This window comes from Plectropomus leopardus, chromosome 15 (assembly GCF_008729295.1).
Source record: "Plectropomus leopardus isolate mb chromosome 15, YSFRI_Pleo_2.0, whole genome shotgun sequence".
NCBI classification, from domain to species: Eukaryota; Metazoa; Chordata; class Actinopteri; order Perciformes; family Serranidae; genus Plectropomus; species Plectropomus leopardus.
In genome coordinates, this window is record NC_056477.1 from 11743938 (window position 1) to 12256904 (window position 512967).

At 38.6% G+C, this 512967-nt stretch overlaps 12 protein-coding genes across 18 annotated transcripts; 5 read left to right on the plus strand and 7 right to left on the minus strand.

Annotated features, from left to right (window-relative positions):
* Positions 1 to 425: 425 nt before the first annotated feature.
* Positions 426 to 28608, minus strand: LOC121954470 (gamma-adducin-like). 3 transcript variants are annotated; one of them, XM_042501977.1, is made up of 16 exons: positions 28444 to 28608; positions 26750 to 26906; positions 18579 to 18816; positions 16041 to 16185; positions 15140 to 15291; positions 14418 to 14498; positions 12425 to 12574; positions 11988 to 12131; positions 10334 to 10432; positions 9478 to 9648; positions 7867 to 8127; positions 7548 to 7664; positions 6389 to 6478; positions 5237 to 5360; positions 2321 to 2416; positions 426 to 2145 (listed from the first exon to the last, which is right to left on the minus strand). In XM_042501977.1, the coding sequence occupies exons 3-16, from the start codon at positions 18777 to 18779 to the stop codon at positions 1895 to 1897; spliced, it is 2082 nt and encodes a 693-aa protein (XP_042357911.1). In that variant the 5' UTR covers positions 18780 to 18816; positions 26750 to 26906; positions 28444 to 28608; the 3' UTR covers positions 426 to 1894. The 3 variants fall into 3 exon arrangements, with proteins under 3 accessions (XP_042357911.1, XP_042357910.1, XP_042357909.1); XM_042501976.1 differs by lacking the exon at positions 26750 to 26906; XM_042501975.1 differs by lacking the exons at positions 26750 to 26906; positions 28444 to 28608 and adding an exon at positions 19639 to 19862.
* Positions 28609 to 54655: 26047 nt separating this feature from the next.
* On the plus strand, positions 54656 to 111125 carry LOC121954446 (VPS10 domain-containing receptor SorCS1-like). The gene is made up of 27 exons (XM_042501942.1): positions 54656 to 55366; positions 73885 to 73952; positions 75446 to 75545; positions 75775 to 75933; positions 77392 to 77465; positions 83202 to 83266; positions 83814 to 83932; positions 84277 to 84366; positions 85247 to 85426; positions 87960 to 88106; positions 89524 to 89626; positions 89915 to 89991; positions 90568 to 90659; positions 90816 to 90923; positions 91221 to 91338; positions 91487 to 91620; positions 92853 to 92966; positions 95587 to 95758; positions 96057 to 96243; positions 97799 to 97932; positions 98043 to 98166; positions 100139 to 100251; positions 101099 to 101233; positions 105817 to 105916; positions 107497 to 107605; positions 108710 to 108864; positions 111046 to 111125. The coding sequence occupies exons 1-27, from the start codon at positions 54656 to 54658 to the stop codon at positions 111102 to 111104; spliced, it is 3747 nt and encodes a 1248-aa protein (XP_042357876.1). The 3' UTR covers positions 111105 to 111125.
* Positions 111126 to 119134: 8009 nt separating this feature from the next.
* Positions 119135 to 186245, minus strand: sorcs3b (sortilin related VPS10 domain containing receptor 3b). The gene is made up of 27 exons (XM_042501844.1): positions 185586 to 186245; positions 169619 to 169686; positions 164309 to 164408; positions 163967 to 164125; positions 163049 to 163122; positions 162154 to 162218; positions 161396 to 161514; positions 159626 to 159715; positions 158344 to 158523; positions 156158 to 156304; positions 155166 to 155268; positions 154727 to 154803; positions 154529 to 154620; positions 153600 to 153707; positions 152188 to 152305; positions 151875 to 152008; positions 151189 to 151302; positions 150153 to 150324; positions 127199 to 127385; positions 126789 to 126922; positions 126324 to 126447; positions 125893 to 126005; positions 125491 to 125625; positions 124467 to 124566; positions 123465 to 123570; positions 123196 to 123356; positions 119135 to 119199 (listed from the first exon to the last, which is right to left on the minus strand). The coding sequence occupies exons 1-27, from the start codon at positions 186243 to 186245 to the stop codon at positions 119135 to 119137; spliced, it is 3705 nt and encodes a 1234-aa protein (XP_042357778.1).
* A 61913-nt stretch (positions 186246 to 248158) lies between these two features.
* On the plus strand, positions 248159 to 291686 carry LOC121954727 (E3 ubiquitin-protein ligase NEURL1-like). Its single transcript, XM_042502409.1, has 6 exons — positions 248159 to 248387; positions 255697 to 255938; positions 258036 to 258357; positions 277766 to 278482; positions 284993 to 285160; positions 286897 to 291686. The coding sequence occupies exons 1-6, from the start codon at positions 248354 to 248356 to the stop codon at positions 287139 to 287141; spliced, it is 1728 nt and encodes a 575-aa protein (XP_042358343.1). The 5' UTR covers positions 248159 to 248353; the 3' UTR covers positions 287142 to 291686.
* Positions 291687 to 299787: 8101 nt separating this feature from the next.
* On the minus strand, positions 299788 to 365010 carry LOC121954827 (SH3 and PX domain-containing protein 2A-like). Of its 3 annotated transcripts, none has more exons than XM_042502539.1 (14): positions 364939 to 365010; positions 356214 to 356294; positions 348935 to 349010; positions 346563 to 346639; positions 345606 to 345697; positions 338831 to 338862; positions 325243 to 325371; positions 311199 to 311312; positions 307752 to 307835; positions 304578 to 304695; positions 304160 to 304488; positions 303953 to 304002; positions 302388 to 302507; positions 299788 to 302212 (listed from the first exon to the last, which is right to left on the minus strand). In XM_042502539.1, exons 3-14 carry the CDS (start codon positions 349008 to 349010, stop codon positions 300290 to 300292), a joined length of 3144 nt encoding a protein of 1047 aa, XP_042358473.1. In that variant the 5' UTR covers positions 356214 to 356294; positions 364939 to 365010; the 3' UTR covers positions 299788 to 300289. The 3 variants fall into 3 exon arrangements, with proteins under 3 accessions (XP_042358473.1, XP_042358471.1, XP_042358472.1); XM_042502537.1 differs by lacking the exon at positions 364939 to 365010 and adding an exon at positions 361642 to 361902; XM_042502538.1 differs by lacking the exons at positions 307752 to 307835; positions 364939 to 365010 and adding an exon at positions 361642 to 361902 and having other exon boundaries at positions 299789 to 302212.
* A 31-nt stretch (positions 365011 to 365041) lies between these two features.
* Positions 365042 to 393629, plus strand: slka (STE20-like kinase a). Of its 2 annotated transcripts, XM_042502535.1 has the most exons (19): positions 365042 to 365629; positions 369418 to 369582; positions 372819 to 372867; positions 373414 to 373563; positions 374816 to 374888; positions 375275 to 375469; positions 375674 to 375755; positions 375938 to 376069; positions 376952 to 378193; positions 378297 to 378427; positions 379706 to 379829; positions 380225 to 380404; positions 384096 to 384188; positions 387359 to 387488; positions 388208 to 388332; positions 388431 to 388625; positions 389206 to 389331; positions 390683 to 390796; positions 390905 to 393629. In XM_042502535.1, the coding sequence occupies exons 1-19, from the start codon at positions 365480 to 365482 to the stop codon at positions 391049 to 391051; spliced, it is 3603 nt and encodes a 1200-aa protein (XP_042358469.1). In that variant the 5' UTR covers positions 365042 to 365479; the 3' UTR covers positions 391052 to 393629. The 2 variants fall into 2 exon arrangements, with proteins under 2 accessions (XP_042358469.1, XP_042358470.1); XM_042502536.1 differs by lacking the exon at positions 384096 to 384188.
* On the minus strand, positions 393508 to 424747 carry LOC121954824 (collagen alpha-1(XVII) chain-like). Of its 2 annotated transcripts, XM_042502533.1 has the most exons (56): positions 424504 to 424747; positions 423193 to 423257; positions 419557 to 419607; positions 419306 to 419413; positions 417526 to 417837; positions 417357 to 417413; positions 416198 to 416233; positions 415973 to 416023; positions 414187 to 414327; positions 413314 to 413850; positions 412923 to 413006; positions 412711 to 412797; positions 412260 to 412415; positions 411482 to 411574; positions 411350 to 411394; positions 411112 to 411258; positions 409046 to 409588; positions 408880 to 408930; positions 408746 to 408763; positions 408619 to 408645; positions 408467 to 408529; positions 408276 to 408371; positions 408120 to 408173; positions 407298 to 407333; positions 407099 to 407152; positions 406956 to 406991; positions 406844 to 406879; positions 406690 to 406752; positions 404868 to 404903; positions 404611 to 404682; positions 404493 to 404519; positions 404338 to 404373; positions 404198 to 404233; positions 404037 to 404117; positions 403911 to 403946; positions 403744 to 403827; positions 402337 to 402423; positions 402145 to 402186; positions 401964 to 402023; positions 401821 to 401889; positions 401280 to 401306; positions 401082 to 401141; positions 400883 to 400969; positions 400624 to 400662; positions 400368 to 400484; positions 400159 to 400278; positions 399942 to 400052; positions 399107 to 399259; positions 398923 to 399033; positions 398033 to 398212; positions 396317 to 396466; positions 396006 to 396230; positions 395477 to 395641; positions 395267 to 395347; positions 395100 to 395183; positions 393508 to 395006 (listed from the first exon to the last, which is right to left on the minus strand). In XM_042502533.1, exons 2-56 carry the CDS (start codon positions 423245 to 423247, stop codon positions 394957 to 394959), a joined length of 5463 nt encoding a protein of 1820 aa, XP_042358467.1. In that variant the 5' UTR covers positions 423248 to 423257; positions 424504 to 424747; the 3' UTR covers positions 393508 to 394956. The 2 variants fall into 2 exon arrangements, with proteins under 2 accessions (XP_042358467.1, XP_042358468.1); XM_042502534.1 differs by lacking the exon at positions 423193 to 423257.
* A 5844-nt stretch (positions 424748 to 430591) lies between these two features.
* On the plus strand, positions 430592 to 433403 carry sfr1 (SWI5-dependent homologous recombination repair protein 1). The gene is given in 3 exon segments (XM_042502279.1): positions 430592 to 430944; positions 431987 to 432337; positions 433116 to 433403. Coding segments are annotated over 3 exon segments (642 nt in total). The 5' UTR covers positions 430592 to 430842; the 3' UTR covers positions 433305 to 433403.
* Positions 433404 to 433464: 61 nt separating this feature from the next.
* Positions 433465 to 458062, minus strand: cfap43 (cilia and flagella associated protein 43). Its single transcript, XM_042502278.1, has 38 exons — positions 458034 to 458062; positions 456947 to 457200; positions 455695 to 455791; positions 455418 to 455585; positions 454633 to 454783; positions 454312 to 454456; positions 454091 to 454173; positions 453689 to 453820; positions 453430 to 453546; positions 453231 to 453308; positions 452952 to 453100; positions 451653 to 451756; positions 451276 to 451425; positions 449822 to 449982; positions 449513 to 449677; positions 449297 to 449427; positions 448241 to 448406; positions 446850 to 446960; positions 446160 to 446237; positions 445427 to 445552; positions 444098 to 444202; positions 443914 to 444030; positions 443208 to 443402; positions 442327 to 442533; positions 442066 to 442152; positions 441737 to 441817; positions 438851 to 438979; positions 438626 to 438745; positions 438332 to 438439; positions 437982 to 438068; positions 437813 to 437901; positions 437524 to 437734; positions 436599 to 436711; positions 436258 to 436417; positions 435841 to 436005; positions 434686 to 434766; positions 433739 to 433892; positions 433465 to 433658 (listed from the first exon to the last, which is right to left on the minus strand). Exons 1-38 carry the CDS (start codon positions 458060 to 458062, stop codon positions 433483 to 433485), a joined length of 4980 nt encoding a protein of 1659 aa, XP_042358212.1. The 3' UTR covers positions 433465 to 433482.
* Positions 458063 to 458243: 181 nt separating this feature from the next.
* LOC121954409 (glutathione S-transferase omega-1-like) lies at positions 458244 to 462433 on the plus strand. The gene is made up of 6 exons (XM_042501895.1): positions 458244 to 458387; positions 460481 to 460589; positions 460701 to 460923; positions 461027 to 461128; positions 461669 to 461775; positions 462026 to 462433. Exons 1-6 carry the CDS (start codon positions 458360 to 458362, stop codon positions 462174 to 462176), a joined length of 720 nt encoding a protein of 239 aa, XP_042357829.1. The 5' UTR covers positions 458244 to 458359; the 3' UTR covers positions 462177 to 462433.
* Positions 462403 to 468235, minus strand: LOC121954408 (inositol 1,4,5-trisphosphate receptor interacting protein). Its single transcript, XM_042501894.1, has 2 exons — positions 468142 to 468235; positions 462403 to 465740 (listed from the first exon to the last, which is right to left on the minus strand). Exon 2 carries the CDS (start codon positions 465671 to 465673, stop codon positions 464060 to 464062), a length of 1614 nt encoding a protein of 537 aa, XP_042357828.1. The 5' UTR covers positions 465674 to 465740; positions 468142 to 468235; the 3' UTR covers positions 462403 to 464059.
* Positions 468236 to 470544: 2309 nt separating this feature from the next.
* On the minus strand, positions 470545 to 476556 carry fas (Fas cell surface death receptor). Its single transcript, XM_042501537.1, has 9 exons — positions 476401 to 476556; positions 475883 to 475977; positions 474606 to 474740; positions 474365 to 474482; positions 473528 to 473598; positions 473345 to 473446; positions 473067 to 473119; positions 472753 to 472771; positions 470545 to 471290 (listed from the first exon to the last, which is right to left on the minus strand). The coding sequence occupies exons 1-9, from the start codon at positions 476469 to 476471 to the stop codon at positions 471001 to 471003; spliced, it is 954 nt and encodes a 317-aa protein (XP_042357471.1). The 5' UTR covers positions 476472 to 476556; the 3' UTR covers positions 470545 to 471000.
* Positions 476557 to 512967: the final 36411 nt, after the last annotated feature.

Consider the following 512967-nt stretch of genomic DNA (forward strand, 5'->3'; position numbering starts at 1 on the left):
TTTGGAGAGGAGGAGAGCTCTGCGGGTAATTCGGCTTCCAATAAAAACCTCATGAATGTCTGGATCAGTAAAAAGATGAGAGGGGCCTCTGCAACAAGTCAAACAGGAACATGAGAAACTGATTTGAATTGTGAAACTGCTTTACTCTGCATTTTTACGGGTGTTGATCACATAGTCAGTTTGTTTTGGAGAGGACAAAACCTCTGAGGACAATTCAGCTCCTAGTAAAGACCTACTGAACAATGAAAACTGAAGGAGTTTCAGCTGGTTGCAATCTGCAATCGCTAGATCCCACAGAATCCCCCTGAATCGAACACACTGAAACTTTAAAATGAAAAAAAAACACCCTGTGTTTGAAACTGATTTAGACTAAAGATAAGAAATGATGACAGCACATGCCCTTCAGTCAATAAACAAGAGAGCAATAAAACATTTATGGAAACATATCCAAGCTTTTATTACATCAGGCGGAGGGCAATTTTAAAAGGACTGACTTTCAGGGAAGGCGACTGTTACGTAAAACACCGTGGAGAAAATCCAGGCGGCACAGGCAGCAGTGTAAACAATGCAGGAAATACAAGCACTAGGCACACAAATGACCTAAGTAGTACAATTTGTAAACACAATGCACTGTGCATTGTCTCTAAATAGGGAGCTTACTTAAGGTGAATAAAAAAATGCGATAAAAGAAGTGTTAAAATATTATTAGATTGTACTGTCACATTTCTATATTTCGTTGTTCAACATTTGGTTTAGCATAACAAAGCACAAAAACAAACTATTTACATTGGCAAAGAGTCACTCCCTTTGGGTCAAAACAAACATTCACATTTTGGACTGGGATGTAAATATATGGTCCTCTAATATACTTCATATTGAACTCTAATATTGGCTATGAAGACAAGCTTTCCACAGCATATTGCCATCAACTGATAAAAATTTGTCAAAACATTAATCACTTTCAACTTTCTGCAATTCAGGCTTGGCACTTTCATCTTCAACATCCAAGCAATCAGTCAAATATTGTCACTCATAAACATCAATATGCAAGAATCATCACTTTGCTGGTTTCTTTCTGTTAGTCACAGTCCATTCCTCGTCACCATTACAATAAAGCAGCAACCATGGGAACAACACCACTGACATGAATGTTAAAACAATATGAATTATTACTGAATTTTCAATCACAGCATGTTTTGTGTAAGAGTTAGTATGTAAAGTAAATACATAAAGACTATCAAATTAGTTATTTAACTATCAAACACTATATTGTCATACCTATGATATAAACCAACATATATTATTACAAGATAGTATAATGAATACGTTCAGATACAAATCGTACTTCTTACAAGGTTGAACGTTGAATAATCTTCAGCAACTGTTACATTATTAGTGTGATTGTTACATTTTAAAATTGTTTACACAGTTTTCTTAGCTTTCAGTATACATTCAACAATGAACTTGTGCAAAAAGAAAAAAAAATCACAAATACTCATCTGTTATCTGATGTTTTCATCACCTTTTGTTCTAAACCCCATTAAAAATATGGGTAATAACAACCACAAATATGCAGTTTTGTGTTCACGTTTCATTAGATTTTGTTTTAGTGAGCCCCTCGGGAGTGGTCAATCACAAATTCTAAAAAAAAAAAAACCTCCCATATTACCATCTGCTGGCACATCTCGGAAAAACTTTCACATGAAATAATAGCTGTGAATGAAGGAAACTGTGTGAAAACAACACCGTCCTTGGAGACTTTCTGACTAGATGATAGTCTTTTCTCTTATTTCACTTTCCTTCAACAAGCTGAAAATTAAGAAGGCATTTCAGATGTTTTCCTTGCAAAAAATTAATTGTTTTTTAAAAAAATTTTTTTTTACAGTAAATGCCTTCAGGCTTCTGTTTTTTCTTTCTTTTCCTTCTTTTTCTTGCTCTTTTTCAAAAATGAAGGTGTGCGAAATGTCTTTTTCTTCTTCTTGGGAGACTTGGTTTGGCTCTCTGGGGTCTGAGCCTCCCCCACCTTCTCCTGAGATGAAATGGAGATATCCACTGTATCCGAAGTGCTCACACTCATCTTGGATACCTCGATGCTCAGATCCTCGTCCGTCTCATCCAAGTGGTCTTTCCCATTGGGTATTGTGTCTGTCAAATGATGGAAACAAGTCAGTGAAGAAGGATGTGGCTAGGAGGGTGTGCATTGTAGGGTTTTTTTTTTACTGCTTGGACCAGATGGACATAAACCAAAGAAACAAACAAGCAACAGCTTTTGCTAGCAAATTCAAATAATAATTTCAGAGCCTATTGACTAGCTAATTACCTTGTTTAGCTGGCGTCATTATGGGAGAGAGGGACAGGGAGATAGTGGAGCCATCAAAGGTTGTCATCTCATCTGCATCAGTGGCATCATCATCCTCTGTAAAAGGATTCCAGTAATCACAGGTCAGTCATTCATTAACGCTGGTATGTTCCTGTGAGTGAGGCACACTAGATGAACAAATTTATGTTGTTCAGAGTTGTATTTTTTCACTTTCTGAGGAAGCAACAAAACTAAGAGCCTACAGTCATACTAGAAGCTCTGTGAAGTTGCACTTTGGCTCAGCAGCTAAATATAAACGTCCTGACACACCATGGCCGATGGTCGGCCGTTGGTCTATGTTGGGCTGTCGGTAAGTGCCCGCCATCCCAGTTTTCGCCGCGTCCTTCACCATCAGTCTAAGGTGTTGCCTGTTTTTTAGGGCCGATTTAGCATGTTGAATTGTTTTTTCTGAGCCAGAGGAGCCTGTGGATGAGTAAAATCACTCTGATTGGCAGTTGAGCACAGTGCATAAGAAGAGGCACATAAGTAAGGAAAGTAAACAAAAACTCAAGAGGGCATGAGATCAAAACAAACTTGTTATATTTGGTAAGATTGTTTATAGCCATTGGGCTCTTTAGCGGAAGTGGTCTTTAACTGTTTGTGTTATTGCTCACTGGTGCACGGTAAATATCTTCAGGTTTTAATGTGCTAACTGGCTAACTAGAGTGTCTTGAATCAGTCCTGTTACTCCTCCAGTTTCCCTTTTGGCATGATGAATACAAACTATCATTGCCTGCTTGTTGGAGAGTTACTTTCACAGTTACTCTCACACAGGGGCAGAACTTATGTGTATGTTGGCTGTTGGCTTCGGTCTTTGCAGTGCGTTTAAGTGCAACTTTTTGACCAAGACATAGGCAACACGAGGCAACAGTCGGCCTTCATTCAGCCTTACAAGTCTGCATGTTAGAAGGGTCACAATGACGGTAATCCCACAGGAACTCTTGTCACTCAGTCCAATAAAGAAGGCCTCAGTGTGCCCGTGTCAAACATTGAATGTAGGGAGCGATGAAATTGTTTGCACTTTTCGTAATGTCTGTAGTGTTTGTGGTATGGTTTTGGGGTTATTTTGTTTTTCTATTTGTTTATATTTTGTATTTATGCACATATGTGTGTGTGCAAAACAATGTGCCTCTTCAGACACAAGGCAAATAAAGGAAAATAATTCTGATAATGAGATCAAACCAGTACAGACTACCGCCGTCTGCTGGTATAGTTATTTCCTCTCATGCAGGTGCAGAACATGCATGCTAGTTGGCCATACTTTGCATGCTAGTTGAGTTAGCACAGCTAATGTGAGGCGCAGGGCCACTTAGGGATCATAAAAGTGATTATAATTCATCCTGAGCGGGGATTTCTATGTCTGGACCAAATTTCATGGCAGTGCATCCAGTAGCAAACAAGACATTTAACTCAAAATATCATGATGGTGCTAGGTAAAAGGTAAAGCATTGCCATCCCTAGACCCATGCGATTAGTATTGCAAATACAAACAAAAAACATTGAACACTAAGCTGGTTTAACAATGTTGCTACATCTTATTAATCAACCAACAGCTGATGTGTTTTAAGGCTGACACATTACTGTTATAATGAAAAATAAAGTGGCTACTCTTATACACAGCTGTAGGAATACTTCCCTCCTGCACAAACAGCCTTGTCGGCAGTCGTAACCGGGACATGAGTAGTTTGACAAGACTGATGTCTTTGCAGCTCATCTCTCACCATCCCTGTGAGCTGACTTCACAACTCAGAGGATGAGTGAAACCATGGACTGACATTTTTCTCCCGCGGGCATTTTTGCAGGAATATCCTCATTTCAGTGAATGTAGTTTCAATGTTTTCCTCCAGGCAGGAATCAAGCACTGACTGGACTAATTAACTGCCTGGACTACGGCCTAATGAGGCTGCTTTTATGTGGATGCAATGACTACAGCAAACTTTTGTAACATTAAAAACTACAATTAAGCATCAGACCCAAATAATTATCAGGACATAAAGCAACTGCAATCCACACAATTATGTCTAATGTGTCTTTTTCTAATTAAAAGTCAGTTTGATTCATAGTTCTTCAGATATCTGCATATAATGTGTCCTTAACTTTAACGGCTTCTTTTTGGCCTTGCTTCGTGAAGTCAGAGATTGCTGTTAAAATGAGATTAGCTTTGTCTCTCCATCTCAATTTCTTTCCTGACCTCTGGGACCACAAAGGATTAACTTCAAAACATCATACACTCATAATCTACATGACATGATGGCAGATATGAGCTTGTGTAAACCCAAGTAGGATTAAGTTAAGTAGAGGTTTGCTGTGGCTCTAAATAGCAATAGTGCACATTAAAGGGGAAACTAAACCCATTTCAAAAATCCATAGGCTACATGTTATTTCTAAGATCCTTGACAGTCCAAAAATGTTAGTTAACATGAACGAGTCTCTCCCAAATCCAAAAACTAGAGTGCTAAAACTCAATTTGTGATGTAATCAAATATAAAGTCTGGAGCTGCTCCATAGAAAATGAATTGGGGAAGATATAATGGATGACACTGCACAGCCAGGGGAATGTTCTGCTTTGTTGGGTACATTTTCTGTTTCAGAACTGAGAACATTGCAACAAAGTAAAGCTCATTTGGCTATAAAAAAAGAAAACAAAATTCTGTGGTTTCATAAAATTCCATTCATTGTCTATAGAGCAGCTCCAGACTTTACACTCATCACTATTTTGAGATTTACTTTTGTGTTTTCTGGCTTTGAGAGAGAGTAGCTTGTGTTCACAAATATTGCTCAAACTGTCCTTGGCTATGGAAATAACATATTGTAATTCTTAATTCAATTGGAGTTCCCCTTTAAGCCTTTGAAAAGGTAAAGAAACAGTTTGACTACCTTCGTGGCCTTGCTGCCTTCTTTCTACCAGGCTCTTGTATTCCTCCAGCACCGTGTCTGTGAGCTCATTGAAAGGGTTGGGCGGAAGAGAGCGAATCTGCTCCTCGTCCTCGATGATGAAAGCCTGATTGACAGCAGACAATAAAAAGACATTATGAAAACCTGATGTGGTGCATTTTGCAGTGTATAAAAGCAGTTGCTCTTATGTAACAATGATAACTTGTTATAAATTTATCTTTGCAGTTTTTCCCAGTTGCCTTGAGCGAATGAAAATCATAATTTCCTTGAATCCCATGTGCAGTTCTCAAAACTATGGTTCATTTCTCTACAACAGTGTATGCATTTCTAGTTGCTCTCATACATGAATCAAATGTAGTGTAAAAAATCTTCATTTTATCCAGTGATGCAATGCCTAGCCTCTGTCATCAAAATCGGTAAAACTCGGTCCAGTGGTAGCAGGCAGCTGTTTTTGCAACAGGATCTTTGATTTTATAATTGTGCAAGTCTCAATGAAAGAATTATATGAAGAGATACAATTAGTGTCTTCTGTCTCACTGACACTTGCTGTTGACATTTGATAGTCTTAATGTGTCCATATGGTTGGGCGGACCGCATAAGGATCACATTAATGTCAGTTCATATCTCTTTTCTTGAATTATCTGTATATGATCATTTTGTGAATGGATGTTCAGTTGTGTCTTTGGTTGATACTTGTCACGTGACAAACACTATTTTTGACAGGTTAAAAGGACCAAACCATGAAACTAAAGGGCTACTGCACAGTAAAGAGGGCTGAGCTGAAATGTTTGTGCATTTTTCCTTGCACTGAAAGCTTAATATTAGAGACGTCCTCCTTGATTGGGTGTATAAACTCTTTTTGCACCTTTCGAATCTGGCTTTGGCTCTCGTTACCTCTGTCTGAGCACAGTGTCTTATATTTTTTACTTTAGAAGCAGTGATGAACTTGAAGTTATGTACTTTTGAGCTAAATGTCTTGTCTAGTAAGTGTTTCGTGTTGCATAGCATAAAATATGTTGATTGTTCTTAGTGTTTTGAAAACTGCAGCAGTGTTGTAGAAAATACAGACACATTCTGTATCAAGAAATGTGGTTCCACCTTCATAACTTTTTACAAATGGTTAAAAGTACTTACTGGTCCTTTCACGGTGTCCACAACAATGCCTGCTAGTAACTGAGATTTTGGTCCAGCTGTCATCAGGTCACCTCTGTGCTGCTCTTTTATCTGAACAAATGTATGCCACAACATCATATTAAACTTGGTCCAGGATTCTTTGACATTACATACAATATCTTAATATCATACTACTACACCTGCCAACATGGGGGGGGGGGTGCTTCTGTATACACTCAACAAAACAAATCATAGTAGAGCTGCAATGCTAAATTAAATAACCAATTAGCTGCCAACTATTTAATTGACCATTTCATAGTCTATTAACAGGTACGAGTACATTCTGAAAGGAAAAAAAACTCAAATATTATCATTTTCTTTTCTTTTTCTTCTTCTTCTTCTTCTTCTTCTCCTATATGCCAGTAAACTGAATATATTTGTGTTGTGGACAAAACTAGACATTTGAGACATCGTTTCAGGCTTTAGGAAACACTGATTGACATTTTTCACCATGTTATGACATATTAAAGGCCAAACAGCTTGATCGGTTAATCTAGAAAACTGACACATTAATCAACAATGTAAATAATCATTAGTTTCATCCCTTAGTGGCAGCAGAGTTCATCAGTCAATCAATCCATCAGCTATGTGATTGATGAATGTATGAAATGCTGCTACTGTATAAGGATTCTTGTCAGTAGAGCTGCAACAATAAGTTGGATAAATGTTAAGCTGGTCAACGAGAACATTTTTAACAACAATTTTGATGATCAGTTTTTAAGTAACATGTTCAACATTCGCTGACACCAACTTCTTAGATGGGAGCATGTAATGCTTTTCTTTTTCATATATGGCAGAAAACAGAGTATTTAGGGGTTCTGGATAACCAGTTTGGCAACATCAACTTGGCTTTGGGAAATTAGAATGGAGACTAAACATAATTGAGAAAATAAATGGCAGATTGATTGATTGATTGATTAAGAAAATTACTATTTGCAGCCCTACTTGTCAGAACATGTTAACCAGCATCAATTTATTGAAAAACAAGTCTTTTAGCACTGTCTATGCCACCTGAGCTTAAAGTGGTGTGTGAGTCTTTTAGTCTTTGTGCATTTTTAGTGTTAGAATGATAACATGCAGAGGCAATGTTGTGTGACCAATGTGATGATGTTTAACTGACCCTGTTCCTCTTATCCAAAACCTCTGTGGGATCAGTGTTGAGTGGGACAAACTGGTTTGGGTCCTCAATCTTTATTGGTGTGCCCATGCTATTGCCTGGCTCTGAAGACTTCATCCACTGAGACAAAAAAAGATATGTGAGTACAACCTGGAAAAGGAACTCAAATAATCTTTAAAACTTGTATTTATCAAATTGGCCACAAGAGGGCAGGCTTATACAAAGCAATGGTATCACCCGAGCTCACTATTCCCTTCAGAGGCCAGAACAGTCAGAACTAGATTATTAAATTTGTTTCAGGTTGACATGAAAATCAACACACCATGGTCTTGGTCCTGGGGCTGACATCCCCGCTGTGTGAATGTTCAGGAACATTGACCCGCAAGTAGCTGTTGGGCGAGTTGAGCCACCGGGTCCTTTCTCTCTGCTGTTTCTGCACCATAAACTTGAACGGGCTCCGCAGACCCAACTCATCGTCCTCTGGTGGCACAGCTGAAACTGTGGCGGGGATCTCCACGTCATTCTTAGAGCGGGGTTTTTCACGGACAATGGGGTTCCTGTAAGAGTAGCCTGTTCTGTATCCCTAGAAGGTCACACAAAGAGGAAACATAATTCCAACATACTTACTTGACAGTTTTCCTTTGCCAGAGGTGAAATTGTTTGCTGAATTTTGCACTGTCTTTCCCCACAATACATTTAATAAGAAAAATCAACTACAAAAGACACACAATTCAAAGGACGCGCAGGCCACCCAAGATCCACTTATACAATGCCTCTAAATATTTAAACAACGCTGTATATACAAACAGCGTTTTTGCAGATGTGCCCAGTTTCAGAGAGAAAAGATAAAACTTTGGTTTAAAGCTGTGTGTTGTTAACAATACATCAAAGACGATAGAGACAACTAGACAACCGATGGGAACGCGCAGCGGGTGCAGAGTGCAGTCTAAAGCCAGCAATACAGCAGTACAATCAAAATCAAAATTGGCGTTTTTTCGCAGGCAGATGACAGGTTTGCCACTAAAAATGGTCCCAGCTTTGGGCTTTGATCGCCACAGTGTGAGCAAGCCATCATTTATTCACAGTAGCGTTCACTGCCATCCAAAGTACAGTTTCCCAAAATTGTGATTAGCAGCACTTTTGGGATGTACAGGCTTGATTAACACATACATTACTCTGATTAAAGTGGAAAGCACCTGGTCAGAATCTGTTACCACCTTTCAAGTAGCCCAGATTACAGAAGAAATTCTGGTAATTAAGTTAAACATGCACAGAGATTGTCCAACTGGAGCCTCTGGCATGGACAGACAGACCTCCTGTTGCAGTGAGTGTACTGGCATTTGCACCCAGCACCATGTTCAACAGTCTTGGAGAAAACGCCAAATCTGATTTCCAAACTGAGTACACTAGAGTCCTTACACTAAGTGATTGTGTGGTCTGTGCGGCTGCGACTGCCCACAGCACGCCTCACCATCTGGAAGCTATGATTGAGTGGGGTGGGCGGGCTATGATCACACAGAGCTAACACAGCTGCAGCCCACTCCATCCACAGTTGTTAGCGAGAAGCCCACTCAAACAGACACAGTCTGACATTTTCTGTGTCCACAGAACATGTCAGGGACCGGTTATTAGCAGTGTGGCTGGAATAGCAAGGTTTAAATTGCCAGCAGAGCAGAACAGCACAGAAATCTTTAAGGTGAAACAAAACCAGTGGACCTCATTTTGGCCACAGACAAAAAACATAACAATAAATAACTGCAGCGACAGCTACCATCAGACACTAGAATCCAATTACACAACTGTTTTTAGATAAGATGGACAAAAAAAGCATCTATTTTCATTGCGTTCTCTAATCAGACTCTTCCTGAGGAAGCGCCTAAGACAGGAAACTCAAAGCATCATGGGTAGAAGGCACAGGTCAGAGATCACTCACCAGGTTGTCCAGCATCCTCATGAGGGACTCTAGCTCGGCCTCGCCCACTTTCCACTTGACCTCATTGTCCATCACATGCCCAGCAGCGGCCACTCCCTGGGTCTTGGGTTTAAACTTCTCTCTATCCAGAAGCACAAGGTCGTCCACGCCTGAACATCTCAAAACATTCACCTAAACAGAGGCAACAAGATTATTGTAGTATACAAAACTGTAGAGTTAAAAGACAAATTATTATTCTGTGATAGTTTTCCCTCATGCATTAATTATAATTCTGCAATGTCAAAACTTGCTTAGAGAGAGACCATTAATTTCACAACATTAAATATTTTCTCCTCTAAGATTGAGTAGGATTTTCATTCTAAAAGAATGTAATTATATGTCAACTGGGCTGTCAATATCTGTCAGAAACAATAGAAAAACAAATACAGTCCAGACACAGCAGGCTGATGAAAAAAAAACAACCCAACTGCCTCCCCGACACAAAGCAACAGGAGTTTCACAAAAACACTGCAGGGTTTCACCTGGCTTTGACTGTGAACGGTGCTCTCTAGCACATATTTGACTGAGCTTTGTTCAAACATTCTGTATGTTAGACATCAGTTTTTCGCCCTTTTCCGGCACTGCAGTAATACTTAACTATCTGCAACCAAGTCTGACTCATTCGTCGAAGAAATGAGAAAGACTGCAAGAGGTGAAATGGGAAAAATTATATAAGTTATCCATGTGCATGTGGTTCGCTTCTAAATGTGTAAAATATTATAAAAAATTGTAAAATATTACAATTACATGTCATTACCAGGCAGAGGTGACATGGAGAACAGAAATCAAGCTTTTTTTCTTTTTTTTTTTTTTTTACCTGGATTTCACAAGCCTGCTGTGAGTGGTACACATAGTGAAAAGCCTCCTCTACTGTTTCTCCCAAAGCAAGCAGCCCATGGTTCCTCAGGATCATCACCTGAAAAACAGGAAACACCATGATCACCATGATACACTGAACAAATCAAGCTAAGCTAATACAATGCATATGCTAATTGCAATTACATTAATTATTATGTGCATAAATTAGCAAATATTTCCTTATCAACATACACGACACATGTAGCATTGACACAATCTCTGCTGATACAATCTGCCATGTATGCAAATGAGTAAGGCTGAATTTGTGCAGGGTTCTTACAGACAAGTGCGAAAAGTACTTTTTTGCAAGCCCTCATTTTGTTTTCTCCTCAACCATCGGATGTAAGAAAATGTTGCAAATTCTTAAATGGAGCAAACATGCTACATTTAAGATAATTTTTGGGACTTTTTGCCTTTTATTTGATAGGACAGTGTATAAGTGTCAAAGAGGGAAGAGAGTCATGACATGTCAAAACATGTCTAGTATAAGACAATTGTTCTCCCTGTGGTCCTTGTGAGTTATGGAACTGAATTTTGTACTTTTGCTGAATAGGATAACTATTCAGTCATGTTTTATGTGAGTTTCTTTAATCAAACAAACTGTCCAACACTCTACAGAAACTCAACCAAGTGGCACACAGACACCCCATCACCACCTAATGTGTTGGAGGTGTAACTGCAGTGTTACGCAGACAAACCATTGCACGAGCATAATCGCTTTCACATGTCTAGTGCCTACTTACAAATGTAAATCAGCGATGATATGCTTATTTGCTTTCTGTTAAAAAGTTGGATGAGCGGATCGATGCCACTCTTATATCTGTCTGTTTTATATAAGGGTGCAGCCAACAGCCGATCAGCTTAGCATAGCATAAAGACTGGTAGCTATAACCAGCTCTAAAGTTCACAACTTAACACATTCTTTCTTGTTTGTTTAAGACGTACAAAAAGTGTAAAAAATTTCTTATTTTATGGAGGCTATGTGTTGGACTATTTAAAAAGTGTGGAGCAGTGATTTCCTGGAGTCATAGCTGGTTACCTGGCAACCTAACGGTGATGACAAGACCCCAGAGGTTACTGCATTCAACCAACTAACAGTTAGGCACAAAAAAACCTAAAATGGACACTTAAAAATTTTTTTTTTTCCAAAAATGGACAGAGCAGGGCTAGCTCTACTTCCCGCTTCTCCAAGTCTTTATGCTAAACTTATGATCTCCTGACTTTAGCTTCATATTTAGCAGACAGGTAAGAGAAGAGTATTAATTTTACTTTCAGCAATCAAAGTGAATAGGGTATTTCCTAAAATGTTGAGATATTTTATTAAAAGGTGTTTATAATATTATGTCCTATTTGTGCATATACATGTTAGGCAAATTGAGTGGTAAAACAATAAAGAAAAAAATGCTTCAAATTCAAAGTGATTTGTAAAAAGAGTTATACTCTATGCACATGTATCACTTCATTAACATTTACCAACCAACAGGTACAGATAATCTGACATTAAACTAGTCGTGCATCCAGTATATTATAATAAGTCATGACTGGTTAAAAGCCCGCTCTGTCCCATGAGAAAGTGAGCCTGTCACTAATAGAGTCCCTTGGTTTGACAGTACCTTGGCAGTCGGGCCCAGAGCTTTCTGAAACTCCACCTTCTCTTCTTTATTATCCAGGCTGCCATGGTAACCAAAGCAGCTCACGTCTCCCAGAAGCAAAGCCTCCTGGGAAATGGGCAGGATTCCACATTTCATCGAGGACACCTGTTAACAAGGGATAAAAGCAAGTAAGACTGTGATGCACCAACATATAAATAGAGGCACATTTTTTGCTATAAGGCACAAATAAAACTTTACACAGCAATGTTAATCATGTGCTGTGCATTTTACAGCCCAGCTTCAAAGGAAATGGTAAAAGCGTGTTACAGGGGCTGCATCTAAAATAAGTAGTAGGGGGCTGCTTTTAACTCAGCCTTTTCCTCTGGTGCAAAACAAGCATTTAACAGCAGCTTAGATTAAGATGAAGCTCATTTAATATCGGCCTAGAGCGCACTCACAGCAGCTGTGGCGGGGGTATGTATGTGGATGATGCATCTCACATCAGGGCGCATTGAGTAAATGGCAGAATGAGGAGCAAACCCAAAGAGGTCGATGCCCATATCAGTCGAACCCTGGTCCACCACTTCACCAATTATGTTTACTTTCACCTACAGATGGCAGAAGAAAAGAAGAACAAGCTTATTATTATTTCGGAACATGACGAATAATCACTTTATATACTAAACCTGTAGGTAATTACATACAGTATGGCTGAACCATTAAAGGCACCCTGTGGAGTTTTCTTGTAAACAAACAAAGCTGTGTTTACATTAATTAATTTTTAACGAAGACGCATTGTGTTTATCCTTGAGGCCTGACAAAGCGTTGCATGTTATTCTCTCCTCCTAAAACATTTGCAATGCTGTTGTTTTGTAATATAAATGTACTTTTTAACCCTCATTGTTTACATCAATGTTTGCTAGCTAGCTAGCTTGCAGTCTCATTCTTCCCTGAATTTTGCTAGCACATTATTATGTGTATTGCATCACCCACATAATTGTGTTTGTGCTTGTGGATCCTTGTGCCAGTGCATGTCATACAAACAAAATAGGGACCATAGACCAAATTGCCTACGGTGAAACTTGTAGTCAAAAACTCCAGAGTGCCTTTAACGCTCAATTACTTTTCATCACATATCTTCTATTCATGTGACACTGCACAAACTTAAATGTTGATACAATTTTATTCATAGTAAATGCTGATACTCCAAACAGCCCGTCAAATATTTACACATCCCATGGACTGTTTTACAGTTGTAATGTGCATCATTATTGTTTACGAAAGGGCGTGCACCCTAAATGGCACTGAAGTGTAGCAGAGTGCAATACCTTGTCAATCTATCCATGACCATTGACCACCAAAGATCATGAATGCAACCTAAACAAACTGACTGTGACGATTGCCATTCACTCTTAATATCCTAAAAAAAAATTAAATCACTGTCTACTTCATTGTAAACTACCTTGATTAACTGCAAAATTTTCAGTGTAATCAGAATACATATTACAAGAGATATATGTTAAGCAGTTGATGGACGCACTGTTTTTGTATTATTAGGATAATCTGTAAAAGCTAAGTTGGTTTACATTTCAGGGGTGCTGTTAGGGCCTACCTAAATGCTTCAATGCTTTGATTGTTGCCTTGGTAATCAACGTAAGAATCAGTCTTTGAATGCTTTGTTTTTTGTTATGTTTTTTCACCAGTTAACTTGTGGAGTAAACTGAAAGGAGGTGGCCAGTGTCCTCAGTGTAGTCATCGAACCCCACTTCAAGCAAGTATATTGGCTGTCTGACATGGAAAAGGAAAAGGTGAGACGAATTGCAGACAGTTATCTGCAGTTGGCAGCTGCAGTACAGTATTTGCTTTTTTTGTGACACTGGCAGAAATCAGCATGTTGGCCAATTCCAATATTTCAATTTAAAACCTGTATTTGGCGAAACTGATGACCTGCTGACATTGTTGTGCATCCCTACCAAAAATGGTGGTTGGGAAGGTACAGCCCTAGTGTTTGTATTTAATAAAGCAAAATTAAGTAAAGTTAGGAGTCCAATTGGAATCATGCTGGTGAACATGTCCTTCAGTACAACACTTCTTATTTTTGGAAAGACAAAAATGACAACTTACAACAGAAAAAAAGAAACTTCATTAGCAATTATTAAGTATGTTATCTAGAAAGCTGTAGGAACTCTGTAGGAAAAGGTCTGTCAGATATAATGTATGTTGAAAACACACATTTGGTATTACCACCTGGCCATTCCCATTAGAATAAAACCACTAATATTTCGTACTGCATTTTCACAACCTATTCCCCACTTAAAATATAAAGGTATTAATTTAGTGGATTAGCAATGACATTATTTGCGATTTCACCAAATAAACTTAAATTGTGCTCTATATTTTGTCCAATGCATGTTGTTAAGTTCCATGATAAAGCACAGACATCGTGCTTACCAAATTTGCTGCCGTCACTTCAGCAAAAGACAGACCTCGTGGACTGATAAGGACATGGTCCTGTTCTTTACTGACACGCACCTGAAAAACAAAATAACATATAATTAAAACTCAAAACTTAGATAGATTACAATGAAATTAATAACACGAGAAAGACATTCTGAAATGCCTGTTTGGACCTTACGATGACTAAGCAGGACTTTTTTCCCAAATAAATATATTCCTGTTAGGGTCAAAAAGCCTGTTAAAAAGTACCAACACCACAAGAGACCAAATCTCTACTCTTAAAAAGTTTTAAAAGCCGGGTTAACAGCTACTCAGAACAAGGAGAACCATTTCCCGGATTCAAGGGTACAGGAAACTCTGAACCACAAAGGAAAAATCTCTTCACTCTGGAAAAACTCAAAAATCGGTGTGTGGGTTGATAAAACTGACTTTCTAGGCTTTGTCTTTAGGGAGAATCTGAGCTTCATATCTTGACATCGCAGGTGTTCATCACATATTTCAGTTTGAGTTCTTGCTGTTGGGGAGCTGTACATATTCACAAATCTGACTTTTCCAAGCCATAAATAATATATGGGCTCTGAAAATAAAGAGGTATTCCCCTTTAAGCCTCCCAGTGCCCAGAAAACACAAGGCTTGCATAAAAATACACAAAGCTTGTGCAGCATACATAAGCAGAGGTGCACTGGAGCGGCAAGAAGTTGTGATGTTGTACTCACAGTAATGTAGGAGCTTGTAAAACGAGCCCAGCTGAAGAGGTCAACAAGCCTGTAGAGGCTGGCCAGCCTGCAGCGACTCTGTTTCTCCCCTTTGGCAAAGGAGGGGGACTCAATGCCATACAAGTCATTGACTGGAGTCACCATCCCAACGCCTGCCACAAGACACAACATAAGTAGTAACTTGTAATGAATTAGAAACATTAAATTTGCATTTTCCCCAAACATCTACAAAGATCTTTACATGGTTTTCTTGCACAGTATAAAGTTAAAACATCCCAGTGAACTTGAGTCTCTACAGCTGAAGCTTAAAAAAAGGCCTTTCTCAGAATTCCCATCAAAAAACTGAAGGGTATTTTTGGGTTGTAACACCATATAAGGCCATTTAATGATACAGGACGCTATCTTTTACAGCCACTTTAGCTTTTAAAAGGGCAGGTCTGCCTGTGTGACCTCACAGTCATTTCCTACAGTGACATTTTCCTAAACATTTGCAGCCCCGATAGTCAGACTTTTAGTTCCACAGTGCTCTATGACCTCCCAAGAAACATAAGGCAAAAAGGTTAGGCTAACATCATTAGCCTTGCAAACTGCTGTAAGTTATTACCAAGACTGGTCATGCGGGCTGCTTAATAGACACACTGACAATGAAGAGTGCTGTCAACAGCTTTCTGCCTTCTCTGCTGTTTCAGGGTTGCTCAGTGTCACAAGAGTCTGGCGATTCAGCCTCTGACAATGAAGATATTCAGCTTGCATAATGCACACAGAGTATACACACACTGAATGACAATCAAGCCCGGATGCAGATAGAGGTAGACATTCACACACACACACACACACACACACACACACACACACACACACACACACACAAACACACAAACACACATAGAAACACACTCACTGATGGGTGAAGTCAAGGGGCCAGCCCCTCCCACAGTGCTGGCCATGACCAGGTCAGCAATCTGTCTCAGAGCCAGGAGACCTGTAGGGTTGTTGCCCTTCGTCATCTGGTCCTGAATCAGCCCTTCTAACTCATCTTTAAACACCTGTAGACAAAAAAAGAAAGTTTTTTTCAAAGCTCAACTAACCTACACTCCTTTTCCAAAATTATCACATGTACACATTTTTTTAAATGGGAAAACCTTAAAAATATAGGTGATAGACTGCTTTCCCATGGCCAGTAGACCAGGGCTGTGTACATAGCTCTGTGGCAGAAGATCCTACCTTTCTGTGTGTGTTTTTTTCTGGTGCATCATGTTCAACATCATGAACAGGCCAGAAAATGGGTTAGTAAACAGTAGAAAGCAGCATGGAAGCCAGTGAAAATGTTACAGAGGTGACATCTTTTTTTTATTTCTCTTACTTATTCAGTCTCTTTCTCAAACTCGGTACACACTAATTTGGACCCATGTTTGAGTTTTGCTTGAGAGGAGATGGATGGTAATTTGTGACAGCCTGTCATAGAATCTCATTGGCAAAGGGACTAAAATCTGCGTGTTCACCAAGGTGTTGTGTTTCCATCAAAACCAATCAAAGCCAGATCTTATAAATACCCATAACTACGAGTGTGAATACCTATTGTAACCTTTCCCATTACTTTTAAAAGACAGATGTTAGCCGGTGTTAGTGGGGTTTTTTGTGCAATGGAAAAGGTGCTGTAGCAGCACTACATTATACACAACCTAACTTGAACTTCATTCCAACACAACAATGTGTCAGGGCACACAGCATGCTTGTAACATCAGTACACAAATCACTAAAGGCCACTAGAAACCTCTTTGTATGTCCATGAAAAGGGCTTGACAAGGAGCAGGGGGGTATTGCATTAAAACATCACAATCAATTTTTGCCTTCAGGAGTAGCCTGTGAGTCTTAAAACAGCACTTTCTTTTCTTCCTGTGTGCTGCAACTAAGCTCCAGCATTCTGCGTCATCCAACCACGGTTCCCATGGTGATGAGATGAGCTCCACTTGTTGGGCCTGTTATGCAATCGCAGATGAGTGTGGGCTCGTCTTATTTCCATGCACTTCATTGGCATGTGTTTATTGCGCCTCCTTGTACTTCATCTAACCAGACTGCACTGCTGTTTCTGAGACATTATCATACCATATTGCATATTCTATAAAAGCATTGTATAGGCTATGAAGCATACAAAGTTATGGATGCTTAGAAATATGAAACACATTGAATATAAATTAATATTGCGTCGCTTTGCCAGTTTCATGTTCCAGTGTCGCCGCAATGCTCTTCTTCCAGACCCCTAGATGGCCGCCTTGTCATAAAATAGTTATATATTGCGTCCTTTGTTTGCTGATGCTAGTCACTGAAACATGCTTTAAATATAATAGGAGACTACACATTGTTTATATTTCAGAATCAGGTCTTTATTTGATCAATTAAATTTCATGTTTGATCAAAGATTAACTTGTTGATGTCCGACCATCAATTCAAAACCTAAATATCTTCAATTTAATGTTGTGCAAAACAAAGACAGGCAGCAAATATTCACATCTAAGAAGCTTAAACCAGAGAATGTTTAGCATTTTTGCTTAAAAGATTAATATAAAGATAAATCAAATATCAAAATTTTTGCCTTTTATGTTAATATCCCATCGATTGGCTAATCATTTAATCAACTTGTTGATTCAGCACAAGCTTAAAACACAGATATTGTGTATATTAAGTATTTATGAAGTTTCTTAGTACATCCCGACCAGGGGTGTGCCATATCATATCATTCACAATAATACTGGTATAATTTTTCACATAATAACAAAAATTCTTGGCATAATAGCGTCAGAAAATAGTATACTGCATCAACAAACTTAGTTGAAAGTGAAAATTCTACCTGCCAGGGGCATTTTCAGTTATGTGGAATCAGTTCTTACTGGATATTTTAAGGCAAACTACATTTATGCTGACATATAAAACTGTAACACTTATTTTGTTGCAATTGTATATTCTTTAAATACGTAATAAAATATCCTGAGTATTATTGTCATATCGTCAAGAATATCATTATCGCAAAAATACCCTGAAATATCTCTATATTATTTTATGGCCACATCACCCACTCGTAATGTTGACTCTCCTCTGCATTTAAAAATAATGGGCTAGGACACATAATCTGTAATAACACTGATAAAACACCAAAGAGATGTAACCTGATGTCACTGTTCAAACAGGCATACAGAGGGAAGTTTGTCTGCAACAGTACATTTCATTATAACTGCAGAGTAAACTCGCAGCTTAAATCCACATCTGAGTGCAGCAGAGTGCATGACATGACATTCACATAAACAAGAAGAAAACAATGCATTTCAGTCAGTCTCGAGTGAAGGTATGGTTTGACTCTCTGGCTCTCTTTTATTACTCATACACACACAGAAGGCTGTGTGTGTAGGAGGGCACTTATACAGAGCTGCTGGGGGCTACATACCGGACTCTGCAGGATCTGGGTGACCCTCTTCTTCTGCTCCATCATGTTAAAGTCCTGCCTCAGGTCAGGCGACATGTTCCTGCTGCGGAGGTACTCTGGGTCATTCTCGTCTATGCGGTTGAGGTAGCGCTCCTTGGGGTCGTTGGTGTTCAGGGACAGGGTGAGAGACCCTGCCGTCTGCCTCACATCCACCAAACTCATGTCTTCACTGCACGGCCTCCTACACTTCCTCAGGGATCTGCAAGAGAGGATGGAGCATCGCAGCTCACTTCACATTCAGGCTGTCAAGGCAACAAAGTGTTGTTTTAACAGAAAAGATACTGTATGGGTGCTTTGGTGACTCATGTAATTACAGGGATGGAGACAAAAAGCGAGGAGGACATTGTTATATGATTGATGCTGCTGTGAAAGTACAGAGCTGTTGATGTGCAAAAAGGATGAGTTAGTCACTGCTGCTGGGAACATAATGCAAGTATAGTACAGCTCAATGATGCAGCAATGAATGTGAACATCTTACACTCACAGAACCAACAGCTCCCATTCTCACCAGCACTTATTTTCTCTCACTTTGCAGGATTTGGTGGAAAATGTCAATGTCTCTTTCTTTTCTACACAGATTGAGACCAACTCATAAAGTGTGAAAGCAGAAAGAAGTCACTTCTACCGACCAGCCAGCAGCCATAAAGCATGTCAACAGTCAACAAAGGTAGGCCCCATGTAAATTAAGCAACTTTGAATAGCAGTTAGCACCTCCAATGCTGCCGTGGTACCTGGATGTGGGGGTGGAGGGGTACAGGAGGTTCAGCCAGAGCTACATTAACTTACATAGGCCTGCATATGAAATAGTTTCAATACACCAAATCAAACTTTTAGCGCTGGTTGAGCAGCAGAGCACTCGGTGCACGGCGTCATATTACAACTTTAAACCATTAATTACACGAAAAGTAACGCGGAGTGGTGATAATATAGCAGCTCGAGCTACACTTTGAGACCTGAGCAGGCTCCATAAACACAAAGCAAACCCACGAGGACAAACGTGTTAGTGTAAGTTGAAAATTACCTGAAACAAAGTGCTCAGCTCGTAAATTATCTGGCTCCGGACGATGTGATGTCGAATTCCTCCGACAGAAGCCCCAAAAATGAGGATAAACCAGGCGGATGTTATTCCCGAATTGGATACATTGTGGGAAAAGAGCGCAACTTGGTGCTGCTACAGTATCCAGACAGAGCAGACTGCCCGCTGCGGGTGAGTACTAGTGAGATGAAGAAGAGTGAAGAGTGGCTGCATGGAGGAGGATGTGGGTGTGTTTGTGTGGGAAAAAGGAAAAGTGACCATGTGACTTTACTTATCCACCCACCAGGCCTTATGTATGCAGCGGGACAAAAGAATGGCCACTCAGGATCAGTTCAGCTCTGTAGGGCTCTTCTTTACAGCCTTACTGTAGCTTTCCAACACAGGCTTGTCATTTTTTTTGCGACCTTATTTCTGTGGTATTGCCTCATCTCTAGTGGTATCCCTAATATCCCACAAGGAACTTGTTATAAGTTACTGCAGTTTGAAGCAGAGTTTGTGATTTTTTTTTTATTCTCCTCTCTCTGTCTCTGTCTGTGCAATTCATTAACTCCTACCACCTCATTTCATAAATAACTGAGGCTCCTGTGTTACCACAGCCCCTCAGTAGAGTTTTTCATCAAAGCTATATGGCCCAACCATAACAAAACAGAACAACTTCAAAGCCAGAACAAGTGCTTTCCTCAAAAAGTGAGTGCCTCCACCAGAAAAAGTTTTCCAAAATATAGGATGTTTGCTCTCAGAAAGCAATGAAACGCAGATGTTCTCTCGAGGAAGAAAGACTATTTCTGATTCTTTTATTTGCATTACATTTAATCCCAGGTCTACAAACACAATGTATTTGCATTACATTTATGTGCCAAATACAATAATACATACGATCGTGGATGGACTACTTAATGGGCTTATTTGGCAGGTTGCAAAATGTCACTCCAGTACCCCTTTTTCACCAACATGGAAATGGTTCTGTTCCAGTTCTTGCTCCAAATTTTAAAATGATAATCTTGGCCAAAATGAATTGGTTCAGAACCCAAAAAGTTGCTTCTCATTTAGCAGGTTTTGGGTCAAACCATGACATCAGTGGGCTTGTGATATTTTTAAGACGGGAAAGAGATGATGGAGAAGGCAACAATGGAGAAGTCAAGTGAGAAATCACCAGTGCAACAGAACTGTGCAGTGGTCTCATGAACAGCCAGTCTATGCTTTTTGGAAAAAAAGAAATATCTGTAATAACAGAACAAAAGTTTGCAGATTATCAACAGGCCTACAAGAAATCTGCGCCTGCAGAATTCTGATGACACGTCCACTACTTTAAAAAACAAAACAAAACATCATTAGTGAATATTTTCCATCAAGCAAAAAACATTCTGCCAAATTACTCAGATTTTCATTCTGGATCACTGGAAACTGAGACACAAATCCAAAGAGAGATGCGTAACAACTACAAAGAGACACAAAAAGAGGCTAAACAACCATAGAGTCTGTGTCTTGCTCCTATGTTGGCAAAGAAGTGGGGCCTTCTGCATGTCTGTGCCCAGGGGCCCATTGTCTCATAATCCGCCCATGCATATGATTTGAATTAATTTGCTATGTGCATCACATTGAACTATATCAGACATACATTTATCCACCACTTGGTTACCTTAAAGTAAGATATCATCACTGAATGTACTGGCTTTGCTTTCCTGGAAGTCATATAGCACATAAGTTCATATAGTAATGATAATATAGCGATAATAACACCAGCTACAGAAAACACTTGCACACTGCTTTCCTTCAAGTGAATTGAATTGCCTCTCTTACTGTAAACGTGAAATAAGATCAAGATTAAAGCGCATGTGAAGCAGTGCAGATTTATTCTGCTAAGACAGCAGAGGTCCCTCTGCTCTTCCCGCCACCTCTTTACTTTTCTCTGCCTTGCTTTTCAGTCTCTCCATAGAATATATTGTAGTAATATTCAAATGCAGCTCTGGAATCTCTAATTTTCTCGGCACCCTGTGCCTGCCAGCCCACAGAGTTATTACCCCTTTAATCACGCACAATCAGACACACTCACACAAATATCTAGGTTTTGGGAGTAAGAGAGAGAAGGATTGGGTCACTGACTGATACAACAATGCCAGGAAACAGAGTGGAGTCTAGGAGGCGGAGCAGATATGTGGACATATGGGTTGATGTAATGAAAAGCAGACCTTTCTCACTCCAGAGCTGTGTGAACCCTCAAACCCTGAAACCCTGCCTCCCTGTTTTCTGGCAGAGCTCCCACTGAAACCACATACAAGCTTAAATGTCTGCACACGCACACGCACTAAACACACATACAACATCCTCCCACCCGCCTGCCCCCGCATTCTTGCTGACTATTTGAACTTTTCAGCGGGGGCAGTCTATCTCGGAAGCATTGACCAGATGTCAGGTGTTATTAGTCGACGTCTCATTCATACAGATTGCTGCTGAGGATAATGATGTCCGCAGATAAAAGCACACCTTTGTCTTGTCACAAACCAGCTCTTCTACTGGAAGTGCAGACACACATATGCAGTCTGGATCTGCAGTGAAACCTGTGAGAGAGACATCAGTACAGAGAAAAATGAGCAGGATCGTGTTGTGGTTGAACTTTGCTCGAGCTTAAGAAAGAAGTCTGGCACTGTGGCAGGCAGAGCATGTTGCACTGAGAAAGTGGGGATGTATGAAGCAACCTTTTGACCTACATATTTTCTCTTTCATAGTTTGGTCTCATCTCAGCCGCTCATGAGTTTTGTGGAGGTTAATGTCAGCTCTGGATGTGCTTTATCTGGTTTGCCTGAAAAGCTGAGGGATCTTCATCCTTTGGCAGATACACGATTTAGCCTACAGGATGTTCAGTAAGGGTATATAGGGGGAATGTAAAGGAGTCCACAGAAGGCTCATTATACAGGGTGCACTGTTAATGTTACTAATTGGTAAAGTAACATTAATAATGTATCCGCGTGCATGAAATGCATATGGCAAATAAATTGAAAGCTCTGAAATTATTCATTAGTGGAAAACAGGACCATTAAAAACAATTTAAGTTTTTTTTATTTTTCATAACACTGCATCAGTTGTTTTATTTAACAACAACAACATTGTATTATGATTGTACTTAGTGATTTAGTATGCTCTTCTGTAAAGTTGAGGGAATTTTAAGAGATGTGGTCTCGCTCAAAATAATCTCTATAAACAGATATATTCATATTAATGCAGAATTTCAAGGCAAAGGGGCATTTTTTGCATTCAGAAGCATCTGATTTCCATTTGTAGTCGAAGTAGTTTTGACCAATCATGTCTGAGTCAATAAGACTAGAAAAGCACTACACAAATGCAGTAAACTTACCATTTACCATTTAGCGTGGAAACAGTCGGTGTGAAAACACACTAGCTAGCTTGGCAGTGTATCAATAATTTATTGATAAAGTAATATGTGACTTAATATTGTTTTAGATTTTGAAAATCCTAATATTGTAAGTGCTTTCATTTCCTTTTGTAAAGGCTGCATCACAGTAAAGTGATGTAATTTTCTGAACTTACCAGACTATTTTAACTGTTATTATTTGCCTTTATCTTCTTAGTCATTATATCCACAATACTAATTATTAATATCCAAAATCTTATTGTGTAAGTATTTTGTGAAAGCACCAAGGGTCAGCCGTACAGAATTGTTACAATATCAATAATAATGTATTTGTTCAAAAATATTGCGTTACTCCATTTTCTCCACATCTCAACCCCCGCAAAATGACTTGTTTCACCAGTGGGATTTAATCTGTTCAGTTGAATAACATTTGGAAAGTCTAGAAGAGCTACACAATTTGATCACTTTATCCCCATCCGAGTTGGTGGAACGCTAAACTGGAAGCAGCTGGCTCAGCAGAAGTCCCCAGTGCACCTGCTCTATGGGCCACGCAGTGCATAATTAATGGATAATTGCTGATCATCCAGGTAATTTTATACACAGCATTTGAACTTTATTGGCTTTATGCCGCACTGAGCAACTTTTATAGGAATGAATGGGGCCTGCCTCCAATGCTGTATCCAGTTGCCTCTCCCTTTATGCAGCCGTGGCTTCACTAAATCTCCCAAAATTGTGTCTGTTGCCCCCAGAGGCTTATCATTGTCAGGCCAATTGCCAAGTGGTTTGGTGATTAAGCGTCAGATACAGTATCTTGACTTCTAGTTTCCAGTATGGGTCAAACTCCAAAAATGCTGGATCCCACACTTCCTATGATGCAATAGTTTTAATCGCCATCCCTGCCTGGTAAACATACATCTTTAAACCCTATGCCCCCGCTGCGAAACATAGACTTTGTAAACTTATAACATTAGCTGTTCAATGCCCAAGATTAGATAACCCTAATGACATCACCATGACACCATCTGGGTTATTTTCTCAAATTTGACATAATCTCTATTGGAGCCAGTAAGACATTATACATCTGTTTTCACAGGCTGAGTAGTAATCCTTGCGACATACAAACTTTTTGTGTGAAACTGGTGAAATTCCAGTCAAAATATTTTATTTTTTTTTACTTTTCCTATAATTTTCTTAAGTCTACCTTTAAGTCTGTGATAATTGGGTTAGGTTGGCACAGAAATCATTGCAGGCTCTATACAGAACTCAACACTCCTTTTTCATGCCTCATTTTTCTCCATGTTTCCTTTATAGCTCTTGACAGTTTTATACTCAGGTCATTAATAATAGTTTCAACACATTATAACTGATGATTTGTATTAATACCGGATTACATAAAACCAGGCTTTTGGTGACAGTGTTTTGGTTCATTGGATATTATTATAATGACTCAGGTAAATCAAATAAACTTTGTTCCTGCTGTAAAAATCTAGGAATGAAAAGAAACTCTTTCTATTGAATCTGCAGTCTTGTCTCAGGCTGACAGACGATGGTCTAAATTCAGCCTGTACTCTCAGGTTGTCACCAAAGTGCTGCAGGACAAGAATAAGACATACCAGAGCCTCCTTTCGGTGGAGTTTTGTTATTTGACACATGCAAAATAGGCAAAGAAGACCTTTTTGCAGTTAAAATCCTCATCAAGGTCTGTTGACACCACTGAGAAAGTACTGCAAACATTCAGAGCAACAGATGCACATTTTATCATGATTGATGTGAAGCAGAAAAAAAGGACAACTTTGACTCAGCCCTGTTCCCAGCATGGTTGCCATGGTAACCAATGCTTATGTTGTCTCCTGTCTGAGGCTGAATTAGAAGAAGAGTGAATGGCTGCCAGATAACGTCCACTTTTACAGACAAGAGGCTGTTATCTGCAAAATGCATGAAAAAAACAACTTGAGCAGAACTCCAGCAGTTCATGGAAATACAATAAGGAGAAGCAAATATAACATGAGTTATTCTGCCTCCTTGACTGATTGTTCTTCCTTGTAATTAGAGCACAAGGGAAAGGGTCATTGTATTCTCCCATTAACCAAAGGCGTTCTGTATTGATTTCCTAGAAGATTGAAATCACAACCATTTCCCTTCCAACTACAGACATCTTTGAAATATTGGCCATAACCCTTTCAGAGTTTTTCCAGCACACTCTCTGACAACCATTTCTGGTAATTATACTTGGGCCATAGCTGCGCACCTTTTTTGATCAACTCAGCCTGACCCCTGACATTGAGTGCAAGCTATATAATACCGATTGGTTGGAGCCATATGGCAGCATGGTAATCTAGGAAGCCTGATTTTTGTTTCCAGATCCAGATATTTAAGTATAATTTCACCAGTAATCTTCCTAACACACCTGCACATTGTCCGACCTCAATGACCTGAATGTGATCAAGAGTGAATGCACTCATGCAATGAAGTCAAATGATGCAGGTTAAACAGCAGCAAGCAAGCAATAAAACTAACGTAAAGCGAACCTTCGGCTATGCCTAGATAATGCAAATTCCAGGACTCATGGCTCACCAAAGACTGGCTTGTTTAAGACCTGCAGGGCATTCATAAGGCAGAAGTTATTATATACATTTGGGGGGAACTCCCCCAGTCTATATATGCTTAAAATGTCTCCCAGCTATACGTTGATAAAAAAAAAAATAACCTTGCAGTGCTGTCCAAAATATGATTGTAATGTAATTACAAGCTTAAATAAACTTACCAAGTGCCATAATTATTAGGCTCTAGTATTACAATGTATTGCATTTCTGTATGTTCATTTATTGCATATTTGCATAGAATACTATATAGATGTACATGATTTTTATAAATATTATTATATAAAAGGAATTTGCTTTTAAATTTGCTTTTGAACACCCATGGCTATAGCTTTGTCCGATGCAGAGTGCAGCAAATCAATAAAAGTTTAAAGCGACTTTGAAAAGCCATGCCACTGGAACATCACATGGGACAGCATGCTGCAAGTTAACAATAATTAACCTTGTCCATGTCTAAAACAATGCCACCTTGGGTCCTTCAATTTAAAGGAATAGAGCGTGGAACGCCCTTTAAAAGTCTTTGAATTTGATGATGAACCCTGTGTTCAGACTGCTTTCTTTTCGAAAGATACTGTGTTACTTGATGGGTATTTGGATGATTTAATGACACAGAGCATCATGTAAACATCCATAATGTCACAAAGTCTATTTCTAAAACACAATCAAAGATACCTGAACATAGAGAGATGTTGCTGCATCTCCTTGACTGGAAAATAAGAGCTTCTCTACTGTAGTTTTCCAGGAATACTGTACATTAAAATACATTTGCATTAAACCAAACTTGCACAGCTTGCAAGCTTTTGCATCACCTAACAGGGAAGGTTGGAGAGAGAAGAGAACTCGTACCACAGAGTTTTTTATTTCTGCTACAAAACAATGGCATTGTTTTGATATCTTCACACAGAATATATCACTGCACAACTTGCTAAAAATGGTCCTGCTACACTCCCACAGCAGGGTGGGTGGCAACAACAGAGCACACTTTGAACCTGAAACAATTTACATTGTTACAGTTGGATCGGTGCCTTCACAGCTTTTGGGTGTAGAACCGCATCGGGACACACATACACGCACGTAATCTTGCACACACTTTGCAGTGGTGTGGAAAGAGACAGACTTTGTTTACCTAAGTGGAGGAGCTGGCTGTAGTCCCTACTGTGGTTGTCTTTGGATGGCCTCCATGTTGGAGATGTAGTGGTTAGTGTGTGGTTCACTTTACTCAGTGCTGAGGTAGCGGTCTGGCTAGCAGAGTCCTCATATGTTGTCACGTTGTAACCAGCACTCTGGGAAAATGAAGTGTTTATTTTCAATTAAGTAATGCTGTAAAATTCTTGCAGACCACTAACATCTATGCAAAAAAAAAAGATATTTACTTCAAACTGGAAAATATCCAAATTTAGTGTAGTAAAAGAACACAATTTATTGTAAAATTCACTGAGCGAGGAGCTGATGATGACATCATAAAAATTAATCTAACAAAAAATTCATAAAATGAAAACTGTAAAAAAAACACAAACAGGAACAATCCATTGCACGGGTAAAAGGGTTTGGTTCATGACCCGCCTTTTCAGTTTTATGGCTGTCTATAACTCACATCACCAGGCGTGCATATTATGAAATCCTGTTTCTGCCCCAGCCCTACATCTAAAGTCAACAAATGCTTGTTCAGAGTAATGTTTCTGGAGGGTGACATTAATTGAAAGCAGCTGTATGAAGCCTCGGCAGCTGGAGTTGACAGAGTAGCTGCAGACAGGCCAGTTTATAAATGATCTACTATAATGTTAAAGTCAGAAAATGCTGTAAAATGAGATACAATCAAGTCCAAAAAAAGTAAATACCCACGAACCATACAGTGTACATCATCTCTTAATATTTTGAAAGTATCATTAGGATCCATGATACTTTTTTTCTTATAGACCATGAAGCAGTTATACTCAATTTATAGCCAATGTTCCAAATCTGGCCCCCTTTAGGATGCTGGTTGTACCCCCAACCATTTTCTAATTCATGATAAAAAATGAAGTGATCACACTGAGAACTGTCTATGTACTTTTAGAATACATAAGGTGTCAGTGGAGGATTCCCCTGCACCCAACATAAGAGGTCCTACCTAAGCCCTTACTGTCCTAAAATCTTAGAAGCCTCCTAAATTCCTAGAAATGTCCTAAAATCCTAGAAACATTTTGAAATACAGCAAACATCCTAAAATCCTAGAAATGTCCAAAACTCCTAGAAATGTCCTCAAACCCGAGAAATGCCCTGAAATCCTAGAAATGTCCTGACATACTAGAATCGTCCTAAGATCCGAGAAATTTCTTAAAATTCTAGAAGTCCTAAAATCCGAGAAATGTCCTAAATCCGCGAAACGTTCTAAAATCCTAGGAATGTCCTAAAATCCAAGATGTGTCCTAAAATCCTATAAATGCGCTGAAATCTTAGAATTGTCCTAAAATCCTAGAAATGTGCTAAAATCTGAGAATTGTCCTTAAATCCTAGAAAGTCCCTAAAATCCTAGAAATGTCCTGAAATATTAGAAACGTCCTGAAACATCTCTGAGAAACATGAATGTGGCTGCTGTAACTGGCCCCTGACCTCCTGTCATTTCGCAAAAATGGCCCTCAAGCAAAGCTATTGGAGCATCCCTGCAATAAAGTGTCCTTTATCTGCTATCAGTGCATTGAAAATAACCTCTTATTCTCCCAAAGCTTCAAAGCTCACAGATCACAGAACTGAACCGTGCCACATAACCCATCTGCTTTGTTCTTCGCTTCATCGAACGCCTGCATCAATGGGTAAAAAGGCAAAAAGAATTCAACTTACAGCGCTGGGCGTTTTTACAGTTATCCTGCAGGAGAATTCTTCAGGTTTTACTTCAGACTCCCACGATTCCAGCAGTTGCTAGCTGTTTACATTATCACTTTGAAGAGGGTCATCTGGTTTCCCAGAAGAGAGGCAACTGCTGCTTTGCCTCTGATCTCCTGAACTCCCTCGGCTCCTCTGTGACGGCGGCTGCCTATTCTCACAGGAAAGCAAGGAAACTTGACAGAGGAGGTTCTGGAGAACGAGCTTTCAGATGGGACTGGACTGAAAAAAAGGGAAAAAGGGAGGGACAAGCTTCCACCCCCAACATATATATCTATATATACTTAATCTTTCCTTGCTATGATGCTGGCTTATTTCCTTAAATCACTTCAAAACTAGATTTTTTTTAAAGAAATAAATCTTTCATTGAGCAGGAATTACTCGCAAATCTGTTTCTAACCACAAATGGAGGAAAACTGCAGCATTCTCCTGCCAGGCATATATTTCCTCTGCATATTGAGCGTGCTTCATGTTTCTAAATATCGCTGTCGAGGAGGACATTGCACACAGTGAAAGCTTGCCCACTATCACCTCCTCCCACATACTCTCCAACAGTGAGTGAGTAGGATGTGCTGCTCTCCCTCTTTACTGCACCTCCTGAATACATCATGCATCTGAAGAGGCAGGCTAGTGCTGTGGAGATGGTATAAAATGCTGTAGGCACCGAGTTACCTTGTGACGTGTATATCAACAATTCAACAATGATGACAAATGATCAAAGAGTGTATGTGGGTGGGATGTGCGCCCATGATAGGTCAATCTGTGTGCAGCTTGTCTTATCAAAATCACAAGAGCACTTAAAATTGCATCAAGAAAATCAAGACAGTAAAATATGTTACATTTGTAGGCAGATTTCAGCTCAGAAAGAGTCTGCTGTGATTTCTATAATATGATATCTATAATATTTATGTTCCAGATTTTTCCCATCTAATGAAAATCCAGATGTTTGGAAGAGAAACCAACAGGAAACTGTCAGCTGATGATTTTATTTGAGTTGGCAGCAGCTGATGAGTTAAATTTAGATGCTTCTCTTTTCCTCCCCACTACGCAGTTGTTGTTGTTTTTGCACAGGCTGATAAAACATTCATTTCCTGAGCTTTCTGCAGCCACAGAACCACACCCACTCAACCAAAAAGTGCACCCAGCAGGGTCAAAGGTCACAAACAGACAAAGACAAGTAATTAAAATAAACATCTAAATGCTCAGACACTTCCTCCCTGCAGCTATAACTTTGAACTATAATTGCACTTTTTTGCCATACCAACACACACATACACTCAGAGAAAGTTTCTTAAGTGATGCCATGTCTGGTAAAACTTGTCAAACAATATTCCTACACTACACTGCCATCTAGTGAGGACTCTGCAAACATAATGACAGTAAAAGATGCCACCTCTCCTCCTGTGTCTCCCCCTGTCACAAATGCTCTTGTGCTCTATCTCTCATTCCGTTGTTGGACAGCCTGAACCAGTTATCTGGAAAATCAAGAAAATAAGAAGCTCGGGGCAGTGGAGGCAGGGGACATCACTCTGTGGCTGGTAGCTTTGGGCTGTGAGGTTTCGTGCTTCAGATTTGGGTAAAACATACTTCATTTTGATTCTGTGAGAGGCGTCAGTCAGATATTTGTGGTGTTGACATGCTGGGGAAAGTGGTTTCAATTTAAGACTCTTGTATTACTAGATTAATGAGAAAACAAGACCAGAAATGAAAAATATAGCAAAACATCACTAAAAATAGTTTATATTCAAATGTGACATGGATCTATTAGATTCTTATAAAAAGCTATTGAAAAGTATAATAAATTATACATATCAGAGGTCAAAGAAGTCCATCCTACAGCTGCATTTTGCAGAGAAATTCAAAAGATGTCTTGTAGTCTAAATTTTTCATAGCAAATGGCTTTTTTGCCCCCACAGCAACCCTTACCCGAATATCAGATTCATGGGTATTTAAGCATAAACATGACTTCAATATATGGAGGATCATCTCCAGGTCAAAGAGAAAAGGGGTGACATGATCACAAAAATTGGCTACAACAGGATGTCTAACAGCAAATGAGGGAACATGTCAGGTATTTTGATGTAACAGATGTGACAAAAGACAAAAATAACTCATGTGACATAGACTGTTATATAAGCTCAGCGAATGACTTTGAAATGCATGAATGAAACTAATGAGCAGCAATGAGCTGAACTTTTCAAGGAGTTATTAAGATTGGATCAAATACATTTTTTGGTTAAGACTTGCATCCAGTTCCTAGATGTGAATCCTACAAAGCAATAAGTAAAAAACAGATTTAGCGCTCTTGACAAGAATATTGTATGTGGTTCAATGAGGTATTCATCACTGACAACAAGCCGGGGCAGGCGATGAAACTAAAGAGGAGTCAAAAGAGCAGCACAAGTTATGAGATTTTTCAGCAGATATTTCACAGAGGAAAGCATTTGTACTGGTGACTGCGACGTGTCAGAAGCGCTGGCATCAAATGTGAGCATCACCTCAAAACATGTTACCAATCACACACACCTTTGAAAGGCTGATATGAGTAACGCATCACCTTAATCTAGCAGTGGAAGGATGATCATCTGATGGCTTTGGCAGAGATAGTCTGGGACAAATGAGCTGCCTCTTGTCAGGAAGACACGCTGGAGATGAGAGTTTCTTGAGCTGCTTTCATGTAGGCAACAACATGAGCATGCACCAGTGTTTGACTCTGCTGCTGTTACTTATCACAGAGCCCAACAGTTTTGTAAATAAATCAAAGCTTCTCCCTTGGGGCTACAGGGCTGTGGTCTTTGTATTCAAGAGTCTTTGCAGCGTGCCATTCTTGTGTTGTGCTCTTGTCATTCAAGATGTTCTCTTTGGTCATTTACAACACCGGCTCCTTCGACGGAAACATACAGATAGGATGAAAATGTTAATCAGACTCCCCTCATTGACTGGCTGGACCGCTCTTGGCTCCCTGCACCCACTAACCAGAGCTCAGTGCGTGCCCCGCTCACCACAGAGCAAGAGAAGAATGGCTCTGATCTAAAAGGCAAAGCTCCAACTGGGGTTTCACTTTATGTTGGAAGGGTAGGGTGCTGTCAGACCATATTCCCAAGTACTTGAAGAGGCTGTCTTGGGCACAAAGCAATTAACTGTTGTTGTGGTTGTGATGGAGCCAACTGGGATGCACTGTTGCCTTAATTATAGATGGATTTTGTCCTTTATTGATGTTATCATAACCGATAGCTTAATTCGCAGCTTTCATTTTCTATAATTTCTGCTGTGCATATTATGTTAACACAATATCTGGGAAAAAATGGAAAAAAGCTATTCACTCCTATAATGGGATTCATTAGCTGTGTGCGCCAGGTAATTTGCCTGACAACAGACAGTACTATAGCATTAATATCTGAATGGTAGAGGACTCACTCCTAAAATGACCCTAGGTAGCTTAATGGCTGTTGCAGATATAGTGTAATTTCCTTCTGCAGCACCATAATACGGACAAAAATAGCCCCTTTCTTTAAACAATTATGCCTCTGTCATCCCAAACAATGCCAATGGACTCAGACAGGTTCACTCAGGAGGACATGAGGCACTTCTTCTAACTCTAGCACTCCGGCTTAGTCCGTCGTTGAATTACCCCCAACGCTGCGACACAGATTGCTAAAGCCAGCTAGTTTGAGGAGCCACAATATCTCCTTAGGTGACTCCGAACCTTAATTACCCCAGGAACAGAGGCATAGATGGATATCTAAGACAGCGTCTCACAGAGTACTGCGCTGCCTCAGAATCCCTGTAAGGCAATTACTACTTCTGCAAAGAATCAGGAGGCAAGGGTAAAGAAAGGAAAGCAAACTTCATTAAAATGAAAAGCATTAAAAGCATATCCCCTCCTGTGATCATCATTTTCTTGTCCTGCAGTTCCCTAAACCTGGCAGAAGCCCAGACTCATAGAAGCTTCAGACTGGAGTAGTATCAAACTGAGAGGGACTTAAAGACAGCAAAGCTCCGCCAGAACCTGCACGTTCACACAGCTCCACTCAAAGACATCATTCCTGTCGCGTCATTCGTAACCTAAATTGACTCCTCAGCTCTGCAAACATACCCTAGGCATTTGGAATCAAGCCTCAATCTGCCTTAAATTCATAGTTATGGATTAAAAACAATAAATGTCTAATGGTGGAAATCCCAAATCTGGAGCACGACCAAAATGTAATCAATTGTTCTTTGGCTCAAGGCCTACCTGCCCAACTAATATCATGTAAATCCATTCATACATTTTGAGATGTTTGGTAAAACATAATAACTAAGAGGCAAAGACATAACCTTGTTAGTGTAGGTAATAAGAGAAGCAGTTTGCGATAAATATTTAACACACGCAGAGAAACTTTCTATATTTTCTAGGTCAGTGAATGGTTTCTAACATTGGGTTTTAAAACATAATTATTTTCTAGTTATTTCTAGTTGAATAACAAGGGAACATGTCATTAAAAGTTACTTTCACTGACTTTTAATGACTGAGATGATGATGTGGATGATCACTCCTCTGAGAGCTGTAATACTTTGATATGCCATATAAGTTAGGCGTAAGAGCGATACAAGAACTTTCTAATATGAAACAATGTCAAGATGGAATTTAATGCTTGGATGTGTGAAGCAGGTTTTCTCAGACAGCTCAATTTGTTACCTTTTTATTGTCCCCAGGGTGCTCAATTATTTGTTTGATCTTCCTGGGCTTTTTCAAAGGAACGAAAGTATTTCTGATGTGAAATACCACGCTGAGTTTTTCACATAACACACCTGGTCATTTGGATTCATATCTTGGAGATCAAAAACTGTTTTCGACATTGTTTTAGCTGAAACAAAGAGAATATTTTAGACTTGTTTGCAGCACAGTGTCCTCTCAACACCCACGTTTTGAATAAAGACATGTCTCCCTCTTACATTAGGTGTTCCTGCAGAGGCAATTACTAAAAAAACTTAAGCGCATTTGTCTTCTGGTTATTTTCTCTCCGAGATCCTTGAGGAGAGTGTTCAGACTGTTCAACTACAATGTGTGGCGGCAGCACATGTTCAACTCGCTCCTGAACTTGATCCCCTGGTGGCTCTTGATGTTGTTATCATCAGATACTCGAGAGTTTTCATCGTGCAAGAAGACATTATATGACTGTAGCAGAACCATTTGGCTCTGGGTTGTGTTTAGTGAGGAGGGGACACGGACACAAATGGCTTGTCTAACCTTTTATTCAATGCTGTCTTTGTGGCCCCTCATCAGACTGGTACTTTTCAAGGAGCCATAATCATGGCAACATTTTTCACTGTTGGGTGTCAAGTGGGGACAACCGTTAAGAAAGTATTTAGTCTGTTGTAGCTGACTTGACTTTTGTTACATTTGCCCTCTTTCATGTCTCTGATTTTATAAAACTATTTGTGTTTTTCATTACCCATACGATTTAGTATGCCAGACAAAAATTTAGTATATCCCAATGCATATTTTGTCAAATGCAGTATGCCAAAAATACTGGGATGTTCTACTGCATGCAGTGACATTTTGCAGTTTGCCAACATGCTTTTCTGGCTATTCTGACCCACAAGCAGCAGAAGATGCATCACATTGACTGAGCCACAGAAATATGACAGCTCATTGACAACTGACAGAGACCGTAATGACGGATGACATTCAAATGACTGACAACCAGTCTACAAGATAGTAATAAAATGAATAGGAATTTTCTAAGCTTATAATCATCATAAAAATAACCTAAACCATGAGGACATAACTATGAAACTAACAATTGTAAAGAAATATATATGCAGTTTTACTGTAATTAATATAATATTGCATGTTAGAATCTATCTTTAATTTTTTTTTGTTATTTAGCCCCACCCAGGATTGCTGCTCAGCAAACATTATAAACAGACGTCTGTAAAACCTCATTCAAGTCATTCTCAATGGACGGATTACTAATAGTGTTACAGGTTATCCTAAGAAGGACATGAATGTCTGGATTAAATTTCACAAGCATTCATCCAATAATTTGTGAGACATCTGAGTAAAAAACAAAATAGTCAACCTCCTGGTGGTGCTGAAGGAATTATCAGGGAGGGATTACCAAAGTCATTAAGATTCATTCTCTTAGAACCGTGAACATCTGTACAAATTTTGAGCCAGATCTTGTAGATACTGAGATACCAGAAAAGTGAACATTTGCTGGTGACCTGCTGGTGGTGCTACATGAAAAGTTATGGGATGAAGAAAGTCATTAAGATATATCCTGTGAGTAGTGCCAATATTTAAATTTTTTTTCCAATCACTCTTGTAGATATTGAAATAACATACTGGAAAAGTGAACATTTTGACCCACTAGTGCCACATGAAAAGACAGGGAATCTCTACAGTCATCCTCTGAGGACCATGAATGTCTGTACAAATTTGTGCCAGTCCCCATTGTAGATATTGAGTTGTTTTACTGAAAAGTGAACAATTTGACCTGCTGTTGGTGCTACATGAAAAGTTGAAAAATGATATTAGGATTCATCCTCCGAGGACCATAAATGTCGCAACAAAATTTCATGGCAATAGGTCCGATAGCTCTTAAGATACTTCAGTCTGGATCAAAGTGGTGAGATAAGTAAGCTTTTCTAAAAAAACATAATTACTTTCTTTTTTGGACTCCCCATCAAGCTGGAGTCTGAGCTGATATCTGGTAGCAGCACTGAAATGTGAGTCATTTGGAGACAAGTTGCTGTCTCCAGGTTTTTAATGCTTCGACCAACAAGAACTCTTCTGGTAGAGAGGAGGTGCTAACAGGCCTCTGTAGTCGAATTGAGTCTGACTTGTGTACTGCTGTTGCCTGTGCAGCGTTAAAGATGAAAGCAGAGAGGGAGTCACATACTTTTTTTTCTCTTCAAGATTGAGAATAGGACCGTCAATGCAGAATGCAGAAAACAGTCTCCTGAGTTGAAACTTCACTTAACTTTGGCCACAGCTGACAGTTTAGATTCCTAGATACAATTCATCTGTGGCAACAGTGTTTCACAAGATGAAATGAAAGAATAGGCATAATGACTTTTTTCTTATGTTTAAAGGATTGCTAAACCAAGTGTGAAACCATTCAATATCAATATTCTGAAGGTTTTCATTATTCACGACGCATTTGTTGATGCAGCCGAATTGTCCACGATGTTGAACAACTGCTTTTTCATAGGATACAGAGGATACAGAAGTGGCCATGAGGCTATTATTACTGTGAGAAAAATGTATTCTGCAGTACTTTTCACCAAACACAACGTCTGAGTTAAACCACTTTGTGAATAGATTTGTCAGGTGCGTTATCAGCGAAAGCTCAATCACAATCTCTCAGAAAAGTCTCCCTGCCCTCTGGGACATTAGCGCTGTATTTCTGTGCATCAGTGTTTTAGCTATTGTGTTTCAGGGTGAGAAAAGCAACAGCAAAATAAGATTTTTTTTTTAATATATGCTATCATTTTTCAGCATTTCAACATATAATGGAATCCTGTCACAGCTGTATGCACTGCTGGCAAAGTTGGGTGTGTGACTGTCATGGATATTTGTTATCAGTGTTGTGACAGTCCCAGCAATCTCTACAGATATGTATGGCTTTAATTTATCAATGTACAGTATTTCCGCTGTCGAAAAACTATACATGGGATTGTTTTTTTTCAAATGCAAAAGCACACACTGTAACCTTGTACCTGGGACATAGCTCTCTCTAAAATGCTGCAGCTTATTCAGAATTCTGCTGCTGCCAGGGTCCTCACAAGACAGCACTTCTCTCCTGTTCAGATCTTTGTACTGTCTTCCTGTTTGTCAAAAAATTGATTTTGATATACTGCTATTGATTTTTTTAAAGCACTGGATGGTTTAGGGCCAAAATACATGTCTGATCCACCGCATTGTTATGAACCATCCAGGCCTCTCAGGTTGTCTGGGGCATGTCTGCTTTCTGTCCCTAGAGTTAAAACTAAACATGGAGAGGCAGCATTCAGTTTGTAGTAGCATTCATCCACATTTCTGAAAACTTGAGGAAAACTCCAACTCACAGTTCTTTTAAATCAAAGATTAAATGTTTCAGTTTGCTGCTGCCTTTCCAGGGAGAGCCATCTCCGTCAGTCCACCAACTTTGGTCCAGACTTAAATATCTCAACACAACACACAACTATAAGATGGTTTGCCATAACATTTTGCTGATCCCACAACTCCTCTTCCTAGGGACCACCATGACATTGACATTTGTGATTTAGTGTGAAATATCTCAACAATAATTTCAAAACCCAACTGTATGATCCTGTCTTAGTAGTAGTAGTAGTAGTAGTAGTAGTAGTAGTACTTTGCTTCTTTTGCATTCTTAAACCATGCATGGTTTGACCTCTGACCTTTTCAATTGGTCTCTAAGGTTATGATGAGGGTTTACTGGCTATTTCTCAGTCAAAACTGTATATTTACACTGATTTTTGTTTTTGACAGCGGCTGGTTGATAATTCTACCACTGGTATATTTCTGTCATCTATGGCTTTAAAGCCTGGCAGCAGACCAGACTCTCTGCAGGAAAATAATGATGAAGTTGAAGTTGATAAAACAGAAATTTCAAGACCTCGGGTGACCTTTCCTATTGATTTTGAGTTGGTCAGCAGTGTGGATTGTTTTTAATCGACATCTGAAAGCCTGTTTTTACACGCTGGGCTTTTATTGGCGTTGTGAGCTGTAGCTCTGTGTCTGCTTTTCTTTTCATTGATGCTAGAAAAATACTGTTGAAATGAGTTAAATATTAACTTTATCTCACCTTTTAGTTTCCAACACTGCACTAAAACTAAAACCAAGGAAAAAGAGAGATGTAAAAAAAGATTCTACAGAAACCCAAGGGGATCTTTACCCATAATTCACAGTAATGAATGCAATAGATGGAAATGAAAGCCCTTTTGGTTCATGAAATATAGCTGAGGGTTGGGTGTTATACCTGGTGCACTTGGTTGTCATTGTCATTATTAAAGAGCAACACGATTAGATGAAAGAATTAAGGTCATGGCTTCAGTATCTTGGCTGTGATTCATGTTAGCCAGCTGTCCTGGGATTTGAACTGCAGCTTTTTGAAGACCAACTTCAATCATTTTAATGAGTTCATCATATCGCTGCTGACTGAGATGTCCCTGATGTCACTGCAGGGTCCACACTAAATGTATTCCATTGTTGTAACCATTGATTTTTTTTTTACCTCTGATACATTCATTTTTAATGAGCCAAGTCTCCCCATTGCTCCTCAGAGGCATTAAAAAATGTGAACACATAGAGTAGGTTCCCCAGTGGTGCCCAAACGCCACACAGCTCCATAGGTTAAAGGTGGAGAAAAAAAAATTTAAAATACATAGAGTATCACCAAAAACAATGCTCTGTTCCTCATGGAGATAGTATCCCATGTAGAGTCTGAAACAGGCTACATGAACTCAGCAGTGTAAAAGTGGCCTCCATTTAAAAATCAACCCTGTCACCTAGAAATGTGTTGTATCTATTTTTTAGCTGAATACAATTTAGAGAAAAGCATAATTGCCTCATGGATCATTTTCGAAAGCAATACGTTTTGAGTGCAGAAAGGACGTGAAACAAGGTGGTCTTCAGTACAGTTCATATGTACTTTATTCTTGGGCACAGTTTGCATCAGATAGGGAAAACCAAATGTAACAAAATATGAAAGTAAAACCACTATTTAATCCGCATAGCAGTCGGCGAGTACAGTTGCAAAAATCTTTCTTAATCCTGTTGGCCCTCTCTGTGAGCTGCATATGTGTGCAGGACATACTGGTCTCACCCTCTGAACTGCATAGCCATGAATGTCAAAGTATGAAGGCAGGCAAGAATGTCATTCTTGTCCCCAAAATATAAACAATAGTGGTCATAATATGGAGATTTACTCCTTTTTATGGGCTTTTGATCTTGCACTTGGAGCTCTTTTCTATACTGTGGCCACAACATAAACAAATGTCGCATAGATGATGATGCAGGTGTACTCGGGTATGGACAGAACATTACTAATGTAAAAGCTGAGTGGCGATTAAGGGGGGTGGCAATTGTACAGGCACATTACGAACCAATCCAAATATGAATGCGCACTAAGAGTCTTCAGCTATGCCAGAAGCTATGTGAGGCTGTATGTCAGCACAGTGGTGCGTTTAGCTAATTGCTAATGTTGTCATACACTAAAGCATTGGAAATAAATACATTTTGATTTTGACCTGATGATGGCAATAGAGGAAGAGTCATAGATCACTAAAGTTGTCATATTCTAAAGTGGGACATGAGTCTTTAAACAAATTTAATGGCAATTCATCCAAAAAGACATCTCACAAAGAAAAAAAATTACACCTAATAGTGGCATTAAAGGATCCAACAGTCATTAAGACAATTAAGGCGCGAATCAATGTGTATGATCAATGTGTATGACCTACCATTGCTACAACCATGCCATGTCATTAGTGTGGCTAAAGAACCAGTGAGGCATCTGTGGCTCAGCTTCTCCTGTCCATGTGTTGAGTGTACCTGGGAACAATGCTGACATGGTATCTTGCTGCCATTGCTGTGTGTCTATTTTTGTATTTTTATATTTTTTCATAAATGTCTATTTTTTATTAATTTCAGTTCAGTTTAGTATCAGTTTCCAGAGTGGGTTTGCTCATTTCACTTTAGCTTTTATTTTGTAATTTTGTTGTTGTTGTTGTTGTTGTTGTTTGTTTAAATTTTAGTTTTAATTTATTTATTATTGTCTTTTTTAATCATAATAAAGGGAGTATTTGCCAGTGGCAAGATTTATGCACTGCTTGCAAAGTTTCTTCTAAAGTCTATTTGTATTTAACTAAAAAAGCAGTCATATGTAGTTTTAGTTAATTATAATAACCTTGGTGTGTGTGTGTGTGTGTGTGTGTGTGCGTGTGCGCGCGCGTGCGTGCGTGTGTGTGTGAGACTGAGTGAATGATTAAACTACTATATGGTTGCATTTACCATTGAAAAAAAACCCAACATATTCGCAGCTGTAAATTCATTGTCCCCAGCTTTGGCCAGATATTGTTAGAATTTTTTTGGGATTATGCATATGTTCCATTTTTAACCCCATTTTGTTTTAAAAGGGACCAAAATATTCCCCTAACAATGCAAGATGGAGGGGCTGTTGTTTTCATATTTTAATTAGACAGACCAATCACTATGTAATGTAGGAATAATGAAGATGAAGCAGTCTTATCGATGTCACCCATGCAGATGTCACACACAAAGGCAAACTCACCTTGACTTTGTAATTTGGTCTTTAAATGGCATCGAATCAACATTGTGTTAGCCTCGTTATTGTCTGTTGTCTTTATGACTTACAGTGTGTGACAGCTGCTGTGAGTGATACCTTTATGAGCCAAAATAATGGGTAACCCATCTTTAAATGACTATTAAAGCCACCATGGGCCTGAAATCTAACAAACAAATGAATCAAACCTGACTGCATCACAACACAATTAAACCATCGTTAGGGCTCTAAATAACAAAAATAATGAGATCAGAACCTTAAGAAATCTCCCTTTTGATTGATTCTTTTAATACCCAACAATATACTCACAGATGCTTTGATTGTGAAAAGACATACTTTAAAAGTGACTTTGTTTGTGTGTCCTTTTTTTTCTCCACAAAAGATCTATTTGAAATCATAGTTGAACAACCCAGACAGCGTTTCTTTTTGTTGCTTAAGCACACCCATGTGAACGTCATATTTTATTTATACCGTCTGAAAAGTGTGCCACAGAGAAGGCTTGGCTTCCTACGTCAGGCTTCAAGAAAACTGGATGGTGCTCATAAAAGTTTCAGCTCCTTTCAGAATGGAGAGTTTAGACATGTTGTCTTTAATTATTTCATTTCACATTAAAACTTTGAAAACAGTTTCCCCATAGCCAAAAATGGGAATATTTTGGGTGCGTTCAGAGGGTAACCCCTTCTGGACCTTCCATCTCCATTCATAAAACATATCGGCATGTAAAATCTTGTCCTTGTTCTTCTCTGACATTTGATTCTTGTTTGGCTGTATCCAATAAAAGGTAACATATATGCTAACTTTTAAAACTTCTTTTTGAGAGTGCATTTCCTGCAACTGGAAAAAATACTAAGGTTTTCACTGCAGGGGCAAATGACTACTTCAAAGTCACATTGCAACCTTCTCCAAAAACGTGCAGCTAACAGGTGTCTGGATTTTATGAAGATATCTTTGAAATACCAAATAGAAATGGATGAATCTTTATGTATTTGTTACTTAGAGACACACTGAAAGGCTCACTTTTCATGTCACATGTGCTTCTGTATAATTTTAGTGTCCACAAATATGGACCATGGAATTTGCAGAAATTATTGAAATCCATCATTAGGAAGAGTTCGCCCCAAAATTTGCAGCTTTGATGCCAGCAATATTTCCAATGCTGTCACATCAAAAATGTTCTGAGAAGCCACTGAACTCTGATAGACTCCCATGTGAGATGCTTGCACCTCATTTGTGACATGTTTCTTATTTCAGTCTTTCACAACAATCGTAGGGAATGAAGCTGGATAATGATGAGGTCATGCAGTTAAATAAAGTATCAGTGTCATCACCCCAACACCTAATGCTGATGCTTCCATAAATAGGGTATTGACGTCACAGCCCGTCTCCTCACAAGGATTAATTTGAACCTACATCGGGTTTGTGAATACATTTCTGATGGCCTTGACAACTCTCTCTTCTCTCACACCTCCGATAAAACTCAACTGAGGAGTCTGCAAGCCTTTGTGTTTGCTTTTCACAGAGGCAAATCTCTGAGGAGCAGCGGTACGTTGTGCTATGACAGTCGAGCCTGGGACGTCGAAGTCTCGCACTTTTCTTCTTTTCTTTATCTTTCTTTCCCCCCCTCCTTGGCTACTGAGAATAGGCTGAGTCTTCCCAATTAGCAGTTTTCTGAAGAGGTGTTGTGACAGCCAGGGAATACAATTTACAGTTGTTAAAGCCTATCTGAAGTCGTTGTCAGTGTCTCACAAAGATAATATTAAGCTTGATAATAATCCAGAAAACTATATGAAGTAAAGCACTGTGATGATTGATTGTACATGTTTGGATCAAAGGTGATCTAATCCTTACTGCACATCTGTCCAAGCCGCTTAAACAACTCTGCTGAAATTGCAGTCTTCTGCCAGATAATGTAGACCAGTCGCAAATCACACCTGCCTATTGTAAGCTGGTGGGAGACCTGCACAGCTTAGCTGAGAGCAGGAAGAAAGTTTACAACAGCGAGACTAAGAAAAGAAACGTTTGATTGGTACTGTTGTTTCCTAGAAGTGCAGTGGCTCCATTTATCATTATCTGACAGACTGAGACAATGAGTAATGTGGTGAATTTCACAGATCTTCACTAGGAATATGTTGACCGTACTTGTTTTATTTCACTAACAAAATAAACCTCCTGCTGTATGGATTAAACAAGCAAGATACAACATGCATTTTGTTACCTTTGGACTAAGCAGGTCTAGTTGTTTTTTTTTCTGGTCTCTAGTCTTTCTTCTGAGCCAAATTAGGTGGCTGCCGGCTGTAGCTTTGTATTCAGCTAACACATGAATGGATTACTGAAAGGGCCTACTAGGCACAGACTTGGGGCCCTAAATATCAAGGGGCCTTCTTGGCCTTCACTTGCAAAATGCGACAAAAAGACAGGAACTGCAAAAAGACTCAAAATAAGTACATTTACAGGCAAAACAAACAGAAATAGATGCAAAATGACTACCAAGTGACGTAAAATGACTAAAGAGACACAAAATTATCTCTAAGAGACACATATTTACCTCAGTAAGACACACATTTACATCAAAGTGACCCAAACAACTGTAGAAAGACAGAAAACAACCACAAGGAGACACAAAACAACTACAAACCAACACAAAAGAACCAAAAAAGATGATATTACCTTAAAGAGACCTGAAAATACAAAATCATGCCAAATGACTACAAAAGAAATGCAATTCACCAAAAATTACCTCCTATGTAGCAGAGGTGATGGGGTCCTTTGCATGTCTGTGCCTGGGGGTCCATTGTCTCATAGTCCGCCCATGAACTGACGCATAAACATAAGTGGTGTCATTCTGTTCATCTAACTCTCGGCAAGAATAAGTATTTCCCAAAATGTTGAACTTTTTCTTTAAATACACATCACACCCCTGTCTTGCCTTCCACTTACAACACGTCTGAATCATAAAGGTGATCTCATCATACCTCCTGGGTCACTTCGTGACTGTGAGGAAACCACTCTTGCATCTTGCCACTGGCATCGGAAGCGAACAGCATTGATTCATAATGGCAGTTTTAGTCTTAAATGACAGCTCTCTGTGAGCGCCATTGTGTGAAAGCAGCTCCAATGAATCTCATTGATTCATTTTGTCTTTTGAAATGGCAGCCATGGGTCCAGTATTTCTTTTATACTGATACCGGGAGTCAATATGTGGCTTTATTGTTCTCAGTTTTCTCAGTCAACTTTTCCCCCCACAGCCCAGCGTGTCTTGGAAATGACGTAGCTGAGATGAAACGGGTCTGTCAATAGAATGAACACTGACATGCTCTCAATAGAGGCATGCCCTCTCCCTTGCTGTGGAATAGATTTATTTCATTTTCTCTTTATTCATATGCCATTCATGACAGTCACCTGCATGCTGATGACTTCCTCTCAGAGATCCCCAATGCCAAAGAATTGTAAATATGAACACACTCAGTTGCGGCTATGGTTTGGTAAAGCTTGCTGCAGTGCAGACCAACTCGCTGTATAACGGAGAAGTGGGAATAGCAGTGAAGGGACTGACCTATATGAAAGGAGCTGTACATTTTAGGCCTTCGAGCCAGTAAATTAAAACCTTCATAAGTGGAGATTGACAGCACAGTTGCTTTCTGTGCTTGGGGATTCTTGGAGAAGTGCTGCCAAATGCTGTACCTGCGTCCCTGAGCTGCAGTGCAGGGTCAGCGCTGGAGGTGGCCACCTCAGCTGGGTGTAAAATGGCCAGTAAATCACAGGCGATACAGGAGAGTGCTTGTGTGGAGGTGTGTGCGTGTGGGGCAGAATATGTGTTCAGTCTTTTACATTTCAATGCTGTTCATCCTCAGAGCTCTGTCAACACAATGCATGCATGATCAGCCAGGAGATTATGCATTCACTATTCGGGTACTCTTTGTGCGCTGGTGAATGTTTATGATTGCTTCCATGCCAACATTTGCATGTGCATGTGTGCATCTGTGTGTGCGTGCGGGTCACCCTGAAGCTGCCAGACCAGATGTGCAGGAGTCTGGATTGCACGGAGTGATGAGTGGCTCCCTCGCTGACTCTGCAGACTTGGAACAATGCACACAGGTCTCTCCAACTAATGAGCTCTCTATATAGAGAGCACACAGTGTGAGCTTCCACTCTGCCTACAGTTTCAATCAGGACCTCCATATCTGGGGAGCAGAGCTTTTTATGCTTGTGCTGGCGTCGGACCAGGGAACTTGATACAAAATGCAAATCAGCATTGAGTACCTGAGGTGGTTCCAGTTTGTTTGTGTCACTAGGTGGAGAGTGACAGGTTCTTTGGATCAGGATGGAGTAGGCTCAGGAATGCAGAGGCAGCGAGGCTATTTTTGCTTTAGACTTTCAGGCGGATACAAATGCATAGCCTTTGCTTCTGCCGGATTCTGTTACAAAGCACTTTCTATATCTGTGACAGCACCCAAAATCCTCTAAAAACACATTTAAAATAACTTCAAAGGTATGTTGTGTTGGTAAACATACAGTATCACATTTACGCATCACAGCACAAGGACAACGATGAATCATCTGTTTTAACGTTGCAAGCTCGCTGTATTGGAAAGCTTTGCTCCCCGATGGGCTGTTAAAACCAACTCAAACAAATATAGGTTACAGGGGTTTAGAGAGTGACGCAGCCCCCCTTGAGGCATGTGTCCAGACTCCTTACTGAGAAATGACTCTACATTATTCATTTCACCTCTAATGTCTTTGTTTTGCAACGGCACTTAAAAGAGAGCCACTACCTTAACTCTGAGATGCCTAACTACTGATGGGAAGCTGCCAAAAACACAAGATAAAAGTTCACTCAGTGCATTAAAAAAAATCTAAAAATAGATTTTTTTTTTTGTCAGCTGAAATATACAATAAAAGGCAGCTGTATCTCATCATTATTAAAAGCACCCACAAGGAGGGGAAAAATCTTTTTATCATCACTGATAGCAGCAGAGTGAAACAGGGCATCTAGCCTTCCCAATGCTAAATATGGCTCTAATGAGTCAGTGAATTGTGGGCTTTTAACCTTGGGTAAATATTTTTACCTGCCTTGTGGTTTTTAACCTCAGGGGAGACAATAGAAAATGCCACACCACATGTTTTTGGACTGCTGGGTACATTAAGACTTATCTGAGGTTCGTAATGATGATTTTTGCACAACAGGCAGTTTGGAATGCAAATCTACTCTTATGCTACCAATCATAGCCTGGTAGCAATATCATAAAATATTCATTTTCACAGGAACCCTATTCTGTGGTGGTGCAAAATCCTCTGCCTCTGATGGAGAAGTACAAAGATAGACTCACATACCCTACAGTGTTCCTGTGCCATATCGTGTACCTGTCAGGGAAATTACAAAGACTCGTGAGTTCGCGTCAGATTTCAAACGCCTAACCTTTCTGTCTTAGGTTTGTGTTTCTCTGGCAGCACTAAATATATGAGATGCCCTCTAGTATCTTACAAGCTTGCTGTTTTGATCTATGAGGTTGTGATATAAGCTTTGGTTAATAATTGATGTCTGGAAGGATGTCTCTCTCCAGCTCCTTCATACGACTCAAAAATGACATTCCTGAAAATAAGAGGGGTCCTCTGCAGGATGAAAAACTTCACTTTGTGAATTACTGATGCACCGTGTGGGAGTTCCCACCCCCTCCTTGCTCCCTTGTTATTGTGCAAAGTTCAGTGTTTTTAAGTTTGCAATGGCCTTTAGACTAGTGGAAAGGCTGTAGTCCTGACCTCATTAGTGGTTACTGGCTAGCATGTGAAGCTAGTGATCTGTGTCCTGAAGTTGCTGTTCATATGCTAAACAAAACTGACCTTCTCTTTTTTTCATGTGTCCCTCCATGACTAATTAAGATGGGGAAAAGGGGACTAGAAGACTGCTTTTAAGGGAGAAACATGAGAACAGCGTGTTGCTGCCATAAAGCTAAGCTGCTATCAAAGGGAGTACACCAAGTTTAGACATGCATATTTCGGGGAATATGCTTATTCTCTTTCTTGCTGAGAGCAGAAAAGAAGATTGACACCATTCTCATGTCTTGCAGGTAATTTTGAAGCGACAGCCAGCAGCTGGTTAGCTTAGCTTAGCATAAAGACTGGAACCAGGGGAAAAAGTTAGCCTGGCTCTGTCCACTGTTTATAGTTACATCTTTTTTTATCCATCAAAAAACAGAACTGTAAAAACAACAGCTTTGGACAGAGGCCGGTTAGCTGTTTCCAGATAGTGTGGTAAAGTGAAATAGGCGAATCAGCTGCACATTGCAACTTCATATTTAGCTACTGTTCAGATATGAAAGTGTTATTAATGGGCCCATTTCCACTGCAGGAACTCAGTGGTAGTTTTATGGGGTCTTGCCTGTTGGAGCACGTCTCCATGCAGGAACCGCCCCTGTATGACAACTTTCGAAAACTTTTACGGTGCCAAACAAGTCCCTGCCTCAGGGTAGGTACTGGGACATCAACAAAACAAACGCCATTTTTTAAAGCTGCATTCACTTGATGTCTGAATAATCAGAGTGACGACTTTCCCACTGGGAAAATTCACATGAGCTGCCTCTCATGTCGGAAAGAAAACACAGCAACTCTAAGATAATTTTATAACACGAGTTGCCAACTGGACGTCATAAATGCATACACATGACCATATCTAAACTGCAATGGAGACACGAAGGCTGAGAGGACCGACTACGAGGCCGTTCCTGTAAATGATCCCACCTAGTTTTTACCTTGAGTTCCTGCAGTGGGAACACCCCTATACTCATTAAACTCTCTGAAGAAAGGAAATACCATGTTGCTGTCAAACCAACCTAAAACTCAAAGATGGTTTAAAAAGATACACAACCCTTCTCCACAAATGAAGCTAAATTGCCTATCCCAGATTTGGTCGCTGACATCTTGCACTGGTGATGTCATTTGGAGCCAGAGTAATGATTTCTGTGATATCGAGTTCAGGATCTAACCAATCAGGAGCGGTGCCACTGATTGTGAAAACACAGATTGGCACACACAACTGTCAGTTATGACATCAACTCCTCCTGTGGATGGCATCAAATAACTCATTAAAATCAAATTTAACAGAAAAATTAACACCTGAAAATGCTTTAGGATGATAAGAACAGAAATGACAGAAACCATCTTTCTGAAAAATATATTCGACATGTTCTTTTTTTTTTTTTGGCCCATTCCATCTGCTAACATAGTGGGGCTGGGGATTGTAATCTAAAATACAGCCTGCGACCAGCAGCAGTTTTGCCTTCACAACTGTTCCATCTTTATTATATAGTCTATGCTGTAACCTTTATCACATGGTTATTACTCTAACAGTGACAAGGTAGTTATTTTACCCAAACCATGATCTTTTCCTCGTCCTAACCATGTTGTTTTTGAGTCTATACTTATACTAACAAATCTTAACCATAGCAATGTCAGAAGGGATTTTCAGCAATGATTTGTTACAATTTTGGACAGTACAGAAAAATGATTTTGTCCTGCTAATAGCTGGCAAGAGATCAAAAAACACTTCTATGTCCCATTCTAGAGGACATGGAGAGTATTTGGCATGGTTGTTTCTTGTCGTTTCATTTGGAGGACATTTGTTGAAATGTCAGAATATTTCTGAAAATCAGATTGAAGGCACCGCGTTGGCTGGCTGGCTGGATAGATGGATGGATGAATGGCTGGATGGATGGGTGGAGGTATTGTGGTACAAGAATCAATGTAATTGATGGATTTGCATCTAATGAATATGTATGTTAGTGCCATAGTAATTGTTCTAATTATTATTTAGTAATCAACTGTAACACAGAGCACTGGGTTTTATGACTCTTGTCATTTGCAAATTGAGGAGACAGTTTGAATGAGGACATCTATAATTGATAATTACAAGTCTGCGAGTCATGGTTGTGCTGCTGCTGTGGGCTAATGGAGAGTTGACATAAACTGTAACTCTGACTGTGCTGAAAATTGTTTGACCTGTCCAGCTGAAGGACTCGGGTTCGGTTTGTCCTGCACATCTCTTTACCATGCCTCAGGAACACTTTCCAAATGTTTATCCCATTCATTTTGGCAATTACTTTTGGTTTCAAAGATTTCTCTCTCCAGTTGTAAACGGCTGCAATAATCTCTGAAGTGAGTCAGTCAAAAAGAAAAAAGCAACACTTTAATGAGGAAATCTTCAGCGGGGTGCCCAGACTCCTGTCACTACCACACAGCCTTTAAGTGGACAGGATGGACTTCTAAAAGTTTTAATTACAAACTACTGCAGGAGAACTTTGGCCCGCTGTGCCAATATTTCAATATTTCTCTCAGATATTAATGTTTACAGCCAGGGTGTCTTCCACTACAGGTTCAGCTTTATTTTTCCTTTTGCACTCTCGGGTCTTCCTCTGACCACCTGAAGCCCTCCGTCAGGAATCAGATTTGCTAATCTAATAAAGGGATGAATCACTTCGCTGTCATTTCCCATGGTGCACATTTTTAGAAGGAACAATGAGAAAAGGGCCATTATCTCAAATCTCGTTTGAATTTGTTACCCTAAAATGAACTTCACCTCGAGTTTAGAAGCGTCTTTTCACAAATTGATTCTTTCTAGCTTTTATATGGGGCGCCAAATAATTACATTTGTAAAACAGCATTGCAGACTCACACAGAGAAAGCTATCAGCAATAACCTCTCATTGAACTTTAATGTACAAGGCCACAGAAAAGTTCATTTCAAGAACATCTTATTTCTGAAAATTGACTCATTTTCTACTGAAACCCAAAATCAGGCTGAGACATAATACAAGGAGAGATCAATCCAAGAGTGCTGACCAGTGGGATATTAATTAAAGAGATGGGCTGCTTCATTGTAATGGAAAGTACAGATGGGCTCAAACATCTATGATGATTGTATTTGTTCAATTTAACTTTGGTAGCTTGAATGTAACTGTTCTAAGAACATTGTTTCCCGCAGAGCAAAAGTAATAGCATTTAGTTGTGAAATAAGTTCATAATATGACATGGAGAATTTAATTAAAGGAGTAATTTTTCATTTAGTGGAGCCTAGGAAATATTAAATTCACTTCAGAACACTTTGTTCTATTTTATTTTACTTAACAAGCTTTTCATTCTCTGCATACTTACACAAAACACAAAAAACAATTTATCCAAATATGGATAGGACAGCAGGACAGGACAGCATAATTCACGTTTGACGATAGACCATATTAAGTTGAGATCGTGGCTTTATTCCCTAGCGAAACTTGTTTATCTGACACCATCCTGACAGTAAAACACAACAGTTACAATTTAACGTAATGAGTGTATAGTTTAGGTCTAAATTGATGTTAGGTGGTTGTTAACGCTAGCTAACAACGTGAATGCAAACACAGTTTCAATACTCAAGCGCTGATGCTTTGAAATACCTTATGGAACAATCTGCTACAATTGTTCCTGAGCACTGAGTGCTTATTAGAGCCTATATTACCTCTAATATTTGCTGGATATAAAACCATCATAAAGTAGTTCTTGACTCTTTGTTGGATGTTAATTTCAAAACTTTAATATAAATATTAATATATATTTAATATATCGGCTGTAAAGCCGAGTTTGGCGCGATTTAGCATGATGATGGTCTACAGTCTCATTCAGTTAGCAACCACCCTTTTTAAAATCTTCAAACTTCATGTGTGGGGTATTCACTTGTGTATTTTATGTTGTAGAATAAAACGTGAAAGTCTCTAAAGCTCACGTTAACCACAGACCTTATTTCAGGCATCTGACCAAAGACCCACTGATTTCAAGAGGAGGGAGTGCTGAAATGCTAATACATTTTCTGGTTTTAGGACTCATCCCTGGGCTACTCTAGTCAACTAATTTTAATAGATTTATGGCAGTAGTTCCAGAAAAAAATTGCAAACAAAACTTATTCTATTATTCCAGGCTTTTGGAGTGCCCTGCAGCTATTGGGGCCCGGGATAATCAGTCCCACTCTGCCCCCACAACAACACCCCTTCAGAAGACACTGCTTATTGTGTGCCCTGCTAGTTCCCTATTTTTTTTTTATACAGGTACCATTTGAGACTAATTGCAAATCAAACAGCCAAAACCATTTGTGAAAATTTGGTCCAAAATACATAATTGACTCCATTTTACTATTGTTATGCTCATGACAAAAAAATGTTAATTCCTGGTGCCTTAGGCTATAGTTAAATTTCTTTTAATCTCGCAAACAGTTCAGGCCAATAATTCACTCAGACCTATCACACTAATTTGTAGTCGAGCAAAGGTCATGCAACATCAGTGCATTTTGGCTTATTTGCAGTAGTGAAATGAGAAGAACCATGTGCCCTGTAGCTGAACATTAATTTCTCATTGTCTCCCTGAATTGTGCTACTTTTCTCTTTTAAATGTGGATTTTGGTAACTTTGTGATCATATAAGACGGCTGCTATTGTTGGCCTGAGCTGCACTGAGGCAAAATTCTGAACTGCTGAAGGTCAAGCAAAAAATAAAAATAAGATTAACGTAATGGTGAAGAGGTACTTTAATGGGCAAATCCACCTCACTGATTACAAAATCCGTGCTGAATAAATTATGGCTTTGAATCAGACTTCATATGCAAGAGCTGAAGGTTAATGAATAAAGCTGCATTCACTGTATAATAAAATAAGCAGAAAATTAGAGAATGGTAGCACATTGTATACCTTTCTGTAAGTAGCAGAAGTATCATTTCACCATTTCACTGACAACATTACAGACTGTGAACCTTATATCACATATTTGAAAGAGAAACTAAAGGATTTGTGGTATCTAATAGATACAACCCTCAGCATTTCACAGGGGTCAGAGCACTTAACCTGCTGCCTGTATCGCATTTCACCGTATCTCTCAATAATGTAATTGAAATCATTATTTGAAAAGGCGATTTTCTCTCCCTGTGCCCCTGAGGTGTGTTCAGCACTAATTGAAGTGGATGTCTTGGGTGTCTATATAGCTACCTCAACACCTTCTATCTCAGCGCGAGTGCTTCTGTAACACATCTGCATGAAGGCAAACTACAAACCCTGCACAGAAGTTTCACACATTTTTTTTACCCATTTCTTTTTTTAGAGAAGATAATTAGCTGTACATAGAAACTGAATGGTGAAAAAAGAGATCAGTTTTCTATGGGAACTGTGTGTGGCTTTTGTCCTATACACGTATTGCTGCTTGTACTCTGCAGCACTGAAGGCAGATGTTAGCTTTTTATTTGGAGCAGAAGGGCGAGACAATGTACTGTGCATGACTAATGTCCTGAGTGTCTTTGCTCCTTTTTTCACTTTTATGAGCAGCAGAGTCATTTGAACAGTTGTGAAAGTGAACCAGACATCAGAGTGGTAAAGGTCTCATTTCAGAGATGGGCTCTACAGTGCTCTTTATTCTTCCACTGAATTCTATTTAATTAAAAAAAAAAACATGGAATAATCCAACAACATGGATCGCTGTCGTCTCGTTCCTTTGTGTGCTTTTCACACTGTCTGCTCACAACTTTCCATCATAGAAGTATGAGCTCAGGGAGCATAACGCTGTTTGTATTCAGTCTGTGTGACAGGCAGCAAAGCAGCAATCTTGTCTGTCGAAAGACAATGATTCCACTCAGCTGCCATGTTGTGCACACAAATGTGCTATACGACATCAATCCTAAAATCTGTCACCTTGCACTGTGAAAATTTAAAGCCTGCGAACAAGTGTTTGATTTGTAATGCACGCCTCCCAAAGTCTGTTTTTACTTTCATTTGCCTGCGCGGGTTTTATTTTAGCATGTGCTTTCTGAATCCTCAGCTTTTTGAAAATCAATTATTGATTTTACATATGACATTTACACAGCTGCACCCTCCCACTGTGGCTTCAAAGAGAAATCTACATCATAAATAAAAACAGAAGTAGTACTTTCATCCACAGCTTAAACGTCAAGTCTATTACTTGACTAGTCTGCAGCTGTTTTTGATTCATTGTTTCATTTTTGAAGCACAAATGCCAAGCATTCTTTATAACTAAAATGTGACATTTTTCTGCTGTTCACTGATTTAGATCATTGTGAATTGAATATTTTTGGGTTTTGGGCTGTTTTACAGATAAAGCAAGTGATTTGAAAAATGTCACTGTAATCGCTGGGAAAATGTATGTCAGGCCCTTTTCGCTATTTTATGACATTTAAACAATTAATTGATTGACTGAGAAAATAATCAGTTGATTAATTGGTATACGCTGTGAGTTGCATTTATATATAAGTCGTGACTTGCATCTATCTCTGGGAAACTATTTTTAGCACAGAAATATTACAGGCATAACAAGACAAAGTACCAAAAAGCAAACCATACACAAACCCAGCATGTGCACAACCATCCGTGTCTAAACTCAGCAGGCAGGTCAGGCAAAAATCCATTATGATCACTCCACACTGTCATTGCAGATGTATCCCAGACTAACTCACAGCAAGTAAAAAATACATGTAAAAAGTCATACAGGTGCCACACATACACACACAACACACACACACACACACACACACACACACACACACACACATACACACATGCACACACAGGCACTACTTCCTCTAAAACGTCATCTGCATTGTAATAGTTGGCCTGTGCATTAGGTTTGCATTATAGTCAAGACTTGAGCTTTTTAGCCAATGTGCTCCATGATTGAAATTCTCAGTCAGCCATCAATCTGCATTATAGACTGGTTTCCCCTTGTCTGGTGGGGGCTAACTGAAACAGATTGAGACAGCTCTTGCTCACTGCATCACTAATGGCTGCCAATGAAAGACGTCTCTGTGCAGTTGACCCGTGTGTGGAACAGGATCACGTCGCAGCTCAGAGCGATGGGGAGAACACAGCTCAATATAGGGAGTCTCTTCGGCATCAGTCACCAGTCAACAGCATCCTCATCCTATTGACTAAATGTTGCCTAGAAATAGAATCTAATCACGGGGTTTGGACAGGCTCTAGTTCTCCTAATGGTTTACCATTAGCTGACTGGAACAATGCCCAAAGTATAGAGAAATATAACATTATATTGCTGGGTGTCCGCATTGCGTGGCAATAATGGGCTCCTGGTTATAAGCATGGCACCTGCATACTCCTCTGTGCTTAAAAACAACGGCAGAGACTAGAGGGGCTTTGATAGAGAAAATGATTACTTGCACACCTCTGGTTTGAATCCTTCTCATTACTCTATGTCAGACAACTCTCCATTAATCTGAAAAAAAGGGACACAAAAACAGAGGCTGAAAGTTGGGGAATATGCTTTTTCTCTACTCAGCTGTGTTGAATGGATAATAGAGAACCCCAGTAATGAGGCCTAAAACCCGGAAATGAATTAGCATTTTAGCACTTCCGCAAAGTCAATGGGTTTTTGAATGGGGTTTTAGTTGGAAGCCTTTAATAAGGCCTGTGGTCAACACTAGCTCAAGAGACTTTCACATTTGTTCTATGACATATGTCATCGAGCAAATGTGAAAGTCATATATGACATATGTCCGTAAATAACCCGCTTGCCAACTTTGAAGCTTTTATGTGTTTTAAAAAAGATAGTTTCTAATAAGTGGCTAAATAAGACTATAGAATGTCATCACACTTAACCGCACCAAACCCAGCAGAAAACGCCTTTACAGCCTTGTTGTGGTGGCAGTGCAATGGTAGTGTAGTTCGTTTTAGCCTAACATTAGCTTTTTACTTCTGGGGATTGCGTTTAGGATACAAAAATCCTGAAATTGGTGTTAATTTCTTGAGATTATCATGCTGTACAAAATGTGTAAGTATCATAAACATCTGTTTAAAACAGAGCTTATTTTCTGCAGTGATCTAAAATCTGATGGCAAAATCGCGTTTTTGACGAGGGAACCAAGGCGATGCTAGCTTGGCCTACTGAAAAACGTCATCCATGGGGCACTCAATTACATGGCAAGAATGGGCTCTTGGTTATTAGCATGGCACCTTGCATACTCCTCTAAACACAATAGCAAAGTCCAGAGGTGGTTTGATAGAAAAAAAATGATTACTTGCCCACCTCTGGTTTGAATCTTTCTCATTACTCTATGTCAAACAACTCTCCATTAACCTGAAAAAAGGACACAAAAACATAAGCTAAAAGTTGGAGAATATGCTTTTTCTCCACTCAGCTATGTTGAATGTATAATACAGGAGTGCAGCCTAAGTGAAACAATTTCCCACCCATTTTGCAGATGGGCCACAGCAGAGTCATTACCTGCGTGGCATAATTGACAGTGAACACAGGCAATCCTGTTAATTGATTACCTCGGCTTTTGCTAATGGAAAATGCAAAGCCTCATTGTATCTTCCATAGAGCCCCTGTCAGGAACATTTTCGTACAAAGACTACCAGAAACACATCCAATAATGTCTCTACACTTTCCCCCACAGACCCCAACATCTGAATACATTTCAGATTGTTTTAATCCAATGCATAATTACCTAGCCTATAGGATGAGGATTCAGGCAAATATTTCACAGTGGCACATATCTGGCACACTCCTGATCAAAAACAATAAAACCCCTCAGGGGACCACGTGTCTCTACAGAAATATAACTTAATTAAGAGCACGCCCAGTTTCTTTCTTTATTTTCCTTTATCCAGGTTGAGATGAGGATGCGGGGGTTTGGGCCCCTCTCCCCTCTCGTCCAGGATTCAGCCTCCAGCTCCTCCTCTGATGCATCGTTTGCATCAGTACTTGGGAACACTTGTCCGCGCGCTGCTGCACCTCCCCACAGTGCATTCACGGACTCCACTTTACCAGGTGATGACAGACACGCGCTCAAGAGTCAAAATGATATGTTTTTAACACGGCCCGAATTCGGAATTAACATAGAATGGAGACGCGCCTCGGTCACTGCCTTTTTATCATTTTCTCTGAGTGGATTTGGCTCTTCACCCTAACTTCCATCCAGGGCGGAACAAAAGCGGAGCTAAGGTGCATTCCCTCGTGCCAGCTTCCGCTAATTACAGCATTTCCCCGGGAACTGTCGGAGCTGGATTTGACTCATTTTGGCGAGGCACCAGCTGAAGAATTTGTTGGATTTACGGAGGGGTCACCGGGCGCCAGACCCACCGCCGGCGGGGACGAAGAGCACAACGTTGCGGAATTAACGAGCGGAGAAAGTTCGTCCAAAGTGCAGCCACGCTTAGAGGGGAATAACACAAGTTGTGTCCAGAAGGACGCGTTGGACGGTCAGCAAAAACTTTCCCCCCCGAAAGTGTTTTCTGGAAGTGCTTCACCCGCGGCTTCTCCCAGCGAGGGTAACGCAACCGAAAACAGCACCGGTGATGGCAAAAACAACAGCTTTTATGCAGAAAATGGGGCGCAGGTTGATGTGACAGTAAACGAGGATGTGCCCCGTTGGAGACGAACACGGAGTCCGAGGAGCGCAGAGACTTGGTCCGGATTCAGAGCCGAGGAGGACGGAGAGGACGCGTCGTTCTCGGACCCGGAGGAGTTTGAGCTCACAAGTTCGACGTTTGCACTCACCGGGGACACGGCTCATAACCAGGCGATGGTGCACTGGTCCGGACAGAACAGCAGCGTGAGTAGTTAATGTGCTCCAGTTTTACGCACGGACCTGTTTTGACGCAGTGTGGTCACTCAGTGTTCACTCACATGTCTTGTGCGGTAATTTGGGTAATTTAAAGCAGTTAGTTTTGACTGGGCGCACGAGGCGAAATGGAGATTTAATGTGTAGCTGCTGAGAGGCTGCAGGGCTTCAGGGAATCAGCCTTGCCTTGCCTCATCATCTCTATCTCTCGCTAACACGCGCGCGCGCTCACACACAGACACACACACACACACACACACACACACACACACCATCTATGCTATTGTTTATTGATTAACTGACTTGGTGGGTAGGCTGAAGTTTAAATGAAAAAAAGTCGAAATAAATCAAGTTTAATGTTATGCATAGAGTTGTGTAATTTTTTGTTAGTTGCTTAAATGAATTTTAATTTTTTGCGCATGTATGACACAAATGAACCTTTCAATGCACCTTATTTTGCAGTCCACCTTACTAAAAAAATATAGAATCTAATGCTACTAAAGTTCAGCAGCTCACGGAAACAGATAGTGAGGGCTCAAACTAAAAGTCATTATATATCAAATAGTTTGAAATGATAATAACAATATTAATAATGTAACCTCACTTATATAACATACTTTACACAAAGCTTCATGTGCTCTACAATAAAAAGGGAAAACAATAAATAGGGAAAATGTTCAAATAGCATCATAGTAGGCTAATGTTGTAAAATATTAAACATAGGCACAGAGAGAGAGAGAGATACATTGAAAGCTAACAGGAATAGATGTGTTTTAACCTCTAGCTAACCCAGTTTGGGAACATCCAATTTTCTTATATGTGTACTGAACATCTAACAACCCACAAAGGAGGATGTGAGTGAATCTGAAGGCACTCAAAACAACAGGGAGTCTTCGATGTAAGCCATTTAGAGCGTTACTGTATATACAAGCAAAGAGACTTTAAAATCAACCCTAAAAGATACTTAAAGCCCTGTACAGTTCAGCCAAAAAACCCCACTCCCATGCTCTCTCTTTCTTGTTTTGATCAGGAGTCAAGAAGCAGAGTTGGAATTATTTGTAGTCCCTAAATAGTATTTTCAACAAGCCCAGTGAAATGTGTTGTAGTCTAGGCCCGCTTGAGATGTAAGCATGAATTAGCTTTTTGACATCTTGCTGGCTAAAATTGCACCCTGGCAATATTTCAGAGATGAAAGAAGCTGATTTGGAGGTGTGATTTAATGCTAAGAGCAGAGTCAAACACTATCAAAGAGGGCCTAGGCTTGATCTTGGGTACCAGAGATCCAACATTCTTGGATGGTGCATCTCTTTTGGCCTCGGGGCTTCGCAAAAATATTTATGTCTTGGTTGTCTTTCATATAATTTGTGTAATCGTGTGTCATTGGCGTAGCTGTGGAAATTGACACAATGACATCATCTAAGAGCAGACTGAAAACAACATGAGATCAAGTCCCAGTCACGTAATGATGATTTACAACACCTTCAGCAACACCAACCCGTTTCACAGGCGGGGTTATAACAATGCTGCAGTCAAATGCATCTAATGCAGCCAACCAGAACAGAACCTGAAATGTTTAAAAACATTAAACTTCTGTAACACTTAATAAACATATATTCAATTGTACTGTTAGTTTGTAAAAAAAAAATGCAAACAGAGGTAAAAAGACACCAAAGTGAACCCAAGCAGTTAGTTGAGTTATGCTGTTTTATACTATTATTGACATTAAAGGAACGGTTTGATATTTGGGGAAATATGAATATGAAGCTACAGCGAGCTGGTGATTACCTTAGCTTAGCATTAGAACTGAGGCAGGTGGAAACAGCTGGCCACGAGCACCTTTAAATTGACTAATTAACATGTTAAATCTTGTTTATTTAATCTGTACTCAAACTGAAATGGTTGTGGTTTTTGCATGGCAGTGAAATGCATGCTGGAACAATCTCCTGAATTTTTAAGCTATTTCCTCCCTGTTTCCATTTGTCATGCTAAGCTAGAAGCTAATCACCTGCGAGCTTTAGCTTCATATGTAGCATGCAGACATTACAGACATCTAATTACAGACATCTCTGCAACAAAGCGAATAGGGATAAAATGGTTTTCAGTTTTACAGTAAGCCGCTATAAAAATAAAGTTAATATTACTGTTGAAGTTTTCAATTTATAAAAATTATCACTAATCCCTGTTTGATTACCACACTTTAAAAAAATGCATGGTTAATACTGTCCTGCATCAACCAAAGTTAGCAACAGTCTCCTGGACGCAGGCACAGCATGTAGCGTGGGATTGGTTATCTATTCCCTTGTTTACAGAATCGACATGCAGGAAGAGAACCCAGTGTTGCTATTGGTTCTTTTTTCATCAACAGTGACGCAGACACTTGATCAAGCATTTCAAGGACAGGCTTTTGCCATCCCGACACTTCATTTTTGGACTTACTTGTCTCTAGCAATGCATCTGTCTGGGAAGGGGATGGGGCTTACCAAATTTGTATCTCCATGATGATCTGTGTTCCACTTTCTACCTAGAAACCACTAGAAACAGGCAGTCTAGTCTTGGGAAGTCTAGTGGAATGGCAGTAGTTCACATTTTCACACCCCCGAGTAACTAACACACATAAAACCCAATATAAAAGCATTGTCACAATATGGGAACCTAAGTTTTAATCAGTGCACAACTGCTATGGTTTTCTTTTGTTTACATAAGGTATTGGCTGTGTTAATATTTTAATATCAACCGGTATGCAATCTAAAAGTGCATGGTGCTGCTGATTATATTTGTAGTTTTTAATATAAAACTTAGTGAAATTATTTCAGTGTCAATATTTGTTTATTTCTGGGTTTTTTAAAAACATTTCAGCAAACTATTGGACATTTAAACAGTAGCACGATATTACAGATAACCATGATTATTTTGGGCACTATAATCGGGGCATGTAATTTTGACACACATATCGTCCCTAAAGTTGAATAAGTGTGTTCCCAGAATGTTGAATTCCCTTTGATTAGAATAATTCACTTTTAACAAAAAACAAATGCACAATATACATTTGAGCATATGTATGGGAGTACCCTGTGGGTAATGTATGATAAACAGAAAGTCATACGACATTAATAGAAAGTCCAAAGTATTATCACACATTCTGGAAAATTTTGTCTCTAATTAGCATCATTATCACCAGGATTTGGCATCATCTTTTTCACACTTACATGATGAACTTTCAAATCCTGCTTTGAGAGATTATCCCCCCCGATGACACAGAGTCTCATCCCGCCTACTAACAATGTAATGTGTGTGTGTTCCCACTTCTGCAACGTGCCACACCCTCCCTCTCTGTGTAGGTGCAGGCCAGGCGGTCACCAAGGAAGCCCGCAGATTTTCCAGCTGGTGTATAAATCTATTTAAAGTAGTAATCTGTTTCAGAAGTGGCCAATTTCCCTTTCCCTAGATAAACGTTTTTGTTTAACTTGTGAACAGTTACAGTTCAGTCATAATGGCTGCAATTAGCCTCCCTTGCTGTATGAGAAGATTTGAAAGGCTTAGCAGCCAGTCACACATCAATAGGCAACCTTATCTTACAGGCCGAATAAGAAGAGGGAGACAATTTGTAAAATGTTTAAGTAGATGCATTGGCCAACAAATTCAAATAAAGAAGAAAGAGTTTATGGGCTGGTGAATGCTTGTAGTGTTCATGTATGTTCATGTATCTCCTCCAGCTTGTTAATGTGACTCAGTTTGTGTGGGGAAGTGCTGCTGTGGTTAGACACTTGAGGCAGCTGTAACATGTTGACTACATGAAATCAAGTCTTCACACTTAAAAAAAAAATCAGTCATTTGTTAGTTATCTATATTGTGCAGCCTACTATGATGTGTTGGTTGCAAATTTTGAAATCTGATAACTGGTTTAGTTGTGGGTCTACAGAACATCAGCCAATTTGTGCACACTGTGAGACACATTGTCTGAGCTCGCTATTGACTTTGATATTTAGTTTTCCTGTCCAATTCCAGATTTTATTTTGCCAGTCATTTGCTGCTGAAGCCTCGTTGTTGGATGTTACTGTTCTTTTATCATTTGTCCAATTATCACGGTTTGAAAACTAAGCTGCAGTGTCATTTTGGCTTTTCAATCAACATGAAAACCACAGAAAATGTAAAAGAGTGCTCAGTCCATTTTTGCTACCACACTGACTCGTTGTTTTTGTCCATCTCTCGCCCGAGTTTGTGCTTCTCATGTATTAGTACACACTGAGGTCACAGAGGCAGCCATTAGTTTCTCTAAAAGTGAAGAAACCTGCAATATATGATCACTGACCTCTGCTTTGACAGTATATGCAGAATCCTCAAAGACTTTTCTCACCATCTACATCAAAATATAGTCCATCCCCTGATTGATAAAGAAGATTTTTTTAAAACTTGTTTTCCAAGGTGTACTTCTTGCTTCTCAATCAAAACAAAAATGACAGCCTGCTGGCTACCTGTATAGACAAACAGACCCATATGTATGCCAATACATGAGCGGCACAACCTGGGCTGGGTTTATCACAGATCCCAAATAAGAAGCTGGGCTATGAAGCCAATTTTTATAGTGGCCCAACCATGTAACAACAGCTTATGAAAGTGTCACGTAATGCCATTGGGCTCAAAAAGACTTTTTCTTAGCGACTCACTATAGTGGCCATTTTAACATACTAAAGTTTATAGGCCACTTAGTCTGCAAGGTATTTCAGTTTTGATTCTAGTGTTCCAGTTCCTTTATAAAATCCAAGTAACGTTACTCTTAAAAAAAAAATAAAGCAGGCGAAGTCCTTCTGAAATCACATCTTGTCTGGTCCAGTTGCCCGAACAGAAAAAATAAGCTTTTAGGACATCAAAAGTGGATACAGAGGTGAGGGATCAGCAGAGAGAGTGGGGGGTAACTGTGGGATCCTGACACTTAGTATACCGTGAGGAGCAAGTATTTTGCCTAGATAAACTGTAGAGGTTGAAGCTAACTATTACTTTTCCTTTCTGGGAGACATGAGGTGCTAAAAAAATCCTCGCTGATACATGCTGATATCTAATGTTTTAGCAAGCTTCAGGCATTTTGTTCACATTTCATCCATTAGTTGTGTATTGTGGCGCGGATAGTTTCCCTTCCCTGGTGGGTGTGGCTTTTGGGGTACGCATTGCACTCTGTCCCTATAAAGACAACTAGTACCAGCCAGTCACAGGGAGAGCAGGGTGAGTCATGTCCTTACTGAAGTAGTCAGCTTGGCAAGTGAAAGTCTCTAATGAGCTTCCTCTATGGCCCAATGATACAAAAGATCTGGGTAATGTAAACTTTGTTGCCAATCATGCGCCGTCAAACATTTTTTTTAGGAATGAACGGGGCCCTGCCCACATGGTTTGTCATATGCAACATTTTTATACCAAAAGTCTTCTCACCGAATTTGAATCATTTAACTGCAGCATGCTTTAAGGATTTAAATACAATGAAAGGAACTGTAATAGAAATATGTAGCAATAATGTGGGCAAGTAAACCAGCAGTACTACTGAGAAGGTGTATTTACTTTATTCACAACTCTAATGTAACATCTTCGCTGCCGTAGCCTTGAATGGTTTGACTACAGGAGGCAGTATGGTAGATAAATAATTTCAATCAACTTGTGTTCCAGAGGATGTTAATCAAATATCCACTGGGCTTTCATTAGCAGTCAACCAAGAGCACAGCATGTTTTACCACAGGAAATTTAAGAGCCTAAATGTCTGAAGGTTATTTAGTGCACAGCAAAGCATGTTTGATTTAGTTAGGTTTTACAAGTGCAACAGGCTGTGACTTGTGCTTCATTGGTGGGCGTTCGTAAAAAAACTGTCTGCTGGCCCATTGTGTCCTCTGTTGCCTTATCTCTACACTAAGCTTTAGTTACACTCTCTAACATAAAATGGAGAAAACTGGTGCAGTGCTGCACGAATGATCACGACACCAAGCTATCCGAGAATTAATGTGATGGAGAGTTTTGGATTTTTGGATTGCGTAGACAGACTAATTGTAGCTAAGGTGAGGCTTTTTCTGACTAGAATACAACTGCCTTAAAACAGGTAGAGTCTATATGGCTTTATTCATTTTGCATTTGCGTGTAACTGATGCCGACACTATATTTTTAGGCCTCTTTGCCGGCGAAAGCTGTGACCGGAGTCATTGTTTTTCCAGAATTTTGGTCTTTCCTATTGTCATGAACTAAATATTTCAAGAAGACCTTAAGGAATTTTGCACCAACGCCCCCTTGGAATCAACAATGAACTGATAAGATTTTGGCCATCAAAGGTCAAGGTCACTGTGACCTTGCAAAACAATTTGCCCCTTACTCAAGAATTGATACGCTAATTAGTTTTTCAAAAAGATGACAAGACAAAATTAATCAGATTGTCCAACAGCCATCATCGATAGTTCAGAAAGTCAGTCGAGTGTTGTGACTTAGAATTTGGGGTTAAATACGATACTGGAGTTTCTAACTTCAATACAGTACCTTGAAAAATGTTGATATTCAATACTTTTTTCGATACCATGGGGAAAAATTGACGTTGAGGGTATACAAGTTAATTTTTTTTGCTAAATTGAAAAATATGACAAGGCTATAAAATGACAACGATGGCGACTTATCTCTTCTTTGGTGGCAGAGAACAGAAGATTTAATATGCATCAGTAAATCAATGTTTTTGACAACACTACAGTAATGTTAGCATGTCACTTAGGTGAGAATGAGGAGAAGCTGATGGATATTAATTCTACCACATATTCAAGGATTAAGCTATGTGGGCTGAGTTAAAATTTAAATGAATGAACTTAGTTTTAATTTGCTCAGCCTTTATCTTTTGAAACTTGATAACCCTCATTAGCATGTTTGACTTTTATTCAGGTGTTGTAGTTTTCTCTCACAGTCCAAACACATGCAGGTAAAGTGAATCGGAAAGCCTAAACTGCCTGCAGGTGTGAATATGTTTGTCATTCTGTGTTAGCCCTGTGAGATTGTCGAACTGTCCTGGGTGTTGCCCATTGCGTGCTGGGAGAAACCCCAGCCCCTCACGACCTTGAACACATCTGTCCTATTTTGTTTCTACTCTATCCAGCTGTTTTAAATGCCACGCGTATAATGTTAATCACTTAAAATTCTCCACAGAAGAGATACAGGCAGCATACTGTATTATTTATTAGATACCACAGGTGATAGATACTTTAGAAAATAAAAATGTACTTGTGTCCTTATTGTGTTTAGAAGCATGAAGTCATCAGAGTTTGAAGTGGACGTCATCCTCCTCTCTTTTTTCTTCTTGCTCCTCCTTGTTGGGTTCAATGTGATGAAGATTCATACAGCATCCAGGTTATTTCTTGCAGTTTTTGTCATAAAATAACCAAGTATTTGACAGAAAGCTTGTTTCTGCATCTTACAGGCCTTGAGCTTAAGCTTGCTCTTCAGTGTCCACTGCATTCAGTTCGAGTGACAGTTCTTTAGGACTCTTCATTTCTTGTCAAAAAGGGACCCTGTAATCTTTCTCTACCTTGAGCTGAATGGGCACTCTTGTGTACTCTAAGCAGTCAGTGTCTGGAGCATTTGTTGAGTCTTTCCATCTTTAGCAAAGGGCTTTCTTCTCACGGGAAAAAATACCCTTTTCTTGAGCAACCTTGAGGAGCAGCTTGAAGTAGCTCCTCCATCTTACAGCTATTGAATGTTTATGCCCTACTCATAAATACTCAAGTCCATGTTTTGTCGTAATTTCAGCTCCTCCATATTCTACTGGAGGGCCTCCTCCTCATCAGAGCCCTTGTTTGCTTGGTAGCTTGGTGCGGAGCTTCTCCTCATCTGCCTCTTCAAATTGGCAATGGGCCAGGTACGCAGTAGTTTAATCCGAATTCCTTGTTGCTTCTATGACTCACTGACTGAACGGGGGATAAAATACTGTATCCGATGGCATTCTCCAGTTCCACTTTAAGATTTTACTCAAACTCCTTAAGTCAAAAACCAACATAACTGAGCATTACTGTAGTATGTTATCTTCCATGTTGTTTTGCTATCGGTCTTACTGAATATTAGGTTTGTACTATGAGATGAGCAAGCTGTCAGTCCTGTCCATTCAATGAAAACAATTGATTTTTTCCACTGAAATAATTCAGTTTTATTCAATCATTAATCTCCACTGTCCTGTGGAGTGAGGCGCTTCTGTACCTCAACTACACATTAGAAAAAGTCCATGAAAAATAGCACTCTGATGCATCTAAGGCTACATCCACTTTAATAACTACTCTGGCGTTTCTAAATCTCTTTAACAATTACCGTTGAAAACGGAGCCAACCCAATTTAAGTTTGAAAACTTTGACTTTTGAAAATTATGACGCAGGCACTGCCATTTGATTTCCACTTGAGTCTTATCATTCATGACCTGTCAAACCACCGTGTACATACCTGGTACAGAAATAATGGTGCTGAAATTTTGCATGTATGGAGACCATTTTTATCTCAAAACATTCTACAATTAAAATATATTAGTGTGGCTTTAAACTTGCACAAATTTCATGTTACCGCTGTAATCATTTAAGACATTTAAGTTTGTGAGGCACAATCAGTTAAAGATCAAACGGAGCGAGGGTTAATTCATGATAGAGACTTTTTTTTTATCCTAGCTCATTATGAGATGTTAACTACAAGGATATACCTTGTCAATGCAACTGCATAAAAGCAACAAAAGTGCCACTGAAACGATTTCTGCAGTCAATGTGCAGCATGGCTTAATGGATGTAAAAAACTCTTCATTCAAAACAGTCAGTGGAAAGTTAACTTAAACTTTTTAACATGAGCTTAAAACTTATTTAGATCAATATTACAGTGATTTGGGGCCTGCTGTAGCAGATGTCATTATATAGATTAAAATCTTGCCAATGTGCATTATATTCAAACAGTATTAATGCCAATTAAAATTTGTAGGATGTTGTAATGTTGAATAATGTTTTGGTACATGGGTACAGTGTTATAAAAGGTAAAGGAAAAGTAGAAATGTATTTTAATTTGCCATTTGTAAGTCACATCCCCTACTATCAAAATATTTAACAGCAGTGTAAAAACACACTGATTTGTTTTTATTTTGAGAACAAAGCTGACAACACTCAAGGAAAAAATGTCTCACATAAAGTTATTTGAAAGATATTAAACACAGACTATAATTAAATATATAGTATGCAGGTGAAAGAAGGCTGAAACAAAAAGTACAGAATAGTGTGCAAAACTTGAGGAGATAAGAAATAAAAAAACAAGCCAAGAGAGCGTTATCACTTTTCTCAACTAACTATTCTAAAAAAGAAGAACCATATTCCCCAAAATGTTGAACCAGTCCTTGAAAAAAGTTTGAAAAGCTCCTTCTTTAAGTGTTGTTACAAGGACTGCATACATACAAACAAATGTGTCCTATTTCATAGAATGAGGAAAAATTCAGAAATAATTACACATCCGAGGGCAGTAGGTGTTCCTAAGAGTTAACCAAGGCAATGCAAAAATTATTTCTCATTAGATTATCAGTAATCGCCAAAAACTATGTAAAAGAAGCAAAATATTTTCCTTTCTTCATTCGATTCCACCAGAGCCAAATTTACAAAACATACTTATAATCATTTAATTTGATTGTCAGCCCTTTGGTTTCTCTTTGAGTAAGTAATAAGATTATAACCATGTTTGCTTAATTACCACTCCAATCTGTCAAAATTGAAACCTGCAGGACATCTAATTCGGTTGACGCTGGGGCCATTTTGTCAGTAATCGCACCTGTTCAGCCCTGGCTCTCCATGTTGTACCTTAGGGGGAACAACGGGAGGCTTAATATGATCAATGGTGAAATTGAATTTGGTCTTTAACACCTTTTCACCGTTTTATCTTGCCTGCCTCATCCACATCGATTCTACCTCCTCAGCATACCGTCACAAACAGCCCGGCTCTGGGCACTGTGATGCTTGTAGCTTCCTGCATATGGCATGTTGACATGCTCAGACAACCCTGTGGCCGCTGCTGTCAGTCCAGACCCCCACCAGCTCCTCTCTCCCCTGGGTGGCTGTGATGGACAGGCTGTGGAGAGAGGGGAGGGTTGCTATAGCATTGTTTCAGGGAGTGAACATCACACATCCTGCTAAAGAAACATAAATAAATTCATGAAATACATATTGATAAGAATTGTAACACCACAATACAACTGAAGACAAATAATTTTTTCCCTTACAAATTCCTGGATGTGGCATTGCCTGCATTGCATGGATAAACAGAGGGGCTTTTAAAAAAAAAAAAAATCTCTGCACTGCATAGAAACTACTGGCAGGCTGAGTTCAACTCTGCCAAGCCACCAAGCCTTCCCGTGGTGAGGATCTCTAACGCCTTGAAATCCTGCAGAGTGTGTCTTTTATCGGCAAGCTGTGTTCACCCCCTCTGGGTTTCTTTTCTTCTCCACTGCGTGCTGTCTAATAGAGCAGAGATTCCATAAAAATCAGCCAAAGATTTGATCCACCAGGATAAAGTTAATTTGGCTGGAACAATGCATAATGAGGTCTTACCTTCTATTTATTTATTTTTATTTTAGACAACCCTTTGTGTTTGCACTTCTTTGTGTTTGCTTAATGAATCAAACTTCTATTGTGCAAGTCCACGTTTTTGTTTCATGTGCTCTGCCTGTTTTCATTATGTTTCATTGCTTTCCAATTTAAAACTACAGCTGTATCTTTTAAATTTTGAATTTTTAAGTAAGGCTGGGCGATATTGAGAAAATCAAATATCATTATATTTTTGATGAAATATCTCCTTTTAGTATTGTGATAGATAGGCCTTTATTGTCATTGCAAAGGGACAATATCCTTGCCAGTTTAAAGAGCAAAAAAAAAAAAAAAAAAAAAAGAGCACTATTACAAAATAAGATGTAACTATGAAAAGCATTGAAAAACAGAGTTTTGAGTCTTTGCGTCTGTGCCATCACTTATTACTGTTGTAGTGCAGAGGTCTGATTTTAAAGACTGCTCCCGAACCCAAACCACAGTGTGCAAAACTGCACTTGCACCATGACCCAAACATATGCACCATTAGTTTCGTAAGCTGACCCAACCCCCAACACAATAGATCCGTGATCCGACTCAGATCTGCAAATCATATAATAACCATGCGTTGTCCAAATAATTCAGTCAGGCGCAGCATTTAAGAGGATCATTTTGGGACATTTCATACATATGAAACTAGGATTTAATATTTTTAAAGGAAGGTAATTCATGAAAAACAATTTCAATTCATATTTTTTCCATAGTTTTGTACTATTGAGCTGCAAATCTCCACAGTTAACATGCCCAATAATGATGCACGTGATTGCAGCTCTCATATTCTGCAGAAAAGAGAGCCGGCACAAAGTCAGCAATTGGAGGTTTAAAACGTTAAAACATTAAACTATATTAAGGGTTCCCACAGTCATGGAAAACCTGGAAAAGTCATGGAATTTCACAATCACATATTCCGAGCCTGGAAAAGTCATGTAATTAGTAAAAGGTAATTGAAAGTTTTGGAAAAGACATGAAATTTTGTTGTGTTCAATGAAATTTTGTCTATGTAAACCCTGTATTTTTATTCTCATTTATATAATAATCCATCACCCAAAATCCGACCTTCAACCTCCAGCTTGTTCTTTTTTCCATAATCTGTTGATCACCACTCAAAAAGCTGAGACTTATCAAGTCTCGTGTCACGTTACTAATATAATTTCAATATACTGCCCTATTTTAGATCCCTCAGCAAGTTGGTGTGTTTAAATTAAAGCCAATACAGTCAGCGCCTCTCTGCTCCATCTATGAATCAGAAACACTCATTGGTTGTCATTGTAAATATTCTGTTTTTGGCCCTTGCTCAGTTGCCACCTCATTTTGTGTTTCATCACTCTGTCATTTTACAGTGGCCACCTGCATTACTCATTCATACAGTATGAGTAACACCATCTGGCTGCTGTAAGAAAAACCTCACATTCAAAACACTAACTTTGATTTACTCATTGAAGTTTCCTATTTGGATTTATAGTGATGCAAAAACAGACGGTTTCAAACACTGTTTGTGAGCCTATAAGGAGACATATGGGTTAGAGAAATCCTTCCCCAGCATATTCATCTAATCAGCTGTTTTACTTTATTCATGTCAGAGAAAATGTAATTTATTAAAGAGTCCGGGGAGCTTTTAGTTTGTCAACATGCAACTAATCTTCCACCATCACACTCAGCACTTTAAAACGGAGTGCTGAAGAGTTAAAAGTAGTTTAGAAAAACACATCCTTGCACAGTGGGTGCAACTTTTTGGTTGGGTTGAAAAACCATACCCTCTTGCTCTCTAATCTTGCCTGCATTGATCAGACCCCCTCCTCGTGCACGCTAAAGCTTCCAAGCTCAGCAGGCCGCCGTACTCTAGCTGCTGAACTAGCCTTGACTTTCATTTATGGTGAAGAAGCAAATGATGCGAGAGTAGAAGCCCGAAGGAAAGCCGTTTCAGATGACTTGTCAACCAAGCTGCTAGTTCCACATCGGGCTGTTGTCTCGACATGACGAGTCCAATAAAGTCAGTCTGTTGTGCTTGAAAGCTGTAGCTGTAGCACGGACTATCTGTTCCCTGCCCATTTAAAAAGCCAGTTATTTGATGTTCACAGATCAATGGTATTACCGTCTGCCAAGGTAACAGTGTGTTGCCATCAGTCACAGTGTAGCTGGACTTCATTACTTCAAGAATGACATGTTTTTAAATCTCAGTCATGCTAACACCCTACAGGAACTTTGAACAATAACTGACTTAGATTTCACTTTTCCTTCTATTTTGTATTTCAGGTTTCATTAGGACACCAATAGTTTTTTGTGCAAAGTGATATCGTGAAGTTGCTTTATAATTCATGATTGCGGTGACCTGCTATCCATGCGAAAGCCAACAGCTCTGACTTCAAACAACCGAGCTTCAGCACAACATCTGGTCTACGAGGAAATGTTGCCTTTGTTAATGAAGTGATAGAAATTGATGTGGCAGACAAAAGCCCATGTACATTACGTGTCTCACTCAGGTGGTATTGAAGTATACCAGGATGCGCTCCCCTGCAGCCTTTTGTTGCTGCAGAGTGAGTTGCAGAGCATAAACAATTTAATAGAAAAAGACAATTCTTTCTTTATTAAAGGTGTTAAATGATGCTGTTTAATGTGGTGATTTTATCAAGTGAAGTTTCATATTTTATGCTATACCGGCCCCTGGGGTCTTTGAACTGAGCTGTGTTTTTTCCTGTATTCCTTGAAAGGCGTCAGTTGCCACATTGTTAACACTTCTCTGGTGTTAATTTCTTGTAGGCAGGTGTTCTCGTCCTTCTCCTCCCAATTACTCTGGCTTGGTTGTGACATTTATTGTCACCAGTATCACTAATATATATATTATTGTTACACAAAAACCTTCTTTGTCCTAATGAAAATGTGAAATTCAGATCTTTATCATTAAAGATGCTATAATAAATTTTATTTATATGAATGTATGAATCATTATATGGATCGCATCATGATTACTTGTATGTAAAAATCGTCATGCATAGTGATGAACCCAGTTAGATTTACCACCCAGTTTTGCAGTTCCCCTCAATTATGCGGAGAGTTTTGGCATTTTTAACTCAGGGTTCCCACACTTAACTTGACTTAAAAGTCAAGGTACTAAATTCATAATTCTAAAAAATAAGGCCTTAATTGATATTTAAAAGTCTTAAAACATTATTTAAACTGTAGAAAATACTAAGACACGAGAAGGAAATTTTAAGTATCATTTCTTTCTGACATTGCATTATTAAATCTCAAAATAGTTGGTAACATCTTTCTTTTTTTTTTTTTTTTAATTAAATAACCAAATGCCTCTTGTAATGATGTCACACTGATCAGGATAGCAAAACATGCTGCACACACTTTTTGTTTCTGGCAGGGATGCTCGGACTATAAAATCCACTGTTGAGGTTGAGGGCTGCAAACTGATTATTTGACAGATATACTATATATATGTGATGCAATTGTGATGTGAGTCACAACATTAGTGGGAATTGTCAATTTTGCATTTCATTTTCATTTAAAATATGACAGGACAATGTACACAATGCTTGGTGTAGTGACATAACAAAATGTTTTTTAAACTGAGCATGATGGGAATCCTACATGCAGAGTGAGAAACACAAAATTTCTAGAAAACCTGACAACAAATGTAAGACAAAAAAGTCATGTCTTAGGTTACAATAAACATAATAATAGACTAACCCTTTGTAGCTGATGTTAGTTTCTTCTTCAGTTTTGATTATTCTTATAAGTCCTAAATCTAACTAATGAAGGGATTCTAGTATCCCTTAATAAATGGTATATAATATTGACAATGTCTGTTTTCATAAGTTTATAATCACTTAAAGAGAAGAATAGATTTGTTTTTTTATAACTTTAGAATGAGCCATTTTGATTTAGATAAAGCCATTTGTGTTGTCGTGTCAGACAGTTTAGTTCTCCTTCATGCTTTGCCTACAGAATAGTGTCGAGCATTGAAAACTACACTGAACAGACGGCAGGGAAACTCCTTAGACTTGCAACCAGTTTTTGATATGTCATATTTGTCTTTATTATTAATATTCCAGTCAGTAACTCCTGTAACAATTGCTTTTATGGAATCATCCATCTGTTTAATTGCTGTGGCTAAATGTGATGACAGTTTTATTGATGAGGCAACTTAATTCCAACAGCTGATAAGGCTGGATCAACGGGTCGGTGAGAGTGGGAATGAATCGTAATGTGTATTCTGTCGCTCCTTTCATTTGTCTCAGGTGTTCATCCTTCAATAACAGAACCCCCCCCCCCTTCTCTTCATACAACACCTTCATTTCTCAACAGTAATCTCTTCACCCTAAGCCCTTTAAGTCGCCATTAAGCCCTTATTCATTCTTACATAATGATCAAATTCATCCCAGTCCATTTACCTCCAAGGTTTAAGATTTACAAAGGATTAGAGGTTGAAAAATCAATTTGCTTGCTCTTGGATGTCAAGTAATCCAGTTTGGAGATATGTTGGTGCCACTGCAGTCTAATGGGCTATGCACTACATGGTAGCTGGCATTAAATGTGACACCTTTGTTAAAATTCAAAGGGAAAGATATGCTAATAGGCCCATATAGGCCATTAAATTCAGAGGGTAACTTCTGCCATTATGCGGCGTATGGTGTAATCATTGAAAGAAGTAGCCTTCGTCCAGTGATTTCAAATAGCTATTTAATGGCTTATGTGACATGCTGAACTTCAAACACCTGTTTCACACAGAAATATCTACAAAGTGAATATTGTATCACTGTATTGATGCGTTAACTGCAGCCAGAGGGCTTCACCTTTCACTTTCAACATCCCTCAGAGCACAGAAAACTTTTCCAGCCGGCAAAGTTGGAAGCAAATTATATCAGACTGTAATCCTGGATCCCTCCCAAGCAAATGCATAAAGTTAATTGCCATACAGAATGGGGGATATATTTTGTCCTAATTTTCAGACTGCTGCAGGTTGTTTTATTGCGTATGACAGTGTCCATGAGGGTATGACTTTTGGAAGGTATAAAGGCTGTTTTATTGGAAGACCATAAATCTCTGCAATCCAGTCTGAATACCTGGTACCATAGTTATAACAAGCTACATGGATTATCTCTGAACTAGTGCTCACATAAGGGATTTCATACATTCAGCATAAAGTATAGCAGAGTCAGAGTTCTCTTAGTCAGCTTATTCACAAAGAGGACAAGTAATTAGGAAATAAAGCAAAACTGTGAAGTTTAAATGCATTGCATTAACAGCAAAAGCTTCCCAGATAATTTGTTGCACATGATTTAAGAGCCACAATATAAGTACAGATATCCTGCAGGTAAAGACACATGATTATGACAGAAAACACTAATGAACATAAAGATAAAGATGAATGATATTTATGTATGTGACCCTGGTTCCCTCCCCAAAAAGCCTATGAGATTTTTTCCATTGGATTTTGGGTCATTGCAGAAAATAAGCTCTGTGGTGAACAAATGTTTATGATACTTACACATTTTGTTCAGCGAGATAATCTTCACAAATGACCACCACTGTTAGGATTTTTGAAGCCTTAATGCAATCGCCAAAAGGAAAAAGCTTATGTAAGGCTATAAACAAACTACACTATAGTCGCATTGCCACCACTACAAGGCCATGTCGGTGCGAATTGGTTTGATGGTGTTCTGAAGTCCCATTTAGCCTCTTGTTAGAAACCGTCTTTTTTAAGACACTTAAAAGTTTCAGAGTTCACAAATGGGGTATTTGCTGGCGTATTTTATGTTGTAGAACAAAATGTTAAAATCTCTCAATCAATCTAGTGTTAACCACAGACCTTATTTCAGGCTTCTAACCAAAAGTCCATTAAAAAAACATTAGCTTTGAGATGAGGGAAGCAGAGCTGCTGTAATGTTAACTGATTTCTGGGTGTTTGGACTCATTCATGGGGATCTCTATACTATAGCTGATAGGCCAATCTTTTATAATAGTACTCAGCCATTAGGAATAGAGTGTTAGCCAGATAACATGACCGCACAAGGATTCATAAGTTAGCCTATCATAAATGTTGTGTACTGTAAATTAAATGTTTTATTTGAAATTTGGCAAATTAATCTTTTGTAATAATATGTTGGATTCATTTTTATGTGCATTTTAAGACATATAAATACAAAAGAATTAATTAAAACTTTTATCAACTATTAAATTACTAATCAACAATTTGGCAGACCCTCTTCAGTTACTCTGAGGACCCCCTGTGAAGAAACTGAATATATTACTGTGGTTCATGTTAGAGCTGAAACAATTTGTAGATTCATCAATTAATACATCATCAGCAATCAACTATTAATGTGTTTGATTGTTTTAAATAATTTCAAAAGAAAAATAAAAAACATGTTCTGTTTATAGCTTCTTATTTTGGGGGGATTTCTTGCTTCTCCGTCCTTTATATCTTTGTAAATAAATCATTGTAAGGTTTTAGGCTTTTGATCAGACAAAACAAGACATTAAAAGATGCTTTCTTTTATGCTCTGGAAATATTAAAAATTGGGCATCATAACGCTAGTTTCTGTATGTACCAAACAAAAAAGAGGATCCTTTTATTAGATTTCATTAGGGATTCTATTCATTGATACAAGAATGAACACTATCAGTTAAAAAAAATCAGATACTGAATAGTCTATATTTAAGATGGAGTACTGGCACAGAAGTGTTTTGTAATGATTAATCAGAGTGATTGTTATTGTGTTTTGTAGTTTTGCAAGACTGAAGTATATCGGCAGACAGTTAGTATTGACTAATCAAAAAGTGTCGTTTTTTTAATTGATTTTACAGGTAATGTTGAGTTGAAAATGAGTTGACAATACATAAGGGACGTTAAAGTGCCTCATGTGTGTCACTATTGGTGTCTAGAGGCTTTTATTTAGCAGATATGAGGACGACCTGTTTGATATGAAACCTTGAAACTGACAGCTATTTGGCATTTCTACAAACGGAACAAGCAAGGTTTTAAAAAGTTCAAAATTTATTGCTTGCATGATGGAGTTCTTACTTGTTGCAAAGAATGTTACCCCGAACACTCATAACGCGCGATAATTATAGGATAGCTATGAAAAGATGCCCAGAGAGGCTTCCCCAGAGAACGATATGATTTGCTGATTTTACGATTGCACAGTGCAGGCAGGGCACTGCTTGAACAATTAATTTGTGTAAAGGGTGAAGGGCACAATGTGAACAACTGTTTTAAGGACTGTTGAGATTTTCTTAAACGTCACTTATAAAAAAAAAAAAAAGCATTGTTTTGGACGGAAGTTATTATAATAATGATGAGAAAAAGTAAATTGCAAATTGAATGTACATAAACAGCATTATATGCATATGCAAACACACAGGCTTTGATTTAGTTAGTTAGTTTCTCTTCAGATGAAACAGGGGCAAATAGTCCACAGTGATTTGTTAATATCTTGGTATAATTTACAAGACTTATGTAAATCTACAGCTTTTTATGTATATTAACTGAGGGCTTGTTTATTGTAAACCACATACCACACATAAACTTTTTATGATCCTCCTCAGAAAAGATGCACATGATATTTATGTGGTCTGTCTCTTTGTGCCTGGAATGAATTATATTATTTATTCATTTAGTTATAGTTTACCAGTAGCTGGTAGTCTGTTGGGTCTTAAAACTGCTATTGCATGCGTATGTGGTCAGCTTTTCTACAGAGAATATATGCACAACATTTATAAGTTGACATGCCGTCACAGTTTAGTTCGTTTTTTAATAAAGCTATGTCTATCAGGGAGCTTAAAAGACATGTGCGTGGACAGCTCAGCTCTTTTGTTTCACTATGTGACACTTTATTACTGCTGTTCACAAAACTGATGACACGGCTGCTATGAAGCTCCTAATCTGTTTGATCTGTTTCGCAGGTGATCCTCATGTTGACAAAGTACTACGACTTCAACTCTGGCAGAGTAACAGAGAGTTCTTTATGGAGGTAAGATCTTCTGTCTGCTGTTACATGTGATTTCAAAATGAAATCTGCTGCAGAAAATGACACATTAAGTCAGTTTGGGGTCTAAGAGACACCAGCTGTAAAACATGGTTAGATACAAAGCTTTTTTAAATGCTTTATACCTGTGATTCGTGTTTATAGCACTTTTTATGCATCACTAAACTCCAAATAATTTAATTTGGATTGCTGTTGTTGGAGTATTTTAACAGGTCGGCAATAACTTAAACTACCAAAAGAGCCCCCCATCGTCACGTACAATGACAATAAGTCAGCCAATTAAGTCTGAATCAGCTACCAACATTACTAAAAGGTCTAAACGAGCATTCATTAATAAGCTAAAATGTAAATTAACATTGTAGCATTGGTGGTGAAAGCTAATGAATCTGTTCATGCCCTATTACATTCTCTATTTGCCTCTGACTTTTCCCTTTTTGAATTTTGAATCCATAGCTTTTCTAGCTAAGGACACTGTTTATTATAAATATGATTTTTCCCTAGCTTGTTTCTTTTATTGATAGTAGGCTTCAAGGCTATAACATGATGACAACTTTTCTGACTGTGTTAAATCTTCATGATAAAAGAGAAAGAATGTGCATCGTATACTGATGTATTGATACTAAGGAAAATTAGTATTAAAACAGTTTCAAATATTCGGAATTAGTACATATTGATGAATCAGTGTTTCTGACAACACTACTAACAAATTCACCATATAAACTCCAAAGGTGACATTACGTTAATGTTGTATATAAAACTCGTTTCCACTACCACCATGTGGCAGGTTTAATGTGCAAACCCAGTGTGTGGCAAAGAGAAAGGCTGCCACTTAAATACGCTTCCATTTATTGGAATTTAACAAACTCTTATTTATATGCCAGTGTCATCAGTGTTAATAATTTAATAAATAATTCGTATTTTCGAAATTCTCTTTAATAGACTGAAAACAAAAGATCCCTATAAAAAAACAATATTCCAGGAATCCAAAAAATGTTTTTATTTTATGCAGTATAAAACATTTCAAATCTGCGTGTGTCTGAAATGTTACCAAACAACTGAGGCCAACATCTATTATGTTGGCAATTCATTTAAAGACGTAATAATTTTCAGTGTATCTCTGCTTGAAAAACATTTTCAGGCGTATTCACCAATCCTCTGTTTGAGTTATTAAAACATGAAAACCACAAACTTTAGATTATGTTTTTACCCCAAAGCATCAATAATAATAATAATCATAATAATAATAATACCTCCTCATCCCCTCTCCATGTATGCCACACAGGATATTCTTGTTTATTTTGATAATTAAAAAAATCTCCATTCATCTAGCAAATTGCTTCATGACTTCTGCTGTTGCAATTTTCTGCTTGCCTGAGATGCTTAATGATACCATCAGCATCTTAACTAGTAGGTGTTTCTCCCTTCCCCTTTGCTCTCCACCACAACCTATTTACTTTATCCTTATAATTGAATTTTAGGTCAACTGATTATGGGACCACATATGAGAAACTTAATGAGAAAGTCGGGCTGAAAACCATACTGAGCTACTTGTACGTGAGTCCCAACAACAAAAGGAAGGTCAGTATGCACATGCATCTTATGAAAATATGCTACCTGAATTGTATAAATCGGTCAATTATTACCGCTGTGTAGCAAAGTTTTTCTCATTTTCAGTACATAGCAGCCCTGCAGGAGTCTGCACCATGTGTCTGTTCCAAGCATTGCACAAGTACACATAAGCCCTGTGGAATGGATGCTGTCAAGGTGGGCCACTGATTCCCCCGTCTCCTTTCTTGTCTCGTCTCAGATCATGTTACTTACCGACCCGGAGGTGGAGAGCAGCCTGCTCATTAGCCTTGACGAGGGGGCGACCTATCAGAAACACAGCTTAGCCTTTGATATCCTCAGCTTGCTTTTTCACCCCGAGCAGGAGGACTGGATCTTGGCTTACAGCCACGACCAAAAGGTAACGTGTAGCTGTCAGGCGGCATGAAATAGCAGGAATAAAAACTGAAAATGTGACAGAACAAAAAAAAAAAAAAAAAAAACCTCTGGCTGCTGAATCATGCTGTTGTATAGGGTTCACTTGTTGTTTAGCATGCACGTTAGCCCGGCGTAAGTGCTCTGCCCAATCGTTCAGTCTGATTATATATCACAAGGCTGTTGGGTCACAGCAAAATTAATATCTCTATAAAATGATGCAAAACATAGGTTGTTGTCACGGTCGAAAGCATTCATTTTGATAACGGCGGTTACTCTCTTCATGGGCAGAGACATCTGCCACTTAAGCCAAGGCTGCAGTTGCCAAAATAGAGGCAGCTGATCACCTGCTCCCCTAAACAAGTCATAAGGCCTGGCTGCAGACTCTAACTCTGAATGGATGTGCCCCCGACAACACAGGGGAAAGTTAACAAGGGAGACGCGCCCAAACAATTCACAAGCTTGCACGCAAACACACAATTGCGAGCATAAACACACACCTTTCATTACTCTGTGTGAGAACCCTGCTGTCTGCTTTACTCAACACCACAGACATCAAACTCGGCCTCCCCAGCCTGCTATTGGAAGACTTGATTTTCCAAGAGAAAAACATTCAAGGTCTGAGAAGTGAGATAAATGGTGCAGGGAGGATGATGAAAGCTGCATTGAGAACCAACGTCGGGTCAAAATATAAATGCTCCAGAGAAGTTTGCCTTCAGGTCATCCTGGACGTCTTTGTAAAGCTAAATTTAATCCGATTTTTTTCTTCGTAACTGCTGGAATTAATCAACGCTCGGATTTATTTTACATTTATTGATTGTCTGTCTTTTAAGAGTTTACAGCTCTTAGATAAGTCAAAATGATGTTGCTCATCCTTGTAAAGTGCCGAGTTTAAGATGCGTACAGCTCGATCATTATTGGTCAAGATGACAGGCCCCTTGAATGGTTGGACACAAGTCCAGCTTTGCAGTAAAAAGAAATCTAATGGCTTTATGGAATGAAAAGAGTACAATGACAGTTAAATCAGTGATTTTATAACACCAATTAGGCCGAAATCCTGCTGAGTTACTGTAAGAAGGAGACACTTTGATTTTAATACAGAAGCCAATTTGTCTGTCCTCCCTTTCCTCTTTTCCAAGGCATCAGAACGAATAATCTTCATTATTTTCTGTTTTATTTTCTTCTTGCTTCAGAGTATCACTGTGTTATTATAGGGACTGATGGATTTTCTCATCACTGATACATTTTCACAAAGTATGCACTCAGTATAGCAATATTCAAAACAACATCAACACACTGATGCCACAAAATCTACAGACGTTGACAGCTGCTTGATAATACATTTAGACATAAATCAGGGAATAATTCTCTTGGATATTCTGACTTGGAACATTATTCTTTATATTGTAATTCATTTGGTTAATGCATTCCTGTCATTTTTCAGCTCTATGTCTCTGTTGAATTTGGGAGGAGATGGCAGCTTGTGCACGACAACGTCGTCCCCAACAGATTCTACTGGTGAGTTCAACAATCAGTCATTTGCAGAGGGTTTGTCTTTCTGGGGAAGAAATGCTGCAATATTTGATATGCTCTGAAAACACTGTTAATAATAGACAAGCACAGAAAAATTTAACACAAATCAGTGAAAATGTATGCATTTTTAGCATTCTGCTCACAGCACTAGTACAGAGAGGGGATGCCTTCACTGTGAATGCTCTATGAAATATGTTTATTTATATGTATATTTTTGCTGAACATGCTTACATTTTTTCTCAGATTGTGGATACTGAAGTTTAGTAAACATGAGTAAACACTGCATTAATATTACATGTTTCTGATCAGGGGGCTGCACATTTACAGTAATATCGACAAAACATTCATGTTATTGAGTCAGATTGACATGAGCAAGTTTCGAGTGTCAAGTATACTTTAAAGAAATGTCATAAAATTTATTGCAGTCAGTGGTGGAAAAAGTACTCTGATCCTTTATTTAAGTGAAAGCAACAATACACCAATGTTAAACAACAGGTCAAATATCTGTATTTAAACATTTACTTAAAGGTCCAGTGTAGGATATGTGTGGCATCTAGTGGCGAGGTTACAGATTGTGTGTAGGTGAACTACACTGGCCAAAAACGCGAATGGTCCTGTCAAGAGCCAGTGTTTTATTTGTCTCTTCTGGGCTACTGTAGAAACAACATATGAGGACCAGCTCCATATGTAGATATAAAGGCTCATACTAAGGTAACAAAAGCATAATGATTCTTATTATTATTATCCAATGAAAACATAGCTATCTATATTTCTGCAAATAGATGCTCCTGAATCCTACACACTGGACCTTTAAGCTAAAGTATTTAAGGAAAATGTACTTAACGTATCAGAATTAAAAGTACTGCCCCCCTTTGACTGATAGATTATCATATATGACATTATTATATTGTTAATATAAAAAATATAGATATAAAATATTTAAAAAATGTCATCACTCACTGAAACCTTATCTGAAAATGTTATTAGCATATTGCACGTTTTTTAAATGTAAAATCATAATTCTAGTATATATATCTATCTATGACTAATATCTAATAGCAGTTGTCAGAGTCATAGAAGCAGTTGTAACATGAAAATACCACAATAAGGTGTATTGGAGTTATTTTCCACCACTAATTACAGTAAAATAACTTCACAATGTTTTTTTTATTAATTGTCAAACCAAGGTGGAGGAGTAGAAGTATAAAGAAGCATAACATGAAAATACCACAATAAGGTACAAATATCTTAAGCACACCCCTTAGATTTACTTAGTTATTTTCCACCACTAATTACAGTAAAATAACTGTTTAAATGAAATCCCATTACTTATTTATATCACAATGTTTTTTTTATTAAATGCCAAACCAAGCTGGATTTTATGTGAAAAAAGTATTTCTTTCTTTTGTTTTAATTTCTACATAATACAGTAAGCATCTAATTAACACATACTAATTAATATTTTATCCACTGAATGCAATCTCCTCATGAAATATTGTTAGAATAATGTGTTACAAATGAAATCAAATCCAAATATTATCAGTTTGTAATTTATTTAGTGTGATATTTGATGTATATTGCATAGAATCAGCATTGACAATGTGGCAAAGAGCTTCTGAGTGTTTCTCAAAGTGTTTTAGCAGTATTAGCTGTTGGGTGCTGGTACAGGGATTATGGCTCAGGATAGATGTTTAATTTATAGTAGTTTTTATAGTTGTTGGCTACAGAATCACTTTCACACGTATAGGTAAAGAAGCAGAACCAGAGATTAATCAGAGAGGTTGGAGTGACCTAAAGTACATGTTTTTGCAGCTTTTGCATTTGTCTGGGAAACACAATGACCCAACACAATAACAACACATTTCCGTGAATAAAAATCACTTCAGGGAAGAGATGATGATGAAATAGATATTTGACAAGACTATCTCTTGTTTAATGAGGCTGATATTTTTATTCTTAAAAGACAGGTGGATGCAAGATATTTGTTTCTTATGGGGGTTAAGTAGTAATCTATTACATCCACAAGTTGGTGACTTTGTACTTGGTTATTTGTGTTATTTAGTTTTACAAAATCCCAGCCCAAATGGACTTATAAGACACCAAAGACATAGTTTTTTTTTTGTAATGATCTATTCAGAAAAACTAATCAGAAATGAGGGACTCATTAATAAAGAGTATAGCCCCTAAATCATCACATAATGAGCAAAAAAACATGATCAGTCATCTTCAGTCTCATCTAAATCACATAACAAATGAAGCCTTTTCTCTTTAGGGAAACAATTAAATTTGTTTCTGTAGCTAATGGTAACGCACCCAAGCTCAACTGTGCACAAAGAGATCTTTGACTCTTAGTTAAATTCTGCATCACAAAAGGCTGACGCTGTTTTCCATGAGAGAATATGCTTGCAAATTAGTTTAGTACCAAACATCAATGCACTATCTTTCCTCATACTTCAGGAAGAATTAGAACTGAGCTTCATAAATATTACACTGCAGCCTGTTTTTGAAAAATAGAAAATAAATTAATCATGTCAAAAAAAGATTTCACCTCACTAACCCAAAGATGTCCATGCAAAAATATGTTTAAGTGAGCTGCTGTATTAACAAGTCAGGTATACGTTCTGTCAAATTAAAAGTATACATATAATATACACTTTATAGTCTCTTTTCCACTGCACCAAAAAACCCTCATCTGTCTTTATTTGTAATGGAAAAGGTCACCTCTGGTTCAAATAACTCTGCAATAGTCACAGGTATTTATCTGCTTCAGCTCCAATCAGCAGTTATGGAAATCCATCACTCGGGTGGACACCCTAATTTTAGCCTCTTTGCCAACGAGATGCTATAATACCGCACCACAAAATACTGTCCATCTGCATTCAGGCAATGCTCAAACATGGACCTAAATTACTCAGCATCAAGTTTCAAAGGGAGACTGAAGTTACCACTGTAACATTTTCACTGACCTCCATGCTGCTTTATACTGTTCATTAACTTGTTTTCAGGTCTTGCGTCAAAATTTGTTTTCCCATCGAACAGTGTTTCCATCCTGTTAATGGCGAAGATCCTTCCTCAGTGGTTAGGGTCGGGGCCAAGTGTTTGAGGAGGGTTCAGGTAGTAGGAAAAACATGACACACCAAAAACTAAACACACCCTCAACTGGCAATAGGAAAGGAGAAAATGACCCTTTTTTTTTTGGAGGGTCTTCTAGTGTTTGAAAAACCTGCGTACATATATTAATTTGGGTGGAAAGGGGTATATATTTCCAATTACAATTTATAGCTTGAGTTTATATGCTAATTCAGGACAATGGTGTCTAAGATTTCCTTGCATCATCCTGAGGTTGAGGCGTTACAAGATGGATCAATCGAAAACATAATTTTTGATGTCCACGTGCACTTCCTTTTATCATCGAGGAAATAAGTCAATCAAAGCACGCCAGGAAAAAAAATCCTCCTCACACCATCAGAGATCAAGTATGAAAGCATTTCTTTCATCATATCCTGCAGTGCTCATCTTATCTAGGAAAGAAAAAAAAATCTGACAAACATGATTTACAAAACATGTTAACAGCCACCCTTCGCTAGGCAGACATACTGGTATGTTAGTTATTGGAGAACACTGTGTAACATTGCAGGGGTTTATTTAAGAGCAAGCGCTGCTGTTCACTGATAGAATTGGATGAAGTATTTGACAGAAAGTCCATTAAAAGAGATGGAGCTGTGAGGCAATTACAGAGTGCTGAGGGAAGCAGGACGGGGGCTTTTTATATTATAGTTCAGACACGGTATGGAGAATGAGAAGAAACCCATCTTCTGTCACAACAGCTGCTATTAATACAACAAGTGGTCACTCCTGTCGCTCGGCACGTCATGAAGAATCTACCGAAAGTGAATGAAATGGCAAAGTGCACCTTAACCATAAACCGCAGTGCAGGTCAAACGTCCGTCAGGCCAGTGTTTAGAGATAAGGTTGATGTATTATTGCTCCGGAGAGAAGAGAAAAGATCACAGCAGCACCTCTTATTTCCCATGCTTCCTTACAAATTCATCTAATGTAAACCAGAAATATTGCAGAAACTATTACTGTGAGCAAAATACATTTATTTTTTGAACAGTTTCCTCAATTTTCTTTGTTTTTGTTATAATTATTTGCGCAGCATCGCTTTGTCAAATATGCCTTGGGACAGCAACAAAGTAGTTGATAAAGCTTTTTGCCTCGACGCCTTATTAAACCGCCTGATGTTCAAAATAAATAACAAGAAAGTAAAAAATTGGAAGACAAATGCTTTGTAATCAAGTCAACTAAGTGAAAAGGTACTGCATACTGCATAACCTAAATCAGCAGCTTCCAAACTAGGTGTCAAAACCTCGAGTCCCTAGATAAATCTGTGGAATCACAAGATGATAAAAGTGGTAACAAAGAGAGAGACATGATTCTGTTACATAAAAATAATTATTCTACATTTTTCTCTAATGTTTGCTTTTTTATGCCTCTGCTCACATGGATTGCCCATTTGTTTGTTCCACTCTTTTGAAGCAATATTTCAAGAACGGCTTGAGGGTATTTCCTCAAATTTGGAACAAATGTCCACTTTGAATCAACGGTGAACTTATTAGAATTTGGTGGTCAAAAGGTCAAGGTGACCTCACAAACATGTTTTTGGCCATAAATCAAAAATTCATATGCTAATTATGACACAATTTCAGATAAATGTCTAATAGAATGAAATGATGAAGCGATGACATTTTAAATATTAAATGATCAGCTTCACTGTGGCATTATATCGTTTTGCAATAATACTTTTATGTACATTACGTAACTCAACAACATAAGTTGAGTAAGTATGCTTGTAAGTTAACTTGCATTACTTATGTGTATAAATTAAGTACATTACATTAGAATGAGTCAACATTGACTTTTGGTCTTGCACAGGATACAAACCATAGTCTCCTGGGTGAAAGTCCTGTGTTTGTGTGACCGGTCGACCCACCCTGACCTCCATACCCAACAGTAAACGTTACATATAGAAGGCTGAGTTGGGCCATACTGCCTCAAATCTGTGCTTCCCATGACAACTGATAACAGCAATTTAATGGGCTGATAACATTTGAACAAGCTGTAGCTTATCAATATGTAAAAACTAGCTCCTGTAGTGCGCCCCCTTTTTTTTAGATGTGTAAATATGCAGCTGCATTATGAATGTAATAATAATAATAATTATACATTTTATTTGTACTTATTTGGTACAAATCTCAAAGTGCTACAAGGTAAAAGCATTGGTATAAAAGCATATAAAAACAAACAACATTAAAATCAGATTTAAAAGTAAAATAAATAAATAAATCAGCATAAAAGCAAGTAGAGCAACCAGCAAAAAGTTTGACCGTATAGCAAGAATAGGCTTGTCCATACAAAGAGCTGGTGCAACAATCTCCTTGGAGTGGAAAGGTTTTTAGAGGCCTCCTAAATAATAAAATATAACAACTCAAATTTGAATTAAATTATATGTGAAGGAAAAATGACTTTGGCTAAAGAATTATATTTATGTAAGCTCTCGTTTTGAACAAACAAGAAGGCTGGGAACCACTTATCAAATTGCGGACATGCAATTTAATTATAAACCATGTTAGTATTAGTGCATGCAATGTCATGGATAAATGGTCACTTTCCTTTAAGCAGGAGTCTAAAGTTTGTTGCATGTTTGCCATAATGTTACAGGTCCAGACTGGGTTTAGACAAAGAGCAAGGAATGATTCACCTGGAGATCAGCGTCTCTGATGGACGTGAGTAATTAAATTATGTTACCATGGCAACACAGAAAACTAGATTAGTAGAGATTTTAATTAGATTTCACACCAAATTGGCAACATTTGTTACGATTCCTGGGGTGTAAATTCATAACCCTTCATTTCAGAAAAGGAGTGAGTGAGAGTTTTTATTTTATTTTTGCTGTACTAAAACTTGCCTCCCCATCTGAGTTGGCTGCATGGAGACTCTTCATACGATTAAGCTAATTCATTTTTCAAGGGCCGGGCTGTGACTTGGCTCTTTTTATTGGCTACAGTGCAGAGAGGAGGGAACTTCCATAAGGCCTCGTGTGTTAATGCCCTGTCTCTGGGGAGACCGCCTCATTTGGCTGACGCTAACACACTGGGACAGCTCTCTCTCTACTTTATCTATTAGTGAGAATAAGGATTGGCCTCCAAAAGTTTTGCCTCTATGGCTCGCTTAATACCATCAGCATAAGCTAAACCTTGATCGTGAACTACAGAAGGTTGTTTGTTTTTCTCTTTGTTATATTTTTAGCACTCATTTCTTGCTTACCCACAGGGTCACAGTACATAACTTGTAAACTTCAGAATTGCTCTGATGGAAACAAGGGCAAGCCTTTCCCTGGATTTATCATCCCTAATTCCCTGGTGGTTCAGGATGAATACGTTTTCATCCAGGTGGGTTTTTATTGCAAGGTCTGGCTTCATTAAAGGACAATTAAAAGCTGTAAAACCACTGCATTCATTCGCATCTTAATGTACAGCCATGTTTTTCATTAACTAAAAGGGGCCATTATCCTGGGAAAGGATGGCATGGAATTGAAATCACCGTGTTGTGTATTATACTACGACTCCACTCTGCCATAATGCACAACATCCTAATTAGTAGCGAACCCAGAGTTTTGATGGTGGTTTAAATTGTTTGATACATGCTGCTAGCAATCAGTGTACACAGTGAAGTTTATGAATATTTACCTGAAATGTGATTGAACTGCAAATTGCACTGTATTGCTTTTTTCCAGGTGCCAGTAGGTGGCCAGTCTGTCCATTATGTGTCCTATAAAAGAAACGCATTCTATCCAATGAAGCTTCCCAAGTACACTCTGCCAAAGGTAAGACTGCTGAAGAGGGTGCGGTATTTCGTGATGTTGAGCACATGCAGAGAAACTCGCAGCAGAACAAGTGCAGCATTAATTTTTACTGTGAAACACTCTATTTATTCCTTCAGGCTGTTTGCGGTATCACGATGACTTAGTGAGGGCTGATTTTAAGTATGGTTATTCCCAGTTACTCATAATGTTTGCTGACAAATCCTTTAAATTGTGTTCCCTACATTATTATCCTCCTGAAAATTGATTCAGTTATGCATAATTACATCTTCAGATCTTGTGTTTATTTAAGGCCCAATCACGGTTTTTAATCAGTTGCCCTCTCGTCTGCATCAACAGATATTTACTTAAAAAATGAATGTGTTGCACAGTTTCTCCCACATAACTCCAAAGGAACTTTCTGAAGCAGAAAAGTCCATTTGCATTTGCACAAAAACAGTGTTCTGCACTGAATACCATTTGCTGAAAGCACAGCAGGGAGGCTTAGTGATTTTAGAGGCCGTGTCACAACAACAGGAGAGATTTAGTGCCCACAGTGTGTTTCGATCAGTCCAACCATCCATCCATCCATGTATACTGTCAAAATTTCCTTGAGAGGGACGCACATCCCCTACCTCGCCTCACTCTGGAGAAGGGATTCAGTAAAATTAAATGGAGCCTGTCTTCATTTTTAGTGCATGGCATGAAACGCCTTAGGTCTAATCGCTGCTGATCCTGACTGAATGATGTCAAGAAGTGACGAATCGCTAGCTTGCTGCTCGAGCTCTGTGGCCACTAGGCCCACACTAATATGCAGAGACACTTTTTTGTTGAGAGAACTCCTTTGAGTCTATTCTTAAACCCTTTTTGGCATCCTCAGTACTCATGAATTTCACATTTTTAGGATTTGCAGATAATCAGCTCAGACGACAACCAGGTAGTGGCAGCGATTCAGGACTGGCACCAGAATGACTCCTACAACCTGTACATGTCCGAGTCCAGAGGGCTGTTCTTCACCCTGATGCTGGAAAACGTTGTGAGCAGTGGAGGACCAGAGGGCAACATCATGATAGACCTCTATGAGGTAGGCAGGGACGCTGCTGTTATTTACATGTTATCATGTTATTCAGGCATGCTGGACCAACTCAACTCACAGGCCTGGGTTTATATCCACTGCAGTTTGCAGGGCACTATGTCATATTCATGAATGTTTACTATAACATTTTTCATGCTGGTAATAGGTGCAATTATACATGTAAAAATAACTTTTTATTCTTCTACATTGTAAACTTAAGTGTAATCCTACACCGGAAATTCACACAGCTCAAGAGTCAGAAGAAAGACAAAGAGCAAAAAAAGTGATTGAGTTTCCAAGAAGGATACACATTTTTACAAAAACGCAATTTGTATAAAATATAAATAAATGATATTATATCTTCATAAACCATATACACCTTTTTTCCTTAGAGATTCCAATCCCAATACCTGAACTTGCGTATCAAGTGATGCCAAGTACAGATGCAATACCATTGCATGGAAAAAAATGTAGTAGCTGTATACTACTTACCCTGAATGAGGGCGAAATGGTCTCTGCTCTGTGGCAATGCTCAGATCTAATGCGCTGTAAAACATGAACAAGTATATACAGAGAAGTTATTTTCTAACACCAGTGCCACCCCTTGATACTAAAGATTTTTAACGGCGAACATGACACTATTTACCAGAAACAATTCTTTGCTTCTCTGAAACAGTAGTTTCCAGTGACTCCACAGCACAACTTGCTGTGTAGGCTGCTGTTTTAGAGCAGCGAAAAATAATTGATTGCCAGTAAAACTGCTGTTATACAGGTGTGAAACTATTTTAAAGGTTAGCAATAGATTACGTGGTACTGGATCAGTGCAAAGACTCACATACTCGTCGATACCCGACACAGAACAAATCTAGTTCCAATGTTACTCCTAATTTATTTTACCTGTAATTAGTACTGGAATAAAGTTAATTGAGTGACAGAAAATCAATTTTCAACAATTCTGATAATCGATTTAGCATTTAAATCACAAACAAAAATTACAAACATTTTCCTGCTTCTGGTTCTAAAATTTGCTGCTCAAAGTTTGATCAGAATTGATCTGACTATATTATCTCAGGTTTTGAACTGTTAGCCTGACAAGAGTGTGGCCATTCAGTGATTATTTTTATTTACTATTTAAACATTTTTTGATTTATCAAATTATTTGTTATATCTATACATTGTGAGAAAGTAGTGGAAGTTGTCCACTGTAATCTCCTAGTGCCATTGTTAGCCAACCGACTTTCAATAATGATTGGACAAGTTAAGCAGGAAACTGGATTTTTGCTTAATAAATAACTTAGACCACTAATTGATTATCAGTATAGTTACTGATAATTTTTTTGCCAATCCACTTATTGTATTTGGTCTAAACAAGAAAATAATGCTCTGACCTTGTAAAGCTGAAAAATCAGAATACTATTTGACGGATTTATCAATAATGAAAATAAAACTGAGTTGTAAGCTTCAGGAAAACCCCATTTAGCTTTCTTTATCAATCCACTCACATTCACATGCAATTTAGAGTCTCCACTCCACCAAACTTTCATGTCTTTTATCATGAAAAGAAACTGGAATTCTTATTTTAAGTGCACCATACAAATTTAAATTCCTGCTTTGGGAGCTTGAACAATAACAAAAGACTCTGACAAGTAAAGTACCCTCACAAAAAACTTTACTCAGAGTTAATCTTGATTTTCTGCCATTCTTTTCTTAAGTGTACCCTGCGCTCGATGTCTTACACGTTCCTACCATAATGGAACAGCTGTTGGTACATTGCATTTCATTCTGCTGCATCCCTTATTTGCACGTCCTGCCTGCTCTTATTATCTTTTTCATGAGACATTGTCACACAGATAAACAAACATCTAGTAGGTTCAGTCTTCAGGTAATGCTCCATCTATGCACAAGTTTAGGAAACATTCGTGTCGTTTAAAGTCGAGTCACAATGCACGCAAAATAGCAGTTTTAATTGGTGCCCTGAACATGTTGTATCTGTGTTGACAGATGTGCTATGAAGCTGGGCAGTGACTGCACACGTATGCATCACTTTAGATTATCCTCATCTGCAGCCAGCAGAAAAAGCATCACATTGTTACAAAAACACACCTAAGATAGCCATCAGCATTAGTTACTCCCACTGCTCACTGACCTCCAAACACATTTTATACCCATAAATATTCAGCTGCAACCACCAGTAGAAGATATTAAATGGTGATTCTTCCCTTGACAAAGATCTGTGCTCTTTAAATGGAAGAGAAATGTGAACTCAAGTGATGGCTGCACGTGAGATTCAGCATCTCCGTGCACATAAACACAAAGAAGAAGAAATATCTCAGGGCTGTGCCATATGTTGTTTTGATTCAGCAGAGTCCTACAGATGGTCCAAAATAGTGCTCCCTGTCAGAAAAACTATCACTTTCAGACATCTCTTCCTCTCCGAACTAGGCCTTCAGCTTTACTTAAGTCTGAATAATTTACGGTTATTTTTTTTTCTCCCTTTTTTGTTATTTTCCCCCCTACCGCTCTCTGTCTCTCATGTTCGCAGGTTGCCGGGATTAAAGGGGTGTTCCTGTCAAATAAAGTTGTTGAGAACCAAGTGAAAACTTATATCACATACAACAAGGGGAGAGACTGGCGTCTTCTTCAGGCTCCAACAACCGATCTCCAGGGAAACAAGGTCTATTGTGAACAAGTAAGTGGGCCACTGACAAGAGATAGATTTGGTTATTTGGATTTCCATTATCTGCTCAAAAAATACTACGCCCAATCATGCTATGCTCTGGTCAAAGAGTGCAAATAAATGTGAATCACATCAGCACGGCTCAGAATATGTCAGTAACTGAAGAGACCTTTCAGAGGACTTAACATACTGTCACTCAATTGTAGTCCACTATATATTACACACTTTAAAGGGCACTGAAGAAGAAGGGCACTCATTCAAAAAAATGAAGCTATTAAGTCAACATTGTTCTATTATTTTTATTATTAGTAGTAATAGTATAAAGGTAGTTATCATATATCTCTGAGCTTAATTCTGATTAGTTGATGACAGTAGCCTACAGTCTGTTTCTATGTACGCAGTTCTGATCATAGACTAGTGAAAGCAATAAATTATGTTTTAAATGCGGAAAATCAATTTAAATCAATATTTTGAGTCAAAATACACTTTTTTGAACATATTATTTAACAGATAATTTTACAAATTAAGTCAGGATGACAGTCGTTTTACTATGACTGATAAGACAAGATAATCTGGCTAGTTAAAATTCTTTTTTTGTTTTTATTCATTTTTAAGGGAAGATTTAGTCAAAAGGCAAAATCTTAACATAATTGTATTGTAACAAGAGAAGACACTACTTAAAGGCATAGTGTCGAAAACTAGACAGAAACAAATAATAATACACAGAAATAAAATAAAAAAATAAAAATAAGGAGTACAAACAAAAGTGGCATTTAGCTAAAATGAAAATTAAAATAGTCTTATATGGATGACACATAAGTCATAAATAAAATTTAGAAAGGCACTTAGTCCATTTTATTTGTCCAAAAAAAGAGGTTGGACAAACATATCACATCATCCAAATTGCTTTTAATCTACTGTTGATACACGCAGGGGTCCGGGAGTTCTAGGTGGTCTCCAGAAAAATGGGGAATAGTTTATTTTCACTATTCTATAATTCACTATAGATGTGAGCCCAGTGTGAGTATAATTCATAAGAATAACTATTCTGATCATAGGTTTCACTTCCTCTAAAGTTATCTCTATAACTGATCTTAATCATATCAAATGGGACCTGCTGGTAATCAGTTTAAGGGTGGAGAACCACTGCATATCATAACACCTTTTTATTTTCTTCTTTAACGTACTTTGCACATTCTGACAAAATGTTTTTCATGTTCCAATTCCTTTCTCAGATATCTCTGTCGTAACAGTTTAACTATTCATTTTTTTCTAAATTAACAATAAAACTATTTATTTCAATAGATAATAGCTTCACAATCATTTCAGTGTGCATCTAATACTGTTTGCGAACCAGGTCTGTATTAAACCTTTCATCTCATGTTTTGACTTCAGCACAAACTAATCTCCTTGTGTTTGTGTTTTGCAGCCTTACTGTTCGTTACATCTACACCTCCATGTGTCAGAAAATCCTTACACCTCGGGAAACATTGTCAGCAAAGATTCAGCTCCGGGAATTATAATAGCGTCAGGTGAGGAGATGATTTGATTTGCACACCAATATTGTTGTTTACTCTTAATGATGGTCCTCCATTGTTTCCCTCAGCACTTCCAGACAAATCTGTTCTTCAGTTCCTGTTCCCAGCACTGTCTTTCTCAGCCGACAACAGTTTTCAAACTGAAATGAGATCAATGTTTGTTGCACATCTGTTCCATGTTACTTTAGTGGAAAGAATAAGAAAACGTCTTTACTGAGTAAATACTGAAAATTCAAAAAAGCACCTATACTGAAATCGTGTTATTCTACTTTTGGTATTCAGGTGTGGTTGGACCTGAGCTGACCAGTAATAATGTTAGTATTTTCATCACATCTGATGCTGGAAACACCTGGAGAGAGGTACAGTATGATAACTGTAAGACCTGCATTTCTGCACCAATACTTTTTGGATACATTACTTTGCTGAACCTCTGAACCACTTCTGTTTCCTCTAAATTTTCCCTCAATATAATACAGAAGCTAAATGAAAAATATATGACTTTAGTCAGGCATTATCTGAATAAAGAATAAGAATCTGACTGAGCTTTCAATGCCAACTTTCAGTTCTCGCTTTTCAGTTCTTGGTGATACAGCAACAATTGCAAAGAAATAAAGAACTGAGGTTTGACACCCAGCCTTGTGAAGCATTGCGCATCTCTGATCTGTAAAACAAACCAAAAGCAGCGTACAGATTTTTTGCCATCGGCTTAAGACAACAAAAAAAATCAACAAAAGAGAGCAATGCTTGCTTGACGCTTTTGTTTATTCACACAACTGAGACTCTTGTGTAAAGAACACTTGTGGTAGCTCCTTGTTTTAGTGTGTAGGTGTAAGTATGCATGTTCCTTATGTTGTCATCAGCGCATACTTTGTGTGGATTTTTCTGTGGTGAGATAAAGTGAAGCTGGCGGTGTGTGTGTATGTGTGTGTGTGCAGGTTTTTCAGGAAGAGTACAGCGTGTTTTTCCTGAATCAAGGAGGATCTCTGGTGGCCATCCGACACACACCTCTGCCAATTAGACACATTTGGTAAGGCTCTCCAAGGATGTACCGCATCTTTTTCGAGACTATAGTCAATCTTCAAAACAAGGAGTGAGACTGCTTTTCTGCTGAGGATTTTCTTACTGAATTCAACTCTATTTGCGGCTGGTCTGTCTGTGATCCAACCATTGTTCTCTCCCTCAGGCTGAGTTTTGATGAGGGCAGAAACTGGGACAAATATAGCTTCACCTCCTCTCCGCTCTATGTTGATGGGGTGCTGGGGGAGCCTGGAGAGGACACCCTCATAATGACGTAAGATATAAAGGAAACCATGAAGATCTTTATGTGTGTCTAGATTGGTAATTATTGCACTGGGTAATTATATATTACCCTGACGAAGACTTGGCAGTGTACATAAATATTCTTGAGTCTATTTAATGTGGTTTTGAAACGGTTTCATAAGCCTAAAATGTAGAGGAGTTTCTCAGCCCACAGAGGAAAATGGATTAAAGTCAGTGAAATAAAATTACACAAAGTGAAGTTTTTTTTTCTCTATATATCTGCCCCATATTCCAATTGTTTCTGACCTTTTATTCATTGTTTGCGCAGAATATTCGGTCATTTCAGTCATCGATCTGAGTGGCAACTTGTCAAAATCGACTTCCGGTCCATTTTCCAACAGCGATGCACATCTGAGGACTACATGGCATGGCAGTTACACAATGAGGTAAGAGGATCTTGCTGCTGCTATTCGCTGATTAAACCCAAGTGAATCTCTTTGATTCAGTCACACAATGAAAGAAAGATGGTACAAGACAAAAAAAGAAAAAGAGTAAGAAATCTCTGAAATGTTTATGATGCATTATTCATCACAGGGTGAAGTGTGCATCATGGGAATGAAGAGAATCTTCCAAAAACTGAAAGCAAACGTTCGATGTGTCAAGGCCAGAAATCAGTATATTTCCCAGATGTCAGACTCCTGCCCGTGCACGGAGGCAGATTTTGAGTGGTGAGTTCCCTGCTCTGCAGCTACACTTTTCACTTCATTAAATCCAATGCACAACACTTTATCACTCTCCAAAGGCAGAGTCTGTGAAGCAAACCTAAGGCACAACAGAGTGTTTGAAGATGATATTTTATGATTTACAACTCGTTATTCTTATTTCTGTTATCCTTTTATCGACTTAGGATGTTGGTTTGTACTATGATTTAAGATGATGCCATTGGTAGTTTTAAATCTTGCGTGATCTTGTGGTCGTTATTGTGGGGCGGGAATCACTAGAGCCCCCCAATATATTATCACAATACTTAGGCCAGGATACAATATTATTGCAATTTTAAATGTTTTGCGATATGCTTAGTATTTTGATAACATATATTGCGATTTATTACCTGTTTTAAACTGCACATTTATGTCCTTAAAGGAAAAACTTGGTCGTCTGTTTTTATCTAATACGTTAAAGTTTTTCTCACCACTCATACTGTAGAACTTCCAATTTTAACTACAGTTTGCATGCAGTAATTAATTTAAATAACATGATTTTATAATGATTTATATTAATGATCACAATCACACAACACCATTCAACTGACTGAAAATATTGAACGAAAGTGTTGAATCTCAGCCCTCAACACTCAAAAATGCGATAGCCGGACATTTCTGCATATATCTACTTATATCAAGTGCACTTGAATAGATTTGCATAACGGATGAAACTTAAGCCTAATTTTAGAGTCTATTATATTATTATATACCCCTGTATTTCTAACAAGTGCCATGTCAGGTCAGAACTTGTGCTACTTCTATATCTCTTCACTCTGCCTCATTTTTCTTTCTGATAAATAACCAGCACCTACTGGTATATTAAACAAGCTTAACACCACTTTATTACCAAAAGGCTTATTAAGGTTTCCAACTGTTTCTCCTGAGACTGTGTTTCCCTGATCATGATGAAAGAAATCTGACAGATCCCTCCGACTTTCTCAAGGTATAATTATAGTTTGTGCAAACACACACAATCCTTTTTCTGCTTCAGAAGCTTGATACATAAAACATCAAATCTCAAATACTCTGCCGTGCTGTGAAAAGTTTACTTGAGCCTAAACCACCTCTATACACAGTAAACATGCACTTATGGTGTGTGATTCTCTTTGAGCTGCGTTATTATATTTTATATATTAAATAAATAATGGCTAATCTCGATAACTCTAATGCATCTTTTTTTGTTCCAAATGAAACAGCGACTACGGGTTTGAAAGGCAGATTGACGGAAGCTGCGCTCCTGCTTTCTGGTTCATCCCTTCAGCAACATCTAGAGACTGCCTCACCGGGGACAGCTTTCTCAACACCACAGGGTACATCTGATTCCTTTGTATTGACAAGAGTGAAGGGAGTAATGTTGTAAAAAATGTCCTTGGTAACATCCATGCATGACTTTCTTGAAAATCACCTGCTACTCTTTGTGGAAACAGTTGTTTTTGTGCTCTTCACTATCCAAGATAGGTTCTTAACCTTCGAGATAGAAGGAAGGAGCAGACTGGAGGAAAATCTGAACACAAATAGGATTTCAAATTGCTGTGAGGGTGACTAGAAATAAAAATAACCAATGAACTACCTGCTACGATAAGCCAGATGCGCCTGAACATCACATGTGGCAGATTAGAGTGTAAAAGTTAGCAAGCAAGTAGATTTAAAATAACTTAAAGTAATGGATAAATAGTTGAAACATCGACATTTTTTCACAACAGCTAAGTGTTTGCTTTTTTGGTTTGTTTTTGGAATATTTTATTTTCAAATTTTTGATGAAACAAGATACAAATTACACACATTAACTCACACAAACATGGCTTCACATCTCCTCCCTGTTTTTCGCCTAAATATAAAAAAATAACGTATTCAAAGAAGTTGGCACTTAAATTTAAAGGAGAAAAATAAGGACAAAAAAAAACTTAAATTCAAAAATTAACACAGCGTAAAATAACAAGAGGCAATGTAAGCAACCCTTTCACATGGGTCGAATAGGAAAGGTGTTGTACTCATTTCTGAGAGTATATGTGATCTTTTCAAATGGCCTTAAATTCCAAAAGAGGATCTAGCTATGAAGAGATGAAAATGAGGCTTCAATACAATTGCTATACACCTCCTATCAATGCATTAAGCTGTTTGTAAAAAACACTTTTTTGACAGTTTCTTAAATGTGCAGTAATAGTTTTAAGATTCCCCAGTAAGCAAATTTGCAGATCCAATGGGAAGGTAAAACATGAAGTTTTGTCACAAAATCACAGTTATGGCAGAACCATCCCTCCTCTATACTACATCTTAAACACGTATTTGATTTGAAGTTAGGTTTGAATTTATGCAATCTGTGTGGTGTGAAATAGAGTTGGTGAAGAAAGTTATAACAGCGCGATTTGTATCTAACATTTATAGTAGCTGACTCACTTTTTTGGCACAACTCTGACCAAAGCTCTGCATCAATTGTTACATCTAATTCAAACTCCCATCTCTCCCTAGATTTATGCAACCGCAGCTTTGAAGATCCATCCATCAACGGAAAATACATTTTTGAAATGAAACCAAGTACATTTCCCTCATGAAGCAGCTTTTCTTTATCACTTAGCACATTTAAAGTGATTGTAGGTCCCAGAGTGGTTTTAAGAAAGATATAATTCGTAAATAATAGTAAAAATCATAGAATCATGCTTCCTCTTTAGTTGGTCAAAAGACATCAGGGATCCAGTTCTCTAGGTCAAAGTCCTGCGAAGACCTGATTTTCAAGACCTGCTCCAGAATACCACACTCTCCTCACCACTCGCACATAAATAGTTAATTGTGTAACCAGACCTAAACGGCTGACATAAGATCCCAGTCTGACCTGAGACCCCAAATCCTGCCTGTTCACTTTCAAAAATACATATTTGCATTCCCTGATGTAACACTGTAAAAGGTGATTGTAGTTATCTTTGATGCAAAAGTTGTTAAATGCTGCATAACCCATTAAAAAGTTTTGGGAAAAAAAGATAAAAAAGAAGGAACCCCAAACCCTATTATAGCCATTGGCTGTTCAATTAGGCAGTATGTTTAATTGGTCATTTTGGAATACTTCTTGCATGTGAAACTTAAGATAATATATATTCAAACAAAGTTAATTCAGGAACTACAATTTTAATGATTATTTTTTGCTTATTCTCATAATATTGAGCAGTACATCTCCACAGTTAACTCGCCTGTTATCAAGGCACCTCATTGATGCGGCTCTAATAATCCAGCTGACGCAGAAGACAGAGGCAACACACAGAGTCAGCAGTCAGAGGATTACAATGTTAGAAGATTGAATTGAATAATATTATTGTCATTTTATTTTAATATATATACCACCCCATACCCGTGATACAGCCCACATGTTCTCTGATTAACCATAACCGAATCCAGAAGAGACAAAATGCCACCCATAATTCACCTTTTTTCACCCACTGGGTACCTATGGGTGCCCGACCAGATGCAGCACTGCTGCAGATCATGAATCCCTTTGTGATGCCATCCTTTCAGAATTTAGCTATCCAGAGTCATGAAAATGAGTTTATTCTTTCTCAAAGGTATTTTGGGGAACAGGCTAGCTTCTAGTCCAAGTCTTTAGCCTCTGTGGACTTCATACCGTATTTTTACCAGTCCTAGAAGTTATGATCAACAGTTTTGTGTGTAAAAAAAAAAACAAACTTGCAGCAAGCAGTGTTCATTTTAATATAATTAGTAGTGTTAAAAAAACATCTGTTACAATTTGACACATTTTAAACAGATGGCTGGTTTAAAAAAAAGTTAATTGAGCTTTTCTGATGGAGCTGCGGGGTATGGGAGATAAAAAGTTTGTTGTAAATTTCTAATGAATGTCTCTCTGTGTGTCCATGTGCTGTGTGTCTGCTTTTAAACTCGTGTGGTGCTCATCTGTGTCTTTCGGCGGTCTTTAATGAATTCCAGATATCGCCGGGCTTTGTCTAACAACTGCACTGAGGGAACACTGTTGAAGTACAGCCCCAGGCGACAAAAGTGTCCCAGTCAGGCCCCCAAGGGCCTCCAGCTCTTCACCAGTGAGGGAACACTGGTAGCAACACTGGAGAGGAATGTCACTTTCTTGGTGTTTCTGGAAGAGGTGCTGACTTCACTTTATCAAAGCAACTACAGTGTGTATTACAGGGTGATACTTGGAGGCTGCATGCTTTTTTTTGTGTTTTATCTGTATATCAAGATGCTGTCAGAGACGCAGCGCAGAGGCTGGAGCACCAGCATCTCAACTAAATATGCAGTGACATGATTTACCACTTGACCTCATTCTTGTAGATACTCTTGTAGATATTATGGAAAATGCACTCTGTTATGTGCCAGCAAGGACACTGTCAAAACAACTGAGGCTACAGTGTGAGTGACAGTGTTTTGTTTTCTTTTTGAAGGGACTCGGCTCCATGACAAGTATAACTGTGGACTTTGGCGACGGGACCGCCATATCATATGTTAACATAAGCTCCATTGATGACGGGGTCAAACATATCTACAGTAAAGTTGGCATCTACCAAGTTTCTGCAACAGCAACCAACACTCTGGGCTTTGACAGGGTTATACTCTACCTTCACGTCTCCTGTGAGTCAAAACAATAACAACAGTAGTTTCAAAGTTTCTGCTCTAACATCAGGAATTGTGTAGTTAATCTTCCAATTATTTTTTTAATGTGTTAAAGTGAGAAAACTGGCCCCCTTTCCTCCAGAATACTTAAAGGGATGGTTCACCCCCAAATCAATAAAGCATGTTTATCCTTTTACCTGTAGAGATATTTATCAGTCTAGATAGTTTTGATGTGAGTTGCAGAGTGTTTGGAGATATTGGCCATAGAGATGTCTGCCTTCTCTCTAATATACTGAAACTAGATGGCACTCAGCTTGTTGTGCTTAAAGGGAACTATTTTCTTTCTACCAAATTACACTCACCAGCCGTATCACTGCCCTACTGTGTACCTACTGCTAGCTCACCTTGCATCACTAATACCACTTTTACCACCCAAATTAGTACATGTATGCAGGTTTTTGAAACACTGAAACCAATTAACGCTTCCTTCTGTGCAGTGATATGGTTGGTGGGTACTTCGGTAAAAAGACAATAGTTCCCTCATGAATCTGCTCACAACAAGTTCTGTGGATTATCTTCTGTAACTGGGTCATGATTTCTGGAAGGAGACATTGCTGTTATATTATATTTGAGGGAAGGGGTGCCCAGTAGCACACCTAGAAGAGTGTATAAGGGCTATGTCTTTGCTGCCGTGGCTGCTGGTTTGATTCCAGCCCTAGGCCCTTTGCTGCATGTCATTCCCTCTCTCCTTCCCTTTCACTCAGAATCTCTCTTATCTTATAAATACAAAAAAACCCAAAAAATAAACTGAAAAAAAATGAGAGAAGGCAGACATCTCTACGGTCAATATCTCCAACACTCAACAACTCACATCAAACCAATCTAGAGAAATAAATAGCTCTGCAGGTCAGAGGAAAAATATTTATTTTTGATTTGGGGCTGAACTGTCACTTTAAAATAACTTCTGCATTATTTAATAATTGAATACTCCTTTACTTCCTTTCATCGCCTGCATACATGATAAGGTGAACTTCATTTTACTTAATACTAGACAGTGACTATAAGCAAAGGTCTTGATACTTTTTCACAGCTAATCATAAGCTGTAAGATCCAACAGCCTTCAGATAGGTCAAAACACTTCAACTTATGAGCCTTTACAAAGCAAAAATAATTCAAACACTCAGGCAAACATGCTCACGACTCCTCTGTAACTTCAAATTGGCTCATTAAAGCGCAACTCCATCCAGAATCTCCATCCAAAGTTTTGAGTGTCACTCACCCCGTGTAGGCGTAAAAGACGGCTTCTCTTTGAGAGAGGAGCAGCTGTGGTCAGTTTGAATTCAGCTCATTATAATGGATTCCAATGGTGGCATTTTCATGGTGGCAAATAAAGCATCAACATACACAAACACTTGTCAAAGCACTCCTGCAGCGCAATCAAGTTCTTCACTGTATGCCTATATTCTCACTGTTCCAGGCAGTTGTTGCTGTGCCAAAATTTGGCATTATTGGCAGTATTTAGTCATATTTCAACAAATGGTGTTAATTAAGTGTTTATTTTTTCTTTCTAAAGGTCAACTTGAACAGGTTCAGCTCTCGGCTCCTTCAGTGGTCGTCAAGAACAAAGCAGTAAACCTCACGACAGCATTACGCCCCAGCAATGTGGGGACAGTCACCTATTACTGGTGGTTTGATAACAAAACGGAGGTAAGCCTCACTTACTCATTCCCCACCATGCAGCCTCTTTACTGGATGACATGATAGATTCACGAGTCACACTACATCTCTGTCTCCCTCTGTCTCTTTGTCTCTTTCAGCCTGTTATCACTCTGGAAGGAGCGATGTCCTTCATTTTCTCCAAGGAGGGAAGTCACACTGTCACTGTTCAGGCTTCAGTTGGCAACAGCGTCCATCAGGACCAAATGACGATGGCTGTTTATGGTAAATTCAAGACACTCAGACAGCCTATAAGTATCGTTATGAGGTGAAAAGACCAAGACCAACTCATCATTGAGCTTTTACAGCCTGTTTTTTGGTAACTTTTATTAAAACGAAAAAAAAAAAGTTTATTTTCATAATTTCTGAAAGTGTCACACAGTATGACCACACAGTATGGCTCAGTCACATACTCCAGAAAAACATTTACTAGAAATTGTATTTTACTAATCACTGATAAAAAAAAGAAAGGAGAACATGGACTCTAGCTCTGAGGTTACAAATGAATACTATTTAAGAGATTCTTAGTTTAATAATACATACTGTTTAATTGCAAAGGTGCATCATAATATATATATTTTTAGAAACATATTTTAGTGTATTGTTTAGCTGTAAAATCAGTTTGTGACCTGGTCACTTTGTTAAAAACAGTCAAGTCAAAACAGCACCACCCACCGTCTGGAACAAACGTTCTCATTTTACAGCTAAGTAGTACTCTGAAATATGTCTCTGAAAATATTTAAGGGGAGAAATAAGTAACGCAGCATCGGAGTCTTTTCATATTTGATCAGCGTTGACTAGTTTGACAGTTTGAGTAAAACAGTTAAAAACAGTCACTTCATGAGCAGTGATACGACTGACAGCTGCTTTAGAGACTCCTCAGCTCTGATTGGTTGCTTTCGTTAAGCTGTGGTGGATTCTTGCAAATACAATCAGAGGCAGTTCAGATTATCTGGCTCATGTACTACAGGATACAGTAACCATTTCAGTAAATGTTTGTGAAAGGTATTTTCATAAAAGTTACATCATGTAGTTTCAAGGTATAACATCTGTATCAAACCATCCGAATAAAATCACATAACATGGACCATAGAATGTACCGAGTCTGACAAAGGGAATTCTTAAGAGGGTAACACCAAAATGTACTGACTACACTCACACACACACACACACACACACACACACACACACACGCACACACACACACACACACACACACAAAACGATTCATCAGTATTCAGATTGTTTATTGTGTTTCAGTTCTAAATGTTTTTAAAATTAAAAATTTGCTTTTCTTTGATATTTCTGAAGTATTGGGATAAATAGTAGCTCTCCAGTCAGTATCTGCCCAAAGTTGGAGATTAATATGTTTTATCATGTGAACTGCAGCTGTCAGGTGTCTTGTCATACCTAATAAATAAAGTCTAAGATTTAGCTAATGATAAAGATGCATGCACAGGGATGAATATCAACAGCATATATATGCAAGAAACTATCTGTGTCCTTCTTGATAACGCCAAGATTTCACCATTAATCTTTTGCAACTATCTGCGGTCTAATATGCACCATCTTAAAAAGAATGAACTAAAGTCGTGAATTATACCAACATTTATGAACCCTGAGACAGAAATATATCCAGTCTTCTTCGTCAATTTCAATTTGGCAACCACCTTGCCATTTAATCCTAGCCCCTATATTTTCTGATGAAAATACCCTCCACAGTGCCCTGTTTTTTTAAAAAAAAGTTGATTATGTAGAGGGAACCCAATCCAGTCCAATCTAAATGTATTTTAAAAAGCACATTTAAAAACAGTTGATTAAAGAGCTTTACAATAAGAAAAAAAAGCAGACTCCAAAAACAACACAGGAGAACACAGATAATAGAAAATAAAATAATTATAATAACAAAAACAACAACAATAATAAAAAACACAGGGAAAGCACAGAGACCATGTAAACAATGCAGGGGAAACACAAATACCAGTTTATAGGACAACTCGTTGTCATTAAAGTTAGTAAGAAGATGCACATTAGCTCCACATTAGCCTTTTGATCTGTGTTTTAGCCTGAAAGGTCCCAATGAGATACAAAATCTCCTCTCCCAGGGAGCCCTGGTCAAGATGGCAGCATATTCGCACAATCAGTTTCACATTAAAAAAAACAATTTCAGAATTAGATTTTTCTGTCTGCATTTCAGATTATTTCCGGTCACATATTTTGGCATTTTCTTCTAATTTGGACGAGCTGAACCCTGAGGTGTCTGAGTGGAGAGAGGACATCGGCCGAGTGGTGAAGAGCTGCGTGGTTCAGGTCAGTTATTCAGTTGCTAGCTCATATTTTTAAAGCAATAAACTCCTCATTCAAATTCTGGTAATTAGCAGCTTTGCTTCAGCCTGGAGAGAAAAACTCAAGTCTCTGTGTAGTGAGCCGAAGACATTTCCATTCTTGGTTATGCTGCATCTGTAATGTATGCGTGTGGTCTCATGTCAAGCGTTTCACTCCACTACTTGCAGTGTCTCTAACCTCACTCGCTGTGTAATTAGTTGTTAACCTCTACATGCTGACATGGCACATCACCTGAAATCATTATTGCCATTACAAGCTTTAAGCAGAACTTCTGATAACACTTTAAGGGCAGTAAAAGCACAGCGGTGACAGTTACCATTTGCTCTCTACAAGAGCTGAATGCCATTGCCTTGAGAGAACGCCAGAACCTCAAGTAAAGAGAGCCTTACTGTGGTTAAGTGCGTCTGGTTTCCCCTCACAGACACTGTGGGGAAGCAGGTTATGTAAAAGACCTGGATACTGAGCTCTATATATATCCTACAGTAGCCCTCAGTATGAAACATTCACTTTGACCTTCTGTCTTGTCAGATATTACCATGGTTTACACCAGGAAACTGACAGCAGACCTCTGGTTACGGCACAAATGCACTAAAAGCTCTGGCCTTTACCAAAGACTGTCAAATTGAACTTGCATGTTTTAGTTGATTTGTGCATTATATCTTGACAGTGACTGGTACTTAGGCAAATGATATATGAAGCGGAGAGCCAGCAGTATTTACTCGTTAATACAGCACCAAAGCATAGAATACCACTCCACACACTGTCAATTAAAAAAACCTTTTTAATGAGGTGTTGTTTGCTCTTATTAAAGGTCACGGGAATCAGCGAGGATCAGCTGCTGGTCACAGTGCTTCCAGGTTTGCCGACAACAGCAGAGATTTTCATCGTGCCTGAGAAGAGGCCGAGAGAGGGAGCCATGGATGAAAAGTGGGTGCACCTGGATCAGGTACTGTCTCATTAAATCATTTTAATGGCCCCTGGCAGATGCTCACTACAATGTGTTTTTTTTTTGTGATAATTAAAATGGCACAAAAGTAAGCTGAGGAGGTCAAAAGGCTGTCTCTAGAGAGGACATGCCTGGAGGATAATGTCTGTATAGTGCCATACGACACTACTGGGTCATCAGTTTGAGTTCTAATGTTGTAATAAAGAGCTATTTTATTATGATTTAACATCACCAGAAGATTACATCTTGTTGGAGTGGGATGACACAATATTTTCCAGTGCCATACTGTTTATAATTGGTTACATCTTATTGGCACATAAACATATGTGTTTTTTTTTTTCCTTTGCCAAGGAGGATTTCTGGTTCGGTTTGTATTAGTTTGCAGGCTTATGGAAAAACTCATTTAACTTGGTTAAATACACAAAGTTACACAAATTATTTTTCACTTCATTAACATTTAGAGACAAGATGTTTGGCCTTCTGGTTTCTAGTGTTCCACATAATGTTTATTGAAAGATCATCTATCTCTTTTGTTTATATATGTTTTGAGAAAGGGGTGGGTAAAATTAGAATTTCTTCTGCTCCTTTTCAGTTATGGAATGTGTATTTTGTTGTGCACTAACATGACCGGAACAAATAAAACTTACATTAAATTAAATATCATAGTCTTAAAAGGATACTTTACCCTCAAAATAACCATTTGTCTACCTATTAATCATGCTGTACCCTTGACTTCATGAAGAAAACTTGGTCTTTCTTGCATGCCACCACGGGAAAAGGCAAACACGTTAAACAACAACAAATCTCAAAACATCTGTTTACTCACACTCAACTTACGCAGTGTAATCCAAGTCTCATTTATTCAGTCATATGATCAATACTTCCCAAACACATGCATTTTATACTATTTAAAACTGTCCAGAAAGTTGAATTTATCTATGGTCTTTTGAAATACTTTTGAAATAATAAGTACTAAGCAAACAACTCGATCACTGAGACTTGCATTACACCGGAAGAGTTGTATGAAAGTTTATTAAGAGATGTTTTCATTTAGTTTTAATGTTGTTAAGTGGGTCCCCAATCAATTCATAAATCTGTGTTTTTATGTTTGCCATTTTCTGTGAGGACGTGAGAAAAAAAAAAAAAACAACATAATATATATATATATGTGTGTGTGTGTGTGTGTGTGTGTGTGTGTATATAAATGTATATATACTGTATATATTTTTTTCAAGGTAACATGGCATCACTAACTAATTTTTACATTATCATTTTGTGGGGGAAGTATCCCTTTAAGATCAAAGTAAATTTTGCAGCACAATTTATTTTATTGACAGTTGAAGTCCATCCTGTGCCAAAAGTTAATCCAGGATTTCGCCCTGGTATAATGTAACAAAAGAGCCATCACACTCTATTCACCATCTCGTTTGCAATCTCTTGCCAATATGAAAAAGTTGATTTCAATTACAGACGTCATCGTCTGGCTCGCTCATATAATTCTGCAATCACCCCCAATTATCTCTGAATCTTTCTCCAATTTCTGTTGGACATGGACAGTAAAGTAGTTCTCAGAGTCTTGTGTTTCACTTGAAAGTCTAGATATTAGATGTTTGATGTCTTTAATCTTAAATGCATCAATCAATATGTGGACCAAATTAGATCCACTATCTTGAGCTTGGTTAATTTCTTTACTAAAATATTCTCTGAGCTGAGAATATATCTGAAGAACAGGGGCATTTCAAAGAAAATGTATGTGCACATCGGTGTAAAAAACACTAAAATTGAGACCAAGTTAGGACCAGACGATAGCGAGTCCCTCACTACATGACACACTTACAATAAACTTTGGGACATGTGAACCATAGCCACTCTTTGAAATTACCTGAAAGATCCACATTCCCATAAAAACACCCAAAGAAAACAAATGAAGATTCCTTTTCATTCACCTCTTTTATTATACACTGTTTATATGTGTGTTTGTGTAAGTGTGCCATAAGAAATGTCTTAATAATAACCAAAAGGTATTGCGGAAGTGAATTTTATGTGTGCAAAATGTTCCTTTATTTTCTATTGGCAAAAAAATTCAAACACTGAGGCGCTGAAATTAACTTAAACATCTTTATCCAGCATTTCTTCTTTTGCACGCTTCTTTTGACATTGAGTCAAGGCTGAGTGAAAATGCAGTCGAGAGACTTTAAAAAAACTGGTTTTGAGACCAAAATGGATCTCAAGTACTACAACACTGGTGTGCACTGTGACCAAAATACAGTGAACAGATACTTTTAGCTTAACATACCTCCCCTCTTATCTCTACTCTTTTCCTTTACTTGTTTTTGATACAAAATCTCATACAAGATGCTAAAAGGAAAGAATAATTTGCATTATTGCTGGTTATGCTGCAGTTCTTTTATGAAGTGTTGCACATTTTACATACATTTGAATGTTTCTCTGCCTTCCAGGCAGCCATTGCTTTCCATAAATTTTAGTGCAGTATGAAAATCAACTTGTTGAGACTTAAAAACTTTTTCTTCCGTGAGGCAATACATCACAATGAGCATCATGTCCGCATTTATTCTTGTCAAAGTTACATTATTGTTGCATGGTAACACGGTTTTAAGTGCAACTCGATTTGGAATGTCTGCACTCCATCGCCATGCAACTATAAGGTTAAGTCTGACACAAATAAATGCAGACATGATGCTCATTGTGATGGATTACCGAAGTCAACCAAGTTTAAAGTCTCTGCAAATGTATTTTCATACCACAGTGAAATGATTGGACACCTCCGACTGCATGGTAGGTAGGGGAAAACGCTTTGTTATTCCTCTGAAAAGGTCAGCAGTAATGAAGAGTGTACATTTTTTGTGGTAATTGGGGTAAAAGATGCAAGAAACTCCGGTGTGGTTCATTAAGTGAAAACACACACAGAGAACAAGAGGAATATGTTTTCTATAGCTGCACTGTTATTAGCATGCAGGCACATTAGACCCATCTCCTTTCATGCAAGACATTTAGTGTTTAAGTAAAAGTCCATGCAGACTCAATCAAAGTGCTTCTCAATTAATTGTATTTTTTCAGTTAATGATGGTTTAATCATGCAGAACAAACTGTTTTCTTTGTCACTGCACAAAAAAAGGTGATTGCACTCACTAAAAACATCCAAGCTTTGTGTCTTTATTGCTAAATGATATAATGTCCTTAAACATGCACTTTGTATTGCAATCCCTCCTTAAGAGTACTGCATAACGTGAACACTAGAGGGCAATGTCTTCCCATGTAAAAGTACTGAAACAGCATCCATCAACAGCACTGGAATAACAGTGCTTCTCAGTACAAGCTGTAAACTCAGTGCCATCTTAAAGAAGTTTAGAGACTTTTTTAAACCTTTAGATAATAACAACATAATCATTTCAAGCCCCCATGCTCCATGGTTGTTGTTATTTTCTTATGGCAAAATAAGATTATTCGAAACTAATCTCTTTTCTTGTTATAGAAAGCTATTAAATATGTAAACAAAACAAAAACAGTGCTGTTTTCAAAGCACCAGCTGAACTAAAGCTCATTTATTCATCATGACGGATAGGACCTCAACATATCACAAGTAAACACAATTTTGCTGGCTCACAGTCAGTCTTGAACTAAGTTAATAGGTATTTAATTACATTGATGCATCATATAATTGGCAGCACGGAGAAGGGAGACAAACTGGGGCAGGCGGCCTGGATTGGGAATTAAAGAGATGTATTTATCTAAAGCCTGTCTGATTACCTGGCAGAACCTCACAGACAATAGGGTAATAAATCTTCAGTTCACCGCTCTCATCTCCAGTGAATGACTCGCAATGTGGATGTTTTAAGTGTGCCCACACGTACACACATGCATGTGGCGAAGTGTATGTGTGGAGCAGCTTATTAAAATGTGTAATAGATTTACTGACCCTGATATGCCACTAGAACAAAAAGTAATTATTCATACTGTGTAGAGCAGTCTAATTTTAACCAGTGGAAAGATTTTAGAAAGAGCGAGATGGAATTAGTGAGGCATGGCTAAGGACTCAAATGGGCTCTGGGAAGGCATTTGGTCTCCTGTTAAATGACTGCTTCATCTAGGTGTGAAAAGCAGGGGAACTTGAGGCACTTAAGGGAGAAAAATTAAAATGGCAATTTTATGATATTAAAACATACTTTGATTTCCAATAGCTTTGCATCGCTGAACTTTTAAATCGTGTTTTCTTGAAAACAGACGTACCAAAATAAGCCAGGTGAGAAATTCCCTGTTTTTGATAGATATAGCAAAAGATTTTTATTTTTGTCTTAAATGTCACTGCTGCACCACAAGCAGGCCGCCCTTTTACCTGATACGGTGTCCATCGCCACTAAAAGCTTGTCGGGCTTCAGTGCAGAAGGTTTGGTTTTCCGTGTGTCATATCAACGTTTGCTCCTCTTTAGAAGGAAGCAAAAATTCTGATTCATAATTCAGGCTGTTAGATGAAATGACTGTGGCTGAAATATTGATGACTGTGGAATATTGCTGTGCAGTCGCTGCTAACTGAGTCTTCTCTGCTCCGTCACTCCTCCTCATAGCTTTCTCAGGTTCTGCTAAGTGCTTTGAACCAAGACCTCATCCAGTTCACACTCAAGCCGGGGGTGCAGGTGAACGTGTACGCCACACGGCTGTCTCCAGGTGAGTCTGCTGCAAACCTACCTGAACAAACAGTCGTCCGATCCTTTTTTGGGAGAGATGTGCATTTCAGGTCTTCTGTGTTATTTGAGACCTTTATTTTATTTATTTATTTTTTTTTACAATTCTTTCATTTTGAAGGTGAAGATGGATAGAAATTCTGCATGGAAACAAACTGCCTACAGGCTTTTAGATGTAAACTGAAATCTCAACTGTTTTATGTATTTAAATTGTTTTATTGGTGTACTAATTGTTTTTAAAGGTCCAGTGTGGAGAAATTAGGGGCATCTATTGACAGAAATGGTATATCATATTCATAACTGAGTTTCATTAGTGTATAATCACCTGAAAATTAAAGTTGTTTTCATTTCCTCAGAAGGAGCCATTTTTATCTACATACAGAGTGGGTCCTCTTCCACAGAGTTCGCCGTGTTGTTTTGACAATATCTCAGAACAGACAAACCAAACACTGGCTCTAGATAGGGCTATTTGCATTTTTACATTCGCCACTGTAGTTCTCCTAGGCACTAAATCATACCCACTGGACCTTTTATACATATTCAGAATTCATAGTGAGTGGAACATCCTGGATAAAGTAAACAAAGTGGAAACAGACAACTTTTTCCCACCCAGTGATCCCAAGTGGTATTACTGTTGGCTCTGTTGTTGCAAAGACAACCGGATCTCTTTCTGTTTTCCTCAGAGTCGAGTAACAGGCTCTTTTTCTTTTTGGTAGACTTTCTACAGTTGTTATAGTTGTTCCATTGCCACTGCCATTTCAGTTACTGGGAATAGTAACTGCAAAGAATGACATTAAGTGGAGATAGCTACTGGCAAAAACAAAGGCGGCGTCCTCTTCCTGTTTTGGTTGTGCAATGGTTGACTCACTTCCATCGTGCATTAAATTGAACTTTATTTTTCCGGGAGATGGAACTCACTCAAGGGTGTAGGTTTCATTTCAACATTTGGGTGGACTCCGATGAAACAGGGAGTCTAGGGGTTGTCTGCTAGAACATTATAAGCGTCAAACACTAAATTTCCTGCACTGTGTTTATTTAATATTTAATATTTATGCACCAATGTGTGCATCCGTTTATGGTGGAAATGTCTTTAATTTCTTCCAAACAAAAGTCTTCTCCCACTTTCAGATGTTTATTGAGGGGGACAAATCCACATGTTCTAAATATTGAAGGGGATTTGTTTCCTGCGGCCTTGCCAGAAATCTATGCCTATCTACCCAGTGGCAGACAGAATTTCATAGTGAAAGTGAGGCTTGTAGGGAACCAATCTAAATGCAGATGGTGTCATTATTTTATAGCCATTACACTGTGAATCAACATTTACTTCATAATGATAGGTGAAAACAAAAACTTGTTTATTTCATTTTAACTATGGAGGTAGATAAAGTGTTGATTGGACATTAGCTCTCTGTTAGGACTCGTATATTTGCAGCGCAACAACACAGCGGTGGTGATTTTCCATTGTTATATAATTTATATTCATATGAGATTTAAAACAATGCATTTATCCTCATTTGGCCTGCATGTGCACTCAGTTTCTCTTTAATTCTCTCTCTTTCAAAGCTCCTCTCGTGGACAGCACTGATAGTGGCCACAGTGGCACCGCAGTCATCATGCTCGTGTCGGTCGTACTGATGGGCTTGGCTGTCTTTATAATATATAAATTTAAAAGGTACAGTATGCTTGATATAATTAATTTTAACCACAGCAACGTGCAGAAAAACTGTAAGGAATAATGTGCAAGCATTGATGCTCAGATATACAGACACACAACTGCAGATATCTACAATAAGATGTTATTGTTTTGTTTGTGTGTGTGTGTGTGTGTGTGTGTGTGTGTGTGTGTGCATGTGTGTGTTTGCATAAAGACCCTGTTCAGAGGTGGCCCCATTATCTACAAGCGAACACCTCACCGCTGAACTCCTAAAACTTTCCAGAAGTATTCAGACTCCATATATCTCTGAGTTATGGACACCCGCGACACAATAATAGCTTGAGGAATAAGACAATTCCCCTCTGTCTCAATCTGCAGAATATTACAGGGAATGACAGTCTAATCAATTCTCCCAGAGTGCTGAATGGGTGTCAGAGTCCTGCAGTTATCAATATTCATCTATCTGCCAATGTGAGGGTTGACCTTTAGGAAATGCTAAACACAGCCATCCAAGGTGAGGCACACTCTGCAGAATGGCAGGAAAGGTTGAGGAGATAAGTCCTGAGACAACATATATTATACAGTGAGGGACATACAGTAAATAGCATCCTCTGCTGCAGGTAATCCCATGCCAATCACAGGGGACCAGTTTAGTTCCACTGTAGTTTCAGGGTTTCACTCATTATAAAGTAAAACATTACTTAACTTTTACTTTTCAAGATCTTAATTACTACATCAAGAAATCAACTTTAGTTTCTGAAGCTTCCTAAAATGTCACAGCACCAGCTGCGGCGCAAAATCACAAGGGGAACCTCTGAAATTAGAAATGCAAGATGTTAGTTTTAAGCAGAATTGGGGGTGCATCTGAGGGGATAAAAAATTGATTGAAAATGGAGGTGAACAATATGAAAGTGAGAGAGCAATGCCCAGTGGAATGCAAAATGCCCTAGTTTCCAGCTTTCAAGCAATCCTCTCCCATCCTTAACAGTTAAAAATAGTGTGTGACACATTATGCTTAGTGGAAGCATTAGTGAAACAGACCTGATGGCAGGTTTCCATTAGCATGCCTTTTTTAAAATCTTTTCTTTTTTTTCTTTTGTTCCCCCTCTGCATGACCTACAGGAAGATCCCGGGCATCAACACATACACAGCGGAGCAGCCTGACAAAGAACAAGAGGTCATCCCGACAGTGACCTCCATAGCCGTCCCAAACCCTGAGGGGGACAAGCTGACCTCACTGGATCATGTGGATGTACAGCTGGACTCGAAAGGCAAAGGTATTAATGCATCTTCTTCTCAGCCAAGTCCTTTCTCAGGAATACTCAGTTTATTCACATTGTTGCTGTTTCTTTTTTGTACACAATGAAGGTCTATTCTGTCTTGACAAAGTAATTCTGTGAGTAAGGCTGTAGTATTACTCCTTAAAAAAATGGTGAGGTAATCAGCAAGTGAATTGTTTTCAATGCAGCAAAAAGGGCAGCTTTCAAAATGTTCAATTATTTAAAGAGACAGTTTTCTAAAACATCAAATACACATATTTTTCCTGTTACCTGTAATGCTCTTTATCAATCTAGATTGTTTTGGTGTGAGTTGCCGAATGTTGGAGATATCAGCCGCAGAGATATCTGCGTTCTCTTGAATACAATGGAACTAGAGGGCACTCTTGTGGTGCTCAGAGTGCAAAAAGAAAAATGCATTTAAAAATTCAACATCAATGTCTCTTTCCGGAAAATCATGACCTGAACACTGAAAATGACAGACCTTGTTGTGAGCTGTTTCATGTCTGAACTATTTTCTTGCTACGGAACTACACCGCCGGAAATTATCACTGCACAGAGGGAAGCGTGCATCTAATCAGAGGGGGCTTGTGACAGCGCGAGTTGTAAACATGGCTGGTGTCCACCTTGGCTGAGCTGTTACGTTAGTAACACGTTAGTTACTGCAGTGGTGCAAGGTACGCTAGCAGTAGATGCATGTCTCCCTCTGCCAGGTGATACGGTTCACAAGCGTGGTTACATAAAAAGAAAATTGTGCTAACATGGTTTTGAGATATCAGTATAAAGTCATTCTTATAAAAACTGTTTACAGTAACACTGTAAATGAATAGTAATGCCGTAAATGTATGATAATAATACACTTCCATCACTTCAGTTTAAGCCCATAGGCCTGATTGTATGCAGGACGAATATAAGGATGCTTGTACAGTCTTGAATTCATCTTGGAGAATTTGCAGTGATGCATTGTGTTTGGAAATGTAATTATTCTTGTTAATTAGTACAGTAGACTGAGTTGAATATTCACGTACAATCATTTAAGCCTTTAATCAGGATGAACTTTCAGCTTATAGCATGACTTTTTTTCCTCTGCTGTTTGGTTTACAACTTGTTTGCCGTGTTACTCATGAACATGTTCATTTAGAGTACATAAAGTGCATATGATGTTATAACTAATGTTTTTCTTTTTGTTTGATGTCTGAAAATCCCAAGTGATATGGGCCAAATGCTTGGCAAGACGGAGAAACAAAATGAACTACCTAGCAATGTGCCATCAGCTTGTTTTGTTCAGTATTATTCTACCAGACTGCAAACTGCAGCATCGCTCTCATAAACCACTTACAGTTCAGTGATGCTCTGCTCTTAATTGTTCATTACCACACTGCACGTCCTTGTTTTTGGTCTGAGTGTGGAGTAGTTAGATCGAACAGAATGCTAATGTCACCGTACCTTTACCAGTGTGTGAAAAGACTTGTTGCTTTGTTGAATTTTTAAAATGTAATTCTGTAATGCTATGAGCACCAAAAACATTTACTTCATTCCTTTATATTAAAGTTGTTGCAGAAATCAGAGTATCTCAAAACCAAAGTGTATAAAACTAAAATGTTGTTATAAATATAGTAACATATCGCAAGAGTTAAGTGAAAACGTGTTTTTATGTAAACTTTGTGAAATGCAAAGAAAGTTCTCATCAAAGCTGTGACAGTATATAAATAAAGAGGAACATTGTTCACAGGCTTAACCTCACTGACAGGAGATATTTGATATTCACTATGTGTTAAGTGCTGTCACTACTCTCACTCCCCTTATATTATTTTACAGGAGTTGCCAAGATACAGTTGTTATTAGTATGTGCAGTATATTTATGTATTTGCCAACCTGAGTGTCACTGAAATGTATTATATTCACAGGTAAGTGAAGCACAATCAAGTGCAAGCTAAAGTGATGAGAATGTCTAGGTGAATTATTTGACCCAATAAAATAATTAGTGCATCAGGAAAGAAGCGGGGTGGTGAAAGCATTTTCATCAAGAAATATCCATGAGGTTCCAGTTGATTTACCTCTACCCATAGCTAAACAATCGACCCATCCAAGATAAATGTGTTTGCCTGCAAAAATACACCCGTATGCAAATGGCTACATAAAAATCCTCCTCTGTCTCTTCCCTTTCTTCTCCCTTGTCAGGCTACCTGCCATCTCACACAGACATCAAGCTCTCTGATGAAGCGCCCCATGTGTTTTAATGTTGAGAGTCTATGACCAACTCGAAAGCAATACATCTTCTTTGGCAGTTACTTCCAGCGAGCGACGAAACCACGGTCACAATGAATGGTCTCGAGTGTTTTGCTACCCATGCATGGATGGACCAGTTCACACTGTGCTGCCTAATCCCTCTGAGGAGACTGTACAGATTTATACTCGCTTCTTGAAAAAGGGGACACTTTTTGACTGAAAATACTTGTATTTTTGCAAGGACATTGATCTTTTTATGTAAATAATGTACATCCATAATGGAAGAGGTAAAAGTTATTTGTCTCAGCTGGTTACAGCTGCGCCTGCTCAAATAAGAAAATATCAAAACCGCGGGACCGAAGTGATGTATAATAATATCTCAAAATATGCTCCTATTTCTGTTCTTTGGGCTTGTGTTTGTGAAGTTTACTTTGTTTAACTATGTGGAAATAGCTTATCTGAGTAAGACAGTGAGGGAAGCAGATTCATTAAGCTCTGTACAATCAGTAAATCTTATCGCCAGATTCTCATCAAATGAAAGCTTGCAATATCCAGGAGATGAAGGAGGGCTCCTAGTCCCAGATCAGTGTATTCCATCAAGCCTGTCTCTTTGCCGTTCAAAATGTTATATATGTCATAAGAAAAATAAGAACAGAAGATTAAAGTGGATATACAAGATAGGTGCATATAGTAGATGAGAAACTGAGCAATCCTTCTTACTTAGGAGACGCATATAAGTCATTTTAGTGACACTGAACTGAACGCTAACATGATAAATGTTATTTAAAAACAGATTATACACAAATCCTCTAATCTAAATCATGCATATGGATTATTATTGCAGCTGCAATCTAATATTTGATTGTTTAGCAGTCAATTTGACTGTTAAACAATGCAATGACTTTTAAACTTGTGCTTCGTACTTATTTGTTGCCCAGAGCATTTCGTGTACATTCTAGTTTCCATAAGGAGAACTAAATGTAAATTTTCTGAATAATTTCTGTGTTAACAAAGAAGCTACGGTTATAGCAGCAAACACTTGCTGTAGTGCAGTAAAGAAAAAAAAAGTGCTACGCCTGTATTTTATTTAATTTTTAGTTCAAGATTTATGAGCCATTTGTGTTTGAGATTTACCACCTTACAGTTGTGACTTTAGACTTGTGCTCCTTTCTCATTTCTCATGTTTTTTTTTTTTTTTGTTTGTTTTTTTCTATGAACTGATCTCACTGTGAAGGTTCTTACAGGAAGTGCGACAACACTGGAACGACACCAGGTTTGAGTGGAAACATGCTCTCATTTTAAGACTTTTTTGTTTATTCTGGACTGTTTATCTGCCACAGTAAAACCAGCATCTCCACATGGCTTCTCCTCAGTTTACAGTAACGCAGAGGCGCCTGCAGTCTGTTCTAAGTTTGCCCCCAAGGACACAGCGGACAAAAGGCTGCGGATTTGTTCATCTCCTTCGCTGCGAGGGACACAGAGATAGAGAAGACGTATCTCCTGTCAACAAGGCTCAGCCTACGCACAGAGCTTTGGTCAGCTGCTGTCTCTTTGGGATAAGTACCGAAGTTCTTCTTCATCAAACTTTTCTTTTTAAGTGTTGTCAGCATCATATGTCAGTAAGACAAATTGACTAGAGGCTTCTCCATACTTCTTCCCTCCAATCCTGCGATTGAGCCTGAAGCATAAATAAACTCGTCGTCAGGTGAACGCTGTCTCTCCACACCGAACATCTGAGGAGTTTTATTTTGTGCTTGTTATTTCTTTATGAAAAGTTTTTGTCAATTCCCAATAATCAAACTGTAAATACGATTGTGAACATAATTGCATGATGTTTTTTGTTTTTTTTCTCCAAGATATTTATAATACGTCTTATTAAGGGGAAAAAAATGAAATGTTAGAAATGTGAATTTTTCCGTTTCTCAAAGGCAAAAATACTTCTTTTATTACAAGTGACTTGGTTATTCAGTGGGTTGTTACTGTGTACTTCATTTGATCTTGCAGAAGTAACCATGGTTGCAGAATAAAGCAGAAACACAGCATTCATGCAGCGTGGCTGGTGGTTAAACTCATTTCCCAGAGGCATAAACAGCATATTTCTGCTGTCTTCGATCTGTTAAAATCCATGTACTTGACTGCAGCATTTAGTAGTGTTTGACCTTTGATTTAGTCAATCAACAGACTTCTTGAAGGGGAAAATTATGACCCAAATTGGTAGTTTTGATCGGCTGGCACTCTCACTTTTGTTGAATTTGTTGCTTTTTTCTGCTTTGTCTCTAACAAGTGTTGCTTAGCACGCTCAAAGTTTCTGTGCATCCATTTGCATGATACAATGGGGCCGAGCGGGAGGACAATGAAAAGCACCAAGTAGCCTGGAGTGATTCTAATGGGCTAGTTCCTTGGCTCTCCCACTGTGCAGCAAATTAATTATCCCCTCTCCAGGAAATCGACACACACGCACACAATCAAGGAAGATTTTCCCAGACTGGGTAGCACCTTGAATGAAAAATGTCCCACAACAATAACCCACAGCAATATTGTGTTAGCCACAGTGTGAAATTGATGAGCATGTTGCCTTTCATTGAGTGCTACATTACAGTGTCTGGCTGCAGCGAATCATCCATTAGTGATTGTCACCGTTCAATTTGATTGTGCACCGCTGAACATCCCAGGGCAGTTAGAGAAAGGCCTTGGTGTTAATTCAGACTGAGAGCAGGAGCGAGAATAAGACTCTCGGGGCGTTGATGGCTGTTGGAGTGATGAAGATTGGTGTGCGATATGGAGCTGTTCAGGTGGCAAACAAAATGCAAAACAGAGAAACAAGGGCCTTGTTGCTGTGGCTTTGTGTGTGGAGAACAATTTTAGCCAATCAGCCTCACAGTCCTGTGCTCAAACCTTTCCGCCTCTTTGCCATTTTAATGTGAAAGGTTTTTTTTCTTTTTTTTCCAGAGATGTGAGGATGGCGAATGAGAAATATAACGCCAGTGGTTCTTCTTTACAAAAATGCCTGTTTCTCATCATTCGACTGCAGCCTCAGTAATTGTTCCCATTAAATAGAAACCATCTGTAACTGGCAACTTGAGTGATGGCGTGATAGAGGTAAAATGAAGCTCAGTCAAAGTGTCAGATGGGAATCTTCACATGGGTGTTATCACACTTCTGCCCATTAAAGCCGACTTCAGAGCCTCTGAGGGATCATTAAAAGAGTAATGCTGAGGCTGATACACTGGCTGCTACAAGAAATCCAACTTTAAGATAACACAGGGGCAATGCTGTTAAAGCAACACTTCATGATCCTCTTTGTTTTCAGGTTTATGTCATGACAAGACAGATTTCTAATTTACTGACAGGCAAAAAGTCTGTCTTGCATCCTTTCACAAGTAAACATAAAAGCAGGGCTGGGTATCGTCCAAAAAATTACACCAGTACCTGTTAAGTGATACAGACACCAATTAAGGTCTTCATTTAATACCCAAAATGTGAACGGAGCTGCATATATTATAGCAATACTTTCGTTTGGTGGTATCTCAGCACACCAAACTGCCAACCACGTTCCACCTCACCGCACCGAAGACTGTATGGCTTCTAGCTGCTACTGCTGGAGTGTTATCTAATGGCTATTAACAGGTTTAAATATAGAGTCAAGTCATTTCAATATTGCTGTAAGTTTGTTTGGTCTGGAGAAGGCAGCAACAGAAAGCTGTTGATCTGGCAGGAAGTCAGGACATCTCAGGATTAGACATGCGGATCGACTGCAGGTTTTCTTTACCAGCGACGTTTTGATTGGGAAAGTCAGTTTCGGGTCAATTTTGCATTCAATAGGCCAAAACCTATTAACTGGCAACTAACCGCTTAATGTTCAAGAGGCAAAAAAGGTAAAACACAAGAGGCCTTTGCTTTAAGTGCAGTGCTTTTTTGCCTCAGTGAGCTTTAGCACTGCACTTCAAATTGCTATCCATTACGAGGTGTTGACATGTTAGTGTTTTGTGTTACAAATGTCCTGACCTTCCTCTGTTGGTCTTGTTGTCAGACAGGCTAGCTGCGTTAACCTGTGGAAACGTGCCCATCGCTCAGTCTTCGGTCTCCCCTGGTTCCTTGGGCACAGTGTACAGCGCACCACCTGATGGCATTATGCCCACCCTGCTGGTCTCCCTCAAGGTCGCCCCGGTGAGTAAGGTTCGATCCCGATTCTCCCCCTTGGCCTCGTGGGGTAGGGTGTCCTGTTTCTTTTGGTGGATTGAGGGCTTGTGGTCACCTAGCACTCCAAGTGGCTCTCCGAGTGTTTTTTGGTACAGACTTCAAATGAATGCCAGAGGAAAACTCTCAGAATACTTTGTGAACCGCAGCAGACTAAATACACACATATTTAACAGTGTTAGCTATGTAATGTTATTTAAACTGTCTATCAGTTACTTTAAGCTAGCTGTTACCGTTATCCATTACTTTTAGATAACTGCTAATTTACGTATATGCGCCATTGTTGGCTACTGATGTTGTAACAAGTGGCATCCCATTTTCAAAGTTAAGATTTCCAACCCTATCCCTGGTGGATCCATTTTGAAGGGCCACTGCTCAGTGGATGGTTCTCCAAAACTAGGCGCAGGGCCAATGGGGAGAATGGGGATTGGGTGTAAATCAACAATGCTGAAGGGGCTTTACGGCTCAAAATTGAGGTGCTTACTTACCGGGCAACCTGGGGGGAGACTGGCAGATGAGCATTATGTTTCCATAGCAATGATGTTGGGTCGGTATGGTCTTACTAGTCTTACTTTCTCTCGTAGTCGCCAAATAAGTGGCGTTAGTAGCTATCTAGTTCTTACCAGACCTAGGTGATGCTAAATGTAGTTAACTGAAGTGTTGCAAACTTAACATATGACCCACAAGTGTAACCAGTCAAAAACATCCTCAGCAGTTCATTGTTCACCACTGACATCCCTAGTTTAGATTTGACTTGTTACTGGGTTATTTTAGACAATTCCTAAAAGGTTTTTTCCTACTGATACCCAGTTTTACAAAAGGGTGTAAACTATAATGTAATCCATTGCAGCACATACCGCAGGTGTATGCATGATAGAAAAACATAATTCCATATAAAAATACATTTATTTTGAACAATTTTAAAATGGCAATTTGTTCACAGTAAGAAACGTGATCCAAAACAAGACGATTTATATATCATAGACAAAAATGAACAATATCATAGATCATGCACAACTTTTTGCAATTGCACAACTAGACTATCAGACAAGGTGTTTAATAATTTGTTTAATGTGTAAATATTAAAAACAACCATGATATATATACAGTCCTCGCTCACCCTAATGTAGTATTTTTTTTTTTTTAAATCACACATGATTAGGGCATGCTACTGTAAAAAAAAACAAAAAACAAAGTGGACATACAGCTCCTTATGAGACTGAGGTCATGGATACTACTGCCTGTTCAGTGAGTTCACTTAACAATAGTAGGATGAGTCTACTGTATAGATTTACATTCTATCTTCCTCTATGTACAAGTTTACAGTGTTTCCACTCCTAAGGCCAGACTTTCATGTCCATACATCACATTTTTGTTGCGTACCATCAGCTGAGAAACAGTCGTTAAAGCACCATTTTATCTTACAGAGCAAATCCAACACATTTCTTTCTTTAAGCATTCACAGCAGTCAGATTTTGACATTTCTATAGTAATATTCACTGGTGTATATTTACAACTCAAAGACCTCTAGTTATAGGGCGGTAAATGTTACTGTTTATTCAGAGCATAAAGTTAAAGCGGTTTATTTAATGTAATGATCTGTTAATTATACATCTATGGTATGGAGGCTGAGCAAGATGTGTTCTGTCTCAAACAGACAACTCACTGATTTGTTGGAGTTGTATTATCAGTTCTGGATAAAATGAGACAAACTTATAAAAACAAAATAAAAAGGTTACACTTGATGAATTTTATAGCCTGCTGATTTAGTTTTAGTGTTAGAGAGAAGCGTTTTTATTACATTAAATTAGTTTGTCATATGAAGACCTGTATGACACAGTTTTGTTGAATGCTTGATTCTGATTGGTCAGTTTTTGTTATTTTGGAACAGACTGCTGTTCTCAATGACATACCTCTGTTATGGACGCAGTTCGGATCATTTAGCCTGTTTAAGCCTGGTATTAACATGAGTTTGGGAAATCCAATCACAAATTGACAGCACTACGTACAGGTGAAAATGGCCAGTAAGATGCATTGTGATTGGCTGACTACAACCACATGCTTTAATGCACCCTGATGTGTCCCCGCATGGACTACACCATCAGTGCAGACTTGGGTTGTTTTGGTGACAGCGTGCTATGCTTTAAAACTTGACCATTTAATGACAAGTTAGACAAAGTGTTGCGTTACCGTCCATCGTTTTGTGTGGAGACATGAAGAATTCTGTTGACAGCAACATCTCGATCTCTGCAACACAACTGCTAATGTGACAAACGAGCATGTGCGAGAGTGTGGACCATATAACTGTGTCCGAGGCCCTTTGACCTTCTCGTATTAGTGACTTAGGCAGTAATGTAGTCCAAGCTCAAATAGTCAACTGGAGATGAATGATGTCCACTAGTGTTCAGATCACCAAAAAGACATGCTAATACCAGGTCTAAAAGTCTCAGACAGACAGAAGCAATAGCTGATTTGCAATCATGTGACTATTACAAGGCAGGAAGTTCAGATGGAGGGCAGGAAGTGATAAATCAATATACTACACAAATTGGGAATAAAGGAAAAGTACTATATAAAAAGGCCAGATGAATTTGTAGGTAACAGGTGTGGCCAGAAAATTGAAACTCACATTGGATGCAGTCCATACAAAGCAGACGTGATTGTTATTACAAATTACCTCATCCTTCAGACCGCCTGCACACAACCAGTTCAGCCTGATGAAGTTGTTTGGTCCGGTTCACGACCTCAGAAGCAAGGTAGTATTCAGTGTCTGCAGTCTGTCTTTTGTTCAGGTGAGTAATGTGCTAGGGAATTATTGTCTTTTTTTTATTATTTCAGCTGTGTACATGGATGTTAACTAACTTTATCTACTATTTTCTACCAACTAGGTCAACCATACCTGCCTGTCAGTTATGAAATCACTCTGATTATTGGCAGTTCTGCGCACAAGAAGAGAAACAGACATGAGGAAAGTTACCAGCTAAAGTCAAGAGGATCTGGGATCAAAGCAAACATTGTTATATTAGGTAAGATTTTTTTTTTTTTTTTTTTAGGCATTAAGCTCTCACGCAGAAACAGCTTGAAACTGTGTTATTGTTTGCTAGTGCACGGTAAATATGCATTATTCTCTTATCATCAAGTTGTGGCGTTAGTGTGCTTACTAGCTAAATAGCATTATTAATATTGTCCTGTTAGCCTTTCAGTTTCTTGTTTTTTAAGAAAGATGAAGACTGTCGCCTGCTGGTTTGAAGACTTATTTTCTCTCACACAGGCGTAGATCGTATGTGTTAGTTGTTTGTTGTAGTCTTCGCGATGTGCTCTTTTGGATAAGTCACATGCCAAGTGAGGTGGCGCAACAATGGGCCTTCATTGCCACTAGTTCTCTCATGTCAGTTTGGTGTGTCTTGAGGTATATCATATCAACAGTCTGTTTTTCCTGTCCTGACATGATACTAATTAAGAAAAACAGTGATAAGTCCACAGGCAGCAAAGCATTCATCAAAAGTACGCAACAGCAGCTGAATATTCATCAAATACTCAAATTAGCATTTCATCTATGCCGTTGTTTTAAAGCAAGGGAATGCTAATAAGACATTTTGTGTAACGTTATCAGCAAATTTCAGCAATTCACCGCCCTCAAACTAGAGGCCCTGGAGTCTGGCTCAGTGGATTTGTCTTCATCACGTGTTATAAAGTAGATACTATCCATGTGGGTTAAAAAACATGACTTTGAATGATAGCAGCTATCAGCGTGAAATGAATAAATAAAAAAACAATGGCAACAAAGCAAACTATTTCAGCACAATTGTAACACAACAATCTGTACTTACTCAGTAACAGAGTCTCAGACATTAGTACAGTTTGGAAACTCCCTTGTAACAATTCGCTCCATATTTCTTCCGATTCCTCCTGAAAACAAACAAATAATGAAAAAAGCCTTAATACAGCTTTGATACACTTTCACATCATATGTTGCTTGTTTTGAGGTTATGATAATGAAAGAGACTCTTTGCAGATGTAACTTCTGTGATATTTCTGCTTTATCTACATGACATTGATTTACGGGTTGAAGGAATAATTGTCTTTAACATCAACCAAACAAATCAAAGTTCAGCCTTGCTTTCTCTCTAATCCTTTTACTTGAAGATCAGATGGCTTGTGCAAGCTTTTACACTTAATTATAAATTCATCACCCATGCATATTGGTTGAAAAGCCCCCTGTTGTCTCAGAGGAACATGGCCTCTCCGAGCAGGGCTGAGCTGGTGATGGAGGGCTGATAAGATAGGATCGCTGTGACAAGTGGGGTCGTTCAGATTGTGCAGACACTGGCTTATTCAGAGGTGGCACTTTTATCTCTCAACTGTGTCAGAAGTTTAAATTCAGTGATTTGGATAAAGCTGCGTGAAGCCAATTTCATGTTCACCCTTATAACTAATAACCTGGTGGTGAATTCATCAAGGTAAAGATCCTGCAGTCAGTTCAGATCTGCTAAAGAAAATAAGACTTATCAGATTTAAATTGCTTTTACATGGAGCACATTTTAAGACTAAAATCTAGTAGTAGTCTGTGGCCAAATCAATTTGTGAAGTAAATGCTAAGAAAAAAATTAAAATTAAGAACTTAATGGTTAATGTTAAGATTTAAATGCCTAACAAGCCTTAATGGAAATCACAGTATTACACAGAGCTGAAGGAAGAGACCCTGCGCTGTTTCTATGAAATTGCCCATAATTTAATTTTGGACGAGAAAGATAAAAGTAAAAATTCCTTACTTTTGCTCCTACTCACAAACTTAAAAATGCTCTTAAATTTAAAGGAGCTCAGACGCTGAATTTTAATTCAAGACAACTGAATTTTTGGCAGTGTAGAAAAGTTGAGAACACAACAATAACATATAATCACGTTGTAAGCAGATATCACAAACTAGGAATATACCACATGTATGGGAGTCCAATATAAACTCTTTTAGCTCTGTTTTTTGGTCACTACCAACGCTGGTTGTTTAGCCACTAAATACTCCATTACATTAACCAGCCTTCTCAAAAGTCGAAGATAACATCCACAACTGAGTTTTTGCTTATTAGACATACTTTTACATAAGTTTACCTAATTAGCTGAAACTTTGGACGCATTTAATATCAACATCTGACGTTGTACCATTATATATGACAGAAAATAAAGAAAAGCATAATAAGTCCCCTTAAAGCATAATTTTTAGAGGTTTGATAAAAAATTGCGTAACATAATCCTTCATTCAAGTAATAATAAGTTTACTTCACCCTCAGAGCACTGGCGCATCGCGGGTGATCCAGCAAGAGACCGATACTTATTTGTCAGAGAACTCTGGTTATGTAAAACAACACTTTTTCTCACAGTATTCATTTTGTGTCTTTAATATTTGGCAACACTGACCTAAATGCTCGGCCGGCCCGTTCTGACAACCTCCCACGTCATCCTAATAACTTCTTACTTTAACTGAACTGCAAATTATGAAACACGTGATGACATTTTAATTATTGAGAACCAATCTGTATTAACATAAATCATTACATCATTAAGTTTTCATTGTAATCAAATCCTGTTTTAAATATTCAAACCTTTGTTTCGGTCTTTAAGTATTTTGACTTAACTGCACTGAGAAAACTATCAGTGACTAACAGATTCTTTTTCTTTTTAGAGCTTGTAAAGCCATTCAGACTAAGATGAGAACACATAAAACCACTGAACCCAGACATTAATTAAATTAAAACTGGTTAATGTTTTTTCTCTTGTTAGGAGCATGTTTTTCACTGGCTGGAGCAAGACCTACCTTTCAAGCAATGGAAAATGTTGTACTTCATAAAACATTCTGTTTCTACTACGTATATTTTCGATAGAATTCAATCTAATTTTTGAAGTTTCACAATGTATGTAATAGTGAGACATATCGTAGATTAATCAATAAAGGTAGTATTAAAAATAGATAAATAATTACTGGGAAATTGATTGCAGCTGACTACAACAGAATTGTATCCTCAGCCAAAACGAGGCTGCATGAGAATCAAGCCAAGTTTCAGAGTATTAATGAAATCTTTAAACAGCAGGTTGTAAATTAATTTAATCTAGCGAGCCCTTTATCAAAAGGTCCCACGCTGCTCTGCCCTTTTGTAAATAAACACTTTCGAAAGCAACCAAAGAAGGAGTTGATTTGTTTCGGATCAGCAAGGACTTGGAAAGGTAGAAACAGCTGAGAAATGAAGAATAGCCAAAGTGCTGAGCGACCAGAAAAACGGCCTGCAGCCCACATGTCTTTGTCAGGAGCACTGCAATGCTACTTTTGTCAAATAATCCACAATGTCTTCAGGGACCAAATAGTTCTCATCTAAAAGACATCACGGCAGATGTCAAGCCATAGCAATCACAAAGTTAACTTGTCATCGTGATATCTTGTTACTGGGCTGCAGTTGTGCTTGTGGCGTGCAATTTGCAAAAATATGACACGTTGCATCGATGAAGACGTTCCAACGCCTCAGATGTGTGCTGCATTTCAATGCACAGAGAAAAGTACTTTTTAAATAAGACTGAAAAAACATGTATTTTGTGTCAAAACCAAAACGCAGTTATAATATATTCAAAACAGGCGCTCAGTGATGTGTTTTAGGGCAATAATATGTAACGTCATCCTAAATCCTGTATTAGTGAGCAGCACACAGACATTATTAATATTCTGTATTATACAGCTGTCATATGCTGTGTTTATCTACATCCTAAAATACATCTACCTGTGTATTTTTGTTAAGTAACTAAGTACATTTTCTGAGTAACTAAATTACTTGTACTGTACTTGAGTACAACTCAGAGAATTTTTGTATTTGTTTCTCAACTACATTTATCTAGTAGCTGTGGTTCATCGTTACTTAAAATGGATACAACATGAAAATGCTGTTTACATGCTACAGCGTCAATAATAAAGATATAACAGTAAGCTATATCTAATAATATAACAATAACAAAACTCATTATAACTGCATAGCAAGTACGTTTATACTAAGTACATTTTCTTGATAATACCTATTACCTTGTAATAGGCTACTCCTTCCCCCACTGCTTAAAGAGGACCTATTATGCTAATTTTCAGGTTTATACCCGTATTTTGGGTTTCTACCAGAACATATTTACATGCTTTAATGTTCAAGAAACTCTTTTTCATCATACCGTCTATGTTAGAACATGTGTATTTACGCTCTGTCTGAAACACATTTTAACATTTAAGTGTCCGATCCCTCCTGAAAAAAACCCAGTCTGCTCTGAATGTGAAAATGTTCACAGCCAGACATGTTCCAACAGGAAAATGATCCAAACCAGAAAGAAATTAACAACATCGGCAAGAGAGATTTTATGTGTTCCTGGTGTTAGCATGTAGCTACGTGTGACGCTGTCACTGCAGCTGGGGAATGACATGGTAGCACTTTTTCCCCTTAAAAAAATCACCAATAAAAGCCTCTAAACCTAACCAGACATGTTCGAGCAGGAATACAATCCAAAATTGTGAAGAAATTTACAACATCGCCAACCAAGATTTATCGTGTCCCTGACATTAGCATGTAGCTACATGCAGCATTGTAGTTATATAACGTAAACACTACTGTGCCTGGAGTGGATGACCATACAAAGAAATCCATCAAGACATCATGTAATCTTGTATCCAAAGTCAAAAATGTCAGAAACATAGAATATGTAGCCTGAGGTATTTGCTCACAAACATAATTACATATTTCTACATCATTATTTGAAACTTTGGTCATATGAACATTGTAATATGACACATCAAATAAGGAAAAGCCTAATAGGTCCCCTTTAAAATACGGTATATTTTGTACAACACACAAACATTGTAAATGGTGGTTAAGTGTATAGCTAAGATACCTCTGCTCCTGGCCTCCAGCTCCTTTTCCATGAGTTCTTTCGGAGTGGGAAACTCACTGAGCTTGACCTTGGACATGTTCTCGTTCTGTCCGACTGTACTGATCACCTCGGGCTCCTTCTCATGACTGTCCTCAGTCTGAACATGAATCCAAGGGATTTTCCTAAAGAGAATAGCAGAGCAGCTCTGTGAGGATTTCACCAACGTAAAAAGATAAATCATGTCTGATTTACAGGAGAATTCAGTCAAAAAAAAAATTCTCAGTGAACACCTCTTGAACTTGTAGATGAAGAATGCCACTAAACCAACAAACACCACGGTTAGCAGCATCAGCATGGCCGACCCACTGTGAATGGAGTTTGAATCCACAAGTGGTGCTGAAAGACAAACGTATCAAACGAGCGTTACATTTTGACCAAGACAAATGCTTTCTTTTTTTACCCCCTAAGCCATGTCTCATCTCAACCAGATTACTTTCATCAGCCCGTGTCATGTAACAACTGCAGGTACAGTTTGAAGAGCTGCTCTCTGCATGTTATCCCCTCAGGGCATTAAAAGGAACCTTTAGGAGGTCTACTGCCTCTCCCCAGGGTCCGCCATGCAGGTAGCTTATGCATAGTCATGGCTTTTTAAATGCTGAGATGCAATATTCAAAGTATTTCCCCCCTCGCCGCCCATCTTTCTCTCCTTCACAGAGACGCCTATGAAGTCTATGACCTTTCTGGATCATTTTAAAGGCAACTCAGACCTTTGTATGCAGACACAAATGAAGACAGATCCGTTGGTGGATGAAAAGGGTAAAGCCACGCAGGCTTGATCGACACGTTTTTGCGATATGCTAATGACCTGGTGACCCTAACGATTTCCTCAGCGCATACCAAATGCCTTCTTTGTCAATCATGTCATTGATTGGCTGACTTCAAAAGAGAAGTACTGTCTCACTGCCTCAGGTAAAATCTGGTGCACTGTGAAAGATATTTAAATCCTGTGATATACAGTATCACATGAATCTCACTCAGGGAAAACTATTGCCTTTGTCTTATTTTTCCAGTGTTTTGGGAGAACTCAATGTCAAATCATCTCAAGGAAGGCACGTGGCTTATCTTTTGCAAGCGGAACAAATGCATCATGGATGTGTAGACATACTGTACTAAACTGGCATAAATTAGATCTAACTCAACGCTTTGTTTTTTAATGTAACTGCAGAAGATTTTTACAAGTAACAATTTCATCGGTCCAAGTGTGCAGAAATGAAGGTTACAAACAAACTTACCCAAAGTTTGCTGAGTCATGTACACAATAATGCGAATATCCGCTTTCAGCTCAAACTGGATTAGGCCTTGGTTCAGGGCAGTGACAAAAATATCTGATATCTGTTTAAGATTTTTAACAAAAACAGAGAAAAAAAGTATAAATATTTGATGGTAGAATAAATGAAAAATAAAATCTCTGCCTTAATCAAATCATTAATTAGCAATTTAAAACCAACAACTCTTCCTAACAAGCAAACTCTAGCAAATGAAGCGTGAAAAAATGTCCAAATTTACTCTGAGCACAAACAACATTCAGGGAGGCCATTGAACCCTGAGGGTTCCGATTTTTAGAATTACATTATTCTCAGCAAAAATGTGAATAAAGACTACAGTCTGCCCCTTGAAAGTCAGAGATTTGAATCATCAGTAGGAGACCAGCAAGTCCAGCAGTTATTTGTTTGTTTAATTTTTTGTTTGTTTTCTGCAGGTCAGTGTGCTGTGCAGTGTACTTCCTGAACATTTTGGTCCCCAGATTTTGCTGAAGAGTGGGTGCACTTTCACGATACCTTTTGGAGCTGCGGACATTCAGACAGTGGCACAGAGGAGTAGAGAAGATAGACCTTCTGCTTGAAAGCGGTAAATGTAAAGCTCGGCAAAAATTATTGTTACACATTTATGACCCGGCGTTAGTGCCGTTCTCTTGTTTATTATCTTCCATGAATGCCACTGTCACTCTGAATGTCCTATGAAGCCCCATACAAACTTTAAAACTTTGTATGGAAAACAAAACAAATTGTTGAATATTCAAATCCGATATTGAATAGCCAAATCCGATAAGACTGACATCATTTTGAGTCGGATACAGCAGTTGGGACTATTCCTTTGAGCGTCTTTTGTTTTTTTTTGCTAATTTACATAACAACATAATCATAAACCTTTTCATACCTAATCATGTCACATAGCATGTGTCAAATCAGTAGACAATAAAAACAGCTCTTCTGGATGAAAGTTCACATATTAATGTTATAATTCTAGTTATCTTACCGTCTCTAAAGCCTCCTCACTTCCTCTCTTGTGCTCTCTTGATGTGTGCTCATCAGGCAGGATGAAGAGCTCTGCTGTAGATGGAAGTCCAGGATACAAAGCGACCAGCAGCTGATCTTCAGGAACCCCAGACACCTGCAGTGAAAAGACGACACAACAAGCAGGCTTTAAGTTTGTAAGTACTACTTCTTAACTTATCACGATCGTGTTAAAATTGTCAAAACAGCAACATCTTGTAAGCAGCTTCAGTTTGGTGTCTAGAGTAGTGTAGGCAAACTAAAAAAAAGACAGCAGGACCACAATATCAGTGCTGCTCACTGGTATGAAATAGTAATGACTCTGAAAGCCACTGGTGCCTGCTTGCTCCAGGAAAGACCTCAGAGCAATATGGACTCGATGTACCTGTGACAAAGCTGTCCGCACCACACGCCCTATGTCCTCCCTCCACTCAGGGATGTCAGGGTTATGCTCATCAAGAGCTGGTGAGAACGACAACAGCAGCGACCTGAAGAACTCTGTGTAAAAAGAAAAAGGCAAAGTGATGTCTGTTAGAATATGAATGTTACTTCTGGTTTCGTTTTTGATTAATCTGATGTGCAGTTTTGTCTTTTCTCATTTGGCAACATACGCCTTGAAGTTAATTGCTCCTTAAGATTTCGTGTTCGCCTACCGTGACATTTTATTCATTAGATGAGTCCACGCTGACATCAACGTGGCGCTGCTTGCAGCATGGACCGAGAGGCATCAAACTTTCCCCGAGAAAGCATATTGCATATTCATGTAACATGCATCGCACCAATTAAAGTGCTTTGAAGACTGTCTCCCCCACTCACCTTTAACAGTTATAACTTTGGAATCCTGCATTATGGTGCTCCCAGAAGCAACCTGGACCGTGACCTTGTTTTTTCCTTCTCTGTGAAATGTGTATGAGATGCTTCCCTCCAAGGTTATAATGGGCTGGATTTCAAAAGGAAAAACACAGAGAATTTCACAGAAAAACCCTGCATCCTCCCAGCCGAATATAGAGTACTACGTACATGCAGACCTTGACATACTGTATAATGAGCTGCTGCTGTACTGAGCACAATCAACGTGATAAATAAATATGACCAGCCATTAGAGCTGGATGCTCCACAAGGGCACAGGACAGTCACATTTTACATGATTTGTGTTGAAAGCTTTGTAGATTTACATTTTCTAAAAGACACAATGACGTCAAGAGAAAATTGAGAAAAACTGCAGTAAAAAGTATAAAATGTGTGTGTGAAACAACAGTGAGAGTGAGAGAAGCTTCTCACCTCAGAGCTGTTGGCAAACCACCAGAAGAAGGTCAGTGTTCTGGTGTGACTTGGCCAAACCAACGCGGTCAGATTAACCTCCTTCCCCCCAATGGCTACAATAGGAGCAGTGAGGTATACACGCTCCACTGGACCTGAGGCAGCACACACATGTATAATGTGTGAATGCAGGAATGCATAAGACACACATAAACATATCATATATGTGGTATTACTGCGATCACACCTGATGTACAGTTAGCTCCAGGTGTGTATTTTAGCATTTTCCAAGGCTAAAATGCATAAAACTAATACAGCCATGGCTGAAATGAAATTCAGCAGAGTAGGAATGTGACTTTCCATGAAAGAGGAGAGATTCATGCTATATGTGCTGCTGCGGGAATGAGTAATGCTGTTTCTTATTCACATACTGGTGATGTGTAAAAACAGTGTGCTGCTGTCAGATCCCTGGTTGTTCTCAGCAGAAGCTGTCACTCGGTAAATCCCAGTTGCTCTGTAGATGTGGTTGATGCCATCATCAGTCCTGCTCAGGTTAGAGTATGTGATCTTGATGCCGTCCCCGAAGTCTAGCTGGATGCTGGTCCTCAGTGAGTCTCCCTGTGGACAAGCGGTAAGACATGGCATCTGTCACCGCGGCTTAGGTCAGGATGCTTCAATTAGACCGCATACAAGTGAGGTAAGCACAAGCCACTACTAAAGTGCTTGGGCTCAGATGTCCTGTAAGCCATGTCACAAACATATTGCAGGTGAATATGAATGGAGGGAGACAGAAATTCAACCGAGAAAAGGAGACGAAAAGTAAAAATAGAGCTCCAGAGGTCATGAAAATTAGAGGGATTAGTTTACAATCTGGTGCCATCTGGCCAACTAATAAAATCATCCAAAACAAACATGTATTCGCATTATGAAAGTGTTTTTCACCTAAATAACAAAATGCAACAGCTATCACTGTCTATCGTTTTGAGGCATTTTGACATGCGGACAGATTTTATTTTATTTACCCACACTTTGAGATATTGGTTTTTGTGCCACATTAATATAAAAGGTTGATCTACTTTTATTCGTGGTGCTCAAAATACTAAAACGTACATTCAAAGAATCAACAACAGCTTGTCTTTCCGGAGACAGCATCCCTATTGCTCTGGATAATCCACTGAACACTCTGTCAACAGTTTCTACAGAGAATTTTTATTTAGAAGAAAGTACTTCCAAACAAATCTATTTACAGTGAGATTTGAGGATAATCCATGAGTGATACTTATCTCATTTTCAAAATTCATCTCAAACAAAATTGAATTCACCCCCATAGTTTTGAGCTGGAGGCAGGAAACCAGAGATATCTCAAAAATTGGGCAAATAAAAGCAAGTTTCTGCATGACTACACTAGAGGCAAGCGTGCAAAATAGTCATGTTAGAGGCGTGACTCTGGATTGAAATCTCTTAACAACAATACAGGCTTAAAATTTGGTGCAGATGTTCATATTTCCCAGAGGGTGTTTCTCAATTAATTTGGTCATATCATGACTGTTGACTGTACCTCTTGTACCTGTAAGAGATAGGGCATATTTTGTTTTGATTGTATCTTGAAAATACACTGGTTGTACTGCCAGGAAATTTGGTACATACAGTAAAGCGAGGACATAAATATGTCATAGTATAGCAACAATTTTCAAAAAAATGCAGTAGGATGTCATGAAACATTATTTTAAAAGAAGTCACAGTATAGCATGTTATTTTCTGTGTGATGAAAATGTGTTGGTACAGTTATAAGGTGCATCCCGACTGTAAATGTTTTTTTCTGAATTAACTCTTTCCCACTGCATTCTCTTTGTATGTTTATGCCTTCCATTCGTATGCCTCACGATACTCAAAAATGGCATTAAAATCATGGTATCAAATGTAATACAAAAGAGCTAAAACAGAAATCAAAGTGTAGTGTGTTTTTCAAAATGGCAAATAAAAACGTAAAAGGAGAGGCGCCCTGTGTACAAAGGCTATGTCCTTGCGACAGCAGCTGTGGGTTTGATTACACTCATGGCCCTTTACAACATGTCATTCCCTCTCTCTCCCCCATTTATGCTATCTGTCCTATTAAATTAATGGAAAATCCCCCAAAAATTAAAAGTTAAAAAAAAAAGCCATGGTAAAGTATGTGGTCAAAAATAGTGTAAAAACATCAGAGTATAGTTTGTCATCCAAAAGCATGAAAGTCTCAGTTTAGTTTGGCATGTGAAAAAAATGACCAAAGAGGCAAGGCTATGGCAAAAATGTCAAAATATGACATGTCCGAAAAACAGCTGAAAACCACATTAAACCACACCAAATAACCTGTAGAGACACACCATAGCAAAGAAAGTTGAAATGAAAGTTGCAAAAAAGCCAAAAAATAACATAATTTGCCATGCTGAAAAAAATGACTGAAAAGGCAAGGCTATAGTATGGCAAAAATGTCGAAAAAAGACATGTCCCAAAAACTGCTGAAAACCACATTAAACCACTCCAAATAACCTGTAGAGACATGCCATAGCACAGAAAGTTGCGAAATAAACCAAAAAATAACATAATTTGGTATGTGAAAAAAATGACCGAAAAGGCAAGGCTATAGTATGGCAAAATTTCAAATTAAGACATGTCCCAAAAACCTGCGAAAACCACATTAAACCACAACAAATAAACTGTAGAGACACAGCATAGCAAAGAAAGTTGCAAAAAAAGCCAAAAAAGACATTATTTGGCATGTTGAAAAAAATGACCGAAAACGGCAAGGCTATAGTATGGCAAAAATGTCAAAATATGACATGTCCCAAAAAAAATGCTGAAAACCACATTAAACCACACCAAAAAACCTGTAGAGAATACACGCCATAGCAAAGAAAGTTGCAAAAAAAGCCAAAAATAAACGATAATTTGGCATGTGAAAAAAATGACCAAAAAGGCAAGGCTATAGTATGGCAAAAATGTCAAAATAGGACATGTCCCAAAAACTGCTGAAAACCACATTAAACCACACCAAATAACCTGTAGAGACATGCCATAGCAAAGAAAGTTGCAAAAAAAGCCAAAAAAGACATTATTTGGCATGTTGAAAAAATGACCAAAACGGCAAGGCTATAGTATGGCAAAAATGTCAAAATAAGACATCCCAAAAAATGCTGAAAACCACATTAAACCACATCAAATAGCCTGTAGAGACACGCCATAGCAAAGAAAGTTGCAAAAAAAGGCAAAAAAGACATTATTTGGCATGTTGAAAAAATGACCAAAACGGCAAGGCTATAGTATGGCAAAAATGTCAAAATAGGACATGTCCCAAAAACTGCTGAAAACCACATTAAACCACACAAACTGACCTGTAGAGACACGCCATAGCAAAGAAACAATTGCAAAAAAAAGCCAAAAAAAAGACTTAATTTGGCATGTGAAAAAAATGACCAAAAAGGCAAGGCTATAGTATGGCAAAAATGTCAAAATAGGACATGTCCCAAAAAACTGCTGAAAACCACATTAAACCACACCAAATAACCTGTAGAGACACGCCATAGCAAAGAAAGTTGCAAAAAAAGCCAAAAAAAGGACATAATTTGGCATGTTGAAAAAAATGACCGAAAAGGCAAGGCTATAGTATGGCAAAAATGTCAAAATAAGACATGTCCCAAAAAATGCTGAAAAAACCACATTAAACCACACACAAAATACCTGTAGAGACACGCATAGCAAAGAAAGTTGCAAAAAAAGCCAAAAAAGACATAATTTGGCATGTTGAAAAAAATGACCGAAAAGGCAAGGCTATAGTATGGCAAAAATGTCAAAATATGACATGTCCCAAAAAATGCTGAAAACCACATTAAACCACACCAAATAACCTGTAGAGACACGCCATAGCAAAGAAAGTTGCAAAAAAAGCCAAAAAAGACATAATTTGGCATGTTGAAAAAAATGACCAAAAAGGCAAGGCTATAGTATGGCAAAAATGTCAAAATAAGACATGTCCCAAAAACTGCTGAAAACCACATTAAACCACACCAAATAGCCTGTAGAGACACGCCATAGCAAAGAAAGTTGCAAAAACAGCCAAAAAATAACATAATTTGGCATGTTGAAAAAAATGACCAAAAAGGCAAGGCTATAGTATGGCAAAAAATCAAAATATGACATGTCCCAAAAACTGCTGAAAACCACATAAAACACAACAAATAAAACTGTAGAGACACCCATAGCAAAGAAAGTTGCAAAAAAAAGCAAAAAAATAACATAATTTGGCATGTTGAAAAAATGACCAAAAAGGCAAGGCTATAGTATGGCAAAAATGTCAAAATAAGACATGTCCCAAAAACTGCTGAAAACCACATTAAACCACATAAAATAGCCTGTAGAGACACGCCATAGCAAAGAAAGTTGCAAAAACAGCCAAAAAATAACATAATTTGGCATGTTGAAAAAATGACCAAAAAGGCAAGGCTATAGTATGGCAAAAATGTCAAAATATGACATGTCCCAAAAATGCTGAAAACCACATTAAACCACACAAAATAACCTGTGGAGACACGCCATAGCAAAGAAAGTTGCAAAAAAAGCAAAAAAAGACATAATTTGGCATGTGAAAAAAATGACAAAAACGGCAAGGCTATAGTATGGCAAAAATGTCAAAATAATGACATGTCCCAAAAACTGCTGAAAACCACATTAAACCACACCAAAATAGCCTGTAGAGACACGCCATAGCAAAGAAAGTTGCAAAAAAAAGCCAAAAAAAGACATAATTTGGCATGTTGAAAAAAATGACCGAAAAGGCAAGGCTATAGTATGGCAAAAATGTCAAAATAGGACATGTCCCAAAAATGCTGAAAACCACATTAAACCACACCAAATAAGCCTGTAGAGACACAGCCATAGCAAAGAAAGTTGCAAAAAAAAGCCAAAAAAGACATTATTTGGCATGTTGAAAAAATGACCAAAAACGGCAAGGCTATAGTATGGCAAAAATGTCAAAATAAGACATGTCCCAAAAACTGCTGAAAACCACATTAAACCACATAAAATACCTGTAGAGACACGCCATAGCAAAGAAAGTTGCAAAAAAAGCCAAAAATAACATAATTTGGCATGTGAAAAAAATGACCAAAAAAGGCAAGGCTATAGTATGGCAAAAATGTCAAAATATGACATGTCCCAAAAACTGCTGAAAACCACATTAAACCACACAAAATAACCTGTAGAGACACGCCATAGCAAAGAAAGTTGCAAAAAAAGCCAAAAAAGACATTATTTGGCATGTTGAAAAAAAATGACCAAAAAGGCAAGGCTATAGTATGGCAAAAATGTCAAAATATGACATGTCCCAAAAAATGCTGAAAACCACATTAAACACACATAAAATAGCCTGCTGTAGTAGAGACACGCCATAGCAAAGAAAGTTGCAAAAAAAAAGCCAAAAAATAACATAATTTGGCATGTTGAAAAAAAATGACCGAAAAGGCAAGGCTATAGTATGGCAAAAATGTCAAAATAAGGACATGTCCCAAAAAAACTGCTGAAAACCACATTAAACCACACCAAAATAACCTGTAGAGACACGCCATAGCAAAGAAAGTTGCAAAAAAAGCCAAAAAAGACATAATTTGGCATGTTGAAAAAAAAATGACCAAAAAAGGCAAGGCTATAGTATGGCAAAAATGTCAAAATATGACATGTCCCAAAAACAGCTGAAAACCACATCAAAACCACACCAAATACCTGTAGAGACACGCCATAGCAAAGAAAGTTGCAAAAACAGCCAAAAAAACATAATTTGGCATGTTGAAAAAAATGACCAAAAAGGCAAGGCTATAGTATGGCAAAAATGTCAAAATAGGACATGTCCCAAAAAACTGCTGAAAACCACATTAAAACCACATAAAATAGCCTGTAGAGACACGCCATAGCAAAGAAAGTTGCAAAAAAAAGCCAAAAAAATAACATAATTTGGCATGTTGAAAAAAATGACCAAAAAGGCAAGGCTATAGTATGGCAAAAATGTCAAAATATGACATGTCCCAAAAAACTGCTGAAAACCACATTAAACACACCAAATAACCTGTAGAGACACGCCATAGCAAAGAAAGTTGCAAAAAAAGCCAAAAAAAACATAATTTGGCATGTTGAAAAAAATGACCAAAAAGGCAAGGCTATAGTATGGCAAAAATGTCAAAATATGACATGTCCCAAAAACTGCTGAAAACCACATTAAACAAACACCATAAATAAAGCCTGTAGAGACACGCCATAGCAAAGAAAGTTGCAAAAAAAGCCAAAAAATAACATAATTTGCATGTTGAAAAAATGACCAAAAAGGCAAGGCTATAGTATGGCAAAAATGTCAAAATATAGGACATGTCCCAAAAACTGCTGAAAACCACATTAAACCACACCAAATAACCTGTAGAGACACGCCATAGCAAAGAAAGTTGCAAAAAAGCCAAAAAATAACATAATTTGGCATGTTGAAAAAAATGACCAAAAAGGCAAGGCTATAGTATGGCAAAAATGTCAAAAATAGGACATGTCCCAAAAACTGCTGAAAACCACATTAAACCACACCAAATAGCCCTGTAGAGACAACACCATAGCAAAGAAAGTTGCAAAAAAAGCCAGCCAAAAATAACATAATTTGGCATGTTGAAAAAATGACCAAAACGGCAAGGCTATAGTATGGCAAAAATGTCAAAATAGGACATGTCCCAAAAACTGCTGAAAACCACATCAAAAACCACACCAAATAACCTGTAGAGACACGCCATAGCAAAGAAAGTTGCAAAAAAAGCAAAAAAAACATAATTTGGCATGTGAAAAAAAAATGACCAAAACGGCAAGGCTATAGTATGGCAAAAATGTCAAAATAGGACATGTCCCAAAAAATGCTGAAAACCACATTAAACCACACCAAATAGCCTGTAGAGACACGCCATAGCAAAGAAAGTTGCAAAAAAAAGCCAAAAAAGACATTATTTGGCATGTTGAAAAAATGACCAAAAAGGCAAGGCTATAGTATGGCAAAAATGTCAAAATATGACATGTCCCAAAAAATGCTGAAAACCACATTAAACCACACAAAAAAACCTGTAGAGAGACACGCCATAGCAAAGAAAGTTGCAAAAAAAGCCAAAAAAAACATAATTTGGCATGTGAAAAAAAATGACCAAAAAGGGCAAGGCTATAGTATGGCAAAAATGTCAAAATAGGACATGTCCCAAAAAACTGCTGAAAACCACATTAAACCACATAAAATAGCCTGTAGAGACACGCCATAGCAAAGAAAGTTGCAAAAAAAGCCAAAAATAACATAATTTGGCATGTTGAAAAAAAAATGACCAAAAAGGCAAGGCTATAGTATGGCAAAAATGTCAAAATAGGACATGTCCCAAAAATGCTGAAAACCACATTAAACCACATCAAATAGCCTGTAGAGAAACATGCCATAGCAAAGAAAGTTGCAAAAAAAGCCAAAAAAGACATAATTTGGCATGTTGAAAAAAAATGACCAAAACGGCAAGGCTATAGTATGGCAAAAATGTCAAAATATGACATGTCCCAAAAACTGCTGAAAACCACATTAAACCACATAAAATAACCTGTAGAGACACGCCATAGCAAAGAAAGTTGCAAAAAAGCCAAAAAATAACATTATTTGGCATGTGAAAAAATGACCAAAAAGGCAAGGCTATAGTATGGCAAAAATGTCAAAATATGACATGTCCCAAAAACTGCTGAAAACCACATTAAACCACCAAAAAACCTGTAGAGACACGCCATAGCAAAGAAAGTTGCAAAAAAGCCAAAAAAAACATATTTGGCATGTGAAAAAAATGACCAAAAAGGCAAGGCTATAGTATGGCAAAAATGTCAAAATATGACATGTCCCAAAAACTGCTGAAAACCACATTAAACCACATACCAAATAACCTGTAGAGACACGCCATAGCAAAGAAAGTTGCAAAAAAAGCCAAAAAATAACATAATTTGGCATGTGAAAAAAAAATGACCAAAAAGGCAAGGCTATAGTATGGCAAAAATGTCAAAATATGACATGTCCCAAAAAAATGCTGAAAACCACATTAAAACACCAAATAACCTGTAGAGAGACACGCCATAGCAAAGAAAGTTGTTGCAAAAAAAGCCAAAAAAGACATTATTTGGCATGTTGAAAAAATGACCAAAACGGCAAGGCTATAGTATGGCAAAAATGTCAAAATATGACATGTCCCAAAAAACTGCTGAAAACCACATTAAACCACACCAAATAACCTGTAGAGACACGCCATAGCAAAGAAAGTTGCAAAAAAGCCAAAAAAGACATAATTTGGCATGTTGAAAAAAATGACCGAAAAGGCAAGGCTATAGTATGGCAAAAATGTCAAAATAGGACATGTCCCAAAAACTGCTGAAAACCACATTAAACCACATAAAATAGCCTGTAGAGACACGCCATAGCAAAGAAAGTTGCAAAAAACAGCAAAAAATAAACATAATTTGGCATGTGAAAAAAATGACCAAAAAGGCAAGGCTATAGTATGGCAAAAATGTCAAAATGACATGTCCCAAAAACTGCTGAAAACCACATTAAAACACTGTGTTAACCAAATAGCCTATAGAGACATGCCATAGCAAAGAAAGTTGCAAAAAAAGCCAAAAAAAACATTATTTGGCATGTTGAAAAAAATGACCAAAACGGCAAGGCTATAGTATGGCAAAAATGTCAAAATATGACATGTCCCAAAAACTGCTGAAAACCACATTAAAACCACACCAAATAGCCTGTAGAGACACGCCATAGCAAAGAAAGTTGCAAAAAAAAAAAGCCAAAAAAAGACATAATATTTGGCATGTTGAAAAAATGACCAAAAAAGGCAAGGCTATAGTATGGCAAAAATGTCAAATTATAGGACATGTCCCAAAAACTGCTGAAAACCACCATTAAACACACACCAAAAAAGCCTGTAGAGACACGCCATAGCAAAGAAAGTTGCAAAAAAAGCCAAAAAAGACATTATTTGGCATGTTGAAAAAATGACGAAAACGGCAAGGCTATAGTATGGCAAAAATGTCAAAATATAGGACATGTCCCAAAAACATGCTGAAAAACCACATTAAACACACCAAATAGCCTGTAGAGACACGCCATAGCAAAGAAAGTTGCAAAAAAAAAGCCAAAAAATAACATAATTTGGCATGTTGAAAAAATGACCAAAAAGGCAAGGCTATAGTATGGCAAAAATGTCAAAATAGGACATGTCCCAAAAAAATGCTGAAAACCACATTAAACCACACAAAATGACCTGTAGAGACACGCTGCCATAGCAAAGAAAGTTGCAAAAAAAAGCCAAAAAAGACATAATTTGGCATGTTGAAAAAATGACCAAAACGGCAAGGCTATAGTATGGCAAAAATGTCAAAATATGACATGTCCCAAAAACAGCTGAAAACCACATTAAAAACCACACCAAATAGCCTGTAGAGACACGCCCATAGCAAAGAAAGTTGCAAAAACAGCCAAAAAAGACATTATTTGGCATGTTGAAAAAATGACCAAAAAGGCAAGGCTATAGTATGGCAAAAATGTCAAAATATGACATGTCCCAAAAACTGCTGAAAAACACATCAAAACCACACCAAATAGCCTGTAGAGACATGCCATAGCAAAGAAAGTTGCAAAAAAAAAGCCAAAAAATAACATAATTTGGCATGTTGAAAAAATGACCAAAAAAGGCAAGGCTATAGTATGGCAAAAATGTCAAAATATGACATGTCCCAAAAACTGCTGAAAACCACATTAAACCACACCAAATAGCCTGTAGAGACACGCCATAGCAAAGAAAGTTGCAAAAAAAGGCAAAAAAACATTATTTGGCATGTTGAAAAAATGACCGAAAAAGGCAAGGCTATAGTATGGCAAAAATGTCAAAATATGACATGTCCCAAAAAAATGCTGAAAACCACATTAAACCACAAATAGCCTGTAGAGACACGCCATAGCAAAGAAAGTTGCAAAAAAGCCAAAAAAACATAATTTGGCATGTTGAAAAAAAATGACCAAAAAGGCAAGGCTATAGTATGGCAAAAATGTCAAAATATGGACATGTCCCAAAAACTGCTGAAAACCACATTAAACCACACCAAATAGCCTGTAGAGACACGCCATAGCAAAGAAAGTTGCAAAAAAAGCCAAAAAATAACATAATTTGGCATGTTGAAAAAATGACCAAAAAGGCAAGGCTATAGTATGGCAAAAATGTCAAAATAGGACATGTCCCAAAAAACTGCTGAAAACCACATTAAACCACATAAAATAACCTGTAGAGACATGCCATAGCAAAGAAAGTTGCAAAAACAGCCAAAAAATAACATAATTTGGCATGTGAAAAAAATGACCAAAAAGGCAAGGCTATAGTATGGCAAAAATGTCAAAATAGGACATGTCCCAAAACATGCTGAAAACCACATTAAACCACATCAAATAGCCTGTAGAGACACGCCATAGCAAAGAAAAGTTGCAAAAAAAGCCAAAAAAAGACATTATTTGGCATGTTGAAAAAATGACCGAAAACGGCAAGGCTATAGTATGGCAAAAATGTCAAAATATGACATGTCCCAAAAAACTGCTGAAAACCACATTAAACCACACCAAATAACCTGTAGAGACACGCCATAGCAAAGAAAGTTGCAAAAAAAGCCAAAAAATAACATAATTTGGCATGTGAAAAAAAATGACCAAAAAGGCAAGGCTATAGTATGGCAAAAATGTCAAAATATGACATGTCCCAAAAACTGCTGAAAACCACATTAAACCACATAAAATAACCTGTAGAGACACGCCATAGCAAAGAAAGTTGCAAAAAAAGCCAAAAAAACATAATTTGGCATGTTGAAAAAATGACCAAAAAAGGCAAGGCTATAGTATGGCAAAAATGTCAAAATATGACATGTCCCAAAAAATGCTGAAAACCACATTAAAACACCAAATAACCTGTAGAGACACGCCATAGCAAAGAAGTTGCAAAAAAAGCCAAAAAATAACATTATTTGGCATGTTGAAAAAATGACCAAAACGGCAAGGCTATAGTATGGCAAAAATGTCAAAATATGACATGTCCCAAAAACTGCTGAAAAACCACAAAACCACACCAAATATCCTGTAGAGACAAGAAAGCAAAAAAAAACAAAAACGCCATAGCAAAGAAAGTTGCAAAAAAAGCCAAAAAATAAACATAATTTGGCATGTTAAAAAAATGACCAAAAAGGCAAGGCTATAGTATGGCAAAAATGTCAAAATAAGGACATGTCCCAAAAAATGCTGAAAACCACATCAAAACCACACCAAATAGCCTGTAGAGACACGCCATAGCAAAGAAGTTGCAAAAAAAGGCAAAAAAATAACATTATTTGGCATGTTGAAAAAATGACCAAAAAGGCAAGGCTATAGTATGGCAAAAATGTCAAAATAGGACATGTCCCAAAAATGCTGAAAAACCACATTAAAACACATCAAATAGCCTGTAGAGACACGCCGCCATAGCAAAGAAAGTTGCAAAAAAAGCCAAAAATAACATAATTTGGCATGTCAAAAAAATGACCAAAAAGGCAAGGCTATAGTATGGCAAAAATGTCAAAATATGACATGTCCCAAAAAATGCTGAAAAACACATTAAACCACACAAAAATAACCTGTAGAGACACGCCATAGCAAAGAAATTGCAAAAAAAGCCAAAAAAAATAAATAATTTGGCATGTGAAAAAAATGACCAAAAAGGCAAGGCTATAGTATGGCAAAAATGTCAAAATATGACATGTCCCAAAAACTGCTGAAAACCACATTAAACCACACCAAATAACCTGTAGAGACACACCATAGCAAAGAAAGTTGCAAAAAACAGCCAAAAAAAAGACATTATTTGGCATGTTGAAAAAATGACCAAAAAGGCAAGGCTATAGTATGGCAAAAATGTCAAAATAGGACATGTCCCAAAAACTGCTGAAAACCACATTAAACCACATAAAATAGCCTGTAGAGACACGCCATAGCAAAGAAAGTTGCAAAAAACAGCCAAAAAATAACATAATTTGGCATGTTGAAAAAATGACCAAAAAGGCAAGGCTATAGTATGGCAAAAATGTCAAAATATGACATGTCCCAAAAAATGCTGAAAACCACATTAAACCACACCAAATAGCCTGTAGAGACACGCCATAGCAAGAAAGTTGCAAAAAAAGCCAAAAAAGACATTATTTGGCATGTTGAAAAAATGACCAAAACGGCAAGGCTATAGTATGGCAAAAATGTCAAAATAGGACATGTCCCAAAAAACTGCTGAAAACCACATTAAACACACCAAATAACCTGTAGAGACACGCCATAGCAAAGAAAGTTGCAAAAAAAGCCAAAAATAACATAATTTGGCATGTGAAAAAAATGACCAAAAAGGCAAGGCTATAGTATGGCAAAAATGTCAAAATATGACATGTCCCAAAAAACTGCTGAAAACCACATTAAACCACACCAAATAACCTGTAGAGAGACACGCCATAGCAAAGAAAAGTTGCAAAAAACAGCCAAAAAAGACATTATTTGGCATGTTGAAAAAATGACCAAAAAGGCAAGGCTATAGTATGGCAAAAATGTCAAAAATAGGACATGTCCCAAAAACTGCTGAAAACCACATTAAACCACATAAAATAACCTGTAGAGACACGCCATAGCAAAGAAAGTTGCAAAAAAGCCAAAAAATAACATAATTTGGCATGTGAAAAAAAATGACCAAAAAGGCAAGGCTATAGTATGGCAAAAATGTCAAAATAGGACATGTCCCAAAAACTGCTGAAAACCACATTAAACCACACCAAATAACCTGTAGAGACATGCCATAGCAAAGAAAGTTGCAAAAAAAGCCAAAAAAAACATAATTTGGCATGTTGAAAAAATGACCAAAAAGGCAAGGCTATAGTATGGCAAAAATGTCAAAATATGACATGTCCCAAAAAATGCTGAAAACCACATTAAAACCACACCAAATAACCTGTAGAGACACACCATAGCAAAGAAAGTTGCAAAAAAAGCCAAAAAAGACATTATTTGGCATGTTGAAAAAATGACCAAAAAGGCAAGGCTATAGTATGGCAAAAATGTCAAAATAGGACATGTCCCAAAAACTGCTGAAAACCACATTAAACCACACCAAATAACCTGTAGAGACATGCCATAGCAAAGAAAGTTGCAAAAACAGCCAAAAAAGACATTATTTGGCATGTTGAAAAAATGACCAAAACGGCAAGGCTATAGTATGGCAAAAATGTCAAAATAGGACATGTCCAAAAACTGCTGAAAACCACATTAAACCAAACCAATAAAATACCTGTAGAGACACGCCATAGCAAAGAAAGTTGCAAAAAAAGCAAAAAAGACATTATTTGGCATGTGAAAAAATGACAAAAAGGCAAGGCTATAGTATGGCAAAAATGTCAAAATAGGACATGTCCCAAAAACTGCTGAAAACCACATTAAACCACACCAAATAACCTGTAGAGACACGCCATAGCAAAGAAAGTTGCAAAAACAGCCAAAAAAGACATTAATTTGGCATGTCAAAAAAATGACCAAAAAGGCAAGGCTATAGTATGGCAAAAATGTCAAAATAGGACATGTCCCAAAAACATGCTGAAAACCACATTAAACCACACAAAATAACCTGTAGAGACACGCCATAGCAAAGAAAGTTGCAAAAACAGCCAAAAAAGACATTATTTGGCATGTTGAAAAAATGACCAAAAAGGCAAGGCTATAGTATGGCAAAAATGTCAAAATAGGACATGTCCCAAAAACTGCTGAAAACCACATTAAACCACACAAAATAACCTGTAGAGAGACATGCCATAGCAAAGAAAGTTGCAAAAAAAGCCAAAAAATAACATAAATTTTGGCATGTGAAAAAAATGACCAAAAAGGCAAGGCTATAGTATGGCAAAAATGTCAAAATATGACATGTCCCAAAAACTGCTGAAAACCACATTAAACCACACCAAATAACCTGTAGAGACACACCATAGCAAAGAAAGTTGCAAAAACAGCCAAAAAAGACATTATTTGGCATGTTGAAAAAATGACCAAAAAGGCAAGGCTATAGTATGGCAAAAATGTCAAAATATGACATGTCCCAAAAACTGCTGAAAACCACATTAAACCACAACAAATAAACTGTAGAGACACGCCATAGCAAAGAAAGTTGCAAAAAAAAAGCCAAAAAAAGACATAATTTGGCATGTTGAAAAAAATGACCAAAAAGGCAAGGCTATAGTATGGCAAAAATGTCAAAATAGGACATGTCCCAAAAAATGCTGAAAACCACATTAAACCACACCAAATAACCTGTAGAGACATACCATAGCAAAAAAAGTTGCAAAATTTTGCATGTCCAAAAAAATGACATTAATTTGGCATAGTTCAAAAAGTAAAGTAAGACTTTTCCAGCAAAAACATACAGGAAAACCAGTTAGGGTATCAAATAAACTGCTTCCCCCAAGAAAAAGTCAAAATAGGAAATGTCAAAAAAAACATGACACCCCATGCAGGACAAAGTTTGTGCATGTTGAAAAAAATGACCAAAAAGGCAAGGCTATAGTATGGCAAAAATGTCGGAAAATAGTGACATGACCAAATAGCTGAAAAAAGTAAAAACACATAACTGTGTTTGCAGAAACAACATTGCAAAGAAAGTTGCAAAAAACAGCCAAAAAAGACATTATTTGGCATGTTGAAAAAATGACCAAAAAGGCAAGGCTATAGTATGGCAAAAATGTCAAAATTGACATGTCCCAAAAACTGCTGAAAACCACATTAAACCACACCAAATTGCCTGTAGAGACACGCCATAGCAAAGAAAGTTGCAAAAAAAGACAAAAAAAATTATTGGCATGTGAAAAAAAAAAAACGGGCATGCTGGAAAAAAAGCCAAAATTCAGTTTGCTACATGGCATTGACCAAAAAACACAAGTCAGTGAATATGTCCAAAAAAACGCCAAAAAAAAACTAGGTAAGAAAAAATACCAAAAAGGCAAGGCATAGTATGGCAAAAAATGTCAAAAATGACATGTCCCCAGCTGAAAACATCATTAAACCACACCAAAAATACCTGTAGAGACATGCCATAGCAAAGAAAGTTGCAAAAAACCAGCCAAAAAAGACATTATTTGGCATGTTGAAAAAATGACCAAAAAGGCAAGGCTATAGTATGGCAAAAATGTCAAAATATGACATGTCCCAAAAACTGCTGAAAACCACATTAAACCACACCAAATAACCTGTAGAGACACGCCATAGCAAAGAAAGTTGCAAAAAAAGCAAAAAATAACATAATTTGGCATGTTGAAAAAAAATGACCAAAAAGGCAAGGCTATAGTATGGCAAAAATGTCAAAATAGGACATGTCCCAAAAACTGCTGAAAACCACATTAAACCACACCAAATAACCTGTAGAGAAAACACCATAGCAAAGAAAGTTGCAAAAAAAGCCAAAAAAGACATTATTTGGCATGTTGAAAAAATGACCAAAAAGGCAAGGCTATAGTATGGCAAAAATGTCAAAATATGACATGTCCCAAAAACTGCTGAAAACCACATTAAACCACACCAAATAACCATGTAGAGACACGCCATAGCAAAGAAAGTTGCAAAAAAAAAAAGCCAAAAAATAACATAATTTGGCATGTTGAAAAAAAAATGACCCAAAAGGCAAGGCTATAGTATGGCAAAAATGTCAAAATAGGACATGTCCCAAAAACTGCTGAAAACCACATTAAACCACACCAAATAACCTGTAGAGACACGCCATAGCAAAGAAAGTTGCAAAAAAAGCCAAAAAAGACATTATTTGGCATGTTGAAAAAATGACCAAAAGGCAAGGCTATAGTATGGCAAAAATGTCAAAATATGACATGTCCCAAAAACTGCTGAAAACCACATAAACCACACCAAATAACCTGTAGAGACACGCCATAGCAAAGAAAGTTGCAAAAACAGCCAAAAAAATAACATAATTTGGCATGTTGAAAAAATGACCAAAAAGGCAAGGCTATAGTATGGCAAAAATGTCAAAAATAGGACATGTCCCAAAAACTGCTGAAAACCACATTAAACCACACCAAATAACCTGTAGAGACACGCCATAGCAAAGAAAGTTGCAAAAACAGCCAAAAAAAAGACATTATTTGGCATGTTGAAAAAATGACCAAAAAGGCAAGGCTATAGTATGGCAAAAATGTCAAAATATGACATGTCCCAAAAACTGCTGAAAACCACATTAAACCACACCAAATAACCTGTAGAGACATGCCATAGCAAAGAAAGTTGCAAAAACAGCCAAAAAAAAGACATTATTTGGCATGTTGAAAAAATGACCAAAACGGCAAGGCTATAGTATGGCAAAAATGTCAAAATAGGACATGTCCCAAAAACTGCTGAAAACCACATTAAACCACACCAAATAACCTATAGAGACATGCCATAGCAAAGAAAGTTGCAAAAAAAGCCAAAAAATAACATAATTTGGCATGTGAAAAAAAATGACCAAAAAGGCAAGGCTATAGTATGGCAAAAATGTCAAAATAGGACATGTCCCAAAAACTGCTGAAAACCACATTAAACCACACCAAATAACCTGTAGAGACACGCCATAGCAAAGAAAGTTGCAAAAACAGCCAAAAAAAGACATTATTTGGCATGTTGAAAAAATGACCAAAAGGCAAGGCTATAGTATGGCAAAAATGTCAAAATAGGACATGTCCCAAAAACTGCTGAAAACCACATTAAACCACACCAAATAACCTGTAGAGACACGCCATAGCAAAGAAAGTTGCAAAAAAAGCCAAAAAAATAACATAATTTGGCATGTTGAAAAAAAATGACCAAAAAGGCAAGGCTATAGTATGGCAAAAATGTCAAAATAGGACATGTCCCAAAAACTGCTGAAAACCACATTAAACCACACCAAATAACCTGTAGAGACACGCCATAGCAAAGAAAGTTGCAAAAACAGCCAAAAAAGACATTATTTGGCATGTTGAAAAAATGACCAAAAAGGCAAGGCTATAGTATGGCAAAAATGTCAAAATATGACATGTCCCAAAAAATGCTGAAAACCACATTAAACCACACCAAATAACATGTAGAGAACACACCATAGCAAAGAAAGTTGCAAAAAACAGCCAAAAAAACATTATTTGGCATGTTGAAAAAATGACCAAAACGGCAAGGCTATAGTATGGCAAAAAATGTCAAAATAGGACATGTCCCAAAAACTGCTGAAAACCACATTAAACCACACCAAATAACCCTGTAGAGACACGCCATAGCAAAGAAAGTTGCAAAAAAGCCAAAAAATTACATAATTTGGCATGTGGAAAAAAATGACCAAAAAGGCAAGGCTATAGTATGGCAAAATTGTAAAATTAAGACTTGTCCCAAAAACTGTTGAAAACCACATTAAACCACACCAAATAACCTGTAGAGACATGCCATAGCAAAGAAAGATGCAAAAAAAATCCAAAAAATAAGATAATTTGGCATGTGAAAAAAATGACCAAAAAGGCAAGGCTATAGTATGGCAAAAATGTCAAAATAGGACATGTCCCAAAAACTGCTGAAAACCACATCAAACCACATAAAATAGCCTGTAGAGACACGCCATAGCAAAGAAAGTTGCCAAAAAAGGCAAAAAATAACATAATTTGGCATGTGAAAAAAATGACAGAAAACGTAAGGCTATAGTATGGCAAAAATGTCAAAATATGTCAAAAACCACACCAGATGGCCTGTAGAGACACACCATAGCAAAGAAAACTGCAAAAAAGTCAAAAAATAACATAATTTAGCATGTGAAAAAAATGACCAGAAAGGCAAGGCTATAGTATGGCAAAATTGTAAAATTAAGACTTGTCCCAAAAACTGTTGAAAACCACATTAAACCACACCAAATAACCTGTAGAGACATGCCATAGCAAAGAAAGATGCAAAAAAAATCCAAAAAATAAGATAATTTGGCATGTGAAAAAAATGACCAAAAAGGCAAGGCTATAGTATGGCAAAAATGTCAAAATAGGACATGTCCCAAAAACTGCTGAAAACCACATCAAACCACATAAAATAGCCTGTAGAGACACGCCATAGCAAAGAAAGTTGCAAAAAAAGGCAAAAAATAACATAATTTGGCATGTGAAAAAAATGACAGAAAAGGTAAGGCTATAGTATGGCAAAAATGTCAAATATGACATCCCAAAAACAGGTTGCAAAAATAAAAAATAAATAACATAATTTGGTATGTCGAAAAAAATGACTGAAAGTGCAAAGCTATAGTAGGGCAAAAAGGTCAAAATATGACATGCCCCAAAAACAGCAGAAAACCGCATCAAACCACATAATATACCCTGCCAAGACATCCCAAAGTTGCAAAAAAGCTAGAAAATAACATCATTTGGCATGTGGAAAAATGACCAGTGGCCAATCAGGTGCCACCAACTGGCTCTCCTTCTCTCTCATTCACCACCCTTTCCAATCGTGATGTTTCAGGACATAATAAAAGTGTTCTGTGATTTGGCCAGAGCATGGCTGTGATTTGACACGAACAGTCCGCTTATGTGCTCTGTCATTTGCCACCTGTGTGACTTTGCTTGCTGTTTATTTCATTTTAACTCACACCACTCCATAGTGACTGTTTAAAACATCAGCCTCAGCCATATGGGCGGTTGCTTTCATTCCCTTTTCTTACTTTTTGCCAATGTTAAGGCATAGCAAGCTGTGGGTAGGGGACGAGTAGGCATACATTTCTGTTTTAAATGTTTCTATGATTTGCCGGCACCTGCCACCCTCTCCTTTTGTTGCCGTTACACTGTGCTGCCTGTTGCCACTTCATCAATTAAACAATAAATATCTGCTTTCCTGCCCATTTTACCACTATGATGCTGTGTTGCTTCCCTTGGTTCCTAGACTTTCTACATAGGTTATAATACTAAAGTGTATTGTGCAAAATATCATCACAAAGTCATACTATAGTATGTTGTGCAAAATATCACCAAAAAGTAATTCTTTGGTATGTTGACGGAATATGGCATGCCGTTCAAAATCACATAAAATCGTCACACCATAGTATGTCGTCCAAAATGGCTTAGAAAAGTCATAGTATAACATGTTGCCCAAAATGGCAAAAAAATGTCACAGTGTAGTATGTCGTTCAAAATCACATAAAAAAAGTCATATTACAGTATGTCGTCCAAAAAAGTCACAGTAAAAAATGTAGTAAAAAATAGCATTAAAAAGTGATCATACTGCAATTCATCCAAAATTGCATAAAATTGTCATAGAATAGTATGTCATCCAAAATATCATAAAAAAAGTCAGTACGTATGTTGTCCAAAATGGCATAAAAGTCATAGAAAATAATTGTAGCCCAAATAGCATAAAATCTCATATTACAGTACATTGTCCCAAATAGCAGAAAAAAGGTCATAATATCGAATTAAATAGCAGAAAAAGTCATTGTACAGTATAAGCACTAAAGAAGCTTAAAAAAGTCATAGTACAGGATTTCAACCAAAAAAGCATGAACAAGTTATCAATAGTTTGTCTAAAATGGCAAAAAAAATATCATAAAATGGAATGTCGACCAAAACAGCAGAAAAGGTCTTAGTATAGTTCATCGTCCCAAATGGCATAAAAATGTAAACAGCATAATAAACTGAGAGTATGTTGTGCAAAAAAAGTGTAAAAAAAAAGTTCGACTACAGTATGTCTGCCAAAATAGTATAAAAAGTCATAGGATAGAATTTCAACAGAAAAGGCATACGAAAGTCATAGTATCATATGCTATCTAAAATACTGCAAAAAGACATAAGTATAGTTTGTGGACCAAAGTAGCATTAAAAAGTCACAACATAATACAGTATGTCACACAAAATTGTGCATAAAAGTCATAGCATAGTATGTTGTCAAAAATAGCATACAAAGGTCATAGTACAGAATGTCATCAACAATATCACAAAGAAGTAAAGGTACAAAATGTTGAAAAAATGTCATAAAAATTTTTCATTTAAACAGTATCGTATGTTATTAAAAATGCCATGCGGAGGTCATTGTATCAAATGTCATCAAAAATAAAAAGCCATAACAATACTACAAAAAAAGTCAAAATATGATATTAGTGCTGGGTATTGTCAAGAACCTCATAATTCAATTCAATTTTGATTCTTTGGATCAAGATTTGATTCTATTCAGTTTGATTCTATATTGATCCCATTTCTTCAATATCGATTCAATAATGTGCGTAGATATCAGAAATACCCAGATAATTTATTAAAAAACCTTTTGTTATTTGTTAAATAAGGTGTGTATTATTTGTATTGGTTTAGAACAAACTGACACCAACACATATTTTCTATTACATTATTCTTTATTTAACAAAGAATAACATTTAAAGTAGCAAGTGCACATTTTTGCTGGGGCTGAACCTGCAGCAATAAAAGTAACAAACATAAAGGTGCTGTAATTTAATGGAAAAAAAATTAAGTGCATGAGCACTTAAATACAAATCTTTTCTTTGAGTCAAAATGTAAACAGAAGCACACACTGTGCTTATTTTTGAAAAAAGTGCAACTATAGTTAGGCATAGAGAGTACCTTAGTTTTGGTCAACACAGTAACTCAAATAGGACTGCTGGACATAATAACAGATCAGTGAGACCTTTAACGTATCATGAACACAAATACAAACCTTGTCTTTATATCACTCATTGAACATTGAATGAATATCTGAACCAAGCCCTCCATTTATAGTTGGATACAAGACATGCACATGTAGATTTTTGTGTATGAAAAACAGCTAGTCTACGTGGCTTTAGTGCAATTCTCTGAGCAGTGACAATATCACCAGCTGTTGAGGAGATACAGAGGTACTGTTTAGCTTGGTGAGACAAAAGGGTGTATTCCCCCTCATGCTCTTTCCACCAGCTGAGTGGATTGATGGAGAGTGGCACTGGTTTTACCTCTTCGTACCTTGTCACCTCGATTAATGCCTTGTCATTTGTGTTGAGTATATGTTTTGCCAAGAAGATCAGCTAGAGCACAAGAGTCTCTTGGTTTCTTTGATGGAGGGACAGGATAATCTTCTTGTTCTTCCTGCTGCTCCAGTTCTTCAGCAGCCTCATGGTCTGCTGCATTTAATTGTCCACTCTGCTGAAAAAAAGTAAATGCATCACATTACTAAAACATAGTTTTATAATATAAAAGTAATATTCACTAAGACAACACAACAAAATATTCTATGTGTGTGCACACAGTCAATAACTTTATTCTCTATGTAATTGGACTTAAATAATTTTCATCAGTTCTGGGCTTCATCAGCTGAGGCTACATAGAGTTTGCCCTTCAGGTCCACATATTTAAAAATGAATTCATTTACATCAAAATAACATTTTTTTCCAGATCATGAAATTCTTATATAAAATTACATACATTATTTGTAAATTTATTTTACTACATATAGCTGACTTAATAGTATACAGTAAAAAATGTTTTTAAAAAATACATGAGAAAACATGCCTTTAACATTACTATTTGATGTAGAACAATGTGTGTACATACCTTGACTGGAGGTCATTGCACACAGCAGACATCACCTCCCTCACCATCATAGTCATTGAGGGCAGGCAGCATCTCCTGCATGAGTCTTGCTTGGAGGAGCGCTATGACCGACAGAGTTGGCGTGCCTTCCTGAGACATCCCTAGAATGGCTGTCTTCACTGGCCTCAGAGCCTACACAATATCCTCTGCTGCTGTGATCTCTGCCTCTGTCAGAGTGCACAGTTCTTTCTCAGTTTTTTGTACTTCGAGGGTAAGTAGTGCAGCTGCAACAGCTGGCTGCTGCTCCAGGAATCGTCCCTCCATTTCCTGTAGGCTGATCCAATGCGTCACTACATCAGTCAATAATTTGTGCTGTGGGAGGTCCAGCAGCTTTTGTTTCTTCTTCAGCACATGACTGGCGGACGTGCTTTGGTGAAAGAAACCGGAGATGCGCCTAACTCTGCCTAGAAGGCTTGCGATGGCGGGAATTTTAAGTGCAGCTGGCGTGGCCAAATTGAGAGTATGTGCAAAGCAGCCAACATGCAAAAAATCCAACAGACTTACAGCACGAAGCATGTTGGCAGCATTGTCAGTGACGATGGCCGGTTCTTTCTCCTTGAACTCCCATTCATTTATTGCTTCAACAATAAATGACAACAAGTCCCCTATATTGTTTCCTGTGTGACTTGCATGCATTACTCGAGTCTGCAGAACATCTGACACTAATTCCCACTTTTTAGAAATTAAATGGCAAGTGATGGTTACATAGGGGTCCGTCGCTCTGGAGGTCCAACCATTGCAGGTCAGTGCCACATTCTCTGCTGATTTCATTGACTTGACGACAGCTTCTCTCACCTCCGTGTACAGCTTCTGAGTGGCAACTTTTGTTAAGTGTTTTCTTGTTGGTATGGCGTATCGTGGTTCCAGTGTGTGTACCAACTTCTTAAAACCCACGTTTTCCAAGACACTGTAGGGGCGCAGGTCCTTACAGATGAAGATCGCCACAGACTCAGTTATTTTTTGTGCATGCAGAGCTTGACCGCAGTTTGCAAGGATTTGTCTTCTTGCATTTGTTTGTTATCCATGGCTTTAGTGTTTGTAACGGGTAGCAAAACATCTGCATGATGTCGGCTCAAATGGTTGCATAGATTCATCGTATTGTTGCAGTATTTCAACACTGACTCAAACAGCTTGCATATGACATGACTTCTGTTGACTTCCTTTGTTCCAGTTTTACACCTGAATCCAAAATGTATTCTGATGTCGGCTTTTAATGTTGTTGGCGCTGACTTTAACATACCGCTGCTACCCGCCACGGTCGCAATTTTGATAAATAAACAGCAGATGCTGTTTAGGGGTCAGGTCAATCGGGGCCTCTGTACTAGTGCACTAGAATAATACAATGTTAATCACACTACTGCAGTGTTCACACTGCCCCCACAGGAGCAGGGCGTCATTACAACGGAAATAAATGATTTCAGGATTTTTTGAATCAATATTGAATTGGGAGAAAAAATACTGCAATGCATTGATGAAACGATTTTTTTACCCAGCCCTATGTAGTATGCCATTAAAAACTGTCATAAAAATATTTTTCTATGGTATGGCTTTGGTGAGCCATTAGCTCACACCCAAACTAGTCTTGCTCATACTTTTTTTATTTACCCTTCTAAAAAGATACTAAAACTACAGCTACTACTAACCCTGCAGTGACTTTGAGGCAATACAACTCACATCATCAAGGTAGATCATGAAAGTGACGTTGCTTCCGACAGCGGCACTGAGCTCTCCTTGACTGGTGGACAGCCGGAGCCCTCGTGGTGGTCTAGGACGACAAGCCTGTCTCCTAGGCGAGTACACGTTCCTCCCTCCCTCCTTACAGTTATTGGACAAAACTTTACGATACCTTTGAAGCACAAAGTAAAAAAAAAAAAAAAAAAAAAAGTTTTGTCATAAAAACTTCATACATACATACATACATACATACATACATACATGTATTCCAGTGCTTTGCATTAACAAAAAATGAAGATCTCATACTGCAATGTTGATATACTACTATGGATTAAACTTCACATAGGGAAACAAGATGTTTTTCCAAAAATGTAACTTTTCCCCCCTTTTTGCATGTTTCTGGAGCTGTTTCACCACCACCCAGCATTTCAGTCAGTCAATCAATCATTTATTGGTCACAGGAAATTATACAACTCTAGTAAAATGTCTTCTCATCAGCTCCTCTAATTTGTGCACTGTATTTCAGTCCTTTTTTGTGTCTTTTTACATTGTTTGCTGCTGCTTGCTTTATAATAGTCAATGTTTCCAGATAGTTCTGGTAATCCATGGTTTCTGGTTGTGGAATGATTTAACTGTCCACACATCCCCATCCCACAATTCGCATTAATAAATTTATTTTAATGCCTACTATGAGCAACTCCTCATTTTCAATTCTGCATTTCATATCGGACAAAAGTGTCCATCAGCAGCACACAGATTCACAGTTGCGTGCATACTGGCCTCTTTGAGTACTCTTAATTTTGTCACTTTTGAGTGTGAACACGCGTCACACTCAAAAACAGCTTAGCATCATTATGTATTATGGAATTGGGACAGAGTCAGGTTTCTTTTTTTGGGTCTACTCAGAGGCATTTTTTTCCTGAACCATTGAGGAAGTGAGCCATTATTTCCTGTTTTGTTTTCAAGATGACATGAAAAACAAGCTGGAATGAAATAATATTGTTTTGTGATGGACTGAACATTGGGAGCCACTTACCCTGTGCTGTTAAGAAAGCTTTGGCTGGTGCTGCAGCTTTTAGCCGCACCGTTTGGATTAAACCAAAAAGCAGGGGAGCACTTCCCGTCCGTCTGGCGTTCCCACCCATAATCACTGCCAAAAAAGCACAACATTTCATGAAATGATAAACAGTGCTACTCAAATAATCTACAAGCTTTTTTAGCGGGCCAAATGCTTTGCAGTTGGCGCTTCGTGGCATATTTTAAGACCATAACTAGAGACATGATTGTCAGACAAGCAGGATCAAACAGAATTTTAGACAGATGGATAAAAGATATTTAAAATTAATTTAGTGATTCATTATTAATTGAATTCTAATAAGTCACTTGACATTATGCAAATTGCAGTAGCACGATGAAAAGTTCCTAACTCCCATCTACAATTTCAAAACTATAATTAGATTCGATGAATGCAGTCATATTGGTTCACCAGTAAATGTGCAATATAAGATGGATATTAAGGCATATGAAGTTCTGCAAACTGATACTTCTGTTTTTGATTACAAGTGTCTACAAGCAGCCATAATTAAGTACAAGTGAATTAGATGCTCAAAGGAGAGGGGCTGTTTGGTAAACATGTAATGAGAGAAATTAAGGATCACTGAGGATAAAAGTCTCAGTTACTGTATGGTCCCAGTTGGGAGAGCTGAGAGAAGAAGTCATTACCATTCAAAATCATAGGCTGTGCAGAGGCATGGCTCTGAGGAATAGATCCTCGAATAGTCCTGGGCCAGCATGCAACGGTTGCCTGGCCTGCGCTTCATATAGATCTGCTTCTCACCCATCACACACAGCTCTCCCTATCAAACACAGAAAGAGATTATCTAGGTTTTTGCAAGACTGAAAGAAACTGGTAAGAAATGAGAGAGAAAAGTAAAGATTTTTGCTTGTGCTAAGCGAGTGTTCTGTGTTTACAGACGATGGACAAACATGCATCTTTTAAAGCTGACAATAAGTCAATAAAGTTTATTCCTGTTACCTTGTTGTGCAGGTGCCACGTCTGGTAATCTCCATCCATGCATCTCCTGCTAAAGAGGCCCTTGTAGTCGATCTTGATCAGCTGCCACTCTGACCGATGACTAAAGTGTCCAAAGAAACTGTAGAATGATTAAACAAAATGCATATTTCAGATGAGATACAAATATATAAGCTTCAGTTGTGGTGGTACAACAACAGCACCTCAAAATCTGAAGTCAGACATTTATACTGAAACGACAAACATCAGGTGGACATTCTTTTGTTTACATCCACATATGAACTAATTCTTCCATAATGGCGCGGCCAGGAAAGGGGCATGTCTACCCTGATGCAATTGCTGGCCTCCCACTGGTAAAAATAATTGGAGGGCAACATTACTGCCTTTAAAGGCCCAGACACACTAAACCAGCATCAAAGAACTAGTGAAGGCCAACTGTTGCATTGCCTTGGTCTCAGCCAAAAGTTGCACTTGAACACACCGCAAAGACTGCAACCAAGGGCCAACTAGTATGTACGTCGTGCGTCTGTGGGAAGGGAAAAAAACTCTCCATGCCAGCAGGCAGTGATAGTCTGTATTCCTCTTTGAATAAAAGAGAAATCAAGGGTCAACAGGACAATTTATGCAATGCGCTACTTAGACCGGTTAGCACATTAGGAACACAACCTGATGTTGAAAGAACAATTGATACCATGCATTAGTGAACAAAAACACAAACAATTACAAACAGTTGCTGCGAAAGAGCTCAATGGCTAAAAAAAAGTTTAATATAACAAGCTTGTTTTTCGATCTCACACCTTCCTGACTTAAACCATTTGTTTGCTTTCCTCACTTCAGAGTGATTTCATTCCCCGATGGGCTTCGTCATCTCTGATGCCGATTCAACAATGCTAAATTGGCCGAAAAAAGGTCAACTCACTGACTAATGCCAATGGCGTTGGATACACTGCAAAAACTAGGGTGCCAGATGCTCACCGATGGCTTGACCTTGACCAACGGGCTGACCATCTGCTTGGTGTGTCAGGGCCCTAAGAGGCAATGGTGCACCACACGCTAGTGTGAAGATATATAGGTAGTACCATCTTATGAAATAAGATAAGCTATGGTATCCAAAGGTAACAACCATGTCAGCAAAGCTTGCTGGAAAGAGGGCTAAATACAGTCCAAATTTTGAGTGAGAGGACAACTGGCATGACTGTTTTCAAAGGAGTCCCTTGACCTCTCATCTTGAGATATGTATATGAAAAGGGGTTCTATGTACCCGCAAGTCTCTTCTAAAGTTGAGATGAGTTTCAGTTCATGATTTTCAGTAGCCTCATCTGGCCACCCCTATGAAAAATTTCAAAGGGCGCCAATATTTTCAAGTCTGATAATATTTTTTCCCTGCTGCAATGCTTCTGTGTGTCTCTGCTTACGTGATAATGTGATTGTCAGATTCGGGCTCCATTAAAACTCCATCCACATACAGCGGTGCCAAGGAGAAACTGTGACGGTCCCATTTTTTTCCTTCGTCTAGACTGATCCTTCAGGAAAAAAAAAACAAACAAACAGCTGTCAACGCATGAACATCTGTCTCTCTGTCCATCCATCCATGTTAATCTCTCTGCAGCTGCAAAATATATTACTTTCTCTATGCATATAACATAAAACATCACAAGCACAGAGGTTAGCAAAAAGCGAAAAACAAGGCACAAAGAAATATGACAAAAGATTTCAGGTGATTTAGCTTTTGCCACAGTTGAAAAATGAGGCCCCTCAGATTCTCCTCAACGTGAAAAACTATCTCGACACCGCGCTGAGCAAAAGAACAAATGTTCCTCGGCCCAGGGAAATTTTTTGAAGGTGACAAAACAACAGAGAAGAGAGATATGACTCTGGTTGTAACATTAGAAATAGATTTGGGGGGTTTCAAATCACCTTTCCTAGAGCTTAATCACTCTTGACAGGGCTGTAATGTGCAGGGACATCAAAGTAGATAGTGTTACAAAGCGCCCACAATACGAGGGACTTATGAGGGCATTCTCAGTCTCATATTTCCACCCTGCTCCACTTTTCATTTACATAAAAGCACTCAAACCATCAGATCCAACCAAGAGTACAAAGCTGCAACCGACTCTCTGCTGTTGGAAATGATTCTGACAGTTCTGAAGCCGCAGTGCCGATACAATAATCATGTCCCCATCAGCATTTCAAAACATTAAATGTAATCATACACTGCATCAAACTTCGGAAAAAAACCCCCCGAAATTATGTCTGGGTAATTTCCCACCATGAATGCAACACCTACAGTTTCTACCTACACTAATTATGATGTCAGGCTTTGTTGAACAGAAGCTACACCTACCATAAGTGGCGAATAGGCGTAGCTGCGTGCAACACTGCCAGCAAAGCCCCTCCATTGTCAAGAAACCAAACGTTGTGCTCTTCATCAAAAATCTGTAGCGGTGCACATTGAAAAACATTTGCTCAACTCATGATGACAGCACTCTTTCAATATGAACACATAATCTGTTTAAGGTGAACGCATGCAGCGTGGACCCACCTGTCTCCAGCTATTTCCTGCATCAGATGTTATAAACATCCCAAGGTTGGTGGAGGACAACTCTGTTCCGATATTCCCTGAGTACAAAAACATGAATAATTTCCCTCAGTGTCTATTTACATAGCAAAGACTCGCACAGCACTCCTATATGCACAATCACCTGATATAATCGTTAAGTTTGTGAATCTGTGCATGTCCTCATTTTCTATTGGAGGACACATTTATGACTTACTGCAACCTAATCATCTCCAAAAATATGAGATTTAGGAGTTGAAGTTCCACTATCTGATTTCAATGACAGAAAGAGGGCATCGTGTGATTCGTTTTGTGTGTTTTTGTTGCTGCTCAAATGCATTTATCTGAGAAAGTGGGGATCTTTCTGGTCTAATCTGATCAGTTTAATCTATAAATCAAATGCACTCCCTTTAGGTAACTCTACCTGTAGCCACAATGATTCCTGGCACCGACTTCTTGCTGGTGATGGGCCCGGACGTGTAGGGATTCTCCGACATCTCCAGATGAAGATGCAGCGAACAAAATGGCTGTCAACAATAAAACGGATTCTAATGGAGCACAGGTTGAGACAATATGTATCAGACAGATCTTTGGCGGAAGCAATTATAATTAGCTTTGCCTTCAAACCATGCTTCCTGTTGAGAGGAAAGTGCTAACATTCTCAGATACCATTTATAAAACAAAGATTCCTCTCATCTCCTCTGCCTGGAAAATAAAAGACAGAAAATGGCTGAGAGGACACGGAGGGCATTTGAATTGTTTCACTCTAAAGCAAACAAGGCATGTAATTAAAATTCCCCAAGATGCACTGATAAAACTGGCAAAATTGATTCAAATCATCTTCACTCATCTCTCAGACTAAAGCGTGCTGAAAAACATCAATACAGCTTTTCAAACAGCAGAGGTTGGAGGGGGGTCAGGAAACAGAGAAGAGCATAATGGTCATCTGTATGACAAAGAAATACAGTAACCTGCTATTAACTTAACAATGAACATTTCTTCAAACAGACTCTAAAACACATACTGACTAGATTAGAGGACTATTGCACATGCTGAATAACAACACGGCCGAATAATGTAATTCAGTGTAATCTAACATTCATTAGTCTGGTGTGACTACAGGTAGTAAATTGAAATCACAGAGGTTAATGGAAAGTCTGGACCCCTGAAACTAAACGCGATGACACTCTGTGCTTTACACTGATAATAAGAATATTCCAGCCGAGCATCTCCTCAGCCATTTAGGAGGCTGATGCCGACACTGGCGCCTCGCCCCACGTAAACAATCCTCTGAATCAAAGAACATCCAAAGCACAGCTGATGAGGGTGAAACATTTGATGAATGATATGTGTCATAAGCTTCATTTCGCATGAATAAGAGCATTCATTCACTTCTGCCCAAAGGCTCAAACTCACCAGAATGCAGCGAAGGTCATTTCCAGCAACATCAGTGGCAGGAGCTGGCAGCAGCGCCCATGTTTGTCCCTTGTTGTATGTGATGAAAGTCTTGACATGGCCATCCAGCAGTTTGTTGGCGAGATACATGCCGTTTATCCCCTCGACCTACAAAGAGAAACAGCTCTCACTATCTGACATACTTTCAGGATGTAACAATCATATTCAAAGGGTTTACTTCAATTAGCTGATCAAATGAAAAATTAATCAATTCATCATTTGAGCTGCGGTGGGAGAGTATTCAGACACTGACGTTGACAATTATTACATATGAAAGCCTGTAAATGTAATCATGAATAATCGTTTGGAGATGTATGATTCACACATGTTCTTGGTTTAGATATTGTTGAGGACCCTAAAGTCCGGTGTGTCTGAAGGTTAAGATACTGCAAGATCAAGACCTTGTAGATGTTTAGACTCCAATGTTAGAAATGACTGTATGACGTGAAAATTATTCTTTATCACTGTAAATCATTGTTCTGTTACTTAAAGTTTTTGGTATATCTTTGTCCATGCACATGCTGTACCAAGAGTTTCTCAGATCCAATTTGTGTTGTTATTAAACCTATATATTCATGTAAGATCAAATGTGGCTCGAGTTCATTTTATCAGTCATCAAAATGAAGATTGACAAGAGCACAAGTTTTTTCTACATCAGACCCTTTACTTAAAGTGACAATCTTGAGGATTTTTGTACATATACAAGTCTGTTTAGTCATTTTCTACTGCTGAATGAGTTAACACAATGATGATTGAGCCTTTGGCCAACTGATTTAAGTATTGCAATATTTGCAACATGTCTTCAAGCAACTTGTACATTTAAATCCGAAACGTATTACTATACTTATTATTTACGGGTTATACCTAACCCATTATCACACATTTTCATGAATAATTTGGTTATAAAATGAGACAATGGTCATTTTCTGAACTTTTCTGACAGCAGATCAGTTTGAAATATAGCAGCGAGTAATTGAACAGTCAGCAGCAGCCACAGTGAGCTGTTAGATGAATAGCAGTCGACAGGCTGCACACCTCCGACTTACAGGTAACCAACTTTCACTTCCAATGTGCCCTGCAGTCTGCAGACTCATGCAGCATAAAATCACATCAAGGTTCCCTAACAAAAAGGCCAATTATTGCTTGAATTCTTGTTGAAAAGGACAAAAGTTTTTTTTTTTCCTGCTCTCAGAACTCTGTGACCTAAAGTATTAAACCGCATATGCTGTTACCACCATTAACTACAGGTGCTTCCAAATCAACCAGGACTGAAATCTTTGAGACTGCCACTAGAATAACTACTACCACAGTGCAAAAATACCCTGTTACAAATAGAAGTCCTGCTTTCAAAATGTTCATTAAGTGAAACTATGAGTATTATCAGCAAAATGTACTGAAAGTATTAAGAGTAAAAATATGTCTGTCAGTGTCATTGTTTTGTTGATGTGGTGTCAGAAAAATTGAAAAAATAAGCTCCAAACTGAGAAAATTCACATGAGCGCCTGTCAAGTTGGGTCAACAACTCAGAAAAGTCAGGTATATGAGTTGCTATAGGAGCTGGTTGTGTTGGAGACCATTTTCACTGTTTTATATATTGCAGTGTAGTTTAATCTGTAATTATACACTATGTTTTAGAAACATGTACTGTCAGTAAAAGAACTACAACTGTGAAATAAATGCAGTGGAGTAAAAAAATAGAATACTTACCTTGTATTTTGTCAAATTATAGTTGCATAAAATGGAAAGGCTCAAGTAAGGTACCTCAAAATTGTACTTAGGTAAACTATGAGTATATTTACTTAGTTTGAGCGTTTGAGCTTCTTAAATGAGGAGGATTTGCTGCTATTTCATCACTTTAAAATAATTATATTTTTGTTTAAACTGTTTATCAGACACAAATTAGTAATTTGAATATTTCTCCTCGGGCCCTGGAAAGTGTGATTCAGCATTTAAAGGACAAAATGACTAATCAATTAATGAAGAAACTAATAGCCAGATCAACTGATAATGAAAATAACTGGTAGTTGCTGCCCTACAGTCTAAGGTTAGTACACAGACAAATGTTTTCCAGTGCTATGTGAAATAACTGAAAGGCGCATTAGTGTTGCAGTGACAGCCGCAGCCCTTGAACAAGACTAACTACGTACCTTATAAAAGTCAACCAGAAGGTTACCGGCAGGTCCTCTGCTGGTTCTCAGGTTCTCTAATGAAAGGGTAAAGTAGACCCCCGGGGAATCTGAGATGTACAGACTGTAAGTGTTGTTCTGATTCCACTCCTGGACTGCAGCAAATACCTGTTTCTCATCTGTGCTGATGATATGCATATCCTGCAGGGAGGTAACGGAGAGAGCAAGACAGACAGATGGAAAGAGACAATGACAGCCAGCAAACAAAAAAGAAATTTCTTCAATTTTCAATTCAATTCAATCTCTACGAATCAGAAAACAATCATTCTGACTTTTATGATAATAAATCACTTACTATTTGACAGTAATTTTTTGGGCTGACCCAAATGCTCTGATCATGGTAATTGTAATGCTCCGTTTTTTGGGGGGGTTTTTTGTTCATTTTAATATGCATACATTTCACAGATTTGCAATAGTTTCAAAATTTGTGAAGGCAATCCCCAAAAAAGTTGAGTTCCAGATGTGCCCAAAGAAACTGGCATATCACAAGTCTACAGCGAGCTTGCAAATTACCTGAAAACTGTAAGTAACAGCTTAGCTGTCTTGTAAAGTATTCTTTTTTTAAGGGGTAATGTTCTGGTAAGCTGGTTGGTCATTATGCTTTTGTCTTTGGTCAACCTTTTTTTTAAATGTACTATATAAATAAATCTGACCTTGACCTTGTCCAACCAAATTCTAATTGGTGGGGAAACTGTTGGTGTTACTATGATGAGGCTGTGTGTCCACAACACCATTTTTTTTCCCCCATTTAAAAATGATAGCTGCCGTTGTTGTTCAGTTCGATTTGTCCTCTGTGATGGTTGGTCTTTGTGGTATTTGTTGCGCCCCCTCTTAAAGGCAAGTGTTAATGTCCTACATCAGGAAAAAGATACACTTTGGTGGAAACCTCTAACAGGTAGAGTGCACCGAGCGCACTGTGGCTGATTTAGATTAGATTTAGTTTAGCTATTTTAGTATTATAGAGATAACATGCAGATTTTTTCACCCACTGACAGATCAGTTAGCTGAAAAGTAAGTAGAACTTCAGTTGACCAAGGTTTTCTTTAGTTGATGACAGCCCTGCTTTTTAAGCTAAGTGATCTGCATTCAACAAAGTGGCTAATTGTCACACTATTTTGGGTGAATCAACTGAAAACTAATATTAAAAAAAAATAAAAAAGCAATCATTTTTGTCAGTGCAGCTTTGATGTCCAAAAACTGATATTCAGGACAGCCTTAGTTATTTGGTGTCTTTGTTGCTTACCTTTGGAAGACAATATTTAGGTAACTTCATCCTCTTGAAGGACTCTCTCATGTAGGAGACGAAGTAGCTGGCTCGTCCTGATTTGGTTACCTTTGTAATGAAGTCAAAGAAGCTTTGTCATTCCATAAATAGACCACATATACATATTTTAGTGTTGCTTCACCCAACACCTTGTTTTTCTCTGTTTGAGGTCAGCTTTTATTTGCATTTTGATTGATGCCATGAGTTTTTCCTACACAGAGAGGACCATGACTGTCCGGAAAATGCAAAAACAAAATTGAATTCAAGTTTTTTTGGGTTTTTTTTTTTGCGAGACAGAGCCACATCCCTAATGTGAAATGAGGACATGAAGTTAAAACATCTCCTGAAGGAGGTGTATTAATTTGCATTGCATGACTGACTTGAGTAAAATTGCAAGCATTTTTTATCAACAGTGTCGAAAGCAGACTGAAATTACAAGCACAACAGAAATTATTATCATTATCTCAATTAGTCTGAAGCTAAGAGGCACTGAAAATCGTCTTGGCTTTATCTACAGTGCGTCTTGAAGATCTTAATGCACTACCACTTTCCTGTCCACTTACAGGCAGGGCAACACTACTTGATTGCTTATTTTCTAATCAACTAGAAGGATGGTGTTTGTCCCCCAACACACTACATTAGGGCTCTAATGGAATAATCTATCGAAAATCAATGAGCTGCATTTTCCCAAGCCACATTTTTGAGGATGTTGCACTTGGCTGTTCCTCCTCTCCCAAGAGACTTTGGAGGTGTTGAAGACTGCTTATTTCGTTGTAGCCCAATCGATAACCTCATTACTCTTTGTCAAGTTAAATCCAACTGCCCCGAGCAATGAAAGTCACAAGAAAGTCATCTGTGCCACCACAGCGCCGCGCAGACACTCTCTGTGTCCAGTTATTTTCACCAGACATCTTCCTCGTGTCTGCCTCCGCCTTGACGGTCAATCTCATCTCAGCTAAATGCAATTTGGTGCATTTTATTGAATCACCATTTCTGAACCATGCTGTGATATATTTTTTTCATACATTTTCATTCTTACATCGCAGCCATTCCAATCAAGTCTGTGGATTAAGTGTGTTGAAAGTGAAACTGGGTCACCGCTAAAGTATTGCTGCTGCAACATCATATCATATCAAAAGATTAAATCTGTGGATAAATGAAATAAAAAAAACAACAGCAAACGTTTATTCAAAATGGAAGAGAGCAGAGAGGTTTACTACAAACACTCCGTCATTTGATTTTTATTTTCTTGAAACTTAGCTGGAGTCTAACAAGGATGACCAAAATGCATCAAGGCTGACCAGCAGAGAGAAAATTACTTAGCTGGGGATGGAAATCAATGACAGCGGAGGGCATGTGAAAATTAAATTTCTAATAATGACCCTGACTGCCTCTCTCTAATTGGGAGTCAAAGTCAGAGTGAATGGTAATCAGGACACCTGTCTATTCACAGGTCCTTAGCCATGAGATCTCAGCTAGCAAACACATTTTGCAGGGCATGGAGTATGTCTGTGCGGAAAGTCAAAACACTGAGCGTGCCTTCACATGAACGAGACAAAACATAATCAAAACACACATCAGGCAAGTGGGGAACAGGTGTGTTGGGGGAAAGCCATTATGAGGGTTTTGATGGAAAAGCATGAACATGACACCAAAATAAAAAAAAATAATAAAAAACAAAGAAAATCTGATAGAGACTGAAGCCTTTGTGAGAAAAGATGAAGAAAAGAAATGTATTACTACGCAAACCTGTGTGAAAACGTATTCATCCTGCACGACCAGTGAGTTGGTGTCAACATGTCCAAGAAAGGGGTACAGTCTGCTGCCTTCTGTGCAGCGCTGTGCTCTGCATTTCACGTACTGAGCGCCTGGAGAGAAGCGAAAGGAAATCAATCAGAAGTAAATTACAACCATTTACACCTTTAAACTGCACTTTGTATGCACTGGAGCTGCTCTTCTATATGCATATGCACTCTAGGTTCACAGTTCTGAAACAACTGAAGCTTTAAGCTAACTGCATAAATAATGAAAATATTTAACAACTACTGAGGACCCTTTTGCAATCCAAATTAGCAGAGATTCAAGACTGATGCAGTACTTGCAGTGTGTCACGCTACAAAAAAAAGTTCAGGATGTTTCTGTGTAAGACTAGAGGAGTTTGTATGCTAATTCAGAAGCAGATTTTCTCACCACAGGAGGAATATGAGTATCTGTTCCAATGCAGGAAACCCCTGTAATTGGTTTGACAGAATATACCATGCGGTTTAGAAGGGGGGGAGTTGAGGTTTGTCTATGGGACACAGGGGATAGATTAAAGAGAAAAAACATCCATCAACCCACTAAAACTCTCCGTTTTTGTCAGGAGACACCTATTCTGCTATACTAGACTTCAGAGACCAATCTGAACAGCAGAACAGGTCTCATCTTCCCCTTGACCTCACTCTAAATGAGAGGCAAGGGGGTCCTGTGGGTCCTGCTACTGCGGCGGACTGAAGTGCAGCACTCACGGCCTTTCGCGATGCGCGTCTCGATGTGGACCACATCTGATTCTCTGTCCAGCCCCATTACCGCCCTTGAAAGAGCGTGAGAGGGAGAAGATAGAGGAGGAGGAGGAAGAGCAGAAGGAGGTGGAGATGGGGAAGAAAATGAGAATGAGATAAAAAAGGAGGGGGAGACCGGGTATAACAGCTGTAGATGGACTCACATCCCCATAGAAAGATGTTTTTATCTCCTGTAAATCAGTCAGTGGACAATCTGCACCACAAGCGGCAATTAATCTCAATTCGCCAAAGCATCAACACAGGAAACAAACATCAGCTATTCTCAGAAATATCCACCATGGCAAATGTGTGTTGTTATAAAATCTTAGGTGGCTGCAACATCATTTTGAAAAATAACTATCTGACATAATGTGCACAAAGGAATGGTCTTCAAGAGCACAAATAATGCATTGTTTCGGGTGCCACTCCACCTGCTGTGCCGTTCTTATTTATCTAACGTCTCGCTGTTCATGCATGTGGAGAGGATGTCCTCCAACCAATGTCCTTTCTTTCACGGCTAAAAACCACTCTCGGGTTTGACACATACCATGACAAACAGGGATAAACGGGCTCACATCAATATTCAGCGCCTTGTGCCCGAGCAGTCGAGATTACTAAATGACAGCGACAACAAAAACAGCATGTCATGTTTGTGCTATGGAGAAAGAAGCACAATATTCCTTCAGGTCTACGTGACGTGGATGTAATCAGTTTTGTGCTTGACTGCCATGCGAGGCGGTTGGGGGGATTGTTTTTTGACAAGAGGTCAGTGGATACTCCTGGCAACACAGGGTCATGAACACTATCATTATGCAAATTACAATCAATCAAGTGTACAAAAATAGGATCCACGTAATCGTACCAGTAGAACCGGCCTGGCATCACGTTGTCATGGACAAGCTGCCACTTCCTTCCAAAGTCCATTGAGCTGTACAGCTGAAAGATAAAATTAGGCCGGTGTTCATCACACTTAAAGTTTTAAGAGCCATCACCAAATCTACAGCAGAATCTCATTTTTAAAAAGATTAACCTGTTCAGATCCCCTGTCCATTCCAAACAGTCATAACTCTTCTGGGATGTCTACATCTATGATTACTGTCTTCTGATTCCAACAAAATGCACAGACTTATCTTGCTCTCACTTATACACTTGCGGACTTTGCTGCTTTTATGTGTCTCAAAAAAGTGTTTACGAACAAGTGGCTAAATGCAACTACAGAATGTCATTACAACAACAAACGCCTAACATTGTTTCAGTGTATAAATCATAATGTTAAACAAAAGACATTGTTTGTTTTTAGACTGTATTTAAAGTAAACATGAGATGTTATATAACATCTATATGTGAAAATATTCTATTAAAGATTTTCATCCTCAGGATTTTTTCAAAAATATCCAATGGATCTGATTGTCACCAGAAAATAAACAGAGGAAATAAAGTTTGAAAAGGGAAATACTGATCTGATTAAGTTGATGCAATGTGTTTTAAAGCATCACTTTAGTGAATGATATGTTAAAATTCTATGAAAAATAGATTTCACATATTTTACAAACATTTTCTATTGGAAAAAGATTTCTCATCCCTCAAAAGGGACATAAGAAAAATCATAATTAAGTATCCTAATCAAAATATTTTTGCTAATGATTTGTGGTTGCATTTAGAGGAGAATTCCACAATTTCAGTATTTTTTTTGTGTGTAGAGAAAACATTGGGCCCTGAACAGTTTAAAAACAGGTTTTAGCATCATATTATCTTCATTGTGGATTCACTCAGAAGCTACCTTGCTGTCATGACTGTAGGCCAGTATCCAGTTCTCCTGTGCAGGGTGGAAGAGCAGGCTCAGGATATTGAAGTTAATGGGATACTTCTCAAAGCTTGCCCCTTCATCTGAACTGATGAGAACAGCGCTCTCTACCTCTGGGTCGCTAAGCATCATTATCTAAAGTACAGAGGGCCAGACGAGGGATACGGCATTAGAAGAGGGAGAGAGTGAGCGGTAGAGAGAGTGAGACAGAGATACAGTCATTTGGCAGCAATTTATATAAAAAAAGTGTAATTTGATGTCAGGACTGAGCTTGTGAGAGATCAGACAGAGAGATAAAAGCAACAGGGAAGTGCTGACCTTCTGTTTGTTGGTCGGGCAGACGTACAGGTAACTTAAAACTGTCCTTGAGCCCACTTTGTCGTTGAGTTTGGTGTAGGTGCTTCCATAATCAGAGGATCTGGGCAAAATCAAAACAAAACAGAAAAAATATGTTGTATGTTGGATGAAAAAATCCATTAGAAACCTGCCTGAGACAGATTTTAAAGCACCATACCAGTGAGTTTGGCAAGTTTTAGCCCATTAACTGCAAATCAGTTATCCTTTCGCGTGACTGCATCTCCAAAGCATACCATACATTTTTAGATTGATTTTCTACCTCTCAGGCAGCCTTTTGCTTTATGGAAAGAAAATCAACTTGCAGAGACTAGCTTCATGCTAATGTGTTATTTTGTTTTTGTTGCTCTTGTAAAGCACTTTGATGCAATCCTGCAAGAAATGTGCCATACTAAAGAAGTGTGCTGTCATTACTCCAATAGCTGTCGACTGTAGGTGCTAAAATTATAAAAAAAAAAAAAAAAAAAGGACCAAATGGTGAGAAAAATAACATGGAAAAATGTACTCACTAATGGAAGAGTCTGCTCTTTATTCAACCAACATTTTTCAGCAGAGGGTGGCGGCTGAATAAAAAGCGGGGCTTTCAAGTAGGCAGTTAGTGTTGCAGAGATATATTTTACAGAATGTTCTGTGAAAACAGACTGATTAAACTGATAACTGTTGAAGGGACCCTGCAGAGTTTTTGACCATGGTGAGAAATGTTTTGATCAATTTGTACCCATTTTGTTTGTATTCTGTGTTCTCTTTGCAGCATTTCCAACGACTTTCAATAGAAAGTACCTAAAGATTGCATCACAAGCTTATTTGCATATCCTGAACATCATTGTAAGCCCAGTCGCCAGAAGATGATGTTGGCATTGTATGCATGTTTAAGACATATCATTTGAACACTTCTAAAGTGACGTAGTTCTGATTATATGTATATGAGCTGACTTTATCATCGTAGATTGAATAATCTAGTTTGAGATCAACAAACAACAAAAACTGCTGTTTTTGCCGGGCATCTGCGCCTTTTCCAGCTGTGATGGTGGCACCAAAACCAGGTTTAACCCAAAACATGTATTTTTACCTAACCGTAACAAAGTTGATTTTCTGCCTAAACACAACCACACGTAAACTACCACATTGTTTAAACATAAAGTTTCAAATTATCTGCTAAATAATCTTTACAAACAGATTGTGCATGTGTTCGTAGAATCTGTAGGTGATGAGCAAGATGGCATCAAAAGTGTTCTGGTTTCTGTTTGTGGCCAGAGTGGTATTGACCAATTACTTTTGAACAGCTGGTAAACAATTAGAGTGGAGAGTGAGAATTTACTGGCCAAAATGCAATTTTGCAACTCATCAGCTATAGTCTGACAAAGATTTAGCAATATTTAGCTATATTAGTTTTTGTTTTTTATTAATCTATATTCATGTGTAGATATCTGCTTATAGAAATTTGGTGGAAATGAGTTGTGCATCAAAATATATATATAAAAAGATTTGCAATGACTATCAATTTAAATGTACAACAATTGGTGGCAAAAAAACCCCTGCAAAACATTTAACAGGTTTATTAGGCCTCAAATATTCACACAATGAACAACACTGAATGTCAACATATCTGTTTTCAAGAAAACTTAATAGGGTAACTTTAGCATATTGTATTTTGAAAATAAATTATTAAAGTATAATGCACAAGAGATAATCTGAAAACTCCTCTTTGCCACTGCATTAAAAGGAAACTAATAAAAGAAAAAGCATTCACAGAGTACTCACATTTTTGTCATGACCAGAAAGAAAAAATATAAATAAGTCTTGTAGCTTTCAGCGATAAAAAAGCTGACATATTCATTAGACATTTTCTACTCGCATCTAAATACCATTCAGCAAAAATGTAGCCTTGACAAACACATTATACAGACTAAATATTCCCTTCACACATGTCAAGCAGCTCTTTGCAAGCTGAATTTCATGCAATATTGACATGTAATGAAACTAGCCGCTGCCTGCAAGAAAGGAAATCAATTTATGAACCTCAAGTATGCTTTGGTCAACAGTGATGTAAGGTTACGTAGTATATGAAATTTTTAGTAAAAGGACTGAAACCCCAGCACGAGCGTAGTCCTTGAACATAAGACAATTCTGAGTGATGAACACATTGTTATCTTACAGTAGATGAGCCATTACTCTCCTTTCATGCTGGAAGATGTTTTCACATTGAAGACAGTGAGGAAGGAATTTGAAGACATCCTTCGCGGAGCAGTGGGGAAATCCTTTCATGCTGTTTTTTTAAATCTCAAATTAGTGGCCTTTTGTTCCCTCTTTTCTCAACTGACTGAGATATTTAGTGTCATCCTCTTGTGTTCAGATTGCCTCGCAGCAGCAGAGGCTTAAACATGGTATTTTGTGCCACAAATTAGCGCCACATAGCTGACAAATACAGGTTAAAGTTGTTATAAAAAGCAGTTAAAAGGAGAAAAATAAATGAGAATAAATGACCAAGTTCTAGGTCCTTATTAATTAAATGTGTTTAAATTAAAAAGCCATTTACGGTCTGTCACAACATGTAAAGACACTTGCTCGTCACAGAGATGTCTGTTCCTAACAGGTCCATGCATCCCATGACAAGGGTAGATGTGTTTGTCATCCCAATCTTCATATTTCTACTCACCACAAATCCACGCTCTCAGTTCTACCTGAGTGCCTCCAAATGTAATTTCCCTGCATAATTGGATAGATACCCAGTGTCTGCTATCATTGTCTGTGCATTAATCTGAATTGTCCCATTTGGTGCTGACATTGTTTACAAAGACTTACCCCTCAACACATTTGTATTTGTGCTTAAGTACTCCTTTCAGTTGTCTTTGATTGAGCTTGTGGAAGAAAGCCTCTTAAATGATGTTATTACCTCGTGAAGTTTCTTTTGAAGAAAGGGTAACCGTCTAAAAACACAAAGGGGCTCGATGCGTGTTTAGATAGCTTCGGCGAGTCACCCATTGATGTGCACATTGCATTCTGCCACTAACAGTGGCCCGCAGCTGTAGTCATAAATCATTTAGTGTGATATCACAGAAATCATTTACTCCCGTTTCTTTTCATAACATTCAAATCCCTGCTTTTCTAATACTCATACTAAGAGCCTTCGCGCACCCCCTGAGGTACACTCTAATTTACTCGTGGTGCTATTGTTAAGCAGACACCTTGATGATGGAAGACCTCCTGTACACAATATGGGATTTCAAAACGTGTCAAGTCGGGTGTAAATCTTAGCTGCGCCTCTGGTGAAACAGATATTAATTTGAAACTCTATGCTTGGCGGACTGATGGTCTCTTTTCCACGTGTATTTCAGAATGAAATGAGTTCTCTGCAGGCTATGGGGGAGGTGAGAAAAAAGCCATATCAGAGGCTGGATTGGCCTCTGTGGTATAATCCTTAATGAATTCCATTCTTATTTATGATCTGACAGGGCACTGTAACTCACCTCTCAATACGTACTGAATGGAATTACTGCGGCTATACAGTAGAAATTGCATGTCAATTGCTTCTGAAACAAAAGGTTACGGATGACAATCAATCAAGAAACTCCGTCAGGAAGTTTCTAGGTCAGAGGAAAAGAGACAAACAAAAAAAATCTTTCAGATAAGTCCTCAGGTTTATCTTTCAAAACAGCCTGGTCTGACTCACAGTGCCGATGTCACCGGGGACATCGTTTAACATCTGTGTGAGACACACCAGGCTTTCCACCAACTCAAACGTAAAGCCATCTTCATGACTAGACACTTGGAGCAACAGACGTAGTTCAAAAAGCATGAAAGTCCACTCAGGGTTGTAAGACATGGAGGTGAATGTGTTCAACAAACACTGGATTTTGAACCAGGACAATGGTGCTCGAGACCAACAGATTCTCTTCCAAGGGTTTTTAGCGACACACCCCTGCTTTCCCAAACATGCTTGTTTCACTCAAAGCCAGATGTTTTGTAGCGACACACAGCTGCTTTTCCAGCTGTGTTTATGTCACTCGTAGCCAGGTGTTATGTTAAGACACCAGTGCCATCCTGGCAGCATTTGTGTCAAAGTCAGGTGTTTAGCAGTGACTCACCGCTGCTTTTCCAGCCTGTTTGTATCACTGGAAGTCTGGTGTCTTGTAGCGTCACACTGCAGCCTTTCCAGCAGCATTTTTGTCACTCAAAGCTGGGTGTTTTTAGAGGCATCTACAATCTTTTCCTTATCATAACCAAGTAGTTTTGTTGCCTAAACCTAATATCCGACCCATTCTTACTATCCTATTTGTTACACTTAAAGCTTTGTGTTTTCAGAGCAACATTTGAAGCCTTTTCTTAACCAAAACCAAAAGTTTTATTCCCTAAATTTAACCGCTGATCCCTTCTTACTCCTGCATTTGTGCCACTAAAAGTCTGGTGTTATTTAGCAACATCTGAAATCTTTTCCTAACCATAACCAAGTTGTTGAGTCGCTAAACCTAACCAAAGAGTCCTTCTCATTGCTGACCTCTTAGGCTGCCTCTGGCGTCATTTTGGTAACACTCGCAGCTCCTGCCCAGGTGACTGTCAGGGATGAGATCAAGTTTTCAAAAACAGCCTTTCAAAACATTCCCCTGCTGCTGATAGACAGAAAATAGGTTGGGCCTTCTCTAAGAGGCTGTTTCTCGGTTGTATTATGTAAGTAAGTAAGTAAATCTTTATTTATATAGCACTCTTTAAAACATGCAGTTACAAAGCACTTCACAAACACATGTACACACAGTTAAGTGAATGAATGAATTAATTGAGTGTCAGTAAATTACAATATGGAACACAGTACAATGAGGGACAGACAAGACCTACACAAACAAAACAAATGATGGTGGGTTTTTAGTACACACTTAAAACAGTCCATGGACTCAGCAAATCTGATGGACAGGGGAAGATTGTTCCAGAGGGTAGAGGCTAAAACAGCAAATGCATAATCATTTTTTGTTTGCAGTTGGAACAGGGGATGCATAAGATGTATAGAACTACAGGAAGCAAAGAGGAGGATGCTTCATTCTGAACCACTTTAGATTGCTTTATTAAAACATACTTCATATTGGCTTCCAGTGTAACTTCATTGTTCATATCCTGGCAACTGAGAACACTATAAATCACACTTACACTATACTGCACTCTCTGTGAATATATTATTCTTATTGTTTTTGGGGTTTTGCTTTTGCATTTTTATAAAACCCTGATGGCATAACCTTCCTATTTAGACAGAAAAGGAAAAATAGCAATCATTAAAAACGAACTTACCTCCAGAGTGAGCTCTCAGTAACAGCCCCCAGGTTGAAGTCATAAAGCTTTGTCAAGATCAGGATCACCTGCAACATAAGCGCAACAGACATGCTTAATTAAACGCCAACATTTGCGCTAAAAAGCTTTTGCATAAGTGGCCCCCCAGCATACATTACCTGTCTACGCCTAATGACGTGGAATGGATACAACATGTCGGCTACATCCCTTTACTAATAAATATCAGCGTCATACAGTATGTTATCCCAATGACAAGTGATCCTCATGTTGTCAGGAGATGTCAGTCTGCTGGTGGCAGGATCTGAAGAAAATCCATGTGAGCTGTCAAGAATTGTGCCTGTATCTCATGTGGAATGATACCTACATAACAGCAAAATCTGAACATAATTGTTCACTGAACAATAAAACGAAATGCAGTCAGCGACTGCACCACACAAGCCCTCCCTCTTTCTTTATTTTATCCTCTGTCTTGCTTTTACCGTCAAAACAGTGGAGTGACTGCAAAAAGCACCAACAAAAAGTTGATTTCAAATGTTGTTGGAAGATGTTATGTCACTTATTTTACTCACTGGAAGACGTCCAGCTCCAGTTTTGGCTAAATGCTTTTGCGTGTTCTCTGAGGATGGTTGGACAATGTGTTTCTGGGGAAACAAAAATGTGGCCCATAAAAGCCTGCCAAGGCACAGAGGGCAGAGTGAAATGGTGTGCAAACGAATTATTGTCACTCCAATGGCATTATAAATGACTTCCCATGGGGATGCTCATAACTCAGGATAGAAAGGGGGGTTGGGGTATTGAGAATTTAGGGCAGGGCAGGGAAGGAGGGAGAGGGAATGGTAGATAATAACAATCAAGGAGCAGGAACATGGCATAATATGACGAATTTTTTTAAAAGCTTGAAAGATAGGTCAAAAGCTCAATTACAGAGAGTTTAAACACATTAACCTTATGGGACCCACGGAACAAGTCATTAAATCGAGAAAAGCCACACAAGACTCGGAGGAACAAAGACATGCCTCTAAGTCTGCTTTGAAAATGTTAAAAACCCAATTGACCCACAATTTAGCCATCAGACGGCCACTGTGCATGGCTGGGACTATCTGCATTACAGGTTAATTAACCAATCACACAGAGAGATAAGCATTTGCATAACTAAATGCACCATGTCTGCAAGGTCCAACGCTGGAGTCTGAATCAATTTGGAGTACAGACTTAGTTAAGTGGCTGTGATGTTAGGCCTAATTGCCTGCTTTGAAAAATAGATACGAGAGAAAAACTCTGCCAAAGTGTTGATCGTTTGTCTCTTCAGTTCTCTTTTGCTAACAACAATGGCTCTGTGTCATGGGACATTACAAATACTACGAGGTAAATTGAATCTGGAATTGATTTTATCAGTGTCAAACTAGAGGCGGTTCATTCACCAACCAGAGGGATTCAAATACCCCAGCGCTGCAAATTAACTGAGTGAACAACGAATAAATGTTCACAGCTTTCTGAGTTTCAATCACTTGCACCATCTTGCACATGGATCCAATTAAATCAAATGCTCACGAATTTCGTCAAGGACGTAAAACGATGTCTAAAAATAGCCCCAAATGGCGAAACTTGATAACAAAAAGCCTCTCAGCACCCAAACTATAATTGTCATTAGGAGCTCTGTCTTAAATGTTTCCAATGTGTTTGTGCGGTCGGCTCATTAACAAAAGCTGACCCTTTGGATTGGGTCAGCGGAGATCTTCCTCAGGGACCAACAGACTAGTGAGGCAGATGACTGTTTGGATGATTTGTCCCTAAGTGGATACATCAAGAGTACATCACTGGAGACTGTGTGTTCCCACGTCTTCAACATTATTGATAGCAGTGCATCTGTGGCTCGAGTCAACAGGGAGCAACTACTATACATGCAAATGCCGAGGGAGAGCACATGACCTGTGCATCAAATGCGTCACTTAAACTGCGAGAACCCGTCAAATGAAGTAGCATTAGAGGCAAATATGAAGAGTTTATGGTGCAGCCCTGCATTTATGTAAATACTGGGAACAAACAAACACAAAATGGCTTCCAGAATTATTTTGAGCCTTCTAGGTAAATACAATTTTCCATGCGTATCATCGCTCACTTGCATACATGAAATTAAGTATGGACCCTGGAAGGCCAAAAGCAGTGCATTTATTCATGTTTATGTTTTATTGATGTGAGCAAAGAGAGCTTTGCCCCGGGAAAGTCAACCAATCATTTTTCAGATTGGCTCTCACCCTCCGAGGAGTTGGGTTTAGTCATCCTTTTATCCAAACGTTCTATTCTTGTCGCTTTCTTTTCCTTCTTTTGCTTTCTTTTTTCTTTCCTCCTCGTTTTCCTTCTGTCATTCTTTCACTCAATTCTTTTAAAAAACACGCTCTTCAGGTACTTTCTTTTGCTGTTTTTTCTTTTTTTTTGTTTCTGCGTCCAGTGTTTTTCACAGGAGAAGAAAAAAAACATTAAAGGCACAGTCAGGTGCTGTTTGGCCATGCAAAGGTATTAACTCTTTCAGATGGCTGAACAGGCAGCCTCTATGGCAACAAAGGTGTTATAGCCATGATGTCTGTGTTGATGCAAATCCACACACAGACCTACACACAAAGACGCAGCGTATACACGTCCTGCACACTGTTGGACCAAATCAAATTTTTAGAAATTCCACATCCGTCTGTTTTGTTTTTCAAGAGAATTTTTGAAAGTGCTTCAGTGGGACGTGAGAGGCATCTCAACATCATGTTGGTGGGCAGACGCTTCTCCACGCAGCTCGCAATTTAGGTATGAATCATCGCTGTGTACTGTACTGCAATATGACTATTATTAAAATGAAATTCTGTTGCAGCACATCAAACCTGTTGCCCCCAGTAAGGCATCATTAAGACGACCCCCCTCAAAAATGATTTCTTTTTAATTGGGTAGTCGAGGGAAAAAAAGGGACCCTTACTCTACAAATCACACCTCTAGAATTGTGTTTCTTTTCTTATGCATCACAGGAAGTAGGAACAATCTTTAGAAATGTAAGAAATACATCCACTTTCATGTAGATCTGGTGCTGTTTTTGAACCTAGCCGGAGGGACCAACTAAAGGATCTAAATTAATTTCCAAGGGACCCCCAAAGTTGATAGCAGTGAGTGGTGTAAGGCTTTTAGTAATAACACGGCTAACGGCTCATGCACAGAGAAGCATTGACACATATCTCTAGTTTATTTACCTTTAGCATCCAGCGGAAAAGTTCACCATTAAAATGATACACATTTCCATTCTCATGAATACACATAAGCTTTTGTATATCGTACTGTAGGGTAAACACATCCAAACACAGGGCTATCTCCCAGGAGTAACCCTTGTCTATTTACCTCCTCTGAGTGTAACCACAACATCAAAATGCCTGACAACTCGCTGAAATGTGTCAACACTAATTAAATCATGTCTTAAATATAAGCTCTCATAAGCTGGTTTTTACCCAAATATGTCATCCCTCTTTGTCAGCTGTCTGGAGGTCAGTTTTTATGACCTCATCAGATTTGACAAACAGAGTAAAGGTGTGTTTGAATCCATCAAAAGATTGAATTAAAACTTAATCCGAGAAGACTGGAGTGCAAACGCTCTCTTATTTACCTGGGCTGTGTGTAGATGTGCATTTACAGTAGGTGTAATTTTTGTGTGCTTTTTGTTTTTCCATTTTCCAAATAAAATGTCAGGCCATGAAGATGTCCTGTACCACATAAGATTTTTATCATTTGTTGGAATTATGACAATCTTTTTATTTAACCAGAAAGGTGCTTTAGTAAAACTAAAAAAAACTCTTTGCTACTGACTTAGCAGCAGCAGCACAAAGAGCATTCAACATAGAAATTACAAAACATGCACCAATTTCATTCAAATGTAGCGCAACTTTTAAACAATTTTCAAACTGGCAATGAAAATGCAAATTTATGCCCATTTCTATCCACTACTGTTATGCAAATATTAGGAGTCATAGAGATAAACAGCTGGTGGCACATATTCTCCAGTGAGGTGCCATTATACTTCTGCAGAAGAAGAGGACATAATGAGATGAGGTCATTACAAGAGCTCCTGTCAAGGCTTAAATGGCTGATGAAAAAAATGTGGAAAATGTGATGAAAATACAACATTTCTGTCTGTTGCATGTTTCATGTGAGTGAAATTACAGTCTCCTCATAACTCCAGATAAATCTGATGTTTCAGTCTCTTCAGTGAACATTTAAGTCACATGTTTCATGTACATCATAATTAAATAATCAAGTCTGTTTCCTACATTTTAGGCTACTTTTGTTGATTAGAGCTGCAGTGATTATTTAATTGACTTGCTGACAACTGTTAAACTAATCATCAACTAATCTGATAATTGACTAATCACTTTGAATATTTTTTATGAAAAAAAAATCTGATTCCAGCTTCTTAAATGTGAATACAGTTTTGTTTGTCTTTACTCCTTTATGACATTTCCGTGGATATTTTTAGGTTGTGAACTAAACAAGACGTATGAGGATGTCATGAGTTTAAGAAACAGTGATTGACATTTTTCTCCATTTTCTGAGATTTTATAGACCAATCCAATGATCTTTTAATCAAGAAAATAATGTTTCCACTGATGTTTAATTGAAAATGTGCACCAATACAACTAGATGGAAAACACATCTTCAGAATAAAGCTAAATACATCAGCCAATATAGAGTCGCCTCAGGGATGGCATTTTTCTGTAGGCCAAACCAGATGCTAACGTCCACCAGAAAATAAGTTCTAAAAGGTTTATAATACTTACATGCTTTGTTCAGCAAAGTAATCTTCACAAATTACATTCTTGTTTACAGATCAGGTAGAGACCAAAAAACAGAGCTAAAAGGTTGGATTTTTTGCCAGGTGGCCATAAACACAACTCCAAATGAAAAATGAGTAATAATGTTGCAGTTAAAATTAAAGCTTTAGCAATTTAAAAGAAGGTAGAAGGTAGAATTAAATTAAATTAAATTACATTACATTTGTCCTTGATCCTGCTCCATCTTTGGTGTTGAAGGATGAGTTGATTAAAATCAGCAGCTAATATAAAGTTTCCATGCGGTTACTTGGGCTGTTGAATGTTGCTGCTGATGGCAACATTCAATTCCTGCAATACATTTTTTGAAATTTTTTTTAAATTTTTTTTTAAAATGGATCAAAGGGATCCATATTATGATTGTTTACACTAAAAAAATACACCATCTGACAATACTTTGTTATCAGGTTTATGTCTATATCAATATCAACCTCAAAAGTCTATATCAGGTCACCCCAGTAGCACATTGGGTATATCACATTGCATTCCAGCACCATGCACGCGTATATTGCAAGAGCACACTGGAAAACCACTGGTTAGTAACATTATTGCAGTATATAGCAACTGCCTACTCTGATGACACTACTACCTAGTACCACTACTTAGTGGTTTCCTGGCGTGATTTTGCAATAGGAGCTGGCTGCAGTATCTTTTTTTCGTCATGTCATACAGCATCCAGAATAATATCAATGTTTTAAAAATGGCCATTTTCCCTCTTTAAGAGCAAGTCCTTACAGCAGCTGCAGAGGTTCGGCCCCATTGCTGCATGTCACACTCCCCTCTCTCCCCTGCCTTTCCTGCCACTGTCTCACTATCAAATAAAGCAGAGATGCCAAAAAATAATCTTCACATGAAATAAAAAATGTAGTATCAGGTTAACACATCAGGTATCAGGTTTAACACAGAGTTTCAGTGTAATATTGCAAAATAGATCAAATGTGAAGAAAGTAAGAACGTTAGAACAACTAGGAAAAGAAAAGCGAAATGCAAAGCAGATTAAATAACAGCAGTCTATATACAGTACTATTACAAGACACAAAAAATGTATCACAATAATTAAAATATAACCTACCAATCCCATAAAATCAAAAATTCCTACAAATTAAAAAACTCTACAAAATAAAGAGTGTCTTTTGAGAGCAAATGGCAGTCTGTAATAGGCCAGGTTGAGGTGATGCCCAGCTTTTACATAATTTTTTCATACCAGCGTCATAGTGCAGATTACCCCAAAATTGACTCCTCGCCATTACTGCTTTGAATAAGAAGCAGAAGAAGTGGTTTGAAAGAGGAAGCCGGGTGAAAAACGTGGTGGGAAGCGCCAAGTCTACCAAATAATGCAGATCCATGGGGGCCCCCTAATGCATCCTGGCCATTATCAGACACCAAAAGCTGGCATATCAATGTGAGAAGAGCAAGCTGGGACTCCATTGTTCACCTCACTACACTGCATTCACTGGCCTGTTCACGCAGATGCAATCCCGAGGACACAAAAATAAAAACCTGTTTCATTTGTTGTTAAGCTCATTACATTCTCAACTTCATTAAGAGAAGGAAGACAGAAGCCGAGGGCAGGAAAGAGTCATTCGAGTAATTTGACAAACACTGTGTTTTCCTTAAGTCAACTAGCTAATTAATGTCCTAGATCTCCTACGCACACTGAGAACCTGTTAGGTCTGCTGTGGACTATCACTTTTAATTTTATTTCTTGTGATATGAGGGGGAAAGATCATCCACCAAACAAGGAAAAAATACTGTTTCATGTCCTTTGCTTAGCCAAAAACACACTTAAAATCTTACACCACCAGAGCAAAACGTATTCTGTGTATCAAATTGAGCTCAAAACTTTACTGTCACAACACCAAAGACACAAATTGTAACTTCCTTTTCTCTCTGATACGATTAAAGATTAATATATTCATGCATCCATTAGAAATTATCTGATGCAAACACCTGCAGAGAAAAGAAATACAGTATTGGTTGCAAATTTGCATAAATTTCTTTAAGGCTTGACAGTAGCGAGGGCAAAATCAAGATGCACTGCAAGTGGGTGGAGGGATACAAAAAAAAAACATATCTTGATTGCGGCTCTGTGAGGACGTCTCCAAAGTAGAGCACTTAGCAGAAAAGACATGCGTCTTTAAAGAGAAATGGTGCGGTCGAAGAAAGGCCTCAGTCTGTCCTCATCTTATCTGTGGGCCAAATTGATTGTTTGTACTTTTGTGGGTGAAAACATACTCTGGGGATGCTGGTTTCATCAAGTAAACCCCAGCGAAATGTCCCTTGTGCATTAGTCTAGCTGTCTGTATGTTTGCTTATCCTCCTGAATCCTGAGCTTCGGTCATACAGCCCTGATGCAGGTTGCAGCAATCAATGCAGTCCATTATGAGGGGGGGGGGTTAATGAAATGGGCTGAATAGAAAAGGATTTCATGTCAAACACAGCACTACTGTGGAGATTTTGTGCTATGCTGCTAACAACAATGCTCAAAATAACTGTTTGCCATTAAAAGATTATGATTGTTCTGCCTTGTTTCTTTAAGGGAAGCTTGAGGTAAAAAGTCAATGAAATATGTTTAATGGATAAAAGTATAGAAGTATACTTGGCACTCTGTCTTTATTTTTCCTTTGTGTTTTGTCATGGCACTGTGGTTTGCACAAAAAAGGTAAAAAACAAGGGAACGCAGCATTCAAGGACAAACCGGATGGCAATTTTAGAAGTAATTTAAATGTTTTGACACATTTGACAAAGTCTAAGTCACATCCCGTGCAATTTAAAATTAATTTGATGCATTGTAAGTGGTGTGGAGAGCCAAAAATACATCATTAGCATTTCACTCTTACAGCTTTTTTTGTTCAATGCCACTCTTGTTTGTTCATGTTTATTGTTCCGAGGTTGAAGGTACAGTAGCTTGACTACATTTACTTCTTTTTTGTGTCACCCTGTTTTTCACAAAGCCATAGAGTACAACCGAAACTGGAAATTTACCAGGGTGCAATATGATAATATGAAAAATGTTTTTTTTAAATATAATTTTGAACACTACTTAGCATTTTGGAGAACTTCGAGCAATGTAACACCATTCAGACATTTCTTCCAGTCTCTTCAGCTTTTGGCTCCTAATGGCTCGGCTTCTGCCCGCAGGGGTCTGAGCTGGAGCCAAAGGCGGTAGTGGGTCCAAATTGAGATTTTGGAAGAGAGAAGCCCTCCACCTAAAGTGACCCCCTTTACTGCCAAAAGTGCTTTGAGACTCAGATCATGAGCTAAATGTGTCCCACATATCCCTATTTTGTCTTTTCCTCCTTGTCACTGATTTGCATTTTTCATACTGTCTAAAGGTAGAAACTGCCTACTCTTTAAGATTAATACAACATGCAGATGGGACTTTTTATTCTCCCAGAATTTAAGTTTATGTGCTTTTTTTTTGTTTGGCCAATTACATTTAGAGGGAAATGTAAATGCTGCCAGGATTATGTTTGAGATTGTCTTTTACAGGCAACAAAGTGCTACGCTTCAGGACTGAACTGAACTCATAGGAAGGTGGTCAAGTTGGAGATGATGCCACACTGGGTGGTCTTCTACCAGCTGGGCAGGTAAAGTTTGTTTTGGGCATCTTGTTATAATTTGAACTACTTTTTTATACCTTTTGGGTGGTTGCAGATAAAGCCTAGTGGATTGGTCCCTTCTCCTCTCCAGGTATTATGATTCATCCTGACAGGGCACTGAGTTTAATGGTTTCAACACACAGCGACTGATGAATAATGACCAGCAAAGCCAAATGTCATTTCAGTTCATTATAACGAGGTAGAAACTCCCGTTACAAAGTCATAGCACTGTGACTGTAAAAGCTTGCACCTGTTTATATAAGTGATGACCTTTCGTGATGAATGTGGCGTTATCTGAAAGACTTGAAGTGGATTCTTTTTTATTACTTTAACCATGATTTTCATCTAATCATACGGTAGACTGTGAAAATAATGGATGTAGCTGCCATTATGTCATCCACTGCTTTATGGACTGAAGTTTGGCATTTTAGCCATCACCATCTCGTTTTTTTGGAGCCAGAAATGACCATATTTGGGTAAGAGGTTGGCGCTGTGGACGGATGGATCTGACTGAGAAGCTGAGGACACTATCTGCAGACAGCCTGTAACTCAAGGCGACCTGTCCTTAATTATGTGTAACTTTAAGCCTTAAAAAATGGTTGAGCTATACAAAAATTCACCCCCGTACAGTTCTCATAAATGTTTAAATTAGCTATAGAGACCATAGCCATTTTTTTTGGTACCAGGCTGTAAACATGTTCATTTGTGCTGTAAAGTTTGGCAATTTAACATGGGAGTCTATGATAGTTGACTTGCTTCTGGAGCAAGCCTCAAGTGGCCTTTCAAGGAACTGCAGTTCTTTACACTTTTGACTATGTTTTTCAGCACCAGAGGTTGCAGCTTGAATTACACTTATAAAACAGAAGACTAGGGGTTGACCGATATTGGTTGATCAGGGCCAGTACCAATTAATAGTACTTAATGAGACTAATAACTGATCTTTGGAACTGATTTTTTCTCACCTCTTCAGTAAATACTTTGTGCTCCAAGCCAACGAAGCCACTCACAACTGACACAACAAAAACAAATGAAAAACATAATGAACATTTTGCAGATGCTTCAGTGTCAACATTTTGCAACTTGTCAAATATGTTAAGGTTTCCATGTTATATTGATAGAAAACATAATTTGGGCTTTAACATATTTGCCTCAAAATGTATTTAGTCTGAAATTAGTTGAACAAGATATCTATGAGACAGGACTGATAATGTGGATCAGGTCAGTATCGGATAACCTTTAACATGAGTTGTGTATAATGAGACATATTGAGCTATTGATTTGTTTGACTTTTTCTTTGTTTGTTTGGTCACAAAAATGTTATTAAAACTCTTTATTGTCATATTGACATGAAGATTCCAGTTTCTTGACATACTAATTTCAGAGATGGGCTGATCCATGTTTGTCACCCTCAGTTTTCATTTTTGTTGTGCACCATCCTGACAGCTGCAGGCCATCTGCACTTCTTTCAAAAATATTTCTAGAACATCTTCACATCAGAAAGAAACATGTTTGGGCAAAGAAAGGCAACAGAAGCAAAACCAAGTGCAACATTATAAGTTATAAGCTCGCTGTGGAAAATTAAGCCAGAAATAAAAAGGGCATTGAGCAAAGAAAGATGGAAATGAATGATAATTAGGGCTGTGTATTGACTAGAATCTGGTGATAAAATATGTATCACAATACAGTGGTTACGATTCAATATATATCGATGTATTGCGATACTGTCAGCAAAATTGGATTGGAATTTTATAAAATCTAATTTAAGGAAACTGTCATAATATAAAGCACACACCACAGAACACACAGAAACCCCTGGTATTATGTCATTGTGATACTTAGGTCACAATACAATATTATTGCTATTTTGAATGCTTTGCGATAGCATATATTGCTAAAAACTTTGTCAGCTGTTTTAATCTAATAATATAAAATTTTCAGTCTGTTCATCTCACTTCAATCATTTTTTATTACAGTAACATGTATCTCCTGGACTAAAAAACTGTTCATTTTTTGACCTTAACACACTATCAAAAGTTAAAAATCTTTTTTGCAATATTATTTTGAATTTTAAAAGCCAATACTTGGCATCAATACAATATTGTCATGCAAAATATTGCGATACTTTGTTGTATCGATTTTTTCCACCACCCCAAATATGCACACAAAAAAGACGTTTTTGCTGGATTTTTAAGGTAAAAATATTGAAAAAAATAATTAGAAATAATATAAAGAAATAATTAAAAATCAATAGTGTTTTTGAGAATCGATACAGTATCTCAAAACATAAAATCATTATTATTAAGTGTATTCTTATACTGCTAATGGAATGTAATTAGAGACTGTTATTTAATCTTTGTGTAGGGTATTGTTTAAATAAAAGTGTGTCAAGTAGAAAATAACAATACAATTACAGCTATTATTTCAAATTCAGTGCTTAGTTGTTTATATAGTTCATAGTCTCATGACAATATTATCGATGATAATTCACATCCACTTCAATATTATCATTAACTTGTGTAAATTATGTGTAGTTTCTGTCAAGTCTTTCCTCTCCTGATGAATATTTTATCATATTTTCTGCCATAATTTTGTCCATATTCTTTTGTCCATATATATAGCTTCTGTTTTTGCCTTTAACTCTTTTTTTTGTTGTTGGTTAGTTTTGGGGGCTTTTTCGTGTGTGTGCTCAGAGCAAAAGCATTTCAGAGGATTTGTTCCAGGATACCCATAGAGTGAGTATTTTGCTTTCTAAATGTGTCATTCTGTGTTTGGAAGTTTTCCATCATCTCCATTGATTGTGCAGTGTGTGTGTGTGGTGCTTTAGGTTAGGTCTTTTCTATCCCGCTGGATCGGAAAAAACCATTTCCCCCTGAAACTAATACATTCCTGTCACTGTAAACTGCCAAGTCAAACCATTATTTAAGCCGACTGCCACCTGAGCAATCCCCGTCATCTTTAAACATGATAGTAACTGCTGTGTTGCTTTAGGCAAGATGCTGTTTCAAGGCCCTGTAAGACTCAGGGTGTAATGTTAACAAACCAGGGTCACTTGGTTCGCCTGAAATTGGGAGTAATGAAACTAAAGGACAAAACAAAATCAGCCGTGACCTTTAGGCATTAAAAAAATCCCTTCATAAAGTGCTACAGTTTGTGTGAACTCCATCTCCATGATGATTAATAAAGAAGTCGTCTCCCGATTTGAATTTCAATTTCATGATTTTCCCAATCAGAAAATGCATAAATTTGTTTTCATAACCTAATCACAGCTATAGTATGTGTCTACCACACTGCGACAGTTATTAAACTAATTAATCACATGCAAACCTGTCAAATATGAGCCGTAACCGCTTTGTCACTTTGATTAAAAGTGAAAGATAAGTGTGTGTGTGTGTGTGTGTGTGTGTGTGTGTGTGTGTGTGTGTGTTTAACAGAAAGACTGATAGGGAGATAGGAATTTGAGCAACAACAGTGTGCTTAAACGTACAACTGGTGGCTGGCCTTTATTTGCTGCTTAAAATGCACTTTGTGAGCCAAAAAGTCTAAGTGCCGAGGAAGTGCTGAGAGCCTATGTTGATGCGATGCATTATGGTCCCCGAGCACAAATGATTCATGAAAAAAAGGGCACACATGCATGTCATTTGAAGAGTAAAAACTGGGATTTCACTGAATTATTACTATAGAGAGGGTGAAACTTGTATCCTGTGCGCCATAAAATGAAACTGAGGCAAAAAACACAATGGGAAATGCTGTATTTCTCCCAGCAAATGTTTAAAAATTGCCCATCAACACTGCTTAGAAATTGTTTTTGCTGTTGTAACCTGCAGTCTACCTCTTACATAGCACACAGGATTGCTGCAGATTCTATCAGCATCTTACAATCACATCAGTGGACAGTGCACCCCTAAAGGCTTGAGACGGGCTGGATTAATGAACAGACTTATGGTGCTGACACCCCGAGGGACGAGCAGGTAGAGGACGAAAATGGCTGGTAGAATAAAAATTTCCTTTGTTTTATTTTTTTCCCCCCATTTGCTACCATTATAAATCTATATTAAGTAGAAAAAATCTGAAACTTAATAAAATACATAAAAACTAAAAAGAAGGCTCATCTGGAATTTAAAAAATCCAGATGCTGAGGTGCAGAATATTCTAACACAATGTGCATCACAGGAGGGAAACAATTTGTACAGAAAAACATGAACCACTTTTGATTTTCATCAAACGTAGTATGGATCAACATCCCTTTAGCTAGCAACCAGGGGGCCAGCGGATGATGAAAAGTGCATGAATAAAAGGTTTTGCAAGGTCACATATCAGCCTGCTCCGACTGAGCATCATGTGACTTCTTTATTAAAGGAATCCTACCCCAAACTATAGCTGCAAAAGCAGGAAAATGCAGCCGTGTGTGACTAATATGAAAGAGAAATGATCATAAAATCAAAACCACATGGAAACTTTTCCTTTTGTTTTATCTCAACACCTCAACAGAGGCAGCGTTTTAATGCACTTTTCATCATCCTGTAACACCCGCAAACTCTGGTCAAATGCCTCTGTGAATTGGGAACCCATTCCATTTGATTTTATGGATCAAGGAGTTTCTATGCAACCAGCTCTGGCATGTTAAATGGAATGGCTGTCTATCTAATGAACCGGTTTTAAACACAAGTGTCCCCCAGGGCTGTGCCATTTCCTCTTTTTTATTGTCTATTTATACCGATGAGATTATGTGTAACAATAACCGCTTCGTTCTGATTAAGCATGCGGACAACGCGGCCCAGGAGGCCTGTCTGATTCCCAGTCAGTCGCTGCAGAAAAAGACGACGTTACAGAGCTGACAGATTGGTTTGACTCTCGCCACTTCAGACAAAATGTTACAAAAAAAAAAAATCAACGAGATTCACTCCTTAAGCCAAGAAGAACAGCTGGACTCATCAATGTCCAGCTCCTCCCAGAGCATCGTCCACTGACGATGACCACATTCTCGTGGTAGGTGGACCTTATTTACACAAAGATACAGTATAATTTCTGCAGCAGAAGCTCAGGGGACGTGATGTCAATAAAAGATGCTCATTAACTGCTTCAACACAGTGTCCTAGTTTGGTCAGCTGTCTGTGAGAAGCTTGCAAAAATGGTCAATCAGGAGCCTAAAATCATTTGGCTACCAATAACTCCCTGATCACCAGCTGGCTTGCACACTAAGACTTTTGCCTCCGGGGGGGGGGGGGGGGGGGGGGGGTCTGCATCCCTTGAGTGTAGGATGTGCTGCAATGGCTGCTTAAAAAGATTACCAACATAGTCATATCGCAGCTTGAACACTCATGTAAGGCAAAAAAAAGACTGAAATATCGATTTGTCATAAACAACATTGCCAGCCAAATGTATTTTTCAGGATTTTTAATTTGTTTAATTGCCATTTTTTTTGCTCATATTTATGGCCCACATCATTATAAATCACGAATCTTCCATATCTCCATCCCCATTCACATTCAGGGCAGAGTTAAGAAGCGAGAAACATGCGCCGACAATCAATACTACATGTAGTTAAGAAGCATGAATTTAAAAGGGAATTCGTGCAGTATATGTTTTATTCCCATGGTCGAGTCCAATCAATGTTATCTCTCTTAGAGTCAGAGACCAGAGAGCTATGACTCCAGGCTTTGATGTCTCAGACAATCACAGAAATCAAATAATAGTTGGGAGGACTGATTTGTGGACAGATTTGAGGTTTTATACAATGAAATTCTTTATCACATCTGAACTCTGTAGATCCGTCACCCCCACCCCTCTGATGCTTTCACCATCACCTTCTACATCTTTCTCATTTTACTCCCTATGGGATTTTTACATCTTGGCCAGATCACAGGCAAAGTCTTGAAGTGAATATTTGATATAGCCACCCTAGACCACAGGAATGAAGCAATTTTCCTTCAAATGTCCCTTTTAGATTGGATTTATTATCAGTCATTTACATCTAATATAGCCTGAGCTCTAACATCCAGTCATAAAATGCCATCAATTTAAACTCTGCAGTTCCACCCGTACTTTTGGGACTGCAGACAGGGGGTTCAGACTGTATAAATCTCAAATGTTGACTGGCTGCAGTGACAAGCCCATCAGTGATGATCCAGTGAACAGTGTCCCGCAGTACAAAAGGCCATCGTTGGTGAAGACGTCTCAAACCAACAACATATTTCACAACACGGCCCACAAATCAGATTTTATTGGGTGCATTTCTGGTTTATTTCCGTGGAGACTGCCAACAGCGATGCATCAACATGGCCAAAGCCTGTGGTGCCTTTCACGCGATGACATATGTTACCAAACAGAAAATGTACCACATATGAAAAAAAAACACAAGTGGAGGTTGAATTATATAATCCAGCCAGATAAAGATATCTGGATAATGTATGAATATTCACAGTGTTTCTGGGACACAAAAACCTTGTGATGTGATCCCAGATTAATGTTGCTGCCACACACCCGTTTGCCCAGCAAACTGAGGTGATCTGAATTACCTGCAGTAAAAAAGCCACAGTAGCTCCTTTCTTTTATACAAGCCTGTTTGTAGTTTAAAGATCTTTGAACCTGATAAATGCTGGGGCTTGCAAACACTTTTTGCATGCTGTATATGTAAAACAAGAGATAAAAATCTCCATGGCTTTGTCTTTGTGATGGTAAAATGGTGTGTGTATGTGTGTGAGGGTGGTGGTGGGGAGGGTGATCTGGGTGGTTGCTGCAATGTCTTGTCATCCATTTAAGTTGTTCCCCATCAACCTGTTTTTGAAGTGCAAAGCTCTGCTCCACAACAAACATATTGCAATGCTGTGTTCATCCAGGCAATTAGATAACTAGGAACAAAGTGTGAGTCAAATGTCAACGACAAAAAGCTGGTTCATTTGCCAAAAGGTCAGACTGTGTCTCATCAGCGTCACATTAAGGGCCAGGTTGGACACACACTCTATTAATTGTAGCTACTGCACCTTCCTGTGAGACATTACTTGATTATTTCATAAATAATTAATGTGTTGTGATTGCTGCCAAAACGTCTCACCTTGCCATAGCTCAGTGTCACAGAGATGTAGCTGCGGGGTTAACTATTAATTTGAAGTTCAGGTGGCAAACACTTCTGAAATAAATGATTCTACTCTGGTTTCACAAAGCGAGAGGGAATCCTGCAAGTGCACAGTCATATCCATCCACGCAAACAGGCGCGCAGCGGTCACAGTGCGCTATGTAACACAAAAACATGACCATGATTATAAAAAAGAAATGATGCACTGCTCAATTCAAGGCTGTGTTTGACTGAAATGATTAGTTTGTTGGTGGGAATTCCCCTCGTGCGCGCTGCAACAGCTGCGCGTAAAATGTGACAGATGAATGTAAATCTGTCAAAAATTATTGAAAATATGCATTTCAGACAGAAAAAAATTATTAGCAATTAAATCAGTGTGTGGGGGCGTGCTGTTTGAAACACTGATGATATTATGAGGTGTTTTTGTAAAACAAACTCACGCTGCTGTTGTGCCCGGACCAGTGCACCATCGCCTGGTTGTGCGCGGAGTCTCCCGATAGAGCAAAAGTAGAAGTGTCCAGGTGCGGCTCACTCTGCCTCGGGTTAGACCCTCTGGCGTCCTCCCCGGTGCGCCGGTACTCGGGTCTAGAGTTGGAAACACCTTGGACAGCCTCCATAAACCTTTCTCCATTTATACTCCTATCCACATTTTCGGCGTACGAGGAGCCCACACTCCTTTTTACCTTCTTTCTTGTGTCAAGAAACGTGTTTTCTAACATTTTAATCGCTGTATGTTGGCTTTGGTTGTCTTCGGAAGTGTTACCACACTTTTTACCAGCTATTTTAGGACAGTTTGGTGCCGTTTTGTCGCCGATCAGTGCTTCAATTCCGCCCTGGGTTTCATTCCCCACTTGCTTGCCATTGTTCGGCTCCAAAGCATCACCTGCTTGTGATTCAAACGCGCTTAAAACTTTTGCACTGTTGTCCACTTTGACCGCGGTTGATTTTCGGGTTGCACGTGCTTCCAGCGGCGTTACCTCCAGGCGATAAAATCTGTCGTTTGCTCTGGGAGAACTTATTTCCGCCTGAGCCCCAAACTTGAGGTGAAAGGGGTACAGCAAAGCCAAAAACGAAAAACTCCAAAATGACCACAGTCCCATTGTGTTCTTCCAAACTGAGCAAACGGGGAGGGGAAAAAACAGATGTGACAACTTCTAAAACATTCAGGGTATCATCTTTACGAGCAAGAAGCCTTTCAGCAGACCCGCTCACGTCCAGGAATTTGTCAAAGTGAGAGACCAGTTGGGGAGGCGCTGCGCATCAGGCAAACGCGCTGACGGAGAGTGAGTGCAGGAACGATCTGAGCTCATTGTTCATGAGGATGTTTGGGGCTGAAAAAAAGCTTTAAAATGCTGAAATCATTTTGAAATTATTCCACGATTTTATTTCAGTCTGGAGCGGCAGAGTTTTTATTTTTTTTATTCAGCAACATCTTAGAGGCTATTTATGTAAACCTATAAAAGTTATCCAAAACAACACTTGATTGACTCGGAGCGGCTGACAGCAAAAGTAATTTGTGCTTTGCAGAACTGTGTTGTGTTCACGCTGTGGCAACATTTTTTGGCTCGGAAATGACAGAAAGAAAGAAAACATCATTTACTTGCATCAATCAACTCTGGATTCACCTGTCAACTGTGTGCACGCGCGTGCGAGAGCGCATTTTGGGGGAAATTCAGTTGGACTTCCAGATAAAGATCCAGACGTGACACTGATATGGTTTTGATGTGCAGAGCTGCATAGGCGCGAGGGGTTTTCTACTGAGACTGTATTTCTGGTGACACTCCGGTGACTTTTTTTAATTAGGCCACTAATACAATGCACCTCGGGCCTTCTACTGCACAACAGCCCAGGAAACAAGAGGAGCTTTGAAGTCACACTATGATATGGTTGCTGTCATCTTCATGACTTGTGGTGCCACACAGGCAAAAAGCCCCACACAGCTCTGTTTTAATCTTGGCACGTTCAAATTTTGTATTATTCATTCATTTTTACCATGCACATTTGAAAAATTGAGCTTTCTCCAAATCAATATGCCATTTGAAAGGTATTAGTTTCAATTAGTGGAGCCAAATGAATCCTGAAAGGCAATTCCTATTTCCTGCTGACAGAGCTCTCTGTCAGTTGTTGCAGAAATTGTACGTCAGTCTTGTGAAAGAAAGAAACATTTTTTTTTTTTATGATTATGCCTGGTGATAAAAAGCTGAAACACACATTAGATACTGTATGTTTGTTTCCGCTGCTCAACAGCTGCCCAAGGGAGAACCATCAAGAGAAGCATTTCCATCCTCTTCAAGGACGACAAACACATATTTGGATCACAAGAACAGGACAAAGAATGTAACCAGGTATGTCCTTGTAACGTGAGAGTGGATGGTATATATTTTTGAGATAAAGTGAGAGAAATTACTCCTTGCCGTCAAGGTTAAAGGATCTCAAGATACTCACTGCAAATTTCCACACTCACATGAACATGTCAAGTAGTCCTGACTGTTAGTCATGACTGTAAAAGTGAAGAGGGGAGTATTACTGTGGTGCCAACTGTCCTGTCTCACTCTTTATTTGATAGTGAACAGTCTGAAAACAGGTGAGACGTACATTTCCAGAATTTATATTTAGGGCTGCAGCTTGTTACTGTACTATGGATGAACTCCCGGCTGCAAAATCATGCATCTACTGAGCTGTGAAACATGCTGTAGTGAGGGGGATAAGAAAATTCACCGTCCTTGAAAGCTGCACAGCAAGAACTAAGCGCAAAACAATCCACTGGAAGGGCTGACATTGACATGAGTTCATTGCTGAGAACAGCACCTTCTGATCTTGCACACGTCCTCAGACAGTGCAGTGAAAACAGCAATCAGAAGGCTAGCCAGTGCTGCCATATCATCCTCAGAGGGCTCACTTCTTGGTCACCGTTTTCTTTTTCTTTTTTTTGCACGGCTGTACAAACAAATTGAGATTCATACAAGTGAGAGCTCCAGGCAGCAGGTGCTACTGTTGCAACTCCGCCGCACGCCAGACAGCTCACTCTCTCTACAGGCCATTCCCGCCAGAACGCCTCTGCAATGAGGGGGTAATTGGACTGATCACACTCTGTTTACCCATTATGCTGCTAAAATGAAGTGGGTTGTTCCCAAACACACTGTGACAGGCCAGGGAGGGAGGAGGAGCCTCTTCCATCAATGACACGTCTTTTAATCTGTGCTAACCTTGGGCCGGGACAGCATTGTGCTGATTCTGTTTGTGTCTGCGTGTGTGATTGTGAGAAAGAAAGAAAGAGATGTATGTATGTGAAGAAATATCTTGGGGGAACAGTTTTAATGTGTGTGCGTCTTCGCCCCACATCCTGCCTGTGCTTAAACTATGACAGGGAATATTGCATATCTTCCTGGGTGGAGAACATCTCAGATTCTGCATAAATCTGAAGCACAGTGAAAGAGAATAAGAGAAAAAAGAAAGATGAGAGGAACAGAGTGAAAGCTGTGTACATCGGTGTAGCTCATTCAATTTTATGTGCTCTCCTCCCCAGTGTAGATCATTAGCAAGATTATCAGATGTAATCATCTCATTCTGGTGGCGCATAACTCAAGACAGTCCCCGCAAACGGCACCATCCTCTCTCCTGTTCCTCCTGAAGACAGGGAGCAAACTCTAAAGCTTTCAGGACAAAATCCCATTTGTGCATCCGCTGTCTGCATCCCAAGCTTGTTAGTTCCAACACTTCAGTGATCCCGGCGGAGCGGACGCATAGGCAGTAGCAGGAACCATAATGGCCATCACCCAGACAGCTCGCACTCGCATGCAGGAGATGAACAGCAAGGTGCACTCCCCACTCAGCTATACCCATGCCATTAAAGAGAGAAACTTTCTTTTATTGCAGATGGCAAAACACTTATTTTGTACCTCCTTCATCGTCTCGATGAAAGAAAGGCATTTTAAAATCACAGTGGGAGGAGTAGTTTAGGACACTTTGCCACGGCAATAAACTGGCCCTGTCACTGGAAACACAACTCTCCTCATTGGTGAATCACCGGATTACTATTATCTCTTTGATGTCTTTGTTCTTGAGCCTTTTCCCTGTACATGATGAACACAGGGGCGAGCCTGTCAAGATATCAATACAATTTACTTGATCTCCCACAGCTGCAGCTCATCTTTCACATACGACTGTAGTGTAACAGTTTGCAGGGTTTTCTCACATGTGCCAGGCCAATTATCCCTTTTGTACCCTCCTCTGTGTTATTTAACACGATCCATATTATTTAAGGATATTTACACTGGTGGAATGTAACTAAGTACATTTACTCAAGTACTGTGCTTAAGTATGAATTCCGAGGTACTAGTACTTCACTGTAGTATATTTTATTTTCATGCTATGTGATACTTTTACTCCACCAAATTTCAGAGGGAAATATTGTACTTTTTACTTCACTACATTCATCTGAAGTCTTTGGTCACTTTAAATAAAGTTTTAATTTAAATTAGATTAAAATATTTGTATAAAAACATAAGAGTTCATAAAATATTATGTTTAGTTATTAATTAAATCACCAAATAGCAAAGTACAGCTGCAATAACTTGATTAATCAATCACTTGATTCAAAGAAAATTAATTGCCAACTATTTTGATTTTTTTAAAAAATTAAATTAAATTTTAAACTTTTTTTAAAAATCATTTTGAAGTTTTAGGTGTTTTTTATAATTGAATTTTTTAATCTTTTCTTTAAAAAAAAAAAGAAATCTGAGATTTGTGTGTGTGTTTGAGTTTTTTTTAATTTTCTGCATGGCGTACATTACTTTTTATACTTTATGTGCATTTCCTCTACACTACTCACTTACTTTTACTTAAGCGCTATTTTCAATGCCTGACTTGTATTTACTTGAGTATTTTTCCAGGGGTGGTATATGTACTTTTACCTAAGTAAAGGATCTGAAAACTTCTTCCACCACCAATTTTTTACAACTTGACTTGTCGTAATTGTGGCCATTCTGTCTGTCTGTTATGATAACATTGTAATTACCAAAAAAACTACTGTAACCTGGGAACATAGAGATGCTTCCATAAGATGGCTGAAAAACACAAGCAGTAATAATATCAGATAGGTTGTAAGCCAACAGTTCAGGTACATTATTAGATGCAACGTTATTTGGAGGTAAAATACAAAGTGAGCACAACCATCAATCATGCCTTCTGGTATTTACATTTATATACACCAAATTAAGAAGCAGCCAAAATGATTTTGTAAGTGACGCGATATTACTGGGATTACATTTTCTATCAACATAATGAGGAAATGATGTAAATAAACAGTTGCAAAATGTTGATACGAAGAGTATCAATAAAATGTTCACTGACAAGATAATGCATTTGTTTTCCCTGCAGTGCAGTCTCTACTCCTGCAATACAAGATAGATAGATACTTTACTCATGCCCCAGGGAAATTCAGGTGTCCAGTAGCTCACACAGTCTGTATAAGCATGAATGTTCTCGGCAATTAAGCTTAATAAACACTTTTTATGGGTATGTTTAGCACATAGGAGAGTTTTTCTTTGGATGAAGGCTTTCTTTCAGAAAGCCCTTTCTGAGAGAATCCATTCATTTTAAGCCAAACCATGATTTTTTTCCAAACCCAAACCTAGAAATCCCTTTATGGTGGAAAGCCCTCCAGGAAAACGTCTCCCAACTGCTTATGTGTAAGCACTCACAGCATTCAAAGTATCCTCCTACAAATGTTCAAACGATATCCCAAGACAAGTTATGCACAACACACACATTTACAATTATGTAAATATACCTGTGAATGTAAGACAAAAATAATAATAAAAGTCTGCACCAGTGTTGCCTTGTAACACCCCACCCCTGGCCTGCCTCTCCCTGTGGCCACATAGCCCCCAGAGAGGAGCCTTCTGTCTCTTTTCAGGTCTTTTTGTGTATTGTTTCTATTTGTATGTCATGTGGATTGTTCAGAGAACAGAACAGAACAGAACAGAACAGAACAGAACAGAACAGAACATGAGGTGAGGCACGTAAGGTACGTAAGATAACATAAGGTAAAGGAACGTAACATACTCTTTATACTACGTCACCCATCATAGGACAACCTGCTGCATGTCACTTGATCACAGCCCCCTGCAGTTCACAATTTATATACATTGTTTATATACGTATTATTGTGCATTGTGCACTTGTCATAGGTAAAAAACATCATTATTCGACAGCACAAAAACCGCTGGCTACTGGTTGCTAAAAAACCTTTTGTTTGTTTTTTTTTTCGTTTTGTGTCTTAAACCTTTTCACTTTCTCCTCTAACTCCTGATGACAAAGTCAGCTCTACATCACTTAATAAACTTTGATGAGCATGTCAATATTTATAAAAAGATCAGCTATCATTATTGCAACATTATCAAGCACTGAAGATATAACATTAACATAACACCCAATCAGCTATCTTTTGTGCTGCTATTAGGGGGAATGAGTTAATTCCACGATGAATGTCTACAGTCGATCATCTAAATCCTCCTGGAGACATTAGCTTAAGAAACATCACTGTGCTAATATTATCCGATGATTTGAAACCAATATATTTTTATTTTGTCTTATTAGTATATACACATAAATTAAGTCCTAAGAGACAGGGAGGCTCATTGCACAGGAACACTGTGGTCTCTGGTCTTACATCGAACAGTTTTAGCAATCATTTTTGCAGTTCCCACATTTTTTCTACCAAATAACTTTGGTCAACCTTGAGGTTTATTTAAATCCTGATCATCTGACGGCTCGTGTTTCTCGCCTCAACACTGAGAAGTTACGACACTGAGTTTGCATGCTCTCTCAGTGCTGCTTCCACATGCAAGCTGGGTGAAATTCATTCTTAAAATTGACATACCTTAGCAGAAATGTGTGTGACTGTCAGTCTGTCAATCATGTGATGGACTGACAATCTCCGCACACTGGTTTCCTGTCCTATGCCAGATGTATGCTGGGAACAAACCCTGAGCAGTGGTTATTGTTTATAAGGGATAATGACTAACTGAATAAATTCTATAATTAAACTACTTCTGAGAGAATATGTAAGTGACTGTGGCTCCAAACAGGGACGTTGTATCAGGGGGGGAAAGTTGGACTGATTACCCGGGGGCCCAATGGCAGGGGGGCCCTCGAAAAGCCTGGAATTAAAAGTTGGGTTTTTTTTTTTTTTTTTGCATTTTTTTTTTTTTTTTTTTTTTTTTGCATTTTTATTTTTTATTTCTAATCAAATAGGGGCATAAAAATATAGCTGAGGCTCCCCGAGGCCCAAAAATAGTCTAGTCCGCCACTACACCAAGGCTCTTAAAAGGAGGCTGGGACACGCTTTTCGACCCCATGGGAGCTATGGGGCTCAAAAAATACATAATGTACCCGGAGTTGAGATGAAGCAGACTGTGCTAGAAATAAAGAGATGGCGTCCGCTAAGGTGCTATATGCTCTTTCTAGCCTCCTTGGGTGCACTGAACATGACAAAACTCTTTGGGTAGGTATGAATTGATGACAGTGTAAACAACACGTTGACTTAGAGCACAAAGCAATAAAACATATTTTAAGAATAGACAGAAACAGCAATTCAGAATAAAAGCTGTATGCCAGAAATTCCCTGTACTTCAATATAAATTGTGTCTTTTTACAACTTCACAAATTCACAGTTCACTTGCAGTTCTGTGATGCAATGTCTTCAAGTAGAAAGCATTTGTTTTTGGTCTTTTTTTAAGGATCTTTTCAGTAATTGCAGAATTGTTACTCTTACCAATAACTGTCTAAATATACTGTGGGCAGCAAAACGAATCAGTCATATCCATGCACTGTGACACTGCATCAGGTACTGAAAGTGTAGACCAGATTTTACTGCACATGTGTTGCACCCAGTGATATGATGCAATATGATACCAGGCCTCATTTTAACATTCTCTCCCTGCACTGGGATTTGTCTCTAAATCTCCATGAAAGGGAAATCAGGATTCCAAAAAAAGTAAAGAAAGAAAGAAAGACAGAAAGGAAATGGGAACAAAGGAAACTGACTGACTGTCCAAAAAAAGGTGTGTGAGAGCAACATGGATCAAAAGAGGAAGGACCGGGGGGGCCCATAGAGACGGCTCATGCATGGGGCTCAGAATTTGGTGATACGCCCTTGGTTCCAATGTTTATGAATCCTTTTTCACTCAAATATGTCACCACACTCTGACCAGTAAATATGAACAACACATATATTAACACAATTTTAAAGCTGCTCTGTTCATGTCTAATGAACATGTTTATTTATTGCCACTGGAGAGCGAACGCCATCTGTTATCAAGCAGAAATTCTTTGACCCACTTTGAAAATACCAGATCTGTTTCTTAAAGGAAAATACCAGAAATTTTATGCAGCGGGGCAGTTTGACTTGCATAAATGAACACTTAAACACATTTAAACCCTGGCCCAGTTGTTTCCACTACAATAACTGTTGCAGGGTTATTTTTCCCCAGTGGGAGACTTTGAGGCTGAAGACACTCATGCTTACATTTCATTTTCTGAATTGAGCCTATTTTTAATGTCAGACAGCCAAATGAAGAAAGAAGCAGTTTAAATCTATAAAGCCTGTATATAATTGGTTCTAAAAGAAAGTGAAGCCATATGCATAATTGCATTACAGGATGCTGAAGAGTGAAATTAAGTAGGAACTGGAGAGGGGATGCTCATTCAATGCTAGTTCTTACAATTTAAGGATGCTATTTCTGTCACAATTTTCTGTCTGAACAATTTGTTCCATATAGTACTGTTGCCACTCATTTACAGTTTATATACATGTCATTTTTATTTCATTGTATTTATTTATTTTTATTAAAGTTAAGGCAAAACATTCCCTGAATTTACAAAGTGACCTCTGCTTTTCACTGGAACAGTATCAAGACTTCATGTTATGGACACAATCTTGATTCTCTGGTTTCTAGCTTCAGGACATCTTTATGTTCACAAATACTGCTTACAATGTCAGACATTATTGTGGGAGGAATACATGCATGTTTTAAAAATCGAGTGGTATTTAAGTTAGTTCCAGTAGGAGTGAATGGCAAACAACAACAGGAATAGATTAGATTGGAAAAAGTGATAAAAAACGGCATGACACCAAGTTCATCCAAATCCCTTCTCTCCTTGTTAGCATTAGTATGATGTTTGGGTAGATTTATAGCAGTATAACATGGCAAATTAAAAGGAACCAGTACGTGTTTGGAATGACAACTGATGAAAAAAATGCTCAGCTACAGCATCATAAACAAGTAATGGTTGTATCAGTTTACTGTCGCGTTATATTTTATGCTGACAAGAGAGAAGCCAGGGGAAAGAAACGTCTTCCCCATTATGGATTTTGTCCCACATTTACACATCAGCCGTGTGGGCAAGCTTGGACTTTCACTGGGTTTCCTTTAGGCTTTCCTCACAGACTGAAAGGAAAGTCGATACTGCCTAAAACCCTTTGCAACTTTTCTGGGATTTTTTTATTTTTTTTTAAATAAGCACTTTAGAACTCGACCAAAGGTGGTGTGTTCTCTGCTCCCTTACTTTTTTGGGTCTATTGGCAGGCAATTGCTTACCACCAACAGCCCTTTTCCTCCCACCACACGTAACCCCCCCCACACACACAGAGAAATTTCTCCTTTTTGTCTCCCTCTCTTTCGTGGTCTCACTGTCTTCCTTTCAAGTACATTCCCACCACCCTACCCCACCCTCTCTCTGTCTATGTGCCTCCGCTTGCACTTCCTTGCTTCTTTCCCATCTCACCCCGTTTGAAGTCTCAGACAGCTCAAAATCCAACGTGGTTCTTTTTTTTTTTTTTTTGGACAGCCAAGGGGAAATGGCTCAGAAAGAGGGGCTCAAGTTCGATTACAGCTGTTAATCAAAAATCTACACTGCCCAGCATGGCGTGATGTGAGAAATGATTTTGGTTTCGATCCGTCAAAGCCACTATATGTAACATGCATGGGCCTATATGAAGATATATCGTGCTGGAAATCTGCACACACTTGCACCCTGGGCAGAATTAGAAAAATGAAACCTTGCTGTACAAAGTACACAACCGTGAAGATATGCAAGAGAGGACAAATGAAACTGAAAACAGAATAAATACGCCACCAAATATCCATGCTCAAGCTACTGTATCTGCTCTGGCTCAGTGCAACTCATTCGCCACCCAGATATAATACCATTCTGCAAAGCCTGGATTTTGTTCCGTGGCAAGGTTATTGAACATTTACTCTCGACGGTTTTTAAAATGTTTGTGTGATTGTAGCATCTTTCAAATCATTCTGATGGCATGTTTTTGTTTGTAGATAAATGAGACAATCCTGGTCGCAGCCACACATTGTTGACTGCCAAATAGGTTTTTTGTTTGTTTTTTGGACATTGCCACTTGGGAAAAGTGAATGGTAGTAAATTTTCAAATGGTTTTTAAGGATAAGTTTGGCTTCGGCTTTTGTTTTTTCTTTTTTTTTTGCAGTTGTGTGCATCATTCCTAATCAGCAATAATTATGTGTTGGGCAAGTTATTTGACAAATGTGATCTATTACTAATTACTAACTACTCAAAAGCAGCAATAATTGGTTTTATCACTCGTGACTTTAATTTTGGTCCACATTTTTGGTATCCTCTGCGAAAACATTAAGAGATTTCGACCATCTTTCAAGATGGCTGCAACTTAGATAAATGTCTTATTTTACGTATGATCCATGATGATGGAGATACAGAAAAATTGAAATACATGACAAAAGTAACACATTGTCAATATTTTAGAGACACTCCCAGTAATTCACAAATGATGCTTTCAGGGGAGGACATGTCTTATTAGGAGGAGTCACGCTTCCCCTGGCTCTCCTGCAGTTCGCACCCTGGACCAAAGGGATAACAAACATCCGTCACACCCCTTATGAGACCTCAAACAAGTCAACCTCCAAACTGTCTAATCAAAGATTTACTGGGATCAGCAAGTTGAATGTAACAACTGTTTAAAAAAACTTTAAATTTATCTTTAATTGTAATCCCCGATGCTGTGGTCACACTATAAATGACACAGAAACAGTGTGACTAGCTACATTATCCCTGAGTCACCACTGAAGTGATGCTCAAGTGCTCATTAACTTAGTAACATGGCCACAGGCTTACATGTGTCTTCTACTTGCCACAAAGCACATTGAATGAATGTCACCAAAATAATTCTTTGGTCAAAAAAATATTAATGATTTTGATCAATGTCTGAGCCCCATGTTATCATCAAATTTCACTGCCCCATTGCATCCCTGTGTGCACAACATTGCACAAAAAGCTGGCATATGGTCACCTAAATAAGCTAACTACCACAGTGCCACACCTAGACACAAAAACGTATGAGTGGATGGCACTTAGCCGTGTCATCTGAGCCTTCATGTCACTGGCTTCCATTGAAAATGACTTGTAGCCTGTTGCTGTGTTGTTCTAAGTGTAAACACAGCACTGAACTACAACAATAAAAGACACATATAGTGTCAAAAACACAAGAATTCAAACCCCCTGCTTAGCTAACTTTGACCTATCATATACTAGAATAGTTTTGTATAATGTTCATATCAGAAATAGGATTGATATAAAAAACTAAGGTCATAAACATCTTTAACAATAGAATTGAATAATGTATACTAAAACTGTTCCATCATGAAATCAGATTACAGGTTGTGATGATACATTAAAATAAAGGCAGAAAAAAATCACTGCTAATAAAATAAAGTGAAAATCGAAAAGCAATAAAATATTTTGTGTGATTGTTTTATCTTGTTGGACTGTCATGGGAATGAACACTAATAATCCAAGCTGTCAGTATTCATCCACTAGCCACCACCTTTGCTTGTTACATCTGCATCATTATCCCATGGTCCCACTACCTTTCATATTCATGCAGTAGAGTAGACTGATGGCGATGAATTGCATGCCATGAAACTCACTTAATAGTTTTTTTTAACTTCTCAATTGGAATAGCAAGCTGTCACATTTACAGGCTCCACTTTAAATCTCATACTAAAACTGTGCAAATAAAGAGAGTGAGACAGATGTATTAAACTTTCTCATTTCTCACACTGCAAATGCATACTGTACCTCGAAGACCAGAGCACAGAGCTAATTATAAAGCCAGGGTCAATTCAGGCCAAAATATGGAGAGACAAATGAAAAGGAAGAAGGATGAGCGAGCCTGGAGGCCCACACTGGATACGGAGATGGAGTCTAGATGTGCTGCAGATGGATATGCGACTGAGCAAATAATAACACTGTGAATCATCACTAAATACACTGATTTTATTACAAAGTATTATACTGCATGAAAACAGGTTCACATATTGCTTTTACCTGAGTGAATGCACAACATCATAGAATATCAAAATGTCATTTAAAGGCCCAATCAGTAATTTTTTAACATTACTGGGCGTTATATATCGCCAAAAGTATGTGGACACTCCTATCTACATATAGTACTTTGAGGATAGTACTCTTTAGTTACAATTAAATACCCAACAATTTGGAAATGTGTTTCCCTTTTCAATGTGACAATGCCACCATGACATCTATAAAGGAACTTCTTGTCAGAGTTTGGTGGTGAAGACTATGACTGGCCTGCACAGAGTCCTGACCACAACCCCATCTGTCATCTTTAAGATGAATTGGATTGCCAGCACTTATCACGCAACAACGGTGCCAAACCTCACTTGTGAAAAAGTCTTTTCATCTGAATGCATTAGTTACAGTAGTATATTACTAGTTTTAGAATAAATGTTCAATGATTAAATCTAAGTATGATGTTCAGGTTTCTACTTAATTTTGATCTCATCAAGTACCTATGCTTGCTCAGTGGTCCTAAGCATCAAACTATGATGCCTAAGGTCCCCTATAGCGGCAGTTTTGGAAGTTTAAGGGCGTTGTGTCAGTTTCTGTTAGTTACATGCGTGTTTTTCTAAAGGGTGCCAGGTTGTGTCGCTTTCAGGTGCCAAGGGCCACTGACCGAACACTGGTATTTGACACCCTGGAATTTTGAAGTATGGCAACCTGTCTGCTAGAAAGCACAGTTATATACTACTAATATGTTTTACCATTTATTGTATGTTTTAGTGGTAAATATAATTGTGCATGGATCATTCTCACTGGCAATGACTTATTAGTTAAAGAAGTTGCTTGCAATTTGACGCATGCGAGCTAGGGTGATTCAGGGTGGATGTTAAACTCACAAAGCTCCTGATTTTGAGGTTTGCATCCTGAGTCATGTGTGTAGTTTGGTTTAAGCAACAAAAGCATTCTGGGTAGTTAGAAAATTATAATAATTTAGGTTCCACATATAAAACCTTTTTTTGAGTTTCTAAACTTCATTAAAAATTTTAAAAAAAGGCCCAGCACTGTTGCTTGTGCGTCATTTAGCACTGTAATCCAGGCTAAAGTAATAGCTCAAATGATCACGTTAATTCATATGCAGATTCAAATGCAAGTGAAGAATTGATGGGTTACTTTTGATAATGTTGTATAAAAGTATCTGTTAATGTTGCATTCAGGTTGTCCTCATCCATTTGTAAAGCAAGTGATCTATAACTGCTTAATATATCACTTGAACTGGACCAATGAAAAAGCCACTGTAAGGCAGTAAATAAAACAAGCCAGGCTAAAATTTAACTATGTTGTTAATCTCAGGTCGTAACAGAAAAATGCAAGTAATACTGATTGATTTAAAACATTATTGGCCTGTGTTTTTCATGTGTTCATTATTCATACTGGAAACTCAGGTATAATGAAATTTCCCGGTTAATTTCTGGTATTTACCATTCAAGGGCAACTCCCTTGTGATAAACTTTTAACTTTACAACTTTATGAGGACCGCCTGAATGCACCATTAGTTTTGTCTGCGTGAGGTTAGACTATCTCATTTGGGGAGGTTTGGTCTAGCCTTGAGGTCTTTCGAAGGACACGGCTTTGTGGGCCGCGTCCTTCAACAGATGCAAGCCCCTGAACTGGGATACAGCATGAGGCACAGAGCCTTTATCCTGCAGCTGTGCAGCAGAGGTTAATATACAACTGAAGAAAACATTGCTGTTTATTCTTTAAACTCATGAAATGAGACCCATCCTCTAATAAAACAACAGATTAAAGAGACTCAAAATCAAGAGATGCAATTAAATACGTAAAGCCAATTTCTATTATCCATGAAACATGTAAAGCCAATTTCTGTTTTCCATCCATTCTATTATACATCTTGTGATCCCTTTTTATTGTCAAAATTGTGATTTTTAATGCATTATTAGCTTATCATTAAAAAACAAGAAAGAAGTCTTTGTAGAAGTATCAGAAATGCTCCGTTTGGCCTCATCCTGTTTGACTGACAGCAGCTGGCAGGCTGCCAGAGTGTTATACTGAAGGGAAACGAAATATAATGTAAACAAACTTGCTCTGTAGCCTTCATGTCATGTGCAGACAGCGTGTCATTAGTGATACTGGACCAAACAAACATCTAACTGAAGTGACATTTGCAGGTATATTTACATATGTGCTATCTGAGCAGCTTATAGTCTGCAAAATGACATTAGCAGTGCATTTTTCCCACTGAATGTTTGTGTAGTCCCTCTGAAAAGATTAAGTGACAGAACAATAGACAACAATGCTACAGCAATTATTTTCAAGACCGCATAAACCAAGACCAGATCATGAGCTAGATCAGAGACCAAGACAAGACTAAGTCCAGACCAGTGCGAGTCCCACACTGCATAACACACCATACAATGTGGAACATGCAAACCATGAACACTCCTTCAATTGGTCTGATTGATCCACATTACCATAAAAACAACCTGCAGAAAACAAATTAAGATTCCTCTGCGTTCACAACTTTTATTGCCACACTGTATATATATATGTGTGTATTTGTATAAGTGCACCATGGGAAATGTGACAAAATAATCAAAGGGCATTGCAGAGGTGAATTGTATGAATGGGAATTTCCCTTTGCTTTCCATGAGCAAACAAAAGCAAACACTAAGGAGCTGAAATCAATTTTACCATATTTATTCAACGATCCTTTTTTGCACATATAATTTAGAGATATCCCTGCAGATGTGGGCTTGACCAGACTTAAATAAAAATCCTGAGTTCTCTCTGTCTGAGACTAAGACAAGGCTGAGTAAAAATCTGTGAAACCAGCAACGAAACCAAGACCTTCAAAAAGTGGTCTTGAGACCAGTCACGAGACCAGGACCCATCTTGAGTACTACAAAACAGCTAGACAGCACGAGAGCACAGAACAAATGATTTAAGCTACAGAGCACATTAGATATGTATGCTCTAGCAGACAAAAACGATACAACCTAATTTGAGTTGACTTAAAACTGATTTACCTCTAATTTATAAAACTGACAAGTGGCTCTAATGGACTGAATAAATCAAAGTGTATATAAACAATTTATATTCATGACGCAAGTATATTTCATACATTTAATTAATGTTTACATGACAAATTCAACTTGATCTCTACTGCTCTTGAACCCATAGCTCCACATAAATATGTTTGGATTGCCTTTGGTTGACTCTAATTCATCGTTTTTGGCCGCAGTAAGCAGCTGTTTTTAATGATTAAGCTCTAAAAACCTACTGTACACTACCAGCACAGTATCAAATGGCAGATGGACAAAGTAAGAAACTAACTTGTTAACATAGTGGAGCATGTAGCAGTGAAAGTCTTATTTCCCTCAGGAGCTGGTGGAGAGCCAACAGAACAGATCAGAGAGGAGAGTGAATATTGAACTTATATTTGCAGGTCAACAAATGGGACTCTAAATGAATCCTAATGTTGCTCCATCTGCGTATGGAGTTAAGAACCTGTTGTGTCGCCCCCAAGTGGCCAAATAATCAACTAATGCAGTTTTAACAGCCACAGAACTGAAATAACAACTCTGAATCATCAACATCCTGATCAAATGTCTCCATGAGTTACTGATGTAGAGATCACAAGAAAACTATGACAGCTGTATTTTTGTCACAACTCAGGAATTACAGGATAGGACCTGAGGCCAGACAACGCAAGTAGAGTGGAAGAGTTTACTGATTTCTTGCCACAACGAAGGTGTATGCTTACAGTAAGGTGCAGGTAGGCAGAAGCAGATTAAAGTTCACATTCAGGTAACAGAAGCTCAAAAGAACAGACGCAAAGCAAGAAAGATAAAACTTTAACACACCGACAAGGAACAAGCTGGATAAAGGCTCAACATCAGATTTTCAGTATATGAACTGAGAAGCTGATGAGAGAATAATGTTGTTATTAAATGGGAGCATGTTCACCATGTGGACACTCCCCTCTTGTGGTTTTCACAACCTCAAACGTGGATATTTAGTGAAAGCATCGATTTCACAAGTTGTGATGTGTTTGCTGCATGTTTTTTTCAGGAACACAGTGGAGGCAGTGGAAGTTTGTTTATTGGTGGATGGTAAGCTATTTGTAAGCTATTTGTAAGTTATTTGTACGTTTTTCTTCATAATTTTATAATATGTTAACCCTTAGTCAACATCTCTTGAAAAATGTGAAGACAAATGAGCAAGGATTTATTTCTTGTGCCAATATTGTTGTTGCCTAGCAGCTGTTTTCTCATGACTTAACCACTAGATCACCAAGCATACTGTGTACACGATTTCCCATGTTGTAACTGTAAGCTCTCAAATTCCATATGAAGGCAACAATAGATGCAGGTTGGTGGTGAAGGCCAGATGACTGCAGAGCTGATGAGGGTGTGTGAGATGGGTATCCGGTGGATGGCTTAATATTGGCAATGAAGCCACCTGAACAATAGGAATTATTGGTGGAGAGGAGAGACAGAGAGACAGGCAGTGACAATTCTAGTGGTAATAGTTGTATTAAAAGAATAAAACTGGTTCCTATATTGTACTGGATATTGATTATTGCATCTTTTAAGGTGTTGCATGTAACTGGAATAAGATAATTGATTGTTTAGTCTCATTCCTAGGTCGACGAATACCAACACTTTGGTACGTTAGTCAGATTGAGCCACCAACCAAAACTGTATTTGACAACCCTGGAATAAGAGTCAGCAATCACCAAAACTATTTTTCTCCAGAGATACACACAGCACTTTTAAATAATTAACATTTTAAATCCTTGTTATACACTGTATGTATCTGAAAGCAGTCTTTGCCGTCCCTAGACTGCCAGCGCTAATCTTGTCTTTGGCACCTCCAGACTGGATCCAGATTTCTTTTCTAGTCTGAACAGCAAAAAAACACACAAAACGCAATTTTTGAAAATCAGATCCAAACACAATTGGGGGTGGTCTGAGATGCAATTCCAATGGGATTTCTAACGATGTGTCTCTACTGTGCTGCCCACTAAACACCATCTTCAAAGTGTCCTTTGCATTATTTGCAATGCAACACACAACAAAGTCAAATCCAGATTGACTGAAGTGCTGAGCTAAAATCCATGCTGCTAACAACAGAGTGCTATGGAGAACAACAGTCCGTAACTGAGTTTGTCTGGTACAAGGGAGGAGTTCTGCAACACAACTTGAAAGCGAGATTGCTTGGAGGGTGAAATGATGGACTTCCATTTCTCATGCTTCTGCACTGGAAAGCCTTGTCACCGGCGTAGCTACGCAGTTGCTGACACCTTCGTCATTATCACAGCAACCCACGCAGATGGATTGATGATGCCTTGACATACAGATCAGATGATCACTTGTAAATAAACGTGAGCCTAAGAAAACTTAATACATATTTGTATGCACATCTTTAACATACGTCTGAGGAATTTTCTCAAACACTGAGACAGAAACAAAAATCATGAATAAATAAGGGATCACATTTAATTTGGTGTTTTACCAAAGTGCCAACATTGTCATTGTAAGCCACTGAGGCAAAAAATGAATTGGTAGTGCAGAGCTTTTAAGGCTGAGGGTACAAACATGGTATAAGAGTCTGGTGGGCATTCATAATTTCCAAAGTTTAAACTGCCTCCTGTAGGGCCAGGGGCTGAGTCTTATCTGGGATGACATGACTTTTACTCTCTGGATCCCCCGACTACTCACTGTTGTTAACTCTAATGCTCTACATGTTTTTTACTCCGTGTTGAGAGGGAGATGCACCAGTTTCGCTGCACAGTGGTTACACAGACAAGGAAACCGGCAAAGAGGGTATATGTTCATACCTATTACACAATCAGCCGTCATCGTAGCAGATCTAATGGAGGCGCTCTGATGGAAGCAAATGATGTGACAGCGCAATGTACAGCTGCAGTGCTCCGCGCTGTGCTCTCCCTCGCTGGGGGGATGGAGGCTTAAAGCTTTCCTCTGAGACTAAATTAAAGGATCTTCCCCCTGTGCCCCCGCTCCTCTGTACTCCTCTCCCTCTCTGTTGGGTGGCTTTCACCACAATGAGATGGAAATGTGACACAGTTTGGTGGGACTTCTGCCTGGGCCTGTACAGGGAGGAGAGGAGGTGTGTGTGACATATTTCCAGCGATTCCTAGCTGCTCCCAGAACAGCTGCTGAGGACTGTTATGACAGCTTTCCACTGAGAGCACAGGAATCCATCTTCTCTCCACGACACTTCTATTCCAGTTCAGTCACTCTCATTTTTCCTTTTTCCACAGTTTTTGCAATGCTGTCATTCAAGCAGCCTATATTGGGTTGTGGGGGGGCTGAAAAACTGGTGGAAAGCATTACTTTTTTGAATAACACTTGGCAGGTGTAATTACCCAGTCCTGTGAAATGTTCATACAGTATCAAAAAACAGAGCTCCTGAATACTCAAACTACTTACAGGCAGATATTAGAAAGGCACTCTTTGATCTTGCATCGTCTTCCTTTCATTTGACTTTTGGCAGATTTGTCTAATCAAAGGTAATTCTTGTGGACAAATCTGGGATCAAGACAAGTAAAGCAAAACAAAACTTGTGTTTCCTTGTTTCTTTCTAGTTCACACCATTGTACAGTGTTTAATTTGATGTGCCGGGTAAAGACACATATTTTGTACTTTCCATGAACTCTGCAGAAAGGTAGTTCAGTTCCACATGGTTCACTTACACTGAATAATCTCAAAACGGGCACCTGTTTATTCTGGCTTTGCTGTGCAATAGCAGCAGGAGAACGGGAGGAGACATGTTTTCTGAGCAGCAGCTTAAGCATAAAGCTCTGCTGCAAGACACAGAATGTAAAAAAAAAGTAAAAATTAAAATCCTCCACCCAGAAAACAATAGAATGGGATTTTGTCTGTGTTTGCTGTGAGTCATTCGGAGGGCGCAAAGCAAATTTTTATTTCTTTTTAATAATCTCTCTGAAACAGATGACATTCATGTTCCACTGATGTTGTCTAGCTGTGGGTTAAAGGCTGAAATATTCATTAGATGCTGCATATATATGAGAGTAGTAAAGAGCTCAACAGTCAACCATGGGGCAGTTAGTCAGGCGGGTTTGCAGCAACGAAAGAAACTAGGCTCCAGACAGTTTATGTGGCAACTAAAAGAACACACACACACACACACACAATGATTCAGGGGTGTAGAAATGAGGAGAGTAGTGGAACTAAGTCCCCAAATCGGTCAAGGTCCAATTATATGTCTTGAAAAAAAAGTTTGCTTTTATCTGCAATATAGAAATGCTATATTAGCAGCATATTAGTGAAGTATTAATGTTGGCTCATATTTTAACAATGTTTTGAACCCAGATGCAGCACTACCGGCAAAAAGGCCAGTTAATAGCCTTTAATGCACCTCTTTGCAGAACACAAAATGAGCAGGTAAGTGAAACAGCAGGAAAGTTCAATTCCCCAGCTTGGGGTCTCCCGAGGCACAGGACTGATCCAAAAGCTTCAGGGTGACCAAAAGGCAGGTGAGTCTGCAAACACACACACACCAGGCAGTTCAATAGGTTGCTGCAGTGCAAGCTGGAGATGTTGTCGCGAAATTCCATGACCTTTCAAGGACCCATGATAAATTTCACACATAATTCTGCTAGCTGGCATGCATGAAGGGACATAACGCGGGGACCAAATGAAGACACGTAACATGATGGTAACAAAGCGCTGTCACACATCAACGCATTCAGAGCAACATTATGTCAACAGCTACAGAAAATAAATTTGCAGTTACGTTACATTGAGGAAAATTATCAGCGGGAGATTACCGTAACAAATTTATCATCCACTACAAAATTCCATGACTTTTCCAGGTCTGGAAAATGTAATATAGCAATGTCAGTAAGTAATCTTTGTGGCGCATGCCTGCACAAATATTTGCCACACGGCAAATCAGTCCGCAGCACAAGCTAGCACAGGTAGATGAACAGGCAGATGAACAAGCAAGCTCATGTTGTCAAGCTGACAGGGAAAACTCCACACAGCCAAGGGCGACAGGCAAACAGTAACAAGGAATGTGGAAGAGGAGACTGTGGTCGGGGACAGATGTCTGAAACTACTATCTGTGATTGTAAAACACTTGAATACATTTTCATTAATTACACTATGGTTTTCATTGAATTATACCATGCACTATAAAAGGAATAGAGTTTGAGGACTCCAGTAAGTTTGGCATTTCAGTCATCACCATCTTGGCTTTTTGGAGCCAGAAGCGACCATATTTGGACAAAGGGATGGAGCTGTGGAGGAGCGACGGGTGGATCTGACTAAGAAGCTGAGGACACTGTCAGGAGACATTCTGTCATTTTAAGCGGTCTGCACTTAATAATGTGTAATTTTAAGCCTAAATAAAATGTAAATAAATGAGTTATATACATTTTTTCCCAGTACAGGTGAATGGGCAAAATAGCTATAGAGACCTAAACCATTTTTCAGCTTGTAAGCATGTTTATTTCTGTTGTAAATTTGGGCATTTTAACAGCCAGCCTCAAGTGGTCATTTGATGAACTACAGTTTTTGGCGCTTCATTTGGCTTCATTTTTCAGCATCAGATGAGCTGCCCTGGCTTAATCGGAGAGGATTTGAAGACATCTTTAGGCTAAAGTGTGTTAAAATGTATTTCCTTTCCAAGCAGAAGCTTGCATGCGTTTAGCTCGAACTCAACCTGCAGATTTTAAAATGACAGCGGTGGGTGGGAGGAAGGCGACTAACGCCATCTTGACTGTATTAATGAGAAGACCTGAATAACTTGCTGGGAGAAATAATATAATTTGGTTCCCTATATTTTCCTGCTTTTTTTGTCCTTCACCTACAGACACGTGTTTATTTCAGTTATTTGTACAGGAGTGACTATCAGGAGCCCAGATTTATGTGCAGCGCCACTAATCATATCTATTGATTGCAATCTATAAATCACTGTTAAATATAGCTTTAGCACAACATATTCTTCGTGTTGTTTATTTCCTTGTGATACACACAGTATATGTGTAAATGGTTTGAGCTGGAGGACCTGCAGTGAAAATGAACCTGTAATTCTGGAAATGGTGCTTTCCACAGAATTCTGCAGGAGAGAGAGCTCTCCAGTGCTGCCGGATAAAGAAAGATAAAAGTTACACTGGAGAGCAATTTGTGCTTTCCAGAGGACTGAATTAAAATTTTCGGTGACCTTGCAGTCAGGTGAGCGTGAGGCAATACTTAGGCATCTGATTCTAAATACTGTTTGAGCAGGAGCAGATCAAACTCTGCCTAAAGCCTTTCTAAGCTCCAAACTCTCAAATCACCACTTCTCAACCAGCAGACCACAGTGCGTGGCCTCTCCGGCTCTTCTTGGCTTATGTGTATGTATTTCTGCCACTTTGTTCTGAGCCTTTATGCCTCACACCATTAGCAAGCCACCACTTTCTCCCCCTTTCTCTCTCTCTCTGCCCCTCTGTTTCCTGCACACGCCAGCAGGATTTAGATACCCTATGTATTATGGATGGGAAAAATAAACAGAATGCGCCAGCCATTTATATGACACAGTTGTGAGATCACAGGACAGGAGCGATTAGAGTGGTCAAATACAGCTTCAGCGGGAGACAGGAAAAAAAGAAAAAGACCGTGACAGAGCAGGTCTTATAAATCTGCTTCATTTTTCGTGAAGCTTTCCTCTGCATGTCGTCTTGTAACCAATTACATTAAGCCACCACTCCCACTCTTGCTGGGAGTCTATTAAAGTGGGCCTTAATCTAATAGAGGACTTATGTATGTGTTGTTGTGATAATTATTCCTCTCATTGAGGGTGATAGCACCTTCATCAAGCACAGCCTGGCTCCGGAAGACCTCCCTTTGCACGAGTAAATTAAAATAGCTGCATATGCAACGTTGTCATGCACGGCAGCATTACACTTATGAGAATAATTATTCCCAAGGTTAGAAAGGGGTACTTTTCTATTAAATGGTCCCTAACTTTACGGCTCAAGTAGTCTTCAGCATGTTCAAAAAATCCACAGAGCATTTAGTGTAATGGTCATGTAGGCTAAACTTCCCACCTTGAACGTTAATCACTGTAGGTCAGGTGTAAAGATGGTATGTTGTAACACCTCAGTATGTTATGAAGGTCAGTGGTAGAGTTTCATACTAGATGAGCAAAAGCCCTAAAAACTTGGTTTCTCAGTGAGCTTCTGACAATGAATGATAGTAAAAGTAGCAAGTTTTCTACAAGTGTTAAAACTGTCTTGGTTGTTTCCAAGCTTCCAGGATAAAACTGTGAAACTTCCAGGTCATGTGATGCCAAGGGGCCCAAAAAGGATTTATTTCTATGGACTTACATTGAGAAAGAGACAAGTGTAAATCAGTGGATACATTACAATATTTTAAACATAACAACCACTGCCTAATGATTCTTGTCAGTGTCAGGATTTTGGAGGCTCAACAAAAACAGCTGCAGCTACAAATAGATTCAATAGTGCTACTGAACACCAGGTACAGTGAAAGGGAAACCCAATCGTCCATTTTGATGGGTCTAAAAGTTCAGATCAAGATCAGTTCCAGATCAACTGATTAAATATCCACGCTGTGACTAAAACTACTGCTGGGGGATAAAAATAATGGGCCCGCAAAAATGTCCACATTTAGAAAGGCAGCACTAAATGATAAAAAAGAGAAAGACAGAAAAAATAAAAATAAAATCAGTGAAGCTTACTGATGATGCCACACGTAGCTTCTATGGGAAACACTGGGTTTTCTGTTTGTTTTTCTGTGCTCTCCTCACTGGTTAGAAGTGGGTGTGATCAGCTGGTTAAAGGAGATGTCATGCACTTCTGTGCACCACTCAGGATTTAGCAATAATCAAATGTGATGACAGGGATGACTTACGCTCCAAAACGAGGAACTAGGTGTGTGCACATTCAGGCAAAAATACTCAGGTGCAAGACAAGAAATACTTCACTGCAGGTAACAAAGGAGGTCTACACACTGTCATATCATTTTTCTGCCAAACTTAGCAGGTATATGCACAACATAAGAAAACTCAGTAAAAAAACAGGTGATAAACTCCCTTCCCAATGTGACACGTTTGATACCACAGATGGGCTGGAAACAAAGAAACAGGAGACAGCAGGTCTTCAGGAATGGATGCGTTTCTCATCTGCCTAACTGACATTTTTACCCTAATGCTAACCAGTCCCACTCCTCTTGCCTTAACCTAACCAAAACAACAAACAAAGGCAACGAGTACCAGCCACTTATAGGGAGCGTAGGGCAGGTCATGCCTTCGCTATCTTAGGATTCACAAATTTTCCCCCAGGAACGCAGTATAGCCTGGCTGAATTTAAGCAGTGGCTGCTCACAGTATTGTAGCAAAAACAATCCCTTTTACCAAATAGAATTTTCTAAACCGACTTCTCTTTTTTTTAACGTACGATTGTTCCTTATTTTTTCATTAAAATCTAGGTTTACAGAGAAACACCAGGTTTTTAGGGCTTTAATGTACTTTATCGGCAGGGATTAGGCCTATAATATAATACAAGATATAGGATGATGGTCTAAATGTCAGAAAGTATGAAAAAAGTGATCCAAACAAAAGATAATCTATTGTTCCAAAACATAATGTACGCAAGCAGAATTGTACTTTTTCACCCACATATTAATGCTTAAATGGAGAGGTCAGCCTACTGCTGCCTACACTGTGGCAAGCAGCAGATGTAATGAGAATTCAACATCTCCACAGTTCATTTGTAGCCCGCATATGGCACAAGTTTCACCCCGAGACAGAAAGAAAAAAAAAAGTTATGTTAATATTTTCCAGAGACAATTTGTAGTGACACATCTCCAGCGAAAACTGCTGTAAACTCCATGAATTACACAGCTCACCTCTATGGGGGGTACACAAAACTGGCTTTCATATCAAGCTCAAAAGTTCATAATACCAAAGGGCACTGGCTGATGATAAGATATCCAGGAAATTTGAAGGCCTGTAGAGAAAATTACACATATCCCAACAGCAATATCTTGGCCAAAATGAAAGTGATAAGTGTGTAACCTAGGTGGAAATAAAGCTATGAATATATCAGTGTGTTAGGGTGCAATCTTTCTGATTGTCCAAGTGGATCCAAAGCTTGTGCTTTGCAACATTATTGATATGGATAGAAAAAGACATGTATGACCTCTATTTACCAAAGATGGTTACAGTGGGATGGATCAGACAAGCTTAAGACAAAACAGCAATCAGTAAAAACCACTGCTGCTGGCAATCCTGCCCTCTCTGTGCTGCACTTCTGTATCTCAGTTGACACTTCACCTGGTATCACAGGACGTGTTACTGTTTTGCAGAAAAGGAAATTCAACAGCTACTTTATCCTAGAGTATCAGACAGCAGACCTACGGCATTAAAATAACCTAAAAAATAGAAAAATATTCCAGTGTTATGGGTTTGTCTTTCATACGGTAAGTGAACACAGCCAGGATTTAACCAAAACAAGTACCTCACTAGCAGCACACCTGCTCAGATCTTTACTTTAAGGAATACTTCACCCACAAAATGACCATTTATTTATCAATTAGACATGGGGTGTTACCTGGAACTCATGGAGAAAACTTTTTTGCATGACTCTGGCAAAATCAGCAAACATTGCTAATTAAAAAAAAGTAAAGACGTCTGTGTGAAACTTATCTATAGTTTCACTTTCAGCCCTTTTCAGAAAGGGCTGACGGCAAGGTAATGCAACCTGTTGCAACCTGTTGGAAAGTAGGCCACTGAGCAAACAAGAGTTGGATAATACTGTAAGAGTTGTGTGAGAGTTTGCAAACAGATATTTTGATATTGTTTTGGTTTTATTAAATGCTTAATTTGATAAATCAACAATATTAGCTGTTTTTAGATTCTTCATTCAGTTCTTTTGTGAATTCTAGGTAACACAGGATGAATAATTGATACATAAATGGTTATTTTGTGCGTGATGTATTCCTTTAAGTAAATATCTCAGTACTTGCTGTACCACTGGTAAACTATCTGGTTTGGTTAAATCCCAGATGTGTTGTCTTACTGTATGAAACACAAACCCACAACACTGGAATATTTTTGTGTTTTGTAGGTTGTTTTATTGCCATGGGTCTCCTATCTGATACTTTAGAATGCAGAAGCTGTTGAACTTTTATGTTCAAAATTCTTATGAAATAAAAAAGGATGAATATTTGCTGTTGTTAATACAATATATTATAGTATAGTATATATGTGTGGACACACTTCTCTTCATGTAGGTAGCCTAGCAACTAACTGTGGTAACTAAACAGCACTAAAATATACAACAGCAGTGCTGACAGAGCGAATGGGGTTAACCAGGGTGGAACCGCAGGGTGGGCACTACACCTCCGGGACGATGTTGTTGATCGTGATAGTAAACTGTATTCAAACTGTCAAATTAAACAGTGTCCCAAACAAAGTTTCTAATGTTACAGCTAAACAGTGCACTGAAATATGTTCCTGGAAATATTTGAGGCTAGAAATAGGCAACGCAAAAACAGAATCTGGTTCTTGCAAATGCCATTAGGAGAACTTGCGGAGGCTGAGGAGTAGGATTTTTTTCACAGATTATCTGCAACATGTACTACTGTCAAGATATAGTGACAGTTATTTTGTAATATTTGCTAAAGGAATTTACCTACTGCAGATTTAAAAGGAATAGATGAATAGCAAACAGTTTATTTTCTTCCATTGCTCAGCCTCTTCTTCCCACCAAAGACAGGAAGGATCAGGATCACGGTCCACAATGCTGAGCAAAACTGTTCTGTTTGGCACAGACACTGAGCCCATTTTTACAAGTACCAACCGCAGTGTTTCCTGTCAGCTGCATGACAAATAACACTCAGGGGTCCTCAAACGCACCAACTTTCCAAAGTTGGATAAAGATGAATTCAAGTTCTCATTTATGCATAATTCATTATCATTATTCTTTCTATCCTGTCAGTCGGCAATGTGTTTGAGTTCAAGGGCAAAGATGAAATGATAGTACAAAGGGGTTGGATAACTCACAATGGTAAAATGGCATTATATCTCTTCCTTAATGTTTAATCAACGCTGTCACTGAGCCCACACAAGGCTCAGTCAGACTACTCAATTTCAATGACTCCACCGCGTGTGTGTGTGTGTGTGTGTGTGTGTGTGTGTGTGTGTTTGTACCAGTGTGCATGACTGTGTATGTGACCAGCTTAGAAGCTAACGTTCTTTCTGAAATGTCCTAGAAACTTTCTCCGCCGTCAGTGTATTTTTGGTGCAGAATGAGAGCTGAAAATCACCAATTAAAATGTCAATGCTAAAACCAGCCGTCAGGACAATGACAGACTTTCATCAAGCTGATGCAATGTGTTCCACATACATCTTTCATAATTGCTTTACCAGTTAAATTAATGAATTTGCTCCTTTCATCAAAAGTAGCTGCGACCAAACCTGGTCATCTTATTCATATGCCTGGCCAATTGGAGGGAAAACTGGACCAGTGGAAATTTTAATTATTACAACCAGCTGAAAATACCGTATGCTTTTTTCATGAACTGCTGGCTACTGTCAGTGACTTTTAATTATGTGCAACAGAGGCTAACAAATCTTAAAGAATGGGGTCATGGTCTTTCAACACAAACCCTTTAAAACGTTGTTTACAATAATTTATCATCGTCTATAGTACAAACAAAGAGACAGCTTTAGCTTTGAGAATTTTAACAACGTTCACTGGTCTCACATCAAATGGGAGAACAGCTGAGGTCTTAAAAACCACAGAAAAATCTTCTATTCAAAAATGGGAAGCTCACAATGTCAAATTCAGACAGGGTTTGTGTACGCTCCCTGTCTTCTTCTTTGACTTTATTTTGCAGAATGTCCTGCATTCTGTCACAGATATAGTCACACGACATGATAAAAAAGAAAGCATAATAGAAAACTCCCTGACTCATGCTAGAAGAACATCTTTGGAAAAGAAAATGGAAAGCTGTGCAATAAACACTTATGCACACTTTGGTGCATTTTTTTCACTATATATCCTGGTCATACCAAATGTGTTACAAACAAATTGCACATCTTTCCAAATATTTAAAAGCTTAATTATGTAGTGATCATATGTTGTAAATGGAGAGCTAACTGGAAATTTGGTAGTCAGCCGGGATAGCACCAATCAGTCCAACTCGATCCCATCCCAAGTCGTTACATATAGCTACTTTGTCAGTGGACTTCTGCGTCTACATATTACGCTCTAGGTATCCTACTGCGTCTGCTATTGACATTCTGTAATGCCACTACCAGCGCTGGCACATGGTTATGTTTGGGCAATAAAAGCGCATGGCAACCAGTGCCGGGATTCCAACAAAAGCATGTGGTTAGGTTTAAGAAAAGACATCATGGTTTGTCTCTACATTCATATGGCAAGCAAACACAGGGCTCCAAGTTGAAGTCCATGGTTAGCTGGACCCATCCAATGCTCGGCCACCTAATAGGGACTTTCCAGCTCCTGGTATTTTGTTGTTACTGGCAGCGTTTCAACCACCGTCCAGCAGCGTATCATACAGTCAACAACTAATAACACCCATCTGGGTCACAAACTGCTGCACCAGGTGCTGCCCGGCTGACTGGCAGCATATCATAAAACCCCAATAGGTTCCATTCAGCCACATTACAAACTGGCAGCATATCGTACTGCTGTGAAAGGTGCCTTTTGCTGTCGTTATCTTAAGCCAAAATTACAGACAAAGAGGTGGTATTTGTTGACTTCAGAATGAGAGTGGGCTGCTCAGTCCTCATAGAACCCCATGTTAAAATTACCAACTTTACTGCAGAAATAAACATGTTTACATCCTGGTACAGAAAGAGGTTTTGGTCTGATTTCCCATGTCATGGTAACTGAAGTGGGGTAAGTTTATAACTTAACCATTTACATTTTTTAAGGCTTATAGTTATGCAAATTTAAGTGCAGGGCCAACTGAGTAACAGGCTGTCTGTGATGCGTCACTACAGTCTATAAGTCAGATCCAACCCTCCCCACTCCACAGCTCCAACCTGCTGTCCAAAGGTCACATCTTGCAACCAAAATCCAAGATGGTGATGGCCAAAATGCTGAGCTTGAGGCTTCAAAGCAGCAGCCCAGAAACCACTGAGCAGCAAATCCACTGAATTGCTGTGAAATTCTGCTCTTTTAAATGCTGGTATAATCAGTCTTTAAGAAAATCAGTCACCTGACTGGCATTTATACAAACTAGGTGGCCTTGATTTGCCTTGATTTGTAACAGGTGTTAAATCACGGCAATCAAACTGAAGCTAATTGAAGGCTTTACACCATAAAGACTTTTTAAATGTTGATAATGTGTATCTTACAGCTTTGGGCTTGTGTATTTCTTGATACTGCGGACATGATTTTGGTGTTAGACTGTCTTTTGGCCTCAGTTTGATTGCTTTGCTTTGTAACACCTGGCGTAGTTAGTATAAAGGCCAGCGAGGTGAGTGTTAATGGAATCCTGAAGAATGTTGTTTGCCGATTCGGCAATCGTTACAACTTGAAATAAATACATCATAGTTAAGAGTGTAGGGCTTTCTGTTTTATTTTTCTGCCTACAGGTCTGCACCTGCAATAGATGTGCATTGTCCCTCAGCTTTTTAGAACTGAATCTTTGAGGGAGAATTATGTTAGACCAACCATCAACTCATCTGTAAACCCCGCGCAACAGAGTTTCTCTTGATTCAGATGCAAAATCCTGACAAAAATGGGTGAACTCTATTTGAAATGAAATACAATAAATGAACACTGAACAGCCTTGAAAAACGAGACGAGATCTCCTTTGTGACTGGTATTGCTTTGTAGCAGCTAGATGAAGATTTTAGACTGTCGTGTAGCCCCGTTATCCTGAAAATGATGACATAATAGACTGTCTAACTCTGGCCAATATAAAGTCTGTTATAGTAGAATGATGAAATGTCAGTAATGTCAGCTACTCATGAAAGACAGAACATCACAGCCACAACAAAGTCTCTACAGCATAAAAAATAGTGGAGTCCATTCACTGACAGTGTGCTATATTCTGACTGCAGGGAGTCTGGACTCACATGACACCACATAGGAACACTGAGCCTTTGTACCCCACTGTATTGCAGTCTATACTCTACACTTTACATTGAATTTCAGCAGTTCTGTGATTCATCTACCTGCAGAACAATGCACAAAACATAATTTTAGAAAATAATCCTGTGCAGTTAAAATGCAACTACACAGTAAAATGTGTTTGTTATTCCCAGTGGTCTCTATTTCTGTTTACTTCAACTCATTTTTAAAAAAAAACTGTATTAAAAAAGTATAACTTGTAGTCTAGTTATTACCCGCGGCTCCCTTCATCTGTGCAGAGTGTTTTCTGGTCTTTCAGGTCTGGTTTTGGTTTAACGGTCCGTTACTTCACTGTTTTGGTTCACTCTCACTGCTCTCATCAACCCTGTTTCGAGCAACTGTTTTCAGCAAATGCTCTGATAAAACCTCTGTATGCTACCTGCCCAGCACTGAACAGCTGACAGACAAAGTTTGTCAGTATCTGGTGAACAAAGTGGAGCATTTAGAAGCTAAAGAGCCAGATATTTCCCTCAGGAGTCAGTGGAGAACACAATACAGTTAAAATCAGAGTGAAAATTGGACTTAGAGCCGTCAGATTGCCTGAAACATGACTGGAAAAATTAGTATTGATGTTGCACTGTGTCTGCTGGGTGAGTAAACAGGCAACTGTTTGTCAACATGTGCAGCATATCAACTTTCTAAGGTGTAAAATATCAATGTTGAGTCTACAGCTTGACGCACTGCCCCCAAGTGGCCAAAAAATCAAAAATAATGCAGGTTTAAGAATAATCCATAGAGACCCTCAGAGGGCAATACTTCAACCAGTTACTAATTCGAACAGTTACTCACCCTGTATCACTTTGAATTAGAGAGGAAAACTTTGTTTTTCTTGCATGCCTCCAACAAAGAATCCAGAAATTGAGTAAATTCTTCACTTGTTGGCAGCAATGTCACAAAGACAGCTGGTAGTTTTTTCCTTGCTTTTACTTATTTCTCTTTTCTGTTTTGCCTTATCTTTTGTTTCTCTGTTTTATCTATAATTTATGGATAATTGTAATTGTTTGACCACTTGCATGTTGGTCTTTATTGTACTGTGCTGAATTTCTCTAAATTCAATGAATAGTTATTTTATATAAGTTACTCTTTAGAGTCTCATGATTACCTCAGTTTCTACATTTACTTTGGTTGTTCCACCATCTGCCTTTTCCCCTTCTGTGGGACAGTAAGTTAAAAGAACTTATACTGATACTCTTTGGTAAATATAGCTAGCTTGTAGGAAACAAAAGCACTATTCTCTTCCTGTTTTGGTTGAGAAATAGTTGGCAGACTTCTTTTTTTTGCAATAAATCAAACCTTCATTTTTCCAGGAGATTGTTCCCAGTGACAAACAGAAGTACATAGTAACAGCAAGGCTTATATGAGAACCGATATGAATGCAGATGACATCATTATTAAATTGCCATTACACTGTGCAATAAACATTTACTTTATAATGATAACGATATAATGGTAATTTAAGCATAAAATGTGTATTTTCTTCACCTTAATTACAATAAAAGTTGTTTCCAATGGTTTAGTACTTTGATATGATTATCTGTGAGAAAAAGGCAAAATGAAACAGTAATGAAAGATTTTTGTAGCATAACTTAAGGTAATGTCATGCCAAAGTGACTAAAAAAACTGTAGTGGGCCTGATCTACGTGAACAAACTGTGCCACTCAGCAGGAGGGTTCTGAGTAATAAATGACAGCCCAATTAGTGAGAAGCTACAGCTGAATAGTACATTCCTCAAACTCGAAGCTATCGTTGAATTTGTGGTGCTCACACATCATCAATAACCAGAAAACATTTTAATAGGGTCTGAGTTGAAAAAGTGAATCTTTTCTTTTGATTGTGACACAAAGCAAATGACGGATGCATTCATTCTTTGCGATTATTGCAGCGGAATAATTACAAAATTAAATTTACAGAAAATCCAGCAATGTTTTTTAATCTTGAACAAAGACAGCTGACTAATTCCTCTTTAATTATCAAGCTGACACCCTAAAGTGTATTGAAAATTTAATATACTGATTCAGCTCAATATTATAAAAATGTTGGTGTCGCTTCAATAAATCATTTTCTTTATCTCTGATGTTGAAGTTGATCTATCCTTCACATTATTTTGTAATCATGAACACTTTAGTATATGTCTCTAGTGAATAGAGCCTGTCCGGGACGGCAGCTTATCTGGATGCACAATGTCCCTCTGTTGCAGGCTTCTAAGATTTCCAAATGGAAGTCATTAAGTTGGACGAGAAAATATCACTATCATTTCCCTTTCAAAGCAGTCCCTTGAACACAAAACAAACAAGCCAAGGCATCACAATATACAAGGCATCATGGGAAGAGGAGATTGTGTTCTCTTGACAAGTCTTATTTAGATGTGCGCGTTAGAACACATTAGGCTCTTTATTTACTTCCTCTCAAGACATTAGAAACACTTAGCCAAGAGTGCCTGCCACATCTATGCAGATGCATGTTTTAAAATTCGATGCTGGCAGTGGGTCCAGTTTTCATTTCAAATTACATGATTGCCAATTTGAGGATACACATGTAAACAACATTATCTTTGTTTTTTTAAAGTGCATGTGACCATTAACTTCACATCATATCCCCTAAGTACAAAAATGATAAGATGTTAGATTTACGAGATGGATAGGGCGTGAAACTCTCCCACGCTCTTCAAAGAGGGAGGGGTGAGGGAGGGAGGGAGTCGGATGGGTTTGTACCAGGCAGATCCCGTACTGCTTCTGTTTAATATCATGTAAAGTACATCCATCGGAGTGGAAGCAAATAATCTACTACTACATGCAGCACCTCTGGCAGCAGACCACTCTCCTGGTAACGGATAGCGCTGGGGTGTTCAATCAGCAGTCAGGAGCGTAACTAGAGTGAAATCCTTTCCTGTGGTGTCTAATAGCATAAGACCCTCCGTCACAAACATGGCAGGGAGTTGGGGGCAAAGGTGATTGCGCCTCTCGTGATATCAGAACCGGGACGACAGATCTTGAGCGGATGCGTGCGCAGAATACAAAAATAGCTCAGATTTAATGACTGTGGCATGCTTCCAAAAATGTGTCCCTCCCTGTGTCTATGAACTGTGAAAGTTATCTGACTGGGGGGAGAGGTGCTCTCGCTCCCACACCCCCAGTCAATTTGTGTCTTGAGTCGAGGCCTTTACAGATCAAGCTGTTTGATCCGGCTCTGTTGGCACTGTCGTCTGCTCCTGTGCTTTGCTTCCAAGTCCATGAGCAGCTCTGGCCTATTGACCGAGGCAGCTGTGTCGCCCGCACCAGCCGATGCCACAGAATTTCCATTCAGTTCATCTCAGAGTTTGGGAGAAAAAAAAACAGCTTCAGCTCTGGAAATAAGAACATGTCAACATTGATTCATGTCAAAAAACGATTGTATCCTTGTCCCTGATGAGTGTGTGTGTTTGTGAGACAGCGACGTGTGTTTCTATCTGTGTGTGTTGGCTCTTGTTTAAATTGTCCCTTGCATTGATATTTTGACACTGGGTTTATCCTACAAAAGCCAAGCATTGGACTGTATCTCTTGAGCTAAAACTCACTTTAAATTTGTCAGCCATGAACATAATTACTTTTCTACACAGAGACTACTTTTATACAATGAAAAGCATTTAAGAGATTTTTTTTGGTTTAAACATTAAATTCTGAATTTAATGTTTATTTCACAATGAAATGGCTATGGAACAATGAAAAAAATTGCGTTAAAGTAGGTTTGCTATTAGCCTCGCTTTCACTATGCAGCACTTCCTGCCTCGGGATATGATCTATCAGGAAAAATTAAGGATTTATTCATGACACAAAAGGAAGTGCATCAACCATTGTGCGACAAAAGAGAACTGTACTGTTTGTTTTCCAAGGTCCAGCACTAGCTATCAGCATCAAAGGAGCAATTTTGCACTAAACAAATGATTTTGCAGTCATCATCGCTGTCCATAGAAGCAGTGAAAATGAAAATGAAAGGCCGGAGCAAATAATCCACGACAAATGTCCATAGCAATGGTCAAATGCCTCTGGGAACCCAAATTACCCAAAACTTTCTTGATATGGTAAAATTGCAACAGCTGTATTACACATAAATATACGTATGGACTAGACCTCTAAGTCGATATATGAAATTATTCCAATTTAAACTAATATATTCAATATATGTACATATATTACATTTTTGTATGTTTTTTTTTTTTTTGGTGTGGGAACAAAAGCATTCATTCCAAAAGTTACATCACTGACACTTGAAATGTTGAAATGAATTTAGCATCCCCGATCTCTTTCTTTGTCTGTTCTTGCATGTATCATAGCGAGTGACGGAGAGGGAGCTGTAATCAGCATGCAGTTCAGCGGTGTTACAGTTAATAGGGGTCCCCTCTCAATATAGTACATAGTGTGTACATCAAGCACTACTATTAAATATGTCCTGCAGATCTCAAGAGCTCACACTCAACACTTTACTTCTTTGGGTCCTCGGTAACACACCCGCCAAGTGTGAAGTTAATCGAATGAATAGTTGTTAAGAAAGTCAAATGCATGACATACAGACAGACAGAGTCCCTCCATTTTAGTTAGATATGCACTCAGTTGCAAGTTTATTTAGTCCACCAAGCCACAGCTAAGGCAACAGTCCAACACAACAGTCATAAAGGCTAGTTCGTGGTGCTACTGAACAGTTCTGCATTATAAGGCACAGAAAGGTGTTTTATTATAATTTAGCTGACCCTCATTGATATAAATGGGTTGGAAAAATGATAGAAACACATATCAATAATGTATAAGTCATATTGTATTAATATTGTCATTTCATACATTATTTAATATAATATTAATTAATTAATTAATTATTAATATTTGTTTGTAGTAGCTTTAAAGGGATACCTCATCTATAAAATGATCATTTGCTTTGAGTTACTTACCGTGTGTCACACTGAATTGGTAAAAAAAAAACATTTTTACATGCCTTCACTGTGAAAGAATCCAAAACAGAAAAAGCTCTTGATGAAAAGACGCCATAGGCGGCCGCACACTAAAACATCAATTTACAAACTCTCACACAACTCATGCAGTATAATCCAAGTCTCATTTATGCAACTGTATATTCTGCACTCCCCAAACAAATCTATTTTGGCCAGATTCTTACTATCTAGAGCATTTCCACAGAAACAGTCTCACACTCAATGCTGATCAATGGAAAGCGCAAAAAGAGATTCAACACGTGCAACTCATATGAGGAAGAGTTTTGAACAGTAAGGTTTGGGAAGTACTGAGCAAACGACTGAATAAATGAGTTGATGTTTTGATGCCGTTAAACCCGATACCCTATGACCCTAATTCAGGAATACTCAACTTGGGGGCCGGTAAAAGCAGCCGCATACATGTGTCCATGTTTTTCAGATATTTCCAGGATATAAGGACATTTCGAAGATTGTAGGACGTTTCTAGAATTTTGGGACATTTCAAGGAATTAAGGACCTTTATTCACCTTATTGTTATTGTGAATTAGAAAATGGTTGGGGGGCCACCTGGCACCCTATCAGGAGCCAGATTTGGCCCCTGGGCAGTAAGTTGAGTATCAATGCCTTAATTCATCAAGAATTTTCTTCGTTTTTAGATTCTTTGTTCACTATGGAGCGTGCGAGACAAAACTAAGTTTTCTTCACAAATCCAACTTAACACAGGGTAAATAGTTCATTATTTTGTGGATGAGGTATTCCTTTAAAACTTGCTATAATCATGGAATGGTACATTTAACAGCCAACAAATTGCACAAGAACTGGAATTATCAATTGTCAAAATGACAAGTCCTGTTTACAGATTACCCTGCCTTCAGCAAAATGGATAAACACCTAACTCTCTCATACCCTATAACTTTTCATTCACTCCCTTAGATAAGCAGACTAGATTTAGAAAAAAAGTTAATTGAATTTCTGGGTATGATGCTTTTCCAAATGAGGGACATCTTGACGTACTGTAACAGAAAGCCAACAAAGTCTTGACAGCAGATTGAAAACTTGACAAAGGCATGTTTGAGAAGAGATAATTGGAGATTTCTGAGTAATGTATTATAGGATCAATATGAATTACACTATTCAAATATTCAAACAAACAAAGTTAAATATTTAAACTATGACTCTGAAGCGATCTGAGATTACTTTATCTGTTCAAATGTAAAAAATAAAATGCCTTAAGCAGCTTGAACAACTTTTTCATGATGTATTGTGCTCTTAGTTTTACACTTTTTAACTATGTGGCGTGGGTAGTGCCTTCATCCTCTGTTATTACTTTCCTGCATGTTGTAAAATGCCCTATAAAAGCAATATATAAATGTATTTATTTACTTACTTACTTGCATAAACCTTTGGTGTCGCTCAGATTAGAATTAGATGGAATATAACAGGTTATGCCAATCATGATACATGATGGTGAAACATAGTTATCATTACAGTGTAATTCTAGCAATTACATGTCATCTACCATGCATTATTTCAATTTAGCACTACAGTGAGCCAGCATTTCTTTAGGTTGCTAATTGTTGCTGTAACAATACAGCATTGCGATGTGTACTCAAACGTGCACACTGTCAAGACGACGAGAGGAGAGGTGGTGAATGCATGTAATTGTCTTTCAAAGACTCAAGTGGCATTCCCACCATAAGTACCAAATACAATGAGCTACAGAGGGTTGAGACTATTTTGATGTTGCACAAAGAAATGAGGAGAGTGAGAGGAAGAGAGAGAGTTTGTTTGTATTTTTGTGTTTGTGGGATGCATCACAGGAGGCCTTGGCATACATTGAACTTAACACGAATGCCAGATGATCAAAAGGATGAATGCCAAAGTGAATGCTACTGTGCTTTAATACGCTGTTTGAACATCCACAACATTTCCAATAAATTAACATTCTTCTTTGGTCGGCTTGTGCTTTGAATCAGACAGACAATGACCTGACAAGTATATTGTGTGCATAATATTCATGATTTTTCACAAAAGATGTCGAGACTCAGGTGTGAGGAAAATCTTCTCTGCTGTAGCAGGTCAAGACAGAAAAAGGCATCATTTGCCTGCTTGTTAAAGTCACTTTTTTCACACTAACTGTCACAAAAGACGTACTGTTGTAACAATAATGAGAAAAGTCCCATTAACAACTCTAACCATCTTTCCCTTTTAAATTTGCAACATATGTTTGCCCAGAACAAGAAATGATTTTGCCCCCATCAATTATATTGGAAGTGAGCTCCACACCAAGTTTGTAAGTTTTGTTCCAACATTGGAGAACACACATAATAAGCTCAGGGTCATCTCACAAGAAATTTTGAATATCAAACTCCTAATTCCCTGCATTCTGGTGAATTTGCCCACCTATTTATATCTCCTCTGCATCAATTTATGATGGAAATGTCATTGGCTTTATTTGTGCACATCATGCATTGTTGAAACTTTACATTTCAACAATGCTGTGCTTAACTTCTGGGTAAGTTTAGGAACAAAAACTACGTGGTGGTCAGGAAAATGTCATGTTCTGGCTTAAAATACCCAGTTTTTGTGTTAGTATACTGATATGAAATTCAGTTATGTTTCTGTAAAAAAAACCAACTGCTTTCTTGCCACTATCCTTGCCAACACGTGATTACAAAACACACAAGTCTGGAGCCAAAAAAGTCACCGGAAACACAGCAATGACTCGCTAAGCACGCACAGCAGGTTTTGTTATTTGTTGGTCTTGATAAGTGGTCTGCAACTCCGCAGGCATCTCTCCAACAGGTTACATGCCATTCACCTCCCGCTGACAAATTCAGCTCATATAGTATGTCACTTTAGAAACACTGACATGATAAATATGCAAATGTAATGTTTTTGTGGTTTACAGAAATGTACATTGCCAACATTTTCTTGTTTTGACTGGACTGACATTAATTTTGTAGTGGAGGGGCCAACTTTGGGGTCATTGCAGGATTAGAGTTGAGAATAGTTTGGTTACTCAGAGAGTGTTATTTCTTTTAATGCTGTGAGCACCACAGTGTCAAGTAAAGTCAGTTTTACCCTCACAAAAGAAAATCCATTCACTTCATTGGGGTTGCAGAAAATATCTTAGAAATAGGTAAATAAATAAATAAATAATCCTGCATAGACACCACTGCGAGGTAAGAAAAAAAGTATGTTTTTGTACTTTCAACTATTTAAAATGAATTAACCATGTACCCAAGGTAATTAAGTCTTAAGGGAATTGAGAGCCATTATTCATAGTAGCTTTTTTGAAGGAGTGCAAGTTTAATAATTCTTTGGAAAAAGTTCTCCAGCAAACACAACTCTCCATATTCAATACAGTCAAATCATGCTAAGGGAAATAGGCCTACAGTAGGCCACACCAGGAGTAGATATGAGGAGAATGAAATTGTATAAGAAATAGAGGCAATACTCATCTGCCCAGAGATTGCAGGGCAGACTGACATTTTGATTTCTTTCCTGCAAGTTTGATGTTAATGATTTGGCTTTGGATGGGGGACCTTCATAGAGTCTGAGCCATATGAGTGCAATTTCCGTCCTGGGGATGAAAGCACATCGATTGCCCTCTGATGGTTTTTATGGGGGGCTGCTTTCATCCAGACTGAGACATTATTGAACTGCGTTCACCATTAATGCAGGGCTGATTCTGTGTAACTATATCAACAGGAGTCCTGCAAACATTCAATATGCTATACTTGTATGATGTAGCTACTATGCAACCACATAAGAGCTTGATGATTTTTGAGTGAATATGCAAATATCAAAGTGAAGTGGCATCATTTTCTTACAATAGAGCACAACCCTCATACGATCCAGTGAATAAAGACTACAGGAAGTCAGCACGCCATCCACCCATGGTAGGCATAAAAATTAGCTTTTTACTCTCTATAATTGATTAATATTAGACTTTGCAATCGGCAAACTCTTCTGCATTCACATTAGGGAATTTTATCCCTGCTGGTGTTTCACTAGAGAGGATGCTGTTGGAAGCCTTTCTGTCTTTATGAATCCCTCTCCCAGTGTCTGCTTGGATTAAGGAATCATCCACAGCTGCCTCTACTCCGCTGATGGGGTTTATGCTCGGGTTAAACGCTGAAATGTGCTCAAGTGATCCCCTTAAAGTCCTAACCTTGCTGAATTGACCCACAAAGACAAGGAGGAATGCAACTGTCTAAATGAATACGTCTAGACAAAAGCTACTTGTGAAGACATCACACACACGCAATGAGGCTGCCTGGATTTTGTTTGTAGCACCGACCAAACAGAGTTATTTACATCTAAAATGGACATTTCAAACAGTGTTCAGATGTTGCACAAGCATACATTTTTCATTTACATTTTTGATGTAGTATGCATATCAGTAATACTCTGGGGAGCATGCTGCTTCTCTAATATAATATGGCATGAAGGTAGCTCATTAAAACGATCACATATCTGTTCAAAAATCGGTAAAATAAAACTCTCCAGGGAATTGTGGCTTTTACACAGTTGTTATTGAGCCATGTGTGCTTGCATGAGTTGTCCTCATCAAAGATTGCGTTCATGTGGACGGGACAAAGATGCTAAAATGTTAACTCCTGCAAAAAGCCATTTGTAGAGCATGACTAAATGTGCCTTTCTGCCTCTGAAAGCATGAACAAACATTCAATAAATCTAATCAATCTCGCCGCTTGGCTGAAGTGAACGGTTGAGTGATGACTGATGTCTTTACTCTTTAAGCCGAAAATTCCCAGTTTGACTACGACCTAAACCAGCAATAAGACAACCTGGTGATATTTAGTACCCAACACCAGACTGCAGAGTCTGCATATTTGCCTAGAGGGGAGGCATTGACCTTTGCTCTTTTTACTTAATTTACTGTCAAAAAATAAATATGGAACATAGAGGACTCACCTTTGCACTCTAAATTAGCGCAGCACAAGGTGCGCTAAAGGGCAGGGGTGATTTTGGAAGTCAAGTGTGTTTGCATTACTGTGGTACAAACATAAACCGATATGAATGTCAAGAGGTCCAATTAAGTCCTTCATTACAATACGTGGCAAAACGGGCACAGCTGATTCAGAAAGTGTGACTTCCTACTAAATAATGACCGGGAAGCTCAAGTCGACACTGCCCACAAACAATGCTGCACATTATCCCCAATGCTGCTCCCCCTTGTTGAACTGAGATCTGCTTATCCCTCCTCTCCTGCACCTAATAGTGTGGAGTTAAGGAAGCACGACTGATTGTTGGTCCAACCTGAACAACATGTTACGCAAAAGCCAACACACCCACAGGACACTTGCATCTCATCCCAATCCAATTTGCAGTTTTGTTTCTTACCCTGCTCACTCCTCTCCTTTTGTTTCTCTCTTCTCTCTCACAACTAAGACCCGCAATCCCTTCAGATCTCAAGAGGCTTAATCAGTGTCTGTGTCAGACTACTTCACGGCAGCCTTTGGCCACAGCGGATATTATCCATCTTTTCCTTCTAACAAATCTGTCAATCCACTCAACGGGAAATGAAACTTCTCCTTTTTGCAGACAAGCAAACTGTTTGTCTGCAGCAGCACACCGGCAAAAAAAATGAGAAAGCAGAGCAACATGAATTCAACATTAAATACACAACGAGGAAAGCTCAGAGGTGATGTGAAAGTGGCACAGGCAGCGCGGAAAAGGAATATCAGGAATAAAATATTGGTCTCAAATTCACAATGTATGCAAAGGGGTAACCAACCAAGGGAAAGCTTGCTTTGATTTGACTCAATTTGCATAAACCCTCCCAACTATGCTTTTAATAAGTGATCTTCACCCAGGGAGTTGCCGGTGCATAACAGATTAGCATATTCCAGACAACATAACCACCGGTTGGTTTAGAAAGAAAAAAAAAAACAGAGAGAGAAAGAAAAAAGAAAGGAAGAAAAAAGTGGTATGAGGGCGAATCGGAGGAATAGCAGGGGAGAATGAGGGGGAAATGTACCAAACAGACCTGTTTATTCTGAAATTCATTTTCAGTAACACAGCAACAAACAGCTACTGCTGGAGAAATAACCATCCCTTATAGCTCCCCTGCTAATTTGCTAATGGCTGGGTTGTTTCATAGTGCCCCCTAGTGGTTTGAAAGAGCCTGTTTCTGTGATGCTGCAGGAATTGGTCATCAGAAAAGCAAATGTTTGCAACAGCAGAGTAAGACCAGCCAAGACTGTTAGCAGCTGAGGGCAGAAATTGACTGGAGAGGACAACACACAGCCAAGATGCAACCTGACATTAAAATGAGATTTTATTCCTTTTAAAGAGTAAATTCTCTGTAGTCTTTAAAATATGTTACATATGCTGCAATATCTTAAAAAAACACTGAAACAGTCTGTTGCATTTATGATGTATGAGTGTCTAAAGAGGACCTTTGAGGCAGGAGTCTCGTACGTGATCATTTCTTTACACACTAGAGGGGGCTAGATCATTGGGAGGGAATTATATTAAATACAAGCTGATTATGATTACAGAAAGTGTGCTGGTCATGCATTTCAATTTTTTTCTTACATCTATGGCAAGACTTCAGTGCTCCATCCCTCCCTCTAACCCACAGAGAGACAAATTTGTAATTTCTCTTGGTCACACATAACAGATAAACAGCTACATCAGTGTCAGCTGAATCAGATATTGCGAGTTGGGTCAGGTTAATCCCCTTCCCATCATATTACCCTTGAGAGCAAACTGACTTTGACTGGAGGATGAAATAATGACAAAATAAAAGATATAGAGGCAGCGGGTCCACACTTCAGTGCCCAGGATATAAGCTGGAAAGCCAGTTAATTTGCTGCAACTTTAATTTGCATGTATTTGAAAAGACAGGCAGTAATTGGTATTAGATAGTTGTGTGTTGATAAAGGAGAACTGTCAGAATATTGGCAGGGATGGGGAACACAGGGTCCATTGTTTAATTGCCTTCCAGAGGGAGCCAAATCTCATTAATTGACGGAGCAGAGTGTGAGTTATTAATAAAACCCACCTTAAGAAAGAAGACATCTTTTTCAGATTTTGAACACATTTTTTTGCAAAAGATTCAGAGCGTAGATTCAGTTCCAGTATGAGAAGCCATAATGTTTATTGTGATGTTTACTCAGCACACATCATTACGTGTTGCAGTTTCTTTCACAGAGCCCTCTGTCCCTGTGAACACGCATACACTGATACACACACACACACACACACACACACACACACACACACACACACACACACACGCGTCATGAATTATTCTATACTCACACTGCAATATCTCATCCCCAAAGTGACTGTTTAATGCAAGCAATATCACAGCTGCAACACTTTCCAGTGGCAAGAAGAACATTTTTCACAAATAATAAGCACGGTCCTTCTTAAATGTAACAGAGTATTCATATTTTCCGGTATGTATATTTAGGTTGATTATGCAACATGGAATATACCTCAGACTGATGACATAAATGGTATAAGGTTAAGAAATAATTATTCTACTGAACAAAAGCTGGTGGGAACTACATCTATTGACTCCTGCAACAGGTAATGCATCTGATGATGTATTCATTTGAGTTATTGCTTATGTTCATTAACATATTTTCATTGTTACTGTCAATTTGCCAATGTTTCATTGTGCTGCATTTTTATTTTTATTGTAAAGCACTTTGAACTACATCTCTTATATGAAAATATGATTAATATTATTATTATTAATAATAATATTATTTTTAAGCCCTGTGATAGTCTGGTGACCTGATGACGTGACACACTGGCCGCCGTTTGCCAGCCAGTGGCTGACTCCAAAGCAACAAGAGCTAACTCTGACGTTAGTAGAGTAAATACCAACAATTAAACAAGTACAGAAGGATGCACTCACAGAGTTTCTCATAGGAAAATATGTTTTCCCCAGCTGGATTTGACAAAACCCTGATTTATCAACTGGCTGGCAGATACAAGAGACAGTGTATCATGAAAACATCATGGGGATTGTTGTCGGCGAGGGACACGTCACACACAAATGGTAAATATGAATAAAGTGTATTTTTTAGTTCTACTGCTACTGTCTTATGTAACAATGAATGTGTGTGGTAGAGGCAAGTATTAACATTGGGATTGGCTGCGGAAGCTTGCCTGTCAAGGTGAGTACTCTCACCTACTGAAAGTGTTTGGGTCAGAGAGTCCAGACTGATACAGAGAGAAAAACAAAATGTTGATTCTAAGTCATCAGGATGGTTTTACCAGAAGAGCTATTGTTAAGAAGTCCGTAAAAATCTCTCCCGAGGCTGCATTTTTATGTCTAGTGTACTGTGAATACATTCATTGTAGTGTTTCCATGTAATTAATTATTTTATTCCCAATAGAACAAAATAATCATATTGATCTTCCTGATCTTATCTGTACTAGCCCTGAAGACGACTGTACAGTGTTTGCACATATAAAAATGGAGGATTTAAAGCATCATGCCACTAAAAAATGATAAAGTAGAGGGTGAAGATTTGGTCTGTCAAGGTTTCCATATGCTGCGTAGATCGGATGGTTTTGGTCAGCAGATTACTGTGAGCTTCCAAGGCCACCCGCCAATTCCAACCAGTTTCCTTGACAACAGAGTGCAACATCTCAGCCATTTTCTTATCTGTATCCTTGGTTATTAAGCCTGAGTCTTATTAGTGTGATTTATGTGGAACAAGAGTTTAAAAAAGGCTAAAAATTGGTCCCATTTGCCTGAAAGACAGAGACGATATTGTGAGGTTTTTTTTCTGCTGACCTTCGATGTGCCTGCTTTGGGGCTGTATCCTGGATCCTGTCAGTTGTTTCAAACAGATGCCTGCTGTTGATTTTGATTTATTTACCCCCTCCTCCATCCGCATGCTCTAGAAGTGTCTACAGGGCCTGTGCTGGGGGGAGAGTGGGTGTGTGTGCATGGGTTTGCATGTGTGGAGATGATGTCAGCTTTACAGTGTGAGTAAAGACAGATGTGCTGAAGACAGACTGTGTCATGAGTACGGACACAGTCAAGACAAACACTGAGCTGTGCTGCACAAAAGGCTTCTCATTTTGCATTTACGCACTAACTCTTTAAATTGTCTCTTTAATTCATAATGTGGAAGGTTTTGGGCCATTTTATGTGACTGATAGCAGTATCAATTTACTATAAAATCACGCACATTGTCATTGGCTTCTAAATTCACTTCCAGAAAAAGATGATCTGCAGCTTTGGGATTTAAAGTGAGGCAATGTTACATTTTAAAGAAATTGCATTCTCCCTGCTACAAATAAAAAGTTACATTAAAAAGAAATAAAAAAATGCAAAAGAAATAATACACAACCTTGGTCAGTTCATTATTACACTCATGGGTTTTACCTCGACAGCTTAATGTTAGCAAACATTCAGTTCACTGACTTTAAGACTCTAATCAATCAAATCAATATTTATAATAAAATATTAATGATCATCTACAACGCTGAGGCACAAGGTGAAGCAAAGATATTGTGTGAGGTGAAAGACACACGTGAATGCCTTTTGGAAAAGAATGCAAAGTGTAGTTCGGACTGCTGATTTTTTATGTTCCCTCAACATTATGTTCCCTTAGCCAAATGTTCCTTTAGCTATATGTTCCCTAAAATCTATTTTCCCTTATCCCAATAGTCCCTCAACCCTATGTTGCCTCAGCCTTTTATTCCTTGAGCTATACGTTTCTGCAGAACTATGTTCCCTTAACCCTGAAATCCCGCCAACTCTATGTTCCCTCAACCCTATGTTCCTTTATCCCTATGCTCTTTAAGCCCCATGTTCCCTCATCCTTATGTTCCTCCAGAACTATGTTCCCTCATCTCTTTGTTATGGTGTCAATTTGCCAAAATGTAAACAAACATCATGCTAAAAGAAACAGGCTCACATAGCCTACATCAACTCACTCACCATTGCAACATCATTCTTTTTTTTTAACTCACAAACGGAAAGACAAAAAACATAAAAACAGGAATTATAGCAAACCATTGACATATAAGTGAGTCCTACTATTTCTAAGCCCTGCCCCAACAAAAACTGAAATGAAAATTAAAACCAATTCATCATCAATGTGCCCCTCAAACAATATTAGTCTCAAACATAGTTCAAATCTCACAACTTTCTCTATACTGTAATCTCACACAGGCAATATGTAATGTTACAGTAACTGTAGTAGGCCTAACTATAGGTCAGCACAGACAAAAAAAGAATAAAATACTGCAACCATCAGCCAATTTCAGAAATTATTAAATGGGTTAATATATTATTATTATTATTATTATTATCATTATTATTATTATTATTATAACAAACAAATGCAACATGATACTTAATGATACTCAATTGTCTGAAGGGATCCACAGTGTCAGACTGGTCTATCTTAGAACAAAGTCTATCTCAGGTGGGATGAGAGGGCTTGAGCTGGAGCTTTGACCTATGTCAGAGAGGAGTTAAATCTTTTTGTATTAGTTTGATTCCTTTGCACACAGAGCATGTAATTAACTGTTAGATGACACTCAGATGTTCTGCAGAATAGTAGAGCCTTATTAGTGAATGCCAAACAACCCACACTGGCATTCATATTTCATCCAGCTTTTGGCGCCTGTCTTGTACAGACATAAGCATTGATCTACAAAGCCCTTCCTGATGGCAAAATCCTAATGACTGGATGAAGTACAGCAGTAAAAAGATAACTCGATAAGAGGAAATTTTGAAAAATGTAACTGAATCCGCAGGAGACTTCATAAGAGGTTAATGTTTTACAGCGCTGTCATTTTTGGATAAAGACCAGATGTGAATAAACACACACATATTACTGGTTTACTGGCAGGCCGAATTTACAACAAATTTCCAAATAAAGAGACATGTAAAAAAAAAAAAAGATCCCACTGGCATATGTTCAGGAGCAAGCAGGCACACACACACACACACACACACACACACACACACACACACCACCCGCCCACACCCACACACACACACACACACACAAACACACACACAAACACACACACAAACACACACACACACACACACTCATGAAAGCTATCATGGTGAATGACAGCTTATACATTGGGAGTCTTTGAATGGGGGCCACGGAGTGACAGTGCGCAACTCCCATTGCTCAGCCAAGTATAGAGAGATTTGATGGAGCATCTGTTTGGAGAGCACAGAAACAACAGGCGGAACAAGAGTGTAAATCTGGCCCATACAGTCTGCACATTGTCATGGAGCTTCAAATCACAAGCCGTAATAGACGCAACAATGGAAAATCCCGTTCACACAAACAGAAGACTTATAGAATTAAAATCAACCCATCATGCGATATGCATATGCTTCCTTAATATGTCTTATATTATTAACTAACACAGAAATGATTTGCAACAGCTGTTACGAATGTGTAGCTCTCTCTGTGTGTGTGAATATGTCTGTGTACTGAGAAGGGAGGAAGAAGTGCAAATCCATTTGTATCTGGGGTAGACGAGCTGTCATTCAGTTATAACATGGCCTTCACCTTGTTGTCAACTTAATACGATTGTGAGTCACAGCCAATGACAGAGCATCTGTTTGTGACACGGAGGAATCAATACTCTGGAGTGAAGCGTCGTTTATCTTGTTACGGGCTGACTTTGAAAATAAAAGCAGTGGTTCATTCTGAATGTGGGGAAAAGGGTAAAGATAAAAGGAGGATGTAAGGTCTGGCTTAAATTATGCACTGGTATTCAAATTATGAGCTGGTATTTACATCTTTGCATATTTGCTGCTATTTAAAATCAAAACATCATATTTAACAGACACAGGATTTGGATTCTGATATGTTCACTTAGTTGACGGCTAACAATATGATTACTTTCCGGATCAAGATTATAGATGCCAAACAAATGCAGTGTAAACAGGAATTACTAACTGTATATAAAACTGCTAAAATAAGCCTTATCTTAACAATATTCTGATGCTGCTTATTGATATTTTGAGTACATTTTGATGGTTGTGCTTTTCTACCATTACTTAAGTAAAATTCTGATGATTCTGAATACAGAATTTTTACTTGTTGATGATGTCATAACGTCATATTTTTTCATTGGGGTATTGCTACTTTTACTTAAAGGACCAGTGTATAGGAGTTTGAGGCATCCATCTGTGATATTGCAGATTGTAACCAACTGAATACCCCTGCATTTCCAAGTGTGTCAGCAAATGATTAATTGTGATTAACTAAATTAATCACTTGACAGGCATAATTAAAAGAAATTAGTACTTTTTCTACCACTGATTTCTAGCAAAAGCAAATGCACAGATGTGGCAGCAAAAAATATGCCTGAGTTGAGATAGCTTCACCGGATTTTTTTCTACAAACAATTGCATTCTTCAGAGAAGAGTTTGAATTATTTTTACAATTTTGGCAACACATTCTTGCTCCCCATGCTTCAAGATATGATGCTCTGGGTACCCCTTCAGCATCTGTTTTTTTGTGTCAGTTTCCATTTATTAAAATGCATACAGTCTTTTTAAAATAAAATTTCAGTGTTTACAGAAACTGCAGGCTTTGACACAAAAAAACCCTGATTTGATTAGGTTTCAGAAAAGATCGTAGTTTTGGTTAAATTATGTTGCCTTTTGTTTCACACAGGACAATGTGGTCTTGTGGGTCAAAGTCCTGTGTTGTTTATTCCATCCGTCTATCTCAACCTCCTACATACATGAAAGTTCTCACTATTTATACTACATCAGCCACTCTAAGTGTTCATTAATGCTGCAGGTGAGTTTACATTGGAGCTGGATGAAAGGGATCTCAAACAAATGCTAAAGAGTACCTTATGCATTGGAATCAGATGCGAAGGAGCATGACCAAGCTGTGGTATTTGATAAGCACAGGTTGGACTTTGGAAAAACAGTCTAGATGTCGTAAGTTAATGTGAAAGACTTCTTTGTCAGAAGAGATAAAAAATTATTCAAAATCATTTAAACCCATGATGTCATAAATACCTAAACAGGCAATGTGTATATCCTTCATCAGCTGTGTATGGGAGACCAATTTTGAGGACATGCTGAGAATAACTTTCCAGGGATGTTGACATATCTGGACCAGAACTACAGATGCACGTCCATTTTCAGTGTATATCCTCGCTGACAATAATAAATGTTCTGGGCTCATAAAGTTAGTTTCCAGTTCATTGTCCAGGTGTGTTTGCCAATAAGTTCCAGAAAGTGTGTGGAAAGAAGTTTAAAGTTTGTATACTAGACGCCTTGTAAACCTGTCTGAGAGATGACACGGTTGTGCTCCTTGCTCCATTAGCTTCTCCCTCCCAGCTCTGTCTCGCAGTGATTTATGTACTGTAGGAGCGGAAAGATTGCAGTGTCGCAATTTGTCTCCTCTGCATATGTCACCCGAGTGGTCCAAGTATTTAAGCCGTCAGTAAAATAATACGCTAATGCCTGCTTTTTGAAAAAGCTGAGATCTGTAAAATATGCATACAGGTGGCAAACTTACTATATTATAATGTAAGCATGCCATCATTGGATTTATTCATATAATGTCAAAAGTAAAGCGTGATTCTTCATTTAAAGAACAGTATGGTATAAACGTATACAGTCTAGGTAAGGATGCATTTTACGCCTTCTTATTCCCACAAATGCCTGCTAACAAACATATAGACAACAATTATTTAATCCTAAGAGTTCCGAAATGAAATGTTTGAAGATTGTCAAAAATGTTGCACAGTGCACAATTAATCTTTCTGCATCCTTGGTCAAAATGACGCCTGGCTGACATGTGATAGAAATTTCATCACATCAAAAATGGCATGCGGGAATTCAATCCAAAGTCTTGGATTTCACCATATATTCAGCATATTGATCAAATTATTGCATGTGAAGCCAAAATAGTGGATGCCAACATAACTGGAGATTAAATGCTACAAAAAATGAGTATAAAAACTGAAAAAAAGAAAGTGCCATCAAACTGTTGCACCATCCTGAATCACCATCCTGTAGCTGGTACCAAGAGAGTGTCTGGCAAAAGGCAGCCTAGCTCCCTAAAAATAATACTGCTTTTGTCATTTTTACAAACCAATATATAACGCTGAAAAAGAAAAGGTCAATAATTCAAAAGGCTTTCCAAGCTACATCTCTTTGCCAAACCCCTGTGATTCTCACCAGATGGCATTAAATCACTGTATTACCTCAAGAGAAATGACTGAAGCCATCAGTGAATCTCTCTGCAATACTGCACAGTCTGGGCAACCTTCAAGCTCTGTTAGGTTTCTCTTGGAAATTTCAAATAAATTAAGAATTGTTTAGTAAATTTTGGTTAAATGAGTTATCTTTCTCTACTGCTCAAACTGGATGTCACCTCTAAAGCCCAGCTGTTGGATGTGGACTATGATTGCAGATTTTTAACGACATGATTATCGTAAAAATGTTGTTCTATTAGAGCACTAATTAGTTCTTCGGCCTTAGACCAGTTTTTTCAGAGAAGTCAGTGCAGCTTTCCGTCTACTACAAAAACAAGCAAATATGAGCCTTGCTTTATTCCTTGGCTTAACTGCTCATGGACTGATCTACTTATCATAAAGTTTAGTTGCAACAAAAACTGCCTCATCAAAACACTGACACAGTGCAGGTACAGCACATATCTTAAGTGCTGCTTTTTTTTTTTTGGTTCAAAATTACATTTGTCGTCAGTATTTTGTTCATGCTGAGGTTGAAGAGAAGCTGTCAAAATCACATTTTAGCTGTCCTCCCACAACAGATCCATACTGACACTTCTTGCTCTACGGCTGTCATACTGAACAATTTAGGACATGATTCAGTTTAATAGGAATCATCAAAGAAAAGCTTTGATGTTTTCTTATTGCTGAGCTACTGTAATGAGCTGGTAAAATAAGTAGGTTAAGTGTGCGTTTAGAAGCTTTATTATGTAGGGTGGAAACGAAAATGTAATGATGGATGGATGGGAACAGACTGTAACATCAAACCTGAAATCAGGTTGAAACAGTCTGCTCCTTTCACAACATCTTGGTATGTCACATTTAAGGAAGAGTAGGTTTGGACCCAAACGCAGAATAAAGGCAGCAGGATAATCAGGGCGATTCATCAAGAAAACTGCTTCAATTTAAAACAGTCCAGAGGGAGGCATGTAAAAGAAAGAGGGAAAATCCAAAACTAAACAAGCACACTGGAAACATGGGGAAACACAAAGTTACAAAACAGGCCAAAGCAATACAGTCAACAAAATGAAAAAGAGCAAAAGAACTGGGCAGGTTCATTATATATAGGGAGTGACTGACTGAAGAGTGAGAACAGGTAAGCAGGAGGTGAGGTAACTGCAGCACTCCTGAGGGACAGGCAGAAGGTGAAACCAGACATGACACATAAGGTGAGAATGACAAAATAAAACAGGAAACATGGTGAACTGGATAAATGACACAAAGAAAAAACAACACCCAACACCAAGACAACAAAACACTAAATGACATATAGCCACTTGATGTGGCGCGCAACCGTGACGGATATTTGTCATTAAAATCTGGTAAAAACTGAACTTGAGTAACCTCATTCAAAGTTCATCTTTGTCTGACTGAATAAATAAAGATTCAGCCTTGTCATTTCTTGCGTTTGCCTTTGGGGCGTGTGACATATGAAAAAATTCAATAAACACAATCAGATCCTGGGATAGATTAAACAGGGCTTTCAGGTCTCAACTAGAAGCTCTCCTGGCACCTTCATAGTCACCAACCTTGACTGCAATCTGTCAGGTCTTCAGGGTTTGTTTTCAAGCGTGAAGCAAATCGGATATTCGAACCATCAACTGTCTTCTTCATGGGGGCGTTATCATGTAATTTTAGCAACTTGGTTGGGTTTGAAAGATAAAGTTTTTCTATTACCGTAGTAAATTGAATTTTTATGAGAGATGCAAAATCAAATGTCACAAAGGTGCATTTTATAATAATACATTTGACAATTATACTGACATTTAATTCTACGTATTAATGCATTTGCTTAACTTTGTGGCGAACCAATCTGCAGCACAAAAAAGCATTTTCTGGCAAATTGTTGGCATACATGCTTTTCAATTGAATTAATGAAACTATGTCATTAAAATGTTATCAATAAAATCACATAATTTGTGGATCATTTTTAAGGCTCTACTGATTTTACACATAAAGGCAGAGGTATACGCTCTGACAATTTTTTTCATTAAGTGTGGAAAAAGATATGTGCAGTTTGCATCATCCCAAGTTGAAATTCATGTATGTTTTTTAAGTGATTAAAGATCCACTCATCACTAAGGTAATTGATTCATGATGTCAACTCATTCCACCTTAAAAGCTGCCAGTAGCTGGCGGCATTAGCCTTTGAGCTTCATGATGAATTTAATAGTTTTTTCTCAGTCTATACTGATGAAAAGACAGTAAAACATTATTTCATTTTATAGCTATAGTTGACTTATGTATGTGAACTTTCACTGTAGGAGCAGTGGTTATATAACCTTTCAAACAAGCCACAAGTTAACCATGCACATGCACATGCACACACACGTGTCATAGGTGCACTGCAGTACTTAAAACAAATAGCACTACACCTCTGCATAAAGGTCATTTTACTCATCATGGAGACTAAAACTCAGCATGTCACACAGTTGTATAATGTCATCGATTGTTCAAAAAGAGCTTTCCAAAATCTCACATTTGGTGAGCTTTAATGCCAGACTTTGGGTCAAATATCTTTTTTGCCAACCGAGTCTCTTGCCAAAATCAATCTAATCCCCCAATTGATAGTATTAGTATTCATTGTCCCCAGAGGATCCATCCCAATATTATGATGACACTTTGACCTAGTTCCCTCTAGCACCACCTTCAGCCTACAATGTCCACTAATACAAAAAACATATCATATTCTAAGAGGGTATAACAGGAAGATTTCCTGGAAATATAAGCACATTTTTGCTCCCCAGATGATGAAGATGTTAAATTTGATGATTCTATGTATCCAAAATGCCATTATTTCATGCTCGTAGGGATGTAAGTCACAAGATTAGACCAAAGTTCACCTCTACCATCATAATTCAACAGAAACTTCCACTTAGACAAACAGTTGAAAGCTATCCAGCGCTCCATATGTTCCTGTTATAATAAAACACGCCCTGAGCAGCAGTATAAGATCAATATGTTAAGCTTATAAGCAAATAGAGACAGTCAATGTTTGTGTTGTGTCCGCTATTGTCATTACATCATTATGAATTTATGTAAAGTGCTTTAATTATGCATTAGGGCGAAGCTGAAGGGACCACCTTAAATATTTATTGATTATAAATGTCATATTTCATTATAAACTTGCTTTATTCACGGTCGGTTTACTCTTTTCCTCAGTTAACATTCCAGCATGTTTGCAGTCACACTCCGCTCCAGCAATGCTTTACAGGCTCTATATTGGTGAAGTTTTAAACAGTTTATAATACAGTGCTAACAATGGTAGAAAGACTGTAAACAGCTGTACAGCATTTTCCTCACAGTACAGCAGGGCTCAGATGTTCTGGGGTTTCAATGCTAAGTAGAAAACGTGTACTTTAAAATGACAACTCTCCATCATTACATAATAAAATAACAATAGTAAGTAACTGAAATAATGGGCTGTAAGACTACTCCTGGCCTTGCTTTATTAGCATCTATTCAGTTGCTCCTCAGCTGACTAGATGCAGATGCTTTTCAAAGATACAGAGAAAAAACAATTCTGCAGTGAATTCATTTGATTTGCTGTGTTGCATCAAATGAACCACAAACTGAGCAGATGGGAACATCTGTAGAATGGATGGTGCTTGATTTCAACTACAGCTACTGCAGTGATCCTAAGATGTGAACTCACAATATAAGAAAAAAAACATCCTTAGAAAAATGAAGGACTAATTAGATAGCGCTCTGTTCTTCAGCACTGTATGCTATTAGTGCCATTTTAATACGCACACATTTCTAGGTCAGCATACATTATGTTCCACAAGAAAATTAAACCCCTATTGTTCTTAGTTTCTTTCACATTTGTATGGGAAACTGCACTGAGTTGCACAATGGGTATGTGATGAAAATCACTCTGGCGTTTGAACCGTGGCTACAGTGATCCTGGTTTTACAATAATGAGGATTTTTTTTCCTCTGGAGGAAGATCAATTGTAATCATCTGAACTCTCCATTGTAATGAAAATGATGGAAGGCCCGCTTTCAGATGCTGTTTTCACAAGCTCCAATAAATGCTCCATAACGATCATATCTGGTTATTGATAAGGGCATCACATGATGACAAACAGCCACTGTCCCAAAAATGTACACTAACTCTGCAGAAACACTGTCAGCAACTATTACAGTACTTTTCTAAGGGAACAAATGTGCCTCATGCAGTAACAGAGTTCTCTTTGTATTTGTTTCTTCTCTAAACAGCAGACTTGAAACAAATAGATGTGCACACCAGATAGATCCTATAAAAGGATTTAAAGGCTGTACACGTTTGTCTATTGTATTTTTGTACATAGATTATTGTCTGTTTTTATGTAGTATACTATAGACCTTTCTCTGTGTACTTCATAAAGTCATTATTATTAAAGACAAATAAAAAAAAAAAAAAAAAAAAAAAAAAAAAAAGCAGGGTACCTGCCTATGGGATACATGATTTGTGGCCTAAATACAGTTGCATTGCATCTTGTTAATGTAACTTTTTGCACTTTTTATACATGATTTATTTTTTTTACCATCAGTCAAAGCAAGAGCCATTCAAAATGTTACACAGCATTAAAATCTGTCTCATTGGAGCTATTTGGTATACAGATGTATTTGTCTCAACTCTGCCAAATATTTGGGCACTTGAATATGCGTGTCTTTTTTATTGTTTCTTCTATAAACCCAAAGATATAAACAGTCTATTTTAAAATGTGGTACTTTTGACTTTGGAATAAGATATAAATAGAAAAAGAAAACATGGGCAGTTATAGCCTAAATTAAAAAGGACATGTAACAAGCTTGTATTTACAGCGTCTGCACTATGTAAACAAACAAACAGTTAAGCAAGACTAAAGCTACAAATTGAAATTCCAATACTTGCACAAAAAAGCACTATAATTGTAAACTTATCATGATGTTTACTTATAAACAAAATCTGTCTCCTAGAGGTATAATGCTTCAAAGCCAAAATGTAGTGAGTAAATATTTAGTTGGAGTTTAGGCCAGAATCTGACATTGTATATTGTATAATTTTAGACATTGTATAATATCTTACCATTATCAAAATTACACGATTTACACGGTTTCACATAAATACATAAAAAAAATCAAAATTATAAATATTAACCCCAAAAAGGCAAAACACCAAGGTTTTACAATGTTTAGATCTGATAAACAGAGCCTTCACACTTCAAACCCTTTATTCTCAACTTCTCTAACTGGTGGGTCGTGGTCCAAAACTGGATTGCGGGTATATTCTGAATGGACCGCAAGTGACTCGAAAATGTATCAAGATTGTAAAAAACACACTTTATTATGAAGTACTGTGAATTTCAAGCACAGAGCTTTTATTTTGAAGTGCCATTTCTGTTTATTCTGGCAATATGTTTCATTTATTAAGCCAATTTGTTGTTTACATTTTGTGAAATAACACTGGATTTGTGTTCATTTATTATGTGTAGACCTAATGACTAAGGAGAAATCAGCACCCCGTGACTTGAGCAGTTGGGAACAACTGATTCAAGCACATACTGTACTTTACAATGTGCACAGTATTGAAACTGTAATATGTACAGAGTATGTGTACACATATTTAAACACTGTCATGTTCAAAGTCAACTATAGGAACATTTTGTCTTTTTTCAGGATGAATCTATCATTTTGTACTCACCCCATAATAACTCCACTGAGGTTTTGAATGATACCATACGAGTCGGTCGCTGTCATCTCCCAAACTGCTGCTGTTAATGGAAGCATCTATTCACATAGAAAAAGAAAAGAAAACAAACATAAAATGTCAGTCAAATTTCCCCGAATACCTCATTATTTTCCTCACTCACGATGCTCTGGTGACGTGGTGTGGTGTGACTGTTGGTGCCTTTAACAACAAAGCGTATTCACTGAGGAAAATAGACGGGATAATGACTGGACCCGCAGCGCAATTGTTTGGCTACAAACACCTGATTATTATGGTGCATGAGCTAGTGTGAGAAATGTGATGGATATTTTATGCTGTGTTGTGGCTGTGAAAGGACGTCTCCTTCAACTTCAGCAGGCTGGGACGAGGCTGATGTGGAGCTGTGGGGGCTGAATCAGTGTGCGTCTAACAGTCATTCAAATGTCACCAGAATTTTGATTAACATGTCGGTGAGTAGACAATGACACATTTCCTTTTTTCACATGCATCCTTATTGGGTTATCAATACACAACATACATTCATCTGAAATGATGTAAAACCCAGTTTTACATCATTATGAGATTTTGATTTTCTTTTATAGTAAAGCAAATGGTGATGAACACAAGAGGTAGTTTTTTTCTGGTTAAAAATGAGAGACTGAAATGGTTTTAGATGTCGAGTCAAGTCTTACGAGTCGAGTAAGACTCGGCGAGTCGAGTCGAGTCTTAAAGGAAATTTGGGCTCCTAACAGTCAAGCCCAAGTCATGTCTGCAGCAGACTTGAGTTGTTTTACTTACTGAGACAAACGCAAATGAATATGGCAGCACTAAAGCTTTACCTTTGATAGTGTACATCAAAGGAAACCTTCAGTATATTTCATCCTGGATTGTATTTTGCCATGTTTTATGCCTAACTGACTGATGGGAATAACATTTTTTTTAATTGGCCCATACTGAGCAAAAGTGTCAAATACTGCCGCTTTATCATGCTGATGCAAACACCTTTTAATGTGTTCAGGAGACACACCAGGTTTTCATCTAACTCCAATATAAACCCGTCCACAGCAATACTTGATGCTGAGAGCAAATGACAAAATATAAAGAGCAATAAACTCTACGCTTAAAGAGGTCTTTTCAACTGTGCGCCCTCTTTCTTTGTTCTTTTGCTTTGTTGTAATTTAGGAAGCCTTGTTTAACACTTTGGTAAAGGGACCACAGGTGGAAACAGCCTGCTCTCACTATGAAGTCTTTAAATACTACCGCTTTTACAGTGCTTTTACCGTAAGATCCTGACAACGAAAGCCACCTTTTGCGCCTGCATGATACGTTGCTGGACATCAGTTGAAAATGTGGACAGACAGAAAAGTTGATGGAGTTATTATACAGTACACCGCTGAATGGCTGGATGGCTGAACGGCACCTGCTGTGTCAGCTTGACAAGCGGACAGGTGGTGCTAGTTGAGAACGCAGCCGTGTGGAATCTATTGCATCTACATGATATGCTGCTGGATGGCGTAATGTTGAAACGCTGCCAGTAACAACGTAACATAAAGAGCACAAAGGCAGGTGGGAGGGGCGGTGGATGGATCCAACAAAACGCGGGCTTCCATGGGCAGGTCCGATGTTCCCCTCCCGTCTAAATGTGATTTTTTTTTTCTCTACACCTTACCATGTGCCCTTTTGCCTAAACCTAACCTTCCATGTCTTTGTTGCTAAAACCTACGCTTGTGTGTTTGATGATATCCCAGCATTAACTGCAATGTGCTGTTGTTGCATGAACATAACCACATGCAGCATAATCCCACCATGTGCTTGCACTGACATCACGGAAGCAGCATCCCTGAGCGTCAACAGCAGTCACAGAACGATACCTCGAGTATAATATGTACACAAGCCCACTGCAAAGCGGCAATGGTGGATGGGTCAAACAAAACTGGACTCTCATCCATGAAATCACAGTTCGTGTCTGGTGAGAAACTAAAAGTCAATGTTTTTTTAATGCAACCTCATACAATTGACATACAGTTGTCCATTATGTTGCTTAATGAACCCTTTCTTTAACCCAAAACAGGATCTTTTTTTCTAAATCTTACCAAGTAGTTTTGTTGCCCTAAGCTAACTGCAACTGTTTCACAATATTAACAAAATGAGTTTCAGCTGTGCATCACATAGACGTTAACAGGTGCCCTGTGTATTGTTATGACATGCCAAAGAGGTATGACAAAACATTAGTATTTGGTTCAGAACAGGTTATGCAGCAGGCAGCCATAAAACAGGCTGCAGTTTAATCCTTCATGGCCATGGCCCACCATCAGTGAACGCCCTCTACGGTTGGGGAAGAAATAAAACATTTTTTCTCACTTTTTGCTTATTCTGCTCAGTTTGTTAATGTGTTTAACCAAGTCTTGTTCTGAAACCTTGCGAGTTGAGTTGTTGTAGAAAAAAAAAAAAACAAACCAGATCAAGAAAAAGGTAAAGAAATATATTTTATTTCTCTGTAGGGATCTTTTCCATAATTTTCTCAAGCACTTTTGGTGGACATAAAATGATGGTGCACGAATGCCCTAAAGGATGACACTGCAATTCACTTTTGGGCTGCAGCCCTCTCGTTTAATACTGGACCAATTTCAAATATTATAAGACACAAAAACATGAGAAAATAGGGTCCATGTTGAAAAATACCAACGTTTCTCTTTCAAGTCCAAAGATTGATGAACAATAACTTCAAAATGTTTTCCTTTCCTAAAATTATATTCTAAATAATTTCTTCTCTCCAGTCATATAACATGGGCCATGAATTCTGCAACAACTTACCCTGTAAACCATAGTATCACTGAAAACAGTGTTAACAATCAAATATATTCTCTCTAAATATTTTGACGCCACCACCTACATCTACCCTGTGGTGCTGCCTCTCAGTTACCCTACATGGAAAACATTTGTCCTGACCCAAGAGTCGGTGTCAAGTTGTGCTGCTGGGCGTGTTTATCCATCTTGGTCACATGTCAAGAGCAATTACCCCAAGAAGATGCCACAGCCACACTGCTGTGGACCACAGGATATATGCTACAGAGAGTTATTGAATGATTAATTCAGGGATGACTAAAATTCAGGGATGACTGAATGTTACACTATTTTATGTTATAGGATGCAGCACTTCTCAGCAAGTCAATTCTTATTCCCTTCGGTCTTTAAATGCATCATAATATCAGTGATGATCCTTCAGCTCCGCAGTGTCTGGATCACTGCACACTGCTGAATGCCAGGCTAAATAAAATCCAAACCAAGCTCATCATGCTGCTGTGCTCTTAGATATACAACCCTTTGCCCAAAAACAGCTGAATTCTCTGGACAACTGTCTATCAAACTAGGAAGGTAAAGAAATAATGAAATGCAGAAAACTGGGATGATGAACTATAGTGAACTTTTGTTTACTTATTTACTTTGTATAAGAGCTGAATATCTTTGTCTGCACGATTCGGCTCTGCACGTGGACACACTGAGAGCCTCAAACAACTGAAGTCAAAATTCTTTCTGCAAGCAAACTTTGCCAATAAATAAACTGGATTCTGGTAATTCTAGATGAATGTTTTGAGTCCCTTCGAGCTACACTTTGCCTGATGACAATCTCATGATCAATAAACTTTCCCCCGGTGTCTTCCTTATGTCACTGTCACTTTTAAATTCTATGTGACAGCTTGATTTCACCTCTGATATGTGCCTGTCGGGTGGGGTTCCTTTTCTTCTGACGGCCCCCCGTCGAGGATCATATGATGCTCTTGTGTTGCTCTGTAATGTTTTGCATATGGCTGCAGGGCGAGGGTCCAAACTCTGAGCTGAATAGTGTTTTTGTTCAACATGGATCATACCCGAAGAGAAAAAGGGTGCACGCGGCTGCTTCAAACAAGGCTGCCAAAATGTCCACGGAGGCCCCACGCCAGCACACCCCACCAGGCAGCTGCTGCCTGCCAGGCGCCCATCTACAAATAATCTACTGTGGGAGGAGGTGTCAGTCTGTTGTGTCAGGGCCTTCAGTGCATATCCAACCCTGAGTGAAAGGTTCAAGGCTATTACACAAAGAGCTAGGTAATAATAATATTTTGAAACTGCTATGAATTTGAATTTGAAGTATTTGAATTGAAGCAAAATGAGTCTATTTTTTTTCATGTGTGGATGGATTACTGAACGGGCCTATCGGCACAAGCCTAGGGGCCTGAGGAGTCAAGGGGCCTGTTGGCTTCTGCCAGTAGACTTGACTGTTTGCATTTCTTGTTGTAAAATCAATCACAAAAATGACAGAGAAATGTAAAATGATTATGAAGAAGATGCAAAAAGACCACAAAGAGGAGGAAAGCAATGAAAAACTACCACAGAGACACTCAAAACAACAACAAAGAAATGCAAAAGACCATAAAGAGATGCAAAATGACTAGAAAGCAATGCAAAATGGCCACAAAGAAACACAAATGACCACATATCGAAAAAACAAACTGCAAAAAAGATGCAAAATGGCCATAAAGGTACTTTGAGAGACTACAGGGAGACAGAAAAGATCACAAAGGCATGTAAAATGATTAGAGAGGGATGCAAAGCGGCCCCAGAGACATAAATGGTTGTGATGAGACAAAAAACAATTTAAAATGTCACAAAGAGTTGCAAAACTGCCACAAAGACACTCAAAATGACTAAAAAGAGACACAAAAGATCACAAAGAGAGGCAAAATGACTAGAAAATGATGCAGAATTGTCATAAAGAGATATAAAATGACCACAAATGAAAACCTACGAAAACGAGATGCAAAACAACCAGAGGATGGCATGGAGATGCAAAACTGGCACAAAGAACCTCAAAACGACAAATAAGAGATGCAAAACACCAAATTTAAGGCAAAACAACTAGAATGGGATGCAAAATGACCATAAAGAGACACAAAACAACCACCATAAAAAAAGCAAAACAACCACAAGAAGATGAAGAGATGCAAAACTGCCAAAAAAATGCTCAATATGACTGAAAAGAAATGCAAAAGATAAAAAAAAAATGCAAATGACTAAGGAGACAACGAAAAGTAGCAAAATGACTAGAAAGGGATGCAAAGTGGCCATAAAGAGACACCTAATGACCACATTTATACAAAAGTCAACATAAAAATGATGCAAAATGATCAAAAAGAGATGGAAAGAGATGCAAAATGGCCAGAAATGCGCTGAAGGTTTTTCTGTGTGCAGCATTATGAGTATGCATTAAAGCTAAATTTGGGCAAAAATATTTCACTTTTTGTGTTTTGTTATTGATATTTCACAACTGCTAGATTTTTGGCAACATTCCTCAGCGCCTGATCAGTGGCATGCTGTTTTGATATTACTGTGGGACACAAGACATCATAATTTATCATTTCACAGAACAACACATCTCCTTTTATTACAGAACAGCAGACAACAGATTTGACAGCCCAGTGATCAGGTGGCATGTCAAACTCCATTAAGTGTGACTGAGATAGCTACAGGGTCCTTGCCATAAATTCCTTAGTGTTCTGTTCACACTGTTTGCTTTGATATATTTAGTTCATCTCAATTTCCTGAGACAAATAAAATCTGCTTGATCACTTTTTATAGAAAATCACTTTTTAAAATCATGCATGAACCCCCTCCCCAGTCGTACGGCTTTACCCTTGTTGCAAATTGCTTGCAGACAGTCGAGTAAACCGCAATCAGTTTGTGTAAACAACATGAGAATATAGCTCATGCTACCGAACCAATACAGAGTCTCACAGGCCTGGCTGCCAACACAAGTTATGTAAACGCTAAGGCGACAAGGCAGATCCGGAGAGGTGCCTGCTGGGTACCAGGGCCATCACGCCAACTTTGAAGCTCCAGAGACTCAACATGTCACTCCATAAAACACTGTCTTAGAGGCACATATATTTGATGGAAGATTACAACTCATGTTACAACTCCATGACAGTTTATTGCACCAACCTCGATTGATTTAGGGGTATAAACTCTATCAGATGTTGTATAGAATGTAAAGCATAGTTTCTTAAAGTGCGGCCAGTGAGCTAATGGTGGCCCATTTGCACGACCTCTGAATGTGACATGAAATGCATTAAATCATTTGTGGTCCATTTCAACTCTCTATCAAATGCCTACTTTTAATACACTACTTGGCTACTGCGTTACAACAAAAATTCATGGGACATAAACACGATACGTCATGCAGGTGAGGTAGAGAGGGTTTTTTACCAGCTACAGAGACTCTTAGTGCTTCTCAAAGTCAAGGAAGCATCCTTAAATGGCTGAATTTTAAGAAGGCAATGTCATCGAATCCCGCAAAAAGACTGTTACAATGTCAAGGATCCTTCTAACTCTACTTCTTATTCTTTAGAAAACGTTCAAGGATGCATGTGTCTATACTCACGAGCATGAAGTACCCACAATACTTTGCACACAATTCGCTGGAATTGAAGACGGGGTCCAATGACACACACCTTAGCATTCAGTAGCCTGTTCCAATTTGTGTTCATCAAATGCTAGGAAATCAGTCTTTCCTAACCTCTTTAGGACTCGTCCTCCAAAGAAAACATCCTTGACTTTGAAAATCAGCTTCTGTTTTTGTATCGTTTGTTCACTGTCAGCTTCACTCTATGTGAAAAGCTAACTTAACTGCGCTGACTTAATTACATGGATTGTTTTAACTACAGGATCCTTTGATTTGATTGATTTCTTTCAATGTGAAATGAAAAAAACAAAGGTTGCTCTGCTGCTTTACATTGCCTCTGCCACAATGATTTATTGTAATCATTTTTTGACAGATTGTGCTTGTTTTTTTATACAGTTCTACGTAGTTTTTATCTGTGACAGGGCCACAAAGCCACGCTCAGAGAAACAAAAAAATCAACCGGCCACGTAAAAAACAGAGAACCGCTGTGCCATGCAAATTTGCGGAAGTAATGATCCACCTACTTGCCTCTGTTTGATTGGCTAGTAATCGTTGCCTTTGCTGGATGGATCTGTTAGGTAGCTAAATTTGAAACTTTCTGTGGACAACTCAGCAGTTAAATGTGGAAGTGCAATGGAAACTCCACCACGGACATTTGCTAAATGGTTAAAGACAAAAATAGCTTTCAAGAAAAAAATTGATCAACTCTAAATTATTCTTTGATACACTATACTAATTTGTTTCCATGTTTTGTTTTGTTTTTCTTTTACATGGGGGAGTTGGGGGGGTTGATATGTGCATACACGTATTGATGTATCTGTTTCTGCTTTATATGGATATGTGAATGTGTGCATACATATTCTATATAATGTATGTGTACACACAGCACATTTATAAGTGACAGTCATATTACTATTATTAACTGGGTGAGATTTTTTTCTCTATTATTTGTAATATTTCCTATTTTCATCATATTTATTTCTGTTTTTTTTCATAACTTAATTTAAAATCATCCGCCATATGGTGTATGCATTTGTTATTATTCTTCGCACAAAACTAAACAAAAATTTAAACAAAAAAATACTCATACTTTGTACAAACCTCAGGGGAACAAAAAGTGATCAGCCTTATGTGCAAGGTAGATTTAGTTGGATCTCTGAAATCTTCGATAAATAAATGACAGGTCTTGGAATTTGTTTTTTGTTTTATGCCTGCACTTTTCCTGTGCAGCCCTCAATCGCATGCTGGCTCCATAAATTGGCAATTTGTCATCAAAAATTTGAGAACCCCTGATTTTCAAACATATCAATTTTTGGCAGATGTGCTATTAACAACATTTATCAACCTTTATGAAATTAAAACAGACGTTAATTTACCACACAGCATTGCTGTTCAGGCCCAATGTCTCTGCTTCAGTTGAAGCCAGTCGTTTTTCCGTCTGGTCATCGTGGAAACTCCACCACCCCACAAGACAAGAAGTCAGAATTTCTCAGCATTTATCTTCCAACAAGCTGCCAAGCAAATCTTAAAACGCCACTGTGCTGTGTTGTGTAAAGATACTGGCTTTAGATTAACATAAACCAACTAAGCCTTAAACCTTCAGTGGTTGGAATAAAAACAGTGTGACATCTCTGCGTTACTGGTCAGTTTCCAGATGGGTCCTTGAAGACTTTCAGTGAGTTTCTGCCTAAAACAAATCTACACATTTATGATATTTTCCTCCCCTCACTTTTATTTTCCCATCTGTTGCGTGACTGAGAATTTCTAGGAATATTTGAGTTTCTTCATTCCAGTGTAAAATTAGACAACCAGCCTGTATTTTGAAAAAGACACTGAAGTAGGTGGGAACAGGTTTGTCCTCTCAACAAGTGTTGAAACAACAAACAACCTCATTATGAAGCATTGGGGGAAGTGAGGACGTTATATAACAAAATGAGAGCATTAATCAGAGACTTCAATATTAGATTAAAATACGGGTTCTGTAAGAGACACAAGTGTCCTCTAAGAGTCAACAGTCATATAATGGTGATGTATTGCTTGTAGAGACTCTTGCTGTCCCCTCTTTGGTATCTACAGCGTTAATAGTCCGGGAAGCCCCACCTACATTACCACCTTTTATGTTAATTTCAGCGTGATCTGTGCACGGACCAGAGGCAGCCGCTGAGCGCTGATCTGCCGCCTGCTGCTTCATGTCGATGAGGCTTTACACAGACACAACCTGCCGCTGAATCGGGACTTTTTTTGCGTCTGAACGACTTCGTGTCCGTGTAATGTCGCCGATGAGGACGCGCAGCTGAATGTGAATCTTGTGGATCGAGCCGGTAGTTGGAGAGGAGGTGAACGCACCTTGCATCCAGCCATGGGAGGTCAGATCACCAGGAATACCTTCTACGGTGAGCACATCTGGCAGCAACGATATTGATTATTTCTAATTAATGAATGTAGTGGTTATTGTTATGATAGGAGACGACGTAATGGAGTTGGAAGCGTGCTTGTTGTGCAGCCTGGAGCCTGAGTGCATGAAAATTGTAGGCGTCCTGGTTGCTTAAAATAAATGAGAAGTGAAAGTAGCCAAGTTTGACCACCTTCTGTAAGTCACGACTGGCTCTGAATAAGAGGAAATATGAACAGGAAATCAACATTTCAATTTTTAAAACATCTAAAATAAAATTCTGTCTGCTTCTTCTCAAAGTCTGCTTACAATGCTAGTAAATCAAACAGGATAAACTGAAGTTGGTGCGTAACTTTTCCCACCTGGCTTGTTATTTGTTTGAAGCTAAAACACCCACAGGCTGAATGCCAGCATGTTTGGCAAACAGAGTTACAACTTCTGTATCTTTCCACTCATGTGGTGATCAACTGGTTATGTCTCAAACAGGTGCATTGAGCCTTTTTATTTACCCATTTTCACATTTCAATTAACATAAATATTTCCTGCAGAAGCTTTCTAACCAACAAGATATAGAAAAATTTAGTTTTTTTTTTCCTGAATTGTTTGTTAGTTGTTTACAATCATAATGTATAGTTTTTTTCACTTGCTTTAAGGCAGTAATACACCCACACATGTGTAATTAAAGTTAATTACTATAATGCAATTTAAATGTAAATAACTTTTAAACAAAAACATTGACGTTAAGTGTGTTTGGGTCATTATTGCTGTTTTCAAAAACTTAGTTTTCATACTTTAAACTAATGTACGTATGAAAGGAGGAGTTATTGATTTGTTAGTTGTAGAGCTGCAGCAATAATTCAATCAACGGAGTAGTTGATAGCCAGAAAATTACTCTGCAATTGTTTTGATTAAAACGTACATCTTTTTTTTTTTTAAGCAGAAATGCAAATTGTTTTTTGGTTCCAGCTCCTTAAATGTCAAGATTTTCTGCTTTTCTGTGGTTTATGAGGTTTATGATATTGTAAATTAAATAATCTTACATTATAGTACTTTTTTTTTAAAGAACTGTGGTCATACTTTTATTATAATGATATATTCTATATTCGTGATTTGGAGTGTTGCAGTGCTTTGCCTTATTTTATTCCTTCATCACTTAGTCAAAATGTGATACAACTGTTAAAAATGCTCATCACAATTTCCTAGAGTTCAAAGCGACATTTTAAATTAGCCTCTTTTGTCCAACCAATAGTCCCAAACCAAAAGACCCTTTATTCACTTTCATAAATTACAATACAATCAGCACATTTTCATATTGAAGAAAACTGAGCCAGCAAATGTTTGATATTTGTGTGTGCAAAAATGACTAAAACCATCAATCGACTATAAATTGGTGATTCATTTTGTCATTGATTAATCAACTAATCCTCGCAGCTCTAGGTTGAACAAAACAAGCATTACATAAATGTCACCTTGGGCTTTGGGAGACTGGGATGGGCAGCTCTAAATCTATATCAGCTATCCCATCTATAATGAAAATAATAGTTTCATCCCCCAGATGGACAGATGGACACTTGCCAATCTATACAGTCATTTTTTCAATTTCATCGTCAGGGGCTATCGGTGTGAAATAAAAACGAAGGTGCAGGCAGGGACACCAGAAATCCTTGGCCCTCTGACAGGAACTCAGTCTGGGCCCTGCATATGTAATCCCTGTCATGTTGCAGGGTCCCTGTGCAGCTTCATGAATCTTTCAGTGCTCCCTATGATCGTTTTACTGAAGTTTAGGTATCACACTGTGACGTCAGCACAGAGGTTAAACCATTTTTAACCATTTTAAATGATTATCTCAGCACTGAGATTTCAACTAACATAAGAAATGCCATAAAGCTTTGTTTCTTAAACAAGCAGCAACTCATGATTCAATACACAACAACTGCACTCTATGATAAAATAAAATGGAAAATTTTGGGTCCTGGACATTTGGTCAACTAAAACAATGCATTTTAATATGTCACTTTAGGCTTTGGAAAATTGTGTTTTTTTGACCAAACAAGCTGTCCATTAAAACGAGAAAATAATAAACAGCTTAATCTAAAATGAAAATAATTTCATTTATCTGGAAAGTCTTTAATACTGTGTCTAGCAGCACCCAGAGACTGCTGGGCAAAGAGATTACAAAAACAGGCTCTAGATTAAAAAAACACAAAAGATCTTAATCATTTATTGGCATATTTCATATAGATAAATATATGGTGCCATTTCAATCAGTAAAAAAAATGGCTTTTTAAGATTGCTTGATTGTTTTTTTGTTTTGGTTTTTCATGAAAGAGGGTGTTGACTAATTTGTGTCCTGTCTCTGATTCAGTAAGCATGTTATCTTAACATACTGTAAGTTTAAGAGATTCCAGTATGTTTAAAAAAAAAAAAAAGAATATTTTGATGGGCATAATATCCTGAATCACAATTATTTTGGCCAGGATGAATGTGACATGAAATTATATCATGCCATGCCTCCTTTGTAGTACATTACATAACTGTACAACCTGTTAGGTCAAAGCATGGGGGATAAAGTAGTCTCTGGTACTGAAAAAAATAACCCAACGTGCAAAATAAAACATTTTTTTATAGATTTGTGCACTTTCATGCCCTAAACAGGAACGCCAAAACTGTGTTCACCCTTATAACACCATTCTATAATTTACAAAGCACAATATTGCCTCAGCTAAATATCAAGCCAGCATCTCTATTTTGGGAAATTCTCATAATTCATAACATGAAAAATAAGTTGCAATGTAAAAGTAACAGAACACAGAAAGATATTTAAAAAGTGTTTAAGAATCACCTTTGTTTACTTTTTACTGAAGCCACACAAGCTATGACATATATGCAGAAGCTAAAAGCACATACGTGCCCCGCGGCGCTTTAGGACGCTGCCTCTGAGAGGTTGTCTTGCGAGGGAGGGCCACTGAGCCTCCATACTAACGTCAAACAACATTAGGGCCTCTGTTGGGGTTTCTTATTGAGACCGAGCCTCGGGACAAAACGCAGAGTAAGAGCGTAAAGAGGCCAGGTGACACTGGCCAGGGCCACTCTTTGTCTCTGCACTGTTTGTCCTTTCCAATTAATGACAGCGAAGGCAGTCACATTGTGTGCGGTGGTGCATTAAGAAACATTATCCTTCCTTAAGTTGCTCATCTGACATTTGTCATGGCACCTCTCTTTTATCATGACAGGGCTCTGGTCACTGTTTACCCTGATGTCTCCGTCAGGTTGCATGACTTTTTTAAACACACTTCAACAGCCGCTGTATCATCAGCACTTTTGGCTCTAACCAGCTGTCCTTCACACTAAATCAAATCTGGGAGTTTTATTTATCCATTTATTTACTCTTTTGACTTAATTCATAGTTTATAGTCCCCTGTGCGCTCTGAATGTTTTAAACCTGTGATGCCTGCGAAGTGAAAATAGAAAACAGACCAGAGAATTCAATTTCACAGCAGCAGAAATGATAATAATTCAGCGACAATGAAAGGAGATGTTTCCTGGTTAGAGGATTCTTGGTTAGATGGTGAAGCACAAGGCCTGTGAGGTGTTGCTTCTGTTCGCAGACCTCACAGGAAATACTCCATTCAGTGTAGGGCCTGTTCGTCGACAGAGTACAATACAGTCCTGCTTTGTTTTCCAGAAGACATCACGTCTGACATGACATCATGGATGCAATATGGTTGAAGGATTTGTTATGACTTCATTTAAGACCACTGTTGTGCACAGAGCACAATTCGACATTGTTCTGCAGCGACAAGACCATGCGAAGAGCTTAACAAATACACTGTACTGAGCCCAGACACTTGGCAGAGCCTCTCTGATTGCGATTTGAAGGGAAGGCCTCTTTCTAGTCAAACCTCAACACATTAGAAGTTTAAACATCCCTTAAACTAGGGCTGTCCCGCTGGAGGAATTCCCCCTGCTGTAATTAGCAACAGCAACATCTGTATTACTGCCATTTTTTGTTGTTTTTGAAAACTGTTTAATTTCTGCTGATCTGCTTTTTAAATGACAAAGATGATAGCTTCAAAACCAATAAAATACTTGTTTATTCGTAAATGCAGAACACCGAAGGCCAAACAGGAGCAAAAAGATGCGCAGCGTTTTTTTCAGCTGAGATGGTTTAGTTTCATGTGGTTGCTATGATACAGAATATCAGCAGAAGTAAAAATGTCCGCTCACTGTAGAGAACCTTTTGTGATGACGGAGGGGTTTCATAGGGACAGAGGATGGGCCGCCGCTCTGTATGGGTTCAGTATGAATTTCTCCTTCATTATTGTTGTTGCTCAACGATGTGACCACTGGTGTTTGAGGTGGGCTATATGTACTGCCCATTCTCTATTGTGATTGGACAGCTGGGTAAATGTGATAGTGACAAGCAGCTGCAGCATTTTAGAGTCATGTACAGCTGCAGACACATTCCCCTCCAAACCACTACCACCAACAGTACGCAATGAATATCTGAGCCTTGCTACAAGGTGAACAAATATGAAACAAACAAACACAGCAATAACCTTATAATTTGAAGAAGTGTTTCACTTTCTAAGAAACAAGATGTGACCCTTACCGTTACCCTTACCCAGCCTAAACCGCCTCTCTTTTAGCCTAATTCTTCATAGCTAGCCAAAAGCTGACATAGCATTTTCTTCAGAGCTTCTGCTTTCGGGCAAAGCAGCAAAGCGGGCCGATCGTAGACTGACAGCAGTAGGAACAGACGTCTTTGGAAACTTTTCAGTGGTTTCTTTTCTTTATATATCTCTTACTTATTCAGTCTCTCTTTCAAACTCGGTGCAGATGACCTAAGAGGTCCCATGATTAGTCATTGACAATCCTGGCAATGTTGACTGATTTGTCTCCAGAGAACAATATACACCTCCTGACCCTCCAAGGTCGATCAAAGGTGAGCAAGAATAGCCGTCCTTCACAGTGGCTCTTTAGTCGTCTTCTCTCACGGACAAACACAAGGACCTCCTACACAAATTTAGTCTTCCAAATTTAGGTGTGAAAATACAAGCAGTCCTCAAGGACAAATAAGTGTTAATTAGGCCTGATTATTTATTTGGCTTCCAGTTTTGCCACACTGACTAGATTTTATGGTGCTTTCAGACCTTTAAATACCATTGTAGAGAGGACATAGGTATTTCAAGGGGAAACTGTATCATCAACATTTTATCAATCAACTCAAATCCTGCCGAGCATTTAATGAGGACCCAGTGCCCGTGAGAAACGTCACAGTGACCTTGGCGTTGTGCTTTGAAGAGTGGGAAGAGCTGGTCCTAATGACAGGGAGTGAGTGTGAGATCACATTGAGCAACTTTTTATCAGTCCCAAAAAGACAGATGTGATTTGAAAAAAAAGCAGATGTTTTGCTTTATTATTAGGTTACGGTAAGTGGGAGCAGTCATGATTCACGCATGTTCACATGGGAAAAATGTTTAAAACTCTCTTGCACATTATGAGTCAGATGTTCTCCTTTGGGTCCACTCTTATTTTGCTACTTCCTCTGACCGGTACAAAACAATAAATGTCACTAAATCTCATTTAGCAGCAGTTATTTTCTGCTTTAAAACATTTTTGATAAGGCGGGTAGTGTGACTCTCAGGCATGAATATTGTGATTGATACATATACATTAAAATATGAGCCACAACTGCAAACAACATGCAACAGCCATGTCTCCCTATTTCAAAAGCTTTGAATATACTTAACCAGCCAGCTGAAGATAAATGTGTGGATGGATGACTGAACAAACCTACTGGGCACAGGCCCAGGGGCCCAAGGTGTTGGAGGCCCCCACCTAGCCTTCGCCTGCAAAAATGACACTCAAATTAATAAGTACCGACCAGAAATAGACTTAAAATAACCACAAAGAGATGCAAAGGAACTATAAAGAGGCACAGAACAACTACTAAAATTAGCAAAACAACCACGAGGTGCCCTAAATCAGCCACAAGGAGACATAAAACAATCTTAAGGAGTCACAAAATGACTTCAGAGCAACACAAAAAGACAGACAAAATTACCTCAAACTGACACAAAAAGAACTCAAAGAGATGCGAACCACTGCAAAAAGACACAAAACAAAATGACTACTAAGACACATAAAATCAAAACAACCAAAGACAAAAAACAATCAAAAGACCACATTACCTCAGAGACACAAAGCTACCTCAACGAGATGCAAAAGAACTATAATGAGAGGCAAAATAACTATAAAAATGGACAAAACGGCTAAAAAGTGATACCAAACTACCACAAGAAGATATTTAATCACCAAAAAAAACTCAAAACAACATAAAATCACCTCAATAAGTCACAAAAGTACCTCAAAGAGATGTCGGGGAATTAGAGAACGACAAAATGTAACTACAACAATGGGCAAATGAGCCACAAAAAGACACATAACATCTTCAAAGAGACACGACACAACCAAAAGGAGACACAAAACTGACACAAAGTCTGTGCGCCTTGCTCCTATGTAGATATAGTGGGGCCCTTTGCATCTCTGTGTCAAGGGGCCCATTGTCTCATAAACTGCCCATACATATGCGCATTGAGAACTCCTGCAAGATCCCAAATCCTGATTTCTGCCGTGCTACGATGGATGTTAGAGCACTTTAAGTGTAAACTAATCAGTTTTGTTTTCTTTATACTCCTGCTCCGTTTCCTGCTCTCGCCTGATTATTACACAAATGTGTTCCAGCAGAAACTGTTAAAACGCAAACCAGTTTAAAATCTGGCAAGATGTGGAATAACAAAAAGTTATTGGTGTTACCGCAAATGACCGTTTACTGAAATTAGAGGATTTTGTAAGGTTTCACAGCTCCTTTGTTCTCCTTAATTACATAAGGGAGCAATTCTGTCCTTATACCTTTTTCATCCAAGGACATTTTTGCATGTAATTTACCCTGCACATTGTTCTCTCAAAGCAGGTGTGGTTGCACTGTGTTACCTTGAGAAGCTGAAATCAGAGTACACGTATTACATTATTTTAATGCCTTTTCACTTAATTGGATGTTACAGGAACAGGAGAGATATGTGAGAGGAAATTACACATGACAGTGGGTCACAACCTGGAGTCCACCTCATGATGTCAATATCAAAGTGAAGCCTGTGGTGGTGCACACTAATCTAATATCCTAATCTCATCTAAAATTTGGGTATTTTACTGTAAATTGCACCCCAGGATGAATTTACTCAGTAATGCATTTTCTGCTCCCGACATGCAGAGCAAACCGAGCAACCGCTTTTCTTTCCTCCACATAGATTCTCTGAACGGGCCATTTCCCGCCACATCTCACCGATGCCACCACAAGCCCAAACGCTGCCTGCCCATTCAACCATGTGGAAGTTTGTCCTCCTTCCCTCTGCTCTTCCACCCCAGCACCAAAGGCTCGCAGATCGTCATGGACATGTCCCAGAGGACCGTCAAGAGACAGGCCAGCTTCTGTAATGCCATCACCTTCAGCAACAGACCGACCGCTGTGTATGAGCAAGTTCGGCTGAAGGTAAAAAAATACACCCGCTGTGTCCCAGTTCCATATTATAAGAAATGCTCGTTCTGACTTTGTTTTGTGAATCAAAGCTGTAAACAGTAGGAACATGACAATAGGGGATAAAAGAGATCCCAGCATGCTTAACTAGAATTTAAAGCAATAGATTTCTGAGTTGGGCATTGATGGAAATTTGACATGATGCAAAACAGAAGTGAAGGAACCCAACTGCTACTGCATGTTAATTTGACGTCAGAAAGATGTTGGACTCTTCCAGCATGTCAGAGAGATGTTACGTTTTGGTTGGAATGAAAGTTGAGTTGGTGATTTTTAAATGTCTAACAGTGTTAGAATTTCATGTTGTGTGGATGTTAACATTATAACGTTCTGCAGACGTTGGGTTTTGTTTCCTTACTTTATGACTAAATGTCGGTATTCTACGTCAGGAAGACATTAGCATGAGAAGTTTGGAAGATGTTGGATTCTGGCCCTTACCAACACAACTTAAAACCAACAAAATATCAATGTCGCCTGTTGTCAATAATGTACGTGAAATTGGAATTATTCTGGCATTGAATTTTGGTCTCCCTACGTCACAACCATAATTCGACCAAATTATATTAAATATATTATTATATTATATCTAATGACGTTGGTGGCCATCTGGGAAGTACTCATTATGGAAACAAGCACGACAGCTGCAATGACACCTCTGAAAATGAAAAACAACCTAAAAAGCATTTTTTTTAATATCAGGAACTCACTTTCCCTAATATTCAACATGAAAGCTAAAATTCGCAACACGAGACCTTTTCCTCCTTCTAGTTGTGACGTTTCACTATTCAAAACAAGCATCATACTTGATACATTAGCATGCAAGAGCACTTTAGGAGTTGCAAATGTATTTTCAGGAACCAACAATATGTGAAACATGACGCTGCCACAACTTGCGATCTGCATGTAAAACAAGCTTGAGGATTGCAACATGACAGTTATCCCAATGGCTTCCATTATTTCCTGTAAAAAAAATTACTTGCAGTGCAATATTTTTGTACAATACTACCAAGATACTGCACTATTAAAATTACTACATACTGTGTTTTGTAATATTAGTAGGAATAGTCTAGTAGTGAGCTATTAAGACATCAACAGTGACTGTGATAAGTAAATTCCCTTTCTTTTTCATTCTCTCATTTCCTCTCTGTGTTTTCATTTTTCTTCTCCCTCCCCATGTCTGTCTCTCTCTCCCTCTCTCTCTTCATCCCCCGTCTTTGCTCTCCTGTTTTGATTTTCTCTCTTTTCTCTCTCTGCTCTTGTGTGGGCCAAAGCAGCAGCAGCTTAGAACAAGTTTCCACTTCACCTATCAGGCCATCTATGTCTCGAAAGTGAGAGAGCAGGGCAAGCATTGCCATGTGAGGAATACCGTTATCTGGCACAGCAAATGCAAAGTAAATAGAGGTTCGAAATAAGACAAAAATCGTTTGCAGGTGATAAACATACCAAAGAAACCATTCTTAGATTGCTTTAAACAGGTTTTTAGCCACGCGAGCCGCTTGGTACTATTTTTATTTTACCAGAAAGTCCCATTGAGATCAAAAATCTCTTTTACAAGAGAGACCTGGCCAAGGTAGCAGCCACACAAAATCACAACATACAACATAAAAAACACAAAAATTATTAATTTTGCTCTTATATCATGCTCTTAATTTCATCAGTGAATATAAAATTTTCTAGTATTTGATAATTTGGAGATTATTTCATGCCCTACTTTCATGAATTTTTGGACAGCAGTGTTGGTCTGTGTATAATATCTCAGCAGCTATTGGATGATTTGCCATGAAATTTGGTACAGACATTAAAATCCTGATCAAGATAAAATGTAAAAACTTTAGTTGTTCCTTAAAACTTCATTTACCATCAGGTCGGCATTTAAAAATTATCAAATACTTTGGTTTATGACCAAATATCTGAAAAATAATGACATTACCATCAGCGTCAGCTGGGTTTTGTGTTTAGTGCCATTCTTAAATAAAAGATAATTAATTGTAACACCTGCTAAACATCAGCATGTTAGCAAGCATCTTCATTATAATACAAATATTTTCTCTACAGATCACTAAAAAGCAGTGCTGCTGGAGCGGTGCTCTGCGTCTTGGCTTTACATCCAAAGACCCATCAAGGATCAACCCAGACACTCTCCCGAAGTACGCCTGCCCCGACCTCGTCTCCCAGAGCGGCTTCTGGGCAAAAGCCTTGCCAGAGGAGCTCTCCAACGAGGGAAACGTCATCGCCTTCTGGGTGGACAAGAAGGGCCGGGTGTTTTACCGCATCAATGACTCCAGCCCAATGCTGTTCTTCAGCGGGGTGCAAGTCTCGGAGCCTCTGTGGGCTCTCATAGACGTCTACGGCCTCACCAGGGGGGTCCAGCTGCTCGGTGAGTCATGCATGAAGACCCAAGTGTTTGAATTGTGAACTTAACCCTAATTTGTTTGGGGGTTTTAGGTCTAAGAGATTTTTATCCATGCCAGCGATGTGACTCCAGGGAGGGCAATGTTGATGTGTCAGTCCGTTAGCTCAGACTTAAATATCTCAACAACTATTGGATGGATTTCCGTGAGATACGGTACAGACATTAGTGGTCTACAGAGGAAAAATCCTAATGACTGCAGTGGTCCTCTGAATTTTAATATGTCCGCTCAATACCTGCTAAACTAATAGAGTGGCCCAAGAAAGAGTCCTACAATCCAGAAGTGAAATTTTAGCTTTCCCAGTTCCCTTGTCTCAAAGTCTTTCCTTTTTTTTTTTTTTTTAAATTAGTTTTTGGTTAGATTCCTAAAAAGAGGTCTACAGTTAATACATGCGTAAGAGACTTTCAACCTAAAATATGTCAGTCTATCCCCCGTTGGTGAATTTTGAAACTTTTATGTGTCTTAAAAAAGTGATTGCTAACAAGTGGGTAAATGAGACTATGGAATGCTGTCACTCAGCGTGGTGGCAATGCCAAGTTATGCAACAGTAGTGCAGTTCATTTATAGTCTGATGTTGAGCATTTTACTTCTGAAAGTTTTGGCTTCGAAAATGTATAAAAGTAGTGTTCATTTGTGAAGATTATCTTTCTGAACAAAATAGAAGTGGAAGTATCATAAACTTTTGTTTGCCACTGAGCTGATGTACTGCAATAATCCAAAATCCAATGGAAAAATCCCAGAGACTTTTCGACAAGGGACCCAGGGCAGAACTTCTGCCAACAGAAAAACATCATCTCTGGAGCATCCTATGACATTCCCATCGGCCTCAGCAGTAGTTTGTGCTTAGAGATAAGCATGTGTAGCATGCTAAGCTACAATGGTAAACATGACAAACATCATACAGCTACCCATCATCCAGTATGTTTATATTAGGTCTAGCTATGGTTATAGCTCAATAAGGGCCATTTAGTTGGACCACTGGCCTTGCCCCAGTATACAGGCACTTGGTTGTTCTTCCCGGCTTTCTTCTTCGAATTTATGCTGTTTGATTTTTGGCTCAAAGCCCAGCACGGGGACTATGGAGCAAGCGCAGAAAGCCTAGGCGAGTTCAGGTCCTATTGAGGTGTATACATGAAAGAGTACATCGACCCCCAACTACATTATCAAGGTGTTAGTCCGACTTCCAGAAATTCAACTTAGTATGATTTCAGTGGGGCTAACATGTTCACATATATTTTTTAATGCCAGTATTGGTCGGACTTACACAATAATTTGACTTTTTCTAACATCATGTAAACATACAGACTGTGTCAACATGCACATTAGCATTTAGCTCAAATCACCACTCTGCCAAAGTACACAGACCTCACAGAGTCTTGTTACAATAATGCTTCACCACTGGAAACCATTCTGCAGCTGATGTTTTGTTTGCTCAGTGTGAGTGGTTAAAAGGTGATGTTACATACAGCTGCTCCACTTTTCCCACACTCAGCAAATAGCCCAGTGGAAAAAGATGGTGGGAGATTAGGTAGATTGTATAGTTACCACGGTTGTTAGTATCAAAGAAATTTCCCTGAAGGGAGGATTTCTGAAATCCATTCTAACAAGTTCTCTGTGCTGTTTAAAGGGTCATTACATCAAAGAAATTAAAAGCAAACAGGTCCTCCCCAATCATTAACAGCAGTTTTTCACCGCACTGAAGTATGTCTGGATTGTAGATTGAGATGCATTTATGAAACACATCATGCATCAAAAACAGCTGTCTCCTATTTTATAAAACAAGACAAAACTATGCAAAATAGATAAATAGGAATCCTTGTGGACGCCTCAGTACTTATTTATAACCATTTCCACGAATCGCGCTGCCTCTCTCCAAAGAATCGAGGCTGTCATCGCTGTTAATAAAAATAGAAGAGGCTCCCGTATTGTGTAGATAGTGCCATTTAACCTCATTTCTCGCGGTGTGGTTGACAGCGAGAAGCGTGCTATCTTGTGATGGGTTGTTTGGTATCCAGCGCCAGAGTGCCACTATCTGGGGTTCACTGGCCCCTTGGTGCTGACCAGCACACAGCTCTTGTCGGAGAACAAGAGGAGTGTGTTGGTCATCCCAAGAGGACAGACGAAGAAGAGAGATGATGTCAGGTAATGACATGTCTGGGGTGTTTTTTCCAAGACAATCAAACCAGAGGAATGTCTCACTCTATGGATCGGAGTCTGAATTGGACTACAGTCACTCCTAAGATGTTGAAATGAAAGGTCTGTTCACGAAAAAGTATAGTATAATAACAGGATTTTATATTTTATAATCAAAATCAAGACTTCCTGCATTGTATAGTCTTAGTTGATGTAATTTTTCCCTGTGAATGAGGTCAGCAGCCGTAAATCCCTCTGTTTCTACTCCGGTTTTCCCACATTGATCACTTTTATCTCCACATTGATGGCTTAAACCCGAAAGCCTCGGCCCTCAGTCAGCTGAAGGATCACTTGGCTATCAGCTTTCCTCTATAGCCCGAGAGCGTCACTACTGGAGAGCATGGTATATCTCAAAGGCCCAGTATTGTCTCGGCAGTTGGCTGCAGTTCAGCAAACACTTTAGTCTTTGAAATATGGGCGTACACATCAAAGTCTGGTGCTGTGAACTGGCACATGTGCGAATTTTCCTTCAACAGAAGGGTGCATTTTGATTCTTAATGATGCTTACACTCGGGTCTGAAATTAATGCTGCACCAGCTGATAAACTGAGCCAAATTTCACCTGTTGTGGGCTTGTTATCACACAATCTTTCCAGGTGGGAGTTACCGATCTGCTGCAAGTTGTTTTTCTTTTACAGGAGACAAATGGAGCGTGGAGCTGTGAATGAGCTCTGCGGAGTGGAGAGAATGGCTTGGTTGGGTGACCTTGATTTGGCTTTCGAGATAAATGTGAAAGATGGTAAAAGTATGAGAGAAAATGAGTTGTGATAAACCTGTTGGCTTAAGTGATACAGATTGTTGTGTCAGTGAGATAATGTGCTAAAAAAGCTTTCGGTTTATTAAAAGGGCACTCCACCAATCACACACATGAAGATCAGTTTCCTTGTCACTAAGAGGACTGCTAAGTCTGTGAGACAGTTGTATAACGTGTTCTGTGGCTTTGAATGGAGCTCTCTGAAGAAGTACTTGAACGATTTATCAATAGCATTGCATTATTGTTACTGATGGACTCATGATGGACAGTTTGAAAAAACAAGGATCAAAATCAATGCAGTAGATTCAGAGGCATCGTCTTACTTATTCCATGCATTCTTCTTCCTTTTCAAATCCTGGCGCCTACATTACCCACAATGCAAATCATCTGCCAACAGGTATGGTTTTGTTCAAGCGGCAACCTCCAGGGCTGAAAAATGAGTTCCTCAAATGGCCACTTGTTGCTGGCTCCAAAACAGAGTAAATCCCTTTAGAAACCCATCTTAGACTGCCAAACCTTTTATAAAACTGTTTGCAGCCTGGTCCAAAAAAATTGGTTTTGGTCTCTAAAGCTAATTTCTCAGTCTATGATGACTGTACTAGGGGTGAAATTTTTAAAACTTACCCATTATGGGTTGGTTTTTTTGTTGCTAATGCTTAAAGTTACGCATAATAAAAGGCCTGGCCACTTGGAGTGACAGGCTGTCTGCGGGGGTGTCACTACAGCCTATGAGTCAGATCTGCCCCTCGCTCCAACACAGCTTGCCCCTTTCAATGCTCAAAAACACCAAAACAATGGGTGACTTCCTGATAACATAGCTGCTATCTTCAAGCAGAGATAAGTAGCAGACTAATGAGGTCTGCTGGTAAGCTCACTTGTTTCTTACTTCACAATAGTGATCATAAAAGGTACTATTGAGTTGCATCATGGGGGCTGTAGGATTAATTTCTAGAGTTACACCCAAACTTGTGACTAAAAGTCAGGATATTGTGACATCTGCTTCCTTTGATTTTGACTTTTTTTAAAAAAAAATCTTTCTCATGAGTCTTAACGTCAAGAAAGCTTAATTGCTGGAGTTCCCCTTTGAGTTTAGAAAAGTAGGAAAAACAGGCCTTCCCCAAAACATTTAACCAATGTTTCTCTAAACTGAACCATTCTTGTGATGTGACCTCATTCCCCAGCTGACATCAGCTGCAGCTCAGACCAATCAGTCGCCACTCTCCTTTATTTTAGGACCTGTATAGTGAGCATAACTGCATATCATTTTTGAGAATAGCTTCCTCGCCTTTAATATTTCATGGATTAATTATGAAAGTGTCCCTGCTCACATGTCAGCACACATTACCCCAAGTGTCACACTTTTTCTGCGGGCCGCCACCTGAGTATAAACGTCTACTGGAGACAATGTTACAGGCACAGTGCATCTTTGCTATTAAGCCTTTTGGTGGTTTGATTATTTTGTTTTTCTTATAGTTTCTGTGATCCTTCCTGGGGCAAATATTTCTCTAATGCCAGCATCTCTAAAATTATTGCTGAACCCATGATAAAAAAAAAATACATAAAAGTTGACATTTTGAAGATGTTTTTCAGTCAGCAGCAGTGACTGACTATGAAAATGATCCACTTTAGCAGGGCTACAGTCAAAATTCTGTTTTTGCTTTTAGCAGGGGGATAATCTGCATCAAACACTGTTGTGTCTGCTTGATCTTTTACAGCCTCACACACTGTATTAAGGAATTCATCAAGGCTGCTATCCATTGCTGCCTTTTCCCTTCTCTCATTGCAGCCTGCTGCCAAACAGCTTTCCTGCCATCAGGTCTTATTCTGATGTTTAAGGATCTTTTCAAGAGCGGTGTTGTTTCCTCTTTGAGCTTTTATCAAGGGAGTGCAGTTCAGTAGCTAGCCACCCATGCAACGAGTCAAAGGTGATCCTGAGATCAGTGAGACAGCTTGAAAGCTGAGATGGTGTTGCGTAAGAGAGGAAGCTAAATTAATCTGCTGAAATCAAACTGAGCCTCGGGGGTTGTCCTGACCAACAATGCTGCCCATGCAATTTAAGAAAGATCTGTTACATCACCACACTTGTCCTACTCACGCAGCTATCAATAAAGACTAAAGTGCCTTGCTTGGGTTTGGTACAGAACGGCCTGTGCTACGCTGAGACACATTAGCTCCTGAAGGCACCAACAAAAGGTTACCTCAAGTGTAAAACACTGTATGTCTCAAGCAACATGACAGTTTTCACAAATGCCTCTATTTACTGCATTTCTCTCAGCACTATATGAGAAACCTGGCTTTAGGTACAACTTTATGAAACAAAAACACTATTTCTAAACATATATTTTACAAAGTTTGATAGATAACTTTTCAGCTTTGAGTTTTATCTAGTTTGTTGCAGAAGCTCCAGAAAAATCAGGTCACAAATAACTTGCAAGTGTTTTCAGTTTCATTTCCCCAAAGCGAGACACATATGGGAATGCCATATCTTTCTGCAGTCAAAAAAGTTCCCTTTACACATGTACGGCTGCGGTCTTAACAGAATGTGTTTGTTTATGGGACGACTCCCGAGAGACCACACAGCATCCACCGTTTTGTACAGGTATGATGGATTCCTTCCAAGTTAGATAAGCGCAGCGAGTCAAAGGCATCTTTTGATGGATGCAAGATGCTCTACTGGGGGTTTGTTTACTCGAGGTAGATGAGTCACTTAATCACTGACAGACTGGTAGTGATCCGTGAGACCGGCGTCGGCTAACATCATCTGCAACCTGTCTCTCTAGTCATTAGAGAAGAATCCAAAATGGCTGCCAGACTGTCAAGAGGCTGCATGCATCTCAGGTGATTAAGAGGAGGGTGCTGACATCAATCATGTCTGTACATGGCATTGCAATGCATTAGGCCTGTAGTGCATCTTGGAGGGGGAAACCTCGTGCTGTATGCTTTTCATGCTCACTAACATCCTGAGAGACATCACTAATGTTAACACCTCAGGGGACAGAAGGAGCTGTTTTGAAATAAGAACCCGCTGTTTGAATACAGTTTGCATAATGTAGATTTTTTGTCGTGTTAATGGAATGGCTTTATAGATGGAAATGCCTATCTGCTGGTTTCTATCAACAAAATTAGGATTGATTTCAATGAAAATTTGCACAGATATTCATGGTCTCCAGAGGTTGTATCTGTATGATTCTGGTGCTTCCCTGATTTTTTATGTAGCTCCACAGTCATGGTTCCCAGATTAAAATTTATTCCATCTCCTGTTATTTTCTGTAGCGCCACCATGTGGTTTTGTCTGAAATGTCAACTGTTGGACAGATTTCCATGAAATATGGTGAAATGTGTTCCCTCTCATCTAGCAACATTAGCCCAAAATTTCAATTTTTCCAATACTTTGGTGTGTGACAAAATGCCTGCAAACTGATTACATTCCTGTTTGGCTTGTCACAGTAATTTGCTACATTTACGACTTATTGAGGACTGTAAAAAGCAAGTCATGTCAAGGTCATGTCCATATACTGATATTGTCCTTGTGTCTATATAAATGACTGTTGTCATAAAAACGTCACAAACAGTTTAGCCAACATGTTGCCAAAAATAGACAGCTGGGTTTCCCCAACCATTATGACATTTGGGCACAGCGCCAAGGCGGTTTTTCACAGCATTAAAGCCTAATGAACAGAAAAAGAAACTTAACCACACATTTGATATTCCCTTCAGGTTGTGCTGCTTTTTTACACTCATTTGCTCTCTGTCGGACTTTCCCTGTGGGCGGGGTTTAGCTCACACACACAAACACACACTTATTTTTGTCTTATTTATTTAAGCTTTCTTCACATTCACGTCAAATGGCTACATTTTTTTAAGTTAGTTTGTTACTCTTTGAAAATGCGTTTGTGCAACATAATGCTATTAATATATCAGTGGCATAAAATGATCTTAAAATGACATTAATATAATGTTTTGCAAATATTTTTAAGAAAATAAAGCGTCCACCAAAAGCAGTTATCTTGACCTAATTCCCACCAGCCTCAGCTGTACGCTGTGTTTAGTGCTACTCAGCAAATCTTAGCATGCTAACAGGATAAACTAAAATGGTCAGCATTAGGGCTGCAACTATAGATTATGTTCATTATTAATGAGTCTGTAATCTCCTAAACCTTAAGGAAGGAAAATTGCTCACCAGAAAGTCTAAATATCCAGTGAAATGAGATAAAGAAAAGTAGGGAAAAAATCCAATAATCTAGAAGCTGAAACTGGAGAATAGTTGGCATTTATCCTTGAAATAAATTAAAGTTGACTGTTTTTCTGTCCAACAGCTAATCAATTAATGGACTTATTATTTCAGCTATAACCGGCATGTTAGCATGCTGACACTGGCATTTATCTCAAGTACGGCCTCACAGAGCTGCTAACATAGCTGTAGACACATGGTCATGTTTTAAATTCATTGGAACACATTTGCAATATTTAACCATGTCCCATAAAGGCATAGGTTTTGTTTCAATATTAGGGGGTTCACTCAGAAAACCATGGGTTGGAGGTCCTCTTCCAGACAGTTTTAAGTTTCAAAGATTTAATTTCCTGCATTTTGATGATTTTATTTGCACCAATTTGTGTTTTTTGCATTAATTTCTGGTACAAATGTGCAAATTTTTGTCAAAACAAAAGTTCTCTGCTACTTTCATGTTTTTATTGGGGAGTGCAAATGCACCTTCTAAATACTGATATCTAAATACGTGCCCCCTGTGTCCCCCCGAAATCTACACCTATGTCTGAAACCATTGTAAAATCTTATCATCATGTTATCATGATGTTATATTCATTTACATCAAAACTGTTCCTTAGCAGTCAAAGATCACTGCACCTGTGACTCATACCTGTTTTGTCAACAGATGAAGAGATAGCGTGTAAATGCTGAAAAGCTCTGTGCTGCACAAACATGTTGAAGTCTGAACCTGATTGTGCTGTACTTTCCTTTCTTTGTGTCTATTTTTGTCTCTCAGTGCGCCTAACCCTCACACTCACTTGCCACAGATCTAACTTATTGTTTCACTTGTCAACATAGATTATGTGGCGTTTCACAGGTTTTGATTTGTGTTTGAAATGGTTTTAAATTTAGAGAGAGGTCAGATAGGTGCAGCCTGACACAAGTGTCCAGAAATACAGCGCCGGGTGAGCCTGCTGACAATGCAGGATGAAAAACAAAATGTGGGCTGGAAAGTATTAGATGCAAGTGAAACTCTAAATTTAGTGTTATCTCTAATGAGATATCCACTGTGAAGGCGAGGCTCTTACCTGTTTCTACGAGCCTTCATAAAAGAGCTGAGCTACACTTTTTTGTTAATTCTGATTGATGAAGACACACGATAGGCCCAAAGGGTCCGATTACCCCAAAGTACTGCGAAAGGATGTTGTATTAATACGTTTGATTTCTGGTCTGCTGCTTAAAGCCAAATCCTCCAAAAACAATAAGCTGGAAATTCGGCATGATAATAACAATATGCAAAGTCATCTGTCAAAAGTCAGCTTCCAGCCAAAGGCAAACAGCAGACAGTGAGGGAGAAAGGCAAAGAGGGATGTTAAATGTCTCCACATTATAAACATTTAGTAATTTCCTTGAGCTGAATTCTTTTGGCAGAATTAGACTAAAATCATGAATCATACTTATAGCCTGTCGCTCTTTTTTTCTCTCTTGCTCTGTCTGTATGCTGATCACACCAATAAATCATGTGAAAAGTGATCCTTTTTTTCCCCCAAGGGGCTAGACATGTAAACCTGATTACAGTCGCATTAAGATTTTGCAAGACCCTGTCCTGAGTTCTCCTCTTTTGGAAATTACTGAAGCCTAACACTTGTGTTCAGGTCAGCAGAACCAGTTAGATCCATGTTGATACCTTTTTTGGGTAAAAATCATAAGGCTGGAAATGATTGTGGTCCTAGGCTGTGGTAACCTTGTCCATTTCTAAGTAAGTACATCGTCCTTCTTAGCTTTCCCACCATGTTTGATACTGAAGCTCTAACTGAGCTCCTCGGCACGCAGCCAATCACAAGTCACAGATACCTTCCCAAGGGCAGCATTAACATAGCTTGTACGTGCTAAAGCTAACAATTTTTGTATCTACACTATATTGCACTCACATTCATTCTGATAAAAATAAGTGTGCTCAAAATGCCAACATTTTATGCTATAATGAAATGCTTTTTGAGTGTCTTCCTCCACAATGTAGCACTTTATTAGCATTTTTTTAATTGTAAGAGTGACTTTCAAATTTGTAATTGCTGGAAGTAGCTTCAACTTGATTGGCATCTGCAGCTGTACACTTAGCACTATATCCTGATAAGAGATACATAATTATAGTGCATGAGTCAGCTTTTTCATATACTAACTGCCAAAACAATATACTACAAGGATTAGAGTGTAGTATTTATACTTGGTGTTGCATTGCGATGCTAGATAACCTAGATAACCTAAATTCCAGTGCAAAGGCACATTAGTGTAGGCCCTTGTTTATTAAATTTATTCCTAGATGAGCTCGCTATGATACAAAGCTGCAACATCAACAATTGTTTAAGATAAAACACATTGTGGAGGCAGGATTTCAGGTTGGGAGCTCATGGATATGTAGCTTGGCCATGAAAACATAAGAGAAGAGAAGATCTTCGTCCCAAAATTTGAAACATTCACAGCAACTGATGATAGCAGTTCACCTTGCCCAAGATAATAAGCCTTCTTAATCTGCAGTACATTGGCTGTAATCAGCAAGAGAAACACGTTGGATGAAGGCAACCATGGTAACGGTGCCTCTGAGGCTGGTGTGAGTCAAGAGCGGAGCAAAGCGCCAAGAAATGACTTGAAAAAATAAATAAGAGATTCACAGACTCAGTGAAATATTGTAGGAGAACTGTCTTTGCTAAAAGAAACAAACTAAAGCCACATACAGTTCATGGTGACTTTTGAATGGGTGAATACTCAGGGGCCTGATCCATGCCGTCTCACCGCAGTTGACCCTAGAAAATCAAAACAATGAGCTGAAAGAAGCTAAAATCCTCCACAAAGCTCAGTGGAGCTGCAGAAATGGGCGATGATTATCTGTGGCCTCGTATACACTTCACGGTGGCCATGTGTACATGTGTAAAACTTTGCCCTCATTCTGACAAAATACAGTAATCCTTCTAAGCAGTTCCTACATAATCTGACTCCAAACTTATCGCATAGTGCCGCTCTGTCCGGACCTTCTGCATCAACCACGTTTTAGGTATCCTTGTGCGTCAGCTGTTTATGCTCTGGGATGCCGTTACGGTGATGTCAACAAATGCATGTGGTGGGATGACGTCATGGTGGGATGATGTCATGGTGGGATGACGCAGACCGTTACTGTGATGTCAACAACTGCACATGTGCTGGGATATAGCGGCACTGTCCCTATGTTTACACAACAGCACGGACTGTCACAGCACCAAAGTCACAAATGGTTTTGGCAAAAGAAGCACATGGTTAAGTGTAGAAAACAAACACACACACACACACACACACACACACACACACACAGACACACACACACACACACACACAGACACACACACACACACACACGGACAGCAAGCTCCTGCATGAAAGATGGTTGTTTCGTCCGGCTGCGTTGTCATGTGCTTTGCATGGGGAAGCGCCCGCTGTAATTCGGCAGTTCTGCCAGTGTACAATAGCAACGCCACCGCTTCTGTCTGAGCACGTTATCATCTGACGCGTCCATGCGTGGTGCATGTGTACGCAGAAGGTGGCTTTTTGCATTACACTCGCATGCCGAGAGCACTGACAGAGTGGCACTATTTGACGAGTTTGGAATGAGAACAGGTTGGCAGTTCACATGGCTGATGAAAAGGAATATTCCATCAATATTCCTGTTTACATGCAGCAGTGCATACTCCAAAACGTGCCCTAACATGTAGTTTATCATGTCAAAATATGAAAAGCAGAACTGCCGTTGCTTGTGCTATCTTACTTCTCTGCATCGGAACAGGATTAATTTTTTCACCAGTGGCAGACTTGTTAGTCAGTGCAAACACGACCATCTTTTATTATGTCAACCACCTTCTTGTAAAGGTTGGCATTGCAATATTTGCGCATAGCCAAAAACCTGATGATATCCAAGTCTCAATGTTTAAAAATAGGTGTGCTTCTCCTTGTGACCAGAAATGTGGGCTTTTCTCTTGGCCATTAATCTGTCCCACACAGCCTTGCAAAATGTTGGCGAGTTGGTTTGTGTATAACGTATCCATGACAACAAACAGAGCAGACAGTAAACAGGCAAGAGGCCGTGTGTCGCAAACTGTGGTAAAAAACCCCAATTGAGACGCATATTGCAAATGTACTATATACATGTCAACAAAGGCAGATGATGACACAGTGGGCCCAGACGCACTTAATCTTTCACAGACATGAAAAAATATAAATATTTCTTTTCAACTCAGCCTCAGTTTCAAAATAAAAGCCCTCTGACAGAATTCCTGTAATTGTTGACATAAAGATTTGTGTTGCGATGTCAGCATATCCCACTCTCAGTAAGAAAATGCTATTTTGGGAATAAGGCCTAATTCAGAATATCCAAATGGGATATGCTGTTTAAACAGCCTGTGTCAAATTCAGATTATTGTCTTATTTAAAACAGTTGTGGAATAATGCTGTGCATGTAAATGTATTCACGGTTATTTGACCCATTGCTCATGTTAAAAAGTAGATTATAGCCACTTTAAGTGTAACTCAATTTGCTCAGTTCTCATGGTTTTAATGTTATGACCAAAAAAGTTGAAAGCTGAATACAGGCTTCTTGTCCCCATTTCAAATGCCATGGTCCTTTTTTATTTTCCTATATTTCTCCTCGTCATCATATCTGAAGTAAAGTCATTCTGTCAGACAGTTGGTTACAATGAAATTAGAGGCCTGGTATAAACTAAAATGTCCTTTGACCTAACATCTGCCAGCACGTACACATCAGGATTAAGGTCTATGTATTTGTGTGAGCTCTGTTTCAAGTGATCTCAGTGCTTGGAATTTATTTGATTTGTTCAACCAAAATAAATGCCGCTGGACAGGCTATTGTGCCTCAGCTGGGATTTAATCGGCCCAGATGGAATCGAACAGATTTGTGGAGAAATCAAAATAGAAATCGTAATGGAGCCTGTCAGGTCTGGATCCATGGGAGCCGGGTTGTACAGGGGGAAGCCTTCGGAGAGGAAGCTAATCACTTTCAGATGACCAGAGTCGAGTCCCAGTGAAGACGAGAATGTGTTTGGTGGATTCTGTGTGTATTTAGTCTCCATCTGTGCAGGTTTCATAGAGGTTGTTTTTACCAAAACAATGAGATCTATAACTGGAAAAATGTGTTTGTGATCATATGAAAACACTAAAGACTCCTCGTCAACCAACAGACACTCCAAAGGCTCATTTATACTCCCTTTACATAAGAAAATAGATACGTCCATTACAGATATGTGAAGGTCACTACCCTCATACTTCTACGTGTCCTTTATGACAGCAAAGATACAGCCAGTAGATGTCCCTAGAGGACAGAGTCAAAGGTTTCACACCACAAAAAAATGAGTCAACGATGGAAGACACACCGTTATAGACGTGGTGGTCTGTGAGGCTGATAAATACATCCCAACATGTAGAATGAGAACTATTTTCAATACATTACTTATTTGTTCCATTCCACTATTTTTAAAATGTCTTCGTCATCTCCTATGGTTGTATGTCGCTTGAACGACACTACACTGTCCCCAGTGATAATGCTTTGTTTTGTCCACATCTGTAAGCTATCAGAAACGGTGCAATAATATGGATGAAATCAATGCAAAGTATGGACTGAGGGCCCTGTCCAATCTGTAGTAGTATTGCTATTTTGTCTGTTTCCGTAAGCTTTCAGAAAACATGCAGACAAAAATCAATGCAAAATACAGACAACAGGCTCAGTCACAACAGTCTGACAGTTTTGCCTGTAACTGTAAGACAGTAAGGACAGGAGGCAATGTCCAATCTCTGATGGTACAGCTCCATTTTGTCCATATCTGTGAGCGTTAAGAAAACAAGCACAAATGCAGACAAAAAAAACAAAAGGAACAGAAAGAATGTTCTGTCTCCGCTGGTACGTTTTGTCTGTTTCTGCAAGATTTCAGAAAATGCACAAATACAGACAAAATCAACGCAAAGTACAGACATTGGGCTGTGTGCGATCTCTGACAGTAGTGCTGTGTTTTGTCTGTATTTGTATAAGCTTTCAGAAAAAGTGCACAAATATGGACGCAATCAACACAAAGTAATGACAAAAGGCTCTGTCCGATTTCCATACGTGTTGCTCTGTTTTGACCGTATCCCTAATCTTTCGGAACACATGCAAAAATACAGACAAAATCAACCCAAAGCACGGAAAGAACACTCTCCATGTCCATATACGTATCTAATGTTGAGCATAAATGAACTTTAAGGCTCTGAGGATAGTCAAGAAAAGTATTTGGTTGAAAAAGGACTCAGATCTGTGTGACAGTACATGGTGTTTTATGCACAAAGAGACACTTTAGTAAGCTTTTATCTGCCCTCGGAAACACTGTGCCCTTGTGACATCCCTGAAGTGCTGAGCATCGCTTTCACTGCAGCAGTTTGTCACCACTCTTTCCACGATCGCTGTCCAAAACTCAGAAACATCTGGCACTAAACCAGAGCCTTGACTTGATCCCTTAAAAACGCCACACATGTGGCTCCTATTGCACGCGGCATCTCAGATACTCAAACTGTTGGGCTTCTCCCGGTGTATCTATATCATAGCACCCTTTTAGCTCCTCCTGCTTTACACAAACTTGTGCCGTTATCTAGACCGGGATACCACTCCTTAAAAGCTCATCAATGCAGATTTTCCCCAGGAGCCTGCTCTCTTTTTTTTCTTTGATAAGTGAAAGCCCTTCCCTCTCCTTTTTGGGACACAACACCCTCCCCCGCGCAGCCTCCTTTCTCATGACAGATGACTTCACTCACTCATTCTAGACAGAGCCCAGGATAGCCCCCCTAGGCATGCATACTTAGGGCAAATCCCCAAACACACACATGCATGCATGCACACAATTGGTGTAGCTGACCTTGTGTAGGGGTTGCAGCCTCACTAAAGCCCCCAAAAGCCTCCTAATCCTTTTCCACCAGGCCAAGGAATCAACTGAACCCTCCCTTCTCTATTCAGTACCGTGCCATTGTCTGACCGAGCACTGTTCAAGACTAAAAAAGGCATAAATAAAAACTGACTTGAATGATTCAGATCAAAAACGACTGTACTGTGATACAGGCAGGCCTCTATGAAATGCATTTTTAAGATGAGGTGGAGCCAGGCTGTATGTGTTGGCAGTGTCAACGGGTTTTTAACGGCAATACGTTTGTCGTCATTTTGGCATGTGTTCCCTGTGAAACAGGATGCCAGTTTTTCAGTTATATCCTGAACATCCCTGTTTGCCAACATCACCTTTACTTTCCAGGAACTGGTTTTTCCGGATTGTGTTTCGTCTTTCTTTCCCTGAAGATTATGGCTTGTTTGAAAAGGTAAACCTAAAACAGGTAGAGGGATTTTTTCACAGGTGTGTGTTTGGGATGGGTGTGTTCACCACATCCACAAAGCACAGAAATTCCTCCATAATGCTCTACCAAGTTTCTGACTTTTTTCTCACGGCTACAATGCTTGATAAAAAGCCGAAGCTAACAGGTCAGCCATTGACCCTGCCGAACAGTGTCAGTCTGGTATGTGTTCTTCTATTTAATCAGAGCTTTCCTCCTGAGATTGAGTAGCCTGAGCCGTTAAACGACCACTTAATTTAACATGGACAATTTCAGCACTTGATCACGTCTGTATTGTTTTGCTGCCCGTATAAAAAGTGCTATTCAAGTTTTCAGTTTCAAGGACCTGAACTTAAAATTGAATACAATCACCATTATGTTCACTGCATTCCATTTTAAAACCACTGGAGCCTCGCCAAATGTTAAAAGTACGTTCGCTAAGCTGAAGTGAATTTTCTGTGAGGGCCCGTGCTTAATTTCCTAACGTAATTCTGAGGACAAAAGACAAGACTGCACCTGTCTTTGTATGAGTGACATTTTAATGAGTGAGCAGTCTGAGAGGAGGAGTTGGCTCCTTATCAAGAGTAAAAAGACTGAGTATTTACACCCCAGCGACAAAAAGATGAAAAGATTGCTGTCTGAATATCTCAATTCAGTGCAGCCCCCCCAACCCCCTTTTTTGTTTGTTTATTTTTGGTCAGATGTACCTCTGCAGACCCACACGAACCCCAGCTCCCCTTCACCACTCCTGGTACAAATGTGTTTGAGTATAATAAACTGGATCCTTTTTTGTTTTTTGATCTATCTATTTTAACCATTTATTCATTACTTTTAGCCATTAACTTAAAGGAATACATTACCCCACAAATAACCATTTGTATATTAGTTATTCACCATTGAATAACGTTACATCAAATTTGTGAAGAAAACTGTTTTTCTCGCATGACTCCAGAGAGCGAAGTATCCAAAAACGCCAAAACTTGTTGATTAATTGAAGTTAAAGGGGCCACATTGAACAGCAGCAAAACTAGATCGATATATCTGTTTACAAACTTACACAACTCGTGCAGTATAATCCAAGTCTCATTTATCCAGCTGTATGCTCAGTAATTCCCAAACACATGTATTTTGGCTAAAACCTAGTATTTAAAACTGAAATGAAAGTGAAACTTATCTATGTTCTCGTGAAAGCCATTTTACCTCACTGAACATTGGAGCTGCTGGCCTACCACTGCCAAGATTGCTTCTTTGTTTGTGTTATTGTGTGACTTGTTGATGGGGCTAGTTTGGATTCAACATAGTGACACAATAACACAAACAAACTTCTGATTGAGTCTGTGTTATACCAGCACCTCTCATGTTCAGTGAGGTAAAATTACCGTCTTTGTCCATTGAGTGTGGCTTTAAAGAAAGCATAGAAAAGTTTTACTTGTAGTTCAGTTTTTGCAAAAATGCATGTGTTTGGGAAATACGTAGCAGACGACTGGATAAATGACACTTGCATTATACTGCATGAGTTGTGTGAGAGTTTGTAAATGTTTTGATATAGTTATGCTTTTGTAAAATGTGACCCCTTTTACTCAAATTCATCAAGAATTGTCTTCCTTTTTTTTTTTTTTTTTATAACTTTTTGTTCACAATGGAGGCAGTTCTCTTCACATATTCACATGGAGTTAGTAACTGATACAAATGGTAGTTTTAGAGGTGAAATATTCCTGTCACCAATTAGCCATTTCGTGGAGCTATTTCAACCATGTTTAGTTACAGTTTGAACATCTGTGCTTACTTATTAATGGTTTCACACTTTTAAAGCTGACTGTATGTGTACATTTTAATCAAATCGTTATTTCCATATTATCAAATAGGTTGAGCACACAATCGTTGCATATAACTCCTGCAGTAGAAGTATCCTGTTGGGGTATCAGTCTTATTATATAAAAAGTATGGACAGGTTGAAAAGGACTGTTGCAGCCACGTCTCTGCTACGTTTGTATGTTTGTTATGCAAGCAGCTCTTTACCCCTTTTTATGCAACTACCCTATGAATGTTGGTGTACACACATAAACACATGTTCATCACAGGGCACGGAAGATAAACATAGCGTATTGTGCATTTCAAGCCATGTAATCTCACCGTGTGACTTGATGCTTTTCATACTTGTCAGGTGTTTCATGTGTGAAATTCTTCCCCAGACTCTTTTGAGACCAAACCGAGGAAGAGATCATACATATTTATTTGGCTCACGTCTTTATCTTTTATTGTTTTTGTCATCTTTTATCTTTTGTACATCTTGTTTTTCTGCAATAGGTAGCTCCCTAATAAAGTTGCTATTCTCCTCACAGCTTGTTTTGACTGCTACGGCACTCTCAAAAACAGAAACTGTGAACCGCGGGAAACCGTAACAGCAAGAATAGAATTTATCTCTTATAGCCTAAAGTCGGCTAACTTTGCCTTGAAGATGATAAGGCAGCTAATAATAAGAGCCTCATGCTTGGTTGTGGACACTCTTGACTGAGGAAGTAATTAAGTTCAAGCAGTTTATCAGTGGCTGGCCGGAGATGTGCTGTCTTTTTGTGATAAAGAGGAGCTGGTGAGGTATGCCCTCTCTCTCTCTCTCAAGTGTCCACCCCACCCGATTTTTCATCCTCTCCTCCTCTGTCGCACTCATCCACTTCCCAAAGGGGAAGCCCGAAGCAGGCCGGGGCTGTGAGCCACACAACTCAGCCATCATGTCATTCATCCCTCGGTCTGTCCCTCCTCGCTCTCCTCAAATGTCCAATCAGGCTAATTTTAGCCCCTGTCGGAGGGCCGTGTTAAATTTGGCAGCATGTCCCTAAGCGTGCCACGATGCAGATCCGTTTGTACCGACCATGTACACGGAAAGACACACGCTCTCTCTGTTTTCTTTTTTGCAACGATGTTCCCATGTGGCTTCTAGTTTACAGTGAGCAGAATTAGGATAGGAAGGGCTATTTGTGAGAGCCACAGAGGGACATGTGATATGGTTTTTGGGATGCCTTTCCCTTTCAATGATCGGAAAAAAGCTGCTTTTAGCATCCAGACACATAACTTAAAATGTTAACAGAGCACAGAGGTAGAATACAGGACATCAAGTCTCTGCTGCTGACACAGTTTGTTATGGAAACAGCTCAGACTCATTACAGCTGACACTCACTGTATACTGTACATAAACGTTTAGTCCTCCACAAACTCCGAAAACAAACTGCTAAAGCTTTTTTACAAATACAATGTTCATAATATTATCTGAACACATTATGCTCTCGATTGTGACAACATTCCAGAAGAAGAGTGAAAACAGTTTTTTCATACACTGGTCAAGAAAATGTATGAAATGCACATTTAGGTGTCTATTTTAGTTTAGATTTCAGCCTACGTATGTTCTCGAAATTTATATACAAATTTAATTAGATGTCACATTTGTATATATAAACAAAATTTCTGAAAACTTGTAATACAAAACAAATCTGTCTGAATGTAAATAATCAACTGGGAAAGTCACATGGTGACATAGTGAATTTTTAGTTTTTTATTTTTGGTCTAAAAATGTAAAAAGCATGCCAAAAAAGATATTTTTTATGGCTGTTGACAGTACATTCTGATTTAGGGAGTGATAAAAAGAGATATCCCAAATTTCCTCTGTTAAAACATTTGATTCAAACATGATCACAAAATGAAACAAGAATTTCGAGCATGTTTTTATCCAGTTTTCAGAAGTTTGTTTTAGAAATGTCTGATAATTAGATGATGCCTTTTTTGCATACTTAAACATACAAACTGCAGAAAACTTGTAACATAAAAAATAATTTTCTTACTTTGAGTAATCAACTGGGGAAGTTTTATGGTGATATCTATCAGTTGAAATTTTTACCCTAGTGTTTCATTTTGGCCCCAAAATAGTATGGAATTAAACAATATACATATATAAAGGTTGTTTCCTCTTTTTCTAATAACATAGTGGAAATTTGATTTTTTTAAAAAGGCTGTTGACAGTGATAAAAATAGATATCCCAAATCCCAAGGATAGAAACCTTTACCTCTAATGTGTCAACAAAATGAAACAAGAATATTTAATCTGGTTTCATCCAGAGATGTGTGCAAATCAGTGCGTAATTTGCACAATTTAACATAAAATTTCAGAAAACTTGTCATAAAAAAATGTCTCACTGTGAGTAATCATCTGGGGAAGTCTCATGCTGATATACATAAGTTTTTTTTTTTACCCTCTTCACTTTAAGAATAAGAAATGTGATAAGAAAATGTGGCTCATGATCAGAGGACTCTTAGCTCAAACACAGCAGAGCTTTATTGTCTTTCAGTGGCTTCATGCGCCTCTCTTATCCCTCCACATTACATAATGCTGTTACATCTCTTTTACTGTGATGGAGCCACTTGCCTGCAGCTACAGCATGCCCCAACTTAAAGCCCTGATATGTTTCTAAGTATGTAAACATTGATGTATTTGTTCATATTGTTGAGCCTCAGCACAGAGAGTGCATCAGAATGAATATGTTATAAAGCAGAGAAGCTGCAGGGCACCATTTGTTTATAGTGACAGGTATGATGAATGAACAGTGCACAGACGGTGAATGTAAAACAAACCAGTGTTGTAAAATGGGGACATGCAGAATACTAAGTGGGTACGTAAATTTAATTTGGTTCTGTGGATACTTGGAGAGACAGTAAATGGAGATTTTAGTGACTGTATTAGCTGCAGACGTTGTATGTTGGTTCAGATTGAATTTTCTCTTCGAAACGCCACAAACAAGCAATTATATAACATCCCTGTGTGTGTGTGTGTGTGTGTGTTTTTTCCACAGACAGCGAGATGGTCCCCCTGGACTGCCTGCGTCCTCGTTCTTTTGCTGCCGCCCACCGGGCTTCCATTCAGAGAAACGGTGATGACCCTCGCCTTTCCATCAGCCTGTGTGACCTGAGCCTGCAGCAGCAGGAGACGCAGCTGGAGGAAGATGATGAGGAAGAAGAACGGCTACAGCGCTTGAGCTCCGCCTCCTGCCATGTTCCCCAAAACTCTCAAAACTCACAGCAGTGCTCACTGCTGCCGAGCCATCTGGACAACGACCTGCACTTCCACTCGGTGCACGGCGTCCATGTTACTGTGCTGGATAAGCACACGGTGGCGCGGCTGGATCACCGCAGTGACGAGAGGACCCTGGTGTTCACCAGCCGGCCGACGCGCTGCTCAGAGACTGTGTTTGTGAAGGTTAAGGCTGGTGTCACGCGGCCTGGGTCTCTCTCTTATGGTGTGACGTCATGTGACCCGGCCAGCCTGAGGCCCAGTGACCTCCCATCCAACCCTGAGTCCTTGGTTGACCGCAAGGAATTCTGGGCCGTGTGCCGGGTGGCGGTGCCGCTCCACAGTGGAGATATTTTGGGGTTTGTGGTGAACGCAGAAGGGGAGTTCATGATGAGCCATAACGGCATCAGTGCAGGGATGCAGCTGTGTGTCGATAACTCCAGGCCACTCTGGATGTTCTACGGTCTGCACGGCACCATCACACAACTCAGGATCTTAGGTACGCTCACTTCACCTCAGACTGTGTGTATTAAAAGTTCTTTATGATACTCAAAGTGCCGAAAAAACTACATTTGAAAAACTCAACAGCATCATCTCTTTCCAGAAATCATGACCCATTTTTATAATCCACAGACCTTGTTATGAGCAATTTCATGTAGGAACTATTTTCTTTCAACTTAGCTACAACCGCAAACTGTATCACTGAGCAGAAAGAAGCATGTACTGTCAGCCTGTCCAGCACCAGTAAGCTGGCTAATGTTACAGCTCAACAGCTCGTACATGTTTCCGTCTGCAAGGTGATACAGTTGGTGGTAGGGCTGCACAATTGTCAAAAATATTATAGAAAATTAAGTGCAATATTCAAATCCCAGGAGATGCACTATTTTATATTAAAAATTAAGCATCATGGTGCTACAGAGCTCCCACAGCTTTCAAATCATATTCCTGATGTAAGAAAACATGATTGATGAGTACAGACGGGAGCAAAAATATCATCATCATCATTTTTATATTCTTTTCTAGTGAAAATAAAATGCAAAAATGACCACTAACTAATACTGTGAAATGTTACAGTGGCAATATCTGTAAAAAAAATGGCAAAATGATCTTTTTTGCACAATATGTAGTCTTAGTTGGCATTGTAATTTGGTAGAAAGAAAATAGTTCCCACATGAAACTGCTCACAACAAGATCTGTGGATTATTCTGAGTAACTGAGTCATGATTTCTGGGAACAGGCATTGCTGTTGAGTTTTTTAAATGTAATTTTTGGCACTTTGAGCACAACAAGCCAAGTGCCATCTAGTTCTATTATGATGCTGAGGAGTCAGACATCTCTACGGCCGATATCTCCAACTCTTGGCAACTCACACCAAAACAATCTAGATAGCTAAATAGCACTACAGGTTAGAAGGAACAATATGTATTTTTGATTTGGGGGGGAACTGTCCCTTTAGTTCAGTTTGGGAAAGCAAATGTAACTGTGTTTATAAAAGGTCAACAATCAGGAGAAAAGGGAACTTTGCAAAATAAGGGACTTAATCATTGTTATTATTCCTTCAGAAAACATCTCGTTCTCAAACTAATTTGCTAAATTTTAGACATTTCCACCGCTTTCTTATTTCTTTCTGGAGTCAGGTGTGATGTTCACCATGTACTTGGACTGTGGGAGAAAACCCACGACTCAAAGCCAAAGAGCCAAACAAAGATTTCAGCCTAAAGAAAAGTACCCGCACAGTTTCCTATTAGCGTTAGTTTTGGCAATAGTTTGAATATTTAAACAAATGAGGGTTGAAGGGATTCAGGCATGTTCCTTTTTTTTTTTTTTTTTTTTTTTTAAACAGGATTTCATTTGTAACTTTCCATTCAGAAGATAATGCAGTCTGTGATCCTTGAATAACCTTTGGTAGCTGAATTCTCACTCAGCCGACTCATGAAATAGTTTCCCCCTCCGTTGCTGTCTGGGCTGCTCTCTTGACTTTTTATCAACTCATATATCTCTTGGGAATTTACATTCTATCCCCCGCAGTTTGCATATGAATGTTAACGTTGTATCTGCAGCTGAACAGAATTTCTGTCGGTGGCATTTGAGTCTGTCAGATTTCACACAATGATAACACGACGTTACCTGAAGTTAATCACGACTCTGGCTCTGTGGATGTGGGACTGCATGCACACTTCAGGACTGTTTGACTCAAAAGGAGCAGAATAAGAACATATAATGGCTAACAAGTTCAGGAGCTGTTGAAAATGCTGGTTTAAAGGCTTAGTTAAGCTTTTTTTTTTTTTAAGTGCACAGGGTACTTATCCATAGTCAATATATCTCAAACAGTAGATGTCAGTCAGCATGCCCCTAGTTTGGAGAAGCACGCAGGAGTCCGACTGCTGTGATGGATCAGCAAAAAAAGCCATCTTTTAGCCATCTTAAAAAAAAATACATTTTAGTTTAACTGTACACTGTACTGAGAGTATTTTTGCTGCCTCAACTTAGAGTCAGCAGGTGATTTTCAATGGAAAATAAAACTGTCATATTGTTCTCTTCAATTTATTCATTATTTTAGGGGGGACTTCTGGTGGCCAAAATACATTTTGCTGCTGACCCTCATTCACAGCAGTGCATTAGCTTTCGTGTCAGACTCTGGCCTGCGTGCGTCTCCAAACAAGGCATGTCTACTGACGTCTACCATAATACACTGACTAAGGACAAGTACCTCATACAACTCTCCTTCAAAAGGATCCAAACAATCCCTTTAATGACAACACATACCGCGCAAAAGCTGTGGTGCTGATCACAGGTGGAGGGTATGCTTTTGGTGATGTCTAGTTTTCTGGTTTTACGTTTGTTTGCTTTCAGTCCTCAGATTCTATTAATGTTTATATGCTTCAGGACATATTCTTTGTATGTTGCAGCAGTTTTCAGAGTTTGGAGAATTTAAAAAGTCTCTGATATGGCTTATTTTCTAGGACATTTAACACAGCACACATCTTCAGCAAAGAGGTAAATAAGCTTCACCACATTTTCTGCAAATCCAATTTAAGTTTGAAATATTTAGTATGACTCACTCGGTTTTTAAGAGTCCTGCACTTAAAGGATTTTAAATTCTCTATTTTTCATAAGATGGGGCTCTGGCGTTGCTTGGACTTAGTGTATTATAATGTGACTGTGAAATACTGCAGAGTGCAGCAACTGGGAGTGCTTTTGATTTGTTTACAGGCATCTTAATTCTTTGAAAACAATCTCGCTCCCCCCCGTGTCGTCTTCTGGCTAAGCTGATGATGACTCTGTCCCAGCAGGTTAGCCTTCTTTTCATAGGAAATGGATAATTAGGAGGTTCTTAGAAACGTAATAAATATTTTCAAAAAAAGCATTTTTGTTTTAGAATTTGTTTCAATTTTCTGATAATTCATTTCTGGATTACAGTCTGTGCTTTCCTCTCTTTCATGTAGTCAGTCAGACCAGGGCTGAGGAGGTTATTTCTGTCTTGCGTGGGCTCCCAGCAGCCAGCATTATGTATCAGGAGGGGGCCCATGATAGCTCCTTATGATGCCCTCCATATGCATTATTAAAATGTAATTGCATGGAGGTTTGAGATGCTGCATTTTCCACCCACAGCTCGTTCCCTGAACACTGGTCCGCCAATCGTCTCTTCCTTTTTTCCCCGTGCATTTTATACCCCCCCTCTCCGCTTTCTACTGATTCTTTGGGGTACGAGCGTTCTTTGAGTCATTACCCACTCCAGCTGTGGGGAGTGCATTTGTGACGTCTCTGCTCACCCACTCGCGGCAGCCGCATGCCACGAGTTGCCATGGAAACATCTAGCCACTGAGGCAAGTGACAGTTTGTCATGGCTGGGTGTTGTCGAGCCTGTGAAGTGGAACAGATGGGAGTCTGTTGCTCACACATGGTCACTTTGTCTGTGTTATCTTTATAATGTCATGAGATATGAAGAATCAATAATGACCTTCAGTAGTCGAGTATTTCCTCATAAAAGGCGTCCTGCTGTGGGGTTGCACAAGTTCTCGGCTGTTATCTTAAAGCTGCTATAAACAATGTTGTTATATTAACAATGGATCTGTGGCGGCGCCCAGTAGCTCAACTGGCAGAGCGGGTGGCGCCGCATGTACAGGGGCTATATCTTGCCGCAGCAGTCATGCAGGTTTGATTCAAACCTCGGCCCTTTGCTGCATGTCATCCCTCCTCTCTCCCCCTTTCATGCCATAGCTGTACTGTCGAATAGAGGTTACAAGCTCTAAAAAAATATCTTTAAAAAAAACAAAATAAACAACGACAATGGATCAGTGTAGCCTCTAAAAAAAAGGCAGAGAATTATCACTCTGCAGCTCTACGCAGTGATTGGGTGTCTTTTAACTCATTTGGTTTTCTGGCTTTAATACTCTGGTTCACTCTCATTGCTTTTATGGCATCATTGATTTTCAGGGGAAAGACTCTACAAAGCCCCACTGTGCAACACAGAGTTAGTGACCAGCTGGTGCGCATAGTGAAGCATTTAAGATAGCAGCCAAAGTGACAAACATTTCCCTCAGGAGTTGGTAGCGAAAGAAACAGAGCTAAAATACTGCACAAAATACCACCCCCCACCCTCTCCATGTTACTGTATGGGACATGACAAACTAAAAGTACAGGTCCCATTAAAAACTGTTTTGTCATATAATGCAGTTGTTATCACTCTGATGTAAGTTTAAGTGCTCATTTTCCTGATGAGTTTGGTTAAAATGAGTTATTTATTGCTGTAAAAAGGGGATTTGACATCACCAGCTGTGTGTGCCTATCGGTGTGTAAGCGGTCAGTGACACTGCTCGCAATTGGTCAGACAGCGGGAACTTAATACTGTGGGGATCACTGCTGAGCAAAGTCTCAAAGTGACGTCACCTGCAAAAGATGGTAGCATCTAAAGATATTTTGGCTTCAGAGGATTGAGAAGAAGTGGAGACACATTTAGGGCCATACCAGACTCAAAATGATGTTGGCCAAATTAGATTTGGCTGTTCAATACAAATATTCAAAAAATGAATTCCTTTTTATCTCAAGGTATAGAGTTTAAGAGTTTGAACAGGGTTGAGTGGGATGTCCAGGGTGACAATGATGTTCAAGTTATATAGTAAACACACAACACAAACACACTACCTATGCTAGCGACGGATCAGATATGATATCGGCCAGGCTGATAATCTGTCACCCCCTAATGTTAATGACAACTCTTTGCTAACAAGTTTGCCATAATCAGCTTTAAAGGTCAATGTTACTGTTGTGGTAACAGGTTGCTGCCCTCTAGTGGCCAAAAAAATCTGTTAGCACAGGTTTAAACCCTGACCTTACTCAGGCACCAGCAAAAAAAAAAGGCAGGTGTGGTGGAGATATGTTTATTAATAAGGAAGTGTTGAAAGCCACCACATGCTCAACTACAAATAAGTCTCCTCCTGCACTGCCCCCATAAGTAAAGACACTCATATACTCATTCCTTGTCGCACAGCCGGCAGTAAATTCATAATACAAGAGAAGATGAAAGGAACGCTTGATGAAAGGGTGTACAAATAGACATGAAGGTTATCCTTTCTGTCTTATTAGAGTTGACCAGGACATTTGCTAACAGCTGGGCTGCCACATACAGTAAGTCACACTAAAGTAGGTAATGGAAGGGTGTGTGAATGCTACAGTATGCATACGTGGCTCTCTGTTATATAAAATAAGAATAAATAAATGGATGACTTTGAAAAAAGCACATCTCAGCAACACATTGATCCCAGGGCTAAACTTAAAAGCACACAAATAATGGAAAGCTTTTTGTATGGATTACCAGAGTTTGTATTCATGCATACTTTGCTTCGTCTGTTGATTTTTCAGCAGCAACTGATGGTTGCATGACTAAAAGGCTACTATGGTTTGTTTACGTAGGCTGAAACTGAGACTGCAGTGATTGAAGTGGTCCAAAGAGTTCAGAGCAATGGATCAGAGCATGTACCCAGAGTTATGCAACAAACTGTATACATTTTTCTGACCACATAAATGTGTCCTTTTCTTATTTTAAACCAACAGTATTTCATTATTTCAGCAATTTCTCAGCATCTGTGGTTCTTTTTTTAGCCATTGCTCCACATCACACTGTCACTGTAGGAAAATTCGGACAAGCAAATTGTGGGACGGGATGTAAACAAGCAATATTAGATAATTTGACACATGGAAGGATGGCGGTGCCAAACAAGAGGCCGGCCCAACAGTGTAGCAATATTTCTGCCATGGTCAGTTGAAGGACAATGTGTAAACAACAATGGCGTGTGCCTGCCAGGCAGACTGGATCAGAATCTGTCTGTGGAAACGGGGTCGGTATTCTGGTCTGTGAGGAGAGATGAGCTGCCAATATGAGAACTGATGCCAGAGCCGGTGGTTATGAGGCGCGGGTGGGGACGGATCACAAGAGACAGACAACAGATAGACAGGCTGTGAAAGCATTTTGTCCCCTACCCAGAGGGATCATGGGCTCATGAAGGAGGAAGGAAGGAAGGAGGGGGACCACACCAACTCATAGGCTCTTGACTCACTCTCACACACACCCACACACAGATGCTATAGACTCAAGTCATCTGCTTGGTGATAGAAGAGGTTTAACCCTTTGAAATCTTAGCAAACTTGTTAGATTTCTTCCCAAAAAAAAAAAACATGGGGCAATGAGCAATTTAACAAGACATGGCTCATAACCAAATCAAACAAACCAATTTGCTGAAGTTTAAAAGGGTTAAATAGCATGTGAGAGGTGCATGAATACATAACAAGAAAACTGATGTCGAACCAGGTTTCAACGGGTCAATGTGTGCGCGGAGAGAGTGGCAGACTGACACGGTAACAGAGATGCCACAAGACGTCCACTTTCATCCATTAGCTAATTATCAGCTCGAACTAAACTTTGATGGAAATATTTGAGTTACAAAAGCATTGCATTTGGCTCTTCTGAGCACGCACTGTTATGACCTTGATGTCTCCTTTGTACCTTCAGGCTCATCTCCGCACCCTGACGTCCGAGGACCATCGGTCCCCAGCTCTCCGTCCTGTACACCCAACACCCCCACAATGCTTTGCAGTGGCAACTCAGAACCCAACCTCAACACACCCATGAACATCAACCTCAACTCCAGCTACTACACCGTCTTCTCCTCCTCCGCAGGTTTGTCCCAGTGCTCCAGTTAACTCCTTTCTCGATCTTTAATCTCTTTATATCCTCCCGATCGGTATTTCCTGTCCAGATGTTTGTAATTTTTTCTTTTGTTTATGAAATTGATTAAAACGCATACGCATGTTAGCACATGGAGCAAATATTTACCTTGCTGATGCGAAGCAGTGATCACTGACGTCGTGCTGTCCCAGGCTGCAGAGAGCATGACAAGAAAATTCCTGGCAGATAATGGCGACATAAAGAGCTTCATTAGCAGAGAAAAGAAAAGTGGAAAGGATACTGACAGCTTATGCCTTTAAAACTTTGGCAAATTTGCTTGATTTTTTTCAAAAACACGTGAAGGCACTGAGCAACTTAAGAAGGAATTACCGACTCCAGACATTTTTTCCCAAGCTTTTTTTTTTTTTTAAATAATTTTCTAAATCTACTTATTTCTTACAATTTGCAGGACATTTCTTACCAGGTTTCTCATTACCTTTTTTTATCCATGTTTTCAAAAGAATTTAAAACTATTTGTCCAGGGTTCAAAGGTTTAAATACTTGTAAAAGGCATCTGAATGCAGCATAAGAAAAGTGATTTTGATCCAGGTTTCAAGGAGTTAAAAAAAAGTGTTTTGGTTATGCTACAATACAGAAATGTAGTAGTCAATACCAATACCAACTTAAAAATACTCAACTTGATCCATTGGTATTAAAAAAAAAGGCATAACAAATCCTATGTACAAGTCAAGTTTACACTCTTGTATTGAAAACATAAATGAAAATAAATCCACATTTTATTATCAATCCCTGACAATCTGCCTAAAATGCTTTTTGGGAAAGGAATCATATTTATATATAGCTTTCAGTATATTAACACATTTCTCATTCATTGCTGTTATTCAGCACTTGTACATGTAAGATATAATGGTTGGTCTTTGTGGTAGCCTATTTGCCCCGCCCCTCCTCCACTGTGATTGGATGGCTGGGTATAAAAACTGTTAGTGACCAGTGCAGTGTTTTACCCAAAGTCACTGTGCATTTGTCCCGCCAATAAAAGAATGAAAGTTGCAGAGGACTTTTAACAAAATTTAATTCATTTACATCATAACAATGCAGAAAATGTGCAGTGGTGCATAAAACTTCACCACAACTTAGAACATTAAGTGTTTGATGCTCAAAATTTTCTGGCAGAGGACTCCTGAACGGTCAGTTTCATATGTATTTCCCCTAATGGTGAAACAAAATCTACACCATTGCCCAAAGTTTAACATTTTTCAGGTCTAACAAAAAAAAAAAAAGACAAACATGCAGAATGGACGCTCAGCGCTTCTTCAGGCTGTTTGTGTTTTTCAGCATAGTGTGAGTATGTGACCCTCCTATTACCAGGAATGAAAAAAAATATGCTGGATTTCAGAAAACACACCTTTTTTGCAAGTCACGGAGGAGCTGTTACAGCAGCTGTTGCTGCAGCTGCACTTGTCGCCATGTTCCACATGTTGGTAGTCAATGGTAGAAGCGTCCTTTCTTTCTTTGGCATTTACCAGCAGACCACAACACTTGTAGGCGTGTAGGCAAACCCGTCAGGTCGGAAGTGCTGTCCGGTACCTTTGGCGCTGGGGGAAAAAAAAAAAGTGAGAGTATGGTAATGTTATCCCTTACTGGATATACAACTACAATTACAAGTGTCTGCCTGAAATAATTGGAGAACTTTGTTTTTCTCTGTTTTCCTTCTCACATCGCCTCAGGTACAACCCCGAGTTCTCCATTCTCCAGCCACCCAGAATCCCCCACCTTCCCGTCCTGCTCGGGCACGTGGGGCGACGAATGCACCATTTGCTACGAGAATGTGGTGGACACGGTCCTCTACGCCTGCGGACACATGTGTCTCTGCTACGCCTGTGGCCTAAAACTCAAAAAGATGGCCAACGCATGCTGCCCCATCTGCAGGAGGACGATCAAAGACATCATCAAGACCTACCGCAGCACGTAGGCTTTTGTTAGACGGTGTGTCACATCGTCAGGTTCAGCTCAAGAGGTTCTCAAAGCCATGTAAGACTTAGTAAAGATGGACGCAGCACAAATGCTTGTTTGTGTGTGCAATCTGGCTCAGGTACTCTACAGCAGGACTTTTAAACCCATCATTAAAACATTTTATCTGTGTTATGTTTAATGCACATCCTTGGAAAGCTCACAGTACTGCCCATGAGCTTCATCATACAGTGTGATCAACAGAAACAGTTCGTGCTGCTGCAGGAACGTGACCTACTATTGTCCAGTGACTCTGTGATTTGTGCATCTGTTGAAGAGAAAGAGTAATCTGAAGAGGCATGTGTCCTACTTCCTGCAGAGTAACCCTTCGTTCTGCTGGTGATAGCGTTGCTGCTAGCTAGTTTTACAAGAAATTGTCCAGAGCTGCGGAAGAAACATGGAGAATAAATATGTGGTTTCACCAGCTGCTCCTCTACTGTTTGTCAGAGTGCATCGGGTCTAAACGTGTTGTTTTAGAGTAAGAATTGAATCTCTACTAAATCTTAAAAATCATAGCAAGGTTGTTTTATTTGACATTTCCTGAATGCATCCAGAAGCCACTGAGAATGACTAAGCTTTTCTAAAATAAGCCATTTTTTGAATGCACAGAAAAAAAAAATACTCCTCCTGCAATAAAACACAAAGAAATGCCTAAATCTAAAGGGTACAGAATAAACAAATGAAGTGTTTTGTCGGATATCTCACTTCCAGCTGTGCTTCTGTGAATTTCAGGGCAGAATGTGCGAAGGGTAAAAAAAAAAAAGTGTGAGTGTTGTCACCATAGAAGGTCACGCTCGCAGTGAATGAGGATGTAAATCAGTGAGGAGGGAAGAGGCAGGAGAGAGGATGTTGTATGTTTGGGACAAAGACAGCGGAGGAAGGGGCACCTTTTTGGTGTCTGCACATCGTTTTGGCGCAAAGAAAGTCTTAGCTGACTCAGGCACACCCCATACATCAGATGTTTGTATGAAAAGCCTGTAAAATGTGGGACTTGCATGAGTTGCATGTCCTCGGCGGCCGCCCCCGCCATCTCAGTAAGCCGGGTGGATGCTGTGATTGGACAAAAATCATCCAAATAAACACTGGTGGGTAGTGAGGTTTTCTTTAAAATGCTGAATGAGCACATAAGGATGACGAATCAACCTCTTCATCACTGCGAGAAACATGTTAACCCACTATAAGTCAGAGACGCTTACTTCAGGTTACACATTTCTCTTTCATGTGTACATTAAAATAAAAAATATTTGCTTTCCGTGACGTATTTCAGCGATCCGCCTTCAAGTGAAAAAAAAAAAATCACACGAGTGCAGTCAGTAACAAGGATGTAGCTTGTTGTTGTGGGACATTGTGAGAATTTAATTTGCATATCAGTTTCTAAGTGCTGCTCTCTCGTCCGTAAAAGCAAACTCCAAGGACATTTTCACTCAACTAATCTCATGCATTATGTACTGCTTTGAATTGTTAAGAAATACAAGCTATTTTCAGGTGTTATTTTGGCCTCGCTGAGACATTACTCGGTAATTTGTAAAGTGCTGATTTGTTGTCTTTTCAAGGAGCTTGTCATCTCGCCACTGTGGGGGGAAAATGTTATATAACATTTGAGTCACGGTTAAGTTTTTTTGAGTGCCTTTAAAGAGAGAAGCCTGGGCTAACTTTCGGTCTATCGGGCTCCTCACCGTGAAAACCAGGAGGTTGATACACTGTAAAATCTGACAAGTTCATCTTACTTACAATGATCTTAAAAAACGGTCGCCTTGAAAAAGGAAAGTAAATATAACTATTAATCCTACTATATATTTACCCTTTATTTTATTGTTAAGTTTACATAAAACGTGGCTGTATTTACTTAATTTTGTGAACTCGTTGCACTTTAAAAATGACAAGAATCACCTTGCCCTAAGTGTCAGCAACTTCACCAAAACACAAATACGACTCACTAGTTTGCAACCAGCAGAATAAAGATATATAGCTCAGAAAACTTGGATTACAGAAGTTGCTAAAACGTAGAAAGACCCATTTAATTAAACTTGTCATTTTTTAGTTGCAGAAACTTCACAAAATTAAGCAAATATACCTAAATCATAAGTAAACTTAACCATTAAATATAAAGTAAACATAAATTAAGAATAATAATTAAATTATATATTTACTTTTTTCATGGAAATCAGATTCCTAGATTTGTTTAAAAGTAAAATCAACTTGTCAGATTGTGCAGTGTATTCATCTTAAAGTCACTCTGACATGGTTGTGATGTGAGCAGGTGTAACCACACAACCTACCAATACAAACATTTCAGTTTGCTTAATATCAGTGCGAGTTTATACACTGCTAAAAATGTTTAAATATCGCCTTGTCCCCTCTGTCACTGCATTATACTGGAATTTCGTTGTGTTTTAGACGCTCAGCTTTTTACATTTCTACCTGTTTGTTTTTTTCTTCCTGACCAAATACGACCTAGCAGAAATAAAACGTTTGTGAAACATTTTTGATAGAAAAAACGTATTGATGAGTGTAATATTAACTGTACATTATGAGGTTTATTTATTTTGTCAATGCTACTCTAAAGAATTATCACTGTTTGTTTTATATGTATGGCTATAGTGTCCAAAAGTAAAAATATTGTTTATTTTATTGTTGCATAGTTAAAGATTATAGAAAACTTTTGTATCCCCTGAAAGTCTCTGTGGATCTGTCTGCTGATTTTCACTTAAAGGAATAGTTTGACATTTTGGGAAAATATGAATATTATAGATAATAAGATCAATGTCACCATCCAGTGGTGAAATACATGACTAATTACATCTACTTAAGTGTTTACTTTATACTTCCAATCTGCAAGGTATTTTTTTACTCTACAACATTCATCTGACAACTGTAGTTATTTTTGCAGATTAAAATTGTACACATAATGTATATAATCTTATGTGTACTTGTAGTTATAGAATAAAAAGTACCCAAAAGAATAAAGTGGTTTGAATGCTACCACACTGAAATGCTGTCAGCTCTAGTAAAAATTATGACTGTACATAATAATATACATGTTAATATTACACTGATAGTAGTACTTTTACTTTTGATACTCCAGATCAAACAAATGCATTTTGTCTATAGTACTTCTGTACTTTCACTAGCGCAACATTTTGGACTTTTTACATGGTACATATTGGAGTATTTCAACATTGTGGCATCAACACACTACTATTATTGTACTGTGTGGCTATAATCCCATATTTTTATTAATTTAATATAAAAACTGAAACAATGTGAAACATGTCATTAGTGATGAGCCTGCGGAGAATTAACACCCGAATCTGCAGCTCCCCTAAACTACAACCAGCAGACAGACACAGTTAGTGACCAGCTGGTGAACATAATGCAGCACGCGCTTGGTCTCCTGTGCAGCCCCTTACCTTCTGTGATTGGATGGCTGGTTAAAAAGTGAGTGAAAATCCAGTATTTCACCTGAAGGTTTAACATTTTGCAACTCTCAGCCATAAAAAAAAAACAAAAAAAAAAAAAAACGGCAGCGCTCACTCAGACTCAGCCCCTCTTCAGACTGTTGTCGATTGTAGCGTACACGACGCTGCCACTGACAATCATTTTAAAAATATGCTGGCCTCTGGAAAAAAATGCCTCTGTTGACAAGGCCTCTGAGGCAGCTGTAGACCCAGATATTTCCTCCAGGAGTTGGTGGAGACCAAAAACAGAGCTTACATATGAAGCTAAAGCCAGCAGCTAAACATGCGGGACACAGCTAGCCTGACTGTCCAATGGTGACAAAGTCCACCTACCAGCACTAAAAGCTCAAAACCAGTAGCCTAACTTCCTGGAGTCTCTGTTGACTCCTGCCTGAAAAATAGTCTGACCAAATCTGGCTCATTACCGCCTGTTAAATGGCAATGTCATTTTTATACAGTTTTGAATGAGCAAAATATAAGGTATAAATTACTGAGCGTTGGAGGTGCTTGTAGGCAGCTTTCTTTACATTTGAACGGAGCCAGACAAACTGTTTTTAGCCTTTATGCTAAGCTAACTGTATGCTAACTGTGGCCAATGTTTTTGTGCCAATATCTCCAGAAAGCAAACTAACAAACTGGAACATCATATATAAAAACAGAGGAGGCTACTATAGCCTAGAATAAAAATAAAATCAAATATTTCACAAAACATACAGTAAAACTTAATATCAGTAATTTAGAGAAATGTGCAGTAAAACTATCAAACAATGGACCATGATAATCATAATTTTAATTACTCCACCTGCCAAGCATTGGATATGATATATGCAATGTATGGCAGGTGGATGAACTAAAGTGATGATTTATGAGTTATAGATGGTTAAAGTCACTATTTCAAGACTTCAGGATGGCCTGGGGGAATCTTTTTTATCTATTTCTTTGCCTAAAAGCAAATAAGCCTATTTCCCAAGATGTCAAACATTTCCTTAAATGTCATATACTTAATTATGCTGTTAAAAGGGAATAAAATGTGTAAAGTTGGCAAACTCTATTTTGAATTTGTGTTGTAATGAAGCTGGGGTAATCATAACTCTGACAGCCTGTTTTCAAATGTGACCAAATATTTGCAGTCCAACCAAAACAAAACCAGCAGTGAGTGAAGGCGGACATTGTGCATTTTGGACAAGAAAATCAGCTCATAACTCTGGTTTCCTGGGTTTGGGATTTCTATTAGTCGTCAAAAAGCATTCTTAAAGTGGTTTGATTATGTTCAGTTTGTTAAATAAAGTTTAAGTCTGAATTGCTGGCTTCATTCATTTCATTTCTCATTTTTTAACATGAAAGAAAACCATACAACAGACAGCTTGCCCCCTACTTTGGTTTATTTGACTCAAATTGCAATAAAAAGTTAAAGCTGACCATTTCCATTTCACAGTTACAGCACTTATTATATTTTATGCACAGCAGGAAACAAGTTGATCTGGCACAAAAGACGGGGAATGAGAGAGCATTAATGCTATTACCTTTTCCCAAAGCGTACATTATACAAATGGTTGATATAATGTCTTGTGCGAGAAAATTCAAATTAGGCAACAGTTAGAGAACAAAAAAGGCAGCCATCGTTCAGACGCCTAACTCAATCCCTCGCCACACTCAGTAGTATACTTGACTAACACCCCGCCATATACTATATGAATAACAAAGGCAAGGGCTTTTAGTAAACAGCTATAACTCACAGAGAAACTGTTTAGAGTCGTGGTATGTAGACCTGGCCAGAGTGAACATCATCTGTTATTTACTACCCTGCGGGCCTGGCTCTAATGCAGCTCTGTTTCATGCTGCACTCCAATAGGCACAAATAAAGCCGTGACGTGCTGACATGAAACAGGCAGCAGTGGCTGCCGTTCATGGCCAAGTGTTCTCAGAGGTGAGAGGGAAACACACAGCCAGGATCTGTGACAGTGACATGAATACAGTATATCTCAGCGGTGTCTGTGTACACACAGACTTTCCACTCAGACCTCTCAGTGAACCTGGCTGCCGGCCTTCTGAAGGCTTAAGGGCTTGGCAGACTTGTTTGAGTCGTGTTGTGGTATCTCTTCTAGACAGCTGTTTGGTCAAACACACGTCGTCTATTAAGGTATCAAATTTGTATTCCAAAAAAGCGCGACGGTATCGATTTTGAATTTCAACTAGACATCAGACAGTCGGAGTTTGAGTTTGTGCCTCTGTTGTAGTTAAGGCTTTAAGCTTTCAGCGTTCAGCGTGATGTAAAATCCTTTTCCTCTGCGAGATTTGCAGCGTCGAGGGACACGCTGTGAGGAGAAGTGCAATTATATTTAAAAAGTACAACTTTGTTCATAGTGCGAAATATCAATCGAGAAGTCTCACCCCTGCATCATCTAATTACTGTGTTGATGAAGGCGGAGGTGAAGGTTACGGTGATGCTGAGCTCAGTCTGCAGCGAGAGGCTGACTGCTGCTGCCCTCCAGAGGACAGAGACAGAGACAACAGGCTCTGCAGAGAACAGAGACAAACCTCAAAGACAAAACCAGCAGCTATGCGGGGTCAAAGCAGAGATGCTTTCAGTGAATGTGACAGCACACATGTAGATTTCAGGGGGGGAAGGGGCACATCACCCTCAATATTTGCATGATTTGTCCCTCGCAATTAGGGCTGCACAACTGAAATATTATCAAAATAACAATACAGCCATTTGCAACATCCAAATTGCAAGAGCTGCAATTTTTCTGATGAAGGTAAAATGTGTAACAGCACACCGTAATTACTGAAGCTTTGTGGTGCAACAGACATCCTAGTCTACAAATCATATTCCAGATATAAGGGAACATGCCTGTTTGGTACAGACCACAGCAAAAATCACATCTTTTTTTTTTTTTCTCAGAGAAATTGTAATGCAAAAATCACTGTCCCTACTCACACTGCGACACATACTGCAATCGCCATACCTGTCAAAATAATTGCAATATGATTTGTTTTGCATGTCTTGCAGCTCTACCGGCAATACAAACATAAACACAGCAGGACTTCTGCTGTGACAAAATTAAAGCCATTTACGCTACTAACTGATGCAGAAAAGACACAGGTATGTGCATAAATATTCACTTGAATGCAGGTTGAGTGTCTAACTCTAAATTTCTTGTCAAAGGACCCCCAAACCTCTCATTTCACGTGTCCTTGCCGATGTTGAAATGAAACCTAAGCCTAACCCCTGTTAAACTGCCCAGTCAATATCCAATCCACGTCTACATTTTAGAAATGACAATGACAATAAGGTTACTAACTACAAAAGTAGCAAATATATAAAAACCTTTAGACTTAGGAAGAGGCTACTCTTTTTGAACATCATATTTTCCAAATTCTGTCCTGATTTCTGCAAATTTATTATTGTTAGAACGTTTGGCGGTGAGTGCAGCAGGACTTGTTTGAGACTCAAAACTCAAGGTTTGGGGCTTGAGCCTTGATTTACTTGTGATTTTCAAAACATAACTTTGTCCCATCTCAGGTTTTAAAACACAAGTATATCTGTGAGTGATTATTGCTGATTTTATACCCTTATCAGGGCGTTGTATCCTCCAGGATATACTGAATCAAGTTGTGATAATGCAAATCTTTTTTTTTCAACAAGAAAATATAAAACCATCCTTACAAAACTGTTTTATAAAACAAAAGTCCCCCAAAACTATAATTAACATGAAAAAACAACAACACATACATCATAGCCATAGACTTTGTACACGTAGGTCTACATTTTGAATTTGGATACCAATGATATGTTTGTTTTTGATCGTTGGCATGAAGTCACATGACCCATCTCTCCTTTCAGTGTTTCACATTATTATTAAGTTCAGCCAGTTTATGCTCCTCCCTCCACAGCCTGTCAGACAGCACAGAAACCACTCTATGCATGTATCACTGTGCTCACAGGTGTCACAGCTACAACAGCGCTCCCCCCCTGCGATACTGCTGAGTTGTGATCTGGCTGACAAGTATCTGCTACTTTTAAGGTCAAGAGTGAACCTCGACATTGAGTATGCGTTACCCTACATCCTGAGTTTTGTTATTGTCACAATACAAGAACTTGTGACGCAAAGACTGACACACTGCCTTCAAATCTGAGGTTACTGGCCTCTTGGGGTGTCTTTATCTCAGCTGCAACATCTTGTATTTCCATTTTCCTCCATATCTAACCCCTCTGATTTATCATTCCAATATACACATACTCTAACATGAGCAAATAAGCAAATACAGACACACAGCCAGCAGACAAACGTGGTATAAAGATGATCAACGGGTATCCATAACTTAGTTCCAGACCAGTGAGTGTAGTATGAGATCCCAGCAGAGGAAACAGCCAGCGGGATGGACATATTTCACATTAAATTCCCGTAGGCTTTAAATCTTATTATATTTCAAGCACCAGATCCAATATATCAGCAATATGCAGCGTCTGACACTGAAACTGCATCAGAGTTTTGATTTGGTGTTTTTCTGATTATAGCTGAAGGTGGCAATATAACAGGCTACAACTCCGCACTTAAAACTTTTGCTTTGTCAGTTGATGCTAGATTAAGCAGCTCAGCAACCACTGAGTGAAAGCCATCCAAACCAAAGTCAAACATGCACATGTATGGAAGTGTGTTTTCCCCATCGAACAGGATTTCCCCCCTGCTTGTGTGTAGCCCCCACCCCCCTCGGTGGTTAGGTTTGGAAGGCGGCACAGGTGCACGAACTGAGTAAAAAATATTTGCAAGTTTTCCTTATTAAAAAAAAATGATCAAATATGTGTTTTTCTTTTCATAAAATAAAAATAGTTTGGTTGCACTGATTAAAGTTGTAGCCAAATAATAATGCCAAACTAATATAAGGCCAGACAAAATTTAAAGTAAACAAGAGAGAAACAATTACAAAACAACCCACGCCACTAACAGTGAATACAATTCAAAGAATATTAGCCGTAAACACAAAAACAATAGTACTAGCTGTAGAATTAAACATGATCGAGACAGAAGAAAAGTAAATTAAGAGATATATTAAAAGGCTAACTAAAAAAGATTAAATAAAATAGACAAAATCAAAACAGACATCACATAAAAGCAAGTCTATAAAAAAGGGTTTTAAGAAGCAAATTAAAAGAAGTCACTGATTCTGCAAGCCTCATCTCCTCAGGCAGAGCGTTTCAAAGCCGAAGGGCCCTGACGGCACAGGCACGGTCACCTTTAGTTTTAAGCCTCGACTTTGGAGAGACCAGAAGGGCCCGACCTGAAGATCTATGGCTCACAAGGGGTCAGCCTTTCTGTTATGTAGCTTGGTGCCAGTCTGCATAACAAGAGGGGGACTTGAGGAGAATAGAAGAGGGAATATTAAAAGATCAGATAAGATAATATCTAAAATCATTAGATAAAAGACAAATTCAATATAAAAATGAAATGCTCAAGAAAAAAAGTGATAGAATGATTAAAACACACTTAGTTTCATATTAAAACTATAAAGTTATAAGTGGTGTAAGTATCAAACCATAAAAAGTAAGGGTTTAGGTCAGGTCTATATAGGAGGAAACATATCGATTGGGAAACAGTGAGACACAACACAGATTCTCCTGAGGCCCGAGCTGCCAGAGGAGGCCAGCCTAAGTGAACTGCACCACTATCTGGCTCATTGTTATGGGTAAGAAATGAAAGGGATGTCAGGCAACCAAGTGTGATCTAAATTATTTGCATAACAGCATGCAGCTGGTCAAACACTTGAGCTGTGTTGCATATGCACAGATGTCAGTTAACGTTGGATATAAACACAATGAAGACTGAGATCTCCGCCTTATTCCGCTGCAGAAAGCTTTTAATGCAACGCGACTGAGAGGCTTAACATTAGCAGTGATTATGGCCTGCGATACGTTTTCATTAAAGTGTTTATTATCCGCCACATTAATTTGCAATTAATTCAGCAGATGATTAGCACTCCCTCCTCACATGACTTTCATAAACGGTAGTGCCACACAAAATGCCACATGTGGACCATTAAAGTCAAATTAAAAAGGCTTTTATTTGTCTGCTACAGCATAAACACGCGCTCTAAATCACTTGTGTTTAACTCTGAGAAAATAATCAGACATCAAGTGGCGGAAAAAGGTGATGATTTACATACATGAAGACACATGTTGTCCAGCAAACAAACATCCACCAGGGAAAACAGCACTGCTAACGTCAGCGTGCAGGCCACATTAGCAGATTAGCTGCTCAGCTGCAGCACGGTGCACACATACAATCGTTTAACAGCATGAAAACTTACCTGCAGAAGTCACTTGGGTCCAGGTGGACGCTGGTGTGAGTCTTTAGTCTCCAGCATCACTAACATGCTGTCTGTCCATGATATGTGCCTGAAGGCCACAGAGTAACTTTGTTTCCTGTTCCTCTTCGGTGAAACGCCGGTGTCACTCTGACAGGTGCTGTCAATCACGCTCCCTCACGCCCCTCCCGGAAAAAAAAGAGCAACCCCCCCCCCCTTACCCCCCCCCCCCCTGCTCTTTTAACCCTTTGAAACCCGGAGTGTCATAACTTTGCTTGTGATGATTTCAGACGCCTTTCAGCCCATTTAAACCTTTAAACCCTGATTTTATTTTATTATTATTATTATTATTAGTAGTAGTAGTAGTAGTAGTAGTAGTATTGTTTGTTTTGTTTTGTTGTTATTATTATTATTATTATTATTTTTTTACTGTGGAAAAAATGCATTAAGCAGTTTGGTAAGAAAAAATCCACAAATTGAAAAGAAAAAAAAAAATGATAGATTTAGAAAGCTCTTTTTTTAAGTGCTTGAGAAAAAATGTTTAGGGAAAATCTGTATTTATAATTATCATAATTACATTTTAAAAATGATGTTACAAAATTAATTTTAGTACATTTTTCAAGTTTTGTTTGCCTTGCTTGCTTTTTTGTTGTTTGTTTTTAACTTACTTCTAACGTACTTTAGACTAGTATCTTTTTTCATTTTTTGGTATTTCCTCTTCCATAGCTTATTGCCTTCTTCCGATATATTTCTTGGATTTCATTGGGTTAATAATAATAACAAACTTCTAATAATACTTAATAATAATTATCATAATACTTATTATGATAGCAAACATATTTGATAAACACAATTACATTGACAATACAAATGATGGCTAAATGCGATTTTCATATATTTATATATATTTTTTTATAAATTTTTAAATATAATTTAAAATATCCTGGAGAAGAGCAATGTCTGTACTTGTTATGGAAATGCACTAATTATATTCATGCTACATTTGTATATTCATCAATCATTTGTAAATTTGTGTATATTTGCAAACTTTTTGTGCAAATTGACCTCTCTAAATAGGATGCTTTGAATTGAAACTGAGCACATTGTTAAATATTATATTCAATTTCTGCCAATATATCCCCCTAATGCCTACACACTGAACCTTTTTCCTTTGACTCCAAAAGATGTAGCAGAATTGAAGGACAAATTTAAATTAAATTTTTTTTTTTCCAAGGTACAAGGTAGATTTATTAGTCATTCTGTAAAACTACCTTTAAAAATGACTAATAAATCTACCTTGTACCTTGAAAAAAAAAAGTCTGCAGGACACTGGGCATATTATCGGGCTGTATGAGATGAGTATAACAGACTTAAAGTAACAGATAAACTGTTAAAATGTCCAGTTTCTGCCCCTTGTGGTACAAATGCTAACAACTTAAACATTAATACCAGTCACTCTACTGTATAAAAACACACTGGGCCCCCTTTCATATTGTATAGTCACTATTGTCAAATAACAGCCAGTTTAAAGTCCATTCGTAAGAAACTAACTGGAGCATGACAGTGGTGTAGATGAAGTGGTGCTCGAGTTGATTTAACTGCGCTGTGGGAGCACACGACAGAGAAGTCTTTTAATGTCTGGGCTCCTGTTTACAAGCTTTGAATAGCATTTCAGTGTGTCCCATTTCACACGTCTAATTTTACTTGAAATCATGTTTGTATTTCTATTTATTTATTGAATCTGTGAATAAACTATATGTGAAGGTCTGGAAACACTGGAATCATGGACCAAAGCTTATGTGAGGGGAAAAGTAACTACGAGAGATGAAAACTTTAAGAAAATAAAGTACTAATCATTGTTCAAAAGTGCATTTATTTAATTAATTCTTTTGGCACTTCAGTTATCATCACTGGTCACACAGTTAACATAAAACAAAAGTGAGCATCCCAGAACTACTGAAGAGTTGAGTCAAATTTACTGCCCAGCAGAAATTCAAAATGTTACAATTATTAAAAGAGCAGTTATTAGAAATGTTTAAGCGGTTGTGAAATTGGTTTTATCAGCAAATTCCTTACAATAATAATAAAATAAGCAATAATATGATTTTTAAGTATTGAATAAATATAATTATCTGACATTAGAGAAGTTTTAATTTGGACATTTGCCTCTGAAATGAAAGCAAAAAAAAATTTGAGGGGTGATCATCAGGGATTGTTTTTACATTTAAGTGTAAGAAAACACTGTGATGATCAGAGATGCTCACAAATTGTTTCATTAGGACAATATTACACAATTAAATGGATAAAATACTTCACATAAAGGTGACATACAGTATAAAGAGATTAAAAAAACATGCAAACAGACAGCACCATGGTGAGACTAACACAAGCAGCTTTGGCAACAACTGAGATTTTCTTTGATTGAAAGGAGGAAAAAAAGGTTTAACTTCAATAGCTCAAGGCATCATCAGGATAATGAATCGTTTCAAACATGCAGTAAGCTTTAAATGCTTAAAAAGTTTTTTTTTTTAAATGACATTATAAAACTTACAGAGAAAGGTTCAAGGACTGGACACAAAATGACATCTTAGTTCAAGTTAAAGGTAACCACTGAAGAATATCATAAAATCATTCTTCCGTGTTCTGGTCTTCTCTTTGGCTGCATCTTTATCCTTTTGAAACCTGAGCAAATTGGCTTGATTTCTTTGAAAAACACAGGAAGAAAACAACAAGAAATGAAAGTAGAAATGGCCCAAAAATGAGCAAAAAATTAGTAAAAAGAAGAAGAAAATTACCTGACAATTAAAAAAAAAACAAAAAAAACAAGGAAATGACCTGGAAAATGTGCTTACTGATTTTGCAACATTTTAAATATAATTATAAATATAGATTTTTCCAAGCTTTTTTCACTAGAAATTTTCTCTTTTAATTCTACAAGTTTTTTGCAATTTATGGAACATTTCTTACCAAGTTTCTCAGTGCCTTTTTTTCCCATATTCTTGAAAAAATCGTACCAATTTGCTCGGGGTCCAAAGGGTTAAATACTGTCTATGACAGCGTCTGAAGCAGCACAAGAAAAGTGATGCTGCTCCAGGTTTCAAAGGGTTCAGTCCCAATATCTTGCCCCTAATGCAACTTCTCAGGCAAAGAATCATGTGGACTCATTTTACCAGATGTCTCGTTTCATTTCAAAGTCACAATTTGATCTGGCTGCTCGTTTTGGCAAAGGTACCGGGTAAGATTTCAGTCCTTGCTTAAAGTCTTAGGGTTAGCCTTTTTATCACAAAATAAATCTGAGTAGTCTTTACACGCGTGTTCTGAGTCCTGCCGGCTCCGCACATGAGTGCTAGTGCTTTTTCTCGAGGTAATTTGAGGGCACCCATCCTTTTCTCGGTCTCCCATTGTCCAGAACCTTGCAGTACCACCATCCATTGGGGTTTCTGTCCAGGACCTCCAGACTCGTCCCCTCTGGGAATCCCATGGTTTCCTCATCGCCATGGTAATCTGCAATGGAGACATACACCTCTCTGAGGTTGTTATGGATGATGTGGGGTTTGGGTTTCACTGTAGACACAGGGAGGGCATTCTTCTGAGAGCCGAGGCCAAGAGATTCGGAGCTGCCAGTACCAGATCTGTTCCTGTTGGGCAGTGCTATGTTGTTTGGCGCCAGGCTGCGTGGCACGGTGCCAAAGGAGGCGTTGCGTCGCACTGTGGGGCTGGCCCGAGGGTGGTCAGTGGAGTTGAGGGACTCGTTTCTCCTGAGAGAGCCGACAGGGCTGGGGCCGTCCCTGATCGGGGCTGATATGAAGACAGACTGAGGTCTGACCACCTGCTGCTGTTTGGTGCTGTTCTGTTTTCGTGAGCCGAACAGGCCGATGGGTTTTGAGAGGCCGCCCGGAGGCTTGGAGGGGATGGGTGGAGTGACCTTCTTCAGGTTTTGGTTGATGTTATTCAACGCCTGCACCCTTTGTTCGTTCTTCTCCAGGCTGTTGGACTTGCTCAGGCTTCCAGGTTTCGTCGGGGTGCCCTCGGATTCGGACCCTGCCATGTCATCTTGTTGCTTGACAGGCTCTAAAAAGTAAGTCGGAGCCCAGCCCTCTGTGTCCCCCCAGCGGATATACCACCAGCCACTCTCCTGCTTCTCCAGTACTTCCACCTCCACTCCAGCAGGGAAGCTGAGCTCAGACTCTTGGACTCTCTCGTAGGGATCTGTGGTGCGATACAGGCTGCAGCCCTCCAGGTCAGAGTCTCCTCGGCTGCCTTTAGAATAGATGGAGGAGAGATCGGATGTGCTCTGAGAGGAGAAGGAGTCCTCCGAGGAGATGACAGAAGCTGTCTCAGAGTCCTCGCCTTTGGTTTTGGTGCCGTTCTTCAGCTGCCCTGTTGGTCGCAACTGTCTTCTCAAGGTGCTGATGTCCATCTTCTCTGCACTCGACGCCTTGGCTAGTTGTGGTTTAGGCCGCACCACCGGCTTTAGTTTAGAGGACGACTTCATGGAAGAGGATGCTTTGCTGTCTTCCTGGTCTTTCTTGGATAGATCTGGGCTGGGCACATTGGAGGCAGATTTAGGACTGGACGCCTCCTCGGCTTTGGTTGAAAATAGGCTCCCGTTCAAGTCGATCTTCAGCTTGTTGCCTGCAGGTCTCCGCCCACCTGATGTCGGGTTTGCAGTCTTGCTGGTTTCTGACAGAACACTTGTCTTGGAGGAATTTGAGTCCTTGCTGCACTGCCGCTCTGGTGTCTCCCTGAATGGCCGGAAGCCGTCATTCTCATAGATGCACTCTTCCTCTCCCTCCGCCTCCCCCTCGGCCTCATGGCCATCTTCAAATGACTCACACATCTTGAAGGAGGCGCTGTGGAGCGATGAAGCAGGAGAAGGCTTGGAGGACAGGTGGGATCCTTTCTCGGAAGAGGTGTCCTCGTTTTTCACATCCACCAAGGAACCTTCTCCCCTCAGAAACTCAAACTCAGACTCCATGTCCAGATCTCCGATGGCAGGGACGTCATATTCTGGCTCCTCATACACCGGCCTTCCAGGAGACACGGGGGACTCTGGAGCTTCAGAGCCAGGGCTGCTGGGAGGTGCTGTCTCTACTGAGTCTTGTTTTTTGACAGGGGGAGCTGGGGGTGGAACTTTTGGGCGGCACAGTGTGCTTGTTCTGCGATTCAGGTTGGGCTTTTTACGTTTGTCAATGTAGGAGCAGGGAGCCCAGCCCTCTTTCTCTCCTATCTGGACATACCACCATCCACCAGAGTTCTTCTCAATCACCTAAGATACAGATTCAAAAAAGAGGTTAGTCTTTATGTCATAGCATTTTCAAACATTTAAATATGATTAAGATTTTTTTCACTGAGAGGGCAGAGTTTTTACTGAGCTATAGTGAATAAATCGATACAGAGATACATGTCGTGGTACTGAAATTTACCTTGAAAAGAGTGCTTACCTCTGCTTTCTGTCCTCCATTGAATGTGATACCATCAGATATACAGGATTGGAAATCTGCGATGGTGTAATACTCTGCTTCCACTGTAGGGGCCTCTGGTGGGGATGGCAACTGAAATCCCTGAACACATAAGAATTTGACACTGTTAGCCATACTGTCAGTGGTGAAGGGTAATTCAGGGGTACTCAGGTATAGTTTTGAGGTACTTATGCTTTACTCAAGTTTTTCCTTTTCATGCTGTTTTAAGTATGAGAGGGAAAATATTGTACCCTTTTACTCCACTGATATTAAAAAGCATATGATAAAATGCAAAACAAAACAAAAAACTGATTGAGGCCCCTTGTAACGTTTTCAGAAGCCATTAGGGTTTCCAGCAACAACAGCTTTCACCTGCTGACTACAACAGATGGTTTCATTTAAATAAATGTTTGAGCAACATGTTTTTTCTTCTTTTCTACCCTATTAATCATTTGAAGACCCCTCAGATTCAACTTGTGAGACTTAAAAAAGGGCCTACCCTCGATGTTGGGACCTAACACACTAAAATAACTAACTTTATATAAGTAGTAAAAACTCCATCACCATATTGACCAGTTACTGCATTGCTGCATTGAGACATTTTCAGCAAAACTGAAGTACTTTTACCTTTGATACTTAATGTATGTTTGTCTGATATTTTTTCTAATTAAGTGGGATTCTGAAAGCAAAACATTTACTTGTAATTACATTTTTTTACACTAATGTATTGGTGTTTGTATTTTAAAATCTAGTGTGTTGCATTTAGTGGCATTTAGTGTTGAAGTCACAGAACTCAAAGTTCTCCCATGAGCCAACCATGGAGAAAAACTATGGTGGCCAACACGAAAACAGTAAAGTCAGTGTTTGGTTTGTCCATTCTGGGCTACTGTAAAAACGACATGCCGCACTCCAAAGAAAAATACCCACTCTGTATGTAGTTGTAAATTGCTCATTCCAAGTTCATAAAAACACATTGATTCTTGGGTGCAGGTGATTGTATAGTTATGAGACAAACTGGACCTTTAAAGAGTAACTAAACACACTACTTTTGGCTTAAATGTCTCCTCCCTGGAATGTGAAAAATGTCTCAAAAATGGGCAGGGCTGGTATGTATATATATACATAACTGAAAAAAGTGGGTAGGATTGATAAGTATTCACTTCCTCCTACTCCTTTTCAGACATGGATACTTATGCTTGTTAGCTAAATGTTGCTTTTTTTCTTGTTTATAATCTATTTTTGTTGTCTTATTTTATTTTCCATGTTCGTAATAAAGATCTAACAAACTAACTTTCCACTCAAATGTCAAGAGTTGGACCTGAATCAAACAACAACACTACTAAATAAAATCAATAATGCTTTTCAACTGGGGTTTTGTTACTCTTTAAATAAAGAATCTAGATTCTTCTTCCACCTGAGCTTATTGTCTGCTGCAAATGGTTTGTATAAAGGAAAGGCCACGGATATTAAAGTCCTGTGCATGACCATTAACTAGAGCGATGGATGACGAGAGGAGAGAATCGATGACTAAAATATCAAACAATTACCAGGGTTGCATCTCTTCGAGGAGGAGGTTTTTGCCTGAGAACTGGGGAACCTGTGAAACAATCACAGAGAGAAAGCACATACATAAATGTTTGGTTGCATTTAAGAACAGACATTTATAAAGAAATTGATTTTTTTAAAGTTTGAAACTGAGTAATTAGTATTCTACATTTGTAGACTGACAAAACATTCCCTGTGACCTGACTAACCAATTTCCACCCGATGAGGAGCAATGCGGGCTACAGCTGGTGAAGCAGGCTCTGCTTTACTTTTTCCATCCTGCGGGGCATTGACAGGGCTGGAGTCAGCACACGGAATTGGCAGGCTGATCTCCTTCTTGGCCACCTGGGGGCTCTCTGGGACTCCTTCAATCTGCACATCTTTCTCACTCAAGGCCTTCTTATTAAGCAGGTTACTGATCTCCATGATGTTTCCAATGATCTCCACTGGGCCTGTCACTGTCTTCTTGCGGGGAGAGAGATCATCCTTAATCTTTTTCAGGTAAGAGGCTGGAGCCCAGCCCTCTTTATCCTGGTACCTGCAGAGTGAGGTGATATAAATAAAAAGCATAAGCCTTTTGTAATGAAAGAAGTAAAATGTGTCTAAGGCAGGTGAGCATAATTTTACCTGACAAACCACCAGCCTTCCAAGTTCTTCTGAATCACCTCCACAATGACGCCTTTCTCAAAAGCAATTTCATCCTTGCCCTCGCTGGTGTAGGGCTGCACAGTTATATACTTCTCTTCTGCAAAAGCAAGAGCAGAGAATAACAACAAAGCTAGGATTATGAAGGCAGTGAAAACAAAATAATTCTATAAATCCTTTCTGTAGACTTTATATATATATGATTACACTGCAATAATAAGAAGTAATGGTTAACATATAAACAATGATAGATAATTTTGTGATTTACTAGCACCAGTTTTGAGATATGATACTGGAGCTTTAAAACAGACTGGAACTGTTCTGGTTTCTGGCAGTTCGTTCGGCAGCCAGATGTGTGAGTAGATGCACTGTGTGTTGTAAATGTTCTTTGGCACAATAGATTTATCGATATTTTTCTTTATGGAACTAAGAAAATGTTATAATGCAGTGAATAACTACAGAACATAATTCATTCTTGCATTTCCAAAAAATATTTTGTCATTGTGCATATTTCTCTCATGTTACACAGATGTGTATATTGGTTATTGCTTTTCAAAATATCACAGCAAAAAATTCAATCTTTGTATTTGTTTATGCTTGATGCACCCACACGGGTCTTGAGTGTATGCATGGCCAGAGTGAAGTAACATCATTAACACACCCTTTAAAGGAGGTCCTGTGTTTTCAGTTTTTTAAATCTAAGATGGCAAAGGCATGACCCATCCCACTCTCACTCTGATAAGTACTCATTGTCTTTGTTGGTAGGGCTGACTAATTTTAGGCAGAAGGAGTGGGACTGGTTAGGATTAGGAAAAGAATGTCAGGGTAAATCTATCAGAGGCGGAATAAGGCAGAGCAGGGGTGAATAAAAAAACACCTCACATCCTGTGCAGCAGGTTTTCGCCTGTCCATGCATATCCATCATTTCCTAACTACTATTTCTAACGATGCAAATGTGGATGGGTGGAGAAAAAGGAGAATCATGCTGTAGACATGAATTTGTCATTTGTCGTTTGTGGGTTTTGGACTGAGTCGAACAGAGCTCAAGATGCCGAGCGGTCAGTCAGACCAGAGGGGAGAAGCAAAACTGAAAGCACCGGATGCAGAGAGGGAGGAGAGCCGGCATCAGGGCGAGGCTGACCCGACTGGGACCAAGAGTTGTTCCTCTACCAAACCTTCTTCTGGCTGATGTCCGGTCACAGGAAAAAATAAGTGGATAAGATGTGATTGAGGCTCACTCAGCAACAGGAAATCAGAGACTGCTCTGAGAACATCTTCGCAGAGACATGGTTAACCCCTAATATCCTGGATCAAGCTATTGCACTGGATTGGCGGACCTTGTTTTGGGCCAACAGGACACAAGACTCTGATGCAAATTCAAAAAATGCATTGCAGAGATGACATCAGCAGCAACATGCCCTTGCAACCAAATGAATTAAATTCATCATAGTAGCAGGTGATTTTAAACAACTCATCCTTCAGACTCCAAAGATGTACCAGGATCAAAGACAAATCTTAATTTCTTTTTATAAACTATGTGTAAAAAAATCACTAATAAATCTACCTTCTACCTGCCCAATAAAGTCCAATAAATAACTAGCACTTGTGCATTTTCCTCAAAATATGATCAAATGTTGATCAAATGATCAAATATCAACCACTTTAACATGACTAATTCACTGCTATTTATTATGGGTAATGACTAAGGGGAACTACAGCACATGGGTCCAGCTCGCATCCTAACAGCATCCTCAGCATTGTGGCAGCAAGCATCTCCAACCTCAGCACATAATAGAGAGCAGAGGCTGCATGCTGATTTATGCATTCCCATGAGGCCAGGGGGCAGAGCAAAGACATCATTTCCTGTCATTATTGTAATTCTTGTCTAAACACAGACAGCACTGCTAGAAGAGGTGTGTTCAAAAAGACGACAAGGACATAAAAAGCTCTATATGCTGTCCTCCCAGTTGGTAAACATGAAGCAACATTCTTGTGACAAATTTTCCTTTTCTCCACCCATTTCCGAGGTTTTGAAGGAGCTGAGTGGTTGTGGGATAGTGAATCCCTTAGTTGCAAAAACTAGAGTAGTCTGCGCGGATAAGGATATTTCTGTAGGCTTTATTTTCCTTTTTTTCCTCGTTCTTCCGGCCTTTTTGTGTTGGGGCTGCTAAAACGTTTTCCTCTCACCAGCCTCTTTCAAAACAATATCCAGCAGTGCAACCGAGGGAAACTCTGAATCAGATGTTATGTTAACCACAACATGCATCGCCTGCATCAGTGTTATAAATTATTCTTGTGGAGTCAGCAAAATATCTGTCCTTTTTTTCTTTTTTTTTTTAAACACAAAGCAGGATTTCAGTCCTAGGGTGGAAACAACTCTCCTTCCACTCTAGAGAGCTGCATCCACTGCCAAGCATTAAGTTTGGGGCTGAACTCAATAGCTTATCCTCACTCCGCTGTCAGCAATCCAAACGCATCTCCAGTGAAGTTTAAAAAAAAAAAAAAAAAATGCTGGCCTTGGCAAAAAGAACATGTGCAAGTTTGTGATTGACTCTTGCTAAATAAGTGACAGATTAATAAGTTTCTTTGTTTGTCTGTCAATATTGGTTGCTATCTGCACCACAGCAGGATAAATGTCTGTTTCTGCTACATTTTAGTGAAACACACATTCGTTAAAAAACTACATACACGCTTCATTTGCTCGTAAAAAAGCAAAATATGGCTCCAAAATGCAACATAAGGCATTCCAGAGTCTATTACGCAACTACTTTCAGATGAGTGGGTCATTCTTTTTCTGTGATTTTGGGAAGATTGGTCTTGGCACACAGTGTTTAATTATAACAAAAACGCTTATATGGAGCAATTTTGTAGCATAATTTGAGCTTAGCATCAATAATTGGTGTATATAAAGTTGATGATTTCACCTTTGCTTTCCAAGCTCATTTCATATTAAAGTCAGTTAGTGGTTAGTTGTGGTGGATCGTGGCACGTGATAAATGCATCTGCTGGAGGACAACATGGGATGAAAAGCTGCGCAAATATGTGCATGTGGAGAGGGAGGAGATGAGCCATGTGATAAGAGACAATAATGAGACAGGGTGGGGGAACAATAACAAAGGGAGGGAAGGAGGTGATGCAGCATCTGTCTCATTTCACCTCGGCTCTGCTGCCGGCTGATGACACCCCCCAACGTCCATCTCCGGTCCAGCCTCTTCAGATGAGCCTTATGCCGCTTAGTAACTGACAGACACACATGGTGACCAGACGATGACAAACAAACATGGGAGACATGAAGAGCAAGCACAAATGTTACACAAACACACAGCGCAGAAAATGACATGGATCCAACCACATGATCCCCGTTATTAGCTACATGGAGGACATTAAAAACAAGACCACAAAGCAAAACACGCTGGACAGTTAGAGTGGATGGATGAAGGTTACAGAGGAAGTGTTAAACCCAAGACATCTTCTCTGTAGCTTGTAATTAGGATGTTGTTAGCATGGTTTTCTCATCCTGTTAAGCATCTGGGACACACATTGGTGCTGCAGGAATGCCATCCAATTAATAGAGCAGCTGAGGTGCCGCTCTGTGTCTCAGAAGGTCTATAATTCCCTATGCCTTTTGTAGGTAAAACAGTGGAGATGGAAATGATTTCTGCCAACTTGTGACACAAGATCTGAACTCTCTTAGAAGAAGTAGCTCCTTTATCTTTCCAATGATGGGAATATCAGACACAAACAGAGAGACAGTGTGAATTAATTATTCTAGGCAGCTGAAAAAAAGAAATCATACAATATTCCAAAACCTTAGGAATAGTTTGACATTTTAGGAAACACTATTTGCTCTCTGGCAGAAATTTAGAGGAGAAGACTGATACCACTCTCATGTCTGTATCATAAATATGAAGCCACTTCGAGCCGTTGGTTAACTTAGCTTAGCATAAAGACTGGAAGCAGATGAAAACAGTTCACTTGGTTTAGTTCAAGGGCAGCCAAAGTTGACAAATTAATATGTTATCGTTATATCTCATTTGTTTTATTCATACACAAAAACAGTGTGTGAAAAAGACAATTCATCATTACTTGAGTTATGTACCAGACCAGTTTTTGCCTCTGAGCTGTTGCCAGCCAAACTATTTAGACATAATGTTTTAATTTGTGAGTTTTCAAGCTGATGGTAGGTGGATTTAAAAAAAACAAAACAAAGACTGAGCAAAGCTGGTGATGGGAAAAAATTAACAAACAAAACTTTATGAACTGCTATTTTTAGTGTCCAGTATGTACGGGATAGGCCTATTGACCTTCTAAGTGCTCATGAATCTCTAAGGTTTTCAAAGTAGTGCAGCTATGGCAAGAAATGAACAAGTGAGGACCAATTAAATCGGGCACAAGTCACGACCCTTGCCAGCCAACTGTATTTACCTGCTCCTCAGATGATCATTCTGTGTGTTCATGAGCTCTAAGTTGTAATGTGGAAACAACACACACGCTACAAAAAGATGCGTTGTAATTTATGACTCTGGGTTTTTAAACAACACAATAACGTAGAACAAAAGGAAACGGATCAGACTGAGATAAGATTGGGAACTCACATTTCAGATTAAACAGACATCACATGAATGCAGCACAACTATTATTTGCCCTTCAAAGAACGACAGAGAGCTGGTTTTATCGATATTAATGTAAACTTGTGAAAGATTACTGGTAATACACTGAAGAGAAGTTTTGTGAGGCATGCAGCTGTCGCATGTGTTTGTACTTTAACTGAGTATCACAGAGAAAATGACACCATATTTTGCAAAAGCTGTCAAAACTCGAAAATGCATCAACTCCAAGGAACCCATACTCTGAGAAGAATCAGTCCACCCATCGATAAGTGAGGATAGCTGTTTGCCCCAGTTTCCACTGTTTATGCTACGCTAAGTTAACTGGCTGCTTGTATTAGTTTTATGTTTACCACACAGACATTTGATTGGTTACAATCTCCTCTTTTAACTCGAATAGAAAGCAAATAAGCATATTTCCCAGAAAGTCTAACTATTCCTTTAGGCAATGTGTATATTTCTGTGGAAAAGTGGCAAAATAGAAAGAGGAGGATGTGTTTTCACTTCCATAAGTGGGTGAATTCACATCTCATACTGTCTAAGCTTTCAAGTTTCAAAAGAAATATCATAAATTCCAAATCCATTTTTTTTTAGAAAAGTGGTTTTTTTTCTGTGACAATGTGGTGGCACAGACTGTTGACAGACCACAGGACTGACAAAGAGACGCTTTATGAGTTTCATGCCATTCCCATGACTGACTAGACACATAAACACTAATTGGACTGACAGATCGTCCTTCCTGAAACCCCCTGGCAGCAAACTTCAGCTATCTCTGAGAGAGCAGATAGGAGTGTAGGGTGTGTGTAGATGTTTGCGTCTGTGTGGTCATACATGCGGTATGCATACACGCTGAAATCTGTTGATAAATATGTAATCTGTGAGTCTAAATGGGGAGAGAGGGACATTTAACATACTGTGAAACCGTTGAGCCTTTTGTATTCTCTCTCTTGCACCATCCTTGAGTCATAAGATATACAACACCGAGGGGATCCTGGGTCCCATTGTTATAGAGTACAGCAATTGTACAGCAAAAGATGTTTTGGCCAGAGTGCTGGAAAATCTCGATGTTTGTTTGGAAGTGTAATTCATGACTTAATTATTTCCGTGCCTCCACTTTGTTGGGTTTTCTCTAACACAATGCTGCATAAATCTCAACAAATGAGCTGCAGTTGCTTCACTACTTGTCAGGGCTAATAGAGCTCTACTGCTCTGAGATCAAAATGTCTTCTCCACTATTATTAAAAATACTTGAAGAATGAGACGATGGCTTGATAGCTGTATCTGACAGGGATATCAAAATGACTGCAATATTGGACGCCGTCTTCAGCTTCACATGTGTCAGAATTATATTCTGGCAACCCAAACTCTATAAAGGTGTGTTTCTTATCAGGGATTTGGAGCCCTCGCTGACTCCAGTAAGCTTAAACATAACATCAACACTTGTCTACTGTACTGTAACTTATCTGCAATCCACAAGGATAAGCAGACATTACATGAAATAGCATTATTCATGTCAGATCTTGCTAAGATCTGCTTGATAAGCATCATTTAAAGTACATGACTCGTGAAATATTTTCATGTTTTATTCCTTACTGCTAATAGAAACACATGCCTCTTTCATGAGCTCACTCCTTGGAGGTCATATCACTTAATATCGCGCTGCATCTCTACTGTACAGAGAATTACTGTACACAACATCACTTCAGTGGTTGTGGTCTGCTCTCTCTTGGCACTCCTCCTTGCTGTTTACTCAGATCTGAATCTACACTCTGTTCAAGCGTGCTTATGATGGCAGGCACACAGAGAGAGGTGTTCAAACCAGCCAGGCGGCAGCCGGTAGCGTGGGCCGGCAGTGGTGAAGTTGGGGCGAGTTTGCTCCATTTTGTCACAGATCAAAAGACTGAGGATTGAGGGCAGAGGTGGTGTCTGTGTGTGGGTTTATAACAGAGTGTGTGAGGTTGTGTTTGTGTGTGGGTGGGCATAGGCAGTGACTTACCTTCTCCAGCTTTAGAGGCACCCAGCTCCAAGTCATCCCGTGTGCCACTGTGGGAGTTGAGATAGGTGGCAGGGACCCAACCCTGCTCCTCCGCGGTGCTGACGAACCACCAACCTGTGGAAACACACAGAGGCTGAAAATCACCACGACTTTGTAGAGTGTACCAGTGTAATTGGTATGGCCGTAACTGTTCCTGTATTGGTACTGAACTGTTACCAGGGTTCCTACAACTTAAGGAGGGTAAAATTAAAAACTTTTCACGGCAGAGACAAGGGTAGACCAGAACTTGGAAATATATGCCATTTGTTTGCAAGCGTTTCTTGGCTGTTTTGTCTTTCTCACTGCATGTGGGATTTCACTGCATTCACTCCTGTCATGCTGTGTTTAAAAAATATTTTGCATAAAATACAAAAAGCCTAATTTGCATTGGCTTGTAAAATATGATAAGCAATTTTCACTGAATTTGCACTTCCTGTGCAAATACAAATTCAGTGCAGGTTCCTCCTAGAAACTTTCAGCTGTACTCTATTAGCAGTGGATGAGCATGTGAGTCACATCATGGCAAGCGCAAATGAAATGCCAGAGCTGGAGGACCTGCCTATGAGTTCTGGTCAGATGCGTCAGCACCGGAGACTAAGTTGTGTATAAGACGAGGAGTGTCTGTGTTGTTCAGCTATTGTAAGGGATATGAATGAAAACTTATCCAAGATGCAAATGCACATTTCGTGGCATCAACCAAAGATGCTGATCAAAGGAAGATACATGTTCGGGTGCCTTGAACAAGATTTTACCAATCTAAACATTTATCCTAATGCACAAGACTTTTTTTAGTGTCCTATGTATTTTTGCATTTTCAATTTCATATCTTAAGGGACACCTCTCAGTTTTAAAGTCTGTTGTGAACTCTGTTGTGAACTAGCAAAGTTGCCTGTGTGCAAAATGCTACCTCAGACCCCAGCAGGTTGATTTTGCCTGTCTTTGACACTTGAACCACTGTCTGTTTAAAATAAATTAAATAAAAATGCATCCTCTTTGCATGGTGCATCATTTAACTATTCTTCATTTTTTTTAATTCTTATTGATGTCTGTACTTTTAACCATCACTTTTTATTTTATCTCCAACTGTCTTTTGATTGTCTAATCTTGATGTCTTTTTGCTTTTGTGTTGCATTTTTATTGCAAAGCACTTTGCACTGCAGCCCTTGTATAAAAAAGTGCTCTACGAGTAAAGTTTATTATTATTATCATCCTCCTTTGTGCAATTGTATTTTTCTCACAGCTTTACTTGGACTGAACTGTAACTCCTAAACCGCTGTATGAACCAAAAAATGACTTTCGTGTATTGTTTCACTGCTTGTAATCCAGTACATACTGTGCAGAATGTTCAACAAATATCTCATATATAGATTTACACAGAAAAATAAGAGGATTTGTTAAATTTTTTGCAGATGAAATCTGGACCTATGATAAGATTCCCACCCCAAAGAGTCCACACACATAATAAATCTCTAAGATGACAGATGAAAATGAACACAGATAACATCTGCTGATGTGACCATGGCCTGGTTTATATCTTCCATCAAATCACTCGTATTTTGTTTTAATCACTGAGCCCTGATCTGATCAAATATCTCAAATCACAGGGATGAACTACAAATGAACATGAACACGAAGAACTTAATTGTGTTGCCAACAGAATCTATAACTACGATCAGGGCCAATAACATCAGAGCGAACGCTGCCTGGCTTCAGCTCAACTCGCTCAAGTCTTGTTCAAGCTGCGTTTCATCAGGATCACTCATGATTTCAGTGGGCAGGGCATTTCTCATGTGCTGTCTCTAGCCAAAATATCCATTTGCAGTGATGCTGCTGATTTGAGTTGGTTCCTCTGGGTATGACAGCATCGTTCTGCCAACTGTTTAAGACAAACAAGTCAGCTGGAAAGGTATGCATACAAAGTAAAAATCTGATCCCAACAAAGTGAGTGCATTACAGGAGGTCATTGTGTTTGATAAGGTGTCCTGTGCGTGGCCTTGTGGTAAATGAAAAGAACATATGTACACCAATCAGAACATTTTAACTTGTGCTTAATCACTTCCACAAGAAGTCATTCCACATTTGTGGGTGACAAAGCTGGCACAAAAATTGTCCTGTGTGGAATGCCACACATACGCTATTTGTTGTGGTAACGGGAGTACAATATGGTGGACAGCTGTCTGGACAACCCATAAAGAGGATAGGGGTGTTCCATCACACTTTCGCAGCTGGCCCGAACATCCAGTGGACATTTTCCTACAGAAATGGTGAGTTATGAGGTAATTTAGCAGCACACAATTAGCAAAAAGAAGCAGAGTGGAGTATGAAGGACAGAAACAGAAAGAAGATGTATCACTTAATTAAAGGATGAGATGATAATATGGAAATAACAGCAACAAGAGTGCAGACCCTGAAATTAGGCAATCATGATTCAGTGAAATATGTTGTAATTATCTCCTTAATTTTGCTGTCATGCATCATAATTAGCTGCAATTAAAGGTTGCTATAGATTACCAGAGGTGTTTGAGGCAGAGGCAAAGTAAGTACACAGTGTTTTATTCCATTAGGTTGCATCTGCTTTGTGTGGAGAAATTATTCAGTAAAGTCAGAGAGAATTTCATACTTAATGGATCATGGCATCTTATCTCTCAACAAAACAAACCAGAGTGGAGATACAAACCTCTGCTAACACTGAACAATTCCTCAGCCTGCTGTTATGTTCAAAGACATAACGGCTTTTACTACAATTCATTGATTTCTGCCAGAATGCCCATAGGATTTGATGTCAGGTTTCTTTCTCAGGCAGGTTCATACTACAGCTGAAGGGATACTTTGCTGATTTTAAACCAGCTTTGTATCCGCAAGATGCATCATTCTGTGATTTACCCGTGAATTTTGCTGAATCTCCAGCTGTTGCTCAAACTGCAGATTCTTCTTTCTTATTTTTGTATGCCCGCTGCCACCACACACACAAAGGGTAGAAGCAGACTGAGTGAGAGAGCCACCACTCTCCTTCACTCTCTCTCAAACTTGGACCAAACTTCGATGAAACGGTAAAACTAGACATGCCAATCAAATATAAACCAAGATTCTGTTACTTTATCATCTATTTCTCACCTTAAATGTTTGCAGAGACATATTTTAGAGCACTGTTTGGCTGTAATATGAGGTCGCCATATTGTTTTTGTACAAGCAATTTGCATTACATGACCCTCAAGTGGGAGTGTTTGGTTTGGTGGGCGTAGTGCCATCTGGTAGGCATAGTTTTCTACCTCTTGAGCAAAAGTCAATGCTTCTGCCCTTTTTCTCTGGCCATGTAGCACCAGTTTCAAAAGTATTTGCATCTTTCTACTGCATTGTCAGCTTAGTTTTATGAAAAAACAAAACAAAACCATCTAACCCAAAAACATCTTCACAGCACTGAAATATCTCTTCAAGTGTAAGTGTAAACCCATATTCTGATGACTTAAGTGAATGTATCAGTCTACCAAATGCACATATCTGGAATCTCAAGGCGCTGGAGATATCCTGCTGATGGACTTAATGACTTTCTCAGTGGAGGAAATTACAAAGAAAATGCTGCCAGGGTTTTTTTGTAACTTACACATGCAATCTCTGTGATTCATTTGACTGATGATTCATTCAACTGATGAACTTGCTCAGTTACACAACTACAAACATCATCAGCTATAAAATGGGCCTGTTTTGCATAGAGTGGGGGTGAGTCCAGAGAGGAGGATGCTGTTATGTATGTAATGTTTAATGTGAAGCTTTGCACCAAACCTGTGGCTTAAACAAAATCAATAAATCAGACACAAAAAAAATGTTCTTGATAATATTCAGGACTCAAAATAGAGACTTTTCTTTCCACAGTGGAGCTGAAAGCTTTAAGCTGAAGATTCATAATTTTAAATGAGTTAATTATACCATAACTTACCTACTTTATATCTCATTAAGTCACTGAAAACATTTGAATGAATTTGATGTGTCGTCTTTAATGCCCAGCAAAGGGCAACATCAGCTACATTAAATTAAACTGGCCATTATTAAGAAAGGTCAGCTTGGCAGAAGTAAAAAAAAAAAAAAAAAAAAAAAAAACGCGTCAGCTCAATAAAGAAAAAAACATTTGCAAATTGTTATTTTCACACCGACATGCCGGCTTGGTGGAAATGTCATTCTCACCTCAGCGGAGCGACACTTATAGCAATGTAAGCAAATATAAGATTAAGGTGTAGGAACGTATTTTAATTGAGAGCACTTGGCTGTAAGTCTGAATATACAGACGCAGCTAAGACGCAGTGCCACTTTAAAAGGCCTGAGTAAATATATGCTGTTATTAATGGCTGGGGCCGCCTCGCCTGTATTTTTCAACAATCCTCCCATATGGCAGGTGCTTAGGCTGAGTTCACTGAGCCTCAAAAGAAGCAATAAAAGTACTATTAAAAACACACACACATTACGCAAGCGCTGATTTCCCGGCCGTTGCAGGTTTATATCAGGCAGGTTGCAATTATGTGAAATTTAGAAAAAAAGACAAGAGAAACCTGCTTCAAGTCTTTCATCGCATACTCATTCAGAGTGCGACTGCAATTCAATCCTACACAAAAAAAGATCTGTAAGTGGACAGAGGCAACACAAAATAACAACTTCCATGAACTCATTCACTCTAGGTTATGTTTAGGGCTTCATATTTCAACACATCTATATTGTGTTGTACCTTTTGTTGTGATAATTCTTCTGGAGTAGTTTTCCATGGGGCCTGGGAGGAGAATGTGATTGTCAATGTTTGGATAATTTCAACTTCATTTTTTACAGGTTATCATTTTTACATTTTTCATGATGACACAGACCCTCAACTGAGATCATTACAGAAGAAACAGCTGTTTTCTGGGTCTCCTGTTGCCAAAAAGACAGCAATTTTGCAGAAAGTTAAAATTACAAGTCCAGTGAGTTAAGTGAATGAAGTTGTGTATTGTGGCCTCTGACAGGTGAAATATCAGATAATGGAAATGAAATTGAGAGATGAATGTGTTCACTCTTCCTTGTTTCCGGGTGGCAGGGATTATCTGTGCAGATGTGGGAGGAACAAAGGTGAAGGAAGCATGTCTTATGTCTGGAAATATGCATGTGGGAGTGTGTTTGTGCAAGTAGTAAGAAAGCATACAGGCATTGTAAAGCTACACCTGCATCTTTATGTCTTTTTTTTACCATCTCTTGCCTTTTTTAACAGTCTACTGTATGTCATAACCTGCTTTCCTCCATGTCTCCCTGCCTCACCATGCACATTAGGAAAAGTTATAAATCTTGGAAAGCTGCTGCAGAGCTTCAACCACAAAGGGAAAAAAAGAACACAGCCAACTGCTGACTGGCAATACACTTTGCTAAACATTATTCAATATTACGATTATAGCTACTTAGTCAACATCCTGACTAAATCAAAAAGCTTTTAAAACATTTGAGCAGAGTTTAGTTTTGTAACCCCCATGGTTTTGGGGTCGGTGGTTGCATAAGACAATAGCTAAACCCACAAACCTCTGGTGGAGATGTCATATAACACCATCACACCATAGGATCATGACCACAAACATCAACCTCAAATGTCACTGCCTCTGGAAGGAACAAACCAAATGGTTTGTCTTGACAACACTGTTGTATGCAGCTAGGAGGACATCATGAAAAAAACTGATGTTTTATGCAGTGCCGAGGGCGAGCTGTAACTATGTTTATGCCTCGGCGGCCTGCTGTGAGCTGCAAAACTCTGGTCGTATGAAGTTAAGTGCCTTCTTGATTCCAATTATTTCTGTAATAAAAGAAAAGAAAATGATGATGTCAGCCTAATTTAGACAGCATGAAACAAAAGATTAAAAAAAAAGACATTTTTGTGAAAATGTAATTATTCGCTTTCTGGCAGAGGTAGATGAATTTGAGGTTTAATTACATATAAGCTGATCGCCAAAGTGTAAGGGAGCCCCGGGCTCTCACCTGCAAAATGTCGCTCAAATTGACATGTACTAGCTTTGAAATGACCACAAAGTGATGCAAAGAAACTGCAAAGAGACACAACATAACCCAAAAAAGGCAAAACAACTAAGAACACAAAATGATTAAAAAACACACTTGATTACCTCAAAGAGACAAAAAACAATTACAAAGAGATACTAGAAGATGCATTATGACTATAAAGAGATGCAAAACAATGACACTAAAAGAGGCTACACAACTTTAAAGGGCCCTGCTGTCTAAAAATCCTAAGGCTACAGCCATCAGCTGGTCAGTTTAGCCTGGAACAAAAAGAGCTGGCCTGGCTCTGTTGCTGACAAAATCTGCCTACCAGCTCCTCTGAGGCTCATGTTATATCTCGTAACTTCTTGGAATCCCTTATGGTTGCCTGGCAACCGAGTGAAAACCTTCAGGGCTGTAAAATGAAGCCAACACGGTACCAAAAACTGCAGTTCCCCAAACGACCACTCGAGGCTGTCTACAGCCTGGTACAAAAACAATTTTGGTCTCTTTAGCCAATTTTAACAGTCTGTGCAGGGGGTGGATTTTTGTACAACTCATTCGTGTAAATCTTATTAAGCCTTAAAGTTATGCATAATTAAGGATGAGCCCTTTGAGTAACAGACTGTTTGTTGATAGTGTACTGTCACATTGAGCCCTCACCCCTCCACAGTATCAGCTTCTCATGCAAGAATAGTCATTTCTGGCTCCAAAAACACAGGATGCCTATGGCCGATATACCGAACTAGAGGCTTTGAAATGGTACTTCACAAACCAACTGGGGACGTCACGGTAGCTACATCCATTACTTTTACGGTCTATGCTGGCATCTGGTCCCAGACGAGAAATACATCAGCACATTGTCATTTTAAAACTTTGGTTATGATACTGACTAAACTGACAACATGTTAATATGTGAGCATTGAAGGTGCTGATAGACTACTGATTTTGTTACTGCAGGACAGAGCCAGGCTAGCTGTTACCTATTGTTTCCATTCTAAGCTACCAGACTGCTAAACAGACAGATATAAGAGTGGTATCCACCTTTGCATCTAACTCTCTAACACTAGGTGAATCAGCATTATTCCAAAAATGTCAAATCTTCTTTTAATATTTCAAAAAGTTACTGACTGTATAAGAAATAATTGTTGGTTATGTAAGTTGAAAGTTTTGCAGCAATTTGACAATGCCAGATGGAAAAAATGCTGCTAAGATAGATATTTCTGCAGTGAGAAAGTAAGACTTTTATGGACATGTCCTCTCACTTTACTTATATTCTACTCCTGAAAGTGCAGATACAGTGTACAGACATAATGAAAGAGAGCAGCATTTCTGAGTGCTATTTGTCTCTCGTACAGTATCTGCCATCTGGAAACTCTATCAGCTTTAAGACCCAGGCTTCATTTTTACTGTAATCAACAACAGATTCTCAGCTGCAACAAGAAACTAGATTTATGCCATTTTGGGTTTTTCCTAAGGTGACTGGATGACCTATAAAACAAAACCGCAATCTACGTATACAATCAATCACCTAAGAAATGACATGCATAACACAGCGTGACATTGCAATGCTCCTTAATGTCCTACTCATCCCTGAACATTTATCACTGAGACAAATAGACCTCAAACTGTGCTGAGAGTTTTTTTGGGAGTAACTCTGTAATACTCACAAAAGATTTCTACACATCCAGCATGAATATGAGAACCACAGATTCAGCAGGCTTTTTTTTCACGACCTGAAATGATGAGGAATGCAGTGGCTCAGCAGTCCTGCAGATATCTGACACCACTGTTGAGTAGAGTAGGAGAAAACCCCATTCATTTCCAGCTTCTGTATTCATTAACAGTGGATTCAGTATCAAAGCACAAGGGGGAAGGAATCCAGCCCAGTACACACACATTTCCAGTTTTCATAAAACACTGGGTTTCAATTACCTGAGTGTCTCTGGTATGAGGAGGGGGAGGTGAAAATGCACAACAAGACTTTCAAGAGCTGATGTTGACCTAAGGAACAACCTTCTCTCCCTCCATGCCTCTGAAAGGATCCCCTCATGCTCTGAACTGAGCTATAGCCCCCAGGTTGTGCGTTCTCCAGTCTCTGCTGATTTGGAGACACAGTAGTCCTTGAGTGTGTGTAAGACCACCCCTTAAAATGCTGGTTTAACTCAATGGTCAATTCTTGAGTGAGACAGAGAGGCACTTTTTTGGCTCCACAGACTGATTTCTGTACGCTATTATTACCACAATTTGTGCTCTTAAATTATCGCTTCTGTTCTTTATCTCCTCTGCTTCTGTGACAAGATGCAAGAAAAAGAAAAAGCAGCAGAAGCCTACAGTACTGTGCAAAAGTTGTACGCCACCATAGATTTGTTGTTTTAGCAGTCATAATGGCAACTTCAGACTTAAGTCAATATTTAGTGTGAAACATGGAATCGCATAACAAAAGGAAGCTCAAACAATCAATATTAAGCTTTGGTTGTTTGAAGGAGAGGTCACACTAAATACTTGCAACTTTAGCCTGTTGAAGTTGTTTTATTCTGAACTATTGTATACATATTTCTTATATGTTCTGGTTGTATTTATTAAAGAGACTGTTGAGAAATAAATATGTATGATCTTCATAACTTTGCTAAAACAACAAACTTTAAAGTGGCCCAAGACTTTTGCACAGTACTGTTTGTTGAGAAGTTACAAACCTGTCATTTGAGTTTCCATATCTAAAAATACAGGATAAGGTTAATTTCTTGAGACAGTCATTAGTACTTCCTTTGGTAAACTGAAAGAATGTGGTAGATGGGGATTACTATGAGTGGATAATGTGTCTTCCATCTGCTGCTGCAAATTCTGCTTAAGAAAAAAAGACGTTTAACACTTGGCAGGTTTTCTGTATCATGTCGTTGGTGGTTCACTGACAAGAATTATAGGGTTTTTCCTCCTTTATACAAGGAAACATGTTCTTGCTGAAACTGCACATACCAAACTGGGAAACTGAGGGTTTTGAGCACTAGCAGCACTAGAGGCTCAATGCTGACCTTGCCTTTAATCCTCCTGCAGATCAGAGATGGAAAATTTGGAAAGGCTAGTAAACGTGCAGCTGTCACACTTGAAAGATCCGATTATGCTAATGCTCGCTCTCTCATTAACTGAGTATGAAGATGGCACACGTTTTGGTGCTATTATTTAGGTACAGAAGAGAGTCCGCTGTAATTCTAATGAATATGAATCTGTGCAGGTTGAATTTGAGGACCTATAGAAGCGTGCCCTGAGTGAAACAAGAAATACTTAGGGCTTTAAGGAGATACGTAGTTTACCTTTACCAAAGTCATGTCCACCCGTGTTAGTGTTTGTCTGTGCATGATAACTCAAACAAGATTCTGCACACATTCCAGCAGCTCTGTACGGCTGTACAGCAACCTCCGGAGCTGAAATATGACTCAAGTTCTTAAGAAAATCTGCATATCCTCAAATGGCCACTTGAGACAGGATCCAAAAGCGAGTCAGTCCTCAAAGACCCTAACTTTTGTTTTAGCCCTCAGCAAACTTGTATGGGGATTAAATAATGGATGACAAGTCGTTTCATGGTGACAGACCTGGGAGTGTTACTTCTCTTGGCCACTACATCATATGGTTTCAAAGCCCAGCACTGCTTCTGGGGACTTTTTCAAAACAGGAGTCCACAAACCAATGGGTGACGCCACAGTGGCTGCTTCAGTTATTTTAATACAGTTTGTGACTTTAAGATAGCAGTATTTGAGCTAGCGGCTAAAATCGCTAAAAACAATTAAAACAAATAGAAAAAAACTTACTATAAAAAAATAGATTTAACAAATTATCTGCGGTTATCTGGATCTGGATTTTTTCGCCATGACACAAATACTATAAAGAATAATAAATAATCCTTAAAGGAGTAACAGTAAATTTGCACTTTTGGATTAAACTCAAAAAGAATATGACTCTCTCAACATCGAGCTCCTGCTGAATTTGATCCTTCAGTTCATCTTGTTTCCAGCCTGAGGAAGAAGAGAGGAGACGTCATTGTATTGGTCTATTTTTCCATGTTAAGGTAAAGAAGACATCCTGCACATCTATCATGGCACGCTGAGGGCCAAACCTGCTTAATCTGTCAGGATTTGACTCCAGCAGTGTCTTTGGGCTTTCAGCCAGGTGGGCAAACATCACCTGCAGGACACCGCTGTTACCTTCCCTCTTCTCTATGACTCCCATTCATCAAACATAAAATCATTAGTGTTTATGAGGACAAAAAGGGCATTTTTGTACAGATAAGATTACTGTGACCCTTCAGGCTCTTCCTGAAATTTCACTTACTCCACCCTGCTTAAAGAAGGGTGGATACAATACATACTGTATATGGATGGTGCCAGGGGGTCTTGGGGGAGCAGGAGGGACTGACGGATGTGAGCTGGCCTCTCCAAAACAGACAGGCATTCCTGGAGTTCATTTGGCAGACTGTAATTCATAGAGGCTGATGTAGACTTGGACTGGAGACAAGTAAAACTCTCACTGGTCCACAGAGAGAGATTTTCTACACAAGACTGGGCACAACATGCCTAACGCTGCCCTTGAGGTGTAGGCGAACCAGCTGCAATAAGTGCAATATTTCCAGAAGCGACTGCAAATTATTTTGCTCCTTTCCAACATGCATTTGCATTAAAGGGCAAAGTTTAAACTGCTGAATACAGAGCATCTGAACTGACCAACAGGGCTGCTAGCTTAGCTTTGGTTAACATCTCTCCAATATAGTGTAAACTGAGGAGGCATCCTGGAGGATCCATTAAGCCATTATAATGAACCAACCTCTCTGAACCACTAACTTTGGCAGGAAATGGCTTTTTCCATTTTCTCCCTGAGTTTCTCCCTGCACTACTCTCTCCTCCTGAGCCAGCATCTCCGCCTGGCAAACTCTCATAAAAGAGACAAATAAAATTGCTGCAGAGGGAAGGACAGAATTGATAATGAAAAATTTAGTTTTTGACAATAGTAACTTCGATAATATTTTGCTCATTTACATAAAGCCATGTATATATTTTTTTATCAGTCTTAACTAGTTGCTCCTGCGCTTTAAGAGTATTATTCCTGAAAAACTGAATTTCACAACAAGCAGTGATTGAACCTTTGGACTTACTGCACCTTCTTCAAACCAAACAGAAATCGATACAAAATACTGTACCAACTGACACAAATGCCAAGACACAAACTGTATCGTCAAGCCACTGCAATGGAAAATACTGCCTTGACTGGGACAGCAGGCTGGAAAAGTGGAGAAAGCCGAGCTCTCTTATAGTTCTGACCTAGATTCGCTGCCCTGTCAAAGGCATATATTATCTAATCCAAGGTAAGGAATTGTCGATAACTGCACTGGGCAGCAGTCATAGTGAAAGTCTATGTACAGTAGCTTTTACAGCAGGACTTCTGTTGAAGGATTGGGGTGAACGGCAAAAATAACAGAGCTGTAGCTTTCCATTTGTACTGTAGATTTGTCACCTTTGTTTAAAACAAAATCTCATTCAAAACCAGCCAGACACACTGCTGATTCAAAAGAAGATGGCAGCATAGAGAGATTTTCCACTCACTGCATGCAGGGGAAACCATACAGGTTTAAATGTGATTTAAAGGAAAATATGTGTCTATAGCTGTAGGCTCAATAAAAATATATACAAGCTTTTATCATTACGAATGCAACAGACACCTTTTAGTACCTCTAATGCGGCATATTCACTACTAAGCTCTGTAATACACAGATCAATATGTCAGAAACCATTAAGGGGTTTTATACTTATCCTGGTAGGGGCTGGGTGCTAAATCAAATGAAATCTTCTCAGCACACACCTGGTCTTGTTAGTATTGGCAAATGGATATGGAGTGATGTCACCCAGCCAAATGGAACAAATTTAGACGACATCTATTGCACGAGGTGTTGGGATTTCATTTAAATGCTAGCTGTGCTGCTGGAAACAGTCTCCATAGCAAGATGCAGGGGGGGTAGTATTTGCTTCAGATCTCTGTGAAAGTGACCGTCAGTATGTAATAAAGCTGTCAAATAGCTTTAGGATGTGTTTTAAGGAGCCTGGAGTCTACTGTTTTGCTTTCTAGAAACTCATGACAAATCCAAACCAGAGATGAATGAATGAGTTGAAGTGAAAACGGTAACAAAATACAGCCTCTGCAGAAGAGGAGAGGATGAAACAAAGTAATAATAACATGGAAACTAAGCTACGGTAATAACACCTGGAAGCCTGGAAATCATAAATCTGCATTGAGACCATTGAAGTGCATGAGTTTCACATTCTGCATGGATCATCAACACACACATCAACCAGTATAACTTTGCACAGTGGTCAGCTGAAATACAAAAGTAAAGGGGGCCTCTCCTTAAAAGCACAGGACCATGCAGTTCAACTTCATGGAGGAAAGCTCTCATATAAGGCCCCCCGATAAAAGGACTTCAAGGTGTTGGAATATCCGCCTCGCTGTGGCTCCCCATCGGGTTGAAATCCTACTGGAGCGGGGAGTGAAAACAAATACATGAACCCGAAGGCAGGACACGTGACACTTCAAAGTGGTCCCACTTTGCAGACCCTTTTCCTGAGGCCAGTGTGGCATGGCGTTTCACTCACACCCATCATGAAACCCAAGTCCAATTGCCTTCCTGGTCACTGTTTCCTGTCCCAATCCTCCCACAGAAGAACACATGAGTCCCATTACGGTTTTACTGTCTCAGCACACCATTAAAGCTGAACGTCAGACCCTGTTACTGGGCCTATACCTCTACAGTCATTCTTGGGCTTCATATGGCAATGTCTAGGGCTGTACCAAACTTAGAATCATGCCAGTTGAATCAGATTTGGCTGTTCAATACCAATATTCAACAATTCAGGGGCTTTTTCATATAAAGCAGCATTCATGTAATATAGTAAACAAGCTAATGGTGCTAACAGCACTAGCAATGCATCGCAAATGAGCAACATGGTTTGTCAACACTAGATATTAAACAATAGCCAGACACTGTCATATCAACTTATGTGAGCTATATATTTAGCACTTCTTCACCTTGCAGCGCAGTCTCTCTCTGTGTGCCCCTGCCTGCATGTCTGCAGCTCCTCTGTATCAGAACATGAAAGTCAAGTGCACTCACTCCGCAGCAAAATCTGGGGACCAAAACCTCCCCAGAAGTACACTATTCAGCACATTGACATGAGAAAAAAACAAAAACAAAAACAAAACACTGCTGGGCTTCAAGCAATTTCAGTCAACCAAGGGTTCTCTGACTGATGATTCGAACCGCTGACTTTCAAGTGGAAGCCCTAGCAAATTCCCTTAAAAATTAAAGTGATTTGGGCAGGTAGCCTAGCAAATAGCATTTGACAGCAGTAGTTTTTCTGGTGTTCTTTTGTCAAAAAATCTACAAAACTGTATCACCAGTTTTCATTTTACTCTATTTCTAACATAAATATTAAAAATTGCATTTCAGCTCATTCATATACATTTACTAAAAAAACAAACAAACAAAAACTTCAACCAACAATCCTTTACGTCAGCATGCTTCTGACTCATTAAACATTAAACATTGTCAAACTGGGTCAAATATATCCTAAAACATGATCTTGGCCCTGTTTGCTAACTATTTCCAGAGGTTAAACAGCTGACTCAGGACTCTCTGCAGCTGGCATTTGTAAATCCGGCATGTCTTGCTGGCTTTCCATTTAAGTGAGGTGGAATAATTAATACGAGTCTGGAAGACATTCCTCTTGCTAGAGGCAACATTCTGGCCCCCGGCCTAAACCAACAGTGGGAAAAAACAGGGCTGACTGCGGGCCAAAGTGAGCCTCCAGATGGGGCTAACTAACAGTTAGCTGTGGACAAAGGAGGTGAGAGGGCTGAGTGAGGGAAAAGAGGACTGTATCACAAAAGAGTCTGACATACACACAACATGCACGCTGCCCTTTTCTGCTCAACACGTCTTTGTTGTGCTTCTGTTTGGATTACTCACCACTCTCGCTCTTCTCAATGACGTCGACCACCTCGCCCGCTTGAAGGCTGATTTCTGCAGGCTCTTGTTTCTCGTAACTGGCCACCACCACATACTGTTCCAGGAGCATGGGATCCGAAGCATCCACACCTGGGGTTGATGGGAAAAAACATGCTGTCAGCCAGCTGCCAGCCATAGGTCCACGAGAACGACTGCTGGGCACCCGTTGTGCCATAGGCCACTTTGTCTGTAGAGCTCAGCCAATCACAATATTCACAGGGCTCAGTGCATCTTCCTGAGAGTCTGGCCATAGAGCTGCATCCCCCTCCAGCCCAACAACAAGGGCAACGGAGATGCTGAAAGTCTAGGAAAAGAATCCCCCTCCAAAAAGTGAAGGATCATGCAGTCAAGTGCAGAAAATCCATTCTACTGAAGGGGCCTCATCCTGATATCCTTATTGTCTGACAAAGCCGGGTCAGTACATGCAGGTAGGCACATTAACACAGAGGAAAGAGGAGCCACAGTGAGAGAGCTGAAGGAGCTGTAGTATTGATAGAAAAGTGAGCTAAAGCCAGCTGAGGACAGGACAGTAGAGTGGGAGAAAGAAATGGTTTCCCTTGGAAAATAAACCATCTGCTAAAAAGCCTCCTTCTCCTCAGTTGGGGCTGGAACTGGAGGAAGAGTAGGGGGTTGTGTACGCCAATCATAAGAGTCGGCACTAGAGGCCTTAAATAGAACCAGATGAAGGGGCTGGAGCTGTGCTCAGAGGGATGGCCCTCTGTCTCCATGAAACACTAGAGCTCTGACTACAGCGTGCAGCGCAGCCAATGGAAATCTTCCTTTCTGTACTTCACTGAGTTAACCATGTAAACACCAGCAGTGACTTGGTTTTTTCATGGTTTGTGCCTGCTTTCAAAACTTGGTCACCATTCACAAGTCTGGTCACTCTTACTTACTACAGGAATGCCCTCTTTAAGACAGAAACATATGGTATCCTTTGTGAACATTTTCTTTTATACTGTACTATGACGGCTTGAGAGACTTGAAGCTCTATAAAATGGCTTGTTTAAACCCTGACATTTTCTGGTGCTCAGATGATCAAAAACTAGAGTGGTTGTTTAATTGTGATGCAATAAATTATGCCAATTTTGTTGCAAAATTCTGTAAAAGAAAGAAACTGGATTGATATGTTTTCTTGCTAAGTGTTCAAACAAAACCTGACCATATTGGTTGGATTTCTTTTAAAAAAAAAAAAAAGGGTTAAAAAAGTCACCAGCTACTTGGCAAGAGAAGTCCCGAAAATTGCAAGAAATTAGGAAAATCTGACAGAGCGTGAACTGAAAAAAGAGAAAGAAAGGGACAGAGCAAGAGAGAGAAAATTGTTCGAAAATACATTTTTAAAAAGGGAAACATGACCAGGAAACTAACTAACAATATATATTTAAAATTATTTCCACTTTACAGTCAATTTTTAAAAAAACTTTTTTCTTCTCTAGTTTTGCTTTTCAGGTAATTTTCTTGCAACCTTTCACCTCATTTCAGGTAATTTCTTGTTAACTGGCTCATTGCCTTCCTTTCACATTTTTCAAAGAAATTAAGCAGATTTGCTCAGGTGTCATGGGGTTAATTATTTCCTGTTTCATTTTTTCAAAGCGAAACAGTAAATTTCTCTGAGTGATATATGAAGATTGTTTGATTATTTCTTATTTTTTTTTTTTTATTAAAATATTGTCGCTTTGCGCCATTAACATTTTTTTTCTTCTTAACGTTGTCTAAAAAAATATGTACGCTAAACTCTGGTCCTGGCTTATTTTGACTTTATGGTGTCTTATAAGCCCATGTGGGCTTGGCATAACTGTTTGCATAACACAATAATAATAATGATAATAATAATAATAATAGAAATATTCATTCATTCATTCATTCAAAAGTATATAATGCCTGATATACTGCAAACATCTACAACATTTTTTCACCTACATGAGTACAGTTGCATCAACTGAGCATGGCTGAAGCCTTAATCACGAGGAATCCTTAAAACAAGCATAGCTGAATGAACTTAAGCAGATCTAACAAGCGTCAGCTGGAATCCAGACACAACCACAGCTGACATTCAGTTCACACATTAACAAGAGCTCCAAGTGACCACTGAGTTCAAAGCTCCAGACAGATGGGAGCTCCTGTCTGCACACTTCAGATCTGTTTACACTAATAACGCTGCTATAACAAATACACAATGTACTTTTAAAGTGTGTTTGAATATCAATAAAGGATCTAAAAACACATTACACAATCTTTTTTATGGTCTCATGCTGTTTTTACTAACTGCTGTCAGTCACTGTTGTGTAAAATCAAATATGTGGGCTCCTGACTCACATGATCAATAAATGTTTCCAGCAAAATACTGTCAAAAGAGGAACAGAAAAGCCACCTCTTTTAAGTTTTTCTGGAAATAGAACCACTGTTTTATCCCCAAGGATGGAAAATAAGATCATTTCAGTTAAACAGATGGACGGGTTGAGGCTTAGATAAGGAATGATTGAGACAACATGGATTAAGCTGTCATTTCTCCTAAGAGCAGACCTGGCGACAGTCCTTCAGACTAAAGATGAACATTTCTGTCTCTGGATAATATTTTGCAGTCAATTCGGGAACAAAATTCAAATGTCAAGGAGCTCATAACTTACCAAGATGAACTCAGCACCATTAACATCTCAAATGCTAAAACTGCCAAAGAGTCTGACACTGGATTACTGTGGTTGGCCTGTGGTTTATGGAGCTTCACGTTATTTGTGCAAGATGTTTTGTCAAACCACAACATTGGGTGCAGAAAACACTGTAGAGATCATATTATTTAATTCTGGGTAGTGCCTTCTTGTTCGTCATAGTATAATATGACAGTAATTACTTTAGTCACAGCAAACAGAGATATTTGTTTTGACACTATTCGTGGAAACGTGCAGTTGAGTGGTTTGTTTTAACTCACAGATCATTTAATGCTGATCAATAATAATCACGGCTCAGCAGGGACATAAGAGGACTGACTCAAACATGTTTTGCTCTATTACATAATTTTTACCAGTAATGAAAGTTATAATTTAAAGTCACTGTCAGTACTCTCAACCAGTTTGATATTAAGCCAAACACCTGTCTGGACCAGTGTACCGACTTTTACCACATGGCGTCACACTTGACTTAGCAGTCGCTCCTGAGTGGAAAACAATAACACCGTGTCTTAACAGCAAGCAAGCATCCGACTATGACATTGCATCACGAAAGATCAGAGCTCTCGGTCCACATTTAATTCTTTAAATATGTACTTCTGTTACATCATGTAAACAAACCATATACCTATCAGCTGTGCGCTCAAGATCAGACTGAAGGCTTGAACACTAACGCCCTAAAAAATGGGTGAAAAGTTCACTCGTTGTCTCCCTATGGTGATTTTTTTCTAAACAGAAAACACATATTTTATATTTTGATGTTTATTGGAAATGAGATGCAATATAGTCAACAGCGAGTAGGTTGTTAATAGCAATGGTCATTTACCTGAAATTTGTCAGTCTCAGTCCAGCCATCTGCCACCTTATTTATTTATTTATTTATTTGTAATGAAATAAGGAGGTATTGTGTAGATAATTTCTCACTCCAAGTTCATTAATCTTTGGACACTTTCAAAGCAAGCAACAGGTATAAACAGAAACACGTGGCCAGTTAGGACACCTCTTTCGTCGACTTCAAATCCAATATGTTGCCACACTGGCACAGTTTCGGTTTTCTTGAGACACTAACTCCGCCATGTCTTGTCACCCCAAAAAACACATGAACTTTCTAATACACAAACATAAAACTGTTTTAGCTCACACACTGGACCAGACTAAGTCACTCATGTCACTTTCATTCTGAAGAAAACTCTTTTAATGTTCATGCTTTCTAATATACTGAATTTTAAAAGGCATTTTCAGACATCACACATTTTGTATGCAGTATGGGAATATGAACATGTGTAAATCAATTTCCCAGCCATCGCCTTTGGTCTTGGCTTGTCTCAATTTACAGATGTATCATTAAGAAGCACCTTTACTGCAGGCAATCCTAATTAGCTACTCTTTACTTTTTCATGATCAGCAATTTTCCCTTAACTCAAACCGCATACCTGTGGATTTATTCTGCTTCTTTGCTTACTTCAGACTAAATCTTACCTTAACATAAAATAAAGACCTGCTGGGAACCCAGTGTCAAACACATTTGTTATTCTGGACATTGTCTACACTTCTTCACAATATAATTTCAAGACAGATGTACATAAAACTCAGTGGGTCATGATCTCATAAAACCATACTCTATGTACAATAATATGAATTGAGGTTTCTACAACACAAAATTAACTACTGCTGTGAGTGAACCGTAAATCTCAGACCTGAGGTGACTAAAGACTTTGTCAGCAAAGTCAATAGGCCTTAAAAACAAAAGCTAATATTTCAGCTTCATTCAGGAAATGAAATGTTTTCCAACAGCAGGAAGACAGAGCCAGAACAAGGAAAACATGAGTGAAGAAATTGAGGGGAAACAGTCTTGGACAGAATAGGTCTAATTTCACATGAACTGTGTGAAGAGAGATGTAAAATAAATAGTATAAATTGAGCTACATAAATTACTGTGTACATATCAAGGTCACAATGAAATGCATCAACCTAGTGAAGTTATGGAACTTCAATCAGTCACTACCTGAAAAAAAGGTGATTTCATTATGTTTTATAGAGAGACGAAGTCGCTACCTTTCCAGTGTCTCCTGTGGAATCTTATTTTGGAAAAAAATATGTAAGGTGGCAAATGTCCTGTATGAGATTGTTCCATGAATCACACATACTGTTTTTTAAATTTAAAAGCTGTACGTTTGTCATTGTATCATTTAGGTTTGTATGAAACCACTCAGTGAACTACATTTCTTGTCTCCAACAATATACGTCAACAGCACCTACATAGCCTTTTCCTTGACACATATTCACTTTGTTCTTCTAGAACAAAGGAACAATATTACCTGATGTGTTTTATCCAGCAACTTCTGGTCTTTTAATCAGCTGGAGTATGAAAAAACGAGCAAGATCAGTTTCTTGATTTAGTAAATCAGTACAAAACACATGCATTGCAGCTTTAGCCGAGAGAGAAGAGTATGTTGTCATTTACATGTCCTTAGGGTGTGAAGTATTTTACAACAAACTGTGACTTTCTTGACTTGAAAAATTATGTTTTAAATGGACAAGCATCACGTGTGTAATTCGACACACTTCAAACTGGATCAAAAAATTATTTTTCTCTCCTTACTGGACTATTTAATTCATAATTTTTTTCCAAAACTTAAGTCTCATGGTGGTCCACCAGAAGGATATGAACTTCCCCTCTCTATGGAGAAATGATTTCCAACCAAGAGTTCTTTTACAATTGCCAGGGTTCAGTGTGAAAAGACTGTGAGTAGCCCAACTGATTTGAAAAAGCATGAATAGCTTTTTCATTAAAAAGAAATACAGTAAATATCCACATACAAAGTCTGCAAAAAAGGAGAGTGAACACAGAAGAAAAAACTATTAGCTAAAAGCAATAGCTCAATCGCTGAAACTAGGGATGCACGATATTGGATTTTCTTCCGATATCTGATATGCCTTTATACTACTTACTTTTAGTAATCATCCACTCTCTTCTGTAGTGGAATTAAAATTATATCATACATACTCTTATCATGCTGGCCCACCAGCAGATAAAGATAATAAAATACAATACTTTCAATGTATGCAATTATCAATCATTGTACAAAATAAGACAATTGATTTTACTTGGGGTTGTTTTGTTCGCTTTGTCAATTAAAATAAATAAATAAAAATATCAGTTTGTCATATAGGCAGAAATCAGCATGTTGGCTGATTCCCATATTCCATTTTAAAGCCAATATTGGCCGATACCCATAATGTGCCAATATTATTGGGCATCCCAGGTTAAAACTTTGAAAATGTGCCATTCCAGTTGTAAAATTACAAACTTAGCCAAACTGACTTTTATACTGATGTCCAATTGTATCACACAAATACTATCAAATATTCACCTTTATAAAAAATGTTAGTGAGTTTATTATATTTTAATAAACACATTTGGAACATAATGAATGATGTTCATGACAGGGTTACTTGAGTGCATCTGATAGTGCTGTGGGGGTATGTCTGACAAAAAGCAAAATGTAGTGTGTATGTGAGCTTGCATGTGTATTTAGATTGTGTATTTATATGTGTATCGTACAGTATGTTTGTACACAAAGTAAATCTAAAGTATTTATGAGCTTTGAAAAGAAAAGTACTTTCTTCTTGGCTTCCATCAGATAGCCTATTAGCCACTCTCTGTGTTTATATCTCTCCTCACTCAGATTTATACATGTGCTTCCTGCTCCCACCCTTGCACTCCCAGACGACCTAACTCCATCCAACCCCCGCCCCCACCCCCACTCACCCATCATCAGTTCCATCCAAAGATGATGACAGTTGGGAACTTTACAATAATTCATCACCAGGAGGAGGAAACCAGGGAGTCTAGTCTGCCCATTTCTCCCAAGGAATTTCTCTCCGTGAGAGATTTTTCAGGATCAGGCAGTTTGGTTGATAGCATAGTTGGCACTGGCCTTTCTGTCTTAGTGCCATATTCTGAACCCTGGGGTGACTTTATGAGAGCAGATCTGGGTTGAGAGGAGCACAATTTGGCAAAGTGCAATGCCTTTGTTTGGCTCATCAGCAGCAGATGTGCAGTTGGATTGGAAAAGGACACAGGACTGCTGTTCAATGTAGTACAGATGTACTCATGTCATTGAATCAGTATGTGGCCCTGGGGGAGAAGGGGCAGACCACAAACAAATAGTACAGAAACCTTCTCTAAAGTCATCTGACAGTAAGACGGCCTTCTCAAGGCTGTTAAAACTATTAAATATCTCAATTATCTTCTCTTAGTCTTGCTGCTTCTCTGAGTATTTTAAGACTAGAAAAAAGTGTAAATGTAACAAAAGTCAAGAGAAAAGGTGATACCAAAGATGCATTATATGGAAAGAATATTTTAAAATATAGAGGTCTGCCAAAATTTGAAACCAATATTGTTTACATACATGTTTACACTTGAGTAGTCTTCTTCTTTCTTGTCTTTGTTGGTGCATTGCTGCATTAGTTACCAATTTACTGCAAACAACCAGCATAAATGTGCGTCTTTGCAACAGTTGGGGGTGATAATAAAACAGGAAACGCATATAAATAAATGCACCATGTGTTGTAAAAGTGAATCTACAGTTTGTAACATTTAAAGAGTAAAATTAACTAAAAAATATCTGATTGTAATTACCATTTAAATTTGTTACTTTGCAGATGAGCGACTGAATCGAGAAGTTACACCAGTAAAAGAAACACAATCTTTGGTCATGTTTGGCTATGTTATCCATGTCTGTAATGTCAGATGTCTGTGAGCTTTCAGTTGAGTTATGACCACTGGTTCATTAACTCACCAGGACACAGTGAATTTGGTAACTATGAATGAGATAATAGGCCCAGGCTTAGAGTTCACATACTCCCTTCAAGTAGGAAAATAGATGTGCCTGCTTCATTGCGTCACCATTTAATAGCATAGATACATCTACTAGATCAAAAGCATCAACAGCTTCACACATCAACAAGCAAGGCGACAGTAGAGGAGGTCAATGATGCAATAATGTAATAATGTACCTTTTAACGGAGGCAGCGATGTGGACTGTGGTGTTAAGTGGGGCCATGAAATAATATTGTACCGTTTCACTGAGGCAGCAGTGTAGATTGCAGTGATCTGTGAGACTATTAAATACATTGCAACATGTGGACAGAGAATTTTTCTCATTGTATTTCCAATTTGTTCTGTTATGCCATTTTTTAAATGTCTACATCATCTCCTGCAGACATATCTTGCGTGAACCACATTACCCCACAATCTCCAGTGGTACTGCTCCCTTTCTGTATCTGTATCTGTATACTATCCAGGAAAAAAGCAAAAATACAGACAAAACAAATGCAGAGTATGGACAGAAAGCTCCATGGGTGTCTGTACATGTATCTAACATTGAGCATACATGAGCCATTAGTGTGTCAAAAAAGGCCAAAACAGAGTTTTCAAACTAATGTGTTGTCACCATAATGACTAACATGATTGGTACATTACTTGTAAAAGCTCCACAGCACTTCTAGATTTAAAAAAAAAAACTCTAGATGGTACCTATAACTTCAGTAATTAACATAACACTGGATGTTGCAGATATAGTTTCCAAAAAGTCTGGAACCAGAGGCAAACTGCTGATGGGACTTTAAACCAATCCTCTACTTTATCAGGTTTTCCAGGGGAAAATCTGAAGCTTTTAATGCTTGACAAATGGCAATGTGAAGCAAGCCTATCAAAGAACAACATATCTTAGTCCTATGGCTGGCCCTATAGAAATCACATATAAATAAATATACAAACATTTCTGATCTCATTCAGACAGAACATTTCTGGCATGAATTTGGTGTGTTGAGCAAAAAGCTTAAGTGCTGCCTCCAGGGTGGGAGTCCACTGTGACAAATGGTCACTTATCAGAAACAGAGAGGCCTGTATTGGCTCTGCTCTCTGCCGGAGAGGGTGGAGCTTCGATCTTGCCAGAGTTAAGTTGTAACTTGTAAAAAAAAAATCCATCTCTGCACTCATTTTAAAGCTGTATCCATTAAATGGACAGCATTATCTATTACTTTTAAAAATTCAGCATTCGATTAAAGCCTGGTTTAACCCAAAAAATGAATCTTTCGGCTTCTGTAAGCATCTCATTGTGCATGGCTGTAGAAGAGAGGAGGGGCTGTTCATTGAGAGAGATGCTGCTGAAACAGTAAATGGTTGTTAAAGTGATTTGGAAGCGCTCATTTGCCTTAATGATTTCCCCTGCCAGTTTAAAATCTTATCCATCTGCAAATACAAACAAACACACAGACCTCTTGACCCACCCTGCCATCGAACTCATGAACAGATTAACCCTTTTCCTCCGAACAAGCATGCGCATACCCACATGCAGTATGTAAACACCCACATAGGCACAACCTCGTGCACACGTACACACACCCTACAGGCCCCCGGAGACCCGCAGCTCAAATAAAGACAGCGAGTCTGCACACATAAACACACTCCCTCAGTCCATGCGCAACACTGAAATGGTTTCCACTTGCCACGTAAACCTCCTCTCCTCTCCAGCTGCTTTTCACATGCACTACACCCCTGAGCGCTCAGTTTCTTTTTCTCTCCTACTCAGTTTTTAACTGCTCATCTTTCTTTGTTTTTTGAATACAGATTATCACTGATGATTTAAAGATGATATGAATCTTCTGAACCTCAACATCCTGCAAAGTAAGCAGCACTTGATCCTAAAAGTTAATTTGATTCAGAATGTTTTCTTATAGAGACAGTTCCTTGTCTTTCTTTCTGTGTACAGCTAAAATTCTGCATGTTTTATAACCATGGTATCTAGCTTGGTTTGGTTATGGCAGCACGTCTTTGATCACTCCCAGTTATCTGACAGTGATTTATGCTGACTAGCCTGGTATCGGCAGTCAATCCTGACAAGTCCATTATGTGCTAAACATCAGATAGTATGTGTTTCTTTGAACCTTTTGTAGGTAGTGGCCTGACTATGATGCTGAGTCAATAATGCAGACTGCTCAGAGTCACAGTTGGAGGACAATAAATGAGATAGAGGCCTGAATCTTACTGAAAACATTTCTGAAATGAATATATGTATATGCAATACAATTCTCATTTTTCTCCACTGGTCTTCATTATATATAGTATAAGTCTTAAAAGAATAACTAATGAAGTGCACAAAAAAATTAAAAGTTACAGCTGGACAAAAATGGAAAACAATCGCAATGGTGAGTAAAATGATGTACTGTAGTGATGAAAAAGACAGGGTTTCCCACACATTCATTTAAAAACATCTGTCGCCACATGTTAATTTTATATTTTTAGAGCTGGACCAGGGTTGGAAATTCAAGATTCAAAATTCAAGGTTAATTTATTGTCATTCAGAACATGTGTACACATGAAATGAACAAAAACAAGTCACTCAGGTCCAGCAGCGTACAAAAGAGTAACAAATTACTAAATAACTTAGCACCAGCCAAATGCTGATAAAATGTCCAAGTGGTTGCTAGATTTGCTTCACTTACAGACTGTATATAAAGATGGACAACATGCACACACAAACAGACACACTTCCCCCAAAGTGTATCTTTTCAATCTTGATCGCCCCCTGGTGTTGGTCTGCAGTATAGGTCATAAAGCCTGCTTCTACAAGTTAGTGACTGGGCCAAACTAAAAACTCAAAGTACACGCCAAATAAATTTTCCCCCAAATTTTTTTCTGTCACTGAGGCTAGTTCTCCTCACCCTGATGTTTGTTCAAGTGATCGTTTTTATAAGTTTGGTTTTAGTGAGATATTCAATTCTACAAAAAGGGGATTTCCGCTACAATTGACAGCTGTGACAGCCAGTCCATAAGCCTGCATTCAATGAGGCTGGTCATGTTTAGTCAGACAAGTGTTTTGGCGCAAACTCTCAGACTGTTATATTGCGCAGACTCCATTTCTCAATGACATCACCATCGCAAGATGGTGACACGTGTATCTCGGATATTTTTTTTTTAAGATATTTTTTGAGGCATTTTTGCCTTTAATTGACAGGACAGCACACGAGTGAAAGGGAGAGAGAGGGAGCGACATGCTGCAAAGGGCCGAGGCCGGAATCGAACCCCCTCATGAAGAGTTCTGCCTTCAGTGCTTACATGGACCCCCAAAAATGTCAAATTTAGAGAAGGGACACAATGATTAAAAAGGGACACACACAAAATATTTTTTTTTTTTTTTTTTTACTAAAAAAGGATATTTGCTGACCCCCCACTCTGTTGTCAGCCACTGCCACACATAATTTCTCTTTCTGTAGGAAACACTAAAAGATGATAGTAAGAACAGTGAGTGCATAAACCAAAGATGCTCCTCTGATTCCCTCTGCTTGCCAGGTAAACAGAGTTCCTGGTTGAACCTCTAACCGCTCACAATTTTGTGGTGAAGAGCTACGTTCTCCTGTTCAGGGGCAGGGGCTTGGTACACTCTTATGGGAGACCTGCACCATGTAATTATGGAAACCATAAGCTGCAGCTACAGCACAAATTCACCACAGACTCACTGCACTTTATCTGCTGTCCTGCTTTAGAGGAGAAAGATCAATCTTTCAGCTGCATTAACCACTAATGTCTGACATGGGGATGTTGAAGTTAAAGATCAAGTATTGTACAGTTTGTGCTCTATGTTGATGGTAAAAAGTAAATCATCCAGAGCACCAGACATAAAATGTGCTATTATTGTTTTCTCTGGTAGACTTGATCCCATTAAATGATTTCATAAAAATAAATACATGTACATTTAAGAAACTACATAGCTGATAACATATATACTTTCAAACCAAACTATTTAGATTAAAACAGCTGAAAATGTCCTTGCAAACGTCAGGCACTATAGATGACGAATTTTCCAGGCAGCCGATATGAGTATAACTGGAAACCAATCTAATATCTTGCACAGACTGAATGTAGGTTACTCGAAACACACACACACACACACACACACACACACACACACACACACACACACACACACACACACACACACAGAGCTGAAAAAAGACAATTTTTCCATTTCGCTATGTAGCTGGAATTCCCTGTTACGTAAAGCCTCAATACCATGGAACATATAATGAAATTAGGTTGGGGTCTTATTTCGTTTGGTGGCAACTCAGGCACAGCTTTTCCTCAGAGTGCATCGCCCACAGAAAATTAACTTACAGGTCGTTTACAGAGAATTTCATTGCCCAGCTATGTCATATGTTACTATGACTGACTGCAGGAAGGATGGCCACAGCAACTTTTGCATCTGATTGCAGGGCTAGCGTGTAATTTAGTAATGCGTGTAGGTATTCTGAGACTGCATGCATGCAAGTGCATGCGCACACAAATACACACCACTTGCACAGCTGTTCACTAAACCCCTCTCATGCTTTTCCTGCTGCCTCCTACGCCCGTATCCCCATGCTCAGCTGAGTCACTACGTCTTTCTGTCTTCCTCTCACTCTCTCACATACAATCACAAAGCCAAACCTGGCAGAGCAAACTTAACAGAGGCACAAACAGGTGGTCTCTCCCACCTCACACTGTTTTCTCAACTATTTCATCACAATACAGAAACGTCAGGTCAGGATGAGTGTTTGAAGAACACAAACTCCTGAAAAAGAACTCCACCGTTTTGGCACTGCACTCCTGTAACACTGTCAATTAAAAAAAGGATCACAATAAATCCAGCACAACAAGATATGTTGTCTTTTTTATTCCAAACCAAGGCTGCAACTAGCAATTATTTTCATTATCAATTAATCTGCCAACTATTTTCTCAATTATTTTGTCTATATTTTTCAAGCACAGCACTGTCCATCTGTGTTTGTGTGTTTGTCTTTCTACAAAGTTTGTCCATGTTGCCTGAATCTGTTTAGAAGTTATGCACCTTTTTGTTATACGACACTCCCACTTCACCCCCCAAGGCAATTGGCATGAACGCAAACATACACCTCCACACACACACTCCACCTCCATGCCAAATTTCATCCTTTTTGAGCAAAAACTGTGGCTGGCAAAGGCTGGGCAGTTATTTGTGGACCAACCAACCTATAGAGCTGCTGCTCGCAGCTAAAAACTCACAAACAAAAATATATTCAATTTAATGTCATATATGACAATGAAAAGCAGAAAATCTTCTCATATGAGAAGCTGAAAGTGGAGAGTATTTGGCATTTTTGCTTGAAAAATAATTAAAACCATGCATCCAGTCGAAAAAAAGTTCCAGATTCAGGGTTCCCACGCATTTTCATGGACAAACTTTCAAAACTTCCAAGACTTTTCAAGGACTCATAATAATGAAAAAATGTCTTGGCCTACTTTTCAAACACATCAGTTTCAAACTCTATCAACCATAATTTTAGCTAGCTGGCATACATGGAGGGAGAGACGGAATGCGGGGAGGAATAAAAGAAACATACGTAATGGTTACTAAAATATTTTTACACATCGACATTAGTAGAGCTACGTCATCGACTGCAAACAAATTTATCCTTATGTTATATTAGGTAGGAGGTTATCTACAGAAGATAACTATTACAATTTTATTACACACAACAAAATTCCATAGCTTTTCCAAAACTTTGAACTTTTAATTCCATTTCTGTTCCCCGCCCGGGGAATATTATTGTGAAATTCCATGACTTTTCCAAGTTCTCTATTCCAGACATTCCTCTTCTTAGTAAAAAACTTGCTGCCTACATTACCCACAAGACAACTTGCCTGCCAACAGTAAGGTCAGATATTTGGGTGTATAATGCTAGCACTGACAAGACAATAAAGACATGGTATGTAAATACAATAAAGACATGGTAGAAATGAAACATATAATAACTGTAAGACAGATTCTACTGATCACCCTTAAAAATTTCCAGATCCATACCTGATTTACGTTTTCCAGAGCCTCCACAGTCTCTGCAAAAGAAGCAACACCAGAGAAGCATGGTCAGTATGAGTGTGTGTAAGACAGGTCAGAGCTTTAATAATACTATTTGATCAATCCAGCTGAATCTCTGCCTGGGATAATCCGAGTACAGTTGGCACACAAGTACCAGCCAAACCCTCGTTGAGAATGCATGCAGAACTTGACCCACGACCAGAGGGAGGGAGGGTGAGACAGGGTGGGATACAACATGAGGGTGTGTGTGGAGGACTACAGTAAGTGTGTCAAGGACAGTAACAAAACAAATCATCAGATCTTTGAGATAATATACTGCATGTGTTCAAATAGTAGACGTGGTGTATACAAGCAGGATGCAGCTGCCTCTGTTTAACAGAACAGCATTTATTTACTTGACAACAGTATCATATCCCCTTGATAAGTCCCATTCATGTTAAGATGTGAAAGCGTCTCAGTGTTCCAAAGCCTGAACTGTAACAAAACACTGAAAGGATGAGCATTAGTGTCAATGAACCCGCTCTGTGCTTTCACGCTCATCAGAGTCACAGAGCACCAATTTCCTACTGACTGCGTGCACATTTTACTGTACATGTCTATGTGGGTTGGTTTGGTTTGTTATTATTTAGACTGGAATGGATCATTTGCATAATTATAAGTCTGTCATTGTTGTTGGATCTATTCAGCTTGAGAAAATGTGAGGCTATTATTCTAGTTTGACAGAAATTAGTCATTTAGAAGTAAAAAAACAAAACAAATGATGGTACGGTGAACGCCGGATGAATACATTTAAATTCATTCATTAAAGTGTTGTCAGTTCAGTTTGAATGCTCATGCTTCATTTGCTGTAATGCAGGTACATAAGTGATGACACTCCGTGTAATTGCTTAATCCAGTTTGATGAGAATTTGTTATGAAGGCATGGACATGTTACAACATTTGTGGGTCTGTATGAATATGTTGCAGCTTGTATGTATGTTTTAGGAGGTGCTGGCTGCCTGCTTGTCCTGCTAGTTAACTGAGCTACAGAAAGAGCGCACTGAGGAGAAGCTGAGGTTTGACACAGATGGGAAGAGACACCTGGCACTCTGGAGAGGCCAGCAGCAGGACTGGAGCCATGGCCAGTTATGGATATGAGTGCATGTTTGGATAAACCTTGCTTAACACTTGCCAGGTTACAGCTTGTTCATCAACTATTTGTGTTTCATTGATTGCAGTTAACCAGAAAAGTTGAAAACTATTTTGCATTTTTTGAAAACTACAAAGAAGCTGTTACACACTTCATGGACATTAACAAAAAGGTAAAATGACAATGAAACTACAAGTCAGTGTCTGGCAAGCTTTATAAAAGGATTACCAGAGTTCAAGCAACACTTCTTGCTTAATCAAAACATTTTTTTCACCAATAACTGTATTCCTCTGTTACTTAAGATAAAGTCATTTTTGGCACAAGGCATCTGTTTCCAGATGCATGAACAAGTTATGAGATATTTCCAATCACACATGTAATAGCTTACAGCTCAGTTCAGCTTCATTACTTACCTAATTTTGAAATACAACAACAAATTAAATTGGATTGTGACACCCAGTAAAAACAATGTTTATGTTGGATCTTAAAGCAATGTTTATATTGTGGAAATGACTTTCATAACTTTCTCTATGATATAATGGGCAGAAAACACAATAATGTTAAACATTTATGCCGCGCCAACATAAATAGTTTTGTACTTATTAAAGGATGAGTATAGTCTGAAGGAGATGATGCACAAAGTGTTACTGAGGCAGCTTTACAGGTACAGTGCCCAAAATCAATAATACATATTTTTCCTTTTATCTCTAGTGTGCTTAATCAATCTAAACTGTTTGGCGAGAGTTGTCGAGTGTTGGAGATAGATGCAGAGACGTCTGCCTTCTCTCCGAAATAATGGACCTAGATGGCTATCAGTTTGTGGCACTCAAAGCGCCAAAACATACATTTCAAAAACTCAACAGCAATGTTTCTTTCCAGAAATCATGACCCGGTTACTCAAGATAATCCACAGACCTTGTTGTGAGCAGTTTGATCTGGGAATTTTTTTTTCTACCAAACTAAACCCACCAATCACATCAACACGCATGAAGGAAGCGTGATTCTCTTTATCTGCTACGCTTGTCAAAAGCCACTGAGCTGGCAAACGTTACAACACAGTTGAGAAGGAAACCAACATGGAAACCAACATGGGCATAGTCACACTACAGGTATTGGCTTATTATTTTTGGACTCAGTTGACTTATTTTCAGCTTTTAGGTTGTATAAAGCTGATGAATGCTGATGACACTGTGTTCATCAACTTTAGCAGAATAGGTTAATATAACCCTTTGTGTTAATGTCATATTTCAACATTGCTAGGACCCCCCAGGAATGACATTGTTGGCGACAGAAACCTGCTGCAAATAGCATCTGCCTTAATTTTTATATCTTGCACTGTCACAAGCATTAGCCTCTCATTCATAAGTAGATGCACACTTTCTTCCGCAAGGTAATATAGTTGGTGGGTGTAGTTCAGTAGAAAGAAAATACTCCCTATATGAAACTGCTCACAACAAGGTATTAGGATTATCTCAAGTAACTGGGTCATGATTTCTGGAAAGAGACATTACTGCTGAGTTTATAAAATATAGGTTTTGGTGCTCTGAGCATAGCAAGCCGACTGCCATATAGCTCCATTACATTGGAGAGAAGGCAGACATCTCTATGGCCGATATTTCCAACACTTGGCAACTCACACCAAAACAGTCTGGACAAATACATTTTAAAATAAAAAAAATCGCACACATCATATATACTGTGAATAGTTCACTGATTCCTTTCAGGATGGAAAAGCGAGCCGGGTGAGTAATGTTTTTTTCTTCAGGTAATGTAGCATAAACTTGGAAGTAAATCACTGTATGTTTATCGTAATGGTTTCAGATACTTTTCACAAAACGACAGCGTGTGGGACAGATTAATTGTAATACATGTGAAACATTTCTGAACTATTTCATAAAGTGTTTATTTTGTCAAAATCTGGTAGGGTGGAGATGAAACTGAGGGAAGCACTATACTGTAGAGGGTTGGGGAGAAATGATGGGGATAAAGTGGATGCTTGACCTGCCCTGCTAGCTTGTGACCCTTAGCTCAGAGCTGGAATAATATTCTTCCCAGGAGGAGACTGAGAACACAACTCTGGCTCTGTGCGCTTTCCTCCTATCACCAGTAAAATCTAATAAATGAGGGGAAGGTAAGGGAAGCAAAAACATGTCCAAACACTATTAAATGCTTAGTGTTTTTAGGGGTAGGTTTTAACTTTTAGTTAACCAATAGAGAGTCACAGAAGTTGGGAGATAGTCTTTACAGTTGTGGTTTCATCATGCATACGCCCATGCCAGGAGATACACATACAGTGCATGCATGGGTTGAACACGTCATTAAAAATCCAAGCCCGAGAGAGTCCATCCTAAGCTTGAGTTGAGAATAACCATCTGTTTGCACATAACTGCAGCTCACTCTTTGTAGGTGGGCCTATTAGAAAAGGAATGTGTAAGACATTAGTCCTTTGCTCATATTTCTCAGCCAAGTCAGAGGACTGAAGTGTCTGTGGACTGAAGTGTCTGTCCTGCTTCGTGTATACATTATTCAGACACTCTGGCCTGACCTGAGATTAACCTCTGCAGGAGTGAGCTCCGGCTCAGGGGTCAGAAGGTCGACATCACTGAACAAGAAGTCATTATGATTATGAGCAGAAATCTGAAAGGGTGCAGTAGGTAGTTTTTGTATGTATATACACTTATGATAGGCAATGATGCTGCTTATTCAAACACACAAAAGCACAGTAAACTTGTACAAACTGGCCCAAATCTCTAGCTTGGTCATGATTGTTTCACAGTGATGTCAGTTTCAAAGTATGATAGTCTGACCACATATCAACCACTAATAACTTCCCTTGTGGTGAAAAAGTGATGTAAAATTAAGCTTTAGGCTGTAAAGACTAAAGACTTTAAAACAACATTATTCGCTCTTAAATAAATTAAAATGTATGTGTTAATCGTTACATTTAGGGTTAGGACTTGTGTTTTTGGTTAAAGTCAGGTTAAAATAAGGCAGGCAAGGTAATCTGCTTCAGGGATCTGTTTAGTTCCCAAAGTTAGGTTGGACATGTAACGGTTATAACCAAGGCTGCAGTAAATCTCCATGAAATCAAAGTAAATCAGTGCTTTGTCTTTCAAAGTCACAAAGTCATGTGTGTTAACTGTTTACCAATTTCAGAACCCATCGGCTATCGGTTTGATGATAATAAGCCTCTCAGGGCAAGGATTAATATTTCGGGCTGATCAGGTGTGGAAAGCCAAAACTTTCACTTCTATTCAGCCATTCAGTCATTTTGGCTAATCTCTATAAGCAAATATCTGCATAGGATGCAAATAAATGAATTTAAAAAAAAATCAAAAAGCTTGTATAAAGCTTAATCATTTTGACAAAAAAATTTCACAAAAAAATTCTTGACATAGACAGCACATATTCTCAGCAAGACACCTTAAGGCAAGAGGTGAAAACTATAAGCAAAGTTACCTTTTTGCACACAAAAACACAGTTTCAAATCTGCATAACTGTCTAACTGCACATTTTGTAGTGTTTCAATAATGATTGATGACTAAAACTTTTATTTAAGATCTGGCCTGTAGCATTCGTCATCAGAAATTAAATCTAAGGTCTATAATATTATCTGCATGTACTCTAATTAACAGTAATTTGAGGTGCCAGTCAGGAGCCCAGGATTTAAAATGATTTGTTAGACTATGAAAAACAAGTTTTTATTATCCAAATGTATTATAAAGTCTAATTTGTCACCAAGTTTCTCTTAAAGTTCCCTTTTCTTTTGAAATATGCAATAGCTTTCAGTCTTTAGGCCTCTGATACTGCCTTGAGAGAGGACAGCATTATTTGAATGAATTGTTTTAGCAAATACATACATGTGAATGGAAATAAGCATCACATTGCATTAAAAAGATTTAAAACCACCCACTAAAACAATAGTCCAAATTATTCAGGCATTTTAGTTTTCATACTGATGTTTCTACACTTAAGGAATCACAAGAAACACGTTTCGGATTATTTCACTTCATCTATCTTATAACTTTTTGCATGTGTAAAAGCAGTCCAGTTTTATTGACAGTATCTTTCTTGTGACGTTCACAAAGCCACATCTGTATTCATTTATTTACATGAATCTAAAAAGGCCAATTAAACATAAAAAGCAGTTGTTTTTCGCAATTTACTATATCTGTGCTCTGTCCTCATCTGTCTACAAATACAACTCAGCAGATTACCCTTGTTATGCATCAGCGCACGCGCACACACACACACACACACACACACACACACACACACACACAGCTTTAGCAAGGTTATGTGATATTAACTGTCATCATCAGAAGCAAAAAGAAACATCAGTTTTTCAAACTTATTACATGGCTCCCTCTTGTGATGAAGCAACAACACAACCACTTATTTTGGGGATTTTTTAAATATATATGTGCAGTGACATCTGTTGACCATTGGATGGCAGTAGCAGATGAGGGCTGGACAACAACATAGTTACTTTACTACTGGTGGCAGAAATACCAGTAAAATGTACCTTAATCATGTTTCATGGTGGAGAAAATACTGCCAGTATGACTGGCCTCATTAATAATCACTGCACTTGTAATAGAATCATATTGGATTGATTTGGTAAAAGAATAAAATCTCTCTATATTATTTTTAGTGAATGGAACACTTAACATAAAAAAGTATTACTATCACCTAAAAAGAAAATCTCTCATTGTCCATTCTGCTTTCACATTATTTGCCCAAAATTTCGTTTAATAGGTCTCCACTTAATTTTTTAACTTTAAAGTCATCGTCCCAACTCATAACAGTTTAACAAGGACAATAAATGTTTCTTCACCACACCTCACTTCACTACACATGAGTACTTTTCTGTGCCATTGCAAACTTGAAAAATAAAAGAACACCTTGGGAGTGATTTTGAAATGTTACAGATCCCCCAGTAGTGAACTTGGGTGGCATGGCTTTTAGACCTCAAGATCTCAATTTAAGTAGAGATCCTCTGACTGAGACTGGAGGAGGATCTTACTTTGAAGTGGGATTAACATGAATGGGCAGTGAAGGTTAGAGGTGGAGGGTCTGGTGTTGGTGGAGAAACCACTCAAGAGGTTACCACATTTGTCTCCTCGCATTAGTTAGGAAGTGTACAAACAAAATCTGATGAGTTTAACTTCATATCTCGGTGAAAAAAATTACTATCACAGACATACAGACAACATAAATCTCAAGGAAAGGAGAGAATTTTAACAACAACTAATTTAGCAGCAAGTCTGTAATTACTGCCACTCTGACTTTGAACTGAGTATGACAAATGACTATCTTGAGAGCCTTATCTGCTCCATGACTTGAACTCAGCTGCACTCACATGACTCCACTGATCCTAACACATTTGTTTTGGAGATCAGGTGTCACCTCCCAGAAATCATTATGATTAAAACACAGTGCCTCTCAACTAGCATTAATCAATCATCTCTGCAAAGCCTCTGGGTCACACACACACTTTCTGCTGCTGCAGCCTGTGTTTACAACCCACCAGAGGGCAATGTTAGGTATCTAACAGTTAATTTAACAGAGATGATGCTAATGCTCAGTGATAGCTTATGATTTCTAAACTATATAGGGATAGTTACTCACTCTGTAGGAGGGTTGAGGTCCTCTGACTTGGTCTCAAAGAACTTGAGGACCTCCTCACTTTGGGAAATGTGGGAGGGAAGCTTCAGTAGAGCCTGAGGGTGAGACAGGAAAGAGAAGGGACAGAAACACACATTTAAAAGTCTGCCAATCAAGCCAAACTCAAGCCCTTTTAACAATACAGGCAGTGAGTATCCAGTTTATAACACTTAGTCACAGCAGAGTCAGATAAGAAGAGAGGGTGGAGATGTAGAGGGTGTGGAGGGGAAGGAAGAAGGCTCCGAACCCAGAGTGAGAGTTGAAACAAAGGAAAACACACAAAGGTGATATAGTATGACCACCGCCTGTCTCAGCTGCAAGGACGTTCAAAATGAGATACCTCAGCTCTCTTCACTTGAATCAGAGAAGACATTAAAGTAGCAATATTAAAAAGAAATCTTTAAGCTACCCGCCTTCTCAGCAAATCTTGTGTAGTTCCTCTAAATGAAAACTGCTGCCACACTTGGCAACGCACCTGCCCCACATTCCCGTCACTGACCTAATGAATATAAGAGGTAGCCATCTGCACGCACTACTACACTTTGAGGATGCTGATTCATTCTTATTCTGTGGATTCTCTTTTACCCCTGTGTGCCCCCATTTCCCTCGTTTCCTTTATAGGCTGCCTATTTACATTGGTGACAGGAAATGACCAGTGCAGATAGAGCAGTTGCTTTCCTGTTGAGGCTGGTGGGGGAGATAAATGTTGAGGCCTGCCTGGAAATGCTGTGGCAAATGTTCAGGGAGTAGAGCAATGACACATGGACAGTGTGCTCCTCTAACCAACACATAAACCAATCATAAGTAGACAACATTTAGTTTATGAGAAGATGAATCGTCTTAACAGCAGACAAAACTGATACTATGGATTCAAAGTTGTGAAAAATATGTACATTATGAGACATACAGTCTTTGTCTTACCTTACAGTAATTATCCAGGTGCTTCAATCTTTTGACGGCTACATCTCTGATGTGACTTCGGCGGAACAAGACTTTACCTGAAGAAAAATAGAGCTCTATCAGTTAGTATTACTTATCAAAAGGTTTTGATGGTGGGGTCATGAACTTGGGCCACATCCACACTAATACATCGTCATTTTAAAGGCCCAGGGGCATCTAGTGGTAGAAATTGAATATAATGTTCATAACTATGTTTTCATTAGTTTATATCACCTGAAGATAAGCATTGTTGTGTTTTTGTTACCTTAGTATGAGCTATTATATCTACATACAAAGTGGGTCTTCTCACACTGAGAGCACCATGTTGTTCTGCAGGAGCTCAGAGGTGACAAATCAAACACTGGCTCTAGATAGGGCCATTTGCATTTTCAAGTCTTTGTGTCACCACCATAGTTTTACTACACGCTTGGTACACAGAAGTGTCAGCTCATGTATACAAAGACCAAATCAGGAAGTGAACATGGGTGTCTGCATAATCATTTTCAAAAGATTCATTTTCTGCCTGTCCAGACTCAAACACAACAACCCAAGAGTTTTTAAACAAAATTGGGGTAAGCTGTATTTTCAAACGTTTTTGTTTTTGAGATTTCAAAATGCACGAGCAGTATGGACGCTAAGAGCAAAACCCCTACTGCTGAGGGGCATTTTTTCATATGTGTATGTGTTTGTGCATATGTTTATATCTTGATTTTATGTGGAAAATAATTTGAAATTAGTTTTCGAATGCATTCACAGTGTAGCTCCAGAGCCTCTTTCCAGATTAATTCAAAGACAAGACAATAACAGAGTAACGGGAGCAGCACGGAAATGATAAAAGAGCGTATCATAAATCTAAATTTGTACAATCAGCTCAAAGGGCTGTGTACTCTGGAATACATTGCCAACTGAAATCAAATTGACTCCACATATAAAAGGGGTATTATTGCAAGTGTACTAGTGTATTGTGGCATATATTGTGATGTATGTATTGTGGTAGTATAATGTTTGAAACTCATGATTTTAATAACACTGTAGCTGTGTATGTAATAGCCTGACTATACAGTGGTGGAATGTAACTAAGTACATTTAGTCAAGTACTACACTTAAGTATGAATTTGAGGTACTTGTACTTTACTTGAGTATTTTCTTTTCATGCTACTTTTTACTTCACTGCATTTATCTGACAGCATGAATTACTTTTAAAATTTTACATAAAAAACATAAGAAGAAACAAATGATGATATAATGTTTTACTATAAATTAAATCGCCAAATGTGTTAAACAGGCAAAGCTGCAACAATTAGTTGATGAATCAATCAGTCCATTCACACAAAATTAATTGCTAACTATTTTTGATAAGCATAAGCGTGATATTGATAAGTATTTTCTGTATTTTAAATGTATGGGGTTTTTTTCCGATGTGTAGGTTTTACTTGTTAAGACGTGGGGTACTTTTAATACATTAAATACATTTTCCTGATTATTCTTACTTTTAGTTACAGTATTTTCACAGGGTGTTATTAGTACTTTTACTTTAGAAAATGGTCTGAATACTTACTCCACCACAGGAACTATATTAAATTGCATCGTTCCTATCAAATAAATCATTTAAAAATTATAAATAAAACAAAAAAAAACACTAGCTTTTAGCAGAGCCTCTTGAGACATGTCATGTTTACACTACAGAAGATGTATCTTTACCCAATAATTAATTCATATGCTGTCAGTGTGTTTTCCTTTATTTGACATAGCAAACTGAAGTCACAGTAGCATACACTGACGACATGTTTGAAATCTTTAATAATACCACTTCAGAACTTCAGCTGGTCTTTTAATCCATAAATTAATGAGAGCTGTTTTCAAAATTTCTAAATCTTTATTAATTATCTTTAGACCTCTGAGGAGACTGACTGCTAATATGAGTGTCTAAATGCATGCAGCCCACTAACCAGTAAAACGCCGTTTGCAGTTCACCACATGTTGGGTTTACAGAGAGATCAAAACAGCACTGGTTAAACTTGAACAGCACAGCTTGTCTAACAAAGGATCTCTTCACTGCTCTCCTCTGCTCTCTGCCCCACAATGAGTTTATCAGATTAGACAAATCCCTCTCTAGCTGCTAGCCTCCTACTGCCATGGCAGACCACAAATTGATTTAGCTTGGGTGGAGTATGGCAGTTAATAAAACAATGCAATGTGGTGGGCCATTCTATGGAGTATGTAGGAGTAACAAACATTGGTTGTTCATTAAAATGTCTCAAGGCTTTTGTTTTGCTTCAGTACTGCAGGATAAATATAAAATGGGTGCGACAGTGATATCAGCGTGTTGTGCATGATGAGTATTGTGTTTTCACCTGGAAGAAAAGGAATAATCCTCTTTTTGGGGTCTTTCTGTCCTCCTTCAATTGGAAATTTGTCAAGGATTCGCATCTGCAACATAGGAGGAAATAAAGAGTGACACAAACATGAGTTGTGTAGAAATACTCAAAAACATGCGTGTTTGACTCCCAGGGAAAAAAAATAGATACATGCCAATGTAAGTGGCAAGCAATCATTATCTTCTAACTGTTTGATGGCTAAACCACATGAAGTGTCTTTGAACTACCACAAGTTTATCAGTCAAAGTTCAAAGTGGAGGAATCTGAGAGGAGAATAGAAACAAAGACGGGGATTGCACACAGACACAGTCAACCTTTTTGTTACGGTACATGAGTTCAACATGGAGTGTAATTACAGATCGTCTTAAAAAGCTACTGTGTCATGAAACTGCAAACAGATTCACTTTGATCTCTGGGGCAGGAGACAAGGTTATGTCTCCCACACTTATCAGAGAAAAAATCAAAAGCAAGTTCCAGTTAAGGAGCTTAAAAGGACATCAGAGGAGATGATTAACTTTTTGTTCCATTGGGCCATTTAATGGATCAATCTATTGAGAGATATGAGGTAAAGCGGGCAGAAAAAATACATCAAAGCATGCTGTGTCAGGTCTTTTTGATGATATCCTACATTAATTGGAGCATAGTGTAGTCACGTCAGCACATCTACTCTGATATATAAGTCTGCAAAGCAACAAGAAACAGCAGCGCATCAGTACAAAACAATAAAAGAGGAACAACATATAGCTTTTTAGCACAAATATCCGTGCAAGCAACATGACGCAATGACACAAAGCTAAGCCTTACATGCAGACATGCAGAGCAGCATTAGCAACAAGAAACAGCATTAGACAGTAAGCAGAGATATAATACAAATCATGATGTAGATGTTAATAAATTGCTAAAAGATTCAGTTACAGGTTAACAATATATTCCTATGCACTAACATGCAGGCCATGCAACAAAAAGTTAGGCAGGTTGTCAGTAAAACAAATATTTTGTCATATCTGTCCAAAGTGTACAAAGAACGTGCTGTGTGTGAATGATGTATGATTTTTTTTTGTTCAGTCCTGAAAAACAAGCATTGCAAATGTGTGAAGTATGTGTCTGCATGCATCTGTATCATGGACAAGAGTTTCTGTTTGCTCTTTGAATAAATCACAATACCATAAAATGCACATCAGAGCATTGTACAGTAACGGCATGCTCAATATTCAGATGCAGCCCCGCCTTTGTTTGTTCTGCTTTTCCTTGTTCCAGATGTGCTCTGTTGAATAGCAAAGACTGTGAGCGTCAAGCTCAACCACACTCAACTGGGAGGAGGAGACCGGGAGATTGGGTCTAAAACGAGCCAAAAAGAACCAGGTGGACAAACAGATTCAAGCTTGGAGGGTAAAGTGGGATCCTCTCTGTCTGGGCGTGCAGGAGTTGCTTGTTGGACTCTTACAGCAGTAAGAGGTGGTTTGGTTTCTCTTCTTGTGGTTTTTTTTTTCCTTTCTTGCACTCATCTGCTGCCTTTGCCAAATCCCTAAATTTCTCTCAGAGCATGGGATTTTCCCCCCAACTCCAAAATATAGACAGCTAACAAGACATGGTTTCTTTTGAAGAGGGTAGCCATCTTTTGTGTTTTAAGGGAAAAGGGCTGAGTATTAAAAGAACAGCTCTGGTTAACCACACCTGCACACAAACACGACATGGTAAGATTTCTGACCTTACAACTTTTATGCCTCTAAAACTGAAAAGGCAAGACATCAAACATGTCCACAAACCAGATCATTTCTTTAGAATACAAAGCAATAGAGTTTTACAATAAGGGCTGTAATTTCCAAAAATCCCTGTTTTTGTAAGAGTGCACTGGCAGCTGTTTTGTTTGTCTGACACACTAAGCTGCACACTCATCATGTTATTAGCCTCCCAGCTGGACGCAGCTGTATACTCCCTCTATATGGGGGTGTTCACTCACCACCTTCAGAAACCACCTAGCTGACACAGACGTCTCATCCAGAAGTGATGATGACATCACCTCCCGCAGGACCTTCCTGGATACACTCACAGCTCTACAGGACAGGTGTGAAAGCTGTTTCTATGGCAACAGCAGGACAACTTGGAACAAAATTCATAGTGAAAACATTTCTCACATTTCACGTAACTTCAATTCAGGGGCTTCAGGGACTTACTGCTGTATTTACTCTATACTGCTTTCATAAACTCTGCACAGGATATTTCAGCATATTAAGCTGCAGCGTCAGCCAAGTGTTCCCACTGGGAAAATGAACCGTGTAGCAACAGGTGCTATGATGTAATCACATCTCCTCGTCTCTTTTTTTTTTTTTATACACTTCATAATCAGTGCTGTGCCAGAGAAAGAAAGTGCAATAAACAGTCAATCATCTCTATTTTGACATCACAACGTTATGAACATGACTTATGGTGACGGGAGGAACCCAAACAGCTTCTGTAATGATAATCATTAGAGGCATTTAAAGTGAAGTGTACTCACAGGAGCAGAGGGGGAGGAACAGACAAAGAGACACTGCACTGTGTAGCAGACAATGAAACTGTTATGAGAGGAATCTCAGACGGGGGGAGTTTAGAGGAATGTTTGAGTGGGAAAACAATCTGACTCCATCAGCGGGTTGTGTTTTGACATCTAGTTGACAGTTGTTTACTGCAGAGAGGTTAGGATGCAACAGCCCTCTTGGTCAGAACTGTCTCTGATTTATCGTGCATGTTGTTACAAAAACTGGATTGACATTATTGTCAGAAACAAGTAATATAAATTCACATTTTTTCTCTTCCAGTACTAAGACAATGCTGCAGAATTGAAAACTGTGCAAATCTTCGGGCTGTTCATCTCTTCAACCCATGGGCTCAACTGCCTATAATAATTAGTTTATTCATTAAGTCACTAAATCATTAGTCTGTTTACATCTGTGGGGAAAAAGAAAGCAGCCTTTGGTAGGGCTAAAGGGAGGTGCGTTAATTCTGAAAAATTGCCTCAAGTCAAGTCAATTGAGTCAGTGTTGACTGGGTGTCAAAGAGACTGAAAATCTAAAAATTCTGGTGGTGTGGGATTAGAAAGAAGTTACCACACTTCTGTAGCCTGTTTCTCACCTCTGCTTGAGGCTAGAAGATTGAGACTACATAGAGAACCCCAGTAATGAGTCCTAAAACCTGGATTTAGCATTTTAGCACCTCGTGTTCCCGCATCTTAAAGTCAGTGGGTTTTGTGAGGGTTTTTTTAGCCTAAGAGACTTTCACATATAGTTTTCTGACATAAAGTACGTCAGTAAATATTCCACTCACAAACTCTGAAGCTTTTGTGTCTTAAAAAAAGATGGTTGCTAACAAGTGGCTAAATGAGACTACTGAACGTCATCACGCCGAACTGTGCTGAACTCGCCTGCAGAGGCAGCGCAATGGTTGTGAAGTTTGTTTCAGCCTAGCAAAAGCTTTCTGGCAAACTTAAACTGAAACTGAAACTGTGCTCAGAGAGTCAGGAACTGCTAAGTGCTTTACATCTCCTGGCAATGGGTCACAAACATAACACGTTAACAAAACGTCACACCCGTCCCGTCCTGGCTTACTCGTTTACAAAGACATTTATTCTGCTCTGTAACCACCTCTGCTGTCAGCTTAAAAGCCGAACCACTCCATCCACTTATTCTGTGTTTCCACCTTTTACACAGAATTATGAAGCTGAATGACACTGCAACATTTCCACCTTCAACAGGCAATGTAAAAGGAGCTACTGTTATACTGTAATACTGAAATGCTACACTGGTGGAGAATTCTACTTAAGACCATTTTCAGCCATTAGTTTGTTTTCCATCATATTCCTGCAGGTTCCAGGTTTAACAACAGCTTTCGGAGAAAAATAATCTTGTTAAAGTTCCATCTTGCGTGAGGAATGTAGGCCAGACAAATTATAATGCAGACAGAGTAGAGCTGACCCTGCTCCAATTCCTCAATCCAAAAATAATGACGACTAAGGGATTTTTGGAGAAGTTTCTGTCCAAAAGGAAACCAGGCCAGCTTGCACACTCCACAATCCCCCAGAGGAATGCAGTGACCCGTGTGCTCTGTCCGCTGCGGTTGAGGGGTGTGGAGGGTGGGTGGGGGTGGGGGCTCACTCCCTTCTCTCGGATGGTAAACTCTGTTTGACACACTGACCAATTCTGCTCACGTCAAACATATGCAGGTCAAAAACATTTCCCTTTGACACCAGAAACATTTGGAGTTTAGGCTCAGCAGTATTAAGCATGATAACAAACGTCTTTAACCCCTTGAAACCTAGAGCCACATCACTGTTCTTGTGCTGCTCTCAGATGCCTTACACAAGTATATAAACCTTTGAAATCTGAGCAAATTGGTAAGATTTCTGTCAAAGACATGGGGGTAAAGGCAATGAGCAAGTTAGTAAGAAATGTTCCACAACTTGCAAGAAATTGGTAGATTTAGAAAATTGTTTTTTAAAAGGCTTGGGGAAATGCTGAGGGGGGAAATGTTGAGGGAAAAATGTCTAGGGAAAAAAGGAAAAATATATATTCATAATAATCTTAATTACATATTCAAAATGATTATAATCTTAAGCACTTTTCCATGTAAAGTCCTTGTTTTCGTTTTGTTTTTGTAAACTTTCTTTTTACATTTTTTATTGTATTTATTTTTATCTTATTTTTTAAAAGTAATTGTAAGGTTTTATTAATCATTTCTTGCCATTTTATGTGTCATTTCTTCTTTCTTTGCTAGTTGTCTTGTATATTTTTGAAAGAAATCAAGCTAATTTTCTCAGGCTTCAAAGGGTTAAACGGAGGAATCAATGTGCTTTACACATGCTGCACATGCATTACAAAGTACTCACTTTAGGTCAGCAGAAAAGACTGAGAAAAATCACGTACAAAAGAGATCCTGATAATTTACGATAATTGCATCCCAGTGGAGCAGTTATGAGTATGAGTTCTGTGCTCTGGAGAGGTTTGAAACATTAGCAGAGAGTGCACTTTTGGACATCCATTTGGCAAAGTAAATGGACACCTCATCTTTAAAAGACAAAAAGCAAAGCTGCCTGTTGTTGACGAGGGTTTTATATGACCAGCTGTACAGTGCTTGCTGATGTTGGAAATAATATGAACAGCCAGTTGCTGCTTAAAAGGCGTTTCTTGTTCTGTGACCTGACTTAGCTTTTCTGAATATCAAATTAATGGTTATCTGATGAGATCATGGTCACATTTGTCAGGCAAAGGGTGTCAAATGCATTTTTTTCTCTGTCAGTTTCTAGTGAACATGAAACACGCAATTGTGCTGCTAGGACAGAGAGCTGTGCAGAGCTCAGGGAAGATTGTAGGTGTCAGTTGGCAGACACACAAACAAAAGCTCAGTTTCTGCCTTGAGAAGAGACAAATATTTTAAAACAGGCAGCAGAAAAGGGAGGCCATAGGTAGACTCAACAGTACTGAAACCATAAAGAGACATGCAGACGTTCAATTTATCTAAACTTCCAACAAAAATGATCTTCCTTCCAGTCTTTAAAACCAGAGCACCAAACTGTTCATTACCCCAACCCCCAACCCTTTCCTGACCACAACTTCCTACTTATTTCATCCAGAAAAAGATCCCAAAAGACTGTTTCAGAAGTTTTTATAGTGTTGGCTTTTTTCGGCACCTGCTGACATGATATCTTACCGACTAGTGAGAAGATGCTTTTGTCTTCTTTTTTTGGTCAATCCAACACTAATCACAGCTGCAACTGTGAGTGTGCTTCACGCTAGACACTTTATCTTTGACCTATATGACTATGTTCATATACGGACAAATAAAACATACTATCCCCACCCAATTCTGTATGGACAGCTGCAGACTGTTGCTCTTCACGGATTAGCATAGCCAGACAAACACACCCTGGCAGCAGGGATCTATGGACAAGACTAATGTTTACAGAGACAGGAGAGAAGCTCTGTTTCCATCAAGCAGACCCAGGCAGAATTTTCCTGGCTATTAGCAAGAGACCAGAGAACAAAGGGTTTCCTCTGCTGCCTCCAATACAGTCAGCCCACCAGAGCCACAGCGCTGCAGAGAGCAGTCTGGCAGAGAGAGTTATCAGAGAAGAGCCAGAGACAAGAGTCTTTTACAAGGAAAATGCTTGCTAAGGTAGCACTGCTGTAGGTTTGCTGCTTTTTAAACTACAAACTATAACAGAAAATTCAGTACTGTGTGGTTAAAACGTAAACTTGAGTCCCTGTTGGGAAATGCAGAAATTTCACTAGAGGGTACTGGATTACTAAAAAATCCTGAGGAATAACTTTGCCCCATGCTGAATTCAGATTTAGGTTGTGTTTTCTTCCTGCATCTGCTGACTGGATTTCCCCCGCATTTCCCTTTTTCCAAGCCGGCTCCAGTAGTCTTAAAAGAGACCTTTCACTGTGCATACCGCCTTCCAGCAGCGGAACACAAAGACGTGACCAAAAGGTCAAACTGACCTCATAGAGTTTAATATCCAGGCCATTTTCAGCACACAATTGTAGGGTTCACTTATTAAGCTGCTCATGCATTTAGTGACAGTAGAAGTATTTAGTTAAGTTTTCATAAAACGGATAGTTCCAGTCCTTGATTATGATTGGTTGAGCCATGTTTGATGCTGTTGTACAATAGTCTATGAAAACACAGCTGTGACGGCATTACAATTTCAGTATTACTGCGATAACATGTAATTTATCTGCATACAGCACGCAAAGCTAAAGAGGGAAACCTCCAACTGAAGCCTGAATCATTTATCATCTGCCAAGACAAGAACCGTCAGAAGAACGCAATGCTGTCATTTAATCAATGCACAAGCTTGGTTGCTCGGCAACTAATGGCTACACTCTAACTAAAACAATATTGCTGGCAAGTGACAATAGCTCGGGGAAAGTTAGAAGAATAGTTGCTAATGGTAGATACATGTGTGGTTATAATGTAACTGCACCATAATGACATGTTCTCTTAACATAAGGTATACTGCATCACATGAGGATGAACTTTTTTGGTTCCATGTTGTTCTGCTAAATGTAGAATGAAGAAGTGCGTCAGATTATTTATCTATAAATTATGGCATGTTTTGCTGCTGTGTGTCTGTTTTATGAAACATCGCAGCGAGTATGTACTAACCATTTTATAAAAGCAATAAGCCACTTGAGGCCATGGTTTACAGTGATTTAAAACAGCTGGGGGGTGTTGTTAAACCACAGCCTCTGTGGTTTATCTAGTCAGTAAAACATACCTGTAGGTCAAAGAATTTGCTGTATCTCCTGTAGATGACATGGGAAGTGGAGTCTGAGTAAGTGACGTTGATTAGGTACACCTAGTGAGAGAAGCACAAACAAAAAAAAGCCCATTAGCAGCAAAATGACTCTGTCAAAGACAACACAGCACCACTTTAGCTTGACTCACTCTAAGTGCATTCCCTCCTGACTTAACTTCAAGAGGTCGTCAAAGGTCAAATAAACTCATTAAGTTCGTCTGTTTCCGTCACACATCGGAAAAGCATCAGGGGTCAATGACAGGGCCAATAGATTTCAAGTACTATGTAATAAAATCATTCATAATTAATTATATTTGTGTTTTTGAGTGCAGCTGATTGAATGTGACAGATTTCAATAAAATATCTCAGAACAAGTTTTAACTAATTATTTTAAGCAAAAACTATGAGACTGTTGTTACTGGTCTGAAACAATTGTGCATTATTGTTCTTATGATATTCAAAGTTGCATATCAGTGCCTTGAGATACTAACAACTTTGCATTTTCCTTTTGCACTGTCCACCTAAGTCCACCTTCTGAGGAAACAAATGAAGCTCCCGTTATGTCAACAACTCCCAGCACTTCTATCTATCACCAAGAATAATGCCAGTGTTTACTCATGCAGAAGCTGAAATTGGAATATCATTTCCTTGGCAGACATCAGTCATACACAGAACAAAACACTGTTGCCGGAAGTTTTCCCAAAATAAATTTTCTATTTGTCTCAACAACAAAAGGCCCACAGACAATTGTGCACGCCCCGAGGTTCGGAAACAGATGGCTGCACCTAATGCATTTCCATCTAAGCGCATGCATGTCACTGAGTGTTTACAAAGCAGCATTTTCACATATGGTGGCAATCTACAAGGACATCAGTTACTAGTTTGAAATGCAGTCTTCAGTCTGCACACAGTTCATTACAGAGAGTGTGCAGCGAGGCGGAACGAGTTCTCCAGCAGCTCGCTAATTAGATACAGACAGCATGACCAAACACTCTGAATTTAGGCAACAGCATGGCTCAAAGTGAGGGTGAGTGGGGTCAGTATATAACCCAAAAAGAACCATGAACGATGTTTATGTATGATCATGACATTAGTACAGATGCAACAGAGGGCAATCGGACACATTATTACGACTTAATTAATGTGCAATTTGTATGCAACAGTAACATCAGGAATTGGTTATGATGGTCGCAACCAGCATTACTGATATTTCATAAGTGCATACTTAACAGCAGATTCAAGGCAAGTAAATACAAATTAATACACATTAACAGTAAATGTGGGCCCTTCTGTATTTAATTGTCATGAGTGGTGGTCATATTCAGCTGACAAGCACATTCTTACTCTAAAAGCCAACATTTGTAATTAACCTGTTAAAACCTGAGCAATTTGGCTTGATTTCTGCCACAAACACAGGAAATTAAAAGTTATAAGTTACAAGAAAATTACCTGAAATTGAGCATTAAAAAAGGCTAAAATGATTTAAAAAAACAGATAAAAAACATAAAAATGTAAATAAGTATATTTAAAAAGTTAATAATAATAATTAATACAGTTCTCTGGAAATATTCCCCCTTTAAAAAAAAAATTATAAACTTAGAATAATTTCTCTCTCTTTTTAAAAATACTGATCGGGTCGTTTTCTTGTCATCTTTTCCTAATTTATTGCAATTTGTGGGACATCTCTGGCTTAGTTGCTCCTTGCCTTTCTAGCCATGTTTCCAAAATAAATAAAACCTGATTCCTCAGGTTTCAAGGGTTTAATTGCATATGAAAGGCATCTGAAAACAACATAAGAGAACTGATGTTGTTCCAGGTTTTAAAGGGTTAACAAGGGTGTTCATGCAGTAAACTGCACAAACTGAAGTCTTGCCATTGGATCTCTTCTCTCCTGAAATGATCCCCCTCTGACAATGTATGTAAACAAGGATTAGTTGCCATGCACTCTCTGGCTCCAGTGGCATGAGTCCCTGGAAGGAAGTCACACTTGAACAGTGGGGACAAAAGACAAAGGGTTGCTTCTTTCCTCTCTCAAACCGGATAAGCATTTTCAGTTGCTTAGCTCATAGATAATGAGATTTTTTTTCTCCCTCTTCTTCCCTCATGGGGACTTCCCCGTCAGCCCTCACCTCCGGCTTCCGTCCCAAGGGAAAGTCTGTGCCCTATGTTTAGTGGCCTCTGGGAGTCTCCCTCAGCAGGAGATGGATGATGCAATTGATCCCAACTCTCAGGTTAATTAATCCAATTGTACCTGATGGACTAATTGATTTTTGCAGTCCCTCTGAGACATTTCTCAGAGCTTATTGGATTGGATTACCCAAGTTAGTGAGATAACACCAAGACCAGACCATGGAGGACTGTCCTCCATGTCTTCAACATCTTCAATCTCAGCTGACATTTTAGAAATCTTTCTTCTATCGTCACTAACTGCTGCCCTTTCACCCGGCTACTGGACATTCCTGACAAATGTGGAGGAGCTAATGAATCTGCAGATGTCTTCCTTCTGCTTGTCCTTAGGGGCTCCCTCTGTGGTCTACGACCACTGAGAAGTACTGCACAAAAACTGAGCTAAAGAGAAGTTACACATTGGTGTCCAGATTTGAAGGATCTTTATCACAGGAATGTTGGAAGCTGGTTTTGAGAAAGAGAGACTGAACAAATTTCTCAAATTGGAGCCTTGTGAGTATAATGACATCCTTCAATGAGCCTTTGATGAATCACTCTACCACCTCCCCTTGAAGCAAGCACTCCTTTTTGAATGAATGGACAGGAACTGTCAGCACGCTTGCTTCCTACTAAATGGTGATGATGACGTCTTTGTCAACTCTTACAACATGGTTGGGTATCTCCAAAGCCTCGAGGCTTAAGATGGAAGCAAGTACCTCTTCACTGGCTATCTGATGGTCAATTCTAATCCAATTAGACGGTCAAACAGCAAGTATCTTATTCTAGGTTTTGCCTCCGAGTCTTTTGATACCGAGCATACAGAGACCCAGTCTGATAACTGGATAATACAGCTGCGCAATGCACACTTCAAAATCAATCCAGTGGATATGCTTCACAGTTTAGTAACTCTGAGTGCAATACAGGAAAACATGTCTGCATCCAAACAGTTCCTTATTGTTTTGTTTTTTTATTTTAGTTTTTTCAAAACAACAAAAACAAACTAAAAATACTAAAAGGCTCTCTTCGCGATTCCACTTTGTGTTTTTTTTAATTAAATACCCAAGTAAACAAACTAAAATGTCTTTAGAAATTGCTTTCAAATCCACTTAGTGTAGCACTGTAATAAAAAGTACTATAAATGAGCGATATAATCACAATTACACTTTAAAGTAATTTTATAATATTATGTTATACCTGAAGTTTAACATTCCCAGTCACAACAAATAAAAATCTGTCACAATTCCACTTATTACAGTACTATAGTAAAACAAGTTCACTAAAACAATAATAAACATTTCACGTCCACCTAAAGTGGTGTAGCAGCTTCAGTTAAACATAAAAAAATCAGTTTCTACTTATTGGAGTAGGACCATTACAGTAAAACCTGAATATCTGCAGCAAATTGTGCCCGTTTTCAACACCTGTGTGATGGCAGAAATAAACAAAGGATCGGACAGGAACCATGCTTAAAATAATCAATCCTGATCAATTAAAAAAATGTGTTGATGGAGTCAGATACCGATCCTACCGATCTGATCCAGATATCCCTACCCCCTGCTGTGGTGATGGGGGCTTCCTCCTGTTTATCAGCACAGCTTTGGTCATAAACAAGATGTCCAAGTCCATTAGTAATGTTACCACTGACGCTTTGTGTTCCTGGCTAAACCATGACTACGTCCCACTTACAATATGGTTGTTAAGATGCTAGGAAAGTACATTCCCTCCTGCACACTAGATAAATATAACCCTCGCTATTTTAAAGAGCAGCTAGTGGTACACAGATTCCTTTCAGCTAACACATATTTTATGTGGCAAATAAAATGTGATTCCTGAAATAAAAGGCTGTAAAGTAAACCAAGCTCAAGATTTCAGACGATAAAGGAGCATTTTGGTACTTTGCTTCTGGCTGTCCTCATTCTGAGGAAAAGTTTGACCTGGATTATAACACTGCAGCTTCTTAGTGGGTGTCCAACACACAGTCCAATATGTTTCTTTTTTTTTCATGTGGAGTGTAGCAGAGCATGTTTTGTGTTTACATATTTGCATAATTGCTGTCAAACTGATGTTGTGTTATTTTTGTGACTAGGGCTGGTATTGATCTGCAATACTTTCTGCCAAGAAACTGAATAATGTCCATGGCACATAATCCAAACTCAAAATACAACTGAATTGCAAGTGTATTTCTTTTTTTCCTTGCTACAGCATGCACATCTGCTTAATCAAATCACTTGTCCCAAGTTCTCCTTTGAAATCATACACCAAAATCATGGTTTAATTTGTCAGATTAGGTCTCCACATGAGTTCTGCTAATGTTTTCCAGCCATTTTAGCAGATAAGCTGGTCAGCTGCAGGACATTACACAGCATGTAAGCATACCTACAAAAATCACTTTAGTACATTTGGATGCTGCTGTGGCCCTTACTTTTAAATACAACTGGCTCACAGGCTCCAGCCCAAGTTTGCTTACTTTTTCTCTGACTCCCCTCAGGGCTCAGCCTGCCAGCTGCTGTCAGTCAAACAAAGACACTGACACACCCCTCCACCAAAGGGAGCTTGTCTGATATTTCCCCAAAGACCCTTTTCTCCCTACAAAAACTATAAACTTTACAACACATATACAATATTTTTGACAGTAAAAAGGATAACTATGTGATTCCAGCTGTTCTTTTAAGTCTACAACTATGCTTGCAGCTCTGACTGTTCTGGGAAACAACAATGTTTTGTGCTAAATGCTGTAAGAATTAAAATATGCTGATGTTTAGCAGATGTGATGTTCACCACATTCTTCCTAATGTTTGCTACAACCCACAAAACACAAAATAGAGCCGAGGCTGATGAAAATACCATTGGTTTTGCAAGTGTTAGGTCATAAGCCCATATAAACCAAAAATATTGTACAACTTGAACTTTTGACCTGTTGATTGGTAATCAGGTACCACATCAAATGAGTTCATCCAGCAACCTTTACTCAAAGCCACAAATACGAGCCTCGTGGAGGAACCAGATGAAAGTTTAGGGAATCACCAGAGTTACTGAGATTCATCCTTTGGACACCACGAATATCTTCAAAATATCAGGGCAAACCAATCACACTGTTGTTTCAGACTAGACCAGAGTGGTGTACCGACATTGCCATCCATAGAGCTGCTAGCGTGGCCAAATTTTAAAGAATGGTTTACAATGTGGAGCCTACGTTTGTAAAGTTAACAGCCACTTAACACATAAAGAGGACACAACTTACATAGTGTTTGGAGGGATTCCGTCTCTTCTGCACGTCCACAACATTGACGTCAAAGACCGTACGGAGCTGCATCTTGACAGACCAAATAGGAATTGCACCAAGAAATACTCGAAATGCTAAAAAAGAAGTTGCTCAGCCATTAAACCGATATTGAAAATCAAAAAACATTAGGGAACTGCCTTAGGAGGACTGCAAAGATGGAAGAAGGTGAAAAAGAAGTCCCTCCGCGCTCAGACTTTAGTTGCATCCATGTAACGATGGTGTCAGGCGGTCTTGGAGCTTCTGAACTCCTTGTGAAACATGACAACGCAATAAAACTGGCGTATAATCAGTCTTCCCCTCCCTCAAGGGGGGCTGGACTGCAGCAGCAGAGTACGGCAGGAGGGCAGTGCATGACAATATATACGGGCGGTCCTGCTCCAGCTGGCTGGACATACACTGAGAAGAAGTGAAGTCCAACTGTTTGGGACTTTTTTTTTCTCGTGTCTAACATTGGGCTAAACTCTTGTGCTAAAAAAAGAAGAAAAAAAACAGAGAATCTGGAGCAAAAAAATAAACAGCCCACATTATAAAAAGCACGTTTTCCTTTCTACAGAAAAAAAATGGATGGAAAAGACAATAGCATTGCTGCGTTCAATTGTTCCAACTACTTTCCGTTAAAGTCTATACAAAACAAACTTCTGTGGTCGGTTGCCTTTATTTAAAAACGTAGATGCACAGGAGCATAAGGAAAGCATAATTATTGAGGAGCACTGCCATTTGAAGTTTTGCTTGCATTGGCTACATCTTTGTGAGAATAAACTCTACATAGTCGTCTGTAGGCCATACATGTCGTACTTTTAACTTCAAGAAAACAGCTTTTAAGATCAAACACGCATGAACAGCTTCATACAAGTACATGCAATTTTGCTTTTGCCCTCAATTGTATAACATACCATAAACTCAGTCCACATCGCCGTATATTTTAAAGCCAAATTGGGGTTTCCGACAGCACTTAAACTCGACATATCAGATGGCAAATGACTTTGCTCCCTCCTAGTGGAGGAGGCATGGCCACGGAAATGTGTATTATGTATATTGTGGCTCATTTTCCCATTTGGGGGCGCTGCATGACACAAACATTGGTCTACCCTACAGTATAAACAAGTCAGTGTTGCATTTTGTGTTTGTGTTTATATCCAGTCTGCAGGCGACACTGCATTTAGGCATATTTGACAGATCAAATTGCTATTTTTTTCAAATTCATATTTTACACAATCTGCTATCAGCTTAAAAAAATGTCCTGAAATTATCTTTGCAACGGTTTATATAGTAGTTTAAATAAGAGTCAGCTCAAGTCTCCACCAGCCACAAAACTAAAATGCTTCCCAAGCATCAATGCAGCAGAATAGGGATTCCCAACAAACAAAATACAATAACTGATATTTGATAAAAATTATTAAATAAATAAAGAACATCCTAAACATTTTTGTGTAAATAAAATTATTGTACAACCATGCACATTTTCAGAATACTGTTCTTATTGAAACAAAAAAAAGTAAATTAGTGAAATTTAAAGTATTTTTAACATGCAATACAACAGCCCTTATGGTGTTGCAACACCTGACTTCTTTCATTCAAATAAATATTGTGAACAATATATCATATGTATAGGTAATAATGTTAAAATATTTGGGTAATCAGCAGATAAATATTAGTTTAATGTATATATATATATATAAGTTTTGTTGGTGTGATCTAAATGGTCTCTGTCTTACTGAGAGAAATGCGAAAAGTCCCCAGTCTCCCTTAATATGTACATTGCAGATATTTTGACTGTAATGGTGTATTTTTACATTGTTTAGTATTGCTACTGTATCTGGATCTGAATACTGCTTTCAGTCTACATGAAGTGTTTCGTGTCAAAAAAATGCTATTACTTCAGAACAGTTAAAGGTGAAAGACATGAAAACTAAAAATGTGTGGGCCTGCTGTATTTTAAAATAACTGACGAGTAATAATGAGCAACATGCATCTGAAAGCACACTGGGATATGCAGTAGGCTATTACAAATTATAAGGTTATGCATTTTCTGTTAAACCAGATTGGATTATCTGACAATCAATCCCCACCAATGGCTGCTTGAATAATATGAATTGGCTTATCTAATCAGTTAACCTGTATCATCTGACTCCTTAAAAACACAATGTGTGCCTGGACAAAACAACTTCTACCATTTTTTCCTCCTCATGACGGCAGCAGCACAAGTAGCATGCGTGGTGGAGCCGAGGGGCTGACTGGCTGAGCACGTCCTGCCGAGGAGATTCAGGAAACAGATACAGCTAACTAGCTGCGTCAAGCTAGCTGACAATACAGCAACTGACAGCGGATATATCTACTTTTAGCCTCCGAAGTAAAAGCATTTAATGGATCTCTGGCTTTGCTACAACAACACAACCCCAGTTTAGCAAAACACACCTTTACTTAATAACGTTACTCAGCGGAAGAAATGTATTTTTATCAGCAAAACATATCGTTACGCTACGTTAGCTAGATTCCTCCATTAGCACTCACAAAATAGCATTAAAGAACGACGCTGAAGTTAGTTTCCGATTTACCGGTTAAGGGGGGGGGGGGAGGGGCACCACAGGTCAGGCTCGCTGCTTCGCTCCTAATTTTTGACATGGGCAAACCAAAAAAAACAACAAAAAACAAAATATAAGCAAGAAAAAAACCTCAGAATGCCCACTAAACATATTCAGTAAACAAACATAAGTTTTCCATGTCCGAAAATGAGTAGGAGGAGGTGAATACTTATCAAATCCTACCCCTTTATTCAATTTTACACACACACACGTATTAATCACACACACTTTGCTCCAATAAACATGATTTATGAAAATTTCAGATTTGTGAATATTTAAACTATCTTTAGCCTCTCTAGGGTAATCTACTTCAAACATGGCCTGTATACGTATAGTGATTTATGATCTGGACCTGGTCAAATGTGGTGTGAAAAATGCAGTGAAATCTGTCTTCTTTTTTGCGATTTCACATTTAAAATAAAGATATCACGAATTTGAAAGTGGGTTTCAGACAACACTGAGACTTTACTGAACATGCTTTCAGTGAGAGGTGCAAAAAGCCGAGAATCGGCCGTCAAGATTTGCAAATTGCGTTTCCCTTTTCGGTTAACTGCTGCATAAGAAGGTACGAATTGGAAGCAAACTTCAGCGTCGTCACTAAAGACAGCTATTATCACTTTTAAAAAAAGATTTTGCAGTTTAATTTAATTTTCTCTTTGCTAATTTGACTTACCAAAAACAGTGTGCTGTACAGGTGTTTATATCACCATTTTTATTTTCAGCGGCTAAAACGGAAATCGAGCTTACGTTAGCTAGCTTGATGCTGGTCCGCTAACTTCTGTGTGGTCATCCAACCGAAGCATGGGGTCCTTTGACTCGCCGTTTTTTGCTCGCTAACGTTAAATGATAAAAATGCCGTATGAAGGGTGAGAGTACGGTAGATACTTGTGGCGTCATTTAATTTAATTGATTTTTTAAAACGGAAATACTATCCTGTGCGTAGAGACGAACTCTTCTCCTCCATCTCCTCGGCCAGCGTCCTGTGAACACCGCTAGCTATGATGTGATCATGAATAACAGCCGTCGAGGGAAGTTATAATTGGCATTATCATAGCTGAATGGCTACAATAGCAGCCTGTCTGCCTTCATTTGACGCCTGCATGCTGTTATTTCGATAGCCATTTGAGCCCTGCGTCGGGAGGAACCGTGTTCTTGGCGGAAATAACCGAAATAAGAGACCGCATCTACAGCGCTGTAGTTCACGTCCCTAAAAGATGTCTTTCTTCAATTTTCGGAAGATATTCAAGTTGGGGCCTGATAAGAAGAAGAAGCAGTATGAGCATGTACACAGAGATGTTAATCCAGAAGAAATATGGGACATCATTGGGGAGCTGGGAGATGGAGCGTTTGGGAAAGTGTACAAGGTAATGTGTTACATCCGCCCTGGGGTTTTCTAACCTATTTCTTTAGTCACTCGTTTCCGTTCATGTTTTTGCGTTTTTGTCTTACGGTTCAAAATGACAAGCTGTTAAGGCGTCATTCTCTAGGCCAATAAACCCTCTGTAATTTAGATTTTCGCGTCAAGTGCATGCTATGACAGCTGACTGTATACCGTAACTGTTACCTGCCTGCTACATTGTTCCTGTTGTGGTAAAGATACGTTGCTTTGGGCTTTGTTTAAGCTTATCTCCTGAGTGTGTGTGTGTGTGTGTGTGTGTGTGTGGGTGGTATTTCAATTTTGGGTGGTCAAGGTAGGCCCTTGTTGTAAATATGACTTTGTCATGTCATTGAGTTGGCCTTAGTCAAACTGTTGAAGGTGTGGTTCACTACCACAGAATAAATATGGCTTCACAAATGCCAAACTGGATTCTCTGAGAGAGATCAGAGGACACACAGATTTAAAAAAAAAACAACTAAGAGCACGTGCCCTCGAAAATCAAATGGCAAGTAGTTTGTTAATGGTATTCACTGTGACAGGTGCACAGGTGTGTATGTAAATTCTAACTAGTGGTTAGCCTTTTGTCACTTCAGTGATGCTCAACTTAAGGCCTACCAATCTGAGAAATGTCTTCAAATCCAAAAAATGTCTCAAACTTCTAGAATTGTCTAGAAGTCCTACAGACGAGGTGAAATCCAAAAAATGTCCTAAAATCCTTGAAATCTCTAAAGATCCTAGAAGCATGCATGAGGCTGCTTTGACTGGCCCCAAGCCTCCTGTCATTTTGCAAAAGTGGCCCCTAAACAAAGCAAGTTCAGTATCCCTGGTCTGTTTATTTCACAAAGACATACTGTACATTATGCATGAGGTGGACACAATACCCACAACACAAGCACAATATAATGCTATTCAGTTATAACCCCCAAACTATTATTGTGGAGCTTTTTAAAGGTCTATTGTTTAGAATTTAGTGGTGTCTAGCAGAGAGGTTGCCGAACTGAAACTCTCCCGTGTGCTCAGCTTGCAGGAGAACTACAGAGGCTGATGCAAAAATACAGATAGTGCTTTTGAGAGAACTGGGCTACTGTAAAACAACATGGCAGACTCTGTTAAAGAGTACCATCTCCATAGATATAACTTGCTTATTCTGAGGTAACAAAAACATAGAGATTCTTATTTTCAGGTGATTATAAACTTATAAAAACATAGTTCTGAATATTATATACTGTTCTGCAGAGAAATGCCCTTAATTTCTACACACTGGACCTTTAATGTTGAGTTTCTGTCGATATGATTGATATAGAGTGTGAGTTGTTTCCTTCTGTGGTTTTTTCTAAAGCTGTGATTTATTGCATTGGATTATAGAAAGGTATTCATGGTTTTGTGTCCACCACCTGTAATCTCCTCTGAGTGACGCAACTCCCTAGGTTATCTGTGTGTGAATTTGTATTGGGCTGAGAACACCCTTTGAAAAGGTCAACAACATGAGCAATAAGTCAGCTCTTTTCATATACCTGCTTTGACTGAAGATTAAAATGAAGTAGCAAGGAGGCAAGCCTGTTTTAACAACAACAGACAATAATCAAATAAGGAATGTAGATACTTAAGTGGAAATCAGTTTCACATTAAGCTCCACATCTTCATTAGTTTTCTTATTGCAGTAACCTCAGGTTTTTCTCTCTATTTCTCTGTGACTTATGTTGTCCCTTACTGGAACTCTTGTGATCAGATAAAGCAGCTAATGGCCCAGAAAATCTTCATTTGCAAGTCTTATTAGCTGTTTAACTAACTGTGATGAAAGCCAGTACACTTTCGTGGCTTCCCAGACTCAAGTTGTAGACAAATATACACTCCACAACGTATTGACTACCCATTCCCACACATAGAGGGAGGACTCATCATCAACAGGTCACAGTACTATCAACAGGGACTATTCACCAGTTATTTCACAGGCTTTTGATGGTTGCCTCATTTGGGCGGGGTGACAAATATTGCAGGCAAAGTGTCAAATCAGCTGTTTTACACAGTGAACAAGAGAAGAGTTCTGAACTCACATCAAGACTTAAACATGGTTTGTGTTGTGTTTTTTAATTAGTGAAGAGGTGTGCCATTTGTTTGGACAAACTGCTTACATAACTGTGTTGGCGCAGCCTGTCAGTTCAGTTAGATTGGCATACGTGTCTTATTATAAGAGAGACAAAAATCTGCCAAAGAGTGTGCTCACACAATACAGCTGAAGTGGTGTGAGATTTATCCTCAATGCAATTTATTCACATTCAGCAGGTTAGAATATTTGCTATTCTTTAAAGATCATGATGTTTGTTATTGCAGCACCCACAAACCCCTTCATTTAATTTGTAAAATGAGACGAGCACAGAGAATCTATAAATGTCATGTACATAATGACTGAAGGCCACATGCTCCACTTGAATAACTCAACGGCAGACAAATTATCGCCGACCTCTCCATCATGACGCTTGTATTGTGCAGATGTATTAGTGATGGCCTGTGCTAGACAGGCGTCGGCCAGCACAAACGGAAAGACACGTGGAGTGTGTCAGGTCAGAAGTGTGTAAATATAGTGTGTGACACATTCTGCAGCGTTTGGTCCTGACACTCCCTCCCTTTTCTTTTTCCTTAACTCCCTGAGATTGTGTCTGTATCCATAAACATTAAGCCCAAAGCTGGCCTTAAAATAACTTCTCAGCTGTTTGACATGGTGTGAGGTAAATTTGTCATATTAGTATCTTCAGTAAAGTCTAATTGGGGATGAAGATTTTGGAGCATATGTGACCAATGTAGACATCCATAAGCAATTTTCCTATTAAATAGGGTTTGACCGATATTGGTTTTTCAGGGCCTGATACGATTATTAGCACTCAGCGAGACCAATAGCCAATATTTGAAACCGATATGAATTTACAATAACGATGAAAATATTTCTGTCAAAATTTAGAATTTGGAGTATAACGAACTCAAACACAGAACTTTGTTTAAATGCTTTCAGCAACTATTTAATCAAAACTGAAATGTTCAACCTAATATACAGCAAGTTCCCAGAAACGTATTTTTATAAAGTTCAGTGAAAATTTACATAAAAATGAATGACTAAACATAGCTCTTTGAGGTTCTACAAAGTGAAATACGTGTAGTGTAATATGCACACTTTTTCATTAATTAATCGGTTATAATTGAAATAAAACACAGATACAGATAATCGCCAAAATGCCAAATATTGTCCCCAATAATTGACCAGGCCAATAATCTGTCGACCCCTAGTATTAAATCTGCTTATTGGTAATGCGTATCTTCACATGTGACTTTACAGTAGGTATATCAAAGTGAAAGAAAGAAGAAAAGGGAGCAAAGGAAGAGGAGGAAGCGAGCACACTCAGTTTTTGTAGGTCAGAAGATGATGGGGTGTATAGTAAATGTTTTGACTTCAAATGGTTGCTGTGGGTGTTTCTACAGTAATTTTCCCTTTCAATAAATAGCAACGAGTTATCATAAAGTCTTTTTGAAATGTGTTTATAGAGATGTGATCCTCTAGGTGCTACTCAAGATATAAAGTGCTGCCGTGTTTATTGCTGTGGCTCCAAAATGGTTTTTGTCTTAGATTAAATTGTTAATGTTGATGGATGTTTTTCCACTTCACAGCGCTGCCACAGCAAAGGAGGCCAAGCAAATTGTTCTGTGGTCCAGCCAGCAATATCAGAAATGTATTGAACAGCATGCTCAATTGATTAAAGCCTATGTCGTCAATGTTCCCTCCAGGCTCAGAACAAGCAGAATGGGACCCTTGCTGCTGCCAAGGTTATCGACACAAAGACGGAGGATGAACTGGAGGATTACATGGTAGAGATTGACATCCTGGCCTCCTGTAACCACCATCACATCGTCAAACTGCTGGATGCTTTTTATTTTGAAGGCAAACTTTGGGTGAGTAAGCAAGTGCCGGACTTTTTTTTTCTTATGTGTTTCTGATGATTTGAAGCCAAGGAGACACAGAGGCAGTGAACCAGTCATGCATGGAGACACACAAATTCATCACAAGCCACTATTCGTCATGCTGTTTCTCAAAGGACTCTTATATCATCCGATTAAGGGATAATGGCAGTGCATTTTTGCTTGTCGCCTACAACAAGAGTTTAACCCAGATCATGTGGCACAGTCAGAGGCCAGTACGAGGCTAGGACTGCATGTTCAACTGCAGGAGCGCCTGATCACCCAGAGGTCATAGGTCATAATTTGAAAGCTAAAGTCCAAGGCATGCTAACCATTTAGACCTTATTCTTAACCCTAAAAATCCTAAGCTGTGAATACTGTTTCTTTTTAGTGACAAAACAGTAAAATTCTCAAAACTCATTTTCAAAAGAGTCCTGCATCTGCGATTATTTAATTAGTTGTCAACTGTCAAACTAATAGCCAACTAATTTGATAATGGATTAATTTTTTTTATTTGTTTTTTTTAAATAGGTTTTCAAATAATCCAGATTTTTAGAAATGAATATTTTCTGGTGTCTTCATTCCTCTGTGTCAGTGAAATGAATATTGTGGACAAAACAAGACATTTGTGAATATTGTAGACTGGTTCTTCCAGACTGTTCTTTTATAGGGCTGCAATTAATCTTCAATTAGTCATCAATTATTAAATTAATCACCACCTATATTGATAATCTATTTTTCTTTCTAGCAATTTTTCAAGAAAAAAACAGGCAAAATTCTCTGCTCTTCTATTTTTTTATCTCAGGACTGTGGACAAAACAAGACATTTGATGATGTCATCTTGGACTTTGGGAAACACAAATCAATATTTTTCTCTGTTTTCTGACATTTTATAGACCAAACAACATCAACATAAATCTAGAAAGTAATTAGTGGCAGCCCTTTTTTGCCTCCGTATCAAGCTATTTTACTGTGAGCAGAGAGTTGAGCCACAGTTTAAATACATGGTCAGTAGATCCCGTTCTGTGTGCAGTTAAGAGGCCCCAGAGCAATTAGGTCCTGGCAGGTGGTGTCATGTGACCGCCCCTTGTGGACCGGCCACATCTATGGGAAGATAATGGAGTGGTTTTGGTGGCTGGAGAAAGTGCCTGAATAATTCAGAGCTGCATGCAGGTTGTCCCTGTGGCCCCCGTCTTTAAGCAGCATGATGACTGTGTAGCCATTTCTGCTGTGCATGTGTTGGGTGTTGCGTTAATGTGTAATATTTGCTCTGCAAAAGATTTGTGAAGGAAAATATGCTGCTAAAAAAAGAGAATATTTATTCACATGCATGATGTTCAGTTTAAACTGAGATTAAAATCAGCACCTATCAGAATCGTATGAATGTCAGGGAGATTCCCATGGCATGATAAATTGTTATGCAGAACAGGAATAACCACTTTCTCCTCTTTGTTTGAGTCACTGAATAGAAGGTGGTGCTCAGTTGTAGCTTTGATTGATTTTTGTCTATCATCTGATACCATGAGCTATCAACTAACTGGCAAGTGCCAATATAGTATATGAAGAGGTGGTCGGGTACATTACAACTCTGTTACAACTGAGGTCAGGAGCTGGCCAGTTTTACATCTCTATAACAGTATTAGGGAACAGTGTTATGTTCCTCTAAAGCACTGCAGCCTCACAGAGTTCACAAAAATATGCTCTGTGAATTGGTGAATCCGAAGTTCTATTATTAGTAGACAGCACATGAAAAAAATTCTAATTGTTAAGGTTTTTACATCTTCACTAAATAAATAGTATGGCTCAGATATGATAAATATTTGTTTGTAGCAGGAATTAAACTGTCTTCACTCCAAAAATTAAATTTAGTGTGCAGCACATGACATCCTTACTTGAAAGGGAGGAGTATTGGCTCAAGGCTTTACTGTGTTTACCCGTATGAGGAAATGTTTTTTCTTCAGAATGTATGATGAAATATCCTGAATGTGACTCATATGTATGTAGACACAAACTCAAAGCATTTACGCTCTAATGATTAAGAGGTGCTTTTAGTAGAAGTTGTTGAAACGGGATGACCTGCACATAATCATGCTGTGCATCTTATAGAAACCACGAGGACAGGATCCCAGTCTCTGTCTCCAGCTTGCCTCTACTGATGTTTCGATCCAACAAGGATTGAAACATAAAGATTGTCCTGAAAAGGAAAAGAAAAGATGTGTCAATAGAGGATGCTCAGTGTCTGATCGATTGGCCTCCTGGAATGTCTCCACAGAGTAATCAATAACAGAAAAATGGGTTCTGATGTCTTTCCTATAATGGTTGTGTTGTCCTCAAATGTCTGTGCTACGAGAGGAGGTAAAGAGTACCTATTATGCTCATTTTTGAGGTTCATACTGTTTTTTGGATTCTTGCATGCAGAACATGTTTACGTGATTTAATGGTAAAAAGCACTTGAGTGTATTCACACTGTCTGCTCTGCAGCACCTGTATTCACGCTTTGTCCAAAATGCTCAGTTTAGCGCCTGTTTCTGCTTTGATAGATCAGCATTTCTGTGTCATCTCTATCTGGGTGTCCAGATGCACCATTGTTGCAGCCGGAGAATGACTGTAATGGATGATAGCGACACTTTCTTCCGTGAAATATGACTAATGACATCTTCTAAACACAAACAGACATGTTTCAGAAGAAATATAATCCCAAATCAGAGACAAACTACATCAGCTGCCAAGATCGTATGTTTTCCTGACATTGGCATGAAGCTACATGTAACATGTACCAGAAAATAACAGCAATTTCTTCCAGCAGGCACATAATCCACAAGCTGTAAGAAACTAACAAATGCAGAAACCATGTTTAGATGTTTCTCTGATGCTAGCATGTAGCTACATGTAGCAGTGTAGGCTGCGTATTGTAAATCCTTGCAGTAGGGTGCCTGTAGCAGATGACCTTATAAAAAAATCTGGCACACTATGACATCACACTGTAGCTAAAGTAGAAAATATTATTTGAAGCCTTTTACATTAGATACTTTTACATATGTTTATGTCATTATTTAAAACTTTGGCCATGTTGAATATGTGAATTCTTAATTGTTACTCTATATATTAGACACAAAACACAGAAAAGCATGATGGGCCCCCTTTAAATTGGGGCTTCATTGCATGTCATTGCATGACGGTACAAATATACTTACAAATACGTACTGTCCCACTGTCTTTTACGCTTTCAGATTCTGATTGAGTTCTGTGCGGGTGGTGCGGTGGATGCCATCATGCTGGGTAAGTCCCTCATTCATGCAGGAAGCAGAAAAACACTATAAAGTGCTGGAGCTTTTTTTTTTTTTTAGTTTTTGCTCCATCCTCAAGTGCCAACTCTGTTTTATTCCATCCAGAATCCTCCTCTGTGGGATTTTTTTCCCTCTCCCCAGTTGGAGAGGCCTTTCCAACTGTGTAATTATTGTAGCTCAGATTTCAAGGAGTGGTTTGTCCACTTCTAATGTCTGCACTTTCTCTTATTTTGAAGCTTGAAGAAACACCTCACCAGTTTCTCTTACATGTGACTTACAAAGAGGATACCAATTAATTCACGTAACATTTGGATGTTGATGTGCTCTGCTCTGTGGTCTGAGTCACCTAAAATGAATTCCTTCCCCCAGATTTGTCCAGTCATACACGCTGGCTGGTGTCAGGGTGGAGTTTCGCCCTCCAGTTGCTATTGGATACCATCAGGCCGTCACATTTCATATTAAAAATCCAATTGACCCAGTCTGCGTTTTGAATTTGTGAATAAATTAACATTTGTGAATCAATTGTGTTTATCCGCAGAACTGGAGAGGCCCCTGACAGAGCCCCAGATCCGTGTGGTGTGTAGGCAGACTTTGGAGGCCTTGTCGTACCTCCATGAGAGCAAAATCATCCACAGAGACTTGAAAGCTGGGAACATACTCCTCTCCTTGGATGGAGAAGTGAAACTGGGTAAAACAAAATCTGTCATTTTTTTTGCTGCTGCATTTGTCATCCTAACATTTCTCTTAACGTAAAGGATTATTCACTCATGCTCCAGCTAGCGATGAAGTTGTTACTGGTTTCACAAAAAATGGCAGTAAAATGGTTAGCACCAACATTTCAAATTTGAACTATTGTTAAAACAGTGTTTGATTACTGCACCTTGAGTTTGCGAAAGTGTACTGTCAAAGGAAAGGGCTGTCTGTCAGCAGTTCAAATATTAAACCGATCATTATTTCTATGGAATAGAAATAATGATCCTTTTTAGATGCATAAAATATGTTTTGCTGCTGCCATCGTCCACAGCAGTACATAGCTCAGTGGTGGTATTCTGCTTGTCTAAACTGGGAGTGTCTACTGTATATGATACACTGACTATAGATAAGCATGTCATGCAACCCCACTTAAAAAATGCAAACTATCCCTTTGAGGTACTCACTACAGAGAGCCACACAGAACAATAGCTGATTCATTGTTGATTTTTCTCTCAGATGTCCTTGTTGGACGCCCTGTACCTTCCTACCTTCCTACAGGGCCAATACTAATAGGCTTAAAAAGCTAATTAGCAAAGTCAGTTGTGGATCCCTCTGCCATCATTGCTGCAGCAACCAGCTGAGCTATGTGACTTTGGGGATAGTGGTGCACAGGACTGAATCGTTCATGCAGAGTCAAGTATTAAAAAAAAAAAAAAGTTACAAAACAAAGTGACGTGTTTTCTGTAGCCCCGAAGGAGAGAACAGTATTTTTCACACCACTTATGTGCTGGAGTTGGTGATACATTGAATCGGTTGCATAATATTCCAGCAAGTATTCATGTTGCTGCTGTAGCATCCATAGCTGCTGGCTCCCTGATGATTCATGTTCTGTAGGCAGAGGGTCACAGCAGAGCCTGGCAAACAATAATTATCAAGCAGCCTCCAGAGACTTAATGATAGATCTCTCTTTCCCTCTAATGCGTGCGCACTGTAAGTGAGTGGAGAAGAAGAGAGCAGTCTGAAATGCCGTCACAGGTAACACCAGAACAGCTGGGAGGGAAGATAAGAAAGAGAGGCTTTTCTGTCCAATTATGGGGTTCATATTTTAGAGCTTGAAGCAGATTCGTTAAGAAACTCTGTGGCTCTGGTAGAAATGTGATTATATGGATTCACACTTTAATAAAGAAAGTGTCATTACACAATTTGATTCACTGATAAAGAGAATCCTAATTTATTTCTCCTTTCAGCTGACTTTGGGGTGTCTGCTAAAAATACCAAGACGCTACAGAGAAGAGATTCTTTCATCGGCACTCCGTATTGGTGAGTCATGCAGGCGCATAAAGAGAGGGCATTCACCCCGTAACATCTGATAATTGTCCAAGCGTGTCTCTTATCTATCTTAGCTATGATTTTCTATGGGGTGGCACAAAAGCTGTCATGGAATGGGGAGATGAGAAAAGGCCTCATTCAGCATTTTAGATGCACAGTGTCGGATGACCTCAGCTTTAAATACTGAATAGGCTTCCTATCTTTTAAATTCCAGACTGAAATGCTCACACACTATTTAATTGTCTTTTTACCCTTGAAGTGTAAAGATAATTGACCTTTTGGGGATCAGAAAGATATCAAACATGCCTGAATGCACACATTATCTCGCAGTCCAAACTTAGCTCAATGCTAATTACAAACCTTCTAATTTTTTGCAGGATGGCCCCAGAGGTGGTAATGTGTGAAACTTCCAAGGACCGTCCGTACGACTACAAGGCCGACATCTGGTCTCTGGGGGTTACGCTGATAGAGCTGGCGCAGGTTGAGCCACCCAACCACGAGATGAATCCCATGAGAGTGCTGCTGAAAATAGCCAAGTCCGAGCCGCCCACACTCATGCATCCCTCTCGCTGGTGAGATGGAGCGCTGGTGATAACTAGAGTGGTGGCACTGAAATGTTTCCGATTGGAGATAAGGATATATTGACTGTTTGATGTGTGTGAACCTGTAATGCTTAACTGAATGACAACATGGGGAAGAATGGTATTAATTCTATTTCACAAAGTAGGACGCAACAACAGACAAAAAACTGATTGTGTGTTATTTGTTCTTCAAAGGTCACCAGAATTCAATGACTTTCTGCGGAAAGCACTCGATAAGAATGTGGACAATAGGTGGGGCACACTACAGCTTCTACAGGTGAGCTGCCCTACTCCATTCACTTCCTACTGTTAGCTCAACCATCTACACAGCCTTCAGTATAGCTCAAATTATGCATACACGTTTAAAAAAAAAACAATCTGAATGTGTTGTTTGATTCAGCCCGACAGTTTATCAAGGATATACATTTATATTTCTTGTGTCTCTCTCCATCTGTGTAGCATCCTTTTGTCACCAGTGTAACTGATAGCAAACCTCTCAGAGAGCTCATAGCTGAGGCCAAAGCTGAAGTCACAGAGGAGATCGAGGACAGCAAGGAGGAGGAGGAGGAGGAAGAGCCTGATACACCTCTGGTATGTAGTTTTATTGGTTTAACTACACCTGTTAGCCAGAACTTAAAAACCACTGACAGGTGAAGTGAATAACATTAATCATCTTGTTACAATACAATGCTCTGCTGGGAAACCTTGGGTCCTGGCATTCATGTGGATGTCAATTAAAATGCCACACCCATCCAAACACTGTTGCAGACCAAGCACATCCCCCCATTGCAACAGCTCTCCCAAATGGCATTGGCCCCTCACACAGGACAATACACCATGCCACACTGCAAAAACTGCATAAGAATGGCCCAGGAAGCATGACAAAGAGTTCAACACATTGACTTGGCCTCCAGATTCCCCAAGTCCCAAACTGATCAAGTATCAGTGGGATGTGCACCGCAGGACACCCTCAGAGGTCTCTGTGTCCATGTCATGACAGATCACAAACAAGTCCAGTCCAAGGAAACCCCACCATGGATCCAGCTTGGTTCTTGGGTACTGGTATGTCCTTTGAATACTCGAATGAATTGGGAACTGGAGAATTTAGAGGCCATGAGGACGCCTTGCGGTCTTTGTCACATTCCTGGGGCCAGTGTTTGCAGTGTGGCATGGCACTTCATCCTGCACTGTCATCTAGGAGTGCTGTTGACAGAAGACTGTGTACTTGGTCTGCAACAGTGTTTGGTTGGTGCATGAATACCAGGACCAGGAAAGTTTACCTGTGGAACATGTCATTGTAACAAGATGATCAATTATTATTTACTTCACATGCCAGTGGTTTTAATGTTGTGGCAGATTGGTATATCTATCAAACATAATAGTACTCAACAAGATATATTTTAAGTGATGTGTGAGTTGTTGTTAGGTCCATTAAAGACATTGTTATTTTCATATTTTTCCATCTGTTGGCAGGCTGCTCCTGGGCACAAGAGAGCGCCATCAGATGTCAGTGTTGCCAGCTCAGAGGACGACAAAGTCCCACCAACTCCCTCCACGCTGGAATCTGTTACAGAAAAGACGGAGGCCGAGCCTGCTGAGGACCGCACCAGTGACAAGCTCTCTGATGAAGGACTTGGAACCAGTGAGGTGGACAAGACTGAGGAGGAGAAACTCAACGAGGTGTCTGATGCCAGTAACGAAGACCTGGCCTCTGGGCTAATAGAGCCCGCCAAGGACTCTGTATCACAGGATCCTACAGAGCTTACTAAACAAGAAGATGGTCAAGCTGAAGAGATTCCTGCTGAGCCTGTGGTGTCACAGCCAGAAGAGCCCGTAGATACAGTGGATGCACAAGAACCTGAAACAGATGGTCAAGAAACAGAGGAGGAACAGAAGGAGACACAAGAAGAGAAAACAGAGGATGAACCTACCCAAGTAATAGAAGAAGTAAAAGAGCCCGAGGAGGTGAGAGATGAGGAGGAAAAAGACACTGGTACAGAAGAATCCAGAGAGTCACAAGAGAAACCTGAAGACACATTAGAAGAACGAGAATCCATATCAGGAGAAATGGCACAGGCAGAAGAAGAAAAGAAAGAGACAGATGAAGAGACGCCTCAACATAAAGCGACAGAGGACATAATAGAGAACTCAGCTAATGACACAAATGTTAACATAAACACAGAAATTATAGAATCAAATGTAGACACAAACAGACAAATAGACACAAAATCAAATGTGGATGAGTCCACTGAGGTTGAGAAGGAGGTGATAGCGAGTCAGCCAGAGGAGAAGCCTGAAGATGAGGCACCTGAGGAGGCAGAACAGCCAGAAGAGGAGCATGAGACCAGAGAGGAGGCTGATGTGGAGGAACAAGCCCCAGCTGAATCCACAAATGGAGTTATTGATGAAGCCAAAGACCTTTCTGATGATTCAGACCAAGTGGTCCCATCTACTGATGTTCCTGTGAAGGAGGATGAGGAGAAAGTGGCTCGTGCAGATGAGAGCACCTCCCAAGATGCCGTGTCTGTCCCGGAGAGTGAAACAGATTCAGAAAGCAAGATCGAGCATGGAAGCCCAGCTGTGATGAAGCCAGACTTGGAGAAGGACTCTGACTCTGGAAGCAGCTCGGCCGCTGATAGCAACAGCCTTGACCTCAATTTGTCCATCTCCAGCTTCCTGTCCAAGAGTAAAGAAGGGGGCTCCGTGTCTATGCAGGTAACATAATCAGTGCCTGTCATACTTTACATCCGGAGTTTATAAATCATCAACAGTATTTTGATCATTTGAGCCCCACAAAACCTTCCCATTTTATTTGTAGGAGTCAAGACGCCAGAAGAAGACACTGAAGAAGACACGCAAGTTCATGGTGGATGGTGTAGAGGTCAGCGTGACAACATCAAAGATAGTGACAGATAACGACACCAAGAGCGAAGAGATGAGGTTCCTCAGGTACGTCTGTATCCAACCTGCTTCGCCATACTGTTAGTCTAAATATGTGACACGGCCTATTTAACACACTTGCCTTAAATAGTTCTGGTTCATTTCACAACTCCCACGGCTTTTTAAAAATGCCAGATGGGTTATCTCCCATGATGAATGCTACATTGTGTTACTGTCATGTTGCCTTTTAAAGACATGAGACATGCTGCTCCTAATGTTTACACAAGTGCTGTCTCACTATTTGCTGTGAGGTTCATGACCTTATGTCAGTGATGCATAGAGTTAACATGACTCAATTTAACAACTACTGATTCTGACATGAGGAGACCAGGACAATCAGAGCAGCTATGTAATATTAATAGGAGACTAATAATGTGATCAGTCTTTAATTACATATATGAAAAAAAGGATAATTATACAAACCATAAAATCACATCTCAGATGTGCATTTTTTGTGATTAAAATCTTATATCATCTACGGCTGCACATTATGAGGACAATATGCAATTTACAATAACATTGTTGAATATCGTGATAACAATATTACTTGCCATAAATAGATAATAAAGTGTACTGAGCTCTGTCTTTCTGCTGCTTTCAGTATACTGCTAAAAAACAGCAAATTTCATGTTAACCTAAAAAACATCAACAGTAATTTCATTTTTTATTTTTTATTGAACACAAAAGGTACCAATAAGATAGTCTGTGTTTAATTCTACTTGTATCTGATCCTCTAACCTGCACTTATTTCAGTGAAAAATCTAAATTTGTTAAACACTTCCCTTCTCAGTCCCACTGTCTCCTCCCACTAAAACAGCACAGCTAACCAACAGAGGCCGGTTGCAAGTTGAAGCAACAAAACCCAGAATGTAAAGTTTGTACACACAAACATTTTATCTTTATGTTGTATATATTTAGTTTTGTGCTTTTGCTGACACATTGTTTATGTGTCATATTTCTTTAAGGGAGTTAGGTGTAAGAAATAATTTTATAATAATAATTTTCTAAGTCTTCTAGTGTATGTTAGGCATAACTCAAAAAATGTCAAAGTCAACAACATCTATTAAACAATAAAAAAACAAAAATGTAAATAGTGCAGGCCAAATATCATCAAGGTACAAGGTAGATTTATTGTCATTTTTCTTAAACGTGGTTTAAGAAGAAATGAAAGTGAAGTTAATCTTAAATCCTGCTACATGACAAACTATTGAATTGTAGGCTACATTACTACATATAGTGACCCATTACACTGTTGGTAATGTTGGTGTGTTGATGTGGTTTCCTCAGGCGGCAGGAGCTGCGAGAGCTGCGCCTCCTGCAGAAAGAGGAGCAGAGAGCCCAGCAGCAGCTGAGCAACAAGCTGCAGCAGCAGAGAGAGCAGATCTACCGGCGCTTTGAACAGGAAACTGCTGTGAGTCAGTTTGTTCGTACCGCAGTGGTGTGATGTTTTTCTATTTGGCCGACGCCTAGGAAACGAGATGCTTCGTCTCAAAGCAGATCTAAATCCGAAGGAGGGACTAACATGAAGGCCGTAGCCAGACATCAGGCTGTCTCTCTCACTTACTTACTCATTTAGCATTTCTACAGTGATCAGTGATGGTCACAGTATTAAAAGCTTTCATTTCATCTTGTCATACAATCTTAAAGCCAGGTGGAAATGACACCATACACAAGTTTTGTACAGTTAAACTACCCCCACTCCTAAGCAATGATTCTCTTAATAATCTTATGATATTAGATCACTTATAAACACTTACAGTCACCATGTCAGTCTGATTCAAGTGTCTGGTGCCTCTGTTCATGCAGGCTAAGAAACGTCAATATGATCAAGAAGTGGAGAACCTCGAGAAGAAGCAGAAGCAGACCATTGAGCGACTGGAGCAGGATCACACCAGCCGGCTCCGAGACGAAGCCAAGCGCATCAAAGCGGATCAAGACAAGGAGCTCTCAAAGTTCCAAAACATGCTGAAGAACCGGAAGAAAGAGGTATGACGGTGTATGGCTGCTTCTGTGGGCTGATTAGTTCCTAACTGTGGGGTCGCAGGCATTTGCATGTCATAAAAACGAGCTGTTTAATTGTGCATGCGTTCATCAACTTAGCCGGTGGCGTACTTGGCTGTGTCATATTAATCCTCTGGGAGTGGTGTGCCTTGCTGTTCTTGTACTGTTTGTGTGCAAATGATAGCAACAGACAGACTCTGCTATCTTTCTCCTAAATGCTGCTAGCTCCATGTTGTTTTATCCATTATTCATCTGCCCTGAGGCCTCTGGTTGCCTTCTAAACAGCGCTACTGAGTCTATTTGTAATGTTTTGGGAGCTATTTATTAAAAGTTCAGTCTTAGGCTAAGCATAAAACCTCATAATGGTGGTGTGCTAGGCTTGTTATAAATTTATGTTAGGTCTTTATTAGTCTTTTCTGCCTCTTTCTCTGCTTTGCAGCCTTAAATGCTTTGGTGGATGTTTTGGGCGTGCTTGAGGTGTTTGTGTTTTGCCTTATGCAGCTTTTTTTATGGCAACAGTGCCAATTGGCATCCATTGTGTATTTATGATGCCTGGTGGTGGTCGTGCTGCTCCGCAATTTGCTTTCTGGGCCACTTATTATTTTAGTATTTTTTCATTGTGCCTTAAAATATTACAGCAGGTCTGCTTAAAGTGGTTGCTTCAGCCTTTAGCTATGTAATTTATTTGGTTGTTGAGCTGCAAAAATATGAGCAATTGATAAAATGTGCAGGTTTTTTGTGCTTTTTGTTGTTGGTAATTTTGTATTCTTCATTCAAAATGTACTGTTGTTGTGTATTTAACTAACCATGTCTCTTGTATGAGTGTGTGAGGTGGCTTTGGTCATGGGATGGCCGACTTCTGAAGGTTTATCCAAATGGTGTTGGACTCATTTGGGGATATAATGAAAGCCTTGCAAAAGAGTAACTGATTTGGAATCATCTTAGATTTGTATATTCAAGGATTTCTTTTTAGTAAATGTAAAAATTCAGATTCAGTATACTTAATTAATCCCCTGGGGGAAATTATAAAACATTAAAGTTGTTTTTTTTGTAAATAGATGTAGAGACACATGAAAATAGAAATAAGAAGTATGCAAGAAAAATGTGCATTGTGCTACGATATATAAATATAACAAGAAAATCTAAAAACTTACAAAAGAGAAGTGTGTAAGAAATAGAAATATGTACATTGTACGACAGTGTGCTAAATATAAATGCAAGAGAAGAATAGGTAAGAATTTAAAAAGAGAGTGGAAGTATTGCACAGTGTATTGCACAGTTGAATTATTATTGCACAATAATGCAGAGGGCCTCAGTTCTGTATTGCATACTGTTCAGTTTGCTGCTGTAACAATAGAGAATTACAAAATGCCTCCAATGCATTTCCATAAGAGGAAAAACTTCCCCTGGCTGTTCCCCATTCAACATGTTCAAACAAAACACATACAGTCACTATCACACAGAGTTACACGCACAGTGTATGTGTAAGTATAAACAAGTGAAACAGTCATAGACTTGTATAAATAGAACCGAAAACCACTTAGTGGCTGGAGGAAGAAGCAGTGGACTGAGACAGCAACCCTGTAGTCCACCTGTGCTTGGGGAGTCATTTCCCAACTCTCACTGTTTGTGGCCTCATGCACCCACACACAGATTGCATCACACACATGTAGCTGGCTCAGTTTAGCCACCAGATTCCCTGGTACAGTCATGTTACATGCAGAGTCTATGAATAACAGTCTGTCTTTGAACATCTTGAAGGTAAAAATACCTATTGCAGAGTGCAGGACAAAAGAAGCAGCATCATCCACACATCTATTCAGTCTATAAGCAGACTGAAGTGGGTCAAGGGCACCAGGTAAAGTCTTACATATAAAGGTTTTAAAGGGAACTTCTGTATTTTTTTAACCTGGATCATGTTTTCCCAATTTTTTTTGAGAAAGAATGTGCAGGCAGCAGCCACTAAATGGCTATAATGTAACCCTTCGGACAATGGTACCATTAATCTATATGAATACTAAAAGTGCTTGTTTTTGCCACTGATAGGCTCAGATTGATTTGTAAGTGTCTGACAACATTATGGAAAGAATCCTAGAGAGAAATACAGCGTTTTTCTTTACCTTTGGCTCGAGCTTGCCTTTTTATTATTATCTTTCTGCAACAACTCAACTTGAGTCTTCAAAACAAGATTTCGATTTAGATTAAACACAGTCACAAACAGATCAAATCGAGCCAAAGGTAAAGAAAAACTTTTTATTTCTCACTTTGCATGGACGTTCAGTAATTGACAGTACACTATTGTCCCAAATGACTATATCGCAGCTCGTTTTGTATTTACCGGCTTCAGCGCTTTTGCTCAATATACTGCACCAATTTCAGAAATTGTTGTCCCTATCTGTCACTTAGGGTAACAAAACTCACGAATATAGTAGGGCTGTACTGAATAGTTTGAAGATTTGAAGGTTTAATGCTGTGCAGCTGCACTGATATTATTAGTATTATACTATTAGTACAATGAGATTCCAGTGGCGACTGAGTTGGATTGTTTCTGACTCTACTCAAGGCAAAGTACTACTCTACTCACTGAAACAAAGATAGATGTAATTATTTTCAAAATTCCTAACATGTTTGTATCAAACAACATACTGTTTGCTCTTCTGCTTGCAGAAAGCAAAGGGTGGTACACACCTGCACCAGCAGGCCGATCTAGCAGCAGGCTAACCATAAATGACATTTATTCATTAAAGAAAGTCGATTTAATAAAGACGACTAATTCATTTAGTTTAATAAATCAGTTTATTCAAATTTAGACTTAAGGATAAAAAAAGTAGGGGGATCCCATCATAAAATATAACAAAAGACATTTGAAGCTTCATTTGAAAACCTCAGTAGCATTTTCGAAAGTTAAAAAAATGACATCCTGTACAGCCATAGAAGTTAGGGTCCAGGTTGAAAAATACTAAAGTTACCCTTTAGCCAGTTTTTCAAAGCATTTCATTTTCACTAAAGTCATATATCAAATCAAATATAGACTTGATTCTGTTTATTGATTCTGTCTATTATACACCAAAGAGCTCTATAATAGATGGTTTCTTCAGGACATGTGTGATCAATGTTCCTTTTAAGGCAGGAAGGAACCAACTAGAAGTGAATTATTTTATATTTGGCGTGACACTACAGTGCAGTCTAATCTGCGTTCAGTTACAAGTAAATCCACAGCTTTTGAGGAGTGCACTCGTCAGGGCTGTTAAATATTCAGAAGTCATAGTCGCCAGATGATTCCAACTCAGTTACTCTATTTTAATTTCTGGAGGCATATTAATCATCTTGATGGCTGTGGGACTTCATTGACTGCAAAGTAAATCGGGGGGAGCTGTTTTTGAGACTAACATCTTCTGCCATTTTCTAGTCAAATCTGTCTTTTCACAAACTCGTGACTGACTGGACAGTTCGAACTCACAGTTCTGACATGCTACTAATCAAAAGAGACTGACTGGCTCAAAGGACATCAGACAGAGGTCATGGGAATCAAGCATGCTGACTTTAAATCAGTTGGTGGCTGGGTGCCAAATCTCTCCTCTCAAATTGGGCTGTGCATGTCTTCTATTGTTGTTGGCCAGCTTTGTTAGATTTTCATAATATACAGCATCAACCAGTTTCTGCATACACACTGTAGGCCAAACAGGAAGTTGGACAGTCACCCAAACATATGAGAAAAGAGCTCATGAAACGCATAAAGGAGGACCTATCGCTCCTTAAGACCGCAGAGGTAAACCTTCACCTGCTGTCTCTTACTCTGTGAAAGAGTACGATTTCTCTCTCTTTCTCTTTTTCACTCTCTCCCTATACCCTGATCCATTCTTGTTAAGTATTCACACACAAATGCAAAGAGATGCTGTGTCTGTAATTGCATCCCATTTAAACTGAGTCCCTTTTAATATATTATTAAGCCGTCATTGACAAAGAGGCAAATTAATGAGCAGCACTATCTTATTGCTGTATTGGATCACAGAATTGTTGCATCAGTGTGATTAAGTACCTTAATCTATTAAAACCACACAATTTTTCTATTTCTGACCAAGTGACAACCACCAGGGCTGAGAAATAAAGCCAATGCTGAAATGCCTAAAACTCTTTCTTCTTTTAATGGCCACTTGAGGCTGGCTCCAAATGTGACTCAATTCCCATAATTAAATGCCCAACTTTACAGCAGAAATAAATATGTTTGCAGCTTGGTACAAAAAAACAGTTTTGGTCTCCATAACTAATATCTTCATTTATGACAACTGTAAGGGGGTTTAACCTATTTGAATGTTGTTAAGGCCTAAAATGATGCTTATTTAAGAGCATGGCTGCTTTGAGTGACAGGCAGTGTGTGCAGCATCACCATAGTCAGATCAAACTTCACTCCTCCACAGCTACAACCTCTCATCCAAATATAGCTCCAAAAATGAAAATATATCAAATCATACATGGACTTGATCCTTTAAAAAATACCCACAAATGAACAAAAAAAGGTCAGGGATGACCCTACATGAACCCCCATAGTTTCAGTCCAAGTGTGACCCAAACTTAAGCTATGGCAGCAGTTACAGGCCCGAGGCCAATTTAAAAACCTGAATTTCCACTGTAAAAAAGTACTTACAAGCTGAAGTTAACTGCAGTAACTTTAACTGCAGTTACATTTGTTACACAGGCTGCAGTTGTTAATTGTTACTTGGAGCGCCAGAGCGCACTCTGGCACAAACTGGACCTTTGTGAATTCATAGTGCTGTCGAAATATATTGTTCAGAGCACCAGCAGCAGAGGCTCTGGGCACAAGCATGTTGAGAAGAGCGGTGGCCAACACGAACATGAATCACCCTATCTAGAGCCAGTGTTTGGTGTGTCTGTTCTGGGCTGCTGTAGAACAACATAGTGAACTTCATGGAAGAGGACCCGCTCTGTATGTAGATATTAATGGTTCATTCTAAGGTAACAAAAACAATACAATTCTTGTTTTCAAGTGTTACAAACTAATGAAACATAGTTATTTATATGATATTACATTCTGCCAATAGATGCCCCTAAATCCTACACACTGGGCCTTCAACTGTTTGTTAATTCACATAGTTAAGTCACATAGAAATAGGAAAATCAAAGCAAATCTTACCCAATTCAAGCTTGGCGTGATGTTACAAATTACAGCCTGTCCTGAACCCAGCAGATCGAGTCCAATCAGGCTCAAGCAGAGAATCAAAGCTCTAGTCCATAGCATGCGCTCTCAATTCACTGCTTATCATAGTGTCCTTTGATTTTTCATCATGTAGTGAATTTATGTGCGAGGGAGCGATTGCAGACACAGCTTTTGTTTCCACAGTTAGACATCTGTACTGAAAGCTCTTTCGAAACTTTGTTTTCCCGTGCATCTTTAATGAACTCGACATGAGTCATCATCATCTTGTCTTTGAAAGGTAACTCGTAGATTATTAACACTCCATGAGCCGGTAGCATGGAAAGTAACAAAACTGCTTTTTTTTTCCTCCCAAAGCTGGATTAAACCTAAGTGTCGCTTTTCAAGCATGAGAAGACGAGAAGAGTATTAATAACTAATTTAATGACTTCCTCCTAACATTTATCCAGAACTCTGCTGTGCGCCTCAAACTCACCCATATTCCCAAAGTGGAAAAACTCTTGCATAATTTAGGAAGAGTCTGTGTGTGTGCTGCTGTGGTTGTGTGTGTGTGTGTGTGTGTGTGTGTGTGTGTGTGTGTGTGTGTGAGTGTGTGAGTGTGTGAGAGAGAGCGAGAGAGATCCTCAGACTGCTGTGTGTGCTGTCTGTCCCTGATCATCAGGACGAGTGCGCTGTGTGCTCTCCTCCGCAGGCAGTGGCCCAGGTTATGATACAGTCTTTTCAGTTGTCCTCATGCGCACTCTTCAACGCTCAGATGCAGGATGTAAGTTCCCCTCCCGCCCCACTTCCGCCCTGTTTCTCTCCGTCTCTGGCCCATACTTAGATGTGAGGAGTGACAGGATTAGTCTGTGATGGTTCAGTTTTACTTTATGACACATGTAAGCATGGGCAGTGTTGTTTTATTTTTTATTTTTTTGAGTGTTGTCATCACTGTGTTTGTGCAGTGGTTCTCCTTTTCCTCTTCTGCTCAGTATTTCTCCTCCACCAATTCACAAATGTTCTACATCTGGTCTGTGTATTTTATATGGTATTTATATTGTATTACATTGAGTCTAGGAGTAAACAGTGCCGTGTCCCAGAGGTGGTGCTGTCATTGATCCGCTTCTGTCTGGATCCATGTTTGTCTCTGTCCCCTGAGGTTCAAATATAGACCAACTGCTTTACAGGATGGATGTAAAAGTCACCTGTATTGTGCATTATTGTAACACATTTTCACCATCTTAATTTGGATTCAGCAATGTAATAACAATGTTACCTATTGTAAGTTTTCTACAATGAATTCTGTGTAATTATATGATCAATTATACCTAATCAGACTGAATTAAATGCAGTATAAAACATATAATTTTCCACCAGCCAATCAGACAAAATCTAAATTTGAAATTATGCATAAAGACAGAGAAGATAATTAAATAATAGATAATTCTTGCTCATTGTGTAATGAGTCATGCATAATGTTGGCCAAGCTCTTGATGGTGTGAACGTCAATGTCGATGTCGTCTCACATAAAACTGTTAATCTTTATTGAACTGTTAACTTTTCTCTCTTCACCTCCATTGTGGATCGTTGCCATCCATGATCTCTGAGTGTCTCCTACTGATTCCAGTTGATGATGTGACATCTTAGTGCTCTGTGTTGTTCTGAACTCGCAGTGGTTGCCTTGACGTGATGCATTTTCTCGTGCCTTCTCTCTCTTTCTCTTTGCTTTCCCTCTGTGTGTCCCCCTCGGCCTCCTCTCAATGCTGCTCTTCTCTCTGGCTCCTTAGGAGCAGGAGTTCCTACAGAAGCAGCAGCAGGAGCTGGACGGGGCTCTGAAGAAAATCATCCAGCAGCATAAAGTGGAGATCGCCACTATTGAGAGAGACTGCCTGAACCACAAGCAGCAGCTGATGAGAGGTAGGACATGGAGATTAACAACAAGAACAGAACTCTGTGGCCGGATTCCTGGCTTTGGGGCGCTTTGCGTTGCTTCCACCTTCTATTAGAACCTGGCATTCTAACCAAGGTGCACTCTTAGGTACAAAAATTTGGTTCCCAATCCTACATATTAGCTTAGATTTCTGAACACAGGTAACTTGAAAGTTACTTTAGACATACAGTCATTCATAGGAAATATCACAATGTACTTACTGTTATCTGTGTTTGCATTCATGCATAGTAAACCTGATGAAAACATGGTGAGAAACCCTGTGAAACATACTTCTTTCCTTCCCTTACGCATCTGAAGGTGCCACATCATTAGACTATGTTTCTATTCAGTTTGACAAACATGATGTGATGGATTAAACTCTCAAGCAAACAACTCAGCTCAAACATCCTGTGTAAGTTTGAAGTTTCATAATGGACATAAAGCCAACAACAATAACAACAACAACATCTGAAAGGCAGAGAAATAGTTGTTTCTTTTTAGTCTCAACTAGTCGAGGGACTAGGAGTGAATGCCAGTGACACCGGCGGTGTGTAATACTGACTGTGACATGCAGACATGTTTCAGCTCGTCCAACTTTCTGACAGTGTTTCTGTTAATTTACGCATCACCAGCTAACATGCATGTACTTGTTTGCTAACTTATGTGACCTCATTATTTTGTGTGTGTGCTCATGTGTGTTCTGTAGCTCGAGAGGCAGCCATGTGGGAGTTGGAGGAGCGCCACCTGCAGGAGAAGCACCAGCAGCTGAAGCAGCAGCTGAAAGACCAGTACTTTCTGCAGAGACACCAGTTGCTGAAGAGACACGAGAAGGTAAGAGCCTAGAGAGAAACTCTACTACGCAGTGTGAAATATCTTACTTTAAAAAATGCTGCTAAACTCTAAACTGTGTGCGTGTGTGTGTTTTATAGGAGATGGAGCAGATGCAGCGCTACAACCAGCGGCTGATAGAGGAGATGAAGAACAAACAGACTCAAGAGAGGGTTCGTCTGCCCAAGATTCAGCGCAGTGAGGCCAAAACACGCATGGCCATGTTCAAGAAGAGCCTCCGCATCACCGCCACCGCAGCCATCACACCCGAGCAGGAGAGAGAGCGGATAAAACAGGTAACACACACTGTGGACTCAGTCTGCTGCTGTAATTTTACAATGTCTACTCGTCACATTTAAGGAGAAGTGACTGAACATGCATGGTCTTTTTTTTAGCAGCACTGTGTCACACTGGCATACAGTCACACCAAGGATCTGCCCAGTACGAGCACTCTTAATTATCTCAGCCTTCTGGACCTCAGAGCAGCAATTTTCCACTCACCATTTCACAGGCTTTCCTGTTTCCATCATCCTCAAAATGTTTTTTCCATGCAGTTTTGTTCAAATAAAACCAGCAGAGGAGCCCTTAAACATTGTAAAAATTCTCTGCAGCAAGATGTCGATGGTAAAAAATAGTTTGTTACAGAACACTAGGATTTTGTCATTGCAATTGGTGTAGTGACTGTTTGAAATGCCTCATAGCCAAGTCCCATACTTGTTCATCAGCATAATCACCACTCTATGTATCTCTGTGTGCACACTGCCTGTGGCCCGAGCAGACCGCCAACCTTTCTACAATAAAGACAGATGACTTAATAGCTTTGTTTTGGGTTGAGTTGTTGTTACAGTTCTGTTGTATTTTCTCTACGTGCTTCAGTTCGCTTCTCAGGAAGACAAGAGGCAGAAGAACGAGAGGCTCCATCAACACCAGAAACACGAGAACCAGATGAGAGATCTGCAGCTGCAGTGTGACTCAAACATCAGGGAGCTGCAGCAGCTACAGGTCAGCACACACACACACACACACACACACACACACACACACACACACACACACACACACACACACACTTTTATAATCTCTTATAGACAAGTTTTTAACTATTGAGCAGGCTTTTGCTCCTGTTAGAATTAAAATAACCATAGAATTTAAAATTTAAATGAAACACATCTTTTTCACTTTCCTTTATCTCAGTCTGAGGCTCACTTTTTAACATCCTATTAATGTATTTTCATTCTAATTCCCGTCCTTTACATTGCTTTTTTGTATTATTGTTTTGTATTGCATCATGTGTTGCTGTTTTTCTGGTACATTTTACTCCTTTAATCATGTAAACTTGTCATAGAGCAGATCTTAACCTATCTGCCTCAGAGAACTATGGTTGAACTACTGTTGGTTTCAAAAAGGATTTCATAAACAAATCGGGGGATCTTGGGGTCTTTACCCAGAAAGATTTCTATCATTACAGACTTTGTTTCCTGCATTCTGGTGACTTAAAGAATTGAACTGCAGCAGCATTTTAATGTTTAATACATCTGAAATACTTTTTATTTTCATGAAAGAATACCAAATAATTTGCTCCTCTGGCATGCACTTGTGTAAATCTGTAGCATGAACGAATAGTAATCCATTTTCATCTATTTCTTTGCACCAAGTGACCTCTGTGCTCAATGGAAAATTGACACAACAGTTTTTACAAAGTGCATGTTCTTTTCCTAAAAAACTTTCTGTAAGAAATGGCAATTCTTCTTTAGTATTTTAAAAGTATTTAATTCTCATAGAACTCTCTGCTTCTCTCTCCATCTCTCACACACTGAGGTGGACGAGGCTACGCAGCTCTCTTCCACATCACACGCAGAACAGGAAGCAACATTTAGTGAAGCTGTATTGTTGTCCAGGTGCACACATGAGACCTTTAGAGTGGTACGACTTATACACACTGTATAGTGCCAGAAACAGAAACAGGATGTGATAACAAAAAGGGAAAAAAGGGTGTGATAAACCAGTAGAAATACAGGAGAACAGTGACCCCAAGAGGAAGCTGTTAGAGGGCAACAAATAACAAGTGTCCTCTTGGGAAGATGGGTGGGCAAGTATGGAGCATACGCTTTAATAAGTAGATCATAAATAGTGGACTGTAGCTATTAATGATCATTAGAAAAAGGTGTTAGGAAAGAAATAAAATGAGAGAAAATGATTTTGTTGTCAGGATACAGTGCTGTGAAGAAAAAGTAAAGTTAAATAACAGAAGAAACATCAGTATATTTCAGTGCAGATGAAGTACGTAGAGTACAATAGGTGTAATAAATTAATCCAGTACATTAATCCTGTGTTGACCCACATTTTCTTTCAGAATGAGAAGTGCCACCTCCTAATTGAACATGAGACCCAGAAGCTGAAGGAGCTGGATGAGGAGCACAGCCAGGAGATAAAGGAGTGGAGAGAGAAGCTGAGACCCAGGAAGAAGGTAAATTCAATATCTATTTACTCTAAATGGTTTGGTAGTTTTTTTATTTTTTTGGTGATGTAATCCTCAGTGTTTGACTCAGTTGTTTGTATTTGCTGCCCCCTGCAGGCGTTGGAGGAGGAGTTCACCAGGAAGCTGCAGGAGCAGGAGGTCTTCTTCAAGATGAGCGGTGAATCAGAATGCCTTAACCCAACCACCCAGAGTCGAGTATCCAAATTTTACCCCATCCCAAACCTGCACAACTCCGGTTTATAGCCTCGCGTCTGTCCGTGCTACAAAACAGACTTGGCTGCGCTCACAGACTCTTCCTGGTGGAGCGACATCATTTCCGTGATAAAAAATGTCTTCACCGCTTTGATTCCACCGTTAGTGAGCATGACGTGCCTACACACCGTTCCCTCACTGATCAAATTTTTCTCAGCTTGTTGGGAAATGCCCAACGATAATAAATATGCACTTTTTTGAGCATGTTCAAAATTTTAAAAGCCTGCAGTCGGTAGCGAGGGCCAATCATGCTTATCAGATTATTGTGAGCACAGCCTGCTACAGTGTGAATGATCTCCAGTGCCTCATTTTCTTTACTGCATTTAGGCTTCTTCTCTGTGTTTTTCAGTGAATACAGAGAATGTGTTGCACTTAGATATCTGGTCATCATTTTCATCCATAATCCCAAGATGTCAGGAGATTATTTTAATCATCTCACGTCAAAGGGATAGTTCAGATTATTTGATGTGGGGTTGCATGAGTTTCTTATGAATATTCAGTGTATTATTGACAGTAGATGTCTGTCAGCACGTCCCAGTTTAGACAGTTAAGAGAAGAGCCAGGAATACCAAAACGGAAGAAAAGCAAGGCACTGCTGTGGATGGGGGGTTAGCAGCAAAGTTTATTTTAGGCATCTAAAAAAGTCCTATCTAAAAAATATCTGTCATAGTTTAAGTTTATGCTATAATTAGAGTATTTCACAACTTCAACTTTCCATCAGAGCTGTTAAAAGCTTCAGTTCCACATGTATGATCTTTTAAAAGACACCAGACTCCATTTAGAAAAACAGTTATTTAACATCGCTGAACACAGGAGTTGCTGGTCGACCACTGCCTCAGTCAGTTAGTTTGTGTTGTTGTGTGTTCCTGTGTAACCCTTTCAAACGCCAAAGTCACACAATAACTCAAACAAACTAAGTATTTGAAGAAGAGGTAGATCAGTGGCTCCTGCGTTCAGCAATGTTAAATCACGTTAAATGTGTTAAATGTTAAATGTTTTTTCTCAGTGGAGTCTGGATTTGAAAAGAGGGATATGACGGCCTCATTTTCCATCAGAAATTAATGTCTGACATTAAGGTAAAGCAGTGAAAATACTCTCAATGTAGCCTACACTTAAAATCACACAGATTTGTAGATGGCTAAAAGACCTTTAATTGCGGACCACATTGACAGCAGTACATTGACTAGCTTCCAATTTGGCACTCCTGCCTCTTCTACAAACAGGGCATACTCACGGACATCTACTGTAGGTAATGCGTGGACTATGGATGAGTTCCTTATTCCATTCCACCTTGAAAAATGTGAACTATCCCTTTAACTAGCGACTTGGACAACTCTGAGATCTTGTGCTGCTGCATGGACGGTTGAGCTGGTTCAGGGGTGATGTACTAAGTTAGTTGTCAGACTTTGTTACGGCGTGTGGTCTAATGTCAGAGTCTACACACAGCGCTGTGTTGGGATCATAAAATTTAAAGGAATGTACTGTGTTGTAAATGATGCGCTGAGTGAAATGTTACATGTGTACCTACATATGAAGTTTAATCTGTGCTTGCCATGAGGATTTTAAAATCTTGGGAACAAGAATATATCTTAACGTTTAGCACATAATTTCATTTCAGTGCCGTACTCCCACTTAGTTTAACACAGAGGTGACAGGCTGTTACATGCTGGAGAATGGTTAAATATGTTTTTATATATATAGACATATATAGAGAAAATAAAATCACCTTGAATTGAAAACTTAAGGAATGTAAAGCTGTTGATTTGCACTGTTTTGCCACATGAGCTAAAGAAAAAAAAATATGCAGTAGTAAAACTGTCTGTTTTGACAGCGAGTCACCTTTGTCTCACCCGCGCCTGACTGATTTTTTAAAAAATTGTTTTTTTGACTTATAATTTTACTCTTTTTTTCCCAAATATGCCCTTTAGTATTTTAAGACCACATCTAGTTTTCTAAACATGTATATTGATGCTGTACTCGATCTTTTCTGTGGGCTCTTGTTGAAACCAGTGTTGTGTGAAAGGTGAAATTATCTGTATGAGACGTCCTTGGCTGTATTTTAGGAACAAAAGTGTTGACAGTTCACAAAAAGAGATTTCAAGATACCTGATGAGTTTATTTTGCATATCATCAGTGCATGTTTTCATTTCTGTATGCTGACATTAACTCGTGTTTTGTCATGAATGCTGGGTTTTTTTCGGGGTTGTCAGAGGCTGTCTTGTGAGTTACTCCATATGCTCCATAGATTTCAAATATTTTTTATTTTGTTCAGTTGCAGCATTTCGATAACCACAATGAATATTATTTTAATGTCAAATCAAGCATATTTAAAGTGTCTTTATAAATTTTTGTTGTTGTAAATAAAATATTCACTGTTTATTTGACATTTTAAGTGTCTGGGAAAAAGAAACCTTAAGGTTTTAATTCAGTCATACAAATATCAAGACTCCCAAGTCCAAAAATAGATTTATTTGTGTGTCTTTCAAATATATTGATCAAATGTCAATCATGTTGACAAGTTCAATCATGTAAAACATAATCCGGGAACATCTGATATAATTTAATCTTTTCAACACTTAAAGGTATAAAGAATATATATCCACTTCAGTGCGCTCTCATACAAAAATATACAACCCAATCAGTCATTCCTTAGAGATTATCTGCCCTTCAACCATGCAAACTTTATTTCTTTTTTTTTTTTTTTACCAACAAAACTTTCAAGTAAATCATCAGTCCTGACAACAGCAACACTTACTGTAACCAAAGTCCCCTCCCTGCTGCACGAATGACCCTTAAGCTGACTGGTAAAGATGCACTGCTTTATATACTTAAAATATGGTATTTTGTAAATGGCGTGAATGGTAACGCCCGGGGTCGCAAAGGCTGATTTAGACTTAATTTTTGTGTATAATGACAAAATTGTAATTCATGAAACATTGAAGGGGAACCTTGACACAACACTGACACTCTTATAGTACTCAATACAATATAATCCTCAAAAAAAACAAAGTACAAAAAAAGTACACCAGACACTCAATGTTACAAGAGCAGAGGGAAAAGATGCAAAGTGCAATTAAAGCATCAGCTACTTATTGCTTAAAAATACATATTCACTTAAAGGGTATTGTATTTTTCAGCCTCAACCCCATTCCCCCATGTTTTTGTGACTAAATGACTCAGGGCAATAAATTTTGAAATTGGTCCAGTATTGAGTGAGATTGCTGCAGCTGCTAAACATGCTGCAATATAAGCACTCTGGGCATATTAACACTGTCAATTTACATCCACTAAAATTGTTTTTTCCACCGACAGGCTCAGATTATTATTCTAAGTGTCGGAGAACATTATGGAAAGGATCTCACAGAGATAGAGCTTCGTATTAAAGAATAAGATCATTTTTGTATAACCAGAAACAGACTACTTTTAGTGGCCGTAAATTGACAGTGCGTAATTGTCCCAAGTGGTTACATTGCAGCCTGTTATGCGGCTGCCAGCTGCAGCTCTCACTTAATACTGGACCAGTTTCAAAAACTGTTGTTCCTATTAGTCACTTAAACACAAACACGTCAGAAAATAGGGTCCAGGTCGATACCCTTTAAATAAAGCTGCCCCTGAAAAAAAGCAAGCTCCTAACTAAGCAAAGTAAACATTATACACCCACATGTTAAAAAATAATGCAGTCTGTGTGACGAAGACACTGACCAGCAGCTAAAACCAAACCTCTGCCGAAGCCATTGTAAAGAAAATTATTGCAGTTTTTGGCCGCTTTTATTTTATCAGAGTGTCCTGTGACTTTTCTACAGATGGCAAGATTAAGAACTTGCATTTCCACAGTTGAACACCTAAAAAAAACAAAGATGAGGAAGAATGACATCTGACATGATCCAGTAGTATGTTTAGACACCGCTGGCACGACGGCGATGACGACGACCAACCACCTTATCACCTGCAGATGATGTAAAAAAAACAAAAATGCAGTTAACATTCATGGGAGACTTGACACTTTTTATTTGAATTAACAGCCTTTAATCGAGGTTACCTGTATCCCTCTTCTGCACTTTGTGTGGAATTTGAACAGTGTATGACCCGGGTAGTCCTGGTAAACCTGGGCGTCCAGGATCACCTGCAAACACACAGAACTCTCAGACCTGTTTTCTCAGTTACACCAGTCAAAACATCACTTTCATCAGCTCTGTTTCAATGTACCCTTCTCTCCTCTGGGTCCTGGGTACCCTCTGTCACCCCTTGGTCCGGGGCCTCCTGGCGGGCCGGGGATGGTGCCATATGCTGCAAAAGAGCAGAAACACAGATTCAGTTGAGATGAAGCAACATTTTCCAGCTACACTTACATAAGTCTGGATAGTTTTCCACTGCTGTACAGTTGCTGTGGAAAATCATAACTGTGTATATCCTCACTTCTGAAGAAATCCATGAGGTCAGCCGTGATGTTGCTGTAGGTGCTGAAGACGCGGCTGTAACCAGGTGGTCCCATGGGGCCAGGTGGACCAGGGGGGCCTTGGACCGCTCTAACATGTGACGATGAAGGACCCTCAACCAGATAGCCCTGCAGCAGGCCTTGATCTAGAGGAGAGGTTGTTAGATTAACCCTCTGAAACCTGGATCAACATCAGTTTTCTTATGTGCGATCAAACGCCTTTCACAACCACTTAAACCTCGAAACACTGAGCAAAATGGTTTGATTTCTTTCAAAAATGGGAGAAAGGCAATCAGCAACTTGGAATAAAATGTCCCACAAATTGTAGCAAGTTAGTAAAAGGTGATGAGAAAATTACCTGAAAATTAGTGTAAAAATCTAAATGTATATGTAAATATATATATATATATCACACTAGAGTATTTTGATAATGAAGAAAAAAATTTCAGGCAAGTTCTGGAGCTGCAAGAAGTGTAATACTCTAGGCCCGGTGGCTGTTGATGGACTCACTCTTGATGTAGTCTGTAACTTTCATGGCGACGCTGGAGTAGTCCAGACTCTCAGTGAGCCTGCTGATATCGATATCTCTGCGGTCAGAGCTGTATCGAGAGTCACCCTGAGAGTAGCCCTGAGAGTGGCTTTGTGCGTAGCCCTGGATGTGACCTGGCTCTCCGCGATCTCCCTTCTGACCCCTCGGCCCTGGAGGTCCCATGATAGAACGACGAACACTGTCACCTGAAAGATAAAGTTGATCAGTGATGTGTGCACATCTATCGTCTCTGCGCTCACATGATCGGTGTATGTGGGATGTTGGAGCTTACTGGTCAGATACTGTTGAATTTCAGTGCGGATGCTCTCCCGAGGGAAGTTTCCACTGTAGGTAACGCTTCCACTGTAACTGCCCGGTGGACCCTGTGGTCCCTGTGGACCCTGAGGACCAGGAGGGCCGGGATGACCTCTGAAACCAGAACCTGGGAAGATTCAAGTCAACATTGTTGTAATTTTAAATTATACAAGTGTACAGCAAGATGAGAAAATCTTGTGCAACCACATTGATGGAACTGAAGAATGAAAAAAGTGGATGAATATCCATTAAAATGATCTCTCCAACTATATGATAATCTGCATAAGGGCTTAAATACATAAATAACAGTGTACTGGTTAAGAATTGTGCAACATGATTTCATTTTGCTGGACTTTCCTTAAAGTTGCAAAGTCTGAGTATTGTCAGGTATAATATGTATTAACACGAGATGGGAGCATGCAGTGATAAGGGCAGTGATGTTAACAAATATTTAATATTTGCCATAAATGCAAGTATTTATATTTTGATTTTCAGGGTTTTTTTTTTCCCTTTTGTTGTTTATTTAAAGCAGACAAATTTTAAGTGTATCTTGCAACAACCTGCATCAGCATCTCTGTGCTGATTATTCAGCTGTAAGTGTGCTCTCTCCTGCAGGCAGGAGCTCGTTGGGTCAACGGGGAACACCTGTGAGTGTTCAGGTTAAATAAGCCTGTGTGCAGCTGAGAGCTCGGTCTGAACCTCCACTTCACTGCTGCGTCTCCCGGCTCCTCTTTGGTTTGGTTGTTTCCTTAGCTTTTTGTTTTGCTTTTATGTACCTTTACAACACCTGCACATATTTTATACTCAGCACTACGCACGCTACTGACACCTACACCAACTGTAAATATTGAATTAATCTTTAATTTAGTCTAAATTAGTTTAACCCTTCAAGACCTGGAAATCAGTTTTGCTGTGCTCCGTTCAGATGCCTTTCGTAAGCCTCTGAAGCCTAAGAAAATGTGTTTGATTTCTTTCAAAAACATGGGGAGAAACTTGCCAATAAGCAACAGGGCATGAAATTTCACATACATTTGTGAACAAAAAGGTGACAATTAGCTGGGGAGAAATATCCAGGAGACAGCATGAATAATTCTTATATCTACAATTATGATACAAATAAATATCCAAATATACATGTTTTTTTTCAACTTTTTTTTTTTTTTTTTGGTTGCTTTTTTTCAGATAATTTTCTTGTATTTTTTTTAATTTATTTTTTTATTTTCTAATTTCTCACTAATTTTGGGGCCATTTCTTTTGAAATTTTTCAAATTTACCATGGTGTGTCTCCAATGTTGTTGTGGCCATTGGAGCCGGGGCATAACACAAACACACTGCCCATATTTACAATAAATTCAGTTTAGTTCAGCTGTATATGTATGTGTTTAATCCTTTTTGGAGTTAATATTCCCTCAGGGAGGCACTGATGATGATCATTTATATTCTGATGAGATACAAAGATTTTTTCCTCTTTAAGTGTAATTAATGCTATCAACAATATAAATATACATATCGCTAACAATAATATAAATATACATAACTATAATGTAATCGGTATGACCCTTTGTACTGCAAATGCGTAGTTCTTTGTTAGAAGATGTAACATTTGCATTAAATAATCTTGCTATTTGAATCCAGCCAAGCTTGTTTGATTACTCAGTTTAAATATTATGTTAATCCTCTCGGTCCGACTCACTCTGCAGGTAACGCCGAATGTCCTCCATGCTGTAGCCCTGACCTCCGGCCCCGATCACAGTGGCAGTAGAGACTCCTGGCGGTCCCTGAGGGCCAGCAGGTCCAGGTTGTCCTGGAACGCCCGGAGGACCAGGAGGACCGTGCTGCACATGAGTGCTAATCCATGAGCGGAAGTCTGGATCTATGAAGATGAAGATACAAGAAAGATAATGAGTGACAAACTTTTCACTAGGCGGGTTTCCATTAACCCTCAAACTGCACTAATCGAAACTGTGAATATAAAAAATGTCTAGTGGAAGTGTTTTCGCTCGCATGAGGTGGCATTTTAGGCGACTGAAAAAAACATATTTTGCAAAACTGCACCGTAAACACGTCATTCACTTTTATAGGTCACATGATACTATGGCTACGTGCTTGTCAGTAGGAACTGGCTCCCTTGGGCATGATGCAGCGGGCGCTACAAAAGGTGTTACTGCATCGCATAACTGTTCAAAAGTTGAGCAGATCATCTGGAAGATTAGAATCCAAAATTCCTCTGTGAAATCTTGGACTATAACCTGGCCACTCCCACGTATAAGAGGCTCTCCTTTTCCATTATCGCTCGCTACATGCCTATGTCATCTTTGACTAGAAATAATGACGGCTAGTGCGGTGGCTGCAATAGAAATAAACCTGCTGATGATTTGAACATCCATCATCATGCTTCTTGGAATAACATCACTCAGTGGGAACACAGTCATCTCGTAATTGTGTTTTATCTACATTTGGAAAATATTGCTTAACTTATCTGTAATGGAAACCCGCCTCCTGTTCTTGGAGAATGTACTCTGTGTGATGAATGAGCAGAAAAACAAGACGGTGTCTGTCAGTATGAAAAACACAATGACTTACGTCTGATCAGTTCAGCATAGTTGATCGTAGCAGTAGTGTAGCCAGAGCTCACTCCACCAGCAGGCCCAGCGGGACCAGGTGGCCCAGGTGGACCTCTAGCAATCCCTCTGTCTGTAAATGACAAAAAAAAAATGTTTAACTCTAGTATTACTCCCAGGGTTCTTGTTTTTTTGTTAGTGCTTACCAGTCATGATTTTGAAGACATATGTGGCAATCTCTTCTACACTGTAACTGCCTGAAAATCCTCCTGATGCCCCTGGCAGTCCTGGCGGCCCTTGTGGTCCTTGTGGCCCTTGTGGCCCTTGTGGTCCTGTCAAATATCTCCTAACATCGTCTCCTGGACAGATAAAAGCAGAAAGATGTAGTTTAGCTCTCAAACTCTTTTTTTTTTTGTCCTCGCAGTCTTATGACTTTGATGTTTGACTGATGATGTTGAAGAGTTTATAAAGGCAGTAGAGCAAAGCATTGATAATATATGTATTTGATACCAATCTGCTTCTCCTTAAAGTAGAGAGGCCTCATATAAAACTAGCCCGTCTCTGCAGTAGAAAGACACTGTGGACTGTGGACTTTTGCTCAAAAAGTGGAAAACCTACAGCTACCAGAACGTATCTGTTGGGTGATATAATGTGACCTCAGTCCTTTCGGCACAATGGCAGCCGGCCGATTCCCCTATCACATTTAAACTGTTAGCTAAAACATGTTTATGAAAACAATTGAGGCCAGAAATATGCAACACAGAAACAGAATCTTGATTTAAATTTAATCAGCGCTGCTTCATAATTGATCTCCATTTTCTTGGCCTCTGATTTCACTGTGCAGGAAGCAGTGTGGCGCCCACTTTCTGTTCACAAAAGTAGTAAATTATGTCATTTGGCGGTGTTTCACCAGGGGGGAAGGGAGGGATATCTGGGCACTCTTTAGATGGTGGGAAGTCTACGACAGTTGATCTACACACACTCTCCACACTGTTTTGATACAAAACTAGTTGAAAATCAGTGAAGTATCCCTTTACTCACTCTGAAGCATGGCGATGAGACTGCTAACCGTAAAGGATCCAGAGCTGGGTCCAGGTGGACCAGGTGGTCCTGGAGGACCCTGTGCACCAATGCTGAGGCCAGAGCCAGAACCTGAAATTGCACAACACAGTTAACAATGGCCCCCATTCTGCTTTAACTATACCCCACACAGTGCATACACACTCGTCATCATTTAGTATTATACACTCTGGCTTACGCTGCAGGTATGCAATGATGCGAGCGGAGATGTCCTCAAGAGAGCCTGAGAATGTTCCGGGGAGTCCTGGAGGCCCAGGTGGACCTGGAGGTCCGGGGATACTGGACTGTCTGCTTCTACCTACAAAGAACAAATAAAACATGTTCATACTCTGTCCTGTCCCCCTGACAGCCTGTGAGTGTGTGAACTTGCTTTAGGAAAACACTCACTTAGATAATCAGAGATGTACTGCCGCATCTCAACTGAGGAAGAGAAGGAGCCTGTCTGTCCTGGAGGGCCAGGAGGACCAGGGGGGCCAGGAGGACCTGCGGTGACTGAGATAGCACCTGAGGGAAAAAAATGGATGGTAAAGATCTCAAAGAAAAATACAAATATTTAAAGCTACTATGAACTATTTGTGCTTTTAACAAGACAAAAACACTTGACTTTGTGTTTTATTGTACATTTTAACTGTGATGTTTTTACCTCTTGAAGAGCCAGGAATACCAGGAACTCCAGGGTCCCCTTAGGAATGATTAAAAACAAAAAAAATGCTTTGTTTTCATATGATGTAGTGTTAATTGTCATTGTCATTGTGTCATCTTAGTCATGGAAAACAATTTAGTGATGGTTTTCATCAGTACAATTAATACTGATGCAATGAAAAACGGTGGATACAGTATTCACTCTGTCATACAAAACAACAAAACATTGACAGTATTCACAGATTTCAAAGTGTTGGTACCTTTAATTCCCTGTGGTCCAGGATGTCCAGGAGGTCCTGGTGGACCTGGTGGTCCAGGGATTGTCTGCACTCCACCATAAGTTGAAACTGTATGAAGTAAAGAAATACAGAGTTTATTCTTATGTGCATTAGTCTTTGAATTGTCAATGTTTGGTATAATTGGGATGTGATTTTGTATGATTTGTGCTTGGATGTTGACCTCTCTCAGAGGTTCCTGGTCTTCCTGGGGTGCCCGGCACACCTGGCTGGCCTGCTTCTCCTGAAACACACGTGATGACACCATCGTTATTTGTGCTGAGAAGGATCTGACTATCTGTACTGTTTGTAACAATCACAAACGCTTGGTAAAAGAGTGAGTAATTTAACATACACACTAATTTAAAAAAAAGACAAGTACCTTGGTATCCCCTGAGTCCAGGAGCACCTGAAATAACAAAAGAAATGTTTTAATTAAGTATTACTAAAACTAAAACTAACTTATTTTTTGTTACAATAACAAAGACAATGGTGGCATACAGATAGGATAAGGAGGTAGGTGTGGGTACAGGTAAATAATATACAGAAATAGAAATTAACTGATAACTGATAGAGACATTAACTGTAGATGTACATGCATGGAGAAGATGTAAATAATTATTGTAGGAAAGCAGCTTTGTGGAGATGGTTTAAGCAAATACAGTATTTGAGCCATTAATAATATTTGCAGTAACATTAATACAAATTAACAAAAGGACCATCAATAAAAGAAAAAAAAAGTTAATTAATTAAAAGTCAGACTTTTTTTTAATAATAAAAAAAAGAAAACCAGTTACAGGTGGATGAATGAGAGGTGTGTTTGTGCCTGTGTTTCCATCTGCCTCTAAAATTGTTATATTTGCATCAGGTAAAGTTAAACTTAACAAGGTATTCACCAAAAGATCATCACAAAATCTGATTACCTGTTGATCCTTTAGGTCCAGCAGGCCCAGGTGGTCCGGGTGGTCCTGGTGGTCCAGGGTAGTATGATCCTGTAAGAGAAGCAGAGATGTTTTTTTCTGCTGTACGTGTGTCAAACCCACATATTGGATCATTTGGATCATACCAGAGCTGGACGAAAAGCCTGACTCTCCTCTGTCTCCTTTAGGTCCTGGTTGTCCATAACCTAAAAAAAATTAAGTTTAATACTAATGAATGAGCTTCACATAAAACTAAACACACTGTTTGATCTACTCGCTTCAGAGCCCATATGTGAAACAGTGGATTTAAAGAGCTTAAGTACTGACCTGGAGGCCCTGGTGGTCCTGGAGGTCCTTGTCGTGAATCACCTGATGGAGTTTAAAAGAGTCAGTGACACAATTTGGAAAATATCACAAAAAGGCTGCGGCCACTCTCAGATGGCGTCAAACTAAACCGACAAAATCTTAAGTATGATGTCTTTGGTTACTGAGTGATGAAAGATGATGTGTTTTATTTACCTGGGCGTCCAGGTGGGCCAGGTGGACCAGGTGGGCCAGGTGGGCCTTGTTGTGTGTGTCCTGAACCTCCGCTGGCACTAAACAGCCCTAAAACAGAAACAGAATGACATATTTTAAACAATGAGCAGTAATCTGGTCTCTCATTCATATGATAGGTGTTTAGTTTTGTATGAAGCCCTTTAAGTTCAATTTCCTAGCTATAGAATAAGCCGGGTCTTCTGCACCGTTGGGCCGATATAAAGAGCGCACTTAAGACTATTGCTAACTGACACTTTAGTGCTTCCCTTACTTGAATGGGGGAAAACTAATTTAATTGTGAAGCTGTGTCAGACTTTTGAAATGTCTAAAAGGATTAAATCCCGATAGTGAAATGAGTCGGGCTGTGATGCTCATAAAAATTATCCACTGATTTAGACATCTCTTTTCCAAAGTAAATGTAATTACACAGTTTGGCCACTATGTCAAATTGGCTTCAAAGTCTGGTGCACGTCTGGGCACCTGGTAGAGAGTGACAAACCAGGCTAAAAGCATAGAAAATTACATTAAAACTTCCTTGTCAAATGTTTACAAAACAGCGCCCTCTGTGGCCACAAACTGTACTTACAGGATAGTGCCAGACGCTTACATGTAGTGGAACAGTAGCACCAGCAGAGAAGAGTGTAAAGTCCATAAATTGACATTATAATGTCAAGATTTTTTTATACAACTGAACTCAAAGATGAACTGGTAAGATTTTTGTAGCCAAAAGCACACTGTGACCTGGCCTCTCTGTTAACACGATACTTCGAGAACAACTTGAGAGGGAATTTCATCAAATTTGGCACAAGCGTCCCCTTTGAGTCACAGATGAACTGATTAGATTTTGGCTGTCAAAGGTCAAGATCGATGCAACCTTGCGTCCTCATTCTCATCAATGCATTATTACAAAAAGTACTTGAGGGAGTTTCCTAAAATTTGGCACAAACGTTCAGTTTTGGTGGTCAAAGGTCTCTGTGACCTAACAAAGCATGTTTTTGGCAATAACTAAAGAATTCATATGTTTATTGTGACAAAACTTAATACAAATGTTTATTAAGATAAAATGATGAAGTGATGGTGTTTTATATTCAAAAGGTCAAAGGTCAAATTCACTCTGACATCATAATGTTTTGCATGTTTCTGTCCATTTCTCAGTGGAACAGAAGGGGAGGTATTTGGTTAGATAATAATTCAATAGTTTTTAAGAATTCTAGTCTCTTAAGAAATCAACTTTTTATTTGCAAGATTAAGATTGTGCTATTTATTTTTCTCTCAAACCTCACAGTCCTCACTGTATTCTGCCGTTAATGTTACACAACAGTTGCAGCAGTTTCATTTCTTTCATCTAAACACTATGTTTTAAGGAAAAGCATTTTAAAAAGTACTCACTCGAGCTTGACGTTTCAGACACTCTTGATGATGATATTCCATAGTCTCCCTGCTCGCCCTTATATCCTCTGTCACCTTTAGGACCTATGAAGACAAACAAATCTGTCACACTCTGAATATGCGATCCAAAAAGCTTCCTTTAGGAGCAAGAGGAAGCGATAACTTACCAGGTTGACCAGGTAGACCAGCAGGGCCGATGGGACCTGAAAAGGTAAATGAAGAAGTAGCCTACTGTTACTACTGATATCGTACGATCAATGACTGGTCAGAATGCAAAGGGCATGATGTCAGACCTGATAATCCTGGAGGTCCTGCAGGGCCGGGGGGACCAGCAGGCCCAGGTGGTCCTGGGATGCCGACAGCAGTGGAGCCAGCTGCATATAATAAAGCAAAATGGTCAGATCCTCACACTATAACCTCATAATAATAAATGTGTTTTATCAAGATTTGTCACCTGCATTGATGATTCTTCCTGGTGGACCTGCATCACCTAAAACAGATCAACACACACTTTATGACACGTGCACATATTAAAGGCACAGAAAAGGTGGTATTTTGGCCTGGATGCTTTTTTAATGTAAACTGTCATCGTACCTTTAGCGCCAGGTCGGCCTGGATTTCCTGGTATCCCTAAAAGGCAAGACATAAGTATTTTTTGTGCATTAAAAGAAAAGATAATTTACAACAAAATGCCACAGAATTAATTAAAAAAAACTACAATGTGTGTTGTATTAATAGTCAAGTCGTACCTGGTGGTCCTTGAAGCCCAGGTTGTCCTGCAGAGGAAGAGATGTCATGAATATATCTGATTAGATTATCCACATATAATGTTAATACAGCAGAAGTTTCATAAGAGGCTCAGTTTACCTGGAAGAGAAGCATCTCCAGGAGGCCCAGCAGGACCTCTGAGTCCAGGGGGCCCGGCAGGTCCTTGGTCACCTGAAGTTCAAAAATAAAAATAACATTTATGATGATCTGAGAATTAATTTGGAGTGGTGACAACATGTGTGTCTGAAATATTAAATGCTCAGGAAGAGGAAGAGCTTGAAAATTCTTCATTGTTGTTTGCATATGAAAACTGAATTTAAACATGTATGTATATGTTTATATAATGAGTCATTTACCTCTCGATCCTTTCATCCCATCAACTCCAGGTGAACCTGATGATATTAAAAGATAAAAAAGAATTATAAGAACTGTCAGTCCATAAGTTACTTTGAAAACCATACTTTTGTTGTAATACCCAGTTTATTGTCACAGTCTGTTATTTCTTAAATGAACAGTGAAAGAGGCCCATCTCTGCTACCACCTGGTGGATTATGTTATTTTATACTCTTATTACTGCTGCAGTGAAATCAGGTGAAATGATCTCACATGAAAAAAACAAGTTTAAGGAAATTATAAAGATAACGTCTATAAAGTTGAACTGATTTATTCCCTAAATAGTCGAAATAACTCTAGACTGGACTTATACTAAAGTGCAATTTTTCACTAAATAATTATCTTCCATATGCACTTGGTGTAAATACCCCCCCCCCTTTTTTTTTAAACTATTTGGCACCTTGTTTGTTTATATTATTTTTTACTATCTTTATTGTTATTTTTGTGCAAATTCCCCTGATGTGGGACTAATAAAGGATTTTCTCATTTTATCTTAGTTTTTATTAATATGATAATTGTGGTGTGGGCTTTTGTGTTCAGGTTTTTGTTTTTTTACTGTGTTTTCTCTCTCTCTTCCCCACCCTGCAGTGTGTGTGGCAGGAGGCTGGCATACTCTCTCTCCTGAGGTGAGAACGAGGCACACCTGGTCCCACTCATCAGCAATCACCTCTGCTCCGCTTCTTCCATCTCTTTTGGAGGTTCGTCTCAGTGTTACTTTCTCCAGTGTTTTTCCTGCGCTCACCTTTAAGTGTTTCCAGTGTTCTTTCAGCTTTTGTTCCCCCTGAACTTACCAGTGTTTTTCTGACTTTTTTCAGTGTGTGTCTCACTGCTTTACCGGTTGTCGTGTGCTTAGTACTTCAGTGTTTTTTTTCCTGTATTTCACCTGGGGACTCACCTGCTCAGTTTGCCGACTTCTTCAGACTTTTTTATTAAAACTCATAAATCTGCTCCTTGTGTCTGTCTTAGCCATTTTGGGTCCAGAACAAAAAAAACCAAACATCACAAATAATTTAAAATTTTTAAGTGCTTTTTTAGTTTTCTTGAATGGGTGAAATGTTTGTAATGAGAACACTCCACACTGTTATTCACTGCAGTCAAGTTACGTTTAAGATTTAGCATTTTAACAATCAAGATATAACATGCTAAATGTGTAGTGTGTAGGATTTAGTGGCATCTAGTGGTGAGGCTGCAGATTGCAACCAAGTTGCAAATTTATCTGTGAAACAGTGGTAGGAACACCAGGGCCACAGCAAGTGGCAACTGTAAAATCACACATCGTAAGACCTCCTTGGGGCAGTCAGCCTTTTACATAAAAATTAACAAAAGATATTAAGATTTTTAACAAAAGTGTTAAAGGTTGGCCAAAGCAAAATCAGAGATGTGAACATTTTTAATTTATTCATAATGTCTTATAGTGGAGTGTTATAACTTTATGTAACATTGATATTTGTGTCTTTTTTTACTGTAACTGTTTTAATTCTAAGTAATCTTGATGTCAATATTTACTTTTTGTATTTTTTTTAAACCATTATAATTATAGTATGCATGCTATTGTACATAACCTTGATATCTTTATCTTTTTACTAAAAGCCTAACTAGGGACAGGAGTTGGTAACTAGCCATAGCTATAATCTCCATATGTGAAACATCAGTTACAGCTTGTTTGTAACAGGCTGAAGTTGTACTATGTTAATTCACATTGTCCCTAGCAAATAAACTATATAAATAAACGAATAATCTGAGTGTCTGAGACAGAATGAATGATCTGAGGCTGCTGCGACTCACCCATCGATCCTTTCACTCCTCTCTCTCCAGCCGGACCTGACAGACCTGGCAAACCAGGATCACCTGAGGAGTGGGACAGCTGGATCAGGAAACTGCAGACAGTACATCATGTGGCAAATTGACAGCTTTAAATAATTCACAAAGCTTTACTGACCTTTCGCTCCTCTTAGACCACTGTCACCAGCTTCACCTAAAATAAATTAACTGGTTAGAAACATCCACTGACCCCACAAGTCCTATTAAACCCTGATGTAGTTAAAACAAACCTTTAAGTCCCTGGAATCCAGGTAGCCCTCTGTCACCTGCAGAGTGAAGAGAGCGTCTGTCTGTGAGTAACTTTATGATATATAAAACGAACTAACTGTGCATTTCACTGTGTTTAACAACTGAACAAAACCATGTGACCTACCTTTAGCCCCATGTGGCCCTGGCTCGCCACGGAAGCCCTGAGGACCCGGTTGGCCTGAAATAAAACAGTTAATTTAAAATGCCTGGGATTAAGTCAAAACACTGCAAATAGTATTCTCAGTTGGTAAATGTGAGATAATATCAAACTCAGCAGGAGTCACTGTGATGCTCCAAACGAATGGCAACAGAGACAAACTGACCTTGTGATCCAATAAGTCCAGGAAGTCCGGGTATGCCTACAGATCATAGATGAATAATTATTGAAAGGAAAAACACTTTTTAACAAGAACATTCATTAACTAATGTGGAACTTACATTAATATATTTTTCTTTTAACCAGAGTTTAATTATCCTACAAGTTGCAATACAATAGCATTACTTTCTCCTTTACTTTCTTTCTTTTCTTAAATTTTATTATTATGAATTAATGAAATTATACATATTCTATTAATGTATATTTTCACTGTTAAAGTCTTAGATTTTTAAAAATGTTTCAATTGTTCTGTTCAGTGTATATATCTATGTAGGCTTAAAATCACATGTAAGCAGCGCTTTGTGAATTTTGCTGTTTAAATCTATTAAAGGAAGAAGTTTTATTAACAAGAAAAAATTTGAATGTAGATTTGCAAAGTGTTGATGCTACTGAAGCAGTGAATTACTGCTGTTGGTGCGCTTGTAAACTAAGTAATGAACACAGCCCACTTGTGCTACAATGTCTGCAATGTGCCATTTTCAAGTTCAAGCAGCAGGAACTTAATAAAAGATTTGATTTAATCATTTAGGGCATTTTCATTCTTAGTTAATGTATGCGTCTGCGTGAAGGTAAAGATCCTTTTTGCTTTTCACTTAACAATTTGGAGGCTTTGTCAACTCTGCTGCCACCTGGTGCTGTTTGTGGTTCATTGCATAATAAACTGTTACAGATTCACATTTTTTCAGCAAGTACAACCAATGGTGTTTCAATGTTAAAACACGATTAGATGTTTTTGTAAGGGTCAAGGGGTCAGGTTTCGTGAACTCACCCTTTGGTCCAGATGGACCGACAGGTCCCGCAGGTCCAGGCTCTCCAGTCGCACCTGCACAAACCAAACACGTGAGATCCTGCAGTGACACGATCGGGATAAACTAGGTGTCACAAATCAACACAAAAGTTCTGCTGGGAGTCAAATCTCTTTCACCTTTCGCTCCAAAGCCTGGAGGTCCCGCCTCACCTCTGGGGCCAGGTGGGCCCTCACGGCCTCTGATACCTGGTGCCCCGTCCAGTCCGTGATCACCTGATCAGACGGTTTACATACATTAAATGTCTCACTGTTAATAAGATAGGTTGTGTACTTGCATTATATAGTCTAAACTAAAACGCTGTCCGCACCTTGGCTTCCTTTCTGTCCTTTTGGACCCTCAGGACCTGCTTGTCCCATCAGACCCGGAGTACCTGAGGTCAAAGGTCACAGTCAGTAAAGTTATATTATGATGACACAGAAGATGATAGACTATGAGTCATTGAAAATATTAGTTCCTCACCTGGAAGTCCAGGGAAACCTGCATCCCCTGTGATGAGTAAAACATACATTTGATTATGATGCCGAAAAACACAAAGAAATAAAAAAAAATATGAAGATTTCTAGCAGTGAGTGATTTTCTTCCTGACCTCTAGATCCAGTGTCCCCTGAAAATAATAAAAAATATACAAAAATTAGTATTCATTAAACATGGCTCTTGTTGATTAATTTAAAAAGAGTATTAGATTTTATATTTAATGAAAAAAATAATGTTGAATTGCACCTTTAGGTCCAGGCAGTCCTCTCTCTCCTCGCACTGTCGATTCTAGAAAAGCTGAAACAACAGTTCAACAAACATTAATGGAGGTTGTGTGTGTGTGTGTGTGTGTGTGTGTGTGTGTGTGTGTGTATGCGTGTGTATTCAGGTAGGCAGTATATAAGTGCAGTACCTCTGTATGACTGTGAGTGTATTTCACTTCTTAACATCTGTTCGATCATCAGCTTAATAGCATCAGCGTCCATCTGTCCTCCACTCACACCGCGGCCAGTTCCAACACTGAAGCTGGTGCCAGAACCGCTTGAACTGCCTCCTCTGCTGACACCGCCACTGTAACTGGTACCAGTACTATCAAAACTGCTACTGGTACCGCTGTAGCTGGTACCAGTACCGCTGGCACCGCCACCGGAGCTGCCACTGGTGCCGGTGCCGGCAGCTCCAGCTCTGGCCCCAGTGCTTCCACCAGCACCTGCAATGTCGTTTCCACCAGCAGTGCCAGCACCAGCTGCAATCCCGACTTGTGTTCTGGAGCTCGAGCCTCCACCTCCAGGAACCACGAGTAGCGTGTTGTCAGTGTGGGAGGTACCTCCACCTCCAGCACCAGCGATGCCATAGCCGTTAATCTCATTGTTACGGTGTGCGGTACGAGCAGCAGTCACCGAGGACTCGGCCTCAAGTGTAGCCACTCGATTCTTCAGCTTTCTTACATCCTCAGCTGAAAAAGGGACAGCAAAATTAGTTCAAATGAACATACAAGGAGCACACACTCACACTGTGATAACAAATAATTCTCACTCCACAATGTGACAAAATACACATCGAGAATCATTTCATAATCAATACCTTTCCACTGGTTACAAAAATATTTTACTGCTTTTATATATACTTAATTGTAAATGTCAGGATTATTCATAATTCATCTTTATGTAAAAAACTTTGTGTTGCATTTATGCATGGAATTGTGCTTAAAAGTAAAGGTTATTGTGATCGTCGTTGTTCTCATTATTACGATTAAGAGACTGTTACATTCACAAACTAAACTGTCATTGAAGAAGTCACTTTTCACATCCAAATGACTGCACCTGAATGCACCATCCTGACAGATTTCTCACTCCACTGATTTTCCTAACAGAGAGGATAACAATACAACAATACAAACAAATCCTTTGTATACAGTGTATGGATAACACTATTCTGTATAATTATTCGAAACTATTGAAAACACAGTGAAGAAACTTGAATTAAATTTCTGCCAATAGATGTCCCTTAAATCCTACACTCTTGACCTTAAATACAAAATATAATGCAGAGTAAATTACTAAATACAGATGTGATCACAGAGCCAGGACCCAAATCTCCATTATTTAATGTGCAGGTTAATGTTCAGTGTGTAAATTAACGCGCATACTCAGTTCTAGACATCTGTTTGACAGTTTCTGCAGTTCAGTAGCTGCTAACCTTTTTCCACCACATACTGCCAAAATCTCATTAGCCAGGGCCAAACAGTCAAAATAACACAATTTAACTCTTCCATTAGATCACTCAGGAAACCACTGAGCCCATTTTTAACCCATATTTGTTAACCTTTTGGCATTTAAAGTATGTCCTTCTTTGTCACAGAAAAAGAGCGAAAAAACTTAAATGATAAAAAATCTTTGGAAACAACTTTAAACCAGCCACAGAGCGTAGCTGAACTGAGTTTAATATTGTGTCCTGAAGACAGTAAAATTAATCTATGTCATCCACAGGATCTACAGATAACCAATCAGTAACTCCTCAGCATGTTTGTATGTGCACACGCTTGAATGCAAGTTGCAAATGTTATTCCAGGTCCTCCTTTTTATCACATTTTCCCCAAGATAAGTCCGTATTAACAACTCTGCTGTTGCAGGAAAAACAAAGTGGAGTCTGATGTCATCAAGCAACAATTTCTGGAGCTGCTCCACTGACAATGAAAGCCAGACCGACCTCATGGCAGCGGGACAGTACCCACAGATCAAATTTCCAGGGAGAGGATTACATTTTTGGTCTCACAGCTCTTAGCAGCACAGTGAAATAATGCTCACTAGCCTGTAAAAGCTGAAACACACATTTTATTGGTTCAGAAACAGGCACTCCCAAGCGTTTCATTGCAGAGCAGTTCCACAGAGATTCCCATGACTACTTGGGTTTTATCTTTGTGGAGATTTTTTATTGCTCCCTGTTTAAATCTCATCATGTCGTATAAGTCAGCCTTACCCAGTGCAATGAGCCCGAACAGGAGTCCCAGCAGGAGCAGGGAGAGGAGGAGGAGACCCAGCAGCCATTTCCACCAGGAGCAACACGAGTCTGAGCAGCAGCACAATCCTCCGCCTCCTCCGAAGATGCCGCTGTCCCTGTGAATTTCTGAAGACGCAGAGGAAAGAGTGAAATCACTTTCAAACACTAAAATACTTACTGTTAATTTAAATATCAACATACACACAAGCAAAGATACCTGCAAAGGTGGCTTTGTCTTTCATCACAACTCCAGATGATCCATCTGATAAAGGAATAAATAAACATCACTTTATTTTTATAATTAACATAAATGTGTTGTTTTGATAAGATGTTTTTGATGACTGCTCACAGTAAGAGTTGCCGGTTTCTGTCTTCAGTGGTGCCGTCTCCGAGTAGCTTGAGATAAGCTTCTCTTTCTTTATTGAATCTCCTGATAGTGACCCTGTAAAATTAGAAAAACTTCTTTTGAGCACCACTTTTATTGTATTTATCGGGCGTTTAAAGAGAGAATTAATAACAAAGATAAAACGTGAAAAAAATGTCAATAGGAGGTTTTCTGTCCCAAAGACTAAGTGAGGTAAACAATTAACTAATAATAAAAATAACTTGCTGAGTCAAACTGTCTCATCAAAAATCAGGGGCTCAAAAAAGAAAGTACACAAGAAAAGAAAGAAAACACAAAGGGATCAAAGAGGCTACGGCCAAATTTCTCGCTTAAAAAAATTACAAAAAGGGGAGGTTAATAAAAAGTTATCAAAAAAATATATCTTTTATTATTATGATTTCATATTTAAAATTATATTACAGAAAAAACATTATACATAGATATTTTTTCATTTTCAGCACTTTTTGTTTTTATACTTTTCTTTTTTTGCTTATTTTCAGGTAATTTTCTTGGCAAGTTTTTACTAATTTCTTTCTAATTTGTGGCCCAGGTATTGTTACAATTTTTTTGCTACAATTTCAGTTTATTGGGAGGATTGGATTTCATTATTTACACCTGTGCTTTTCCTACAATGACAAGTCAAAATGTCTTTGAGAAAAAGGCTGATGGGGTCCAGAAAAGTTATTAAGGTGAGAGAAAATTCCTTATCTCTCCAGAAGGGAGCAGTAAGTATCGGACTCACCTCCTCCGATCTGCATGCTGCCGCTGCTGGTGAACTGCTTCCCGCTGTCTTTAGACAAAATGAACATTTCTGTGTCCCTCTTCACCGGAGCGTTCTCTTTGTCAGCGATCACAAACTTCTCTTTCTTATATAAATCATCACTTTGGGATCTAGTGGCTGAAAACAACAATAAAAAATACATATTTGTATCATTTCAGTTTGAGGATAGACCTTTTTTAAAGCAGACATTTGGACTTCTCATTGGAAACGCACAGATGAAAGTGATACCATTAACAGTGGCTCACTTCTGTTAAGTGTCCCAGTAAGCTCTTTAAGTGAATGCAGAAATAAATATAAAATAAATACACCTGTGCTTTTTCTACAATGACAAGTTAAAATGTCTGCCATGACAAAGATTCATTGTTTTTGAATGTGATCACTTTTTATCTAAATAAATCTATTGTGGACTTACTTGTAGTGACTCCAGTGGTGATGACACCACCACCACCACCACTGCCACCGCCACCACTATTTGACAGATTCTTCTGAACGCCATAACCTGTAAATACAAACACACAGAGAAACACTCAGATAAGAAAGATGTTATTTTGTGTTATCATTAAGTCCAAAATATTTCACAGTGTTAAGACGTTGTGGAAACTGTCAGAGAACATGCTGCCGTACCTCCTACATTGGCATTTATGTTGGCTCCACTGGTGGTGAGCACAGTGGGAGATGTGGGGGCCAGATTGTTCTGGAAGCCGTAAACTGTAAACAGAGATGCATATTTTTATTTGATTAAATAACATTAAAAAATTCAGGAAACATCACACAGAAATGTGTTGCATTTGTCTGAATATTGACCTAAAATGAAAAAAATAAAGGAAGAAAACCAAATCATGGACCTACTGAAAATAAAAAAATGTGAATTAAATAAACTATAATAAAAAGTAAACTTGACATGCAGACGTGTGCTTGTTTGCTCATTTGTTTATTTATGTGTAACACCAATTTTTAAGTAGAAGTCAAACCGATTGCCCGGGTTTCAAAGGGTTAAGGGGCGTTCAAGTCTCACCTGACAGGGACGAGGGCGAGGTGAGGCCAGTTGGCGAGGATCCTCCCGCCATGTTGTTGGTGCCGGTTTGGTACGTGTAGCTGCTGGTGTTGCCAGCAAGCACCGTGGTGTTGGCGGAGGGCAACGTGGAGGTGGACCAGGAGAAGGTCGGAAGAGTAGCGTCCAGCGTGTCGTACTGGCCAGATCTCATGCTGGTGTCATACTGTCCTGATTTTAAACTCATGTCATAGTGTGCTGACTTGACACCAGTATCATACTGGCCTGATCTGAGACTAGTATCATACTGTCCTGATTTCAGGATGACATCATATTGGCCTGATTTCACGCCAGTATCATACTGTCCTGATTTTAGACCAATACCGTACTGGCCCGACTTCACACCAGTATCATATTGGCCTGATTTTAGAGTAATGTCATACTGGCCTGATTTTACACCAGTATCATATTGGCCTGTTGTCAGAGTGTTGTCATACAGGCCGGATGTATCGATGGTGTGGAACCCGCTCGATCCCACACCAGAGCCAAATGAAGTCGAACCTATAGAAGAAAAAAAAATCAGTTTAGTCTCTCACTTTCATGCATAATAACGTGGTGATATATTCTTTGTGTGTCGTCCAAAATGTTGTGCTACAGAGACGTCTCTCAGGATTCTAAAAATACTGAAATACTGTGCTAAGTGTTGTTTAAATCTAGGTTCAAAACTCATTTATCTTTCAGAAAACCTGCTGTGTGTCAGGAATCACAGATAATGCTATGCTAATACATGAGGGGCCCAAACTAAGACCATTTTAAACCACATATCTTGTGGGGGGCGACAAGGTGTCTGTGCATGTGAAGTATGTGTGAATGCGTGGCTCTGGTAAGGGTATATACCCGTCTGAGAGCTGACAGTGATGGTCTTGGTTTCCACGGTGGCCTTTTTAGGGACAGGCAGGGTGGTGCTGGAGGAGCGAGTGGGACTCACGCTGCAGGAGCGTCCCTTCAGCAGCTTTTTTACGTCATCCAGCTCCGTCCCTGCAAAACCACAGTCGCATGAACAATGCTCACCAAATGTAAAGATGCAATTTCTCTGAGCTTTTCATTTGAGTGCATGAGATTAGTCTGTAAGTCAGTGTTGGAGATGCATTTCTGTAAAACTGGTGTAGCCTACTTCTAATTTCATGCTGCTTGTAGGCTACTCAGTAAATTGCTAAAAAAAGGCCTCTTGTATGTTTTACTCAGTTCACTGGATGCCTTGTAGACAGAGGGCTGAAACAACAGAAACAGCAAACTGTGTAACAGATAGAAGGCTTGTAACCATTTAAACATTTATAGACTGATTATTTTTATATTTGAATAATGGATTACCCTTTTATTATTAAGCCTTCTAGTGCATTACCTTTAATAAGATATTGTAACTAGCTGGTAGAGTTGAGACTAATTTTAACTATGTTATGTACTGTTGTGTAGTGTGATCTGCAACAGTAAATCAATACAATAATACACTTTATAATTTGCATATTGCATATTGGCTTTACAAGGAACTTTTGCACGTTCCCTACCAAACATTTTTGCACATCTTGAGTACTTTGCCTTACTTTTATTATCAATCTTATTATCATTCCACTTAATATGTTTGTCTGTTTAATGTTTGCACCAAAAAATTGTTAAAAGCATCCTATAATCTTACTCATGAAACATAGTATCAGTAAGAGGAGAAGTACAGGTAAATTGCAGTTAAGTACAGTAAACTACCTGAGTAATTATTATTATTATTATTATTATTATTATTATTATTATTATTATTATTATTATTATTGTTATTATTATTATAAATTGTGAAGGTGAGACTGTATCCCCCTCCTCCCTTTGTTTCTCAGTGTTTCTCCCTCCCTCTTGTTTGGGGTTGGTTCCCTGTTTTTGTGTCTTCTCACTCTGTGTTTGTGTGTCTGGCTGATGCTCCGCCCACCTGCTGCTGTCAATCACCCTGCACACCTGTAACTCATGCACTAATCAAGACTCAGCAGTATGTACATCCCTGATTCCTCACCCCAGTCTTCAGTTTGTCAGTTTAACATTTAGACCAGCCTTGTGCTCTAGCTCTGTGTTTTCTCCTTGACTTTTGATTGTCTATTTAAGGTGTCACAGAGTGACTAACTGTTAAAAAATGAAGATTAAGTAACAGCAGTTTACTCTTTAATCAGCAGGGGGAGTAATCAGTAAAATCTCTGAATCTCTGCTGTTCTGCTCCAAACGGGTGGCGCTGCAAACGATGACTCATGTGTGCCATTGTTGCCACCACAACTATGCCCCATTCACTTCTTGCCCACATAAACACAATGCAAATGCAAACCCATGATCCTCAGTCTTTTCTTTGTGCTGACGTGCTCACTTTCTGTCTGTGGGGGAGGGGAGGGGGGTGCACATGTGTTACTAATTGAGAAAGGTAAACATGCATGTAAGAGGTGGAAGAGAGGGAATGTGTGACGCTGAGCCAAAGCATCTGACAGCAACATAATTCAAAAAAACTCACTGCTCTAAAGTGACCCTGCAGTAAAAAAAAAAAAAGTTTCACTATCCATGTGGTTCTTTGAATGAACACAGATAAAGATGCTTTGTTGCTTTATGAGGAATTGCATAACCAGCAGCAAACGGATCAATGTGTCTCAAGTGGTCTTACATCTGCCGGCGGTGGGAGAGGCACTTTGTAATCTGGCTCTGATCTCGCTCTCTGGAAAAAAAAAAATGCACGCACACACACACACACACACACACACACACACACACACAATGGACACAGGAATCCTGATTTAATAAAAAAGTAAGCCAGGACAATTCAGAGTCAGATGGTGCAGAAATAATGAAGGAAAGAAGGAGGAGGGGAAAAAAAACTATTATTGAATACCTCGGCTTTCGCTCCTCCCTCTTGTGGCACTGGAGCCTGGAAGGAAAACAGACAAAAGGAAAGAAAACATAAACACACACATCATGAGGATAAAGCTGGAATAATATTGTATAGTACAGTTTTTGTGTATCTGTACTTGAGTATTACTTTTGTGGAAACCTATTGCTTATAGCTTTTGACTCCACTACATTTCTGTTAAGGCTCTTGTTACATTTTGCTTTAAATGAGCGGATGGTTGTTGCTTTTTTCTAAAATGCAAACATCCATAACCCTACAACAAACTGACACTGGCCAGAGACAAAACAAGACACTGGCCAGAGGATGGATACAAATTTGTTTTGAAACAGAGAGACAAACAAGAAGTGCAGTTACATTAAAAAAAGGAATGACAATGGTGATCACTTTCTCAATTTGTGTATCTTTTTCATTTCTATAAGCTTTGCAGCATATTCACAAAGCTTTTCATTCTATAGGTTTTAAAAGCAGTCAGAGCATCCAGTGGGTTGTTTTTAGAGTCAATGGTTTCTGTAAACGTGACTGTGACAGTATTCTTATTGCTATTCTTGCTTATGTATATCTTGTTGTTCATTGTCACAGCTTTGGGCACATATTTATATTTTTATATTTTTAACTTACATACTAGTTTTGTATATTGCATTGCAGCATAAGGCAGTTTTACATTTTACGCACTTTACAACTCAGCATATTATCTGTATTATGATTTAAATATTCACAGATTAGTTCTAATTATCTATTACTATATTTCTGATGTTCAGATTTTTAAACACTTACGTACGCAGCATATTTCCGTACTTTATTTTATATATTTACATATTTACTCTTACTGTCTTTCTATTTTATATTTTAATATACTTGTGCTGGTACTTATTTCTGCTTATGAAATTTCTCTTTACTGGCATCAGAGCGACTGCAAGGAGCCACAATGTCCTCCCCGGGATCAATAAAATATTTCTGATTCTGAATACTTAAGTATTTCTAAAAGCAAGTACTCCAGTACTTTAACTCAAGTAATAATTTGACTTAGCAACTTTCATTTGTATTTGAGTAATATTTGACCTGGAGCATCTGTACTTTGACTCAAGTAAAAGAGTTGTGTACTTTGTGCAGCACTGAAATCAGAATTTATAAAGGGACTTACAATAGACTCCGTAATCTTTACGGGTAAACTCTGGGGAGGAATTAGCACTGGAACTTCCTAAAAAACAAAACACAATGGCAACAGAGACATTAACAACACCCCCATGTACGACTGTTTCCTTCACTTTTCTGTTTTGCTTCAGTGATGCCAACTTGTTTTATTATCTCACCGTCGTAACCTCCTGAGCGGCTCGATATAGTTTTCCTCTCCCGGAAAGCTGGCGACAGGCCTCCTGATGAGCCAGCAGTCTGCCCTCTCCTGGCACCGCCCGACGAGCTGCTCCTGACCTTTGTCACAGAGCTCACGAGATAACTGCTGTTACCTCTGCCTCCTCCTCCTCCTCCTCCTCCTCCTCCTCCGCTGCTGCTTCCATACCCCTCTCCGTCCAAGAAGAGCCCCCCTACATCACCCCCTCCTGAGGAGTCTCCAAGGTAAACCCCTGAGGAGGAGCTGTAGCTGCCGGTGTTCACACCTACAGAGGCTGAAGGGATGATGCGCAACAGTTATTTTTGATTTCCTGCAACTGGATCAGATCTACACAGACATGAATATCCCTGAGTCACATGAAGGCGACCTGGAAAGACTTTTACTCATGATGGTGACACACACATTGACATTTGCACCAGTGCTCCAACAGTATACAAAATAGTTAGCGGCAATACTTGATTTCATTGGTCCCAGTATGCAGGAGGGTACCGAGCGTGTCATATTTGGCCATAAAAGTCCACTGACAAATTCTTAGATTTTGATGACATGGAATGAGAACTTCTTGCAGTCTGATAGTGCCCCTCAAACTGGGTACTTTAAGTCAAAACATGATCTTCTCCTTAACATAACTAAGTGGTTTTTGCGCCTAAACCACACATTAACCACAGCGTTGTTGAAATGTAAAGTTTCAACATATCCGCTTCATAATAACATACAAATGTAACATCTGTGGCTTGCAGACACACACAGTGCCATCATTTTTTTTTTTTTTTTTTTGGCGGTTGGGATGTGATTTGTTATTGTAAACTTTACTCTCCATATATAGTATTTGAAACTTTATGCTACCTGTTCAGCTAAGCAGCTGTGCACTCACTATGAAATGTACCAATTCAACATTATGTGCATTTTCTTTAGAATTATTACTGAATTGCACAGCTTTATGCTGAAACTTTCAGATGTATTTACAGTTTCAGTTCCTTTCTGATTTCAGGAAGCTTTGCGTTGTGGTGGAGGGAGTATTAAGATATTTTATGAAAATAAATAATATAAAATAAATTATAGTATAGTATCAATAAAAGGAATCAGTGCAGAACAAGGCCCTCTGTGACTGTTACATATTATACCAATAGTTTATTTTTACTCATGCATTAATGTGTTAGCTGCATTTTACCCATGTAATCAGTTGATGTGGGGCTACTTTTTTATTTTATATGGGTCTCACGTAATCAGTTATTGTTGGGTTTGTAAAACTTCTGACACCTTCACATTGTTTGTTTTGTCAAACTATTGGACAAACTACATAATAATGATGATAATTATGAGGAAAAATCTGAAAATCCTCACATTTGACAAGTTGGAACTATTAAATGTTTACCATTTTTGCATGAAAACTGATTTAAACAATCGTAAAAGTGGACAAAACAGATTGATCTAATAGTAAACGTGTACTGTTGGGTAGTTTACTCTATAAAAAGCATCATATTTTATAAGTTCTTCATAGATTTTGTGTTCACAAATCTTAATTTGTAAAGTAACCAGTAGCTTTACCAGTAAAATGAATGCAGTGCAATAAAAAGAGCCTGCAACGTCTTAAAAACTGCAAGTGATGTAAAAAGGAAATCAAAATGAGTACTTCTTGTTCTACTGAGGGTTATAAATATAACATGCAGCATCTCAAAACTTATCCTAAGACGAACCCACAACTTCCCAATTTTGGATTACGGTTGGAAATTTGCTCTCACATGAGGAGAAATAAGTTCCACTGCTGTTCTGGGTTAAGACATTCTTCTCCAAGCCCAGCCCTCCAGCACCGCTGGACATATTCCTGTGATTTGATCCGCTGGTTCCCTCTAGCAACGAGGAGACACACAGAAAAACACGGAGAAGCTGTTAGTCATCGGGTACTTCCTTCAGAACTGCTCGGCTATAATTATTGTATTATGCGTTTGGTTTATAATTAAAGCAAGCATGACTGGAAGAAAGAGACACTCACTTGGTGGTAGAGAAGTCAGTCTGGTTGTGGTGGTAACAGTTTCTGTCACAACTGAGCACATGAAAAGAAAGATAATTATTACGGTATTATCAGGGGAGTTATTCACAGGTGTTGAGTGTTGAGTGACGGGAATGCTAATGACAGTTTAAATAAAGTGACTTTGACTGATGGGCAGTGTTGACAGATTTACCACCACTGCGGCACTGCAGGAAAAACTTTACTAACATCTTTTGATAACATTGTTTATATGAAAAACAAACAAAAACATCTATAATCTAGGATTTAGGATTAGCATTGAAAGGTCTAATATTTTGCTAATTTTAGGTTGTATTTGGGGTTTCTAATAGAACATGTTTGCATGCTTCAGTGCTCAAAAAAATACATTAATTTTCTAATATTGTCTGATTGTATATACCTGTATTCACTCTCCCTCTGAAATGCTCGGTTTTAGTGCCTGTCTCTTTAAGCACCCTCCTAAAAAAAACCTCAGTCTGCTCTGACTGGTCAGTGTTTACCGGTCTTTCACATCTGTCATTGCATTTGGGAAATGACTGTAATGGCACTGCAGAGGCAGTTTCTATCTTTATATTGTATAATTGTAACATCACAACAACAAAAACTTAAGTCATGACGGCTCGTTTAAACTCAGTTTCTGAATATGGACTGTGTGCATTTCTCTGCGGACTGAGTGTTTTGATACTTTCATAGCTTTTATAAAAAACCTATACCTGCCTCATAACAAAACAGACATAGAAACATGACTTTTTCTGGGACCTTTATCCAATAAATGCAATATTTTGAAGAAGCCTTATCAGACAGTATGACACTGCAACCTCTTATTATTGACTTATTAACATTTCTAACCACAGACACTGACATGACTATAAAATCATCAATAAGTGACAGAATTCTAAAAAGATTTATTACTTATTGCTGGACATATGACAAAATATAATGCATGTACAGAGAATGTGAAGGAGCGTCACGCTGTGTGGGGAGGGCGCTCAGTCTTGTGACGTAGGCACTCTGTTATCTCTATGACCAAAGTGTATGCACTCAGTCCAAAAAAGAAGATTACAATGTCTGGGTATGTAAGTGGACGTCATGCATCAGGGTTCCTAACCCACCTTTGGGCTGCAAAGTCACGTGGATCTGTTTATTGTGATTAGATTGTTCAAATACTGTTGCTTAACCACCTTAGTTGGCAGAGAGATTCACGAGATAGCGCTCCAGTCCAAAAAAAATTAAAAATACATGACGCAAAGTTCACATTCTCTATACTTTTTAGTTGATTGCTATTTATAAATGAGATGTCCATAAACTTTAAGTAATCATTTGACAATTAATTACTCACCAGTATGAGCGTTTCCCAACCTGGCAACCTAAAAGTTGTTTTTATTAATGTTTTATAACTGTTTAGTAGAGGATTAGTACTGTAAATAGTTCATTAACCACATTTATTAAATGTGCCTGAACAGAGAAATAATTCTGAATGCTGAGTGTAATTAAGTGTTTATGTTCAGGTTTATTTGGATAATGTAATATAGTCTTGTCAAATTATCAAAATAAAACTAACTTAAGAATCCTGATATGTCAGTCTTGTTTTCTTTTAGTTTTGTTTTTGTCTGTGTCAAAGCTTTTATTTTCACCCTGAGCTTTTAGTCATATTTCTAAGCGTTCATCTGCGGTAGAGTTTGCTCGGTCGTCATGGAGATGGTTTAGTTGTTGTCATAAAACATATGAATAACAATTAAACTATTTCCGTAAATAATCCAGAAAACTGCCCTTACGTGGTTCCTTGTGCTCAGATTTACTTTTTGTTAAACTACCATTGTCAAGGTCAATAACTGACCTTCAGCCTCAACTTGATTTTAATTTTTTGATTCTTTATGCTGTGAATTAGTTTGCATTTATCTGTCTGTCTGTTTAGTCTCATAGAGATAGTTAAAGTCTTTGTTAAATAAAAGCAAAAAGTGGAAAATACTTTATATGAAGTTTGTGTTAATGTTGTCATGTTTATAAAGAAGTGGTTGCAGATAATTAATACCAATAACCCCCTTTGTCCACTAGGAGGCGTCTTGTTCTTCAGCTGTTCCCTGTTGAGTTTTAATGGTTTTAGATCATTTAAATTCCATTTCAAATTCATGCTGCCTCCTCGCTCCTCGCCTCCTCGCTCCTTTTAGGGACTTCTGTCTGTTTCAAGGTCAAAGCTTAAAACTAAAGGTGCTGCTACTCCTCATCTTTGAAAAAGCTTCCAGCAAAATCTTGGAGAAGCTAAATCAAGGCATGAAAATCAGCTTAAGACTCTCTTGCTTTGACCTTTTTAAAAAGATCTTCAGACTTTGCCTATTGTGTCCAAATCACGTTATGTCCAATCTTTTTCTCTCTTTTGTAAAGAACTTTGTTACTACTGGATTAAAAGGTGATACATGTATAAACTTGACTAACTTTTTTTTAAGATAAGTGACGTATTAAACAAGAACACGAGGACAGCAGGGCGGCTGATTATACGTTTCTCCCAGTTAGCGTCAAACATATAATCAGGCGCTCCTCGGCCTCGCCATCCTTCACCGTGTCAAAAGTCATTAGGCCGAGCCGAGCAGCTGTCCCTCTACATCCAGTCATGACTACAGAAGTAAAACCCAGAGGATGACTTACACCCTGAGCTTTGAGAGAGGAACAGAAATGGAAACCGACACCATGTGAAGGCATGCCTTGATGTTAGTAACAGTAAGCCTTTTAAAAAACACTGAGACAAAAGCATCACCCAAGAAAAAAAGTGCATAAGTGTTTTAGAGTCTTTAAACATGAAGTTGAACTGTGCCAATCTGTCATTAAGCTTCCAATGAGATTTTTTATATCTCTTGCCACAATGAGGTCTGTGTTGTGTTTCCAAAATACATGTTTCCATTTTGTTTTCCTGGCAAAACATCTCAGTGGCGGATATCTCTTAACTCTGCAAATAAAACCAAAACAATCTGCATACATCTACAGCTACAGGTCTGAAAAGATCCTTTGTTTCTGCTTCTTTGATTTGGGTGAACCAACCCTTTGAAACCAGAGTGAAATCACTTTTCTTGAGGGGCTTTCAGACGCCTTTCACAGGTATTTCAATCTTTGAAACCCGAGCAAATTGGTTTGATTTCTTTCAAAAACATGGGAAAAAAGGCAATGAGCAACTTGCCAAGAGATGGCCCACAAACTGCAAGGAATTAGTAGATGTTGAAAAATATTATTTTGTAAAAAGCTAGGGGAAAATGTGTAAAGAAATGTATATTTATAGCGACCATAATAATGTATTATATATTTTACAGAAGTATTATACATTTTACACTTTTTTTTTTTTTTTTTTTTTTTTTTTTACCTTTTTTCAGGTAATTTCATTTTTTGGTTTTTAACTTTCCTGAATTTTATATAGTTGGGGGTTTTGTGTTTATTTTCAGGTAATTTTCTTGCTTTTTAAAAAAAAAATGTAATTTTGACTAATTTCTGGGTTATTTCCTCTTAAGTTGCTCAGTGCCTTCTTCCGATGTTTATGAACAAAGTTAGGCCAATTTTCTCAAGTTTCAGTGGGTTAACTCATGTTTTTATGGTGAACTCGTTTCAAAACTTCATAAATAAATACATAAATCTCACCCTTTTCTCCTGACAAGCCAGCGGAGAAGTCCATCTGTCTCGTTAACTCGTCCATCCCATTTTATCTGGTAAAATGATAAAATGGTGACCACAGTCATGCATGCACTGCTGTTTATCGTCTGTTTATCCCTTGAATTGAAACTGCGGTTCAGTGGCAAACATTTCATGGGAAAGGTCAAAAATGATGCAAGGAATGATTTGGGTTAAAGACCAGGCCGCTTGTATCTCGTGTTTACTTGAAATTTCATGCCACTGAGGACACAAAAATGTCCTCACATCAGTCTCATGATCATATTTTAGAAACCACAATCTAATATTCTCCTTTGAACATCCAGAGTTCAATGATCTAGGCTTGAAAGCTATCACCCACACTGTATTTAAAAACTTTCCAGGCACATTAATAACGCACGTGAATGGCTGATACCACATTAAAGGCCTCAGGAGGTATAAAGCATCATCCATAGATTTCTATGCACCTTGTATTCACTTCTTTAAAGACTAACAAAAGAACAAAAGAGGCCAGTGGATCAGTGCACAGCTCTGAAAGACCAACCTCTCACCACACCCTGCCAGCTAAGGACATTTAACATCATGTGCTTCACTCACTGCACACTTTAACATCAATATTTGTACACTAAAAAAGCATAAATACTCCAAAATACAGTTTTTTTTTCCTCTTTCATGCAGCCTGAGGTACTGAAACCACAATTTCTAGCCTGAAAAGTTTAAAATCATCCAAGCTTTTTAGTTTCCAACAGCTCTCAGAAAAGTTAAATATTAGCGGAAGTCAATAACACCAACATTTTTCATCACTTCTATTATTTGTTGTCTTCTCAACTTGTACAAAGCTCTCTTTTCTGGCCTGCAACAGGTCTGAAGAGCAAATATAAAAGGTTGATGTCACATTGAGCTCCAGCTCTTCAAGTTCTGGAATATATTTAGATGGATGTAAATAGCTCAGTAAAAATACATGTAAAACTATCCTGAGATCACTATAACAGACCAATTCTATAGATAACACCGGAAGAAAACTGATCCCAAAACCCCCTACTGAGCTCCACTGACAAGATGAAAAGCACTTGTAGTTTTTTTATGGGAATATACTAGACTTTGCGCACAAATCTTTCAACTATAAAGCGGAAAAACAGCTCGACAGCCCATCACCAAAGTCCCAGAGCGCAGTTGTTAGTGCAAAGATGCAACAGTCAGGTGGAAAACACCATCCAGTATAAACAACTTTTTTATACATATATATATAGAGAGAGAAAAAAAGTCTCCAGGTTATTCCACTTTATAAAGTTTAATCCATACCTTCAGCCAGCTCGAGCTACAATTAAATCCCGATTCACTCTCAAGATGGAGCGACTGAACGCGTCCTCGGGAGAGATAAAGTGTTTAAATGAAGTTGACGCTCCGTGGTGGGATGTTCTTAAAGTCTTCCGTCCTTTTGTGCCTTTTCGCTCAACTTTCCCAGGCAAGTCAAAACACAGATTTGGGCACCGGTCCCAACCGCGCCCATCAGCTCTGGAGCTTGGCAGGCAGGTGTGGCAGACGGCACGAAAAGCTGAATTTAAAAAAACAGCGCCTGAGGAAACCAATTACCTTGTCAGACTCACCTCTGCAGACAGATAGACGACTGTGAAAAATAAAAGTGGTGAACTCCTCCTCACTCTGCTGCTGCTGCTGCTGCTGCTTTAGTCACCACTTTTCAAAACTAGTAACGTTTTTGGGAGGAGGTGGAGAGGAGTGATTTGGGAGGTGGGATTTTTTTCCTTTTCTTTTCATTTTATGGATTGCAGGCGTGCAACCATCTCAGGGTCCGCTGATCTATTGTATGCAGCAAATCCATCCTGCAGCAGCTGGAGCACATCTGGTGCACACATTAGAAGTCGAAACAGTGCATATACAGCCTGTGTGGTTGCACCCACTGTGCTGCTACTATACTTGAGCAAACTGTTAGCGAGCAACTTTACAAGAAATGACCCCAAACAATGAGCAAGAAATTAGTAAAAGTTACAGGAAAAAATCCTGAAAATTAGCAAAAAAGGAAAAGTAAAACACAAAAACAAACAAGGAAACAACTTTAAAAAGTGCTTAAACAATATCTAAACATATTTCAGTAACATTGTTTTTTTAATATATAATTATAAATGAATAAATAGATGGATAATATGTAATTGTCTGACAACATTTCCTTGTTTTGTTTATTTATTTATTTATTTATTTATTATTATTTATTTATTTATTATTATTATTATTATTATTATATTACAATTTTCTAACAATTTTTTTTCTCTTTTTTCAGGTATTTTTTCTTTTAACCTTTTATTAATTTTTAAGACATTTCTTGCCAAATGTCTTATTGCCCTGCATGTTTTCAAAGAAATTAAACTTATTTGCTAAGGTTTCAATTTTTTTATGTCAAAGGTGTTTGAATGCTGCACAAAAGTGTTAACAAAACAGTGTTTCTGCACGCATTCTTTTTGTGCAAAAGCAGCAAGACTCAAAATACTTCAAAGTAATTTTAGAAAGACTTCCAGGTCTTTGCACAAAGGGCTGCTCAGCGTGTTTGTGCAGCTGTTGCAGAGTTCTCCTGCTTATTGACATGAAGACTCCCACAGGAGAGTGCAAGAACTGTTTTAGCTCTCTAAAATAGAAATAAAAACTTCCCTATCTATTCATTTACATTTGTGCAATTTTGATCCAAATTGGATGCTTTATTCCTCCACTGGCAGCCACAAGCGCCACTAGGATCCTTCACCCACCACACCCTGTGTAGACATCCACCCACCCTCATGACTCAGAGCAAGCATGACTCCAATCTGCTCAAAATGATGGAAAACAAATGGCCCCAAGGACAGTGTAACAGAGGAGGAGCTGCTCTGCTCACGTTTATGTGCAAGCTTGAATAATGCCAAATCTAACCGAAAGGGGCTGGTTTAGAACAACAGATTCCAGGATGGTGGAAAAAAAAGAGGCGTGTGCAGCCCTCTTGTGCTGAAACACGTGTTTGTGATGAGGATAACATCTTTTCCCACATAAGGGCTCATCATTTCTCTGATACAAGGGGGCAGCAGTATTAAAGGTGCCCAAATTAGGTTCACAGGGAGGGTGTTACCTAGCAAAGAACTTAATCACTCTGGGTTTATCAAGATAATGTGACATTGTACACATTAATGATTCACTGCGAAAGTGAATTTCTTGACAGCATTGTGTTGTAAGGAAACCACCAGTTGTCCTCAGGTAAACCGGAAAACATCACTCAGCGCTACATTACAAGAGCTGATGGAATAGATATTGTTTTTCTTAATGACTGTGTGTAATGGAGGAATCTGTGTAACTTTACCATCTACTGAAATCTCCTGCAGGCATCTTTTCTCAGCATTTTGGCTGCATTTGTTAATTGCTGACTGTAAAAGATAATACATAGGGAAAACTCAACAGACTGTTTCGACAGCAGTGGAGGAATGTAACTAAGTACATTTACTCAAGTACTGTACTTAAGTATGAATTTGAGATACTTGTACTTTACTGGAGTATTTATGTTTAATACTACTTTATACTTTTACTCCAATACATTTCAGAGGGAACTATTATACTTTTTATTCTGCTACATTTATCTGTGTGTGTGTGTGTGTGTGTGTGTGTTTCTTTAAAGATTTTTCGAAATTTGGTACTTATAATACCCTAAGAACATTCCCCTGATTATACTTATTTACTTCGGCTTAATTAACATTTTCAATGCAGACTTTTACATGTAACAGAGTATTTTCACAGTGTGGTAACAGTACTTTTAATTAAAAGACCTGAATACTTATTCCACTACTGCTCAACAGATATTTTGGATAAGTTCGTGAAGTACGTCAGTCATCCAGTCATAGTAATTCTATATCATAGGTAATTGGATTCACTTGAGTTTCTTGAAGATCTTTCACCTCTCATCTGAGTCTGCAAGACTACCAAGTAAGTCCAGTTGCCTACAGCACTTAGAGGTATTTTGGATGTTTTGGGACTTTAAAGAGACAAAGCTGAGGTTCATCTTTTCAAGGATGTCACACTGTGTCAAGTTAAGCTGGTAAACCTCTCTGGTAAAAGCTCTTTTCAGACTGAAAGTAGAGCAGATAATAAATTCCAGTAGGGCACTCACTGTGTGTGGTCTTACTAAGGAGAGGCATCGTCAGACAAGTGCGTGGGTTTCATTTCAACATTGGGGGTTGGGGTCCTCTGCTGGACAAATTTAAGCATCATCCACTTAATTTGCTGCTTACTGGAGAATTCTTGTGTCAACTTGTACCTTTTCTGCATCGGTTTATGAATGTCTTTAATTTTGCAAAATAAAAGTCCTCTGCACATGCTCTAAATATTGAGGGGAACCCCGATAATAATTGTTAAGTAACACTGGCCGTGTGATGCTACACTTAGCCTTGTCACTGTTTTAGAGGACCTGTGTGCAGTCGCTGAGTCTCAACTGTTGGGTTTCTCTGTATAATATTGTAAGGTCCTTTCAGTGACAAGATAGCAGCTGCAATCACTTTTTGGTGAGTTAAAAATAGCATTTTATGCATTGCATTGCCCCTTTAAAAAGGTAAAGGAGGACTGGGTCAAATATGTTTACTCTGAATGAAATCAAGTGACTATGAGGCAAAAACAACTTTTCCGTGACAAGATAGCAGCTGCAATCACTTTTTGGCAAGTAAGAAATTGAACTGTAAGATTTAAATTGTATTGAGTGACAGGAAAATAATCAACAATTATTTTGATAATTTATTGATCGTTAATGTAATTTCTCAAGGGAGAATGCCAAATAGTCCCCAATTCCAGCTTTGTGTTGTGAGGATCTATTGCTTTGGTCTGTAGATTAATTCATAGTAAAATTAATAGTCAGTTGCAGCCTATGAGCAAGAACATTAGTGACATTAAAAAAAACAAATATAAATGCACTGAGAGCACAGAGAGTGGCACGTGCACTGTGTGGCAGAGTTGGAAATGTCATTCCCAATATGGAAAGACTGTTATTTCTGAAAGGAGTGCCGGTTTTGATTTACATGGTTAACATACAGTATTTACATTCGATCAAGAAAACAACGGTTATTCCCCCATTCAGAGCGATGTTTGGAAATCATCCAACTAGGACAACAATCAGTAGATAACAGGTCAATCTGCCACCATTTTGAAAGCATTTTCATATACAGTATCATAGTTATTTTTCACCTACGACATTTGACATAAAGCACAGGTGTAAATATAAAAATGAATGACGGCTGAAATCCATTTAGCTGCTTCGGTTTCAGGGTCCTGCTGCTGTGCATGCTGGGTCAATGTCACTGTCATGGTTCACTGTGACACTTTAATAAAAGACAGCCATTGTTATTAATAACACCTGTGCTGACAGGTTGAAATGACTGCTGTGATTAAGACCAGAAGGTTCAGTGCATGTCAACAAGTTTAGCTGTGTGATTCTTTTTGTTGTGATTTCCCACCACTGAAAGACATACAAGTTCCTGTATCATTAGGTAATTATGTGGCCGTGCTTTGTAGACAAGCCCTGTGTCTTAAATATGTTTCTATTTAGAACCCATGTTATGTAAACGTGGAAGATAAGGAAGTGTTTGCAGACCAGACTTGAAATAACATAAAAGCTAGATTTCCAACATTGAGATAACAGATAATGAAGAGTGCTGACAGGAAATAAAAATAACCTCCAAACGCAGAATGCAAATAATCCTTTCTGTCAAACAAAAAAAAAATTCAAGTGACACCACTGCAGTCTGTGCACCTTGGTATACGTGACAATCACATCTGCATTTGCTAAGAGACTCCAGAGAAAGGGAGAAAGGCTAATGTATTTTAAGACGCAATAAATTCCTCAACAACAGGACAGGGCTATATTAGATGTAAAGGGGGCAAATGTGCCTCGCTGCTGACACACATGTGCATCTCCAGAGGGTTTAGCAGCCTGCACAAACATAACATGCGACCTTATTCATGAGTGTTCAGCATACACACCTGCATTCTCACTCAGTATCTCACATAGACTCTAGATTCTTATAAACCCACTCCACTGCTACAGTCACAGCGCCAAGAAGCAAACGCAATATTTCATGTCAACTGTTCAAAAGTTAAAAAGCGCAGAAAACAGCCTCCTGACTCACAGACAGTAATTATCTTCACCCCCAGCCTGCAAGATTCATCCACATAAAATGTTAAAAATCCCCATTCCCTAAGGTGTGTAATATCAAACTGCCAAGTGCTGATGTTCAAGTCTAGGCAGGATCACGTTTTAATTCACACCTTTTTCCTCACGGCTATAAAAACACAATTAAAAAAAGTAGGATATCTGGACAAGTCTCAAAACAATCTTCACCAAGTGATGAATACATCCGCCGGCAGGAGTTCTAAATAAATCCGTTAATAGAGATGAATCAACGGACGAGAAGGGCTGAATCACAGCATGAGTCGACCCTGGTAACAGGGCGTACCAAGTAACACTGCCCCAACACTGACCTGGTCAACAAAACCCCCCAGAAAAGTACTTTTACTGCTTTACTTCCTGTGAGCTGTTAACTTTGTGAAAATGTGTCTGCTTTTAATCTCATGAGAACAATCCAATTTAATATGGTTCTGTTCTCAAAAAAATTAAAATAAAATCCTCATTTTCATTTACTATATAATTACTATTGCTGTTATACTAATTTATTCACTTATATAGTACTAAGCAATAGACTTGTATCCAGAGGTGACAGAAGTATTCAGAGCTTTTAATTAAGCAAAAGTAGCAAAAGAGTGAAGAAATATTCTATTACAAGTAAAAGTTCTGCATTCAAACACTAACTTAATCAAAAGTGCAAAGGTATTAGCATTGAAATCTACTCAATGTGCCAAAAGTAAAAGTGCACATCATGCAGAAAGGCTCATTTCAGAATAGCATACTAGTAGTGCATTAATGTGTTCATCACTTAATATTGCAGCTGTAAAAGGTGGAGTTCATTTTGATTACTTTATATGCAGCTGGGTTGCCTAACTGACAATAATACATCATAAATTGTTATTATATATGATGTTAATAATCTAAAAAGTAGCCTAGAGTAAAAAAAAAAAGACATTAGAAAAAAAGACATGTGGTATATATGGTATACATACCTGCGCCATAATTATATTCTATATTATAATACATTTTAAAAAATAACAATATAGAGATATGACGCTTTGTGGATGCTATTTAGCCTGTTAAATATGTGGGATAATTTGGAAATATTGGGTGTTGGAGTTGTGATTTTCGCTTGTAAAATATCTAGCCGGCAACAACTACAGTTCCCAAGATCCTGTTCGGTAATGCGTCACCAAATTCTGTCCAATCGCTGACTTTGGAGGTTTTTCTTGAGCTGCAAAATAAGGAAAACAGCAAAGTATCACATCGCGTTCACAGTTTTGTATCTTAGCTCAGATTATGTGTTAAGAAAAGCTGTCGGTAGCTCAGTAGTTATTACGAAATCGTTTATCTGTCTGTGTAATTGTGTGTTGGTGTTAGTTTCGTTTTAACGTGTTTGATGATGAATGGCTACGTGATTAGCCAAAAGTCGGTAGCCTGTCCGTGACTGTATCCACAACAAAAATAAAGTTAGTTCACATGAGTCAGAATAAGTTTCACCGATGGAGATCACCCCGAAAGCAGCCAAAATAAAACCAGTGTATCCTTCACCCTGTGATTCAGCGGAGTCAAGCCCCTGTGTGAGCAGAAAGAGGAAAAGGTAGGTTAAAGTGAAATTTGCTTTCATGTTACTTGTCATGTGATGTTAGCTAGTTATTATCACGTCAAATTTGTAATAAAAATATTGGTTAAACACAATCTCACATCTGCTATTACTTAACCATGTGCCCAGGGCCGTAGGCAGGGTTTTAGAAACACTGAGGTGCAAAAATCAAGCTTGCAATGGGGGATTTTGAGGGCATGCTCACCTGATTTTTTTAATTTCCCTGTACTGAAAATGTGCATTTTAAGACATTTGGAGAGTAAACATTGGATAACAGAAGCTTTAAAATCATGTGAGTGCACAGTTGCATAAATCATACAAGATTCATAACTGGCAGGGAGTCTCAGGGTTCTTCCCTAAAAAAAGAAAAAAAAAAAGAAAAAAAAAGAATTTAAAATAAATTTACTGCATTTCTACTAGGGGTCGACCAATATTGGTTTTTCTGGACCAATACTAATACTGATTAGTAGTCCTCAATGAAACCGATAACCATTATTTGGAACGGATGTACCTTTACAATAAAAATGAAAATCTTTCTGTCAGGTAATGTAAGGTTTCTTTGCATTTTTTAATTCATTTTATCTGCGATCATTAAAATAAAACGCCGATACAGATAATCGGCAAAATGCCAAATATCCAGCCAGGCCAATAATCTGTTGACCCCGAATTTCTGCACCACTTGCCCTAGTCTAGATTAGTTAGATTGAGGGTGCAGAAAACACTATAATATTTGGGTGAACCCTACATGAGAAAATCAGAGAATAATCATCATAATCAGGGGTGGACTTTACCATTACCCCCCCAACTAAAGGGCCCAAGCATTTATTTATCTATTATGATGGTTAGATATTAAAAACACACTGAATAATCTTATTAGTCTAACTCATTGTTCCACAAAATAACTCACAAAAGGCCCCCAAAGCTCCCTTTTTAAAAAGGACAACTGTTCGCTTATAAAAATCCGGCGGTCCTGACCTCGGTGACCTCAGTGGTAGGTACGGCCTTGCATGCGCTCTGTCATTCATTCACTGTCACCTCCACAGTGTCACCAGCAGCTGAGCTCCTCCCTGAAGGAGAGGCTGAAGAGGACAAGGCGCTCCTTCACCTCTCCTCTCTCTGTGGCCAAACGCCTTTGTGTCGATGATGACGAGGAGGATGGCCGACAAGTTTCAGCAGATTCCCGGGAGACGATTAATAATCCTCCACTGATCATGCCCAAAGTTGATGTAAACAGAAATGAGGAGAGATCAGGGAGTGAGAGGTTTGCTGGACCCGAACCAACACATCCTCCTCCTAAAGACATTACACAACAACGAGACCAGCTGAGGAGGGACGTCAAAGACAAGACGGAGACTCTGCGCAGGCTTAAGATGGTTAAAATGTACAGAAGCAAGGTATTGGCGATCTTAAGAAATTGGGTTGTATGTGGTGCTCATCCATAGAGAGTTTATCACAAACAGAAGCTGTCAGTCAGCATGCTCCCAGTTCAGAGTCTGACATGGAAACTAAGTAATCTGCTGCTGTGGAGGGGTCAACAACAATGCGGATGTAAGCCAGCTAAAAAAATCAGTTTAACTGTACACTATATTTAGAATATTTTCACTGCCTTACCTTTGAGTTAGACAGTGTTTTTCATTGGCAAAATGAAGTCGCTCTCATCAATGCCAGACTCCACCGAGATAAAAATAATGATGTAAACCTTTAAAACTGAGCAAATTGATTTAATTTGTTCAGAGACGCAATGAGCAACTTTACAAGACATGCACCAAAAAAATAGCCAGAAATTAGTAAAAAGTTACAAGAAAATACCCAGGGAAAAAAAGCAAAGAAAGGTGAAAAAGCAAACAAGAAAATCACCCCCAAAAAAGCATGCTCATTATGTATGTATGTATTCATCATTTTTAAAAAAATGGTTTATTTTTTTAATTGTGATATAGCACTTGTCGCTATTGATGAAAATAGTTTAAATTCGGTTTAAATAAATACTAAACCAAGATGAATTTTTAATAGAGCCATACAGTTCTGCTTAATTTGAAATCTTGATTTACTCATTTAAACCTAGTTTTACTAAACTCTAATTAGAGTTTATCCTCGATTAAATTAATCCTGGTTGGTGCAACGCAGCCTGAAAATGGTCATTTTTGATGACACATCCTCTGTCTCTCTCCCTAGAATGATTTAACGCAGCTCCAAACCTTGATCGACAAGTGGAGGAGTTGTGCTCAGGCTGCTCTGTATGAGCTCCAGTCAGACGCCCCCATAGACGGACGAAAGGCCAGCCTGTCGGAGCTCATTGACCTCTTTGGTCTGGATGATGGCATTCTGCACTTTGACCGCACAGAGGAAGACTTCACTACCTAATTAAAAATGATCATTATGTCTTACAAAAATACTGCAGAACAATCACATCATAAAAATTCAGAGTTAACTAATTGTTTTATTTGTTGCTGCTATTTTGTTGTTATTCACAGCTTGAGTTGTAAAGTTTACTTGTTAAGAAAAGTGTAAATAAAATGGTGTTTTCTGTTGAAGATTTTGCTCAGTTGTGTTTCAGCTCATTAAGTGAAGGAAAGTTCTTCATCCTCAGACGCTCAACCTCTGCCCGGAGGAAGGCGAGATCCTCCGCCTGCGCTCTGGCAAGGTCTTCAAAGTTCCTCCTCTGAACGATTTCCTGGTAGCGCTCTTCTGTTTTAGCTGCCTGATTTTCCTCTGACGCTTAACAAAACAAAGCACATAATGAGTCAGAGGAGGCTCAAAAATCTGCCCGCACAATGAGCTGAAATTAGTTTTATTACCTGTTGCTTCATGGATGTGACTCCGCTCCATTACAGTCACCTGCATGTTCGGTAGCTGCTGCTCTACAGCTGCGCTCTTCTTGGCTTTCGTCGCTGCCTGCCTGTTAAGCTGTTCAATCTTTTTCCTGCGATGATGCACATTCTGCTGATGAGTCTGAAAGTAGAGCATAATGTGTATATTTATGTAACAGTCTGGTATGGAAAATAAAAGTTACAGAGCCACTTGATAAGGTCACATTTGTTACTTTTCTCAGGACTGCTACAGCTCAAGGCGAGTTAGATTTAAGAGTTTTTAATGCCTCAGAATGAAATTTAAGGCCCATTTAACAAAAACCAAAACTGCCGACAAAAAACATGAACCGATTTCAACAGAACTGGCAAATACCTGACATTTGTTGGCAGACACCGTCTGCAAATGTCATGTTTCTCACTCTGCGTGTGAGATTCCACTCATTTTGCCTAAAATATTTTGCATTGCCATTCCACAAAATCTTGGTTAAGTGGCCAATTTTTGGAAATTTTGCTTGCACTTCCACATAGAGTGATAGCTAACCAGCAGACAGCAGATCCTGTGATCTGAGCAACCTGGCCATGAACAAAATGAGTGTTGTTGCTTCCACTATCCAGATTAGCATTAGGTTAATGCAAGAGGCATTTGGTAAAGAAAATAAATAAATAAATAGATAAATAATAATAATAATGATCTAGTTATACGTAATAATAGGTAGTAGTAATAATAAATGTAAAAAGTAGCTATTATAAATTATTTCTGAGATTTTAAAATACATCAGGAAAATAAATCTTCTACCCATGTCAAAGCATATTTATGACTACTGAGAGATTAACCTAAGACATTTTAATACAATCAAGGCCTTAATTTTAGATTAATGAATTCAATGCATTTGAAGACTTTTTTAAGGATCTGTATGAATCCTGCTTTCGGTTACCTGTTCCTGGAAAGCTATAGTTTTCTCCAGGATGGAAACTTGTTTGGACTCGCGGCTGTCTCGATCTTTCTTGTTGAGATACTGGAAAGTAAAGAGAATAATTACCTTTAATAAAAAAGAAAAACAGGAGGAGCAGCAACACAAACAGCCTAAACAGGGATTTCTATAGTGTCTAAATCTTTTGTTAACGGTCATGGCAAAACTTCTTCATCATAAAGTATTCGGGATCATTCAGGATGGATTTATTTATATTCAGAGTTTCTCCTCTCAAGGTTTCAGGGGGCCTAAACAATGACAGGAAGCTGCGTGCCACGCCACAGCAGAGCTACCTGAAGCTTTTGCCAAAGGAAACTGGCATTCAGACCTGAAAACGTGCTTTGTTTGTGCCATGCTCATCGACTTGTTGAAAACAAGATTATGGGTGACTCATCTGATCTTGATGCATTTTTTCATTGCTCAGCCACCTCCCTGTTATTTTTTTTATTTCAACAACTCATGAAATCTACTGTGTGTTATAATGTGTATGAAGGGGTTAATGGATTGGGGCAAAGTGTCTTCCTGTCAGCTCATGTGATCTGTTTTTTATTAAACTCCCTGTTCACGCCTTAGATAGGTATTTGCTGCCGAATGAAGAGGAACTTTTCTGTTTTCCAAGAATTTTTAATGATTGCATAAACATAGCTGAGATATAAAAGTAGACATAAAGAAAACATAAGTATAATATGTTTAACCCGTCTCCACCTATACAGTTTGAAAAGACGCAAAAAGAAGAAAAAAATAGGGCGGGGAGCTTCCGAGAAAAGGGTGTGTGTCTGTGATAACAAAAGATGATCCATCTGTACTCGGGGATGGTAACAATTTTCCGCTCTCAAAAACATCTGATACTGCCAAAACCAAAATACCTGCCCTTATATCAACGACTGAGGTTTGGCCAAAAATGCTGACAGGGGTGAAAGTTTCAACATAAATAGAGACTTCAATGCCATTTTGCGCAGATGTTGAGCTTTTTGATAACTTTTGACACATAATAACCATGATTTGTGATAATCTTTTCCCTATCTAGTATCATTATTACTCAGAAAGTGTTACATAGTATTTGATTGAGAATAAAATATAAACAGGTCCGAAAGCAGTATTACAATGTTTTACACTCACGTCCTGTTGCTCCTCAGTGATTTGTAACATCTGGGTGTCCCTCGCCTTGCTGGTGAAGTCCTCTATCTGCATCTGCTTCATCCTGTGCTCCCACTGCAGCTGGATGATGCCCTTACGGAAGTCTTTGCACTCCACCATGGAGGCTATCTTCTGCTGTCCGAGTGTCTGATCATGTACATAATAACAATTTGACAGAAATCTTCTTCAAAATCTGTATATTTGACCAGCTGTTGAATTAAACTCATTTTGGTGCCTTTTATCAAACAGAAAATAGTTTGTAAATGTTGTAATTATATTGTGATTAAGTATAATGTGTAACTGCAATTAAGACCCATTGTGTATTTTTGTATATAGATCCATAATAAGAATAAATATATCTGTGTTTTGCAGCATCTGTGTCTGCTGGTAAAAACTGACCCTGATGGCTCTGTTGAGGTCCTCCACCACACTCCTGCGGAGGAGCACAGAGTCAGTGTAGTCAGCAGTCAGGTCTGTGGTGGACACCTCCGTCTGGCCCTTTTTGAGCAGGACCTGGACCATGACGTCAGTCAGGAATCGATTTTTCTCCTTATGTAGACTAGAAGGGAGCAGGACAACATAAACCACCAGATGAGCATTATACAGACGAGAAAAAGAATAAACCATATTTACTGTTAATATTTCACTTTTTTTTCAAATTTAGTGGCACTGGTGCCATTCTCCAGGTCATCCCTAATGAGAGATGATAATCAGAGGGAGCGTAAACATCGCAGTCATACCTTTCAAGCCCGTCAGAGAGATTTTTAATTTCCTGTTGAGCAGCGTTCTCCTCGTCTCTCCTCCTCTGCAGGAACGCATGCATCTCAGCAAGAGTCAAAGCTTTTACTTTTACCTGCAAAGGAAAACAGTAAGTGGACAACTACACACATGAAGTGTCCTAAATGTCATATTGATAATACGCATTCACAAGAATTAATATTATAAAGATTTAAAGGGTAACTGGTGTTTTTTAACCTTGACTCTATTTTCCCATGTTTTTATGTGTAAGTGACACATTTTTTTAAACTGGTCCAGTATTGAGCAAGAGCACTGCAGCTGGCAGCAGTGAAACAGGCTGCAATGTAATGTCAATGGGCATTTGTGCACTTGTTACTTAACATCCATTAAAAGTGTTTGTTTGACAGAAAACATGGGAAAATAGAGCTGGGATGAGAACTAGTGAATGTCCTTTCAGCACTTTAAAATTCCTTTTAAATAATGTGGAAGAATTTGCTGGAACAACTTTAATATATGAGTAATTAACTTAAACTGTGTGTTTATAAATATTTTAATTAAGTACATGACACTTGAATTTCTTTTTGATAACCTGGAAAACTTCAGTGAAACAAATTACCTTGTATGAGTGATCAAATTAAAAACTTGTGTTCATAATTGTGGTGATCATTAATTACCATATTTATGAAAACATCTTTAACTTGATTCCTCAAAAATAATTAACTTTTTTAAAGTACTGTTACCACAGTAAAAAATTAAACTGGTCCAACAAATTGTTTTCACATTATTTAAAAGGAATTTGAAAGAGTTAAGGTTTAAAACAGAAGATAAAATACTAATTGGATATTTGTGGTGTTATCTACGAGTATTTTAGTGAATTAATGCTAATCTGTGTTTCCAGTATTTAATCCATTCATGTCCTCATTTTACCTTTTGCTCACTCTCTACTTTTGCTCTGCGGACAAGACAAAACCTCTCCCAGATGGCTGGGCTCAGGCCTTCTGGTATATTCTCCGGAGCATCCAGCTCCTCCATGGCCTTCAGCATTTTGCCGAGTGCATCAGGAGCCAGAGAACCACACAGACGCTGCTCTTTAAACGGGTTGGAGCTGTTGTCGGTCTGGGTCCTCATCTTTTGAACCCTGAGGGGCCAGAGATAGTGTACAGCAACTGAGCAGCTCATTAACACTGACAATGTGGATCTCAAGTTAGGTACAAACCTGGGTCTACGCTTGAATAACTTGTATAGGTGATCGACCACATGGCTTGGTACATCAAAGAACTCCTTCCTGAATTCTTTGTCAAGAACCTTGGGAGACATATTATTTAAATGTATGTGCACCATCACGTACAGTGAGAATGATGTCAGTATTTTACCAGCTGGCTCACTTTGTCCTCAGCAACAAGGCTGTCAAAGGTCTCCTGAAACAGTTCTAACTCTTCTTCATGTTTCTTCACCTCTTCTGCAATTAAATCCTGTCAGAGAAACGCAGTCAACAAGATGAGAGCAGCACATTTAGCTACTAGTGACTGGCAGTCTTGAATATGCATGAACAGGTTACTTCTTGCAAAACACGCCCGAGTGCCAGAGAGAAATTATACTAGAATTTGGACGGTGAACATCACTGCCATGTACTCAGGTGTCTGACAAGCAACCAAAACTGAAGCTGCCAGTCAGAAATTCCTTCAGCATTACTGTTTTTCTCTGTTTCTCACTGTTTCATGACGAGTTTTCTGACCTTGTATGCCAATGTTTTTTCATGTTTGAGCTTGAGTTCCAGCTCTCGGTTTCTCATTTCGTCTTCTACGAGGACTGAAAAACTTAGATAAGTAATCTTGAGCTCTTCCTGTAAAATACATCAAAAACAGCATTAAACAGGATTTTTCAAGGTGTCACACGCAAAAGATATAATATGTCATAATTATCATAAGGAGAAAACCACAATGAGATCAGAAGGCCTTTCATCCTGTGTGAAGAAAATGAGAAAAGGGAAACAAAAGAAAGCAATGTGATGCAGACTGTGTGAGCTCACCTGGTAAATTGTCATTTCACATTTCACTTTCTTCTCAAACAGCTTTGTCAAAGTTTCATCGAACCTCTTGGTCGCATCCCTGCTGGATGCCTGCAGTTTTTTTATTTCACTTTCCATTGACTGCAATCACAGAGTTAGCATATGATTCATATTGATCGCTTATTACATGTTAATTAAATTTCTGATTAGAGCTAAACAGAACTGTGAATGCTTCCACTTTAACACCTTTTGGTATTTCTCCTTCTCCTCATTCAGGTCTTTGGTTTTCTTTTCATACTCTTTGTAGGCTTTCTTCTCCTCCTCAGTCCAGTGAACGTCAGGTTTGGTCAAAACAAACTCAGGCGGAGGTATTTCCTGTGGAGTCAATTCAATAGAAACTATGTGCACTTCATGCTGATTTGTCTAATTCAACTGACACTGCCCTGAAAAAACGAAACGAAAAAAAGTAGATAAAAAACCCTTAGACATCATTTTCCCAATGAGAGAACTGGCGCTTTCTTGTGTTGAGCTTTAAGAATTTGATTTTGGCTGCAGTGAGATGTAGTGTTTTTAGTGTTAGTGTCATTAGAAATGACTGCAGGAGGTAAGAAAGGGTTTTCTTCTGTTTTTTTCTTTTGCCATTCTCTTCCAGACAACCAAAAAATGTGTTGTGCAAAGTCTTTGCATCTTCTGTGATATGATTATATCATAAATTAACATCTGATAATAAAATCAAATAAATAAATTTACATTAGGATTGAAACTAACAATTAGTTTCATGGATTGGTTGTTTATTTTAATGCCTTTACTATAGAGCAGCTGGAGAGTGACAGGTAAGGAGGAGGAGAGACAGAGAGGGGATGACGTACAGAAAAGGGCCACAGGTCAGAATCAAACCTGCCCTGATGCCGAGAACCCAACCTGTACGGGCACAGGCTCTATGTTAAGTCTATAAAATATTAGAAAACTGACAAAAGAAAAAAAAGGAGCCCATAAGTTTCCACCAGCCCAAGGAGAGGAAATGTTTCATTTTACTAACATGTTTAGTTTAGTGTCATATATGACAAAAACAATCCTGTTTGATAAGTTGAAACCAGAGAATGTTTGGGATTCTTTCTTCAAATTAACTAACTAAATAATTAATCGATTAACTGTTGCAGATCTAAAACAACAACAACAACAACTTCAAATTGTCTAATAAATCAGTTCAAATAAGTGAAAAGGGGGAAAAAAGTATACCATTTTGTCAATAATTTCATGAGAGAAGAAAACACTAGATTATGCTCTCATGAATACTTTTCATAATTACGGACGTGGGGGTCCGATGAAGAGCATTTAGCTTGAAACGTCATCATGGTGGTAATTATACTACTTATTAAAAAAAACAGATAGACACCGGCAGTGGCACGCTTGATGCTGGGACAGCCCAACTGGTTAGGGGGTTACACGGTCCCAAAAATATAAATAGTCTATCTATGTGAGGCAGGTGCAGCGGTACCGGCCGTTGTCACCTCCCCCCACACCTGCAAGTGGATCGGTCCATCGTGTAATGTCAAAGGTCAAGCAGGAAGTAAATAAAAATCTAAGCAAAAAGAGTGGCGTGGAATAAAAACACAAATGAGCTTGAAAAAGGAGCCCAAAAACGAAAAGGTGTAACAGAGAAGGTTCGAGAAAAGAAAAAAGTCGAGGCAGATGCTGCAAGATTTTTTTTCAAAAGTTCAGACTTGTTTAAAAATAACGTTAGCGTCGAAAATCTTAGTTAGCCGCGGCGGAGGACCTCCCAGCAGGTGATGCATGATGTGACAGTGCTAACGGAGCTGGCAAAGCTAACGTCAAACGAGGACAAAGACGAAGTGTGGACAGAGGCAAGATGAGACAACAACTCAGCGACCTAACAGCTTCTCAACAGGTGAGACCACTAGTGCCAAGCAAGCTCATGTAGTGGCGGTTAACGGAGCTAGCTAGTCAGCAGCAGCACTGCCATTAACGTGGGGGAGACTGGGGCTGGTTGGCACACTTTTTCTGTGGCATAATTTATGTGAAAAATATTCGAATCAAAACTAAATTAAAGTTTAAGATCTAAGCTATACACAAATATGTTTTCATGTACACAAATGTTTTCCAAAATTACATGATGTGTGAATAAAGTCATGTTGTCAAGTTGTGCCAAGGCAAACGTTATGAAGTTTGTTGGCACAATGTTAAAATACCACAGGCCACTTTTTTACTTGTAATGTTCTTAAATTGAAAAGTTACCCTCACCAGAAAGGTTTCTGACTTTCAGGTGTTTTAACATAGTGGATGAGTACAGGTCAACAAAACAAACATTTATATTTATACAGTTATTTGTTATATTTTGGTTTATGTGACCTGGAAAGCACCAAAAAATAGCTGTGTGCCAATCAAACCCTGTTGCCAACCAACTCCGGTCTCCCCAGTCTCTTTTTAATTGTATCTGTGCTGTAAATTCTGTTCTTAATAAGTTATAGGACTTGTTTACGAAGAGCAGACTGTTGTTATAACAACAGGCTGTTGCTATGGATTCAGTTCTGATCATAGGCATTTATAAATCGCTCTTAAGTCATTATGAACCCCAGGGTGATGCAGGGCCTCTCCTGCATCATCCTCTCGGGGTTTAATTTCAGAATACTTTATCCCGTGGTTATTGTGTTGTTGGCTTTGAGTCTTCCTGCACTGTAAATCCTGTTGAGATGCTGGTGAATATCTGTGCTGTGTTGGCATTTATTCACTGTACCTGGGTCTTGCGTTGTAAACCTTGTGTTGATGAGATACAGGTGATTTGTTCTTATTGTGCTGTTGGTTTGCAGACGAATGTATGGCTTGGTTGATACGCTGTGTTGTTGTTTATTTGGTGTACCTGAGTCATGTGTTGTAATACCTGCGTTGATGAGATACAGGTAAATTTAACTCTACCAACTGTGAGTTGTTTAAATCCTGTTTAGATGCCTGTGAATGCATTGTAAAAGCTCTTTGTTCCCAGTCCGACCCTGTCTAGCACCTAGCCTTTTTGTCGTCTGGATATGCATGTTTTTGTGAGCTAAAAAATATTTATCTCTGGGGTGAATTCTGTTATATTATAATGCTTACAAAAAATTGAAAAATTTGACCCACCATTTTCAAGATGTCCTCTTTTTTCACCTCAAGCACTCCACTCATCATGTCATCAAGAGCTGTGACTCTGACATTATCACCCTGTGATGGACAGAAAAAGACCTTGTCAGTATGATAGAATGGACTACTCTCATTTATGACTTTATGTATTTCACATTGACGTGATTACTATATTTTATTTCTCTTTGGTAAAGGACTGTTAAATGTACTCCTACTGTTGTCAGCAGTACTCATAGATGCAATTTTAATATATGGAAGTATTCAAAGCATTTGTACATGGCGACAAACAAGAGTTGCAAAACAAAAACACATTTATAATGGCAGCATACTTTGGCAGCCAAACGTTTTTGCTCTTCCAGCCTCTTCCTCTCCTCCTCCTTCTTCTGCTCTGGGGTGAGAAACTTCTCTGTTTTAATCTAGAGTGAGACAAAGGTAAATATCTCTGGTAAACCATATGATAATGACCACATAGTATTTAACATTTCTGTAAAAACAAACAAACCACAGAGTAACTCAACATGTACTTTTTGTTTGTTGAACTTAACATGAACTTGTCAACTGTTTAGACGTTTTGTGATGAGGTCAGTAACCTCGGAGTCGTCCACGGTGAGCCGCCTCTCTGGCTGCTCGCTGTCGGTCAGGCTGGGCTCCCATAGCTTCTCGTTCATGTCCAGCTCCAGCATGATCTCCCGGATGTGTTTGTTTCTGTCCCTCACGCGGTTCAGCTCCTGCACCTTCTGCTTGTGCACGGCGTCAAAGTCAGTGTTGAAAGCTGTCTTGATGCGATAAATCACATCCTGCATTTGAAGATGTGGGAAATCGGGCAAAGAAAAAATAGGATTTATGATCATGATGATAAAACCATATATGACTGAGCTGTTTTTCATCAGTTACTTGTGTAACATTCAGATGCTTTTCACAAGCATTTCAACCTTTTAAACTTGAGCAAACTGGTATGATGTATTTTGAAAACATGACTAAAAAGGCAATGAGCAACTTGGCAAGAGATGGCTGAAAATGGCAAAAAAAAAAAAAAAAATTGGACAAGATGACAAGAAAATGAGCTGAAAAGTAGTAAAACAAATACATAAATAAAAAGAGACAGAAAAAAAACAATATTAAAAAATGATTATTAAATTATAATTTTAAATTTAAAGTTCATTATATTTACATTGTCAGCACTACATAAAGCCATTTTCTTACTTTTGGGCCATTTTTCTTGTCATTTTTTTTGGTGCTAATTTTCAGATGATTGTCTTGCAACTTTTTATTAAGTCCTTTATAATTGCAGGGAATTTTGCGTGAAATTGTTCATGGCCTTACATGTTTTTGAGACAGATTAAGCAGATTTGCTCAGATTTTCAAGGGGTTAAAGCACTTATTTTCATATGCTCTTTATTTCACTTGAAATATGAAGACATCATTATAACACTTTTGCTGAGATCAAACAGTGTTTGGAACAGGTTCCCACCTGTAGCAGAATTATCTGGTTGATCTTCTGTTCTGTGGTTTTCAGGCAGAACTGATCGTAGATGAAGGGATTTGAATAGCCTAACTGAGCGGAGAAACTTCCCGTTACAGCAGCACTTTCTGCCGTGTGGCCTTCCTTTCCCTGCTCGGCACCCTTCGTGCTGGTTGTGTTGGAACTTTTCTTTCGGCTGCTCTGCTGCAGTTGGAAGGTGGGGGGAAATACATTAAATGAGAAGGCTGAAATAAGCGTTGAGGATTGACTCTGTGGCCTTAAGATTATAATCTTTATCTTAAAAATATTGCAGTGAAGAGAACTATCCTAACAACTATCTTATGGCCACATGGCCATAAATCTAGAAGAGTTTCGACACTGGTGGACTGGCACATATTCAAGCATTTAAAAAAGTTACAGCAGTGAAAGGTCAGACGTAGGAGCGTGATTCACAGCATCAAATTATTTTCCAGCTGTAAACCTGTTTTGACTTGAATGGTTTTGCAATAAAATGTATTTCCAGAGAATGAAAAACCCACATACTGTGGAGGCTGCTTTATCACAGCTTTGAGAAAACGTTTGCATTTGGCCTCTCTGTTTCTCATTAAACAGTAAACATCTAATCCATTCTCGCTCATCACATGTGCTTCTCATTACAGCGTTAACAAGAATCTAAACCACAGACGGCTCAGGCCTGTGTAATAGTTTTGCTTACGGTGCAGGCAGCCTCTTCAATCTTCCTCATATTCTGAACCCTGCGGAGGTCCTCCACCTCTTTCTCTGTTCGCTCCTTCAGAGGGTAATTCTTCACCTCATGTTCAGAGTGAAAGGCCTGTGGTAGAAAGCCGGCTTAGTACAGATCTTAACATTTCTTTGTACTTGTTCCTGGGTCAATTTACCTTAATGGCCTTGCCTTTGACCTTCATTGAATCCCAGCATTCTCTTCTTTGGACATCACCCAGGTAACATTTTGCTAAAATCTCCCATTTGACTTCATTTCGCACCTGCAATGTTACATTATTAAGAATCACCCCCATCATGACGTCAAAGCATAATGAAAGAAACATTGCAATGGCCTGGGGAGCGAACCAAAGTACGGAGTGTGAGCTGGTAACTGGAGAGATACCAGTTCACTCCGGGCACTGCGGAAGTACCGAGCCCAAACTGCTCTGAGAACGGACTACGCGGGGGCCCCTTCACTCTGACATGTCTCTATTAATGCATGTTTGTGGGCGCTAAGTGTGCGTATTTTGGACTTTTTTGAACCACAGTTTGTGAAAATCAGAGATGATATAAAAGAATTAGCAGTCTTAGAAATCTGATTGTATAGAGGGCTCGAGGGATGATGTTTTACTGTCGGTAAAGTTAGTTAGTTCCCTTGTCAAAAAGCCCATGGGATTTTTTTAATTGGATTTCGGATTATGGCAGAATATAAGCTCTGTGGTAAACAAACATTTATGATACATGTTTTGTTTAACACATTACACCACTTTCAGGATTTTTTAGGCCTAAATGCAAACTCCATAAGTAAAAAGCAATGAACAAACTACACTACGATTGCACAGCTTAAGGTCACCAAAACAACAAGGCTGTAAAAGCTGATGTATTTTATGTCTTAGAATAAAAGGTGAAATACTTTTAAGCTAGTGTTAACCTCAGAACCTTATTTAAGGCATCTAACCAAAACGGACTCATTCCTGGGGTACTCTATAGAAGTCTATGAGAAGAGGACCCTACTTTCACTTCATTTACTACTAAACATTTTCTTAATGCGTTTATGGTCTCGGTCACTAGTTTCAAGTCTTCTTCAATACAGTATGATGTTCCTTTTGTAATTATCTTCAATTTATGAGTTAAATAGACAATAAAGCAGGGTATGGTTATGACTGACAAGTAGCTACCAATCAATATTCAATCAGGGTTGATGTGTAGCCATGCATATCCACCCCAGCTCCACCCTCTCATCTGAATATGGTTTCTTGTGGCTAAAGAACAGCATTATAATGGCCCAAAATTCCAGACTTGAGGCTTTGAAACGGCAGTCCGCAAACTAAATGGTGATGACAGGGTGGCTACGTTCACTTCTTTTACAGTCTATTATAGTAATTGAATTTTACCAGAGTTCTTCCTCTTTTTCATTCATGTTTGTGAGTGTGTGTGTGTGTGTGTGTGTGTGTGTGTGTGCGTGCATGCGTGCGTGCGTGCGTACGTGCGTGTGTGTGCATTACCCGTGCAACTTCCTGCTCTACCATGGCCTCCAGTCTCCTCTGCTCCTCATCATCCAGGTTGAACTCCTGTTGCTCCAGACGTTCAATATCTGGGATGTTCTCATTTTTGTGCATCATCTCCTGGATCTGACAATACAGACATGACCCTTTAGTTTGTTAGACAACATTTTTGTAAACATTTTAACACCCTAATGGTTTCATTATTGTGCACTGATCTTTATGTAAGTAGATAAGCAAGACTTTTTAAAATATCACTACAAATGTGACCTGTTTATTGAATTGTATATTTTTTAATGGACTTGAGTAATTCTGTATTTTTTATGCGCCAGATGCTAATTAAATGGATAAAAAGTTTAAAACAGGTCAAATGTTCTTGAGACGGACTGATGATGCTTTGAGATACTATTGAATCACTTCAAATTCTGTGTTGACATAAGCATGGCATCATAGCTTGGTTATGTCCATGTATTTTGTTGTATGTTTATTTTTTGTGTGCTCGTGATAAACTGTTTTGCCCACTAACTTCTGCTGTCCTGGTAGTGAGCTGCTACCTGTAATTACAGGGATACGTCTCATTGAACTGAAAAGCGCTTAGCAAACATGCTTGATGACGTGTTAACATGCACAGTGGGATGTTGTTTTATGTTTGTCATGATACTTTTTTCCTGCTCACAAATGTATGAGTATTGTCATAAATGGGGACTGCATTAAACAAATATGTAATTAAACTCACAGTATCATGTAACTCTTTGAAGGTTTTCCTGAAGTTTTCCTTCGTCTCAGAATATTGCTCATTCTCTTCTTTTATAGCCTGATAAACAGATAGAAAAAAGTAAGTAAGTAAACCTGAATGACTTGAAAATATGCAGCATGAAAATTATGATGAATTTTAAAACATGGGGGGGGGGGGGTGTTAATTATATGCTATCAAACACTTTATCACTCAATATGATGCAGCTTGATTAAAACAGAGGTGCCTGAAGAACACGTGAGTCAGATTAGAAAGCATGTTGAAGCATAAAAGCAGGCCGGAAAGTGCCTCTGCCTGTTTCCCATGTGTGGTTTAGACAAGGTGTAAAACTCACAATTCAAACACTGCCACACCCTTCAGTATCAATTATTGTTATCAAGAAGCTCTGTCTGGTGACAATGTGCTGTGCATTTGTTCACAAATGCTTTATCTGGTCTGCACCCCTTGCTAACTGGTTGATTTTCTGAATCTATAATGTCTGACTGCAAGTCAAACAAAGAGGAACTGTGTGCCAAAAGCAACATGGCAAGATATCACACACAAGTGCAATGGGCACTTTCGTATTCCTCCACCTGCAATGTCACAGAGACCCAGGACATGTTTCTAAGCATAGTTAACATAATCCACATCTCATGGCACCACCGCAAATATTATATCATGTTAGTCACTGACCGCCTCTCGCCTGCTTTCCAGCCAGGTGGGGTGCGAACGTGGAGCACACAGTAAGCTGTTATAACGCTCATCCTGCTCTGTCACATCCACAGTCTCTGTTCCATCACTGACCTACAGAGTGTTAACAACACATACAAAATAATGCACAGGTGTTACATAAATAAAAGCATTTGCTTTGTCACTGTTAACATTTTTTTCTTCTTTAAGTGTAATTTTGGTATTTTCCAACCTGGAATCTGCTACTCATGTTTTGTGTCTAAACGACTAATAGGAGCAACACTTTTTGGAATTGGTCCAGTGTTGAGAGAGGGCGCTGCAGCAGGCAGCAAAAGATGCTGCAATATAACCATTTGTGGCATGTTAACGCCGTCAATATTGTCGAATAGTGTTTGTTTTTGCTACTGACTGGCTGAGAATATTATTTTAAATGTCATTATAGAAAGGATACCTACAGAGATAGAGCTTTTTGTTGAAGATCCTTTTTGCTAAACCAGAAAAGGCCCAAAATTGCTATCAGCAACCCCACCAGGCTCCATTCAAATAAATAGTAATTTCAGTGTGTTTATAGAGCCAGCATATTTTCGAATCTAACTGGATGAATTATGGATTTATGTCAACCAAACCAGAGTTTGTGATTTTTGGAACAGTGGAAAGGTGAACCAAGATGTTTTCTGAGTTTCATTTTGTTTCTGTCAACTGGGTTTTGGATGGTAAAATTACTGAGTATATCTATGGAGTCTGGTGGGTTTGGAGATAGTGATTTTGGAGCTGTTTCTGGTTAAACAAAATGGATCTTACTCTATCATTGGTCTGTCGCAGTAGGGATCCTTTCCATAAGTTTTCAGACGCTTAAAATAATAATCTGAGCCTGTCAGTGGTAAAAACCAGCACTTGCACAATCACTGCCCTAAAAGGTCATTGCAACCTGTTTTTTCAAATTTTCAAATTCACAAGGAAGCCTCACAGTTTTATTACCTATAATACCCACATAGCTGGACTATTTTATCATTATTCTAAGTCTGGAATATAATATTTTTGTTGAAACTGTTTCAGAGTGGCATTTCATGAATCTTTTGGAGGTTTGTGGAGCTGCTCCACTTTATTGCTTACAGGTGTTTGCAAAATTTATTCCACCACATTGTGTAACAGTGAGGGAATGCTGAATTTTAGAAACTCTGCTTAGTATATCTAAAGATTACAACCTTCACAAAGGGAGAATTTATAGCTGGACTGTTTTATTAGGCTGTATTAATTTTAGTGTATTTTCTGCAATTGCAGTGTACTGTTTGCAACTCCAAAAGCAACAAACAATAATAAAGTCAGTACACCATTATGCAGAAATAATTACTTTTAAAACAGAATAGTAAAAAAAAGACTAAAATATCACTTACCTCACTTTGCTTTGGGTTTACAGTGCCAGTAGGAGAACTTTGGCCCCACACGGACAACTCAGTGAGGATGCGATTCTCTGTGTTGAACGTGTGCTTCAGAATATGATCCATAGACTGACTGTACTGAGCCGCTTCATTCACCTTACCAGCATCCACATCTTTAATTCTGTATAAAACCGCAGAAAACACAAGATACACGCGATAAGAGAGCCTATGTATAAACATATTTGTTGTAAAGGTCTAATGATTATAAAGACGATCCTTAAATCCTAAAAATATGGAAAAAACATTTTAAACGATCTCTCAAAATCAAGTCAAGCTTTTTTTTAATATACAACAAAGTGATCTGTAGAGTTCTTTGTTTACTTCTGCCTTATAATAAAATCTTTTCACATAACGTAGCTATTTTTCGGTCAACAAATTCCATGAAAAGACCAAAGTAACTGTGCAATTAGTTTGTCTCTATATAATTTCCAACTTCTGTACTCTGGCATCCAGCACCAAGCCCCTTTTTTTTTTCCAATTTAAGACTTAAATCTTCAAGTTTTTTTTTTAGTAATGTAACAGCTGGGTACTGTATTTTTTATTTTTTCATATGTTACTTAAACAGGAGTAAAAAGTTCATTTATTGTGGATTATTTTCAGCTGTGACTTTGGTGCGCTACTGAGTTTTTATGACAACAGGAGCATGTTTATAGGATTCACTCAAAATAAATAAGACCTGGCCTTTTCAAAATGAAAAACAGAGAAAATAGTTTAAGACTCCAAAACAAAAGGAGCAGCAGAGGAACCAGATGTGGAATGTGATCTGAGTCAGTGGGGAGGTTGTGCTGTTAAATTTATTGGATCTTTGTTTTCCTGCAGATTAATGCCATGATCCCTCTTGACCCACTTCAGTTGTATTTATTTACTTTTGTCCCTCAAGGCCTACGCTTAGAGGACAAATACTGTTTAATGTGCAGTGCATAAGACTGGCATCACTACTGCGAGCAACACTTCCCTCTACTGTTGACAGCTGAGCATTATGTAAGCGTGACAGACTTCTGCCTGTTTTACCTGAGATCGGCGCACACAAGAGAGCCATCTTTTAGGCCGGCAGTGAGGAGTGTCTTACTGTCTGCAGAGAAGGACACGCTCAGAACTCCACCCAGACTGCATGAATGACATTGCAGTTCAGTGTACCGCTCCTGTAGGTGCAGCAGCAGCAGCATTTTAACACACAAACATTGAAAACATGATTCAAACATTTCCAAAAATAAAATGAGCTCCCACCATGGAAGCAGTTTCTCGGATGCGTAGGAGGCCATCTCGGCCTGCAGTAGCCAGCCATAAGTGGTGAGGAGACAGAACAAGAGAGGCAGGGCCCAGAGGGTGACCTCTCACTTCCTGTTCTGGTTTGAGCTGGACCACCTGTTGACTGGAGGCACCGTCTGTGTCCTGGGCAGAAAGATCAGGGAGCAGAATGATGTGCTAACCACTGTCACTGTATTTATCTATAATAAAAATAATCTGTGATATTTCAGGTGGATGACGGCAGAGAATAAGGATCACAATAATCTGTCACATGAGGCAGCATTAAACCTGAGGAGGCTGAAATTGCTGAAGAGTCTTCTTCTTGTGGCAGTACGCAAAGATCTCATTGTCTCCCAGAACACAGGACGTAAGTGGATGAGACACTTCATATGTGGATGCTTTGAGGATGTGAGCAGACAGACAACTGTGTTGGTCTACACAATCTGGACCTGCAGGTCAGTGGAGACACATCATCAATAAATTTAAAAAAATAGAAACAGTCAGTTGTTGGTGAGACATTATCAAAAAGGGTGAAAAAATCCAGAAAATCATATTCTCATTCATAATTGTATTATATATGTTATGTTATTATATTTTAAAATAATGTTACAGAAAAAAGAATACAAAAATACAGCACTTTCTTTGAGTTCATTCTCTTTAAAAAAAACAACAACAACAGCTTTTTCTTGTAACCTTTTTATGGGCCATTTCTTTTTAAATTTATTGTCACCCTCCTATGTTTTTGAAAGAAATCAAGCCAGTTTGCTCAGATTTCAATGGGTTAAATGTATACTGTGAAGGATTTTTCTAAAAAAAAAAACCCAAAACCTACATTGTCTCATACAAAAGAATGTGTATCAATCATCACTAGAGGTTTGTGACCGTGTATTGTGACAGTGTGCAGGTGAGGTTGGGACTTTAACAAAAGGTAACAGCCAAGTGTCAAACTAAAAGCAGCTTGCATCTAAGACAAAGCTACAAAAATCATGGATAAAGTGCAGAAAAAAATAAACATAGTGAGGCAAAACGCCAAGCAAACAGCCAGAATTGGCTTTCACTTTCACGTTCGCTGGCGATAACATTAACAAACAGTAGCAGACAATTCCTGCATCAAATACCTTTGACCAACATGTAGATAGAACCTCATAACCCACCACATGTGTGTATTTTACTTCTATAACTCATTTAACGGTGCATTGCATAACTCTCGTCTGCTGCCACACCCTAGACTTCATGTTTGCACTTTTCTCTGAAGACTGCCTGTCTCATGATCTGTCATGTTCAACACAGTTTTGCAGACTGTATAAACAATGGTTGGGTTTCTATAAACCACTCAGTCGTTTTTCTCCCTTTTTAGAGACAACATGTCTAAACAGTTGAATAAAAATGTCCAGTTGAGTGCTTTAATCAGTTATGCAAATGTCTCTGGCTATGGTTTTCTGTTTGGAAAGTCCACTGTCAGAGCATTCCCATGGATGAAATATGAGAGTACCAGCCTTTGAACAATGAGAACGGAAGGCAAGAGGAAAGTGCAACCTCATTATTTACAGCTGAAAGGTTTTGTAATGGTGAAGTAAAGGAAGTTGTGCACCATTATTCATTTCTACCAACTGGCACAATCATGAATTCGATTCAATACCATTACATCGATTTGTAAAACATATTTTGTAAAACTGTTCCAACATAACTCCTCCCATGTCTGCAGTAGACCTGCAGTAGACCTACTCTATCAATTGCCGTACCTGCAAGCTCCCTCGCAGGCAGCGAGAACACTGTGAGCAGACTACCATCACGACTTTTGTCCTCCGCTCCAGTGCACAGTGCAAGAACCTTTACCTGCTCACAGTCTCTGATGCACTGAGTGGAAAGTGACAAAATGGGTCCAGGAGCAACTGGAAAAAGAATATTAAATGACTAAAAAGATGCAAGTGAGATTGATCTTGTTCCATCTTTCAATATGTAAACATAAAATTACAAAATATATTTTCAAGTTTAAGTGTTACAGTAAAAGGACAATCATTTTCTGTATAGCTGTATAGTAATTCTTGTTTTTATCATCTTGGAAGACAGAATATCCGGCAAAACAGTAACATGATGAATAAATAAAAAGAGTATCTACCTGTGTATCCTATGACTGAAAACCTCCTTGATGGCTTTGCATCTAGTACATAGATATGTGAATCTGAGGCACCGGTGAGAAGGTAGTGCCCCTCCTGATCAAAACTGTAAAAGTGCACACAGGCGCACGCGCGCACACACACACACACACACACACACACACACACACACACACACGCACACACACAGAGTATATGACAGGGTGTCCACAGGTATTAGATACTTACATTTAAACTTACATTTTTGAGACACTTTTTAGATAACTTTAACCAAAGCTTTTCTGACCAGATGTGGACGAGCAGTTGGGTTAAACTGAAACTCTATACACTCAGTGACGAAATCTAGCTTTTTCCAGCTGATCCTTCTTATCTCAGGTCAAGTCCTTTTCAACATTTAGTGATTTCCAAATTGTACACGATTTTTATCATGACCTGACTTGACCACTGTGATGCCTTCTGTGTTGATGTTTGCCAGGCTTCAATCTCAGGCTTGCAGTTTCTCCAGAATGTGCAGCTTGTTTTTTAACAGGAACACACTGGCCTACTTTTACTGTAGGTTTTAGGACTGATTTTAAGATTAAATTGTTTGCCTACAAATCATTAAATGGATTAGCTCCAGCATATCTGTCAGGCATATTACAACCACACTCACGTCCACTGACCTGTGGATGAACCAAGATCATGGCTGAAGCAAAGGGGAGAATGCACCTTTGCAACTGTAGTTTTTTAAACCCAGTTCTTTTTTAAAGCTAGGGAACAAGCTACAGAAAAACTGCATTTATGATTATTAAAATTACATATTAAAAACTATAATCCAAAATTAGTGTAATTTAAAAATATACAAATATTTTATTTTTTATTGTTTTCAAAGCTATGGAAAAACTCTATTTATGATAATCTAAATTACACATTGAAAAATATGTTCCAAAATTAGTGTAATTTTTATATTTTAAAGCACTTTCTTCATGTTATTTTCTTGTTTATTTTTTAAAACTTTCTTTTTACTCCTTTTTTTGTTTATTTTTAAACTATTTTTCAGATAATTTTCTTTTTCTTTTTACTCATTTCTTGCTAATTTATGGGTTATTTTCTTTTGCTACTCATTGCCTGCTCATGTTTTTGAAAGAAATTTGTTCAGGTTTCAAAGGGTTAAGCTGGTCTTTGAGTTTTCGTTGTGTTATTTTATGCTGTTCGTTATTATTGATCCCTCAACACTTTGGCCATCTGTTGTTCTTTTTAATGTGCTTTATAAGTAAATGTGGATTTTGGAAACTGGCATGCCATGGATGGAGGATACTTGCACTAGGTGATCCACAGGAGTGTGGTAAAGACAAACACGGTACACCAGGCGAGGTTGCTGCTCCCTGTTCAGGTCAATGAAGAGGACATTTCCGGAAGCTGTTCCAACAGCTGCGTATTTTGCAACAGGACAGCAGGCCAGACTTGTCACCTAAACAGACACAGATTCCATATTTAACTTGACTTAAGTGTTCCTCTTTAAAGTTTACATGCTTACAGAGCATGTGTATTCATGGGACACTACTAACATGTTCTGAATGTTTACATGTTGTCAATCTGACCTCAGCTTGAAGAGACAGGGATCCGAGGCAAATGCCATCAGCCGACCACAGCTGCAGAGCTCCACAATCCCTCACTGACTGGAACCAGTAAAAACAAAAACATCACCACCACCACCAGAGACACTCTTAAGAGACACCCAACTAAATTACATATCCCGTCAAGAAATGCTGTAATTCTCTAGCGACACAAATGTTTTACCACACAAATGTTCTTGTCAGTGTGTGACAAAGCTGCTGCCACAAAGTTGCCGCTGAGAGCATCCACGACTTTTACAATCTTGTCCGACTGGGTTGGGTGCGACATGTAGATTTGCCCCTGAAGAAGAACAAGAAGCCTGTTATTTTCTCAGATTTTCTTTTTGATGTATCTTTTCTCTGACGTGACATGTTATGATTTGATAAATTATTATGTGTTTTTATGTAAAATAGGCAACACTATGCTCCATTTAAGTACTTACAGTATTAGAGGATAAAAGCAATGTTTCATAGTCAGGGGAGTAGATCACATTTGTGACAGGTCCTTCTAGTTGCCATGTTTGTGTTATCTCGATCTGGGTCGCTTTGATTTGCAGACAGTGCACCACACTGTCCTGTAAAATATGAGCATATTAAAGTACTTTTAAATTGGAATTACGGAGAACTCATGATGCCTAAAATTGCAAATCCAAATTTTTTCATAAAGAATGTTTGACCAAAGTGCTGTACATCAATAAATAGATAAAACTGCATAAATAACATAATAGAAATAAATAAATCCACAATGTAAAACACATTTAACAAATCATGTATAAAATTCATTAAATTCTGAATGTGTCATACACAGTGAGAAAGCAGATGCAAATGGGTGCATGAGTTTATACCTTTCCCACAGCGATCAAAGCATTCTTGTTAAGGGTTAAACTTTGAAAGCCACTCTGTCTAAGTTCGGGGATGGCATCAGCAGCTGAGAAATAGTGAAAGACAAATCAGATGTCTTTACTATTGTAAAATAAAATTAGGCAGTAGATATATGAAAGGGTAGAAGTACTCGCTTTTTCACTATCTACCCAGTTTCAGTGTCCCGGTGTGTGTGTTTGTTTACCTGTGGGGTTGAAGAGGACTGAGACAGAGAGACTCTCTGGGTTAATGAGGAGCAGAAAACCCTCCGCACAGCCGACATACAGCTCTGATGTGGCTGTCCAGCAGATGGCAGTAAGAGTTATCCTGGCTTTGGTGCAGAGTTTAGTCTGCAAAACACGTGGAGTTAGGTAACAGTTTACATTTCATCTTTGTTTGCCTGCCTGAAAGCCAAATGCTTTTTCAAACAAATAGATCTAAAAGTCACAGCTGTTCCGATTAAAACAAAAGTGGTTAAACTATATTTATTTTGTCGTATTAGTGTACAAAGACAGTGGGTAAATACCAGAATGCTTTCTGCCTGGTCTCCCTTGAGCCCTGAGATGGCCGATGGAGGCATCTCAGGACCGAAATAGGGCAGTGTGTTACTGACAGTATGAGAGGTGGGCACCAAACTCTCAACAAAGGAACCATCAAATGCTGGAAGCTCAATCACACTGCAATACAGGAAATATGACACACATAATATCACTCTCCACTGCACTTGCTGCTTATCAAACATAAAGGGATAAATGCAATTTCATTTATCTATTAACTCTTTTAAACCGAGGCAACCTGGCTTGATTTCTTTCAAAATCATGGAAAGATGGCAATAAGCAACTTAGTGAGAAATTACCTAAATATTAATAAGATATTTGTAAATAGTTACAAAAAAAGTAAAAAATTAGCAGAAAAAACAGGAAATTACTGTAAAAAAATGCTAGAATGAAATAAAAATAATTAATAGAATTATTAATATTAAATATACATTTTTCCTGTAACCAAATTTTAATTATAATGATTGTAAATATAGTTTTATATGTTTTTTTGTAATTATTTAGTTTTTTTTCCACTGTCTGTTTTCTAAACAGAGATAATTTTATTTTCCCCTTTTAATAAATAATTTCTTGCAATTTGTAGGACATTTTATGCCAAGTTGCTGATTTGATTAGATTTAGGCACGTTTTAAAGATTTAAATGCTTGTGAAAGATTTCTGAACACAGCATAAGAAATCTGAGGTCAATACAGGTTTCAAAGCATTGCAACACACGCAATGCTACTATTTGCTTGAACAACCAGGTCTGCTTCACCTCGGTTTCAGGACATGAAAGCTGGCACTCTTCTCAATATTCCAGACAGTGAGGGATGTAGTGCCCAGAGCACAGAGCTGGAGCCAACTCAGAGGGTTGAACACCAAAGAAATGACATCCTGCCCAGCTTGTGGTTGTGTACAAATTGGCTCAGCTTTTTCCCAGTTCCTGCATCATACAGACATGATTACAGTGAAAGAGCTGCTCGGCCAAAATAAACACAACTGAAAACATGAAGTACACAATGTAAAGCAGTGTACTGCTTTCAATGCCTCACCACACTGTTATGGTGTGGTCTGGCAGGGAGGAACAACAGCCCAAATAAGGACCACCATCACTTAATGTCAGGGATGTGTAGTTCATCTGTGCTGCTCCTAGAAAAAGAATAATTGCGGATGATTTAGGATTTGTCTGAGAGAAAATAAATGCACACAGACCACACAGATAAGCATCAATAAGGGAGTGTTCATCATTTATCAGAGGGGGGGGGGTTGACTTTCCCAGGAGCTACAAATATTTTTCACCGAATCTCTCTCAGCCAATGAGGGATGGATTTGTATTTTTTTCTGGTGCAGAAGTATTTTTTGGTAAAATTTTAGACGAGACAAGTGGAATAAAGAGATGTTGAAAAAAAATCATGATGACATGATTTGTTCAAATACAGTCAGAAATTTGAAATTTTAGCTTTTACAGTTTCTTGAAGTGGTGGATTGTGACTAAGTACATTTACTCAAGTGCTGCACTTATGTACAAATTTGAGGTAATTGTACCTGTACTTGTGTCTTTTACATGCCACTTTGTAGGTTTACTCCACTACATTTTAGAGGTACATATTGTACTTTTTACCCCACTACATTTATCTGACGGTTTGCTTGCTTTCTTTGTGTTTTTTTTAAAATTATTATTATTATATATATTTTTTTTAGATTTTTCTGCCGTGAGTACTTTTACTTTTAATAGTTTAAGTACAGGTTTCTGTTTATACTATACTAACTAAACTTCAGTAACATTTTTGATGCAGGTAGTATACTTGTAACAGACTATTTTCCATAGTGTGGTATTAGTACTTTACTTAAGGAAAGTAACTGCATACATCTTCCACATCTTCCCCCTCTGGTTTCCTACTATGATAAATTGTTTAATTTTAGCTTTACCCCCCCCCCCCCCAAACAAAACAAAACAAAACAAAACAAAACATGCCTTCCGTGCCTGGTGGCAGGTTTTGAAGATCAGAGGATTTATTAAAATTAATTTTAAAAAATGCGGCCTTAAAAATGAATATTTCGCTCCTTTAAGCCAAAACCATAAGTTTCTCTTACTTTTTAGTTCCTTTTTTTTTTTTTTTTTTTTTTGACATGCCTCCCCCATCATATACCTACCCCACCTCTCATAAATGACGAGCAGTCCCTAACTCAGTACATCTTGGAGAAAGATAGAGTAAAATCATGAATAAAAACCACACTTATCAGTTATCAATGTTATGGAAATTGTATTCAACAAGTGATCTCAGCTGACAGAAAATATATTACCTTTCAGTTCATTCTTCAACTGAAACTCGGGGAAAACATACACAAATATAGATGGGGATAGCTTTTCCTCGGAGAAGGCAAAAATGCCGCTGTTGCCATTGGCTGACAATACACCAACACCTCTGCCAGGACTCTGAAACACACTTTGCTTTTTTGTCTCCAGGTTCAGAAAACAGATGTGACTCCCACATTTGTAACATACCGTTTTGTTATTGACAAACTCGATACTGTCGTTTGTACAACCTTGTATCCACCTAGAGGGAGTGAAACAGCCACATATTAGTTAGCAGTTTTTGCCTGTCAGTCCGAACCTCTAATAAACAAAACCTGAGCAAATTGGCTAAATTTATTTTTTTAAAAATGGAACGAAGAAATAACGCTAAAATTAGCAAGAAATTATTAAAAATTACCTTTTACTTATAAGAAAAAGTATAAGAATTTTTAAAAATCAGGACCTAAAAAAGTGCTACAATAAATTGTCACCTTTTATTTCTTTTTCTCTTTTTACATATTATGCCAAGCTGCTGATTGCCTTTCCCCCCATGTTTCCGAAAGAAATTAAACCAAATCTGAAAATAAGGGGAAAAATAAAAAATAAAAAGGAAAATAGTAAAAAAAAAAGGAAATGACCTGAAAAAGTGCTACAATAAAATAATATATGTAATAAATAATAATATTACTACTACTAATAATAATAATATATAGGCTAGCCTATTTCTCTGTTACTTTATTTTAAATATATAATTTAAATGAACATAAATAAAATTGTACTGAAAATTGGCCCTAGATATTTAATAGGCCAACTTTTCGAATGATTCTTCCACTCTGTTTTTTTCTAAAAGCACATTTGCAGGTCTTTTTTTTTTTTTTTTTTTTTTTTTTACATATTATGCAAAGTTTCGAAAGAAATTACACCAAATCTGCTCACGTTTCAGAGGTTTAAATACTTGTGAAACGAAGCACAAGAAAACTGTTGTTGATCTAGGGTTTAATGGGTAATCTGTGATCAAACGGCAGGCTACATGAACGACGTATATTTAGTGTGCTAAAGTAAAACTATATGTGTATTTGTATTTTTGCAGCATACCTGATTGCTAGACTTCCAATATCATCCATTTTAAGATAATAATAAAATAAAACGCAAAAAATAAATGATTTCTTTCACCAACACACTGACAAACGATAGGGTGAGTCGTTGCGTTTCCCTGGCAACCAGTACAACGGCGCTGGAACCTCCCTCTCCCACGCTATTGGTTGATATTTCATCCGACACGCCCATACCGGAAGAAGGGCAGACATAAAACAATTCAGCTGCAGTTCGCTTTGTGCACACGCTCTGTTCTCGTTTATATACGCACTTTCTTGTTTCTTGTCTCCTTCACACTGATTTTATTTAGAACCTGAAGTGTCAACATGTCTACTGAAAAGTGTTTTGCCAAAGGTAAGACGTACAGCGGTCACTCGGCTAACTTAAACAGCGTCTTGCAGGCGTTTGTCATTTTTGCTAGCAAGCTAAACTACAATTAGCATGACGGTTAACCTTTTTTACTTCCATAAATCTGCCACGTCCGTATGATTTGTTTATGCGCGTTTAGTTTCTTCTTCATTGAATTGCATTGCTTTATATTAAAACCTGTAATAAACTTAAAATGCAGCCTGATGTTTGACTTCCTCCCACCGATTTCTTCTGTTAATTATACTGTTAACACTATAAAATGCCTGAATTGCAACGTTTGCAATATTTCTGCAAAGTCACGATGACTATGCATTATGTAACCCAGCAGTGTATTGCAAGTAGTCAACAGAACCGGCTCCTTTTTAAGGGACTGTTCTTTATATCCCTGAAGCTACAAATATGTTCCTTAAGCCTTCCTGGGCGACTGTGGAAAAATACACGATGCTCCCTCCACCATAAATTAGTAGTTAAATTAACAGCTAAATAATTACTTACCCTTTCTTGTTTGAAAGTGAGAAATTTAAGACAAACATCTTGGAGTAAAAAAAAAAGGCTCGTTTTTTTTACTTGTTATGCATGCTGGTTAGTTAGTACAAACGGTTTAATAAAGGGCAATTTTTAAGCTCAGATTTTCAAGCTCAGATTTGCTTATTTTTTGGTTTGTTTTTCTGACGGAAGTGTTTATTCCAAATAATGTGTCTAGGACCTTTGGAAATGTGACAATCGGGGATGACAATTAGCAACAGCCGCCAGCCAAATGCTGGTAAAATATGCAAGTGGCTGCTAAATTTGCTTCACCAAGCAGCCACAAAAACAATGGTAATCTATTGAGAGGCTGGTAGATTTTAAAGTCCAGTTTGTACAGGTTCTGTCCATGATTAATGGTTTAATTAAGGTGATTTTTAAAGGAAACGTGCTTTCCAAATCCCATTATTTCTTTTAAAAACTGGTGGTAAAATAAATACAAAATATATGTATTCAAAGCTGTATGTTGCTTCCCTGAGCCAAAATAAAAGTCCTTTCTCCATCCTAAAAATGATTTGACATGCCTCCCCCTTTTCTGCACCCCCGCATAAATAATGAACCAAAAATTGAAAATTGATTATTGTCTGTACCACTGAATGTGATACACCTTTTAAGGCAGAAATGGCATACAGCAACTCTCTGCCATGCAGTTGTTAAAGACAAGGAGAATATCTGAGAAGTACTTCAGGCTCATTTATTGTTATTATAAGTCACTCATTGGTCCTCAGTGTAAAACTTACTGCATTTGCTCAAAAGAAAAGAACACATAATCTCTCCAATGTGACTGAAAGGCTGAAGTTCAAACAGATAGTTTTACACCCGTGAGAAAAATAAATTATTGAGATCATTTCTCAAGTTAGAGTAGTAGCTCTACAGTGTAACATGCCCTGTGAACAGAGGCCGTGTCCTCACCGCAGCGGTTGCGGGTTCGATTCCGGCCTCGGTCCTTTGCTGCACGTCAACCCCCCTCTCTCTCCCCCTTTCACGCTTTCGCTGTCCTATCGAATAAAGGCATTTAAAAAGCCCAAAAATAATCCTGTTAAAAAACTGCTTTGCAATCATATGTTATAAAATGATTATTGGTATGTCAAATCTTAATCTACAAAGATCCTAGTGACTGAAGCTGCCTCAAAAATTACTCTTTAGTACTTTTCCCTCAAAAACGTACTCAAAAATGTACTCAAGTTCATCACTTGACTAAATATTCTTACTTTCAGCCTCAGCCATTTTAATGTGAGAACTCAAAACTAACAATCAAAATATAAATATGATAACTTCATTGTCCATGATGTGGAAATTTTCCTTTGGTTTCACCATAACACATGCCGTACAAGCAGACATAAACATGTGCATTCACCATTGTACATCTCATTAAAAAACATACATACAACAACATTGAAGCTATGTAAAAGGGGAAATAAAAAAACACTATAAAACTTTTTGGCAATACACATGAATTTAATTTGCAAGCACACACAAATGGACAAAGTAAACTATTTCTTATCTTTGCACTTTGTCATGTACTGAAATTAAACATTTTTTATTTTTTCCAGGGAGTGCTGCACCTGGTCCGGTGCCCAGCGGCCACATCAGACTTTACAGCATGAGATTCTGCCCCTTTGCCCAAAGGACCAGATTAGTGCTGAGTGCTAAAGGGATCAAGTAAAAACATGTTTTATTACACTGTATTTGAAACCATAGCATCACTGATATTGAAACATTAAATTCCTATAATCTGTGCGTTTGATTAAAGAACCTGATTTTGTTTTTTAGGCATGACACCATCAACATCAACCTGAAAGACAAACCTGACTGGTTCCTTGAGAGGAATCCTCTTGGTCTCGTCCCAACTCTGGAGACAGCTGTTGGTGAGGTGATATACGAGTCTCCCATCACCTGCGACTACCTGGATGAAGTTTACCCCGAGAGGAAGCTGCTTCCTTCCTCTCCTTTTGGTAAAGCTCAACAGAAGATGATGCTGGAACATTTTTCCAAGGTATCGTATATTAGGACTTGTATCTAAATCCTGGAGTTTTGTTTTATATACTTGTGCTGTTACTATCATAAAATAACTGTACTAATGCCACTGTTTTTTGCAGATAACACCGTACTTCTACAAGATCCCCATGGGCAGAAAGAACGGCGAGGATGTCTCAACACTGGAAGCTGAACTGAAAGAGAAGTTTGCCAAATTAAATGAGGTATGTTGCAAAGTCAACTGCTCTGTTTTTTTTTTTTCAAACATCCACTAAAAGTGTGATTTGGTAGGTTGCAAGACAAACAAACCCTTTACACCTTAAAATGTATTTTGGGCGACTGGATTGCGATCAGATAGTGCCTGTCCACATAAAGGTACAGGTGGAAATGTACCCAAAACGCAGACAGATTGTGATCCAATCAGGCAAACCACCTCTGGAGGTAGTCAGGTTTAGAGTTGACTTCTCTTATTTATTCTCTTGCCAGAAAATTAAGAGAAAATATAAGAGAAATTTAAGAAACTGTTGCTGCATGAGGCCCAGTCTGCATAGTTCATGCTTGGTGCTTATCTACAAACTGTATGATAGACCTGCCATCATGAGGTGAACAGAAATAATGCAAAGTGATTTTGTCTGATTAACAATATTGTGTCGCAAGCCACATGTAATATAAATCAGTCTGTGGGCCACGATTGGTCCCCAGGTCGGACTGTCTGGTTTATAGTCTTTTGTACTATGTTGATGAATGTTATGTGTGTTTTTCAGGACCTGGTTAATAAGAAGACCAAGTATTTTGCTGGCAATTCCATCACAATGATCGACTACATGATGTGGCCATGGTTTGAGAGGTTGGAGATCTTTGAACTCAAACAGTAAGCAATAATATTTCATTCAAAAATAAATATTTATTAATTGAAGCATTTCAAAACACACAAAGTCACCAAAGAGAGAAGCAAAAAGAAAAAAATATTGTGTACAATACAGAAGTAAGACAATAAAAAGCAGGGAATCCCACCAGAGCAGAGCAGACATGTCCTCTCATGATATCTGATATCTCATATTTAATAAAAAAGACTTCATGGGCTGTAATTGAGTGAATGATTTTCTGTTCTGTCTTTTCAGCTGCCTTGACGATACACCTGAGCTGAAGAAGTGGACAGAGCGCATGTTGGAGGATGAGGCTGTCAAAGCCACCATGCACAGTGTGGACACCTACAAGGCCTTCTACAAGACTTACATCGAGGGAAAGCCTAACTACGACTATGGTCTGTAGAGAAGAAGTGAGCAAAAACTTAAACCGTCCTTCAGTTTTTGGTTGTCGTGTCTGCTTTTCTAACTTTGATGCAATGGAGAAATATATGGTAGTAAATACCACAAATTTGGATTCAGTGAGGAAATTCTTATTGGACATTTAAGACCTTTTTTGTTATTGAAGAAAAAGAACCATGGGAAGGAGGTACAGTGAGAGCAATCTGACTCGAGGTGTTTTCAAAGATGCAGTGATTTTTCTAATAAAAATTGTAGATTCAATGACTCACAGATTTTCTGTCTGTGTTATAATACACAAAAAAACTACATTATGTTTTACCCCAGGCTAACTAGAGATAACTGGATAATACAGTACAAGTGTATAAGGGAGGATAATTAGGAAGCAAAATTTTGCTTTCTAATAAACAATATAAAAATATTGTATATTGTTATAGCTGCCATCAGATATACAACAGTATGAATGAGAACAAACATACTGCTATACTGCTTGAAAATTGGAGTGGTACAGGAATGAGATCTAAAGCCCGGAAGTGAGTTAGCATTTTTATACTTACTGTTCCCCCTTCTCTGAGTCAGTATATTTTTTATAATTATTTAATTGTTAGATGCCTAAAATATGGTCTGTGGTTTACACGAGGATAGGATATTCTCATGGTTTGTCAACAACATAAAATCAGTCCATAAATACCAAACTCGTGAATTCTGAAGTTGCTTCAAAAATTATGAGAGCAGTGTATATTTGTGGAGATTATCTTGCTGAACAAAACATGCAAGTATCAAAAACTGTTGTTTGCCACAGAACTTACTTTCTGCCATATTTCAAAATCCAGTCGTCAAATTCCTTTGGCTTTTTGTTGTGGGAACCAGGATAACACTTTCCAGGTCTGTCAATGAAAAGTCATCCCTGAAGCACTATTATTTCACCTTTACACTGGCATAATATGAGAGGTATTCTTGTGAAAACGTTTCCCGGACAGACGAAAGTGTTTTGTCTTTTTTCAGGTAAATGGTGAAACACATTTCTATAATTATCATCTTTCATGTAGATTTGTTGTTGCTGATCCTTTTAAAGGTGGAGGAATATCTTCTAAAAACCTCTCCTGCAGGTTGTACTCATAAAACAAGAAATAGGACTTGTAAGCTTCAGAAATAATCCTACACTCTGAATATAAAGTAACTCTACTGGAGATGCATGATAATAACCAGCAAGTCATCGATATCGGCCGATATTGGCTTTAAAATGAAATATCTGAATTGGCTAACATGTTGATTTCTGCGACATTACAAACTGGTATTTTTTTAAACTGACAAAGTGAACATGTACAAAACATCAACCCTAAGTTTAAGTATTTTCTTATTTTGCAAAATAAATGATTATAAGGCTCGATACAGTCAAAACCACTGTATTTTATGTCTTCATCTGCTGGTGGGCCATCACAATAACAGAATGCATAAAATAATGTTAATCTCACTACAGAGGAGACCTGAAGATCAGTAAATTAGGTAGGGAAAAGAGTGGATATATCAATATCGGTATTGGTTATTGGCCAAATGAGTTGTTATATGGCATATCGGATATCAGCAAAAAATATTGTGCACCTCTAAACTCTATGTAGGTAAACAATATACCCATTGAGTCATGTAGGAAACACACTGTTTTGCAATGTGATTTTCAAACAACCTTCTGTTGAAATTCTCTTTTTATTGTTTGAGGTCCCTTATTAAAACTGGTTACCTTGTTAAGTGCAAAGAAAGCAGCTGAAGCAAAAACCATGCCAAATGTCAAGATATCAGCCGTAACTAAAATAACTATGTGGACCTTTTTGTTAGAGTACTCGTATGATATTCTGCTTGTACTTTAACCAGGAAAAGACACATGGCCAAAGCTCACAAACTGTCATTCAGGCTGTGGTGCAAACCTCCGTTTGACATGTGAGGTGTGTACTCTTGTATGAGCGCTGGTGCATTTCTCAACATCTCATTGAAATGCCTGAGTGTTGCGGCATGAAGTCCCCTCTGCAACACCAGAGACCGCAACAGATTGATGGGCTCTGCTTTGCGAATGATCTCAGGAACGTGTACTTCCTCTGGCACTTTATTGTTCCCGATCAGAACATGATGAAGTCTCTTCTCCTGTAAGCTCCTCTGCACATAGCTGAGCACGTCCCGAAGCCTGTGCTCCATACTCTCGGTGCCCCAAAGAGAGGGTCTTTTAGTTAGCAGTAAGTGCAACAGAGCAGTCTTTAGGTGGTAGTTAGTGAGGGCACTTTTTCCTGTAATCCCTGTCTGCTTTCTGTGTAGGAAAGTTAGAATCTGAAGGCAGTGTAAATGACAGGAATTTTGTGGTAGGCGTTTAGTAAAATGTTTCAACAAATTCCTCTCGTAGACAGCAAAAGAGAGGGGCCAGTACGGATCAGGGGAGCTGTCACAGTCTGATGGAAAGTGTGAGACAAAATAAGCATCCGTATCTTCCAGCTGAACCACTGGGATGATGTTCATCATGACGACTTTCCCTGAACGGAACCGGATCTTCAGAGCACCAGCGGCATCCAGGTTGCGAAAAGTGACCTCAAAATCGTACTTGTGTGAGATGCGTCCCCACGCTTTGGTCACAGAGATCTGAAACCACTTCATGACTTGATCTTTGGCTAAAAAACGTGTGTTTCTGGCGCACAGTAGTTCATCAGGGCTGTGGTCCACTTTGAGTGTGTCGTCCCTGCTGTGCAACAGACAAAGCATGTCCTCTCCCAGGTTAGCAGAGCCACAGAGACAGGCCTCCTCATTCTCCCCAAACCTGGTCACCTTTATTTTGCCGCAGCCCTGCATGTCTGGAGGCATGTCACTGGAGGGGCTGCACCACAGGTGAAACTGGAAGGAGTACGGATCTGGAGGCGAGAAAGGCACTATAAGGTCGCACGTCAGCGGCTTGCACACCTTCCAAGACTCAAACATGCTTCCAATGCCGACAAAATCCCCGACTTCCATGTCTGCTTCCCTGTCACACAAGCTCCTGAGCGACTCCAGCAAGTCATCTGCAAAACCTTCGACAAACTCCCTCACCCTCCAGTTTTCATGTGCTGAAGTGTACGTGCATTTGTCGCAAAAGTTTCTCAGGACACCCTTATCCAGCACCATTGTCCCGGGAGTGACGGATCCATTGTCTGAAAGCATGTCTTCATCCTCAACTGGCCGGGTTTCTGCGTCGGAAAGATCCACCTTGTACATCTCGATAGTGAAGAATATGACGAAAGACAAAGTGCTCCAAAAGTACCAACTGTAACCTTCCTCTGAGCTGGTTTCTTCCTGCTTTGATTCCAGCTGTTGAAGTTCTTTCTCCAGCCGGGCCTGCTCTATTTCCAGCCTCTCCTCGTGCTCCCGCATGCGAGCGATCAGCTCTTCGTCCTGCTCTGGGAGCGTGGTGTTCTCTTGCGGAAAGAGCAGCGGGTGGTTTAAAATGGCAGCAGCCACCACCATACACACTCTTGCAATGGCCCCTTGCATCTTTAGCTTGTTTCTAATATGCACATTTAAGCACCTTGCAGACGTCTGGGCAGCTGCAGTTCAGATCCTGAAAAACAGAAATAGAGGTTTTATTGAGAAGTCAAATGGATTTAAGACCAAAACCAGTTTTACCGCTTTGTGGTTGCATGCCTCTGCGAACCTATTGCAGTTAACAGTTTACGTACATGTCTGTGAAAACATCGATGCTGCACATACATCTTCCTCCAGACGATCTATACAGTCAGCACGGTTTCAGTAGGGTACCCAAGATTAGTGTCACCAATCACACAGAGAAGTGTTGTTGCAGAACATTATAATGTCAAAGTTAAGCTGACCTTTGAACTTATGGATATAAAATTTCATCACTTCATCATTAAATCCTATTGAACATTTGCATGAGATTTTGCCGTGTTTAGTGTATGAATGCCTGCGTTATAGCCAGAAACATGTTCTATGAGGTTACCGTGACCTTGACCTTTGACCTCCAAATTCTATTCAGTTCATCCTTGAGTCCAAATGAATGTTTGTGCCAATTTTGAAGGAAATTCTCTCAAGGTGTTCTTGAGGTATGTTCACAAGAATGAGATGGATTCAAGGTCACTGTGACCTTGACTTTTGACCTTTAGCCAGTGCACTCTAATCAGCTCATCCGTCGGTCTGTGGATGTTTGTGGCAAATTTGATTTGAAACCTCACGGTTTTCTTGCGATATTGTGTTTGGAAGAATGGGATGGACAGATGGACAACTTGAAAAAATAATGCTTCGCCAGTGCAGAGGCATCAAAATAGTGCTGGTGTGCTGAATAAAATGTATGAAAATCAGGGTATGTATATAAAAAAATCCAGCTTTTTTTAAAAAGCACTCCACCCTTGAGGAAAGCACAGATTGTACCTCTAAATATAGAGGCAGAGGGCTGAGTGACGCACTCGTCCAGTATCAGACTGTGCAACATGAAGGGAGGAAGGAAGACTGAACCCTTGGGTCGCCCTTCTCTGATAACCCTATTTAGTTACCAACACTGTGCCTGTAAGCGTTTTGTCCTAAATAAAATACCTATCACCTCCCCTTTCTGGAAAAAGCCCAAGTACAGTTTCTTAGTGAAACAATGTGGAAAAAACTAACATTTACGTTATTATCTTCTTTCCTGGACGTCATCAGCTAACCCACAACTAATGCAATATACTGTACAAAGGGGAAATTACATAAGTGTCTTGGTTATGTTCCAAGTTTTTAGTACAAACTAAAGAGACAACTGCACACTGCTCTGTTGGGGATGGCCTATATGACTTACTTTGGCAAATAAGTAAACTAAGACAGGGGAAGTACATGTACTTTGTGATCTCACTGTATGATCATGAGATTATGAGCTGATCTCTGTCAGACCTGAACTTTCAAATGACAGCAGTAATAGCGATGCAGTAATGGCAGAGTATGTGAAGCCACAGAGCCTCGGAAACTTCCCATGACTTACTCACTGGGATGTTTTCCAACACTTACATGGCTCCGTCCATCCAAACAAACATTAAGACACACAGAGAGGCCTGTGCTGTAGTTTAGTAAAAATTATTTTAAATAAAGAATGTGTAGTCAACATAAACGAAGCCTGAATGCTTAGCTACTCACTTTTCCTCGAGATTTCCTGCATCCCTGTGCCTCGTGAAAATCGTATTTTTATGCATTACTCTAATCAGGTTTATGTCTTGGTCTTTGCTTTAGCTACACATTAAAACTGTTCCATAGTTGAACTCCACAGATTGATAAAAAAAAAACTTTTTTTCTGATGGTACAAACACTATGCGTTTTGAAATTAAATGTCCCCTTAAATCCTGATAAATAATTATAATGTACATTATTCTGAAATTGATCATTCTGCATTATAATACTTTTACTTTAGTCTAATACACTTTAGTTCTCATTTTGAATGCACGACTTTTACATGTAACCGTAGCCTATTATTATTGCTATTACTTTTACTTGTAGCAGAGTATTTCTACAGTTTTAATAGCGACTACTTTTACTAGAATAACAGATCTGAGTATGTTACTTATATCACCACTGAGTAAAGTACCTACTTAACATTGTACTTATTTCCACCACCCTGTATGACGTGTCTGTGTGCTTTTACGGTGATGTAGTTCACACACACAGCCAGCGGTTACCTCCTCTCAGTTGTCTTAGCAACAAAATAGTGACCCGCTCATCACGGAAACGTCGCTGCAGGAAAACATTATTCCAGAAACATGAGTCACTTTGCTGCTAACAAACGGCGCTCTGTCTGCAGGATGCTGTGTAGTGATGTAAAGCAAACTAAAACTAAAACGTTTGCCTTCCAGGAAATACATGCAACAAGCATCATTGGGGCAACATATTTGCATGTTTAACAGCTTAAACTCGCTCTTCGTCGATGTACAATAGAGAAGTAAGTTACATTTATAAGACGTACGATGTAAGTAAGTACATAAACCTACCTTTACCGTCTTCTCTGGCTGAGTTCATGATGATAAAGTTGTGTCGGGGGCTCTGGGATGAAAGCGGCCTCATGTGAACAACGAGGGAAGCTGTTTCTCAACTTTTCTCTTGCACATTTCCTGACTGTGCGCTCCACCCCATTCAGAGAGACACCGCCCAGCCTCCCCTTTTCAACCCAAAATAGGCACCCTGATCTGAGAACAGCAGAGTTCCGGTTTCAAGATGAATTTAAATATCATAAATGGTGTGCACGATATATAATACGATCCAGAGTTCTTAAGAACTTAAATGAGGCTGAAAAACAGCATAGAGTAGATATTTGCAGAGGTCACTCTTGACACTGAGTTGCACTCAACTGCACATTTTTTTTAGGTTTTTTTTTTATTGACTATTACAATTTTATGCTCCTTTATAGGTTCATTTGAATCCCTTAACTAACAGCTATAGTTACCTACTGTGTTGAGTAACACACTGAATAAAATTATCTTATAAAAATGTGATATTGTTGGAAAGTACTGCAGGAAGAAGTATATATTCAAACCTTAAATAAATACACTGTAAAATCCCTCCAGTTCGAGTAAAAGCCCTGTACTGCAAATGTTACCACAAGGTCCACTGTGCAGGATACATCTATTGGGAGACATTGCATATAATATGCATATTTTTTTAAAAATAATTTATAACCACCTGTAAATAAGAATCGTTATGTTTGTGTTAGAATGAGCCATTTATATCAATATACAGAGCGCGTCCTCCCCCATTGAGTTTGGCATGTCTGGTTTGCCGAGAAGGGGCAAACCAAACATGGGCTCTAGAAAAGGTGGATTGTCATTTTTGAAAAGCAGGTAGGCTGGTTCAGAGCCATGTGAAAATGTTATAATGTTATAGTAACAAGTCTAGGGCCAGCCCCGATTCAACATAGTTCATTCGCTAACTTATTTTTTTCACCCATGCTGAAGTTGCCCTATCATTTTTCATTTTGAACATTGTATATATTTTTTGTGACAACAACAAATGGTATCAGAGAACAGATACTCGTGTAGTTTATTATCACTTCATTCATTTCCACTCACTCTTCATCTGACATGTGCACATTCAGATCTCCCGTCACCACCCATGGTGCTGTAAGTTTCTTCTAATTTATATCAAATAGATAAACGCAAAGTTTCAGTTCTGCAATCTTACCACTAGATGGCGCTCGGTCCTTTAGTGAAAGTATGAAAGCTAATCTGGAAAATCAGTAGTTGTTAAACCCCTAAAAACTCTTATTTAATCATTAGCGATGATGTCTATGAAGGCATTTGTTTGTGCTTTTGCTCATTTCCACACTTTTAAGCCTATATAAACTGAGATGTTGCAAAATGTAAACCAAACCAAAAAAATTCTCTACTAAAAGAAAAAAAAAACCAATTTGGGCCTTGATGTGGGTCAAATGTAACATTAAATATCCCATCTAACCTAAAAAAATGGTGTAAAAAAATCCAAAAAGCATGGCTACACTGTTGCTAAGTGGTGGTAACAAGAGATATTTTGCATCCACAAGATGATTTAACATTATTCAGTCTTTATATGACTTTTTTGACATTTAGAATGATGAATTCCTTACCATGATCCCCAAATCCTACTCCTACCATAGTTAGCCATTTTTCAACATTTTAAATGTTGACTTTTTGGACTGTTCTTTTGAAATTCTACACCAAAAACTTCTTCAAAATGCGATACTAGGCCACAACAACAGTCACAACTTCAGGCTTTGGAAGTTGCAGATGTAAAGTGCCAATTAGAGCTGAAACCATTAGACAACAGAATTTTTATTTTTAGCAATTTTTCTATGCCATTGTTGTTTTAAAGCAAAATGGCACAAAACATTACATTTCAGCTTACCAAATATGACATTTTATTTTCTTTCAAGTTGAAAATTGCAATATTTTTTCCAAATACTTTATGGATTAAACAATTAATTGAGATAATAATTGTAATATGAATACACGATTAAAAATCATCATTGGTATTTACCATTCCTCCTGGTAGACACCACAACAAAAATGTAGATACAAAGACAGATATTTCAGAATATTGGGGATGTAGGTCTCTTTGTATTTTTTCATGACTGGATACTTAACAATAAATTAAACAATTACGGGGTCTAGTAAAGCTACTTTGTTACAAAATATGAAGATGAAATACTTACTAACAATACTAACAATAGAGATATATATTTCTTAGTACTTATAAAAAAGTTCCAGGTGGCTTATATTTTAGTTCAGAATTACGATACTTACAAAAAATGTATTTTATATATAAAGCAAGTGAAGTAAATGAAAAAGCTGCCGTCTATGAGCACTCGATGATCAAAACTAGACCAGTCAGAACAGGAACCACAATCAGTGTGACACTTTGACTATTAATACATTCATCGGTTTATTGCACAATATACATGCTGTGACACAAAGGACATAAATACTAAAACAACATAAAATATCATCATTACAAATACACACGGAGAGAAGCATAATACAGTTCCTAATATCATCTTTATTACCTCTTTTACACCCTAAACACACAGGAAATAGTGGCAGAAAAACTCTCAATCTATTAGTTCATAAACTGGTAAGCAGATGATAGTGATTCCTTCATTATGACACCACTGTAGATCCCAGTAGTCCTCCAGAATTTAATCCTTAATTATTTTTTTCTTAAAAATTTCACGCAGTCATAAAGACTCATAATACACATATAAAATCTCAAACAAGTGTTTAAACTCAAAACCTATCATGTAAACATCTTAACTTATTTTAAGATAATTCATACAATAGACAGTGCTGCAAATATTTAAAAAATGCTCACAATAGACACATTCAAGTTGCAGAACTCTCTCTAGACAATATTTCCATCACCCTCTCTGCTGTGCCCGTTTTGCCACCCTCTTGGAGGATTTTCACCAAGTTCTTTGAGGCGTTCCTGCCCTGCTTCTCCACCCAGATCTCTAGTAGTTTGCGTGTTTGGTCCTGATTATCACCGTGGTCTAGCTGACATGACTCAATGATGCCTTTTGGTATTCGGCTGCGCGTTGCTACATAGTGCACATCCCTCCATCCAATCACTTCTGCAAGTTCATGCAAAAGAGGCTGGAGATCCACAGGTGCAACTAATACAAAAGACAGAAAAACAAAGAATCATCACAACTTTATTTATCTTGTAAGGGCATTTTAATTCTAGTGAATGAAAGAGCAAATACACTGCTAGCATCTTCAATTAATTACACTCACTCTAATTAAGAAAAAACTCTCTCAAAGAGAAATCAGCTGACACAATATTACTCTCAATAAAGATGTGAATTTAAATCTCAATTCAGTCACATTTTTAGTCGATCAGTTATTTCATTTAAAGGTCCAGTGTGCAGGTTTTAGAGGGCTATATTGGCAAAAAAAAGTATAATAAAAATAAAAAAAATTATAATACATGTTTTTTTATTTAGTGTATAACCATCAGAAAATAAGAATTATTGTTCTGTTGTGTTTTTATCACCTTAGAGTGATCTGTTAAAATTTACATCAGGAGCAGTTCCTTGTCTACAGAGATCACCATGTGGCTCTGCTATATTTCTACAGTAGCACAGAAAGGACAAACTGAACACTGCCTCTAGATAAGGCTATTCATGTTTTCAGATTATCCTCTATGTTTTCAGGAAGCCCCTCTGTGATGACAACATATATTAGAAAAAAAAAAGATTTTTTTTTTTTGTATTAACATGAAACTGCTTTATTCAGTGTTTTAACCAGTCTAAGCCTTTGAAACCTGGATCAGCATCACTTCTCTTGTGCTGCCTTCAGATGCCTTTCACAAGTATTTAAAACTTTGAGCATATTGACTTGATTTCTTTCAAAAACATGGGCAAAAAGGTGGAAGGAATCTAGCAAGAGATGTCCCACAAACTGCAAGAAATCAGTACACTTAAAAATTTGCTTTTAAAAAAGCTAAGGGAAAAAAACAGAGAATTATATTTAAAATTCTAGTAATTATGTATTACAAAATTACTTTTTCATTTGTTTGATGTTTTTTAATTTATTCACTTTTTGGCCAATTTTCTTGTAGGCTACCTTTGACTAATTTCTTGCTAATTTCTGGGGCATTTCTTAAGTTGCTCATTGTCTTCTTCCCATGTTTTTGAAAGAAATCAAGCCAATTTGCACAGGTTTCACAGGAGTTTCAAAGGAGTATAATTCAGCTGCTAAAAAAAACCTCCTGAACTTAAGTTATCAGCAAAAAAGGTGAGCACACATTAGCAGGTGCAGGGCTAGCAGCCTGTCTATGATAAGCCAAACAGCACAGGAAAAACAGTGATTTTTAACATGAAAATGCTTTATTCAGTGTTTTTACTAGGTTAAATGACTTCATCTGTTTGTTTTGGAGAGGGAGAGACCTCTGCTGATAATTCCACTCCCTGTAAAAACCTCCTGTTTTCAGCTGATTGCAATCCTCACCACTAGATGTCACTAAGTCCCCCTGATATTACACACCATTCCTTTATCAAGCACAAAAATATAGAGAAATAGAAATTAAAGCTCTAATATTGCAGAAATAAAAAGGTACTGCGGTGCTTTTCTTACCTGTAAGAGACTGCATCTCCTGAGAAACACAAGTAGAGTAAATGTTAATAAAACTGTGAGAAAACTGCTTCCACCAGCCTTACAAATATGTCACACCACAACAATACGGATACAGAGCATGCACACTAACATTAACGGCAAAGGTTTGAGACAACTAACCTGCACCTCCAATAAAAAGTTACAGCTATGCGAGCATTCGAGGAGGGACAGAAAAGGGTTAATCATACAGCACATGAGTACATTTGCAAGAGTGACAAAAGAGGTGAGATAAAACAGGACTTGGACTAAGACGATCACTCGGCAGAATAACTTACCAAATCATGTGCTCTTCCATTGGACTGGTTGCCTGGGTCCAGTTCTCTCTTAACTTATGAGATAAATGATAAAAAAAAACAATATACGTAAACATATAATTAAGAAGACACAACAAGCAGAATTAAATCGGTATGTTTTTTTTTTTAATTTAATGTGAACTGAACGTATATTATTATAACTGTACCTCATTATTTTAGGAACACAAGAGGCTCTAGTGCCCTCTGCTGAGTTCATTAGGTTATATTACATATAGTTGTATGGAGGCAGAAATACTCACAGCTATACCATTTCTTTTTCCAAAGGAAAGCTAGAAGAACAAGTGAGAGGAGTACAAGTATGCCGACAATTATGCCGACTATTGTCCCTGTCTTATTTCCACCTAAAACACAAAATCACATTACATTTTTATCACAAAAAAAATGACAAAATACTAATGCAATAATGCTAAACTAAACCATACCATCAGTTTTTTCATTGCAGACGGTGTTATTGGTCAGTGTACAGGCTTCTTTGATGCCCTCATCACCACATCTTGAACCAAAGGAAAAACAATTATTAAAGACAAGAACTGACATCTTTATATTTTTGTCTGAACCCTTTGAAACCTGGATTGACTTCAGTTTTCTTGTGCTACATTCAAACACAATTCACGGACATTTAAACCTTTGAAACTTGAGCATATTGACTTGATTACTTTTGAAAACATGGCTAAAAATACAATATGCATCTTGGCAAGGAATGTCCTGCAAATTGCAAGAAATTAGGAAAAGAATAAGAATAAGAAAGAATAAGAACTGGAAAAAAAAGAAACAGAAGAGAGAGATGGTTCCTCTAATTTTTGCTTAAAATAATTATTTTAGGTCATATTCTTGCAACTTTTTACTAATTTCTTGCTAATTTATGTTCATGTCCTGTTCACATACATTTGAAAGAAATTCAACAAATTTGCTCAGAGTTTCAAGGGGTTACATTTTGCTGGCAGTCTATGAGGACAACTCAATTAATGCACAGTAGCAGTTAAAATTGTGAAATATGCCTTTATGACATATATGTGTTCAGACAATACCTCATGTTGTTGGGTCTGTTGAGCTGTGCTGAGCTCCAGGTTCATTTTACTACTCAACTCAATTTCGATGTTTGGTTATGTGTGGCCTCTATTTTGTTAATTTGTAACAAGACAGTAGCCGCACAACAGGGCTTGATATGGTTGATGTGTATGTTAGTAAAAAACCACAAGTATTGCTGAAATTCCTGGGTAAGAAGCTACATCGTCTAGTTTATAGATATCAGAACTTACTCTTTACACGGATAGCAGATTATGCAGGTTTCTGCGCCACTGTTGCAATAGTGACCCTTTTTACATCGACACTTAGTGTTCCTGGCAGGGGTACAAGGTTCGTCCTCCTCTTGATTGGCTAAAAGGACAGTAAAACCACACACCTGACATTAGAGGGACTTGTCTCAAGCTTCTTAAAATCTATATTAAAATCTAGAAAAAATAAAATAAAATAATAATTTATGTCCCATTATGTCGGTACCATTGGGTTGTGAGCAGGATTTGCAGAGCTCACAGGAGTCCGCGTAATTAGGGTGACTGCTGTACATCCCTGCAGCACAGATCTTGCATTCTCCATATTGTAGATTTGTAGTGCAGTGTTTCTCCAGATACAGACCTACAGTGCGGGCCGGAGACAGAAGTAAATATTTTGGCCAGCCTTTGATTTACGCAGCCACGCAGACAGCCACATGCAAGCATATTCTAAAAGTCTGCATGGTATCGCCTTTTCTAGCAAAACAGACACTAACAGTCTTAATTAGTCAATTTATCTTGTTAAAAACATTTAATGTTGAGTTCTGCAGCATATATAAAAATGTATTAATTTCAGATTTAATGAAATTTAAAGAAAAATAATAAACGCATGCACATATGCTCACAAAAACAAGAAAATAAATAGTGCTACCTAACCCTGCTGCCCAGAAACCCATATAGACATAAACCAATAGCGTTTAGGCAAAAAAGAATAACATCATTTCACTGATTTCCGCCTTCATCAATGATGAGATCCAAGATGAGGCCAAGAGTATGCATAACATATAGCCTATGTATATGAGATAGACAAAAATAAAAAAATATAATATAAGTATAGCATTTTTAGAAAAGTCAGAACAAGTGAAACAGTGAGCAAGCAGGCCATGTGTGTAAAAGCATGACTGAAAGAGCCGATGAACCACAAATATTTAGGGTGAATACTGGTACAGAGAGACAAAATTTACATTCTATGTCATAAAACGAGAAGTCAATTCTGTCATTAAAATTATGTGAAAAGTGGCACCAGTTTGCCAGTATCACATCATCACAGTTTAACAATACGCTACTGACAAACTGAGACAGTGTCAAAATGCCTTTTTTAAAAAAAGAAAAAAAAGATTAACACAAACGTGTTTCTTTTTTCAAATTCTGATTCACATTACATCCCATGATAAAATCTACAACAATTACAACGTATTCATCAAGTTGTGTTTTTTGGTATATTATAACCTTAACATCATTCAAACTAAAATCTTGTTATTTTACATACCATCAATGTTCACTAAGTTGTTTATTTATCTTATTTTATACTAGTGTATGATTACTCTTTGTCCCACTTCAGTATTTACCCTAGAAAAACACAATTATTTATACTAACTTTGATCATTTGTTATTGCATATTGTTTGTTTGTCCTTCTTAGTTGGCAAAAACATAATGCAGCTAAATCTGTAAACTGATTTCTTATTGGTACCGCGAAGTTTACTTGTAAGGACACTGACACATACCTGCAGCACAGAGACAGCACTTCCTCCCCTCGTGCTCGTAAGTGCCATCTACACATGGAGGACTTGCAGCTGTCCCTCCAGCACAGCAAAAGGAGCTGGAGATAAGAAAACGGCAGAAAACGAAAGTAAAAGTTTTACAATTCAGTTCTTTAAACTCGATTATATTAGTAGTTTATGTGTCGCCTAACATGCGTGTTGTCTTCGTTTGCTCCTCGACACTGAGCTAAGTGGGCGAACTAGATTTCACGTAGAATTTTGAACCCCGGTGTTGTGGTGAATTCTGTTACCCATCGATTTGTTTCCCACATTATTTAGCCCATAAACAACAACATGACCTCTTAAATAACACTTAATCTCAACCTAACATCACCCCTTAAGCTGAACAGTCAAGTCTTATTAAACATTTAACTTAAATAAGAGGTTAACGCAGACCCGGAAACACTGTCGACGACATTAGTTAGTTTAACAGACTTAGACCTATAACCTCACAGCTTCACTTCTGTGGTCAGTCTACTTACGCCGACACAAGCAGGAAACGCAAAATATAGGTGAAAAACCACGCAGGAAACTTGCTTGAATCCGCTGCCATAATGCTGACAGATTTAACAAACTGATGTAACTGGTGAAGTTTTTAGCTCTGCTCAGACCGCTCTGCTGTACTGTGAACGGAGGTGGAGATTCATATGGGGCTTTTTACATAAGTTTAGTTTCAGTTTCTGTCAGCGATTGACAGTAAGTGAAGGGCGGACCGACTATCTCCAAAGAATCGATTTGTTTGAGATCATAAACCGTAAAATTTGGCAAGTTGATTTTATTTTTATTTTTTTTAAATCTACCCCCCCCCCCCAAAAAAACCTAATTGCCTTCAAAAATATGTCTTAATTAAATTAAATCTAAATTTATGTTTACTTAATATCTAATTGGTAAGATGACTTAAAATGTGTTTGTATTTTCTTAATATTGTAAAGTTGCTGCAACATAAAAATGACTTTTACATAAATCTTTTTATTTTAAGCAACTTAAGTAAGCCAAGTTAACTGTGCTATATATCTGCATTCTGCTGGTTGCAAACTACTCAGTTATACATACATACATACATATATATATATATACAGTATATACTTCATCATTGGTATAATCCTCTTTGTCATGATCAAGTGAGGTCAGACTAACTTGGTTTACTGAAGTTGCAAACACAAGGTGATTTCAATTGGTTTTTGTTTACTTGTAACAACTTCCCAAAATTAAGTAAATAGAGCTAAATTTCAAATACACACACACACACACACACATATGTATATATCACAATGTTTGCACTTGATATTTTTTGTTTTGTAATTTCTGATGATCTTCATGTCAGATGTACTATGCCTGTGTTTTGGAAACCCCCACATAATGCAAATACTTGTGTTGCTTTTACACTGTAAGAAGTTCAACTATAGTAAAGCTACCGTATAGGGAGAGGAATAGTTATGATTAAGTAAAGCTGCTTTCAAAAGTAGTTCAAACTACTAAAGACTAAAGTTATCAGTGTAGGTGATAGAAAATTATAACAAAATATAATGCAAAAAAGTCACATGCCAGCATAAAATGATACTCAACTGCGTGAAATGCAAAAAGAATGAAATACCCCACTAGTCATGGGAAAGTACAAGGAAAGCTTTGTTTTGTATACGTTGTTCTTCAGTCAGCAACCTGCCTTCCAGAAAGCAGAGTCCAGGTCCTGTACCACGCTGGATTACTGAGTTAGTCGGGTAACTTCTTTAAATAGCATGTAAAAACCTCTCTCAAAATTTGTTAATAAACAGCAATAATCAATACTTCTGACTTACTGACACATAATATATTTAAGTTAAGTATTGTAAATTCTGCCTTTGCCTGGACATGCTGGTAAGGTTGAAAGAAAAGATGACAGAGCAGATCAAAGCCGATTACTGTAGAGAATCAATGGTAATATACTGTGTATGTTTAAAAAAAATCATTCCTTGCCTTTTATGGCCAGCATTGTTTGTAATTTCAGTATTTAATGATGCAAAAAATGGCCAAAAAGCAACTTACATACTTCAGAATATGAACGAAGTTGAGCTACCAGCAAGCTACTGCAAAATGTAGTCAATAAACAAAACTGTTTATATGCGTAGTTCACTACTCCCAAACACTTCCCCACATTAACCAACTCTCTAGCAGTTTCTAAGAGCAGAACCAGTATTTTAGAAAGTCACTCCCACCTCTCTCAGAAAAAGTTAACCACTGACCCAGATGAAGGTCTCTAAATGTTTCTTATTCTATCTATGCAACTGTTCAGTTATGCTTTCTGTAAATTTTACTTACAAACGTGCAAGTGTCTCAAAGCCATCTTCATGCTGTTGGGAGAATTGCTTACTCTTGTATTAATTACTTTTTTTGGCCTTGAAGAATTTCATTTCAAACCTATGAGCACTTAAATTAGCATATAGAATACCCACCTTCTGTAAATGTGTAATTGCTCTGTATAAATTACCTAAATGGTATTTTTTTTTTTTTTTTTTTTTGGGTTTATGGCTAAACTGAAATTGTGCCACTAGGAGGTGTTATTGCTCTTTGTTTGGTATGATGCTCCTGCTGATGAGGGTACAGCAATATAGTAAGGTAATGCTAATACTAAGTGTTAATTAAAACATTCAATACAGATTTTTTTTTAAATGTTAAAAGTAAGCATATGGCAGGTACATACAGTACACAGTAAGAGAATTGAAGAGACCAGAACATCTGCATTATAATAAATCTGAATATGATCATATCTGCTTAATTCTAAATCTGCATTATAAAGATGGTTGTAAGGTGATTTGAAAAAGTGAAGTTTAAGACATGCAATTTCAACCTGTTTTGAGCAATTGCTGACTCATTTCTCTTTTTCTGTTCCTGAACAGAAAAGGAAACAGGCCATCTGAATCATGATAAATCTGAATGTGATGAAATCTGCTTGATTCTATATCTGCATTATGAAGACACAAAGAAGGTGATGCAGGTAAGCAAAGCACTGCACAGCTGGATACCTGCACCCTTATACCAAGGTTCTGCACACTTCTATAACATTTGAACTCTGTTTTTGATTCATAAAGTTTTTGTTGGATTAATTAATTAAGCTTTTAATGTGCTATACCAACCATTTCTGGGGCAGAAAATCCTCTCTATCTGTGCCACTAAGAAATGAATGCCTCACCCCACATCTCCCCAAAATGCCATATTTGTTTGATCTCTGTCAAGTGTAGTTAACAGTAAATTTATCTTTGAACAAAAGTTAAGAAATTAAAGTGTTTGGCTTGGGAATAAGAACTTGACTTGAAGGAGAACTCCTGAGGGATTTGGTTGTTTTTGCAAGTGTATCATATTTCAGTTTTTTGTAGTCTCAGTGAATCCCAGAGTCGTATTTGTACCAGTGTGCTTCCTGCTCATTTGGCCCACTTAGAGAGTAAAATTTACACACATACACACACACACACACACACACACAGTGTGCTTCCTGCTCATTTGGCCCACTTAGAGAGTAAAATTTACACACATACACACACACACACACACACACAGACACACACACACACACACACACACACACACACACACACACACACACACACACACACACACAGGTGCGTGGATGGCCATGAAATTTTGTACAGATATTTTGGTCCCCAAATAACAAAGGTTGACAAGTTTGGCGATTCCCTGAATTTTCTGGTGGCGTCACCATAAGGTTATCATTGGTCCCTTTTCTGACTGGTGCCATCATCAGGTCAAAATTCTATGTTCTTGAAGACAAACAGACATGTGCAAAACCAACTTTATTATTAGCAATACTTCCATCATCATTACTGATATTATTGTGACTATTAATATTATACTATTATATCCACTTCCACTATTATTATCGATAGTCATATCTCTATTATTATTACGGCTATTATTGCTACTATAAATAGTAGGCTATTACATGCGCTACTATAATTATCATTAGTCATATCTCTATTATTGTAGCAGCTGTGGCTCAGGAGGTAGAGCAGGTCGTCTGCTAATTGGAAGACTGAGCGGTCGAATTCCTGGCTCTGTCAGTCCGCATGTTGAAGTATCCATGGGCAAGATATTTAATCCCAAATTAGACACACTGAAGGCTAGATGTATAAAGAGAACTGGACACAGCCTTGAAGGTGGGGCTCTGTTTATTATATGAAAGTTGTTCAGTGGTGCATGAAGCCAAAAAAGCTCAATTTCATCAGTATAAAAATTATTGCGGGGCCCATAGAGCAGGCCGAGCAGCTAATTTCTGGTTTAGTGTTTTCATAACATGAATGAGTATAAAAATGGTCTAATTGTGTGACTCACTTAGATGTTCAAAATATTACCTGATCAAATGGACAGTGGATCTGATAGTGAAACAAGTCTTTTTGCTCAGGTCGTGACACTCAAAAAAATGCATCAACTGATTTGCATGTCTTCATGACAATGTAAGTCAATGGGAAAAAGTCTTTTTGGGGCCCAGCGGCATCAAGTGACAAGCCCTGAAGTTGTAATTCCTCACTTGGCCATGATGTCAAAGCGGCTTTAAGGCCTGGCGCTGTTTCTTGGGGCTTTTTGTTGTATATGAATAGTTAACTGAGAAGCAGGTGAGACCTTGTGTGGTAGCCTTGTCCACCAGTTTACGAATGTGTGTGTGAATGCGTGAAAGTGGCATGTTGTGCAAAAGTGCTCTGAGAGATCAGAAGACTAGAAAGGTGCTGTACTAATGTAAGTCCATTCACCCTGTTAGCATGCTAACGTGCCAAATTGAGATGGTAAAAATTATAAACCTACCTACTCAACATCAGTTTGTTAATATTGTCATTGTGAGCATGGTAGCCTGCTGATATTAATATTTAGCTCATAGTACCACTGTGCCTAAGTACCTCCTCACAGAGCAGCTGTAGCATGGAGTTGAAACAGTTTATATGTATTGCATAGCCAAACCTAAAAAAGCAAGTTGACCATGCTGGGTCGATAACAAAACAATTTTTTTCTTGCATTTTATTCTGCTGTTTTTTTCATGATCATTTATTCTAAATGGGCTATGAAAAGAGAAAAACAACCTTTTGTAGGACAGTAACATAATATGGACATCATACTATTCAAATGTAGGAAGAAAACCTGATGGCTGTGAGCTTTGCGGATAAATAAGTGGATGAGTTGGACATGGGCTTCTTGGCACAAACACATGTATTTTGGTGCCTCATTCTCTGCTTTGAGTGGGCTAATGCTTAATGTAATAACAGCATGTAAAACTGTTACCAGTAGGCCACAATGAGAGCACTACTCTCCTCCACTTGGCAACAAAACCAAATAGCTGCAAAACCACCAGCAGAGAAGTGCAGCTCATAGATTTCAGCTTGGTGGAAAGACATTCACAGCCAATGTGTTCCACCTCCCATCGCCCCCAGGTCATATGCAGAATAAGGCAGAGTAATAGCCCCACTGAGATTGAGGGGAGGAAAAATAAAATAGAATAAGACAATGTTTTGTTGTTAGGAGGAAGCTGCTGGAAGGGACCGTGTTGCAAAGCCTCCCCAGGGACAGTGAAGAAGAGGGAGGAGATGAGTCGGGGAAGCAAAAGGTAACAGCTCTTCTGTTTGGGTAAAAGAAAGAGAGGAGATGCTGTATTGCACTACAGTGTGTTTTATAGATCTAGTTAACTATAGTCATGATGCGTGCCTTTTTTTGGAAATTGGGTCACAACAGTGTTAACTCTAAACAACAAGCAACAGTGTCAGTGCCACGTTTTGTACCAACTGAGATATTCCCCCTGAAAATACACTATGCATCTGTTAATTCAAAATTTCATGCATGTTGTGGAAGAGTGCTTCATATTTGCTTCCTTAAGGTTCTTCTTTAACTTGAGCTGCAGCACTTCTTTAATAGAGCCAAAGCTTTTAGGCCTACAGGTAGTAATCATAATCCGTGAATGCACTGAGAGTGAATGTGAAAACTATATTTCCAAAGGGTTTGGCTTTGCTCTTTCTATTCAGAGCAGCTATACTGCTGCGACTTTGACATTTAAACATAACCACCGTGACAGTTTTCACTTTTTTTTTCTTGCCTTGAAGTGAATATTTGAAGCATTCACCTTAAAAAGAACCAGACTGACAAGACTTGCTGTATTCAGTGCTCGCATTCAGGAGCTGAAACCATGGCATTGGATAACTCAGGCAGGGATATCTTTCTTTGGGATATCTTGAATGCATGAAAAATGAAATAGGAAATAACTAATGTAAGGCAATGTATCCAGTACATAAGAAACTAGGACTAAGGGGGACAAACCTGATGCTTCTTCACACACAGAACAGGAAGAGAGTCATGCTGCTCCTCAACTACAGGAAATAACCTCTGTGCTGATGACGCAGGTCTCAGGGGTAATGCTCAGCAAGTTCTGTAGATCTGAAGCATACTGTGCACTCTGTAACTGCATGAACGGCAGGGCTGTGCAAAGCCATGCAACATGTTGTAGCACGGACACACACACACACACACACACACACACACACTTCTGTGAGTGCTGTTTTGTTCCATACATTAAAAGCAAGGATTGTGTTCATTGCTTAATCATCAAAAGCGACCACAATATCTCCCTGTCTTTCTCTCCCTCGCCACCAGCTTACACACATCGCACTCAAACTAGATAAAAAGTCATAAATCTGTAAAACTGCCACTAGACGATAAGTCTGTGCAGAAAGATCCCCCCCGACCACCACCCCCCTGCAACACGTCCAGTGGTCTGCCTAATTAGAGCCGAGCACATCTGTGGGCAAGGGAGTCTGCGTCTGCACATGGAAGGGGGATTTGGCTGAGAGCGTTCATTCACTGGGCTGTCTGGTGGGGGAGACAATGGAGTGGAGTGCAGATTGGATGTCTGTTCCAAACTGTGCTGAGCACTTTTCCCCAGCACAGCGGAGAGACAAGAATAATGCCGGTTGAATGTCCCACAGAGATGGATTTATTGGGACTATTTGTATTGGAAAATCTGGTTAGGGACTTTATCAGAACAGAGCAGCAGCAGGGAGACAACTGAGCTGAGCTTGTAGGCTGGGCCAATCTGAGTCCAGCCCTGCCTGTCCTGTCCTTTACCTGTCCTCTCAGTCCTCCGAGTTTGTCCACTCCAGCCGTTTGTCCTTCTTCTAAATCATTACATGACAGGGCGTCTGACCACGAGGACGACACCTCTCTCATCTCTGAGTCCGCCCTCATGCAGAATATGTGAACTTTTAAAAAGTCCTTAAAGTCCCTGAACCTAGCATGAACTGTAGCTGTGATCTACATCAGAAATACCCAACCAGGGACACCACTTGGGGTCCAGCTGCAGTTGTCAGGGGGCACTTGATAAGACTGTGGAGAAGCGCAGTTAATTAAAAAAAACAAATAGGAAGAAATTAACAATTTAAAAAAAATTTTTTTTTGAAAGATTATTTTTGGCCTTTATTAGATAAGAAAGCTATAGCGTGGTAGGGGGAAAGAGAGAGGGGATGACATGCAGGAAAGAACTAAGGGGAATTGAACCCGTGGCTGCTGCGATAAGGACACAGCCTTTGTGCATGGGGTGCCCACTCTACCAGGTGAGCTAGTGGGTGGCTCTACCATTTGTTTTTTTTTAAAAAAGTGTCCACATATCGAGTCAAATGTAACACTAAAACACGCAAGTGAGAGTATGTGAAAACTAAGTTAGCAAGTGAGCAGACAAGAGGTGCAAAGATAAAAAGATTATGTAAAATGATTTAAAGTCAAGTTTAAAAATAAGTTTGGAGACATTATTGGGTGGAGTAGGCAGTGTAAAACAGGAATGTGTGGATGTGAAAGGCAATAGTTTGCTCAAAGTAATGAATAAATTGTTGAAATCTTTAGCCAAAAGTAATTGAGTAAATGTTGGAATAATTAAATAAAAGCAATTCATAAAATATTGAAATGCTAAAAGTAGGCTAATGTATACATGGCTGAAACATCCACCTTTTGCTCCTTAAAGTGAGTGGTACAAATGCAAACTTGACCAAAAACATGTGAAACTTTAAAGTGGACATGAAACACTGAACAGTATGACTGTGGTTCGTTGGATTTTTACCTCAGGAAAGATATAACACTACAATCAAACTTGATATCCACCTAGATTTGCCAGAAAACTAGAATTCTAGTAGTTAATGTTTTCGTCATAAATTCATTAGCAAAATGGTTACTGAGGTAATAAATCAAGTGAGAAGAAGAATCATTTTCTCAAATACTTATACACAATCGGAGAGATGTCGTCCCTGGCTGACCGTTAGAAGAATGCAGGTTTAAGGCGTTTTTGCTTTGGCTTAGCTTTTCAGACAGGGAGGATGCTGCTTGCATGAAAAAAGGAAAGTAGCAGACTTGTCCCTTTCTGATCTCAATCTTATCTCACTGTGAACACTAGAGACACATATTAATACCAGGTGTAAGTGTAATCAGGCTAAATCACAGCATGATACAATCTGCTGCATTTTAATGGAAGATGTAAAGGGGGTGATTGTTACAGAACATTTGTATGACAATGTAACATGACAGGTGGTGTTGATGAAGGGTACTTGAGTTCATCTGTACAGGGCTGTAGAGGTACATGACAAATAAGGATCGACATACTCTGACTTTCAGTGAATGCATAACTTTGCCAAAGCTGCATTATCCTCCTACTTTATGATACCATACCATACTATACATTTTATTGTTCCTGTAGGAAAATTTGTCTTAAGATCAGATGCTGCGCCCATAAATGCCTTCACAGTCACAACAAAACAAACCATACGTAAACAAAACGGCACTAGCTGTACCAAATCACACCAATAATTTGCACATAATTCAAATTGCACACACAAAATATTGCCGTTACGTTCCACATACAACGTATAACACACACCCCGTTGTTAAAACGTCATGGATCTATTACACCATCCCTGCAGCCTTAAGCAGCATTGTTTAATATGTATTTAATAGTAACAACAACTTTTTCAGATATTCTATCAAACAGAGAAACATAACCAACCAAAAAAATCTTTTGCAGCATATTCACTTCAGTGAAATGAATCCAATTTTCTGAGAACACAGCAGCATTTTACATGAAACTTTTCACCCACACAGAAATGTGTAATCAAACACACACACACACACACACACACACACACACACACACACACACACACACACACAAACACACAGAGCTATCACTTCCCACCCACCAGCCTGGAAAATATTAACCTTTTCATCTCATGTCACCTTTTTCGTCTAACTTCATGCTCACATGCCTACAGATACATGCCACACTGCACACATGCACATCATGAACTGGTGTCAGCACACACACACAGATTCATACACACACAGGCTGCAGATATCTCAGAGGAACTTGAGAGAATTCAGGGAGTGGAGAGTCATTTGGTTAAAGAGGACCAAACTGCAGGAAATGAGAATCATTGACCCTCCCTTGTGACCAGATTTACAATCTGTGCCTGAAATCAGTTGGAGGAAGAAAGAAAACAGAGAAAGTTAGCTGTAGAAGGAAATGTTTGAGTGTCTATAAATAGAAGGCCCACGTTTGAAATGATTCTGAAAGGCATGCAGTCATTTATTATTCAGCTCATATTGCTCCATGTTTATCACGTAGAATGAAAGAAACTTAAAAAACCTGAAATGCCTGTGTGGAATCTAGGTTATTTTTCTGACAGTAGCAGATTAAAAACTTGTGATAGGCTACACTGTAAATTTACGAAAGACTTTCAGGTAAATAAACACTGATTTACATAAAGTACAACGTGAATTAATACAAAAATGAAATAATACAAATTTGCAGCATGTGCTGCTGCATCAGCATGCAACCAAATAAAAAGGACACAGAACTGAAGCTTCAAACTGGCAGATCAAACCCTGCATTTGCCAAAAAGGTTGCTGCATCCCTGTAAATCATAAATCAGTTCAGCTCCTCAAATGCTTTTGCAAGCAATCTAATTGTCTTAGATCAGCACCTCTATACCATCTGCTTTGTGCGCTGTTTGACTGTCCTCAGACAAAGAGGATCTAAACACTGTTAACCTTTATTTAAGATTTTTTAGAACAACCAACAATGATGATGAGAGGCTGCGTTTGAGTGGGAGGCATTAACGAAAACAAACAGTATATTGTGAGCATGAAGAGGAGAAGGCTTTTGCATTGAAGAGGTGCACGGGGCCTCATTCATAATTCAGAGGCGTCGCAGCGATATGAGAGAGGAGGACGCATCTGTCTGCATTACGCCAGTGTTGCCTCTGCGTTGCATCACCCTCCCGGGTGGTTCGTTTTCGAGAGTTTAATACGCTCCCTATCAGTTGCGCTCTGGCTGTGGCTAATTTCAGCCTCAGATAAGAGTCTTTATTTGTCACCCGGCTTCTTTGCCCCGTCACACAGCCTAGAAGTGCCTTCTTCTCTGTCTGAAATCTTTGAAGGAGTGCTGACTGGATGAGCTGCTGTTTTGTCTTTACATTACTTGGGACTGTTCAGTGTGCAGCATCACAAGTGAGGATATTATGAACCCTCGACGCTAACTGGCATCCCATCCCCCCACACACACACATGTATAGCTGTCTCCCCACACAAAGAGAGGCGCATGTGCCTTATTACACACACACATACACACACACAGCTGGCTGCTGGTCTGTCTGACCTAGTTTATTTCTGTAGGCTGCTCTAATGGAGGGAGCGAGTGTGGTGTATTATCTGACTGCATCTGATTTGCATTTCTGCCCTGTCACTGGCAGATGGCACCAAAGGTCGAGAGCAGAACTTTTTGGAGGCCCCATCACACACAACACACACTGCACAAATACATGCAGAAGAGCCTCACACTTATACATAATTAACTGATTTGAAAAGCTCACTAACTACATATGTGATGTGCTTTACATCAAGAAAAATATGTATTTAATAGAGACATTCAGGTGTATGCTGTACACATATACATGCAGAGGGGCGGAGAGCGGGGGGCTCTGAACTGTTTGGTCTACACACCCTCTGCTCTTGCACTGTTCATGCTTAATAGGAAGGAAGTTATGAATCACACTCACTTATTTGTGGTAGTGGTGTGTTCAAGTACAGATAGGGCCTCTCTTTCACACACACACATGCACATGCACTCTCTCTCTCTCTAGAAATCACAGAGGAAGTGAACAGACACGAAACCTCAGCACTTCGTCATTTTCTATCTGATGGAAGTCTCTGTCATGGTTGAAATAATTCTGAAACAACGTGATGTTGACTAATTGTGATGATGTGAAATGGCGTGTTTACGTCTCCCGGATTGCATCAGGGTGTGTGAGACATGACAGAGATGAGAGCTGATACTGTGCAGCTTCTGTGTGTGTATGCGATGCTTTTTATTCAATCTGTTCAAATCTGGCCTTGTCTGAAGAATGAATACACAATGGCTTTATGGTATGGAGTCTTGTCATGATTTATCAGAATTTTACTGGAGCAGAACACACAGAGATTAGTGGCAGTGTCACAGGTTGTGTGTGTGTGTGTGTGTGTGTGTGTGTGTGTGTGTGTGTGTGTGTGTGAGAGAGAGAGAGGGAGTGTGTCCTATATGTACTGTATGTGGATTAGAGTTGGGTATCAGAACTTAATACCTTCAAGGTGTGCACTGAATTAACCCAGTACTAAGTATTGAAACTTCTACAGTCAAATGACACCAGCAGTCAGGCACATGCACACATAGACCTGAGGTGGTGCTCCATCACCTGCCCATTCGTCTCTGACTAAATAATAACCCTTTTTGCAAAATATTTTTTCAGTTTCCTTTAGTTTTTTAATAGTTAGCCCATGGAATCAACTTTCAATTAAAAGTGGGTTTTAATATCCACAATAAGACCTGCCTTCATTCACCAATGAAGGAGGTCTTTGACCTGCTTTCACTGGAGACAGCCAGCCAGGTAACGACAATGTTTGCCCTGAGCCCTGCACTTTTTGTCACTGTTGTGAAATTAAATCACTATAAGTGAATTGAAGGTATGTAAATAAAGTCACCATACTTCAATAAAGACCATGAAATGGAGAAAAATAAGAAAAAAGAACAAAAAGTAATAACACAAAAATAATAATAAATATTAATTCTAACAATTAGTTATGTGAAAACAAAGGGGTATTTTTTTGTTATCACAATTCAAACCACTCAATGCTTAACCTTACACTAAAATATACTGCATATACACATATAAACATACATACATAATGGACATGTCAGCAGTTTTAAACATCTCTACAGGAGCTGATGCAAGTTTTCATGTCGTGTGTGATATGTCAGGATTTGCGCTTGTAGAAAGTGCATGTCCAAACACGCACATTCACACATACTGTGTTCGTGCACACATGCACACAGAAGGTATCAGTCTTTATTTGGAGACAGGAAACATCAGGGTGTGCTCTCACTCTACCTCTTTCTCTCTCTCGCTTTCTTACACACACACACACACACACACACACACACACGCGTGCACACACACACACACACACACACACACACACACACACGCGCACACACACACAACCGTTACTTAAGGGTGTGGGGACATTTTCCATGTGGTTTAAGTGGTTAAGCTTTGCAATTGTAAAGTGTGAAAGAAAAAAAATCTGCCAGATCTGCTCTACGTAAAGACACAAATGGCTAAAGTGGAGTGGGGGTGAGACCAATTAATCTGAGGCTCATTGGAGTGTCGGGCAAAAACTGGCAGAAGAAAAAACAGTCTTGTCACGCAGGAGAATAACTTTTCCATAAGCTGTGGTGCTCCTGAGGCTGACTGAGATATAATGACATTGTTGTAATTTGATTCTCTGAGTTCAAAATCAAGAGCTAAGCTCAAGCAGAATGCTGCTTGAGCTTGAAAATCCCCCCTTCCTTCTTTTGTCCTCTGCTTTCACAATTTTCTTTGACATGGCCATCTCCTCTCTGACTCATCCGTCAGGTCCCAAGTGCATTGTGGTGAACCACCATCAAATTCACTCAATTTTAATATCGTTTTTCTCTCCCGTATCCCACTCTCTCCATTTCCGTTTGCTCTGTACCTGTCTCTCTTTAGCACAGGTTAAGTTCTAGTTCAGTGTAGATAGATTTAAATAATGCATGTTTGCAATTAAATATACATGAGGTAGCAGTTTTTAAAGAAAATATTGTAAATTATAAAAAGCATGTCAATCTTGTGAGCCGAAATAGTTAAATATTTGGACAGAAATGCTATGCAGGGGTGGAACTGAGTTCTTTCTGCTTTCAGTGTGGCCTTTGGGTTTTTATAAGCGATAGAGAAGACTAGTCATTAACTCACAGGGAGCTAATTGTGTGGTTGGTGCTCCAGTTTAAAAGGTTAAAAATCTCTGTGTGTGTGTGTGTGTGTGTGTGTGTGTGTGTGTTACATTTGGATGCTTGAGCTCCATATGGTTAATACAGGGCCATAAAGTCAGCAGCGGAGGAGTTCAGCATCTTTTATTTGTGATCCTGATGTAAATCTTTTGTTTAAGGAATAATTCAGTTTTTTGAAGTGGGGTTATATGAGGTACTTATTCATATTCTGTGTGTATTACCTACAGTATGTCTGTCATTATGCTCCCAGTTTGGAGAAATAGCAGAAGTGCTGAACCCGAAGCTAAGCAGTGTACTGCTGTGGATGGTGCATCGGCACCAAAACGTATTTTAGCCACTTAAATCCTACATTAAATAATCTATAACAGATTAAGTTTATGCTATATTGAAAATATTTTCACCATTTAACCTTTCTGTCAGACAGCCCATTCTGGGACAGCTGTGAACAACTTCAGCTCTACATGTATTCAAAGCCGTCAGACTCTATGGACTATTACAGTAATTTTGGTGGGCTGAACACTACAGATGTTGAGATGTGATCAGTGTTGGGGCTGATCAAGGTATTTTTTAAATGATTGAGATCGGCCATATTAAGTTTATAGAGCCTGATCCAATCCTTTGTTTTACGCCAGCTGTCACATGGGCAACGCTTTCATGCTGAGACATTGGATGCAGCTGACTTTAAATCTACAATTCTGTCACTCCTTCACTCTGCACCTAGCTTTCCATGAAACACCTCACGCCATAAATGACAGCTAAAACCAGTGTTTGTTTATGTGTTAACTGAAGTTATGAACACTTGTTTCAGCTCAATGTGTGAGTGCCTCGCACTTGACTGTTGTCTTTGGCATATTCTCACTGCAAACAACGGTCTGTCACGCTCACCATGCCACTGCAAGTGCAAACAAAAGCCTCGTAAGCAAAAAGCTAGTAGGCTAATTTATCAGTGTAATCTGCGCAAAAGATTTACAGACAATACAAAAAAAACACTCAATAGAGTATAGGGACAGAGGAATTCACTAAAGACAGCTACAAGGCCAAAAAGATTAAAGGACTGTGTAGTTGTATTTTTTAGCTGATACTCAATACTTGATCGGGACTTGCACCTCTTCAATGCAAAACTAACTTTAGTTAGTTAGTGTTATTTTATCACTTTAGGAATCCAAACTAACCATTTTAAATGCAAAAGTCAAAGGAAAGGTAAAGCTGTGAAAATACTGTCAATATAGCATACACTTTAACTGATATTGATTGTTTTAGTTGGGCCTTTTTTAGGTGGCTAAAATATGTTTTATTGCAGACCCCATCCACAGCTGTATATTGCTTAGCTACTGTGTCTGTGCTCCTGCCTGCTTCTCCAAACTCAGGGCATGTTAACTGCCATCTAGTTTAGATAATAGACTGATTATGAATAAATATCTTACACAACCTCACTTCAAACAATCTGAACTATCCCTTGAAGTCACGTGTATTTGTGCCCTTAATTTTGACATAGTCTATGACTCTGACAGTCTCGGGGATGGCTTCATTGTGTGCTGTCTCTTCACACCAGCAATTGTGTCATTTTTACCTCAAAACCTGTTAGCAACGCAACAGTTTGAGTTTTGCGTGTCTTCCTAATAGCCTGAAATGGATGCAAGTGGAACTGACATAAGCCTGTGTGTTTATCTGTTATTGTCTGCGGCTGTGAGCATGTGCTCTGGGTGTCCTCTGAGCGTGTGTTTTTGGATGCTGTGGGTGGGTACAGTTGATGTGCATGCCATGGATGTGGATAACGTGTGTGTGCTCGCTGTGTGTTCTCATTTGATGGCTGCCTCCTATCAGTGTTTGTTTGGGGTTAAAAGCCCCTGTCTCTGAGGGTGTTAGCGGGGGTCATCTAAACCGGATCTGCAGCAGAATCGCTTGAGAGGCAGAAGCATAATCTGTGGCTGGCTTTGTGCTCCCAGATTAAAGTGATGATGTTTTAAACCTTTCTCACGGCCGCAATATGCCTTTGCCTCCCTCCCTGCTACTCAGTATGTGTGTGACAGCAGATCCACACGGCAGGGTTCAAGAAAAGGACACCTTCCTCGCTATTTGTGAAATGGGGAGCTTTAGCACATTATCTAAGACGACGCACGCATGTTCTATTCATCTATTAATTTGCCATCAGCGTGGTGTAGCTATAGCGTATCTTCTTCTTCTGCAGTGTTTGAGGGGAACAGCTGCTAATCCTAATCCCCCCCCCCCCCGCCCCCCCCCCTCCTCCCCCACGCGACCCCCCATCTCCCCCCACGGGATTCTGTCAAATCACAGGCCCTTTGAAAAGCTCTAGCTGGCTGGTTCAGGGGCTGGTTGAGTGGCTGGCTGACTGGCAGTCTCTAAAAGAGAGGATGGACCACTTTCCCACTCCCGTGGCTGACATCCACCCAGCTTCCAGAAAGTATGTCACTTGTTTGTACCAGTACGTACATACACACACCAGAAATTTCAGTTGCACACTCCTTTTGCAGAGGTTTCATCCAATACGGTCAAAATGTGTAATCTGATCAACATCTGCAGACGGGGAAAGTTTTAATTTAATGGATAATGTAATGTCAAACAGATTTGCACATGATACAGACTCACCTGCCCCAAACACTAAGAATGTGACAACTTCATTTGGCTGTCCAGTACATCCACTGTATGTTGGTCTGTTAGCCTTTTTCCCCGTTCCCAAGTTTTTTTTTTAAAAAAGAGGCATTTGCATATTGAGCTATCTCAAATGCAGGTGCGCTAAAAAGTATACTTTAGAAAAGAAGATCCCGTACACTGCTCTTGCTCAGCATCACAATTTGGTCCAGATGGATGTAAACATTAGTGATTATCAATGTGATGCTGAGCAAGAGCAGTGTCTTTTTTTTTCAAGACTTCACCGTGACATCATAATGTTCTGCACTTTACGCATTATCATAACTCAAGAAAAGAAAGAGATACTTAACATCTTGACAGATTCTAAATTGGGGAAAAAATCCTGGGTGCCCACCTTCAAACTGTGCAGATTGTAAAGATCATCTGTGCTGTTCTTTTTTTTGATAATAACTAACTAATAACTAATCAGTTTTTTGTGACATTGTAAACTATGATTTTTGTCACTTTTACTCATTACATAATTTACTGGGACCTTTTTTTTTTACAACATACTATACATACTATACTACTACTATACATTTTTGAGAATATAATAATTTTTTTAAAATGTTTTTTCTTTCCAGATTTGCTGACAGACTATACAGACTTTTGGCATTCTATACTATGACCTTATAGTGAACATTTTAATGAGATGCCATACTTTAACTTTTTATTGATTTTTGATGACATACTACACAGTGACTAACCCATACTATAATATGACTTGTATGACATTTTTGAACACATACTATGGTATGACATTTTTATGACCTTTTTATGGCAGTCTATATTCAGACTTTTTTTATTCTATTTTTATGACATACGATGACTTTATTGATTTTCTAAAATCAGATTTCATAAAAGACTACAATGATTTTTTAAAGATATTTTTTTATGACAGGCTGTACTGTGACTTTTTAAAAAAACATGTTATGCCAGACTATACTATGACTTTTTTTTAAAATCAGATTTTATGACTGATTGCACTGAATTTAAAAAACAGTTTTTGCAACATTCTATGCTATGGTTTGTCTCAGCATGCTATTTAATGCGTTTTTTAGCTGTTTTCGGGACATGTCATCTTTTTGCATTTTTCACTATGCTATAGTATGGCATTTTCGGTAATTTTTTCAACATGCTATATTATGGTGTTTTGGGCTTTTTTTTTTTGCAACATTCTATGCTATGGTGTGTATCAGCACACTTTTTATGTGGTTTTGAGCTGTTTTTGGGACATGTCATTTTCGGACATTTTTCGCTATACTGTAATATGGCATTTTTGGTCATTTTTTCAAAATGCTTTATTATGGTGTTTTTGTCCGTTTTTGCAACATTCTTTGCTATGGTTATGGCACACTATTTTATGCAGTTTTCAGCTGTTTTTGGGACATGACATATCTTGACATTCTACACCATACCATGGGATGGCATTTTAGTTTTTTTTTCTGACATGCTATATTATGGTGTTTTTGGCCTTTTTTGCAACATTCTATGCTATGGTGTGTCTTGGCATGCAATTTTATGTGGTTTTCAGCTGTTTTTGGGACATGTCATATTTTGGCATTTTTCGCCATACTATAGTATGGCATTTGCATTCATTTTTTCGCCATGCATTGGCATATGGCATTTTCTGTCATTTTTTCAAGAAGCTCTATTATGGTGTTTTTGTCCGTTTTTGCGACATACTTTGCTATGGTGTGTACCAGCACACTATTTTATGCGGTTTTCAGCTGTTTTTGGGACATGTCATATTTTGACATTTTTTGCTATACTGTAGTATGGCATTTTCGGTCGTTTTTTCAAAATGCTTTATTATAGTGTTTTTGGCTGTTTCTGCAACTTTCTATACTATGACATGTATCAGCATGTTATTTTATGTGGTTTTTAGCTGTTTTGGTGACATGTCATGTTTTGACATTTTTTGCCATACTATAGTATGGCATTTTCAGTCGTTTTTCGAACATGCTATAATATGGTGTTTTTGGCTGTTTTTGCAACATTCTTTGCTATGGTGTGTCTCGACACGCTATTTCATGCAGTTTTCTGCAGTTTTTAGCATATCATATTTGACATTTTGGCCATACCATAGTATGGCATTTTAGGTATATTTTTTTTGATATGCTATATTATGTCGTCTTTGGCCATTTTTTGCAACATTCTATGCTATTGTGTCTCTCGGCGCACTATTTTATGTGGTTTTCAGGTTTTTTTGGGACATGTCATATGTTGGCATTTTTCGTCATACAATAGTATGGCATTTTAAGTCATTTTTCGACATGCTATATTATGGTGTTTTTGGCTGTTTTTGCAACATTCTATGCTATAACGTGTCTCGGCACGTTTTTTTATGTGGCTTTCAGCTGTTTTTGGGACATGTCATATTTTGACATTTTTTGGCATACTATACTATGACATTTTTGGGTCATTTTTGACATTACATACTACATATGAAGTTTTCTGTCATTTTGGACGGCATACTATACTGTGATGTTTTTTGGGTTATTTGGACGATACACTACATTATGGCGTTTTTGGGTCATTTTTGACGACATACTATACTACTACACATTTTTATCATTTTTTTGAAAGACATTCTCAACCTGTGATGTGCTGTTGTATCTAGCTTTGTAAGTAATGTGCTTTTTGTGTAGTTTTATGTTTTGTTGTTTGTCTTCTTTTCGTTGTCGTTGTTTATACCATGTGATATGTGTATTATTTTTTTTTTACCTGTGTCTTCTTCTCTTTCTCTTGTACAACTTTGTATTATCATTTTTTATTGTGGTGTGTATTAGATCTGAGCTGCCAAGGGACTCCAGATGTGAATTTGCCCTGAGCTTTGATCTGGGACAGTGTACAAAATGTATGTTTTCAAATTTACATGGTCCTTTTAAATAAAATTTTAAAAATTGGTATGATGTTTTTGGGTCATTTTTGACGACAGACTAAGTACTATGGATGATGTTTTTTCACATGCTATAATATGAACCTTTTGGCCATTTTTTTGACATACTATACCATGATGTGTGTCAATGCTATACTATGCGATTTTCATCAGTTTTTTTTTTTTTTTTTTTCATTTTCATTTTTTTTTGCTTTTTCGTCGTTTTTTGTGCTGTATTATGATGTTTTTGGCCGTTTTTGCAACATTCAATGGGATGGCGTGTCTCGGCACGTCATTTTATGCAATTTTCAGCTGTTTTTGGTTACTGGTAACTTTTTACATTTTTGCCATACTATAGCCTTGCTTTTTTGGTGATTTTATTCAACATGCTATTTTAGGCAAAAATGTCAAAATTTGACACGTCCCCAAAATAGCTGAAAACCACTCAGTATAACATGTTGAATCATGTTTATACTATATACTGTTGAAAGACATTCAAAAACTGCCCAAAAACCCATAAAATAGCATGTTGAAAAAATGACCAAAAAAGCAAGGCTATAGTACAGCCAAAATGTCAAAATTTTGACTGTGCCTCTACATGCTATACTGAGGTGTTTTCAGCTTTTTTTTGGGACATGTCAAATTTTTCAACATTTTCGCCATACGATAGCCTTGCTTTTTGGGTCATTTTTTCAACATCCGATTTTATGGGGTTTTGGGTGTTTGGGGTGTTTTTTCAACACTGTATACTATAACATGCATCTACATGCTATACAGAGTGGTTTTTTCAGCTGGACATGTCATTTTTCACATTTTTTGCCATACTATAGCCTTGCTTTTTGGGTCATTTTTTTTGACATGCCAAAATATGGTGTTTTTTCAGTTTTTGAAACTTTCTATACTAAGACATGCCTTAGCACGCTATTTAATACAGGTTTAAGTTGTTTTTGAGTGTTTTTGGGGCCCATTTTTGACAATTTTTTGCCATACTATAGCCTTGCTTTTTGGGTCATTTTTTCGACATGCCAAAATATGGTGTTTTTTTGTCCTTTATTGCAACTTTCTATGCTATGGCGTGCTTTGGCATGCTATTTAATGCAGTTTGAGTGGTTTTTAAGTGTTTTTGGGACATGCCCTTTTTTGACATTTTTGCCATACTATAGCCTTGCTTTTTGGGTCATTTTTTCGACATGCCAAAATATGGTGTTTTTGTCCGATTTTGCAACTTTCTATGCTATGACGTGCTTTGGCATGCTATTTAATGCAGGTTTAAGTTGTTTTTAGTGTTTTTGGGACATGTCCTTTTTTGACATTTTTGCCATACTATAGCCTTGCTTTTTGGGTCATTTTTTCAACATGCCAAAATATGGTGTTTTTGTCCTTTTTTGCAACTTTCTATGCTATAGCGTGCTTTGGCACGCTATTTAATGCAGGTTTTTGTTTTTTAGTGTTTTTGGGACATGTCCTTTTTTGACATTTTTGCCATACTATAGCCTTGCTTTTTGGGTCATTTTTTTTTCGACATGCCAAAATATATGGTGTTTTTGTCCGTTTTTTGCAACTTTCTATGCTATGGCGTGCTTTGGCATGCTATTTAATGCAGGTTTGAGTGGTTTTTAAGTGTTTTTGGGACATGCCTTTTTTACACATTTTTGCCATACTATAGCCTTGCTTTTTTGGGTCATTTTTTCGACATGCCAAAATATGGTGTTTTTGTCCGTTTTTGCAACTTTCTATGCTATGGCGTGCTTTGGCACGCTATTTAATGCAGGTTTTAAGTTGTTTTTAGTGTTTTTGGGACATGTCCTTTTTGACATTTTTGCCATACTATAGCCTTGCTTTTTGGGTCATTTTTTCGACATGCCAAAATATGGTGTTTTTGTCCGTTTTTTGCAACTTTCTATGCTATGGCGTGCTTTGGCACGCTATTTAATGCAGGTTTAAGTTGTTTTTAAGTGTTTTTGGGACATGTCCTTTTTTGACATTTTTGCCATACTATAGCCTTGCTTTTTTTTGGGTCATTTTTTTTTCGACATGCCAAAATATGGTGTTTTTGTCCGTTTTTGCAACTTTCTATGCTATGGCGTGCTTTGGCACGCTATTTAATGCAGGTTTTGAGTGTTTTTAAGTGTTTTTGGGACATTTTTTTACACATTTTTGCCATACTATAGCCTTGCTTTTTTTTTCATTTTTTTGGGTCATTTTTTCGACATGCCAAAATATGGTGTTTTTGTCGTTTTTGCAACTTTCTATGCTATGGCGTGCTTTGGCACGCTATTTAATGCAGGTTTAGATTGTTTTTTAAGTGTTTTTTGGGACATGTCATTTTTTGACATTTTTGCCATACTATAGCCTTGCTTTTTGGGTCATTTTTTCGACATGCAAAAAAATGGTGTGTTTTTTGTCCGTTTTTGCAACTTTCTATGCTATGGCGTGCTTTGGCACGCTATTTAATGCAGGTTTTAAGTTTTTTTTAGGTGTTTTTGGGACATGTCATTTTTTGACACATTTTTGCCATACTATAGCCTTGCTTTTTGGGTCATTTTTTCGACATGCCAAAATATGGTGTTTTTTGTCCTTTTTTTGCAACTTTCTATGCTATGGCGTGCTTTGGCACGCTATTTAATGCAGGTTTAAGTGTTTTTTTAAGTGTTTTTGGGACATGCCATTTTTTGACATTTTTGCCATACTATAGCCTTGCTTTTTTGGGTCATTTTTTTCGACATGCCAAAATATGGTGTTTTTGTCCTTTTTTGCAACTTTCTATGCTATGGCGTGCTTTGGCACGCTATTTAATGCAGGTTTAAGTTGTTTTTAGGTGTTTTTGGGACATGTCATTTTTTGACATTTTTGCCATACTATAGCCTTGCTTTTTGGGTCATTTTTTCGACATGCCAAAATATGGTGTTTTTGTCCTTTTTTTTTTTGCAACTTTCTATGCTATGGCGTGCTTTGGCACGCTATTTAATGCAGGGTTTTGAGTGTTTTTAAGTGTTTTTGGGACATGTCCTTTTTTGACATTTTTGCCATACTATAGCCTTGCTTTTTGGGTCATTTTTTCGACATGACATGCCAAAATATGGTGTTTTTGTCTTTTTTGCAACTTTCTATGCTATATGGCGTGCTTTGGCACGCTATTTAATGCAGGTTTAAGTTGTTTTTTAAGTGTTTTTGGGACATGCCATTTTTTGACATTTTTGCCATACTATAGCCTTGCTTTTTGGGTCATTTTTTCGACATGCCAAAATATGGTGTTTTTGTCCGTTTTTGCAACTTTCTATGCTATGGCGTGCTTTGGCACGCTATTTAATGCAGTTTTTAAGTGTTTTTAGTGTTTTTGGGACATGTCCATTTTTTGACATTTTTGCCATACTATAGCCTTGCTTTTTGGGTCATTTTTTTCGACATGCCAAAATATGGTGTTTTTGTCCTTTTTTGCAACTTTCTATGCTATGGCGTGCTTTGGCACGCTATTTAATGCAGGTTTTAAGTGTTTTTAAGTGTTTTTGGGACATGTCATTTTTTTGACATTTTTGCCATACTATAGCCTTGCTTTTTGGGTCATTTTTTCGACATGCCAAAATATGGTGTGTTTTTTGTCCGTTTTTTTTTGCAACTTTCTATGCTATGGCGTGCTTTGGCACGCTATTTAATTTGCATGCAGTTTTAAGTTGTTTTTTTAAGTGTTTTTGGGACATGTCATTTTTTGACATTTTTGCCATACTATAGCCTTGCTTTTTGGGTCATTTTTTTTCGACATGCCAAAATATGGTGTTTTTTGTCCGTTTTTGCAACTTTCTATGCTATGGCGTGCTTTGGCGTGCTTTGGCATGCAGGTTTTAATGCAGGTTTTAAGTGTTTTTAAGTGTTTTTGGGACATGTCCATTTTTTGACATTTTTGCCATACTATAGCCTTGCTTTTTGGGTCATTTTTTCGACATGCAAAAATATGGTGTTTTTGTCCGTTTTTTTTTGCAACTTTCTATGCTATGGCGTGCTTTGGCACGCTATTTAATGCAGTTTAAAGTGTTTTTTAGCTGTTGTTTTTGGGACACATGTCATTTTTTGACATTTTTGCCATACTACTATAGCCTTGCTTTTTGGGTCATTTTTTTCGACATGCCAAAATATGGTGTTTTTGTCGTTTTTTGCAACTTTCTATGCTATGGCGTGCTTTGGCACGCTATTTAATGCAGTTTTAAGTGTTTTTAAGTGTTTTTGGGACATGTCCATTTTTTGACATTTTTGCCATACTATAGCCTTGCTTTTTGGGTCATTTTTTCGACATGCCAAAATATGGTGTTTTTGTCCGTTTTTTTGCAACTTTCTATGCTATGGCGTGCTTTGGCACGCTATTTAATGCAGTTTTAAGTTGTTTTTAAGTGTTTTTGGGACATGTCATTTTTTGACATTTTTGCCATACTATAGCCTTGCTTTTTGGGTCATTTTTTCGACATGCCAAAATATGGTGTTTTTGTCCGTTTTTGCAACTTTCTATGCTATGGTGTGCTTTGGCACGCTATTTAATGCAGTTTTAAGTTGTTTTTAGTGTTTTTGGGACATGTCATTTTTTGACATTTTTGCCATACTATATGCCTTGCTTTTTTTTTTGGGTCATTTTTTCGACATGCCAAAATATGGTGTTTTTGTCCGTTTTTTGCAACTTTCTATGCTATGGTGTGTGCTTGGCACGCTATTTAATGCAGGTTTTAAGTTGTTTTAAGTGTTTTTGGGACATGTCATTTTTTGACATTTTTGCCATACTATAGCCTTGCTTTTTGGGTCATTTTTTTCGACATGCCAAAATATGGTGTTTTTGTCCCGTTTTTGCAACTTTCTATGCTATGGCGTTTGGCACGCTATTTAATGCAGGTTTTAAGTGTTTTTAAGTGTTTTTGGGACATGTCATTTTTTGACATTTTTGCCATACTATAGCCTTGCTTGCTTTTTGGGTCATTTTTTCGACATGCCAAAATATGGTGTTTTTGTCTTTTTTTTGCAACTTTCTATGCTATGGCGTGCTTTGGCACGCTATTTAATGCAGGTTTAAGTTGTTTTTAAGTGTTTTTGGGACATGTCATTTTTTGACTTTTTGCCATACTATAGCCTTGCTTTTTGGGTCATTTTTTTCGACATGCCAAAATATGGTGTTTTTGTCCGTTTTTTTTGCAACTTTCTATGCTATGGCGTGCTTTGGCACGCTATTTAATGCAGTTTTTAAGTTGTTTTTAAGTGTGTTTTTGGGACATGTCCATTTTTTGACATTTTTGCCATACTATAGCCTTGCTTTTTGGGTCATTTTTTTTTCGACATGCCAAAATATGTTTTTTGTCCGTTTTTTGCAACTTTCTATGCTATGGCGTGCTTTGGCACGCTATTTAATGCAGGTTTTGTTGGTTTTTAAGTGTTTTTGGGACATGTCATTTTTTGACATTTTTGCCATACTATAGCCTTGCTTTTTTTTGGGTCATTTTTTCGACATGCCAAAAATATGGTGTTTTTGTCCGTTTTTGCAACTTTCTATGCTATGGCGTGTGCTTTGGCACGCTTTTAATGCAGGTTTAAGTTGTTTTTAAGTGTTTTTGGGACATGTCATTTTTTGACATTTTTGCCATACTATAGCCTTGCTTTTTGGGTCATTTTTTTTTCGACATGCCAAAATATGGTGTTTTTGTCCGTTTTTGCAACTTTCTATGCTATGGCGTGTTTTGGCACGCTATTTAATGCAGTTTTAAGTTGTTTTTAAGTGTTTTTGGGACATGTCCATTTTTTGACATTTTTGCCATACTATAGCCTTGCTTTTTTTTGGGTCATTTTTTTCGGACATGCCAAAATATGGTGTTTTTGTCGTTTTTTTTTGCAACTTTCTATGCTATGGCGTGCTTTGGCACGCTATTTAATGCAGTTTTAAAGGTTTTTAAGTGTTTTTGGGACATGTCATTTTTTGACATTTTTGCCATACTATAGCCTTGCTTTTTGGGTCATTTTTTCGACATGCCAAAATATGGTGTTTTTGTCCGTTTTTTGCAACTTTCTATGCTATGGGTGTGCTTTGGCACGCTATTTAATGCAGTTTTAAGTTGTTTTTAAAGTGTTTTTGGGACATGTCATTTTTTGACATTTTTGCCATACTATAGCCTTGCTTTTTTTGGGTCATTTTTTTTTCGACATGCCAAAATATGGTTTTTTTTGTCCTTTTTTTGCAACTTTCTATGCTATGGCATGTCTTTGGCACGCTATTTAATGCAGGTTTAAGTTGTTTTTAAGTGTTTTTGGGACATGTCATTTTTTGATTTTTGCCATACTATAGCCTTGCTTTTTTGGGTCATTTTTTCGACATGCCAAAATATGGTGTTTTTGTCCGTTTTTGCAACTTTCTATGCTATGGCGTGTCTTGGCACGCTATTTAATGCAGTTTTAAGTGTTTTTTTAAGCTGTTTTTTGGGACATGTCATTTTTTGACATTTTTGCCATACTATAGCCTTGCTTTTTGGGTCATTTTTTCGACATGCCAAAATATGTGTGTTTTTGTCCGTTTTTGCAACTTTCTTTGCTATGCTATGGCGTCTTTGGCACGCTATTTAATGCAGGTTTTAAGTTGTTTTTTTAAGTGTTTTTGGGACATGTCATTTTTTGACATTTTTGCCATACTATAGCCTTGCTTTTTTTTGGGTCATTTTTTCGACATGCCAAAATATGGTGTTTTTGTCCGTTTTTTTTGCAACTTTCTATGCTATGGCGTGTCTTTGGCACGCTATTTAATGCAGTTTTTAAGTTGTTTTTTTAAGTGTTTTTGGGACATGTCATTTTTTGACATTTTTGCCATACTATAGCCTTGCTTTTTTTGGGTCATTTTTTCGACATGCCAATATTATGGTGTTTTTGTCCGTTTTTTTGCAACTTTCTATGCTATGGCGTGTCTTTGGCACGCTATTTAATGCAGTTTTAAGTTGTTTTTTAGTGTTTTTGGGACATGTCATTTTTTGACATTTTTGCCATACTATAGCCTTGCTTTTTGGGTCATTTTTTTCGACATGCCAAAATATGTGTGTTTTTGTCCTTTTTTGCAACTTTCTATGCTATGGCGTGTGCTTTGGCACGCTATTTAATGCAGGTTTTAAGTGTTTTTAGCTAGTTTTTTGGGGACATGTCATTTTTTGACATTTTTGCCATACTATAGCCTTGCTTTTTGGGTCATTTTTTCGACATGCCAAAATATGGTGTTTTTGTCCGTTTTTTTTTTGCAACTTTCTATGCTATGGCGTGTCTTTGGCACGCTATTTTTAATGCAGTTTTAAGTTGTTTTTAAGTGTTTTTGGGACATGTCATTTTTTGACATTTTTGCCATACTATAGCCTTGCTTTTTTTTTGGGTCATCATTTTTTCGACATGCCAAAATATGGTTTTTTTGTCCGTTTTTGCAACTTTCTATGCTATGGCGTGTCTTTGGCACGCTATTTAATGCAGGTTTTAAGTTTTTTAAGTGTTTTTGGGACATGTCATTTTTTGACATTTTTGCCATACTATAGCCTTGCTTTTTGGGTCATTTTTTTCGACATGCCAAAATATGGTGTTTTTGTCCGTTTTTGCAACTTTCTATGCTATGGCGTGTCTTTGGCACGCTATTTAATGCAGTTTTAAGTTGTTTTTAAGTGTTTTTTTGGGACATGTCATTTTTTGACATTTTTGCCATACTATAGCCTTGCTTTTTGGGTCATTTTTTCGACATGCCAAAATATGGTGTTTTTGTCCGTTTTTGCAACTTTCTATGCTATGGCGTGCTTTGGCACGCTATTTTAATGCAGGTTTAAAGTTTTTTAAGTGTTTTTGGGACATGTCATTTTTTGACATTTTTGCCATACTATAGCCTTGCTTTTTTTTGGGTCATTTTTTCGACATGCCAAAATATGGTGTTTTTGTTTTTTTTTTGCAACTTTCTATGCTATGGCGTGCTTTGGCACGCTATTTAATGCAGGTTTTAAGTTGTTTTTAAGTGTTTTTGGGACATGTCATTTTTTGACATTTTTGCCATACTATAGCCTTGCTTTTTTTTTGGGTCATTTTTTTCGACATGCCAAAATATGGTGTTTTTGTCCGTTTTTGCAACTTTCTATGCTATGGCGTGTTTGGCACGCTATTTTAATGCAGGTTTTAAGTTGTTTTTTTAAGTTTTTTTTGGGACATGTCATTTTTTGACATTTTTGCCATACTATAGCCTTGCTTTTTTTTGGGTCATTTTTTTCGACATGCCAAAATATTATGGTGTTTTTGTCCGTTTTTTTTGCAACTTTCTATGCTATGGCGTGTCTTTGGCACGCTATTTAATGCAGTTTTAAGTTGTTTTTTTTAAGTGTTTTTGGGACATGTCATTTTTTGACATTTTTTGCCATACTATAGCCTTGCTTTTTTTTTGGGTCATTTTTTTCGACATGCCAAAATATGGTGTTTTTTTTGTCCGTTTTTTGCAACTTTCTATGCTATGGCGTGTTTTGGCACGCTATTTAATGCAGGTTTAAGTTGTTTTTAAGTGTTTTTGGGACATGTCATTTTTTTTTGACTTTTGCCATACTATAGCCTTGCTTTTTGGGTCATTTTTTCGACATGCAAAAAATATGGTGTTTTTGTCCGTTTTTTGCAACTTTCTATGCTATGGCGTGTCTTTGGCACGCTATTTAATGCAGTTTTAAGTTGTTTTAAGTGTTTTTGGGACATGTCATTTTTTGACATTTTTGCCATACTATAGCCTTGCTTTTTGGGTCATTTTTTTTTCGACATGCCAAAATATGGTGTTTTTGTCCGTTTTTTGCAACTTTCTATGCTATGGCGTGTCTTTGGCACGCTATTTAATGCAGTTTTTAAGTTGTTTTTAAGTGTTTTTGGGACATGTCATTTTTTGACATTTTTGCCATACTATAGCCTTGCTTTTTGGGTCATTTTTTTCGACATGCCAAAAAATGTGTGTTTTTGTCCGTTTTTGCAACTTTCTATGCTATGGCGTGTCTTTGGCACGCTATTTAATGCAGTTTTAAGTTGTTTTTAAGTGTTTTTGGGACATGTCCATTTTTTGACATTTTTGCCATACTATAGCCTTGCTTTTTTTTTGGGTCATTTTTTTCGACATGCCAAAATATGGTGTTTTTGTCCGTTTTTGCAACTTTCTATGCTATGGCGTCTTTGGCACGCTATTTAATGCAGGTTTTAAGTTGTTTTTAGTGTGTTTTTGGGACATGTCATTTTTTGACATTTTTGCCATACTATAGCCTTGCTTTTTGGGTCATTTTTTTTTTCAACATGCCAAAATATGGTGTTTATGGTGTTTTTGTCCGTTTTTTGCAACTTTCTATGCTATGGCGTGTCTTTGGCACGCTATTTAATGCAGGTTTAAGTTGTTTTTAAGTGTTTTTTGGGACATGTCATTTTTTGACATTTTTGCCATACTATAGCCTTGCTTTTTGGGTCATTTTTTTCGACATGCCAAAATATGGTGTTTTTGTCCGTTTTTTTTTGCAACTTTCTATGCTATGGCGTGCTTTTGCACACGCTATTTAATGCAGGTTTTTAAGTTTTTTTAAGTGTTTTGGGACATGTCATTTTTTGACATTTTTGCCATACTATAGCCTTGCTTTTTGGGTCATTTTTTTTGACATGCCAAAATATGGTGTTTTTGTCCGTTTTTGCAACTTTCTATGCTATGGCGTGCTTTTGGCACGCTATTTAATGCAGTTTTAAGTTGTTTTTTAAGTGTTTTTGGGACATGTCATTTTTTGACATTTTTGCCATACTATAGCCTTGCTTTTTTTTGGGTCATTTTTTCGACATGCCAAAATTTGGTGTTTTTTTGTCCGTTTTTTTTGCAACTTTCTATGCTATGGCGTGTCTTTGGCACGCTATTTAATGCAGTTTTAAGTGTTTTTTTTAAGTTTTTGGGACATGTCATTTTTTGACATTTTTGCCATACTATAGCCTTGCTTTTTTGGGTCATTTTTTTTTTTCGACATGCCAAAATATGGTGTTTTTGTCCGTTTTTTGCAACTTTCTATGCTATGGCGTGCTTGGCACGCTATTTAATGCAGTTTTAAGTGTGTTTTTAAGCTGTTTTGGGACATGTTTTTGGGACATGTCATTTTTTTGACATTTTTGGTGTTTTTTGCCATACTATAGCCTTGCTTTTTGGGTCATTTTTTTTCAACATGCCAAAATATGGTGTTTTTGTTTTGTCCGTTTTTGCATTTTTTCTATGCTATGGCGTGTCTTTGGCACGCTATTTAATGCAGTTTTTAAGTTTTTTTTTTAAGTGTTTTTGGGACATGTTTTTTCACATGTCATTTTTTGACATTTTTGCCATACTATAGCCTTGCTTTTTGGGTCATTTTTTTTCGACATGCCAAAATATGGTGTTTTTTTTTGTCCGTTTTTTGCAACTTTCTATGCTATGGCGTGTACTTTGGCACGCTATTTAATGCAGTTTTAAGTTGTTTTTAGCTGTTTTTGGGACATGTCATTTTTTGACATTTTTGCCATACTATAGCCTTGCTTTTTTTTGGGTCATTTTTTCGACATGCCAAAATATGGTGTTTTTTGTCGTTTTTTGCAACTTTCTATGCTATGGCGTGTCTTTGGCACGCTATTTAATGCAGGTTTTAAGTTGTTTTTAAGTGTTTTTGGGACATGTCATTTTTTGACATTTTTGCCATACTATAGCCTTGCTTTTTTGGGGGTCATTTTTTCGACATGCCAAAATATGGTGTTTTTGTCCGTTTTTTTTTGCAACTTTCTATGCTATGGCGTGTCTTTGGCACGCTATTTAATGCAGTTTTTAAGTTTTTTTTTTAAGTGTTTTTGGGACATGTCATTTTTTGACATTTTTTTTTGCCATACTATAGCCTTGCTTTTTTTTGGGTTTTTTTTTCGACATGCCAAAATATGTGTTTTTTCCTTTTTTTTTTGCAACTTTCTATGCTATGGCGTCTTTGGCACGCTATTTAATGCAGGTTTTAAGTTGTTTTTTAGCTGTTTTTTGGGACATGTCATTTTTTGACATTTTTGCCATACTATAGCCTGCTTTTTTTGGGTCATTTTTTTTTCGACATGCCAAAATATGGTGTTTTTGTTTTTTTTTTGCAACTTTCTATGCTATGGCGTATGTGTGCTTTGGCACGCTATTTAATGCAGGTTTTAAGTTGTTTTTAGTGTGTTTTTGGGACATGTCATTTTTTGACATTTTTGCCATACTATAGCCTTGCTTTTTGGGTCATTTTTTTTTTTTCGACATGCCAAAATATGGTGTTTTTGTCCGTTTTTTTGCAACTTTCTATGCTATGGCGTGCTTTGGCACGCTATTTAATGCAGTTTTAAGTTGTTTTTAAGTGTGTTTTTGGGACATGTCATTTTTTGACATTTTTGCCATACTATAGCCTTGCTTTTTTTGGGTCATTTTTTTCGACATGCCCAAAATATGGTGTTTTTGTCCGTTTTTTTTTTGCAACTTTCTATGCTATGGCGTGTTTTGGCACGCTATTTAATGCAGTTTTAAGTTGTTTTTAAGTGTTTTTGGGACATGTCATTTTTTGACATTTTTGCCATACTATAGCCTTTTTTTTTGGGTCATTTTTTCGACATGCCAAAATATGGTGTTTTTGTCCGTTTTTTTTTTTGCAACTTTCTATGCTATGGCGTGTCTTTGGCACGCTATTTAATGCAGTTTTAAGTTGTTTTTAAGTGTTTTTGGGACATGTCATTTTTTTTGACATTTTTGCCATACTATAGCCTTGCTTTTTGGGTCATTTTTTTCGACATGCCAAAATATATGGTGTTTTTGTCCGTTTTTTGCAACTTTTTCTATGCTATGGCGTCTTGGCACGCTATTTAATGCAGTTTTAAGTTGTTTTCAGTTTTTTGGGACATGTCATTTTTTGACATTTTTGCCATACTATAGCCTTGCTTTTTTTTTGGGTCATTTTTTTTTTCGACATGCCAAAAATATGGTGTTTTTTTGTCCGTTTTTTTGCAACTTTCTATGCTATGGCGTGTTTTGGCACGCTATTTGCAGTTTTAAGTGTTTTTAAGTGTTTTTTTTGGGACATGTCATTTTTTGACATTTTTGCCATACTATAGCCTTGCTTTTTGGGTCATTTTTTTCGACATGCCAATTTATGTGGTGTTTTTGTCCGTTTTTTTTTTTTTTTGCAACTTTGCTATGCAGGTTTTTGGCGTTTTTTGGCACGCTTTTTTAATGCATTTTTGCCATAAGCCTTGTTTTTTTAAGTGTTTTTGGGACATTGTTTTTTTTGACATTTTTGCCATACTATAGCCTTGCTTTTTTTTTGGGTGTCATTTTTTTTTTGACATGCCAAAAATATGGTGTTTTTGTTGTTTTTTTTTTTGCAACTTTCTATGCTATGGTGTCTTTGGCACGCTATTTAATGCAGTTTTAAGTTGTTTTTAAGTGTTTTTGGGACATGTCATTTTTTGACATTTTTGCCATACTATAGCCTTGCTTTTTTTTGGGTCATTTTTTCGACATGCCAAAATATGGTGTTTTTTGTCCGTTTTTGCAACTTTCTATGTATGGCGTGTCTTTGGCACGCTATTTAATGCAGGTTTTAAAGTTGTTTTTAAGTGTTTTTGGGACATGTCATTTTTTGACATTTTTGCCATACTATAGCCTTGCTTTTTTTTGGGTCATTTTTTTCGACATGCCAAAATATGGGTGTTTTTGTCCGTTTTTGCAACTTTCTATGCTATGGCGTCTTTGGCACGCTATTTAATGCAGTTTTAAGTTGTTTTTAAGTGTTTTTGGGACATGTCATTTTTTGACATTTTTGCCATACTATAGCCTTGCTTTTTGGGTCATTTTTTTCGACATGCCAAAATATGGTGTTTTTGTCCGTTTTTTTTTGCAACTTTTTCTATGCTATGGCGTGTCTTTGGCACACGCTATTTAATGCAGTTTTAAGTGTTTTTAAGTGTTTTTGGGACATGTCATTTTTTGACATTTTTGCCATACTATAGCCTTGCTTTTTTTTGGGTCATTTTTTTTCGACATGCCAAAATATGGTGTTTTTGTCCTTTTTGCAACTTTCTATGCTATGGCGTTTTTGGCACGCTATTAAATGCAGTTTTAAGTTTTGTTTTTAAGTGTTTTTGGGACATGTCATTTTTTGACATTTTTGCCATACTATAGCCTTGCTTTTTTGGGTCATTTTTTCGACATGCCAAAATATGGTGTTTTTGTCCGTTTTTTGCAACTTTCTATGCTATGGCGTTTTTGGCACGCTATTTAATGCAGTTTTAAGTTGTTTTTAAGTGTTTTTTGGGACATGTCATTTTTTGACATTTTTGCCATACTATAGCCTTGCTTTTTGGGTCATTTTTTCCAAAACATGCCAAAATATGGTGTTTTTTGTCCGTTTTTGCAACTTTCTATGCTATGCTATGGTGTGCTTTGGCACGCTATTTAATGCAGGTTTTTAAGTTGTTTTTAAGTGTTTTTTGGGACATGTCATTTTTTGACATTTTTGCCATACTATAGCCTTGCTTTTTGGGTCATTTTTTCGACAGCCAAAATATGGTGTTTTTGTCCGTTTTTTTTGCAACTTTTTCTATGCTATGGCGTGTTTGGCACGCTATTTAATGCAGGTTTTTTGTTTTTAAGCTGTTTTTGGGACATGTCATTTTTTGACATTTTTGCCATACTACTATAGCCTTGCTTTTTGGGTCATTTTTTCGACATGCCAAAATATGGTTTTTTTGTCCGTTTTTGCAACTTTCTATGCTATGGCGTGTCTTTGGCACGCTATTTAATGCAGGTTTTAAGTTGTTTTTAAGTGTTTTTGGGACATGTCATTTTTTGACATTTTTGCCATACTATAGCCTTGCTTTTTGGGTCATTTTTTTTGCCAAAAAAACATGCCAAAATATGGTGTTTTTGTCCGTTTTTGCAACTTTCTATGCTATGGCGTGCTTTGGCACGCTATTTAATGCAGTTTTAAGTTGTTTTTAAGTGTTTTTTGGGACATGTCCATTTTTTGACATTTTTGCCATACTATAGCCTTGCTTTTTTTTTGGGTCATTTTTTTCGACATGCCAAAATATGGTGTTTTTGTCCGTTTTTTTTTGCAACTTTCTATGCTATGGCGTGTCTTTGGCACGCTATTTTAATGCAGTTTTAAGTTGTTTTTAAGTGTTTTTGGGACATGTCATTTTTTTGACATTTTTGCCATACTATAGCCTTGCTTTTTGGGTCATTTTTTTTCGACATGCCAAAATATGGTGTTTTTGTCCGTTTTTGCAACTTTCTATGCTATGGCGTGCTTTGGCACGCTATTTAATGCAGTTTTAAGTTGTTTTTAAGTGTTTTTGGGACATGTCATTTTTTGACATTTTTGCCATACTATAGCCTTGCTTTTTTGGGTCATTTTTTCGACATGCCAAAATATGGTGTTTTTGTCTTTTTTTGCAACTTTCTATGCTATGGCGTACTTTGGCACGCTATTTAATGCAGTTTTAAGTGTTTTTAAGTGTTTTTTGGGACATGTCATTTTTTGACATTTTTGCCATACTAGCCTTGCTTTTTGGGTCATTTTTTTCGACATGCCAAAATATGGTGTTTTTGTCCGTTTTTTTTTGCAACTTTCTATGCTATGGCGTGCTTTGGCACGCTATTTAATGCAGGTTTTAAGTTGTTTTTAAGTGTTTTTGGGACATGTCATTTTTTGACATTTTTGCCATACTATAGCCTTGCTTTTTTTGGGTCATTTTTTCGACATGCCAAAATATATGGTGTTTTTGTCCGTTTTTGCAAACTATTCTATGCTATAGCGTGCTTTGGCACGCTATTTAATGCAGCTATTTTTTAAGTTTTTTTTAAGTGTTTTTGGGACATGTCATTTTTTGACATTTTTGCCATACTATAGCCTTGCTTTTTGGGTCATTTTTTCGACATGCCAAAATATGGTGTTTTTTTGTCCGTTTTTTTTGCAACTTTCTATGCTATGGCGTGTCTTTGGCACGCTATTTAATGCAGGTTTAAGTTGTTTTTAGCTGTTTTTGGGACATGTTTTGACATTTTTGCCATACTATAGCCTTGCTTTTTGGGTCATTTTTTTCGACATGCCAAAAATATGGTTTTTTGTCCGTTTTTTGCAAACTTTCTATGCTATGGCGTGCTTTGGCACGCTATTTAATGTTTTAAGTTGTTTTTAAGTTTTGTTTTTTGGGACATGTCATTTTTTGACATTTTTGCCATACTATAGCCTTGCTTTTTGGGTCATTTTTTGGACATGCCAATTTATGGTGTTTTTGTCCGTTTTTTTTGCAACTTTCTATGCTATGGCGTGTTTTGGCACGCTATTTAATGCAGTTTTAAGTTGTTTTTAAGTGTTTTTGGGACATGTCATTTTTTGACATTTTTGCCATACTATAGCCTTTTTTTTTTGGGTCATTTTTTCGACATGCCAAAATATGGTGTTTTTGTCCGTTTTTGCAAACTTTCTATGCTATGGCGTACTTTGGCACGCTATTTAATGCAGTTTTAAGTTGTTTTTAAGTGTTTGGGACATGTCATTTTTTTTTTTTTTGCCATACTATAGCCTTGCTTTTTGGGTCATTTTTTTCGACATGCCAAAATATGGTGTTTTTGTCCTTTTTTGCAACTTTCTATGCTATGGCGTGTCTTTGGCACGCTATTTAATGCAGCAGTTTTAAGTTGTTTTTAAGTGTTTTTGGGACATGTCATTTTTTGACATTTTTGCCATACTATAGCCTTGCTTTTTTTTGGGTCATTTTTTTTCAACATGCCAAAATATGGTGTTTTTGTCCGTTTTTTTGCAACTTTCTATGCTATGGCGTGCTTTGGCACGCTATTTAATGCAGTTTTAAGTTGTTTTTAAGCTGTTTTTGGGACATGTCATTTTTTGACATTTTTGCCATACTATAGCCTTGCTTTTTTTTGGGTCATTTTTTTGACATGCCAATTTATGGTGTTTTTGTCCGTTTTTTTGCAACTTTCTATGCTATGGCGTGTCTTTGGCACGCTATTTAATGCATTTTAAGTTGTTTTTAAGTGTTTTTGGGACATGTCATTTTTTGACATTTTTTTTGCCATACTATAGCCTTGCTTTTTGGGTCATTTTTTGGACATGCCAAAATATGGTGTTTTTGTCCGTTTTTTTGCAACTTTCTATGCTATGGCGTGTCTTTGGCACGCTATTTAATGCATGTTTAAGTTTTTTTTTAGCTGTTTTTGGGACATGTCATTTTTTTGACATTTTTGCCATACTATAGCCTTGCTTTTTGGGTCATTTTTTGGACATGCCAAAATATGGTGTTTTTGTCCATTTTTTTGCAAAACTTCTATGCTATGGCTATGTTTTGGCACGCTATTTAATGCAGTTTTAAAAAAGTTGTTTCAAAAAAGCTGTTTTTTGGGACATGTCATTTTTTGACATTTTTGCCATACTATAGCCTTGCTTTTTGGGTCATTTTTTGGACATGCCTAAAATATGGGTGTTTTTGTCATGTGTCCGTTTTTGCAACTTTCTATGCTATGGCGTGCTTTGGCACGCTATTTAATGCAGTTTTAAGTTGTTTTTAAGTGTTTTTGGGACATGTCATTTTTTTGACATTTTTGCCATACTATAGCCTTGCTTTTTGGGTCATTTTTTCAACATGCCAAAATGGGTTTTTTGTCCTTTTTTTGCAAAACTTTCAAAAATGGCGTGTTTGGCACGCTATTTAAATGCAGTTTTAAAGTTGTTTTTAAAAGTGTTTTTTGGGACATGCCATAGCATTTTTTTGACATTTTTGCCATACTATAGCCTTTTTTTGGGTCATTTTTTCGACATGACCCCAAAAGCAAGGGTGTTTTTGTCCGTTTTTGCAACTTTCTAAATGCTATGGCGTGCTTTGGCACGCCAAATTTAATGCATAGAAGTTGTGTTTTTAAGTGTTTTTTGGGACATGTCCATTTTTTGACATTTTTTGCCATACTATAGCCTTGCTTTTTTTGGGTCATTTTTTTGACATGCCAAAATATGGTGTTTTTGTCCGTTTTTGCAACTTTTCTTTGCTATGCCATGTGCTTTGGCACGCTAAATATGCAAGTTTTAAGTTGTTTTTTTTAAGTGTTTTTGGGACATGTCATTTTTTGACATTTTTGCCATACTATAGCCTTGCTTTTTGGGTCATTTTTCGACATGCCAAAATATGGTGTTTTTGTCCGTTTTTGCAACTATCTATGCTAAAATGTCAAAAAATGACTTTGGCACGCTAAAATGCAGGTTTTAAGTTGTTTTTAGCTGTTTTTGGGACATGTCATTTTTTGAATTTTTGCCATAGACAAAATAGCCTTGCTTTTTTTTGGGTCAAAAAATGACATGCCAAGGCTATAGTATGGTGTTTTTGTCCGTTTTTTGCAACTCAAAACTGCATTAAATAGCGTGCCAAAGCACGCCATAGCATAGAAAGTTGCAAAAAGTGGACAAAAACACCATATTTTGGCACATTTGAAAAAAAATGACCCAAAAAGCAAGGTATATTTTTTCAAAAAATGACAATCAAAAATGTCAAAAAATGCATGTCCCAAAAACAAGGAAAAAACACGTTTTTGCACACTCAAAACTGCATTAAATAGCGTGCCAAAGCACGCCATAGCATAGAAAATGTTGCAAAAAACGGACAAAAACACCATATTTTGGCATGTCGAAAAAATGACCCAAAAAGCAAGGCTATAGTATGGCAAAAATGTCAAAAAATGACATGTCCCAAAAACACTTAAAAACAACTCAAAAACCTGCATTAAATAGCGTGCCAAAGCACGCCATAGCATAGAAAGTTGCTGTTTTTGGGACAAAAACACCATATTTTGGCATGTTGAAAAAAAATGACCCAAAAAGCAAGGCTATAGTATGGCAAAAATGTCAAAAAATGACATGTCCCAAAAACACTTAAAAACAACAAATTTTGCATTAAATAGCGTGCCAAAGCACGCCATAGCATAGAAAGTTGCAAAAAAACGGACGGACAAAAACACCATATTTTGGCATGTCGAAAAAATGACCCAAAATGCAAGGCTATAGTATGGCAAAAATGTCAAAAAGTGACATGTCCCAAAAACACTTAAAAACAACTTCAACCTGCATTAAATAGCGTGCCAAAGCATGCTATAGCATA

What these genes read in the sequence shown, in the direction of transcription:
- fas (XM_042501537.1), bottom strand. Translation starts at nt 476,471, where the DNA reads ATGGCAGCGGATTCAAGCAAGTTTCCTGCGTGGTTTTTCACCTATATT. An exon ending in CGTTTCCTGCTTGTGTCGGC is followed by an intron (nt 475,978 to 476,400) that starts GTAAGTAGACTG and finishes TCTTATCTCCAG; the next exon opens with CTCCTTTTGCTGTGCTGGAG. An exon ending in CTGCAATGAAAAAACTGATG is followed by an intron (nt 473,447 to 473,527) that starts GTATGGTTTAGT and finishes TTTGTGTTTTAG; the next exon opens with GTGGAAATAAGACAGGGACA.
- cfap43 (XM_042502278.1), bottom strand. Translation starts at nt 458,062, where the DNA reads ATGGATGATATTGGAAGTCTAGCAATCAG. An exon ending in AAGTAGAGAGTGAGCAAAAG is followed by an intron (nt 436,712 to 437,523) that starts GTAAAATGAGGA and finishes TTTCCTTTGCAG; the next exon opens with GTAAAAGTAAAAGCTTTGAC. An exon ending in TCACTGAGGAGCAACAGGAC is followed by an intron (nt 434,767 to 435,840) that starts GTGAGTGTAAAA and finishes TTTACTTTCCAG; the next exon opens with TATCTCAACAAGAAAGATCG.
- sorcs3b (XM_042501844.1), bottom strand. Translation starts at nt 186,245, where the DNA reads ATGGGACTGTGGTCATTTTGGAGTTTTTCGTTTTTGGCTTTGCTGTAC. An exon ending in CTAAATATTGTCTTCCAAAG is followed by an intron (nt 158,524 to 159,625) that starts GTAAGCAACAAA and finishes ACCTCCCTGCAG; the next exon opens with GATATGCATATCATCAGCAC. An exon ending in GTGAGGAGGCTTTAGAGACG is followed by an intron (nt 124,567 to 125,490) that starts GTAAGATAACTA and finishes AATCTTAAACAG; the next exon opens with ATATCAGATATTTTTGTCAC.
- LOC121954727 (XM_042502409.1), top strand. Translation starts at nt 248,354, where the DNA reads ATGGGAGGTCAGATCACCAGGAATACCTTCTACG. An exon ending in CAGGGGGGTCCAGCTGCTCG is followed by an intron (nt 258,358 to 277,765) that starts GTGAGTCATGCA and finishes TTTTTTCCACAG; the next exon opens with ACAGCGAGATGGTCCCCCTG. An exon ending in CACACAACTCAGGATCTTAG is followed by an intron (nt 278,483 to 284,992) that starts GTACGCTCACTT and finishes TTGTACCTTCAG; the next exon opens with GCTCATCTCCGCACCCTGAC.
- LOC121954409 (XM_042501895.1), top strand. Translation starts at nt 458,360, where the DNA reads ATGTCTACTGAAAAGTGTTTTGCCAAAG. An exon ending in TGCTGGAACATTTTTCCAAG is followed by an intron (nt 460,924 to 461,026) that starts GTATCGTATATT and finishes TGTTTTTTGCAG; the next exon opens with ATAACACCGTACTTCTACAA. An exon ending in AGTTTGCCAAATTAAATGAG is followed by an intron (nt 461,129 to 461,668) that starts GTATGTTGCAAA and finishes TGTGTTTTTCAG; the next exon opens with GACCTGGTTAATAAGAAGAC.
- slka (XM_042502535.1), top strand. Translation starts at nt 365,480, where the DNA reads ATGTCTTTCTTCAATTTTCGGAAGATATTCAAGTTGGGGCCTGATAAG. An exon ending in GGGGCTCCGTGTCTATGCAG is followed by an intron (nt 378,194 to 378,296) that starts GTAACATAATCA and finishes TTTTATTTGTAG; the next exon opens with GAGTCAAGACGCCAGAAGAA. An exon ending in GAAGAGATGAGGTTCCTCAG is followed by an intron (nt 378,428 to 379,705) that starts GTACGTCTGTAT and finishes TGGTTTCCTCAG; the next exon opens with GCGGCAGGAGCTGCGAGAGC.
- LOC121954824 (XM_042502533.1), bottom strand. Translation starts at nt 423,247, where the DNA reads ATGGACGAGTTAACGAGACAGATGGACTTCTCCGCTGGCTTGTCAGGA. An exon ending in ACTGACTTCTCTACCACCAA is followed by an intron (nt 419,414 to 419,556) that starts GTGAGTGTCTCT and finishes CCTCGTTGCTAG; the next exon opens with AGGGAACCAGCGGATCAAAT. An exon ending in TGGCCCACCTGGACGCCCAG is followed by an intron (nt 402,187 to 402,336) that starts GTAAATAAAACA and finishes AAACTCCATCAG; the next exon opens with GTGATTCACGACAAGGACCT.
- LOC121954470 (XM_042501976.1), bottom strand. Translation starts at nt 18,779, where the DNA reads ATGAGTTTGGTGGATGTGAGGCAGACGGCAGGGTCTCTCACCCTGTCC. An exon ending in TTACAAGCTCCTACATTACT is followed by an intron (nt 14,499 to 15,139) that starts GTGAGTACAACA and finishes TTTGTTTTTCAG; the next exon opens with GTGCGTGTCAGTAAAGAACA. An exon ending in AAGGCAGCAAGGCCACGAAG is followed by an intron (nt 2,417 to 5,236) that starts GTAGTCAAACTG and finishes ATCCTTTTACAG; the next exon opens with AGGATGATGATGCCACTGAT.
- LOC121954408 (XM_042501894.1), bottom strand. Translation starts at nt 465,673, where the DNA reads ATGCAAGGGGCCATTGCAAGAGTGTGTATGGTGGTGGCTGCTGCCATT.
- LOC121954446 (XM_042501942.1), top strand. Translation starts at nt 54,656, where the DNA reads ATGGAGACGCGCCTCGGTCACTGCCTTTTTATCATTTTCTCTGAGTGG. An exon ending in AGTGGGTGCACCTGGATCAG is followed by an intron (nt 101,234 to 105,816) that starts GTACTGTCTCAT and finishes TCCTCCTCATAG; the next exon opens with CTTTCTCAGGTTCTGCTAAG. An exon ending in CGCCACACGGCTGTCTCCAG is followed by an intron (nt 105,917 to 107,496) that starts GTGAGTCTGCTG and finishes TCTCTTTCAAAG; the next exon opens with CTCCTCTCGTGGACAGCACT.
- LOC121954827 (XM_042502537.1), bottom strand. Translation starts at nt 361,713, where the DNA reads ATGCAGCTCCGTACGGTCTTTGACGTCAATGTTGTGGACGTGCAGAAG. An exon ending in GGAATCCCTCCAAACACTAT is followed by an intron (nt 356,295 to 361,641) that starts GTAAGTTGTGTC and finishes TTCTCTCACTAG; the next exon opens with GTGTACCTAATCAACGTCAC. An exon ending in CAGCCGGCAGCAGAGCCGAG is followed by an intron (nt 304,696 to 307,751) that starts GTGAAATGAGAC and finishes TTGCTTTTGCAG; the next exon opens with AAGAGAAGTATATAACTGTG.